Source organism: Macaca fascicularis, chromosome 2 (genome assembly GCF_037993035.2).
Source record: "Macaca fascicularis isolate 582-1 chromosome 2, T2T-MFA8v1.1".
NCBI lineage: Eukaryota > Metazoa > Chordata > Mammalia > Primates > Cercopithecidae > Macaca > Macaca fascicularis.
Window position 1 is genome coordinate 102,684,142 of NC_088376.1, and position 546,965 is coordinate 103,231,106.

The following is a 546,965-nucleotide window of genomic DNA, read 5'->3' on the forward strand; positions in this document are numbered from 1 at the left end:
AACCCTACATAAAGCAGAAGCACCAAAGAGAGTAAAAAGGGATAAAAAAAAGAACTCTATCCTCTGTGTTGCTGAATTCCTCAGCTATTTATTCTCAGTTTGGTGACTGGATTTTATTATTAGTTCCCATTTATCTGGCATCCTTGGTGGAATCAGGCCATTCTTTTTCATCACTGTGTTTTGAAAGTTCCCAGCTCAATTGTTGGTCCAGTATCAGAGTGTCTAGCAGCCCTGTCCTAATGGGAAATGAAGGGGAGCTGGATGTTTACAGTGGGCTTTTCACAGGATGCCCTAATGCCTAGTTATCCAACTTGTGACCAGAGGTCCCTCACATGGGGAACTTGTTTGTACTGGCAAACGCCCTTGTGGCTCCTGTCTGACCCAGTTTATGACCACCTGACCATTGCTCTGGCATTGGGAACCCAACCTTGTGATCTTTGGCATTCCGGGAAAACTCTAAGTAGGACAGCCACTAGTTCTTCAGATGGAAGGTAACAAATTCAATACACCGCCACAACAGGAAACAAGTTCAAAGATTTTTTTTTTTTACTTACAGATCCTGCGCAGGGTGGGTACAATGAGTTGGGAGGGTAGTCCTCTCTCTGTACCTGGGGTCACACAAGGCAGGAGTCACACAAAGAGAGAGACAGAGAGAGAGAGAGAGAGAGAGAGAGAGAGAGAGCGTGTAGCAACTATTAGCATGTATAAGGGAATAGGGTGCGTGGGTTACTTTGAGTTTGCAGTTAAATGCCTGAAAGTTCTCTTTAAAGGAAGCTGCAGGAAAGTGGAAGTCCAGTCTGCTAGGTGGTAGAGATGCCTCTGTGGTCTTATCTCTGGCCATTGGCTTGAGCCATTTGGGTGTGGCATAGAACTGGAAACTGTCTTGGGTGACTGAGCCCTGCTTCTGACATGAGAAAGTAAAACTTATGTGCAAAGTAGATGATAAGGAAAATAAAATTAGGAGAATTAATCATACCCTAGGACATAGATGACAGAAAAATCTTCAGATTTCTCTGGAGGTTGCTGGCATGGGAAGCTGGTGGTGGGCATCCTAAGTGATTGATTAGTGTAGCATATTTGGCATTCTCTGTTTGGTCCTGAATTGGAAGAGGGGGACAAAAAATAGGGAAGCTGGCAGTCATTGACCATTCTGGGCTTAGTGCTCCAGGAGTTGTGGGTCAGACTTATTTTGTCATAGGTGGTCTGACCATTATCATTTGTATATTCAGTCTCTCAGGGTCTCAATGCTACTAACCCACTCTGTTTTCAGCGGTTGCCTCAAATGCTATGTTGTTTCCATTTTCTCACTAGCCTTCCACATTTCCTGTTTAAATCCCCTGAGATACAAGAGAGCGACAGTGGATCCTTGGAAGAAGCAAATAATGTCTTTTTCTCCTCACATTCCTTCCAAAGTATTCTATTGCTCTCCTGAATGAAAGACTACTTCTCTCTTTTCTTCCTGTGTAATAGAAGCTTCCTCCACATTATATCCATTTCTTCCTTACTCTTGGATTACTATGTTCCAGATAAGATCCACTTTTTTTTTTCTCCTACTGTCATAATCCTGTTGGCTCTCTCTTAATGGTGGCGGTCGTAGTGGTAAAGGAGGGGTTACCAAGAGGAGAAATATCACTAATGAGCTGGAGTATCATTGCAACCAGCATAGAAATTCTTTACCGCTCAAAAAAATTTTAAAATACATACAAATTCAGGTCATCTGATTAAACAAAAAAAGTGAATATTCGGTGTGCATGAAAGTCTCTGAATGTGTTTGAATTGTAAATGTGAATGAGCATTTTCTCTGGTGTCTTCATTTATTCAATAAGTATTTGTTGGGCACTTCCTGTGTGCTAGCTTCTGTCCAGGGCACTTGGAGATATCAGTGAGTAACATAAAGACCCCTGCCCTCAAGCAACTTACATTCTAGTGAGGAAGACACACAACAAATAGTAAACAGAGTAAGAAAGTTTAGTGTGTGGTAAGTGCAATGGGATAAGGAAAATGCAGAGCAAGGAGTGGAGGATCAGGAGTGGAGGGGAAGGGGGCAGGTTCATCTGACTTTTTTTCTTTGGTAATGCCTGACTTTGCCTTTTCAATAGCAAACTTACTACTAATACTCAGTGAATAAGATCATGACAATTAAACTCTCCCGCGGGATTTGAGGATTGTTATGACAAAGAGGCACACTCACACGCAAGGCCCTGGTTGAATTTCTGGGCATTCCTGTTAATTTTATGAATCCTCAGTACAGCTGTAGGTGAGTCAGCTGCCACGGATCTCAACCAGTTCAGGATTCAGAGAAGCATTGTAATCTTATTTGGTTATAGAGGTTATTAACCAAGCCTGGGCTTTGTTGTAAGTACCTGATTTACAATAAGAAAAATTGTAAGAGGAGAGAGTCACAAATCAAGATTCTATAAGTCAGTAATCATGTTTCCTTCTGTAAAATAATATTTTTATTATCAGAATCTCTCTGCAGCATCAGGGACCCTTATTGGATACCCTAGTCAGTGAATGACAAGATTCTACTATATTTCTGCATTGTCGTTCCAAGATAGAATCAACTTTACTAAAGAAAGCAGCAAAGATTTTAAAAAGCCATTATTTAGCAGGGAAGGAATAGTTGTATAATAAAATATTAATTGTTTTAAAAAAGACTCAGAGAAAACTACCATACTTACCAGAAGCAATATTTTCCCTCCACATTTCTATTTTTATTTCTATTTAGTCCAGAATGATCTGCTTTATCATCTCAAGATAGACATATGATCATATCTTTTATTTTTAAAATGAATTACTGCTGAAGAGCGGAAAATTCAGAGTTTACCTTTTGAAGCTTAGCCCAATGGTGTGCATCTTGTTTTTTTCACACAGCAAGCAGAATGCGTTGAACTGTGTTTCCTATTCATCTGCTACTTCATGGTGGGACTGTTGAAGACTGGTCTTGTGTGGTTTGGATAGCCCTTGCTGGTCCAGATCACAGTGGATCCCTGTGTTGAGGGCCAAGGTTGCAGCTCGGTTTGATCACATTCCATGCTTAAGCACTGTTCCTTGGAGACTTCCAGCCACACTCTCGGGTTCTGGGCTCCCTCTCTTTCTTCCCACTCCAATTGAAAACACCTCAGTCCTTATGTGGAGCCTATTCATAAGCTTAGCTTCCTCATTTCTCAAAGTAACTTTATTTTAGTGATCTCCTTGCCCTTCTCTGCACTGGACCTTTGTTGGGTCAAGGTCACTCTGTCCACTTGTGTAGTCATTTGCTGCATACAGGTGTCTGGCTAGGAGGACAAATGGAGGCTGAAATTCAGCTCATCCTCCACTTGCCAACTGCATGCCCCTGAGATAAGCCCAACACCTTCTAATACATCCAGCCAGAGGGTAAGGTGGCCCTCATTCATAGAGAAGTGCTAGTAGGAACTCTAAGTGGGGTCATTCTGCTCCTCGCCAACTGGTCTTCATAACTTTAAATTTCAGGGAACAAAATTAGGGCATCCACCCACTCTTCATATAAGTTGAACCATCTCCTCTTTAGAGACCAGCTTTCAAATCTGGTAGAGATGGCCTCATCTGATTAAAAAGGTTTTGTTTCACAAGAATTCCTCTTGCCATTTTTACCCCAAGACTCAAGAGCCAAATACAATGAGTGCCTACTCACCTTGCTTTTTATATAACTAATGTTCCCTTAAGGTATCTGCCCAGATCCCCTTCATCAGGTAGGCACCCCCAACCCCAGGTGCTGTGAGTGTTGGTTGCTAATGATGCTCAGTGGCCCCTTTCTTTGGAGAGTAATCTTCTGGGGGAACAGAAGCTACTTTATTCAGGAGAATCTTATCCTGACCACCCCAAATGAAGACAATGCTATTAGCCCGCCCTGGCATAAGAATGCTAAGGGCTGGTCCCACTTGCTTCAAGATGCAATTAGTTCTATGGTGAAATTCATACTCCAGAGAAATAACTCCATGGTATCATCCAGGGCTAGTTTCCCGTGAGACCACATTCTTGCTCACTCAGATCCTTCCCCTGCCTCATCCTGTTCCCATCATTCCCATTCTCCCGAGAGCATCTACTCAATAAATCCTGTGCGAATGAATCTCTCTCTTAGGCTCTGCTTCTCAGCACCTGACCTAGAATAACAAGTAAAGAAGTCTCCTCACAGCTCTCAGAGAAAAATCTAATCTGCTTAGGGATAGCTTTCTTTCTCTGTTCCTCCTGAGAAACACCATTTTCTTTCTTTCTTTTTTTTAACTTTTATTTTAGGTTCAGGGGTGCATATGCAGGTTTGTTACATAGCTAAATTGCATATCGTGTGGGTTTGGTGTATAGATTGTTTCATCACCCAGATAATCAGCATACTACCCGATAGGTAGTCTTTTGATCCTCAGTGTCCTGTCACCCTCCCCACCCTCAAGTATGCCAGGTGTCTGTTGTTCCCTTATTTATGCCCATGTGTTCTCAATGTTTAACTCCCACTTATAAGTGAGAACATGTGGTATTTGGTTTTCTGTTCCTGCATTAGTTCATTCAAGATGATGGCCTCCAGCTCCATCTATGTTGCTGCAAATAACATGATCTCATTCTGTTTCATGGCTGTGTAGTATTCCATGGTGCATATATACCACATTTTCTTTATCTTTCTACTGTTAATGGGCATTTAGGTTGATTCCATGACTTTGCTATAGTGACTAGTGCTGCAATGAACATATGTGTGCATGTGTCTTTATGGTAGAATGATCTATATTTGTTTGGGTATATACCCAATAGTAGGATTCCTGAGTCAAATGATGTTTCTGTTTTAAGTTCTTTGAGAAATCACCACACTGCTTTTCACTGGCTGAACTAATTTACATTCCTGCCATCAGTGTATAAACATTCCCCTTTCTCTGCAACCTCATCAGCATCTGTTGTTTGTTGACTTTTTAATAATAGGCATTCTCACTGGTATGAGATGGTATCTCATTGCAGTTTTGATTTACATTTCTCTAATGATTAGTGATATTGAGCTTTTTTTTTTTTTTTTTTTTTTTTTTTTGAGATGGAGTCTTACTCTGTCGCCCAGGCTGGAGTGCAGTGGCGCAATCTCGGCTCACTGCAACCTCCACCTCCCAAGTTCAAGCAATTCCCTTTTCTCAGCCACCCAAGTGTGGGATTATGGGCACTCACCACAATGCCCGGCTACTTTTTGTATTTTTTGAGAGATGGGGCTTCACCATGTTGGCCAGGCTGGTCTTGAACTTTTGACCTCAAGTGATCCGCCTGCCTCGGCCTCCCAAAGTGCTGGGATTACAGGCGTGAGTCACCACGCCCAGCCTGAGCATTCTTTACATGTTTGTTGGTCATGTGTGTGTCTTCTTTTGAAAAGTGTCTGTTCATGTACTTCACCCACTTTTTAATTGGGTTATATCCTTTCTGTTTGTCAATTTTCTTAAGTTCCCTATAGATTCTGGATATTAAACCTTTGTCAGTTGTGCAGTTTGCAAATATTTTCTACATTCTGTAGGTTGTCTGTTTACTCTGTTTATAGAAACACTATTTTCTTAAGAAAAGAAAGAATGCCATGCCCTGCTAAGTGTTTTGTTTTGTTCCACATAGATATATATGTAGATATAGGCATATATATGTAACAAAGCAAAATACTTTGTTTTGTAAGGGAACAAGTAGTTTTTATACATGTAAGTACTATAGTATATGCTATATACTATAGCCTATAGTATATGCTATTTTATAATTAATCCCTCAACTCCCACCTTGAACCTGGCCAACTTACTTTAGACTGTGGTCAACTTTCCGCATATCAGTATGTATAGATTCACCTTTCTAATAACTGTATGGAATTCCTTATTTTAAGCTGTTGCCAATTCAGACTTGAAAGTGTTTGCATTTTTCAGTATTATAATTTATGTAGAAAAGGTCATGTACAAACCTTTTTGTACCTTGTGCTAGTATTTTGGTAGCACAGAGTTCTAGAAATACAATATATGGCTCAAACAGTTTGTATGTCTTAGACTAAGCTGACCTCCAAAAATCTCCCACCAATAGAATTTGAGAATACTTATTTCCCCATATTTTTACCAATGTAAATATTTTCAATCTTTTTTTCCTTTTAAAATTATAATTAACAAAATGTGTTTTAATTTTCACTTTATGCATTACTGGCAATGTTGAGCATCTTTTCTAAGTTTGTGGATTACCTGTGCTTTACCTCTGTGTGTGGACTAGTCACATCCTTTGCTCATTTTTTACTGGCTGTTTTGTCAAGCTGATATATCTTAAGCTGTTCCAGTTCTCAGAGTATATATGACATCCCTCCCTGACTTCTAGTGCTGCTCCTCATTTACTCTTACTTTTATCCTTTTATTATATGACAAGGATTTAGGGAGGAAAGTATAGTTGGCACTGTTGGTGCCATTCCAGATGCCCTTTCCTGGGCTTGTGCCCCTTTCCCAGTTGGTGTAAGTGTTGGCACCTAATAGCTCACGACTACCTCTTTCAGATAATTGCTTTCAGCTAAACAGAAGCCACCTTGCATGGGAGAATGCGCTCCAACCAGGGGCAGCAGGTAGATCATGACTGATTTACCAGGATTACAAAGGCCATCCCCTTGCCTTGAAGGGGGTAACTGTGTAGTATAATTCATCCTTTGAAGCTCCCCATGGGCTCAGGCTGAAACGGACCCCTTTTCAGACCACTTCCCCTTTATGCTTGCCTCCCTTCCTTTTTCCCTTGAGCACCTACTCAATAATTCACATGTCCTCAGATTCCTGTCTCAGACTCTGTTCCTGAAGAACCTAACCTAAAACAGGCAGTGATATAAATGCATGAGCTCAGAGAAACATCTGATATAAACATCAGTAACCATTTCTTTTTGTGTGGACAATACAAAGTGGTGTACTTGTATGACAAAATGGAATGTTTTAGTCAGTGCTGACTTAATTATCTAGCCTCATTAAAAAACAGAAATAGATTTGTGTGTATAAAAGCCATGACAGGATGTCATGTTGAGATTATATAAGGCCCAAATCTGCCTAATATTTGCAGGATGGTAGAGAAAGGACCATTCTATATTCAGAGATCTTATCTAGGCTTTATATGGTAGTCAGGAGGGCAGCCTGCCCAGGAGGACATCAGAAACCACAGACCTGCTGTGTACTCTGCACTCTGGAACTTTTCTGTATCTTGAGGACAAAGAATTTTACAGATTGCATATCGTCTTTATTATAGTTGTCACAATATTCCTGGATATTTTTGTGCATGACATGCTTTCTGCATGTGTAGTTGATATGAGGCCAGGGTGGGAATTACCCTCTTTCACAAATATCAATTGAAAACCTTGCTCACTATAAAGAAGTTTCAAACCATAGACTTGAATACAGTATTATAAGATGTACAATATACCATATTATTATGGTCCTGGATGTACCTCTTCCAAGTGCAAGTGGAGAAACGTATTGATTTTTAATTCACCTTTAAAAACTTTTTAAAATTATGAAATACTTAAAGATTCACAGGAAGTTACACAAAAATGTACAGGAAGCTCCCATGCAAACTTTTACCCAACCTCCTCTAATGTTAACATCTTGCATAACCATAATATAATATCAAAACAAGGAAATTAACATTTGTAAAAGCCACAGAGCTTATTCAGATTTCAACAGTTACATATGCTTCCACTAGTATGTGCACGTATATAGTTCTACACAATTTTATCACATATGTGGCTTCAAGTAACTATGACCACAATCAAGAGACGGAACTGTACTGTTACCACAGGACCCCTCGGTCTACTCTTTTATAGCCTTACCTGCTTCCTGTTCCACCCACCCCTATCCCCAACACCTGGTAACCACTAGTCTGCTCTCCATCTCCATAAAGTCATTATTTCAAGAATGTTATACAAATGGAACCAGAGAGCATATAGGCTTCTTAGATTGCTTTTTGAAAACACAACAAAATGCCCTTAAGATCCATCCAAGTTGTTGCATTATCAATAGTTTGTCTTATATGTGAGTAGTATTCCACAGTATGGAGATTCCTTAGTTTGTTTAACTATTACTTTTGTATAGTTTCTAGTTTTTCTGTTATGAATAAAGCTGCTAGGAACATTCTTGTACAAACTTCTGCATGAATGGAAGTTTTCATTTCTCTAGGATAAATGTCCAAGGGTTCAACTGCTGGATTGTATGGTTAGTCTGATCTTAGTTTTAAAAGAAATGGTCAAACTATTTGCTGCAGTGGTTGAATCATTTTACATTCCCACCAGCAATGTATAAATGACACAATTTCTCTGCCTCCTTGCCAACATTTGGTGTTGTCACTATTTCTTTTACACATTTCGATAGGTGGGTGGTATCGATATCTCATTACAGCTCTAGTTTGCATTTACCTAATGGCTAATGATAGTGAACATCTTTTCATGTGCTTATTTCCCAGCAATAAGTATATACTATCTGGTGAAATATCTGTTCATTTTTTTCCTCTATTTTCTAATTGGATTGATTGAGTGGAGTATCTCTTCATTTTTCTCCCATTTTCTAATTGGTTGGTTTGTTTCCTGTTGAACGTTAAGACTTCCTGTGTGGAATGCTTGTACACGTTGGGAGTGTAAATTAGTTCAACTATTGTGAAAGACAGTGCAGTGATTCCTGAAAGAACTAAAAACAGAAATACTATTCAATCCAGCAATTTCCATTACTGGGTGCATACCCCAGGGGATATAAATTGTTCTATCATAAAGACACATGCACGCATGTTCATTGCAACACTATTCACAATAGCCAAAACATGGAATCAACCTAAATGTCCATCAATGATAGACTGGATAAAGAATATGTGGTACATATATACTGTGGAATACTACGCAGACATAAAAAAAGAGATTATGTCTTTTGCAGAAACATGGATGGAGCTGGAGGCCATTATCCTTAGCAAACCAATGTAGGAACAGAAAACCAAGTACTACATGTTCTCACTTATAAGTGGGAGCTAAATGATGGGAAGACATGGACACATAGAGGGGGACCACACACACTGGGGCCTATTGGAGGGTAGAGAGGGGAGGAAGAAAAGGATCAGGAAAAATAACTAATAGGTACTAGGTTTAATGGGTGATGAAGTAATCTGTATAACCCCCATGACACAAGTTTATCTATATAACAAACATGTACCCCTGAGCTTAAAAGTTAAAAAAGGAGTTATTTGTGTATTCGAAATACAAGTCCTTTGTCAGTTACATGATATGAAAATATTTTTTTCCAGAATGTAATTTATCTTTTTGTCCTCTTAATTGGGTCTTTCACAAAACAAACATTTTAAATTATGATGAGGTCCAACTTATAAATTTTTCTTTTCACTTACTTTTTAGTCAACAAATAATTATTGAATATCAACAGTATATTAAGATATTGTTCCAGGCACCCTGTAGAGATCACAGATGTGACATAGCTTTAACTTCAAGGTACTTAGAATCTAGTAGGGGAGACTGGAGATCTATGCAAATAACTAATACTACATAGCAAGTGCTAAGTGACATGGAAGAGGTCGAGATACTGATAAGGAAGTAGTGAGTGAAAGCTTTATTTCACCACTTATATACCAGAAATGTCACAAAATAGCATAGAATGTTCATTTATAAACTCATTTTCCAGGTTGAAAATGATAGTTTTAAAATAAGTAACATATAATAAATCTCATATACAAAATGATTGCACATACATTGTATCAATTAATAACAATCTTACAGGGTGGTGGAGAAGATTACAACATATTTTATATGTGAAAAAATCTTGGATTCAGCCAAGTTAAGCAACTTGCCCAAGGTCATGCAGCCAGGAAGTGGTGAGTTCAGACTGGCACCTCAGTCTTGTGATTAATGCTCTTTTAATTCTACCCAGAATCCTCCTGAGACATGTTCTTTTCTTGCTAGTATAAACTCATCAATCTTCCGGCTAAGAAATGAACTGTCTGATTCGCATTTTAAAAGAAGACGTGGTACAGTTCCTTGTGCACACAAATGTCAAAGAGCTCTTATTGATAAAGGAAGAATCCATTAAAACTCTTACGGTGGTCAAGATCTTGCAGAAAATGGAAAAACAAGCGCTTCCTGTGAGTCATGAGGTGATGCTATGGCTGGATTCAACGACATTTTGCTGGATGACTGCTCAGGATGGGGGAATTGAAAACATAGCGTTTTAGGTCATTTTGTGCCAGGCACACTGTTATCCAAAATCATCTTCAGATGCCAAACCTTTCACGGGGAACATTAAAAAGCAGTCAGTATTAGTGCTAGTGAAGAAGGAAAGGTGGGCCTGTTTCTAACCCAAAGGACTACCTACCAGTAGGAAACGGGCTCGTTTTCATTCCTCTGTCTCTGGGCTTCCATCTGTACTTTCTTCCTGCCTTATTTGTGACCTTGCTCAAATCACTTAACTATTCTGTATTTATCTGTCTTTCTTTTAAAGTGTTTATAACTCAGGTAAGATGTTAGGACTTTGATTCTGAGAGTCTGTAAAGAAGTGGATTGACTAATTAAGTCAGCTTTGCAAACATCTGCATAATGCCAAATCAACTTTGAACCCAGCACCCAATCATGTCATGATGCAGCCCCTGTGGGGCCCATGTGGAAAGTAACCCTTTGACATTCTGCATTCAAACATTTATCCTGTTGGCCTGGCATCCAGCTGAAAAAGCTGAAATCTTCACTGGATCTGGACATAAATGAATTCCAGTGTTTATATGTGGCTTACTATGTACCAGTTGGGAGGCATGTGTAGGAAAGTATGTGAGCTGTGGTAAACTTTTCAGCTGATTTACTCCAACCACTGTGTCCATCTTACTGTCTTTGCTACTCACAAACATAGCACTCCAGTCTTTACACTTCTCAAGGGCTGGACTTAATGTTTGGAGCAAGACAAATAAGTTTTCCCGGGCAACTTAATGTGTACTGTGGAAGGGAAGAATTGCCTCATTCTTAGGTGCTGGCCACTGAGTAGAAGATAATTCTGGAGCTGTCAGATGCCACTACATTAAGTAAGTCAGCTTAATAATAAAACCCAAGGGGGAAAGCAGAGAGGAGTAGTGGAGAAAGAGGGAAGAGAGACAGCAGACAAACTAGAGAGAGGCTGAGACTATAGTTCTACTTCTACTGACATCACCTGAATCCCTGAATCTAAAGGTGCCTGACATTACACCTACATCTGGACTTTGCATTTAAGTGGGCCTACGTATTTCTTTTCATGTCTAAGCCTTTTAGAGTTGGGTTTCTGTCACTTATAACTAAGAGTTCTTGAGATCTCTTAAATAAGTTATAATAAATCCTATTCAGTAGAATATCATATAGCTGGAAGAAAAGAAGGAAGGAAGGAGGGAGGGAAGGAGGGAAGGAGAGAGGAGGGAAGGAGAGAGGAAGGAAGGGAGGAAGGAGGAAGAAGAGAGGGAGGGAGGGGGGAGGGAGGAAGAGAGGGAAGGGAGGGAGGAAGGAAGAAGGGGAAACTCCTTGTAATGATAGAGAATGATTACATGATACGTTGTCGAGGGGAAAGGCCAATCGACTTGTTATTATAATTTGCACTTATTGATTGCAACAATTCAGAACAATGAACATCATTTAACATAAGTTTATTTTGACTGTCCAGATGGATTATCAACTCCTGAACATTCTTATCCTATTATTTTTTTCTCCCCTCCATAGCAATCAACAGGCTCACAGTACTGTTTTTTATTGGACACTGCGCCCTGAGGTAAAATCATGTTGAAAATCTAGTTTCAAGCAAATGTTTTTATGAAATGTTTCACTGGCAGGACTTGGTTTCACAATCAAAGAATCTATTGGTCTGACAAAAATAAACCAAAAAATGGGCAAAGGATATGAATATAGAGTTTAAAAGGAAATACAAGTGTCTCATAAACATATGTAAAAATGTTCTACCTCACTTTTAATAAGATAAATGCTAAGTCAAGCTACTGAGACCATTTTATATAATTGGCAAAGATCTGCAAGTTGGATAACATACAGTGTGAAGGGATATGTCAGTGTATTAGAAAAGTATCAGTCAGGTACAACTAGAAAAACAGAAACCACTTGGAATATTTAAAATGAGGGGAATTTAAAACATAGAGTTGGTTACACAGAGGATGTGAGAGGCTGAAAGACTCCCAGGAAACAGTGAAACTACTGGAGATTAGCAATGGTAGGACATCCTGTTACCTCCAGGCCAAAGAGACAAGAGGGGGAGGTGTTGCCAGAACCCAGGGAGCTGAGTCCATACTGAGCCTGTCCTACTGGACTTGGGACCACCCGGGAGGAGTAGCTGCTGCCCTAGACACCCTTCTATTCCCACCACCCATGCTGAAAGGGAAGAATGGGAAATACCCTGGCTTCTCCTTTTCTCCCTCCTATTCTCCTACTGCTGAGTCCCATCGGTTAGTTGATAGGGGAGTCTGGGAAATGAAGCCCCCCATGAAGCAGAGTCAGAAGGTCTGGGAATGGATATGAGAGCTAACAGGCTCAGAACCATCAGAGGACTGGGTGTGTGAAATATGCAATCACATATCTTGTGTGAGATCATGAGTTTATATCTCTATGAAGGGCATTTGACATTATCCAAATTATAAATGCACATCATCTTTGACCCCACGATCCAGTTGTACATATTTATTCTTCATATGTACTCCCACACATACACAGTTACATAAGAATAAAGTTATTCACTGCATAATTGTTATTAACAGTGATAGATTGGAAACCATTTAAATGCCCATAATTGGGGGCCCTTACATAAATTTTGGCATATCCTATTCAATGGAATATCATACAGCTGTAAAATAACAAGAAAAAGTTTTTGGTAATGACATGGAATGACTCCATGATAATATCTTGTTAAGGGAAAAGATCAAAATGTAAAACAATGTGCAAGTTCGTACAACAAAAATAAAAATAAGAGCATTAGACAAATATGTTTGTATGTATGTCGATTTCCTTGAGGCGAGTACACACTGGTTGCCCCCAGGAAGCGGAATTGAGAGACAAGGGTGGGAGGGAGTCTTGTTAACTGTGTTCCATTTGTAGTTTTAGAATTTTGTGTCACGTGAATGCTAATCAAGCATAGCTAAATAAAATTTAAATGTAATGTAAACAGAAGAGAAACAAAAGAACTTCCTTTCCACTTTACCAGTTTGTAGACATTAAAATCCCTTTAAGGGAGGGAATAGAATCTTTAAAGAAATTAACCCCTTTACCTTCCGAAAGGTTCCCCCCCCTCCCCCCGCTGTGGACTGATCAGCAAACAAGCCATTTATTTCTACTGCGCAAATTTACACGGAGAGAACAGCCTCAACCCACCGGCTTGAGAGGATTTCCAGGGATTTAGAAATCGCCAGTGTAACTCCACAAAAGCTTCAAATGCTTTATTTTCATGGAGCAACTTCCACCCTGCAGCTAAAATTGACAATGTGTTTTCACAGCCGAGTTGTTGGGGCTGAGGCAGTCGGTCTCAGGAAGATTCCTGGCTTGATGGATGCAAACGCGCAATGAAGTCCTGGCCTGGAGTGGAACCTTTCAACTCTCAGCCATTCTTCCAGGACCGGGAACTCCTGGCACGAGCCCGAAAGCGTTCCTCACTTGCAGCAGTCTTTGGGCGTCTTTCTGACAGAGCGGGCTCACTAACCCGGCGGTTCAGCAGCTGTGGGGGGTCTGGGAGACTTGGGCGCGCCTTCGCCTGGACAGCTCCCTAAGCGCGAACCCCTTTGATATGTGTTGAATGAATGAGCGTCGCTAGCGTAGTAAATTTATGGCAGAATTAAAGCAATCCACATAGGGGTCACTACGGCGACTTTAATTACCCAGGGACTGTGAAGTGGGGAAGAGCTGTCTTTGGAGGAGCGCCACACCACGTCTTAGAATCAGGCAGGCCCCGGATTCTGGTGACCCATAACTCTACGGTCACTGAGGGTCCAGGACTCAGAGGCAGGGGAGAGGAAAAGCCTGACTTAGAATCGGGGAAGGACCTGGAGTTGCACCTGGGGGCTCCCGAACCGCGGCCCCAATACTGCACTGCGCCGCAGGGAAGAGCCCCGGGAGGGGCGCGGGTCCCCGCCCCGGGCGCGCGCAGCCCTGCCCAGCCTCCTCCCGGTGCGCCCCGCCCATCCCGGCGCGTGCCGCCCGCGCGCCCGAGGTGCTCTGGAGGAACCGGCCCGGCGGGCACCCCCGGCCCCGGCGCAGGCGCGATCGCGATCGCGGGCTGCCCCTCCCGCCGGGTGCCCTGCAGGCGCCCCCGCCCCGCCTCCGCACGCTCCCCCGCTCCGGGCGCCTCTGATTGGCTGTCGGCCTGGCCAGCAGGTGTCGGCCGCGGCTGCGGCCAGGCTGGCCCTAGCTGCCTGCGGCGCGGGCGCCTCCCTCGCAGCCTCTGCTGCCGACGCTGCCGCCGCGCTCCCGCCTCCTGTCGGTTCCCGGGCTCCCGCTGCGGCTGCAGTTCTGGCAGCCGAGCCCCCGCGGTGCTGCAGCCCAGCTTTAGCGCGCAGACCGACCCGCGCCCCTTCCTCGCCGCCGGCAGCCCCTAATCCACGCGCCGCGCTGCGGCAGGTGCCCTGGGCGCACCAAGGCTCGGTGGCCTGAGCCCGGCCGCCATCGATGACCCCGGTCGCAGACCTGCTTCAGGCTGGCCAACCCGTGTGAGTACCGTCCGCCTCCCTCTTCTCCCCTCTGGCAGCTTTGCGCCACTCTCCCTTCAACATTGCCGCAACTTCGGGGGTGGGTGTGTGAAGGTGTGGAGGTGTCTCTCACGCTCCCCCGCACCCTGTGCGCGTCCGGAGCCAGGAACCCTAGGCGCGGCCAGTCAGCCTCTGCGGAGGGTCGAAGGGCGGGGGTACTTGAACTTGCTCAGGGATCATCGCGGAGTCAGAATCGCCTCTTTCTCTCGCTGCTGGGGCGGGAGCTCGCCTCTGCGTTTCCCTCGCGTTTTCCGATCCCGGCTGGCCACGTAGCGCTTGGGCTGCGGTTCACCGCGTACCTACTGCGCTGCGGGCGCACCGGCGGGACGCCTCAAACCATCCGGTAAGCGCCCCGCAGCAGCCCAGCGCGGTGGACCTGACTCTTTCAAACTCTTAATTTCTGTAAAACGGGGCTAATCAGGGACTCGTTCAAGGTCACAGCTGGTGCTCAGAGTTAGAACACAGGTGGATTGCGTCTGGCCCTCGCCTGCGGGCTGCCTGGAGAGGGGAGCGCTGTTGGCGGGGCAATCACTTCAGCTTCATCCCGGATTCCTCCTCAAACTCCCTTTCCGCCACAGCCGCCAGACTTGAAAAGGTAGGGAGCCAATCCTAGGGGGCTCTACATAGATTTGGAGGTAACGGCGGGGAATCTTCCTGATGGAGGCGTGGAGCGGAAAGATTCAGTGGTGGGAACCCCAAGACCTGAGGCTTTTTTGGAGCACTTGCTCCCCTTCTTGTTCCTTAATTTACTGACGTCTTGGCAGGGTAGGGGAATTTGTTCTTAGATCCGTCCTGCTCCTCTTTTCTTTTTCCAAATAAGCACCGTCCCCAAGGATAAGTACGAATCTCAAAACTCTTAAATGCACACACCGGTTTGGGCCTAGGGACTTCCTAAGAGAAGCGAGTACGCTGTGAGCTTGGTTCGCTAACGTTGGCTCCTATCTGCTCCTAGAAATTGCCTTCAGTCTGGCTTCATTTCCATGCTCTCCATCTCTCCGACCATGATCTCGATTTGTTGATTTTCCTGACACTTTCTTAGGGGAGGAAGACTGAGACTGGGGGCTGGCCAGTCTTGGTGTATGTAAATGACGTCGAATGTGATTCCTTTACTCCAGGTCCTTTGAGGTGGCTCCAGTGGGGCCGCCTGTGGTGTTGTGGGCGCTTCTCAGAGCTCTGGGCTGGGGAGAGGGTCACCTACCCTCTCTTGCCATTATCACCTTGTCCCTTCAACTCAGCCTCCCCCACCACAACTCTGAAACTCAGCCATGAGATCACTACTTAGTTTTGTGATGACTGACCAGCATCTTTGAACTTGAACTTTTTCATTTATAAAATGGAATAATCCCCACCGCCTTTCAGTCTTACCAAGGAACTTGGAGTTCAGAGGATATGATAAATGTGACAGTGCACTGGGGTTTTATTAAAAAGTCGAAGGAAGATGGTTCAAGGCATCCGGGGCTATAGGTGGAAATGGAGGTAATTTAAAAAATTTTACAGCAATATCTGGGACCCTGTTTGCAGATTTAAAAATCTTCTTTTTAGAGAAATTTAGTTTAGCAAGACTTTGAACATACTGCTTTCCATCTTCCTGCTCATGTTCCTTTGCCTGGCCATGGGCAGCTGCATCTCTCCTGATTACCCACCCCTACCTCCATCTGCGAGCTGTCTCTGTGGGCCAGAAGCTGTGTCTGTGGGACTGTTTCTGGAAAGTGGGGGGAGGCTCTGTGTGTGTGGTGTCTCTGAGGAGTCAAAGTGTGTCTCTAGAGATGGTGTGTATCTCTTGGTGGCTCAGTGTTCTATGTGGTCTGGGTTTCATCGGCGTGTATGGTGGAAGAAGGGAGAGTTATCTGGCTGCAGAATTTGTTCACTTTTGAGAAAGTGAAGTGTTAGCCATACTCAGCTCAGTCATTTAAACTAGCAGTAGCATCGATTATGTCCTGTCTCCTTTCTCCCTGCCCAGAGGGATTCCTGATGGCTGAAAAATATCCAGTAGAAAACAAGGCTTCCCCCTGATTTTGCCTTCGAGTTATTTTTGTGTATGCACAGACTCTTGTCTGAAAGCCAAGTTAAAGGGAGATGACTGATCAGACCTTGGTGAATTTAGCAATCTATTGAAGTATAATTCCAGAAAATAGTGCAGTTCTGAAGGATACACTCAATGGATTTTCACAACTGAGCACACCTATGTAACCAGTGCCCTAATTAAGACCCAGAATATTTCCAGTCTTCCCATTACCCCTACCTACAGGCACTATCCTCCAAGGGTAGCCATCATCCTGCTTAGTTTTATCAGGTTGGTTTTATTTTTATTACTATTGTTATTTATTTTATCATTTTAGTTCCCAAGCTAAAATGACACTTCTTGATGATTTTCTACCTCCTTTTTAATAAATGCAAACCAAGAGTAGTTATACCTAAACCAGTACAGAAAAATGGAAGAATTTAGCCTTACAATCTGAGTGAAGAGTGACTTGGTTGTCCCACCACACCCTGATCATTAGTTATTTGGTGGTGTAACAAACCTGATCCCAGATGTAACAGTGCTGACATTGGTCAATGGAGGCTGGCTTGTTCCCATAAGAGCTTTTTCATAGAGTGAATTAAAGTAATGCAAATATGAAATTATGTGATATTAAAATATGAATGAGGAAAAAATGAATAGATTCTCATTTGGTACATAAAAATGAAATATTTTGAATTCCTCGAAGATAAAAAGTTGACAGAGAATCAGAATTTGAAAGCTGACTGATTTATGAACTGTTGATGTCGTTGCCACATGGTGGCACCAGGTTGGCTGGAGAACTGAAATACCTACCATCTTTTCCCAAGCTCTCAGAAAGGAATCCCAGGAATAAAATCCAACAACTCAGTATCTCCGAACGTGATTTCCAACTACTATTTTCCATATCTAGCAAGTAGATCCCTTGTGTGGTCCCTACTACTAAATCCATGGGTAGAACTCTATCCCAGCTCTTTATGAAGATGGCCCGTGGGATGGGGGCACGCACTTGTTGGAGGGAGCTGGAGGTGAAACACTGTTACCTTTTCCTCAGTAAGATGGAGTTAAGGTGGTATGTCCTTGTGATCTGAAAGAGGGTTAACTGAGAAGCAAGCTTAGGTCACCTCATCCTACCCCAGAATCTCTTCAGAGGTTTGAGGGAAGGAGTTCTCATTCCAAAGGCTGGTATCTCTTTTCACAGAGCCCTGTCCATGCTGAACCTGGAAGAATATATAGGCCTGGCTGTAGCCACACTACTGTTGCTGGAAGACATGTCCCAACATCCCACAGAGCACGCCCAAGTTACCCAGGAGATGTGGGGATGTTGTATCCAGATATGGAGAAGGCTAAATGGACCCAGCTGGTGCCCTTCTCCCATCCATCACCTTTTGTTTTTATTGTCAGCACGACTGAGATGCTGTTTAGAAGATTGTATTCATTTGGTGGCTTCCATGCCCATAATCACCAAGAGTGTTGAGTGTTTGTCATATGCTGGACACTATAATTATATTTATTTACTCTTCACAATAGGAGGAGGATGGCTTTCCCATTTTATAGATAAAGGAACTGCTCCTTGAAAGTTACACACTCTACGTTTACACACTGTGAAAGCCAGAGTGAAGGTTAAGAGCCGAGTCCCTGAGACAACATCCCTAGCTGAGTTGTACTCTTCTGTAGCGGCCAGGAGGTGGAGGGGAGTCTTATATATAATTCTTTTGTCCTCCCTGGCACCTTCTCTAGCACTTTACATGTAGCCACTTAAGTGTAAGTATGGAATTGCTGTAAATAGAAAATTCTGTCATAAGCAAGAAGGACGGTGAAAGATAAGAACTTGGGGTCAATTGCATTCAACCTGCAATGTTGGGACTCAGTGTGCCTACTAGTTTTATTATGTGTTTAAAACACCACGTTATGGACACCCGTCTTACCTATTTTTTGTGATTTTTTTTCACCTAACACTTTTTTACATGTGTTGATAACATATATTGATCATTGTAAATCTAGTTGATTCATTTTAGCTTAGCATTCCTTTGCTATGCCACAGTTTATATATTGATGAATAAAAGATTTTTCTATCTCTTGCTATTATTAAATATATTTCAAGGAATATCCTTGACAAGATCTTGTAGAAATGTACAAGAGTGTGTCTTGGGCATATATCCTCAGAAGGTGAATAACTGGGTAGTAGGATATGTATGCTTAAATCAACATTCATCTGTTATTTTAGCTCTCCTAGGTTTGGCAGGTTGCCCTCCTACTGCATTGTGTTGGAGTTCCTTGTATTCCCATATCTTTGGCTGTGACTGGTATTAATCAGATGTTTTGATTTGGGCTAATCTGAGAAGCATGGAATGTATTTCACTGCTCTTTTACTTTGCATTTCCCTTAGAGATTATCTTTTTAATATATAGTTTTAATATAGTTTTACAGTTTTCTTTTTTGTGTCTTGCCATTCATTTTTTTTACTGGCAAAATTTTGTTTTTCATAGTTGGGTCTTTGAACTCCTCTGAAATTTATATATCTGTGTTGTTGAGGCAGGGGTGTAATTGTTTTCCATATTGAAAACCATTTACCCCATTATCATTTCATGAATAGTTTACTATTTTCTCACTTATTTTGTTGCCATCTCTGACATAGGCTAATTTCTGTTATATCCTTGGATCTGTCTCTTGACTCTCTGTTCTACTCATCTTTTTGTGATTCCTGAGCTAATACCATTTCATTTAATTATTAAAGCTTTATAATAAATCTTCTCTTCTTACCCTTTTCCCCTAAAACTGTCTTGGCTGTTCTTGATGCTTTAGGCTTCAACATGAATTTTAGGATCTATCCCTTCCTATGAAAATTCCTGTTATAATTTACATTGAATCTAAAGGTTAATTAGAGGAGACTTTTTATCTTTTCACTATTGATATGTTCCTTTCATGGACATGGCCTATCTCTATACATTATCTTTTAGGTCATTCTGCAAGACTTTATAATATTCTCCATAAAGGTCTGAAACTTGTATTAGGCACCTTATAGGTTTTCATTATCATTTTTCAATTAACAGCTCTGTTGACGTATAAGTCACATACTATACAATTCACTCACTGAAAGTTTACAGTCAGTGTTTTTAGTAAATTTGCAGGGTGTGCAGCCATCAACACAATCTAATTTTAGAATATTTTTGAACCCTGCAAAATAAACCCTGTACCCATTAGCAGTCATTTCTCAGTTCTCATCCCTCCAAACACCCTGCCACACACCCAGCCCTAGGTAACCTTACCAATCTACTGTCCAAGTCTATACATTTGCCAATTCTGGATATTTCATATAAATGGAATCATACGGTAATATAGTATGTGGCATTTTGTGTCTGGCTTCTGTCACTTAGTGTAACGTTTTCAAGGTTATCTATGTTGCTGAATGTATCATTGCTTCATTCCTTTTTATTGGTGTATTTCATCATACATATACATTACATCTTAGTATCCCTTCATTAGTCTTTAGAAGTTTTATTGCTCTTGTGAATGGGATCATCTCTCCTCTAGCTACATTTTTAAAATTGGTTATTGCCAGTATATAGTAAGGGGGCTGGTTTTATGTATTCTAATTTTCTATTTAGCATTTTTGTTGGCTTGTAGATTCTCTGGATGTTCTGTAGAAAGCCATAGGTACTACAAGTAATGGTGGTTTTGTTTTTTCTGTTTTAAAACTTTATATATTTTTTCCTTTGCATATTACACTGCCTAGGGCCTCTGGCATAATGTAGAGGAATAGTAGTGATAGTGGACCTCCTAGTCTGGTATGACTTTGATAATGCTTTTAAATATTCACCAAGAGTATGATGGTTACTTTAGGCTTGTGGTAGATATGCTTTAATGTGTTAAGGAATTGTATACTTTTGGTATTCTAATAGTGTTTGTTTTTTTCAATTATGCTTATGTTAAATGTTTATCATATTCCTTTTTTATATCCTCTTTAACAAAGTTGAATTATTAGCTATAATGTCAATTCATTTTGTTTTCCTTCCAAAGTTTGTATTATGAAAACATTATATTTTCAAGTGTAAAATTATATTTTAATGTTGAATTTGCCTTTTCAAATCATACTGACACCCTATCCTGAGGGTAAACTCCCCTTGTAGGTATTTTTCTTTCTTCTCTTACTTGAGGATCAGTGTCTTGAAGAAAGATCAGACCAACTGAAGAGGCAAATAAATATGAAGCACTCTGGACAGTGCCTGGCACATAAGTATTAGTTATTATCATAATTATACAATGTAGTTAGTAATAAATTATCAAAGAGCATTGATTTGGAGTCCTGAGGAGGAGGATTCACTAGGGGGACGCCTGCCCAAATGGAGTGGCTAATGGGGAATGTGGGATTTGACCTGGCATTTGAAATTAAATTAAACTAAACGTGTTAATATAAAACGTACTTATAGAAATATAGGCAAACAGAAAGAAAAAAGTAAAAATCACCTATATTCCCACCACTTAGTCACTTTTGAAATTTTTATATATTTTTTTCCAGAGGTCATTTGATATTGTATACATAGATGCAAACCTTATAAAATATTCGTTTTCTGAATCTCACTAGTTATTAAGCCTTGATAATGATAACAGCCTTCACATCATCACATGAAAACATTCATTAATGAACTGTCCACTTATGTGTAGGTCCCCATTCTGATGTCTTAACATAGCACTAATGAGTGTCTGTCTACTAAGCATCGTTTTCTTTATGGGCCAGTTGCTCCTCAGTTATATAGGATTTTATTGGACATGGTAGTGCAAATTCATTGTAGAGTAGAATTGCAAATCTTGCAAAAGATGGAGAACTTCGTGAAATTGATGAAACTAGGTTGACAATCTGCAGAAAACATTTGCTCGTTGTTGAACACATTGATTGCTGACAGTCTTAAACCTGGTAAGGATCGAAAAAAGAGACAGTATCTGCATGCTCCAGAAGAGAATGAGTTGAATGACAAAATAGGGAGAGGTCCTTTTGATGCCAATCCTCAAATAATTTTGCTCAAAAGTGATACTCTTTCTGAACTTGTCAAAAATGTCAAATGCTCATTGAAGGATGTTTTGTACTCTTTAAGTTTGCTGGGAAATTTATGCCCCAAATATGAAAACATGATTTATTTTAAGGTAGCATTTTCCACCAGAAATATAATACTAGGAATACATGTAGTTTAAACTCTTCTCATGGGCACATTAAAAAGTTTTTAAAAATGGTGGAACTAATTTTAATAATATATTTAATTTAATTCAGTATATCAAATATACTTTTGTATACATTTCAAGATATAATCAATATAAAATTATCAATGGAATGTGTGACATTCTTTTTTCTATACTAAGTCTTTGAAATCTAGAATGTATTTTATACCCACAACACATTTCAACTGGACTAGTCACATTTCAAGTGTTCAGTAGCCACATGTGCTGGATAGTGTGGTTCTAAGAACTCGTGTAAAGTTGTATATCAAAATTTGCTAAAACATTAAATAAAATGTATCTTCTTGTTTTTTCTCCCTTAAAAGGTAATACTAATCAAAACTTTATTTCCCATTATTTACTGTGATATTTTAAGTGGATTCACTTTAACTGACTTTTCTCTGGTAACAAGTATCCTTGAATAATATGGACCATATGAATATTTTTTTAAAAATAAAGTGATACTTTAAAAAACTTAACAACATGTCAGCAACTTTAATGCCAGTATTTATTCTTCTGTCATTACTTTCATCCTTCAAATAATCTGTTTGATCTATATACCATAATTTGTTCAATGAAACCATTCTTTTAAGACACTAGGCACTTTAGACTTTTATCAACTTCAACTTTGTAGACATTCTTTGTTTTCTTGAGATGAAGTACTTTGTCAAAGTTAGTTTACTTTAAGCTTTTGATATATATTTTCAAATAACCCTCCAGAAAAGTTTATAAATTTATCTTGCCATTAGTAGTATATGAGTATGCCAAATTCCCATGCCTTGCCCTTGATAAGTATGATTATTAAATAACAATGCTAGTTTCTTGGGCAAAAAGAAGAACCCCAGAACCTTGCTTTTTATTTCACCTTTCTCTAGTGGTGAGGCAGAATGTATCTGCATATTTATTGGCTCTTCATGGCCAACTTCACTATAGAGTTATCCATGGAGGTTGCTTTTTATTTCCTGTGCATTCTGTAACTTGCATTTATTACTTGGTGTTTTTGAAAGAATAGTTAAGTTGTTTTACCCAGATCATGTTCATATTTTTAGTGTTTTTCTATGATAAACTTTTGATTGTTTCTTTAATTTTGGGGGGTTATTACATAGATGCATTCAGTAAACATCCTTGAAATTTATTTATGCACATGTACAAGAAACTCTTGAAGATATATGCCTAGAAGTGAAATTGCAGGGTCTTATTTTATGTAAACTTTGAATTTGACCATTTGATGCCAAATTACTCCCCAAAGTGACAATACTAATTTAAATTGCTATAGCAATGTAGATGGATAGTATCTGTCACATTAAGGAGATAATACTACAGAAGGAAGAATAAAGATGTTAAAGGAGAAAATACATAGGTATATATTTTTGTGCATATATAAATACCCTAAAGTTCAAATAGAAAGCTCAGAGGTTTGGGACCTTTTTATTTTGAATATTGCATCATATAAATGATTATACATAAATATATCATAAACCTCATATAAATATTTACTGGCTGGGCACAGTGGCTCATGCCTGTAATCCCAGCACTTTGGGAGGCCGAGGCGGGTGGATCACCTGAGGTCAGGAGTTCGAGACCAGCCTGACCAACATGGTGAAACCTCGTTTCTACTAAATAAAAAAAATTAGCTGAGCATGGTGGTGCATGCCTATAATCCCAGCTACCTAGGAGCCTGAGGCAAGAGAATTGCTTGAACCCAGGAAGCTGAGGTTACAGTGAGCCAAGACTGAGCCATTGCACTCCAACCTGGGCAACAAGAGGAAACTCCATCTCAAAGAAAAAAAAAGAAAATTACCTAGCTGGGGAGAACTGGTAAGAGTCTAAATGGTCAATTATTTAGTAGTGCCTTTAATGGAGGACAGACTACAAAAGGAAGCAAGCACCTGTTGGGGAGAACCAGGAAAGCACCTCTGTCCAGCTCTGCCTCTGTCTCCCCCATCCTGGGGGGTAGATTCTACCATTGGACGATTATTCCTTTTTGTCTTGTCTTGTGTTAAAATTTAGAAGACTTTTGTTGGGGTAACTCCAAAGTAACACTGTTACAGTAACACCCTAATGTGAATGAATTTATGAGATCAATTGCTAGTGACAGGAAGACCAGAACAGCGTGACACTACCAGAGGTTAGTGAGGAAATGGCTGATAGGTGGACTTGGTTGGGGAATGGGCTGGATGATTTACTAAAAGAAACCTCACCCACTTCCAACTTACCCTAAGGATGAATTCTGCATTTCTGCAGGGAAAGTAAAAGGAACTTTATGAAACTGTGTGCCTAAAGGCATCCAGAAAATTGTTTTTGGTTTTTTATTCGATCATTACCTTCCCTAGATAATTTTTTTTTTTTTTTTTTTTTTGAGATGGAGTCTCGCTCTGTCGCCCAGGCTGGAGTGCTGTGGCCGGATCTCAGCTCACTGCAAGCTCTGCCTCCCGGGTTCAGGCCATTCTCCTGCCTCAGCCTCCCGAGTAGCTGGGACTACAGGCGCCCGCCACCTCGCCCGGCTAGTTTTTTGTATTTTTTAGTAGAGACAGGGTTTCACCGTGTTAACCAGGATGGTCTCGATCTCCTGACCCGTGATCCACCCGTCTCGGCCTCCCAAAGTGCTGGGATTACAGGCTTGAGCCACCGCGCCCAGCCTTCCCTAGATAATTAAGTTAAATTTTCTGTGTATATTTATATATCATCATCTGGGGCAAGAAAAAACACTGTATGGAATTCCATTTTGTGCCTATGATTTACAATGTGATACCACTGATGAGACAGATGTGTGATCTGCAGCTGGGATACACAAATCCATGCTGTGGGCTGACAGTTTAATCTTACTGAGCTGACACTGGGGGAGAGAATGCAAGACGTGTGTGCCCCAGGAAAGGTGAGTGCCTGGAAAACAGGTGCCCATGACCTCGGGATCTAATGTGACTATTTGCCAAAAGCCTCAAATAATCTTCTGACACTGAATCTTGGTGGCTCAGGTAACTGTTCTGCAATATGGTTCTCTCTTTTTGGTATGAAATGTAACTATCTCAAAGTGTATTGAGTCATTTTCTAGGCTGGCAAGCCCAGATGACAGGATTCTGGTGAAATCTCTGGGGAAAAGAAAAATACCCAAGCCTCTTTACATGATGGCTTTTTTGTTTTGTTTTGTTTCCTGAAGAGATCCCAATCTGTGTAAGCAGTACTTCCAGTTCCTAAAACCTCTTTCTGACTTCCTCTTGAAAACCTCTGTCTCCAACATCATTTCATTTTATCCATGTAGCTCCAGCCTCAGAAAATATGGCAGGTGCTGCTTTTGTGTTTGTGTTATATGAATATAGTTTTGTTGTTTTGTTTCTTCTGAGAAACAATTTATTAATCATTAGGGATTTTGATTTACTAGAATGATATGTAAATAGTATTATGTTTGAGATAAGTATCTTTCTTTTACAGCTAATGATAAGAAAAATCAGAAATGCTGTTTTAATTGTTTTAATCCTTGTTCCAAGTCTTTTAGAAACCCACCAATCAATTTTTCAGCTCTGTGGTCCAATGAAGGTCAGGTGCCTCTCCTAGAACTGCAGATCTTGCAGTCTGGTTCTGGAATGTTGCTGAGATCCCCTAAAGGCTCCTTCATGCTCCCAGGTCTGAATCCTTCCTTTTGCAGGTTCCAAGTACCTGATGCATGTTCTTCCCACTGCCCCTGCCACCATCCATTTTCTGCTTGGGCTCCTTTTCCTTTAGGCTGCTGCTGATGGTGGATGGGGATGCAATGCTGACATTTTCCCTTTCTCTGTCATAAATGACCCGAAAGCAACAAAGAGAATGAAAAACAGAAGACCAAACATTTTTCGCAAATCTGAAAGATGGTTAAAATTGCTTCCCCAAAAGGTGGAAACATGGCCAGAAAAAGTGGGATCATGGGAGGTGCATGGAAGGAGGCAGAGGGATGTGCTCTGCATGTTTAGTCAAGAGCACTTGAAGGTGAGATTTTCTGCTGGAGTGCAACACCCAAGTCTCTTGTATGTAGTGGGATAAGGAAGCCTGCAGAGGCAGCGAACACTTCCTGCTGTCCACCACTGCCCACCCCCAACCCCTGCACCACCTGCCCTGACTCAGTGTCTTCTTTGCCTCTTGGCAAGTGTCTCCAGAGTTTTTACTTGTTCTTTTCAGACTTTCCAAAGGACCAACTTTTGGCTTTGTCTTCTCTCTCCTATCATTGTTTCTATTTATTAATCTCTGTTCTCATCTTTATTTTTTCTTTCCTACTACATCTTGGGTTTTTTTCCCCCTCATCTCCTAAATTTATATGATTAATTCATTAACTTACAGCTTCACTTCTTTCCTATATATGCATTTAGGACTATAAATTTTTCTCTAAGTATTGCTTCAGCAATGTTTTTATTTCACAAGTTTTGATATATAATGTTTTTGTTATTGTTCACATGTAAGTTTTTAACATTTTCATTATAATTTCTTCTTTGAGTTTTGACTTATTTATATGTTTTTTTCCTAGAACTTTTAAATATTTTTTTTTCTATTTTAATTCATGGTGACCAGAGAATGTGGTCTACATGATTCCAGTTATTTGAAATTTGTTGATGCTTGTTTTGTGGCCTGGTACATAGTCATTGTTCATAAATGTTCTGTAACTTCTTGAAAAGAAAGTTATTGGTTGCAGAGATTCATATCTGTTTATTAGCTTAAGTTAGTTAATTATGTTATTCAAATATTCCATTTTTTACTGATGTTTTTGCAGTTTGGTTAATCAGTTATTGAAGGGGAAGTATATGAAGGCCAATTTATTAATTTCATCTTGTGCTTTCATTTTGTTTTGTATATTTTGAAGGTGCATTTTTGTTTAAGTATATACCATTATGAGAAACCCTCTTAGTCTCTAGTAATACCTCTTGTTTTTAAGTCTGTGTTTAATAGAGCTATACTGTATTATATTTTTAAGTTGACATATCATAATTATACATATTTATGGTATGTAGTGATGTTTCAATATATACGGCGTACAGTGATCAGATCAGGGTAATTAGCATGTCCATCATTTCAAACATTTATCATTTCTTTTTGTTAGGTACATTCAATGTCATACTTCTAGCTATTTGAAACTCTATAACAAGCTTGTCTGTGGCCCGCGGGCAGCATGCAGCCCAGAATGGCTTTGAATGTAGCGCAACACAAATTTGTAAACTTTCTTAAAACATTATGAGATTTTTTTTGTGATTTTTTTTTTTTTGTGCTTATCAGCTCTCATTAGTGTTATTGTATTTTATGTGTGGCCCAAGACAATTCTTCTTCCATCATGGCCCAAGGAAGCCAACAGATTGGACACCTCTGCTCTATAGCGTATTATTACTAGCTATAGTCATCCTGTAATGCTGTAGAACACTAGAATTTGTTACTCCTATCTAGCTGTAATTTTGTATCCTTTAACAAATATCTCCCTTTCTCTACCCTTCCCAGACTCTTTCTACTTTCATTTGTATGAGGTCATTCTTGTTTTAGCTTCCACAAAGGAGTGAGAACATGCAGTGTTTAACTTTCTGTTCCTGACTTATTTCACCTAACGAAATGTCCTCCAGTTCCATTCATGTTTCCACAAATGACAGGATTTGATTCTTTTTTATGGCTGAATAGTATTTCATGGTGTATATATACGCCACATTTTCTTTATCCATTAACCTGATGTTGGACACTTGGCTGTTGTGAGTAGTGCTGCAATAAACATGGGAGTGCAGATAGCTTTTCTTTTCTTTCTTTCTTTTTTTTTTTTTTTGTGAGGCAGAGTCTGACTCTGTCACCCAGGCTGGAGTGCAGTGGCGTGATCTTGGCTCACTACAACCTCCGCCTCCTGGGTTCAGGTGATTCTCCTGTCTCAGCCTCCCCAGTAGCTGGGATTACAGGTGCCTGCCACCATGCCTGGCAAATTTTTGTATTTTTAGTAGAGATGGGGTTTTGTCATGTTGTCCAGGCTGGTCTTCTGACTTAAAGTGATCTGCCCACCTCGGCCTCCCAAATTGCTGGGATTACAGGCATGAGCCACCGTACCTGGCCAGATGTCTTTTCAATACACTGCTTTATTTTCCTTTGAGTAAATGCCCAGTAGCCCGGTAGTGGGATTGATATGGTAGTTCTACTTGTAGCTTTTTGAGGAACCTCCATACTGTTCTCCATAGTGACTGTCCTATTTTATACTCCCATCAACAGTGTGTGTTTTCTTTCTTCCACATCCTTGCCAGCATTTTTTTTTCATCTTTTTGATAATAGCCATCCTAACTAGGGTAAGATGAAGCCTCACTGTGGTTTTGATTTGCATTTTCCTGATGATTAGTGATGTTGAGTATTATAAATATATTTGTGGGACATTTACATATCTTCTTTTGATAAATGTCTACTTAGAGCATTTGCCTTCTTTTTAACTTTTTTTTTTTTTTCTGTTGAGATGTTTGACTTCATTTTATATTCTGGATATTAATTTCCTATAAGATGAATAGTTTGCAAATATATTTTTTTCCATTCTGTATATTGTCTTTTCACTCTATTTATTTATTGTTTCTTTTGCTTTGGAGAAGCTTTTTAGTTTGATATAATCTCTTTGCTTATTTTTGCTTTTGTTTCCTATGCTTTTGAAATCTTATCCATAAAATCTTTTTCCAGATCAATGTCCTAAAGTATTTCCCCTATGTTTTTCTCTAGTAGTTTTATAGTTTTGTGTCTTACATTTAGATCTTTAATCCATTTTGAATTGATTTTTGTTTAAGGCGAGAACTGGAGGTATAGCTTCATTCCTCTGCATATGGACATTGTTTTCTCAGCTCCATAATTTAAGAGATTATCCTTTCCTCGGTGAATGCTCTTGGTGCCTTTGTCAAAAATCGGTTGTAGATATGTGGATTAATGTCTGGGTTCCTTATTCTATTCCATTTGTCTATGTGTTTGTTTTTATGGCAGTATTATCATGCTGTTTTGATTATTACAGCTTTGCAGTATATTTTTAAGTCTGGTAGTGTGATATCTCCAGCTTTGTTCTCTTTGCTCTGGATTGCTTTGGTTGTTTGGGGTCTTTTGCGGTTCCATACATAGTTTTGGATTTTGTTTTCTATTTTTGTGAAGAATGCCATTAGTATTTTGATAGGGATTATTTCATTGAATCTGTAGATTGCTTTGGGTAGTATGGCCATTTTAATTATATTCATTATTTTGAACCTTGAACATGGGATATTTTTCCATTTGTATTCTCTTCAATTTCTTTTTATCAGTGTTTTGTAGTTTACTTTGTAGAGGTTTTTCACCTCCTTGGATACATTTATTTCTAGGAACTAGGTATTTTGTTTTATTTTTTGTAGCCATTGTAAATGGGATTGCCTTTTGATTTCTTTTTCAGCTAGTTTGTTGTTTGTGCATATTAATCCTACTAATCCTACTGATCGTTATTTTTTTCTTTTTAACAGACAGTATCTCACTCTGTTTCCCAGAATAGAGTGCAGTGGCATGATCATGGCTCACTGCAGCCTCAAACTCCTGGGCTTAAGTGGTCTTCTTGCCTCAGCCTCCCAAGTAATTGTGACTATAGGCATATGCCACCACATCTGGCTAATTTTTAAAAATTTTTTATGGAGACAAGGTCCAACTATGTGGCCCAGGATCATCTCAAACTCCTGGCCTCAAGTGATCCTTCCACCTTGTACTTCCAAAGTGCTGGGATCACAGGCATTGAGCCACTGTGCCCAGCCAATGCTATTGATTATTGCTTGTCGATTTTGTGTACTGCAACTTTATTGAATTTATCAGTTCTAAGAGCTTTTTGGTAGAGTATTTTGATTTTTCTCAATATAAGATTATGTCATCTGCAGAGACAATTTAACTTTTTCTTTTCTATTTGGATGCCCTTTCTTTCTTTCTCTTACCTACTTGCTCTTACTAGTACTTCCAATACTATGTTGAATTAAAGTGGTGATAGTGGACATCCTCATCTTGCACTAGTTCTTGGAGAAAAAGCTTTTGGCTTTTTCCCATTCAATATGATGTTAGCTGTGGGCTAGTCGTATATGGCTTTATTTTGTTGATGCACTTTCCTTCTATACCTAATTTATTGAGAGTTTTTATCATGAAGGGATGTTGGATTTTATTAAATTTTTTCTTTGCATCTATTCAGATAATCATATATTATCATTTTTGCCCTTCATTCTGTCAATGTGATGTATTGCATTTATTGATTTGCATATGTTGAACCATTGCTGTATCCTTGAGATAAATCCCACTTGATCATGGTATATTATCTTTTTGACATGTTGAGGGTTTTTTGTTTGTTAAGGATTTTTACGTCTATATTTATCAGGGATATTGGCCTGTATTTTTCATTGTTATTTTTCTGATCTGGTTTTGCTATTAGGTCTATGCTGGTCTGGCAAAATGAGTTAGAAATAATTCCTTATGCTTCAATTCCTATGAATAGTTTGAGAATAGTTGGTGTTAACTATTCTTTAACAGTTTGGAAGAATTTAGTGGTGAAACCATCTGATACTGAGACTTTCTTTGCTAGGAGGCTTTTTACTACTGATTCAATCTTGTTGCTTTTTTAATTGGTCTGTTAGGTTGTCTATTTCTTCTTGATGCAATCTCGGTAGGTTATATGTGTCTAGGAATTTGTCCATCTCTTCTAAGGTTTTAAATTTATTGGTATATAGTTGTTTATAATAGTCTCTGATGAGCCTTTGCATTTTGGTGATATCCATTGTGACATCTTTTTTGTTTCTGATTTTATTTATTTAGACCTTGTATCTTTTTCTTAGTCTAGTTAATGGTTTGTCAGTTTTGTTTGGGTTTTTTAAACAAATTTTTTTGGTTGATCTATTATTTTTTTAATCTCAATTTTGCTTATTGCTGCTCTGATCTTTATTATTTTTTTCTTTCTACTAATTTTGAGTTTGGTATGTTCTTGTCTTCTATATTCTTGAGATACATCATTAGGTTATTTATTTGAAATCTTTCTACTTTTTTGATGTGGGCATTTACTGCTATAAACTTGAGTCTTTATACTGCATTTGCTGTGTCACATAGGTTTTGATATGTTGTATTTCTGTTTTCATTTGTTTCAAATAATTTTCAAATTTCCTTCTTAATTTCTTCTTTTACCCATTGATTGTTCAGGAACATGTTGTTTAATTTCTGTATATTTGTATAGTTTTGAATATTCTTATTGTTATTCCAGTTTTATTCCATTGTGGTCAGATAATGTATTTAATATGATTTTGGTTTTTTAAAATTTTTTGAGACTTGTTTTGTGTACTAACATATGGTCAGCCCTTGAGAATGTTATATGCACTGATGAAAAGAACATGTATTCTGCAGCTGTTGGGTGAATAAATATTTATTCGGCCCATTTGGTCTGGGGTGCAGTTTAAATCCGATGTTTCTTTGTTGATATTCTGTCTAAATAATCTGTCTGATGCTGGGAGTGGGGAGCTGACATCCTCAATGATTACTGCATTGAGGTTTATTTCTCCCTTTTGATCTAATAATATTTGCTTTATATATTTAGATGCTCCAGTATTGGTTGCGTATATATTTACAATTATATTATCTTGCTGAATTGATTTGTCCCTTTATTATAATATAATGTTATTTATCTCTTTCTATTGTTTTTGTTTAAAGTCTGTTTTATCGATATTATATCAGGCAATATATAGAAGTATAGCTACTCCTGTTCACTTTTGGTTTCTATTCCCAAAAGGGAATATCTTTTTTCACCCCTTTACTTTCAGTCTATGGGTGTCTTTACAGGTAAGGCGAGTTTCTTGTAGACAGCATATAGTAGGGTTTTGCATTTTAATTTTTAATTATTTTTTATGTTTTTAGAGACAAGGTCTTGCTCTGCTGCCCAGGCTGGAGTGCAGTGGCATGACCATAGCTCACTCCAGCCTCAAACTCCTGGACTCAAACGATCCTCCCACCTCAACCTCCTCACCAGCTAAGAGTGTTCACATGTGCCACCATGCCCAGATTTTTAAAAATTTCTTTGTATAAATGGGGCCTTACTGTGTTTCCTAGGCAGGTCTCAAACTCTTAGGCTCAAGCAATCCTCCCATCTTGGCCTCCCCAAATGCTCAGATTATAGGCATGAGCCACCGCATCAAGCCAGGTCTTATTTTTTTAATCCATTCAGCCAATCTGTATCTTTTAATTGAGGAATTTAATCTGTTTACAAATTATTATTAATAGGTGAGAACTCACTTCTGTCATTGTATTGGTTGTTTTCTTGATTGTTTTCTATATCTTTTATTCTTTACTTCCTCTGTTATTATTTTTGTCATTGGTTGGTTTTCTATAGCAATGGAGATTGATTCCTTTTTTTTTCTTCTTTGTGCACTGCCTTTATCAGTGAGTTTTATAATTTCACATTTGGTGAATGTGATGATTGTAATTTCACATTTGGTGAATTTCACATGATGGTGGTTACTGTCTTTTCATTTCTCCATGGAAGATGCCCTTGAGCATTTTTCTTAAGGCTTGTCTAGTAGTGATCGATTCCCTATTTTTGCTTGTCTATGAAAGATTTTACTTCTCCTTCAATTCTGAAGGATAGCTTTGCTGAGTATAATATTCTTGATTGGCAGGTTTTTTTTTCTTTCAGTACTTTGAATGTATCATTCCATTCTCTCCTGTCCTGTAAAATTTCTGTTGAGAAATCTACTCTTAGTCTAATGGGATTCCCTCATATGTATGTGACTTGATGCTTTTCTCCTGCTGTTTTTAGAATTCGTTGTTTTATACTTTTGACAGTTTGACTCTAACTCACCTTGGAGAGGACCTGTTTGAGTGGAATCTATTTGGGGTTCTTTGAGCTTCCTAGGTCTCAATGTTTATCTGTCTTCCAAGAAGTTATGGCGTTTTCAGCTATTATTTTATTAAATGTATTTTCTACATGTTTCTTCTTCTCTTCTCCTTCTGGAATGCCCATAATGTGACTATTTATTTGCTTAGTGGTGTCCCATAAATCCTGTAGGGCTTCTCCATCCTTTTAAATTCTTTTCTCTCTCATTTTTTTTTATCTGCCTGACTTATTTTTAAAAACTTATCTTTAAGTTCAGAGATTATTTATTTTGCCTTGTGTTATCTGTTGTTGAGGCTCCCTATTGTATTTTATTAGTCTATTGTATTGTCTTGTATCTTACTGAGTTTTCCTAAGATTATGATTTTGAATTATTTCTGGCAATTTATATATATATATAAATATATATTTTAAATTTTATTATTCCATAAGTTATTGAGATACAGGTGGTATTTGGTTACATGAGTAAGTTTTTTAGTGGAGATTTATGAGAAGTTGGTGGACCCATCATCTGAGCAGTATACACTGCACCATATTTGTTGTCTTTTATCCCTTTCTCCCCTCCAACTCTTCCTCCCAAGTCCCCAAAGTCCATTGTATCATTCTTATGTCTTTGCATCCTCATAGCTTAGCTCCCACATATCAGTGAGAATGTACAATGTTTGGTTACCAACTCCTGACTTACTTCACTTAGAATAATAGTTTCTAATCTCATCCAGGCCATTGCAAATGCTGTTAATTCATTCCTTTTTATGGCTGAGTAGTATTCCATCATGTGTGTATGTGTGTGTGTGTGTGTGTGTATACATACACATATATATACACACACATATATATATCTCAGAGTTTCTTTATCCACTCGTTGATTGATGGGCACTTGGGTTGGTTCCACGATTTTGCTATTGTTAATTGTGCTGCTATAAACATGTGTATGCAAGTATCTTTTTCAAATAACGACTTCTTTTTCTCTGGGTTGACACCCAGTAGTGGGATTGCTGGATCAAATGATACTTCTACTTTTAGTTCTTTAAGGAATCTCCACACTGTTTTCCATAGCAATGTACTAGTTTACATTCCCACCAGCAGTGTAGAAGTGTTCCCTGATTGCCACATCCATGCCAACATCTACTGTTTTTTGATTCTTTGATTATGGCAATTATTACGGGAGTAAGGTGGCATTGCATTGTGGTTTTGATTTGCATTTCCCTGATCATTAGTGTGATTGAGATCTTTTACTGTAGAAGTATTGTGTTTCTTTAGATATGTCATGTTTTCTTGCTTTTTTATGTTTGATGTGTCCCTAGGTTGATGTCTACACATCTAGTGGAAAAGTTGCCTCTTCCAGTTCTATAGAGTGTATTTCACAGGGAAAGACTTATTTGTATTGATAGGTGTTTGGGTTTTGGTTGGGTGGGATGCATTCACTTTGGTTTTAGCTGGACATAGTAATGTAGTTCCTGTTCTGTTTTTTCACTTGTAGTCCACACTAAAGATGAGTTTCTCAGTGTCCTAGGCTGTGAGAGGTTGTGGTGACTCTGGTGAGGCTGCTGGAAGTGGGCTTGCTGGGGTGTTTCTCCGGAGAGCTTGCATGCACATCATGTGTTGGCTAACTTGAGTCCTGGCTCACTGGGGTTGGGGCCATGGGGCTGTTATTCTGGCCAGGGACACTGTACATTTTTTTATACATAATACTGTTGCATACCTAATAGACTATAGCATAGTGTAAGCATAACTTATGTACACTGAGAAACCAAAAAATAATTGTGTGAATTGCTGTGTTGTAATATTTGCTTTATTTTAGGGGCGTGGGACCAAACCCACAATTTCTCTGAGGTATGCCAAGTTGTAAATGAAACTGAAACAGTACATAGAGAGGATCTTTCGAACATCCTGGCCTCTCAGTTCTTTACCTTTTCTGCTCAAATTTTCTCTCCTCCACCTGGCCCTGCCACTCACTTCCATGGTTGTAACTTAGACTTTGTCATTCCTAGTAACTGCCAGCTTCACAATCTGTTTCCTGCTTATGTTCTCTTGTTGAGGGAAGTCAGGGACCCCGAACAGAGGGACCAGCTGAAGCCGTGGCAGAAGAACATAAATTGTGAAGATTTCATGGACATTTATTAGTTCCCCAAATTCATACTTTTATAATTTCTTACGCCTGTCTTTACTGCAGTATCTGAACATAAATTGTGAAGATTTCATGGACACTTATCACTTCACCAATCAATACGCTTGTGATTTCCTATGCCTGTCTTTAATCTCTTAATCCCGTCATCTTCTTTGTAAGTTGAGGAGGATATATGTCACCTCAGGACTCTGTGATGATTGCGTTATCTGCACAAATTGTTTGTAGAGCATGTGTGTTTGAACAATATGAAATCTGGGCATCTTGAAAAAAGAACAGGATAACAGCAATGTTCAGGGAACAAGAGAGATAAGACTTCTGGCCGCTGGTGAGCCGGATGGAACAGAGCCATATTTCTCTTCTTTCAAAGGCAAATAGGAGAAATATTGCTGAATTATTTTTCTCAGCAAGGAACATCCCTGAGAAAGAGAATGTGCCCTGAGGGTAGGTCTATAGATGGCCACCTTAAGGTAACTGCCTTTTTATGGTTGAAGTCAAAGGTATGAAATAAGCCCCGGTCTCCTGTAGCACTCCCAGGCTTATTAGGATGAGGAAATTCCCACCTAATAAATTTTGGTCAGACAGGTTGTCTGCTGTCAAACCCTGTTTCCTGATAAGATGTTATCAATGACAATGCGTGCCTGAAACTTCATAAGCAATTTTAATTTCACCCTATCCTGTGGTCCTGTGATCTCACCCTGCCTCCACTTGCTTTGTGATATTCTATTACCTTGTGAAGTATGTGATTTCTTTGACCCACACCCTATTCATGCACTCCCTCCCTTTTTGAAAATCGCTAATAAAAACTTGCTGGTTTTATGGCCTCGGGGAGCATTACGGAACCTGCTGATGTGTGATGTCTCCCCTGGACACTCAGCTTTAAAATTTCTCTGTCTTGTACTCTTTCTCTTTATTTCTCAAACCAGCTGAGACGCTTAGGGAAATAGAAAAGAGCCCATGATAAATATCGGGGGTGGGGTTTTCACCCAATATTCTCTGACAACCAATCTTCAATTTCTAACCCTCTCTCTCTGACTTCAACTCTAAAAGTTCCTCAGTGTCTCTTTCAGTCTCTGACCCCAAGGTGCTTGAGATTCTCTCCTTTTGCCTTTTCCAGCTTCTATTTTGTGGTCTACCCTATAGAAAAACCTTCACACACCCTCACTTCACTTATCTCTTTAGGGCAATGTTCTACTCACTTGGACGAACCATAGCACTGGTCAAATCCTGATCTTTACCTACTCCATATCTGTATTTGGGATGCTGAATGTGGCTGGAGAAAAACTCACAGTTAACTGGCTTCATGTGACTATGAACCTCAGGTGGATCCTTGTTGCTGCCTGATAGTTCCATAGTCCTTGTACTTTCTTATTCTCTTCATTGATGTCTCACATTTTTCTCCTGTCTCCTCAAATATCTATACCTCCTCACCATCCTCACTCTTACACATTGTTCCAGTTTCCTCTCTCACTGAGAAAACCAAAGCCATTGTGGGGAACTGTCACAGGCCTGCACCACTGTCTGTTTACCTGCCATATCTGCTACCCTTTGTTCTGTGACCAACATGAAATGTCGTTCCACTCACTAGCACTGGAGTCCACCTTCTTCAAATATTCAAGCATATTACCCTAATAATTTTCTCCTCCTCTGAATTTCACTTTCCTTCTCTCTACCACATATTTCTCATGGGCTTGCAAATATGTTATTTTTCCTTCTTGGAAAAAACTCCCTCTTCAACTTACCTCCACTCCTAGCTATGGCTCCCATTTCTTTTCTTTCCTGTATAAAAAAGAAAAAAACTGCTAAAAAAAGAGTTGTCTAGACTCACTGTATGCAAATAATCTTCTCCCAATCTCTCTTAAACCCATCCCTGCAGATTGCCAGCCCAGTTTCATCAACTTCACAAGAAACTTTCAAGATTACGAATGACCACCACCTTATAGAATACAATGTCAATTCTTAGTATTCATGATTCTTGAAACGTTAGCAGCCTTTAAACTAGCCAATCTGTTACTCCTGCTTGAGGCACTTTCTTCACCAGGTCTCAGATATACTCTTGCTTTACCTTATAAATCTCTGGAAGTTCTTTCTTGTATTCTACTTGACCTCTTAGTGTTGGACTGTCCCAGGACTCAGGCTTTACTCTTCTTTACCTGTTTATTTATCTTACCTCCTATAGGCTCATCTTGTTTCATGGTTTTAAATACCATTTATGCCAATGATCTTCAAACGTATCTCTTTAGGCTGAACCTCTCTCCTGAACTCCCTGAATGGCCTACTTGACATCTCCCCATGAATGTGCAATAAATATCTCCAAATCAGCCTTTTAAAAGCTGAACTCCTGCTCTTCCCTCCAAAACTGTTCCATTAGCATCTTTCACATCTTAGTTGCCTAGGTCACAATCAATATAATCATTTTCCTGTGAATACATTTTTTTGTGGCTTAAAACTTTTTCTTAATATAAAATTATTAATCCTATATTTTACCTTCTTTTTAATACTTATTTTTGAAATCTGGTGCATATTTTTCAATCATGGCACATGTCAATTTAGATACAAATTTTTATAAGAATTACGTGATTTATATCTGTATTTCATGAAACATACAGTTGAAATAATAAATCAGTATCTCTGTCATTCTACATATATTTACACATTTCTAATAGCTGAATTGAATATCACTTGAAATTTTAATTAATTAAAATTCAATTCAATTAAAATTCAGTTTAGTTGCATTAGCTATGTTTTACAAACTCAACAGCCCCCTATGGGCAGTGGCAGCCTCGTATTGGGCAGTGCTGGTAGAACCATCTTGTGGGATGGTTTATAAATTTTTGCATTTCTCATGTATGTAAAGAAAAGATAAACTAAAACTAAATATTCACAACCAAGTTAAAGGAAGGAGTTAGAGTTGCTTGCATTGCACCTGGCACTCTGTTGGTCAGAAGGAAGTTGAGACTATTATCTCTGTAAAATTGGGAATGTGGGAAATGTTGGAATGTAGAAAATAAGCAGATCTGTGAGGTATCTCTTGCTGCTCCTTCTGCACTCTTCTTCCTCTTGCCCTGTGTGCATTCTCTGCATTATGAGAACAGGGCTTTATTTATGTTCTGGAAATGGTTTTAGTGTTTCCTTTCTGAATAGGGAGGAATCTTGGGTTACAACACAGAATATGTTTGTAACCACCTGGCACAAATTTTCTTCAAGTTATTCTTCTCCAAATTTGTTGAAGAACTTCTCAAATAATTATCTTTCCAGTGGAAATGGATGTCTTGCATTGCTTCCTTTCTTTCTATTAGAAATGTGAGAAATTCACTTAATTGCTAGAGAGAGGCACAGAGGCTGAGACCTTGTATTTTTTACCTTTTTAGATTCATTAAACTGAAGTAGGTCTCAAAAAAGCTTTTGGGACTTAAGATGACATGCATTCAATACTTAATATTTACATTGGATAAACTTGATAAAGAGGACAAATTTTAAGAAAACTCTAGCAATCTCTAGCTTGGGGAGTTCAGAGCACATAACACTCATTTCTTAAGTAAGAAAAAATGAAAACCTAATTAGCATCAAAGGCAAGTTTTGTTTTTTAAAAACTTTATACAATTGTTTAGGGTTCAATGTGGAAGGAAAGAAATAATTTTAGTGTAAAGCAGTGCCCCCAGTGAACACACACAAGTAAGATGATTGAGCAGTAGGAATGTTGTCCTCTATGTCAATTTTTCCCCATTCATGTGGCTTCACTGTTTATATATTGCATTTCAGGCAGATGCTTGAATATATATCTTTAGGAGCCTTAATATTCTTTTTTTAATTATTAATATACTTAAGTTCTAGGGTACATGTGCACAATGTACAGGTTTGTTACATAGGTATAAATATGCCATTAATGGCTGCACCCATTAATTTGTAATTTACATTAGGTATATCTCCTAATGCTATCCCTCTCTCCTCCCCCCACCCCATGACAGGCCCTGGTGTGTGATGTTCCCCTTCCTGTGTCCAAGTGTTCTCATTGTTCAATTCCCACCTATGAGTGAGAACATGTGGTGTTTGGTTTTTTGTCCTTGCGATAGTTTGCTGAGAATTATGGTTTCCAGCTTCATCCATGTCCCTACAAAGGACATGAACTCATCCTTTTTGTGGCTGCATGGTATTCCATGGTGTATATGTGCCACATTTTCTTAATCCAGTCTATCATTGATGGATATTTGGGCTGGTTCCAAGTCTTTGCTATTGTGAATAGTGCTGCAATAAACATACGTGTGTGTGTGTGTTTATAGCAGCATGATTTGTAATCCTTTGGGTATATCCCCAGTACTGGGATGGCTGGGTCAAATGATATTTCTAGTTCTAGATCCTTGAGGAATCGCCACACTGTCTTCAGGAGAAAGAAATAAAGGGTATTCAATTAGGAAAAGAGGAAGTCAAATTTTCCCTGCTTGCAGATGACATGATTGTATATTTAGAAAACCCCATCATCTCAGCCCCAAATCTTCTTAAGCTGATAAGCAACTTCAGCGAAGTCTCAGGATACAAAATCAATGTGCAAAAGTCACAAGCATTCTTATACACCAATAACAGACAAACAGCCAAATCATGAGTAAACTCCCATTCACAATTGCTTCGAAGAGAATAAAATACCTAGGAATCCAACTTACAAGGGATGTGAAGGACCTCTTCAAGAAGAACTACAAACCATTGCTCAACGAAATAAAAGAGGACACAAACAAATGGAAGAACATTCCATGCTCATGGACAGGAATAATCAATATCGTGAAAATGGCCATACTGCCCAAGGTAATTTATAGATTCAATGCCATCCCCATCAAGCTACCAATGACTTTCTTCACAGAATTGGAAGAAACTCCTTTAAAATGCATATGGAACCAAAAAAGAGCCTGCATTGCCAAGAAAATCCTAAGTCAAAAGAACAAAGCTGGAGGTATCACACTACCTGACTTCAAACTATACTACAAGGCTACAGTAACCAAAACAGCATGGTACTGGTACCAAAACAGAGATCTAGACCAATGGAACAGAACAGAGCCCTCAGAAATAACACCACACATCTACAACCATCTGATCTTTGACAAACCTGACAAAAACAAGAAATGGAGAAAGGATTCCCTTTTTAATAAATGGGGCTGGGAAAACTGGCTAGCTATACATAGAAAGTGGATCCCTGAAACTGGATCCCTTCCTTACACCTTATACAAACATTAATTCAAGATGGATTAAAGACTTAAATATTAGACCTAAAACCATAAAAACCCTAGAAGAAAACCTAGGCAGTACCGTTCAGGACATAGGCATGGGCAAAGACTTCATGTCTAAAATACCAAAAGCAACAGCAACACAAGCCAAAATAGACAAATGGGATCTAATTAAAGAGCTTCTGCACAGCAAAAGAAACTACCATCAGAGTGAACAGTCAACCTACAGAATGGGAGAAAAATTTTGCAATCTACTCATCTGACAAAGGGCTAATATCCAGAATCTACAAAGAACTTAAACAAACTTACAAGATAAAAACAACCCCATCAAAAAGGAGCCTTAACATTCTTAGCCTTAGACCCCATGATCTTATTTCTGGGAACCTACCCTAAGAGAAGAAATTCGTTAATGTGGAATACCCTTTATGCACAAAAATGTTTATCATAGTCCTCTATGAAATAGCACCAACTTGGAATCAACCCCGATGTACAACACTAGGAAACAGGTTAGTAAATAGATCCACTTGATAAAAGATAATGCAGCTATTAGGAGTGATGCTTAAAGGTAATCAGACTAACATGGAAAACATGCTTGAGATAAAGCATTTAATGAAAAAAGAAGCATACCATTTGTTTATTTTACTAAAATGATGCTGTGGCATTTCCAATTTAAGTCTAAGAACATTTTCATATGACATAAATTATGCTGTAATAAGTAATATTTCTTTACCACAAAATAATCTAATTATAGCAATTATTTAATGGTAGCTGTGAAAATTTTATCACAAAATGTTAATTGCTATTAAAGTTTAATGGTTCATTATATAAATATAATTTAAATATATACACATTCCAAGATAAATGTACTATATAATCACATTATTTCTGCCCAAATATTTGAAAGATAAGGAAACAAGACATTACAATCAGGAAAACTGAAAATGAAAAGTCACTAAACTTGAGAAAATATCATTTTAGTCATTGAATGCTAAAAAGTCACTAAACTTGAGAAAATATCATTTTGATCATTGAACGCTAGGAGTAAAAAGAACAGGAGACAACTAGTCTCCACAGAATTTAATATGTACAGACAATTCATAGAGGAGACAGTGGGTGAATTTATTCTCTACTTCCATGTCAATAAGAATGGATGAATTCCTTAAAAACCACTGAGACAGAAGAAGACATTGAGAATGAGTTAAGTGAAATATGCTTTTTATTGATCTATTCATGTGTCCATGTAATTTGAATGTGAAATAGAAGAACCCTGTTGTGAAGCTTATCCACCTTAAGACAGAAGGAAGCACAGATAGAAAGTTTTGGAAACTTCTTACACAAGAATTCTGCCAAATAGTGAAAATAATTTCTAACTCCTGTTTATTATTTTTCTTAAGGACTAAAATATTTGTTTTAAAAACTATATCCTGCAAACTCTTTGAGAGTTGCTGGGGACGGGGGCTGTGGTGAGGGTGGGGAACCAACTGAATAAAAGAATAGACAAAAGATTGGCAGATTTTATCCCTCAATCTTGGCAAAATACAAATATTTTGCCAAGTGAAACGTACCACAAATATTTTATTAAGTATTTAAAATTAAAATCTGTTTTGAATAAATATATATAATTTTTGATGCAACAGAAAATGTTATTTGAAGATGAGAAAATAACATGCTGTTTGTGAAGGCACACTATAAATCATTAAGTTTTTTTTATTATACTTCAAGTTCTGGGATACATGTGCAGAACGTGCAGGTTTGTTACCTAGGTATACATGTGCCATGGTGGTTTACTGTACCCATTAACCTATCATCTACATTAGGGATTTCTCCTAATGCTGTCCCTCCCCTTTCCCTCCATCCCCGAACAGGTCCCAGTGTGTGATGTTCCCCTCTCTTTGCCCATATGTTCTCATTGTTCAACTCCCACTTATGAGTGAGAACATGTAGTGATTGGTTTTCTGTTCCTGTGTTAGTTTGCTGAGAATGATGGTTTCCAGCTTCATCCATGTCCCTGCAAAGGACATGAACTCATTCTTTATGGCTGCATAGTATTCCATGATGTATATGTGCCACATTTTCTTTATCCAGTCTATCATTGATGGGCATTTGGGTTGGTTCAAAGTCGTTGCTTTTGTGAATAGTGCTGCAATAAACATATGTATGGATGTGTCTTTATAATGGAATGATTTATAATCCTTTGGGTATATACCCAGTAATGAGATTGCTGGGTCAAATGGTATTTCTGGTTCTAGATCCTTGACGAATTGCCACACTGTCTTCCATGATGGTTGAATTAATAATTTACACTCCCACCAACAGTGTAAAAGTGTTCCTCTTTCTCCACATCATCTCCAGCATCTGTTGTTTCCTGACTTTTTAATGATCGACAATCTAACTGGCATGAAATGGTATCTCATAGTGGTTTTTATTTGCATTTCTGTAATGACCAGTGATGATGAGCTTTTTTTGATATGTTTGTTGGCCACATAAATGTCTTCTTTTGAGAAGTGTCTGTTTATATCCTTTGCCCACTTTTGGATGGGGTTGTTTTTTATTTCTTGTAAATTTGTTTAAGTTCCTTGTAGATTCTGGATATGAGCCCTTGGTCAGATGGATAGATGGCAAAAATTTTCTCCCATTCTGTAGTGAAGCAGTGATCCTTTAGCACCACTAGCTGCGGGGAGTCTGTCCCTTGCAGACCCTTGACCCGGCGACAGATGAATAAAGTACACTGGTACACAGATATTCTGCTGTGCCAGTCCAGCTGAGGGTCTGAGGTCACTCACAGACTCCGAGGAGAGTCCTGTAAAGAATGGCAGCTGCCGCCCTGAGCAGCTCGCACTCCAGGCATTTATTTAGTATAGAATTAACAGCAGATGCTTTGAGTAATACACTTATGGATAATTAACATGGTTAAGAGAATAGTTCTAGGAATGATTGAAGCTCAGGCACTGTGGTCTAGAGTAAATACCATTGGGGGCAGTTTTCCTGGTTGACCTCCCCACTAGAGGACCATCTGTGTCAAAGGTTAGTTAATAGAGGTAGGGTAAACAGACTTAACTGGGGAAGACTCTATTGTCCCTAGCATTTACCCTATGACCTAATGCTGTAAGGTAAGACCCAGCTGCCTTCAGCCTGTTCAATTATTACAGCTATGTAACCTTTCGGCCTTCCAAAAGGTTTGTGACTATTCCCTGTAACTTTCCCTAATATTTCCCTTTAATATTTCTGCCACCATCCTGAGTGAATCCCAACACCATAGGTTGCCTGTTCACTCTGATGATAGTTTCTTTTGGTGTGCAGAAGCTCTTTAGTTTAATTAGATTCCATTTGTCAATTTTGGCTTTTGTTGCCATTGCCTTTGGTGTTTTAGTCATGAAGTCTTTGCCCATGCCTATGTCCCGAATGGTATTGCTTAGGTTTTCTTCTACGGTTTTTATGGTTTTAGGTCTTATGTTTAAGTCTTTAATCCACCTTGAGTTAATTTTTGTATAAGGTGTAAGGGAAAGGGTCCAGTTTCAGTTTTCTGCATATGGCTCGTCAGTTTTCCTAACAGCATTTATTAAATAGGGAATCCTTTCCCCATTGCTTGTTTTTGTCAGGTTTGTCACAGATCAGATGGCTGTAAATGTGCAGTGTTATTTCTGAGGCCTCTGTTCTGTTCTATTGGCCTATATCTCTGTTTTGGTACCAGTAGCATACCATTTTGGTTACTGTAGCCTTGTAGTATAGTTTGAAGTCAGGTAGTGTGATACCTCCAGCTTTGTTGTTTTTGCTTAGGATTGTCTTGGCTATATGGGCTCTTTTTTGGTTCCATATGAAATTTAGAGTAGTTTTTCCTAATTCTGTGAAGAAAGCCAGTGGTAGCTTTATGGGAATAGCATTGAATCTATAAATTACTTTGGACAGAATGGCCATTTTCATGATATGGATTCTTATCCATGAGCATGGAATGTTTTTCCATTTGTGTCCTCTCTTATTTCCTTGATCGGTACTTTGTAGTTCTTGAAGAGGTCCTTCACATCCCTTGTAAGTTGGATTCCTAGGTATTTTATTCTCTTTGAAGCAATTGTGAATGGGAGTTTACTCATGATTTGGCTGTTTGTCTGTTATTGGTGTTTAAGAATGCTTGTGATTTTTGCGCATTGATTTTGTATCCCGAGACTTTGCTGAAGTTGCTTATCAGCTTAAGGAGATTTTGGGCTGAGATGATGGGGTTTTCTAAATATACAATCATGTCATCTGCAAACAGGGACAATTTGACTTCCTCTCTTCCTGTTTGAATACCTGTTATTTCTTTCTCTTGCCTGATTGCCCTGGCCAGAACTTCTAATACTATGTTGAATAGGAGTGGTGAGAGAGGGCATCCTTGTCTTGTGCCAGTTTTCAAAGGGAATGCTTCCAGCTTTTGCCCTTTTAGTATGATATTAGCTGTGGGTTTGTCATAAATAGCTCTTATTATTTTGAGATATGTTCCATTAATGCCTAGTTTATTGGATGTTTTTAACATGAAGGGGTGTTGAATTTTATCAAAGGCCTTTTCTATATCTATGAGATAATCATGTGGTTTTTGTCATTGGTTTTATTTATGTGATGGATTACGTTTATTGATTTGCATATGTTGAACTAGCCTCACATCCCAGGGATGAAGCAGACTTGATCGTGGTGGATAAGCTTTTTAATGTGCTGCTGGATTCTGTTTGCCAGTATTTTATTGAGGATTTTCACATCGATGTTCTTCAGGGATATTGGCCTGAAATTTTCTTTTTTTTGTTGTGTCTCTGCCAGGCTTTGGTATCAGGATGATGCTGGCCTCATAAAATGAGTTAGGGAGGAGTCCCTCTTTTTCTATTGATTGGAATAGTTTCAGAAGGAATGGTACCAGCTCCTCTTTGTACCTCTGGTAGAATTTGGCTGTGAATCTGTCTGGTCCTGGGCTTTTTTGGGTTGGTAGGCTATTAATTACTGCCTCAATTTCAGAACTTGTTATTGATCTATTCAGGGATTCGACTTCTTCCTGGTTTAGTCTTGGAAGCCTGTATGTGTCCAGGAATTTATCCATTTTTTTCTAGATTTTCTAGTTTATGTGCATAGAGGTGTGTATACTATTCTGATGGTAGTTTGTATTTCTGTGGGATCAGTGGTGATATTCCCTTTATTATTTTTTGTTGTGTCTATTTGATTCTTTTCTCTTTTCTTCTTGATTAGTCTGGTGAGTGGTCTATTTTGTTAATCTTTTCAAAAAACCAGATCCTGGATTCATTCATTTTTTGAAGGGTTATTTTGTGTATCTCCTTCAGTTCTACTCTGATCTTAGTTATTTCTTGTCTTCTGCTAGCTTTTGAGTTTGTTTGCTCTTGCTTCTCTAGCTCTTTTTATTTTTATTTTTTTCCCTTAAGATAGAGTCTTGCTCTTGTGGTCCAGGATGGAGTGCAGTGATGTGATCTCGGCTCACTGCAACCTCCACCTCCTGGGTTCAAGTGATTCTCCTGCCTCAGCCTTCTGAGTAGCTGGGATTACAGAGGCCCGCCCCCATGCCCAGCTAATTTTTGTACTTTTAGTAGAGACAGGGTTTCACCATGTTGGCCAGACTGGTCTCAAACTCCTGACCTCAGATGATCTGCCCTCCTTGGCCTCCCAAAATGTTGGGATTGCAAGCATGAACCACCCCGCCTGGCCTCTAGTTCTTTTAATTGTGATGTTAAGGTATCAATTTTAGCTCTTTCCTGCTTTCTCCTGTGGGCACTTAGTACTATAAATTTTCTTCTAAACAGTGATTTAGCTGTGTCCCAGAGTTTCTGGTACATTGTGTCTTGGTTCTCATTGGTTGCAAAGAGCTTATTTATTTACTCAGTAGTCATTCAGGAACAGGTTGTTCAGTTTCCATGTAGTTGTGTGTTTTCCATGTGTGTTCTGAGTGAGTTTCTTAATCCAGAGTTCTAATTTGATTGCATTGTGGTCTGAGAGACTTCTATGGTTTCTGTTCCTTTACATTTGCTGAGGAGTGTTTTACTTCCAATTATATGGTCAATTTTAGAATAAGTGTTATGTGGTACTAAGATAAACATATGTTCTGTTGATTTGGGGTGGAGAGTTCTGTAGATGTCTATTAGATCCGCTTGGTCCAGAGCTGAGTTCAAGTCCCAAATATCCTTGTTAATTTTCTGTCTCACTGATCTATCTAATATTGACAGTGGGGTGTTAAAGTCTCCCATTATTATTGTGTGAGAGTCTAAGTCTTTTTGTGGGTCTCTAAGAACTTGCTTTATGAATCTGGCTGTTCCTATATTGGGTGCATATATATTTCAGATAGTTAGCTCTTCTTGTCGCATGGATCCCTTTTACCACATGTAATACCTTTCTTTGTCATTTTTTATCTTTACTGGTTTAAAGTCTGTTTTATCAGAGACTAGGATTGCAACCCCTGCTTTTTTTTGCTTTCCATTTGCTTGCTAAATCTTTCTCCTTCCCTTTATTTTGAGCCTATGTGTGTCTTTGCACATGAGATGGGTCTCCTGAATACAGCACATGGGTCTTGACTCTATCCAGTTTGCCATTCTGTGTCTTTTACCTGGGGCATATAGCCCATTTACATTTAAGGTTAACATTGTTATGTGTGAATTTGACCTGTCATTATGATACTAGCTGGTTGTTTTGCTCTTTAGTTGATGCCGTTTTTCATAGTGTTGATGGTCTTTACATTTTGATATCCTTTTGCAGTGACTGGTGTCAGTTTTTCCTTTCCATATTTAGTGCTTTCTTCAGGAGCTCTAGCAAGGCAGGCCTGGTGGTAAAAAAATCCCTCAGCATTTGCTTGTCTGTAAAGGATTTTATTTCTCCTTCATTTATGAAGCTTAGTTTGGCTGGATATGAAATTCTGGGTTGAAAATTCTTTTCTTTAAGAATGTTAAATATTGGTCCACTCTCTTGTGGTTTGTAGGGTTTCTGCACAGAGATCTGCTGTTAGTCTGATGAACTTCCTTTTGTGGGTAACCTGACCTTTCTCTCTGGCTGCCCTTAACATTTTTTCCTTCATTTCAACCTTGGTGAATCTGGCAATTTTGTGTCTTGGGGTTGCTCTTCTCGAGGAGTATCTTTGTGGCATTCTCTGTATTTCCTGAATTTGAATGTTGGCCTGTCTTGCTAGGTTGGGGAAATTCTCCTGGGTAATATCCTGAAATGTGTTTTCCAACTTGGTTCCATTCTTCCTGGCACTTTCAGGTACACCAATCAAACATAGGTTTGGTTTTTTCACATAGTCCCATATTTCTTGGAGGCTTTGTTTGTTCCTTTTCATTCTTTTTTCTCTAATCTTGTCTTCACGGTTTATTTTATTAAGTTGATCTTCAATCTCTGATATCTTTTCTTCTGCTTGATCAGTTTGGCTACTGATACTTGTGTATGCTTCATGAAGTTCTCGTGCTGTTTTTCAGCTCCATCAGGTCATTTATGTTCTTCTCTAAACTGGTTATTGTAGTTAGCAGTTCCTGTAACCTTTTATCAATCAAGATTCTTAGCTTCCTTGCATTGGGTTAGAACATGCTCCTTTAGCTCGGAGGAGTTTGTTATTACCCACCTTCTGAAGCCTACTTCTGTGAATTCATCAAGTCATTCTCCATCCAGTTTTCTTCCCTTGCTGGTGAGGAGTTGTGATCTTTTGGAGGAGAAGCAGCATTCTGGTTTCTGGAATTTTCAGCCTTTTTGCGCTCGTTTTCCCTCATCTTTGTGGATTTATCTACCTTTGGTCTTCTTTGTTGGTGACCTTCGGATGGGGTTTGTGCCGCTGGGGTCCTTTTTGTTGATATTGATGCTATTGCTTTCTGTTTGTTAATTTTCCTTCTAACAGGCAGGCCCCTTTCTGCAGGTCTGCTGGAGTTTGCTGGAGGTGCACTCCAGACCGTGTTAGTCTGGGTATCACCAGCAGAGGCTGCAGAACAGCAAAGATTGCTGCCTTCTCCTTCCTATGGAAGTTTTGTCCTAGAGGGGCACCCGCCAGATGCCAGCTGGAGCTCTCCTGTATGACGTGTCTGTCTACCCCTGCTGGGAGGTGTCTCCCAGTCAGGAGGCATGGGGATCAGGGACCTTCTTGAGGAGGCATTCTGTCCCTTAACAGGGCTCGAGCACTATGCTGGGAGATTCGCTGCTCTTTTCAGAGCCGGCAGGCAGGAAAGTTTAAGTCTGCTGAAGCTGTGCCCACAGCCGCCCCTTCCCCCAGGTGCTCTGTCCCAGGAAGATGGGAGTTTTATCTATAAGCCCCTGACTGGGGCTGCTGCCTTTCTTTTACAGATGCCCTGCCCAGAGAGGTGGAATCTAGAGAGGCAGTCTGGCTACATGGGCTTTGCCACGCTGTGGTGGGTTCTGTACCCAGTTTGAACTTGCAGGTGGCTTCCTTTACGTTGTGAGGGGAAAACCACCTACTCAACCCTCAGTAATGGCTGATGCCCCTCCCCTGACCAGGCTCCAGTGTCCCTGGTCGACTTCAGACTGCCGTGCTGGCAGCGAGAATTTCAAGTCAGTGGAGCTTAGCTTGTTGGGCTCTGTGGGATTGGGATCTGCTGAGCTAGACCACTTGGCTCCCTGGATTCAGCCCCCTTTCCAGGGGAGGGAACAGTTCTGTCTCGCTGGCATTTCAGGCACCACTGGGGTATGAAAGAAAACTCCTGCAGCTAGCACAGTGCCTGTACAAAGGGCTGCCCAACCTTGTGGTTGAAACCCAGCGCCCTGGTGCTGTAGGCACCTGAGGGAATCTCCTTGTCTGTGAGTTGCAGAGATGTGGGAAAAGCCCACTATCTGGGCTGGAATGGATGGTCCCTCATGGCATAGTCCCTCAGGGCTTCCCTCGGCTAGGAGAGGGAGTTCCCCGACCCCTTGCACTTCCCAGGTGAGGTGATGCCCCACCCTGCTTCTGCCTTCCCTCAATGGGCTGCACCCACTGTCTAACCAGTCCCAGTGAGATGAACTGGGTACTTCAGTTGGAAATGCAGAAATCACCCGCCTTCTGCATTGGTCTTGCTGGGAGCTGCAGACCAGAGCTGTTTCTATTTCACCATCTTGCCAGCCTCCTCCAATAATTCTTGTTTGTTGAATTCTACAACACACCTTTAATTATTTTTGAAGTTGCTAACTTTAATTAAAGTTTGTGTCTGAACCTCCTGCTGATGGAGGATGAATTACCAGAGTATAGCTGGGTTTGTGAAACCCACAGTGGATCAGGCAATGTTAAAGATCATTAAACAATTTCCCTCCTTCCATGGTACTGAATTGGAGGCTTCTTTTTCTTATTACCTAAAGCAGTTTCACACTCCTTTTTGTTATCTATCTAATAGGATATTATCTGGGGTCAAATTTCTTTATAATGTTATTGCTTATATATGCTTGAATATAGTCACAGTTTGAAAGACTGAGCTGAGCACGATAATTTATTTTAAGCTTTTATATTTGAAACTATTTTCCTTTTGAAAATGTACACTCCAGTCTAGTTCAAGCATTTATTTCAACTTTCACTATATTGAGACTTCGAAAAAAGACAAGAAAGAAAAAGAAAAAAAGAAACTTATTTATCGCATTTGGGTCTTGGATTGCTGAAGAAACCACAGTACAAAAAAGGATCAGATTAGAGAGGTGCTTTGAAAATATCTTGTCCAGAAGGAGAAAACTTGTGGAACCAAAATTATCAGTAGGCCAGTCTACCATTTCATCAAGTGATATGTTACCTTGGTGAGACTAGTGCATTCCAGAGATATGAGTTCATGGCCGAATTGCTGTAAAATGAGTTCCTTGGTTAATGGGAGGAAACTGACAGTTAAGTATTCTCAAGTGATGGATAACAGTGCAAACAGGAGCATTACAGGCAGAGATGGCAAATCCTACGTGTCTATTCCAGGGAGAAATCACTGCCCGCTCCGTATCGGGAAGGGGTATAGTGTAATCACTCTGCCACCGTGTGATTGACTGGATTCCTGCCCTCTACACCCAATAGTGCTAGCCTCTGCTATTGGAAAGATAGGTCCTTAGCAGTGGAGATAGATTAGGTCAGGAGAGGGGAAGTCCATGAAGTTGGACTCATGCATAGCCATGTTGTTGACCTCATGGGGACAGGCTACCACGTCCATTTTGTATGAAGACTCATTGAAAGAGCACTGGGGAAGAGGCTGAGAGACCTCCACGGATGTCATCTTGTCTACTTGATTATTGAGAGCCTTGTCTGCAGAGAGTGTTTGAGCTTCCACATAGGCATTCAAATATCACCACATTATGCCCATTCTGAAAGGTTCATCCACATGCCTCTTCCCCAGACCTCGTTATCCCTGATCTTCCAATCCCGTTATTTCCCATTCACCATGGTGTTAGCGACTGCCCACAAATTGATGTAGGTCCATTTTTCTAGGCATCTCTCAGCCCAGGTAATGTGGAAAATCAATATACTGCTGGAAATTTTACCTCCCAGAAGGAATTCCCTTTAAATGCTATCCTGCAGAGCTACCCTGAGTGGGACTATCATGCTGCACCTGCCCAATTCTGGTTGGTGTCAATTTTATCTCACAGAATCATTCATAAATCAGACGTGAGGTTTCCCCTACTTATATTGGTTGATTATAAGGAATTTCCTATGAAGACACAGGTGTGAATTGAGGAAGAGGAGACAGAGCAACAGGCATAGGTGGCATGGGCATCTGAATGCCTGGCCATGCAACTGATATCTTCTGGAACTGCTTGGACCTGATTCCTTATATGCCATTACCACTTGACAGTGGATACCTACTATAAACACCTAGCATCAGAAGAAGCAGAAATCTAGGCCACATGGTCACTTGATGTTCATAGTCAGGGGTTCAACACCAGGGCCTTGTAGCAAGCATGAGCTGTTTCTCAAAAGGAGAACAGTTACCTGTAGAAGAGGGTATGGCTCTGTTCTAAAACCCTATGAGCATTTGTGGTACTTCTACAATTTCCCAAAGGTCCAGCATAGCAGCTCTATTTATTACAGACACTTTGCAAATCATTGGATCCCTTGGGTTATGCATACCTTCAGGGGCAGAACAGCTTCTTCTGCCACCTGGACTTGCTATCCAGCTTTTTTTTGCTTCAGGCCTCATTCAAAACTGGTTGCCTTACAGTTTACTTAGTAAATGAATGAGAGCAGGATACTTATATGTGCTGTGTGTCATCTCCAAAATCCAAAAGAGACCATTAAGCATCAAGCCTCTTTTTTGAATGAAAGGCTAAATGACGATTATAACAACAACAGCAATAAAAGCAACAGCCCTAGACTGTCTAGGACAATCCATTAGAGAAACAGTAGACTCTACTCTGGTGGTTTTGACTGAAGACGCAGCTGGAGAGGTAGAGTGCTACCTCTGTCTGATGCCCTAATTGCAGGGCCTGAATGGGGTGCTGCTGGGCCGATGTGGACACTTACTTTGGGCACAGATGTATGCCCTTGGGATGGTTGGTGTGAAGTTCAGTGGCAGCCGGTTTGGAATTTGGCTTTTTATCATATATTTTAAAAATACCCCTCATTTGGGAATTTACTATTTATATACATTTTATTTTCTCATTTTTAAAATTATCTATATTTCTGTCTGCGTTTCACTTATTGAAAGCCATAGTTGAGGTATTTTTCTTTTCTATTTAGGTATAGAATGTATCCCTTAGTTTCAAAGTCATATATTGAGCATTAGGCACTTTTTGGGCACTTTGCATATCTTACTTAGTACAGAATAGTTGACATTGTTTTAGTAACATCACTTGTGGCAGGACTTGAAATTTTTCAAGAGTTATTTTTAATAGTCTGCTTTCCAATAAATCAGTCAACAAATAAATGCCATCTATCCACTAATAATTGACTGGAGGTGGAGGCTCAAGGGACTCCTGGATGATAAGGGAATTGTCACCCATTTTTTTCCTAAGCATAGACACTGATCCAGGCAGGCATTTTCTAGTCAGCCCAAGAACAGATGTCCTGCCACACTAGGTCCATTACAAAGATCTTTCCCCCACCAAAAAAAAAAAAAAAGAATTCATACTTCCAGTAATCACCTGAAACTGAATGAACAGGTACAAACACTTAGATCAAATTTAAATTATTTACATTCACTGCAAAATGAGATGACCTTCCTGCAGTCACAGAATGATTCTAGAACCTGCAGATCAAATATGAATTTTGTGCCTTCTAAATGATGTACTAGAAATTAAAATATGTGCATATTTTGGAAAACTTTGTTTTGAAGCATTTAAAATGACAACATGGATGACGATTAGCACAGAAGTTGGAAGAGTTCCCACACTGTTCAGCAGGTGTTAACAAAGGTGGTCCCCTGAACTCTCTACACTCTTGGAAAAGCTTCATTCCTTCTCTCCTATCCCAGTCATCAAAGCTCGCAACCACCATCTGCCTTGATACCATCAGGGCCAATGTTATCATTCCTTTAATCTTAGTTCATTAATTTCCACAAGAATCCCAGGTCTCCTAGATCACCCTGCATTCCCTTGGACTCTGATCCCCACTCACCTATGTACACTCCTTCATCTGACCCTGTCTCCCACCTTTCCATTCCCCTATAAGGGCTGTAAAGGTTGGTCATCAGCACTATCCCCTGGATCATCTTCCCAGATGTGCATTTCATTTCCTTCATTTTCTCTCTCCCAAGTAGGTGCTGTTTCTGTCCAGCTGCCACTGGGCCTGCAGGTGTTAGAGGTGCCCTCCTTGTTCCTCATTGTTGCTTTGAAGTTGTTCAGGCTGCAACCTCTTTAGAGCAAAACAAAAACTGTATCATCAGACTCTAGTATCTACTATCCTCCCTTATTGAACTTCCCTGCTGATCCCTAAATCCTTTCCTCTAATTCTGTTAAGATTAATGTTAGGGTTCTCAAGAGAACAGAACCAATACGATATGCATATTTATAGAAATAGATTTATTTTAAAGACTTGGATCCCATGATAATTGAGGTTGGTGAGTCCAACATTTGCAGTGTGGGCCAGCAGCTTGAGACCCAGGAGAGCTGATGGTAAAGTTCCCATTGGAAGGCTAGCAGGTGGACTCCCAGGAGAGCTAATGGTGCATATGAAGTCTGAAGGCAGTCTGCTGGAGAATTCTCTCTTGCTCAGGGAGCTCAGTTTTTTTGTTCTATCCAGGCCCTCCACCAATTGAGTGAGGTCCATTCACATTAAGCAGGGCAGTCTGTTTTATACAAAGTTTAATGCCAGTCTCATTCAAAAACACCCTGCAAGTTGACACATAAAATTAATAATCACAAGTCCATCCTTTATCAGCTTGGCAACCATATGCATCTCCTTAACCCATACTTAATCTCCAAATAAAGACAATAACAAGGTCATACTTCCACCTTTTATGATAACGATATCCTGCATGCAACTGAAAACTCACTAGCCCTTTCCCCAGAAAAGGATGCAAAGTCTTGGATGATGTTCAGTCTTGTGTATCCTATAACTTTAAATCCTGTGATGTAAAGTTAACTCTACTTAAATGCTATGCTATAAAGTCAGTACATGATAAAGAGATAAGAAAGAGAAGAAAACAAAAATATTTGCTACACACACATATTCATAACAAAAGAAGAAGTACTCATGATAGTTACACTTCTTGTTTCTATAACTGGTTGTATAGTCATAGCTGGTACTCATAACTACCCTCTTCCACTAGCAAGCCCATATGCTCTTTGCCCTCAGCAAGTACCTCAACAGGTCATAGTTCTTTACCTTCTTTTCTTGAGAACACTGCTTCTGGGTTAGTTCTCAGTGATTTTGATACCCACAGAAATGATCCTTCTAAGACCCAGGCCTCTTGGCTCTCTGGCCTCCTCTCTCCCATGGCATTGTCTTCATCTACTGTATTTCGGGAAACTTGTTCCTTCTTTTGTATGAATGCTTCCATATATGCCTTCCTTCGGCCTCTCTGGCTGGAGTTCATAGTAGTGTTTGCTGCCTTAGTAGTTTCTATGCAGGACCATGTTATCTGTTATCCTCTGACCCCCAAGGACTTCCCTGAATCCCACAGTCTTTCTCTGAGTCTTTCTCTATGTTTATTAGTAAACCCGGGCATGATTAAGGATGCAGCAATCACACAGCTCTCTGAAGAACTGCTCTGACTGATACTCATGGTAAGCACCTTCCTGCCCTCCAAAGTTGTAATGCCTTGGAAGGCCAGAGGGTACTGCAAGAGCTTCCTCCAACCTGCTGGTGGGGTGGAGTGGAGAAGAACAAATGAGCAGCCTTCTAGTGTTGTAGATGCCAGACTGTAAGTCCCAGCTAAGCCTCACAGATAAGCTTCTCTGCGGTGTTGGAGCCACACGGTGTAGTGTTGTATTCTGCCTTCCCACTCAGCATCATTTAAATGTTTCCTCATGCTATTGCAAATGCTCATCATAGATGTTCTTAATGCCTGCTTCATGTGTCATTGAATGATTGTACTGTATTTGCATAAAATTGGAAAGGTACTTTTTATTTTTAAAAATAAAACAGAATACGAGCCCAATATTTCAATCATTTATCAAAATATAGAGTTCTATGTTCCCCTTTAATAGGTTACATCCATTTTTACACCCATTTTAAGAAAGAAAGTAGGATATTAAATAGTTCCCTTTTCCTTATTTTGACTCTTCTTTACTTTTCCTGCTATTTCAGTGGAGAGGCTTTGCCTTTCCCCTGTAAGGGAAGTTCTACTGATTATTGTTCATACATAGTCATGTGACACTGCTAAGAATATCTGCATGACATATGTAAGAAAGGAGGCTAATCTACTTAAGAGCTCTCATTAGCGTGTACTTTCAGATGACAAATATTTAAGGATGAAATAAAAGTAAGGTAAATCAGAAATCCATGTCAGACATGTAAACATATTATACACTTGAGATTCATTAGTATTTTGATTAATAAATATTTTTCCTTATTTTTGAAGCTAAATGCACATAACTTGGAATTCTCAATTAAGACGACCTCTTCCCTAAAAGTGTTGCTAAATTTTTATGCCACAAGAGAGGGAAACATTGTGAGTTTTAATAATTTATAGCTCTGTGGTAGGAAGGAGTTGGAAAAAAGGACCGACCTGGGAAAAATATGCCATAGCATGTTCAGACCTCTGTATCAAATGTGCACAGGAGTAACATATTTTGAAAGAAGAGAATTAATTCATTTTAATGTATTCTTCCAGTTCTGAGAGTCTCCGGGAGAATTTTTTATTCTGTGGAACACATTACTAGGATGTAGGTAGAACATCTGTCTATCCCTATAGGTAAACCACAGCATTGAAGTAGGAGCAGACAGAAAGGACAAAGGACCCAAAATGGTTTGTTACAACTTGCCTCATCCTCTTTCCACAACCACACTGTCCACTGTAATCCTAAAGTGGGGTCCCCTATTCCGGTACCGATGGATGATGAAATAAGGAAAGAGAAAAAAAATTTCCCAGGATGCTTTATGTAGTCAGAAGTTGGATACAAATAGATAAAGCCACCTCTGTACTTCTCATTTATATCTGAGTCTAATACTGAAGCCATCAAAACAACTACATTTTTATGAAGTAATTTTAACCATCCAATGGAAAAATTATGCCAGGGTAATACTGGCAAGTTATTTTCTCCAGTCCACAGGATGTGATGGATGGCCTGGGGAGACAGAGGTCCAGCATTCCCGGAGTGGAGATGGTGAGGGGTTCATCAGTAGCTACAGGCATGTCATGGTGATCACACTGGTAACTTGTACATTATAAATGTGAACTTGTAAGTTGTCTCTTAGTTGTGTAAGTTTGTTAAAAGAAGGATTTTGGAGAACGGTAAATTGAAGATTTTGTGTTCTTGGCCGTCACTGGTCCTCGGGTTTTGTACAGCTCAAAGTCATCTAAGACAGATGAGAGTTTCTTCTACAGTGTAGAGAGAGGATGGCTCTCCCACAAATAAAACTGAGCTGTGAGGCTCTAGGGGGAAAAAGAAAGCCTGACCTTTTTGACTTATAAGTGTAGATAGGAGAGGCTTAGTGACTGCCAAGAACAAAATATTTTCAGCTACCTGTTCCTAAAATGTCCTCCCTCTAACAAACTTAAGTGACTAAGAGACAACTTGAAAAGTTCAGATTTATAACTTAGAGATTATCAGGATGGTCACCATGACATGCCTGTACCTCCTGAGAGGGAAGGCACAGAGATCAAGAGTGTGTGTTCTGATGCTCCTCTTCTTGGAGTAGGGTATCAGAGGGTATTAGTGTGTGTCTCACAGGGAGTCGAGCAGAGGGCTAGTCTAGGGGGAAGCTGCAAACCTCTCCAGGAAGCCCTATTTGTAACCACATGCTCTGTGGCCCAAGAACAACTGTAGTTCATTGCCTGGGAAGCTGTCTATCAGGTTTCTACCAAGCATTCTCTGGCTCCTGCCCTTCTGCCTCCCCTGTGGGTCAGCCCACATACCCTCAGGGCACCAGCCCATTCTCCTGGTAGCCATTACCACAGTGTCCACTGGTTCTTTCCAGCTGTCCTGAGCTGTATTCTAAAAGTGAAAATGTGAAGGAACAAAATTTATGCTGGGTCCTGGGATTAAGTTCTACCATTTGTGACTAGGAGAATTCTCTAAGGTTTACATATAAAAACCAAGGCTCTGCAGCTGTTATTTGCTTACGCTGTAATTGTAGTGTTTATATATAAATTCTAAGTAAGTACCTGATAGTAATTTGCTCTCTTTGGAATGTAAATATTCTCCTTTAAAAAAATCTATTAGTTGTCTTAATCCTTTATTTTGAGAATAAATGGAACAGTAAATTTGAGCCTACTGTGTTTGATCACAAATTCAGAATTGGTGAGGTCTAAATTAATGACGTTTTAATGCATATTTTTTTCGTGATCTTGTGTTCTCTAGTATAATTATGTGGTCTAATTTCAAATGTAGCCAGCTGCCAGCTCTTATATTGACACACTTTTATTACAGACAGAAGAAATGTACCAGACTTTTATATAGTAGAGGGAGCAAAGAGGATCATTATCCAGTTGAAACTGAAAGGGAAATTCTCAGTGGGCTGAAGGGCTGTATGTTTTTATCAAGTGTTCATTAGTGGTCTGTGCAGGGGATCCATATTAAAATACCGGAAGAATGTGAAGCAGACAGAGAAAAAAACCCAAAAGGCAGGAGTGACTTCCACTGTGTCCAGACAATCAGGAAACAAAAGCAGGGGATTGCAGACATCAATCTAATATCAAGATGACAGGGAGATATTCTGGGCTCTGATACAAACACTGGCCTTTTTTGTTTGTTTGTTTTCTCTAAGACCAGTCATTGCAGATAAAGCCAGAAAAATGAATCAAGATTTATAAGCCAGGTTATTTAGTTGCTAATAATCTATGATGTATGTATGTATGTGTATGATTTCAGAGCCCAGACTTTCTGCAGTGATGCTAGTCCCTGCAGAGTGACAGTAATGAAGTCTGTTTACCTCCTGGGAGCCAGTAGCACACCCACAGTTGTGACCACTAGATATATCTCCAGACATTGTTAAATGTCTCCTGGGAGACAGTATACTTCCTGCTGAGAATCACTGGTTTAGACCATAGTTCTCAATTAGGGAAGTCACAACTCCTGCTCCCTTGCCCCACTGCCACACCCCTGCTAATTCTAGCCACTTTTTTCCTCAGGGTGTGTGTGTGGGTCCCCATCTAATGAGATTAGAAATGATTTAGTAGGACCTTCTGTCACCAAATATGGCCAGCAGAAGTCGTGGAAGCTGTTCTTCCACCTTTACCATGTTTACTTCTGAAGAGGTCCTATCAGGATCCAGTAGAAAATACAATCAGAGTTTACAGTACAGGGATAATGAGATCTCCCTCACCGGTTTTCTACTTCCAGACCTGTTCTCATTTGTCAGAAATAAAATCATAGTGTCACTTCTGTTTGATGGGAGAGGAAGTTTTGCCTAAGACAGCATGAGCTTGGAGCCTCCATGGGGCATCAGGAGAGGCAATGGTTCACACAGAGGTCAAAAGGCCTATAGGAGCTGGTGCCTGGTAGTTTTTGGGGTGATGGCATTTAGACTGTAGAAAGAAAGGTTCTCTGCACAGCTAGACTGGAACTGGTCAGGCTTCTCCTGCATTGCAGTGATCCTTGGTGGAATATAGGTCTATGGAGAGTGACTGAGGAGAGCCATTTGTGAGCTAGAGTGCCCCTGGAGCCAGAGAGGACCTCTTTGTTCATTCTTTCATTTACTTAGCAATCAGCAGTTTAGCCCACATGTACTATGAACCAAGCATTAGACAAAGTCATGAGAATTGGACATTTATGCAGAGAGATTTGTGAAACAGGAAAAAATCAAAAGTAGGGAGCCTGGTCAGTGATCCCACCCAAACTTGGAGCATAGCCAGCAGCCCTTCCCAACTGTGGAGCCCGGTCTGCAGTTCTGCCCAACTACGGGGCACAGCACACAGCTTCACCCAACTTGAGAGACTAGTAACAACCTGGTGGTGTGCAGAGCACACCTCTGGTCCCACCCAGGCAGGGGGTACAAGCAGACCCTGCTCAATGACAGGGCTCAGCCTGTGGCCCTGCCTAATTTTGTTTTATTTTCAATAGAAAATAAACAAATTTGTGGAACAGGTGGTGTTTGGTTACATGGGTAGGCTCTTTAGTGATAATTTTTGAGATTTTGGTGCAACTGTCACCTGAGCAGTGTACACTGTACTGAATGTGTAGTCTTTTCTTCCATCACCCCATGTCCCCCTTCTCCCTGAGTCCCCAAAGTCCTTTATATTAGTCTTATGGCTTTGTGTCCTCATAACCTAGCTCTCACTTACAAGTGAGAACATATAATATTTGGTTTTCTATTTCTAAGTTACTTCACTTAGAATAATGATCTCCAGCTCCATCCAAGTTGCTGTGAATGCCATTATTTTCCCCCCTCCCCTCCCCTCCCCTCCCTTTCCCTTTCCCTTTCCCTCCCCTCCCTTTCCCTTTCCCTACCCTACCCTCCCCTCCCTTCCCCTTCCCTTCCCTTCCCCTCTTCTCCAGATGGAGTCTCGTTCTGTTGCCAGGCTGGAGTGCAGTGGCAAGATCTTGGCTCACTGCAACCTCTGCCTTCTGGGTTCAAGCCATGCTCCTGCCTCAGCTGCCATAGTAGCTGGAATTACAGGTGCATGCCACCACACCCGGCTAATTTTTTATATTTTTGATAGAGACAGGGTTTCATCATGTTTGTTAGGGTGACCTTGAACTCCTGACCTCAAGTCATCTGCTACCTTGGCCTCCCAAAGTGCTGGGATTACAGGCGTGAATCACCATACCTGGCCTATTTCATTCTTTTTTTATGGCTGAGAAATATTTCATGGTCGATATATACTACATTTTCTTTACTCATTGGTTGATGAGCATTTAGGCTGGTTCCGTATTTTTGCAATTCCAAATCGTGCTGCTATAAACATGCACATCTAGTGTCTTTTTAATATAATGACTTATTTTCCTCTGGGTAAATACCCAGTAGTGGGATTGCCAGATCAAATGGTAGTTCTGCCTTTATTTCTTTAAGGAATCTCCATATGGTTTTCCATAGTTGCTGTACTAGTTTAAATTCCCACCAGCAGGGTAAAAGTGTTTCCTTTTCACCATGTCCATGCCAACATCTATTTTTTTTTTAATTTTTTGATTATGACCATTCTTGCAGGAGTAAGGTGGTATCTCATTGTGGTTTTAATTTGCATTTCCCTGATCATTAGTGATGCTGAACATTTTTTCATATGTTTGTTGGCCATTTGTGTATCTTCTTTTAAGAAATGGCTATTCATGTCCTTAGCCCACTTTTTGATGGGATTATTTGTTTTATTCTTGATGATTTGTTTGAGTTCCTTATAGATTCTGGATATTGGTTTTTTGTCAGAAGCATGACTTGCAAATATTTTCTCCCATTCTGTGGGTTTTCTATTTATTCTGCTGATTATTTCTTTTGCTGTGCAGAAGCTTTCTAGTTTAGTTAGGACCCATCTATTTATTTTTGTTTTCGTTGTACTAGATTTTGCATTCTTGATCATGATCTCTTTGCTTAATCCAATGTCTAGAAGAGTTTCTCCAATGTTATCTGCTCTAGTTTTTATGGTTTTATGTCTTAGATTTAAGTCTTTGCTCCATCTTGAGTTGATTTTTATATAAAGAGACAGATGAGGATCCAGTTTTACTCTTCTCCATGTGGCTTGTCAATTATCCCAGCACCATTTGTTGAATAGTGTGTCCTTTCCTCACTTTATGTTTTTGTTTGCTTTGTTGAAGAACAGTTGACTATAAGTATTTGGCTTTATTTTGGGGCTCTATATTATGTTCCATTGGTCTGTGTGCCTATTTTTTATACTGGTACCATGCTGTTTTGGTACTGGTATAAAACAGTACCAAAAGTGTTTAAAGTCAGGTAATGTGATCTAGTAAGGCCAGAAAAGTTTTCTTCAGTTGTTCCCTCAAAAAGTTTTCCAAACTTGGCTGGGCGCAGTGGCTCATGCCTGTAATCCCGTCACGGGAGGCCGAGGAGGGTGGATCATGAGGTCAGCAGATTGATACCATCCTGACTAACAAGGTGAAACCCCATCTCTACTAAAAATACAAAAAATTAGCTGGATGTGGTAGCGGGTGCCTGTAGTCCCAGCTACTCGGGAGGCTGAGGCAGGAGAATGGCGTGAACCCGGGAGGCAGAGCTTGCAGTGAGCTGAGATCTCACCACTGCACTCCAGCCTGGGCAACAGAGTGAGACTCCGTCTCAAAAAAGTTTTCCAAACTTTTAGATTTATTTTCTTCCTCAGGAACACCAGTTATTCTTAGGTCTGGTCTTTTAGCATAATCTCAAATTTTTTGGAGGCTTTGTGAATTTTTTCTATTCTTTTTTCTTTGTGTTTGTCTGATTGGGTTAATTCAAAAGTCTTGTCTTCAGGCTCTAAAGTTCTCTTTTCTTGTTCTAGTCTATTGTTGACACTTTTCAGTGCATTTTCTATTTTTCCAAGTGTGTCTTTCATTTCCAGAAGTTGCGATTTTTTTTTATGACATCTATTTCTCTGGAGCATTTTTCATGCATATCCTGTGTTGTTTTTAAAAATTTTTAAAGTTGGTTTTCATCTTTCTCTAGTATGTCCTTGAATAGCTTAATAATCAACCTTCTGAATTCTTTATCTGGCAATTCAGAGATTCCTTCTTGGTTTGGATCCATTGCTTGGGAGCTGGTATGATCTTTTGGGGTGTTACAGAATCCTCTTTTGTCATATTACCAGAATGACTTTTCTGGTTCCTTCTCATTTGGGTAGACTATTTCAGTGGAGAAGTCTTAATCTCAAGGCCTGCTGTTCAGATTCTTTTGTTCCATAGGGTGATCTCTTGATGTTGTGCTTTCTTCCTTCTCCTAGGGGTGTGCCTTCCTGAGACCTTGACTGTAGTGATTGTTATTGCTCTTCTGGGTCTAGCCACCCAGAGAAGCAACCAGGCTCTGGGCTGGTGCTGGGTGAATGTTTGCAAGGAGGTGTGTGATGTGATTCATCTTTGGTTCTCCCAGCCATGGATACCAGCATCTGTTCTCATAGAGGTGTCAGGGAAGTAAAGTAGTTTTTTTCTTCACTTGAGAGTCCTTAGTTATAGATTTATGTACTATGCTGGCTTTCCTGAATGCTGGTTATGCTAGCAGTGAAGTTGTCACATGGACACATTCAGAATTTCTGGTTAGCCAAGATATTGCAGTTACGGAAATTAGGTGTTGTCTTCTTCCTGCGGTCAGGTTTATTCTGTCATGATTTGCTATAATGGCCTAAGTTGGTTATCCTCCAGCCAGGAGGTGGTGTTTTCAAGAGAGCACCAGCTCTAGTAGTAGTAGGGGAATCTAAGTTTGCCCTAAGATGGCCAGGTAATTATTTTGGTATCTCAAGTGATGGGCAAGACTGTAAACCTCTGAAGTTTCTATGTTTTGTGTTTGGCTACCAAAGCAGGTAGGGAAATACCCTCAGGTGGGGACAGGGGTAGGCGAGTCTGGGCTCAGACTCTCCTTGGACGGGGCTTCTTGTGGCCACTGTGGGGTGTGAGGGGGTGGTTATCAGGCCAATGGGGTTATGTTCCAGAAGGGGATTGTGGCTGCTTCTGCTATGTCATATAGTTTGCCAAGGAAGTGGGGGCAAGAGGCTGGTAGCTGGTAGCAAGAGGGTTCACCCAGCTCCTACACAGTTGGCAAGACTGGTCTCACTCCCACAGTGCCCCACTCACACCTTGTCCCAGGTTGTGAGCTACCCCACTGAGAAAGCAAGCATGGCTTTTGGTCCTCGTCCATCCCTGTCTTCTCACTCTGTTGGCAGCTCCCGCACTCCTGCACTTGTGTCTGCAGCAGCTCCCGCTTCTCCCCAACTCCACTCAAGAAAATTTGTGCCCAGTCAAGACCACTACCAATTTCAGTTGGGAGATTTTTCACCCTGCAACCCCTCCTCAATTCTGCTGGTGACCTTCTTGAGGTCCCCTGTGAGATATAGTCAGAGATGGCTTCCTGGGGCTTGAGCTGGAGACTGGGAGTGTCTTCAAAGCACTTCCTGCTGCTACTTCTACTATTTTATTGTCCCTAAATTCCTTTTATCTCTAAGTAAGGTTAAATCCTTCTTTCATGATCTGGATTTTCAGATTCCCCACTGGGGATGTGTGTTTGGAGGCAGATTTCCCCCTCTCATACTTCGGGAACTCACAGTTTTTGGCCTGTTTCACAGAATTTGCAGTGCTGTGCCACTTCTTTCAGTTTTTCTGGTACATTCCTGTGGGGGTTCTTGGAGCAAATGATCACAGTGTGAGTCTCTACATGCTGCTCTGTTCATACATGTGGGAGCTGCACATTAGTCCTGCCTTCTATCCACCTTCTTCCCTGCTCCCTGCCTGATTTTAGAGCCCAGCCTGTAGCCTTGCCCAACTGTGGAACACAACCAGAGTCCTAGTCCAGTTGCATAGCCCAGCCTGCAGTCCCATTTGAATGCATAGTAGAACCAGATACACCACCCACTGGAAAAGCACAACCTGCGGTCTCACCTGACCAGGGGCAATTATACAGCCCACCCAAAAGCCCTGCCTGACCATGATCCCAACAAGCAACCCCTTCCAGAGCCCAACCAGCAAAACTACCCAGCCACAGATCACAATGAGCAGCCTTGCCCAGCTTCAGATCATGGGCAGCAGCCCTGCCCTATTAGATGCCTTGTCAGCAAGCCCCACATGCCCACAGAAACAACTAGCTGGTCCATCCAGCTGCCGGCCCCTGGACTAACTAGTGAAGGTCCTTCCCTGCCCAAGTGAACATGTAAAGCCTCAAAGAGGTAATAACTCCCCGATATGCAGACATTGATGCAAGGATATGAGGTTCATAAAGAATCAAGGAAACACGACAAGCAGCAAAAGAAACTTACAAAGCATGAAAAAACACTAAAGAAATAAATATCAATGAGATGCGATGGCTCATGCTTAATCTCAGCACTTTGGGAGGCCAAGGTGGGAGGATTCATTGAGCCCAGGAATTTGAGACCAGCCTGGACAACAGAAGACCTTATTGATAAAAAAAAAAAAAAAAAAAAAAAAAAAAAAAAAAAATTAGCCAGGCATGGTGGTGTATGCCTGCAGTCCTAGCTACTTGGGAGGCTGAGGTGGGAGGATTGCTTGGGCTTGGGAGGTCAAGGAGGCAGTGAGCCAAGAGCATGCTACTGCACTCCAGCCTGAGTGGCAGGATGAGGCCCTGTCTCAAAATGAAAAGACAACATGGGAGGGAGGGAGGACAGAAGGAAGGAAAAGTGAGTTTCTATGAACTGATTGACAAAGAATTAATCTCAAGAAAGTTTAGTGAATGACAAGAAAAAGATAGCTAAAGTAGATTAACAAAACAATACATGAACAAAATGAAAAGTTCAACCAAGAAAGAGAAATCATTTTTTAAAATTCTAGAGCTGAAGAATTCAGTGACTGAACAAAAAATTCAACAGAGAGTTTCAACATCATTCTCAATCAAGCAGAAGAAAGAATCCATAAACTCTAAGACAGCGCAATTGATTTATCCAGTCAGAGGAGCAAAAAGAAAAAAGAATGAAAGAGTGAAGGAGGCCCACAGGAAGTTATAATACTATACTGGTGGTGTATAAATCACTTTCAACTCTGATATAAAAGTTAGAAAACAAACATATTAAGCATGACTATAATTACAATAATTTGTTACTGGATAAAGAATATGACAAAAGGTATAAAATGTAACATCAATAACCTAAAATGTGAAGGAACAAGAGCAAAAGTATAGTTATTATATATGATCAAAATTAAATTGTTATAAGCTTAAAATAGGATATTATAGCTATAAGATATGTAAGCCTCATGGTAACCAAGAAGGAAAAACCTGTAGAAGACACACAGAAAATTAAGAGAAAGGCATGAAAATATACCATGACCAAAAAAAAAAAAAAAAAAAAAGTCATCAAATTTCAAAGGCATACAGCAAAAGAGAAAGGGAGAAACAATGGAACTACAAAGCAGTCAGAAAACAATGAACAAAATAGCAATAGTAAGTTCTTACCTATGAATAATTATTTTAAACATAAATGGATTTCATTCTCCAATCAAAAGACATAGAGTGAATGAATGGGTTTTTAAAAGACAAAGTCTAGTGATTTGCTGCCTACAAAGACTCACTTTAGCTTTAGGGACACACATAGACTGAAAGTGAAAGGATGGAAAAATATATTCTGTGAAAATCATAACCAAAAGAAATCAAGAATGTCTATACTTATATTAGAAAAAATACACTTTCAATAAAGAAAAAATGGCCCCAAGAGACAATGAAGGTCAGTATATAATGATAAAGGGGCCAATTCATCAAAAAGATATTATAATTGTAAGTAGGCACCCTTACATTGGAGAAACTAACTGTATGAAGAAAATAGTAACAATTGAAAGGAAAAATAAATAGCAATACAGTAACAGTAAAAGATTTTAATATCCCACTTTCAACAACAGATCATCCAGACAGAAAATCAATAAAAAATCAGCAGATATTAATATAGACCAAATGGAGTTAACAGACATATACAGAGCTTTCCATCCAATAGAAGTAAAATAGACATTCTTTCCAAGGGCACACAAAACATTCTCCAGGATAGATTATACATTAGGCCACAAAAAATTGTAACAAATTCAAGAAGTTTGGAATCATTTCAAATATATTTTCTGACCACAATGCTATGAAACTAAAAATTAATAACAGGAGGAAAATTGGAAAATGCACAAACACAAGAGAATTAAACAAAACACTCCTGAACAACCAATGGGTCAAAGTATAAATTAAAAGGGAAATTTTAAAATACCTTGAGAGAAACAAAAATGGAAACACCATAAACCAAAACTTAGAGGAGGCAGTAAAAGCAGTTCTGAGAGGGAAGTTGATAGCAATAAATGTCTACATTAAGAAAAAGAAAGGTTTCAAATAAACAGCCTTACTTTACACTGCAAGGAACTACAGAAAGAATAACAAACTATGTTCCACATCAACAGAAAAAAGGAAACAATAAATATTAAAGCAGAAATATAGAAAATAAAGACTAGAAAAACAATAGAAAAGACCAATGAAACTGAGTTGGTGTTTTGAAAAAAAAAATGGACAAACCCTTGGCTAGACTAATCAAAGATGGAGAGGACTTGAGTAAATAAAACTATAAATGACACAGGATACAGCTGATACAATGGAATTATAAAGGATCATAAGAAAGCACTATAAACAATTGTAAACCAACAAATTGGAAAGCCTAGAAGAATGAGTAAATTCTTAGGAACATACAACCTGCCATGACTGAATTATGAAAAATGACAAAATCTGAACAGACCAATAATGAATAAAGAGATTGATTCAGTAATCAAAAACCTGCCAACAAAGAAAAGCTCTGGACTAGACGACTTTAAAGGTGAATTCTGCCAAGCATTTAAAGACCTATTGCAAGTCCTTCTCAAACTCTTTGAAAAACTAAGATGAGGGAACACTTTCAAACTCATTTTATGAGGCTAATATTACATGTATACCAGAGCAAGATGGGGACATGACAAGAAAAGAAAATTACAGGCCAATAACTCTGATGAACATAGATGTAAAAATTCTTAACAAAATATTGGCCAACTTAACAGCAATTAGAAGTATCATACACCATGATTAAGCATATCAAGGGATCTTATTCCTGCTGTGCAAGGATGGTTCAACATATACAAATCAGTAAAGGTGATACAACACATTAACAGAATGAAGAATAAAATCATATGATGCTCTCAATAAAATGCAGAAAAAGCATTTGAAAAAATTCAATATCCTTCTGATATTAGAAAACTCAACAAATTGTTTATAGAAGAAAATGTACCCCAAAGTAATGGAAGCCATATATAACAAGCCGACAGCTAACATCATACTCAACAGTGAAAAGCCAAAAGCTTTTTCTCTAAGCTCAGAAACAAGACAAGGGTGCCCGCTCTCACTACTTCTATTCAACATAGTACTGAAAGTTCTATCTATGTAGGCAAAAAAGGAAATAAAAGGCATACAAATACAAAAAGTAGTACAATTATTTCTGTTTGCAGATGACATGATCTTACATATAGAAAACTCTAAAGACTCTATACACACACACAAAGAAAAAACTGTTAGAACTAATAAATAAATTCAGCTATACACTGGAACTCATTCCTGGCCCTGAATGACTCCTGGGGAAGGTGTGAGTTGAGCAGGTGAGGAGCAACCCGCTCTCGCCACAGGCCTCTGGAATCCTGGCAGCAGGAGACCCCAAAACCCCCATGAACACTTCAGCTGGCAGGGAAGGCTGCTTAGAGAGGCGGTAGGGGAAGAACTCCAGCTTGTGCAGAGCCCAGAGGGTTTGGTATGGGAGCATCTGTAGTGAAGCATGGTCATGAATGTCCATTGCCCAAGGCTTGTCTTGCTCCCTTAGGAGACTTTAGCCTTAGGGGAACTGTCAGACCTGAACAGATCAGGGTGATCTTGTTCATGAGATGGGACTAGTCCAACCTGAGGGCCTCCCTGTCTGCTGTCCTCTCACGGGGGCCCAACCTGGCTGCACCTTCTTGCAGTGCATCCTTGGATGCCCAGCTGGGGTGTCTCCCAGAAGCCCACATTATAGCTCCTGTGCTAGAAGACCATGCCTGACCATCGAAGAGCTCCAGCAAAGTGGCCCTTTTCTGATCTGCACTAGCCCACCTATTCCCTCCCCCAACTACAGCCGCCTCTGTGCTGCATTGCTAGCATACTCTTGCCCACGGCCACTCCCCACATCACTTCACTGGTGTATGTGCACATGGGTTGACCTTGCCTTCCTTTCCCATTGGCATGTGTAGGCATGTATACCCCACTAGTGTGAACATGTGCACAGAGGGCACCAGCCCCATACCTGCCAGCACCCCATTCGGACACTGATTCTGCCACTGGAGTGAACATGCACACGGATGCCAGCACCCCTGCTCCTGCCAATGCCCTATCTCAGCCAACAAGCATGCATTCTGCTGCACTGCTGCTGCTGCTGGCACATGTGAATGAGCACAGGTCCCACTGCAACCCCCTAATGAGGCGCTTTGGCTGGCACCACCCATCAGGGTGTTGTGACCAGTGGTCCAGGAACATGTTGGTCTCTTCAGTGCAGCAGGTTCCTAACCTCAACAGGCTAGAGAGCAAAGCCATGGCTTGATACTAGCCCCCCAGAGTTAGAGCACACAGCTCACAAGTCCTCAGCTGACCCTTGGTCCCCTAAATCTTCTAGAAATGAAGCTAGTCAACCAAGCTTACCTTATACCATAATCAAATCCCCAAGGACATCAAAGAGGATAAAAGAAATAACACACCCATCTACAGGACAGCAACTTCAAAGATTAAAGGACCATCAGCCCCAAAGATGTGAAAGAACCAGCACAAGAACTCTGGCAAATCAAAAAACCAGAGTGTCTCCTTACCTCCAAACAACCACACTAGCTTTGCAGCAGTGGTTCCTAACCAGACTGAAATGGCTGAAATGACAGAAATAGAATTCAGAACATAGATAGAAATGAAGACATCGAAATTCAGGAGAAAGTTGAAACCCAATCCAAGGATGCTAATGAATTCAATAAAATGATACAGGAGATGAAAGATGAAATGGCCATTTTGAGATAGAACCAAACTGATCTGATAGAGCTGAAAAACTCACTTTAAGAATTTCAGGTTACAATCAAAAGCATTAACTGCAGAATCAACCAAGCTGAGGAAAGAATCCCAGAGCTCAAGGACTAGCTCTCTGAAATATAACTCAGAAAAGTAAAGCAAAATCAATAAAGAAAAATGAACAAAACCTTCAAGAAATATGGAATTATGTAAAGAGATAAAATCTACAACTCATTGATGTCCCTGAAAAAGGGAGAGAAAGCAAGCAACTTGAAAAACATATTTCAGGACATCATCAATGAAAAGTTCCTTAACCTTGCCAGAGAGGCCAACATTCAAATTAGTGAAATGCAGAGAATCCTTGTGAAATGCCATACAAGAAGGCTATCCCCAAGACATATAGTCATCAGATTCTCCAAGGTTGAAATGAAAGAAAAAATGTTAAAGCCAGCGAGAGAGAAGGGGTGGGTCACCTAAAAAGGGAACCCCATCAGGCTAACAGTGGACATTTCAGCAGAAACTCTATAAGCCAGAAGAGATTGGGAGCATATATTTAGCATTCTTAAACAAAATAAATTCCAACCAAGAATTTCATTTCCAGCTAAATTTGGCTTCATAAGCAAAGGAGAAATAAGATCTTTTTCAGACAAGAAAATGTTAAGAGAATTTATTACCATCAGCCCTGGATTATAAGAGGTCCTGAAGGGAGTGCTAACTATGGAAAGGAAAGACTGTTACCACCCACTACAAAAACATACTTAAATGCATAGACCAGTCACACTGTAAAGCAACCATACAAACAAGTCTGCATATTAACCAGCTAACAAGACGACATAATCAAATATGGAAAAATCAGGGATTACTATTCTAATTTCAGATAAAAAATACTATAAGCCACTAAAGATAAAAAAGTCAAAGAAGGCATTTTATAATGGTAAAGGGCTCAATTCAACAAGAAGACCTAACTATCCTAAACATATACACATCTAACCCAGGAGCATCCAGATTCATAAAGCAAGTTCCTAGAGATCTACAAAGAAACATTGATAATCATACAATAGTACTGGGAGACTTCAACACCCCACTGACTGTATTAGGTCATCAAGGCAGAAAACTAATAAAGATATTTGGGACTTGAACTTGACACTTGACCAAATGGACCTGATAGACATCTACAGAACTCTGCACTCCAAAATAACAGAACATCCATCCATTCTTCTCATCTGCACATGAAACGTACTCTAAATCAACCACACAATTGGGCATAAAGCAATCCTCAGTGCATTAAAAGAAAACAACCAAAATTATACCAATCATACTCTTGGACCACAGTGCAATAAAAAATAGATGTCAATGCCAAGAATATTGCTCAAAACCATGCTAATTACCTGAAAATTAACCCTTCCCTTGAATGAATGACTCTTGGTTAAATAATTAAATTAATGCAGAAATCAAGAAATTCTTTGAAACTAATGAGAAAAAAGCTACAACATACTAGAATCACTGGGACACAGCTAAAGCTGGGTTAAGAGGGAATTTTATAGTACTAAACACTCACATCAAAAAGCTAGAAATATTTCAAATTAACAACCTTACCATACCTAGAGAAACTAGAGAAACAAGAAAACTAACTCCAAAGCTAGCAGAAGACAAGACGTTAACAAAATGAGAGCTGAACTAAAGAAATTTGAGATATGAAAAACTATTCAAAAGATCAACAGATCCAGGAGTAGGTCTTTGAAATAATTAATAAAATAGGTCACCACCTAGACTGATAAAGAAAAAAAGAGAAGATCCAAATAAACACAATCAGAAATGATAAAGGGGACATTACCACCAACCCCAGAGAAATACAAAAAACAAAAAACAAAACAAAACCTCTCAGATGGTACTATGAACACTTACTTCTATGTATATTATTTACAAAATCTAGAAGAAATGGATAAATTTCTGCAAATATACAACCTCCCAAGATTGAACCAGGAAGAAATTGAATCCTTGAATAGATACGAGTTCTTAAATTGAATCAGTAATAAAAACTTACCATCCACAGAAAGCTCAGGACCAGATGGATTCACAGATGAATTCGACCAGATGTATTATGAACAACTGGTACTATTCCAAAAACTTGAGGTGAGACCCCTCCCTAACTCATTCTATAAGACTAGTATCATCTTGACACCAAAACCTGGCAGGGACACAACAACAAACTGTAGGCCAATGTTCTTGATGATCACAGATGCAAAAACCCTCAAAAAAAATACTAGCAAACCAAATCTAGCCGCACATCAAAAAGCTAATCCATGATTATCACATAGGCTGTATCTCTGGGATGCAAGGTTGGTTCACCATATACAAATTAATAAATGTGATTTATCACATAAACAGAACTAAAAACAATCATACGATTATCTCAATATGCACAGAAAATGCTTCCAATAAAATTCAACATCCCTTCATGCTAAAAAATCTCAAACTAGGCATTGAATGAACATTCTTCAAAATAGTAAAAGCCATCTATGACAAACACACAGCCAATATCATACTTAATGGGCAAAGGCTGGAAGCATTCCCCTTTGAAAACCAGCACAAAACAAGGATGCCCTCTCTCACCACTCCTATTCAACACAGTATTGGAAGTCCTACTCAGAGAAATCGGGACAAGAGGAAAAAAAATACATCAAATAGGAAAAGAGGAAGTCAAACTACTCCTGTTTGCAGACAATATGATTCTGTACTTAGAAAACCCAATAGTCTCTGCCCAGAAGCTCCTTAATCTGGTTAAAAACTTTACAATAAAGTTTCAGGATACAAAATAAATGTACAAAAGTCACTAGCATTCCTATACACCAACAACATCCAAGCTGAAAGACAAATCAGTAATCCAGTTCCATTAATAATAGCCACAGAAAGAATAAAATATCTAGGACTACAGCTAACAAGGAAGTGAAAGATCTCTACAATGAGAATTTAAAAACGCTGCTGAAAGAAATCTGTCATGACATAGACAAATGGAAAACATTCCATGCTTATGGATAGGAAGTATCAAAATAGTTAAAATGACCATACTGCCCAAAGCAATTTACAGATTGAATGCTATTCCTATCAAACTACCAATGACATTCTTCACAGAATTAGAAAAAGCTATTTTAAAATTCATATGGAACAACAACAAAAAAGCCTAAATAGCCAAGGCAATCCTAAGCAAAAAGAATAAAGCCAGAGACATCATATTACCCAACTTCAAACTATACTCCAAAGATATAGTTAATGAAAACAGTATAGTACTGGTACAAAAACAGATACATAGACCAGTGGAATAGAATAAAGAGCCCAGAAATAATGTCACACATTTACAACCATCTCATCTTTGACAAAATTAACAAAAGCAAGCCATGGAGAAAGAACTCCCTATTCAATAAATAATGTTGAGATAACTGGCGAGCAATATGCAGAATATTGAAGGTGGACCTTTTCCTTGCACTATATACAAAAATCAGCTCAAGGTGGATTACAGACTTAAATGTAAAACCTAAAACTGTAAAAACCTTAGACGATAGCCTAGGAAATACTATTCCACATATAGAACCTGGCAAAGATTTTATGACAAAGATACTAAAAGCACTTGCAACAGAAACAAAAATTGACAAATGAGACCTAATTATACTAAAGATCTTCTGCCCAACAACAGAAACTATCAACAGAGTAAACAGACAACCCACAGAATGGAAAACAAATTTGCAAAATATGCATCTGACAATGGTCTAAAATCCAGCATCTATAAGGAACTTAAACAAATTAACAAGCAAAAAATAATCCCATAAAAGGTAGGCAAAGGATATTAACAGCCACTTTTCAAAAGAAGGCATACACATGGTCAACAAGCATATGAAAAAATGCTCTGCATCACTGATCATTAGAGAAATGGCAAATCAAAACTGCAATGAGATACCATCTCACACCAGTCAGAATGGCTATTAAAAATGTCAAAAAATAATAAATGATGGTGAGGTTGCAGAGCAAGGGGAACACTTATACACTGCTGGTGGGAATGTAAATAAATTCACCTATTGCGGAAAGCAGTATGGTGATTTCTCAAAGAACTTAGAAATACCATTTGACTCAGCAATCCCATTATTGTGTATATACCCAGTGGAATATAAATCACTCTAAATGAAGACACATACAGGCATATGTTCATTGCAGTACTACTCACAAGAGCAAAGTCATGAAATCAACCTAAATGCCCATCAATGGTAGACTAAAGAAAATGTGGTAAATACACACCATGGAATACTATGCAGGCATAAAAAGAATGAGATTATGTCCTTTGTAACAACATCAGTGTAGCTAGAGGCCATTATCCTAAGCAAACTGACACATTAATAAAAAAGCAAACACCACATGTTCCCACTTATCAGTGGGAGCTACACATTGAGTACATATGGACACAAAGATGGCAACAACAGACACCGGGGCCTACTTGAGGTAGGGAGGGTGGAATGGAGGTTAAGGATTTTTAAAAAACTCCCTATCAAGTACTATGCTGATTACCTGGGTGATGAAATAATCTGTACACCAAACTCCCATGACACATAATTTACCTGTATAACAAACCTACACATATATCCCTGAACCCAAAATAAAATATAAAAAAAAAAAAAATTAAGTGAATTCAGCAAACCTGCATGATACAAAGTTGACATACAAAAATCAGTTACATTTCTATATTATAACAAAACTATCTGAAAAAGAAATAAATACAAGCCCATTTACAATCACATCTAAAATAAAATACTTTTTTTTTTGAAACGGGTTTTCGCTCTTGTTGCCCAGGCTGGAATGTAATGGTGTGATCTCGGCTCACTGCAACGTCTGCCTCCTAGGTTCAAGTGATTCTCCTGCTTCAGCCTCCTAAGTATAAGATCCTAGAAATAAATTTGCCCATGGTGGTAAAAGATCTGTACATTGAAAATCAAAAGACATGGATGAAAGAAACTGAAACAAACACATGGAAAGATTTCCTGTGTTCTTGGATTGGAAGAATTAATGTTGTAAAAATATATATACTACTCAAAGCATTCTTTAGATCCAGTACAACCCCTATCAAAATTCTAATGGCATTTTTATAAAAACAGAGAAAAACTTTTAAGCATTTATATAGAACCACAAAAGCCTCCAAATAACCAAGGCAATTTTGAACAAAAAGAACAAAGTTGGAGGTATCATACTTCCTGATTTCAAACAATATTACAAAGCTGTAGTAATCCAACAGTATAGTACTGACATAAAAACCAGTACATAGACGAATGGAACAGAACTGAGAGCCCAGAGATAAACCCATGCATATGTAGATAACTAATACTTAACAGTGAAACCAAGCATTCACAGTGGGCAAAAGGATAGTTTCTTTAGTATGTGGTGTTGAGAAAACTGGATATCTGCATGCCAAAAAATAAAATTGGGCCCCTCTCTTACACTACTTAGAAAAATTAACTCAAGGTAGAACTCAAGGTGGATTAAAGGTTTCAATGTAAGACCTGAAACCATAAAACTCCTGGGAGAAAACATAAGGAAAAAGCTCCTTGATGCTGGTTTCAGCAATGATATTTTTCACAAAAGCACAGGCAACAAAAACAAAAATAAACATGTTGGACTACATTAAACTGAAAAGCTTCTGCATAGCAAAAGAAACAGTGAACAAAATGAAAAGGCATTCTACAGAATAGGAGAAAATATTTGCAAACTATGTATGTATCTAATAAGATGTTACTATCCAAAAATATAAGGAACTTATATAATGCAATAGCAAAAAGCTCACAAAATAATCCCACATAAAAAACAGGCAAATGATGAACAGACATACAAATGGGCTACAGGTATATGAAAAGGTGCTCAACATCATACATCACAGAAATGCAAACAAAACCACACTGAGATATCTTGTCACCCCTATTAGGATGGCCATTATCAAGAAACGAGATAACAAGTGTTTGTCAGGATGTGGAGAAAAGGGAATTCTTGTGAACTATTAGTGGAAATGTAAATTGGTACAGCCATTATAGAAAACAGTTTGGAAGCTCCTTAAAAAACTAAACATAGGACTGCCATATGATCCAGTAATCCTACTACTGGGTATATATCCAAAGGAAACAGCATCATTATTTCAAAGAGATATCTGCACCTCCATGTTCATTGCGGCATTATTCACAATAGCCAAGACATGGAAGCAACCTAAGTGTCCATCAACAGATGAATGGATGAAGAAAAGGTGAGACTGATACCAAATACAATAATATAAAATATTATTCAGTCATAAAAATGAGAGGAATCCTTCTCTCTCACTGTCTTTTTGTGTATTTGCATGTGTGTGCACACCCATATAGTAATGTGTAGTTCAGGGGAACACTCCAAGATAAGGAGGGACCCTAGAAGCACGAAGTGTCATATACTCTTGCGTCCTGCTCCTCGGTGGGCTGAGGTTAGTCACAGAGGATGGTACCTAAGCATGGGAGGTAGAAAGCAATGGCTCTGTCCTGCTTCTCTGAGAACTGGGCCAAAGCAACAGGCAAGAAATTTACAATTGTGGTAGTTCTTGTGCTAGGAGCCTTCTTGGATATTGTATGTTCTTTACAAGGTTGTGTCCATTTGACATTTTGTGGATATTGAGGTCCTTAAAAGATAAATTGTGAGGCCATCCTCAGAGGTAGTTCGTGTGGATTTCACTGGGTTTTCGTTTTCTCCTGCAACACCAATTAAGGGCTTTTCTTGGCTCTGTTGGATAAGGGACTAAGTTCCTAAGATTCAGAGTTCTTTGTGTTCTGCTTGGGAGTTCTGCTCTGGCTACCTCTCCAAACCCTTGACATTTATTGAGCACCGATTATATGCTAGGTAATATACTTTATCTGGAAGTTAAAAATGCCAAAATAGAGTGTATTAACAGTATCTTTTATTTTCTGTATTCTGATCCTTTGACATCTTGGGACTTGCTGACTCTAAAGGGTCTGCTCCTTCAAGAATTTGCCAGTTCCTAGAGATAGTAAACAAGTGGTCCAGGGAGTGTGCCTTTCACGTGCAAACCAACCAATCCAAAGGTCACACCCCAAACACCTCCTTTACTGAGCTCTCACACTGAAGTGTAAGTCTTTTGGATATAAAATTCTTGGTTGATAAAGTATTTTTCTTTCATTTTCTTTGAATATGTCAACTCACTACCTTCTGTCCTCCACGATTTCTCATAAGAGGTCAGCTGTTAACTTTATTGAGGATCACCTGTATGTGGTGTGCTACGTTTTTTCTTGTTGAAAAGACAGAATTGAAAATATTCTGTGTTTTCTTTGTTTTTTGACAGTTTGTGATGTGCCTAGGCATGGATCTTTTTGAGTTTATCCTACCTGGAGTTCTTCGAGCTTTCTAGACATACGGATTAATACTTCTGTTTTTCTGAGTCTTCCATTAGAACTATTTCGATGTGCTTGATGACCTTCCACAAGTGTCTGAACCTCTCTTCATTCTTTTTGAGAGGTGACAATGTGCTAGCAGCCCTTGCTGGCTCTCAGCGCCTCCTCACTCTCCGCGTCCACTCTGGCTGTGCTTGAGGAGCTCTTCAGCCCGCCTTTGCACTGTGGGGAGACCCTCTCTGGGCTAGCCGAGGCCTAAGCCAGCTCCCTCTGCTTGCGAGGTGTGGAGGGAGAGGCACAGGCAGGAACCGGGGCTGCAGCAGTGCTGGCGGGCCAGCGCAAGATCCGGGGGGGCATGGACTCCGTGGGCCCGCACTCAGAGTAGCTGGCCGGCGCAGCCCCGGGTAGTGAGGGGTTTAGGACCCAGGCCAGCAGCTGGGAGGGTGCACCCCCGCCCCCCACGAGACCCCCCATCTCATCCCCCGCCCCCCACGAGACCCCCATCCCATCCCCCACCCCCCACGTGCCCCCCATTCCCCCACCCGACGGGTGCCCCCTACACCCCGCCACCTGCCCCACACGTGCCCCCTGCCCCCACATGCCTCTCCCGACCCCACAGGTGCTACCCCCCCACCCCCCGCCCCACATGTGCCCCCCATCCCCCCACCCCCCAAGGGCTGAGGAGTGCGGGCGTGCTGGGTGGAACTGGCGGGCAGCTCCTCCCACTGCCCCTGCACGGGATCCACTAGGGGAAGCTGTCTGGGCTCCTGAGTGGGGTGAGGACTTGGAGAACTTTTATGTCTGGCTAAAGGATTGTAAATGCACCAATCAGCACTCTGTGTCTAGCTCAAGGTTTGTAAAGGCACTCTTCACCACCCTGTGTCTAGCTCAAAGCTTGTAGAGGCACCAATCAGTGCTCTGTGTCTAGCTAATCTAGTGGGGACTTGGAGAACTTGTCTAGTGCTCTGTGTCTAGCTAAAGGATTGTAAATGCACCAATCAGCACTCGGTGTCTAGCTAAAGGTTTGTAAACACACCAATCAGTGATCTGTCAAAACAGACCAATCAGCACTGTATAAAATGGACCAATCAGCACTCTGTGAAATGGACCAATCAGTTCTCTGTAAAATAGACCAATCAGCAGGATGTGGGAGGGGCCAGATAACGGAATAAAAGTAGGCCACTGTGCCACCAGGGGTAACTTGGAGAAGTTTCTTTTCACAGTGTGGAAGGTTTGGTCTTTCATTCTGTGCAGTAAATCTTGATGCTGTTCTTTCTCTGGGTGGGCGCTGCTTTTATGAGCTGTGACACTCACCATGAAGGTCTGCAGCTTGACGCATAAAGCCAGGGAGACCATGAACCCAGTGGGAGGGATGAACAACTTGGGATGTGCCACGTTTATGAACTCACCCCTGAAGGTCTGCAGCTTCACTCATGAGGCCAACAAGACAGGAACCTACCAGAAGGAAGAAACTCGGGACACATCTGAAGGAACAAACTCTGGAGACACCATCTTTAAGAACTGTAACACATGGCGGGCGCCTGTGGTCCCAGCTACTCGGGAGGCTAAGGCAGGAGAATGACATGAGGAGGCAGAGCTTGCAGTGAGCTGAGGTCATGCCACTGCACTCCAGCGTGGGCGACAGAGTGAGACTCCGTCTCAAAAAAAAAAAAAAATGTTTAACACGCACCGCGGGGGTCGGCGGCTTCATTCTTGATGTCAGCCAGACCAAGAACCCACCAATTGCGGGCACATTTTCACATTTTTTTTTTTTAAGTTAAACTGTTCAGACTAATCTGAATTGATTTATTTTCAAGTTACCTGATTATTTCTGCCAGTGCAGATATGCTGTTGAGTTCTTCTAGTGATTTTTTTTTTTTAATCAGTTATTGCACTTTTCAACTCCAGAATTTTAATTTGGTTCTTTTTTGTAATTTATATCTATTGATACTCTCTGGTGAGACATCATTCTCATACTTTCACTTAAGTCTTTAGACATAGTTTCTTTTAGTTCTGTGATAGTGTTTATAAAAACTGATTTAAAGCTTTCGACTAGTAAGTCCCATTTATGGTCCTCCTCAGAGTCAGTCTATTAAGTACTTTTCCTCCCTATGTATGAGTCATACTTTCCTGTTTCTTTACATGTGTCATAATTTTTCATTGAAAACTGGATATTAAATAATGTGGCAACTCTGAAAATCAGATTCCCTCTTCTTTTGGGTTTGTTGTTTCTGTGTGTGTGTGTGTGTTTGGGAATTTTTCTCAACTAACTGTAAAGCCTGCATTCTTTGTCGTGTGCCCCCGTCTGGAGTTCAGCTTGGTTGACTTACTGGTCAGCTGATTGCACAGAGATTTTCTTTACATATTGAATCAGTAAGTCTCCCAGCCTTTGCCAAAGAGCTCTATGTTTATGTTGAAATACGTTTTCAATGCTCTTGCGGGTAGTTTACACCTCTGTCTTAACTTTTAATTCCTGCTTGCTTTGTGTCTGAAGGTTCATCATGAGATGAGAAATTAGGACCTTTTCAGCTTTTTTCTAAGTGTATACATGGCCTTGCATATGCACACAGCCTCGTACATGCATGTGGCCTTATAAATACCCAGAAATTTTATTAGAGCTTTCAAAGTCTCACAGGGATATCTTTCCCCCCAGTTTTTCCTTTTAAGTGTTTTGGTTAACCTCTTATCTCCAACTGGTAATTCTGCTTCATACCTTTGCTGGACCACCTCCTGTTCTTTGTACTCCCAAACTGTATACATTCTGCACTTCCCAGACTGAGCATGGTTCACTTTCTCTGTGGAATAGTCTGTTGACTTGCATGCCTCCCCTGGTATCATGATCCTCATGGAAAACAATGGTCAGTATTTCTTGCATCTGAAGATGTGTAATATACTCCCAAATGCTTGTGAAACAAAAAAGTACTTAGGAATTCTGTAGTATAAGAAAAATTTTTCATCTCTTATTTGGCACCAGAATAGGAATTTATTTGGGATGAACTTTTCTTTGCAGCTTCTCATTCATCAGGCATGCACTTGAAGTGTGGGAGTTATTTATATTCTTAAATGTGCTGAATATCCTCTGGTTCCTGATGCTGGTTTGATAATCCTGATCCTCTGAGTTCGGTAGAACTAACCTTTCCAGACCAAGCTATACATGTTCCTGAACGCTTGATGTCATGTGATGGGAGGTAAAGAGTTGTGGCAGAAGACAACCAGCTTCTCATTTCTCAGTGGGGCCCACCAAGTGGATGTAATATGAAATTGACTTTTGCTTTTGGAAATAAAGCAGCACACACACACACAATTTTTTTCTTTTTTAAAAATTTTATTTTATTTTTTTAAATTATACTTTAAGTTCTAGGGTACATTTGCACAACGTGCATGTTTGTTACATAGGTATACATGTGCCATGTTGGTTTGCTGTACCCATTAACTCATCATTTACGTTAGGTATTTCTCCTAATGCTATCCCTCCCCCTGCCCTCCACCCCACAACAGGCCCTGGTGTGTGACGTTCCCTGCCCTCTGTCCATGTGTTCTCATTGTTCAATTCCCACCTATGAGTGAGAACATGCGGTGTTTGGTTTTCTGTCCTTGTGATAGTTTGCTCAGATGATGGTTTCCAGTTTAATCCATGTCCCTCAAAGGACATGAGCTTACCCTTTTTTATGACTGCATAATATTCCATAGTGTATATGTGCCACATTTTCTTAATCCAGTCTATCGTTGATGGACATTTGGGTTGGTTCCAAGTTTTTGCTATTGTGAATAGTGCCATAATAAACATATGTGTGCATGTGTCTTTATAGCAGCATGAATTATAATCCTTTGTATATATACCTAGTAATGGGATGGCTGGGTCAAATGGTATTTCTAGTTCTGGATCCTCGAGGAATCGCCACACTGTCTTCCACAATGGTTGAGCTAGTTTACAGTCCCACCGACAGTGTAGAAGTGTTCCTATTTCTCCACATCCTCTCCAGCACCTGTTGTTTCCTGACTTTTTAATGATCACTGTTCTAACTGGTGTGAGATAGTATCTCATTGTGGTTTTGATTTGCATTTCTCTGATGGCCAGTGATGATGAGCATTTTTTCGTGTGTCTGTTGGCTGCATAAATGTCTTATTTTGAGAAGTGTCTGTTCATATCCTTTGCCCACTTTTTGATGGGGTTGTTTGTTTTTTTCTTGTAAATTTAAGTTTTTTGTAGATCCTGTATATTAGCCCTTTGTCAGATGGGTAGATTGCAAAAATTTTCTCCCATTCTGTGGGTTGCCTGTTCACTCTGATGGTAGTTTCTTTTGCTGTGCAGAAGCTCTTTAGTTTAATTAGATTCCATTTATCTATTTTGGCTTTTGTTGCCATTGCTTTTGGAGTTTTAGTCATGAAGTCCTTGCCCATGCCTATGCCCTGAAGGGTATTGCCTAAGTTTTCTTCTACGGTTTTTATGGTTTTAGGTGTAACCTTTTGAGTCTTCATAATCTTGAATTAATTTTTGTATAAGGTGTAAGGAAGGGATCCAGTTTCACCTTTCTACATATGGCTACATATATTTTTTTAATTGTAATAAGCATAACAAAATTTAGCATCAATAAGTAGAACATAAAATTTAGCATCTTAACCATGTTTAAATGTATAGTTCATTGGTGTTAAGCACATTTATATTGTTGTCCAACCTCTAAAGTAGTATATTTTTAACATGAATCATATAAGCTGAAATTCTCTTGATTATTCAAGGGTGGTTAAATGGTTTGTGGGTTGTCCCAGTCCTTTGAATCTGTGTCCTCATCCCTGATGAAGCAATCCTCATTAACATCGACTTAACAACCACAGAAGGTCCCAGGTGTAGACAAGGTTAGGATACATTTCTATTGATCTTGGCCACTTACATTATTACACTATAGACAATGAACCTAAGATATGGGTTAAATGATATTTGAACCCTTTGGGTGGATTGTAATGAATTATGTTACTTGAAGGCAGTATCTCCTTGTGGGTATAACATTTGACTTTGAATTGAGGCCAATTACATTTGAATGACTAGATTTGTAACCTTGGGTAAGTTGCCGAAACTCTCCAATCCTGTTTCCTCACAGGAAGAACGAGACTGTTTATATCTATTGCCTACCTAAGTGAGGATTTAATATAGTTGTTATTATTGACTACCATTTGTGAAAACTGGAAGTCAACTTTATCTCTCTCATTTCCCCTTTACTTGGAATATTTATTTTTTCCCCACTAAATGCACAGAAATCTGTACCATAAACATTTGTATCTGTTCTTGTGTTTTATAATTCAAATACTACCTAATCAATTATTAAACATGGTTATTTCTAAAAAGCATTATGTATACTTGCTAATAATAGTTGATGTTTTCAAGCTTTAGTTTAACATGCCTAGAAGGTGATTTCAGCTCCCCTTCAAGTGAGGAGGTGAGTCCTATCATTTATGTATGTGGTTATGCAAGTTAAAGTTTTTATTTGCAAAGGACAGGAACAATACTTAGCTAACTCAAGCAAAACAAGGACATTTTTAGAAATATCTCTTCAGAAAGAGACTTGGCCTCAGAGAGACAGAGTAAGTAGGTGCTTCAAGGATCTTGGTACTAGGTAGCAGGAACAGATGGAATTCCTTTTCATTGAGGGATCACAATTACAAACTCTCCTTGGGTTACTTGGTAAAGGATTTAAATTTTAGGGGAGAAAGTCTAATCAACCTAGCATGAGTCCTGTGTTTATATTTTGCCTAGTAGGTCAAAAGCCTCATGATAGATAGTTCTACCAAGGCTGCATAAAATGTGACAGTAGACATTTCTAAGAATAAAGTTGTGTGGTGTTACCAAATTGTTGGGGGGTTGTGGTGGATATTGGACAGGAAAAAAATAACGTGTCTACTTTACAAGTACCACTTTGTACGATCTATCTGTGTTGATCAAAGCCTAGTAGGCAGAAGCCACTTTGATGTGAACATAATAAACACCATGTTTTAAATTCAGGGACTGTGAGAAATCTCTCCCCACCCTCTAATTTTTTTCTAATCTGGGCTAATTTTGGAAATTCAGCTGGTAAAGATTTGTAAGGTAATGGATAGAATAATAAAAAGTCTCATCTTCTGGGAGATGGCTTCAGGATCTGGTGGAATTCTGATAGTTGTCTATGACTCTATGAAGAGAGATGTTTAAGGATTCCTTCTCTCAAAGGTAGTAGAGAGCCTAGAATTCAAACTCAACCTGGATTGAAGTCCCCTTCTTTGACTTCCATTGCCATGACATCTGGCAAGTAGTTTAATCAAGCTGAGAATCCGTTTTACCATCTGTAGCGTGGGACTGATGATTCCACTTTTCATTGTTTTATATGACGTTATTTATAGCACTTAGTACAGTCTCTGGTAAACCAAGGTACTATCCCCTCCCCCAAACTCCTCATCTCCCTCAAAAAAAATATATATTCAGTATCTTCTTGGCATGGAGGGAAGCAAAGACTAACAATGTATGGCCCCTCACCTCACAGAGTTCTGCCATTAGCAAACAGTTGCATGCCAACAGCATGAGATATGCCAAGGTGGAGGGGTGGGAAGTAGGAAAGGGGACATCTAACTTAGTCAGGGAAGCTTTTTTAGTGTATAATGCATATCCTGACTCTGGGGAGGTGCCTAGGTGAAATGCCAAGGAGAGAGGCCTGAAGCACACAGTATTTGGAGGGGACTGTAGGGGGGTTGCTATGACTGGAATGCAGTCACATCCAGGGCAAGGGCAGGAGCAGGGGCATAGCAGGGGTCATTCAGACAGGAAGGGCCTAATATCACAAGCCAGGAAGTTTGGCCTTTTCTTTTTCTTTTTTTTCTGTTTGTTTGTTTTGTTTTTTTGAGACGGAGTCTCGCTCTATGCCCAGGCTGGAGTGCAGTGGCGAGATCTTGACTCACTGCAAACTCCGCCTCCTGGGTTCACGCCATTCTCCTGCCTCAGCCTCTCTGAGTAGCTGGTATTACAGGTGCCCGCCACCATGCTTGGCTAATTTTTTGTATTTTTAGTAGAGACGGGGAAGTTTGGCCTTTTCTTATTCCTGGGAAACCTCTTTAGCTAATGATCATACTTCTGGATATCCTTACCCTGCCCTGAAAGAGGGAAGAAGGAGAGACCTGACACAGACTGAATAATGTGCAGGGATGTGAGTGCCAGGAAGGATTGGATTAGGTTGCAGCAGGCACCATTGTTCCAATTTGTTCCATTCTTCCGAACTGACAGGTGTCATGGGAGAGAATTCTCAAATGGTACAAATAGATTAATATTTTCATTTAGAGCTAAGCCTGGGTTTAATTATTGATATTTTCTTCTGGCTATAGAACTGCCTTAAGGTTAATAACATCTTTTTTCTTTTATTTTGGGTTTCACTCTTCTGTCTGTCTTAGGAAATACTTTTCTCTAAAAGGGCATTTTCACTTAGCATTCATGTTCTTTTCCCGTATCCTGTAAATGAAGGAAGCCAAAGGAAATCAAAATATAAACTTGGATGCAAAATCAGATTTAAATTTCTAGATTAAAAAATAACTCTTTTCACCCCCCTTCTCTGTAGCTAACTTGTGTTTTTCCAGTGAAAACCTTAAATACAACCAGACATTATTTATGAGCTTAATTTCAGCAGATGTTTCCTTGTGCAAAGGGAAATGTGATCACAGGGATTTCTTTGGATCTCAGCAGTAACTTACACTAACTTATACTATAGTTCATGACATATTGACTGATAAATCATTCAATATGGAATGAACGATGTCATGTCTTCAGGTTTTCTGATCTTAATTCCTGCCAAAGAAAAGATGAAGTGTATATAATAGCTGAGGATATTATTCTCTTCAGTCCATTTTCCCATGTAGGTGGGCTGTCAGACCAGCAGGAGATTTACTGTGATTTAATGACATATGCCTCTGGGACCTTTCATTTCTCTGTAGCTGCATCCTATGCTAGAAGGCAGTGAGGGTTATTCTAATTTGAGAAGCAGATACCTTTGGGAGAGGCAGATTGTATTTAGAAAAGCCCCAAATAGGAACATTATAGAATACAGTGCTTGAATATGGGCCAGTTAAGTTAGATCTTTTGGCTTAGCCAAGGGCTTCAAGTGTATAGAACTGTTTGCAATTTGGAGTGTCAGTCACTTAAAATTTAAATAAATGTGGGCTCGTGATTTGAGTTCAGCTTTGAAAACAGCATGGACTTTAGGGCTATCCTTTAAAAATAGTTTTTGTATGCATGGAGGAAAATCTTTGGTCAGCATGAGTTCTTTTTATAATCAATCTTTGAACAGCAGAGTGGGATGGCAAACAGGTTAGGAACATAAATTCAGGAGCCAAATGTCCTCAACTTGTAGCCATTTACTTGCCCAGTGACAGTGGTGAACTAATTTAACTGTCTTTTGACTCAATTTCTCTCAATTAAAGAAGAGAAAATATAGTAACTATAAAAGGGTTCTTGAGAGACTTTAGAGCAGAGCCTGCCAAAATAACACGTTCCACAAAAATGACAGGTACTATCATTATTATTAATGATTATCATCATCATTAACATCACTGAGACCAGGACGATTGGCTAATGGAGACAGTGTTTTCAGAGGTTGTGATGATGTGTAGATGATGTCTGAGTTATGTAGAATTATTTTTTAGTTTTTAAAAACAATTTCAAGTGTTATTAGCATGCAGAGAATAATAATAAACAGTGCTTACTGAATGCCAAGCATTATATATGCATGCTATAATATATATATAAAATATATAGAAAAAACTGAACCTGGGACAGTTTGTTGTATATCTTGAAAAGGTGACTGCAGCTGTCACACACCATAGATGCTTGAAGTTATTATTTAAAATATTTTTGTATGTCTGCATAGTTAGGCCTGGAGGTTCATTTATGAAATAGAGACAACTGATGAATTTTTTCTCATGTTTCAGCTTTATTTTTCAGAAATCATATTATTTTTCATTTGCTTTTTTTTCTAATATGAATAGTATAAATCGTGCTTCTGATTATAAAGTTAATGAATACTTACATAGAGAAATGTAAAGAATATTACTGTCTTAATAATTCCAAGAGTCTCTATGCATTTAAGGTCTGATTTTTCAACAGTATACACCTGGTACTTTCAGAAGGTGTTGAATGAACATTTTTGAAAATATAAATGTATATCTATATCTATACATATGTATGTATAGACATATACATATATATCTTTTTTGCTTTTATTTACTCATCTGAAAATAATAGTTTCTAGCTCCTTATGTCTATACAATGAATCGGATCAATACACATAAATTTGTATTTTTTGTAGCAAATTGATAAAACTACAGCTTCTTTTAAAATATTGTTTGGGCTGGGGGCAGTGGCTCACACCTGTAATCCTAGCACTTTGGGAAGCTGAGGTAGGCAGATCATGAGGTCAAGAGATAGAGACCATTCTGGCCAACGTGGTGAAACCCCGTCTCTACTAAAAATACAAAAAAGTTAGATGGGTGTGGTGGCGCGCACCTGTAGTCCCAGCTACTTGGGAGGCTGAGGCAGGAGAATTGCTTGAACCCGGGAGGCGGAGGTTGCAGTGAGCCAAGATTGTGCCACTCCTCTCCAGCCTGGCAACAGAGTGAGACTCCGTCTCAAAAAAAATACTAATTTATATATATATATATATATATAGAGAGAGAGAGAGAGAGAGAGAGAGAGAGAGATTTTGATATGTTTTTGTGTATTATCTTTTATTCTTTGAGTTCTTCAGTTTTAAATATGAAGAACATAAAGTCAGTTGTTATCCTTTCTTAATCCAAGTTAAGAGTCATTTTGGGGAAATGTTTTTATTTCATTTATATAATAGCTCTTATAAGTTAACTTTTGGTCTTATTTTTGCGTCTTATTTTTTTCTGCAAATCCAACATCTGGGTTATCTCAGGGTCTGTTTCCTTTTTTTCTTGACCTGGGGTGACTTTTTTTTTTCTATTTCTTCACATGTCTAGCAATTGTTGGTTGTATATAGTACACAGACTCTGGTTTCTGTAGTTTTCTTTCTTCTAAAGAGTATTGAGTTTTCTTTTTTAAGGCAGTTAAATCATCTTCATTTTATGGAGCTTCATTTTACGTTTTGTTAGAACAGAGCTCTTTCAGGTTTTGTCTTTAGACTTACAGTGAATATCTTAATCCTGGGACATAGTCTGTACTCATAAAATGTGGTTCTTCTCTGGTTTCATAGGAAAGCTTGAGATACTTATTAAGACACTCCAACTTGTTGGGTCTCAACTCCACACTATTCTTTCCTGTGAAGGGCAGCAGCTGAAATCTCTGCTCAGATTTTTCACTGTTCACTGGCCTCCTTGGCATCTCTCCCCCACACACAGGTCTGGGGTCAGACAAGGATTTGAAGGGAATTTGTAGGTAGATTCCTTAGCTCTTCTTTGTGACTCCTTTCTTTCTGGGTCCCCAATACCACCTCAATTTCCAGCCACCCTGGCAACCCTGAACTCCATTCTCTGAGACTTCATGACTTCTAGCCACACAGACTGGTGACTGTTTTCGTTGGAGAAGCCTTATAAATATGGATTTTACCCAGTGCATATGGTTCCCCTTTTTTAAGTGTCAAATTCCTCAAACATCTGTCTTCTTTTGGCTTCTCTCTAGTGCCTTCAATTACTTGTTTTATATTTTTCCATAGTTTATAATTGTTATCTGCAGAAGGGCTAATATATGCAATCTACTTTTCTATTACTGGAACTCACTTGGAACAACTCAGTTTTAAAGCTGCATTTGAAACTTTGTTGATGTATAAAAATGATAAAAGCTGCGTAATTATCTAAGGAGTAGGCATTCTCAAATTTATTCAGCCATTTCTTCATTGAGGAAAAATTTGACTTTGTTTTTATATTTGTTTCCAGTAAAAACAGTGCTGATGCTAAGAAGCCTCCCTGGAACCAGACAGCTTGGTTCATTTCATATTACTGTCTCCTACTTCATAAATGTGTTAGCTTTAACAAGTTACTTGGCCTTTTTGCTTCCATTTACTCATCTGCAAATAATAATTGTTTCTAGCTCTTCAGGTCTGTGACAATTAAATGAATCAATACACATAAATATTTAAGCAGTTCTTTACCCATACAATGCAATAAATGGTAGCACATTTTGTTATGATTTATCCCAGGTGTTCTGAAATTTTCTTTGATATATTTTGATGTCATATTTCATTCATTGTGTTGGAGACTCAATGGGTCCTTTTAACCTGGAAATTAGCATTTCCCAGTTTGAGGAATTTTTGCATAATTTTAAAAATAATTCATTCTTTTCAATCTTCTCTGTTGTCTCTTTCTATCTCTTTTAACTTTCTTCTTTTAACTGTCTATTTTCTCTTTGTTTTGGGGAAGTTGCCTCAATTTTATCTTCCAAGCTTTCTATTGAATTATTTATTGTCATTATGTTTTCAACTTCCATAAGTTTATTCTTGTTCACTAACTAATTTTTTTTTTTTAAATTTAGCATCCTGTTTCTTTTTCATGGATAAAATCAGTATCTTCTGACACATCTAGATATCATAGGGTTTTTTAAGGTTTTCTTCAACTCTGAGCATTATACCCTTTTCTTCTGTTATCCTGTTTATTAGTTTTGTTCTTTGTCTTTCAAGTTGGAGGTTTCCTCAAATATCTGACATTCTTGGGCTGTTCACTCATATTTAAAAATATGCAATAAAATGCTGATTGGAGGCACCTTAACGAGTGGGGAGGTTGGGGTTCACCATAGAATAAAGCAAGCTATTTCCTTGCTGCTCCCCAGTTGGGAAAATTTCCAGTTAGTAGTATCTCCAGGGCTTTCATTTAAACGTATCAGTTTTTTCCTCAAAGAAATGTTTTTGTCTGCTGCTCAGGTATAACCTAAGTGCCGCTATCTTGGGAAACAAGTATGGGCAGTGAGTCAGAGGCCTCAGTGTTCTTGATGTTGATTTTTAATGAATCTTCCTATTTTTAGTGTGACATTACACTGCTCAGCTATGCCTAGTGTCTTAAAATCCAGAGCCTCTCTAGCCTAGTCTCTCCTGAGAGGAAGTTACCTTTCTACTTCACCCTTTATCTTCATTTTTGGAGGACCCTGATGACTCCTGGTTTTTTTTTTTTTTTAACCTCGTTAGCTCTTATGGAACAAATAGCCATTATTTTGTTGCCTTTCTACTCTGCAGGCTTAGATTTCAGTTTTTTCACCCTACCAAGTCAGTTTACCTTCCTATATACTTCCATCTTTTAAAAAATTGTTGACATTCTTCTTCTTCTTGTCTTTTTCTCTCTCGTTTCTTTGTCCCTGAGGGGGTTTTTTTTTCGTCTTTTTCGTAGAGTTTTGAGAGACAGCATAGGAAATGAGTGTTTTAGTCCAATACATTTTACTGGAAGTATTTTTGTTAAAATTAATCCTTAGTATTTTATAATATTTAATCTGATTTATGAGCATTAAACCTGATATCTGAATATGCTCCGTTTTTTCTTGTTAGCTTTTTTTTAGTGAGCTGTAGTATCATGAGTGATGCACTGAAGTCATCCTTTGCGATTTGAAGACCCATAGGTTTATGCTCATGAAAGGTGGAAGTGTTTTGCATGTTAATTCTTTTCCCTGTGGCCTAGTTTCAGTTTAGATGCTCAGAGCAGATATGATCCTATCCAAAATATCCTTCCGTTTTGCATCTCATCAAAGGATATATTAGGTTTGTATGTTGGGCAACTTTGCATGTCCAGCTGGATACAAATCTTATCACCAGTCTTAAGAGAGTTTGCAAAGGTGGGTATAAAAATAGAGATTTAGAACCCATAAATGACATTTAAAATTATTTTAAATATTATTTTAATTTTTCTATTTTAGTTAGAACACAATTATGCATCATTTCTGGCTGGCTGATTAATATAATTTTGAGTAATTTTAACTAGGCCCAGTTTTCCTTAATGGTTAAGAGCATGGTCTTTGGAGGCAGTTAAGCTGAATGATCTTGGGCATGTTTTTTACTTTCTCATGGCTTCAATTTTGTTCTTTGTAAAAGAAGGTTAATAATACTACCTGCTTCCTAATGTTATGAGGAATACATTAGTTAAATATGCAATGTGCTTAAAACAGTGTGTAACTTCTAATAAATATGGTATGTTTGCTATTATATACTTTGAATTAGGAATACAGGGTTGGACAATCCAAGGACCATAATCATATAACCCTCCCCACTCCACCTGCCCCCCCATTAATATAGCAGAAGAGTATGTCTGTTAGTGGCAGATCAGACAATTGAATGTCCTGCCACTGAGGACATCTATAAAAACTGAATAAAATATGAGAGAAAAATAATAAAATATGTCTCTTTAAAGCCATTATAGAGATAAAAAGATACTGAAGAGTCATTGGACCAGAGCCCATTATGGGGCACAATGGTCCAAGAAGGTGAGAACAGCATTTGAGGCCAGTTTTTTCCTGAGGCACTTGCCAATTTGTGAAGCTGAACAGCACTTTTGACAGTTCCTGTCAAATATAGGGAGATAGGGAGATAGGAATTAGAGGCTTGGCAAGGGGAGGGATCCTATTGACAAATTCTCACTTTGGGTTGAAATCTCAAAAAGTCTTACCTATTAAGATACCTGATGTAAATGACAAGTTGATGGGTGCTGATGAGTTGTTGGGTGCAGCACACCAACATGGCACAAATATACATATGTAACCTGCACGTTATGCACATGTACCCTAGAACTTAAAGTATAATAATAATAATAATAATAAAAGAATGATTACAGAGAAAAAACAAACAAACAAAACAAAACAAAACCAAAACAAAACAAGAGTGAATTGGATGTAGAAGACCTGTGTAGGAACTGCAGCTTAGCTTCAAATTGTCCCAATCCTGAAATTGCTAATGCATGCAAGCTTGCTGGTACTGTAGGCACCTGACAGAAACAAACATACATCCTCTCTAGAGGAAAATAACTGCATACAAGTGTAGATGAGAAGAAATAAACATAAAGGAACAGAAGAAATGGAAAATATAAACAGACCTACAGAGTCCCCAGATACTGAATTATCATTCACAGGTTTAAAAATAACTATATGTTACTACATTTAAGGAGATAAAGGAAAAGACTAGGAATATAGGCAGAAAAACCAGTACCAGTAAAAAATAATAAAGCAGAAATTTTATCATATAATAAACTTGCACATCTACACCCTGAATCTAAAAGTTGAAATTATATAAAAAAAGAAAATTTAGAATTGAAAAATGCAAAAAAAAACCTGAAATATATGTTTAATGGCAGATTTAATACACATGAAGAGAAAATAAATAAATAAAGAATTTCTGATCTAGGTCAGAAAAATATCCAGAATGAAGTATGAGAAAACAAAAGGATATAAAACCAGAAGAGAGAATATCTGACTTGAACAATACAGTAAGAAAGTCCAACTAATGTGTGTGATTGGAGCCACAGAAAGAAAAACAGGTTCAAAAAGAGATATTATTCGGAGAGAAGGTACCTGAGAATTTTCCAAATTCCAAAACTGATGAAAGTTTATGAAATCTACGGATATAAAATGCTTTCTCTATGAACTCTCTACAAATCAGGACAAAAATATAAGACAAAATGAATTCTAGTCACATTATATTAAAACTGAAAATCAAAGCAGAATCCTTAAAAGCAACCAGAGAACAAAAGGCATGCAATAGATTGTAGTTGATATCTGACTAGAAACCAGTAGAATATCTGGAAGACCATGGAATACTATCCTAAAATGCTAAAACGAAACAGCATCTATTTAGAATTTCAGAACAAGCAAGACCACCCTTAAGAAATGAGAGGGAGAGACCACAATTCAGACAAGATGGCATGGACTTGTCCCTCTCTGGTCCTCCCTGCTGCATAAAGTTATAAACCCAAGAAAGAAAACACAATTGTGAGGGTTAATGTTTCATGTTAAGTTGACTGGGCCACAGTGCTCGGATATGTGGCTGGACATTATTTTGGATATTCTATGAGGGTGATTTTTGGATAAGATTAACATTTAATGGTTGGACTTTGAGTAAAGTAGATTACCCTCCACAATGTGGGTGGGCTCCCATCCAGTTAGTTGAGGGCTTTAATATAAAACACTGACCTCACACAAGCAAGAAATTCTGCCAGATTACTGCTTTTGAACTCAAACTGCAAGGTGTGTGTATATAATAGAAACATGTATTTTGTTTCTCCTGTTTTATCCAAATGATAACATACTATACCTACTTTTCTGCATCTTGCTTTTTGTACTTAACCCTTTAAATAGGTAAGTTATTGAAGAACTTTCCATATTCGCTCATAAATAATTTTTCTTCCTTTTTTCCTTAACAGCTACATATTTTTCCATTGTATGGCTATACAATCATCATTTTTTCTGCATGAATGTAAGTGCATTGTCTTTGTAGGATAAATTCTAGAGGTGGAACCACTAAAAATAAAAAAAAATCAATCAATCTCTCTCTCTCTCTCCACCCCACCTCCCTCTCCTTCTCCCCTTCTCTCGCCCTCCCTCCCTGTCATATTGATAAATATTGACGAATTGCCCTCTGTAGAAGTGGTATAAATTTACATTTCTAACAGCAATGTATGAAAGTGCCTATTTCCTCATAGACTTAACAGCACAATATGAAACAAGCTTTTCAATCTTTTCAAAGCCAATAGGTTAAATAACAAAAAGTCCTTCAGTATGCACTTATCTTTTTATATATTTGATAGATTTATGAGCCGTTTATAGTTCTTTTTGTAAACTCTTATTTCCTTTGCTATTTTTCTCTTTGTCTATTTTTATATTGGGTTTTTGCTCTTTTTAAAAAAAACTCCAGTTGTTGACATTTTTATATTGGGGGAAGTCATTCTTTTGTCTTTGATGTGAAAAAACAATTTTTTCTGCATTTGACTTTGCTTATAATGTTGTTTATTATGCAGACATTTAAAATTTATGTTGAATCTCTTCAGTGTTTTTATGACTTCTGAATTTTGTGTCATATTGAGAAAGGCATTTCCTACTCTTAAATTATAAAAGAATCATCTAATGTTTTCTTTTATTACCTTTATGGTTTCACTTTTTAGTCTTTGGCACTATAACCATGCCTTATAAACCACACCAAGATAATTCCAAAACTGAATCAATGACTTAAAGATTGTTTCTATAGTTGTAAAAAATCTAAATATTTTTTTAAAAATCAGTTTCCCTTGAGATTCATTCTTCTCTACTCCTCCCAGATAATCTCGAATTTTTCAATTTTGTTTGTTTATTTCATCATTTATTTGTTTCATATCTCCATTTCCTTCTTGAGGGGGTTCTCTTCTATTTTTCTTCCATATCTAAAATATTCTTCCAACCTTTTTGTCACCTGGCAAAACTTTAAAGGGACACATCCCCTTTGTGTTTTAAGAGGTTCGTGCAAGCCAAGTATGGTAAGAGTTTGTTTTGGTTCCTATGTCAGCTGATGTTATCAAACTTGACCAAGTGGGTTGTATGGCCTTCTAAATAAAATCCAAAACTCTTTTATAGATGGTTTTATGTCTTCCAGATTTTTGTAAATTGTGCAGTTTAAATAAGGCCTGAGGCTGTACTATATGTTTTTATTTTTTGGCCTTTTCGGATTGGAAGGATTTACTCACCTTGCATTAATTACACTAAGATCTGCAATTATCCTGTGCTCATCCCCAGGTTTTTTTGAAAGTTTTCCCAGTTTTTAAATATAATTTTCTTTTTGATTCTTGAAGTATAATAGGAACCTGAGTAATTGTTAGTTTGTTCACCAGTTGATGCTAATGGAGTAGCCATTAAGCATTATTTCAAGCGCTTTATATAAAATGGAAGTTTTTAGTAGCTGGTGGTGTACCACCTCTTGTTTTATGGTCTCTGCAGCTATAAATTAATATGAAATCAATTATAACTCAATAGGGACCAGTTTTCAGGCTGTTTCCTATAACATGATAGTAACATTTATTTTCATTAAGAAAGCAATGCATGTTCATTGTGAGAAAATTGGAAAATATAAGTAAACAAGAACAGTCAGTCACTAAAAATCATAAGAAATCCTATTGCCCAGAGATTAGCACTGTGAACATTTCGCATGATTTGTTAATTATTTTCAATGGAATTCACACACACACGCACATGCACACACACACGCACACATGCACACATGCACACACATTTTTTAGAAAAATAAAAAATTGAGACAATTTAATATAGTTTTTTAATCTATAATTTTTATTTATAAATATGTTTTGAACATTTTTATGTCAATGCTGTATCCATTTCATAGCAGTATGGTATTCTCTCTTAGAGCTATATAAAAGCAAATTTAATCAATGTTTTATCATTAGACATTTTAGTAATTTGAACAATTTTGCTATTGTAAATAACACTAAAATGAATATCCTCATACATATCCTTGATAATTTGTTTATTCAAATAACGTTTATTGTAAAAGGAAGAGAAAATATCTGCAAAAGCAAATTTTTAAAAATGTCATTGTACAAAATTTTATCACTTGGTAACTGTTGGTAATTTTTTTGTGATTTTTCTTTCAGTATATTTCTATCTTATTTATACAAGATTATACTATTCATGCTATATTATTTTACTTCTTATTGAGCCATGACATACATGTAAATGCACAGATCATAAGCATATAGCTAAATTAATTTTCACAAATTGAACCCATCAACGTAACCAGCACCCAGATTGAGAAACGTCACCACTTCCCCAGCCTGGCCCCATCTAACCACTATCTTCCTTCCAAAGAGTAACCACTATCCTGCTTCTAACATTCCAAAAGAGTTTTGCCTGATTTTGAACTTTATGTAATTGGGATCATCAGTCTAACTTACTTTGCTCAATACAATATACCTATACCGTTAATATGTTGTTGAAGTTTGTCTGTGTTTATTGCTGTATAGTGTTCCAGTGGGTGAATATACCACAGTTTGTTTTTCTGTTGATGGACACTTGCATAGACAAGTTCATTTGGGTCTATTTTAATAGTGTTGCTGTATACTTTCTTGTATTGACATATTATTTTGGTAAACTATATGCTGTAGTTTTCATCTGACTTTTTACCTTAATATGTCATAAATATGCCTTTCCTTTAAGTACATTTTATTGACATAAAATATTGTATTGTGTGATTGTACCTCAACTTAACCTGTCCTACTTTTGGACTTTCAGTTTATTTACAGTATTTTTCTGTAATAGACAACACTGAGATGAACATCCTGGTACATATGTCTTGGCACATTTTTTCAACTCTTGAAGAAAATTCTTATGCAGATTGAAATGGCTGGGTCAGTATTTAAGGACGTTTGATAATTACTGCCAGTTTGCCATCTAAACATTTATACTTACTTATAGTCCCTCTACTAATGTATATGAGTACCTGTGTTCCCAGAATCTTATTAAATGAAAACTTGCAACTTACTATAATTAGCAGCATTTGGTTATTAATGATATGTGATATTTTATTAAACTATGTGTTGGATATAGATAGTTCGTAAATTGCTTTTTCTCTTGAACTTTGTCATTTTATCTTTTAGAGAGTTCTATATTTTTCTTGTATTTTATGAGGGTGCTTAATATATTAGGTTAATTATCTTCCATGGTTTTCTCTAGATTGTTGCTTGCTTTTTTTTTTTTTTTTTTGAGACGGAGTCTCGATCTGTTGCCCAGGCTGGAGTGCAGTGGCACGATCTCGGCTCACTGCAACCTTCGCCTCCCGGGTTCAAGCGATTCTCCTGCCTCAGCATCCTGAGTAGCTGAGACTACAGGTGCCTGCCACCACTCTAGGCTAATTTTTGTATTTTTATTAGAGACGGGGTTTCACCATATGGGCCAGGCTGGTCTCGAACTCCTGACCTCAAGTGATCCACTGACCTCGGCCTCCCAAAGTGCTGGGATTACAAGCATGAGCCACTGCACCTGGCCGATTGTTGCTTGCCTTTTAATTTTATCTATATTGTGTTTTTTGTTTTTTTGTGTTTTTTTGCTATGCAACCTTTTTTTCACAGTAAAAATTTGGGTGTTATTTTTAGTTTATTTCTAAACTTCTACTGAATCTCAATTCCTTTATGAGAAGAACTAATATTGTAAAGATGGCTGTTCTTTCCCATCAACTGACAAATTAATCAATAAAAAATTCATTTGGATTTTTAATTCTACCTTAATAAAATGATTTTAAAGTTCATCTGGGGACATAAATGGGTAATGTCAAAAAGTCAGACAGTTTTGAAAAATAAAAATGATGAGAGACGATTTGCAATACTAGGTTTTAAAGTGTGTTGCTTACCTGAGATCAACTACTAAGTCACCAGCTTAGAACAGGTCAGGCCAGAAAGTCCTGAGAAAAACTCGTGTGTGTGTGTGTGTGTGTGTGTGTGTGTGTGTGTGTGTGCATGCCAATCTATCCCGTCCATGGATCATCTAAATCAGATAGAGTGGTTAATAAATGGTGTTAGGACAGTTGACCAACCACGGCCAGCTCTGTGAGAATTCTGAGGAGCATTTGTTAGTGACTTAAAGAAACTAAAGTGATAAATGGAAACAAAAAACAAAATGGAAAATGTATTTCAGTAATAAAAGGATATTTGGTGCTATTCTCAGGCTGGAGAGAAATAGAACACCAAGACTAACATCTACTCACTGAATATCAAATATCAAATTGCCAGGACAGAGACTCTGACATTTTGCATAAGTCAGGTGGCATGCCTGGTCCAATCAGCTGTGCCCCAGTGGTGTGACCCTGTCTGCTCTGGGCCCACTGCTGTGCATAGGTCAGGTGTGAATTTCAGAGAAGGGGACAGTTCATGGTAGGGTAACACCCTTGAAGGTGAAAGAATGAAGATCAGTGAGTGATACAGCTCAAGCACCACTTGCTGCAAAGAACAGACACAGTGAAAGCACATCTCTCATTATTAGTGTTGTTGTTTTTGTCCTTTGTAGGCCAAGTTCATTTTATCCCCTGTGCCTTAAATGTGAGAGTCTTAACATTTAGGTTTCTCTATAGTTGTAAGAAATTTCTTTTCAGTTGTAACCCAAACCCACCATGGTCAAAGGGCAAAGCCCCAGCAATAATTACCCTTTATCACTCTTAGGACTTTATAGTTTTACTTTTCTCTTTATATTAGGTGCATTATCACACACACAAAAATGTACTGTGGGTTTGTGAAAATCCCATTTAAGCATTTGTCCTTGACCCTTCTATTCTAGGTACTTTAATAGAATGTCACTTATGTAGACATTGACCTTTTATAATGAATCTTCCATTATGTACTAAGTATTCTTGTAATTTCTCTTTGGGTTTTTTTTTTTTTTCATTTGCAAAAGTTGTATTAACCAGTGCCTGTAGACACATCTGTGTCCTTCCTCATGTTAGTTATTTTAGCCAGGAATAGCGTAGACAATTCTGCCTTTGTTTTGGTCTCCTAGCTTTAAAGTTGCATCCATCATCAGCTTCTTCTAAAGTTCATCTAACTCCGTTGCTTCTTATGATAATTAAATTTGAAAAACAGCTAAATCAATTCAGTAATTATGTTGGAATAGCTACTGGAGTTTGTCATCATTGCTTTGACTTAGTGTAGAGCTTACCAGATAGTCATTTCTTTGGATGTGAAAAGGTAGATGTTACCAAAGAAAGAGGTTTCTGCAGGCATATATGTTTGAGAAACAGAGTTAAGCAAAAGCAAACTGATTCTGACAGACTTCTTAGAAGCTCTGATAAGTTAATATGGCTTGTGTAAGCCTCACGAAGGCAATACAATTAGAAGCATTTCTCGTATTTATTTCACCTCAGAGTCCCTTTCTCAAACTGCTTGTGGGAACAATAACCTGAGAAACACACTTTAGGGAAGTGGTGATATAATTAAATGTTGACATATTAATTTTCTCATTAGTAAATTTAAAAACATATCCTCTCTGTTGTCATGTTGATTGGCTATAAACCAGAGAAATCAAGGGGTGGGGGCACGGGTCTGGAAGTCAGGAGCATCTGAACTGGCTATGTGTCTTTGGGAGATGGCTTCTCTCTCCTGGGACTGATTGCATTTTCTCATCCTTAAATGAGATTGTCATACCTACGTGTCCTCTTATTCATGGACATGAGCCTTCTCCAGCTCTACGATGCTATTTCGTTTGTTGCACAGGGACTCTGATTATGTTTGTTGTAGAAAAAGGAAGAAGCTTTTACCAATTTACAGAAAGTGTTCTCAGTCTCTGACTTGTCCATTTAGAGCTATTTTATTTATTTCTTTACAAAAACAAGTCCTGATCATTTTTTTTTCTTTTTCTTTTTAGATTTGATATGATCAAAGCTGCCACTTCAGTCTTTCACTAACTGGGCATCTTAGAATCTCATTTAGAATTCTCAGAAACCAAAGCCAGTGAAACAAAGTTAAAGGAACAGAAATGTCACCTTCCAGGAAACTCCAAAATGCCATTAACACATTTAATGAGGCTTTTTAAAGGAAGAATCAGTCTGCATTTTCAGTGTGCCCTCTAGTCTGTTTCTTTTTGCTCATCAGGAAGCTAGAAGATGGCAGCCCAGGAGCTTCTTCCCTTGCCTTTGCAGCCTGTGGGTGGGATGTTACTTCTAATTGACTTAATTGAAACCTAGTGCAAGTACACTAGGTTTCTTCCTGCCCTCAGCCCTAACACCACACGGCAAAGTGAACTGGCAATTTATTTTTGACAGATAGCATTAATGGAGTGAAAACTAAAATTTAAAAAAATAGTTGGAATTCCTGTTGTGATTTGTTGGTTAAATCTTGAGATTAGTTCTCATTATGCAGTCATAAGGTTTTGAATCATCTAGCAAAAGATTTCTGGGGATTGAGCCGTTCCCTTCTCTATGTTTACTACCATTATTTGAAAATGAAAAGGACAGATAACCTTCTTTTAAATAGCAACCATGCTTGGGGTCTCCTATTCTTAATCATTACATGCTAGAAAAAGGGGGAAGGGAACTCTGGACATCAGATTTTAAAACCTGAGGTCCACAGTTTCCTCTGCCTCTTACAGAAAGCATTTACATGACATTAAGGCAGGGACTGAGTCAGACCAAGACACAGTCAAATCCCAGGTTGCCATTGTCTTAGACATCATGTATAATTGACCTGTTTTCTCATTTGTAAATGGTGGTGGTAGTGACTGTCAATAGGATTTTATGGGAATGTATAAATTTGCATATACATTTATAAATATATTTATATGTACGTATAAACTAGAGCATCTGGAACATAGTAGATAACCAATCAAATAGTGATCTATTATAATCATTATTATTTTTATTGTAAATAATAAGCATATTCCTTGAACAATGCTGCAAGTATTTGCTTTAGTTATGATTTTTATAGATTATATTATTTCTATTTAGTTTTAGGTTGATTTTATGCTAATGGAAGATACCTTAAAGACAATAGTATACATGACTTCAACCCTTTAATAACAAGATGAAGCAGTAGCAGCAATACTCTGTCTTTCTAATGAGATGGAATATTACTGATAGCTCTGAAGCCCCTATGTGATTATTCCCAATGAACTCCTCTCTCCTCTCCTTAGAAGTACCACATTCCACTTTGGTTTTACCACACTTATTCCTAGAAAATGGTTTTTTGACTTTCTATGTTTTTGACCCTTATGATAAAAAAAATCATACTTGTATGCATGCTGTACATGTATTCTGTATATGTGGTGTGCTTCTCTGTCTCAACATTATGTTAAGATTTATCGCTGTTGATGAATGTACCTATTGTTTGTTCTTTGCCACTGTAGTAGAATATTCTATTGTAGAAAACAAATATGCCCTATTTTTTAAATCCTTCCTCCTATTTATGGATGTTTAGTGTTTTTCCAGTTTTATTTATTTATTTATTTATTTTGCTATTTTGAATGTGACTTTTGTTACTATTCTTCTGTTAGGTTAACTATGTGAAATTGTCATTTTTATAGTTCAATGATCCCAGCTAAAAATTTCATATGATTCAACCCAGTTGATGTCTGGTGCATATTTTTAAGATTATATCTGAAGCATATACCTAAGCGTGGCAGAAATGCTGGTTTATAGGGTATATAAATTTTCAACTTTTAAAATGAAACCTGATTGTATTACAAAGAGATTGTACAATTTATACCCCCAAATAAAAATTGTCATTGTCCTACTTCCCACCAACATTTGATATAATTTTTATTTTGGTGGATTTGAAATATAGTTTTAATTTGTAGTTGTGTAATTACCATTGAAATTAAGCATTATTCTGTATACTTATTTGCCAGTTCTATTTTTTGAGACGGAGGCTTGCTTTATAACCCAGGCTGGAGTGCACTGACGCGATCTCGGCTTACTGCAACCTCTGCCTCCCAGGTTCCAACGATTCTCCTGCCTCAGCCTCCCAAGTAGCTGGGACTACAGGTGCCCCTCACCATGCCCAGCTAATTTTTGGATTTGTAGTAGAGATACGGTTTCACCATGTTGGCCAGGCTGGTCTTGAACTCCTGACGTCAGGTGATCTGCCCACTTTGGCCTCCGAAAATGCTGGGATTACAGGCTTGAGCCACTGCGTCCAACCAACAATTATTTTTAAAAATAGAGTTTCCCATAATTTTTAGGTCTGTACTGCTTAGACGTGTTTCCCTACAATATCATCTTTGCTGCTGCTGAGAAAATGGCAAAATAAGATTATTTAGCTATGTTTTTATCCTTTTGAAGAAGATAATTTATTGATTTTTAGTTTGTATTTCATAGTCATGTGGTTAAAACTTTAAGGGATATAGTATACATAGGATTTTTTTTAAAGTATTAGAATTATTTTCTTTTTATAGATTAACATATTTTTATTTTATAAAATAATTATTTTATTTGTATTATTTTATTTTGCAGTTACATATAATACTTAACATTTAGAACTTCAAAGCACAGAAGTTTAGAACTTTCAGATATTGCCTTTTGGTATTTTGTGGAAATCCATACTGAGTCTTATGTATGGTTCATTTTGTTATAAAGAATATTTTTTTTTCTTAATTTAAGACTTGGGATGATGAAACTGGCAGATGATCCATTATTTTCTCTTTTTCTCTGTGGCCTTGCTGAGGTCATTTGTAAATATTTGCTGAGTCTGAGTCCAGAGAAAGTACCTTACATAAACACTTATATATAAAAGCTATATTTAACTTTATTTTAATAACAAAATAGGTTGATTTTGTCCATGTAGAGCTTTTATCTTGCTTGTATCATTTTGGTTTCCCAGGTCTTGTTTCACCTGTGTTGAGTAACCATGGGGAGGAAGCTGGACCTGTCTGGTTTGACTGATGATGAAACAGAGCATGTTCTTCAGGTGGTTCAGAGAGACTTCAATCTTCGCAAAAAAGAAGAAGAACGACTAAGGTGAGATGCCTGTATTGCCCAACAGGGTACAGCAAACCACATGTGGACAAGCAAAACAGGTTTCCTGAGGGTATTGCCTCCTGCTAGCCCTGAGTTTGGACACACACTTAGGGTTGTCAGAAGAATGTGCTGTCCTTTATAGAAAGGTTTGCCAGTTTCAGAAATGTCAGTTCAGAAATGTGCTGCTCACAGTCCCAATCAGGGTTTTATGGGGACTTCTGACCCTGTACGTCGTTATCAGCTATAGAATGAGTGGAGCTTTTGGTGAACACGCTGTCTTGAGCTTCCTCTTGGCCTTAGTTTTTTTGTCGGAAGGTCATATTGAAGGATAACCAAAGTGTTAAGTGAACAGTTCTTGTGAGAATTAGTCTCATATATGTACAATGTTCTGTTTAAACTCTCAGCTACTGTGGCACAGGAAAAGAGCTTTGAAGATCAGATACAAGGAAACTGACCACCAGGCTGGGATGGGATCACCTGGCTTAGCACCACTTCCCTCATTTTATAGACAAGGAAACTGAAGCCTAAAGAGGTAGTCTCCTGACTCCTCTGCAGTTGGTATTTCCCCATGAAATGCTCTTGGAAATACTATGGCAGGTAAGTTCCAACTATGCCTAAGTTGGAAGAAGTCAGAGCTATAGAAATGAGGTCATGTATTAGGCCTGATGTATTGAAACCTGATGGTAGGTCAGTATTAATCTCCCTCATTTATAAACCTATTATTCCTTGGAATTCCATGGGTTTATTCACACCACCAACTTCTTCCTTAGACACTAAGCAAAAACCTGTTTTGCTCACTTTGATTATCCAACAGCTAGAACAGTGCCTAGCACAGTTTTTAAAAATCAATTAATTATTAACAGATTTCTTGTCTTTCATCAAACAAGTATATATTTAATATATACTATGTGAGACCAAAATATGGTGGAAATAAAGATGATTACACTAAGGTGCTTATAGCCTAGCAAGGGAGATAACATTGCCAAGAAGTGTAAAGTCTGAGGTACTCCAAGGTAGAAGGAAAACAATCCCTTTTTGGTGGTAGGAAAGATTTACCAGTTTTAAGCTGAGTGAGAAAGGGCATGAGTAGAGCTTTGGCATAATCCTGAGTTTCCGTATTTACATATGCAATATAAAAGAGAACAGAGTCAAGGACGTCCCCAAGGTTTTTTGGCATAGGAACTGGAATAATGAAGTTGTCATTCACTGAATATGAAGACAGAGGAGCAGGATATTTGGTAGCCAGGTAAAGTTGAGAGCTCTGTCTCAGGCATCTTCAATTTGAGATGAATATTGGACATCCAAAGGAGATGCCAACTTGGCATTTATGTATTTGCAACTAGGAATCAAGTGGGAGGTCCAAGTTGGAAATTAAAATGTCATGGAAAAGTCACCAGAACAATAGGAGAGTAGATGGAACAGGGAAACTAGTACACTTGCTTGGCAGCACTAAGACCTACTTGAAGTTTGTGGTCACCGTTTTACATTGAGACCAGTTTCTACAGGGTAGTGTTTTCCCTGTATCTTTCAGCCTCTTTCCTCCACTGGACCATTGGAAAGAACCATGTCTTAATCAGTTTTGTGCCCCAATCTCTGGGCACAGGGCCTGGCACACAGTGAGTGTGCCCAGAAGCTCTGTGGAATGGATGGATACATGTCAATCATGTATTGATTGACATAGTCATATTGATTGTCAATCCATATGACTAACATCATATTTGGCTTGAAGAATCCATCTTAATATTTACTTTAAATCATAAAGACCATGTGTGTGTCAAGCTTTATCTCCTGGAAACTCACATATAGGTAAGCCAGGACCTTGTTTAACATCTTTTTCTGACTGTGGAGACTTGCCTTAGCTCCACTGCAGACTCAGGTGCCAGTCCATGTGGAAGAGCAGCTTTAGGGCTTGATTTGAGGAGAATTTTAAAGAAAGAGCAGCTGTCACTGTAGCAGACCCAACAAAATGGGCACTATCTTTCTCATGAGGACAGGTAGTCTTAGTGGACAGCAGTCAGTAGCCTACTGCAATTCTGTGAAAATGCATGGTCATGGGAACCTGCTTGTATTGGAGAAAATGATGCTTGAAATCACCGGTGGCCAAAGAGGAATGACTGCTTGCCATGGCAGCTCTTGTGGCACTGGAACTGGACATTTTTTCTCTGAAGACAGTTGTTACTATTGTCTTCTGCCCATGACCAGTGACGTGCCTCGATAGGTACCTAGCAAACCGGGGTGACACTCTGAATGATTTCAGCAAAGAATCTTACTATTGAATAAAGAGAGATTATGACACTGCAAAATCACTGAAATTGCCAAACATTTGCCTCACTTTTTTATATTGCTTGAATTTTGGGTATGTGAAAGAATCCAGGAGGTAATATTATTGAACTGAACTTTGAAAATATTTTAGAATTATAAAAATATTTTCCTTTAATGAATGTATAACTCGTAATAGATGATTTTTAAAAATTTTACAGTCTTGAATTAGTTTCCTAACAGTAAATAAAGCTGTTCTTTATTTACCTAGTTTCTCTGGCTAGGTCTTGTGAGGGTAGGTCTTGAGTGTAGTAGAGCTTATCCAGTGTTTATAATCGTCTGTTCTTCAATGCAGACATTAAGTGTAATAGTAAATAGGAGGTGGAAGTGTGAATTAAGTGTCCTCAAAACATATCATGGTAATATAAAAAGGGATAATGGATGAAGAATTCATGGAAAGAGAACTAACAGGTATAAAGCAGTCAGTGTGAACTGGCACTGCTCTGGGTACTGCACAGTTTATCTTATTGATTCCTCACTGAAGTCACTATGATGTTAGCAACAGCTTACATGGAGGCACCCAAAAACAGGGAGATTACAAAACTTGCTCAGAATCACACAGTTAATCAGAGTAGGCCCAGTTCCTTAAAATAATTCCCTAGTATCATCTAATGTCCAGTAAATTTATCCAACTGTCTTATTTTTACAGTGTGTCCAAATCAGAATCCAAACAAGGTCCACTCACTAGTCAGATTATTTTGAATCTTAAACTTCTTAATTTTGTCATTATTTCTGAGATAATTCAGAAGGCAAGCATGGCATTGGGTATCTCTGAGAATATTTTACTTTTTTAATTTGTCATTTTATGGTTAGGCTGATTAGAGTTGGAGCTTAGTTTTGTTGTAATTTTCTTCCCCTTTAATAAGGTCCTTTTATAATAAGTTAGGTCTTTTCCAAATTCTGCTACTTAAAATTTTTTAAAAATCCATAGCTAAGTGTTTTTGTTTTTTGTTTGTTTGTTTTGTTTTGTTTTGTTTTTTGGAGATGGAGTCTCACTGTGTTGCCCAGGCTGGAATGCAGTGGCACGATGCAACCTTTGTCTCCTGGGTTCAAGCCATTCTCCTGCCTCAGCCTCCTGAGTAGCTGGGATTACAGGTGCAAGCTGCCACACCTGGCTGATTTTTTGTATTTTAGTAGAGATGAGGTTTCACCATGTTGCCTAGGTGGGTCTCGAACTCCTGAGCTCAGGCAATCTGCCCACCTTAGCCTCTCCAAGTGCTGGGATTATAGGCGTGAGCCACTGTGCCTGGTCGTGTTTTTTTTTAATTTCCCGAAAGCATGTATTTAGAATGGATGTGATATTGTTACCCATACGGAAGGGGCAGTGTGACTGTCCTGGCTCTGGCAGGTGAATGGAGAAGGACACTGTGGGGAAAGTTACAGCCTTCATTCTTTGTAGGACTCCTACTGTCCCCCACTCCCTGCTACAGCTCACAGTGAGTAGAGGCACATCATGGTTGGTGTGTAGATATCAGCTGCTGTGTGTAGGCAATCATAGGCCTCACTATGTAAAGTGATTCTGTCAACCCCGTGTCAGTAAGATGAGGCACTTTCTCAGCACTGGCGATGTGATGCATTGAATTTTTAGTGCCATTAAAGCTATATGTTTATAGCAGGACTGTTGGGGGAAGATGGAGAATTGATAGACCTGAGAATAGCAGATATGCAGTACTGGATACTGGAGGCGAGGACTTATTTACAAATTCAGTAGAATAAGTGTTGATTCCATTTCTCCAAGACACACAACAGGATTAACACTATGAATGGAGGATGCTGGGAATAAAAGGCATGGTGACACCTGCTCCCACCTCCAGGTGCTTTGGGTTTTATCTAGATTACTCAGGTAAATGTGTCAAAAAGTTCATGTCGTACTTGGTTAATTTTAGTTTTTGTTTTTCTTTTTTATCAGATGATTTCAGGCGAATAGTAAAATTATGCAAATGGTAAAGAAGACCTTATAATGAAAAGCCTAAGTCCTCTGCTCCATATTTAGTTCTTGGTCCTTTAGGGCTCCTGGCATGACCTTCATTAATCTAAACATGTGCTTCTGTTGCTATATTTCAATGTATTAGTATTAGACATTCTTTCAATTTTCTGCTCTGAAATTGGGGACTTAGCTCACTTACTTATATTACCCTTGTCTTTCGTTTCTTGATGATGATATTATTATTTTTGGCTTCGTTTTCTACTGGTCATCTTTCAAACTTAAATAATAGATGGAAACCTCTGAGTCTTGTTCTGTCAATGTTTGCCATTCTTTTTCAGTTCTGACAGTGCAACATTCAAATAGTGTCCCTGCCTTTACCTCCTTCTGCCCTGTGCCCCAGCTTTCCCTATGATAGCTTTACTCTCACATTTACAAAGTTGGGGCATTCACCTGCTGTTCCAAAAACACATTTGAGTCTCCTGTTTTGTTCATAGGATGATTTTAACTGTTGTAGCCCCTGTATAGTTATGATTGAAAATATTAACATTGTTTACTGCTGCCTCTCCCTCTTTTTCAGAGCTTTATTGAAGTCAGCAGGTGTCTGATTGTTCTCTTCCTTTTCTCTTTACTATTATGAATTAATCATGCTTTTATTTCTTTGCTGTCATTGGAAAGGGGTCTTGAGAGGGAGCAGAGGCCATTAAGTGTTTGCTTTGTCTGTCATCTGGAATCTAAATTCCACAGTAACTTGCTTACTAGTCAAGGTCATGTGAGGATCCTGGGGAGCGTGAAGATGGGGAAAGCACTCCCAGTGTGTAGTATATGTGCAGAGCATGCTTTGGGGTCAAACAGATATGGGTATGAGTCCTTCTATCATGATTATCATGATTATGTTGGGCTGTTTGACCTCTGAGCCTCAGAGGTCAAAATGAATCCAGGAAAGGCTGGGTCATTGCTGCACATTAGCCATGTCCCATTTGTAGGAAAGTTGACATTTCTGGAAACTTCACCCTGACTTTTCCTTCATCTCTGTTGATAGAGCCTTTAGGGGTGAGGCACCCCATGCAATGGGATCTGTTCTCTCTCTAACAGCTCTATCCCCAGGTTCTATGATTCCAGGCATTGGTCTTGTGCACTGAGAACATATCTTTTCATGAACTTTCAGGTTTCTACACTTTGCTTGGATTGCCCTCTCTGCTTCTAGTGTTCCTCCCTCTAGGAGAATATGGCTAAACATATTGAGTGCCAAAACAGAATTCAATGGAAATAATAAACTAGTATAACAACACAGTGTCTTCAACTTTGTCTGTAGCAGTTATGCTTTCCCAGTAATGAAATATATCATCTATATCATATGACTTTTTCCATGTCTTTATTCTCTCAATTATGTAACTCTTGATAAATTTTCAAATAGTAGAAAAAAAGAACCGGGCACCTATGCCACATTTAAGTCCATGATGTTCAAAAGTCTTACCCAACTACTAGATTTCTACTAGAATTTGAGTGGTAAGTATGGGACCCTCAGCTGGGATCAGTGTGGTCTTTATACCTGCACCAGGTACTGTTGGACAGCTTTTGGACAAGCATGTTTTTGATGACATTGTTCATGGCAGAAATAAAGTCTTGGAGAAGAGAAGAGGCCCCACTGGAGGAAGAAATGCAAATACAGCTTCCTAGGCTATCAACAGACTAGCAGGCAGACCATCGAGGTTCAGTGTGATTAGTGGTGGGAGAGGTTAAGACTTGTTTCCCTCTGTTGGACCCCAGTGCTTCCTGTGTAACTCAGATAGAGGAGGCCTGGCATCAAATCGAGTGCATTGGTCTCCCCATGGTAACTCCTGAGTACCCAACTCCTGAGTACCCCATGGACTGTGTCTGCTTGGGTGTTGGGCATTTGGTTTAGTGTTCATCATCAAAGGCCATGTTCCCTCCTCTCCATCTGCCTTTCTGTGTATCTGGCAGACATAATTTTAAGAACTTTTTCTTCACGTCTACAGTGTAGCATATCATGATGTTTTGTTAATATAAATATATAGATAGATTAAATTATTAAAATAAGTAAATAGAATGTCACCTGTGTGGCAGAGATAAATAATGCTCATCAAATATCTTATGTGCTCATGCATACTCCTGCAGTTAGATTGCAGTCATGTGACTAGGTCTGGATAATTGACAGTGAGAGGAAGGTCCTGTATTACTTCCAGGTCAGGGCACTTAAGAGTTGATGTGACTCTACAACCTCTCCCTTCGCATTCTGTAGTGTCCTTGGAGGCCTTGTGTGGAAACATGGCACCACATGACAGAGAGAGCCTGATCCCTTTGACACTGGATGGAAGAGAGTTTCTGATGATTAGCAGGAGACTTTGTGTGGGTTTATTGGGTTAAGTCATTGAGGCCTTGGGGTTTATTTCTTACAGTGACATAGCCTAGTATTACTCTAAGTAATATGGCTTGTGAGAGCTAAAAGAGAGCCAAATATTTATTATGCCCCAACCATTTGACTTGTAGATGAAGAAGCATGCTCAGAGGGTGCATAGGCAGTTAGTGGAAGAGTCTGGATGCGACCTGAGTTTCCTGATGCCAGGGCTCCATGTCTTCTGCCATTGGGCCTCTCAGGTAGTAGAAGACACCTGTAGCAAGATATCCAGAACTAAAGTGGAATCACAGTTTATGCTCTATGATTTTATATCATCAGGAACATTTACAAAGCGGTTTTAAAAATGACTGTTAATTGCACAATCCTCTGGTGTTCAAATTGAGTCTTGGAGTCATTGATGAGATAGCCACAGGCTTTAAAATTTCTCATTTACTATGTGCTTGCCAAAAGCTAGTTAGCATTTGGATAACTTCCAAAGGTTGCTGGTGCTCCAATGGACTTGGTCTGTGGAGTAGCAGGGGTTAGATTGGATGAAATTGTTTTCTGTAGCTGCAACTGGCGCCTAGGCTGGGCCAGAGGAAGGAAGGCAGGGGAAAGGGCAGTGAGTGTGAGATAGCACTTCCTGCTGTGTCTGTCTCAGGCGTAGCTGCCACAGCCCAGCAGCTATGATATGTCAGCTCCTCCTCTGGCCTGTCTTAAGGAAGGGGAAATAAATGCTTTTAAGACCCGTTTCTGTTGCCCATAATGGTAGCATTACTCACTTGCAGATGTGGCCCACATCTTCCTTGCCACCTCCAGGGGTAATCTTCCATCCCCCATTGATCAGGTCTAAGTGTTGTGAGAAAATAAATAAGAGCTGCCAGGGTGTATTGGAGACCCACTCTGAGGAAGCATAGCCTTTCTCAAAATCTAGAAATAATTTGTGTTTCTAGTCAGTTACACAGAGACTCCTTTGAGGATTAATCACCATTTTTTAAAGTAGAAAGAACATGGTGCTTTACTAAAATGAGTTAGTGATCTTCATTCAAGATTTATTTTCATTTTAAACAAAAATTTTATCATAAGAACTTAATAGAAACTCAAAAAGTTTCTATTTCAAACAGTAACATTCCTTTGTTTTTACTGTCTTTTGTTCTGGACACTTAAATTGAGCTAATGAATTAGCAAATACTTCTGGTTATATCCTTCTTTGAAGCTGGAAGACAGATCACCTTGTCTTTAGAATAAATATGCCTTATGGTTTGTGAAATAACTGTGTATGCACAGAGTGCATTTGCCTGAGGTCTCCTCAGGGCCTTTTGTAGCTCTTTGATATTCTGCACTAACACTGTGGCATTAACCTGCCCAGTTGATGACTCTGCTGTCTCAGTGGGGACGCTCCAAGGTAGTTCCTTCAGTGGGATTGGTAGATCAGATCACCTGGCAGGGCTCTGAAAAATCAGAGTTGAGAGCAGATGCATTTAATGGTGCAGTGGGAAGTAGCACATAGCTCAGGTTGAGATCACTTTGTGATGGGAGAAGGCCCAGGAGGAGACTGAACTGGGAGACCTGGGAAGAGGGCCTGCATACTCATGGAGGGCAGGTGTGCAGGCTGCAGAAAGTAGAGTGGAGAGGATCGATCTTAAAGCTAGAAGATATCTCACAAGATTTTTTTTTAAAAACTCTATCTTACTTAGTATGGCATTTTTGTCAATAATAGAAGGCCAGTATTAATCCAGAGCTGTTAAGTATTTATTAATTTGCTTCAAAATTATATTTTGAATGTCAGGAGCCTTCTGGGCAAATGTGAAGGGGGTGAAAGGGCAGTAGGGGACTCACAAATTTAGTAAGGTTATTAGCCCTTGAAGAAGAGCCCAAAAGATGAGCTAAGTCCTATATGAATAATTAGGATGCTGTAGACAATGACAAATAAAGATATTAAGGCAGACCCATGGGAACACATCTGTCTTGGAGGAGGGGGCTAGGAAAAGGAAAAGACTTCCTGAAGGAGGGTGTTTTTGATTTGACCCTTGAAGATGGACTGGATTTTTTAGTGGATTGACACATCGGTCTGGGCAACAGGGAGCATCCTGGGTAAAGTAATATGGACAGAAAAGGAAACATATTTTCACAACCCCAAATCAGGACCTGTGGTGGGATAGGGGAGGAAGAGACTGTTTTGCAGATAACTCTACTTCACTGTTGCTAATAGCATTGAACAGAGTGTGGGGTTCCAGGAATATCATCTCCCTTTACCCCAACAATCCTGGGAAAAGCACATTCTTTTTTTTTTTTTTTTTTTTTTTTTTTTGAGACAGAGTCTCACTCTGTCACCCAGGGTGGAGTGCAGTGGTGGATTTCGGCTCACTGCAACCTCTGCCTCCTGGGTTCAAGCGATTCTCCTGCCTCAGCCTCCTGAGTAACTGGGATTACAGGCACACACCACCACACCTGGCTAATTTTTGTATTTTTAGTAGAGATGGGGTTTCGTCATGTTGGTCAGGCTGGTCTCGAATTCCTGACCTCGTGATCCACCTGCCTCAGCCTCCCAAAGTGCTAGGATTACAGGCATGAGCCACCATGCCTGGCCACACATTCTTATCTGTTTACAAAATGGGAGAACTGAGGCTCTAAAATGGTGTTAAATAATTTGCTCAGGTTGTACAGAGTAAGAAGTGAATTCAAACTCAGGCAGAACAGCCCTAGAGTGAGACCAGTACCAGGGCAGTACACTGCCCTTGGTGCTGAAAACAAGGACATCCAGGTGCCATGGGATAGAATAGATGAAATTAGGACCATCTTGGAAAATCTGGCACCTGTGCTTGCTAAAACTTGGGGTGTGTTCAGGGGTGGGAAAGTAGTAGGGTTTAAATCAGTATATGAGAAGTGTGCAGTTGGGACAATACAGTAGCCAACTAGCCACACGTGGAATTAAGCACTTTGAATATGTCTTGTCCAAATTGGGGTGTAGTCTAAGTGTAAAATAAATGCTAGATTTCAAAGATCAAGTATAAAAAATGTAAAATAGCTCAATAATTTTTATATTGATTACACATTGAAATGTTTCTAAAATTACATCTTAAATAGGTTTTTAAGTTAATTTCACTTTTTTTTTTTACTTTTTAAAATGTGACTACTAGAAAGTTGTAAGTTATGTATATGGCTCACATTATATTTTTATTGGACAGTGCTGGTCTGAAATGCAAGATTAAGCAGTTTGGAATTTATAAAACCAAAAAGTAAGCTTTCTTTCCCAATTTTGTTTAGGATAATTCCTTTTTTATATGTGTAAGAGCCAGCTAAAGTTTTAGCTAATTAGTCAGATATTGGTCTTTGCTATCAAATATTGTTGTCTCTGTCACGTGAAGGTGGTCTCTGAGTCATGCCTCAGTGTTGGTTTTATTACACAGTTAAAAAAAAAAAGCATACTGTGTCCATGCCATATTCATGACAAAGAGTTTATGCATCTCAGGACAGAATGAACTCTTTCATGTTTCCCTGAAGTTAATGGTTGACTAAATACATCATGACCTTTGAAATAACACCTGGCTTTAGAATGGCCCACTATTCAAAATTTATGTCACATCTTTGGCACCATAAAGTTATCAGACATTCACCTGTGGGGTCTGCCTTTAGAAATGGTCAGGACAGTTTGATGTTACGAGTGTGCTTGTAATGTAGAAAAAAAGGAATCATGCTGATGCTGTTATTTGCTTTTTAACTTGTGGCCCTTCAGAGATGTACAGTTACTCATTTGGAGATTCGAATATGTTTTCCCCATAATCCCACTTTATTTAATAACAATTTTGTACTAGGTTGCTTTTATGGCTCCAAGTTCCTGATCTTATTTACTTTTCCACTGCAAATGTCAGAGGCTCAACTTCTGGGCCCTGATAAAGCTTTTGTGGCATTAATCTTGGCCTGACCTTCGTTTCTTAGACCTCTGGCTGCGGAAAGCATTTATTTGGCATTACATGTGCGTAGAATTCAGGACTTGAAAGGGAGCAAGGAGGAAAGTTTCCACAGCAATTTGAAAAAGTAGCTTTTTTCACTTATAGTAATTCAGATCTGTACAAAATCCTTTAGCCAGAAATGGCCTGAAAACGCAGAGGAGGTAAGCACAGATGAACAGCCTGGAAATCACAATTTCTTCCTCTCTCTGTGCTGTGCTGGTGGAGTGACAACTTACTTATTCTCATGGGCTCCTTCAGTGCCTGGGGACAGTTTCCTGCCTTGGGGTTAAAGGGCTGCCTTCTCCTCCTTACTCAGCCTCTGAAGCCAACAGGTCCACCTCCTGGTCCATTTCTGAACCTGATACCTCCAGAAGGAAATTCATCAACAACCTCTCCCTGACTGTCAGGGTGATTTATAATGAGCTTCTTCTCCTGGATGGGGAGATTCCTGTCCTAGCCCAGACACTTTTTGGCTGGCAACCAGGCTGAGACCTTAAATCGCCAGGAGAGCCAGCCTCCCTGGATGGTCCCAGCCCACTGTGCTCACCTTCCCCCTGCTGGTCTGACTTACAGGCTCCCATTTTGTGTCAGCTTCTCCTCTATCAGTGGGTGTGGGCCTAAGACTTAGGACCCCTTCCCTGACTAATTCTTATACCTCAGGCTGGAAGAGACTAGCTCCTGCATACCCAGCTGCATCTGGCTCTCCAGATATGGTGATGTGCCCGGTAGGTTGGCAGGTTCTTCGGTTCTGACCGCCTCTGGAATTAGTACTAGAATGATATGAAAACAGAAGACACCAAATAATTCAGTGATAAGAAGTTACAAAAACTGCTAAATGCAGTACCTAATCAATTATGGTCAAAGTCTTCCACTGATGTTGGAAAAATTATCTTAGCTGCTCCAATCAAAATTCAAATATATCCATCAAAACCTCTTCCAAATCTTAATACCCTTTAAAACCAGAAACTTCAGAAGGAATAAGACCTATAGTTTTAGACTATATAAAAGAGGCTTGATTATTCCCTGTACAACGCCATATAACACTTCAAATCCTTCCTATAAGAAAACCAAATGGTAGAGGATAGAGGTTTGTGTGAGAACTTAGAGAAATTAATGATATTCCTCACCATCTGGTAGTGCCAAACCCCCATACGTTGTTGACTGTAGTATCAACTAAAGGTAAATTCTTGGCCGGGCATAGTAGCTCATGCCTGTGATCCCAGCACCTTGGGAGGCCGAGGCAGGCAGATCATCTGAGGTCAGGAGTTTGAGACCAGCCTGGCCAACATGGTGAAACCCCGTCTCTACTAAAAATACAAAAATTAACTAGGTGTGGTGGCATGTACCTGTAATTCCAGCTACTTGGGAGGCTGAGACAGGAGAGTCACTTGAACCCAGGAGGCGGAGGTTGCAGTGGGCTGAGGTCGTACCACTGCACTCCAGCCTGGGTGACAGAGCAAGACTCCATCTTAAAAAAAAAAAAAATTATTTACTGTGATAAATTTATATAATACATTCTTCAATTTTCCTGTAGATAAAGATGATTTCTCTTTTCTTTCACTTGGGAAGACAGAAAATACATATGGAGAGTCATGCCTCAGGGATACACTGAGAGCCACACTTACTTTTCACAAATATTAAAAGGTCTCTCAGATGTTGACTTCTGTAAGAAATCTATTTTAATATAATACATAGGTGATTTGCTTCTCTGCTTAGAGGATAGGCAAACCTCTACAGAGGATGAGATTCACTTGTTATAACCATTAGCCCTAAAGGGACACAAAATAAAAACAAAAACAAAAACATTAGTTTTGTCACACAAAGATATTTGGGTAATTTAATATCAAAGGTCTTTTCATCCACCTAAACAGTATACTGGCCTTCCCTACCCCCAAAACTATAAAACAACTAAAAAGATTTCTGGGGGTGACAGGATACTATCAGAATTAAATTTCAAATTCTCCCTAAAAACTCAGCCTTTATATACTCTTCTAAACAAGACAAACTAGACCCCCTGAAATGGACTAAGAAAAATCATTTAACATTGAAAGAAGTTTTTTTAAAAAAAGCTTTATAATTGCCCAAGCTTTGAGACACCCATGTTATGATATTCCATTTTCATTGTTCATGAAATCATAAAAATGCCTTAGGGAAGTCTAACACAAAAACGTGGAGACTTAAATAGACCAGAAGGATACAAGACTCTGTGGCTAAAAAATGGCCACCTTGCACAAGGACAAAAACTGCCACTGCTCTATTAGTAAGAACAACCGAAGAAATAGTGATGGGTTTTCCCATCACTGTCTTTGTTCCACATTCTGTGGAAGCACTTGTGAATTCACACCACACTCAACATTGTTCTGTCAGCAGATTAACTTCTTATGAACTTCCTCTTCTTTCTATACCTCACATTACAATGTCTAGGTGCAGTCATCTGCACCCTGCCACTCTTCTGCCTCTACCTTCAGATGAGATGCTTCATGGTTGCATAATCTTAAGCAACCAGCTTTGCTCTTCTAGAACAGACCTACAAGAGATTCCTCTTACTAACACTGATGTTATGTTATATTATAGATAGATCCTTCTTAAAATTAAATCTGGAACTTATTGCACAGGTTACAGTACTTATCTTTAACTGAAAAAATAAAGCCAGAAGTCACCTTGGCTCAACAAATAAGATGGATAACATTAATTAGGGCCTGTTAACTGACCAAAAAACTCTGCTAATATGCATATAGACAGCAGAGATGCTTTCAGAATAGCTCAAACAAAGAGGAGTTTTAACCTCTTCTGATCAATACATTTAAAAAGATACCCTATTATACGATTGTTAAAAGCCATATTGTTACCAAAATGTCTGGTCATTATTAAAATCCCAGTTCGTTCCAAATCAGATACTCCAAAAAACAAACAAAACATCGCTAGCCAATAATATAGCAAAAAAAAAAAAAAAAAAAAAAAAAAAAAAAAAAAAGCTGCTCTAAATACATCTACATCTAAACAATAAAATAAACCATCTACATTAACTTCAATCTATATTAACTTCTAACATCAATGACCTAAAGAACACCAAATTTGACATGAAACTTTTTAAGTCTAGAACTCCAAAATCCAAGCAAACAAACAAGCAAAAAACTAAACAAAAGGAGGAACATATTCTCCCAAAGATGAGATATGACATGGGCCAATGTGCCTATATTTCCTGCTACATTTCAGTCATCGTTTGTAAACCTACATATATGACTTAATTCCCTGGTGTCCTGATAAAATAGTTGAGAAAAAAGGTATTTCTAAAACACTCTCCAGCCACAGATCATAAGATATATAATGACTATCACATTTGCCCAAAATGTAATTAAAAAATTTATACAGTTCCCAAAGACATTTCCCACTTCCTAAAGGCCCCTTTGGAGCATAACACTTAGATTTTATTCAGCTACTACCATCACAAGAATGTGAATGTGCTCTAATGGTAATTTACATATTTTGTCATTGAATCGTAATATTTCTACACGGAAGAACAAAGCCCTTAGCAGTAAGTAACATTATCTTTAAAAAAATGTTCTAACTTAAGGAATTCCCCTGGAACTTCTTAACAACAGAGGCACTTGCTTTGCTAGACAGACAATTCAATCAGTACAATCAGTATATAAAATCTGGCTCATCTTCCAACATATCCATTATACTTATTATCCCCAGTCATCTGGTTAGGAAAAAACACAAACTAAATAATAAAACTTAATTGACAAAATTAACTGAGGCTTTAAAATTTCCTTGGCCAAAAGCTCTTCCATTGATTTTGTATAACCTAAGATCAACCCCTTTTAATAGACATCCGTTGTCTCCATTTAAAATTATAACAAATATATATAAACCTATAAAATTCACTCAAAAAATTATACATCTCTGATATTCAATGAAGACATATTCAACTATTACAATGGCAGCTAATTAATTATATATATTAATAAAAAATTATTTTCATGGTGAACTTTTGGGAGACAAAAAGTTAAAGACTACGAATTTCAACCAAGATATTTCATTTACTAAAAGCAGTATATTTTAAAAGATACTCTCCAACCAAAGTAAAAGGGATCTTATCAGGTAATTCTTACTAGTAACCCTTGCACTGCAAAATTAGAAGACATAGACCCTTAAATTCATATATCTTATCTCCTAAATAGATGATTTCACCAGAAGGTAATCTTCACTATTAGATAGGTCAATGTCAGGCCGAAAAAAAAAAAAAATGACATCTGAGACAGTCAACCTTCCCAAGACACTAGACCAGGCCCAAATCTAAACAAATCCTTGATATTAATAATCGTTAATAGATGAAAAATATTTTCTTTTATAAGTTCCCATTTAATTTATTTCTTTTCACCCCTCCCCTAATTTTTATATTTTAATGCTACTATTATCAACTGCTACCCATAACACAATCTCTTCTTACAATAGGCACAAGACTATGTTAATAGCCAGAAAAAAGACACTTGCTGGGTATGTGGCCTCACGCCCTTTCTGGGGATTCTGTCCTATCATGATAGATATCTCCTCTTCAAAGACTAAATAAAATATCAAAAATATATCTTTGTTTTTCAAGAATAGTCACCAGTACTTAGCACTAATATGTCTAAAGATAATATATATCAGTAATCTATTAATGAAACCTTACAAAATAAAAGTCATTAAAAATTTTTCAATAAAAACCCCAATTCATTAGCTTTAACAGTGGCACTGCTCCAACTAAGAGGTAAGACAGTAACACTGTCTCAACTAAAAGATAAGACAGCTCAATTCAAGATGATATAACACAAATTATGGACAATTTTATCTGATTTACCTGCTTCTCTGGTCAGCTTAGTCATCTTGCCCCTTTGCATTGAGAACAACAACAAAAAATCACACCAAAGATACCTGGCCAAATAACACTAAGAAAATAAAATAGATACCCCCAAAACAGTATATTCATGCCATTATATTATAAAGTACTGATTGACATGCCACTAAATAGACACAATGACCAAGCATTTATTGGCTAGCTCCGAAAAGAACACCTTGGCTGTGTGATACCAATCTATGGCCATAGTTACCATGTTCTTTGGGTTATATTTGGACATAAGCATACCAAAGCATACCATTTCAAACCCCACAAACCTTCCTCATTTGTAATCTTATTGGGTTTATTCTAAACTCAGTTGATTGAATCATTTAGTTTTCATCTTTATGCCACAACTAGATATAAAAAATGCCATTTAACATATAGAGGCCCTAACCAAATATAAAAAGGACCTAAATGATAGCCACATAGATATCTTATTATTAAACAATAAAGTAACTCCTATATAAAAAAAAAAAGGCTATATTACAGAACCATATGACTTTAGACATACTACAGCCCAAGGGAAAACATGTACTATCATGAATGTCAATACCTCAAATCAAATAACATCACTAAATTAACTGCTGATATAAAAACCAAAATAACTAACCATTTAAAGCCAAAACTCTCCCTGAGCTATTGACTAAGCAACTGGTTTAAGTCTTGGGAAACCTGGTGACAAAAGTTATTGCTTATTCTAAAATTATAATCATATACTATATTTTATCCTGTTTTTGTCTTCACTTCTACTACAACACACATTTACAATACAGTCAACATACATATGACTAAAAAGAATAAAATAATAGTTAGTCAAAAAGATTACATTAATTAAAGATACAGCCACTTAGTCTGACTCACATAACAAAGTCACTTCCTTCACATTACTTTAAATTCAGCCTGTACTCCATCAACTTTATAACTTATCCAATTATTCATTACCAGGAACGTGACATTCTAGAAATGAGCCTTCATAGCAAAGTGAAACTAAACTCAAACATAAAAAGAATCAAAACTATTGGGTTCATCTAGGTTGCTTTCTTTGAAAGATCTTGATGAAAAGCGGGAATAGGAAAATTAAAAAAAAAAAAAAGCCATTGAAACTCCCAAAACACTTTAAGCCTTGAGAGAGATGTGACTGTGGTCTGAGTCACATAACATGTAGTTGCAACTTCTGCTTCTTAGATTATGAATTAACTCTCTTATTGTTTTCATTCTGTAAATGACTAAAAGAGATTAGAGACTAGACCTCCTTCCCTTCAAATCACTGCCCTTTGTTGTAGATTCGCTGCCTTCTTTATTGTCGTATACCTAACTCAGACCAGATGATGCCCAAGACCCCAAGTCTGTTACATCTGTAGCATAAAATGCTAAATATACCTTTCTCACAAAAAGATCTTCATGACCAATCGGATCATTATAACTTAATGTTAAGCCTTATATTAAAAAGTGTTAAGATTCTATTAAACTTTCCAAACTTTATCTATATAAATAACCTCCAAAAATTCTCCACTTTGGATTACTGACTTCCATTCTTTAAAAATCTATATTCCCAAGGAGGCCAGCATCAAATTTTGTGCTCAAATAAACTCTAAATTTAATCATATTTTCTAAATCTCATTATTTAAAGTTAGCAATGGCATAGTGTTATAAATCCATGCCTTAGCCTCTGCCAGAGGACCCTCTCCCCTGAATGTTCATATGTGGTCAGCCCCTGAAGCTGTGAGAGTTACCCCTAGTCATCCATTTTGCAGTGCCTAACTTGTCTTTTATATCTTCAAGGCTGAGCATCCTGTAACCACCTGGGCCTCATTTCCCATCCTGCCTAATGAGGCCTGAGCTGTGCCATTGCTTCTTTCTATGTGTAGGGGCTCAGGGAAAACTTTCCCTTCACCCTCTGAAGATTTGCTGAAAATCAGCTAACAAAGGACAGATTAACAGGGGAAATGGCATACAAATTTATTAATGTGCGCGAAAGTCTTACGAAGATCTCAAGGAAAGATAAGATGGTTGATGCTTTTATATCATCTTGGGATTACAGAAAGAATGGGGACTCAGAGCATGACCAAAAAACAGGTTACGGTGGTAAATGAGGTTATGGTGTCAAGATAGGTTATAGGAGGGAGAGAAGAGGAGGGCTGGCTAGCAAAGGTGGTCTTGTTATGCAGACTAAACTGCAGCTGTAGCAGCCCTCGGGGAGACTAGATGGTAAATGTTTCTTTCAGACTTTTAAAGTGTCAGACTCTCAGTTAATCTTTCTTAGACTTGGACAGGGGAGGGCCTCAGAGAAAGCATGGCTACATCAATGCAGATTTTCTCTACAGATGCAAATCCCCCCCGACAAAAGACAGCTTTTTAGCTATGCCTGTATTTCCAGCCCTTCTGAAAAACAATCTCTAAATGGATCAAAGACATGTATTTTTAGGTGAAATATTTTGGTTTTCTTCACGTGCCAGAAATGTACCTGGAGTAGGGGCTTCACCATTTCCCAGGCTGGTCTCAGTCCTGGTTTGAGGGACATGGTTTTGATTGCTTCAGAATTCCATCTACTCCTTACCTGCTGCCTTATGTATCAGGCTGGAGACTACTTGAGTGCCCCTGCCAGATTTCCCTCTCCTGCTCTAAAGCCCAATGCTCAGGCAAGGTGCTAGGTCAGACTGCAAGGTCCTAGCCACAGGCCAATGGCTTTGGCCTGTCTCCCTTCTTGTGCAGTATCTCTAAGCTCTGAGAGGAGGTGGTAGGTGCCAGCAATCTGCATTTCTCCAGGCTTGGCCTTTTGCCATGTGGCCTTGCCTTGCCCTGTCCATCTGCCACTCCCACTTCCCTTCCTGCCTTCTTTTTTGACACCTCCTGGGTTGGCCCCTCTGGTACCAGTTTTATCCAATTGTGTGGGTCTGTAATCACATCTAAGAGCTTATATTGCTGTGACAATATAAACAGATTCATGTGATCCTGAAGTAGGCCTGTAATGGCCCACACTCTCTGCCATGTGTGGGGGTATATGTGGTGTGTGTGTGTGAGAGAGAGAGAGAAATTCATTGATGACTATATTTTTAATCCTCCTTCCTTTGTACACTATTTATTCATTTTACATGAACCTCAAAGCAGAGGCACAGCTGGTATTGAATGCCAGATCCTTGATCGCACTATCTATCTTACTGAAAATTTAAGAGCTAAGGGGTTCATTGATGCTAGTTTGTTTTGTAGCCAGAGGATCCTTACCTGACTTGTGACCTTGGGCATGTACCTTCATCTTTTTGTACCTTCACCTTTCTCACCATACAAGGAAGATGATGCGGCACCTGACTGGAGAGTTATAAGGATTAAATGTCTTCATCCTCATTTAAAATGAAAGCTCTTTGGGCAAACCCTGGAACACAGTAAATGCTCATAAGAACCTGAGGAAAGAACTCTTACTGGCTTGATCCTGACTGGTTGATCTAGTCCATGAATTCCATAATTACAGATACCTTTACATTTTTATATCTGTTTAGCAAATTCAAATGTTTTTTTATGGTTTGGCTTTTCCTAAGGGAAAGTATATTGTCTTATCAGATGTCTTATTAGATGGTTCTCTACAAGCAGAAAGAAATGCTAGTGTTTGTTTTACAACCGATGTTTAGTTGTTTAGACCTTAGATGTTCCTCTTTATTTTGTATATTCACTAACATACTGACTTGTGGCTAGAGAAGATTCTTAGCTGCCAAGACATTTTGTTTTTCATTTGAATTAGAGTCTCAGATGTCTTTTATTTAGGGAGGGTTTTTTTCATACATTTTCTGTTTCCCTGCATACCTTCTGCAGGAACTATACAGTGACTTTTGCTTTTTTTTCTGACTAAGGAAACAAAGCATTTCTATATAGAGAATGGATCAGTGGGCAAATGAAGAGTGAATTTCTGAGAAAACAATAGTTTCTGCTTTGATAGCTTAAATACACAGGGGAAGCTTTTTCAATATGAAGTGGAAGCTTTGCAGCTACTGAGGATGTTTTTTCTCTCCTGGAGAAACATTTCTGTCTTAAAGGTGGTTCCAAAGCAGTGTGCATCCTAGCCCCATAGTGAGGGAGAGTCTCCCTCCTGGGCTGGTTCTTCATGAGTCACAAGGGCTAGTTCTCCTACACCAGCCCCTTCACTTTGAAGGCATTTCTGCTCTACTGTGTCATTAGAGGGTTCGGTATTGTTCATGTGCTCAAAAGATCACCGGACATAGAGATGATTCTGGTCAACTGTTGCCGTTTTGGGGAATGACAAAGGATCCCTCTGGCAGTAAAACTCTACTTGAATTTTATGCCTCCCCTTTAGCTGTGGGAAGCCTGTCACTAAAATTAACATTATCAGACCTTAGTTTCCTCTGTGAAGTGGAGAGAATATTCAAGAATAAATGATGGTCCAGTCTCCAGTTCCCAGCGCAAGCGACACAGAAGACAGGTGATTTCTGTATTATCAACTGAGGTACTGGGTTCATCTCACTGGGGAGTGCTGGACAATCGGTGCTGGTCAGCGGTTGCAGCCTGACCAGCAAAAGCTGAAGCAGGGCGAGGCATCGCCTCACCTGGGAAGCGAAAGGGGGAAGGGAATCCCTTTTCCTAACCAGGGGAACAGAGACACACAACACCTGGAAAATCGGGTAACTCCCACCCCAATACTGCGCTTTAAGCAAACGGGCAAACCAGGAAATTATATCCCACACCTGGCCGGGAGGGTCCCACGCCCACAGAGCCTTCCTCATTGCTAGCACAGCAGTCTGCCATCTAACTGCAAGGCAGCAGCCAGGCGGGGGGAGGGGCGCCCGCCATTGCTGAGGCTTAAGTAGGTAAACAAAGCCCTGGGAAGCTCGAACTGGGTGGAGCTCACAGCACCTCAGGGAGGCCTGCCGTCTCTGTAGACTCCACCTCTGGGGACAGGGCACAGGTAAACAAAAAGAACAACAACAAAAAAACAAAACAAAACAAAACAAACAAAAAGCAGCAGAAACCGCTGCAGACGCAAGCAACTCTGTCTGACAGCTTTGAAGACAGCAGTGGATCTCCCAACACGGAGGTTGAGATGTGAGAACAGACAGACTGCCTGCTCAAGCGGGTCTCTGACCCCTGAGTAGCCTAACTGGGAGACATCCTCCACTAGGGGCAGACCGACACCCCACACCTCACACGGTGGAGTACACCCCTGAGAGGAAGCTTCCAAAGCAAGAATCAGACAGGTACACTCGCGTTTCAGCAGTATTCTATCTTCTGCATCCTCTGCTGCTGACACCCAGGCAAACAGGATCTGGAGTGGACCTCAGGCAATCTCCAACAGACCTACAGCTGAGGGTCCTGACTGTTAGAAGGAAAACTAACAAACAGGAAGGACACCCACACCAAAACCCCATTAGTACGCCACCATCATCAAAGACCAGAGGCAGATAACACCACAAAGATGGGGAAAAAGCAGGGCAGAAAAGCTGGAAATTCAAAAAATAAGAGTGCATCTCCCCCTCCAAAGGAACGCAGCTCATCGCCAGCAATGGATCAAAGCTGGACGGAGAATGACTTTGACGAGATGAGAGAAGAAGGCTTCAGTCCATCAAACTTCTCAGAGCTAAAGGAGGAATTATCTACCCAGCGCAAAGAAACTAAAAATCTTGAAAAAAAGAGTGGAAGAATTGATAAACAGAATAATTAATGCAGAGAAGGCCATAAACGAACGGACAGAGATGAAAACCATGACACGAGAAATACGTGACAAATGCACAAGCTTCAGTAACCAACTCAATTGGAAGAAAGAGTATCAGTGATTGAGGATCAAATGAATGACATGAAGTGAGAAGATAAATCTAAAGAAAAAAGAAGAAAAAGAAATGAACAAAGCCTGCAAGAAGTATGGGATTATGTAAAAAGACCACATCTACGTCTGATTGGGGTGCCTGAAAGTGAGGGGGAAAATGGAACCAAGATGGAAAACACTCTTCAGGATATCATCCAGGAGAACTTCCCCAACCGAGTAGGGCAGGCCAACATTCAAATTCAGGAAATACAGAGAACGCCACAAAGATACTCCTCGAGAAGAGCAACTCCAAGACACATAATTGCCAGGTTCACCAAAGTTGAAATGAAGGAAAAAATGTTAAGGGCAGCCAGAGAGAAAGGTCGGGTTACCCACAAAGGGAAGCCCATCAGACTAACAGCAGATCTCTCGGCAGAAACTCTCCAAGCCAGAAGAGAGTGGGGGCCAATATTCAACATTCTTAAAGAAAAGAATTTTAAACCCAGAATTTCATATCCAGCCAAACTAAGTTTCATAAGTGAAGGAGAAATAAAATCCTTTACAGACAAGCAAATGCTTAGAGATTTTGTCACCACCAGGCCTGCCTTACAAGAGACCCTGAAGGAAGCACTCAACATGGAAAGGAACAACCGGTACCAGCCATTGCAAAAACATGCCAAAATGTAAAGACCATTGAGGCTGGGAAGAAACTGCATCAACTAACGAGCAAAATAACCAGTTAATATCATAATGGCAGGATCAAGTTCACACATAACAATATTAACCTTAAATGTAAATGGACTAAATGGTCCAATTAAAAGACACAGACTGGCAAACTGGATAAAGAGTCAAGACCCATCAGTCTGCTGTATTCAGGAGACCCATCTCACATGCAGAGACATACATAGGTTCAAAATAAAGGGATGGAGGAAGATCTACCAAGCAAATGGAGAACAAAAAAAGCAGGGGTTGCAATCCTAGTCTCTGATAAAACAGACTTTAAACCATCAAAGATCAAAAGAGACAAAGAAGGCCATTACATAATGGTAAAGGGATCAATTCAACAGGAAGAGCTAACTATCCTAAATATATATGCACCCAATACAGGAGCACCCAGATTCATAAAGCAAGTCCTTAGAGACTTACAAAGAGACTTAGACTCCCATACAATAATAATGGGAGACTTCAACACTCCACTGTCAACATTAGACAGATCAACAAGACAGAAAGTTAACAAGGATATCCAGGAATTGAACTCATCTCTGCAGCAAGCAGACCTAATAGACATCTATAGAACTCTCCACCCCAAATCAACAGAATATACATTCTTCTCAGCACCACATCGTACTTACTCCAAAATCGACCACGTAATTGGAAGTAAAGCACTCCTCAGCAAATGTACAAGAACAGAAATTATAACAAACTGTCTCTCAGACCCCAGTGCAATCAAACTAGAACTCAGGACTAAGAAACTCAATCGAAACTGCTCAACTACATGGAAACTGAACAACCTGCTCCTGAATGACTACTGGGTACATAACGAAATGAAGGCAGAAATAAAGATATTCTTTGAAACCAATGAGAACAAAGATACAACATACCAGAATCTCTGGGACACATTTAAAGCAGTGTGTAGAGGGAAATTTATAGCACTAAATGCCCACAAGAGAAAGCAGGAAAGACCTAAAATTGACACTCTAACATCGCAATTAAAAGAACTAGAGAAGCAAGAGCAAACACATTCAAAAGCTAGCAGAAGGCAAGAAATAACTAAGATCAGAGCAGAACTGAAGGTGAAAAAATCAATGAATCCAGGAGTTGGTTTTTTGAAAAGATCAACAAAATAGATAGACCGCTAGCAAGACTAATAAAGAAGAAAAGAGAGAAGAATCAAATAGATGCAATAAAAAATGATAAAGGGGATATCACCACCGACCCCACAGAAATACAAACTACCATCAGAGAATACTATAAACACCCCTACGCAAATGAACTAGAAAATCTAGAAGAAATGGATAATTTCCTGGACACCTACACTCTCCCAAGACTAAACCAGGAAGAAGTTGAATCCCTGAATAGACCAATAGCAGGCTCTGAAATTGAGGCAATAATTAATAGCCTACCAACCAAAAAAAGTCCAGGACCAGATGGATTCACAGCTGAATTCTACCAGAGGTACAAGGAGGAGTTGGTATCATTCCTTCTGAAACTATTCCAATCAATAGAAAAAGAGGGAATCCTCCCTAACTCATTTTATGAGGCCAACATCATCCTGATACCAAAGCCTGGCAGAGACACAACAAAAAAAGATAATTTTAGACCAATATCCCTGATGAACATCGATGCAAAAATCCTCAATAAAATACTGGCAAACCGGATTCAGCAGCACATCAAAAAGCTTATCCACCATGATCAAGTGGGCTTCATCCCTGGGATGCAAGGCTGGTTCAACATTCACAAATCAATAAACATAATCCAGCATATAAACAGAACCAAAGACAAAAACCACATGATTATCTCAATAGACGCAGAAAAGGCTTTTGACAAAATTCAACAGCCCTTCATGCTAAAAACACTCAATAAATTCGGTAATGATGGAACGTACCTCAAAATAATAAGAGCTATTTATGACAAACCCACAGCCAATATCATACTGAATGGGCAAAAACTGGAAGTATTCCCTTTGAAAACTGGCACAAGACAGGGATGCCCTCTCTCACCACTCCTATTCAACCTAGTGTTGGAAGTTCTGGCTAGGGCAATCAGGCAAGAGAAAGAAATCAAGGGTATTCAGTTAGGAAAAGAAGAAGTCAAATTGTCCCTGTTTGCAGATGACATGATTGTATATTTAGGAAACCCCATCATCTCAGCCCAAAATCGCCTTAAACTGATAAGCAACTTCAGCAAAGTCTCAGGATACAAAATTAATGTGCAAAAATCACAAGCATTCGTATACACCAGTAACAGACAAACAGAGAGCCAAATCATGAATGAACTTCCATTCACAATTGCTTCAAAGAGAATAAAATACCTAGGAATCCAACTTACAAGGGATGTAAAGGACCTCTTCAAGGAGAACTACAAACCACTGCTCAGTGAAATCAAAGAGGACATAAACAAATGGAAGAACATACCATGCTCATGGATAGGAAGAATCAATATCGTGAAAATGGCCATACTGCCCAAGGTAATTTATAGATTCAATGCCATCCCCATCAAGCTACCAATGAGTTTCTTCACAGAATTGGAAAAAACTGCTTTAAAGTTCATATGGAACCAAAAAAGAGCCCGCATCTCCAAGACAATCCTAAGTCAAAAGAATAAAGCTGGAGGGATCACGCTACCTGACTTCAAACTATACTACAAGGCTACAGTAACCAAAACAGCATGGTACTGGTACGAAAACAGAGATCTAGACCAATGGAACAGAACAGAGTCCTCAGAAATAATACCACACATCTACAGCCATCTTATATTTGATAAACCTGAGAAAAACAAGAAATGGGGAAAAGATTCCCTATTTAATAAATGGTGCTGGGAAAATTGGCTAGCCATAAGTAGAAAGCTGAAACTGGATCCTTTCCTTACTCCTTATACGAAAATTAATTCAAGATGGATTAGAGACTTAAATGTTAGACCTAATACCATAAAAATCCTAGAAGAAAACCTAGGTAATACCATTCAGGACATAGGCATGGGCAAAGACTTCATGTCTAAAACACCAAAAGCAACAGCAACAAAAGCCAAAATTGACAAATGGGATCTAATTAAACTAAAGAGCTTCTGCACAGCAAAAGAAACTACCATTAGAGTGAACAGGCAACCTACAGAATGGGAGAAAAATTTTGCAATCTACTCATCTGACAAAGGGCTAATATCCAGAACCTACAAAGAACTCAAACAAATTTACAAGAAGAAAACAACCCCATCAAAAAGTGGGCAAAGGATATGAATAGACATTTCTCAAAAGAGGACATTCATACAGCCAACAGACACATGAAAAAATGCTCATCATCACTCGCCATCAGAGAAATGCAAATCAAAACCACAATGAGATACCATCTCACACCAGTTAGAATGGCAATCATTAAAAAGTCAGGAAACAACAGGTGCTGGAGAGGATGTGGAGAAATAGGAACACTTTTACACTGTTGGTGGGATTGTAAACTAGTTCAACCATTATGGAAAACAGTACGACGATTCCTCAAGGATCTAGAACTAGAAGTACCGTATGACCCAGCCATCCCATTACTGGGGATATACCCAAAGGATTATAAATCATGCTGGTATAAAGATACATGCACACGTATGTTTATTGCAGCACTATTCACAATAGCAAAGACTTGGAATCAACCCAAATGTCCATCAGTGACAGACTGGATTAAGAAAATGTGGCACATATACACCATGGAATACTATGCAGCCATCAAAAAGGATGAGTTTGTGTCCTTTGTAGGGACACGGATGCAGCTGGAAACCATCATTCTCATCAAACTATCGCAAGAACAGAAAACCAAACGCTGCATGTTCTCACTCATAGGTGGGAACTGAACAATGAGATCACTTGGACTCGGGAAGGGGAACATCACACACCAGGGCCTATCACGGGGAGGGGGGAGCGGGGAGGGATTGCATTGGGAGTTATACCTGATGTAAATGACGAGTTGATGGGTGCTGATGAGTTGATGGGTGCAGCACACCAACGTGACACAAGTATACATATGTAACAAACCACGTTATGCACATGTACCCTAGAACTTAAAGTATAATTTAAAAAAATAAAAAATAAAAATAAATAAATAAAAGAATAAATGATGGAATTTTGGGGCTAAAGTGGAATTTAGAAATCAATCTTGAATTTAGGTAAAAATAACCTGCTCATTTTCTAAATGTAGATTCTTAGTCCCCAGGAATTAAGCATGTTGCAAAAATCAACCAGCAAGTGAGCACTGGCGAACTCTTCCTGTTTCCGCAATTGTGACAGTAGGCCTTTTGCTAAGTTGTTGTCTTCCAGTTGTACATAGTAGACAGTTAAGTGACAAGAGCTCTACTCCACTCCCCTAACTGTTTTCAAGGGAATATTTAAACTCACTGTGTTGCCTAAGTACAAACAATCATCATTTAAACCATTTGTTTTTTGGAGGAGGGGGTTGAAACTTGAAAACTGAGAGATGAATTTGCAACCTGTGTTACAAAATTTGCACATATTCCAGTGGGAAATTATACCCTAACTCCAGGTACTTTGTAAAGATGTTGGCAGCTGGTTGGGTGGGGTGGCTCACCCCTGTAATCCCAGCACTTTGGGAGGCCGAGGTGGGTGGATCACTTAAGGTCAAGAGCTCAAGACCAGCCTGGCCAACATCGTGAAACCCTGTCTCTACTAAAAATACAAAAATTAGCCGGGTGTGGTGGCACATGCCTGTAGTCCCAGCTACTCAGGAGGCTGAGACAGGAGAATTGCTTGAACCTGGGAGGTGGAGGTTGCAGTGAGCCGAGATCGTGTCACTGCACTCCAGCCTGGGCTACAGAGCAAGACTCTGTCTCAAAGAAAATAATATATATATTGACAGCTGTCTGACTTCCCCTTCTGGGAAGATGGAATAGATGTACTTTTTTCCATTCTTCTCATTAAGCATAACTAAAAACCCTGGGGGCTCACCATATCTAAGACAAACATAAGAAGACTATGAATAGTGGACAGAAGAAGGCAGACTGTGTTCCCTGGGTACTGAGGAGTGGCATAGTGTTGAGTTCTCTTAGGTTTTTTTGTTTTGTTTTGTTTTGTTTTCCTCATATATTTGAGTCTCGAAGGTGAAAAAGTTGGCAACCTGGAAATACCAATTGTCACAGATGAAAATGTTCCCATCTCCAAAACCAACAAAAGCCAAAGGACTAGGAAAAGGGCACCCAAACAAGACAGACAATTTTTACATGATAACTGCTCTACTCCATCCAAGCAATACAGAAAAAATCTGTGGCCTCCACCCCTACCTAGAAAAAGTTAAGCAAGAAGCTGAGACTTTTATCCTTAATGGCCAGTAATGAGCCCTTCACCTCTCTTGTGGTGTAAGTGGGGCCACTTGGAGAGCCAGACCAACAAGCACCTGCAAGAAACAAGGAAGCTCCCTCCCAGCCAGTGTAGTGTCAGAGGAGTCCTAGTGGAGAGTAAAAATATTCACCACTGCCCAGTAGCAATGAGGCCACCTCCACTGTAGAGTCAGCAGAGATCTTGTGGGGAGCTGGAATTTCCACCAGGCAGCGACAAGGAACTCCCTTCTCAGGTATCAACAGAGGTCAAATGCCTCTCTTTGGCAGCAATAAATCCAGAGTGTTGTCAGAGAGAGCCAGCTAACACAGAAGTTTAAATAAGATTCAGAGTCTCAGAACATAATACAATAATACACAAGTATCAATACAAATTTGCTCATCATACCAAGAACCTGGAACACCTCAAACTGAATGAAAAAGACAATCAATATATGCCAAGACTGAGAGGGCAGAGGTGATGGAATTATCAGGCAAATATTTTAAAGCAGCCATGATTAAAAAATATATTTCAATGAGCAATTTCAAACATACTAGAAACATAATAATAATAATAAACCCTTAACAAGGAAGTAAAAAGTCTCTGCAAAGAAATAAAGGGTATAAAGAAGAACCAAGTAGACATTTTAGATGTGACAAATGCAATAACTGAAGCTCAATAGCAGGACAGAAGGAAAAAAATCAGTGAGCTGGCAGATGAAACAATAGAAATTACCTAGTGTGAACAACAGAGAGAAAGTAGAGTGGACTGAAAGTGAATAGAGCCTCAGGAAGCTATGGGACTATAATACAGGATCTAAATTTATATTGTTAAAGTTACAGAAGGAAAGGAGAAAGAGAGTTGAAAAAGTACTTGAAGAAATAATGGCTGAAAACTCCCCAAATTTGACAATAGACACAAACAAACAAAAACCTCAGTGAATACCGAATAGGATAAACCCAAATAAATCCACACCAAGACGCATCCTAACTAAAGTCTTGAAAACAAAGGAAAATGATACTATACCTGCAGAGGGAAAACAATAAGAATGACAGATTTCTCAACAGAAATTATACAGGTGAGAACAAAAAATAGCATTTTTTTTTAGGTGCTGAAAGGGAAAAACTGTCAACTCAGAATCCTATGTTTTGTGAAAATATTCTCTAGGAATGAAGGAGAAATCAAGACATTCTCATATGAAGGAAAATTAAGAATCTGTTGCCAGGAGACTTTTGCTAAAGGAAGTGATAATAGAAGAAATCTTAGAACATCAAAAAGGAAGAAAGAACATGGCAAGCAAAAATATTGATAAATACAACAGGCTTTCTTTATCCTTTTCTAAATATATTTTTAAAATTATGTTTCACAGTTGAAGCAAAAATTATAATACGTTTGATGTTTTAAATGCATGTAGAAGAAATATTTAAGACAACTGTATTGTGAATGGGATAAAGGAAGGTAAGTTTACTATACTTCACTTGAACTGGTAAAATGATTATACCAGTAGAGTGTGATAAATGTTATGACTGTAAAATGTCATACCTAACAGCCACTAGAAAAAGCTATACAAAGAGATATATTCTAAAACACTCTACATAAATCAAAATGAAATTCTAAAAAATGTTCAAGTAATCTACAGGAAAGTAGGACCAGTAATCTATAGGAAGTAAACACAGAAATAAAAAATAGTAAAAAATTTCATATTTAAGCCCTAACACATCAATGACATTAAATGTAAATGGCCTAAATACACCAATTGAAGATACAAATTAGCAAAGTGGATTAAAAAACATATGCTAGTCATATGCTATTTACAAGAAACTCACCTCAAATATAATGATACAGATAGGTTGAAAGTAAAAGTATAGAACTATATATATCATGTGAAAATTAATTTTAAAAATAAGGATTAGCTATATGAATATCAGATAAGCTAGATTTCAGAGCAAAGAAAATCACCATAATCGGAGAGAGGCATTACATAATGATAAACAGGTCGATCAACAAAGAAGGCATAGTGATTCTAAATGTGTATGCAGCAAACAACAGAGCTTGAAAATATGTAAATTTTAAATTGGTAAAACTAACACTGAAAACAGAGAAGCCAACAATTAGAGATGGAGACTTCAACAACCTCTCCCAACAACCAATAGAACAACTAGGAAGATAATCAACGATGATGTTGAAAAAATCATCACCACAGTCAAACAACAAGATTTAATGGACATTTATAGAACACTTCGCCCAACAACAGCAGAACTCAAATGGCAACAGAATATATATTGAGACCATATTCTGGGCTATATAACAAACCTTAACAAATTTAAAAGTTGTGAAATTAAAGAGTGTGTTCTCTACAATGTAATCAAACTAGAAATCAATTAAAAGAAAAATAAACAAAAAAATCTACAAACACGCTGAAACTAAATAGCACACTTCTAAATAATCCAGACGTCAAGGAGGAAGTCTGAAAGGAAATAAAAATTCATTGAACTGAATTAAAATTAAAATACAGTATTTCAAAATTTATGGGAAACTGCTAAAGTAGTAAATAGAAGAAAATTTATAGTACTAAATGCATACATTGGAAAAGAGGAATAGTCTCAGACCAATAATCTAAGTTCCCACCATAAGAACTCAGAAAAAAAGCAAAATAAACCCAAAGCAAGCAGAAGGAAGGAAATAATAAGGATCAGAACTGAAATCAATTAGGTTGTAAACAGAAAAACAATAAAAATAAATGAAACAAAGTCTGGTTCCTCAAAATGATTTAGAAAATGAATCTTCAGAACTTAAAGTATAATAAAAAGAAAAAAAAAGAAAATGAATCTTCAGCAAGACTGACAAGGGAAAGAAAAAAGAAAACACAAATTGTCAGTATCACCAAAGACACAGACAATATCAATATAGACCTTGTCTGCGTCAAAAGAATAATAAAGTGAATACGATGAATATTTCTTTTTTCATTATTTCAACTTTTATTTTAGATTCAGAGGGTACATGTGCAGATTTGTTATGGGGGTATATTGTGTGATACTGAGTTTGGGGTAGAAATGATCCCATCACCCAGGTAGTGAGCATAGTACTCAATAGGGAATTTTCCTGCCATTGCTCCCTCCTCCTTTTCTCCAATACTCCCCAGTGTCTATTGCTCCCATCTTTATGTCCATGTATACCCAGTGCTTAGCTCCTACTTATAAGTGAGAACATGTGGTATTTGATTTTCTGTTCCTGTGTTAATTCACTTAGGATAATGCCCTCTAGCTGTGTCCATGTTGCTGCAACAGACATAATATCATTCTTTTCAATGGCTGTGTAGTATTCAATGATGTATATGTACCACGTTTTCTTGATTCACTTCACCATTGATGGGTGCCTAGGTTGATTCCATGTCCTTGCTATTGTGAATAGTGCTGTAATGAACATATGAGTGCATGTGTCTTTTTTGCAGAACAATTCATTTTCCTTAGGGTATGTACCCAGTAATGGGATGGCTGGGTTGAATGGCAGTTCCGTTTTCAGTTCTTTGATAAATCTCCAAACTATTTTCCACAGTGACTGAACTAATTTACATTCTCACCAATAGTGTATAAGTGATCTCTTTACTCCACAACCTCACCAACACCTGTTATTTTCTGTCTTTTTAATAATAGCCATTCTGATTGATGTGAGATGGTATCTCATAGTGGTTTGATTTGTACTTCTCTGATGGTGAGTAACATTGAGGATTTTTTTTATATGCTTGTTGGTTGCTTGTATGTCTTCTTTTGAAAAGTGTCTATTCATGTCCTTTGCCTACCTTTTGATGGGGTTATTTGTTTTATGCTTGTTGAATTGTTTAAGATTCTGGATATTACACCTTTGTCAGATGCATAGTTTACAAATATTTTCTCCCATTCTGTGGGTTGGTTGTTTACTCTGTTGATGGTTTCTTTTGCTGTACAAAAACTCTTTAGTTTAATTAGGTTCTACTTGTCAATTTTTGTTTTTGTTGCAATTGCTTTTGAGGACTTAGTCATAAATTTCTTGCCAAGGTCGATGTCCAGAATGGTGTTTCCCAGGTTTTCTTCTAGGACTTTCATAGTTTGAGGTCTTACATTTAAATATTTAATCCATCTTGAGTTAATTTTTATATATGGTTAAAGGTAGGGATCCAGTTTCGTTCTTCTGCATATGGCCAGGCAGCTATTCCAGCAACATGTATTAAATAGGGAGTCCTGTCCTCATTGCTTATTTTTGCCAACTTTATCAGAGATCAGATGGTTTTAGGTGTGAGGCTGTATGTCTGAGTTTTCTATTCTGTTCTGTTGGTCTTATGTGTCTGTTTTTGTACCAGCACCATGCTGTTTTGGTTATTGTTGCCTAGCTGTATAGTTCAAAATTGGGTAATGTGATGCCTTTGTTCTTTTTGCTTAGGAACACTTTGGCTATTTGGGCTCTTTTTGGTTCCATAATAATTTTATAATACTTTTTTCTAATTCTGTTAAAACTGATGTTGGTAGTTTGATAGGAGTAGTGTTGAGTCTGTAGATTGCTTTCAGCAGTATGGCCATTTTAACAATGTTAATTCTTCCAGTCTATGAACATGGAATGTTGTTTCATTTGTTTATGTTATCTGTAGTTTCTTTCAGCAGGGTTGTGTAGTTCTCCTTGAGATATCTTTCACCTCCTTGGTTGGAAATAATCCTAGGTGTGTGTTTGTGTGTCTCTATTGTAAATGTGATTGCTTTCTTGATTTGGCTCCCAGCTTTAACAATATTGGTGTGCAGAAATGCTACTGATTTTTGTGCATTGATTTTGTATCCTGAAACTTTACTGAAATTATTTATCAGGTCTAGGATCCTTTTGGCAGATATTTTAGGATTTTTTACGTATAGAATCATTGTGAGTGAAGAAAGATAATTTGGCTTTGTCTTTTCCTATGTGGATACCTTGTATTTCTTTCTCTTGCCTGATTGCTCTGGCTAGGGCTTCTAGTACTATGTTGAATAGGACTGATGAGAGAATGGGCATCGTTGCTTGTTCCTATTCTTAAGGGGAATGCATCCAGCTTTTTTCTCTTCAGTATGATGTTGACTGTGTTGGATAAATTCCTGGAAATGCACAACCTCCCAAAATGGAATCAGGGAAGAAATTGAAACTCTGAACAGAGCAATATCAAGTTCCAAAATTGAATCAATCATAAAATCCTACCAACCAAAAAAATCCCTGAAACAGATGAATTCACAGTCAAATTCTACCAGACATACAGAGAAGAGCTGGTACCATACTGAAACTATTCCAAAAAACCAAGGAGGAGGAACTTCTCCCTAACTCATTCTACAAAGTCAGAATCACCCTGATATCAAAACCTGGCAAAGACACAGCAAAAAAAGAAAACTACAGGCCAGTCTCCCTGATGTACATAGATGTGAACATCCTCAACAGAATACTATTAAACCCAGCAGCGCATCAAAAATTTAATTTACCACAATCATGTAGGCTTTATTTATGGAATGCACGGTTGATTCAACATACATAAATCAATAAATGTGATTCACCACATAAACAGAATTAAAAACAAAAACCATATGATCATCTCAATAGACGTAGAGAAAGCATTCGATAAAATCCAACATCTCTTTATGAGAAAAACCCTCAACAAATTAGGCATTGAAGGCACATACCTAAAAATAATAAGACCTGTATATACATATAAATTTGACAACTTAGATAAATTTAGAGAATTTCAGTTTCTTGAAAGTATAAGGTACCATAGCTCACTCAATATAAAATAGATCATTTAAATAGCCTTATAACTATTAAAGAAATTGAAAAATTAGCCACTGTCCCCAAAAATAAATCTCCAGATCCAGTGGCTTCACTGGAAAATTCTAACAAACGGATAAAGAAGAATTAAAACCAATTTACATAATCCTGCAGAAAATTTAGGAGGAGGGACTACTTCTCAATTTATTTGATAAAGCTAGTATTACCCTGATGCCAAAGAAACAAAGACAGTACAAAAAAAGATAAAGGGAGAAAATTACAAACCAACATGTCTCCTGAGTATAGATGCAAAAATCTTGTACAAAATATTAACAAAATCTAGCAATATATAAAAAGAGTTATACACTATGTGCAAGTGAGGTTTATTTCAGGGATGCAAAGCTGGTTCAGTTTTAAAAAAACAATCAATGTAATTCACCTTATTGAAAGAGTAAAAAAGAAAAATTACATAATCATATCAACCAATGAAGAAAAAGCATTTGACAAAATTCAACATACGTTCCTAATAAAAATTATCAAAAAAATAAGAATAGAGGTAACTTCCTCAACTTGACAAAGAGCATGTACAAAAAACCTACAGCTACCACTATACTTATTGGTGGAGGACTGAATGCTTCCCCCTCAAGATCAGGAACATGCCAAGGATGTCACTTTCTCCACTCTTAATCTGCTTGATACTAGAAGTTCTAGATTATGCAATAGATGAGAAAAGGAAATAAAATGCATATAGTTTGGAAAGTGCGATGCAAACTACTCTTATTTGCAGAGCTACTCTTATTTGCAGAAGTCATGATAGTCTACATGGAAAATCCCAAGGAATCACCAGAAAACCTCCAGAATTAAAAGCAAATTTAGTTTTAGATCCAAGATAAACCTACAAAAATTAATTTGTGTGTGTGTGTGTGTGTGTGTGTGTGTGTACACTAGAAACAAACATGGACACGTATGGATCCTGTGATAAATTGTATCAAGTTAAAATATATGGACACAGGGATACTGTGATAAATTGTGTCAAATTAAAATATGATATTGCTTAGAGTCACTCAAAAACAAATGAAATATTTAGATGCAAATCTGGCAAAACAGATACCAGACTTATAAGATCTAAATAAATGGAGAAACATACAGTGTTCATGGATTGGAAGACTCAATATATGAAAGATCTCAATTCTACCCAAATTGATATGTAAAATATAATGCAATTCCTATCAAAATCCTAGCAAGAAATCTTAGATATCAACAAGATTGTTCTAAAATTTTTAGCAAGATGTAAAGGAATTAGATAGCTAAAACAATTTTGAAAAAGAATAAAGTGCAACAAATTTTGAAAAAGAATAAAGTGCAAAGAATAAAGTGTACTGGGTCTAGTACATTTCAAGACATTGTATATCTACAGTAATCACAACTGTGGTATTGGCCGAGTGATGGATACATAAATCAATGGAACATAATAGAATCCAGAAATAGGCCCATACAAATATTCCAAAATATATTTTCAATTGAACTATAATTTACATAGCACAAAAGTCACCCTTTTAAAGTGTAAAATTCAGTGGTTTTTAGTATATTCACAAGGTTGTGCAACTATCACCTCTGTCTAATTTTAGAGAAGTTTCATCGCTTCAAAAAGAAGCCCCATTCTCTCAACCTCTAGCAATCACTAATATACTTTTTTCCCCTATGGATTTGACTATTCTGGACACTTTATGTGTCCAGATGGAATCATGCAATGTGTTGCCTTTTGTGTTGAGCTTTTTCAACTTGGCATGTTTTCAAGGTTCATCCATGTTAAGCGTGTATCAGTATTTCATCCACTTTTATGGAAGAATAATATTTTCATGTTTTTGTTTGTTTACCCATTCATCAGTTGATTACTTGAGTTGTTTCCACTTTGGCTATTATAAATAATGCTGTTGTGAACATTCATTAACAAGTTTTTGTGCAGAAATATGTTTCACCTCTCTTGGGTATATACCTAAGAGTGGAATTGCTAGTTTATGTAGTACTTCTGTTTAACCTTTTGAGAAATTGCCGAACTGTTTTCTGAAAAGGCTGTATCATTTTACATTCCCACCAGCAATGTATGAGGGTTCCAGTTTCTTCACATCCTCATCAATACTCATTATTACCTGTCTTTTTTAGCATAGCCATCCTAGCCATCCACAAATATCATTGTGGTTTTGATTTTTATTTTCTTGATGGTTAATGATGTTGAACATCTTTCCACAGGCTTATTGGCCATTTGTGTATCTTCTTTAGAGAAATGTCTATTCAAATCCTCTACCCATTTTTATTTGGGTTACTTATCTTTTTACTACTAAGTTGTAAGCATTCCTTATATATTATGAATATAGTTCACTTACTATATATGTGATTTGTGAATATTTTCTCCCATTCTCTGGATCGTGTTTTTACTTTATTAATAATATCCTTTGAAGCAGAAAAATATTTAATTTTAATTTATCTATTTTTGTCTGGTTGCTTATACTTGAGTTATCATTTCTAAGAAACCATTGCCTAATCCAAGGTTGTAAAGATTTACACCTATATTTTCCTCTAGGAATTTGATACATTTATCTCTTAAATTGAAGTCTTTGGTGAATTTTGATTTAATTGTTGTATATGAAGTAAAATAGGACTCCAACTTCATTCTTTTGCATGTGGATGTCCAGTTGTCTCAGCACCATTTATTGAAAAGACTACTGTTTCCTCATTTAATTGTCTTGGTATCCTTGTCTGTAACCAATTTGCCATAAACTTAATGGCTTATTTCTGGATTTCATTCCATTACATTGAGCTATGTTTATCCTAAGGCAGTACAAGAATGTTTTGGTTATTCTAACTTTGTAGTAAGTTTTGAAATTGTGATGTGGGGTCCTCTAGCTTAGTTTTCATCTTTTAAGATTATTTTGGCCATTCTTGCCTTTGTATTTCCTTATGAATTTTAGGATAAGCTTATACATTTATGCAAAAATCATTAACAAAAGAACAAAAACAGCTGGAATTTTGATGGGGATCGTATTGAATCTGTAGATCAGTTTGGAGAGTACTGCCATTTTATTATTGACTAATAAGTCATTTAATCCACAAACATGGGATATCTTTCCATTTATCTGCATCTTTAGTTTATTTCAATAATGTTTGTAGTTTTCCATGTACAAATCTTGTAATTTTTTGTTAAATTTATACTCAAGTATTTTTTTCTTTCAATGATATTGTAAATAGAATTTTTAAAGTTTCCATTTTGGATTGTTCACTGTTAGTATATATAAAGACAATTGTTTTTTATATTGATCTTTTACTGCAAACTTCCTGAATTCATTTATTCTAATAATTTTTTATGGACTCCTTAGGATTTTCAGTATACTAGATCATGTCATCTTTGCATAGAGATAGTTTTACTTCTTCTCTTAATTCCTTTTTTTCCTTCTTCTTGCCTGTCTAGAATCTCCAGTACAATACTGAATAGAAATGATGAGAGATCCTTGTATTGTTTTTGATCTTAGGGGGAAAGCATTCAGTCTTTATTCATGAACTGTGATTTTAACAGTGAGTTTTTCATATATAACTTCTATCAGGTTGAGAAAGTTCCTTTGTAGTCTTAGTTTGTGCTTTTATTATGAAAGGGTGTTGGATTTTGTCAAATAATTTTTCTGCATTTATTAACATGACTACATGGTTTTTCTTTAGTCCATTAATATAGTGTACAATTCAGATAGACTTTTAGATGTTATACCAATTTTGCATTCCTGGAATAAATCCTAACTGGTTATGGTATTTGATCATTTTTATATGTTGCTGTATTTGATTTTCTAATATTCTGTTGAGGATTTTTGCATCTATACTCATAAGGAATATTGGTCTGTACTTTTCTTGTGATATCTTTATCTGGTTTTGGTATCAGGTTACTGCTGCCCCATAGAATTAGTTATAACTTATGTCCCTGAGTTGCATAGTCCTGTAATATTTACTAGGTTGTGTTTCATAGCCTTTATTCTGTTTATGGCCCCATGCTGGTCCTCATTAGCCCTCCATTGAAAGCCAGGCATTCCAGAAGAATGTGTCACAAGATAGGATTGTGGTTTCTAGCCCTGGAATAACCATTCCAAAACTCTTGTCTTACCTGCTGATGGAGAGAGCAGTAGGATACTGTATAAGGAGGCTTGCACCAATGTTTAAAGAGCCATCATAGAAAAGGACAAGAGTTTGGAAGATGCCTCCAAAATGGAAACTGGTCACTCTATCAGTCAGTCCTGTACCCACAAAATGAGTCTTTTTTTTTTTTGAAATGGAGTCTCACTCTGTCACCCAGGCTGGAGTGCAGTGGTGCGATCTCGGCTCACTACAAGCTCCGCCTCCCAGGTTCACGCCATTCTTCTGCCTCAACCTCCCGAGTAGCTGGGACTACAGGTGCCTGCCGCCATGCCTGGCTAAATTTTTGTTTTTGTTTTTGTTTTAGTACAGACAGGGTTTCACTTTGTTAGCCAGGATGGTCTCGATCTCCTGACCTCATGATCTGCCCGCCTAGGCCTCCCAACACAAAATGAGTCTTATCTCTCCCTTTCAGTGTTCATTGACCTGGTCTGTGCTGAGCCAGAAGTGGTCAGAGAGATCCATCGTCAAGAATTGTGAGAGTTCATTCAGTCTTACCTGCACTCTTGTAGCCTAATAGCATTGAGGCTGCTCTCCACCTTTAGGGTATATGTCTTAGACCTTGGTAGTGCCTAGTGTCAGAGGCCAGGAGCCTCACTTCTCAGAGATGTGCTTAAACTTTTCTTGGAGCACTGGCACACCCTCTGAATTAGATATTTTAAAGTAATCATAATTTTCATATAATGTTTAAAGTTATATTTGCATTAAGTATTGTTAATTCTAATAATGAGTAAGCCAGAATTTAAATGAGAACAGAATACATAGCATTTCTAGGACTGCTCTAGAATAAGGTCCTCTGACAATCTAGACGAATTTAGATGCAGCAAAATGGGCAAAAGTCTCATGCATTCTGATCTTTCTGATTTCTTTTTTTTTTTTTTTTTTTTTTGAGACGGAGTCTCGCGCTGTCGCCCAGGCTGGAGTACAGTGGCGTGATCTCGGCTCACTGTAAGCTCCGCCTCCCAGGTTCACACCATTCTCCTGCCTCAGCCTCCTGAGTAGCTGGGACTACAGGCGCCCGTCACCGCGCCCCGCTAATTTTTTGAATTTTTAGTAGAGACGGGGTTTCACCGTGGTCTCGATCTCCTGACCTTGTGATCCGCCCACCTCGGCCTCCCAAAGTGCTGGGATTACAGGCGTGAGCCACCACGCCCGGCCTCCTGATTTCTTATTTATTAACCCATCATTGCAAAGTTTGTAGCTAAGCATTAAGAACCTTTTCGTGCAGGGATTGGCAAGATATATACTCATGGGCCAAATCTGGACCACCACCTGTTTTTGTAAATAAACATTTATTGGAACACAGCCGCTCCACTTCTTTATGTTTTATCTATGGCTGCTTCAGTGCTACAAAAGCAGAGTTGAGTAGTTTAAATAGAGACTGGCCCAAAAAGCCAAAATATTTACTATCTGGAATTTTACAGAAAATGTTTGCCAACATCTGTTTTAGAATCACAAAATCACTCAAAATATTTCTTTGCTAAATCACATTTCAAAAGTTGCCCTGTAGGTTTATGCTTTCATATGTCCTTGTCACTGGAAAATTCCTCATCACATGGTTATGTTCTGCATTTCACTGTCTAAAACTTTGAGGAGAAACTCTGAGAAGAAGCCACCCAATTCCGAATCTCATTCTATAGCAAAAGCTGTTATATAAAACTCCCATATGTCTTTACCTTTATGAATTTTAAAATGACATCTCATAAACTTGACCTTCAAGAAATATATTCAAGGTTTCAGGCAAGAAAATACCAAACTTTGCAAAATATTATTTAACTTGTTTTAAGATTAGGGAAACGGATAAGATATACTATTTTGAGAACTGCTGTGTACCAGGCATTGTGCTAGAGACTTTACAGTCATTTATTGTTGTTCTCCTTTTATATCATTTATATATTTTATAGATAAAGAAACTGAGGTTCAAGATTAAATGACTTGCCCAAAGTTACACCACTGGGTCTGTCTGGTTCTCAAAAGTAGGCTTCTTTTATTACCTCAGTTGTTCTTAAAGGAAGGCTCCTAGAAAACAACATTAGCACTGCCTGGAACTTGTTAGAAATGTGAATTCTCATGCTTTAGACCTGTTGAATCAGAAACTCTGGAGGTGGCATTCTGCAATGTGTGCTTGAGTGAGGCCTCCATAAAAGTCTGAGAAAACCTGGATTATACCATCCTATCATGCACCAGCTAATGTTGTGGTATGACAGTATTTAGTTCCTTTGTCTTCTCTGGGGAATTTTGGATGCAGTTCAACCAACATAACTTGATGCTGTGCCCATGTACTGATTCCTTGCTGCGCCTAAAAGTACAGGCTGTGGTGTTTCAGGACATCAGCACTGTCTGCAAGCCTGGAGCTAAGGAGGGCAGAAGAAGCAGATGTGATAGGCTTTGTTTTTCATGTCTACTCTCAGGACCTTTTTCTTTAAGGAGGACCCAAGATCACACTTGAGATATGGGCTTCAGAAAGCAAGATGAACAAATGCCATCCCCAGGTGACAGAGACGAGTCTGGGACCCAGGCTGGGAGCTGGAGGAGAACCCAAACCAGCATGCTATGCAAGCAGAATCTTGGCAAAACAGGCAAGAGCAACCAGCTCAGGAAAGGAGAAGAACAAGGTCCAAAGGGAACAAATAAGGGTTACCTTCCTTCTTTAGTTTTGCATGCCTTAGTATGCTGGGCTTCAGGATCTGATGAGAAACTTTAGGATGTGCACAATCTGGCTTTGGAGTCCAGCTGGGGAAGAAACAGACAGCAGCAGTGACTGAGTTATTCTTTCTAAAAATTAATGTTCTCATAGATGAGAAATGCTATCAGTATAGAGCGAGGCATCCTGACAGGAATTGAGGGTGACAGGAAAGGTTAGAATAATCTGTTTTTCAAGTGTGTTTGAAGGCTTCATCTCTTAGACTGTGGACAGATATAATTTGAAGGCAGATGGGAAGTGGACAGAGCAGATGGAAACTGCTTCCCCTCTAGCCCCACACTTTGTTTCCCTCTCGCTGATCCTATGTCTTCCTCCCATGACCTGGTGACAAATTGTTTCATTCTGTTGCCTTACATGTCAGTGACAGCTTCTCTGTCTTCACTGGAGTTGCTTTCTCAGGAATTAGCTCATATAAGAGTCCTGGGGCTGATCTGCCCCTGGCATTCAGCTTCTTCCCTGGAAACCACATACCTTGAGTTCAGGTGATGACTTTTTTGCCTCGGTGTAAACATGGACTGCACTATTGGTTTAAAATTCTTTACATGTACATCTACAGGGTTCAGGGATGGGGTAGATAAAGATAAAGTGAAAGTTGTGGGACTGGAAAGTCTCAGGTGTGGGTGTGTTCAGGTGGGGAGGGTGACTGTCAGTTTTGAAGGTCATGGAAACACTGGGGCACAAGGCAGGGGTTCTGTAAATCACGATAGTTGGTGCTCAAGGAACAATAGAATTGAAGAGTCAAGTATATTCATGAACTGGGTGGGTTATCAAAAGACAGATCAGCAATTACAAAGTCAGGAACCCTATAGCTTCAAGGAGAAGTGGATCAGGAAGTAAGGGCCATCGTTCTACAGGAAGCAACAGGGAAGCTAGAGGTCTGGCATTCCAACTGAGGACCTTGGCTCATGTTTCCGTATGGGAATTTCTTCCCATCATTACTTTGGAAATTTGTACACTCCCCCAAATCCTAAATCCCAAGAAAAATCAGTAGAAACATCATGAAAATAAGGAAAAGTATTAAAACTTTTCTGTGAGCAATATGCTTTACAGTCAATGTAGAAATGTTACTGGTTTAAAGGAAATCACCAATGTGAAGGACAAGCAGAAACAGGAAATGCTGATGCATGGAGTTGAAGGTGAAGGTCAACATTTCTAGCACTCAGGACAGGAGCACTTGGGAGAGAAATGGCCACTATTGCCATGTTATAAGTATGTGTTTCTAGCCTCCTTTGCTGCTAACATGAGTCATTTGTGCAAAAATCTACAAATATAGGTATGATATACTTTATACAAATCTTATGAGTGATGTTTTGAAACATTAAAAATTTCAGAAACAAAATAAGTTCTTAATGTGGCAGTTTCAACACCTACATCTGTGTAATACTGTTAACCTTCCTAAGAGATTCAAATATTATGTTATTCAAATTCTATTGAATAATGTTCATCCCCATTTTCCTGTGTTTGAATATTCACTATAGGCTGAAGTTCTTTGTAAATACTACTAAACCAGTATTTGTTAAAGACATTTTTAGGTATCTGTAATAATGAGTGAAGAGTATACAGATTGTTGGAAGTGTTTAAGAAATTTATGATTTTTGGGATTTCCCAAGAATTCTCAGGAATTCTGATTTCTTTCTGAATCCTCAAGATTAATATTTGTGGAGAATCCGGAAACACTAGCCTTGGCTCTAGTCCCTTCAGCAGAGGAGTCAGAACCATTGTGGGTTGTGCAGCCTCCACAGAGGAGTGATGGATTTATGTGGCTGGAAGAAACAGGAATGAGAGAAGAGACCATGAAGGCCAACTCCATGGCTTAGATGTGCACTCACAACTTGACAGCCCCAGTATCTCTAAGCAGCAAACAAGATGTGGTAGGGTGGACTTCCAGTTCTGGAATAATGATGTCTCTCTGAGAACATTTGCCTTGGCATGTGCTGAGTTGTACAGCCACATGAGCTGCGGTGAGACTCAGGGAGACACTGTCACAGAAAGAATCAGAAGGCAGAGCATGCAACTGCAGCATACAGAAATATGCTTACACTGTAATACGCGAAGACTCCCCAACACGGAGCTTGCAATTCTGGGTTCCTTCAACCTGGCAGATTCCTCCCAGGGCTCTAATTACTCTCTTGAGAACTTGTGACTTATATTTAATTTTAAAATGTATGTGTGTGTATCTCTGTTGCTCTGAAGCCAAGTTGTCATTCTCCAGGTCCTTAAATGTGAAACTCATCTGTCTTTGTGGTCTGGCTTGGTTTAGTGTTTTATGGAACTTGGTTTAACTTAGTCTTCACATTAATTGTTATCCCCAATAACAGTTAATTATTTCCATTGAAACAAAGGTTCCATGAGGTAGGTCACTGATCCAAAGTCACCCAGCTTGGCAGTGACAGCAGGCGTCCATGCCCAGATCTGCCTACCCCCCATACACTTGGCCATCATGCTCCAACCCAGGGTAAATCATTTAGTGCTTCCAGTCCAGGTCTTTTGCTGGAAGGGCCTTCAAGTGACTATGGATGGCCCATCCCCTGCCTTCCTATAGTCAGGGTGTTGTAGTCTCCCTACTAGAGATGAGCTGTCTGAGACATTAACATTATGCATGTGCCTCACACAAGGTCAAATAGTAAAATGTGAAAGAGAAAGCAGAGTCATAAGGTTTTTTTCCGTCAAACCATGTTGTTCTGTTTTTTGGCTTTTAACTTTCATCATTAAGAATGGATAGTTTAGCTTAAGGGATCAATAAATTTTGGACCAGGACATTCTGAACAACATCTCAGGCTGGGGAAAGCCTCTGGACATGGGTGCAGACACAGTCCTGCTCTTTACTCTGACCAGTCTCTATGATGTGGCCACCTGGTCCTTGTGTATTTGAGCCTGTCATCCATCAGAGAAACTGGAATTTGCCCAATAACATACAATGTGGCCTTTGTTTGGACTTGGCCTTCATTTGTTGGCCCAAATAAGAAGGGAGCTTATGAAAGGGACTCAAAGAAGAGCTACAAAATGACCAGAGGCCCAAAAGATATAATTTAATAAGAAAAATAGAAACACTAATGACAGATTAACTGCTAAATTATGACTCCTGTTGACTTTAACTTTCATAACAATAGTGAACTTGTTTAGTGGCACTAAGAGCTTTTAGTTTCCTTGACTTCTAACCAGGGAAGAATTAACACTCCATTGATACATACCATATATGATAGGTATATGCTTTTGTGGAGGAAGGACAATTTCGAACTATAGTGAATTAAATTATAGGTAGAATTATAAAGAGAGAGAAAGTAAAATTCAAATGAAAAGGAGGAGGAGAGAGAAGTAGGGATGAGAGTCCAGAGAAGCAGCTTTCAACCAGCTTTGGCTAAACTGTGATCTCCCAGGAGAAAGCAGGAAGCTTGGCATCTCCCATGAAACTAAAACTGAACATGCCTGTGTAACCAGCACACAGATCAAGAAGCGGGAGCTGTCTGAGTTTCATAAGCCACCCTGTGCTGCCTTTTAATCACTATTCACCAAGGATAATGCCAATCTTGAATTCTAGTGATGTAAATTAATTTTGCCTATTTTTGAACTTTATATAAATAGAATCATATGATATATCCTCTTTTGAGTCTAGTTTCCTTTGTTCAATCATGTTCAAAAGATTCACCCACATGTTGCATGTTGTACAGATTATTTTCTTTGCTCTATAGTATTCAATTTATTTATCTGTTCTACTGTCTGTGGGCATTTGGGTAGTTTCTAGTTTGGGTCTCTTATAGATACTTCTGCTGTAGGCATTCTATCTTCTTGTGACCCTATGGCTGCATTTCTGCTATGTATTTACCCAAAGATTGGATTGCTGAGTCACAGAGAATGCATGTATTAGGGCGGATATTGCCAAATAGTTTTCCTAAGCAGTTGTACCAGTTTACACTCCCACCAGTAGCATATGAGGGTTCTGATTATTCCATATGCTCATGAAAACTTGGTATTATCTGTTTTAATTTTATCTTTCTATTTTTTAAAATATTTTAAAACTTTTTGTAGAGACGAGGTCTCACTGTGTTGCCCAGGCTAGTCTCAAACTCCTAGCCTCAAGAGATCCTCCTGCCTCAGACTCCCAGAGTGCTGGAATTATAGGCATGCTCCACCATGCCCGGCCCTTCTGTTTTCATTTTAGCCATTCTGGTGGTTAATAGATGCTAATATGAGATGCTAAGGCATGGATGAGAAAGCTAAGGCATGGAGAGTTGCCTAACATTCTCCATCTCACAAGTGGCAAAGCAGGAGTTTGAGCCCTCTTGGCCTGGCACCAGGGCAGTGCTCTTCCCACCTTGTTATCCTCCCTTCCTCATAGAAGATGCTTCATTTCCTGAGTGATGACCCACACCGTCCAGCCCTGGCGAGTCCTCTGTCCACCAGAGTGATGGTGCAGTCAGCCTTTGTGGGTCCTTGTGTTGAGCCAACTTTAGAATGTCATTTCTGGACCTTGGGAAACCACAGGCTGCCCCTAAATCTCACTTTGGCTTCAAATTTAAACTTTGCAATCCTGTTAATGAATTTCCTAATGAGCCACAAACTCAGCTCACTTTTGGTTTATGTCCTTGTCTTCTCCAGCCAGCCTCTAAGGAATTTTGACATGAAGCAGCTCTAGAAAGAGCAGCCAGTTCAAAGCAGAGCCTTTCAGCAGGAAAACAGCCAGAGTGGGCAACACTCTCGAGTGATCCGGCCCTTTCTGTAGCTCTTGAAAAGGCTGCACATGAAGACTATGTAGCTACATGGAAAAAAAAAAGCCATGTAGTTAAAAAAAATAAAGCAGGACATAAAATATCATGATCACTGAAATTATATCTAGTAAAACACACGCATGTGCCTACCTGCATGTGTGTGTAAGTTAGAAAGCAAAAACAAAGGCCTAATAGTGGTTGTCTTAGGTTGGTAGGATAGTGGGTGGGATTTGCAGAATTTTTGTATTTGCAGAATTTTTGCAAAGTGTCCATTAGTTTTGTAAAGTAAAAAACCTAAATGTATAACTTCTAAAGAGATAATTTTTTCTTCATGTTTTTGCTGCCTATATCTAGAAAAATAACTTAGAATTGTAATTATTTTGAAGCTCTGGAATTATGTTCAAAAATTATAGAACCAAAATGTAAAGATTAATGGCAGGATAATCTGATGAAGTGAGTAGCAGCAGCCAATGTTCCAATGAGGAAGTGATTCTGAATCAATAAAATAGAATCTGTTCCAGAAGTAGAATTTAGGAGAGTATAATTTCTGGGTGTGTATAATATGTATACATCAATGAGTATGTATGTGTGCATGTGTATGTGTAGATGTACACATATGTTATTTATCTGTCTATCCTAATTCTTATTAGATACGTGTTTGTAAGATGAGTAGAGGTGCTAAAAAACTGCAAAGTAATATATGCTTAATGTTTGTATAATAGTAGATATGTTAAAGTACATATTTTTATATATGTGTGTATGTTTTAACAAACTTGAATCATACATACATACACAAATCTGCATGCAAATACACAAAATGATATCATTAGCTATTTTTGGTGCATGCATTTTGAATCATTTTTCTTTATACTTTATTGTATTTGGAGAATTTTTAATGATGAACATACGTTTGTGTTTAAATGAAAAATATCAAATGGTGCCAGGTAATTTCTGAAACTTTAAGGCCCCCCGTAAGGTGGGTAAAGATACTGGAAAGGAAAAGGAAGTGTTGTAGAAAGATAGTGCTATTTTCTATTTTCCAAAGGGATATTGGATTATATTATTCAAACCTCAATTCTTTTTGCTCTTAAGTAGCTAGTGTAGTGAAAGAATTTTGAATGTTATACTAGATCTTTGGCTAATAATGAGAGTATGTTCTTAGCTTTGTTCTCTTTTCAATGGTATGTTTTATTTTTGTAAAATCTATGGATTTCGTAAAAATTATGGATTTAATAGCTTCTATTTCTTAACAGAGAAAAATTATTTTATTTTTTAATGGTACATGATTTCTTATTGCTCAAATATTTCACTGTACTAGGTGAGACATTATTCATTGTTTGCACTTAATATTTATTAAAGCAAACAATAGAATAAAAGTGCATATGAAAGCAAATAAGCATAATTTGGTTTATTGAGATTAATTTCTTTAAAAATGCTTTCTGGTTATAAATTTATGATGATATAGAAAACTAGGAAAAGGACATAGAAGTTTAAAGAAAATAAAAATTATATCTAATTTCACACCTTAGAAATAACCACTGTAAAACATTGGTAAGTTGCCTTCTTACATATTCAGAATTTTATTACCAGTTACTACTTTTAATGGATATTTATTGAGCCCCATGGTATGCATTGCTGTACTTTGGAAAAAAAGCGAATGAAAAAGGTAAATAAATCCTGCCCCACATCATTTACTGTCTGGCTGGGGTCACTATATGTGTATGTGAGGGAGTGTACAACAGGAAGGGGAGAGAATGGAAGGTAAAGTAGAAGTACCTGGGTAATTTAAAAAGAAAAGAGGCTTATTTGGCTCATGGTTCTTCAGACTGTACAAGCATCTGCTCAGCTTCTGGTAACACCTCAGGAAGCTTTTACTAGTGAGTGAGTCAGGGAGAGAGATGTCAGGCTCTTTTAGGAACCAGCTCTCGTATGAACTAATAGAGTGAAAATTCACTCATTACTGTGGGGAGGGCACTAAGCCATTCATGAAAGAACCACCTCCATGACCCAAACACCGCCTACTGGGCCCTACCTCCAACACTGGTACTGGGCCCTACCTCCAACACTGGGAATCACATTTCAGCATGAGGTTTGGAGAGAACAAATATCCAAACTATATCAGGAGGAAATATAATATTTTAAAAAGTATATATATTACATATACACACACACATATATACACACACACACATTTTTTTACAGTAGACTGACTTTTTAAAGCAAATTGGCATTCTATATATTCTATACAGTTTTCCCTCACTTAACATTAAACAGTATCCTCTATCATTAGATATGGCAGCATTAGATTATATTATAAAATCATGTCATAGCATACATTACATCACATCACATTATACCATATCATATAGATATATATCAGTTATTCCTTGATTGCTGGATATTTGGGTTATGATTTTTGTATCATACATAATGCTACAGTGAACATCCTCATATATTATAAAATTTTATCTTCTCCAATTGATTTTCTTAAAATTTATTTCTAAAAGTAGAATTACTAGCTTACATATGGAAAATAAAACTTTTCCAGGCTACTGAGACACAGCACCAAGTTGGTTTTTACAGAGTCATGTTGGTTACCCATTCAATATTTGCTCACTGGAGAAACATTTCATGTTTGATCCTTTTGAAACTTGCTTTGACAAAATTTGTGGATAGCATCTAAGAACACACCCTGTGTTGAGTTCTTTATGGCAAGTGCTGTCTGGCAAGGGCTCTTTATTAGTTATTGTAAATTAAGCAAATAGAGCTGAGTTTTATGTACACCATAACAATGTTAGCAACTCTGTGGACTTAGTACCTCTCTGTGCATTCAGAGTTGGAAATGTGTGTTCAATGCAGGTAGGGCCACGTCACTACAGTTTCCTTTGATCCCATTGTATGTAAGGCATGGAAGGCAGACAAGGCTACCAATAACCATCTAAGAAACAATAAGCTCTTGAGACTTTGTGCCAAAATAAAAACGTTATATGAACCTTGCTGCAACCAGTATTTTATATATCTCCTAGGAAAGCACTGATCCTTCAGGTCTGACAGGTCTGATCTTTGGATTTTATAGAAACAGGAATTAGCAAATTCTCCTTCTGTTTTAGGTATGTTAATCAACAAAGACACCTAGGTTCTTTCCTTTTCTTAAACTTCATCTTTTATTGATACACAATAGATTTGTATATTTTGGGGTTACATGTGATATTTTGATACATTCATATAATGTGTAATGATCAAATCAGGGTAATTGGGATATCTGTCTCCTTAAATATTTATCTTTTATTTATGCTGGGAACATTCAATTTATTTTCTTCTCACTATTTTGGAATACACAATAGATTATTGTTAACTATAGTCACCTTATTGATCTATAGAAGACTAGATCTGTCTTTTTCTGTCTAACTATATATTTGTACCCATTAATCAACCTCTGTTCATCTCTCCCTCCACCGTCTCCTTCCCAGTTCTAGTAATTACCAGTCTATTCTCTATCTTTATGAAATTCACTTTTTAAACTCCCACGTATGATATGAGTGAGTGCATGCGACATTTATTTTCCTGTGTGTGATTTATTTCATTTAACATAATGACATCCACTTTTAAAAAATTAAATGAGATAGTTGTTTTCTCTGGAGTAGCTTCCAGTGTGGACGTGGTGATGATAAAGTAATCACATGAGCACACTTTTAATTCTGATGACCTTGACTCTTGCGTTCTCTAGACTCATCTGAGGCACCCATGACTGAGACCGGTTTCAAGAATATGAAGTGATCTTAATGATCTACAAATTTTATCTTTCTGATTTGGAAGAGCTGCATGCAGCGCATTAAACTTTTAAACCTAAGTGCTTTGATGTCTAACCATAATTTATGACAACACTCTCTTTTGTTCTGTATTTTTTAAATCCCATTTAATACTATTTAGTTCTATTTAATATTAAAATTTTATGATGACCCCATCCAATGAGGAAAAACAAATGGAAAACAACTTGCTGTTGTTCCATGTCGTTATTCTCATGCAGTGGTCCTGATTTTAGAGCAGGTTCTTAGGATTAAAGTGGAAGTGAACTTCCCTGTGCTTTGGGAGAGGACTCTGAGCTGATGATAGCTGACCCAGGGTGGGCTTGGGATATCATGACTCTGTATGTTGTGATGCCTCTGCCCTGTGCTTGAGTTTTTATTGCTTTCCTGTCTCTTTTCCATAAGTTATCCAGTAGAGGAACACTGTCCTATGAGATCAGTAAATCCCCCTCTTAATTAAATTTTCTGGTGCTTAGTCATCAAAAGCCCTGTTTAATATTTAGGCTTGTGTGAAAAAGAGCTGGAAGGGATCTCTTTTATTAGCAATAAGATACAGACCCTTGGAGCCCTATTAAATCAACTCTCATTAGACATTGATTCATAGCGCCAAGAGTTCATTAGCTTTCTGCTGCTGTTATGTTGCAGTTTGTATTTAAGCGGGCTTTGTAGAGACACTCAAACTTAATGGATTATGGACCCTGATCAATTCAATATGTCCTAAATTTGTGAAACTTTATAGCAGTAGGGTGTGCTTTGCAGTAGTCATGTGGTCTGGGAAAGAGAGAGAAACAAAGATAGTGTGAGGCATAAAACAGGGCCCATTTGACTCTTCACACTCTCATTCCACACAGGTCCACAAAACCAATCAAAAAAGAAAATCAGGATAGGAATTTGAAAGTACCATGTGGTATACTTTGGAGCTATTAAAAAATAATACTATTGTAGGCTCATATATTACTGGTTGGGTGTTTAAGCCGTTATTCCTTCTATGGAGAGCAATGTGGCTATAACTCAAAATTACAAGTGTGTGTAGCATATAACCTAGCAATTTCATCCGCAGGAATTACCCTACAGATGTACTTAACAGATTTGAAATGGTATATATTTGAGGTTATAATTGTAACATGGTTTAAAATATACACCAATACAATATTAGGAAAACATACTACAGTATATCTAGATAATGGAATACCATGTTGTTATAAAAAAAAGAATAAGGAAGTACTCTATACTGATATACAAATATCTCCAAGATATGGCAAGTGAAAATCAAGGTTCAGGACAGTTTTGTCTGTTTTGAGAGGAAAAAAGAGGAGGAGCAGGAGAAGGGGAGGGAGGGAAGGAGAGATATTCTGTATATGCACAAAATACCTCTAGAAGCATATATGTGAAACACACAACTTTGACTATGGGGAAGGAAATTGGGTAGCTGGAGGACAGAATTTAAGAGGAAAACTTTTTGTTGTAAAACTTTTAATACTTTTCTGAATTTTGAACTATGTCATTGTAAACTCTAGCCAAAACATTTGCAAATGGAAGCTACGAAACCCATGCTTGTGTGATATTGTTAGATGAAACTATGGGTTCATCAAAAGTTTATTTTTTTCTTAGACTTTAAAATAACACAACTGTATATACAATTGCAAGAAGTATTGTTGATGAGTTTCTACTTTTAATTCTAAGCAGGGTACCAAGAGAAATATTCATTTTACACTTTCTGTCTATCACTATATGACCCTGAAACTCTCTCTCTATACACACACACACACACACACACACACACACATACACATATATATATATATATATAGACTTCATTAAAACATTACTAGAATTTAATCCTTCTGCTTTTGTGGGATAGAATGTTGATAAAATATTTATTTTTGTATTAGTTTCCTAAGATCTTGACTGGGAAATGTGGAAAGAGTGTCAGAGATGATTTTGTTGAGCCCTGTTTCACCCAAGAGGAAGGACAGCCCAGGGAAATTAAGCCACATGCTTAAGGTTCACAGATAGTCAGGTGTGCTCAGCTGGTTTTATGTTTTATTTGGTTACCTTAAGAATATATCTTTGGCTGGGCACAGTGGGTCATGCCTGTAATCCCAACACTTTGGGAGGCCGAGCTGGGCAGATCACTTGAGCCCAGGAGTTCAAGACTAGCCTGGCCAACATGGTGAAACACCGTCTCTACTAAAAATACAAAAAAAAAAAAAGAAAAAAGAAAAGCAAAAAGCTGTGCATGATGGCGTATGCCTGTAATCTCATGAGGAGTCTAAGACAGGAGAATCACTTGAACCTGGGAGGCAGAGGTTGCAGTGAGCTGAGATCATACCACTGCACTCCAGCCTGGATGATAGAGCAAGACTCCATCTCAAAAAAAAAAAAAAAAAAAAAAAAAAAAGAATATATCTTTGACACAAGAGATCACAATTGAATTTAACTTCACCCCAAATGCCTCTTAATAGGAATGTTATCAAGCCAGAAGCAGTCGGGAAAGTGCCTTCCAGTCTGTAACCCAAAGGAATTCTCAGATCTTCAAGAACTTAGAGTTACTTAAAATATTTAGTCAATTAAAAAGTTAATCAAAAGAGAGATAGCAGGTTAAAGGAAAATGAAATTAAAATAAGTGGTAAGTAAGGAAAGCTTTAAAATTTGAGTTAATTTTTAAAAATGTTAATTGTTCTTATGATTGTATAACTTAATATGATGTCAAAAATAGTTCTTAAATTATAAAAAGTACTAATATTCTGAGTATAAAGGCTATGATTCTTTATTTGGTAGGGGAGAAGAGGAAAAGGAAAAATTCCATAGGCATATCTTTAGATACTGTTTTATTCTCTATGGTGATTGAGAAAATAGGATTAAGTGGTTTAAAAATATGCAGGTAATTGCCAAAAAAAAAAAAAAAAGTCGAGACTACATATTACTTCTGAATAACCAAAAAAAATAGAACAAAGATCTAAGAAAACTTTGATCCCTAGAAGGTCAAGGGAGCAACAATAAAGCACAAAATAAAATGACACAGAAAGATCAAATACTATATATTGTCCCAGTAAATGTGAATTTGTTCAACTTCTTAAAAAATAAAGACCCTTAAATTTAATAGAAAAGCAAAGTCAATGTGATTACCAGAGACCCACCTAAACAAAGTGACATAGGAAAGATAAAAATAAAGAAATGAACATTGTGGTGGGCAGAATGTTACAATGGGCCTGAGGTCCTACCCTATCCAACCCTCTAACCTGGTGTATGCATCTTACATAATTCTCCTGGGATTATGTGGTGTGATATGATGCAGTGGACTTTAAGAAGGGAAAATTATCCAGATGGGCCTGACCTAATCACACAAGCCCTTTAAGAACAGAGTGTTCTCTGACCGCTAGGAAGGGGAGGTCAGAGAGAGAGAAGTGTGAGAGGTTATTAACTGGGGGTTCTCCAGTGCTAAGACGGAGGAGCCACATGTCCAGGACCTCAGAACAGTCCCCAGCTGACAGCTGGAAGACAGCAGGGACCTCAGTCCTACTACTATAAGGAAACATGCTCTGCCAACAACCTGATGGAGCTTGGAAGCAGATCTTTGCCTAGTTGGGCCTCCCACATGAGGACACAGCTAAGCAACACCTTCCTTTCAGCCTTATGAGAGCCTGAGCAGACGATCCAGCTACATTGTGCCGGGCTTCTGACCCATGGAAACTGAGGGATAGTCAATTCAGTGGCAAATTGGTATTATCACTGAGTTTGTAGTGATTTGTTAGATCACAAGAGAAAACTAATACAGATATATCACCCACTAGTAAATTCTAAACAAGAAGGCTGGAGTGGTGCTATTAATGCCAAAAAAGTTGGAATTCGCTAAAGGCAAAAAGCATTAAGTGGGACAAAGTAGGATTTTAATTTAAAAGGAATAACTCATAAGTATATAAAAGTAAACAATATTATATAGTTAAGATAGCCTTAGATTCAGCTTTTAATATAACAGTTTTAATACTAAGAGAAATAGAGGCTCAGCTGGAGATAATAGAACATTTGCAACAGTACAACAGGTCAAACAGACAAAAAGCAAGTGGAGTTGTGGTATATTTTAGGATGAGATTAATCATAGCAATCATTAAACTAGGGATTTAAATGTTGGAAGATGAAACGAGTAATAAAAGAAAATTTGGGGTAATAAATTAAGAAAAGTAAAAGCAGAAATTAACAATTTAAAGAAAAAGTAGAATTAGCAAATTAAAATTCAGCTGGCTTGTTTCCTGAAAAAAATGAATAAAATACAAAAAGGAATAAAAATGAATTAAAAAAAAAGCCCTCCCAATAGTATTATTCAAGGAAAGAAAGAGAAATGAACAACTTTAGAACGTCGGGAATGAGAAGGGAGATATAAGCACTGGTACAAACAAGATTAACATTTACAAGAGAAAGCTAGTCTAAATTCTTGGTACTCAAATTGTGGTCTACAGACCAGCAGCCATGGTTTCACCTGGGAGCTTGTTAGAAATACAAACTCACTGAGTGTGGTGGTGCATGCCTATAGTCCCAGCTACTCAGGAGGCTGAGGTGGGAGCATCACTTGAACCTGGTAATTTGAGGCTACAGTGAGCTATGATTGCACCACCGCACTCCAGCCTGGCCTTGGCAAAAGAGAGAGAGACCCTGTCACAGAAATAAAAATGAAAATAAAAATAAACACAGACTTTCAGGCACTACCCTAGGCATACTGAATCAGAATCTGCATTTTAGCAAGATCCCCAGGTGATTCATCTGTACTTCAATTTCTCTAAATCAGTGATTGTCAACTTTGGCTCCATACAGTAATCACTTTCAGAGCTACAAGAAAATGCTCTCAAAGATTCTTATTTCACTGGCCTGGACAGCAAGACTTTTGAAGACTACCAAGATGACACTAATGTAAAGCCAGAGCTGAGAATCACTGCTCTAAATTATTCTTTGCAAATAAATTTTAAAATCTCAATCTAGTGACTGACTTTTCAAAAAAATATAGTTTCTGGGGAGAGGGGTAATTACATTAAAATGTGATACATCATCTGAATAAACCACCAGTCACAGAACAACCTAAAAATGTGTCAAATAGCCTCTCAAAAGACAATGGAGTCCTCTGGCTCCACTGCACATTCTTTCTGGAAGGAACATACCCTCATCCTGGGACTCAAAAAATTTTTAAAGAGAAAGTTTTTATTATGAGCAGTTTATAATTTAAAATTACTAATCACTTAAGGAAACAAAGCAATGTAGGTAAACGCCAGAGACAGCAGAACCAGGACTGTAAAATATATAGCCATTAGAATCAACAGCTACAGAGTAATAAGAAAATGTTTACTGTGTTAAAGAAGTCAGACAAATATGAAAATATGAATAAAGAACAAGCAAATTTAAAAACATAAAGAACTCATTAAAATAAGTAATAATTTAAATAAAACTTAAACATTACATAGCAGATTAAACATTGGTGAAGATTAAACACTGTAAGGTGAATTTTTTTTTGTTTTTTTGTTTTTTTCTACACTTTTTTTCTTTTTCTTTTTTTTTTTTTTAAATTTATTATTATTATACTTTAAGTTGTAGGGTACATGTGCATAACGTGCAGGTTTGTTACATATGTATACTTGTGCCATGTTGGTGTGCTGCACCCATCAACTCGTCATTTACATCAGGTATAACTCCCAATGCAATCCCTCCCCCCTCCCCCCTCCCCATGATAGGCCCCGGTGTGTGATGTTCCCCTTCCTGAGTCCAAGTGATCTCATTGTTCAGTTCCCACCTATGAGTGAGAACATGCGGTGTTTGGTTTTCTGTTCTTGTGATAGTTTGCTAAGAATGATGGTTTCCAGCTGCATCCATGTCCCTACAAAGGACACAAACTCATCCTTTTTGATGGCTGCATAGTATTCCATGGTGTATATGTGCCACATTTTCTTAATCCAATCTGTCACTGATGGACATTTGGGTTGATTCCAAGTCTTTGCTATTGTGAATAGTGCTGCAATAAACATGTGTGTGCATGTGTCTTTATAGCAGCATAATTTATAATCCTTTGGGTATATACCCAGTAATGGGATGGCTGGGTCATATGGTACATCTAGTTCTAGATCCTTGAGGAATCGCCATACTGTTTTCCATAATGGTTGAACTAGTTTACAATCCCACCGACAGTGTAAAAGTGTTCCTATTTCTCCACATCCTCTCCAGCACCTGTTGTTTCCTGACTTTTTAATGATTGCCATTCTAACTGGTGTGAGATGGTATCTCATTGTGGTTTTGATTTGCATTTCTCTGATGGCCAGTGATGATGAGCATTTTGCTTCAAAGAGAATAAAATACCTAGGAATCCAACTTACAAGGGATGTAAAGGACCTCTTCAAGGAGAACTACAAACCACTGCTCAGTGAAATAAAAGAGGACACAAAAAATGGAAGAACATACCATGCTCATGGATAGGAAGAATCAATATCGTGAAAATGGCCATACTGCCCAAGGTAATTTATAGATTCAATGCCATCCCCATCAAGCTACCAATGAGTTTCTTCACAGAATTGGAAAAAACTGCTTTAAAGTTCATATGGAACCAAAAAAGAGCCCGCATCTCCAAGACAATCCTAAGTCAAAAGAACAAAGCTGGAGGCATCACGCTACCTGACTTCAAACTATACTACAAGGCTACAGTAACCAAAACAGCATGGTACTGGTACCAAAACAGAGATCTAGACCAATGGAACAGAACAGAGTCCTCAGAAATAATACCACACATCTACAGCCATCTGATCTTTGACAAACCTGAGAGAAACAAGAAATGGGGAAAGGATTCCCTATTTAATAAATGGTGCTGGGAAAATTGGCTAGCCATAAGTAGAAAGCTGAAACTGGATCCTTTCCTTACTCCTTATACGAAAATTAATTCAAGATGGATTAGAGACTTAAATGTTAGACCTAATACCATAAAAATCCTAGAGGAAAACCTAGGTAGTACCATTCAGGACATAGGCATGGGCAAAGACTTCATGTCTAAAACACCAAAAGCAATGGCAGCAAAAGCCAAAATTGACAAATGGGATCTCATTAAACTAAAGAGCTTCTGCACAGCAAAAGAAACTACCATCAGAGTGAACAGGCAACCTACAGAATGGGAGAAAATTTTTGCAATCTACTCATCTGACAAAGGGCTAATATCCAGAACCTACAAAGAACTCAAACAAATTTACAAGAAAAAAACAAACAACCCCATCAAAAAGTGGGCAAAGGATATGAACAGACATTTCTCAAAAGAAGACATTCATACAGCCAACAGACACATGAAAAAATGTAAGGTGAATTTTTAAAAATCTAGAATTAAGAAGTAAGAAACAGATGATAATATGAAAGGCCGGTGAAGAGTCAAAGAGAGGATTGAGTGAGGAAGGCTAGCCAGAGTTCTAGAAGGAAAAAAAGAGAAAGAATGGATTAGAGCAATATTTGAAGAGATATTGGTTGAGAATTTCCAACAGTTGAAAGGTTCAGATCAAGATTTTCATGAAGCCCAGAAATTCCTAAGCAGGATAATAAAAATAAATCTACATCTAGACTACTCTTAGTGAAGCTGTGGAACACTGAAGACAAACAGAAGGTCTCAAAAGCAGCTAGAGAAAAAAGATTTGCTTCTAAGGAGTAACAACCAGACAAATACTTGATTGTCAGCAACACAGGAATAATACCTTACATGTGCTGACAGGTATTTTAGTGTAAAATTTGTAGGCTTTAGTGATGGATTGGGTATGGATAATGAAGGAAGCATGTCAAGAATACCTGTCAAGTTCTGGAATACAAAAGATGCCTTCATTGAAGTGCAAAAATACTGAAAGAGATCCAGGCTTGAGGGAGAAGTTTATGAATTTGCTTTTGGACAAGTTGAATATGTGGTGCTTTTCAGATATCCAAAAGAAGATGAGGTTCCTTTTCCATGCCATCATCTATCTCAGTTTCTAGCTTGTCTAAAAGCATATTACAGGCAACTTGGTCAAATGTCTTGCTGAAATGGACTCAGTACTCTGCAACAATCCCTTGTCCTGTTAGAAATGAAGTTCGGTGTAAATCAATTTTGAGTTGTAATATGGCTCTTACTGTGTAACTTTGAACATAATATACTCAATGTTGAAGCACCTCAATTTTTTCATCTGTATCATGGTAATAAAATTATGTATTAATGACTTACTGAGGTATCATGAGGACTAAAAAAATGGTATGAGAAAGATTTGCTACATAAAATGCCACACAAATCATTATCTGTCAGTGATTTCTAACTTCTCAGAATCTTTTTCTCTCCAAGTGCTCATTCATCACCTGTTTTATAAACTGTCTTTCCAGAATGTTACTGGCATTGATTTTAAGCAGAATCTACTTCCTTTTCACTTTTGAAATGTGTAATGACATGGATCTGACTTTGAGCTCTTAAGGCCTATCTTCAGTTTGCTATCATATTTACAAGTTATTTCTGGGCCCTGGATATGATTTGGCTCAACTGGCAACTTGAAGTCAGTACAAAGCGCCTGTGTGCTCTTTTGTTTTAATTTTATCTATCTCCTGTCTTGAGTTCCTGTGTCTTATTTTAACTGGAAAATAGTCTCTTCCTTAGAAAAGGTGGAAGAAAAAAGATGTCAAAGAGGTCTGATTTTTCCACTAGCATCTGTTATCTAGCATTATACCATCTGCCCCAAGCAATGTTGTTGTTCCTTATTTATGTTGCCCTGGAACATAATTTCAGACAACATTTAGTTTGAATGTCTTATATAATTATGAGCTTTTCTGTATATGTTCTTAATAGATCTCTGCCATTTAATTTTTATGTTCTTTTATCTTTAGGGTATGCTTTTCAAGAATATGAATTCTTCCATCTTGAGTTTGTTGTTTGTATGTTTATATGAATGAATGCACAGATGAATGAAACAGAATTTTCCCTGTATCTATATTGGTGGGTTAAGATGTCTTTCCTTTTCCCTTCTGTCGAGGTCATTCACAATTATATTATCAATTGCTTTCCATTTATACAGTCTATTCCTTTTGAAGTTGTATTCCATCATGAATTTGACCTTCTGATGATGTATACATTTTTTCATATGTTTTAGAATCATATGCTTTCCTGAAATCCTTTTCTGCATCTGATTATGCCCAACTTTTCATTCCTTCAGTTTTATGAATTCTGCGATGATTTCTTTCTCTAAAGGTTTCTGTCACTTCAGTGTCAAAGTGACTTTTTTATTTTTGATGTCTGATCTCAGCTGGGCCAGCTAGGATGACTGGTTCTCTCTTTCCATTTGTTATTTTATCCTGAGCTTCTTCACAGCATGACGGCCTCCGGATTCCAAGAAGAACATGAGTAGAAGTTGCAAGGACTGTTGAGGTCAAGGCTCAGGGTTAGGCTGATAGACTCCAGCTTGATAAGGGATGCTACAAAGAGCTGGTGGCCACATTTAATCTATAATATATGCTATTTGTCGTTTATTTTCACTTACTTTTTAAATAGTTGTTGATTGTACTGGGCTATGTGATCTAGAAACCTAAAATAAGTGAGAGCAGTGGAATCATCAAAATCTTGGCACTCTTTTATTTTCTGTTATACCTTTTTGTGTTCAGGTTTAGTGCTCTTAGCAGAAATCCTCCTTCTGGCAGTGGTTTGGCACAGAGAAACTGGTTATTAGTGATAAACTCAGCTAATATATTTTGGAAACACTGATTGAGAAACAGTGGCCATATGGGTCCCTTCTCTTCAGGAGACAGAACAACAAAGTAGTTTTGTCACAGATAAGCTAATTACATCTGCCAGTGGTTTAGATAACTGCTCCAAATTTGTTTTACTTACTAATTTTCAAACTTTGATGCGATATCAGTGTATTAAACTAAAACTCAAGCCCTCCCTGGCTTTAGCTCCATGTATGATCTAGAGCAGGGATCCCTAATCCTGGCTGGACACTGAAACCACCTAGAGAGCTTTTTAAAAACTACACTGTCCCAAGATTGTCATGTAGTTGGATGGGTGAAGGGGAAGGAGGTTGGTGGAATTCAGTTGGGAGTATTTTTTTCAAGGTTCCAAGTAAATCTAAAGTACATTCAGAATAGAGAAGCACTACTTTAAACAGGGGTCTCAAAGTTTTTTCTGTAAAGGGCCAGATTGTAAATATCACAGACATTGCAGATCATAAGCTCTCTGTTGGAAGTACTCAACTTTTTAGTACAAAAGCAGCCATTGGTCTTAGGTGAAACTAATGAGCATGGCTATCTTTCAATAAACTTTGTTTATGAACGTTAAATTTGAGTTTATACATGTAATTTTCACATTATAAAATATTATTCTTTTGGGTTGTTTTCCAACCATTAAAGTATGTAAAAACCATTCCCAGCTAATGGACCGTACAAAAACAGGTGTGGGGCCTGATTTGGCCCACAGGTCATAGTTTGCTGACCCCTGTTCTAGAGGATTCTGGCAAAAGTTCTCTACTTTCACTAAAATGCTTCTCTCAAAGACAGGGAAGGTTTTCATCATCTTTATAAAACTGTCACTTTTCAGTCACTATGATGTTTTTCTTTTTAAACAGCTTTATTATGGTATAATGTACATGCCATAGATTTAACCTATTTTAAGTGTACGATTTAATGATTTCTAGTAAATTTATAGAGTTATGTAATCATCACCACAATGAAATTTAGAATATTTTCACTATCCTCAAAAGTTCCCTTTTGACCATTTGCATTCAGCCTCTTACCACCCTGGCCCCAGGTATCCACTACTCTACTTATTTTCTCTGTAGATTTGCCTTATCTGGACATTTCATATGTATAGGATATACATCATATTTTGCACATGGCTTCTTTCAATTAGCATACTGTTTTTTAGTTTCTCCATGTTGTAGCATGCATGAGTCATTTATTCCCTTTCATTGTCACATAGTATTCTATCACATGGATATACCTCATTTTGCTTATCCATTCACTTAATGGATTGTTTTCAGTCCCTAGCCATTATTTAATGATGCTGCTGTGACGAAAGTCCTTTCCATTCCATTTGTTGAGAGTTTTTATCATGAAGGCATGTAGGATTTTGTGACATGCTTTTTCTGTATCTATTAAAATGATGATGTGGTTTCTGCCCTTTTTTCACTAATATGATATATTACATTAATTGATTTGCAAATGTTATAAATCCCACTTAATCATGGTGTATAATTTGTATGTATTTCTGGATTTGTTTTGAAAATATTACAAATATTACAAATATTCCTGACAGTCTCTAATTTTCTTTAATTGTGACATCTTTGTTTAGCTTTTTATCACGCTAATATTGCCTAATAGAATGAAGTAGGAAGTGTTTTTTTCCTAAACTCTGTTTCCTCAGTGAGGTTATGAAGGATTGGTAGTAATGAATTTTCCCCCTCTTTATCTGGGAATGCCTTTGTTTTGGCCTCATTTTTGAAAGATAATTTTGCTGGAGAGTAAATAATCGGTTGATAGGAAAGTAGGAATAGATAGGGACTTTGCAGTTGCTGCTGAGTATGTGTGCAGCCTCCCACATGTGTACAGCCTCCCAGACCACCAGGGATATATATATAGGAGCTTATCAGGGTTCACTACAGCTGTCTCATTACCCAAATCCTCTTGTTAAATTTCTGTCTTGTCTTCATGTTGGTTGTCCCAAATAGAATCACAGCTTCATTGTCTTCTCCCATTCTTCTGCTTCTGGAATTGCTGCTGTTTCTGACAATGCCCTGGGGCATGAGGTTTTACTGTTCTCTGTTCCAAATCAATCTGGCTTCTTTCTGCAGCAAAAACTGCAGGTTTTCATGGCTTGTCTCACCCTGGTAGAACTACCAGTTGGCAGGTGTTGGGGATGTGTTGGAGATAATAAGGTAATGGGAGCAGTCCCAAGCTAAAATTCCACAGACTCCCACTGAGGTTCAATAGTTTTACTTGATTAAGTGCTTCTCAAGTTGTTATGTGCCTTCAGTCTGTTTCCAGGGTCCTGAAATAGTTATTGTTCACAATTTTTTCTAGTTTTAAAAATCGTTCTTTTTTGGAGAGAATTTTGCTCAGTTTTTTCCTCTCTCATTTCAGATATCCTGCCTTACAGTGTTTTTAATTCATTGATTAATGCTTTTAATGTTGGGCAAATTATGGAAAACCAATTTTTCTTCTGTTGCTATTAGCAAAATCTGTAGCAGGTTTATCCGCTTAAGAAAACTTACTGAATCTTGGAGGGTGGTTCTAAGATGGCCAAATAGGAACAGCTCTAGTCTGTAGCTCCCAGCGTGAGTGACACAGAAGATGGGTGATTTTTGCATTTTGAACTGAGGTACCGGGTTCATCTCACTGGGGCTTGTTGGACAGTGGGTGCAGCCCACAGAGTATGAGCCAAAGCAGGGCAGTGTAGCACCTCACCTGGCAAGTGCAAGTGGTCGGGGAATTCCCTTTCCTAGCCAAAGGAAGCCGTGACAGATGGTACCTGGAAAACTGGGACTATCCCACACTAATACTGCGCTTTTCCAAATGGCATACCAGGAGATTATATCCCATGCCTGACTCGGAGGGTCCCACACCCACAGAGCCTTGCTCACTGCTAGCACAGCAGTCTGAGATCGAACGGCAAGGTGGCAGGGAGGTTGGGGGAGGGGGTCTGCCATTACTGAGGCTTGAGTAGGAAAACAAAGCTGCCAGGAAGCTGGAACTGGGTGGAGCACACTGCAGCTCAAGGAGGCCTATCTGCCTGTGTAGACTCCAACTCTGGGGGCAGGGCATAGCTGAACAAAAGGTGGCAGAAACTTCTGCAGACTTAAACATCCCTGTCTGACAGCTTCAAAGAGAGTAGTGGTTCTCCCAGCATGGAGTTTGAGATCTGAGAACAGATAGACTGCCTCCGCAAGTGGGTCCCTGACCCCTGAGTAGCCTAACTGGGAGGCACCTACCACTAGGCGCTGACTGACACCTCATACAGGCGGGTGCTCCTCTGAAATGAAGCTTCCAGAGGAAGGAGCAGGAGCAACATTTGCCGTTCTGCAATATTTGCTGTTCTGCAGCCTCCGCTGGTGATACCCAGGCAAACAGGGTCTGGAGTGGACCTCTAGCAAACTCCAACAGACCTGCAGCTGAGGGTCCTGACTTTTAGAAGGAAAACTAACAAACAGAAAGGACATCCACACCAAAACCCCATCTGTATGTCACCATCAGCAAAGACCAAAGGTAGATAAAACCATAAACATGGGGAAGAAACAGAGCAGAAAAGCTGAAAATTCTAAAAATCAGAGTGCCTCTTCTCCTCCAAAGGAACACAGCTCCTTGCCAGCAACAGAGCAAAGCTGGATGGAGAATGACTGACGAGTTGACAGAAGTAGACCTCAGACAATTGGTAATAAAAAACTTCTCCAAGCTGAAGGAGGATGTTCGAACCCATCGCAAAGAAGCTAAAAACCTTGAAAAAAGATTAGATGAATGACTAACTAGAATAAACAGCATAGAGAAGACCTTAAATGACCTGATGGAGCTGAAAGCCATGGCACAAGAACTACGTGACACATGCACAAGCTTCAGTAGCTGATTCGATCAAATGGAAGAAAGGGTATCAGTGATTGAACATCAAATTCATGAAATGAAGCAAGAAGAGAAGTTCAGAGAAAAAAGAGTAAAAAGTAATGAACAAAGCCTCCAACAAATATGGGACTATGTGAAAAGACCAAATCTACCTGAAAGTGATGGGGAGAATGGAACCAAGATGGAAAATGGAAAACACTCTTCAGGATATTATCCAGGAGAACTAGCAAGGCAGGCCAACATTCAAATTCAGGAAATACAGAGAATGCCACAAAGATACTCCTCGAGAACAGCAACTCCAAGACACATAATTGTCAGATTCACCAAAGTTGAAATGAAGGAAAAAATGTTAAGGGCAGCCAGAAAGAAAGGTCGAGTTACCCACAAAGGGAAGCCCATCAGACTAATAGCAGATCTCTCAGCAGAAACTCTCCAAGCCAGAAGAGAGTGGGGGCCAATATTCAACATTCTTAAAGAAAAGAATTTTAAACCCAGAATTTCATATCCAGCCAAACTAAGATTCATAAGTGAAGGAGAAATAAAATCCTTTACAGACAAGCAAATGGTGAGAGATTTTGTCACCACCAGGCCAGCCTTACAAGAGCTCCTGAAGGAAGCACTAAACATGGAAAGGAAGAATCGGTACCAGCCACTGCAAAAACATGCCAAATTGTAAAGACCATCAATGCTAGGAAGAAACTGCATCAACTAACAAGCGAAATAACCAGCTAACATCATAATGACAGGATCACATTCACACATAACAATATTAACCTTAAATGTAAATGGGCTAAATGCTCCAATTAAAAGACACAGACTGACAAATTGGATAAAGAGTGAAGGCCCATCAGTGTGCTGTATTCAGGAGACCCATCTCATATGCAGAGACACACATAGGCTCAAAATAAAGGGATGGAGGAAGATATACCAAGAAAATGGAAAACAAAAAAAAGCAGGGGTTGCAATCCTAGTCTCTGATAAAACACACTTTAAACTAACAAAGATCAAAAGAGACAAAAAGGCCATTACATAATGATAAAGTGATCAATTCATCAGGAAGAGCTAACTATCCTAAATATATATGCACCCAATACAGGAGCACCCAGATTCATAAAGCAAGTCCTTAGAGACCTACGAAGAGACTTAGACTCCCACACAATAATAATGGGAGACTTTAACATCCCACTGTCAACATTAGACAGATCAGCAAGACAGGAAGTTAACAAGGATATCCAGGAATTGAACTGAGCTCTGCACCAAGCAGACCTAATAGACATCTGTGGAACTCTCCACCCCAAATCAACAGAATATACATTCTTCTCAGCACCACATCACACATATTACAAAATTGACCACATAGTTGGAAGTAAAGCACTCCTCAACAAATGTAAAAGAACAGAAATTATAACAAACTGTCTCTCAGACCACAGGGCAATCAAATTAGAACTCAGGATTAAGAAACTCACTGAAAACTGCTCAATTACATGGAAACTGAACAACCTGCTCCTGAATGACTACTGGGTCCATAACAAAATGAGAAGGCAGAAATAAAGATGTTGTTTGATACCAGTGAGAACAAAGACACAACATACCAGAATCTCTGGGACACATTTAAAGCAGTGTGTAGAGGGAAATTTATAGCACTAAATGCCCACAAGAGAAAGCAGAAAAGATCTAAAATTGACACCCTAATATCACGATTAAAAGAGCTAGAGAAGCAAGAGCAAACACATTCAAAAGCTAGCAGAAGACAAGAAATATCTAAGATCAGAGCAGAACTGAAGGAGATAGACACACAAAAAACCCTTCAAAAAATCAATGAATCCAGGAGCTGGTTTTTTGAAAAGATCAACAAAATAGGTAGACCTCTGGCAAGACTAATAAAGAAGAAAAGAGAGAAGAATCAAATAGATGCAATAAAAAATGATAAAGGGGACATCACCACCAACCCCACAGAAATACAGACTACCATCAAAGAATACTATAAACACCTCTACACAAATAAACTAGAAAATCCAGAAGAAATGGATAAATTCCTGGACACATACACCCTCCCAAGACTAAACCAGGAAGAAGTCGAATCCCTGAATAGACCAATAAGAGGCTTTGAAATTGAGGCAGTAATTGAACATCTACCAACCAAAAAAAGTCCAGGACCAGGCTAGATTCACAGCCGAATTCTACTAGAGGTACAAAGAGGAGCTGGTACCATTCCGTCTGAGATTATTCCAATCAATAGAAAAAGAGGGAGTCCTCCCTAACTCATTTTATGAGGCCAGCATCATCCTGATACCAAAGCCAGGCAGAGACACAACAAAAAAGAAAATTTCAGGCCAATATCCCTGAAGAACATCGATGCAAAAATCCTCAATAAAATACTGGCAAACTGAATCCAGCAGCACATCAAAAAGCTTATCCACCACGATCAAGTTGGCTTCATCCCTGGGATGCAAGGCTGGTTCAACATACACAAATCAATAAACATAATCCATCATATAAACAGAACCAAAGACAAAAACCACATGATTATCTCAATAGATGCAGAAAGGGCCTTTGACAAAATTCAGCAGCCCTTCATGCTAAAAACTGTCGATAAACTAGGTATTGATGGGACATATCTCAAAATAATAAGAGCTATTTATGACAAACCCACAGTGAATATCATACTGAATGGGCAAAAACTGGAAGCATTCCCTTTGAAAACTGGCGCAAGACAGGGATGCTTTCTCTCACCACTCCTATTCAACATAATGATGGAAGTTCTGGCCAGGGCAATCAGGCAAGAGAAAGAAATAAAGGGTATTCAATTAGGAAAAGAAGAAGTCAAATTGTCCCTGTTTGCAGATGACATGATTGTATATTTAGAAAACCCCATCGTCTCAGCCCAAAATCTCCTTAAGCTGATAAGCAACTTCAGTAAAGTCTCAGGATACAAAATTAATGTGCAAAAATCACAAGCATTCCTATACACCAATAACAGACAAACAGAGAGCCAAATTATGAGTGAACTCCCATTCACAATTGCTTCAAAGAGAATAAAATATCTAGGAATCTAACTTAAAAGGGTTGTGAAGGACCTCTTCAAGGAGAACTACAAACGACTGCTCAACGAAATAAAAAAGGACACAAACAAGTGGAAGAACATTCTATGCTCATGGATAGGAAGAATCAATATCGAGAAAATGGCCATACTGCCCAAAGTAATTTATAGATTCAATGCCATCCCCATCAAGTTACCAATGACTTTCTTCACAGAATTGGAAAAAAATGCTTTAAAGTTCATATGGAACCGAAAAAGAGGCTGCATTGCCAAAACAATCCTAAGTCAAAAGAACAAACCTGGAGGCATCACACTACCTGACTTCAAACTATACTGCAAGTGTACAGTAACCAAAACAGCATGGTACTGGTACCAAAACAGAGATATAGACCAATGGAACAGAACAGAGCCCTCAGAAATAATAAAATACCACACATCTACAACCATCTGATCTTTGACAAACCTGAAAAAAAAAAAGAAATGGGGAAAGGATTCCCTATTTAATAAATGGTGCTGGGAAAACTGGCTAGCCATATGTAGAAAGCTGAAACTGGATCTCTTCCTTACACCTTATACAAAAATTAATTCAAGGTGGATTAAAGACTTAAAGGTTAGACCTAAAACCATAAAAACCCTAGAAGTAAACCTAGGCAATACCATTCAGGACATAGGCACGGGCAAGGACTTCTTGACTAAAACACCAAAAGCAATGGCAACAAAAGCCAAAGTGGACAAACCGGATCGAATTAAACTAAAGAGCTTCTGCACAGCAAAAGAAACTACCATCAGATTGAACAGGCAACCTACAGAATGAGAGAAAATTTTTACAATCTACCCATCTGACAAAGGGCTAATATCCAGAATCTACAAAGAACTGAAATTTACAAGAAAAAATAAAACAACCCCATCAAAAACTGGGTGAAGCATACGAATAGATACTTTTCAAAAGAAAACATTTATGCAGCCAACAGACACATGAAAAAATGCTCATCATCACTGGCCATCAGAGAAATGCAAATCAAAACCACAATGAGATACCATCTCACACCAGTTAGAATGGCGATCATTAAAAAGTTAGGAAACAACAGGTGCTGGAGAGGATGTGGAGAAATAGGAACACATCTACACTGTTGGTGGGACTGTAAACTAGTTCAACCATTGTGGAAGACAGTGTGGCGATTCCTCAAGAATCTAGAACTAGAAATACCATTTGACCCAGCCATCCCATTACTGGGTATATAAAGGATTATAAATCATGCTGCTGTAAAGACACATGCACATGTATGTTTATTGCGGCACTATTCACAATAGCAAAGACTTGGAACCAACCCATATGTCCATCAATGATAGACTGGATTAAGAAAATGTGGCACATACACATCATAGAATACTATGCAGCCGTAAAAACGGATGAGTTCATGTCCTTTGTAGGGACATGGATTAAGCTGGAAACCATCATTCTGAACAAACTATCACAAGGACAGAAAACCAAACACTGCATGTTCTCACTCATAGGTGGGAATTGAACAATGAGAACACTTGGACACAGGATGGGGAACATCATACACCAGGGCCTGTCATGGGGTGTGGGGAGGGGGGGAGAGATAGCATTAGGAGATATACCTAATGTAAATGGTGAGTTAATGGGTGCAGCACACCAACATGGCACGTGTATACGTATGTAACAAACCTGCATGTTGTGCACATGCACTGTAGAACTTGAAGTATAATTAAAAAAACAAAAGAAAACTTACTGAATCTTAGTTTATAATTAAAAGCAACACTAAAACAGCAAGTGGATTGTATAGAAGTATGAAAGTTTTAAGTATTAATTCAATATAATTAAATATTGTATAACATAGGTTGAATAACTGAGAGCAGAGTTCAACAGATTTATATCTGAAACGTTTTTCTTCTGAATGGCAGCGCTCCTGTCTAGCACCATGGTGTTCGTGATTCCTTATCAACTTAGTGCCCCCCATGTGAGCAGGCTGAATTGAGCACTTGTGATGCCAGGTACAAAACAGGTAGGAAAAAGACTTTGTTGTGTATAGCAAAGAAGAAACTGGCATCAGCTTCCTGAGCCTTCATGCATCTCCCATTCCCAATCTTTAGGAAGGCCTTTCTCTTGGTTCTGGCATTATCCCTGGGAATGAGTGGGATCAGCAGTGGATGTGACCGTGACTTGTTCCTCCAGTCCCCGTCACTGGCTTAGGGAACATCATAAGAGCCAGTGGGTTTGGCTCTTAGAAATACGTGACCAGTGAAACTCACTAGTCCCATCTCTTGCACCTAGTTCAGTCTGTTCATACTGTCACTCCCTTTCCCCCATTCTTTCCTGCATCTCCCCAAAGCGCATCATATCCAAAGTAGGAATCAATTCTCACTGAACATTTATCCCTGAGACTTTCTTGTAAAAAAACACATGAGTCCTATTAATAAACAATTGTTTAATTTTACTTAGGGAGGCAAAGTTTAATAATAGCATGCAGTAAACTTTTTGTTAATGATTATGATTGTTCTTTTTCCTTCTTTTCCCTAATCATGGGGTAAAATGTAGTTCATTAGCAAGTTGACCTGCTCTCTTGTTTTCATTCACCAAGCAGAACTCTAAAGAATTGATTCAGCTTTGCAGAGGAACAATATTATATTAAGACAGCACTATTTCTACAGTTAAACTAGCATGACTAGCTTATAAATCAAAGCAGTGCTATTGGCGCCACATATATGTGTTGTGTATTTCTTTTGGCAAAGTTACAACTTTAAAGAATTGACATTTTGGATCACCATGTGGTAGTTTAGCCATAACCGGTTGCTAATGAGGGAATCAAGACAGAGGCAGATGTTTCCTTAAATGTGAGCTTACATAAGCCACTTTAGTCGGTTCTGGTTTTAAACAATTGCATTTCTTGGGGAGCAAGTTGTACACTGGATCTTCCTTCTGAAAATTGATGCCTCCCCCTCATGAGTGTTGTGCTGTGCAGACAGGAACCTCATGGTGAGGAAAAGTGTAACTTTGATTGTTGCTGCTCTTTTAATGTCATGCTAAATGGAATGGCACTTCACAATCTCTCAACCACAGCAGTTTCCTCTTCTCATTCAAATCTAAGATACAAGCATTTCCCTAACTACTGTTTGAATCCAAAATGTTTATTTGGCAGACTGGTGCAAGTTGAATTCTGGAAGGAAATCTAGTTTTAAAAAATGTCTTAGAACATTATGTTCAGGGTTAAAGTCAAGGACCATATTTCCTACACATGTTGTTTTTCAGGCAATTTACCTTGAGTTTTTTGTGGAAGAAGCCAGAATGGTGCTTACAGGTGGAAGGGAAATGGTAGCAGTAGACCCAGAGAGCAAAGAGATCCACATGCATTTCCCTGATAATTATTTTATTCATTTATACTTCTATCTTACTTCAGAAAGGATTTGAAGTGGCTTGCTGTTGTAATCACAGTTCTGCTGGAAGAGATAAGGCCAAAGGAAATAAGAGGGGAGAAACAAGAAGAGATCAACCCATGTTACTCTAAACTGAATCACTTGCAGCTCCCACGATTTGCGAGTCCCATTTTCTTCTCATGTTCTGGGAGTTCAACCAGGAAAGGAAAGTGTTGAGTCTGGATTGTTGAGGCCCGAGAGTAAGGCACTGGGTTTGAAGGACAAAATCAGCCACACTGGCCTTACTTCTGGAAGACCCCAGATTTGGATTTTGGAATAACCTGTTACTAGTCAAGATATCTAATGTCAGAAGACCACATAACTGCATCTTTTAGTCCTATTCCATTATGTCTACTCTTGAAATTAGCTCCAACAAGATACATTTTCCTATTTTGTTTTGAGATATCTGCTTTTCATTAGAGCATCAGCCAGCAACACATCTTGCATTAGGACCTTTAAGTCAACAAGTAGGAGATTAAAGGGAATTAAATGCAAGCATTTCAGGTAGGCCCAGGGAATAAGGGCATTAGGTGGCAGGTTACCTGGATGGTGCAACAGGGTTAAAATTATCCCTATATGATCCTGTTTCACGAACAGAAGATGAATGGACTCTCTTAAAAGACTTTACAAGACCAGTTAAGAGCAGGATAGTATAGCATGGTAATCGACACTCTTGATGTCTAATTCATCTGGGTTCAAACTGGAGATGAGCCATTTTTTAGCCGTATGACCTTGAACAAGTGGCTCAACTTCTCAGAGCCTGTTTGCCCATCTGCAGGATGGTTATAATAATACCACCCATCTCCAGATTGTTATGAAGGTCAAGTAAAATTATGTACATAAAAATTTAGGCATCACGTGACACGTGGTAATCCCTCAGTAATCCCTCAGTAAGTCAGTGGTTATTGTGTCTAAACCCCTGACATGTTGTTATTGTAAGTCTGCATCTTCATTGCTTAAGGAACTGAGTGACTATTAGGAGGAATTAAATTCCCTGTCAGTCTGCTGGGAAATAATTTGGAGATGGATAAGGACCCCAAAGCACTAATGGCTACATGTTCTCTGGGCTAGTTTTTTTGTTTGTTTGTTTGGTTTTTTTTTTTTTTTTTTTTTTTTACTTGTTCAATGAAGGTATGGGAATTGAGGACCTATAAAGTTCATTCTCATGTGAAAATTATCTCTGGGTGAAAGGGTGCTTCTTTGCTTGTCCAGAGATACATGTTTCCTCTGAGAAGGGCTGAAATTGCATTGCAAAATGAAGAGTTTCAAGGGCTGTAGTGCAGTTACTTCTTCACAAAACATTAGCCCAGATTGTCCTCCCACCCAGGGCTTTTCAATCCTTGGACAAGGGTGTAAAGGCATCCCTAGGTCTTAGAGAATCAGGGTCTCATGTTTTAGAGCCCTAAGTTGCTGAGTGTGGGCTGTGACTTAGAATCACTGTGTAGGAAGGTGAAAGAAAATCTGCCAGCCCATTCTTGGCCAAGATGCTAGATTTGGAAGCCAAGATTCACTTGACTTGCAAACAGTTTCTGTGTTACAGAGTGGTAGAATTATGGATGATTGATTTTTTTCAATTTAGTTTTATATTTTCAAGTTTTCATACATCAGTATTATGAAAGAACGTACACATAGGACAAACAAAGTAACAGTAAATTAATAAAGTTATGTGCAAATAATTCAATAAGCTCATGTATTAGAAGGGGCTCATATCACCTGGATGTTATAGAAATGTAAACAGAAAAGGCACACACTTTGGATTACAAAGGGTCTGGATTTGGATCCGGTATCAGCACTTTCCCGGTGACCCAGTACCAAGGCATGTGGTCTTGTTTTCTGTAAAATGGGCAGTGCTTACCTGATTTGGCAGCTGTGCAGATTAAATGAGATGATGTGAGTGAACAGCCTGGCAGAGTCAGTTTCTGTTTCTTCTTCCTGTTGGGGAAGTATTTGATGGTGTGAGAAATGAGCTATGAACAGTTCATCAAGACTGATATGTAAAGTGAGGATAACTCACTTTGTTGTCAGTTAAGCCTATATGATCTCTTTTTTCTCATCCATCCATCCATCCATCCATCCATCCATCCATTCATCATCTTATTTATTGATGCATACATGCATGCATTCATTCACTTATTATTTCATCCCTGTTATATTGTGTGTCCTACAGTGAGCAAGATGCTATTGATGCAGATATGAATGAAATAGGTGACTTTGTTTGGAACTTGTGAATTAGTATGCAAATACAGGAGTGACCCCGATTCTTAAGCACTGTCTTGTGTTGCTATTTAAACATAAAAACATGATCACAGTAAAAACATAAAGCTTAGTCATTGAATTAAAGATGCCAGAAGGTTGATATTCTACATGTCCAAAGTTGAATATTTATGTATATGTGAACATGTGTATATTTATATTTCTAATAATCATATATCTGTCTTAAAAGTAAAAGCAATATTTTTCATGTGATTTCTCCCATTTGCTCATGGTTTGTAGCTTATTTTACTAATATAGTGACATATTCATATTATGTGTTAGAAATCTACATTTGCAAAGATCAGCTAAGTTTATGTTTAAGATTGAGAATAGTCTGGAAGGATTGTGTCTAGCCAATTACATTTTTATTCTCAATTTTAAAACTCAGTATTAAAATAGTTGACTGTCTTCTATTTTCTGTATACTATCTGGGGCAGTATGTGGTGCTGAGTGACTTAATATTTTAGATTTCTTTTTCAGCTGTACATTTAAATTCCTTTCTTATTTTAGTGTCTTTCTCCCAAGAATGTCACCTGATGCATTTAAAATGGGAAAAATATTTATTTTCATCTTCTTTAGCTTTCTTTTCTTTAATTAATTTTTAGCCCTTAATTATCATTATGAGCAACTGGGATTCTATTTTGTTTCAATTCAGAAAAACACTTTGCTTTCTACTACTTCCAAAGTATTTTAAGCAGTATGAAGAGTTTTAAATGGTACACATGATAATATAGCAGGTAAGAAATTGCTGGCATGAGTTTCAAACCAAGAGACAATAAGATGTTGTGCAATGGACCATTGATAAAGAGGTGGCAGCATGGGGCTCCTCACAATTGTGTTTGTTATTAGAGCCAGAACATGAGAAGAAATCACTTCTCTGCTCTCTAAGAGCCTTCTCTATTAAGTTATTAGGTTACTATAGATAAATTCTTAACACCTATCCAAGGTCTTAATTCTTCCCTTTCAAAACTGTGTGAAGGTTGATTTTTGTTCATGGCAAAGTCTTGTTTCGATGTTAAACTCACTGCAGAATCACTCTGAGGCCTGGCTGCAGTGCTGTTTATAAAATCCTTGCTTCAGGATCAGGCTGCAAGTAAAACATCATTTAGAAGAGCTTTTGGCCTTTCACAAAATTGTCATGAACCTTTGAAGAAGAACTTGGAATTATATACTGCTTTGTAGCATACTGCAGTAGAATTTCATAGTTGTTTTTATGGGCCATGACAATTTTTGGAAGATGCTTAAAACTTTTCTTATAATCTTCATTTAAGGTGTGTATTCATCTGATCATTATAACTGCTTGGAGAATTATTAAAAGTATAAATATCTTGGGTCATTTTGATACAGACATTTTCTAGTTTTGAAAGGAAAAGGGACAGGCATTGAGTAATAGTCTGATAAAGTATTTAATGTATAAGTATAAAGCAGTAATAATTCTTTATAATTTTTTCTCCATGTCTTTCCATAAATTTTCACAAATGCATAAAGTGCATTTGTGAACATGTTACATATTAAACTGATTAATATTGTGACCCAATTGGATTTTTTTATATACGTTTCTGTAGATCCCCAAAGCCTCCAAGTGTACTGATTTGGATGATTTTATATACATCCTTAAGACCATTTTCTGGTAGTCGTATAACTCTGAATTGCATTAAAAGAAAAAATAAAGCATTTTATAGAACTAACTGTGATTTTTCTCAATTTAAACTCTGCATTCTGCCTATTTGGAGCTACTTAATGATTTGCTGTGTCATTTCCACTCCTGAGTCAGTACAGCTTTTTTTTTTTTTACTTAATTATAGCAATTAAGAATATATTTAAAGTCTCAACTCTTTGATCTTCCTAGTAGATATTTTTATTGGTTGGGGTCAGATAGAACACCTGTAGGAGATACATATTAGGAGATTTATTACAAGGAATTGGCTTATGTAATTTTGGGGACTGACTAGGCTTGATCATAATCCATGAGGCAGGTCATCAGGAAGGGCAGGCTGGAACCCTCAGGCATGAACTTCCACTGACTTAATCAGGCTTTTTCGGATTATCTAGGATAAGTCCTCTTACTTAAAATCAACTGATTATGGGTTTTAATCACACCCACAAAATACCTTCACAGCTACACCTAGATTAACGAATAACTGGGGACTGTAGCCTAGCCAAGTTCACACATAAAATTGACAATCACAAAATTTAAATGAAAAATATTTCAAATTTAGCAAAATAATATAGATTTCTACATAATTGTATATGTTTCATATCAGTTGAAACTAGTTGTTCCTTTTGTGGTTGCAATGAAATATACATTACGAAAGTGAATGTTCAAGTCCCTATAATCTTGGACCAGGAAAAGGCCATTAGCAAGATGATGTGGGTGGTTACCCCTGAGCTTCTGTCCCTGTAGCTAGGGCAAACAGGTGGCTACTCCAAGATCTCAAGGTAAGTACACCCCAGCCTATTCTGTCTTCTTTCTTGCTTCTCAGAACTAGGCTTTCTGAAGGACTCTGTCCAATAAGTGGAGAGGGATTTCCTTGGCTGTTTAGAGTGTATCTATTGCCAAATAATTATCAAAAACAGCCAGGCTTAAACCCTGAAGCTTAGGAAGCCAAGGGAGGGCACCCTGAGTTTTACCAAGAATACTGAAGATATTAAAGGAGAGGTTCTCCAACGGTTACCAGAAAACAGGTTATAGATAATATGCACTTTAAAACTGAATGACCACTATATTTTCTTGCTTCTGCTCCAACTTCAAGAATAGTAGCTTCTTAAAGGCACAGATTATATATCCTCAGAGCATGTCATAGTGAATAGCATAGATATCAGTTAGTGTTCCAGCAGGAAATAGTACACCCAAATTAGGATAAGGAGGGGTAAACCAAAAGTTTTGTTTAAAAAGGTGTGGGCCTTCTCTAGAGAAACTCGAAATAATAGTGTAGTACCCTATAGCCATTATTTTCCTCAGTCGGTGGGGTTAGGAAAGGGAGAGATTACTGAAAGCATAAAGAGAACACGTAGAACTGAGAGTTGCCCTCATAGGTGCTGTGACCTTTGCTGAAGCGGTGTAATTAGTCCTCTGGGGAGGGAACCAAGGGAGAAGAAATACAGTACCCTGATTCTGAAAATCCACGTCACTTTCTCCCTCTAATCACCTGCCAGAGTTTCCAAATGGCTGAACCCACCAAATATCAGAGGGCCAAGGGCCCACCAATGTGATCCCTCCAAATTAGCCACCTGAGGGCACAATGGAGAGTGGACCCAGAGGGGCACACAGGACATAGAAGGCCCTTCACTCACGTTATACAGCAGCTCCAAGCATGTGAGCCTGAACAAGCTATGTCATTTCTCTGAGCCTCAGTTTTCTCACCTTAAAATAATGTAATCATAGTTATCTGGCAGGGTTATTTAGGGGCAGATAGTATATGTAAATGTAAATTACTCTTTTTTTAAACTTTTATTTTAGGTTTGGCATATATGTGAAGGTTTGTCATGGGAGTTTGTTGTAGAGATTATTTTGTCATGCAGGTATTAAGCCCAGTAGCCAATAGTTATCTTTCTGCTCCTGTCCCTCCTCTCATCCTCTCTGCTCAAGTAGACCCCAGTGTCTGTTGTTCCCTTCTTTGTGTTCATAAGTTTTTATCACTTAGCGCCCATTTGTAAGTCAGAACATGCAGTATTTGGTTTTCTGTTCTTGGATTAGTTTGCTAAAGATAATGGCCTCCAGCTCCATCCATGCAAAAGACAGGATTTTATTCATCTTTAGGGCTGCATAGTATTTCGTGGTACATATGTACCATATTTTCTTTATCCAGTCTATCTTTGATAGGCATTTAGGTTGATTGAAGTCTTTACTATTGTGAATAATGCTGCAATAAACATTTGCATGCATGTCTGTATGGTAGAATGATTTATATTCCTCTGAGTGTATACCCAGTAATGAGATTGCTGGGTTGAACGGTAGTTCTGCTTTTAGCTCTTTGAGGTATTAACATACTGCTTTCCACAATGATTGAACTAATTTACACTCCCACTAACAGTGTATAAGTGTTCCAATTTCCCTGCAACCTTGCCAGCATCTGTTATTTTTTGACTTTTTATAATAGCCAGTCTGATTGGCATGAGAGCGTATCTCATTGTGGTTTTTATTTGCATTTCTCTAATGATCAGTGATAGTGAACTTTTTATCATATGCTTGTTGGCTACATGTATGTCTTCTTTTGAAAAGTGCCTTTTCATGTCCTCTACCCACTTTTTAATGGGGCTATTTGTTTTTCTCTTATAAATTTGTTTAAGTTTTTTATAGATGCTGGATATTAGATCTTTGTCAGATGCATAGTTTGTAAATTTTTTCCCATTCTGTAGATTGTCTGTTTACTCTGCTGATAGTTGCTTTTGCTGTGCAGAAGTTCTTAAGTTTAACTAGATCACACTTGATTTTTGCTTCTGTTGCAATTTCTTTTGGTGTCTTTGCTGTGAAATCTTTGCCTATTCCTATGTCCAGGATGGTATTGCCTAGGTTGTCTTCTTCCAGGGTTTTTATAGTTTTGGTTTTCACATTTAACTTTTTTTTTTAGATACAGTGGCATGATATCGGCTCACTGCAACTTCCACCTCCTGGGCATGCCTCAGCCTACCAAGTGGTTGGGATTACAGGCACATGCCACCACACCAGACTTTTTCTTTTCTTTTTTTTGGTAAAGATGGGGGTTTGCTGTGTTGGCCAGGCTGGTCTCAAACTCCTGACCTCAAGTGATCCACCTGCCTTGGCCTCCTGAAGTGCTGGGAATACAGGTATGAGCTACCACACCTGGCCACATTTAAGTCTTTCATCCATCTTGAGTTGATTTTTGTGTATGGCGTAAGGAGGGGGTCCAGCTTCAATCTTCTGCATGTGGCTAGCCAGTTATCCCAGCACCATTTATTGAATAGAGAGTCTTTTCCCCATTGCTTATTTTTGTCAGCTTTCTTGAAGATCAGATGGTCGTAGGTGTACAGTCTTCTTTCTGGGCTCTCTATTCTGTTTCATTGTTCTATGTACCTGTTTTTATACCAGTATCATGCTGTTTTGGTTACTGAAGCCTTGTAGTATAGTTTGAAGTCAAGTAACATGATACCTCCAGCTTTGTTCATTTTGCTTAGGATTACCCTGGCTATTCAGGCTCTTTTTTTGGTTCCATATGAATTTTAAAATAGTTGTTTTCCAGTTCTGTGAAGAATGTCATTGGTAGTTTGATAGAAATAGCATTGAATCTGTAAATTGCTTTGGGCAGTATGACCATATTAATTATATTGATTTTTCCTATCCATGAGCATGGAATGTTTTTTCATTTGTTTGCATCTTCTCCGATTTCTTTGAGCAGTGTTTTATAATTCTCATTGTAGAGATCTTTCACCTCCCTGGTTAGCTGTGTTCCTAGGTATTTTATTCTTTGTGTGGCAATTGTGAATGGACTTGCCTTTTTGTTTTGGCTCTCAGTTTGGCTATTGTTGGTGTATGGGAATGCTAGTGATTTTTGTACATTGATTTTGTATCCTGAAACTTTGCTGAAGTTGTTTATTGGCTGGAGGAGTTCTGGGGCTGAGACTGGGGTTTTCTAGATATAGAATCATGTTGTTTGCAAACAGGTAGTTTGACCTCCTCTTTTCTTATTTTGATCCCCTTTATTTATTTCTATTGCTTGATTGCCCTGACTAGGACTTCTAATACTGTGTTGAGTATGAGTGGTGAGAGAAGGCATCCTTGTCATGTGCTGGTTTTCAAGGAAAATGTTTCCAGCTTTTGTCCATTCAGTATAATGTTGGCTGTGGGTTTGTCATAGATGGTTCTTATTATTTTCAGGTATGTTCCTTCAATAAGTAGTTTATTGAGAGTTTTTAACATGAAAGGATATTGAATTTTAGTGAAAGCCTTTTCTATATCTATTGAGATAATCATGTGGTTTTTGTCTTTAGTTCTGTTTATGTGATGAATCACATTTATTGATTTGCATATGTTGAATCAACCTTGTATCTTGGGGATGAAGCCTACTTGATCATGGTGGCTTAGCTTTTTTGTTGTGCTGCTGGATTCTATTTGCAAGTATTTTGTTGAGGATTTTTGCATCAACATTCAACAAAGATATTGGCATGAAGGTTTCCTTTTTTGTTGTGTCTCTCTCAGGTCTTGGTATCAAGATGACGCTGGCCTAATAGAATGAGTTTGGGAAGAGTCCCTCCTCAATTTTTTGGAATGGTTTCTGTAGGAATGGTACCAACTCTTCTTTGTACATCTGGTAGAATTTGGCTGTGAATCTTTCAGGTCCCAGGCTTTTTTTGGTTGTTAGGCTGTTTATTACTGACCCAATTTTGGAGCTTGTTGTTAGTCTGTTCAGGGAATCAGTTTCCTACTGGTGTAGTCTTGGTAGAGTGTATGTGTCCAGTAATTCATCTGTCTCTTCTAGGTTTTCTGGTTTCTGTGTGTTCATTACTCTTAACAATAGATGGAGCTTCATACAGTGGCAATTGTTGTAGCCAGTGAGGTTTATCTGAAGCACAATTATTGCTAATTGAAAACTTTTCCCAGTACCCTGCTGTGATGACTTGAAATAGAGTTGGCATTGGCAGTTTTTGACAGTCCCTGCAGAGACTAAATAAAAAAAAAAAAAAATAGATAGCATTCAATATAATAACTGCTACTGTTATTATAGTTGTCGCCACTGTTGTTACCTCAACTAATTCATAAAATAGATAAGAATTTCATTTCACAACAGGGAAAGAGGTAAGAGATTGAGGAAGCATTTTGTACTGTGTTAGAATAACTGTAGCATCTTACGTGTGTGTGTGTGTGTGTGTGTGTGTGTGTGTGTGTGTGTGTGTGTGTATGTGTTAACCTAAACTCTGATCATAAGACAAAGTGCCCCATCTCCTTTCAGTGCTCCTACTGATCATACATTTCTACTTTTCCCTACTTATTTGCCAGAGATAAAAAGAAAATTAGTAAACTACCCCAGTTCGAATTCCATTTCCCTCCAGCCTACCTCATGATGGAGAATTTAATGACAGAAAGTGGCTGAAAGATTTGGGATTAGTGGGGAGAAATTGTGACTAATGCACATTGTTTAACTTTGTAATTACTACAATGTGATTTCATAAAAACTGTATTAGGCAGATAATAACATTGTGAGTTGTAATTGTGTCTACATATGTAATTTCTTTTCTCTATAGTATTTAGGATTATAGGGAGGATTTATAGATATGTAGGGAAAAAAGTAATTTTTTGCTTAGCACTCATATGTTCTTAGTTGAAACAGACACTTGTAATAACAACAACAGCAACAACAACAAAAAAGCAGATTAACAAGGGAAAAACAGAAATTTGTTAACATGCATATTTCATACATACATGGGAGATACCTAGAGAAGGAGTAATTATCAAAGAGGTGACTCTGAATTACACTTTATATAACATCTTCAAAAAGAACAGTAAATTTTTAGAGAAGTGACAGAACAAAGGAAATGGACTTTGAGTCTCCAGGGGCCGCAACTTGTGGGAAGGCAAATAAAGGCTAGTTAGTTAAAGTTTGTTAATGTAGATTCCTCTGGTGCCATCTCCAGGTCCATAAGGGTCTAAAGTTTTCATTGGTTAGCTTTTGTTCTTCCTGGTAGAAAGGGGAGATGGGATATATTATGTTTTTGTAAATTTATGTCCTGATTTTAGGCAAATAGAAGGAGGGCAGAGAGCTCTCAGGTATCTACTTCTTTCTTGCCTTCAGCTCAACAATCCTCCTGTCAAAAGGTGTATTGGGGGTGGCATATTATGGCCTCTCACAGTTACAATAGTATAGATAATAGCATATATATTGATAGTCTAGATTATTATGCTTTACTTAAAAATACAGTTTAGATCATAAATCAAATAGAAAACCAGATGGAAGCATTTTAAAAATTCATCTTGGAGAAGGTTCAAAAGGTATCTGTTGTCATTGCATAAAAGAAACCTGTACCTTCAAGGTCCCGGGAACACCAGCGATAGCAGACTGATTTGGCATCAGCTGACCATGTGCTAACTGGGAACAGGACTTCTTAGAGATCACCAAGAAATCACCTCATTCTTTAGCCTTGGTCATATAATTAAATTTAAGTCTAATGCTCTAATCTTTAGATTATTTTGAATTAAATTCTTATTTATACCTTATGACAAGCACTCTGTTCTGTCTTCGTGGATGATACTCCCAGCTGTGAATAAAGCCAGGTTGGAGGTTTTGCTACAGTTTATCATATTATACCTATGAATGATTCATGTGCCATCTGTTGACCATAAATCCAGTTAAGGAATTCTAATAAATGTACGTTTTCTACTTCCTAGAGTAAAGCAGAATTGGCATTTACAACCTTCCTTAGCAATAAAATGCCAGTAAAAATATAATTGACACTTATGGTTCTTTGCTATTCCTAAGCATTAATCACCTTAAAACGCAGTATCAGGTATCTGTATTTCCATGACTATTAGCTACAAAGTGTTGGCAACATGTTAAACTTCAATTACTTTTTATAATATCTTATATTCACATGAGCAAGATTTAATGACTCACAAAGACAATTTGGAATAAATACAGATATTCACCCTGGAATTTTCTCTTTCAATGGGAATAATTATTAACAACACTGGTTTCTTCTCTGAGGTAGTAATTTTTGGTAGTCTAGTTCTTATTCAGAGTGCACTGACAAAGTGATTATTATTAGTACCTCTGTCATTCCCAGCATGCAATTATTTGCATATTAATTTAACTTTGTTATTGGGTGAAAATAGCACCATATCAGCAGAGGGATATGATTTTAAAGTATCAGTGACATGAAATAATTTTAACATGGAACTAAACTTTGTTATGATTCTAAATTTACTTTTAAAAATAACAAATATTGCTTTTTATGACTACAGATTATGCTGCACAAAATAAGGAAATACATTTAGTCTAAAAAGTATCAAGCCCCAATCCTATTTCTGTTATTTTGACATTTTTTATTTGAATATTCACTCTCAGTATTTTTTGACATAGGGACGTGTTCTGACTATGCTTCGACAGATTAAAATGGTAACACATGAGAAGCTCACACAGATGGACTGGGAAATAGAAACAGGTGTTGCACTCACCTGCCATTGTTTTCTTTTTCCCCCTTTCAGTTTTCTTCTTTTAAAATAAGAGAATGGGTCCTTCTTTCCATAGTGGCAGTGAAGTTAGAGTACATTGACAGGCTTCTTCTTTGGACCAAAAAATAGTCCATGCCCTGCAAATCTTGATTTTATCTCTTGGTGCAACTGATGAGTAATGTGACTCTTTATCATACTGTCTTTGTGTTTTTGAAGTAGAAATAATAAAATGCATGTGTAGTAAGACTAATTTTGTAAATAAATAGAGAATGTACATATGTGTGTTCATATTGATTTTTAAAAGATCTGGAGGGAATATTCATAAATATTAAAAATAATTATTCTGTGTGTTTTTGTTTTCTCTTTTGCACTTTATATTCTAAATTTCCTTTAATCATAAAAGGTTTATTTTTTTAAAAAAAGGGTGATAATAAGTAAGCAAAACTGCCCACTTCCTTCCTCACGTTATCCACTAAGTAATGCCTCCAAAGAAAACACTATAGAAGTGAGAGAGGAAGTGTGCATTAAGGGGGAGTCCATGCCAAGGACTAGGAGGGAAGGGGCAAGTCTTCAGGCCAGGATCAGGCTTAGTCAGCACACTGAGAGCAGATCTCTTGGGAGAAAATGGGACCCTGAATCAGCTTCCAGAAACTGACAGGGAATTCACATGGCGCCCAGTTGACTATGGGATTGTTATTGCCTTTGGACAAGGATGCTCTTGTTGATATGACCAGTGTATTCTCTGATGCATTCCCAACCTGATGTTTGTTTAGTGCCTGAAGAGCCAGGCAAAACTCACTCCGACTGCCTTTGGCATCCACCTCCACAGGAGGGATGTATTGTCCCTATTAAAAGTGCTTGGCATGGTAACTTTGGGTTAAACACAATTGGGTGGAAGCTAGTCTTGTGAAATAGAGATCTGCATAAAACTTGAGAGGGTAGAACAAACAAGGAGCAAATATAGAGAGTCAAATCCATAAAACTTCAGGCTATTTAATTTCTAGATCAACATTTATTCTTCTACCCTATGTACCTTCTGACCTCCTCCTTTGTAATTTCTTCAGACCCAACCTTCCAGACCCCTCATATAAAAATATTTCTCTCCTTTTCCTGAGATGATCAGTGCTGGTCACCACCTTTCTATATAAGGGTCAGCTTTCCCCTCCTTTGGGTTTGTACAAGAAATTGTTCATTTATCAATGTCTGTGGAGCCCCTGTTATATATGTCTGAGGTCCTGGTTAGGGTAAATGTCATCACATATCCACACAAATAATGCCCGTTTATTAACAAAAAAAGACTTTCCAACCCTCATCTCAACAGGACCCCTGATATACAAATTCACTGTGTAGTTAGAACTGCAAACTTTAACCCTTCTAATGTGGTTCTAGACCCAGACGTGGTATCATGTTGCTACTGATGAGGGTTAGTCTTAACTGATGCCCTTGAATTGAGACTGGGGTGACATACAATGCATTCATAGAAATTAGCAAGGGCTATCCTAGTCCTCAAGAGAAATTTAGATAAGCTGTATTTTGTGCATGGATATATATCAGACTCCTGTGACACTGGAAGTTTTATTTTGCCTGGATAAAGTTACTGAACAAGTAGCATCTCAGTTTGAGACACTAAGATGCCAGTGGGTGATGAGCACTGTGGACATGAACCATCTGCACTGTGGAGTGTGACTGGTGTCTTCCACAGCAGTCTTTTTTGTCTGCCTGTTATTAGGTGACCTTGAGGCTGTGCAAAGTGAGTTATACAGCCTCTCCCTGATTAAATGCATCCTGTCTCTCTCACATTGTAAAAATAATTGTGGACTTTATGTTCCACCTAGGATTATAATTCCTCAATGCCATATGTTTGAGTTGACATAAACAGTCTTCCCAGAAATTTGGCACAAGCTTGACCATGTGCTGATTGGGAACAAGACTTCTTAGAGATCACCAAGAAATCAATTCATTCTTCAGTCTTGGTCACATAACTAAAATTGAGTTTAGTGTCCTAGTCTTTAGATGGGTACCTCCGTGATCTTGTTAAAGACATTTGTTTGCAAGGAAAATGCTACACAGTTTATCTATGTGTTTTACTGGACTTTGTATTTTTTTTTTTAAATGTCACCAGAATATATCACTTAGATCTCCAGTCTCCTTTATGTTTTAAGTTGTAGCATTTTTTCACTTTCAACATGATATTTGAGGCAAGATTTTCTTATTACCTCCACTTTTGAAAAATGGTATAAAGTAAGAGGAAATTGCATAGGAGGTGGAGAAGCCCATCTGTAGAAACGCTGATAGCTTCATTGTACATTAGTGTTGACTCTTGAATGAAAAGGAAAAACTCAGTAGCTCTGGAATGCCTAAGTCCTAAAGTTTTTCACACAGTAGAGCTCTGTGAAGCAGCAACCCAGTTTTGTTTGTTTGTTTTTTGTTTTGTTTGTTTTTTGAGATGGAGTCTTGCTGTTGCTAAGGCTGGCTTTCAACTCACGGACTCCAGCAATCATCCTGCCTCAGCCTCCTGAATAGCTGGCCACTATAACATACGTGCCACTATGCTTAGCTTTCAAACTATATTTTTAATGAGTTTGTCCCTCTTAGGACATTCATTGTTTGGTAATTAAAACTAAGCAGCTGGCCAGGCACGGTGGCTCACGCCTATAATCCCAGCACTTTGGGAGGCCGAGGCAGGCAGATCACCTGAGGTCGGGAGTTTGAGACCAGCCTGACCAACATGGAGAAACCCCATCTGTACTAAAAATACAAAATTAGCTGGGCATGGTGGTGCATACCTTTAATCCCAGCTACTTGGGAGAGTGAGACAGGAGAATCACTTGAACCTGGAAGCAGAGGTTGCAGTGAGCCAAGATGGTGCCATTGTACTCCAGCCTGGGCAACAAGAGTGAAACTACATCTTAAAAAAAAAAAAAAAAAACTAAGCAGCTGACTTGGCAGATGTGGTCAAAGGAACCATCTTTTGTCATGCATTCACTGGGAGATGCAGGTAACATTTGATTTCATGGCATTTAATAGGTGATTTTAAAATGGCAATTGATTATATTTTCAAATAAACGCAGTCATCACATAAATACTTTGTCACCTTTACACAGCACCAACATGATGTTTTTGTAATGAAAACTAAAGCCAGTATGGAAAAGACTTGTACAAGATCTGTTTAAATCATTCAGTGAATGCTAGTCCCTATGGTTGATACTGAGGAAGAAAAGGTGAGCACAGGAGCTCACATGCCAATGGGGAGGCAGAAATTAGTCAAAGAATCACAGAAATCACAGAAAATTAACAGCTGTAACACAGGTTATGAAGGCAAAAGATCATAATGCTGCCTAGGCTGGGTTCTCCAAAAGCAAAACCTGAGACAGGGGTTCGGGTACATATGACTTATTGTAAGAATGCTCTCAGGGGAAGGGGAGTGTCCGAATCTGAGGCAGGGGAAGGGTGTGGTCTCAGATGAACGGAGCTTCAGCTTGACCCCATGGGAGCTCTGGAAAATGAATTGCACCACAGAGTTGTCCCACCTTAAGGCAAGTGGCTGGCCTGTCATAGCTGTTCCCCCATGCAAATCAGGCGTTAACCAGAGTTAACCCAGGATGGGCATGGCCCTTGGATAGAGGAACTCCCATAAGGCCAAAGGCAGTTTTCCAGACAAGGGGGACAGCAACAGAGAAAATGAGTGCAAGTTTAAGGAGCTCTGAGTGTGGCACCATCAGCATCCACTACAGATGCTAAGAGAGCATATAATACAATGTTCTGCTTTCTTCAGAATCCTCCAGTGGTCTCCTGTATCACTGAGTCAGACCCAAATGCCTGAAAATGTCTGCAAAGATCAGGGGGATCTGGTGCCTGCTCTGACCTCATATCATAGATGCCTTTGAATCAAAATGCTCATTGCTCTGTATGATACTCACTGTTGCTTTAGTTACCTTGTCCTGGCTGGATTTTCAGTCACCTTTTCTATTTAAACAGCAATGCATATTTTGGACATATTTCACATTTGATCAGTGTATGTTGAGGTGCCTACTTTCATTTTCTTACATTTTTATTCAAAATATCTGTAAGTGTCTAGAGTAGTCAAAAATCATAAAGACAGGGCCGGGCGCGGTGGCTCAAGCCTGTAATCCCAGCACTTTGGGAGGCCGAGACGGGCGGATCACGAGGTCAGGAGATCGAGACCATCCTGGCTAACACGGTGAAACCCCGTCTCTACTAAAAAATACAAAAAACTAGCCGGGCGAGGTGGCGGGCGCCTGTAGTCCCAGCTACTCGGGAGGCTGAGGCAGGAGAATGGTCTAAACCCGGGAGGCGGAGCTTGCAGTGAGCTGAGATCCGGCCACTGCACCCCAGCCTGGGCGACAGAGCAAGACTCTGTCTCAAAAAAAAAAAAAAAAAAAAAAAAAAAAATCATAAAGACAGAAAGTAGGATGGTAGTTGCCAGAGGCTGGGAGGAAGCAGGAATTGGGGAGTTATTATTTAATGGGTATAGAGTTTAGTTTTACAAGACGAAAGAATTATGGAGATGGAGATGGTGGTGATGGTTGCATAACAATATGAATGTCCTTCATGCCACAGAACTATACATTTAAAAAGAGTTAAGGTGGTAAATTTTATGTTGTATATATTTTACCACAATTAAAATAACATAAGTGTCATGGAATTTTGCATTAGGTTAAAGTTTGATATATGGCATATGACTTTTCTGGCTCCAGAGAAACCTCTTGCCTTTACCAAACATAATCAGAATCAGTGTCTGCATTTGAAATTGGCCCAGAGTTGAAGATAAAAGATAGAGATTCTTTGAGGCCAATTTGGTTTTTTAATTTTACACAAAAAAATTGCCAGATACAGTGGACTTCCTTATCTGGGTTGTATTCTTCCCTGTTACGTCTGCCTTTCTTTCTGCATTTAGGTCTGTCTGTTAGATCTCTGCTGTCTGGGCTCTTTTTACAATTTTTTAAAATACTAGTACTTCTTTTGTTATTTGATATCTATTAATCGTATTCCTCCTTGCATTCTTCACTTTTGTGAGTTCTATTTTAGCATTTTGGTTTCCATTACTTAGCAAATATGGGGAGGTCATCAAAATCTGGCTCTGTCAAAATAATAGCTGCCTTCTGCATTGCCTGGTACTGTGGAAGACCATTACTTCCTTTTCATGTTGTTGGGGTCTTGCTGCAGAGACTCTCAGCTGTGATTCTTCCTTTGAGATGTTTTGAGTCATTTTCATTGTTAGCCTGGCTGCTGGATTGGAAACACTGCCAAGTTCCTGAAGAGACAATTTTATCTGACAAATTTCTTTCAATTGCAGGAACGTATGTTACATATAAGACATACAGCTAAGAGCCAATTTAACATTGGAGGTTAGCACATATCAGCAGATGTTTATGGAGGACCTACTATATGTCAGTCTTCGGGGAGGACTCAGGCACATAGGAGGAACTCAGGAGATAATCAATAGGCTAAATAAAAGTGAACCGATTAGATTAGAGAACACACACACACACACAGTTTTAAAGAACTCAAAGTCCTAAAAGAGGAAGTGAACCTACAAACACATGACTATAGTAAACTATAATATGCCTCAATTTCCTCAACGATAAATTAAGGACAAACCTATCTTATTAGATTTCCAAGATCATTCAATGAAACAATACATCTAAAGTGCTTAACAGAATGGCAGACAGAGCAAAGTTAGAGTGCTACTTAGTATCAAGATACACCAAACAGGAAGAAAGTAATCGGCTCTGTAGAGAGTAGTAGTTAGGTAAGTTTATCCAAGTCAACTGAATATAATTGGTGACAAAGTTGAACAGGGTTTTGTGGATGTAGCCATCCTTTCACAGCTGTGTCAGCAGAAGCCTCTGTATGTATTGGCAGCACCATATACATGTATGTACAATGAGAAATTGGACCCCTATTTATAGGCTTGATCTTCTGATGTTGCTTGACATTTCCGTTAATGGAAAATGTCAGTTTTCCAGTTTTCTTGCCAAAGGAAATTACCAAACGGACCACTTACAAGCTACTGTTAAACATTATTTATAAATGCTCGATGACTTTGATTGTGTTAAATAACCAATAATTGCTAATCATTATGTTTCAGAAGCCTGAGGCCTGCCAAGCCTCTTGGGAACTACACAAAATATTTTCATAACAAATCTAGTAATTTCAACATCATAAAATATCTAGTAGGAAAAGCTAACCAGTAAATATTGTTATTCCTTAAAAACGTTTTCTAGGGGAAGAGATGCCTTTTAAAAATCTATCTCTGGTCAATTTGTTGTTGTTACTGCTTAAATCATGGTCCTAATTACCATGCCTCATTGCCCCTGAAAACAGAATTTTGAAAACACTTTCTGATTTCTAAGGCAAGACTATATCGTGGTACATTGTCAAAAAATTTCTCCAGGATTATTTACCCAGCAATGTCAAACTCGTAGATAAGAGGATATGTCAACTGCATTTTCCATAAATTTCAGTTGTGTAGAATATTACTTTTGACCTATCATAGAACGAAAAGAATTTATCGTGATAGAGGTGGGTATTAAGTGTTTAACCAAAGATTACAAATATTTAAAATCTAAAGCAATCATAGAAACTTCTTCAGAAATCTTTTTGAAATTTACTTTTGATGAGGCTTAATCCATAACCAAATACTATGGCCAAATATAAACTTGAAATACAGGTTTCTGATATTTGAAAAGGTGGGCCTGGATTACATTTCAGCCTTTCTGTGGCCCAGTTCCTTTATCCCTGCCAGTGCCTGTGCAGTTTATGGAACACTGAGTAAAACCATCAAGTCAGGAAAATGGGAAATACCACTGCATAGAGGAAAGCAAATCTAAAACAACACAAAAGGTAATAGTTGTTTACTTGGTCAAGCTGTCTTCTTTGCATATCATGTATATATTCATAATATTTGCTATATAACATAATTTTTAACCCTAAAATTTGAATGATATGAGTTACTGGTTAGAAGTACTCTCCATAACAAATTAGGTTTTGATTTTTATGCTTGACAATTTTGACCCTGATAGTATTGGTTACTAAATCCTCTCATGGCACACTACATCACCATGATGCTTCATCTATTCTATTTACTTATTTATTCGACGAATAGCCTGCCACTGGATCCCAGGGGAGGGCTGGGGGTGCAGCGGTAAGCCACATAGACGAAGCCTCTGCCCTTTGACATTCCAGTGGAGGAGACAATTGACAAATGAACATATGAAGAGATATACAAAGTCACTCATTATAGATTACAAGGACCAGGACGGAATAAACAGAGCTCTAAGAAAAATAATAGTAGGAACACATTCTTTATAAAATACTTGAGAACATTCACCTTCATGTTACTTGATTCCTCAATATAAACACCCACATGATAAATTTAATCTAAAATTAGATGTCAGGAAATAATACCCCCTGTTATTATTAACTAGTGAGTTTCCTTCTTCTTTTGGAAACTGCAAATTAAATAATTTACCATATTTTCCTTTTTTGCTCTGACTGCCGGAAATCTTGGAAAAAACTTTGGTGCCCAGTGAAAGCATTAAATTATCTCTTCTCTTAGTATACTGGTGCAGCAGATGACTGACACATCAGCCTGGCCTCTGCTTCCCAATCTCAGGGCTGGGTTCATAAAATAGTGAGTGGTCGTGGGGCAGGCCAGGCCAACTTAGACAGACTAGGGAAAAGACTTTTCCGTCCAGGACAGAGGTTGTAAGGAAGGTTTTTAAACAGAAGTTTCTCAGTGTGATGTGCAATATTACTCACGCCTTTATGTATGCACAAATTGATATTACTGTTACTTGCTAGTGTTAGGTGAGAATTGGGCTTGAATTTTGGTGGATATCCAAGCATTAAGAGCAACCTGAAACTCGTCATAGAGTCAGAGCACATGTCCCCAAAGGGCCAGCCTCATTCTGGTTACACTTGGTTCCTGCTACTTTGATCTCTTTTCCTCATTTCTTCTTTTCCTAGTTTATTGATTTTGTTGTATTTTTACATTTATATATGAGAACATTATCAAACATTTCTGTCTCTCTCCCCCTCCCCCTCCCTCTCCCTCTACCTCCCCACTCCCTCTCTGTCTCTTTCTCTCCCTGTCTCTTTCTCTCCCTCTCTCTCTCTCTTCCTCTCTCTGTCTCTTTCTCTCAACTTCCCTAAGAGCATAAAGTGTGAAAGGCAAACAGACCTAGGTTTAAAGTCTTGCTCTGAAACCTACTAGCAGTATCATTGGAAGGATATTCCACAGTGGATGCTGCTGCGGTACCATGCCCATTTCCCTTTGCCAGTCCAGTGCACCCATATCCCATGGCTCTGAGTGTTGATCCCTGATGGCTGAGCTGCTCCTGTCTCTGGAGAACTTTCCTTGATAGAGAATATAACCCCCATGGGTGGGGGGTGGAGTGGATTCTTGCAGACATGACTTGCTAATGTAGGGGCACAAAGGCATATCTTCTTTTCTTAAGGTGGGACCAACTCTGCAGTACAAAGCATGTTCCAGAGCTCTCATGGGGTCAGACCAAAGCAGACTCCAGCTGAGGCCATATCTCTGCTTGTCCCCTTCTCTTCTTGTATCCTGCTTCCTTTGTTCCCCTTCTTTTGAGGCTACCCTTACAATAAATCATGTGAACAAAATTCCCTGTTTCATGTTCTGCTCTTTTTTGTTATTAGTATTACTACTTTTATTTTACTTTAAGTTCTGGGATACCGGTGCAGCATGTGTAGATTTGTTACATAGGTATATGTGTGCCATAGTGGTTTGCTGCACCTATCAACCCGTCATCTAGGTTTTAAGCCCTACATGCATTAGTTATTTGTTCTAATGCTCTCCCTCCCTTTGCCCTCTACCCCATGACTGGCCCCAGTGTATGTTGTTTCTCCCCTTGTGTCCACGTGTTCTCATTATTCAGCTCCCACTTATGAGGGACAACATGTGGTGTTTGGTTTTCGTTTCCTGTGTTAGTTTGTTGAGGATGATAGTTTTCAGCTTCATCCATGTCCCTGCAAAGGATGTGATCTCATTCCTTTTTATGGCTGTATAGTATTCCATGGTTTATATATACCACATTTTCTTTATCCAGTCTATCATTGATGGGCATTTGGGTTGACTCCATGTCTTCGCTATAGTAAATAGTGCTACAATAAGCATGTTTGCCTGTGTCTTTATAGTAGAATGATCTGTATTCCCTTGGGTACATACCCAGTAATGAGATTGCTGAATTAAATGGTATGTCTGGTTCTAGATCCTTGAGGAATTGCCACACTGTCTTCAACAATGGTTGAACTAATTTACATTCCCACCAACAGTGTAAAAGCATTCCTATTTCTCCACAGCCTCACCAGCATCTATTGTTTCTTGACTTTTTAATAATTGCCATTCTGACCAGCATGGTTTTGATTTGCATTTCTCTAATGATCGGTGATGTTGGACTTTATTTCTCCGTTGCTTATGAAGCTTGGTTTTGCTGGATATGAAATTATGGGTTGAAAATATTTTTTTCTTTAAGAATGTTGAATATTGGCCCCCACTCCCTTCTGGCTTATAGTGTTTCTGTTGAGAGGTCTGCTGATAGTCTGATGGGCTTCCCTTTGTAGGTGACCTGGTCTTTCTCTCTGGCTACCCTTACCATTTTTTTCCTTCATTTTGACCTTGGAGAATCTGATGATTATTTGGGGTTGGCCTTCTCATGGAATATCTTAGTGATGTTCTCTGTATTTCCTGAATTTGAATGTTGCCCTGTCTTGCTAGGTTGGAGACATTCTCCAGGATAATACCCTGAAGTGTGTTTTCCAGCTTGGTTCCATTCTCCCTGGCTCTTTCAGGTACTCCAGTCAATCATAGGTTTGGTCTTTTTGCATAGTCCCATATTTCTCGGAGGTTTTGTTCATTCCTTTTCATTTCTTTTTTCTCTAATCTTGTCTGCATGCCTTATTTCAGCAAGATGGTCTTCAAACACTCATATCCTTTCTTCTGCTTGGTTGATTTGGCTATTGATACTTGTGTATGCTTCATGAAGTTCTTGTGCTGTGTTTTTCAGCTCTATCAGGTCATTTATGTTCCTGTCTAAACTGGTTATTTAGCAGCTCTTGTAACCTTTTATCAAGGGTTTTAGCTTCTTTGCATTGGGTTAGAACATGCTCGGTTAGCTCAGCGGAGTTTGTTATTACCCCTCTTCTGAAGCCTATTTCTGTCCATTTGTCCATTTCATCTTTCATCCAGTTCTGTGCCCTTGCTGGAGAGGCATTGTAATTATTTGGAGGAGAAGAGACACTCTGGCCTTTTAGATTTTCAGGATTTTTTCATTGATTCTTTCTCATCTTCATGAGTTTGTCTAATATTGATCTTTGAGGCTGCTGACCCTTGGATGGGGATTTTGTGGGGACTTTTTATTGTTGATGCTCTTATTGTTGCTTTCTGTTTGCTTTTCTTGCACTTATCAGGTCCCTCTTCTGTAGGACTGCTGTGGTTTGCTGGGGATTCACTTCAGGCCCTATTCATCTGGTTCATTCCCATGCCTGGAGATGTCACACAAGGAGGCTGGAGAACAGCAAAGATGGGTGCTTGCTCCTTCCTCTGAGATCTCTGACCTAACTGATGCCAGTAGGAACACTCTTGTATAGCATGTCTGACAACCCCTGTTGGAGGGTCTCACCTAATTAGGTGGCAAGGGGAGCAGAACCCATTAACAAAGCACTTTGTCCCTTGGTGGAGCGGGTGTGCTTCGCTGGGGGAAACCCACGCATCTGGGCTGCCTGAATTCTTCAGAACTAGCACGAGGAAAGACTAAGTCTACTGGTCTGTGGAGACTACAGCCACCCCTCCCCCTGGGGCTCAGGCCCAGGGAGATCAGAGTTCTGTCCTTGAGTCCCTGACTGAAGTTATTGGAATTCCTGTACGGAGGCCCTGCCTTGATGGGTCAAGGTCAGGCCTGAAGAGGCCCTCTGTCCACAGTCTGCCACAGCCATTGTGTTGGACTGTGGGGGATACCTCTTGGGACCAAACCATCCAGCCTCCCCAGCTCCAGCAGGGGGAAAGCGTGGCCTGGAGCTATAGAGATGGCTGCTGCCCTTCCCTTGCCCTGGGAGCTTAGTGTGTTACGCAGTTATCAGTCTCAGTGTCAGCTGTCACCCTTCTACCAAGGAGCCCAAATGGCTTAGACAGCAGGCAACTACAGCTGTGGCGCTGGTCACCTTCCCCCAGGAGCTTAGCAGCCTTAAGCAGATTCTAGCTTAGTGCCTGTTGAGAATCTGCATGGCTTCATGGTTGGGACCCTAGACCCCAGTGGCATGGACTCATGAGTGGGATCTTCCAATCCATGGGTTGCACAGTTCCATGGAAAAAGGACATTTTCCAGGCTGGGTGGTACACTCACTCACTGCCTCCCTTGGCTGGGGGGTGTGGACACCTCTGCCCCATGTAGCAACCACACCACACCACACTACTCTTCCTTCTTCTCTGTGGATCACACCAGCAACCTAGTCATTTCCACTGATGGAATCTGGATACCTCAGTTGCTGGTGCAGGATTTGCATACTGTTATGGTTCTTTTCAAGGGGAGCCTCTGATTGCCAGTGCTTCTAATCGGCCATCTTGACCCCATCCCCATCCCTGTTCTGCTCTTTGAGTCTCTGTTTTCTTATCAGAACAATAAAGATAGCTCACCACTCAGAATTATTTTGAGGCTTGAGTGAAATAATGTCTATTAGGTATCCAGAAAGGTTTAAAAATCAGACATTCAAGTTCTGATACTAATTGTTGTTATATTAGGCCACAGCCCATGACTAAAGAAGTGTTGAAAAACCGAAATCCTATTGAAAGCTTTTCACAGTGTCTTGTTATTCATTCTGATTGTTCTGGTCATCACGGCCCAATAGATGATACATTCCCTTTGCCAAGTAAACATTTTTTCAGTTTCTAAGTGCAGGGCTGCCCTCTAGTGGACTCTGAATGCACATTCATTGAGGATAATAGGTAGTTTTTGCAGCCACATGGCAAACTGTGTGAAAACATGTCCTTTGCAGGGACATGGATGAAGCTGGAAACCATCATTCTCAGCAAACTATCACAAGATCAGAAAACCAAACACCGCATGTTCTCACTCATAAGTGGGAGTTGAACAATGAAAACACATGGACACAGGGAGGGGAACATCACACACGGGCCTGTCAGGGAATGGGGGCCTAGGCAAGGGATAACATTAGGAGAAATACCTAATGTAGGTGACGGGTTGATGGGTGCAGCAAACCACCAGGGCACATGGATACTATGTAACATAACTGCACATTCTGCACATGTAACCCAGAACTTAAAGTATAATAAATAAATTAATTTTAAAAATACTCATTTAGTCGAAAAAAGAAAAACGGTCTTAAATGTCTGCCTCGATAAGCTTCCAGTGTCCTCCAGAGACAAAACACTGCAACCTGTTGTCCTCAGAGCATATGTTCCTATTCTCTTGAGGCTTGAGGCTTAAAACCAGATGGAAATGTAGCGAGATCTCTACTCCAACTTCTCATTTCCAGAGAAAAATTCAGAATTCATAGAGGTAAAATGAGAACTGAATTCTAATCCTGCCTTGGCTGTGACTTCCAACTCAGAAGTGATTTTGTGTGATGTGCTGATGTCCATTGGGACCTAGATTCTTTCTCTAGGAATAGTTGCCATCTGTTTAATTACAATTCTTTCTAATTATTTTACTACCTTCCTACTACTTTTCCCTTTGCTCATTTTGCTGTAGCCACCCTGTCCTCTTATTATTTATCTAACACAACAGGTAAGCTTGCTCCATAACCTTTGCATGGGTGTTCCCTCTTCCTGCCATACTCTTTCCTGTACCACCTTCAAGTATTTGCTCAAATGTCACATTCTCACTCTGACTACCCTGTTCAATATTTCAGTTCCCCAACATACCAGCACTCCAGGTGTTCTCTTATCCTGCTCTATAGCTTCTTTTTTCTGTAGCCCCTATCACTTTCTATTGTGCTGTATAACTTTATTCATTATATAGTGTAATGAATGTAAGTGCCCTGGGAGCAAGGATCTTTGTCTCATTTCTTTACTGATACAGTCTGTGTTCCTAGAACAGTGCATAGTGCACACTAAGGGCTCTACAAGTATATAGCAGATTAAATAACCTTCCAAAATAAACTTGTTCCTCAGTGGAAAAACTACTTCCTCCAGCGTAGAAGTGCAACTCTCTGAAGGCTGAGGAGAAATTGAACAAATTTTCTCTGCTCCATGAAAGACCAGACCACTGCTGCCTTAACACTGCATACCACCAAGTATTGGCATCACAATTAATCCAAGAAATTGGTTGCAAGTAGGAGTTTGTCATTAGAACTCCTAATCTGCTATCCTCTACAGTGCCTCCAGGACCCATTTATAAAGTCTCTCATCTCCATAAAGCCAAGTCTCTTTCATCCCTGGACTCTTTCCCCATGCAATGTAGTTTAGCTTCTATTCTGCTGACTCTGCTTCCACCACCTTGAGTCCCCAAACTCTGCCCTCTGGAGTTCACTGTCATCATCAGCAGGTGCTTCCTGTCTTCAGCTCTTCTCTGAAAATGGCCATCATTGTTTTGCTCTGAAGTCTGCCTCTCCCCCAAGGGCACAGCTACCTTGCAGTTTTTTCAAATAGTGGCTCTTTATTCTCTTTCCAATTTAACTCTGGACTTACTCCAGACCAGAACTCCAGGTCCTTTAAAGTGCTTGCCATCTGAATGTACTATCCACCATGATCCTTGTTCTAGCCATCTCTCAGCCTTGTAACCAGTCCCTCTCATTCACAGAACACTTTATTACCTAGATCACTGATGTGGTTTTGCCCACTAGTCCTGTGAATTTCCACTTTGGTGACTCAGCATCCCTTCAGTGACCTATCCAACATCCTAGTCTCTCAACTTTCTGCCTTCTACAAATCTTCTTCTCCATGGTCCTTTTCTAGTCTTTGTAATCCTCAATAATGCCCAGCCTCCAAATTCTTGACCTTAGGCACTCCAGTCTCTGACCTCCACTTCTCATCTTCTTGTGGCTCCATTCCAATAATCCTTCATCCCTGTATTCTAGAAGCTTTCACTTTTTCATTGTCAGGGAACCCTTCTTGTTCTGATTTCCTTCTTACTTATCTTGCACTCTTGGTCCATCAGGATATTTGTTTCTTTGTGTCTTAGACCATTTTGTGCTGATATAACAGAATACCAAGACTGGATAATTTATAATGAACAGGTATTTATTGGCTCATGATTCTGGAGAATGGCCAGTCCAAGATTGAGGGGTCAGCATCTGGTAAGGGCATTCTTGCTAGGTCATCCCATGACAGAAAGGCAAAAGGAAGGCAAGAAAGAGAGGCAAAAGGGAGCTGAACCTGCCCTTTTATAAAGAACCCACTCCCACAATAATGAGCCCAGTCCTGAGATAACAGCATTAATCCATCCTCGTGGCCTAATCACCTCTTAGAGGTCCCACTCTTAATACTGTTACAATGATGATTGAGTTTCCAGCACATACTTTTTGGGGAATATATCAAACCATAGCAATTTGCATTCACCTTTAGTCCTTTTGTCCTTTCTGCTCCTTCAACCATACTCACCTGACAAACCCCACCCCTGGTTAACCTCTGGTCACCCTCAGTGCCTCCTCTGTACCTAAGCATCTGAGTATGTATGGAGGAAAAAGTACCACCATGTTGGGTGATTCTACTTTAAATTTTTGACTACAAGAGTCAGTGGGCCCTGAACCCTGCCTGGCAATCCTAAATTATTTTCCTAGTCAATAGACTCATCAATATCTATTATTCATGCCTTCTCTCTCCTCAGTAATCATCCTTGTCACCTCCTCACTCTCAGATAATTATACCTTTTCTTAATTCACTGAGAAAAGCATTCAGAAACAAACTGCTTTATCTTTGCACTACTGAACCTGCTTCTCTGTCTTCCCCCTTCAAGGCAGATAACTAGATGTTACAATGGGTAGTGATGACCAATCTGTGAGTAGATGCAGTAATTTCCTGTGTTTCAGGGTCTGAGAGGGAGGGATAAGACTTTCACTGTGAGCTATTCCTTCTTAACCTTCACAGACTGTCATACCATGATTTTAGTTAAACAATGATATCATTTTCAATCATGTTTCCACTGCTTTTAATTTGCCTGCTAAATGGATGATAATGTAAAGTATGACATGTCTTTTCAAACAAAATGGGGTCCCAGAGGCACAGAATTTATAAATGTAAAAAGAACTTTTAAATGTAGATGAATAAATGTTATAAATAAATGTATATACCTTGATTATGGCAGTTTGAGCTATTGTCACAATATCATGAACATGAAGACAATTCTGAGTGATTACAAGCACATTCCTGTCAGCATTTCCCTCCAGCAGCACCATTAGGAAGAGTGTAGTGATCACGCCACAAACAGCATCTGTTCTCCCCAGGAAAGGTTCCTTCCCATGTCATGGCTGATTTGTGTCTTAAGTTCTAAAGTCAGAGTGTCAAGCCAAAAACCTATAGAGAATGACTTTGAAAATCCTTTGATTAGTCATAAATAACTATACATCTCTTAAAATGTCCAGAGCTAGCCCTGGTCGTGTTATGGGAAGACATACCCTATATCTTTACACAGCTGTGCCTGGGAGGTACTTGAGGGACTTGATGATTTGTGACTTGCTTTCTTTTACTTCCTTAATTTTTTGAGTCTTAATTTTATGAGATGAAAGCAGACTACAAGCCAAGAAAACTGATGAGACTGACATAAAGCTTCCCCTGTAACCCCTCCCCATTTGCTGGTCGTTCTGACAGATGGCCCTGGGAAGCCCACAGCCACCAAGACTCTAGTATTCTGTGAGGTTTAATAGATAGAAGTTATATCCACTTGTTCATTTTTCCTAACAATGTTCTTAGATTAGAAACATGCTAGGTTACCTTCTCCTTTCTCCTACCCTGGATTTGAGTACCTGGGAAAACATGTTTTCTTCTGCATTTCAATGATAACTCTCATAAATTCTTTGTATTGGTGTTTCCGAAAGTGTGACAGGAGACTGCTGCTGGTAGACCAGATGAATGTGGGTGATGCACAGCTGAACATTTTTTGATATTAATAGCTATATTTTTGTTTTAATGTATATTGGAAAAAATTTAACAAACATATCTATCCTAATACTTCATGGATATAAATGCTTAGAATTAGTCAAAATGATGATATTCAAGATATCTAGGTGAAATGAAAAGAGATATTAAGAAAATTAGTAATAAAGTTGATATATACATTTGGCAAAAATGGTGAAATGGTTGCCTGCAGACTTGCAAATGGGAAAGTGTGTGCTCAATGAACAGAGCCATCAGACACAGAGTTTCTTAAATGGCAAAGGATGTGGAAACTTTTGGAGACAGTTCTATAAAACAAGAGACAACTCAGCATGCTCCATATGGAAAGATTTTCTTCTCCGGCCCTCGAGTTCCCTCACTGATAAATACAGCTGCTGGTGATACTGAGACAGGGTAGGTAATATTTTACTGTTCTCATGCAGTTCTGTCTCATAAAAAATTGGTAGGAATCATTCAAGTCTTTCACCTTTCGAGTTAGAGAACCACATAATAATAACTGAATTCCATCAGTCAGTCAGTCAGCAATCACTTCAAAGCACCTCTGAGTGTTAAGCACTGGGCCAGGTGCTGGGATTAGAGGGGTGAGAAGGCCATACATTGCAGGGGTGTAAGCCTGGAAGTGACTTATATTAGCATTCCTGAAAGATCATTCTGGATGTCCCTGTGACTGGACAGGCAGCAGAACTGGAATGGACCAGAGAAGAGCTGATTGCAATAAGAGATGATGGCAGCTTGAACCGGGATAGTGATAGTGGCAATGAGGAGGAACAGGCAGATTCAAAAGATATTTCAGGATAGATCCAATGGGCTCTGGTGACTGGTTGGACATCGTGGGTTAGAGAAACAGAGGAATCACCAGAATGCTAGGTTTCTGCTTTCAGAAGCCCCATGGAAGGCGATACCAGGTCCTCAGACTTCACACATCATATTGCTGGGGATCACAGCCTTGCACTCTAGAAGTATTGCAGTTTGTGGCTGGCATGTCAGTCCCTCCTCAAGGGTGCAAGTTGTGCCTTATCCTTTTGGTATGAGGTCAAGCAGGCGGAAGGCCTTTGATCAGTGTTGACTAAAAGACTAGTCGAGAACTTAAGGTGTATGAACACATGGGAAATTAACTCATGATGTAGAGCAGTCCTTCTGCCTTATTTTAAATTTTATTTTAAAACTGTCATATTGAGGGTGAGCGTGGTGGCTCACACCTATAATCCTAGCACTTTGGGAATTCAAGATGGGTGGATCACCTGAGGTCAGCAGTTTGAGACTAGCCTGGCCAACATGCTAAAACCTCATCTCTACTAAAAATACAAAAATTAGCTGGGCATAGTGGCATGTGCCTGTAATCCCAGCTACTTGGGAGGCTAAGGCAGGAGAATTGCTTGAGCCCAGGAGGCGGAGGTTACAGTGAGCTGAGATCGTGCCATTGCACTCCAGCCTGGGCAGCAAAAGAGAGACTCTGTCTTTAAAAAAAAAAAAAAAAGAAAAAAAAAAATTGAGACCAGACTCTTATAACTCTGCCACTCCCAAGACGTGCTCATAAACATGACATAGTCCTACCTTTCTGCCTCAGGGACATAAGGAAAGGCAGAGCTGGGATCAGAGTAGCAGCTTGAGGTACATTTAAGGATAGCAGAGGGACACTAAAGCCAGGAATCACACACACACACACACACACACACACACACACACACACGCTATTAAAAGAAATATGATACACATCTAAGTACGTATAGGTATAGATATAAATATTGACAGATATGTAGGTATTGCTATATCTATAGTTTTAGTATATATATATACACACACAATCTTTATACAAATATATAAATGTCTATATATATATCTAAAGCTTTAGATAGACACATATAAGTATGCATATATAGATATATAGATATCTATAGCTATATTTGTGTATCTAAAACTATATCTCTATATATCTAGATATCTATAGGTATAAATACAGATAGAAATACATATATAGATATAAATACAGACAGATATAAATACATATATAGATATCTATACATATTTACATTTATAGATATCTATATATGCATTTATGTCTGTATATCTGTATTTATATCTATATATATCTAGACATCTATAGATATAAATACAGATAGACATAAATACATATCTATATGTATACACAGACATCTATAGATATAAATACAGAGAGATATAAATACATGTATAGATATCTATAAATGTGGATATGTAGATACAGAGAGCCCGTACTTTTGGCTGGCTCTGTGTGGAAATCGGTGGCCTTTTTCTGAGTGGCCCCCTATGAGGTGTCTTCAAGAGATTTTTAGGGAGCGGACGTGCTCAGGTGAGAGTGGAGCTCTAGAAAGAAAACAGATTTGTGAAGAAGACCCCCCCTTTGGGGATTCCCAGAAATGAAGGGACACAGAAGATCTACTTGTATGTGGGTTGAGTCTTGTGAAATAGGATTTCATTGGTTCAGAACAGCATTAGAGCTGGAGACCAGAGTTAGGAAATTGGCCAGCTCCAGGTATTAGAAATTCAATAGGCTGGAAAGGGCATACCTAGAATGACAGCTCTAGATGAAGTGTTGTAGAGAAGAAACTCTACATTTTTTACCTTTACCTGAGGGGCTTACACTAGTCCAAGGAACCAGGGAAATATTAAAGAGTGTGCATTTGACAGAACTTAGAGTCATAAGGCAGAAACCTTGCCAGAAAGAAATCTGTGATGCCCAGGAAGGGTTTCCACCCTCTGCTGTGATACTGAGACAGTACAAAAGTGGGGCTGTGCTATGGGGACAGCGATCAGGTGTGGGCCATTGAGCCCGGTCCATACCATGTCAGGCCCACTCAGGTAGTCCCTATCCTGCTCCTTCCTAATTTCCACTTTGGATTTTTAACTTTATTTTTAGTTTTTATTTCCATAGGCTTTTAGGGAACAGGTGGTATTTGGTTACATGAATTAGTTTTTTAGTGGTGATTTCTGAGATTTTGGTGCACCTGTCACCCGAGCAGTATACACTGTACCCCATGTCTTTTATCCCTCACCCCACCTCCCACCTTTCCCTCCGAGTCCCCAAAGCCCACTGTATTATTCTTATGCCTTTGCATCCTCATAGCTTAGCTCCCAGTTGTAAGTCAGAAGATGTGATGTTTGGGTTTTTTATTCCTGAATTACTTCACTTAGAATAATGGTCTCCAATTCCATCCAGGTTGCTGTGATTGCCATTTTCAAAAGATACATGTGCAGGTGTGTTACAAGGGTATATTGTGTGATGCTGAAGTTTGGGCTTCTATTGATCCCATCACCCAATTAGTAAACATAGTACCTGATGGGAAGTTTTTCGACCCTTGCCCCCTCCCTCCTATCCCCCTTTTGGAGTCCCCAGTGTCCCATCTTCATGTCCATACTTAATGTTTAGCTCCCACTTACTAGCGACAACATGCCATATTTGGTTTTCTGTTTCTGCCTTAATTTGCTTAGAATAATGGCCTCCAGCTGCATCCAGGTTGCTGCAAAGGAAGTGATTTAATTCCTTTTTTATGGCTGAATAGGATTCTGTGGTGTATATATACCACATTTACTTTATCCAGTCCACCACTGATGGGCACTAGATTGATTGCTATTCTTTGCTATTACCTAATTTGCACGTTTGGTGTGTCTTGTGTTCACAGCTCCTGCATGTTGTAGACTCCTGTCTTTCTAACTCACTCCTGTAACTCATAGTACCTGGCAGAGTGCTGTGAGAAAGTCAATTCTAAGTCAATATTTGTTAAATGTATGAAATAACTCATGTATATGTCTCAGGCCTAGATATGCCATCAGGCATTATTTCTACAGTTAATTAGGTCCATTCTCTGGCTTTATTGACTTGTGTCACTTGTTCCAAAGTAAAAGTGTATGCACAAAATTAATAAGCCAAAACAATTATAGTTTTCACAATAATACAGATGAAAGTATTGAAACATGGAAAATAAATTTCATAGGCAGATGATTAGAAACAATGCAATTTGATTTCATTGGCACCAAATTGAAATATTTAATAATGGAAGTATTAGCTGTGTTGCTCCTCATGGATAACAGCCTTCCTTTTAGCATGCCAGTTGTATTGGAACCTTGTCATGCCCATCTTTTGAGTATCTTGTCTATAATGTATTTTGCAACACCATATATATAATACCATGTAATACTTTGCAAATCTCCTTTGTAACTGGGTCTATAATGTGGAAAATACATTAAATAAAATATGCAAGATATATAATGCATGGACACATATATATGATTAGAAATTGCAAAAAGTCTATTAAGGAGAAAATTCAGGTGCTTTGAGAGTCACAGGGGGATTTAATTTAACCTGAAAGACAGGGGAAGGCGTTCATGGAGAAATGGAGGTGGATGAATGGAATTTAGCTGAGTTAATATTGGTACGAGGAGCTTCCATGAGGAGGGATCATGAGGGAAAGTCTCAAAGAGGAGAAGAATTTGACATTTTCAAAGAAAAGAAAGAAGGTGCACATGGTTAAAGGATCAGATGAACTTGGAGGCATCCAGGCCATGTGAGTTGCTATACAGAACACAGAAGGTCTGCTATACAGACCCACGGAGAAAAACTGGGGTCTGTGAAAGCATGTTAAGCAGGTGGGTGACCCCATCAAATTTCATTCATGAAAGGTCCTTCTTGCTGTAGTTCAGAGAAGGAAAATTGGAGAAAAGAGGGAAGTGTAGTCCCCAGCTTAGAAGGAAGCTATTGTGGTGGTCCCCAGAGCAGTGAGGTAGTGTTGAACTAGAGGAGTGACAGCAATGATGGATTCCAGATATGTTATATTTAGGGGCTAGAATATGTAGACCTGAATGGACTATGGCAGGTAAGAAGGGGTATAATCAAGAAAACGTCCTGTTTCTGGCTTGAGCAGATGAGTGGTGGAGGGACCATTTACCAAGCCTCAAATGCCTGTGTTCTCACTTCAGGAATCTGTGATTGAGCACCTTCTCTTCCTGGGAGTTTTCATGTTAACTGTTGATCATGCTGCCCTGTAATTATAAAGACTAATACTTACTCCAGAAAATTCTGTATTTGCAGTATTCATCTTCTAACATTTGCACTTACTTTGACCACTGTTAAGACACAAAGTTGTTGAGTTGAATGGAAAACTGCTGTGGATGTGTTCCCTTAAGCAGCTAAATTAAATAGGACATGTTGTGAGGGCTTATTTTTTTAAGAGTCTGGGTCTTGCTCTGTTGCCCTGGCTGGGGTGCAGTGGCACAATCATGGGACCATAGTCTCGAGCTGCTGGGCTCAGGCAATCCTCCCACCTCAGCCTCCAGAGCAGCTATGACTGCAGGTGTGCACTACCATGTCCAGCTAAGTGATCATTGCATGTGTGTGATAAATGTCTTTACTTGGAGAAATAACTGATATTGGTTTAGTCTTTGGAGAAGTAACTGATACTGGTTTAGTCGTCAGTGTCACTTGAAGGCAGAGGCAGCCTCTTTTTTGTCAGAATTCTGTACAGCTAATGCATCCAGCCATGGAGAAAGAAGTTTCAAAATTCTGATCAGTTGTCAGAGGACCACTGATGTCCTAGGACTTGGCCATCATCATTCTCCTGTGAGCTACAGAGCAGGCTGTACTCTGACTTTGCATTTGTTTAAATATATGTTTAAAAAAAAAGTACATGGAGGATCCTTTCTAAAACAGGCCATCCAATGAGGAAGTTATGGGAGGAAAGGGAATAGAAATGCTAACATACGTGAATGCTCCTGGCCTTAGCTCAGGTGTCCTCTCCTCATCAGTGTGCAGTCTTGATTCAGACTCCCTCCATTTCTCACAGACATTGTGATGAGACAAGATTGACTTGACCTCCATGAACCTCAGCTTCTTCTTTTGCATATGCTGGCATTGTGTGCAGAGTGTCTAATGTGGCTCGTGGTCCAGAGCAGACTACAGTGGTTTCTCCAGAGAAACAAAAACACTAGGATGTGTGTATGTGTGTGCAAGACTGACTGATTTTGAGGAGCTGGCTTAGATGATTATGAAAACTGGCATATCAAAATCTGCCGAGTGGTCACAAGGCTTAAGAGCTAGGGAAGAGTTGCACTTCAGTCCAAAGGTGGTCTGCTGGCAGAATTCCCTCTTCTTCAGGGAGGTCAGTCTTTTTCTTAAATCCTTTGATTGGATGAGGCTCATCCACATTATGCAGGGTGATCTGCTTTACTCAAAGTCTATAGGTTTAAATGTTAATCTTGTCTAAAAAACACCTTGACGAGAACACCCAGACCTTTCTACCCACATATCTGGGTACTGTGGCCTAGCCAAATTGACGTACAAAATTAACCATCACACAGATTATCTAAAAATGCCTTTGCAGACATGCCCAGCTGTCTTTTGCTGAGTTCAGTGGCCCTCCCAGGTCCTCTGGGGAAGACCCTGGGGTAGACACTTCATGCTCCATAGCACTTGACTCCCATGGTTTTGTCTTTTCTTGGCTCTGAACTTCTCTGCACTTACAATATTATATGGTACAAGGTAGCATTTCCATATATGTTTATTTAATAAAGGACCACATAAATTATATAGGATCCATTTAAACAAGCAAAATACAGAAATTTCAATAAGTTATGTATTTATTTATTCAGTATGAATTTAAAGCAATGGATAAATTTAGATACAAGCTTCCAGAAAGACTTTTAACATATTTTAAAATGAAGGCCATTAAACTAATGCTATCCTTTTTTTTTCCAAAATGGTCTTTTCTGTATTAAACTTTAGGGTATTTCTCTGGCTCAGCCAGGCTCTAAGTCCCTGCCTTGTCCTAGTTTTCTCTCCAGGGAAACAGGAGAGTGTGGTAGAAGGAAGAGAGTATATTGCAGTCACTCTGTGATTCCAGAATCAAGAGCCAGCTCAGACACAGGGGTACATGAACTGGAAGACATAGCTGAGGGAGAACAGCACTTCAGAGATATTGGTAATTAAGACCCTGTGGGACTCCTTACATCACAGCCTCCACATGGCCACTCAACCTCAGGAAGCCTGATGGTTCCCGAACCAGAAAATACACTTATTCCAATCAGCCCCCAAGAGTGATATTGCTAAAAGAACAAGAAGTCAAAAGAATTTCAGATTCTCTGCAGATTTGCTGCTTATCTTCTCATTTCCTTGTGCCCAGAAAGGACCTAGGTAGTCTTAGGGATGCAGACACTGCGTGATGTTTCCAGCAGGTGCACCACCGAGTCCATCTGCTCCCTGTGTGCTTCCTGTTTCCTTGTTCAAAGCTTCTCCTGCCTGCCCTTGCTCCAGGCCTGAGGTTGGGGTAACAGGACTTACTGTCATAGAAGCCAAGACAAATGGATGGGCAGGGGAGGAAGAGAAATAGCAACACAGGATGTTCCCTGCTGGAGTGAGACTTCCAGCAAGGTTGGGGTTGTGATAGCAGCAGAGAGAACAGAACTGTATGGGCCAAATGTGGAGACTGCCAGACCCTGCCATTGCTGGCGCCCTTTCCTAGGCATGGTCAGTGCAGTGGAGGGATGACCAACGGCTACTTTTTTTTTTTTTTTTTTTTTTTGAGACAGAGTCTCGCTCTGTTGCCCAGGCTGGAGTGCAGTGGCGCGATCTCGGCTCACTGCAAACTCTGCCTCCTGGGTTCAAGCGATTCTTCTGCCTCAGCCTCCTGAGTAGCTGGGACTTCAGGTGCCCACCACCACGCCTGGCTAATTTTTTGTATTTTTAGTGGAGATGGGTTTTCCCCATGTTAGCCAGGATGGTCTCGATCTCCTGACCTCGTGATCCGCCCACCTTGGCCTTGCAAAGTGCTGGGATTACAGGCGTGAACCACCGCGCCCGGCCCCAACTGCTACTTTTTAATGTGGAGGCTCAGGACTTCCTGAGCAGCCCTGCTGAAAAGCAATCTGAGATGGACTTCAAGGGCATACATGTCTTCTGGATAAACAGGGCTGCCTCCTGGAATCAGAAACCCCTCACTTTACTGGGGATGCTATGTGCTAGAGACAGGCTTTATTTCCCCGTGGTTCCATTAAATGGTCACTCTGATGCTATTACTAATGCAATGATAAAACAGTGATTTTATCCCATGCCTGTGATGTATAGGTACTGTGAATGCATACTTTATTTCCACTGCCTCCAACATTTTTACAAAGGAAGCGTTATTGGCCTCATATTACAGACATGGCAACTGAGGTCAGCGAGTTGAAATAACTTGCCAGGTCTTTCTGTTGCCAAAGTCTGTGCTCTCCATGCAGCATTTTCTTAGTAAAGATGATTTTCCTTTCTCCTTTAAGGAATGATGAGCCTAGGGAGAAAATGCTGTCCTGGGAACTCAGAAGAAAGGACAGTGAATAAGAGGGTCCTAGGCAGATGGCCAGCCATTCAAGGGCAAGCCAACGTGGGAGCTGTATATGCAGGCAGAATATCCGGGGTGCCTGAGGGAATCGAGCCAGAAAGAATGCAGCCAGAGGGAATGGAACAGCACTGCTTGTAGATTTCTGGGAAACAAAGCCAGCAGATTTCTGGGAATTTGCTAGACAGCAAGGCCAAGGAGAAAGCATTGCCAAGACTTGAGGAGTTAGGGTCACCAGGAACTCATGGAAAGCTGGCCTCTGAGAGTGGCAGCTGAGGGGACAGCAGAGCTTCCTGTGCCTCCCAGTGACTGGAAGGGAGGAGAAAGGGCAGAGGAGCCCTGGCCACCCCAGTTATTCTAGTAGGAGACAGCCATAGAGGTGTTGGGTAGCAGTAACCATTTCTAAACCCTACAGGCCTATGAAATGAGAGTTCTTTATAGACCTACTTGCTTCCACTTGGTTCCAAGAGCAGAACAGGACAGCCCATCATGAACCAGTGAGGCTTGGTGGCTTCAGAAGTCCATGTAAAGAAAGATGCCTTAAAACAGGGTTGTTTTTAGTCGCACCTCATGGCCCACCTCATTCCAGGTGCATTTAGAATGTTTCTGCATGCTCTGCTATGCTTTACATTGGTTCTCCAGCCAGTATGGTTGCTCTAAGCTGCCATACCTCCCCTACCCCTACTACACATTTAAGAGACCTAAGGGATGTCAGAAATCTGTTGGGATGCCTGGTCCTGGTTCTGGTTCTGGACTTCTTGTGCCATTCTACTTTCCTTTTACTGTCATCTTGCTCTGAATCTTGCCTCTCTCTGCCTCCTGATGCCAACTTTATCTCATTCTTGCTGTACTTGACCTTGGCCCTGCTCTTCTGTCTCAGAGTTAGTTTTATTTGCATATACATGAATAACCTGTTTCTCTTTTACATAAAAAAATCAGGGATGGGTTTAGGACTAGCGGGGTGGCTCCCCCATGTCACTGAGAACCCAAGTTCCTACATTTCAGATCTACACAGCCTCTCAAAAACAAATCGTAGATCAAGATGGCAGCTAGAGCTCGAACCAACATGGACAGAGAGCAAGATGGGAGAGATAAGGCAGAATGACAAAATGGTGGCCCTCTTGCTGAATGAGCTCCCTCTAAGCATCCTATCGCCCACACACCACAGTCACTTTGATTTCATAGGCTAGGACCTAGTCACATGGCCACACTCAGCTGCAAGTGGTGCTGGGGAGCACAGTCTTCATTCTGGGAATCAATACCTAGAAATCAAGATTCTGTCATTAAAGAAGAAGGGAAGAAGGGTACTTCCCTTCCCTCTTTCTGTTCCTTCTTTCCTTCAGTGACCTAGGCTCACCCTTACTCGTGGTTTGGGTGTTTCCTCTGGGTTCAGTATCTCAGACTGCCAAGTGTGGATGAAAACTAACACACATCTAAACTTAACTTAGTACCAACATCATAGCCAATCTTTGAGCTTCTCTGTCTTCTTCTGTACACTGTTACTCACTACTGTTTGCCCAAGCCCGTTGCATTGATCTAGACACCTGCCTTGTTGTGATTAAGCTCATGCAAAGTACTACAGCAGCTGAAGGCAAACAGTTTCTGTCGGGAATCCTTTCTCTTTTTTTTTTTTTTTTTTTTTTTGTTTAATGAACCAATTTGAAAGATAGAATTAGAACAGGAAAGTAGAGTTCCTGGGGCATATAAAAAGTAAACAATCTCTAATTCAACTTTAGAAATTCCTTTAGGCAATAAAATAATAAGTAAATACACAAAATGAAAAAGCTCAAAAGCTACAGCCTCGAGGTACGCTAGTTCAGTGATTTTCAATCTAAGTAGAGGAATCCATTAAAAAAATCTCAGGCTGATTTCTAATATGTAAAAGATATAAAATGGTGTTTTAGTTCCATAAATTTACTTGTACATTATAATATATACTTACTTATAAACCCTACCAATTAAATAAAATGAAGCTATATTAATAAGTTTAACTATTTGAAACCCGGATTTACAGATGTAGTCTTAAAACAGTGTTAATATCCAGTTTATTTCTGTGTGCATTCTTTTGTTTGATTTCATAATATCATGGAGATCTGGATATAGACAGATAAGCAGTTCTAGATGGTAACACTTTTTACAGTTTATCTCACAGCTTCAGTCATATTCTTCAATCTAGTGTAGATGACAAGGGCAGCTTTCTTCTGAATCTACCTAGTACAGAGTGGTAAATGACCCTGGCAGCTCCAGATAACCGACTGGTGGCTTCAAAATATTAAAATTCAATACATGATGTATTTAAATGTGCATGTTGTTTTTTATTTCAACATTGTAAATAGTTAAGTATATTAAAATGGAATTAAACCCAATAGTTATGGAACCCTTGGAATACTGAAGTCCATGGAGACATCTCCAGGTGTAATATCTTAGGTTTTTGTCTCACCAAAGTTGCCTGTGGTGGTTAATTTTATGTGAACTTGACGGGGGCCCCAGGGTGCCCAAGTTAAACATGATTTCAGAATGTGTCTGAGTTTCTGAGTCAGATTAGCATTTGCATAGGTGGAGTCAGTGAAGCGGATCATCCTCCCCACTTGTGGATGGGCATCATCCAATCCATTGAGGGCCTGGATAGAGCAAGAGGCAGAGGAAGGAAGAATTTGCCCCCTTTTACCCTGCCTCATGGAGTAAGCTAGAACATCTCATCTCATCTTTTCATGCCCTTGGATTGGGATTTATGCCATTGGCTTCCCTGGTTCTCAGACCTTAGGACTGGAACTGAATTACCCCACTGGCTTCCCTGGGGTTCCAGCTTCCAGACAACAGATCATGGGAGTTCTCGGCCCCTGTAATTGCATGCCTCTACATATACACACACACATTCTCTCTCTCCCCTATTGGTTCAGTTTCTCTGGAAAACCACATCACACCTGCATCCCACTCCCCTTCCTTCCCTGCCCTGCCAGCTCCCCTCAAGGAATGTCTGGTCTGCACTTACTGAAGGAGGAATCACACTCCCTTCTTGCATTTCCTGCCAACACTGTTGATATTTGCTGCAAGCCGCCTTTCTATTTTTCAGCCTATACAGCTTCTCTCTGGTTACCCCATGTCCCCCTCCTCACACCTTTCTCCATTGTATGTTTTTAGTGAGGGAGGCCTGGGTGAGACAAGCAAAACATGGGGTTAACAGAATGAATCACGTTTTTGCACTTCCATTATTACGCTCTCTGTCAATCCGGGAGAAGTAAGAACCTTAACAGTACCTTGATTCTGTGATGTGTGGGAGAAGCAAGTGTGCAGAGTGGTCTCTCCTGGAAGACGGAAACCTTTTATTCCTGTGGAAGGAAAGAGGTCATGGAAGTGTCTTACAAAAATGCACCACCCAGATTTTAGGAGACCAAGCAGTGCATATGCTGTGCTGGTTCAGAATAGAAGGAGTCTTATTCCTGTCTGAAACTTTCCCCTGGGATCAGAACCTGTGTCTTCATCCAGCAGCAACATAATGGAAAGAGGGAGCCTCTGTTGTTTTCTGTGGCATCTCACCAACTATGGGAAGTGGTCTGCTGTGAAACAGAGAACCTGGGACTTCAGGATGGAGCTTGGATTCCAGCACAGGCTTCAGCGCTCATTAGCTTTGTGAGCCTGAGTTAGTTTCATAACCTCTCTGTGCCTTGGTTGCCTGATATGTAAAATGGAGGGACCATGGCTGCCTGCCTCTAACACACATCATCACTGTGCAACTAAATGGAATCAGCATCTGCAAAAGTTCTTTGTGCCTGTGGAGGTTGCACATTGTCATTTTAGGCAGCTCGGGCATATCTGAGAGCCAGTGAGCAGCTTATTAATTTAAAACATAAAGAATGCTTAATTTCTCACTTCTGTTCTCATCTTGTCTGGTTCATATTCTAAACACAGCTCCTGTTGTATTTGGTCCCAGTGCCAGCGGCACTAAAATCTATTGATGTACAGTAAGCATTAAATTTATTCATAAGCATAACTCCATTTTCATGAGGAGAAAACATAGATCTCTCTTAGGGCATTTCGTATACTTGATGTTTAGGAGGATATTTATAAGGAGGCGTTTTGTGGGGTTTGTTTTCTTGTGAAACTGTGTGATGATTCAAGATTCTTATTTAATTAAATGTGTATTTTGCCATTTCTACCTATATGAGCAAAATTATGAGTAATTTGTAAACATTTCCAGAATTCCCAAGATCAAAATCTTAAAAGGCTCCTTTGGTGTAATTTATTTGAATTTTATCCCTGTGCTAAATAAATCTTAAGAAATAATAAGCAAAATTTTTAATGTGAAACAGTTTACACAATTTACGAAATAATGGTTTTAAGTTTCTTTGACTCCCATCTTGCATATTATTTTCCTGCAAACATCCAGACATTCAGCAGAACATCCCCTGGGATCTTGGGATGAGAACAATTACCCCCATTAGCATTCTGAGGATGTCATGGAGCAGTGGGAAGAACCTGGGCCCTGTACATGGGACACGTGGACCCACACCAGAGTCCACTGCTCCTTGGGGAGTCATCCCTCCCCTGTGCCTCAGTTTCCTCACATGTACAATGAGGACACCAAGCCTTACACTCTTCCTGCACTTCCTGTTCCTGCCACCATTGTGGTCTATGGTAGTTTCTATCTCCCTGGAAAGGTCTTAAATGCCACGTCATTTTATAATGAGGCTCAAAGGCTGGTGACCTGGGAAACTTGCCCCAGTTACATACATTTTTGATCGGTGTACATGTTTTGAATCTGGAAAGTTTCCATAAAAATTTAATTGGGAGCTTTTATTGAGAAGCTAGAGGATTTGCAGTGCCAGCCTCACATTACAGTTCTTGTCTGGACTTGAGTTACCTCCGGCACTTCATTGGGTCAGAAGGTCTGGCTCTCCTGCTCCCCAACATACCCTGGTCTTTCACACTCACCTCACCTGGCCAGGCCCTGTGCCCAGGGGAGTTTGGTGATCTTTTAGCAGAGTCCATTCTATTTGCTTTTCCTAGTGGGGCAAGGCAGTTAGTGGAGGTGTCTCTAAGAATGAGAGATGACCTCAACTTTTAATGGATCTGTTTTATTAAGCACAAGTTAACAAGATGCCTACCTTCCAAAGTTGCATTTTGTTCTTGCTGGTTCCTGATAGAACAATGCTGTGAGGAATCTCAGAGTTCTCATTGGCTTATGCGATTACATCTGGAAGTAATTAGTTTGGGTCTAAAAAATATGGCTGCAAGGCGAGTGAGAGTTCAGTTATGAATTTGTTCCGGTTTGTTGCAGGCCCCTGTCCTCCACCTGAGAGCTCCAGGGAGCAAGGGCCAAGTGGAGAGCCAGTCAGAGTACTGCAAAGACAAGTGAGAGAGGCTTTGATCAGGGTTGAGACATGACCCTGAGTTACACTTCAGGCTCACCTTTCACAAAGGCGACAGTAGCATTCCAAGAACATCTCCCTCACAGGCATGGATTCTGGGACCAGCAGGGTCATGGCAGGGCCATGCCAGAGGAGGGGAGCTCTAGGGGGCCCTGCATCCCCCTCTGCAAGGGAGCCAGATCCTGCACAAGGGTTGGGTACCACAGGCTAGCCCAGTGGCATGGCCTGGTAAACCCCTTAGCCAGGATAGGCAGGCAGGTTGTCATCATCTGCTGTTCCTCCCTCAGCCCTCAGTGTGTATCTGCAGCAGGGACTTCTGTGCATGCTTGCACTTGGCAATTGATTTTATTTTGTACTCTGTGTCTTTTAAAGACATTGCTATGATAATACTGTTGATAAAACTGAACAACGCCTATAACCTAACATCGTATCTATTTTGAAATTCAGTAAATAAGAAAGTTTATTTCACAAACCACTCTTAACTGTAGTCCAGTTTCTAGACACTCACCACTTCACTGAAACCACTCTTCCTAGCGGTTTTAGTAACTCTAGTGGACACATTTTGGTCCTCATATTGCTTGACCTCTTTTGGCATTGGGCAAAGGTGGCCAGGCCCTCCTTGAAGAATTCTTGCCACATCCCCCACACCCTCCTGATTTCCTCCTACTCTGTCTGCCGGCCTCACAGGTGAGCAGGTGGCTTGGTCCTAGACTCCCTTCTTCCTTCTGTCCTCTTCTCCTTGGCTAAGTGTATCCACTCCCATCTCTATGCTGGTGACTGCTGCATTTTTATCTTCTGCCCAGCTTTCTCCTCTGAGCCTCCGACCTGTGTTTCCTCTTGGGTATTCCACATTTCTGCTTTGATATTTTAGTAATGGCTGTTGGTGCCTCATCCAGAACCCCTTCACTGCCAGGTATGCCTATCCCCCAGTTCTGTGAGTGTGGGGCAGCTGCGAGCCCTTAGCAGCCCTTTCAACCAGTTGTCCTCCACCAAATAGGATCTGCCTCCTTCAAGCCTCCACCCTATTTGGAGGCAAGATCTCTGCCAATGACCAGCTGATGTGGGATACAAAAATCCCAGCCCTCTTACTTCAGATGGGATAACTCTGTGCTGCAATCCATGCTCCAGACCTCCCCATGGGGTCAGACTGAAGCTGACTACAGAGCAGACCACAGCCAAGACTGCAGCCTTGCTCAGCGGGTTCTCCTGCCCAGTCCTGCTTTTCTCACTGCTCCCCACCTGAGGAAATTCCGTTCAACATAGTCTCCATCTCAGGCTCTGTTTATTGAATCTGATCTAAGTCAGAGGTCATTGTGACAGCTTGAAATTACTGTATCTTAAACTTAATGTCTCCCAACCCCTCACAGCGTCTTATTAATGTACACAAAGCATACATGCAGTCAGTTAAAGTTTGTGCAGATTACAAGTTACAGATTGCCATATTTCATGGCTCAGTCAGGTTTCTTGTAAAGAACTGGCCAGAGTTGCTGGGCAGGGCCAGGTATTACCTTCTTCTCCAGGTGAGAAAACTGAAATTCTGAGAGGATACATACAAAGATCACACTCTAATGGGTTCTTGAATTCCACATTCAATTCCCCTCATTGACACAATTACAGAGATCTAATTTCTGCCTTTTGGATTTCTGGAATTTCTGATCTCTGTCTTTTTGAATTCACTATTTAAAGCTACTTAACAAAATATTGGACACCTATGCATAGAATATAACATTTTAAAATTTGAAGAGAACTTTAAGCAAAGCCAAATGCAAGCCTCCTGCATTCCCACTTCCTTGCACATCCAGGAATGAAGCAAACATTACTAATCAAACAAGGCACCTTTCCCAGTGCGTCTAGACGTGCCCTCAGAATTCTTAATACAGTTCTCCAGATGACCACTACAAAACGATGAGTGTATGTATAGATACATCGCTGGTTAGAGATAGAAACTGGAACTCTCCATAACCGTTGACCAGGGGTAATTCCTTTACTGAACACATGAGCAGACTAAGTTCTCATTAGGTAAGGGCTTGCTCAGGATGAGGCAGCCTGTTAGTAGACAAGTCAGTTCTCAAACCCAGCCCAGCTGATCACTGCTTCTATATTCTTTTGAACATCTAATTACTCATATTTGTATCTCTGTTTGTTTTGCTTGAATACCTAGCACCAACAGAAGCTTTCCTGAAAAAGATACATAAGGGAACTTTGAACAATTTCCTAAATTCATTTTATCAGGTAAATTTCCTGGAAAAGAGCTGAGAGTCTAAAAGAAAGAAAATAATTTACCTTTTTTTTTGTCTGAAGGTGAGCAGTATTAGACAAGGAACTGACTTACTCTGGAAATTCCAGTTGTACCTAAGATGCCTGATAAGGCCAGACTGTGAGTTTTTGGAGAAAGAATCAATTTGGTTTTCAGTCTAGCAGGTTAAATATATATTTTTAATGTGAAGCCTTTCCCTCTTTTCACTATTTAGCCTAATGAGTAATCAGGCTGTTGAAAGTTTTATTCATTTGTCTTTTGTTAATTTGTGACTGGGTGTTACTGTGCATTTTCATTGTGAACAGGCAGAAATGAACGAATTTTTCATGCAAAATGAGATAATTGAGACCTCTATGAACTTTAAACTAGAAATTTTCTCTTTTCCTTATGAAATGTATCAATCATAGTCCAGCAAGATGTACATGAATTACTGTTGCCTGTCCCTCTTTTGGAGGTACCCCTTCTTTGGATGCCATATTACTGCATTATCTTGGTCTCTGTCTCAACACTCTGACAGATTTCCTGGTTTCATCAGTGCTTTTGTATTCTTTTGCTCCCTAACTATTGGTAATTTTCACTGCTTATCTTCCATACCTTCTCTTTGCTCTTTTACCATCAGAAATTGACTCACAGTTTCAGCTCCCACTTTTACAAGGACGATGCCATGCTGTTAATCGAATGCTTGTCTCTTTCTCCAGAGCTCCAGTCTGCATTCCTGTCTCCTGCTAAACATGTTCACTTTGCTTTCAGTGAGTGAGACCTAAATGCATGCTTTGCTACCCCAGTCTTCATTCTGACTTTCTTCTTCCTCTCCACAATGTGATCCCCTTATCATATATATGGTTTATGCAGACCAAACACATGGGTAGTCTTTGGTCCCTCATTTCCTGTATTCTGCCATCCCAGGCCTCACGTCCTCTCAAATGTTTTGTAACCATGTCACTCATGCCCATGTCACCCTTCCTGCTTCCACTGCTACCTCCCTGGGCCAGACTTTGCCAGCATTGGCCCTTGTCCCCTTCCTCTCACAGCTTTTACCTTTCCCATAGGCCCAGTAATTATAGCAATCCAGGGACTCCAAAAACAGGTCACTTCCATAGGCAAAGCTTCTAACATTATGGACAACCAAATCAATAAACTAGTCACAAAAAAGAAGCATGAGAAAAATACCAGAAAGAAATGATCCCAAATGATAATACATATCACCTATCTAACAGCCCATACCAGAAACCCCACTTCCATCCCCAGCTTCTCACGACGATGAGCCCCAGCATTCTATGGAGCCGACTATTTAAAAATCTCTTATTCATTACTTCCTCTTCATTTCCCTCACCTGGTCTTCCCTGATGCTCTCAGCCTTTGTAACCATCATTGTTACCAAAAGTTTTAACTAATGTCTCTCCTCTGATCCCACTAGCAACCTTCTAATCCATTCTCTTGTGTCAGAGGTTCCTCTTTTTAGAGTAGATCGGTAGTTTCATTGCCCATCATTGCCAATGAATTTGTCTTCTTGTCCCATTTACTTTAAAAAATGTTCCTTCTTTGGGGTGGCATGCAAGGCCCTTTAGGACCAACCATAAACTTAACCTGCTCCCCAGCCTTTCCTCACTATTTCTGACTCCAACTACTGAACCAACCACTCATCCCTTCTCAAACACAGCACGTTCAGTTATGTATCTGTACCTTTGTACAAGGTGTCTTCTCTCCCTACAGTATCCTCCTCCGTTCTCCTGCTAGTGAGCGCCTGCACATCCTTCCTGGCCTAGCACAAGCACCGATGCTTCTGTAAACTGCACCCCACCTCCCTTATTGCCCACCTCTGCTGCCTCCTTACACACCTCCTTACACATGCCTGTCTCTTGTACCTTGGACTTTGTTCTGTGGCTGTGTTTTTACCATTGTCTACTCCCGTAGGCTGTGAACTGTGATTTATTTTATGTCCCCAACACCTGGCAGAGAGCTAGACATAAAATAGGAGCTTAAAGTCTTGGGTGAATGAATAAATGAAAGAATGAATGAATGTTCCAGGAATAAGGGAACCAATTCAATCTTTGTTAGAGAACACATAAAATGTGGTTTTTTTTTAAGTGTGAATTACCATTAGCACAATACCATTACCATTAGCATTGGAAGTGATTCAAATTAATGACAGATACTGTACTTTGGAAAGAAAACTTTTTGGGCATTCAAATGGACTTAGTGAACAAAATTAATATCTCTGCAAGATGATAAGGATATATGTTTTGAACTAACATCTTTTAGGATTATTTTTAAGTTCCTTCTGTATTTGAATCTACGTTTTTAAAAATAATTTCAACTTTTATTTTAGATTCATGGGATACAAGCACTGGATTGTTACATGGGTATATTGCATGATGCTGATTTGTGCTACAGATAATCCCCATCACTCAGATAGTGATCATAGTACCCATAGATAGTTTTTCAGCCCACAACTCCTCTCTCTTCCACATCTAGTACTCCCCAGTGTCTGCTGTTCCTGTCTTTATGCTCATGTGTGCTCAGTGTTTACCTCCCACTTACAAGTGACAACATGTGGTATTTGGTTTTCTGTTCTTGCATTAAGAATTAATATGTGTTTAATACCAATTTATTCTTACCTATTATTACTTCTAGACATGTGACAGACTCAACAAATAGTTGCAGCTGTTTAAATTACTCGATTGTATTTATTTCTAGAAATAGAATTTGTACGTCATTACTTACACCTTTTGAGTTTTGTGCCTTGGTGTTTTCTTTGGTCCAATGCCCTGGATGTTTGACAAGTCTTACCAGACAGTGCTTAAATTTCGAGTGAAGATGAACATTAAAGATAGGAACAGACAAGTGACCAACCTGTGTGAAGTAGCACATGTTATTCTGGGCCTGCTAAAGTGTCTATGGGCTGAGGAGGGCTGTACTAGGAAATCATAAGGTTTTCCTTGAGCTCAAACATATGGGTACAGAATATCCGTTGCAAGGATGGTATATGCACCCAGGAAGAACTGTAAGTGTAGCAAATGGCAGACTCTATATATGAGGCATATAATCACTCTTCTTGGCCCCTCTGATTTTTCTAATTTATAATTTTGATATTTGTATCATGTATTCTTAAAACTTTGCACGGTGTACTTCTCCAACATCATTGTAGCCACCACGTTGATATCAAGTGCTAACATGGACAAGCTTCAGTTCTGGAGGCTGTGCAAGTGAAGAGATTCCACCAGGTCCCCGGCTGCTCATCATTCCAATATAGGGTATAGCTATGTATGCACATACTCTAGAAAGCAAGCAGAGTAAAGTGTGGAAGCTCCTGTTCTCTACCTCCAAAGATCTTGTGGGGATTATTTCTGCCAAATGCCTCACACATACTAGCATTCCATAAAGATAATTCCCATTCCTTTTTATAAAAGCATGACTAAGGCAAGGAAGCCTTTACCTCCCTTTGCTCTGGTAAGGGAGATGCTTAATATTTTAAGATGCTTTTTAAAAACATTCTCTACGATTTTTTGATAGTTTTCTTTTTGTACACAAATTTAGGAAAGGTGGTTCACTATACAGTAATAAGGAAATTTCCAGTTAGGAGGATCAGCTTTAGCTAGACATCAGAGGGGTAGCTGGCTTAGCAGCTAGAGGGCATTACCAGTGAGGCTTGGCATCTCTCCACAAACTGACATTTACTTTTACAAATATTCTCTTCTAGATGGATAAATCAAATATTAATAGAATTAAAGTAGGAGTTCACATACAATTCATGAGGCATTAAATGTCAGAAAATGTGTGATGATCTGAGCTGTAGAGATCTTCTGAGCCTGTGTTCATCCTAGGTGAGTGACAGAATGAAGTCTGGAACATTTCTATCTTGTTTACAACAGCCAAGAGAATGAAGACAGTTTCATTTCTCTTGGGAGACAGTTTTTTTGCTCAAGATCAGATCTACATCAGTATGCCCAACAACAGGAAGAAAATTCACATGGTGATATAGGTTTTGACCAACTCTGGAGGAGTGCTTGTACTCAGCCAAAGGCTTGAACTTTGGAAATTTATTTGTATCTATTATTGGCATGTGAATGAGGAATGAAACAGCTTTAAATTCTGACATATTGTACTTATCTTTTATTCAGAAATAAGAATCCTATCCCTTAGTGGCACTGAAGATGTGAGAACCACTTGTCATCATATATGTCTGAATATTATTTTAGCTTTCCTATGGTGCTTAGTTTCAGGTAGATTAAAAGCAGACACAGAAAGTTTTGCCTTATGCATGATCCAAATTTACAGATGCAAAGGAAGAATTGATCAAACGTTCAGTTGTTTTGCCTGGATGTTTTTTGCAGTGTTAGAAGCCTAAGCAATTAATTGTTAGGAAGTTTTAATTTTCATTTGTCCAGTGCTCATGCTTTATCATAATCTCTTGCCCATTGGTTGAACGTGTATTTCGGGAGAAAGGACATGTGCACCCAGCCACATGATTCAGATCAATCCTCCTGTACTAGGGACAAAGGTGGCCATCCCTATCCTCCTCTTTAAGGAGTTCATTGTCCTCTCAAAGACACATAAAGAAAGTATTAAAATTCAGTGTGATATGGGCTATAATCAAGTTAGGTACAAAGCAGTAGCTATGCATGGCAGAACTAGAGACTTTGTAGAGAAGATGACATTTGAAATGTCAGTCTTGGAGGAAAAAGAGGAGAAATTTGTCAGTAAGGCAGGGAGGGAATGGCACAGCATGTGGAGGAAAGGTCACAGGCATGCACAGGGATGGAGCACTCTGTACAGCTCAAGGGATCAGCACACGGGGGCCATCATCAAATGGCTCCGAGTATTCATGGAGGCATTGTTGACACTTGTTTTGAGGCATATCTCTCTGCTCTGGTCGTTGAAGGCAGCTTGGAATAGTCTAATGTGCAATGCAGGTCGGGGATGCGGAGGGTCCAAGCTAAGGCAATGGCAGAGCAGGAGCAGGGAAGGTACCGTTAAGGGTATTTTAGTGCAGAATGGGTAGGATTTGGTGCAAGATCAAAGCCCGAAGTAAAAGAGAGGGAAAGGTAGAGAATGACTCTTAAGATTCCAGAGGCATCTTTGGATAGAAGTTATGCTCTTTAGGAAAAAATACAGGAGTTGAAATAATAAATGTATTATTAAATATTTTGAGTATTTTAGACGTTTTGAGTTCAGTTCCACATGAGATCGTGACCTGGAAAAGAGATTGGCAGTTACAGATCCTAGGCAAAAGCTCCAGGCAGTGACAATTCCTATGAGAAAATGTGAGACTGAAGACATGTGAACCACTGGCACATTAGCGTAGGTTATGACACACATATGGATCACACTGTGTCAATGGGGGAATATAGAACAAGGCAGGAAGAGGTCTAAGGAACAAGCTCTGGGAAAGAACGAATGAAATCTGAATTAATCTGAAGAGAAAGCCAGGTGGCTCTGAGGGAATCACTGGTGTCAGAAGAACAGAGTGGTCACAAGTGCAGATGTCAAGGAGGCCATGTGGAACGTGGACTTTAAAAAAAATCTGGATTTGACGATACGTGACTTCAGCTCTCTGATGTGTCAGTCAGGGTTCCATCAAGAAAACAGAAACCCTCTAAATATTTCTTACAGAGGGAGTTTTTGATTTGAGAAATTGCTCACAAGAGTATTAGAAGAGTTGGAAAAGCAACAGGAGAAACATAATGTTACCCAGAGATCAGTAACCATGCAGGCTGCCCCAGCCTTCAGGTTGGAAGAGAAGGAGGAAAGAGTGTTTAAGTAGGATCCCACAAGCCTGCATTTACTCGATGGCATCACTACTGCTGCCTCTCTTGCTACTGACGGGGCCCTCACTGCAAGAAGGAACCAAGCCACATTCACCCACAGCCTCCTGCCTCTGCTGGAACATAAAGCAGAAAAATGATGTCTCCCTTCCACCTCCAGTCTCACACAAATGCCTTCCATTGGCAGAGCCTAACCAACAACAGCAAGCAGAAGAATCGAGGAAATGTGGTTTCCAAGCATCCAGCCCCCTGTGCTACACAGAGGAGACTATGGAAATGAAAATGGAAGAAAGAGGCTTGGTCCCAACAGTCAATAGCTCAGAGAAGGAACTGAGGCAACTGTTTTTATATCCTAGATACTGTTCTTTCTCCTTTTTCAGAATGATGATATGTAGTGTGTGCCCATTTTGACAGGACATAACAGGGTGTCATGGGTTTATCAGTGATTCATGGATTTTGTGACTTTTTTGATGATTAATAAAGATTTAGGGCACAGTTTTCTCTAAGATTAATGTGGCCTATGTGACACTAAACACAAAGAAGAATTGGGCTACACATAAAAAAGTGGGTGGTGGAGGAAATAGGGTACACGCTGTTGCCAAGGACGTGTGGAACTTGACTTTATGGAAAAGGAAGCTTCCTCTACTTGTATATGAAACATTCTCTATCAGCCTCCTTTATTCTCATCCCTCACAGCTCCATTCTTCTTGGGCTACTGCTCAAATGAAGTCATTCATAGCTCTTTAATGAAGGATCCTGGTCTGTCGTATGTACTGTGGCTGATTTGAGAAGGTGGGAAATAAGATTGACCTTTCTACTTAACAGAGTTGTGAAGATAGCGATTGTCAAATGATGTTTTGTGGAGGAGCCTGCCCTGAGCTACCATGAGATCAGGGAAGCAGAGATAGCTGGAGATGATTGGGTGGTGGGAGGTGCAGGAGGGGGATGGTGCTGGAGGGCAGGTGCAGAGAGAGCTGGGACAGTCAGCAACTTCAGGTAGGGATATCTGTTTCACGTGTTTCCACTGAATCTGATGAGCCTACAGACTTGGAAGTGTGTCCCCTCTTGTAGGCTAGATGCTTTTTGTGGGGTTTTTTTCACATGTTTCTGGCCAAAGTCTGGGTTTATGATGAAGCGCTGGTATGCTATGGTATAATACGAGTGTACAGCGTGATGATCCCAGCTTTCTCATGGTGGTTCTCTCATTGCTCTTTTCAAGGAAATACTTGTAATGCTCTTAAGGTACCCTCATTGGTTATTAGAGAGCTTTCCACCTGCTCAAGGTCAGGAGTGGATGTGCCTGATTTCACTCTCTGGTTATTGGCCAAATATTCCAGATGATCCAATGGAGAGATGGGAGCCTTTTCTGAGCATCTGCTGTGGAGCAGAATCTTAACTGGTTTGAACTGGAATAATTCCAGACATTTATGGGGCTGCTTTTACTTTTTGGTGCCTGCTGCACAACTCTGGTACATTTTCTCATTTATTTCTGCAACAAGCATTTCAGGATGCTGCTGATATCCCTTCTTTGCCAAAAAAAGAAACCAAGGTTTAGAAGACTGAGCGGTTCATAGCTATGAAGAACAGAGCTGGAGCCCTCAGTCTCTCCCAGCATCCATGTTGACTGAGCTACTTGCTGAACCTGAGGTTGGTGAGGTTCCTGTAGCCTTATCAGACAGTGCTCATGTGAGATGAGTGGGGCATGGCGAGTGGTCTGACTGTCTGGGTTCTGAATTAAAGTGGTCCCCTCCATTTATAGCTGGTAACCAAACAGCGTATTGTTGCGTGTCATTAACATTTGGAGGGAATGTTTAAATTTGATTTTCTTTATTCATAAATCTGTGGTATCAAGGGCTCTGTTAGCCTTGCCAGATTTTTTTATAACACCGTCAGGGGGCAGCAAAATGATTCTGTCTGAAAGTACCTAGTGAGAGAGTGATATTACCCATGACAAACTAAACGCAAAGTATACTTTTAAATTATCATGAACACTGTTACTATTGTTATACTCTAAGGTGGGTTTGCCCTTTGGAGCCCAGTTCTTAAAAGCATTTATAACATTGCTATAAGAAGTATTCCATGAGGGATCTGCTTCCTCACTCCACATTCACTGTTCAGTCCACAACAGGCTGGCTCCTGCCCAGCTTCCGCTACTGAAATTGCCTTTCTCAGGGTTACCGCTGACACCTATGCAGCCAGATCCAGTGGAGATATCTCTGTCCTCACAGCAAACAGTCATCCACTCTCCCTTTCTTGAAACATCCTCTTGCTCTAGCTCCTCCTCAGTCCTTCTGTCTGGCTTCTCCTCTTCAGCCTTTTTGCCTGAGTTTAAATGTTTGGGGTTTTCTTGGCTTGTTCTTAGGCCCTCTTTTCCCCCTTGCTGCCCCATCCCTCTAGGGTGGCTCATTCATTCCCCTATGCGTGAAGACGTTTATGATGATGACTTCCAAGCTCACTTAGCTGGCCCAGCCCTTCCTCTGAACTGCTGAAACCCGCATCCAGGTGTCCTCTTGGCATTGCCCTCCAGGTGCCTCACAGATTTCTCTAAACCTTGCTCCTGCCCACCCTTGTCTTCTCTCTTTCCATGAACAGCTTCACTCTCCATGTGGTTACACAAACCAGAATCTGGTTCACTCTCTCTCCTGGCCCTCAACAGGTGCAACAGGCATTAGCCCACTTCTCTGCACTCTCCGATGACTCCTGCCCAGCCCAAACCTCAGTCACCCTCACCAAGATGACTGCAGTGCCCCCCATGCTTCACACTTGCAAAGTCCTCTAAGAGTGGGCTTTACCTGACAGTGGCTGATAGTTCCCTGCTCACATCCTCCATAACTTCCCCCTTGTACTTAGAAAAAAGATCTTGTGCTCCTCCCCGTCTCCCCCCAATACTAAGCTCTGTTTCCTCGCTACTCTTTCTTTCTGGGATGCTGTGTCTTCCATTGGACTAGCTCCTTCCCATCTTCATGTTTTAACTGAAATGCCACTTCCCCAGAGAAGCCCTCTCTTGCCACCAATCTAAAGTAGGTCCTGATGTTATTCTCAGTCTGAGTATCCTACTTATTCTTATGAGAATGCCTCATAATTTAGAGTTCTTTTTTTGCTTAATTTTTTATCATCTGAATTCCTACCTTAATGTACATTTGATGAAGAGAGGGGCTATGTCTATTTTTTTAAAAATCCTTAGTACCTGTAATAATAGGTGCCTAATAAGTGTGAATTGAGTGAATGATTGACATTCTAAGCAATGCCCATAGCTATCAAGGGGTGGCAAGATGGGCAGGGCCAAGAGGACACCTGGATGCGGGTTTCAGCAGCTCAGAGGAGGGGCAGGACCAGCTAAGTGAGTTTGGAAGTCAATTCCACAAACATCTTCACATACGGGAATGGGTGAGCCACCCTAGGGGGACAGGGCAGCAAGGGGGAAAAAGAGGGCCAAGCTCACAGCTATAAATCAAAATTACCCTCTCTTCGGTAACTGAGTTGAAGGATAGCAAATAAGTGATGTACATGCCATCACTTCCGGCTATGCTCATGGCAGACACTGCTACCTCATCGTGACACTCAACTCCATTGAGCCTGTGTGTGTCCTCTCAATACAGAATGCTTCACCCTCTAACAACCTGTCAGAACCAGCATGGTGATAGACCAAGAGATCATGAAATGTTAATAGGCTTTTAAGATGCCTGTTGTAAGACCAGGAGACTAGACCAGATGTAAGAAGATATTGCTAAAGATCAGACTAAGCATATTCAACATCTTTAGGGAAATACAAATAAAAGCCACAGTGAGCTACCACTTCACACCCCCTGTTACCTAATGCTCAAGCAACAAATAAGTCTTGAGCATTCTTGCCCAGATGCTATTGCAGAAACCTTCTTGACATATAGCCAAATATGTTCAAATGTTATGGATACTTGGATCACTGAATTTCTTGCTAATCCAATGGAAAGACTAGTATTTGCTTTTGTAGCTTTGCACATTTAAAACCTCTAGCAACCCTATGAAGTAGGAATTGTAAGTGCCACTCAGAAAAACACAGACCACAAAAGGTTGGGGAACTTTTTGGTAAGTGATGAGCCCAGTTATGCACACTAGCTTCTGACATTAAACCCATCACTCTTTCCCATATAGCTGACCATTTGAAGTCCTGGTCCTTCCTAAGATATTTCAAAGCAGGTAGCCTGTCTGGCATCATTCTTGGTTGATGTGTAATTAACCATTGTAAGTCATCCTATACAATTCTGCCCAATGACTTCTTCCATGAGATACTACATGACAATAGAATCTAATAAGTGAGAGATGGTCTGAAGAATGGCACCCCTTTCCTCCACCGAGCCTGAAAAACACCTGATTTGCTTGGAATAAACTCTAGAAGGCTTGGTACAGTTATTACTAGATACCAGTGAGCTTTAAAATGCCATTGGAATTTGCAGTCCTGTGTATCAATAAACAAAACTCATAAAGCTCAAGTTATCTTATGGATAGAGTTCACAGAGCTTTATGATCCCCAAATAATTTTCTTTCTGGATGTTTTATCCCATTTAATTTAGTATCTCTGAAATATCAATATAAGTCAGTCAATTTGAGGCTGTTCTTATACTGTTGAGAGATGTCAGAGCTGTCAATGACCTAGCACATCTTCTGCCTTCAATCTAAGGGACTGAGTAACATCTTCCTTCCCTGGAAATATCACCTCTGTTCTGTCTCCCTGTAAACATTTTATTCAGCCAAGTGTATGTATATGATATTTTACCCTATAGAATTATTAGCTGGTCTGACAATTCTGGATTCAGCCTCCCTTTATTATACAATAATCAAGCAACAAATAAGTATTGGGCACTTCTATACAGAGCAGTGAGCCCTGTTCATGTGTTAGAAGATATGTAAGCCAGCTAAGGGTGCCCAAGAGCTAAAGCTGCAAAGATTCTGGGTTGTCGTGAACATATGTTTATATGTTGTTAAGTAAAAAAAGAAGTTGTAAAAACATACATAGATTTCCAAATCCAGTAGCAGGGTAAGATGAGCCGGTGAGATGCTTTCTTTTACTAAAACCAAACAAAAATACTAACAAAATGTGGGGTTTAATATAAGAAAGGGAAAATATTTGCAAATCATGTATCTGATAAGGGACTTGTATCTAGAATATATTAAAAACCCTTACAACACAACAGTAAAGGACAAATAATCTAATTTAGAAATGGGCCACCTGGGCCTGGTGTCTCATGCCTGTAATCCCAGTGGTTTGGGAAGCTGAGGTAGGATGATCACTTGAAGCTAGGAATTTGAGACCAGCCTGGGCAACAAAGCAAGACCCTGTCTCTACAAAAAATTATTTTAAAAATTAGGCATGACATGTCTGTAGTCCCAGCTACTTGGGAGGCTGAGGTGGGAGTATCACTTGAGCCTAGGAGTCCAAGGCTGCAGTGAGCTATGATGCCACCACTGCATCCCAGCACGGATGGCAGAGCAAAACCCTGTCTCTACAAGAAAGAAAGGAAGAAAAGGAGGAAGGAAGGAAGGGAGGGAGGGAGGGAGGGAGGGAGGGAGGGAGGGAGGGAAGGAAGGAAGGAAGGAAGGAAGGAAGGAAGGAAGGAAGGAAGGAAGGAAGGAGAGAGAAAGAGAGGGAGAGAGAAAGAGAGGGAGAGAGAAAGAGAGGGAGAGGGGAGGGGAGGAAGGGAAGGAAGAGAAAGAAGGGAAAGAAAGAAGGAAATGGACCAAAAATTTGAATAAACTTTTCAGCACATGAAAAGACGTTCAACCTCATCAGTCATTAGGGAAATGCAAGTCAAATGCATGAGATACCACCTCACACCCCCTAAGATGGCTGTAATTTTTTAAAAATGCAGACAATTACAAGTATTGAGGAGGATGTGGAGAAACTGGAACTCTCACATCTTGCTGGTGGGAATGTAAAATGGTACAGCCATTTAGAAAACAGTCTGGCAGTTTCTCAAAAAGTTAAAAAAAAAAAGTGTTACTATGTGACCTACCAATTCTACTCCTATAATTGAAAATACATGTCCACACAAAAACTTGTACATGAATGTTTATATCAGCACTCATCATAATAACCAAAAATTAGAAACAGCGTAAATGTTCATGGCAGATGAATGGATAAATAAAATATAGTATATCCGTAAATGGAATATTATTTAGCAGTAAAAAGGAATGAAATGCTGATGCATGCTACAACATGGATAAACCTTGAACACATTATGCAAAGTGAAAGAAGCCAGACACAGAGGGCCACATATGATATTATTTCATTTATATAAAATGTTCAGAATGGGCAAATTCATAGAAACAGAAAGTAGATTAGTGGTTGGCAGAGGCTGAGGGCGGGGTAGAATGCTTCATGAATACTGAATTTTTGATGCAATGAAAATGTTATGGAGTCAGACAGTAGTGGTGGTTGCATAGCTTTTTGAATATACTAAAAACCACTGAATTGTATACTTAAGAGGAGTGAATTTACTATGTGAATTGTATCTTAATTTTTTCAAAGTCTGGGGAGGGGAGTAAGAAAGGAAAATTCCTAGAGGAATTCAGTCCATTTGGCTGCTATAACAAAATATCATAAACCAGGTGACTAATAAACAAAAGCAATGTATTTCTCACAGTTTTGGAGGCAGGGAGGTCCAAGATCAAGATGTCAGCTGATTTGGTGTCTGTCTGCTTCCTAGTTCGTAGATAATGTCTTCTCTCTGTGTCCTCACATCATGGAAGGGCAAGGTGGCTCCCTGGAGTCCCATTTATAATGGTACTAGTCCCATTAATGAGGATTTTTACTCTCATGACATAATCACCTCCTAATGGCCCCACCTCCTAAAACCATCACACTGGGGGTTAGTTTTCAACATAAGAATTTTCACAATCATTCAGACCACAGCAAGGTAAAAGTGAAAGAAGGAATTTAAAACCAGAGTGATCTGCCTAATCCAGTGGGAAATGGGGCTCTAGGTTCTGATGGCCAGAGGCTGCAATGCTAATTTCTGCATTGGGCAGGAGATGTGGCCTTGAGGCTTTGCAAGACAAGCAGCTGAAAATAAAATGCCTGCTTAGAGTTTGGTCTTGAAGGGCTGTACTCTTAGTGAAAGGGACCTCAGAAAATTTTTGCCTACTGGCTTAGGGGATCTACAAAAGAAGTTTATCTTTACTTGGACCTCTGGGTGAGAGAAATGAAGTCTCCCATAAGAAATCAAAACCTCAAAACCCCAAGCCTCCACCACAACAGGGTATTGAAAACTAAAATTATATAAGTCATATAGTAATGAATCCCCCAACATGAGAAACAGATGTGAAGTTGTTCCAGAATTGAGGACTTCTTGGTAATGACTTGTGAATGATATTTGCACAGAAAAGGTGCACTTACATAAAAAGCAGTCTCGACTGGAGATTATCTTAATCAAAATGACAAACCATGAAAGCAAAGGACCTACCTGGAACAAGAGTTAATAGATGCAACCAATAGGCAGATTAGTGCCACCTCTAAGAACTGAATATAAGAATCAGGAAGGGGGTATAAAAGAAGTATATTTAAAATTATTTTTAGAAGAAAGTATAGGAATGAATGGCACCAAGGAGAAAAGGACAAGCAGGCTTAAATGGAAACAAATCATTAGAATGTCTGGAAATACAAAAATCAGTAAAATTTCAATTAAAATCCAGGAAGAGGTTATAAAAGAAGTATATTCTAAATAATTTTTAAAAGAATGTATAGGAACCAAGAAATGAATGGCACATGAGTGGAACAGGCATATTTAAATGGAAACAAATCATTAGAACTTCTGGAAATATGAAACTCAGTAAAATTTCAAAAGGATTAAATAGTGGAGAAAATGCAGATGAACAAAGAATTATTAAAATGGAAACTAGAACTGAAGTGCTTATCCAGAATGTATCTCAGAAATACAAAGAGATGAAAAAAAAAAGATTAGGAGACATGGAAGAATAGGAAAGGTTTGAGATATAATTGGAATTCCAGGAGCAGAAAATAGAGCAGAAGACAACATTCAGGGTAAACCTGGCTAGAGAATTCTTTAGAATTAATGAAGTTTAAAAAAATGACCAAGACACCCAAGCAAAATGAATGCAAACAAATCCACACTTAGTCACTTCATAGTGAAACTGAAGAACACTAAAGACAAATTGAAAATTCTTAAAACTAACCAGTGAGAGAAGTTAGAGTCTTCTACAAAGGAAGAATTACATTGACAGACTTCCCATTGCAACATTTGATACCCCCTCCACCTCCAAAAAAGAATAATACCTTTATTCAGTACTTTCAGAAATGAGCTGTCAACTTGGAATTCTGCAGCCTTCTAAACTGTCTTTGAAATGTAAGGGGTAAATGGAGGCTGCTAAAGTTTACCTTGTTGAAAGAATTACCAGAAGAACTGAAGCAACAAAGAAAATTAACAGAAGAAGGAAAATCAGATGCAAGAAGCAATAATGTGCAACGAAATTGATAAATGTGTATAAATCTATACAGTAATCAATTTTAAATAGCAAGAGTTCTGCTTTTGATAATTGCTGAGTAAACTTCTATTGGACCAACACTCCTGCAAATAAAAAATACACTTTCTGGAGGAAGTATATATTGCCTTAGAACACCCCATTTGCAACCAGATGCACGAGATGCTGGAGAGACGTTGACACTTAGATGAAAGAAATGACACTAGCTGAGTTTCCTATCTTTAGGGCTTTCAGTCTCAGGGTAGGCCCTAGTCTTCTTCACGTGGGGTGGCTAAAACCTCAACCAAACAATATTAAGCATAATTTTTGCAATTACAAACCAACATTAAATCAGTAGCCATGTAGAACACCAGAGGAAATTAAAGTTTGTATTGTTGATCATGGGACATCTGTTAACTTTATACATTAGTCCAAATATGCATGTTTTTATGTTAAAGCTAACCACTAAAAGAAATGAAACAGGAAATGCCCAATCATAATGAAAAAACACAGAGAGTGAAGAAAACCAATCAATCTGATAGAAAGTAGGAAAAAACAGAAAAGGCATGGTAAATAGAAAATAAAACATAGCAGGGGGGTAAATAGAAAATAAAACATAGCGTGCCCAAGATGGCCGAATAGGAACAGCTCCAGCCTCCAGCTCCCAGCGTGAGTAACACAGAAGACGGGTGATTTCTGCATTTTCAACTGAGGTGCAGACCAACACCTTACAACTCACACGGCGGGGTACACCCCAAGACGAAGCTTCCAGAGCAAGAATCAGACAGCAACACTCACTGTTCAGCAATATTCTATCTTCTGCAGCCTCCACTGCTGATACCCAGGCAAACAGGGTCTGGAGTGGACCTCAAGCAAACTCCAACAGACCTACAGCTGAGGGTCCTCATTGTTAGAAGGAAAACTAACAAACAGAAAGGACACCCACACCAAAACCCCATCAGTACGTCACCATCATCAAAGACCAAAGGCAGATAAAAGCACAACATTGGGGAAAAAGCAGTGCAGAAAAGCTGGAAATTCAAAAAATCAGAGCACATCTCCCCTTCCAAAGGAACGCCGCTCATCGCCAGCAATGGAACAAAGTTGGAAGGAGAATGACTTTGACAAGTTGAGAGAAGAAGGCTACAGTACATCAAACTTCTCAGAGCTAAAGGAGGAACTATGTAACCAGAGCAAAGAAACTAAAAACCTTGAAAAACGATTTGACGAATAACTAGAATAACCAATGTTGAGAAGTCAATAAAAGAACTGATAGAGATGAAAACCATGACACGAGAACTACATGACAAATGCACAAGCTTCAGCAACCGACCGGATCATCTGGAAGAAAGAGTATCAGCAATTGAAGATCAAATGAATGAAATGAAGCGAGAGGAGAAGTGTAGAGAAAAAAGAGTAAAAAGAAATGAACAAAGCCTCCAAGAAATATGGGATTATGTGAAAAGACCAAATCTACGTTTGATTGGGGTGCCTGAAAGTGACGGGGAAAATGAAACCAAGTTGGAAAACACTCTGCAGGATATCATCCAGGAGAACTTCCCCAACCTAGTAAGGCAGGCCAACATTCAAATCCAGGAAATACAGAGAATGCCACAAAGATACTCCTCAAGAAGAGCAACTCCAAGACACATAATTGTCAGATTCACCAAAGTTGAAATGAAGGAAAAAGAATCTTAAGGGCAGCCAGAGAGAAAGGTCGGGTTACTCACACAGGGAAGCCTATCAGACTAACATCAGATCTCTCGGCAGAAACTCTACAAGCCAGAAGAGAGTGGGGGCCAATATTCAACATTCTTAAAGAAAAGAATTTTCAACCCAGAATTTCATATCCAGCCAAGCTAAGTTTCATAAGTGAAGGAGAAATAAAATCCTTTATAGACAAGCAAATGCTTAGAGATTTTGTCACCACCAGGCCTGCCCTACAACAGATCCTGAAGAAAGCACTAAACATGGAAAGGAACAACAGGTACCAGCCATTGCAAAAACATATCAAAATGTAAAGTCCATCGATGCTAGGAAGAAACTGCATCAACTAGCAAGCAAAATAACCAGCTAATATCACAATGACAGGATCAAGTTCACACATAACAATATTAACCTTAAATGTAAATGGACTAAATGCTCCAATTAAAAGACACAGACTGGCAAATTGGATAAAGAGTCAAGACCCATCAGTTTGCTGTATTCAGGAGATCCATCTCACATGCAGAGACACACATAGGCTCAAAATAAAAGGATGGAGGAAGATCTACCAAGCAAATGGAAAACAAACAAACAAAAAAAGCAGGGGTTGCAATCCTAGCCTCTGATAAAGCAGACTTTAAACCATCAAAGATCAAAAGAGACAAAGAAGGCCATTACATAATGGTAAAGGGATCAATTCATCAGGAAAAGCTAACTATCCTAAATATATATGCACCCAATACAGGAGCACCCAGATTCATAAAGGAAGTCCTTAGAGACTTACAAAGAGACTTAGACTCCCATACAATAATAATGGGAGACTTTAACACCCCACTGTCAACATTAGACAGATCAACGAGACAGAAAGTCAACAAGGATATCTAGGAATTGAACTCATCTCTACAGCAAGCAGACCTAATAGACATCTACAGAACTCTCCACCCCAAATCAACAGAATATATATTCTTCTCAGCACCACATGGCACTTATTCCAAAACTGACAACATAGTTGGAAGTAAAGCACTCCTCAGCAAATGTAAAAGAACAGAAATTATAACAAACTGTCTCTCAGACCACAGTGCAATCAAACTAGAACTCAGGACCAAGGAACTCAATCAAAACCGCTCAACTACATGGAAACTGAACAACCTGCTCCTGAATGACTACTGGATACATAACGAAATGAAGGCAGAAATAAAGATGTTCTTTGAAACCAGTGAGAACAAAGATACAACATACCAGAATCTCTGGGACACATTTAAAGCAGTGTGTAGAGGGAAATTTATAGCACTAAATGCCCACAAGAGAAAGCAGGAAAGATCTAAAATTGACACCCTAACATCACAATTAAAAGAACTAGAGAAGCAAGGGCAAACACATTCAAAAGCTAGCAGAAGGCAAGAAATAACTAAGATAAGAGCAGAACTGAAGGAGATAGAGACACAAAAAACCCTCCAAAAAATCAATGAATCCAGGAGCTGGTTTTTTGAGAAGATCAACAAAATAGATAGACCGCTAGCAAGACTAATAAAGAAGAAAAGAGAGAAGAATCAAATAGACGCAATAAAAAATGATAAAGGGGATATCACCACCAACCCCACAGAAATACAAACTACCATCAGAGAATACTATAAACACCTCTACACAAATAAACTGGAAAACTTAGAAGAAATGGATAATTTCCTGGACACTTACACTCTTCCAAGACTAAACCAGGAAGAAGTTGAATCCCTGAATAAACTAATAGCAGGCTCTGAAATTGAGGCAATAATTAATAGCCTACCAACCAAAAAAAGTCCAAGACCAGACGGATTCACAGCTGAATTCTACCAGAGGTACAAGGAGGAGTTGGTACCATTCCTTCTGACACTATTCCAATCACTAGAAAAAGAGGGAATCCTCCCTAACTCATTTTACGAGGCCAACATCATCCTGATACCAAAGCCTGACAGAGATACAACAAAAAAAAGAGAATTTTAGACCAATATCCCTGAAGAACATTGATGCAAAAATCCTCAATAAAATACTGGCAAACCGGATCCAGCAGCACATCAAAAAGCTTATCCACCATGATCAAGTGGGCTTCATCCCTGGAATGCAAGGCTGGTTCAACATACACAAATCAATAAACATAATCCAGCATATAAACAGAACCAAAGACAAAAACCACATGATTATCTCATTAGACGCAGAAAAGGCCTTTGACAAAATTCAACAGCCCTTCATGCTAAAAACACTCAATAAATTCGGTATTGATGGAACGTACCTCAAAATAATAAGAGCTATTTATGACAAACCCACAGCCAATATCATACTGAATGGGCAAAAACTGGAAGTATTCCGTTTGAAAACTGGCACAAGACAGGGATGCCCTCTCTCACCACTCCTATTCAACATAGTGTTGGAAGTTCTGGCTAGGGCAATCAGGCAAAAGAAAGAAATCAAGGGTATTCAGTTAGGAAAAGAAGAAGTCAAATTGTCCCTGTTTGCAGATGACATGATTGTATATTTAGAAAACCCCATTGTCTCAGCCCAAAATCTCCTTAAGCTGATAAGCAACTTCAGTAAAGTCTCAGGATACAAAATCAATGTGCAAAAATCACACACATCCTTATACACCAGTAACAAACAGAGAACCAAATCATGAATGAACTCCCATTCACAATAGCTTCAAAGAGAATGAAACACCTAGGAATCCAACTTACAAGGAATGTAAAGGACCTCTTCAAGGACAACTACAAACCACTGCTCAGTGAAATCAAAGAGGACACAAACAACTGGAAGAACATACCATGCTCATGGATAGGAAGAATCAATATCGTGAAAATGGCCACACTGCCCAACGTAATTTATAGATTCAATGCCATCCCCTTAAGCTACCAATGAGTTTCTTCACAGAATTGGAAAAAACTGCTTTAAAGTTCATATGGAACCAAAAAAGACCCCGCATTGCCAAGACAATCCTAAGCCAAAAGAACAAAGCTGGAGGCATCACGCTACCTGACTTCAAACTATACTACAAGGCTACAGCAACCAAAACAGCATGGTACTGGTACCAAAACGGAGATATAGACCAATGGAACAGAACAGAGTCCTCAGAAATAATACCACACATCTACAGTCATCTGATCTTTGACAAACCTGACAAAAACAAGAAATGGGGAAAGGATTCCCTATTTAATAAATGGTGCTGGGAAAATTGACTAGCCATAAGTAGAAACCTGATACTGGATCCTTTCCTTACTCCTTATACGAAAATTAATTCAAGATGGATTAGAGACTTAAATGTTAGACCTAAAACCATCAAAATCCTAGAAGAAAACCTAGGGAATACCATTCAGGGCAAAGGCATGGGCAAGGACTTCATGTCTAAAACGCAAAAAGCCACGGCAACAAAAGCCAAAATTGACAAATGGGATCTAATTAAACTAAAGAGCTTCTGCACAGCAAAAGAAACTACCATCAGAGTGAACAGGCAACCTACAGAATGGGAGAAAATTTTTGCAATCTACTCATCTGACAAAGGGCTAATATCCAGAACCTATAAGGAACTCAATCAAATTTACAAGAAAAAAACGAACAACCCCATCAAAAAGTGGGCAAAGGATATTAACAGACACTTCTCAAAAGAAGACATGCATACAGCCAACAGACACATGAAAAAATGCTCATCATCACTTGCCGTCAGAGAAATGCAAATCAAAACCACAATGAGATACCATCTCACACCAGTTAGAATGGCAATCATTTAAAAAATCAGGACACAACAGGTGCTGGAGAGGATGTGGAGAAATAGGAACACTTTTACACTGTTGGTGGGACTATAAACTAGTTCAACCATTGTGGAAAACAGTGTGGTGATTCCTCAAGGATCTAGAACTAGAAATACCGTTTGACCCAGCCATCCCATTACTGGGGATAATACCCAAAGGATTATAAGTCATGCTGCTATAAAGACACATGCACACATATGTTTATTGTGGCACTATTCATAATAGCAAAGACTTGGAATCAACCCAAATGTCCATCAGTGACAGACTGGATTAAGAAAATGTGGCACATATACACCATGGAATACAATGCAGCCATAAAAAAGGATGAATTTGTGTCCTTTGTAGGGACATAGATGCAGCTGGAAACCATCATTCTCAGCAAACTATCGCAAGAACAGAAAACGAAATACCGCATGTTCTCACTCATAGGTGGGAATTGAACAATGAGATCATTTGGACACAGGAAGGGGAACATCATACACCGGGTCCTATTGTGGGGAGGGGGGAGGGGGGAGGGATAGCATTAGGAGACATACCTAATGTAAATGACGAGTTAATGGGTGCCGCACACCAACATGGCTCATGTATACACATGTAACAAACCTGCACATTGTGCACATGTACCCTAGAACTTAAAGTATAATAAAAAAAAAAAAAAGAAAACATAACATAGTAGAAAAAAGTCCAAATCTATTAGTAATTTCAATATAAATATATTTGTCTCACTCTCAATGAATCTGCATTTTTTGCATAAGATATAATAATCATTGAGTACAGAAAGCAGTCAGATACACATTTGTCTCAGGTGAGCCAAGCCACTTTTAATTCAGTCCTTTGTCCCGTGCCTGTGAAGACAAGATGTTAATTTACACTATCAGGGTAAAATTGAAAGGAACTAAAGGGCCTTCCTTGTGAGCAAATTGCAAGGGAGGTACGTAGCCTTTTATCTTGTAGTTGTCTATTTAGGAACAAAGGGAGGCAGGTTTGCTTCACCTAGTTCCCAGCTTGACTTTTCCCTTTGGCTTAGTGGGTTTGGGTTCCAGGGACTTTATGTTCCTTTTACAACACATATTGCCCCAGATGGTCTTCCTCACAAATTTTTCACAAGGAAATTCCTTGTGAGCCACTAAATCTTTCAGGATACATATCCCCCTATAAACTAGTCTTAAAACTGAGTTCTGTTGACTCTTATCTGACAATGTCAATTACCAGCTTAATGTCACAGGTACGGGACAATGACAAGACCAGAAATCATCCTTCTGCCTTCCCTGAGATTGATGCAGAATTGACTTTTCCTTCTATGCCCTCTTTTCACATGTGAAATGTAGATTTGTGAATGCTCATCAGAACCTCACAACATTTACATCATTGCCTACCCCCACTTCCTGTTTTCTCTCTGGCTCAGACTTTCTCCTTTAAATACTGAAGTTCCCAAAACCCTCTTTGGAAAAATCTCAGATCACAGATGCTCCCATGACTTGTGTTTTTCCCGGAAGTGTCCTCAACCTTGGCTATATTAACCTCTATCCATTGAGACCTGCCTCAGTGACTTTTTGGTTAACATCTTGTTATCAGTCGGTAGAAAATAAGCATTCTTTTCAAACACACATGGGCTTTACAAAAATTGGCTAACCATGAAGCTATAATGAAAGTCTCAATGAATACCAAAGAATTTATTTGAGGCTCTCTGATCAAAATGTTAAAAAAAGTTAATAACAAAAGCCACAAATTTGGAAAATTTTAAACCTGAGAATTATAAAATATGTAAGACTAAATGACAATAAAAATTTTCTTATTTAAAACCTGCAAGGTACAACAAAAGAGATGTGTTGAGAAAATTTTATAGCCTTAAATGCATAGATTAGGAAAGAGTAAATGTTAAAAATCCATTTACTTTAAAAAATTTTACTTGTTAAAGGTTAGAGAAAATAATAAACTCAAACCAGTAGAAGGAATAAGACTGGACCTTATTGCAATGGAGAACAAATAACAATGTAGACAACCATTAACCTAACTAAAAGCTAATTATCCTTAAAATTAATGAAATAAGTAAACCTCTGAACTTACTGAACAAGGGCCAAATAAACAATATTCTGAAAGAAAAGAGGGACATAATGACCGAGGTAGCAGAGATCTTATAATCATGAGAGAAATCTGTGAACCACTTTATACCAACACACTTGAAAACCTTAACAAAAATGGACCATTTTTTAGGTTTCATAATTAAAACAGTATAAATAATACCATCCTTTTAATTTAAAAATATGGGGACAGGGCAAGGAGAGAGAGGGAACAAGGGGCGGGGGAGAGAAAGAAAGGTAATTCTCGTGATCTTCCTTCTTGCTTACCTGTGTCCTGATTCATTGACTCCCATGCCTTGTGAGTCAGACAAGGGTGACTCCTACATATGCAGCCATTTTTTACCAGTTAGGTCACAGCTTTGGATAATTTTCCTCTAATCAGCCATGAAGGGCCCTGGAACAAGAGAAGAGAGGGGACATATGGGGAACCTGGATAGGCAGATATGGCACAGCAACATGTCCAGTGACAGGGCCTCGGAAGGAATCCCAAAGGTAGTGGCTGAGGACTTTAACTGCAGCATGCCCACATGAAATGGTTTTCTATTCTGCCTGGAGCTGAGTTTCTCTTCCATCACCTTCCACTACCTTAAGCCATTGGTAATAAATGTCCGTCACCCACCACACCTGACAGTCTGCTGCTTCAGTGAACTGAAAAGAAGGGATTTGTCCACGCTTGAGGAAAGTTGGGGTGGAGAAAGGCTACCTAGTCACATAGACCATGACTCAAACAATCTATTCAGTAAAAGGTTAACATTAATGTTGAAAATAATCTTCATTAGTGAATAAATATTTTATGCCTTAAAAAGTCTTGTCTAACATTTAAAAAGTCAGAACAGGAGGAAGAGATAGCTTGCAAAGGAATCGGAAAAGGGCTGAGGAAAACAAGAGTAACACGAGGAAGGGAAGAGAGTATTTCAAGAATGGAAGAATAATCAAGTAAGACAAGGCCTAGAAAGTCCCCTTGGATCTTTCAACATGAAGGTCAGTGGGGGATCTCCAGCAGAGCTTTTGTTTTATTTAAGAAAAAGAACAAAAGGTCCACTGGAGTGGACCCAGGAGTGATGGGAATAAAGAACATATGCTGACTACCAGGGATGGTTCTTTCAGGAATTTTAACTAGAAGAGGTTAGGACTATTAGAGAGTGGTAACTAGATGAGGATATAGTGCTGAGGAAAGTTTGTACTTACTGTTTTCCTTTTTTAAATAAAAAAAAAAAAAGTAGAAACTATATTAGTTTCCTGAGGCTGCTGTAACAAATTACCACAAACAGGTGGCTTAAAACAAGAATGTATCGTCTCCCTCTTCCGGAGGTCAAAAGTCTACAATCAAGGCGTTGGCAGGGCCACACTCCCTCCCAAGTCTCTGGGGGAGAATCTGCCCATGCCTCTTTCCTAGCTTTTGGTGGCTTCTGGCAAACCTTGGTGTTACTGGGATTGTAGCCACAGCACTCCAATCTCTGCCTTTGTCTTCATATTGCCTTCCCTGTGTGTCTCTTAAAGGACAGTTGTCATTGGATTTAGAGCTCACTCAGAAAATGCAAGATAACTACATCTCAATATTCTTAATTTATAAGAAGACCTCTTCTCCAAATAAAGTAAAAGCTACAGTTTCCAGGGACTTAGGGCATGGACATATCATTTGAGAGGGCCAACCTTCAACCTATACAGGGGCTAATTGACTATGTACATAAACTGATGGGGTGGTCTAGGCCTTCTCAAGCAAGACATAAAGCCCAATGTCCATGAAAGAAAAGCCTGACAGATTTAACTACAGAAAAATTAAGCATTTCTAAACAAGAATAAACACCATAAACATAAAAAGACAAGGGCAGAACAGGAGAAAATATTTGCCACATACATCATAAATATATCCAGTATTAACTGCATAATCACAACTGGGTACAGAAAAATAGTAATAGTGTAAAGAGTAGTAAATAGTCATAGTAAAAATAAAAATAGTAGTAAAGATAAAAAGTTAAAAAAAAGTAATAAAGTAAAATAGTATAAAACAATAGTAGCAGTAAATAGTAGTAAAATACTTTCAAGTATTATCATAGTAAAATGCTGCAGTAAAATATAGATGCTCCTTGATTTACAGTGGGATTGCATCCTAGTAAACCTATCATAAGTTGAAACTATTATAAGTTGAAAATGCTAACCTACTGAACATCACAGCTTAACCCAGCCAACTTAAACATGCCCAGAACACTTACATTAGCCTGCAGCTGGGCAAAGTCATCTGACAACATAGTAAAACATAGTACACCGTAGACTATATCCCTCACGACCTCATGGCTGACTGGGAGCTATGGCTCACTGCTGCTATGCTCAGCATCATGATAGAGCATTGTATCACTTTCTGGTGCTTTTTAATGAATCCATATAGTTTCTGCATCATCAGAAGGCTGAAAAATCGTAAGTTAAACCATTATAAGTGGGGGGCTGTGTTTTACTATTATGATAGTGTGCAACAGTAGGAAAATAGTAAAAGTAGTAGTGTAGTAATATAGTAGTACTAAAATAGTAAAAATTATAGTCTAGTAATATAGTATAGTAATAGTAAAATAGTAGTAAAAATAATAATTTTTCTACTGTTCTTTGGGGGCCCCCATTTTCGTAGCAGGAAAAACAACTCAAACCTGGTGATTCAGAGTAATTATTTTTTCATTTTTTTCCCCAGGTTACTCAACCTGTTTGCAGTGTATTTTTCTTCTCACTGAGCACAGAGAGGAGTGTATGCACTGTCATGTTTTGCATTAATATGGTTGGCTGTGTGCCCAGTGATCAGGAGTTTTTTAGAAGAACAGAATTGTTCTTTTTCCAACTCTGAATCACAAGTGCCTCGATCTGCCCATCACCCATAGAATCTTTATTGGCTCATATAGATTTGAAAGCTTTTAAAATCCTTGGGTACTTCAGTTTCCAGGGATGTTAAATAAAGCCAGGACTGCATTTATCATATGCCCAGCTGGGCTGTGTGAGGATTAATGTTTTATCATAAGTGATCTCCTGTTCCTTTAAAAAGGCATTAATTAAGTTAAAGGTTTTATTTTTCAAGGATGTGCTTATTAGTTTTTTAATAACTTGTATCTCAATGTAGTCTCTGAAATGTAAGTAATAAGGTTTTCATGCTTTCTCATAGAAAATCTGACGTACAGGAGTACACAAAACTAATCCACGATTAATGTTCTTCTCTGGTCATAATGTTGAGCAGTTGATTTTTCTGAGTTCTCTTGTTTTCCAGGAAGGTCCTACATGGTAGCTTGGCCTAAGGGAGGGCCAAGGTGGGTGCTTTGGGGAGACAGCCTCTGACCTGGTACTGTGTTTCTCTCCTCCTCCCATTTCCCCTACCTTGGTTTCCCAGTGAGCTGAAGCAGAAGCTGGATGAGGAAGGCAGCAAGTGCAGCATCCTCTCGAAGCACCAGCAGTTCGTGGAGCACTGCTGCATGCGCTGCTGCTCGCCCTTCACCTTCCTCGTCAACACCAAGCGCCAGTGCGGAGATTGCAAGTTCAATGTCTGCAAGAGCTGCTGCTCCTACCAGAAGCACGAAAAAGCCTGGGTCTGCTGCGTCTGCCAGCAAGCGAGGTGAGTAGCTGGTGCATTCCCAGGGTCTATGCTGGTGATTTAGAGAGATTCACCTGCCACTTCCTTCAGTCAGGTAGGACCAGCTATCATTGGTAGATCAACACAGAGTATTGACCAAAGTAAAGAGCTTGCTGAAGAGAGATGCATGGATAAGGAAACCGGTTGATCTTTATAGGGAGGATGAGAGGGGACCCCCAGGAGCACCTGGGTGTGAATAGAAAGGGCTTTCTTGGGATTGAAGATGTAGCTCCTACATATGTTATTCATCTTTTTGGAATTTCTCATCTCGTCTCATCCTTTCGTTCATTCATTCCACAAGCATGTGTTGGATTCTTAGGAATTATGCTGGGTGCAGGAAACATGATGGTGAATTAGACCAATTGTGAGTGACTCAGAGGCATAGTGGATGGTGTGATACATAAGTGCTGGGCCTTCGTATGTGGAGATACATGCCCTGACTAATTTGTATGTTGGCTATGGGGGCACTGAGCAAGGAGAGACTCGCCCTGCGGCTTGGGGAAAGCTTCACAGAGGACAAGAAATAAAAGCAAGATTGTAAAAGATAAAAAAGAGTCAATACTGTGAAAGGGGAAATGAAGACAACCTTGTGAAGGAAGTAACAAGCATGGCATTTCACATTCTCCCTCAGCGACTAGCAGAGCACTTCTTTGATCTGTTGAGTATTTGGAAACTGATGAGTTTGATAAACCAGTGTTTGGTATTTGTCTGTGCTGATCTTAGCATCTGTAGTGTGTATTGTGATTCGTATTTGCTGCATGCTTCCAAAATGACTGTTAGTGAGTGAAGCTGAGATGAGCAGGTCATGGGAGCACACATTCAGAAGCCCCTGACTCCCATACCTTTTCCTTCTTTCCTCCTTTCTCCTCTCCCTGCCCTGTTTGCTCTCATGTATCCTTTAATTCATCAAGACCTAGAATTTTCCCAAAGAGCTAGTTAATGGGGACAGCTGCCAAGTTTTCTTGGGGTCTCCAAGGAATCAGGCTCTGGGCTACAAAAAAAAAAAATACATACATACATATAGAGATATATATATATATATTCATTCATTCCAGAGACACAAACTGAAACAAAAAAATGGTTCTTTGAGCACCCAGTACCCAAGGCTGGGTGCTGCGCAGGTCCTGTGTCTGACTTTGTCAGAGCAAGGAGCCCATCTGGGTCTCCACATGGCAGCTTGAAAGGAGGAAGAAAAGTCCTGCAACAACAAAGGGAAGGAGGAGACTGGGATTGTAGATGAGCATACGTCTGGGAGTAATCTACAGAGAGAGGTTCATCTATGCCTTCTATTTCTCAGTCAAGGTGGGGTAAGGTGAAGCACTGAGAACAAGAGAGTTGGATGTTGGAAGAAATAAGAGTAGATCTAAATAGGCATTACAGGAGTTGGAGATGCAGACATTCGACTCAAGTTCCTGTAACTAATCATGAATCTGTTTTCTTTCAATCTTCCCACAGATTGGGAGTTTTTGTGAGGCTTGGGACAGGTCAGAGGGTAATGGAGTTAAGGATATTGGACAGTAAAGAATGTAAAGACAGAATCTGGATAGTAAGGAAAAACAGAAAGGGGCTTAGATGGATGGGGAGAAAATGAAGGGGTCAATCAACCAGAAGTATCTGGTAAAGTCGAAGAACTGTCACAGTGGGCGTGCTTGACAAAGAAAATTGGAAAAAATGAAAATTCTATATAGAGAAAAAGATGAATTTCTAAAGTAGATCAGTTGAGTGGTGACCATGGGAAGAGGCGACAACGTCTAGAAGAAGTTAAGGGACCAAAATACCAGTGCCTATATGTTTGGAAAAAACCAGGATAGTGCCACAGTATGGAAGTGAAGAATGAGCCAGGTGTTAAGTTTTTCTTAAATGAGAAGAAGGAACTAGAAGATCAGGATTCGAGAGACATAAGGAGTTGGAGAAAGTGATATGACTGCATGTTATGATTCTGCACCTACCAAGTTGGGCAAGTCCTGTGTAGCATTTGACTCAAACATCTGCCATGGCTGCATGCACTACACTGACGTTTGTTACCAACTGGTGGTAAACACCGCCAGGACAGGGACACTGTCTTCGTCAACTCCATTTGTAGCACCAGAGCCTGGCACATAGAAAGCACATGAGTCTTTGTGACCCAAATAGAACAGGACAATGTTCAATAGCAGCCAGATGCATAGTACAAAATGAGGCTTTAGGAATTTTAGAGAAAAGGACTCAGAGAGTATTAGATGTCCTAAAGGGGTTTCATGGAAAAGGAGGGCATCCTAGATAGAACTCAGTTGGAGAGGAGGAATCGGGAGACACTCTCAGACAAGGCGTGGCATGAGCAAACAAAACAGAGTCCCCCAAGGTGTGTGGAGGGCCTGAAGCAGAACACTATTGTAGTAGGATGATGGCAAGTGGTTGGGTCAGTTTGCGTGAAGAATTGGGGTTTGATCTTTAAGGGATGGTGAAATCATTGGAATGTCAAACCCTAGCAGTTATTAAAGTATACTATACTGTGCTTCAACATATTCCCCCACAAATAAAAGGAAGTATCAGTACCTACACGATTTCATTTCTTTCAATACGTACCTATTCCTCTTCTCCCAGGGTAAGAAAAGTCACCAAATTTACTAAACGGTTAGTAGCAATAGAGTGCAGTCACAGCCTCTCGACCCCACATTCACCATGAGTTGTATGCAGGGGTCTATTATTAGTTACAATTAAATGACACATTGCATTTATCAAATACCAGCAATGCTGAGTAGTTCCTGCACCACCTCAGAATCACATCACTTATAAATGGAAGAACCTTGCCTCGCAAAAGCAAGATCTTCTGATTCCAACCATTTGCTATTTCTCTCATACAATGTTGTCTCAAGAATTTGTCAGATATTGGAAAAATAAGTTGTAAAAAAATCAGCAATGGCTGCCAAGACTATATTTTAAGTTTTCATTTCATATTTCTAGCAACTTAATGAGGAGGCAGGAGGCTTAGGTTGTCCCATTTCACTTAATCTTGCATCATGTTCGTGTCAACATTGCATGACAGCTCCTGAGTCTCAGAAGCTGAGCATTATAAAATAAAGAACCATTCATAGAAGGATACTTGGAAAGACATGCAACAGCCAGTGTACCCTTGTTCTTTTTTTTTTTTTTTTTTTTTTTAAGAAAGAGGAGGGTTACTGAGGAGTCTTCCACATTCAATGTGTCTAGCTCAAACAGAACATACCCACACTTGTTTAATCAAAGCTGGCAGAAAGGGGATGCTGAGGAGAAATTGGAAATGTTGCTGCTTTAATCTTGTATTATGTCTTGAGATTATTATTGGCTGAAACCCAAAGGGATGGAGAAACTTAGTTCATTCCCTATTTTTCCGTATTGCTCAATTCAATCACAGGAACCTGTCTAGGAAAGAAATCCATGAAATATGTGGCATGTTTTTGCTTCCTGAAATGTCTCTTAGACACAGTTTGACAGAGAAGTATGTCTTTCAAAGTACCACAGTTGTATGGCCTATGAGCAGACAGTCTTTTATGTTGTACCTGGATCACATTCTTGTTTTTTGAAGGATGCCTTAGAGGAGTTAATTTTATTTATATAGCAACAAACTGTGTAACCCTTCAACATTACACAAGTTCTACAGCCAAATTCATCATGTAACACATTTAAGGATTATGTGACTTGGATATTGTGGCAGTGTGGACACTCAGTGCTGCTTGTCTACTTTGTCCAGTAGCTCCTCTGCCCTTCATTCAATCTGAAACTCCCTTCTTGGTTAGAACTGATTTACTTTAGACGCTAGTCTTTGGCACATTCTTCTAGAATTTTCGTCGTCAAGCAAGTGGGTTTTTAAAACATTGTGTGTCAGATTCTAAGAAGAGCACATTTTGTGTTTGTGTATGAAATCTCAATAGTTGATAGCAGATCTGTGAGGTTACACAGATGACCACTTTTGTGAGGCCACTTTCAGACCCATATTCACTCTCCGCTACCCGTGAGGTACATTTCTTTCCTTATTTAAATAAAACCATTTTTGTTACATTGGTTTAATTTCTAGCTATTTATCCAGTGGCTGCCATATGCATATGTTTTTTGAGATACTATGGGCTGTGAATAATTATAATAATAAAAATTATTGTCCACAAAAAATTAGGAGCAGGAATTAAAGGTAGACATTCATGCTACAATATGAATAGCTTCAGAAGTAATAACTGTATCAAATACCTGGGGCTGTCTCTTGTGCAGCTCTAAATGAGAGAGTCGTATTAGAAACACGGCATCCATCAGGAGAGGACCCAGACAGTGTCAAGTGTCTAAGAAAAAGGTGGTAACCTATAACTTTTATTCTCGTCTCAATGAAAAACAGTCTATATTTCCTACTGTTCCGTTTGATTATTTAGTTCAATAAAAGCATTTTGAGAGTTTTAAAGTTGTAATTATAATCATTTGGTTCTTTGTTAGTCATTTTGCTTCATATATTTTGCATTAAAATGTATTTCTGTTATCTGTGTTAGTCTAAAATTTTTAGCTTTGGGAGATTAAAAAATTAAATGTATTATAGAATGAATGATGAATTACTTATTTTGGAAGTTATACAGAAAATGGGATACTACTGAATCATCCCCTTTGTCATTTTTTCATTATATATAGGTTTATCTTCTTGACAATTTGTTGTATGCATTCATTCAAACATTATGAATAAAGACATATAGTACTTGTATTTTAAGGTCTTCTTCAGGAAACAAAACTTTTCAGATTGAGCCCAGACCATACGTATCAGTCATAATCATTTTGGGTCTAATTGGTTTGGGAACAACATTCCTACTTTCCCTGGAAACAAATTGGCTTTCTAGCTCTTTGCTTCATTATAAAAATTGTTCACTCTAATTTTTGTCATTTTGTACTGCCAGAGACATATCTCATTTTATTGTACTTTACTTCGCTATGCTTCACAGATATTACATTTTTTACAAATTGAAGGTTTGTGGCAACCCTGCACTGAGCAAGTCTGTCGAGGGTTCTTTTTCCAATAGCATAGGCTCACTTCATGTCTCTGTGTCACATTTTGGTAATTCTCACAATACTTCAGACTTTTCTGTTATATATCAAACTTTCTCATTATTATCATTATGGTCATCTGTAATCAGTGATCTTTGATGTTGCTATTATAATTGGGGGCACCACAAACCACACCCATATAAGATAGGACAAACTTAATCTATCAGTATTGTGTGTATTCTGACTGCTCCACTGACTGGTGGTGCTCACATCTCTCTCCTTCTCCCCAGGCCTCCTTATTCCCTGAGACCCAACAATACTAAATTCAGTCAATTAATGGCCCTATAATGGCCTCCAAGTGTTCAGAAAAAAAAAAGGAAAAGTTGCACATCTCTCACCTTAAATCAAAGTTAGAAATGATTAATGAGGAAGGCATGTTGAGAACCAAGATAGGCCAAAAGCTAGGTTTCTTGAGCCAGTTAGCCAGGTTGTGAATGCAAAGGAAAAGCTCTTGAAGGAAGTTAAAAGTGCTACTGCAGTGAACACGTGAATGATAAAATGAAACAGCCTTATTGCTGATGGGGAGAAAGTTTGTGTGGTCTGAATAGAAGGTCAAACCTGCCACAGCATTCCCTTAAGTCAAAGCCATATTCAGAGCATGGCCCTAACTCTTCCATTCCGTGAACACTGAGAGAGGTGAGCAAGCTGCAGTGGAAAAGTTTGAAGCTAGTAGAGGTTGGTTTATGAGGTTTAAGGAAAGAATCCATCTCTATAACATAAAAGTGCAAGGTGAAGCAACCAGTGCTGATGGAGGAGCTGCAGGTTATCCAGAAGATCTAGCTAAGATCATTAAGGTGGCTACACTAAACAATAGATTTCATCAATGTTGACAAAGCAGCCTTTTATTGGAAGAAAATGCCATCTACAACTTTCATAACTAAAAAGAAGTCAATACCTGGCTTCAGAGAACAGGCTGTCTTGTTAGGGGCTGATGCAGCTGGTGACTTCCAGTTGAAGCCAATGCTCATTTTAGCACTCCAAATATCCTAGGTCCCTTAAAAAGTATGCTAAATTTATTCTGCCTGTGTTCTATAAACAAAACAACAAAGCCCGAATGATAGTGTGTATGTTTACAGCATGGTTTACTGAATATTTTAAGCCCACTTTTAAGATCTACCACTCAGAAAAAAAAAAGATTCCTTTCAAAATATTATTGCTCATTGGCAATGCATCTGATCACCCAGGAGTTCTGATGAAAATATACAAGGAGATGAATGTTGTTTTCATGTCTGCTAACATAACATCCACGCTGCAGCCCAGGATCAAGCAGTAATTTTGACTTTTAAGTTTTATTATTTCAGAAATACATTTCATAAGGCTATAACAGTCACAGATCTTGGCAAAGTAAATTGAAAACAACCTTTTGGAAAGGATTCACCATTCTAGATGTCATTAAGAGCATTTGTGATTTGTAAGAAGAGGTAAAAATATTAGCAGGTGTTTGGAAAAAGTTGATTTCAGCCCACATTGATGACTTTGAGGGATTCAGGACTTCAGTGGAGGAAGTAACTGCAGATGTGTTAGAAATAGCAAGGGAACTAGAATTAGAAGTGGATCCTGACAATGTACTGAATTGCTGCAATCTCATGAGAAAACTTGAACAGGTGAAGAGTTGCCTCTTACGAATGAGCAAAGAAAATGGTTTTTTGAAATGGAATCTACTCCTGGTCAAGAAACTGTGAACATTGTTGAAATGACAAAAAATGATTTAGAATAGTTCATAAACTTAGTTTATAAAGCAGTAGCCCAGGTTAGAGAGGACTGACTTTAACTTTGGAAAAGTTTTACTGTAAGTAAAATGCTATCAAACAGCATCACATGCTACAGAGAAATCTTTCATGAAAGGAAGATCAATCAACATGGCAGACTTCATAATTGTCTTATTTTAAGAAACTGCCAAAGCCACCCCAACCCTCAGCATCCACCACCCTGATCAGTTAGCAACCATTGACAGACATCAAGACCCTCAACCAACAAAAGATTACAACTTACTGAAGGCTCACATTATTTTTAGTGTTTCTTTAACAATAATGTATTTTTAATTAGTTATGTACATTTTTGGGGCACAATGCTGTTGCACAGTTAAAAGACTACAGAATGTTGTAAACATAAATTTTATGTGCACAACATTTAATAGACTACAGTATAGTCTATCTAACTTTTATATGCACTGGGAAACAAGAAATTTGCGTGTCTCACTTTTTTGTGATATTCACTTTATTGTGGTGGTCTGAGATTGAACCCACAATATGCCTATACTACCTTTAGCACTGAACAATTTGGAAAATTGTTTTCAGGGAATGGGAGAAAAATTATTCTTGGAACTGAAATCAAAACACAGCTCATTAAGCTTGTGGCATTTGCTTTGGTTTTTCTAAGAAAACTTAAGGCTTCATTTCTTTTTCCTTGGAATTGAGTATTATTTACTTCTAACTAGTCACTTATTACTTGGTATTCACACAGCCCACATACTTCATAAATTACATCTTGTCCTTTTGGAATAAACTCCACAGTATATTTTATTTGTTTATTTATTTATTTTTATTGATATATCTTAGTTGTATGTATTTTGACGGTATGTGTGACATTTTGATACCTGTATACAATGTGTCGTGACCACCATCCTACTCTCTACCTCCATGAGGTCCACTTTTTTTAGTGCCCACATGTGAATGAGAACATACAATATTTGTCTTTCTGTGCCTGACTTATTTCACTTAATGTAATGACCTCCAGTTTCATCCATGTTGCTGCTGGTGACAGGGTTTTATTCCACAGTATGCTTTAGAGATACTCCAATGTATGTGTAATATCCTTTGGAAAATATATTAAACAATTATCACTGTGGGCTAAGAATATGCACAAGTTAACAAATATATGGGGAAATATTAAACCTCATTAGAAATCAAGGGAATAGAGGTTTGTGCTTCAAGTAGTTTTTAAATTAAATTAGTGGCACTCTTTTCCATGACTGGGAAAGTATAAATGGGCACAACCTTTTACTATCATGTATTAAAAGCCTTTAGCATATCCAAGCACTCTTTTTCCCAGTAATTCCATGTTTGAAAACCTATAACTGATGATGTAAGAGAGTATTTTAAATGTTGTACAAAAATGAGTTATACTGAATTTGTAATATAAAGAATATTCATAATCTAAATGCTCAACAATAAAATGGTGGAAGTAAGTTAGGACACATTCAATTTGACACAATATGATAAAGCCTTTAAAATAATGTGCACATTTTGTTAGCATGGGTAAACTCTTATATTAAAATGTTAGATTGAAAACTGCAATGCAAAAGGTACGTATAATCACTATGTAATAAGGAAAACATAGAAAAAACTTAGAAAAGGAAATATACAATCAATGACGTTAAGAGTAATCATTCTTTAGGAGCTAAGCTTGTGGATTATTTTTTTCTTACCTCTACTTGCAATTTAGTTTCCAAGTTTTCCACATTTTGCATGCATGCTTTTATAACCAGGAATAAATAAAAGAAACATAAAGAAATGTAGGACTTGCTCCCTTCTCTCTTCCCCATTCCAAAATCCTCTCCTTTATCGGCCCAGTGTTGCCCTTCCCTGCCTCCCTGCCCCACTTTAAGTCACAGGGCTGATACCACCTAGCTTCCCAGAGATAAAGGAGCCACTGAAGGGGACATGTATTTTGAAGTCCCAATTAATGGACAATTTAGGTTAAGATACCACCCTGTCTAAATCAGATCTCTGTAGCAACTGTAACGACAGTGCTCAATCTGAATCATTGTCAAAGTGACCCTAAGTGACCGTGAGGTGAATAGGAATTCTTTAAAATTTAAATTGCCACCAGTGAAAGCTAAACATATTTTCCATTCACTAGTTCTTTAATATCAACAGATTAAAGAACAAATAAATGTATCAAGAGGACTTGCTATGGATATGGGATTGAATTTGACTTTTCAGCTGAGTTGTTTCATTTAATCCTTATAAGAACTCTGCAAAGGGCAAGTGATAAACCACATGTAGGGCCAGGGAAATCTGAAACCTGGAATGATTATGTGATTATCCCAAGGTCACCTTGTTAGTCCCAAGTTCAGGAGTCTCCTTACAATATCCTCAGGAAAACAGCCTGAGCCTCTGGGTCCCCTGCCTTCAACTGCTCAGCAGGCCTCCTTGCTCAACCAGGCCCTGCACCCTAGTTTAAGTCTTTAGAGCAATGGCCAGCCTGGGCTGCCTCAACTCAAAAGAATGGTGGTGATTTCTGCTTCCTCTTGAAGGCACCTGTGTCTACAAGGCACTTAACTGCACACTTGGATTTCCTGTGCAGCTGTAGTAGTGAGAACAGACCTGAACAGGGGAGTAACCATCAGGGAACACAGCCCCGACACAGCATAGTGGCCTCACAGCCCATGGGTATAGCATTGGCACTCCCCCTAACTGCTTTGTCACTCTGGCTGTCTTACAGTCCATCTTACCTGAGGCCTTTCATCTTGAACATTTATCCTATCTGGACCACAGAGTATGAGTTGGTGGTATCCACTGAATGACTGAATCCTTGGAAGTCTGTGTTCTTAGTGAAAGTATATACCATGACATTGCACATTAGGGGCATGAATTAAATCTTTAAGTTATTTTGGAAACCCACTGGTCTCCCAATTCATCTTTTAATAGGATTTAAAAGAGGAAGAAAAATGAAGCTTTACCTTGGTATACAAAGTTTGACAGGCTTTTTGTTAAATCTGTAATGTCCACAATATCTGAGCATTTAGGATACATTTATAGCCTGATCACCATAGGTTTTTATTAACATGAGTTTGTTTGCATAAGGGACTATGATGGTTAATTTTATGTGTCAACTTGGCTAGGTCACATCACCTAGGTATTGAGTCAAACACTAGTCTGGATATTGCTGTGAAAATATTTTTTAGATAAATTAATTTAAATCAATAGACTTTGAATAAAGCAAATTGCCCTTCATAATGTGGGTGAGCCTCATTCAATCCACTAAAGGCCTTGAGAGAAAAAAGACTTTCCCAAAGAAGAGGGATTTCTTCCAGCAGTCTGCCTTCAAACTCAAGCTGCAACATCCACTCTTCCCTGGGTCTCCAGCCTGCCATCCACCCTACAAAGTGTGGACTTGCCGGCCTCCACGATCTCATAAGCCAGTTCCTTAAAATCAATGTCTCTCTCTCTGACACTTTAGCTAGATGTTAGCTAGGATGAAGGGGGAGTGGACGCCTTGGCAACCGTCAGCGTCTGCCACGAGGCATATTTTCAAATTACTGGGGATTTTAGCAACTGACAAAACATCACACTGGCTAATAGCATAGTTCTTATTAACTGACTACAGATTCATGGACCAAGGGACACGACTGAGAGGGCCACATTTTTGGCCTTGGAGCAATTAGGGTACTTAAGAAATCATGGGTTCTTAAACTCCATTTTCTTTTAACAGTCACCAGCCTAGCAGATGTCATCACTGACTTTGCTCATTTACATGGCAGGGAAAAAAATGGCAAATTGTTAACTGCTTTAAACTCTGATATTTAAGTTTCGTACCCAGTCTTGAGGCCTTTAGGCATTTCCTCATCACCACCTTTTTAGTGTATAATCGATGAAGTACATCCCCACTAATCACACCAGTGCTTGATATATCTTAGTGGCATTACGACGAAAACTACTCCTGTAAATATAATAAGCTGCAGTATTAGATATGCTACAAATATGCTTTAAAGTTTTCAGGAAAAAATAAAATGGGAAAGTTTATCTTTTGTTCAAGTGCCAGTATAAAGACTATCAAATAGAAAACAAACTGCCATCATAGGTAATGTTCCTCATTTAGCCCTTAATTGATGATACCTTTAAATTAAGAGAGAAAATCAATGGAAAATGCTCTTTAAAATTGAGGCAACAGTTGAACAGTGTGTCACCAGTTGAGGGGGGAAAAAAGCCAAAAACATAAAAAGCACCTGTGACTCAGATGTTTGATGACTTCTGGAGGAAGAATATGCCCATCTCTCTGGTTTGCTTCTCATTACTCAGCCATACCATACCAAGGACGTGAGGACGCCTTATAACAGATAATCCCCATTATAATCATGTTTCATCTGTCCATAGCACTTTACTGTTTTCAAATGTTTTGGTTGAAGAGTTACATCCAGGCCAAATAAACCTTGTTACAATGCCTTTTACTAAGAAACATAGCTCCTCTACTCTGGCCAGTCTTGGACCAGGATCTAGACAGCAAGTGTAAGCTGAGAGCCCCACAATAGATTCCAATTTTAACATGAGCTGGAGGTTTTCTTTAGCTGGTAATACAGAAATAAGAGAATTAATTGAGAACGACTAAATCCATGCCATAAACTAAACTATATGTGATTATTAGCATTCACATAAACATTATTGCAATTCAAAAAATATTAAATAGGATACAGAGGGGTTTTGATGTTCACACCTAATTCCTCCCCACTAAGGAAGTGATAGAAGCTTAGCCAGGAGGTGTGAGAGGCATCCCTGGCTCTTTAGCAAGCTTGTGTGGTTCTTTGAAGATCACCAGCTTGCTTTGGGAACCATGCCTGGGCATTCTTTCTGTTCCTTGGGATGTAATTAAACATGAAGCTAGTTAGGGCCAGGGGGTACTTCCCTTGCCACCACCACGCATACCTTATGATTCAGTTGCCTCCTAGCAGTGTTTATTCTACAGCTTCCAACTTCCCTATCAGTTTTCCTGATTGAGAACATGGGAGAACTTATGGGGTTGGTTTTCAGCTAAGTACTTGCTGACTTTAGACCTTTGACCTCAAGCTGGAAGCCTGCATCCCACTTCTTGACGACCCTAAGCACAGCAAGTATACTCTTTTAATCTCTCCTCAGAGTCTTTCCCATACCACAGCCTCTCTGGGCTTATGGTTTTCTTTTCTGGATAAATATATCTGTTTCCCAGCTGCTGTAGGGGCAAGCTTTAATTAGAGAGAATTTTATTTAACAACCACTACGTGCTAGGTACTGCTCTAAGAGCATTATAAATATTAACTCTTTAAATATTCATAATTATACCAGGAGACAGGTACTATTATTTTCTCCGTTGTATTTATAGAGAAACTTAAGCATGAAGAAGCTAAATAACTTAGGTTAATTAATAGATTAGATTTCACTAAACGGCTTTAGTTTAATAGATGGAATTGGATTAACTGAAAAACCGTAGCACATTATAAAATGAAGCAGGTTGGGTACCTTCCCAAAGTTGTCAGTCTGTGGTGTGTGTTGGAATTACAGACTCCGGAATTAAATACTTGAATGGAAATCCACTATTCACTATGCAAAGGGTAGGGGTAGCAATGCCCATCCCTTGGAGTTGTTGTGAGGATTAAAACGAGGAAATTTGCTTCAGTACCTGACATTTATCTGTTTAGTGAATATCAGTTACTATTATTAATTACTGCTGTTATTGATATGATAACAACAGTGTTGCGGGCTTCTCTAGGAGCCCTAAAGAACAGCCGCTTAACAACTATGGACTACTCTGGAATGAACCTCAACAGCCCCACCACCTTCCACACCTTCTCTTCTTTCCTCTCTCCACCCTCATGCTTTGTTCCCTATCTACTGGATTCTGGTAAGCTCCAGATTCACAAAAAGAGCCTCAATTAAGATTTTGGAGAAGCCTAAACAGTCCTATCTCAGAGGCTGCCAGGAGCCAGGGCGTTCTTCACATTTTCCCTCAGCCTGACTCATCAAAGCAGGCTTGTTACTGGGATTGCATTTTGGGACTAAGGCAGCTGGTGTTTCAAAGGGGCTGAAGTTAAAAGAAGGAGAATTGAAAAATATCTCTTTTCTAACACATCAGAGCCCTTGAATGGATTAAAACAGCAATTAGAAGCTAATGTGTTAATCTAGACAACCTCCGTATGTCATAAGATAGGAGAATGATGCTGAGCTATAAGAACAGGCACCATATGCTTTGGTAACTCCCACCAAGTCCTGCTCAGAGGCCCAGTGGCTCCTCACAGACCATCCCTATCCCAGAACTCATACTTTCTCTGGCACAGTGGTGTGCATATGGAGTGATGGAGTCTAGAATATGTTATCAAAGGTAATGATCTTCTGTACTAGAAACTTGTGTTTTGGGAAGGCCAGAATTTTCCTCTGCTAGCAACATCTTCCAGAGGAAGGGATGGGGCTTTGCTTTCTTTTGGGGTTCTTTTCCATCCTATATCCATTCATTAAGTTCATGCATCAGACAGATTAATGGGTTTGAATGCTGGATTAGACACTTATTTGCTGGGTGATCCTGGACAAGTTATTCAACCCTTCTGAGTTTGGAAATAACAATACTTTCCTCAAAACATTGTTGTAGAGGAAAAGAGGGATACAGCATATAAGTCACTTAGCAAGGCCTTAGCTGCAATGACTCACAGCTATTACTATGATGTTTTCATTTTGAAGTTACTGCATGGGTATTTCCTTTACTTTATAAAATATTTAGCACAACATCATTGCTTATGATTATGAAGCCATTTTCTCAATGTGTAGTATGTCTTTTTTAGCACAGCAAACAATTTAATTTCTATAATTCCCATAATTCTTTTTCCCAGCATCGACCTAAGGCAGTTAAAGACACCACCACTTGGGAATTGGTGAATGAGAAGACTTAGGTACCTTCTGAAAGACTTCATAGGATCATACAGTGAATGAGGATATTAAGACTCAAATCATCATTTAATAAACTTAAGTGTGTATTACTTTAAGTTTTGAAGTCCCTAGAAACTAAAAAATGTGTGTAGAAGACTACAGCTTCAAGACAAACATCAAATGAAAACTATTTGTACTGTCTCTCAATAGGCATTTCATTTTTTCTGCTCAAAAGTTTTAATCATCAAGCTAAGTTAACATGATATAGCTAACATTTTTTAACTTGACTACATGAATGTCTTCTTTGATGTGCAATTTTTAAAAGTTTGCTATGTAATAATAAAGTTATACCAAGAGAATTAAGAATGAGATTACAAATACTTACCACTCCTTCACTCAGCTTATGAACTAAAACTGTCTATCCTAAGGAAGCCCCTCTGTCCTCTTTTTTAATTGCACCTGCACATCTCTTCCCGCCTCCATACCCTGGCAGTGGTTGTACAGAAGCTACGTACCACCAACCACTTTTTATCTTTACTGTCATATTTACTATGACTCTTCAGGTACTTTTTGTGTGCTTATTTCATCTAAAACAAAAATTCATAACAGATTCTAATCCAACCTGCCTCAAGGCCAAATTTCACAAGATACATTTTTGGTTTTTTGCTTTTTAAATTGTGATATAATATACATAAAACTTAACCATTATTAAATGTACAGCTCAGTGGCATTAAGTACACTCACGTTATTGTGCAACCATCACCATCCATCTCCAGAAATTTTTCATCATTCCAAACCGAAGCTCTATGCCCATTAAATAGTAACTCCCTATTCCTTTCCTCCCCCAGTTCCTGGCAACTACCACTTTACTTTCTGTCTCTGAATTTGACTACTTTAGGTACCTCATATAAGTGGAATCATACAGTAGTTTACCTTTTCTGTCTTACAACTGCGGTCCTCAACCTTTTTGGCACCAGGGGCGGGTTTTGTGGAAGACAGTTTTTCCACTTACAGTGTGGGGGCAGCGATGCTTTCAGAATGAAACTGTTCCACCTAAGATCATCAGGCTTAGGGCCTCATAAGGAGAGCACAACCTAGATCCCTCCCATGTGCAGTTCACAATCAGGTTCATGCTTCTGGGAGAACCTAATGCTGCCACTGAGCTTTTGGGGAGCCAGTCTGTGGCCTGGGGGTTGGGGACCCCTGTCTTACCAAATACATTTTAAACATTTAGATTTTACCCTAGCTTATGCTTAAAGTGGTCTACAGTATCTTACCCAAAGACCTTTACTAGCATGAAAAGATACATAGACATAAATTTTAAAATAGTAATAGAAAACTATAATTCAAAAATGCACCCTGCTGTGAATAACATGATTCCAGACATTGGACCACACATTTATGTCTGGGTCACTTAATGCCCAAAGCAGAACATAAAACTTGATCAATTACATAATTCTTATAGAGAAAATAATGACTTCCAAGCAAACCAAGTATTTCAGGGCACTTTAATTCTGAAAGATTTTTCTCCCTTTCATTCTTTGCAGGGAAACATTAATGTGGGGGACTGTATCCTTGATAATGGCCTCATAGTATTTCACAGGACTGCTCCTTAAAAAGCATAACTCCACAAGAGCTCTAAAAAAGGCCTGAGAGTGAGTTGCTCCCTACCGTAATCTCCTGAATGCAGAAGTCCCTCAGACCCATCAGGCAAACTAAGAATCTTGTTGGGGTTGGGGTCAGATTATGAGCCATCAGAGAGATGGCTGGATCAGGGGACTCAGACAATTATGTGGGGTACACTGGTTGGTGGATGGGAGGGATGGCAGGTCAGGAATGAAGACAGGTGAGCTGAAAATGGGAGATGTGGGAATGCAGTCCATCCTGACGGCTCTTCTCAGGAGTTTGACCATAGGGAACGGGGTAAAAGCTGGGAAAGTTGTGGGGTCAAGGAGAGGCTGACAGTTTATTTACCATGTGTGATTTCAGAACATGTGTGATGGTTCAGCAGAAAGGGAGAAATTGATGATTGGGGCACAAGGGTGAACTCCAGGTGTGAGGCTCTTAGGAATCTGAGGAGCTGGGACTCACTCAGAGCAGGAGTGAGGGCCTGGCTTCTGATGGAAGGGAATGTTCCCAGTATTTTCAGAGGTTTGGGGACAGGATGCAGATGCTGGGGAGGTTGGGGTGGAGAGGCACTCCCACTTGGTCCCTCATTTTCTCACAGAGGGTAGTTTGGAAGTTTGAGAAGACAGGACATACAAAAGAGTTGTCTCAGGACACAGGGATTTTATTGGTCATGTATTGGTTATTTGCTTTGGGGTGTGGCATGGTGACATCATTACTTGCCTTTCACAGGGCACAGCACCTTCAGGGTCACGAGGGAGCTGGCCGGTTCTCTGGTTGGGACACCTATATCTGAACCTGGGAGTAGAAACTAGGGCCAGACTCTGCTGGACAAACACAAAGGAATCTCTGCTCAGAATGCAATGTCCATTCAAAGTCTGTGGTGCTTGTTTAATGGGAGGCCACCCAGTTTGGTTGTGTGATTTTCTATAGCTTATTCAGTGGCTCAGGGGCCACAAGCAGAAAGTAGGCTGTAGGGCTTGCGTGGGCCAAGCATCAAGATAGGTGCTTAGTGCACTAAGTTTTAAACTTTATTACTCTATTACATGCATTTCATTTTATTTTATTTATTTATTTATTGATTGATTGATTGATTGATTGGAGACAGAGTATTGCTCTCTCACCCAGGCTGGAGTGCAGTGGCATGATCTTGGATTACTGCAACCTCTACCTCCCAGGTTCAAGCAATTCTCATGTTTCAGCCTCCTGAGTAGCTGGGAATACAGGTGCACACCACCATGCCCAGCTAATTTTTTGTATTTTAGTAGAGACAGGGTTTTACCATGTTGCCCAGGCCGATCTCGAACTCCTGACCTCAGGCAATCCATCCACCTTGGCCTCCTAAAGTGCTGTGATTACAGGCATGAGCCACCGCACCCAGCTGGCATTATAAAAAATAAGTTTTTGCTAAATACTGTTTTACTACATCTATATATTTTATGTGTAATATTTGTATTGTCACTCAATTCAAAACATATTCAAATTTCTTTTGTGATTTCTTCTTTAACTTGTGGGTTATTTAGAAGTGTGTTTTTAAAATTTCTAAGTATGTAGAGATATCTTGGTTATATTTATATTATTGATTTCTAACTTAATTAAATAGATATCAGAGAACTCTTCTGTATTATTTCAGTCCTGTGAAATGTTTTGAGACTTGCTTTGTGGTCCAGTATATGGCTAGTTCTTATAAACATGGTGTGTTCTTTTTTTAAAAAAATGTATATTGTGCAGTTGTTGGATATAGTGACATATATAGAGAGAGGGAGATACAGATATCCATCCATAGGCAAGGTTTATTAATGATATTAAATTCTCCTATATTCTTTATGACCTTTTAATCTACCTGTTGCATCATTTTGAAAAAAAGGTATATTAAAAATATTCATACTTTGAGTTCCAGGGCTGGGACCTGCTTTCTCATTTGGTATTTTGATAGAAGGTACAAGAGAAATTAGAACTTTTTACTGAGAAAATTCTGACTGGTTACAAATTGAAGAAGCAGCTAAAATTATCCTGACTCTCACAAATACATGAGTTGGTAGATGTTAAAAACTGAGATTGAACCTAATGTTACCAGAAGTATGAGGGTTCTGTGTTCCTGTCTTCTTGGAGGAAAGGATTCCACCAAGTGACCAATTAGTAAACTAAGCAAAAGGTTTATTAAGGAAATAAGAGTACACCGCAAGAGAAGAGCGGGCTGGCCTGCCTGGGAGCGGCCCCATTTATTATGCCGGACTCTTCCTGCTTCTGTCTCAAGTCTCTGCCTTTGTCTTATCTCGTTTCCCAGTTCTGTCTTAAGTCTCCACCTTTGTCCCCACCTAGTTCCTGCCCAGGTTTGTGGGATTCTGCCTTACTCTCAGTTGCATTACTCACATGCCGCGGGGCTCAGTGATCAGTACGAATCCTACCTAATGACGGTGTTGCTCATTACCACCATCCCTGGAAGGTTCTCTAGCAGTCAAATCTGTATTTACTGCCTCTGCGTATCTCTTAGAAATTTCCCTCTTGCCCTTCTTAGCAGCATGTAGCTACATTCTGACATGTTAATTACAGAGTAAGTGATTACTGGGCGTCTTAAGGGACATTTCAGGGCATTCCTTTGTACATAGGTAGTTTCCCACCTCTCTGCTCATATCTGGCAGCATGTTTCAGTTGGTCTCTGGGGCGTGAGACTTTCCAGAGCCTTCCCCACCAGGGGCTCCCCCTCCTGTTTATGTCTAGCTATCTGCCTACTCTAACACTAAGGACGTTTCAATTCTACTCTTTAACTGTATAGATCAGAGGTCCAAAGAAGAGCATGACAATCACTGTAGTTGATAGAAATCTGGAATTAGAACCCAATACTCTTTCCATTCTTGTACTCCTTTAGCAACTAGTAGTTTAGTCTGTAGCATATTTTAAGATTGAAATATTTCCACTTGAATATTTAGAAACTTTTTTTTTTTTTTTTTTTTTGAGATGGAGCCTTACTCTGTCACCCAGGCTGGAGTGCAGTGGTGCAATCTCGACTCACTGCAAGCTCCCCCTCCCAGGTTCATGCCATTCTCCTGCCTCAGCCTCCCAAGTAACTGGGACTACAGGCGCCCACTACCACACCTGGCTAATTTTTTGTATTTTTAGTAGAGACAGGATTTCACCATGTTAGCCAGGCTGGTTTATATCTCCACCTCGGCCTCCCAAAGTGCTGGGATTACAGGCGTGACAGAAACTCTTGCCTATGCGTTCTTATGTCAAATAAAAACTCACAATGGAATTTGCAGAATTTTTAAGAAATAGAGAAAATTTAAATGGTACATATTTAAATTAAAATACAGAGCACACCTAAATCTGTCCTCTGAGGAAATTTTATAGTATTAAATTTATGTCACTAATATAAAAGAAGAATGAAAAATGAACTGAGCTTCTAACTTAGTAACTTCAAAGAGTAACTGTAAAATAAACCCAAGGAAAGCAGAAAAAATGAAATCATGAAAGATGAAAGCAGAAACTAAATTTAAGCAGAAAGGCTCCAGAGAATGAGAAGACAAGACTACAAACTGGGAGAAAATATTTACAAAACATACATCTGATAAAAGAGCTATCCAAAATATACAAAGAATTCTTAAAACTCAACCATAAGAAAACAACCTAATTTGAAAGAGCAAAGACCTTAATAAACACCTTACCAAAGAAGATATGTAGATGTCAAATAAACGTATGAAAAGATATTTCACATCATATGTTATCAGGAAAACTGCAAATTAAGACTCTTTTCCATTGCATATGATACAAAGAGTTAGTTTCCCCAAATTTTAAAAGTTAATACAAAACAAAGATACTAAAATAGAAAAAAGACATGTGAAATAAGTAGCTTATAGTCAAGGAAATAGTTGTGAAATGCAAGAAAAGATATTTACTTTATAACTAAAACAATACAACAGAAATGAAAAATCATTTTTCATCTATAAAATTAACAAAACATTTAAGTTTAATGACATCGAGTATTGATACATGTATATGGGAAAACAGGCAATCTATCACACAATTACTGGAAATGTAAGTGGTGCCAACTTTTAGAGGACAATTTACACATACTTTCCAATTCTAAATATTCACTAAACTTGATCAACTTACAAAAGGGTGGCAAAGATACAAATAAGTACAGTGGTACTTATTAAAGCATTGTTTCTAATGCCTAAGAAAAACTGGAAACTATACAAATGTTCATTAATCAAGGACTAGTTTTAAAAATTAAAACATCCATTCCATGAAGTACTGAAGTAGATCCATGTGTCCTGATGGGAGAAGGGCAAGAGCATGGCTTTGGAGCCAAACCTCCTGGGTGCAAATCCCAACTCTGCCATTTACTAGCTGTGTAATATGAGGCAAGTTATGCAGCCTCTCTGTGCCTCAATCCTCTTGTGTAAAATGTGTGTAGTAGTGCCCATCTCAGAGGGCACTATTGTTAGATTTAAATAACTTAATAAAATGCTTAGAACAGTGCCACCACAGAATAATCTTTCAGTAAATATTAATTATTATACATTATTATTAAGTGGCACAAATGCAGGACATAGGCCAGTGTGTAGTATGGTCTCTTCTGTGGAAGAAAGGGAGTGGAGTAAATGAGGGAATGAGGAGACAGGCATAGAAATACTTAAATGTGGAAGGGAAGAGACTTATCTTCTTCATTTGACACTTTTGTCTGTATTCCTTGAATTGCCTAACTGTATTGTTGGGAAAGCTAATCTGTGATAACAAAGAAACCCCAAAGGCTGGGCATGCTCACGCCTATAATCCTAGCAATCTGGGAAGCCAAGGCAAGTGGGTCACTTGAGCCCAGGAGTTCGAGACCAGCCTGGCCAACATGGTGAAACCTCATCTCTAAAAAATAAAATAAAATTAGCTGGGCATAGTGGTGCATGCCTGTAGTCCCAGCTACTTGGGAGGCTGAGGTGGAAGGATCACTTGAGCCTGGGAGATTGAGGCTGCAACGAGCTGTGATTACACTACTGCTTCCCAGTGTCACTCTGGACACCAGAGCAAGACCCTGTCTGAAAAAATAAAAATAAGAAACTCCCAAAATGTAGTGATTTAAAAAACAAAAAGGTAATTATCTTTCTCAGAGAAGTCCAAGGAGAGTGTTCCAGGTTGGCCAGTATGTATGTTTATGTTCCATACAGTCACTCAAGGCCCCACAGCTCTGCCCTCCCCTAGGGGCAATAGTTTTTACATTTGACTGCATATTAGAATCCTTGGCAGAGCTTTGGAAAAAAATCACATTGCCCAGCCACAAACCATATCAATTAAATCAGAATCACTGGACCAGGGCCCAGGCATTAATATTTACTCCAGAGGATTCTTGTGCAGCCAAGTACCTTAGGGCTTTATCATCTAATTGTTGATGCCCAGGCCATCTATGGTTTAAGCCTCTGAGAAGGGGAGGAGAGCACAGAGGAGGACTACCTACTGTATAAAGGTCCTGGCCAAAACAGGCACACCTCATTTGTGCTCCCATTCCGTTGTCAAGAGCATAATCACACTCTTATGCTTAGCTCAAAAGGGGACTGGCAGCCACATGGCTAAAATTCTGTTTCTAGAAAAGAAGGGTAAAAGGGATTTTGGTGGTCAGCTAGCAGGCTCTGTGACATAAGCCATGTGAGAGTATTACCTTACCCTCCCACACAAAAAATTACAACACCAGAGATTATGGCCTAACTTTTTCTTTATAATTTTCTGTATTTCAGAACTTTAATGTTAATTTTTAAGTTAGAAAAAGGAAACATAGTTAACCCTTTTTCACTGCATACGATAGCTTACAACGTACTGTTATATGATTTTCTCATTTCAATTAGAGGATAAAACTATGAGCCCTTTGGAATCATGATTTTGGTACCACATGCAGTTTAGAAATTTGAGTGTACCTCTCCCAAACACTGCTGAATTCAAGACTCTCTTCCTTCCGAAGTTTATATATGGACAAGCCTCCTGCAGGCTCCTCCTCAACTGCTGGTAAGAGAGATTCTAGTGGTCTCCTCTCCCTTCCTCACCCTCAAGCCTCCCAGATTAGCACTTGTAAAATCATTTCTTATGCTGCAGCAGGCAGGTTGTTCTGCCAAGAATTGGCTTGTGCTCTGGAGAAAAGAGCCCTATTTTAAGAGACACCACAGACTGCCCGTTTGCTGAAGGAGACATGGGAGTGCTGGGACTTCCACCTGTCAAAACATGATTTGGAGTTCTTTTGGAAAGTGGAATATGCTCAGAGACCATAAAACCCACTCCCTCCAGACCCTCTTCGTTCTGCAGTTTCACTTCATTTCCACATCATTTGGCGCTCCTTAATCCTGGAGGTGAGGCCAAGTAACGTGATGGATGTTAGAAGGGGAAAAGGTTAAATTTCCTAATTTAGCAGTGAAAACCCCAGAAAGAGGAAACAGAAGCTAGAAAAATATGCTCCCTTGTTGTCAGTAGCGATGAAGGGATTTTAAATGTGGTACCTAGAAGTAGACTATTCGAAGATCACACGGTTTACCATTTAAGCCTTCTTGGACACTTGAGAGTAAAAGGGAGCACCCTTCATTACAACGGACTAACAGCCATACCAAGGCTATCCTGGGCAACTGGGCTACACGGTGTCTTACTAGTTAGGTGGCCCCTTTCACTAACAGACAAGCCATCTTCGGTCTGTATTTCTAACTTTTTAGTGTCCAGTGGGCCTGTGACCTACACATTTGTTATGCTGAATCAGGGAAATGCAGCTTCAGCAGGGACAGTTGCCATTAAATCCACTGGGCCAAAGAGTCCTATTGGCAGCTCACACCTCTGTCAGAGACAGCCCAGACCTTAACCTTAAAGTAGGTACATTTAGCTTTCAGAGCACATATGAGTGCTAAAACAATCAGGACTTTTCCTGGTTGTACATGAGAAAGAGCAATGGATGCCCAACTTCCATGCATTTGCTAGGTACACTCTTTTTGTGGGATTCTAGAACATTTCATTCCAAGAGCCTTTGCAAAAACCAACACAGGATCTGAGAAGGCATGTGTGCTGGCTAAACTGTGGTATAAACTCATACCAGTTAGCCAAGTTCAGAAGGCTGGGGCCAAGGGAGCTGGAAGTATAGCATTGTTCACAGCATTGCATGAGAGAAGATATTTCCATTGCAATACAAAATAACTTTGACTATATGTGAAGCATATGTGATTCCTTTTAAAAAATTAATTCTAATTATATATATTTTTCAAGGTTTACTAAGAAACAAATTTTACTATATTAAAACAATTTTATTTCTTCCTTCCTCATACATTTCTTTTCTTTCTCTTGTTTTATTGCCCTGGCTAAAATCTCCAGTGAAAGCTGAATAACATGTCAGTCATCACTAACAACCTTGGAAAGGTCCTGATATTACAGGAAATACTGTTACCATTTCACTAGTGTATGTGAGATTGGCCGTAGGGAGTTTTAAAAGCTCCTTTCCAGAATCAGGAAGTTCCTTTTTATTCCTACATTGCCAAGAGATTGTAACATGAGTGGGTAGTTTTCCTTCTCCCTTAACTTGGTGAATTTATATTAATTAGTTTTCTAAAAATAAACTAACTTGCATTCCTGGCACAAACCCAGCTTGGTTGTGTATTGTGTTTTTATACTCTGCTTATATTTATTAGTATTTTTGTACCTATGTTCACAGCTGGATTGACCTATAATTTTCAAATCTGTTGCTCTTCTTGGTCAGGTTTTAGTTTTTGGTAATAATGTTACACTATCCTCATAAACTGAGTAAGGCACTATGCCTTCTTTTCCTATTTTCTTTAAAAAAAAAAAAGTATATAAAATTAGATTAGTTGTTCCTTAATTTACAGTAGGACTTACTTCCTTGAGACTGTTTCTTTAATGAGTATAGAATTATTCATGTTTTGTATTTTATTTTGAGTGAGTTTCTAGTAAGGAATAGATTCTAGGAATTTGTTTATCTAACTTTCCAATTAATTTGCAAACTTATTTATAATCTTCTCTAAGTGTGTATGCATCTGTCTGCATTTCTAGTATCATGCCTGTTAGTATTTGTCCCTTCTTTTTTTCTTTTTTAAGATGGGAGTTATCTTTTTCTCTTTTCAAAAAACCAATTTCTGACTTGCTAGATTCTCTCTACTGAATATTTGTTTCCTATTCTAACAACTTCTTTTTTTGCTTCCATCTACTTTCTTTGGACTTTTTCTACTCTTCTTTGTCTAATTTCTGATGACGGATACCTAGCTTATTTATTTTCAGCCTTTCTTCTTTTCTCACTAAATTCTTCTCTATATATCATAGTAACTAGATGTAGTCTTTTATGATCATTCAATTCTCAGTATTCTAAATTTCTAGTTTGATTTTTTCTTTGACCCATGTGTTATCTAAAAACAGATTTTTAAATTAACAAAATATGAGGTTTTTCAAATTGTCTTTTTGCTATTGATTTCAAACTTAATTGCGTTGTCCTCAGAGACTGTGGCCTGTATGATACCACTTCTCTGAAATTTATTTAGACTTACCTGCCCACGTTATAGTCAACTTTCCTAAGTATTTTACAGGTGCTTGAGGAGAATATATATTCATGAATTTTTGAGTACAGTGTCTTATGTATGATCTTTAGATCAAGCTTGATATTGTGCTGCTCAAATCTTCTATATTCTTGCTCAATTTTTGCCTGCTTGTTATATCAATTACTAAAAAAGCCATTTCAAAATCTACCACAACAATAGATTTGTCTGTTTCCTTTTGCAATTTTGTCTGTTTATGCTTTGTGCATTTTGAGGCCAAGTTATTAGGTAGATAGAAGTTTGGAATTGCTATATATTTCTTTTTCACTTTGGCTCTCTGCACTGCATTTTGGATAATTTGTTTACATCTGTCCTTCATTTTACTAATTATCTGTCGAGTTGTGTTTAATCTGCTATATAGCCTATCCTATGTGGTTTTTGCCATTACTTTTAACGACAACCTAATAATGTGATGTTATGACATATGTATACAATGTAAAATAATTAAATGAAGCTAATTAATATATTCATTACCTCACATACCATTTTTTGTGGTGAGAACATTTGGAATTTATTCTCTTAGCAATTTTGAAATCTAACGTATATTATTAGCTATAGTCAACATGTTGTGTAGTAGATCTCAAAAATGTATTCCCTCTGTCTAATGGAAACTACGTACCCTTTGACCAACATCTCCCCATGCCCCCATCCCAGCCTCTGCTAACCACCATTCTACTCTCTGCTGTTATGAGTTCTACTGTTTTATATACCACGTATGAGCAAGATCATGTAGTATTTGTCTGTCTTTGCTGACTTCTTTCACTTAGCATAATGTCCTCCAGGATCATCCATGTTGTTGCGAATGATAGAATTTCCTTCTTTTTTAAGGCTGAATAGCATTCATTATGTGTATATACCACATTTTCTTTATCTACTAAATGGCCATTATCAAAAAGACAAAAGATAACAAGTGTTATCAAGGATGTGGAGGAAAGAGAACCCTTGTACACTAGGTGGGAATGTAATTTAGTATCACCATTATGTAAAATTACATGGAGGTTTCTCAAAAACTAAAAATAGAACTACCATGTGATCACCAATTCCACTTCTGGATCTATATCCAAGGAATTTGAAATCAGTGTATCAAAGAGATACCTGCATTCTCATGTTCATCGCAGCATTACTCACAAGAGCCAAGATATGGAATCAGCCTGGCATTTATGAACCTCACCATTGCAGGAGCTGGTGGCTGAAATCAGTGCTCCCTGCCAGTCTGAGAAGTCTACATTCAGTTGATCACATTCAAAATTTCACACACCTGTCTTTTTCATGTAAAGTTTTTCATTAATGGCTTTATATTTAATTATCCAAAATGATGAACTCCAAGATGACTTATTTTCTGGGCCAGAAATCAACAAATCATCTCTCTAGCATTTAATGTTCTGTGTGCTTTTCCTGTGATCATTAGGCATAGAACTCAGGAACTTTATAATTTTCATTAGGGCCTAGTTACCAGATTAAAGCATAAATCTTATTGCTAATTACAATGGCTGAGGAAAAACAAAAACAGAAACTAACTTTTTCACCATCCTGACATAGCTCCTTCAAATGGGCCGCCTAATCATGAAGGAAATGGCATGTGTAATGGATACATTTTTCATCTTGATGCTCAAGAAGTCAACTGCATTTCTTTTGCAGATAAATTTTTGGGAAATGGTCCCATTACTCTTTCTGTAATAAGACACTTAATAAGATAAAGTCAGATTAAAATCAAGCCTTCTACCTATAAAATAGTCCAGAATAATATTGGATCATTTGAGTGGCGAGCCCAATTTAAAGAAGCTGAGCATTATCTTACGTTTAACAGACATTTGAGTTTAGCAAAGATTAGAAAACAAAATTTCTTGCTAGCTCATGAGGGAGTTCACAGGAATTTAGTCACTCATTCAACACCTATTTAATGAGTGGCTGCTGTGTACTGTGTGCCAGCTTTAGGGAGTCAGGTATGAACAGGCATAATTCTGTCTCTGCAGGGCTCATGGCCTAGAGAAGGAACAAACAGATTATCGTGTGACTCCAGTCAGGGAATGCTGAAAGGTCTAATGCTGTGAATGGGTCTCCATTCAGACCGTAGGGATGACAGATGTGATATTATAGTTCCTCTTGAAGGATTGGGGAGTTGGTTAGACAAACGCAGATTTGTCAGTGTTGGAGGCCAGAAGGGAAGAAGCACAGTCCTGGAGGGCCCAATGTGGCTAAGACTGCTTTCTTCCTTATTCCTCCTTCTTCCATTTCCCCCTTCTCTTCATCTTAATTTCCATCTTCAGTAATAGTAAAGCATAGTATAGGTAGTAAGGGGCAAAGGGAAGAAGAATACTGAATTATCAGAGAAGAGTCTCTTCCTTTTGGACTCCCTAGATACCAGACCTGGTACACAACATAGAAAACCAAATACATTCAGATCTATGCCAAGACAAACAATAATTAAACTTCTAAAAACTAAAGAAAAAAATTGAAAGCACATAGAAACAATGCATTACTTACAGGGAAAGATCAATGAGGGTGACAGCAGAGTTCTCCATCTCAAACCATGGAGGCCAGAAGGAAGTGGCACAATATTTTTTAAGTGCTGAAAGAAAAGCGTGGTCAACTGTGAATTTCTTATCTGGGGAAACATTCCTTCAGGAAGGAAAGGAAAATCAAGACATTCTCAGAAGAAAGAAAACTAAAAGTTTGTCATTGGCATAAATATTATATATATTTTATATATGCAAAATATAAAAATATATATCTATAAAATAGACTATATTATATCTATATATTATATATCTATGTATAATATATCTATGTATTATATATATAATTTTTTTTTTTCTTTTTCTGGGACGGAGCTTCACTCTGTCACCCAGGCTGGAGTGCAATGGTGCAATCTTGTCCCACTGCAACCTCCATCTCCCGGGCTCAAGTGATTCTCTTGCTTCAGCCTCCTGAGTAGCTGGGATTACAGGCACCCACCACTGTGTCCAGCTAATTTTTATATTTTTAGTAGAGACGGGGTTTCACCATGTTGGCCAGGCTGGTCTCGAACTCCTGACCTCAGGTGATCTGCCTGCCTCAACCTCCCAAAGTGCTGGGATTACAGACATGAGCCACCATACCCAACCAGCAGATATATTTTTAAAGAGTGGCTAAAGAACTTCCTTAGGGAGGAAATGGTAAAAGAAGGAATCTTGGAGCAGAGCAGCCCCAGCAAGGGGGTACTTAGGAATTAGTGGGTAAGGAAAGAATCGAAAAGGCTTATAGTGTCCTCAAGAAGGAAGAAGAAAGGAAGGAAGGAAGGAGGGAAGAAGCAGCAATGGAAAGAGTAAAACTATGTGTACATAAAATAGACTATCTTTATCCTCATGAGTTTTATAAATCATATTTGGTAACTGAAACAAAAATTATAACACCATCTGACATTCAAGACAATTATATGGAAAAGTGGGAAAGGCAAAGGAACCTAAATGAAAATAAGGTTTTCATACTTCACTCAAAGTGAAAAAATGTACACACAGTAGACTGTGATAAGGGACAGATATATGTTATAATACCAAGAGCAACCACTGCAAAAACTATGTAAAGAAATATAGTAAAAAACCCTATGAGTAAATTAGGATGGGATCCCCAAAAAAGTTTAAGCCACAGGAAGGCAAGAAAAAGAGAAACAAAGGAATGAGAACTGGAAGAAACAGTAGCAGAAGAAAGTGCTAAAGAATTTTCAAAATCTAGGAAAACTCTTACAAACTTTTGGAAGGTTCTACATCTTCCCAGCAGAGCCCCAGTCCGGACTCCTTGACAATAACTTCTCACTGTCTGAAAGGTCCTCTCAAACCAGGGTGTTCCAAAACTACCCAGAAGGAATGGATGTGATTCTGTAAGTGACCTGAGTTACTCTTGGCAGCCACCTGAAAACATACTTAAAGAACTTGCTTTTCCCTCTGTAGAGGCTGCCTTTGGAGGGATGGGAAGACTGTGATAGCGGGGTTTTCTCACTTTGGGCAGGCTGCCCCAAGAGAGGAAGGGCCGTAACTCAGCCTGGGAGTCCAGGTGAGAGCCACCAGGGTGGACCTTGCTGCTCTTCGCCAGGTGCCAGGACATGCAGTGTGAGTTGACTTTCCTGGCTGTTTAGACACCTGCCTCCTGCCTCACACTCAGGACCTCTGGTGTTGCAGAAAGAATACCAGCTCTGTCATCAGGCATTCCAGGCTTAAATCCTAGCTCAGCCCCTTACTAACTTTCTGTCCTCCAGTTCCACTATCCATCAGAGATAATGCTGGTTCAGGGAGGTGATAGGAGGAATAAACAAGGTAACCCAGTACCTACTTCCCGGGACCTCTAATGAATGGTGGGTGCTCCTGATTTCCAGAACTGGGTTCAGAGAAGAGGTTTTGACAGTCATGGTCCCCTACATTCTAGCAGGTAGTACACAGCAGCAAGCGGATCTCGGGGTGAGCACTGAGGCTGGTTGGCATTCAGAGCTCTGGGGTAGGAACAAGGGAAGCCAGTGCCATGCCCTATGACCAGGACAATACTGTGGGTGATTGGGGAATTCATAATATGCCAGAAGCCATTATCAGTTAACTCCTCTCATGACACTGCTACATGGATGAACATATTACCACAGCAACTGTTGCTGGACATGCACGAAGATATGATTGTCCCCTTAGAGGTCCCAAGAATAAGTGGGGCAGGCAACCCATTGTGGCTATCATGAGGAAGTGGTGTGGCTGAGTTAGTGTGGATTCTGACACCAGCCCAAGCTGCCCTTGGACAAAGCTCCAAAGCCACACTTTCTTCTCGATCAGATGAGTGTAAGAGTCCCAGCCTCATAGTGCTGTGGATGAAATTCAGTGAGAGGCACAGGCCAGGGGCTCAGCCCTGCGCCTGGACAGGAGTAAGCACCGATACATGTTACCTATTATTGTTGCTGCTGTTATTGTTATCACTGGGAAGTGAGATGGGTAAGTAGATCATCAGAACAAAGAATAAAAACTGAAATGTCTGCTTCAAGAAGGGAGCGTGTTATGAGAGACCAGGCTTTAGTTCTATTACAGAGGGCATTTATCCAGTGTGAATGTAATAGGTTAAGAAGCCAAAGCAAGGGGGCTAGTCTGTGATCAGTGGCATGGTAGTCAATGTTTAACTAGCTCTCCAAGGGAAAAGAAAGCTTTGATTTGTAGTGTTTGCCAATTTCCACTTTGTAAATGCTACTACCTTGAACATTGTTAAGCTGCCAACATGTCATCACTGAATGCAGAGTTGGGAAAAATGCACAGAGAGAGCTCTCTGGATCCAGAACGAGTCTGCTTCAGCATCCCACTGACTGGGGTGGTGCAGGGTGTTTCCGAAAAACAACAGGAAGATTCGGATTGGAAACTGCGCTAGGGATTATCACTTTTTCTGTGATCAGCTGGCAGGTAGGGGTGCCACTGCTGGGGCACAAAGATGCCTGTGCCTCACTACATCATTGTTTTGTGTTTGTCTGTAAGTGGGGACAGACAGGATACCCTATGCTAGAAAAAGGAGAGGGAGCAAGACCCAGCCACCGGAAAGGAGGCTGGCAGAAATGCCAGTCTCTGTGCAGAAAAAGTTGAGCAGCCACGAAGAACAAGACCCAGGCCAAGGGCTGGTTGGCCTGGGAGCTGATAAGCAGTGATGCTGTGGGAAGACAGCAGGGGTCCCCAAGGCTTTTGGCACCTGCTTTGATTGGCAGCAAGTAGGGGTAGGAGGAGAGGGGGGACAGATGTTGGAACTCATCAGTCTTTACTAGTCTCCAAACCTCAGAATTTTTTTCTCAGTTGTTCAGATGGTTGTGGTTCTTGGGAAACTGCACTCCTTGTTTTAGTTAGAACTCGCTGAGAACCTAGAGCAGGACTGGAGCTCAGAACATAAGCTGAAGGATCAGTCAATACAACTATGAGGAACAGAGTTGTGGATCACTCCGTTACTGGAAAACCAGGAATTATTACCCTAATATATCCTGAATGTTCACCAGTTTTTATTCATTCATCCAGCTGACAGTGGCCCAGTGCCTGCTCTGTGCCAGGTACCGCGATTGAGTTAAAGACACAGACCTGAACAGATGAGGCTCCTACCCTTCAGGACCTCAGAGTCTAGTATGGGAGACAGAAAAACATCAGCTCCAACCCTACAGAGCTAGTGCTGGTGCTGGGAGGGCACCCAGCAGGCAGTGCAGAGGCCCTTAGGTATGTGAGCCAGGAAACCAGAGCCCGTCTCTGTAGCTGGAGCCTGTGGCTGGGAAGAAGTGCAGGGCCCAGCCCCAGAGGGCTTTCTCAGCCCTGGTAGGGAGTAGGATTATTTTGAGAACAAAGGACAGCCATTAGGTATTTTTGGCAGAGGCTGGCATGCTCAGATTCATGTTTTTAAGACAATGGCTCTGGCTGCTGGAGGCAGGAAGTCAGGAAGGAGGCCACTGTAGTGATCCATGGCAGGGGATGAGGACTTGGACTTGGTGGTAACCAGAGGAATGGTAAGACACAAATAGATCTGAGAGACATCTAGGCATGTGGAGGGGGTCAGGGAGGGAGGAGTCAGGAGTGATTGAAGCTTGGGCACCTGCGTAGATGCTGGTGTCATTCCCAGGGAGGCAGCCCCAGAAAGTAGCAACTTACAGGGCAAGTGATGCATGAATGTGAGGGCCTGGGATCCGTCTGGTGTACAGCACATCTAGGACTCCAGTTTTACTGCTATGTGACTACTCTCCTTTGGTGACAGCAGAAAGGGTTGGATGGAGAAAGTAGGCATCTGACTGCCAACTTAATCCAAAACTGGACTCTAAGTTATTAAGAAGTATTCAGTCTTTCCCTACTAAGCACTTAAGTTTAAGAAGCATTTTTGCTTGCATTGTGTTATTTTAAACTTTCAACTATTCATGAGGTGTGTGGAGCCATTATTTCAATTTTATACATAAAGAAATTGATGCTTACAGAGGCTGTTAGAACATCATCCTTTTTCATTTAAGCCATCTTTAAGCTTGGTAGCTTTCCATGCAGGTTCTTCCAGGCATGAGACAGGAGAGTAGTCACATAGCAGTGGAACTGGAGTCCTAGATAGGCTGTGCCTAAATGCTAGAAGTGTTTATTGGATTTGTCTGAGACTAAAAAAAAATTAAAGAAGAGTCAAAAACAAACAAAGGCAAAAAGGAGACATGAGACTTTATAGAACGGTTTTCTGAGGTTTTCAGAAATATTATCATAAAGCTTTTATATGTTTGTTCCAAGGCAAGGGCCTCTCTCTGTTGGATGTTGCTGGCTTATTATATTTTAATGGCCTTGGCAATGGATCGTTCATGCAGAATTGCATTTGCTTCCCCAAAAACCATTTTCTATAGATTTCTATTTTCTTCTCCAAAATTACATACAGGGTCTTTAGGCCAAGGTAAATGTGGATAATACAAAAGCCTGTGAGTCTGTTTCAGTGGGAAAAGGTGAAGCAAAGTCACACCCTACACTGCATATACCTCTACTAATAATATAAAAGTGCTTCTCTCAATCCTTTTATTTATGACCTTGGGAAAGTCTCTCTTATGAGTTATTGTATCTAGTGTGGTGTTACTGGATGCTAAAAAACACTTCATGAATACTTGTTGCATTCAAAATTTCATCAAGAATAATCAACATCTTCAGTTTTATTTCTGTTCAGACATTTTTTCTTGCATAGTGAGCTTTGAGACCTTGTACAAAATCCCTTATCTTTCTGGGCCTCACCTGTGAAGATGACGATGATCATGGAGCCCTGTGACACATTCCTCAAGAGGTCCAGGTGCTGGCTGGTGAGGAGCTGGACAGGTGCTCTGTGCTGAGATTCACCAAAGTTGTGAAGGGTATGATTGTGTTCAGGCATTTCGACGCCCTTGGAATTGGAGAGCATCAGGACTCCCTAAAACAGTTGGGGAAAAGAGGAAAGGAAGAGGCATATGACAAGTGACCCATCTGGTGTGGGGTGTGAGGCTGAAGACCTTGAAAAAACCCTCATTCCTTGTTGGCCAGCTAGATTTTTACCTATCACCATTTCTGCTGAAGGATGGCTACTAGCCTCTAAGAGCAAGTCAGCTGGAAGCATTACAGCATAGGGTTCAGTTTTAAGAAAGGAAACCTTAACTCAGATGACCAGCTTCATTCACTTTTAACTGATCGTCTGACAAACTTCCTGGCTTATGCATTTCTCTGCCAAGGGCTATTTCAGAATATCTTTCAGAAATAAAAGGCCAATAAATGCTTACATTTTATGCGACACATGTTTCTATGCCTTACTTTCCTCAACAGTAGTGTCCTACTTCTACTTGGTGTATGTTTCCTGCGTGGGTATTGAGGACTTACAGTGTTGAGTTGTACTGTAGTGTGGTGGGCTGTGAAACCTTAAGTAGACTGTCTCCTCCAACATGCAGGTGGAACAGAGGTGGATCTTCAAGAAGCAGAGGATCCCTTTTCTTTCTTTCACTCACGGTTTCTTGGGTGTGGACTTCAGGAGGTCCACATGTGTGCTTCCAGGCAAGTGAGCACATGTGGCACCTACCATAGGAAGACAGCAGCCCGCAGCAGGAAGCAGGCCTCTGCGCATCACAGAGCTGAGCCAGCCAAAGGCCCCTTCTGTGTTCACCACCCCTTTGTAACTCTGGAGCCTTAATTCCAGCCTTGATCGGGCTTGAAGCAAGCCACTGACCTGTTCTCCTGGGATTATCCCCAGCTGAGCCACTAAAGGGGTCAACTATTAACTGAGAGATTAGAGTAGAAGAGGGTCTGGCTATGAGGGTGAGACCCACATTTTGGGCTTCCTGGCCAGATGCTTCATCTTAGTAAAACCTTTCCTTTTAGTACCAGCCACTTTTTAAAAATTAAAGAATATGCTATTTCTATACAATAGTAAATTTAATGGTCATGTGGCAAATCACAAACACCCTAGACCTCCTCCTATTGTCTAACTGAAATCATTAAGCACATACTTTTGCAGACACTTGCTGAGTATATTCTTAGCTGGCTTGTGTTGTATCTGAAATACTAGACAGGAATGGTTTAATGAGTATTCACATCATGGCAACAGGGCGTTTTGCTTGTCACTTCTAATTCTCACATCTAATAATGCATTTGATCTACAAATTAGACTGCAAGATTCCTGTCCAAGCAACATCAGGGGCTGGGTGGGTTGAGGGAGAATTCAAACAAGATAAATGCTCTCTCTCAATTATCTCTTCCTCTTCCCAGAACCTCCCAGAAGGAGCATTTCTGTACTAAAATTGCCCAAAGAAGTCTTCATTTTCTACTCCCTGGTAATGGTGCCAAGTATTGAATTTGCATGGAAAGAGATGATATTGCAAAGAGACACATTAGAATACATTTCACAAGCTATAAATTGCTTGTCAGAGGCTCCGTAAGCCTTGAGATGGACTCTGTCCTGAAGTGTCTCTTGTGTAGCGTGTGTTTACCTTCTTTTTCCCCAACCTGCCAGTCTGTGCTCATTCTGAAGACAGAGCCCCTCACACTGGATGACTGTGAAGGGTGGTACATCTGGAGCTCCAAGTCAGCCCTTGAGCTTTTGAAGCTGCCACTAAATCTTGATTCAGAGACCCGGCCTAGAGTTTTTGCTGCTTGTTCATGGTCAGCACACTAAAGCCCCCAAGGTGTCTTCCTGGCTGTTTTGCATGCTTCCTGGGCTCCCTCCCTTTCCCCTGATGACAGCAACTGCCAGGAAGGGCTGGGAAAGACACCCACACTGTAAGGGATAGCTACGCCTCCCCAAATCCCTCTCCCAGGTGAACTTTGTCTTCACCAGGCAAGTCCTTAAGCTGATGGAGGGCCATTCAGGAAAAATTCAGGGCTTTACTCCGGGAAGGTTTTGGCAGTACTTGGGACTGTCTAGGGTCCCTCTTTTAACATGTGGCTCGTGTTGGTCACCCAGAACCCTGTGAAGGGAAGGTGAAGGTTCTTGAAGTCATGGTACATTTCATGGGTGCTAAGTATGTCATATACATTAGTTCAACAAATCCCCAGAAAGTCAACAAGGTAGGTATTGGCCCTTATTTACATGGTAGGAGATGAGTTAAGAGAAGTTTGTTACCTGCTCCAAGTCACCCAGCTAATATGGCACTGAGCTTGGATTTGGAAGTTTATTTGGCTCTGAAATTCAAAATATTTCCACCATCTCATTCAGATTACCTGGGAACTTGAGGTTACCACCACCAGCTTCCAGAAGCTAGTCTGTCTTGTGTGCTCCCATCGCAGGAGTTTAGTCTGCTAGTGGGCTTCATGTTCCAGGATGTCCAAGTCCTTTGGTACATCACAGATTTGCACTTAGTAGTGACTCCCTCCCAGAATCTCCCAGGGAGCTGAAGCCTAGGCCTGGTACCTCTGGCCCTGTTGTGCTGAACCCCTCCCTGTTAACCTCAGGGAAGCACCAGGTTCAAGAAGCCAAAGAAGAGACCCAGAGCCAGCAAACAAGTATAGGGTTTTATTAGCGGGCTTACATACTGGAGAGAGAGTCCAGTAGTGATGGGCTAGACAGGAGAACCAACTTATATACAGAAACAGTTCAGTGTCATTGGGCTAGACAAGATATCCACCTTATGTACAGTCCAGTGACCCAGTGGCTGCAGGCTTTTTGCAGAAAAACCACAACTGCGTGCAAACAGCACGAAATTTATATAGCATTTTTACTTAACACCCTCCCCTTAATAACCACCACCTGGCAATCTTCCTTCAACCCAAAACTCAAGGCCTCAACCCTCTCTATGGCCTGTGTTCCACAGGACAGAACAGGGGCTCGGATGTTCCTCATAGACAAGGAACGAATCTCCAGGATGATCATGCCCAGATTCCGTAGTTGGAACACACATTCAGTTGTGTCTGCTATGCAGGGTCATTCTAAGGGTATGCTTAAGTTATTGCTATCAGGTATGTTTACCCTGTGAGGGGATCCTGGGAGCAAATCTACCATTCCCAGCTAGCAGCTCCTGCTCCCACACTGGGATAGCAGTGCACCTTTACCTGGGCTCATCCTTGTCTCAACATTTTTCAAACAGAAGTGAGAGGCACCAAGCTGGTCATAGTTTACTTCTCTCCCAGTCTCTGCTCTCAGACTAGCTACAACACCATTGCAATTGGATGCAAAACCAGCAACAGCAATTTGCTTCAAACTCCTAACTAGCCAGAGGCAATCATCTATGCTTTTCTCTACTCTTGAGATAAAGACATAACTCCATAACATTCAACGAAGGCCTGCAGGGTTGGCCCACCAGCTTTTCCACCTGTATATTTCCCCTCGCCCCTCTCTCTTCATAATGGGAGACTCTCTGTCTTTCCTACTTTCCTGTTACCTCCCACCACAAGGCCTTTGCACATGCTATTTCCTCTGCCTGGAAAGTTTCCCCTCCCCTCCCCCTTCACATGTTCCAATTTTATTCTGCTGTTCAGACCTCCCCTCCATGCCACAACTCCATCATCACAGACTGCCATTCAGCAAGTTTTTGTCCATCTGATGATGTTTACCCCACTGGATTTAGCTCCCTCTGTTTCTGCTCACCTGTTGTCCACAGTTTGTGGCATATGATAGGTGCTCAACAAAAAAGTCTTAATAGCTGATTATTTAATTATTATCACAACCCTGTGAAACAAGACTGTTACCATTTCCCTTTGGCAAGTGAATAAATGGAGACTAAGAGAGGCTGAGTTGGAACTCAGAGCTTGGTCTCTCTCTCTCTCTAAAGCTGGTGTTTATTACACCATGGCACCTCCACACCCCAACTTCTCAGTCTTGCCTTTGGCCTTCCATCTTGGCTTCTGGAATACTGCTGTCCACCTCCCCTGCTTTGCAGCACAAGGACATCTGCTGCTAGTTTGGTTTTTTGGTCAGACATCTGCCTGCCCTAGTGCCCAGGGATCCCTAAGGGGTAGGAATCTCATGTTTAGTCACCTCCTTCTCTGGTACCTGTGGCTATTCCTGCCCAGGACATTGTAGATTCTCAGTAGGTGTTTGGGAATCTCATTCCCCTCTGTTTCAACCAGGCCTCTATGGATTACTAGTGAGAGAAAATTCAACCTGGCTTAAAGAAAAAGGAATATATACTAGTTTGTGTAATCGAAGATATTCAAGAGCAGACTGGATTCAGGTATGACTGGATTCGGAGTTCAAACTATACCTTCCGGGCTCAGTTCTTTTGCTGTTGCTTTCTGCTGATGAGCTGCAGTTTCAAACTTCTTACAATAGGAAGATGATGGCTTGCCAGAGCTCTGGCCCCTCCATGTCTCAGCCACTCAGCCTCAGAAACCACCTCCCTCCCCAGCGCTGAACGAAGGTCCTCAGCATGGCTAACACAGGTGTGATGTGAGGTCACTTGTCTCCTGCTCACCTAATTGCTGTGGCTAGGGAGACACCCTGATGCAAGCAAGACCCACTCTTAAAGCTGGGAGTGAGGTCAGCCCCACCAGAGAACAAGAGTTGGGGGTGAGGGAGGCAGAGGGACACTTTTACCAGGGAAAGGATTAATGGATGCCAGGCATTGAAAGCCAGCTTTCCACTACGATCTCCTTTCAAGATTTTTCAAGTTGACCTTATACCTCCTCTGACTCTGACTTCCCATTCCTCAAGTCCCTTCAGGGAAGTCTGTCAGGCCTGGGGCTGTAAACAGATCATGGCATCCTTATTCCTTGAGCAGAGAGGGTGAGTCCTCTTCTAGCTTCTGCATTCACAGGTTTTGCTGCTCTGAGAACCCCCAGCTAATGTGTGACTGGCACATCCAGCTTAGTGTCATACTTCCAGACACCCAGAGCCCACGAGCCTGGCCCTGAAAAGAGGCCCTAGGGGAAGATCCTGATCCTCTGCCTTCACACTCTGAGAAGCCAGCCTTGTTCTAGAGGTAGTTGGTGGGGAGAATTTCCTGAAGTCCCTAATGATGCTCTCCAGGGAGCTCAGAGAGGTTTCTGAGAAATGTGTGGGCAGGGGCTGTGTATACTACTCCAGCCTCTACACAGCCACCCCACACACAGAAACACCACATGTGGACATGCACTCACACACATCCGCACACTCACCAACACTGCCATCTCTCTGCCTCCCTTGATTCTGCCCTTCCTCCCTCTCTCTCGTCTCCCTCTTTCTCTCACAGTATGCTCTGACATCTTTCCTACATACTCCACAGACCCTCTTCTGTCCTCCTCCTTTCTCCCTCTGCCCTCTCCCACTTGTCCTTCCCTCCTCCTCCTTCTCCTACCACCTCAGCGCCTTCCCTCTCCCCATCCTTTTTTCTCACACACACATTCCCATTTCTCTCACATACACATACATGATATACCCAATCTCTCTCACTCTCACGCACACTCCCTGCTCACACTCCATACCATAACACTCCACCATCCCCCTCCCCCAGACTCCAGCACCCACACCTCCAACCCTGGCCTTCCAACCATGTCTGTGACTGCTGTCCCTTCAAAGGTTGGCTTTCATAGGTTTTCTCAAGCCATTCTACCTCTAGATACACCCCAGATGGCAGCCAAATCCTAAACCAGTGTTTCATCCTCAAGGAGCAGTCTCACGCTCTCACAGAGTGCCTCAGGTGAGAGGGCTGTAGTCAAAAAAGGGGTGACCTGGGCATGGTCACACAGCCACTGTGACAGCAGTGGGGATGAAACCCGACTCTCTGAACCTGTAGGACAGTATTTTCTCGTGTCTCTCTTCTCATTTGAAGCATCTCACACATCCTGAATCCTCACTGTGTAATAAGGGAGGTGCTGTGAGGATAAAGTCAAATTTAGCATATGGCAAAGGGAGCCTTACAAATCAATGCGGGAACCTGTGTGTGCAGGTAATGTTGAGTTCATGAGTTTGACTCCCCGCAACCACAGCAAAATGACCAAAGAAGTAAAAGATCATTTTTAGTGGGTCTGTTTCTGCTCTGGACACAGGAATGGCTGTCCCAGGCCAGAATTCCTGCATGATCTCACTAGGAGGACTCTGTGGTGGGACATCTGGAGCAGCCCCCAGGGGAGCTGCTATGAGAGCAGCCTAAGCAGTAGGGTCTAGCCTGGCGGATTCCCCAGAGCCCCCATCTCAGAGCAGCAGGGCTGAGAGTGTAGATCACAATGTGGCATTGAGAAAAGGCATCGGCATCTTTGAAATAATGAAAACTTTCTTTACCAGGCAAAATAACAACTGTAAGAAAAATCTGGGCACTCTGAGATGTAGCTTGGCAAAGCTTGTGCTGCTTGGCAAAGTCCCTGGTTTACTGTTTGGGTGAAGCAAAATGCTCCACCCATCGTCCTCACTCCTCGCCTTCTGCATCAGCCTGCCTGGCTATCAGCAGCCCTGCCAACAACTCAGTAAAAGGCTCCTCCGTTGCCATGGAGGCTTTTGACTTCCTCAGTGAGGCCTAGACCTTGACTCACTGCCTTTGCAAAGAAAACCAACCACGACCAAAAGAAGAAAAGCTTATGGGAATAGGAAATTAATTACTTTTCTGCATAACAGCTAAAATTATTGAGAGCTGATTCCTGTACTGTTCTAAGCACTCACCTACCCTCACAACAACTCCAGAAGGCAGATATACTTTACCCATTTTACAAAGGCAGAAACTAAGGAAAGAGAGATCAAGTAACTTGCCCATGGTCTCACAGAAAGGAAGTCAAAGAGTCGGGATTCATATCCAGGTATGTTGGCTCCAGGTATGTTATCCTCTGACCTACAGTGCCCTCAAAAGAGTTCAAAAATCTGTGGGCTTTCCAAAGAGTGGGTTCTAAGGTACTCGGTTGAATCTTGGTCAGTGTTTTCAATTTTAGTAGGAAAAAAAAAAAGTCCCCTCTCAAAGCAATTTATTCAAGGCTTTTCTTGGGAGATATTTTTGGCTATATACAGATGGAGTAGATCTTTCTATTCAGAGCTCTAAAGTCCACCATGGTGGGTAATGTTAAAATAAAAAACAACCTCCCCCCCCCACCCGCCACCACCTACACACACGAGATCTTTGGCCAGGCTCCCACTCTGAAGGTGGGGATTGAGAACAAATGTGCACGATTTCCATTCCTGAGGAAGTGTCCCACAGGGTGGTACCGGAGCTCAGAGCCTCCTGTGTCCCTGTAGACAGAAGTCTGCAGAGGCATGGAAATGCTGCAGAACCCATTTGGTGGTCTTGCCTGTTCGAACTATTTGGACACTGGAAGGGGTACTCGTGACCCTCCATTGACAGTATGAACAACAGGGGTGGAAGATGAGCTCAGTGACTTAAAGAGAATGAAGTGTTGCCACAGGAATTCAGCTGGAAGAGTGTTAGAAAGAGCTGGTGTTCCTCTTCTGCTCCTCTATGTCAAAGCAACCCTGGACACTCTGATCTGAGTTTAGTACTGCACTCCCTTTTAAATCAGAGTTATTAGCACTTTCACTATCAAAATGAAATTCAAAATGGATTAGCGGGTTGGATGACCTGTGCTGGGCCCCATCAGAGACCACTCCGTGATTTCAACTTATTTTTTAAGTCAAACAACAGCAGCCTTTTTGATATGTATACTTAAGTAGAAGTGCATTGTTTGTGTTTTATTTGCTAAATATAAATTGCTTTCCATTTTTTAAAAAGTAAGGTCATTGATTTTTGCCTGAAAATGAATGAGGCATGCACCTTTTCAAAGTGTTTATGTATAGTCTGCATATGTGGTACGAACCCATTTGTAATGCAATACATTCCATAAAAGTGTGAGCAGAATTTTGCATGTGTGCATTTGTCTGGAAAAGAGGGACCCTTTGGTAGCAGCTGTGGGTAGTTGGCAGTGGGCAAAAAAAGGACTGATTTTTTTTCTCCCCTCCTAACACTCTCTGTTTATCTGCAGATCCTTTTCTATCTAAGTTCTACATAAACAGTGTTGCACTGTAAGCAAAGTGCCCTGGGTCTTCATGAATATTCTGAATCATGCATGCATATTCACAGAGGGAAGCTAGTGCTGCCAACCTCTTCACAATAAAGGTATATGCATTCTTCCTGATCAAATATTCTGTTCCCTTCTCTTTCTCAATTTTTGTGATCAAATATTCTGTCCCCTTCTCTTCTGGATGTGTGTATCTCTCTCTGTTTCTCTCAGAGTGTGTGTGTGTGTGTGTGTGTGTGTGTATCTTCTTACAGATCAGAGGTAAAATGACCTATAGAAATATATGGGATTATTATTGACATTTTACAGTCATTTCCAAAAATGCAAAACAAACAGCTATCTCCAGGCATATATTAAGAGGGTGTGTGTGTGTGTGTGTGTGTGTGTGTACATTTAATTAGGAATTTCAAGTCAAGATCTCATGTTTGTTTCATTCAGCACCAGAATGAAATTTTATCTGAAAAGTATCTGGTTTGGATAGAAAACAGATTGGCCCAGCTGAGAACTGGCATTTGGAAGTGCGCTGGACAATTAACCAGCTTTTCCTCTAGAACTTTCCTTCTGGTGACCATCTGATTTTGCCCTGCCTATGTAGAAGGGAGGGGGACCCACATCAGAAGAGGATGGGTGTTGCAGGAGGCACATTTCAAGAAAGTGACTGGGTTTACAAAAAAAAAAAATAATGTGTTTCTTCCCAGTCCAAGATAGTTTCTTCATAATTTATGTGGTCTGAGAAAAATGCTATGCTTATTAATAATAGTACTTTGCAGATGAGAGGGCACTAATATTTGAGCACTATAATATGCAAAGCATTGTAATTTGGTGGAGTATGAGCATGATGTCTTTAGTTCCTTTCAACAAATTTATGAAACCAGGGTGAAAGTGAGGATGATAGCCATTTGTATAAATAAAGATACTGAGGTTCATAGTAGCAAAATAATTTGCCTGTGGCCACAGGGCTAGGGAGTGGTCACATACTCTCCATCATAGTATATGTTTACATGTGCACTGGAGTCAACATGAATGGGGCCAAACATATATATACACACACTCTTGTGCTTTTCTTGTACCACAGGGAGTGTACTGATTTGCCCTGCCCAGAGAAAGATCCCCTGAGATTTCTCTTCCAATTATCCCCTTCCCTCTGTCCAGTCTCTTGCTGCTATTTGAAGCATGTTTGTGTTAAGAACATTTAGCTAAAGCAAACCTCATAGCCTGTGACTGGCAAGAAAGCACATGATAAAACCATGTCTTTGGTTTTTCCATATCTTAAATTTACAAAGCAAGAAAGTAGGGGAAAAAAAAGTAAAAATTCATGTAACATTTCCCCTACAAAGTTGTATTAAACTGGGCAGCTTTAAATGAGCTTTGGTGCCTCTCCCTCCCTGTTGCACATGTGTTGATGGGTTTTTCTCAGCGTTGGTTGTCTGAGATTTCACAGCTCTCCGTCACCTCCCTTCTGAAGCTGGTAATAGAAACGAGCAGTAGCACTGTGCTGTTCCTTCATTCTGGTATTGCTGTCTACCCAGAGCCTTGTGTCTTTTTTTAAGAAGGCTACCTGGCTTATCCTCTGTCTGGGCTTTTCTGGCCATGAGGACATGGAGTGAAGATTTTGGAGCTCTGTCCCCTGTGTCCTGGCATTTAATTATTTTTCGAGACACGTGAGCTAAATCTGAGTAGAAGAGCTTGGCAGAAAGAAAACCACCAGTTACGGTAATTTTAATAATTAAGCAACGTTGACTTGTCCTTTATTTCACAATTTGCTGTTATTGATTATGTACTATAATCCTTTATTATACATTGCCTGATTGTTTTCATTGATGTTTTGCAACAGAACTAAGTCAATTTTGTCATATTTTGTACATTTTTTAGCATTTTGCATATGAATATCTGTGCAAACATTAAGAAATAAATCATAAAGGAAGAGCATTTTAAACCATTGGCTCTATTTCAACAATATGGATAGAAAAAGTATTTCTCCTCTCTTTATTGACTGCTTTACAAAAACAGGTAGAATTTTATTCTTTTATTGATAAAATAGAAACCTGATGTGGTGAGGGTTGTAGCTGTGGCTGCCTTTGCTGCAGATGTGGTATCTCTGAGACTGGGACTGAAATTCTTAGTTTATTCCAGCAGGGAGTGGGAAAGTCACATGTGAGTTTAAGAACTTTGACTTACTCCAGGCTAACCCAACATACGTGTTTTTTGAGCAGCAACTGATGAGACATGTATGTTCTAGGAAATTTCACAGTGTAAGCATGGATTTGACAAAGATGCCACAGCATGATACTATATCCATCACCCAGGAGGGACATTAAGAGATTTCTTAGGGTCCTGAAGCTAAAAATGAAGTCTTTGGATCTTTTTCTTATTTATTTAATTTTATTTTAATCCAAGTCATGAATATATAGACTTTAAAACATCAAATAATTCTCTTGACTTACTGAAAAGAAAAAACAGCCCCTTGCCCCACTCCACCCCATCTGTGCTCCTTACACACCACTTTCAACTTTTAGCTTTCTTTCAGTATTTACCTCCAAATTTCTAAATAATACGCTTACCCTTTTTGTTTTTAGAGTTTATATCTTTATTTTCTTCTATGAAAAGGTTTTGTTTTCAACACCTCCAACCCCCTCAACACATACATATCCGCCTTTCCTCTGTTCTCCCAGTAGATCTACAATATAGTCTTTGTTAGATCAATTTTCAGTGTTTTTTATTATAATCATAAAAAGCAGCTTTCTGGTGTTGCTGTTGAGTCATTCTGATATTTGATCCTTTCTATGTGGCTTTTTCCCCTCTTTGAAAGTTTCTAGGCTCTTTCCTTTGGTCTCAGTATTATAAAACTTCACCAATGTGTTTTCCTTTGGGTCTTTATTTCTGCCACTGTACTTGAGCTCTTAGAGAATCATTTCATTTTGGATACCTTTTTCAGGCTTGAGAAACTTTCTTGAATTACGTCTTTGGTTATTTTCTTTCCTCCATTTTCTTTGTTTCTTCTGAAGTAAAGATATTAGACCTCTCAGATTAATTCTCTAGTTTTCTTTTTTCTTCTTTTTTCCTCTCTTTGTCCTGTTTCCTGGAAAATATCCTCAATTTCATCATCAGTCCTATCAAGTGTTTAATTTACATAATAATTTATTTCTGAGAGTTATTTTTGTTTACTACCTTTACTATGTAATGCTATTGCTTCACACCTGCAATATATTCTCTTATTAATCATTTTTGAAGTTTTTTTCTCCTTCAACTTTCTTTATTCTGTTTGTGTTGGTATTTATCTTTAACGATAGCAACTTTGCTCAACAATCCCATGACCCAGAACTGGCAGTTTACCTTTAAGAGTGATGCACTGAAAGCCGATCTGAGGTTAGTGGCTCTCAGTAGGTCTTATTGACTGGTTGTCTTCAGCCTAGGATGATCTGACTGGACTGTTTTATTGGGAGAACTGTCCGTAGGTCTTTTTCTTTAAGTTGGTCAGTTTCCCCAGAAAGGAATGCTCCAGTCTCCTACTGGAGATATAGGTCTGATAGTTCAGGGGAGCCCAGTGACAGATGGGGGCCAAGGCCAAGCCCAGCACTCACTAATATGTTTCCTGTGGGTGCCCCTGCCCTTGATGTGCCTGGAGCCCTGGTCTCAGAGTCCCTCTATGCTAACCTTTCTAAGGAGTAAACCTCAAGTCTTCTGCTGAGATGAATGAGGGAAGTATCCTGGCTAAGCACAGTATAAAAGGGGACCTGGATGTCTAACTATTTCATCTGCCTGCATTCTCACTTCCAAAGGTAACTGATGGTTGTAATTCCTGAGCCTTGATGGGGCTCTGATGTATGAATCAGGCTTCCCACTGCAGCATCAGGATTTAGCTTCTCCAAGGCGTTGAGTCATTTACTTATGCTCCACCTGCTTTCCAGCTTCCCAAGTGTTATTGCTGTGGCCCCATAGGATTTTTGACTTTTGTATTTTTTTTGTATTTTAATGAGATTTAGGAGAGAGCAGAGGTAAATGTGTGGGTTTAATTTGCCTTATTCAAGTGGAAGCCCAATCCTTGACTTCTAGTTCCAGTAGTGGCATTTGGGACAGATGAGGATGTCCCTAGGAAACTGCGGCAACAATGTCGGGTTATAGAAGTGGTACAAGATGTTATTTCTCTCTAGTAGCCAGGAGGGTCACCTCTGGTATCTCAGAGTTAGGCATGTACACCCTGGAGAAGAATGGTGCTGGGGGAGGCCTGACAGGGGATTCAGCAATGGATTGCAAACTTATTTTGACCCACATTAAGAAGTTCTATTTACTCTCACAATCTAAGAGACAGATACCTACACACTCCTACAAACAAAATTGTACAGAAAAGCAAAATTTTTACAAAACAGTACTAACCCCTTCTACAGGCCAAGCACTCAGGTATTTCTATTCTATTTAGGTTGTTTGTTTTCAATGATGGTCTTGACCGAATAATGTGTCACAAGCAGAAGACTGAAAAGCAGTGTCACTTGAGGTGACATCCAGACACCTGCAGTATATCACCACTATTGTCATCTTCCTGCCCTAAAACTTTTCAGGATTCTCCATCAACCCCTGAACATCACATTCAAGGCCTTCAGCACCTGGCTCCAGCTTGCCTATCAAACCTCCTCCCACAATGTGCCCACCTAGTATGCATGCTTTTCACAGCAATGGTTCCTGCATGCTTTCTACCCTCCTCCCTGCATGTACTTCAAGCACACCAAGCTTTTTAAGATAGCCTTTTCTCTGCCTGGGCACCCTTGCCCCACTGCCTGCCTCAAGAACTCTCATACATACTCTTAAAGACCCAGATGAAATGGCAGAATGCCTGTGAACTTCATCTAATGTACACACTCAGAATCTTGGGAACCTTGGGGTCAGAAAGGGCATGAATATTTTTTGTTTGTATTGTGAAGATAAACTCTGGCCACAGAACTGGGCACGGTGGCTCACGCCTGTAATCCCAGCACTTTGGGAGGCCGAGGCGGGCAGATCACCTGAGGTCAGGAGCTCGAGACCAGTCTGACCAACATGGAGAAACCCTGTCCCTACTAAAAATACAAAAAACAGCCGGGCGTGGTGGCATGCACCTGTAATCCCAACTTCTTGGGAGGCTGAGACAGGAGAATCACTTGAACCCAGGAGGTGAAGGTTGCAGTGAGCTGAGATCGTGCCATTGCACTCCAGCCTGGGCAACAAGAGCAAAACTCCTTTAAAAAAAAAAAAAAAAAAAAACTCTGGCCACAGAAGAGCAGGTAATAAATTAGGAAAACACCAAGAAGAATATGTTGATATAAAATTGGGTTATTAATTGCCAGGAATTATCTTGTAACCTTTCCTACAGGGCAATCTTTTTATGTAAAAAAATTTCTAGAATGTTTACAGTATGCCATCAATATGGTAAAGTTACGCTTTAAGCTTTATTAAGCAATATCCTATTGTTAAATATATAATTTTGTAACTACTTTTATGACTCACTGTGAAGAACTGCCTTGTGCACATCTTTGTACATAAGTCTAAATACCTGTAAGTACTTTGACTGGATTCTTGATGCATACCACCAAGTCTGTCTCCTGAAAGAGCAAATCAGTTCAAACCCCATGTGCAGGAGAGTACCTGTTGGGCTACATAGTGGCCACTTCTAGGTATTGTCATTTTTTAAATACCATGTATCTGGTAGTTTTACATTTTAGTGTAATAATATATCTCAATATTTATTTTATGGTTCCTACTTTAGTGTCATACTTAGAAAAAACTTCCAGTAGAAAAAACTTCCAAAAACCCAAAACATAGATCATTTTTGCTAGAACTTAAAGTCACCCCAAATAATATTCTCCATTTTCTCAGTGAGAAGATGAACAAAAGTAGAATTCTTATGTCTATCTTTGATACCTAAACTTTTAGAGGTATAGATGAAGTCATCAGTGTCTACTTACTATATCAACCTACTAATATCGTAACAGGCACACTTCTAAAGTCACTCATTATGTATAGTCATATACTAACGGGGAACTATTGTCATTTTTCTTTTCTCATTTCATGAACCAGTTTTACTCAAACTCTTGGTTTGTATCTTCAGTGTCAACATTCTTATCATCATCAGACCTATTCTGAGTCATGTAACACAGTTTTCCTGGCACAGCAGGTGTACTTCCATCTGAGTTATTTTTAATCTAAACATAAATAATTCTGTCACTGAGATTTTTAATCCAAGACACAAAGAGACGGTCTTATAATATTAGTTTCTAAACTTGTCCTGAATGCGCATATTGTTCTTGACAATAAGACAACTTATACTGTGCTTTATTTTTACATTGTTACTTTTACTAAAGATATATTTGCAGTGTTTAAGGAGTCAAGACTTGTTTTTTAAAAAAAAAAAGTCTTTCAACTTTTTTTCATTTTCTCTTTTTTTCATCCCTCTTCCCTAAGCCCTACCCTACCCCTCAAAACCATTTGTAACTGTTTCACTGATTTTCATGACAACATTTTCCTCTATGTAGGTGCAGGATGTATATCTGTGTAGGTTGCCTGTATTGTTCCTTGTTAATTATTCAATTTTAGGCATCATCTATTACTTCTCATCATGGAACAGGACAATTTAGCTTCTTCCACCTCATCCTCCCTCCCTTCCCATTCCCATACCTTTCAGTAAAGCCATATTTCTATTATTATATCTGTATAAATGCTATTATGTCTGTATAAATGCTTCCCAGCTGAGCCATCTACTAAATTGTGGTTAATATTTTTCTACTCTAAAGTAAAATTTTTAAGTTGTGAAATATGTTCTACATACTGTATTAGTCCATACTTGCATTGCTATAAAGAAATACTTGAGCCTGGGTAATTTATAAAGAAAAGAAGTTTAATTGGCTCATGGTTCTGCAGGCTGTACAGGAAGCATGGTGGCATCTGTTTCTGGGGAGGCCTCAGGGAGCTTTTACTCATGGCGGAAGGCAAAGCTGCAGCAGGTGTCTTACTGGCAAGAGCAGGACTGAGAGAGAGAGAGTGGGGAGGTGCCACACACTTGTAAACAACCAGATCTTATGAGAACTCACTCACTTTACAGTACTGTATTAGTCCATTCTCACACTGCTTTAAAGAAATACCCAAGATTGGGTCATTTATAAAGGAAAGAGGTTTAATTGATTCACAGCTCCACATGGCTGGGGAGACCTCAGGAAACTTACAATCATGGTGGAAGGCGAAGGGGAAGCAAAGACCTTCTTCACATGGCAACAAAGAGAGAAGAGTGAGGCAGGAAGGGGCAACAACCCCTTATAAAACCATCAGATTTCATGAGAACTCACTCACTGTCACATGAACAGCATGGGGAAACTGCCCCCATGATCCAATCACTTCCCACTAGGTCTCTCCCTAGACACGTGGAGATTATAAGGATCACAATTCAAGATGAGATTTGGGTGGGGACACAACCAAATCATATCAATTACCAAGGGGAATGGTACTAAACCATTTATGAGAACTTTACCCCTTGATCCAGTCACCTCCCACCAGACCCCACCTCCAGCACTGGGGATTACAACTGAATATGAGATTTCGGTGGGGACACAGATCCAAAGCATATCACATACCAGAGAGTATATATTTGTATAGCTTAAATGACAATAATAAAGTGAATATCCAGGTTAACAAAACAATCTTGGCACAATCACATCCCCCTTCCCTTCCTCAGGCTCCCAAGAGCAGTCTCACCTACATGTGAAAAGAACACAAAATTGCAGGAAACTCAACAGCATAATTAGATTTGTTATTTCTTCTTTGGCAGAAGAGTTAAGAATTTTTGTTTTTGGCAGGTATGGAGATCTAATGAGCAAGTCGTTTGAATTTTTATGTTTGTGTGTTTGTTAGTGCTGACTCTTGAATAGTCAGAGAATTTTGCCTGAACAGTATTTATTTGGGGCTTTGTTTATGGCTGCTGGGATGTGATTCATTTTTATAAATCTTCCTTGCTTATTTGGGGGGAAAAGTGCCCTTTCTGTTTCAGAGGTATTGAATTTTATACATTCTTTCATAGGTATATATTTTCAATCAAGCTGACAGTATCCACTTTCTTTCTGTTCTTATTTTAACTTGTCTGGTCAATCAAAGAGTGAGAGAACTTTTGAAGTCCCCCATTATGATTTCTTTTAAATTTCTCTTTGTTTTTCTAACAGATTTTGTTTTATATATGTAAATTTTGTTATTCAGTCTATTATATTTTAAATTATGTATTATTCCTTTTTATCACTGGAAACATAATCATCCATGTTATTTAATGGGTTTTTCCCTGAATTTTGTTTCATCTGATTTGTGCTCCTTCTTTTTTCTTTGTGTCCACTTGATGCTTTCTGGCCTTTCTTTTGTTTTTAATCTTCTCTGTGACTTTGTTGATATGCTCTTTATCAACAGCACATAATTGGATATTGATTTTATTATTTTTCAAGCATCTGTCTATTAAATAGAAGCTAAACCTATTGACATATAAGATGATAATTGATATGTTTATCATTCTTTGTGTGCCTTATCAATAGATTATGCTACTATTGCAACCCATGCGCTCAACTTTTTAAAAACTTGAATGATGAGGGCAGCCAATTGTGATGCCTACATATTGACCTATTCATAAATTCTTCAAGTAGTTATTGAATACCTGCTAGGGACCAGGCACCAGGCCAGGCACTGGGGATATAACAGAGAACATGACAGTCCTTGCCGTCTAAGTAGGGCCAGCTTCATGGGATTGCAGTCACTTTATGGCCTCCAGCTTGGTTTAATGCTCTGCTGTTGTTGTCTTGAAACTAATTTTCAACAAGGGACCCTGAATTTATTTTTTCACTGGGCTCCATAAATTATGCTACTGGTCTTGCCATAAAGTTGTATTAAAGACAGAAAACAGGAAATTTCAATATGGCCTAATAAATACCTTAATAGGAATCAGCAGGGGGGACTATGAGAGCATAGAGGGGGCTGATCTTGGAGGTCTTCTTGACACAGCTCATCACTGGACTGAATCAGGTAAGGAGTAGGAGATGGCCTGGCTGAAAGAGGGAAGCAGAGGAAATAGCAGTTGTAAGGCCCACGGTCTTTAGACTTAATGATGTCTCTGGCCAGAGCAAAAATTATAGGTATCCCTGAACAAAGCTAATTGAAAGCATCAAGGCCAGTAGAATTACAATCTAAATAATGTACTGTTAGGGGCAAGGATCAAAGAAACATTCCAGATATCTGTACAAGATGCTAAACTAACTGACTGCATTTTAAGTCATGCTGATAAGCTCCTTCCAGAATTGACAGATACTTTATACAAGGTCTAATGCCAAGGTAATGGGAGGTGAGTCTGAGGGAGAGGCACAGATTACAGACTCAGAAGGAAATGCTATCACAAAGCATTCTGCCATTATCCCAAATTAATTGGGAGTCATCTTTCTAAAATGCAAAACCAACTGCATCAATGTCCCACATTTGAGAATGGCCGTTCTGACGTTAGCATAGAGAGGGGAGACGCTGGGTAAGCAGGCTAATTAGAAACCTCTGTGTGGTGATCCAAGTGGGAGACAGAAGGAAAGTGTTAGCAGAGGACATGAAGTCACAACACAGTTTCAGCCAACATGCAGGAGGGAAAAGCTGCAGCACTTAGTTATGAGTTAGCAGTGTTTGTGAGAGAGAGAGAGAGGGTGAGTCGAAGATGGCAGTCACTGAAGTGCAGGATGTAGGACTACAACCAGCTTGTGTGAAAAAGACAGAGTTTATAATTTAAGGCGTGTTGTGTGGGAGGTGGGAGACAGAAGTGGAAATATCCAATGAGCAGGGCTGATGGGATCTGTAGGAGTCTTGCAGAGAAGAGATGCCAGCTGATACCACAGGCATGACCCTGGGGTCACTCCAATGCTTGTATTGTGCAAATGCAGAGATGGGTGTCTGGGAGTGCTGACATTCAACAAATGGGCAGAGGAAGAGGAGTCTTTACAAAAGGTTGAAATGGAGAAGGAACCATGAGGGACAGAAGGGAAACCAGCATTATGGAAGTCACAGTATCATGGCAGCCAAAGGAAGAAGCGCATTTCAGAAACAATGAGGAGGTTAAACACCTAAAACCATGGGCTGAAACAGCAGAGGAAGTAAGACCAGCAAAGCGACCCTTTGATTGGGGAGAGCAATTTCAGAGGAATGAACACTGGATTATTTAAGGAGGGAGTGGGAAGTGCAGAAGTTAAAGTTGGGATTATAAGCAATAAGACTTGTGGTTTCTGCATTCCATGCTTTGACTTGCTTCCCTGGAGAGACTGCCAATTCCTAGAGATAGTAAATGGCTCACATATGGGAGTGCCTTTCAAATGCAAACCAACCAGTCCAGAGCCCACACCCCACCACTTTCTCTATGGGGCTCTCACATTCAGGGCCACTGTTTCCCCGCCCTAATCACCCCAGGGCCAGATATCAGATAGTTAGAGACAATCCCTTTACCTCAGAGCCTACTGTAATTATTCAAACAAGCCAATCCTATGTCTCTTTCCCCTTTCTCATCTGTTCCTTTCCTTTGAAATCATAATAAAGGTTATTACCCACTTTTTCCCCGACTCTGCCTCTTGACCAACCCTGGTGCTTCCCCATGTGGCCCTGCATGGCATAGTGTGGCCCCTTCTCTTGGGATCTGTGAGTAATGAACTATCTTTTCAATAGCAGTCATCATCTGAGCTATTTGCCTCACCACACCTGAATAATAATCAAACCTACACCTTAAAACAAGAGGGAAATGTAGTAACTGAAAGAGGATAGAGGCTTTAGTATGTTCATTTTTAACTGATGAGAGAGACTTAGTCGAGTTTATGCTGATGAGAAGGTGCCAGTTGAGAGGGTGGAGTCAACAATGTAAGATAGAGGAAAAAGGGATTTGGGGCAAAAGTCTGAAGAGATGGGAACAGATGAGCCCAGAGCCATTGCCTTTCAAGGAGGAGGCAGAGCTGGACACAGTGGTTCGTTCGCTCCTGTAATCCCAGCTACTCGGGAGGCTGAGGCAGGAGGATTGCTTGAGGCCAGGAGTTTGAGAAGAAAGCAGGCTCAGGCCAGGGAAGGTTGCTGTTGGGAAGGATATGCTCCCAAATATGCAGAGGAGGCCCCATTTCAGAATAAACCCTGTATCCTTCCTGGCACTACTGCTAAGCCAGATCACCATCCCCAGCCTCTCCATAGTCTCATAGACTCCTCCGGACCAGCCCATAATGACCACTGCACACTCCCCTAGGACTTGGCCTGAGCCATGCATTTGACACTGATAAATCTTGCTGTGGGTTATCTTTATGGATGATGAAATGTCCTTCCCACCTTGTTACAAGGAGGTAGTCTTAGTCATGTCCCTGCTGTCTTAGCTATGTCCTCAATGCCCAGCATTGAATTGAACAGGATACAGTCCCTGCCTAGGGAGCTCCTGCAGGAGTACAGGGCAGATATGTGTAGGGAAGAAGGGTAACTGTGATAAGTGCAACTGGAACTTACTGCCTGATGCCCACCATGGGCCCTAGAGCCTGTTACCACATTTCTTACCCACTTCCGCCCACCAGTGGGCCTTTTGGGACAAGGCCCTGCCAGACTCATTCGGAATACAGCCTCAGCCAGGAATGGAGTGAGGAGAAGGCCCTGAGAAGCCAGGGAATTTTTACTTTGAAAAGCCCTTTTATCTGTGGCTGTGTCCTTGGAAAGGGCACATTTGCATTCCTTTGCAGGTTACTTTGCCCAGAAGCAAGCCTGTTTTTATGAACATAATAAAAAGCATTGCCCTTGTAGAAAAAAAAAGGCCTTTCCAGTCTGTGGAGAAATGTTCAGTCTGAAGCAAGTCTAGTTTACAGGCAGGAGGCCAAGGCCAAAAGAAGTAACCTCAGAGGATCAGTTATGTGAATAAGAGAAATCACGAGTAAAAGTAATGTTGATTTCTAACCTCAAAGATGCTCAAGACACTTGAGGTTGGAGAGGAATGGGTGACTCTGTTTAACGTGCTCAGCCTGCTGCAGCTGAGGTCAGAAGCCCTTGCATACCCGGGGATACAACACCTCCCTTTCCAGACACCTGAGGCTTCTCCTGCCAACCACGGGAGGCCTGAGCACCCTTTGTCCTCTGACCCCTCTCAACAGCCCCTCTTTTCACAGACCCACATACCCGTCCAAGGCTGGGACATGGTGCCAGCTTCCTTTATCACTCCACAGTTTCACTGCAGAAACACAGGCCACTCCTCTCTTCTTGACCTACCTCCCTATTCTAATCTCAACTTCACTTTTCTCTCTGTAACTATTCTCAAAAACCATGAATGTCTTTATGATACTCTGCAGTTCATGAAGGGGTGTGTGTGTGTGTGTGTGTGTGTGTGTGGCATACTCATCTAATTTAGAATGCAAACAAATAAATTGCGCATCTTTTTTTTTTTTTTTTTTTTTTTGAGACGGAGTCTCGCTGTCACCCAGGCTGGAGTGCAGTGGCGCGACCTTGGCTCACTGCAAGCTCCGCCTCCCAGGTTCACGCCATTCTCCTGCCTCAGCCTCCCGAGTAGCTGGGACTACAGGCACCTGCCACCATGCCCAGCTAATTTTTTGTATTTTTAGTAGAGACAGGATTTCACCGTGTTAGCCAGGATGGTCTCGATTTCCTGACCTTGTGAGCCGCCCACCTCGGCCTCCCAAAGTGCTGGGATTACAGGCATCAATTGCGCATCTTAATTTTCAGATAGACATTTTTGATACTTCTAACAAAGAGAATACCCAGTGTGTTGACTCAAAGCATGGGAAACCTTCAATCTGATACCTGAGAATGGCAAAGTTAGACACCAGGGTCCCCCAGAAGGCAGTTCTTTGCACTTAGGTTTCAGAGTTCCTAGGACATTGCTAGTGGTCAGGGCCACAGAACAGCCCCCTCCTCATCATTACTGCTCTAGATGGTTCATAAGAAGGGAAGGGGGAAGTTGTTTAGCAGAATGGCTGTCTACATGATTTTGGTAGCTTTGAGACCAGATCATTTGTAGACAAGTTAATTTCCCTAGAGCTGAAAACAAAACCCCATCTCTTGATCAGCTTCTTCAACAAATGGTACTTGAAAAATGTTTAAAATGCATTAAGCTCCAAAAACTAATTCTTCTTGACTCAGAGATGAGATCTTCTTTATGTTCACCTAGAAACTGTACAGACTAAACCTTTACAATCTCAAAGGAAAACAAGATTAAAGACCCATTTGCTAGTGTGTCCACCCAAAGGTTTTTTGATATAAAAGAAATTATAGAGTTGATGGGTGGGGGCAGTATGTTGATGAGACTGCTGAGTAATTAAGGATGCTGAAGGTGGCCAGGGACTGTGGACAGTGCAGGAGTCCCAGGGGTTGTGTTGGGTCTTCCCAGGCCTGGCTTATGGGCTCTGAGTCCCCAGTCCACACCTCAATAAGATGGTTCAGCTTTTATCTGACATACTGGAGTTCCCTGTAGATTTCATATAAAGGACATTTGGGAAAAAAAAATAAAGTTACCCAATTATGTGGTACACTAAGTAATTGAGTAATTACTATGCTAAGAAGGCAAGCAGATGGTGTTTGTTTCCAGGAGTTGAAGAGAAAGTATACTATGATGAAAGTGAGCCCTGGGCTGGGAACTGGTGGATGTCCTGGCCTTGCTAACTAGTTGCGTGTACATGAATTAACCACTTTCTCCAATTAGGCTTGGTGATCCCGAAGGTTCTTTCCTGATCTGAACATCTGTGATTTTATATGCTTGTTACTTATTATTAAGTATTGATGGCCTCATCCACAGACCAGAGAGGTGAGGGTTTAAGAGATTTAAGGTCCTCAGATGAGCTGGGGAGTTGGATAGATGAATTGTTCCCTGAATTGCTTCTATGCACCCCTGGGTTCTTAATACAGGAGGGACTTTAGTGGATTAAGGCTGGAACACACACACATAGACTCATGGAATTCTATAGGAATAGAGAAATGAATTATCTTATGGGAGGGGTGGGGAGTGGAGGAGGGAAGAAGAGCAAAGGGAGGGAAAGAGGAAAGAAGAAGGAAAGAAAGGAGGAAGGGACAAATAAGCACACACATTTGTCCTAACAGTGTTTGACTCACACTGGTTCTCAGTAAATGTTTGTGAGAACTATGGAAGGAATGAATTATTGAACTGGGCCAATCCTCAATCAGCAAATTCTAATTTCTACTCTAGTAGCAGTAAGCTAGGAATGGGTTTAGCCCATCACTTCCTAAAGCTGGTAGAAGTCATTACCAGCTAGCTGCATTTTTGAGCAGTCCTAATATTTTATCAAATTCTGGCCATCAGTGAGCCTGAGCTCCCGTGATCCAAGGTCACTGTGGCCGTGTGGAAACTCAAAGAAGTCACAGATGTCAGAGGAGGGAGTAGACATATTAGCACATGCAGCCCTCCCAGGTCCGAACTTTTGTGCCTCCGTAAGGGTTTTTCATCCAGTAGAGTGAATGCTAGAAATACAGGCCAGACAGACTGCCAGAAAGTTCTCTGTGGTAAACAGGCCGCCCTTTCTGTTTCTAAGCAGGTGGCCTCAGGATCCACAGGCTACTTTTGTGACTATTGTACAAGCCTGAGAGCAGATCTTTTCCTCTGAAATCAAGCATTAGTAGCCACCCTACCAGAAACTATTAAAATCTATTATATCCCTCCTTTCTGTCGAGCCTGATCTCAAATATATGAAATCCAGGCTGGTATGAATGTGGTGGGATCAATTCAGATGGATTCCAGCTTTTTCATCTCTAGTCCAGACTATATTAAGAACCCAGGGGTGCATAGAAGCAATGTAGGGAACAGTCATTAAAACAGTTTGGTTCTAATACAAGAATGGGCCTTCAGAACAATGGAAAAGAAAATAAAGATGTTTGTTTGTTTGTTTGTTTTCATTCAGTTGTCCAAGCTGGAGTGCAGTGGTGCCATCTTGGCTCACTACAACCTCTGCCTCCTGGGTTCAAGCAGTTCTCCTGCCTGAGCCTCCCGAGTATCCAGGATTACAGGCACCCACCACCACACCTGGCTAATTTTTTGTGTTTTTAGTAGAGACAAGGTTTTACCCTGTTGGTCAGGCTGGTCTCGAACTCCTGACCTCAAGTGATCTTCCCATCTCAGCCTCCCAGAGTGCTGGGATTACAGGCATGAGCCACTATTCCTGGCCGAGAAGAAAGTTTTTCAAAAAGACCTCAGTCCATGGGGAGATTTAGTAAATGAAGTGGTGTCTCACTTCATTTAAATAACTATGGGATAGTTATTTAATAAATAATGCTGGGACAACTGGTTACCCATTTGGAAACAATAAAGTTAAGTCCCAGTTTACATTAAAATAAATTCTAGATGGCCCAAATATTGAAATGTAAAAAGTGAAAATGTGAAAGTCTTAGAAGAATATATGGGAGAATTTACTTTTATAATCTTAGTGTGGAGACAGCCTTTCTAGGAAATACATAAAGCCCACAAAACTTAAAGGAAAAAATAATAATCATTTTGACACCATAAAACATAATTTTCTGCAACACAGAATATAGTCATGTACCACATAACATTTCAGTGAACAACGTACTGCATATACAACAGTGGTACTAAAGCATTGTAATATCATATTTCTACTGTACCTTTTCTATGCCTGGATATGTTTAGGTACACAAATACTTACCATTGTGTACAGTTGCCTACAGTATTCAGTACAATAACATGCTCTACAGGTTTGTGGCCTAGGAGCAATAGGCCATACCATGTAGCCTAAGTGTGAGGTAGGCTATGCCATCTAGGTTTGTGTGGGTACATTCTACGATGTTCTCACAATGACAAAATTGCCTAACAATATATTTCTTGTAATATATCTTCATCATTAAGTGATAATGACTGTATACCATAGCTAACACCAAAAGACAAATTAGTAAAATAAAAGCGGGTGGCATTTACAGTCTTACAAATATGGGCTAGCATGTTTGTCACAACAAAGCACTAGCTTCCTTATTAAGAATTTTCATAAATCAATGGCAACAAGTCAAGAAAGAAAAAAGGAGCAAAGTTCAGAGAGAAGGAAATGTTTGAAAAGATGTTTAACTTCTCTAATAAGTAAATGCAAATGAAAAGAACAAAGTATTAAATTTTTTCAGATTAGCCAATATCAAGAGCTTTGGTAGTTCAGTGTTAACAGGAAGGAGGAAGCCAGTGCTTGAATGTGCTTTCAGTGGGATGTAAATCAATACAGCTCCTTGCTTGGGAAGACTATTTAGCAATAGCTGTCAAAATTACAAATGCACATGACCTTTGAGCTAATCATTTAATTTCTAGAAATATGTGATATAGAAATGCACACATGTGCCTAAAAATATTAATTGCAATATTGTTCGTAAGAACAAAATATTAGGAAACTCTCCAAGTGTCTCTCATTTAGTAGCATGAATAAACTGTGATACATTTCCATAGTAGAATATTCTACAGCGAGGGGAAAAAAGAATGAAGTATTTCTGTATGTCTGATATGAAATGTCAATATGACAATATCTCTATCTATGCCCCAAAATTTGGGAAATATTCAGGAAAAAGTTGCTCCTGTTGTGAAGTTGATCATTCAAAGGAGATAAATGTCTCATTCCTACTCTCTGTGTGTATATATTACATTATTAGTTTAAAAATAAAATTAGTATTTTAATTAAGTGTATTATTTGTTCCCATGCTGCTATGAAGAAATACCTAAGACTGGGTAATTTATAAAGAAAATAGGTTTAATTGGCTCACTGTTCCGCATGGCTGGGGAGTCCTCTTCACAGGGTGGCAGGAGAGAGAATGAGTGCAAGCCGAGGAAATGCCAGACGCTTACAAAACCATCAAATCTCATGAGAACTGACTCACTATCACAAGAACAGCATGGGGGAAACCACTCCCATGATTCAGTTATCTCCACCTGCTCCCACCTTTGACATGAGGGGATTATTACAATTCAAGGTGAGATTTGGGTGAGGACACAGAGCCAAACCATATCACCAAGGATCCAGAGTTAGAATCTAAGAACTGAGCTGAAATCAACCTTTAAAATCTTGTATTTCTATTCTCTTAGTTTACAGAAGAGAAACCTGAGATTTACAAAGTCCAAGGTCACTCAAAAAGCTAGACTCAGGAGCAAACTTGGAGATTCCCAGTCCGTTTTTTTATGTGATGCTCTTTGCTATAAAATTTATGTCACGATTTTATTACAGAGTATCAGTCTCTCCAAGTGGGCTTCCATAAGAGATCACATATAAAACACCAAAACTAGGCTCTGAGGTCCACACCCTCCTGCCCCCTCACTCTGCCATGGAGACAGCTCATGCCAATGCAGGTAATGACAACTGCACAGCCTGAGCAAGGTTGAGTAGAACAGGTGTAGAAATTGGCATGGAGTGGTGAAGAGTCTGAATTCCCAAATGTCATTATGGAAGCCAGCTGCAGTGGTCCCTGGCTCACAGGCTCCCTGGGGCTGACTGTCCTTCTGGGTCTCCAGTTTTCATCTTTTGCTTGATCCCTGGATGGGGGCACAGTCACATCCCCATGATGTATTTTGCCCCTGCTGCTGGTATCCCCTGGCACTTTACCTTTAGCCAGCTTTAGCCTAGCAGATGCATTCATACCTCCTCCATGCGATGTGTAGACCTTAGGAAAGTAAGACGTGGTCTCAAGTTTCCCAAGGAACAACTTACATTGCCCAACACACACACCTGGCAGCATAAGACACATCTCTGATACTGCCATCTTCAGAAACTTCTAGATGGAAAACATCCCCCTGCTGTAAGTAACTCCCCCTGCCATCCTATTTATTTATTTATTTATCTCTCTTTCATTTTCCCTTGTCCCTGAGAGTTGAGTAAGGAAAGAGCTCATTGCTTTCAACACTTTATTTTCTCTGAATTCAGCAGTCTTCACCTCAGCACAATTTAGTCTGGCCCAATTTTGACAGGCATGGGCCTGTCTCTCTGCATCTTTGTCTCAGGCTGGGAGGCACCATTTTGAACCAGGAAGTTTAGAACATGGCATCATTGTTTTTGACAGACTGTTAAGGATATGCACAGGGCTAGAAAACTGAATAGAACATCCCTTGTGGACGCTGCAGGTTCTTAGCCAGAAATTAATACTCAAAAATGGTTTGGGGTATATCCCAAAAACCATTAAAGTGACTTGTTGATGTGAAGAAGTTAAAGCATTTCTCTACAATCTCATAACACTATTGATTTTGCCACGAACCTCTTTTCTCATGAGTCATTCCAAAATATTTTTCAAGCAATTCCCCTTCCATAGTTTCACAAGTTTGCCCAACCTCTGTGAATCAATCTCTTGTGTGTTCTCCTTTCTCTCCTGTCTCAGTCTCACAGTCTCACATGAGTGGCTGCACCCCCGGCTATAGCTTGTTTGCAGTTTGCTGCCAATATGACAAGAGCATCCGGTGAGGCCACATCTGCCTTTCAATCCCCCAGTGCCGACGTTGTAAAATAAAAGTTTGTTATTTTGACATTTTTGTAGCTCACCGCACCACCCTTTGGTGGCTAGTTTAGAAAAATTTGATAATTAATGAAGATATCATACACCAGTTATGTCAAAGCAGAATAGGAGTAGCAACAAAGACCCCGGGGGCTAAAAATCAGGAACAGAACTGAGACCCTTACAAAGTGTGATTTCATCAAAGCCATATGAAAGCTACTGTGTTTATGTAAATTAACTTTACTACATTGTGTCACAACCTCCCCCCTTTTAAAAAGCTCTGGCCCTCTGTAGCTTGAGGCAACCTTCTGCCCATCACTGTTCCCTTCTTTCCAGGTGATTCCCACTTCTACATGCTTAGCTGTTACATTTTGAAATTGAAATATTTTATTCACTATGCATGTCCAGTGTCCTCACTTATCCTGGCATCATTTCTTCCCTCAAGAGTAATATTGGCACAACTAAGAAAATATCATCCATTATCATCAATACAGCATGTCGATGTTCTGACATAGTCCATCAGTGTAGAGGCAGAAGAGCGACAGCAGCCCTTAGGATGTGATGGACATAAAGGCAGCTTTACAGCCAGACCTCAGTTCCCATCTTAGCTCCATCTGGAAAAAATAAATAACTGTGGACTCTTACCCTCTACCTGACATTGAAATTAATTTCCTTTAGAACAAAGACTTCAGCATAAAAAACAAACCCAAATACAAAGATGAAATCATGGGAGGCTTTACTAAGTATGGCCCCAAACCAGAGGCTCCATAAAAATAAAAACACCTCTACAGCACAAGAATCACCATTAACAAAGTCACAAGGAAACGGCAGACTAAGGTAAGTATTTTTAATTTAAATTGCAAAAACTAATTTTTCTAACATAGAAATACTCCTACAAATCCAAAACAAAAAGCCCAAAACCTAAAAATAAAGGGACAAGAAAGTAAACAGGATTTTCAGAAAATGCAACACAAATGGCTCTTAAACAAATGAAACAATGCTTAACCTCTCTCAAAATATGATAAATGTAAATTAAAACTATAATGGCATACCAGTGTTGACCAACTGGATTAGCAAAGATCAAAAAACTTGATAACATTGTATGTTGGCGAAGAGGCTAATATGCTGCCACGAGACTATACATTGGGATAACTCAAATGGAAGGAAATTTTGCAGTATCTGTGAAATTCCTGCTGCATATATCTTTCAACCTTGCTATTTCATCTGTAGGAATTTATTTTGCAGATATATGTGCCCATCTGCAAAGAGACAGGTGTAAAGACCATTCCCTGCAGCACTGATGTAATAGCAAATTAGGAAACAATCTAGATGCTAATAAGTAGGGCACAGGTTAAATTAATTATGGAATGGTCAAAGTGAAGACACTAAACAGGCATGCCCCTAAACAGGAATGAGGAAACTTTTTATTTACTGATAAGAAATATCTCCAGGATGTGTTCTTATGTAAAGAGCAAATAGAGCAGTGTGTAATGGCATGTTGACATTTGTGCAGAAAAAGGGCAAAGGGAATATTTTTTAGTATTTTCTTATGTGTGTATAAGTGCACAAGTAACTGACAATATTGTTTGCCTCTGGAGACAGAAACTGGAGGGGTAGTGAACATAGGTGAGCAGGAGACAAATTTTAAATCCTGTGGCCTATCTATTCAATTATTTTTATCTTTAAAAACTAATAGACAAAAAGAGAGGATATTGGCTTCACCATTAGCCAGCGATGTAGCCTTTGTTTTCACAAAATAATACCTATCTCATAGTTTAGTTTTGAGGACTAAAAGGACCTAGCTCAATGGCAGGCTTGTCATAGGCATTCAGCAAGTGGCAGATCTTAGTAATTAATTACACTGCAACCCAACAACGTCAACTAAGGTATTTTCTTGTGAACAAATGGTGAAGTTTTATTATATTTTAGCCTAATATAGCAAAATCCCTGCCTTTTAATTTTCACAGTAAACTAAAACACTGTGTGTCTATTATAGCTAAAGTCCAGAATTGCCTAAGATTCATAGTAATCAGATCATCTTCTTATTCCAACAACCAGCTAGGAGCTTAATTTAAAAGGAAAACACCTCACTATATAACTTAACGTTACCATTAGTCAAACAAATGAATAAACCAAAAAGGGAATTGTACACATTTTTGATATGAATGTGAAGATGTTATCAGAGCAAAACAGGCTCACATCAGTGTGTCAGGACATCGGCGAGGCAGCATTTGATGCAACCCTGTGTGTCCCTGGAAATTTGGTTGGAGGAAGCTGGGATCATTTATATTCTGAGGATGATGGAGGTGAGATGCAGAAAGATAAATGGATGTCTTCAAGGCCACACATTGACTGATTTGGTTGAGGAAAGAATCCATGCGTCCTGGCTGTTCTTTGCTAAGTCAGTTCCCAGATCACACAGATTAGCAGGAGGAAGACACAAGATTGTCCTTGTGGGCCAGCTTAGCTCAGAGTACAAATTTTTGCAGCTACAGCAAGAATAGCAGCTATCCAAATAAACACAGTAAATTATCTTACTCACTTCAAGCTGATTCTGACAAATAAAGAAGCAAGCTCAATCAGCTATATAAATAAGAACGCTAAAGAAAGGTTATATTCAAATGTTCTTTATTCCTGCCTCCAAATAATTGAGACTAAACGAAACCATTTCATTCCCCCATCCCCCAGGCCTGACTACTGCTTGGTTGAATATGATTCGAGCTCACTGAACTATACAGAGAGGAATGAATCAAGCGTGAGGGTGGAGCTAAGAGCCATGGAGACCAGCTGAGAGATGGAAAAGTTCAGGGCAAGGTCAGTGCCTGTGGCCTCAAGTCTAGAGCAGGCCCCTTGAGAGCCAGATAGAGACAGCTGGGCAGGTCCTGCTGAGGCCAGAGTGGCTGGAGAAGAGGATGTGCTGCTGTGCCCACACCACATGAATGGCACCTAGAAGAGTCCTAGAAGGGACCAAAGGGGTACCCTCACACACCCACCTCCAGACCAGTTCAGAAACATATTCTCAATATATCTATCTTGGGTAATGAAGTTACGTTGGTTTTTATCCCTATTAATACAGGACCCTGTTAATACAAGACCCCAGCTTCCTACAAAGCTCTTTTCCCACCCCTTTCTGGCAAGCATCTTGACAAACATTTAAGGCAAGTATTTTGACAACTAACTGTGGCATCTGTGGATTTTTTTTTCACTCTTCTTCTTCTGCTCCCCCATCCCAAGAACAACCTGGGCACTGTGCATCCATTCGCCACATCCATTCCCCTGGGTATCACCACTGCATTCTTTGGGTGCCACCCTCTCCTCCTGAGGTCCTCTGCTCCACTGGACACTACAGCCCTTTGCATTGGCAAAGGTGCCTTCCACCAGGTGCCCCACTGGTGCAAACCCAGCACTCCCCTATCAGGGACAGGCAAGCAAGCAAGGCACTCACTCCCCTGGTGTACCAAAAAACTCGGTAGTAGAGACAAATAATACTTTAACGCAGTATTTTTAAAAATAAAAGTTGATGCAAAAAATTCATAATGAACTAAACTTACAACTTTCAAGTAAAAAAGGGGTTTCTGATAATGCCATATTAGAGACTGAGACAAAAGGAAATATATGTCCCCAATAGTAAATGTTTGTATGTATTTTTAAGGGTTAATTTTTCTAGAATATTAAAATGTCTGAAAAATATTTAAAAACAGGAAAATAGCTATATTAAACTCACAACATTATTTTATGTTTAAATATTTTATTTATAGTGAAACCAGAATTTATTGTAATGTTGCTTTCCTGGCCTAAAATGGAACCAAATTCATCAATAATATTTTCAAAAATTTACTCTTTGCTTATCTCATTTTCAGTTGAGAGTTCTGAATTCTAATAAATAAGCAGTATTAACTCAGAAAGTGTGATGCACGTAAAACTTTTTAATAAGAGATATGAATATACCTCCTGAATTTGAAAGTAAATGAAAAAGAAATTGGATATGTATGAATTATTGCATGAGAGTATCAATTATTATAGGGAAAGTACATATGAAATAGAAATTAAGGAGATTATAGAGGTCCTAATTTTACATGTGAAATGAACATATGAGCAATAAAAGGCCTTTATATATTTTGATTTTTTATTTTTAATAAATATTATAAATTTATTTTTACCCAATTAGTCATTCATGCTTCTTGTAGAAAATATACAAATACATGTAAATCAAAAGAAAAAAAATCCAGATTATCATAAAGATAATCATCTTATTTTGTTGTACTTTTTCCTACACATTTTTGTCTATAGATACATAAACACATTTATTAATCTGTATATGTATGTGTTCATATTAAATTCACATTTAAATATATTTAGTACAACCTTTTCTCATTCATTTGGGGGGCTAAAATTGGTCTATAAGACATTTTAATTTTTTTCTTCATCTTTTAAAAAAATTTTATAGATACATAATAGTATGTATTTTTGGAGAATATATATTTTGATATAAGCATATAATATATAATAAATTAATGCCACATCGGTAAAAATGTGGCAGGCCCTATGCTTTGTACCCTAAATATACTATTTTATCTAGTCCTTACAACCTCAATAAAGTAGATTTTTTTTTTTAACTTTTATTTTAGGTTCAGAGATACATATGCAGATTTGTTCTATAGGTAACTTGCATATCCCAGGGTTTGGTATACAGATTATTTCACCACCCAGGTAATAAGCATAGTACCCAATAGGTAATTTTTGAGATTTTGAATTTTTAACTTGAGAAAATTTATTTTCTATGAATACACCTAATTTACAAAACACAGCCAATGATTTGTCTTTTAACTATTGTGATGATTTAAATCCTATAGAAATGTTATCTGATAGAGTTTTAAGCAGCATACAATATCGATAATTTGTAATAAAAATCAGCATCATGTTTGGATCTTCTAAAACGGATTCACACATTTTGCTTAGTGCAGGCTTATCCGAATTTGGAAGTAGCCTTAAGGATTTTTTAAACAATATCAGTCACCCTGGCATTTTGTGAGAGAAATTTCAGTAAGCTGAAATTCGTTAAAAGTCGTTTAAGATTGTCCTTTGGTCAAGAGACATTTCCAAACATGGGCAGTTCTCTGACTGAAAATGGGGCCTCAGCTGGGAGGACTCAGAGACTGTGGCTGGAGCAACTGGAGCCCACCAGCCATCCTTCTCATTCCCTGTGGCCTCACCATGTGGCCTCCCCAGCATAAGTCTCAGGATAGCTCCCCCTGTTACACGGCAGCCCAGGCTGAAGCAGGTTCACTGTGCATGGTTACCAGCTTGTCTAAGTCTGATGAGACAGAGCACCCACACACGTAAGTCACAAGAGGCTGGTTTATTGTTTACAGAGAGGCAGCAAGGGACAGCCAAAGCCTAAGATTCATTGTGAGCTGATCCCTCAAGACTCAGCAAAGCTGCCCAGGGCAGATAGTCTTGTCTGCTTGTCTGTGTGTGCCCTACCTGCAGCTAAGGGATCCTGAGAAGCAGCTCATCCAAGGGGAATCCTCATTTGCTAGGCTAAAGTGTTGAATGGCATCCTGTTTCTAGTGGGTGGCTGGAACAAAACCCTGGCTGCTCTGGCCAGTTCCTCCCTATTTCAGAATGCCACATTCCCAGCACATTTGACAGCTATTCCTGAGAACTACAATCAAGAAAGGGGGAGAACTGGGTTGGTGCAAGGCCACCTACCTGGAGAACTGCCTTGTACCCAGGGCTTCCAGACAGAGTGCTCCAGGCATTTATGACAGCCTCAGAAATCGCAGAACCTCACTTCTGCCATATTCTAGTGAATGAACAACTCACGAAGACCAGCACAGTTTCAAGAGGACAGGGAACTTAGACTTCACTTCTCAGAGGGAAGTGTAGCAAAGAATTTGTGGCCATCTTTTATCTGCTCCATCCCAATGGAAAGACACTTCCATCAAAGCTCTCCTTCAAAGCATCCAGAAGTTCAGAGCTCTGAGTCCCAAACACAGACAACCAAACCACAGACTCACTTGGGCCAGGATCCTCCACTACTCCAAAGGCCCCTTTTGAACGCTTTCTGTGATGTCAGGATCTTTTGATCTCTACAGCCGTGAATGACTCTGTCTAAGCAAGAAAATTTCACACTTGGTCAGCTCCTTAGCAGAAAGATCAGGACTGGTCACCATTGTGGTCAGGGCTGGTGCTGGTGGTTACATGGAGGGAGGGGAGAGCCAGTTCAGTGGTGACTGGAACCCTGCCTCCCCATGCACCTGTGCCAACCCACACCTTTCTCCCAACATTTGTTTTTGGTTCTCTATTCGAGGCTTCTCCGGGAGGCTTCTCCTAGAGAGAAAGGCTGGCTTTTCAAGGTGGGTATTTAGGATTTGGTGTATGACTGGCAGGGATATTCTGGCAGGGTTGTGGGTATGAAGGAAATGGATTGGATCCAGAGAGGGTGAGTGCACTGAGACCAGCAGAATGCAGCTGGGGAGAAGGGCAACTAGGATCTACACACAAACCCCCATCTGACTTGGCCCCCGAGGCATGGCTGCTGTGCCGGCAGGCATTCTTAAGTGGCTGGCCTTGTCATCTCCTCCATGACTTTGGACAAGTCCCACCTCTGCCTGGCTCAGTTTCTTTCTTTTTTCAATTGCCTCCCTCATATAGAAGAGGCAGTGCAGTGGTGATGGACTCTGCCTCTTATTGGTCACATATCCCTAGGCAGGTTATGGAACTTCAGGTTTCTCCTCTGTGAAGTGAGGATAAATAAAGTGCTTGCCCCATAGGGTTGTTGCAAAGGTTGAATAGGTTGATCGTATAAGGCTTAGAACCAGGCCTGACACTCATACCCGTGGTACATGTGATGCAGTGAAGGCGTGGGGCTTTGCAGCCAGATGGAGCTCAAATCCCAGCCCTGCCACTTACTAGCTCTGCATTAGGGTTCTCTAGAGGGACAGAACTAATAGGATAGATATATAAAGGAGTTTATTAAGTATTAACTTACATGATCACAAGGTCCCACAATAGGCTGTCTGCAAGCTTGAGGAGCAAGAAGAGCCAGTCCAAGTCACAAAACTGAAGAACTTGGAGTCCGAAGTTCAAGGGTGGGAAGCAGCCAGCACAGGAGAAAGATGTAGGCTGGGAGGCTAGGCCAGTCTTTCCTTTTCACATTTTTCTGCCTGCTTTATATTCACTGACCTCTGATTAGATTGTGCCCACCAGACTAAGGGTGGGTCTCCCTTTCCCAGCCCACTGACTCAAATCTTAATCTCCTTTGACAACACCCTCACAGACATACCCAGGATCAATACTTTGTATCCTTCAATCCAATCAAGTTGACACTCAGTATTAACCATCACACTAGCTATGTGACCTTGGGCATCTTACACCTCCTTCAGCCTCATTTTCCTTCTCTGTCTCCCTCTAATTGCTGTAGGGATCAGAGAAATTGTGCCTAGAGGGCCTAGGAGCAGCTGCGGGTAAGTCACACACACATGTCTCCTCACTTCTCCTCCAGGCTTTTCTTCCTTCTCGCTATTTGTCAGCTCCGGCGTCTTACCCTTAGCAAGATGCTTCACATTAATGGCAGTTGTCATGTATCAACTGAACATGACACTTCCAGCCTCTGAGCCATGTCTGTCTGCAAATTCCCAGTGACATACTCAGGGGTCTCAGCGTGAGGGCTGTTCTCTTCCATCCAGCCTCTCAGCCGCTCTTGACTTTTCAAAACTGATTGCTCTGACTCTGTGCTCAAGGGCCTTCATGCTGTCAGGGCTGAAGGATTCTTATATTCCAAACACCTGGATGGGATTCTGTTGTTTTCCTCACAGCATTGAATCAGTACTACCTTCTCATGGGCTCTTAACGACCTGCCCAATCTATCTAAAAATCTGTGGTTCTTAAAGTGCAATCCTTGAACTCGCAGCATCACATCACCTGAGAAGCTATCTGAAATGCCCGTACCCAGACCCCATCCAGACCTCCTGAATCAGAAACTCCGGGGTGGGGCCCAGCAAGCTGGTTTTAGCAAGCCTTCCAGGAGATGCTGACACATATTCACGTTTAAGAACTGCCAAAGGTTAAGAAACACCTTAGCATTTTGGATAAGATGAAATGTAAGAATCAAACACATTTCCTGCCAAGTCTGTTTTTACCATTAATTTACTGATTATACCTACAACCTTTCAAAAAGGAGTGAATGAGGGCTTAGGATTAAATAATGATGTTGATGACAAAAAAAAATAGCATGTATTGAAAAGTTACCTTGGTGAGGCACTGTGCTGACTAATTCCTATGTGTTTATGTCATTTAATCTTTATGAAAATCTGATGAAATATTTTTTCTCATCATTTGTATCTGAGGAAATAAAATTTCTGAAAGGTTAAATACATTGCCTACAACCAAATCTGAAGGAGAGAAAAATATTTTTTTTGTTCTTGGGGTTTTGGTTTTGTTTTTTGCAAACTGTGTCATTGGACCTTGAGTTTATTTGAAGGTCCCTCTATCCAAGGAACTATTTAGAAATAATAATTCCTAAGAGTTGAGTCTCGCTAAGCAGAGTAGGAGTGAGTAATGCTAGCAGCAAGGACATTCCTTGGGCCTATCCTCAATGCTGAGCAGTCAGTTGGATGAGCTGCCGTCGGCAGGTGACAGACCCAGTTGGAAAGTTCTCTGCAGACCTCAGCAGGGAGGAAACAGTGCACACTGTCATTGAGGGAAACTGTACCTGCACAGCTTTGCTTTACAAAAACATGTAACAAACATCTGAGTCCCAAATAGATGTCAGTTATTAGCCCTAATGGGAAAACCAAGGTCCTCCTACTGGCCCTATGTGGGTGGTCCATATAGAAGAGCAACTCTTTTGTTTTACTTCTTTAGAAGAAAACAGCTTTCTTATAATATGACTTAAATCTGATGAAGATTTTCTTTTTTCTAAGATTAGATAGCTACCATTTTCTTAGTGCTTAACTATATTCAGGCCCTATAGTAGACACTTAAGCATGTTAGATCAATGATGCCTCATAAAACTCTACCAGATAAATATTACCATCTCCATTTTTGCGGGTAAGGAACATGGCACCCAGAGAGGTTAGCGACTTGCTTTTGGTCACTCTGGTGGTAAATAGTAGAGGGCAGTCTGACAACTAGCCCAATTTCTGGAGGCACTGGGATGCTTTTCATAGGCTGCAAACTGGTCCCAGATGTAGTTCCTTTCTTCCCTTCTTGTAGTCAAGTGGGTCACAGTTCTACAGAATTAGATTTCTGCTTGAAATGAAGGCCACTTGCTGTAATCTATGAAATTAGTTATTAGGGTTACTGGGATCTGGTGCTCAGAAGTTAACATCGATATAGGTGCCAGGATTTTCCCACCCTTGCCTTTCCCCTGCTCTGCTCTGTGTTCCTGGTTGAGGGTGAGGGGCACTGAGCCCCACAGGCTGTGCTACCCAGACTCCCTTCTCAGCTTGGCCAATGTCAGGCTATGCTGGGAGGTAGGAGAGCAGAAGGAAGACAGCAGACACGGTACAGTGTATTTCCTGTCTCTCTGCCTGAGGCAGTATCTCCAGAAGCAGCTGCACCTTTTCTGTGGCCCCAGCTCCCGGCTCCAGGATGCTACTCCTGGTAACACTGCCTGCTCCCTCATCCCTCTGGCCTTGAGGTGGGAGAGAACCACTCTGTTCCTAGTCTCTGAGATGCCTCACCATTTTCTTCCCAGGAACCTTAACTGTTTCATCATCTATATAACTAATTGTCTATATTAGAGTCCCTCTGAAAAACCCAGAATGCTTTCTCTTTTACTGCTGAGTATGTTATCAGTGGTTGCTGAATCTTCTCATTCTGTATTCTACACTCTTGTGTCAAACCCCTATTAACCTCGGTAGGGAAGGCACCAGGTTCAAGAGGCCAAAGACAAGACCCAGAGCCAGCAAACAAGACATGGAGTTTTAATAGGGGCTTACATACAGTGGGGAGAGTCCAGTGGCAGCAAGCTGGATAGGAGAACTGCCTTATATACAGAAATAGTCCAGTGGCAGCAGGCTAGACAACATATCCACCTTCCTACAGTCCAGTGGTGGCGGACTAGGCAGCCTATCTGCCTTCCTACAGTCCAGTGGTGGTGAGCTCTACAACATAGTTGCACAGCTCAGTAGCTACAGGCTGGGCAGGAAAACCACAACCACTTCCAAAGAGCATGTAGTTTATACAGCATTTTCACTTAACACCCTCCCCTTAACGACCTCCACCTTCCAGCCTTCATTTAACCCAAAACTCAAGGCCTCAATCCCCTGTATGGCATGTGTCCCATGGGACAGGCCAGGGGTTGAGATGTTTATCAAAGACAAGGAATGAATCTCCAGGTTGGTGACACCTGGATTCCCCAGCTTGGAACACACATTCAGGTATATCTGCCATACAGGGACATTCTAAGAGAATGCTTCAATTATTGCCATCGGGTGCATTTACGCTGCATACACAAACCAAAGCAAAGCTCACAAATCACATTCTTACAATTTTCAGGAGGTATACTTCATTTTTCATAAATCATCAAGGTCATTTTAAATTGGTCATGGATTTTAATTGCTGCTGTGCTTAATTTTTTACCAACGAAGGAATGTTAGCTTAGCTTCATCATTCTCAATTTAGCTTGTTGCTGATTGCTTGGTGTACCTTCTATGTATAATGATTGAATTTGTATCAATAGTATTATTAGCATTGTATTTTCTTATAACTATTGTATCTGAATTTGGAAGTCGCATTTTAATTATTCAATTCCTCTTCAAAACTTTTTATCACCCAGTTCAGTTCTTTTTCCTTAAAAAAAAAAAATGACAAGGGAGGAAACAAGTTAACTACTCTATTTCTTTTTCTACTAAGTGGATTGTGGTCAAAATTTAAAAGAAAAAAAAAAAAATCATGGCTGGGCACAGTGGCTCACTCCTGTAATCCCAGCACTTTGGGAGGCTGAGGCAAGCAGATCACTTGAGCTCAGGAGTTGGAGACCAGCCTGGCCAACATGGTGAAACCCCTGTCTCTACAAAAAATACAAAAAAAAATTAGCCAGGCATGGTGGCGGGCACCTGTAATTCCAGCTACTCAGGAGGCTGAGGCAGGAGAATTGCTTGAGCCTGGGAAGCGGAGGTTGCAGTGAGCTGAGATAGAACCACTAGACTCCAGCCTGGGTGACAGAGTGAGACTCTGTCTCCAAAAAAAAAAAAAAAATCCATTCCACCTCCAAAAACACCCAGCTAATTTTGCTACACATGGGAATCTTGCTAAAAGGCAGATTCTGATTCAGCAGGTCACAGTGTGAGTGTGGTGGTCTGAGATTACACTTTTCTATCTAGCTTCTAGGCCATGCCCACGCTGCTAGTCCGAGAACCACACTGGGAATAGCAAGATCTTCAGGATCTCACAGAGCCTTTCCCATGTAAACTCTTAGTTTGCACAGTGCCCTACTGTGTTGAGGAAGAAGGCCTAGTTATGCCTTGCTTCCTCACTGGCAGCCAGGGCGTGAGCAGTGTTTCAGTTCCCTCCTTCTCACAACTGTGTTGTTTTAGTCTAATGAGCCAAAATCAACCTGGCATTCCTAGGTGAAACTTTAATGTGATTGTAATTTCAGTGCTGTTCTATGTGATTCCAGTCTGTCTTCGAATGAGAATACACATGTTTACAAATTTACTTGTGTCATAGAAAAAGAAATTAGAAAACTGCTTACACAACAAGTGCCTTGAAGTGATTAGTATTCGCAGTATGATGTTAAGTAGGTTTTTTTAGGGAAACAACACAGTGATTTTAAATTTTATTCTGATTCTTTGATTCACACAGCTTTCTATTTGCTTGAACTCTGAAGCAAAAGCCCCAATTTGCCATAAGAACACTACTAAGATTTCTGGAAGAAAAGCAACCTGATCAGATGTCAAGGCACTGACCCAAGAATGATGTCTACAGTCTGTTCCCAGATTTGCTTCTAGTTTAGTCAGTGACATATCAGCAAATTACTTGTTTTCATTTTCCTCAGTAAAATAATGATAATGATCATTTATACTTGCAATATACCCATTATTGGCTTAATACTACCTATGGATCAAGGAGGTCCTAAATCTATATTTCTAGTCCAAATTTCTACCCTCCTAAAAATATCCATATGTGTGTTTGTGTGTGTGTGTGTGTGTGTGTGTGTGTGTGTGTATATATATATATATATATAAAATCTCCAGACTGGTGTATCCAAATGCCCACCAGGTCTTACCACCTGGGGATGTGATGGGCACTGCAAATTTAATTGTCCCACCTCAACTTTCTGCCTTCCCTCTAAACCTGATCCTCTTCCTGTATTCCTATCCTGGCTAGTTATATGACCATCACAACCCATGCACCCGAACCCAGAAGCATCATTTCCTCTTACAGTGTGAGCTCACTGGGCTAGCACTTGGTCTTAGTCACCTTCATAACCCCAGTATTTTGAACTAGACTTGGCATAGCAAAATGCTCAAAAAATATGCCTGTATTGAACTAAACTCCATAAAGATGGATGGTCCAGACAAACCTAGAAGTTGTTTATGAGAATTTTGAAGAATTGCCATTGTGAAAAATTGCAACCCATCTACCTGCCCCCATGGTCCAAAACAAATGGGAATACAGCTTTTCTGTTAGTGATTTCTATGCCAGGGTATAGTGAACTCCCATGAATCTAAACTCCATATAAGCAAAGCTTGGTAGTGTTTTGATTCTTATTTTTACATTCTGTACCAACTCTTACCTAGATGTGTCTCTATGTTTGTTATTTTTTACTGTATTTCTTGTAGCTTGTCACCCTCACTCTCAGATGCATTCCTGCTATGTGCCAATATTGTAATAGGTGCTTTGTGACATTGTTTTTAATTTCACAGCCTGTGAGGTAGATTTTATAAACATTATTTTTAAGTGGGAAGTAGGTTCAAAGAGAGTACATGACTCTCCCAATATCAAACACAAGTAAGTGAGGAGGGTAGAGCTCCCATCTTATTCTCTCTGTGGCTGCAGACCTTCATAATACACTTTCCTCTTACTTGGAAAATTTCATCAAAGTTGTAGTATCTTTCTTCTCTTTATAAAATAGTATATGTTTATGTGATTTGAAAAAATAAAGTTACCCATATTACCACTATTTGAAGATATCAGCAGTTACATTTTGGTACATTATCTTTCAGGGTTTTCTTTTTCTATTTATAGCTGTGTTTTTAAACATGCCACATTGTTTTAATTATTATATATTTGTAACGTATCTTAACATCTAACAGGACAAGTTTCCCCTCCCTCATATCTCTTTTCCAAAACTTTTCTTAACTAGAAAAATAACCCTAATTTTTTTTCAATGAGAGCTTCTCTTCATTTTCTTCTACCTTGTAGGAAGGCCCCTTCTGAATATCTAGACATATAAACAAGGGTTCTCTCCATGTAGAAAAGACTCATTTTGAAGTAGCTTGGGTTGGGGAGGCTGTCAATAAATAATAGCAAAATGAATCTAAAATGTGCTTATAATTTTTTAAGAAATCAAATTTTTAATGCTTATAGAATCAATTTTCTTCTGAATGCCTTCCCTGAGCTGGGAATTAGGGAGGACATTGAGATACCAAGTAATAAGGTAAGGCTGAGAGGGGTTAAAAAAAAGACTTAGAGGGTTTAGAAAATATGCTATTGTCTCTACAGCTGCAGAAAAATGAGCCTCACTTTTTTTAAAATTAGAACTTACAGAACAGAGGTTTACTCCGAAGCATATCACCCACCAGTTGCCACCTAAGCACCTAAGAAGTTCTCAAATAAATGTTCTTTCCTCCCTTTAACTGCAAACCCAGCAGATAAGCCTGTAGCTGTGAAACAAAGGACCCTCTGCTTTTACCACCTGCCCACCTGTAGCTCCTAAAAATGATGTTGTCACATTTTCATTCCTCAAGAGCTGGACTGTTCTGTGGCTAAGCAATTCTCCAGAAGCCCAAGAGCTCTGGGAGTAAGAAGTGTAAGGCCAAATTTGTATATTTTTCTGGGCCAGGGCCCTGAGCTAAAACAGGCAGGGGCCCTGGGTTCCCCTAGGATTTTGACCTCTCAGTGAATCTGATACAAGATGGGACCCTTTGGGAAGCCCCACCCTGGGGGCATGAGGGTACTGCCTAGCCTTTCCTTTTCAGCTTGGACGTTGGCCACCCAGAGGGTTGCCTCTCTACCAGCCTTCCTCTGGGGTTGGTACAGAATCTCTGCCTAACCCCTCAGGGCATGAGACTGATACAAAAAGGTGGGCATAGCATCCAGTGGCTGATCCCACCAAAGGCACACAGCATGTGCTGGCAGTCCAGCTGGGACTTGGACTCATCACCCATCCCAGTTCAGCCCTCCTTCCTCAGAGTCTTCCAGCATATTGCCTTTGTTGAAGCTAGTGCACTGCCATGGAGGTACTCATGTCAGCTGATGGAGCGCTGGCTCATGGTGGAAACTAACGAAACTGTAATAGACTGACATGTGGTCAGAGGTCTCTGTGGACACCTGTGTGGTATTCAGTGCTGAGGAGAACACAGACGGCCGCACTGTGTGGTGCCTAGAGTGATGGAACTGAAGGAAGAAGACAAAGTCTGCATAAACAACAACAGTGCAGGGCTGGAAGGACTGCTCAAGAAATTCATGTCTATTGAGTCAGTTGTGAAAATAAGAATTCATCCACTCACTGATTAGGAACCCTCCTGTGACGCCAAGAAAGATAAAAGCTTAAGAGGTGCTCACATCTTAGGTATACAAAAAAACCAATATGCTGTAATCATGTTCCGTTTGCAGAGATCATCTTAGGAGGCCTGGTGTAATAGGACAAACAACAAGTTGTGTCTGCAGAATGCCTGGGACCAGTCATGGGCCCTTCTCTTGATGGATGCTTAACTTAGCAGCACAGGCAGATCCCTAAATAATTAATTAAAATAGTGCTGTGAGGTATCGTGATAAAGATTTATGCTTAGAGAAGAGGTGAGAAAGTTGGATGAGGCTTTATTAAGAATAATGGGGGAAATAAGTAGAAAGTATGTATGTTTAGAGGCTGGGCACAGTGGCTCATGCCTGTAATCCCTAGTACTCAGGAGGCTGAGGCAGGAGAATCGCTTGAACCCAAGAGGCAGAGATTGCAGTGAGCCGAGATCGCACCACTGTACTCCAGCCTGGGCAACAGACTCTGTCTCCCAAAAAAGGAAAAAAAAAATGTATGTTTTGAATTTTGTTTGGTCGTACTGTGGAATGTTTCCGACATTCTCAGCAGTTTTTGGCATGCTATAAAGACACCCATCTACAAATTGTATAGATTTGACGACTCTCATGGGCCCACCAGCATAGATTTTAAGAAGACAAAACATTTTCCAATATAGTTAAAGCTCTATTGTGACTCTCTAACTCCATTTTCTTTTCCCTCTTAAATTGGATATATTGTTCCCATGCATGTTATTTCATTTTACAACTTATGTATGACTAAAAAGATGTACACTAGTGCTCTGTGTGGTGTTTTCAGTTTACATTAATGGCATCATGCATACATAAAGTTCTGAAGTTTATATTTCTACATTAAACGTGTTGAGAAGCATAGACTTGGTTTTTTATTTAATATCATTGTACATATAATCTCTTGTTAAATGAATTAATCACAGTTTATTTCATCATTGTCTTACTGAAGGACTCCTTACCTTGTTCACACCACACCAGCCACACTGACTTTGTTTACTCAAACATGCAAATGGTGTTCATGTCTCAAGGCCTTCGCACTTCCTGTTCCCTCCACCTGGAAAGCTCTTGCCCCAGATTCTACATGGCTCACTCTCTCTCCTTGCCTCTGTACAAAAGACACCTTCCCTAACCAGCCTGCAAACATAGCTCCCCTTCCCCACTCAGTCACTTTCTCCTCCTCTTAATCTGCTGCATTTCTTCTCATGGCACTTGCCACACCAACATAGAATAGATCTAGTTATCTGTCAGCCAACCTGCCTGTTGTTCTAGCATGTGAACATCATGAGACTGGGATCCTTGCCCGTCTTGTCCACTCCTGTACACTCAGTGTTTACATCAGCATCTGGCACATGCTGGGTGCTCAGTATATATCAGATGAATAAGTGAATGAGTGAACAATGACTGAATGAATGAACCAAGGTTGCTTACATTTTCTTCAGTTATAAGCAAATCTTCAGTGAACACCCTTGGGACACATGTGAGTGCCTCTCTGGGGAGATTCCCAGAATGGAATTGCCGGGGATGGCCCTCCTGCAAGCACTTTGTCAAGTGTAAATCTCCATACAGAAGAAAAAGACTATTTGGGGAAAGGAGGAAGTTAGTCTCTTTAATCTGTGAAGATGCTTATTTCTGATGGGAGGCAGCATGCAGCCATTCCTCCTGCTGTTTGTTCAATGTGCAACAGAGCTTCTCACCTCTCCGCCTACCCAGACCGCACCTCTGTTAAACCCCAGCTCTCCTCATCTGTTCCCTTAGACACCCTCAGAGTGGGACACCTGACACTCCCCATCTACATAAACTTCCTCTAAAGCACTCTTGACCGTGATAAGGATAGTGATTGGTTTTATTGTGTCAGAGATGAGTATTTTACTGGATTCTTCTCTCAACTACTCACAAAACCCCATGGTGCCATTATTATCCCTGTATTACAGGTGAGAAAATGGTGGCAGAGAAAGGTTAAGTAATTTGCCCAAAGTCACACAGTTAAGAGGTGGCAGAGCAGGGACCGGAACCCAGGCTCAGAACCTGTGCTAATAATGGTACTACTGATAACGTGGACTTCAGACTGCACAGTGTTCTGTGCTAGACTTTGCAACATACTTTATGTTCTATCTGTCATTTAATCTCCACAGCCAAGTTGTAGGAGTAGGAGCTATTGTTGTTTCCCTTCTGATGAAGTTCAAGGCACCAAGAGGTAGAATAACTTGCCTGGCACCTCACTTCCAGAGAGAGCTCCAGAATTTGAATTCTTTTCTCCCTGGCCCCAGAGCATTGTCTTTATCCATAGTGCTGTACTTTTCCAGTGTAATTCCAAGGGACTTGTCCAACCTGTCCTGGAACACATCACTCACTCATTCCTTCCTTCAGGGGAAGCTTCAATAGAAAGATGGCCACACCCCAGCCTCTTGCCTCTGGTCTTTAGGGCACTCTCTTATCTTGACAACTATATGAGCTCTTGCAGGACAGATCTGGTCATACATCTATGTCATAAATTTATTTACATCATCTGAGCAGCAGTCTGTTATCCTCAGCCTTGCTTTGTGTCCCATCAGTAAAACGCTTCATTACAATTATTCTCCCTAGGGAAATGGAGCAAAGTAGAAGGACAGGTCACCATAGAATCTCCAAGAACATATGTGTTCAGAAAACAACACTTCTGCCAACAAATGATGCTGTTGCCCGCATTAGGGCACATGTCCCCTCCTGAGAATCACTCATTTGCAGCATTTGGTACAGGACAAATGCACAGAGGTCATGCAGGAAAGGTGTGTTCACTCACATTCAGACTCTGCTGGCACCCCCAGTGAGTACCAAGGGTCTGGTCTTTCTCTGGGAGCTCTCGGTTGAGCTATCTAATTCTTCCTCTAGCCCTGTAAGGCACAACCTATCCCATTTTGCAGATGAGAAAACGGTAGCTCAAAGGACTTAAAGTAATGAATTCTAACTGTGTTGTCATTGGTAAATTTTGAAGGTTTGCTGTTGATTATTTCCAAAAGATCGTATTAAAATTTTCCATTTTTAGAGGAATTATACCATACTGAAAGATAAAAATCAAGAAATGTTTAAACTTTTTAATAACCTAGTTCTTAAAAACCATTTTATCCCAGCTTTCTCTTTCTCTGAGGAATCTTAAGATACTTAACCTTTCCCCGTAGTTAATAGAAGTTATAAATTTCCATGCCTTTTTTCTGACATTAAGGTTTTTTATTAGCAGATAATACTTTTACATATTTATGGAGTACATAGTGATGTAGTGATCAGATCTGGGTAATTAGCATAGCTATCATCTCAAACATCTATCACTTCTTTGTGTCAGGAACATTCAATACTCTCCGTCTAGCTATTTGACACTATATTATATATTATTGTTAACTATAGTCATCCTACTGTGGTATAGAACACTAGAACTTATTCCTTCTATCCAGCTGTAATTTTGTATCTTTTAATAAGTCTCTTCCTATCACCTTCTTCCCCCTACCCTTCCCAGCCTCTTGTATCCTCTGCTCTACTTTTTACTCCTATGAGATCAATTTATTTAGTTTCCACATATGAGTGAGAACATGCTGTGTTTAACTTTCTCTTCCTAGCTTATTTCACTTAACGTAATGTCCTCCAGTTCTATCCATGTTGCCATGAATGACAGAACTTCATTCTTTTTCATGGCTGACTGGTATTTCATGGTGTATATATACCATATTTTTTGTATTGCATCTGTATTTTAAAATTATTCTTTTGGGGGGTTAAACCTTATTAAGGTATAATTTACAAAGAGTATGTTGCATCCATTTTATGTGTACAGTTCAACAGGTTTTGACAAATATATACAATCATATAACCACTACCACAATCAAGATATAGAACATTTCCAACTTCTTGAGAAGTTTCATTGTGCCCCTTTGCTGTCAGTCCCACTGCTGGCTCCATGTAAACAATGATCTGCTTTTTGTCAATGTAGATTAATTTTGTTTCTGTTAATATTTCATGTAAGTAGAATAATACAATTGCAATTTTAATTTAAATATTTTATTTAGCATAACATTTTTGAGGTTCATTCATGTCATTTATATCAGCAGTTTCTTTTTTTCCTTTTTGAGACAGGGTCTCCTTCTATTGCCCAGGCTGTTGTGCAGTGGCACAATCATAGCTCACTGCCACTTCGAACTCCTGGTCTCAAGCAATCCTCCTGCTTCAGCCTCCCAAGTAGCAGGGACTACAGATACACGCCACCACACCCAGTTAATTTTTGTATTTTTAGTAGATATGAGGTTTTGTCATGTTGCCCAGGCTGGTCTTGAACTCCTGGATTCAAGTGATCCACCCACCTCAGTCTCCCAAAGTGCTGCGTTTACAGACGTGAGCCACCAAACCCTGCCAGCAGTTCCTTTTTATTGTTGAATAATAGTCCATTTGTGCATACAATTTAATTTGTTTACCGATTCACCTGCTGATGGACATTTGATCAGTTTCCAGTGTTTTGGCTGTTATGAACAAAATTGCTATAAGTTTTCTTGTGCCATCTTTTTATTTTTCTTAAAAAGAAATATTTCATAGGGACTTGCAAACAGAAGCCATGTCTGTGTCTTGGGCAGTGGTGAGACAAGATAGTGGATCTCTATGCCTCATGTACAAGTCTTTGTGTAGACATGTCGTTTCTGTTTAGTTCCATACCTGACAATGGAATTACTGTATTGTATAGTAACCAGTATATATTTAACTTTGTAAGGATTCACCAAACTGTTTTTACTAGCAACATATGAGAGACCCAGTTGCTCCACATCATTACCAGCACTGTGTATTGTCAGTCTTTTTAATATTAGCCATTCTTGTAGATACCACATCTTTTATCCCTTCATCTGTTGTTGAACACTTAGGTTAATTCCATATCTTGGCTGCTGTGAATATTGCTGCAATAAACATGGGGGTGCAGATGTCTTTTCGGTATAATGATTTCCTTTCATTTGGATAAATTCCCAGTAGTGGGACTGCTGAATCACATGGTAGTTCTATTTGTAGTTTGGTGAGGGACCTCCACACTGTTCTCCATAGTGGCTCTACTAATTACATCCCCACCATAGTGTGTGAGAGTTCCCTTTTCTCTGCATCCTCATCAGCATTTGTTATTTTTTGTTCTTTTGAAAATAGCCATGCTACTTGGGGTGAGATGATACCTCATTGTGGCTTTGATTTGCATTTCTCTAATGATTAGTAATTTCAGCATTTTTTCACATATTCGTTGGCCATGTGTGTATGTCTTTTTTTAATTTTTTATGGGTATATAATAGGTGTATATATTTATGGAGTACATGAGAAATTTTGACACAGGCATGTAATGCATAGTAATCACATCATGAAAAATGGAGATCCATCCCCTTAAGCATTTATCCTCAAAATTAGACTGTCTTACAATCTAATTTTATGATTTTAATTATCTTAAAATATACAATTAAATTATTGTTGACTATAGTCACCCTGTTGTGCTATCAAATACTGGGTCTTATCCATTCTAACGATTTTTTTGTACCCATTAACCATCTTCATCTCCCTCTCCACCTCCCACTACCCTTCCTTCCTAGCCTCTAGTAACCATCCTTCTACACTCTATCTCCATGAGTTCAACTGTTTTGATTTTTACATCCCACAAATAAGTGAGAACATGCAATGTTTGTCTTTCTGTGCCTGACTTATTCACAATGGAGTACTACTGTTCGGCCATAAGAAAGGATGAGATCCAGTCATTTGTATGTCTTCTTTTAAATGTCTTTTCAGATCATTTTCCCATTTTTTAATTGGATTGTTTGGTTTTTTGCTGTTGCTTCAGTTCCTTGTATATTCTGAATATTAGCTCATTGTCTGATTAATAGTCTGCCAATATTTTCTCCTATTCTGTAGGTTGTCTTTTCACTCTGTCAATTGTTTCCTTTGTTGTGAAGAAGCTGTTAATTTAATTGCATTTGTTTATTTTTGCTTTTGTTGCCTGTGCTTTTGAGGCCTTATTTATAAAATCCTTTTTCAGACCAATGTCCAGAAGCATTTCCCTTATGTTTTCTTCTAACAGTTTTATTACTTTAGGTCTCACGTTTAGTTCTTTGATCCATTTTGAGATGATTTTTGTGTAGGGTGAGAGGTGAAAGTCTAATTTCATACTTCTGTATATAGATATCCAGTTTTCTCGGCCCCATTTGTGGAAAAGACTGTCTTTTCTCCAGTGAGTGTTCTTGGCACCTTAATCAAAAATCAGTTAGCTGTAGATATGTGGATTAAATTGGGGGTTTTCTACTCTGCTCCACTGGTTTATGTGTCTGTTTTTATGCCAGTACCATGCTGTTTTGGTTACAACAGCTTTGTAGTATATTTTGAAGTCTGATAATATAATGCCTCTAGTTTTGTTCTTTTTGATCAGGATTCCTTTGGCTATTCGGGATCATTTGTGGTTCCATACGAATCTTAGGAATTTCTTTCTATTTCAGTGAAGAATTTCATTGGTATTTTGATAGGGATTGCATTGAACCTGTAGATTGCTTTGGGTAGTATCTGTTGATTTTCTTTTCTTTCTTTTTTTTTTTTTTTTTTGTTTGTTGTTGTTGTTGTTGGGAGAAGTCCCACTCTTGTTCCCCAGGCTTGAGTGTAATGACTCGATCTCTGCTCATTGCAACCTCCACCTGCCACGTTCAAACGATTCTCCTGCTTCTGCCTCCCAAGTAGCTGGGATTAAGGCGCCTGCCACCATGCCCAGCTAATTTTTGTATTTTTTAGTAGAGACGGGGTTTTACCATGTTGGTCAGGCTGGTCTCGAACTCCTGACCTCAAGTGATCTACCTGCCTCGGCCTCCCAGAGTACTGGGATTACAGGCATGAGCCACTGCACCTGGCCTGCTGTTGATTTTTTAAAAGCTTTGGTATTTTAAGAAATTATCATGCTTAAGTTTGTGAAACTATACAGAGCTAAGAATCTTTGTGTAATCATCCTCAGGGATCTCAGGGATAACTTGGAATGTTTTTTCTTGTTGTTGTTGTTTTGTTTTGTTTTGTTTTTTTTTGTTTGTTTGTTTTGAGATAGGGTCTGGCTTCATTGCTCAGGCTGGAGAGCAGTGGTGCAATCTTGGCACCTTGCAACCTCCGCATTCTGGGCTCAATCTATCCCCCTACCTCAGCCTCTGGAGTAGCTGGGACTACAGGCATGTGCCACTGTGCCTAATTTTTGTATTTTTTGTAGAGATGGGGTTTTGCCATGGTGCCCAATCTGGTCTCGAACTCCTGGGCTCAAGCACTTTGACTGACTCGGCCTCCAAACTGCTGGGATTATAGGCGTAAGCTACTGAGTCTGGCCAACTTGGAATCTTTTAAAAAATAACTGAGGGAAATCAAGCATGGACAACTCTGGACAGTTCCAAGTTGGAAAGCTTTTCCCTATAAATCTCATCACCAGGAGAGCATCTCCCTTTCTTCCTAAGCCACCACTCGCACACACCTACTGAAGCTTAGAAGAAGCAGTTTGATTATGAGAGAAAATGCCTGGGACAGAAAGCAGGTAGATTCTGGTTTCTCACACATTTGTGGGAATGATGCAGAACCCAAGACCTGTGGGACACTGGCAGTCCAGCCATGCCCAAGATGCCTTTGACCTGGCTTTCCATTCCATCTCCTGACTTACCTAGCACTCTTTGAACAGATTAGTCTGGCAGCACTGTTGGTTAGGGCCCTGGTCTGTTTTGTCACTTCTATACGTCTAACACAGTGCCTGGCACATAGTGGGCTCTCAATACATAGTGAAAGAATGAAAGAACGAGTGAGTGAACAAATGAATGAGTCCATGCACAGACGCAGGATTCCACCCTGTCTTCTATTTCAGCAGCATGCTGACATAAAGATTCTTCTGATCTAGCCTTGCCTGCAGTTGTGCATGTTTAGTTGGAAACCAGACACCTGAGCGTGGGCCAGGGAGTTGTACACTTAGCCAGTCCACCCGGCGTGCTGGGGTCCTCACAGCCCGTTCCCCGCACCTCTGCCCATGAGCCACATGCATCCTGTGAGTTTCCTCTGAGCCATAAGTTTTTAAATAAATGCAATAAAATCAGTAATATCAAATGAAGATAATCATGACTGAGCCTTTCCTGGAAGCCCCAAGGAAGAGCTTCCAGAAAAGCTCTCTACATTAACTCTAAGTCAAATCATAATTGAAAACACATTACTACTTTTTCCTGGCAGAAAGTAAATTTATTTTTTAAATTTTATTTTAAATTGACAAACAATAATTGTATATATTTATGGGGTACAATGTGATATTTTGATATATATATACATTATGGAATAATTAAATCAAGCTAGTTAACATATCTATCTCGCACATGTTATCATTTTTGTATGTGACATAAAGCACATTGCTTTTTAAGGAAAAGTTTTCTGCTCTCCAAATCGGCCTGTGGTTTTACAGATCATTCCCCACGATTTACTATTGTCTTCCACCTCCCTGCAGCTCCAGGCTGGTGCCCTAATTCCACTCTGAGACTTAAGTAAGCTGAGGCATTCTATTTTAAGTTCATTAAAATACTTCGGAATGCTGTAGAGTTTTGGTATAAGCAGTGAATGGAGAACTCATCTGATGATGCACTTGAAGTCTTCTTGGGCTGTCTAGAACTTAGAACATGATATTAGGACTCTTGGTTGCAAATAATAAAAACTCAACTCAAAAAGCCTTGAACAAACAAGAGAAAATATTGGCTTATATAATGGTAAAGTCCAGGGATTGACTTTAAGCTTGAGTAGATACAGGTGTTCTAAGTATATCAACAAAATCCTGTCCCTCCCGATTGTCAGATCTGCTTTTGAACCTCTAGGCTTTCATTCTGCCATGGAGCCAGCCCTGCAGAAAGGGGGCATTTGTTACCAAGACCTCCAGTAGAAGCTCCCAGCTCAACCCCAATGGCAAGTGTGAGTCATGAGACCATCAACACTAGTGCCAGGAGTGGTACCCAGCCTTCCAGAACCACATAGACTAAGTTGGAGAGGGAGGGAGGAGTGTCCCAAAAGGAAAAGAAATGTCCCTTTTAGAAGAATGAGGGGCACAGTAACAACTGTCCTCCACTGATACCATGTGGACCCTTCCAGCTGCAGAGCTGAGCCTTTCTGGTGACCATCTGCTCAGAGAGCAGGGCAGTGTGGGGAAGAAGGAGGCTGGAGAAGATTTCTCTTCTGCAGTTGCATTTCTTTTGTGCTTTTAAAGATATCAAATAAATCATAGGCCCAGAGGGTGTGATTTCCAGAAGCAAGGCTTTCTGTATTTCCTTTCTTTTCTGTTACATTATTCTGAATTCTGAAAATAGCTTTATCAGTGTTTTTTTAAATAAAAATGACAGATGCTTCTTATAATAAATTAAAATTCTATAGTAAAATAAATTGGAGAGAGAGAGTCTCTATTCATGCTGGGTGCCTGTGAATAGTACTTGTGCATGATTGCAAGCTCCCAGTTTTTAATCCCTGCTCAAGAGTTTGCTGCTTTGGGCAAGGAACTCACTCTTTCTGCATGTTGATTTATGCATCTGTGAAAGAGAGGACTCATCATTTTAGAGCTATTAGAAGAAATTATCAAGCCCTGTTCTGATGCCAGGCACCTTATTGTTTACGTTATATAATTTAATCTTCAAAACAGCCTGACAAGGTGGTTACTGTCATCATCCCCATCTTATAGATGAAGAAACTGAGGCTTAGAGGGATTAAGTCATGTGTTCAAGACCACACTTTTAGTAAATGCCAGGACCTGGGCCACTTCACCAGCACCCGCACCCGTGTGCCTACCACTGCACTGTACTCTGCAAGAATTAAATAAGGTGATGCAAGGAAAACTTTTGGCAGACAGAGCAAGCACTCAAAAAATTGTGCTCATTTTTTCATAACAGTGATACTGATTATATGATGAAGTTTTATGTGAAAGAAATTACACATTTGGTATATTGTGTTAGATAAGTGCTTTTTCTCCCTCAATGAGGAAGACAAACCTCTCAATTTCAATTTCAGTTTTTCAACCAAACCAGAGGGGAGAAGATAATGCTTGCCTTCTGCTCTTTCATTCTCCTTCCTGAGCTGCATTTGGGGACCAGAAGTGGGCTTTGCCATGGACAAGTTGGCGACTCTTTCAGGGGTTTCCCTTTAATGTGAGGCCACTTTGAGAGGGACTTTAGAATCTCACACCATGGGTGGGAAGTGTAAATTGGTGCAAGCTTTCTGAAAAAGTCGCATCTTTGAACCTGGCTGCTTTACTTTTAGGATCCACAACTATGGATATGTGAAATTGTTTAGCTGGCAGCATATCCATCACAGAACCGTTTTTAATGCAGAAGAAATGGGAAGGATTCAGGGTTCAAAGATTGGAGATCAGTTATATAAAGCTCGCTGTGTCCATACCTTGGAGAACTCTGAGGTGACTGAAGATGTCATGGGAGACTTCAACAACATTACAGTCAATCAGGAATACTAAGTGGAAAAAACAAGTTATACAACAATGTCTGTCCATCACGTACTGGATTTTATCAAGTGACTACTAGGTGCACTTTAGTGGTCTAGGCACATGGGATACAGGAGTGGGAAAAAAATCTGTCTTCCTTGAGCCTATGTCCTTGAGCCTATAGATAACAAACAAATTAATAATTAATTGTCAATATGTTGATATAGTGATTATTGTTATAATTACTTAATCATAGACAATTACATATCACTAAATAGGTACAAAGAAGTATTCTATAAAAATATAAGGAATAAAAATCAGAGTAAAAGGACAGACATGTTGGCATGGTAGTGGCATTTTTGCAAGGATCATCAGGGAAGGCCTCCCAAGAGAAGTGATATTTGCACAGAGGCCTGAATGAAGTGTTGGATTGAGCCTGAGACTATCTATGGGGAACTGTATTATAGGCAGAGGGAACAGCAAGATCAAAGCCAGTGTGAGTATGTTTGTTAAAAGATAGTGTGAACATTGCTCAGGAAAACCCATTTGTGGCTTTTTCTCTTCATTGAAGTCACTCACCATTTAAAAGGGGCACCTCCCCACTGCCACCATCACTGTTTCCTGGCCATTCCAGGTGGCTGCCCTGCTGCTGCCCCACAGCCCCTGTCTGCTAAACTTTGTGGGAAGAGGGAGCACGTCCTTTCTGTGAAAAAATTTCGTCTCTCAGAGCTGCTCTGGCCCTGGAGCCCCTTCAGCACCAACCAGCTTTAGACTGACCTCTTGGTCCCTGCCTTCTCTGTGTGCCTGCATGAATACACACACACAAATGCACATACACATGCATGCACACACATACACATGAGCACATGCACATTTGCATGCATGTATGCACACACACACCCCCCACCATGAGTTCCAGGATCCCTCCCAATCTCTGTGTAGGCTGATTATAAACCACCTTGCATGGAAGTCTGAAAGAACACTCATCTAATGTCAGGTTCCAGTAGTAGAACTTGGGGTAGTTTTCTGAATCTTCTTTTGCTTGTTTTTATTTCAGTTTTTGTAATAACACATGTACTTGGTTAAAATAAATTCAGCCAGTAAAATATATTAAAAGGATTTCATATCCCCAACTCCTTGCCAAGTCCCAGGCTCCCAGGGAATCACATTTAAACATTTCTGGGGGCTACCACAATAATCCTAAATAATATGTTTATCTTGCTGTTTATTGATCAGTCAACTTTAGACTTTTATGAATAGTTCACTTTTTCCTATCTCCTTACCTTCCCCTTGGAAGTTTTATTAAAACTTTTATTATATGCTGGTGACCTTTATGACTTTAGCATATCGAAACCATTATCTTTGGTATGTATACCTTACACAGTCTGTCTTGACTGCATTCTGTAAGATTTTGACTCCATTCTGCAAGATGGGGAAATCAGCATCTCTGAACTACCCTCGTCGTTCCTCTTTCTCTTTACAGCCAGGCTTCTATCAGGCTGTCAATGATTTTTAATTTTTCTTTCAATAACAAATGCAAATGTCTTGACAGTGTGATCCTTTTATGGTTTGTCTATAAATAGGGTGAAAACTAAGTAGTTTCTAAATTATATAAATATTATCTTCTAGAGACCAAATTCATGACTTGAAATTCATGGAGAGAAAAAAAAAAATACTTAATCTTGGCTGTAACACGTGGGCTCCTTGAAGAAAAATGGGTCATCATATTTCTTCTTCCACTCAATTAGTTTACAAAATCATACAACTTTTCATTTGCTTCATAGTTAGACCATATTTTCTTGAGCTCTTTTTGGTTTTGATTTTGATTTTCCCAAAGCTTCTAATGGCCTTTCCTTATTCTTGTTGGCAAAAGAAAGATGTGGCTCCTTCTTCACCATTTCTCTTCATCCAAGTAGATTCTTAATTATATACTTATTGAATGCCCCATTTTGGCTGCCTGCCTTCCAGATCTGCTGCACAATCCTGGGACTTCTCTCCATTGTACTCCTGGGACAGTTTCCTTCTTTTTAGAGTCCCAAGATCCTCTTTCGTGGATGGCTTTTGGTTCTCCTGGAATACACCTTGAGAATTTTTTTTTCCAGAAAGCAATCTTACGTATCTGCAAATGTCTTTATTTTGCCCTCTTGTGATGATGGATTGGCTGAACATAGAAGTCTAAGTTCATGCCATTTATTCTTAGAAAATTTATGCTCTACTGTCTTCTAACATTCATTGTTATTGACTACAAATTTTAGCATCATTATTTTTATCCTTTTGCAAAATATTATTTTTTTCTGTGTGAAGCCCCTAAGTTCTCCTTATCTTTGAGGATCTGAATTTTCATGAAGATGTAGCAAGGTAGGTTTGTCTGCTTTATTTTGTTTTATGTTCCATTTATTGTTTGGGCAATTGGTAGGCCCTCTTAACCTAAAGACTTTTCCCTTTCTTAGCTTGGGGAAATTTTCTTCTATTATGTCTTTGATTTTTTTCCCCCTCTCTTTCATTTTCTCTTTTCTTCCTTTTTGGAATTCTGTTAGATGCTGGACCTCCTGAATTGAACCCCCATGTCTGTTTTCTCTTGTATATTCCATATTTTTGCCTTCTTATTGTACATTCTAGAAAATTTATGTTGGTTTTAACTTTTAGGACTTCTGCTAAATTTTCTATTGATCCTGTTTTCTATTTCCAATAAGTTGTTGCTTATCTTCTACATATATTTCACATCACCCTAGCCTGTTGCACGGATGCAGTATCTTTTCAAACCATTATGGACATTAATTAGAGTTTAAATTACTTTCAGTACCCTGAGTTATCTTTTTTTGTCCTTTGTTACTTGTTGTTAGTTTATCTTGGTTCTTTCTTCTTATGCCATTGGATTGTTGCAAATGGCTGGTGATTTTTTGTCATCTATTCATATTTTTGAAAAAAGGACTTGGTGAATAAAGGTAACCAACATGGGCCTCCTCTGCCATTGGGTAGATAAGTATTCCCAATAGACCTCTCTTTTGGAAAGAGTTTAGGGCTGAAAGGTGGAGGTGCTTACCAAGGGCTCCAAGTTTCTGAGTTAAGCAGGCTTTGCTTTGGTATACATGGATGACATCTGATGGGCAGGCATGTAGGGGCTCCCCCAATGCCAAACAAGACAGGCTTCTTCTGTATGAGTCCATTTATGTTGCTAGGAAGGAATACTTGGGGCAGGGTAATTTATAAAGAAAAGAGGTTTGTTTGGCTCATGGTTCTGTAGGCATTACAAGAAGGTGCCAGCATCTGCTTCTGGTAAAAACCTCAGGAACTTTTACTTATAGCAGAAGGCAAGGGGGCCTGTGTGTCACATGGCGAGAGAGGGAGCAAGACAGAAGGAGGGTTGTCACACTCTTTTCAACAACCAGCTCTCGAGTGAACTAATAGAGTGAGAACTCATTACCACAGGGAAGGCAGCAATCCATTCATGAGGGATATGCCTCCAAAGCCCAAACACCTTCCACCAGGCCCACTTCTAGCATTGGGGATCACAGGTTAACATGAGATTTGCAACTGGGACAAATATCCAAACTCTATAGCTTCACTGTAAGGTGTTAATCTCCATATTGAAGTCTTAAATCTAAAGTAGATTGTTCAACTTCAAAAGAGAACCACTTTATCTTTTGGGCCTAAGACCAATCATCCTCAGACCAATTGCCCATTTGTTATGGAGTAGGGATGGGGGACCAAAAGACCTCATTATTGTCTACACAACCATTAAATTACCTTTGTGAGTACTGTCATAATCCAAGGCTGCTCTCTGAATCAACCAACTCAAAATTGGGCCTTCCAGTTAGAGTCCAAGCTCTTCCATCTGTTCTGAAAGACACTGTTCTTTGTTACCTTTAGGCTATCATTGTCAAAATCTCTGATTTTGCTCTCACCCCGATTCTTTCCTTGTATAGATTGTTTTTTATCTTTGGATATCTTCTCACATTTCACTGGGGTCTGGAAAAGAAGAGCCACTAAATGTGGAATTGTCCTTCCATTGAATTGGAAGCCTTTATATTCCTGTTGCTTTTCTGAATTTTCTAAAATGAGTGTGTATTATTACATTTATAATAAGAAAAATAAGAAAAACAGCTGTTTTCAAAATGGAAAGGCTTTAGCAATTTGTTCTCATCAGGCATAAAAGAGAAGAATTCCTTTTTTTTTTTTTTTTTTCCAGATGGAATCTCACTCTGTCACCTAGGCTGGAGTGCAGCAGTGCTGTGGTGCTGTCTCGGCTCACTGCAACCTCCACCTACTAGGTTCAACTGATTTTCCTGCCTCAGCCTCCCAAGTAGCTGGGATTACAGGCATGTGCAACCACGCCCAGCTGGTTTTTGTATTTTTAGTAGAGATGGAGTTTTGCCATGTTGGCCAGGCCGGTCTCAAACTCCTGACCTCAAATGATCCACCTGCCTCGGCCTTCCTAAGTGCTGGGATTACAGGCGTGAGCCACAGCACCCAGCCTAGATCTTGCCAATGTTTTATACCAACCATTGTAGCATTAACCAGGAAACTACTTTCTCACAGTGCTTCAATCTGAATGAGGAAGAGGCTAGAGAATTTTGCTATCTTCCTTGTGTTTTTTATTTTTGCAAGATGAATTAGAAATGTTGTTAATACAGTAAGAATATTAAATATAAAGCCTACTATTAAATGCCCTGAAACTTCGTGGTTTAAAATGTCAAGCATTTATTGGTTTGCTCTTTGGAGTGACTTAGTGGATGGTTCTCCTGGTCGCACCTAAAGTCACTCATTTGTCTCCAAACTATTGGCCGATGGCTTCTTTCACCTGTCTGGGAGTTAGCTGGCTACTGGCTGGGGCAAGAGGGATGATTGGGCCAGGTGTTTCTCATCACACAACAGGCAAGCTTGGGCTTACTCACGTGATAAAGATTGTGGGATTCCCAAGAGCAGCAAGAGAGGAAACTGCAGGGCTCAGCATTCACACAACATCACTTTCACCATTTTCTACGGTCAGAGAAAGTCACAAGGCCAGCACAGATTCAAGGGGAATAAACTTCACATCTTGATGGATGGAGCTGTGAAGCATTGTAGCAGTTTTGCAATTCACCATTTAGTAATTCTAATTTTCTGTTGTCTAATTCTGTTTTCCTCAGGCTTCTGAGGGCCCAGTCTCTGGAATGGTTCTACAATAATGTGAAGAGCCGCTTCAAGCGCTTTGGCAGTGCCAAGGTTCTGAAGAACCTGTACAGGAAGCACCGGCTGGAGAGTGGTGCGTGCTTCGACATTCTAGGTACTCTCACTTCCTGCCACTCTAGGAGTCTTTGGTGGGCTGGTGGGTAGAAGGCCTGGCTCAGGGGCCCTGAACACTGGAGCACACTCACCTGGGACAGATAAATTTGCTTAACTATCCGGCACTAGTGAGAAGCAGAAATAGAAGGACGGATGCCAGAGACTCTGCTAAGTTTTGACTCTTTTGGTTCCAGCATCCCCACTGGGCTAGAGCTTATAAGTTAGAAGCTGTGAACACCAAGTACTTCTGCAAATTGTGATTATTTTAATCTCAGATCAAAAATTAGGTATTCTTGATCATCATCCCTTAATAATTAAAACGTTGGAAAGTCATTTGCCCTTGGCTACAGAGAGACTACAACTGTCCCTGGAGGGCATGCCCTCCACCTTCCTTTCTTCTTACTCCAAAATTCTGTTCGTATGGCCCAGAAGCTGATGTGGTGGGAGAGTGAGAAAAGTGTCCGCTTCCTCCCAGGAAACTTGAAGGATGAATTTTTTTTTTACCTGTGCTGTTTTTATACAGTTGAGACAACCAAGTTCATTGGAATGAGAAATTATATTCTTTAGTCCTATTAGATCAGCCAGTAGAAAAGAATGGTAGTCAGAATATGGACAGCATGCCTTCCAAAAAGTCTGTTTCTTTCTATCTAGTGGCAGATTTTTTTTTTTTTTTATCACTTGGCTAACACAGGTAAATGCTTTTTATCCATGAGAAACAAGGAAGAAATCTAATTTGGAGCTTTTTCACCATCATTATTTTACGTCGTTTTCTCAATAGAGTCTTTGGTTGTGTCTTACCTAAAAATATGCCAGCCACTTAGACAATGGGGAAAATAGAATGGAGGCACTAAACATGGAGAATCATTAGGGTCTTCTGTTGTCATTATTAGAATCTCTGTCTTTCAAACTGCTTAGGAAAGCTATAGCTAAGAGAGCAGTGCTAAAGGTTTCCACATATTATGTTTATCACCATTTCACCAATTTCTCTAAAAGCTCTGTAGGAATGGAGGCAAAGAAGAAATAAAGCTTAAAAGTCATACTGTTAGCAGTTTTTCAACCCAGAGAGAGATCTGAAGAAGGTCCATGAATAGAATCGGCTCACTCATTTGCATCCCATCCTCCTTTCCTCTCTTGTACATCCTCGGGTATGCTGAATATGCCCCTTTAAATGTCAACAAATTCAGATCTCGTAGGTGTTCTTTACCACTTAATGCACATTGAGGAATAAAGCAAACATGTGGAAAACCCTGTAGAATAGAGCAGAATTTTTATTTCCTTCCCTTTCTCTCTAAGTCTCCACAAGTGGAGAAGGCAGGCATGAATCGCAAGTGGGCTAGTATTGCAGGGCTTTGAAATTTACAAGGATCAGTTTCAAAGGAGAATTCTTTGCTAAGAATAAATATCTGCCCTGATTGAAGCAGCTTTAGGTGCTGGGCCCTCTGTGATTCACCACTTTCTTCATCTGAGCCTCAATCACAGCACTTATCACCTATCACATTGCATTCAGGATTACACAGCTGCCTCTCCTGCCAGACTGTGATATGCAGGTGGTAGCTTGTTTATCTGTGTTCTCAAAGCGTGGCTCAAGGCCTGGCACATCTTATATCCTCATTATTGTACTAGTTCAACCTTAAAAGCATTTAATGGGGCCAGGCATGGTGGCTTATGCTTGTAATCCCAATATTTTGGGAGGCTGAGTCAGGAGGATCACTTGAGACCAGGAGTTCAAGACCAGCGTGGGCAACATAGCATGATCCTGTCTCTACAAAAAAAAAAAAAAAAAAATTAAATTAAATTAAATTAGCCAGATGTGGTGGCATGCACCTGTCCTTTGAGCTACTTGGGAGACTGAGGTGGGAAGATCACTTGAGCCCAGGAGGTTGAGGCTGCAGTGAGCCATGATTGTGCCACTGCACTCCAGCCTGGGTGACAGAGAAAGACCCTGTCCAAAAACAAAGCATTTTATGGATACCAAGCCGCTTCATAGAAATATGATAATCAGTTGCTTTAATACTATTCATATCTCTATTTAAGTGAAGATTTCTTCTGGAGAAACATGAAGACAGGCAGACAGGAGACAATTTATGAGATGGTACTCAAATATAGAAAGCCATGGTCATAAAACAACGAGATCTATTCTACAAGCTACATAGGAAATTTAGTTACACTTCAAGTAGGGAGAAATCTTCCAGGGCTTAAGTAGCCTCCTGGTTGTGTGAGATGACTCAAGAGCCATTCATTAGCTTTTGCTTGTTACCCAATACCCTCTGTAGGTTTGTCATCTGCCATCCTCGATTCATGACTACACATTAGAATCACCAAGGGTACTTTGAAAAAAACCTTCCAATACCCCAAATCATTGTCCACCCCCCATTAATTACTGCTGAATTTCTGGAGGTGGAATCCAGTATACATATTGTTTAAAGTTGCCTGTATTATTCTAAGGTACAGCCAAGACTGAGAACAAGAGCCTCAGCTAGAACTCAGAGTAATTAGTTCAGCAGTGTTCTTCCAACTCTATCTAATGGTACTTATTTTCAGAATTTTAATTGTCAGAACATGATACGCAAAATCTGTATTGCACAAGGCATGTGCTGTGCTCCAGGACTCTTAGTATAAAACTCCTTTCACCTACAGAACGTCTTCATTATGTGGACCACTGTAGTTTGCCATAAAACCACTCAATTCAGGTCGGGCACAGTGGCTCACACCTGTAATCCAGCACTTTGGGAGGCTGAGGCGGGCAGATCACGAGGTCAGGAGATCAAGACTATCCTGGCCAACATGGTGAAACTCCGTCTCTACTAAAGTACAAAAAAATTAGCCCAGCGTGGTGGCACTCACCTGTACTCCCAGCCACTTGGGAGGCTGAGGCAGGGGAATCGCTTGAACCTAGGAGGCAGAGGTTGTAGTGAGCCGAGATTGCGCCACTGCACTCCAGCCTGGCAACAGAGCGAGACTCCATCAAATAAATAAATAAATAAATAAATTCATTGAAGATTGCTTCAATCCACAAAATCTCACATATCACCCATCACATACACACCTCGTAGTGCCATCAGTTCCTCAGCAGTGCTCCCAAGCTAACCTTACTCCTTCTCGTGCAGCTCACAGCAGGTGACCAGATTAGCCCTAAAAGAATTCTTATTTGTTTTATCAGACAAATCTAAGATGTATTCATTTATTCAGCAAATATTTACTGAACACCTACTATGTGCCCATCTGGCTTAAGATGTTAGAAGTGAAGAAATGAGCAAGACCCTGCCATTTCAGAGCCAAACTCTAGTGGAGAAGTCAGATAAGTAAATACATTTATAAATGAAATAATGTCCAAAGGTAATGAGTGCTCACATGGCTTCTCTGATAGACCCAGCATGAATTTTTTTTAAATTTAATTTTATTTTAAGTTCCGGGATACATCTGCGGGACGTGCGGGTTTGTTACATAAGTAAACATGTGCCATGGTGGTTTTCTGCACCTATCAACCGACCACCTAGGTATAAGCCCCACATGTATTAGCTATTTCTCCTGATGCTCTCCCTCCCCCTGCCACCTTGACAGGCCCCAGTATGCATTGTTCCCCCTGCTGTGTCCATGTGTTGTCACTGTTCAGCTCCCATTTATAAGTGAGAACAGAGAACACAATATGACATTTTTAACAGTTATCCTAAAAGAAGCACTACATGAAAAAGGTAAAAGTTGCCATTATTAATATACTTAATCTTCAGACAATTGGATAAATAATATGTGGTTTTATTTAGTGTTAGATAAATAAATGGGAAAAATAAACCTTGCTTTTATTATCATTCTATATCTAATTTTGACATGATTCCTAAAGAGTTCTATTGCTTCGTCTGGGATTTGATGGACAAATGTGGTTTTCTAAAAATGCTGAGCCACATGAAATTAGAGTTTCCGCCAACTCATGAAAAATAGTGGCTTCGTGTCTTCTGGCTGTTTAGCCCATGCTTTCCAGAACAATTCAGCCCCTTTCTGCCCTTGAAAGAAAATCACATCATCCTAAATGACACCAACGCTCCCACCTCCAAATTTAAAAGGGAAACAGAAAGAGAGGTGTTTTACTAGAAGATTTAAAGTCATACAAAACTAGGGCTTGTCCTCTGGTGAGGTCAGTCTTCCAAAGACTTTTTCACATCTCCCTTCCCCTTATGTTTCCCATGGCCTTCCCCATCCTCTCAGCAGGCAACCTCAAATCTTCCCTCCTATGGCCTACAGGGCATGCCAGGCAGGGACTTGCCCCTGCATGCAGCTGCAGTGGGAGTGCTGTCTGCCTTCTCTGTTGCCTCCTGCTCCCCCTTGGTCTTGCGTCTTGATATCCCTCTCACCTTCCAGGAAAGTCTAAAGTTCACTTCTTGCTCATTCAATCTCTGTCTTTACCGGGATTTATAAACACACCCAAGTCTCTCCTGTTTTCTAAACCCCTCCTTGACTGCATTTTCCTCCACTCGTTGTCCTGCCATCCTCTTTCCCATCACAGGTCAACTTAAAAAAGTGAGCTGCATTCAGAGCTTCCATTGTCTGCCCTTCCTCAGTCTACACTCACCTTCTCCCGCTTCCAAGCTATTCTCCACACAGCAGCCGCAGTGCACTTTTAGAGGCACAGATCTTACCAGGTCGTCTCTGTGAAACCTTTAAGGGCTGCACATAGTGGTTGAGATAAAGATCCAAACACTGATGTGGCCACCATGACCTGCATGGCCTGTGTCCCCAGGTCACCTCACCAGAGCTGCTTTTTCTCTCTGCAGCCCTGACACGCTGACTCTCATTTAGGCCTTCAGATACACCCTTTCCTCCCAGGACCAGTCTCTGTGCAAGCTGTTTGCTGTGCCTTGTATGTTCTCCCACTCCCTACACCCTTCGGCTGATTCTTCACTGCTTAGGTCCGTCTTCCCTGCTGAACACTTTCAGTGGGCTGTGAACCGTCCCATCAAAGCACTTAACCTATCTATAATTTCATATGTATTTTTATAAGCATTTGATTAATGAATTTCCCACATGAGAATCTCATGCTTGTCAGGGTGGGGTGGGGGCAGGTTTAACTTTGCTCATCAGTGTGCCCCTAATACCTAGGCTGAAGCCAGGCACCTACTGATGCTCATAGACTATTTGCTGGATGAATAAATAAATTCTAGATGCAGCCATGCCAAGCCACACAACCAGTAATTTGCAGGTCCAGGAATTGACCTCACATTTCTCAGACTTTAGTCTATTGTTCTGTCTTTGACTCCATATTGCCTGCAAAGAAGGTATGGGAAGAAAGTTGGGGTTGGTAGCAATGCTGCACCAGAAATCAGTGTGAGAAGAAAAAAGCAATGGGTCAAAAATGTTAGCATTATTGTGGGAACTCATGAGTCCCTAAACCTATTTGCAAGGCTAACAACCCAAGTGTGTAATAGCAGTCTGCCAGTTCAGTGACACAGGGCATCAGTGTTCACTGAAGACCTTTGATAATCATATTCATTCTCTTCTCCCACTCCTACCCTGCCAGGAGGAAGCCTTTTTGAGTCAAACCTGGAGAATGAAGGAAGCATTTCTGGCAGTGATTCAACATTTTATAGGCAGTCAGAAGGTAAATTTGCTTAAGAGTTTACAGCTACTGGGAAGTTGGAGGAATAGAAACACCTACAGGTACAGGTACTGCCAGGGCCCGCCAGGTGCATTGTTACCCCAGATGCAACTATCTACTACTACGTGTGAGTCTCCCTGGGTCACTTATTATTGCCAATTGCATGAATCCATCATATGGCCATCCAAAGTGTGGCCAAGGGAACAGCATTCATTCCCAACCATGGATACTTTACAGTCAACTAGTAAATATTCTTCTGGAGTTGGAACATATCAATCAACCCACTCACTTGTGCATCTCTTATTAAAATATTCCCTTAAAGAAGGTATCATTTACTGATTAAATTCTACTTTTTTATACCAATATAATTGCCCCCTTAGAGCAGTGGTTAAAAGCAAAACAAACTTCTAATTTCAAATAAAACTTTATCACTTCAATTCTTTGTCTGAAGTAATGGACATTGATAATCAGTGCCCCCTGAATTGCCTTCCTCCTGTGACCCCCACAGCTCATCTGTACCCTCTATTCTCTCTTTGGGGGCTGTGATGGTTAATTTTGTGTGTCAAAATTAACTGGGCTAAGGGATGCCCAGATAGCTGGTAAAACTTTATTTCTAGGTTTGTCTGTGAAGGTATTTCTGGAAGAGAATAGCATTTGAATCATAGACTGAGAAAAGAAGATCTACCCTCATCAGTATGAGTAGGTGTCATCCAATCCATTGAAAGCCCAGATAGAACTGAAATGCAGAGGAAAGGTGAATTTACTGTCCCTCTTCTGAAGCTGGGACATCCATCTTCACCTGCCCTCAGACATCAGAGCTTCTGATTCTTGGGCCTTCTAACTCAGGACTTAAACCAGCAGCTCCCCCATTCCACAGCCCTTCACATTTGGACTGAATTATACCACTGCTCTTATGGGTCTCCAGCTTGCACACAGCATATCATGGAACTTCTCAGCCTCCTTCATCACATGAGCCAATTCCCATCATAGATCTCCTATTTTATATCTATATATATCCCATTGGTTCTGTTTCTCTGAAGAACCCTAATACAGGTGCCTTCTCATGAAAATTCTGTCCACTGTTATCCTTATTACCTGCAGCTCCTCCATAGGTTACCACACACCATTGTACGACCTCAAGTGCACCTCCATTTGCTGCTGAGCCAGAAATGCCCAACCTTGATTTCATCCCAGAGTTCTAGGCTCAGATTTCTAATGCTTGGCCATTAGCACCTGAAGATCCTATAGGGTTCTTAACCCCAACTTGTCCTAGTCAAGCTCTTTAGCCACTTAGGTCCACCAGTGAGAGATATGTTTCCTTCAGTCCCTCTCCTCATTTCCCCCAAGCTACAAAAGTACTTGTCAGCCCTGTTTTCAATCTTACCCTTTTCTCTCCATTCTAAACCCCTATCCTTCATACCTCTCTGCCCGAAACTCTCTGGTATTAGTGTTAATTTCAGTGGCCATCTGTATCAGCAGGGTTCTCCAATACACTAAATATATATGTATGTACATGCACACACACACACACACACACACACAGATTCCTTTTAAGGAATTGGCTCATGCAGTTGCAGGGGACTGGCAAGCCCCAAACATACAGGGTAGGCCAGCAGGTTGAAAACTCAGACAGGAGTTGCTGCTTCAGGCTTCAAGCTGAATTTCTCCTCTAGGAAACTTCAGTTTTTGCTCTTAAGGCCTTTCAAAGGATTGAATAAGACACACCCACATTGTGGAGGACAACTCTTACATGAAGTCAACTGATTGTAGATGTTAACGACATCTAAAGAATACCTTCACGGTAACACCTGGACTAGTGTTTGATTAAATAACTGGGTACTATAGCCTAGCCACATTGACACATTGACCATCCCACCATCTAGCTGGTCTTCTGAACTTTGGCCACTTTACCTTCTTAATCTTACCCCCAACCCTTGCCAACCTTTCTCTCTGAAACACTGACCTGAACCTTCACTTTTTACCCAGAGTTCCACATCACTTTCATCTAAGAATTATAATCATAGCATCCAAAGCCTTCCTAGTTACAGCTCCAGGTGCCTACCTTCCAGGAGTCTACACGGATAGTTATGCATGTCTCTTAGTGGTTACTTATATGTCTAATCACCCAATATCTTGGAAGGTACATGAAAGCATGGACTCAGCTTGTCCATCAGGTTGTCACTGGGGCCATCACAGAGCCTAGCACACAAACGGTACTCAGTAAACATTTGTTTGATTCAACAAAAATTTGTACTATTTTCTGTGAAAAATACGTTGGTGACTATCTTGAAGAAGAGAGAGGGGAGATACAGTGTCTACCACCAGGGAGCTCTTAGTGTGTGTGATGACAATTTATATCATGTAGGCTCTAGTTATCAAAACATTGGAAAGACTGTGCTACCTGGTGGTGTGCAGAGCCCTGGGCCGAGCTGCCCCTATGTGGCTCTATCATGACTGTCATAGCTGGCTTGTGACATACTCATCAGCTAGCTAGATCACTTTGACCTTAAGTGGATTGTTTAGAGACTTTATTATGTTTGCCAAATGATACTTTCTGTCTACATCTGTGTCCTTAAGAGTCTAAGAAGCTTGAATTATTTTTTAATTGAGTAGTTAATGAATTGATGTATTCACACCCTGTTTCATTCCACAAAGAATTTTCAACAGCTTACAGGAGATTTGCATGTGTTAAATAATATATGAGTAGGAGACGATAAATGGAAACAGGAGTTTGAAATTGGGGAAAAGGAGACCCAGGTACCCAGCCCTTGCTGACCTACATTCCTGCATGTGATGTGACTTGGACTTCTAGGGAAAACTAAGAGAAGGATGATAGAAATTCTCACAAGTAAGAAGCTAAAATCTAGGATCTCAAGGGAAACAGAACTTTTCCCAGCACTTAGCTCCAAAAAGAACTCTTCACTTGGGGAAGTCCTTTATTTTCTCTCATTTGTTGCCATGTCTTAAAAAAAAAAATGTCCACTAAAAATATGGTAGCACGATATTTTTAAATCATGTTAGCTTGTATTCGTGTCAGTTTTGTGATTAAAATCAAGGGCTTTGAATTGGAAGGAATTTGGAATGGAATCCAAATTCAAATTCAAAGGAATTGGAATCCAACTGGATTCAAATCTTAGCCTTCTTGTCTTGCTGTGTACCTTGGGTGAGTTATTTAACCACTCTGTGCTTGAAATTTACCATCTGTAAAATTGTACCTATATGGCACCTACTTACCACTGGATTTTTGACAGAATTAACTGTGATCATGTATGTGAAACTCTGGGCCTGGGGCCTGCCATGTGGCTATGGCCAATGTTGTTAATACTGGTTGATAGTCTAAAAAATTAAACCATAGAGTTTATATCTGCACTAAGTCATATGCACAGCCCAATGTCCTTAGTACATTTAATAACATTTTCCCCATCATCACAATAATACATTATATGGACAAAATAAAGCATAATCTTTATCTGAGAAAGTGGATGAAGAACCATTATTTCCTTATATTAAGCCCTTTTGTTCAGTCATCTTTAAGCCACTCTGTGTGCTTGGACCAGTGCTTCATTTTTGTATGATCATATTCATACAACAATGAATGTGATCAATTCTCGTTCTCTGAAAGTGACCTGTGGGAAGGGGCCGGGGCATGGAGCCTTTCTGGATGATGAAAGCAAGCCCAGAACCTGGGACAGACCTCAAGCAAAGGGTGAGGCTGAAGGGATTTGGGAAGATTTGTTAGAGGAGGAATTTTTGGGCCAAGCCTTGGGGTCCATGGGAACCAGCTCAGTTATGGAGCACGAGACTAGGAGGGAGGAGGAATGAGACAGCAGGCATGAAATAATCAAATAATTTGTTGCATATGGGGCTCGGGATGTGAATGATGCATGGGAGGCAGTTGTGAGGCAGGTGGAAAGGGCGAGGGCTTTGTGCGCTATGGTAAGCAGCTGAGAACTTATCCCAGAGCCCTTGAAGAATTTAAGCAGAAGAGCTTGAACGGTCATTTTACTCATCATTCCCTTTTAGAAATGCTCTTTGTACTGTTTCCTGTCTAGGACATAGTGTGATGGACACCTTGGCTGTGGCCCTACGGGTGGCTGAAGAGGCCATTGAGGAAGCAATTTCCAAAGCAGAAGCATATGGGGACAGCCTGGTAGGACCCCTCCTGCTCCTCTCTGTGGGGGGAGGTGTGGGTTGGGGTCCTGGCTGCCAGGAGAAAGTGCAGATTGTCAGGAAATCAGTGTCTCAGCAGCTCTGACTAGAGCAGGGCCCTCCCTCTGCTTTTGTGGTCAGGATTCTCCTTGCAAAGTGATTGCCGAGTCAACCCAAGTCCACCCACAGCACACAGCCATTCTCTTCCCTCCGCAGGACAAGCAAAACGAAGCCAGTTACCTGCGGGACCACAAGGAGGAGCTAACCGAGGAACTGGCCACGACAATCTTGCAGAAGGTAGGTGGGCCCTGGCAGTGGGATGGCTGCAGTTTCCTGGCTGGGCCCGGAGTAGGGACTCTGGCAAGTAGCAGATGAAACATGAGGAGTGTCTCTGGTACTGTATCTTCTGTGCCTTCTCACTTTAGCCTTTTGTGCCCTGCGGACCCATGTAGAGGGAATGTATTGCACTGCTCTGCAGTCACTCCTGCTAGCTCCGTGCCCTATGCTGTCCCTTGCACAGTGTACCTGTCAATTACTTCTGAGAAACCAACCACCCCAAAACTCTGTGGCTTCTGACAAGGATCTTTCTGTCTTCCACAACCAATTCTCCAGCACCAACTGAGAACTGAAATTCCATTCAGATACTAACTTCTTCCTGCAGTTAGTGCAGACCCCACATTTAAGGGCCCAGTCCCACAAGACTGCCACTACTTCAGACACCAGCCACAAGTTTCAGGTATCCCCAAGCCACCACACTTCTCCTTACCCTGCTACAAATTTGGGAGTTTCCACGACCCTGGACCCTCAATTCAATGATTTGCTAGAACTCACAGAACTCAGAAAACTGCTTTACTTACCATTACCAGTTTAAAATAAAGGGTACAGGTGAACGGCCAGATGAAGAGATACAGAGAGCAGCAGGGTCTGGGGACAGGATGTACAGAGCTCCCATGCCCTCTCTGTGAACATCACTCCACCAACACATCGATGTATGTACCAACTAGGAAGGTTTCTGTGCCTTGTTGCATCAGAGTTTTTAGCCAGGTTTCAGTATGTAGGCATGATTGATTAAATGATTGATTACCTGATTGAACGCACTCTCTAGTCTTTCTGCTCCGAGCCCTCTAATCATGCACTGTAGTTGGCTTTTCTGGCAACCTGCCGCCATCCTGAAGTTATCTAGGGACCTCACCTTGAATCACCTTGTTAGTATAACAAAGACACTCCTAACACTCGAATCATTGCAAATGTTTTTTGAAACTGTGCCAGGAAATGGGGACAAAGACCAAATACAGACGCCCCTGAACTTACAGTGGATGGGGTTAAGTCCAGATAGTAACCCCATCCTAAGTTGAAGGTATCAGAAGTCAAAATGCATTCAATACACCTAACATACTCTTAATATATCCTAGCTTAGCCTAGCCTATCGTAGATGTACTCAGAACTTGCATTAGCCTATAACAGGTCAGAATCATCTAACTCAAAGCCTATTTTATAATAGTGTTTAATAGCTCATATAATTTATGGAATGCCGTCCTGAATACACAGCGCTTTCCCACCATCGTAAAGTCCAAAAATCCTAAGTCAAGGACTATCTGTATATATGTTTTGTTATGCCACAATTTACTTCTTGCTCACACATCTGCAGTGGCTGCACTTCCAGCTGTGGGTTGGGACAAAGTCGGCTGCAGCATGTTCACTCTGGGTCCCAACTGAGGGCACATCAGCTGCCTGTGGCCATGACAGGAGCACAAGCCAGCAAGAGGAAGCACACAGTGCTTATTAAGGCCGAGGCTTAGCTCTGGCTTACAGTTACTGACTCCCTCCTCTCATCTCATTGGCCAGAGCAAGTCACACATCGAGTCCAAAGCCAAGGGCTGGGATGTAGAATCTCCCTATACTAGGAGGGTCTGCAGAGTCACACAACAAAGTGCTGTATGCAGGAAGTGTTGAAAAACTTCAGTCTTCCCTTTTGGTCACAATAATTCATATCCCTTCCATATGCCAAGTAGACTCACCACACCCAAAGACCCCCAAATGTCTCATCCCATCACAATTCAAAGTACATTTGATCCAATTTTAGCTCCTTTTTAGCTGGAGATCTGTAAACTAAGCAAACGAATGATCTCCGCCCCATGTACCCAACATGCAATGTTTGAAGAGGGACAAAGAGACAGCACTGGCCCCACCTACCTGCAGAGGGGAAGAATGGGAGGCACTGGGGGTCACTGGTCCTCAGCAATTCTGAAATCCTGCTGGGCAACATGGCTGGGTCCCCACCCTGCCAGGGGAGATGGCACCTCAGTTCATTGTTCTCTGGGCTCTCAACCTCCCTTTTTATCCTCCTGTCTGGCCTAAAGGAACATTGAAGAATATGCCCATCTTGGTGGCTTAGCACATTTCTTGACTGCTTCCTGCCTATAGGAAGTTGAAAGCCCAGAGACCTTGGTACAGATGGACTCACTAGGTCCAAATGACTGTGCAAATGAGCTGGATCTGGAGCCATTCTGGTGACTCTTGATGTCTAGCCCCTTGATAGGGCTTCCAGATGCTTCCTAAAGTCAGGACTTACAACCAGAGGCTCTGGGTTTGAAATCCAGCTCCACCATTTATGAGCTATGTAGCCTTATCCAATAACTTAGTGTCTCTGAGCCTGTTTCCTCATCTATAAAATGGAAAGAATTACAGTATGTACCTTCTAGAATTAAGTGAGGTAAAGCTTACACAATACCTAACGTGAGGTCTGAAACATGCTAGGCACTTAATAAATAGAAGAAGCTGTTAACATCATAAAAGGATTATTTGCAAACTGTAGAATGCTTAGTATGTTCAAGGCTATAGTTGTACTGGTTTCTCATAGAGCAGATTTGAAACAGCCTAGTGTTCTGTTGACATTAAGCTTGTAAGTGGCTGAAAGAATATTCCAAAGATGGTCCCAGTTACCCCAGATAGCATCAGGAGGCCTCTCTAATAACTTGCCCCTTTTTTGTCCTCCCCTCCCCAGATTATACGAAAACAGAAGAGCAAAAGTGAGCAGCAAGTGGAAGAAGAGCCAGGATGGCCACATCCCCAGAGTGGTAGCACAAAAGTGGCAAATGAAGGGACCTCAGCATCCCCTGGAGGCCACCGCACTCCTGCTGCCCTCTGGGTAAGTCCCCAAGAAGTGCTGGCCTATCCTCCACATGTGCAAGTCTGGGGCGCACATTTAACCCTCTGTAGTTGAATCAGGTGGCCACTGGCCGGGGTAAAATTTCAAAAGGATGGGGAGCGAAATTGAAAGAGAAAGTGAGTGTGTGTCAGGGGCCAGGAGGGTAAGAGAGGAGAGAAAAACACAAATGGTCTATTGACAATTATAGAAATAGATTTTACACAGAGACCAATTTAGGAAACATACAAATGCTGATAGGCTGCATTTTTTTTTCATTCTGAAAAGAATTAGTACTGAGTCCAGTGGGGAGAAATAACTTTATAAGGACCGTGTGTATTCTTATAACCTAGATTGCTTGCTTTATTGAAACTGAAAAGTGACCACGAGAAAATTGCCACTGCTATTTCAACCACCAAAATGGTCACATCTGGACACAGGAAGTCACAGTGTGGAGCCAACCTTTCTGTCTGTCACCTTGAGTCACAGAGCTCAGTGGTCTTCCCACGACCCAGGGGTTTGGTGCTGCTCCTGTCTGCAGTAGAGTTGCTGAGCCTGTCACATCCATTGTTACTGGTTTGAGTAAGCCCCGTTGAGAATGTGCAAAGTGCTGGGGAAGGAGCTGGGTGGGGTAGGATCTGCAAGAAACCAAGGGACTGGCCAGTAGGGCTCTGGTTCTGCTAGATATAGGTGCTCACAGTCTGGGACAGGGCAGCACACAGGTGCACTTCAAAACTGGAAAGTTAGGCATGGGAAAGGCAAGGCCAGGGGCGTACCCCATCCCCACTGGGAGTCCAGTGGCATTCATCCCTGCATGAGCAGATTAAAACAAGGGTGTGCAAAGCAGCACATGGTAGACTTGCAGTCCACAAGGGATCAGCATAGGTCACCTACATAAACTCCCTTGTCCTCGCCAACTGCCAGATGCACAGGGGTTACAAGGAGTATCTTTATGGCTTTATCAGAGATTAAACTTCATTGATTTATCAGCAGAACCTTTCTTTGTCAACATGCTGTCAGCTTGTTTTACTGCTGCTGTCATGCGTATGCTCAGCACCAAGGAGAACAAAACAAATAGAAGACTCCATGCCCACCCTCCAGAGCTTTATAATCTGGTTAGCAAGGCAGGAGGGGACACGGGTAAGGCTGGTAAAAAAAAAAAAAAAAAAAAGAGATAATGGGAGACAGTTCATCATTGGGTGCTGAGTTGAAAGATTAAGAATGGAAATGGATTTGGAATTCAGACAAGGGGCCTTTCCAGCAAGGAGTGGAAAGGGATCCTCCTGGATGGAGCAGGGGAGCAAAAGTCCTTCAAATAGCCTGTCACTCAGACTGGTCACAAAATCAGAGCTGCAGTTCCTGGGCTCAGGCTGCAGGCATGACATCACCTTGCATTTGGGGTCTTTCTGAAATATTTTCTGCAAACTCAAAGTATCAAGTCTTGGGGAGTTCCAGAAAGTGGAAATTCCCACAGCACCCCAGACTCAACCATGAGTCAATGAGTCAGAGGCAAGAACAGAGAGCTTGGGCTCTGTCTCTGCCACTCCTGGGGTAGGATTCTGGACTTGCCCTTGACTAGGTATGAGACCTTGAACAACTGTTTAGTTTCCTGTCTGTAAAATGGAAATAATAAGACCTGCCCTAAAGGATGGCTCTGAGGATTCCTTGTGTGGCCAACACAGTCTTTATTGAGCTTCCGCTATGTGCAAGGTACTGTGCTAGGTGCTTGTATTAGTTTGTTCTTGTGCTGCTAATAAAGATGTACCCAATACTGGGTAATTTATAAAGGAAAGAGGTTTGACTCATGGTTCCACATGACTAGGGAGGCCACACAAGTGAAGGAGGAACAAAGTCACATCTTATGTGGTGGCAAGCAAGAGAGCATGTGCAGGGGAACTCCCTTTTATAAAACCATCAGATCTCATGAGACTTATTCACTATCACAAGAACAGCATGGGAAAGACCTGCCCACATGATTCTATTACCTTCCATCAGGTCCCTCCCACGACATGTGGGAATTATGGAAGCTACAATTCAAGACAAGTTTTGGGTGGGGCCCCGCCAGACCATATCAGTGCTACAGAGACAGTGGTCTCTGCAGATACAGCAGACTCCACCATCTAATGGTGAAACATGAGGAGTGCCATAAACAAGTAAATAACAACAACAACAACAAAAAACACAGGGGTATGTATTTCAGGAATTGTCATCAAGGGGATGGAGGGGAGGGAGTGCTGGGGACAGGTAGATGCTTGGTTAGGGAGCTGTCAGGGAAAACCATTTTTAGGAGATGACATGAAACCAAGACTTGAAAGATGAGAGGTCTGGGAGCAGTAAGAGGAAGGGCACTACTACAGGGGGAATGATGTGTGTGGAGGCTCTGAGCAGGAAGGAACTTGGTATGTTCAAGAAATAGAATAGTGGTTATGTGGCTAGAAAATGGGGTAAGGGGCACAGTGGCAGTGGCAGGTGACTAAATGAGACGTGGACATAGTTATTGCTCTATTATTAACTTATTTCTACATTTTGAAATAAGGGTGACTATATCTTCAAGGTATCCCCTATGAGTTATGAGCTGTACTTCACTGTGTTTTGGACAGCAAGGCTCCAGGCCCAGAGAGCAGAGCTGTTGGCGTATCACTTACTCACCTGCTCCAATTCCCAGACCACCTGCTGCCACCAGCCCAACCCCACTGTGGGTCCTCACCAGTGCCCTCTCCCCTTCCTTCCCACACACAGCCAGATGGCATCAGCTTGCTTCTCTTCTAAGATATCAACTCACCCATTAGAACATTTCCATCCACTCACTGCATCTTGGGGCTGTCTCATTCTTCCTTTATCAGAAGCTGAAAGCTCTTTCTCTGACCCTGTCTCATTTCCCCTTGCACTAAAAAGACCTCACTCCCCAGAAACAGACCTTTCCTGATTCTTCCTATTGGCATCAGGTGACTGCAGTTCTGCACAGTAACTAAAATTCTCACGTAAATCCGGTGAACAGAGAGGCATGGGAAGGGGGTCATCACAGAAAGCTTGAATAGTAATGTTAATAATGGAGTGATAGTCAGGTATCTATAGTAATAACACAGGAACAATACCTTTTCTTTATATAAATTTTATATGCAGCGGGCTTTCACACATTGTTTCCTTAGCTCCACATATGAGCACCCTGCATTGTCCCCATTTTACAAAGGAGTAAACTGAATCATAGCTACCCCAAGCCACTGGAACTAAGTGATTGCAGGTCTCCTGGTTCTGAGCATTTCCTACACTCCGTTGTCTCCTGTTCCCTTGGGAAGCTCGGGACATGGAATGCCTGCTTCCCCACCAGATGGTCGCTGGATCTCCTTGTCATGCATATGGTTAAAACTGTATATAGTGCCCCTCCCACCTCCTAGAGACCAGAGATGCTCTGTGTATCATTAGAGATGTAGGACAGTGGGCTCTTGTATCATAAGCCAAAACAGTGGGCACAACAGTGATGACAGCCAATAGTGTTCCCGTTTCAGCAGCAGGACAGCAGAGGGATTTCATCCACACTCCTCAGCCAAGCACTGGCTGAAAGCAGCTTCAAATAAACAACCATGACCCTTCCCAAGGGAAATCTCCCGCTTGGCTCATCAGCTCACTGGAATGAACTCAGTCCACCCAGGACACAGGCGTGGCCACCGGCTGTTTTCACTGAGGAAGACATTTAGAGGCACAAGCCAGAGTCTCATGGGATTTCCCTTTGGTTTACTAAAACAAATACCTCTCAGGATTTTATTTGTTTTGTCAGAAAAAAATCTGTCTTGCCAAACGCCGGCCTCCTGCACAGCATAACTCATGGCTATGCTTTGACATCAATGTAAAGAGAACTTAAGCATTTGTTTTTTTGAAGCAAATAGAGGAATATTATTTATTTTGAGATTTTTATATAAAAATGGGGCCTAATGGAAGCCCCTCCCTGAATGTAACATATCTTTTGAATTTCCATATGCAATACTTCGCAAGATATGTCCACCTCCCCCCAGCTTGAATCCACCTTTTAGGGAGGGAGGTGGGAGAGAACTGTGCGGCTGTAGCTTGGGAAAGCACCATCAAGGATACTGACACATACCCTTGGGTGAGCACCTCTCTTGGCATAACAGTGTAACCACCCAGATCATATGCCTGGCAGGGGTGCAGGCACCTTACAGGAGGAACAAGGTTATCAGCTGGCTCTTTGTTACTGCAACCTTCATCTTTATCTTAGACATTTGATCAAGGAGACTCCCTCCTGTCCTCTCCCTGTGAGTTCACACTATCCCGTGATTTTCAATATGTAAACAGCATACTTTTGTCAACAGTATCAGGAAGGAAGAAGTATATGCTCTGTCTTCCCCCTGTTCATACTTACACTCATGGGGAGCTGCCCCAAGCGAAGAAGCCTGAATCTGAGAGTAAAGAGAAATCTGTTATGCACTCAGCTAGGTCCCGGACACAATTTTCCCTTGAGAAGCCACTATTATCAGCCCCTTCACGATTGTCTGTGGTCACATGTGCTCTGGATTTTCCACAGCTCAGCACCGGGTGTGTAGTAGGCATCTTGCAGTACAGGTCCATGGCGGTTGATGGCCGAACAAGTCTATTAGCGGGGCTATAATGGAGACCTGGACTTGAACCTTTCCCTTCAGGTTTCCAGGATACCCGTGGAGGAGGAAGAGTGTACGAATTAAGGTTCCAGCAAAAACACTGGGATCCATACCCTCATAAATCATCATTTTTAGTACCTGACTTGGTTTAAAGACAAGCACTGTGATTAGAGCTTTTAAAACATGTTATTGGAGGCCAGGTGCAGTGGCTCATGCCTATAATCCCAGCGCTTTGGGAGGTCAAGGCGGGTGGATCACAAGGTCAGGAGATTGAGACCATTCTGGCTAACACGGTATAACCCCATCTCTATTAAAAATACAAAAAATTGGCCGAGCATAGTGGTGGGCACCTGTAGTCCCTGCTACTCGGGGGACTGAGGGAGGAGAATGATGTGAACCCGGGAGGTGGAGATCACGCCACTGCACTCCAGCTTGGGCGACAGAGCGAGACTCTGTCTCAAAAAAAAAAAAAAAGTTATTGGGATGGAGAGCTTGCACTGTCCCAACTGTGGTGATAAGAATGCATTAAGTCTTAATTCATTGGCTCATTTAGAAAGGCCTATACTAAGTCCTAGCCTGAACACCACCAATACTTGAAGTGGTGAAACAGATACTCATCTGTCCCCATTGGGCTTCAGTCATCTACATTTAAGAGGACAAGCTGAGGTGACCCACAGAACCCACGCTGGCCAGCTCAGGAAGATGAGCCACAGATACCCCAACAGCAATGACAGGAAATGACCTGGATCCTCCCCTGACCTTATTCCCACTTCTCTTCATCCCTCCCTCCTTTTGTGCTTCTCTCTGGCCTGCTGCCCTCCCTTCCCATTCTCAGACTCCCATTGGGTGTGGTTCCCCATGTCTTGCCCCCCGATGGCACTGGCCTGACTTCCCTTGGGCAGGAACCCTCTCACCAGTACCATAGCAGGGCCAGCCTGGTGCCCACCAGGGGTGACACATATGGTAGACAGGGTCAGCTTTCTCAAATGCTGTATACAGCATGGCTGGGCAGACTCATGTAGGCTAAGCCACTCCTTTACCTGGCCCTAATATCCTATGATGAAAAAGCCTGTGCCAGGAGAATGAACCCAAATTTCAGACCACTGGTCTAGGACTTAAGTCCAAGAGTTAATTTCAGGTCCAAGAGTTAGGACCCAAAAGGGACTGACCCTGGCCAAAGCCACTATATGGCACACCTCTGGGAACCCCCATTCATATGGAATACAATGCTATTAGTGCCCCCTGGGGATGTGTAGCTGCTGCCGAGGCAAGGAATGTGAGAAACAACCATTGGTTGAGGACCATGCACTATGTTTGCACATCACATGTGATTTCTTTTAATCCTGGCCACAACATAAGGACATATATTATTGGACCAATTTTATGGATGAAGAAACTGAGCCTAGAGCATTAACATAACTTGCCTAAAGTCATACAGGTAGTAATAAGTGGGGCCAGAATTTGAGTATCTCTTTCCTGCTCCAAAACTGTTGGTCAAGTTTCTTCCTCTCTAAAATGAGATCAGTAGTTCAGTGATCTCCACGGTCCCTTTCAGCTGAGAGGTTCTGAGGCTGCGCTGTTCAGTATGGTGGCTAAAAGCCACAAGTGACTATTTTTTTTTCTTTTTTTTTTTTTACAAGTGACTATTTTAATGTAAATTAAATAAAACTAAAAATCTAGTTCTTTGGTCACACTGGCCACATTTCAGGTGCTCAGGTGCACCAGTGCCTGCCTGGTGGTGACTATGTTAGACGGTGCAGATGTAGAACATTTCCATCATCCATCAAGTTGTATTTGCACAGCACTGGTCTAGGGATTTAGATAAAGAAGAAGAGATGAACAAACGGCACAAAAGCAGAAATACAAGGCCAGGTACGTGGCTCATGCCTGTAATACTGGCACTTTGGGAGGCTGAGGTGGGAGGATTGTTTGAGGCTAGGAATTCGAGACCAGCCTGGGCAATACAGTGAGACCCCATCTCTACAAAAAATAAAAATAAAAATTAGCTGGGTGGGCTGGGCACAGTGGCTCACGCCTGTAATCCCAGCACTTTGGGAGGCTGAGGCGGGTGGATCACCTGAGGTCAGTAGTTCAAGATCAGCCTGACCAACATAGTGAAACCCTGTCTCTACTAAAAATACAAAAAATTAGCTGGGTGTGGTGGTGGGCACCTGTAATCCCAGCTACTAGGGAGGCTGAGGTAGGAGAATTGCTTGAACCCAGGAGGCGGAGGTTGCAGTGAGCCAAGATCACACCATTGCAGTGCAGTCTGGGCAACAAGAGCGAAATTCCATTTCAAAAAAAAAAAAAAAAAAAAAAAATTAGCTGGGCATCGCAGTGCATGCCTGGGGAAAATGAGGTGGGAGGATCCTTTGAGCCCAGGAAGTCAAGGCTGCAGTGAGCTATGATTGCACCACTGCACTCCAGCCTGGGCAACAGAGCAAGACCCTGTCTAAAAAAAAAAATATATATATATATATATATATATATATATATATGCCTGGACACAAACCAATGGGCTGAGTTTCGGTTCTTGGGTACTTCAGAGAACATAGCTCTTCCACCTTTCCTCAAGCTGTTCTCACCCTGGACACTCATCTGCATCACCTGCCCAAGCCCTGCTTTAAGGGTCTTGATGCAAGGGGTCTGGGGTGGAGCCAGGGCTTCCATATTACCAGAAGCCCCTGAGTGATGCTGACAGGATGCCAGGCTTAAGGATGGTATCTTTATAATATCTTGAGACAGAATCCTGACCTACAGGCTGTGGAGGGCCCTAAACCTGTGGCCTCCTGATAGGGCCTCCCCTTTTTCAATTTTCCAAAGACCCAGACACCTTTGGCTTAAGAAATAACCATGCAGAATCCCCAAAACCCATCAGCACCAGTGCTTAGGCTTGACTGCAAAACCCAAACTTAATTCTTCCCCATCCAGATGGGATTTCTCATCTATTCTCTTGGAAGAAGGTTCGGTGTGAATGCTCCATTTTTAATTTCCTCCCTCATTGTGTGCTCTCTGCCAGTATGGGGGTCAGTGCGACCTGGCTTTCAAAACCTTAAGATGCAATATCCTAGAAGGCACCAGTGTGGGTGTTATAATTCATTTCATGCCTCTTTGGGTGCATGCAAATAAAAAGGCCTCTCTGTAATAATATTGTGATCTTATTGTAATGATGATGGTGACACCAGGGACCAGATACTTACTGTGTGCCCAGTGACTAAGATGAATCTCTGTCTGGCTTTCTCTGTTCTCCTGTCTTTTGTCCCTTCCTATTTTCTCAGCCTTTTCCCTTTGTCTCTGTCATTTCCTTCCTCATATTCCTTCTCTCTTTTGAATGGCCATAGTATAGGACTAAAGTACTTTTTATCATTGCTATAATTATCGGAATGAATTTAATACTTACATCTGACCCTAAAAACACAAAGCAAAGCCGTGTCTCAGTTATGTATACATACGACCACTCTTCTTGATTTGTCCTCAAATCTTTGATACTAAAAACATTCTCTCCCTGTTTTTTATTGTGGGCTCTTTGAGAGCAAAGACTATTTTAAAGCTGCGGTTGGTGCCACAGGGAGCCTGTCCCGTTGGTGATAATCATAGCAATCATAGCAACAATCTATGGTTCCAACAGATATAAGTAGAACACATTGCTGCTGCCCACACAGGAGATGCAGCTACTGCAAAGAATGGTGTACCAAAAGTAACTGATGATCACACTGGGTGTTTTGCCCAGAGCTTCGGGACCGGTTGGTTCAGATGGCAAGTCCTGCTGGGCTGGGGCACATTAACCAGGAGTGCATTTTCCCAGGCTTGCAGCAAAGGCTGTCAGGCACACACCAAGAAAGCATGGAGGAGCATCAAATTGGAATCAGTCAGACCCGAGCTCAACCCTTGCCTTACCCTTGGCCATCCATATGCTTTGGGCAAGTTATTCAATCCTGACTCTGTTTACTCAATCAAGTTGAGTGAGAGAACAGTTACACCGGCTCAGTGGTAACACTTAATAAATGCTCTTATTTGGCTAATATTTATTGAATGCTTTCTCTGTGCTATGCATGATACTGATCCCTTAACATGAGGAAACTGAGGCTTAGAACAGTTAAAGTTTTTCCAGGATCCCACATAGCAAGAGGAGGAGCTGGCATTTACCCACTACCAAATGTATCACCCATAAGTTAATGCCCAAGGAGTTAAGAGGAAGGGCCTCTCTGAAAGCCCAAATTCTCAAGTTCATCAATGCAAAGGATTGCTGATGTGCCAACATTCCTGGATCCATGGACTCCCCCTACAGCTCCCTTGCACAGATGTTCAGACACTATAACTCAGCCCAGTCCTTCCAGTCACCAGCCCTGCGTCTTCTGTGTACCCTAGAATAAGTAAGACAAGCGGAGGCTGTGGGTAGGAAAGAAAAGTGGGCACAGAGGGCTCAGCCAGGGTTATAAGCCAGCGTAATAAACAAATAAATTACTCCTCTCTGGCTGAACTAGCTGGTGAGTAAAAGCATTGTTGTGGTGCCCTCTGCTGGGCGTGTGTTGCTTGTAATGAATTTGTGGCAGAACCACACCTGGGTCTCAGAACTGTCTTTTCCACCTTGGCTGGAGACTGTAGGCCACCAGTGGCCTAGAACCTGTTGGAGACAGCTCTGTTGAGCCTTTTGTGGTTGTCAGGGTATAGTTTTTTTCTAGTGTGGAACAATGACTTGCCTGAAATAGACTATCTTTATAGCCTGGCATTCCCTACTCTCTGCTATTGGGACCAGAGAGGGACTTTTCATTTGTTAGTCTTGGCTTTTGTAGGGAATGGGGGAGAATTTTTGTCCCATAAGAAAGGACCCCAGCCACCATATATACACACAAGTCTGAGTCACTGCAAAATGAAATATTAAGTATTGTTTCCCCCCAAACTTGTATTCAGTGATTTACAGTGAGAAGCTTATAGATATTTTTTAAAGGCTAGATACAGTAAATGGCTTCTGTGAGGCTGTAATAATACTGCATCTGGCAACTAGACTGTCAGCTTCATAAGGGCCAGCACTGTGTCTTAGAGCCTATAAATTCAGTCACAAACATGCAACCAAGGATCTCAAACAAAAGGCCATCCCTGCCCTCATGGAGTTCATTGTGTGTGGAAGACACAGCAAGTCAGTGCACAACTATAACGGTGTGGACAGAGCTGTGTTATCACACAGGAGGAGAAACCTAGCCAATCCCAATGTACACCAGGGCCAAGGGTGTGTCCCTCTTGATACGTGGAAGTTTGCCAGAGAATGATGTTTTCCTTCGTTTTTAATAACTTCACTTGCCAGTTGACCATCATCCTCAATCTCTGTCTTCTCTGAAAGCTGCTCATTTTCTGGCAGATATTTAGCAAAATCACAGAATGGCTGTGAATTCCCAGCCCCATGAACACCTTGGGTGTTGTCAAGCTGCATCATCCAAACTGCTCTGGACACTCGGGGCAGGGTCAGTGCTTGCTATGCCCTCAGAATGAAAGAGATGACACTCAGCCAAAAGCCACTGCACTTGTGTGTTAGCTTGGCTCTCCTCCAAGTCAAACCTTGCTCTCCAGGATGTAAGTGTAGATGACAATGGGCTCCTTTTTCTTTCTTTCTCTTACTCCCTAATTTTGTGGAAGAAATTGGAAAAAAATTAGGCACTTTGAAAAACTCATTTTGTAACCATTCACTCGATAGCAAACATTCATTGATTTCCAATTCTGTACCAGTTACTGTGCCAGAGGCTACAGATGTCACCGCTAAAAGAACATTACCCTCAGTTGCTCCACAGTCTAATGGGGGCCCCAGGCCAGAAGAGAGATGTTTGCAAGAGTGCGGTAAAACATAAGTATCGAAGAAGCCCATGACCCCCAGCCCAGCTTGGGGAAGGGGGCAATTGGTAGATTTCCCACAGGCCATGGCCTGCTTGAACTGAGCCTTATCAACACACAGTATCTTGAGGAACTGATAAGACAGGGAGAGCTCATCACCTCTGGGTTGTGTTAACCTATGACCATTACAACGAAAGGCAGGTCTGGAGGCCCATCATGCTCTCTTCTCTGTATTTGAAGGGATGGGAGCAGGTTGTAACACTTGGTTCATAGCTTAGCTTAAGCCCACCTTCCTCCTAGATCACCCCCAGGTCTCATGGGGGAAGTAAAGGTTTCCTACAACTCTTTCTGAATCAGAACTGGCCTGCATTACCACTCTCCAACAGAGTGTACCAGACGCCCTGTATGTGAGGGGTCCTGGGTCCTAGCCTGGCCTGCGATAATGGGGATGCTGAATTTTGATCCTCATCTAGCTCTGTGTCTTTCCTCAGACTGGTCCAGAGTCCTTAGGAGGCAAGGCCATTGAGTGCATCTTCCTCTTCCAACCTCTAATCTTAAAGCTCAGTGTTGTCACCCAAGTATCCTGTGCTCATTTTTGCCATATTTCTTTCTTTGTTATTCTCTCATACCTTTTTTTAAAGCTATCATTATCATACAGTTTACTGTGAGTGCAGGGCAAGATTAAGTTTCCACATCTCTCAAGGAATTAAGTCACTTGGCCAAGGTAGTGTAGCCAAGGTGGTCATGGAGCCCAGGCACGGCTGACTCCTGGGTGCAGCTCCAAAGCACCCCATGGCCCTGCCCACAGCTCTTCTCTGAGAGAGCTTGCCTTTGTCTCCTAGTCTAGGTACCTGTGGGAGAGAGAAAGGCGAGGAAATGAGCACGCTTTGCACTGGGGCAGAAGGGAGTAGGGGCTGCTGGTGCTGATGTCAACCAGCAGGGGGAAGCCCACTGCAAAGGGGCTTGAGCTTTTGATCAGTACTTTGTTTAATACTGTAATCATAGATGCTTTCAGTGGCTTTGTGAATATACCCTTTCCTTCCTAATATTACCAATGTAAAAAGAGTAAAATAACCAGTAAAATATCATTCCTTCATTAAATGGCAAAGGAAAACTTTAGTCTCGTTCTCTTTGATAAAATTCTCTATACAACATTTGAGCATCACAATACAACATATTATATATATATAATTCAATTTGAATTTGTTCCTGTCAGTCACTTGAATTTCCATTTCTGCCACTTATCCTTAGGTTAGAGTTTTTTTCCTTCCTTTAATTTAGGAGATACATGGGAATATATTGTAATAGTCTCGTGCTGTGGATGGATCATACCTTGCTCTGGGATCTCTTCAGGTTTGGAGATCTTTGAGGAGAAGATGCTTTCCATTTTGCACACTCGAGAGCAACTCATCACGCACAGTTGGCCCTGAGAAATATTGGCCGCAAGAGGGGTGGATAAGAAAGAGCCGTATGAGAGCTGGCCCCATAAAATTCCACTACATCTCATTCATTCTACTAGGCCTGGCTGACTTGCAAGGGAATAAACATTTGTACCATTACCTGGCATTATACACTGATTTGCAGCTTTTAAGGCTCACATGAAAAGAGCCATTACCATTAAACATGTTTTCTCCATGCTGTACAACGTCTGCCCCCAAAAGGTGAAGGCATACCTCCCAGGTGTTGTACTTATGAGCTCACCCCTTCCCCTCTTTTCTTTCCACAGCGGTCCCAGTCTGCCTTCTCAATCACTGCAGAAGAAGCCCTGAAGACCCCTCCAGCGGAGGCTGCATCGAGGCAGCCAAGGGACCAAGGCCAACACTCAAGAGCAGAGTCTGCTCTGCCCAGCTGGAAGAGCGTGGACAGGCTGGATGAAACAAGTAACTGTTTTAAGCAGCATCTAGTTGGTCTGTGGGTTTCAAAAGGCTTCTCAGCTGTTGCATGGCCACTCAGCTCCTCTTCCCATAAGTCTGAACTGGTGTGTGTCCCTCTGGGCCACCACGTCATGAGGTCTCCAGCACAACACACAATATATAATGTGGTCATGTTCTCCACTCAGGCAGTTTTCCTAGCTGCTCTGGCAGGATGAAGGCTCTCAGGGTGTCATCATATTCTATGCTCTGTGCTGAGACCTGTGGGATGGGGGGGCGGCGGTGGGGAGGCTCCTGGACAAGTGTGTTCGCATCACTCCACTGCACACCCACTTCAGCTACCTGTTCTATGTGGACTAGGAGAATGTGTCTTATGTAGGCCAGGAACATTAAACTACCCTCTCATGGCATTTCAACTTTCAAAGGGATTTGGGTCCCACCAAATTTGGGTCTGTAGGTCTGGTTTTAAGGATATCCTTTCTGAAACTGGATGCATTAGTTAGGGTAGCATATGCCACTATAACAAGTAAACTGAATATCTAAGCGGCTTAATGCAATAATTTTCTTTTTCATTACACAACAGTGCAGTACAAGTACCCCTGGCCTCTGGGAAGCCTTCAGAGGCCAAAGTACAAGGTTCCGACTTTGTGACTCTATCATCCTCCAGGGCCTCTGAGTCTTTTATGGGCTCATCCACATTCAGACAGCAGATGGAGGAAGGGAGAATGGAGAAGGCAGGGACCTGCTTCTTAACCATCTCAAGCAGGGAGAGCTCACACCACTTTCACTCCCAACCTGTGGACAGGAACTGGTCGCGTGGCCCCACCTCAATGCAGGAGGCCCTGAAAAATGGCATCCTGGCCAGGCAGATGAATACCAGTAACATGGCTGGGTCATGAAAGAGTCTTTGGTGGGCAGTTGTCTATCCCTGCCTGAGGGACGTCCTGAGGACGGCATTGCTATTTGCTTGTGCCTCTGCTCTTCCTGCTTCCTCCCCCTAGAATGTCCTGCCTCTACATGGGACAAGTCAGCTTGCTTCTTTAGAGACTCTTCAACATGTATGGCACGTGGTCCTTTGTAAAGCTGTTGAGTCATGTAATCCCTCAAAATGAAGGGGCTCAAATGAACTGAGTCATTTTCCTAAAGTCTCATATCAGAAGACTTTAAGGTGCTTGGACCCATCACCGTGGGTGATGGCCGAGGGCCATGAAGTCCCTGTGCTCAGGGGCCCTCCTGGTCTACATGAATGTCAGACTAAATCTTCCCCCCACCCCCGCACAGGTCTACTCCTCTCTTCCTATTTCCTGCATACACATACTGTGTCGCGAGGCCAGGCATATCTGTCTTCACATGAAGAAGCCATTAACAGTATTCTCATCCCATGTCCTGTCAGACTTAGACCCCTTTCCTGAACAATGAAAACAACAAAAAAGATTAACAGCAGCATAGCCATCCTAGTAATAAGCTTTTAAAGATTGTGCTGTTATTTCTACTCTAAAAGGGAAAAGATTTAACCAACAACTGTAGAAACAAAATCCATTGTTATCACAGTGCAAAGAATCAGAAAACATTAAATATTTTTAACTGTCATTCTAAAGATTTACCAAAAGATATTATTTTTATATTGACCTTTTGGTACCTATCAGTAGAAACTGCAGTGCCATGACATTGCAGAAATTCTGCAGCAGATGATCGTTTCTTTACTTAGGTATATGGTGTTCATTTTTGTTTTTTAAGTGCATTTTTCTTTTCTAGATATGCCTTTCTTTCCTCCCTCTGCCCTCCCAGTCTATTCATATTCGTTCGTTCATATTCTCACTCTCTCTCTTCTTCCTCATTTTCTCAGTTCTCTCTCCTTCACTATGGATTGCAAATGTACACAGAAAAGGGACTGTTAGATTCCATAGAGTACCTGAGAATACCACATAATAGAACTTCAATGCACAATATCTAGCTTTCTAAAATCACTTTAAAACATACAGAGTCCATATGTAGGCACTATTTTATTTTTCCTCCAACAGCATTACTAGACACTGTCATCATTTTGTTTTGCGGATAAGAACATTGATGGACAGGGAAGTTAAGTGACTTGTTCAAGACCCCACAGCCAACGTAGGCAGAGCTGGTCCTCAAATCCAAACATCATGACTCCAATTTGCAGGCTTTCAACTGCTGCATTATAAGTGTCTCTCTACCATAAAAACAAACAAACAAAAAACATCATTTCAAAATTCAGACTTGCAAAGTGATAAATGTGTAGAATATTATAAAAACAACTACAAGATGCTCTGTTTCACAAAATAGTTTCCAACAGGATTATAAGCATTCATAATAAATTTGCAAAGGAATTTTGTTTTCAAAACATGATTTTGGACATAATTTTCTGTAAAATTAGGCACCCATAGGTAATTTTTCAATTGTGTATAAACATAAAACTTAGTTCCACAACATCACACACCCAAAAAAATATTTCACATTCTGCTCAAAAATCTAGGCATCTCTCAGGATAAAGATTTAAAATTTTTTAAAAAGGACTTGGGTGGAAAGCTTCTGGTTTTCTGAGGAATTTTTAGCCCTTGACATGCTAAACTGTCCATGCCAGCCTCAGAGGTCTTGAGGGATGTCTGAAATGTTTAGCAGGAAGCACATTATTCCTACAGGCATTGCTCAGTCTCGGTTGGGCGGAAACATCAAATAGAGGAGTTCTGGAGGTGGAGGTCATCTTAAACGGTGAATGCCCACTCAGCTATATTTAGCAGTTGTGTTTATGCCTCAGGAGGAGGGTTGATTCAGATTCCTGTTAGTGCCCAGCTGGGGTCAGTCTTAGGGACACCGTGGTTTGGGTAAACCACAGTAACTCTGCTTTCAGTCTTGACAGTGCTTATAGTAGTTAATGGATTTCCCCCAAATGCATTTTCACTTTATAAACCTTGACTGGGCATCTACTGTATATGCTGTGTGTGCTCAGTGTTAGGGAAATGAAGATCGGGGAATTGTCACTGCTCTGGGATCACTCACTGAGAGTTAGTTGTCTGCACAATAATGGAAGAGCAGGAATTTGGAGAAAGAGGAAGCGGGAGCAGGATCCCCGAGGGGTGTTCCTGATGGACCGAGAGACTGGGATATCAGAGTGCAGGTGCAGCTTTGATGATGCTGCTCAAAAGCCACCAAAGTTTTCACATGGTTGGGTATTCAGGGAGCCATCTGTGTTTTTGCTAAGAAGTAAAATTTGCTGAGGTAAAAGTTGGTGAACTTCTAGCTTCCACGGAGGCATGAGGCAACCTGGGGTTATAAAAAAGCAGGAGAAGGGGAGTTGGCAATGGGCCGAATGCCGTCTCACCATGTCGTGGGTATTGGAGCCCAGGGACCACATTTACAATGTGGTCAAGCCTAGAGCCAACCCTGAGTGGCACTATCCAGGGTCTCCTTCTTTGGATTCCTCCCAGGGCCCCAGGAGAAGCTGTAGACAGCCGGGTTCATTGAGATCTGCTCAATGAGCCCCATCGCCCCTGCAGCCTTTGGTGCCTGTGTTCATTAACAAGTAGTCTTCATGTGCCCAGGATGGGACCCAATGTTGCCAGGGGCTGGGAGCATAGCAGTGAAGAAGACGTGGCTCTGTCCTTAAGGAGCTCACGATCAGGATTGAGGGGTGGGGTAGACAACCAAGAATATAAACTATAATCTAGTTTGAGTGTTAAGAAATGAAAGCTTTTTGGCAAAGCTCAGAGAACGGAATAGCCAGCTCCTCAAGGAAGGAAGGCCAAGCATATGCAATTGAGGAGTGATGTGTAAGTCAAGTCTTGAAAGATGGTCCAGAGAGCAGCCTCAGTGACAGATTAGAAGGCCCAGAGAACTTTTCCTTTCTTCTTAGAGTGAGTGCTCCACAGCCATGCTCAGAGTCCACTTTGCATCATGTGGGTGTCTTGGTTTGACTCCCACCAGAAGCAGACCCTAATATGAGAATCTGAAGACCTATAGTTTATTTGCGAGGTGAACCCAGAAAACACACAGGGAGGGGAGTAGGAATGTGAAACAAGGAAAGAAAATCAGGCAATAAAATGACTTGTTACTGAGCAGATGGCCACTGTGGATGGCTGGAGCTTGACCCCACTGGGGACTCTGGGAACCAGTGTAGAAGACTCACCTGCTTGGCAAGCAAGAGAGCTGGGATACTTAGCCACCAGCTCCCCTACTCATTGGTTGAGGGCTGCTCCCAGGAGGTGATGAATCCTGGGAACTTCCACCCTGCCCCTGGGGCAAGCAACACAGGCTCTAGTAGCCAGAGCAAGCCTCAAGTGAAGACTTGCAAGTGCTGGCAATTGGAAGTCCAGCTGGCATACACTGAAGTGGTGAGGGCCAAGGTTTGGGGTAGGGCATCCACAGAGCCTGCTACAGGAAAAATCAATATAACTACTTACTAGCCATGCATAGCTTCACTGAGAGCCTGAGCATTCCTGAGAAACTCTTACCACCTGACTGACAATCCCCTGACACAGCATTAGGAGAATGTCAGCAAAATAGAAATACTTTTCTCAAAAGACCTGCTATTACCACCACCACAAGTAGAGCCCAATAATAAATGGTAATAACAACCCTAGTGAGCCACTCTTCTGAATAATTCCACCGTCAATGAAAATAGTGTTGCTGTATAGATATTAATGTGTAATACTGAATAGTGACTATCAGATGCATATCTCTTTTCTGTATACATACATATGGAGTGCATGGGTGTTAATTCATAACCAGGTGTTAAGTACTACTGCTAAAACGGATTCAACAGATATAAGCTAAAAATAGCTCAGGGCCTTAAGTATAGCAGGCACTAGGACTGATGCTTTACGTGCATTATCTCATAATAATTCTAGTGATAGCCAAAGGTGGGTCACACTGACCCCACTGTTGGGCAAGGAAGTAGGCCCAGAAGTGTTCTCTAACCAAGGTCACCTGCTAGTAAATTCAGTTGCTGGGGATCAGCCCTGCGTCTGCTTGAATCCAAAGCTCTTGTTCTTTGCCCTACACTAAAGCAGCCTCCTTCATTTATAGACAAGGGTAAAGGAGCCATCAGGAATTAACCTCTCTGAGCAGGCATGTGTAACACACTCCAGAGCATCCCCTTGTGTAGTCCTCTGACAACCCAGAGAGGTGTTAGCTAAGCCCTTTTCACCAGTCAGAGAACCGAGGCACAGAGGATCACACAGCTGCCAGGTGGCTGAGTGGAGCTTCCTCCTGGACCTCTGGCTTCGAGGTCACTGGTCTTTCTACTGCACACACTGACTCTGGGACAGAGAAGGCTAGGCTGCTTCTAAGGATAAAGCGATGCCTGAGATCCAGGCCCTGCCTCAGGGACTTTGTCCTCACGCTCAGCAGGTGTGTGACAGCTAGAACTCATGGAAGAACGTGCGATGAGCCAGCCAGGTCCCACACCAGGAGAGCTCAGAGAAGAGAGGCCAAGTCCAGCAGGGAGATGAGAATGCCCTCCAGGAAAAGGCCGTTCCCACCAGTGGGATGAGGTGTTGTAGGGTCACTGGGGCTTTACTACATGGAAATGGTGGAGAAGGACACTGAAGGCAGGAGTAGCAGGAGAAAGGCCGGTGTGTGGTCTCAGGCTTCTTGGAGGCCCCTGCTTGTATCAGCCCACTGCCGGGGTCCAGCATCCTCCTCGTCAGAGAAAGCCCCACTTCCTGACTCTCAAAATAAAAAGAACTCAATGTCCTGCCAGTCTGAGCTGCAGTCAGGCAGTGGAAGTGGAACTGGGTCTCTGTCGAAAACATATGTTCCACCAACATCTGAATTCCCCTAAGGCTGTGGTTCTGTAACAGGCTTAGCAGGTACAATGCTCTGTGGGCAGCACTGTGAAATACTGATAACTTTCATTTTATTATGTGGAGCAGTAGCAGTTTAACTGGTAGAAAACCTATGTGTTTTAAGTAGCATAAAGTAAGACCCTGCCTCAGAGTCCTACTACATCAGGGCTGTGGCTGCTGCAGGCCTTAAGCCCCGAAGCAGACGTCCACACACAAGTTGGGGAATGGTTTCTTCAAAGCCCTGGGGTCCTCATCACTTCCCACAGACATCCCTGCAATAGTCCTGGTTTAAAAAAAATAAATAAATAAAAGGCTGGGCACGGTGGCTCACGCCTGTAATCCCAGCACTTTGGGAGGCTGAGGCAGGTGGATCACCTGAGGTCAGGAGTTCAAGACCAGCCTGACCAACATGGTGAAACCCCGTCTCTACTAAAAATACAAAAGTAGCCAGGCGTGGTGGCGTGCACCTGTAATCCCAGCTACTCGGGAGGCTGAGGCAGGAGAATCGCTTGAACTTGGGAGGTAGAGGTTGCAGTGAGCCGAGACTGTGCCGTTGCACTGCAGCCTAGGCAACAAGAGTGAAACTCTGTCTCAAAAATAAAAAAAAAAAGGCAGCTCCTGCTGGCAACTGCTGTGCCTGAGGCCTCAGTCCTGGGCCAAGTACCCACAGCCAAAGGAGCAGCATGTCACCTTATTCCCACCCCACAGACACATGGGAAGAAAGCATTTTCCTGTTCGCCTTAATCAAGACAAAACAACTTTCACCAATCCACCCCCAGCATGCAGATCAATCCTTGGGACCATGTTCTGGGCAGATCTGAGCCCAGTTTAGACCACTCCAGTCCATAGTCACAGCCTGAGAGCTGCTCCAGCTGCCCTTGGATGGTGCTTTGCAGCTGGCCAGGGGCTTCCGAGGCACAGTCTGTAGCCCAGAGCTGCCTTAGAGTCAGGTAGAGGATGCACCTCGTCCTCACTCTACAAGTTAGCAGCTCTGTGACCTTTAACAAGTTACTTAACTTCGCTCGTCTTCGTTTCCTCATCTGTAAAATTAGATTGGAAATACCAAAGTTTTTTTGGCCTCAAGTCCTTTCCAGAGTGGAGCATGTTCCTTGAGTTAAAAATAGACCTACGTGCCTATCTCAGGAACCTGTTATGAAGTAGGATCTATAAAAGAGCCAAGAGCAGATGCGTTAACCTCTGAGGTATGCCAGGGCAGGTAGTGGAATTGTTTCCCATCAGTGAGGGGAAACTAAGGATCCAAGAGACAAAATTGTAGCCCAAGGTCAAAGAGCCAGAAGCTGGTACTGCCAACTGCAGCCCTCTCCCCTCCCCTTCCAAACAAGCCTGGGGCAGGAGTGTGGCAGTGCTGAGGAGACTGAGGTGGCGTCAACCCAGGTAGACTGAAATAGGAGCCACATCTCCGAGTTTCTCTCCATCTGGGAAGCACTGGGACCCTTTGAGCTTTCAGGGGATTCCTCGGGGAACTTTGAACTCTGCCCACCAATTGGGTTTGCCCTCCTGGGCTTCCTAAAGGCAACTGCTCTCCAACACCCCCACAAGACACTCTTGGGGAGGTAACAAGTGGCAACATCATCTTGCATTAAAGTGACAACAGCCCCTCTCTGCTTTCTCTATCTTCTCCATCCACAGACCTGGCCCCAGTTTTGCAGAGCCCCGACGGGAACTGGGTGGCCCTGAAGGACGGCGCTCCGCCCCCTACCCGACTACTGGCCAAACCTAAGAGTGGGACATTTCAGGCCCTGGAGGTGGCCTCCAGTGTGGCATCTGCCTACGATGAGATGGGCTCCGATAGCGAGGAAGACTTTGACTGGAGTGAGGCCTTGAGCAAGCTGTGTCCCAGGTCCCAGGGCCTGCCCAGGAACCCCCAGCCTCAGCCCACACAGGCCCAGAGCACTGACCAAGGCCCCATGGCTGCCTCCCCATCCTCCGCAATCTCCCCCAACCCTGAGGCCATGTGCTCTGACTCGGAGACCTCCTCCGCGGGCTCTTCCCGAGAAGTTGGGCACCAGGCCAGGCTGTCCTGGTTGCAGAGGAAGGCCCCCAGGAACCCTGCAGCCGAGAAGATGCGCCTGCAGGGAGAACTGGACGTGAACTTCAACCCCCAGGTGACCAGCAGGGAGACCTCAGACAGCAGCGAGCCGGAGGAGGCCCCCCACACCACAGACCGGCGGGCCAAGAGGTGGAGAAGAGCCCGACTGGGCTCAGAAGAGCCAAGCAAAGAACCATCTTCCCCCAGCGCCCAGCTCCGGGATCTGGACACACGTCAGGTAATGGAAGTGCACACGTGCAAATGCACACACACTCTTAGGTAAGATGTGCCCTCCTGCAAGCACAAGTGGCATAGAGTCCTGGGTTTGGAATCCACAGACCCAGATTCTCGTCTTGGTTTTGCTGCTAAGTAGCTGAGTGACTCTAGACGGTCACATCAACTCTTTGGGACTCCATGTCCTCTTTGGAGATGATGACCTAGAATTCAAAGTGTGGTTTGTGAAGTGTGGCCCCCAGACCAGCAGCATTAGCACCACCAGGGAACTCATTAGAAATCTGCCAAATTGGAGATTCTGGGCATGGGACCCAGCCGTGTCTGTTATAACAAGCCCTCCTGGCGATTCCACTGTGCACTCAAGTTTAAGGGCCACGGGCCTTGGGTTTAGGGTTGAGGGATCTAGAGTCAGACTGCCTGGGTTCAGATCCAACTGTGTGGCCTTGGACAAGGCATCTCTCTAGTTCTCGGTTTCCTCATCTGTAAAATGAAGATGATATTAGAACCCACCTCAAAGGGTGTTCGTGACAAGTGAAAGAGATGTTTATAAAGAGCTAAGCTCTGTCTGAGATTGACACTAGGGCTCAGTAAACATTATTTCAATTTTCTGTGATTCTTTAGTCCACATCAGACCCCTTCTCTGGATCCTCGGTGGTTCTTCCCACATGGTTTAGTTCAAGACAAATGTGATTAAAGCCATGAATTTTCTCCCTTTAAAAATGCACTTGTATAGACGTACATTCACACATGCACAAATGGTCTTGCTTACAATTTCAGATAATTCATGGGCTCCCAACCAGACTAACTTTATACTCTCTACACCCTGCTCATTCCCAGCCTTGTGCCTTTGATTGTGCTATGCCCTTGCCCTTGCCCCCACCTCTTCTGGTGAAGACCTGCACATCACTGTCAACCCAATACCAAACCTTGTGGAGCCTAGCTGCCATGTCCTATACTCTTAGTTCGGCCAGAAACTGTCCCCTGTGGCTGCAGACAACTCATGCAGGTCCAAAGATATGGTCCAAGATTTCACCAGTGTCTTCTACAAGATCTTCTATGAATGCCTCAGCCACATCCCTGGTCCTGAGGCCCCCATAAAGACAATTGAGGACTCAGGTCCTCAAGCCATAGAATGTGGTATCAGCCCTGATTGACCTGTTAACATATTGCCTAGAAAAGGTCTTTTATTTAGTCCAAGCACCCATTTTCTCCTCCGCAAAACAGAAGGTCATTAAAAATCTGTCTCATGGGATTGTTATGATCATAGAATAAAAGTAAAAAGTTTGGTTCAAGTGTAAATCATTATTATCTAGCTCAAGTAGACACTGTTGTCCAGAAACATGGAATGACTTGCCTCAAGGGATACTCTTGAGAGTTTGTCTGCATGATTCACTTGCAGGTGTAAAATGTCACATCTCCACCTCAATTAGCTTTCTATTTATTCTGAAGTGGCTTGAAATTTGTCTTCTACTGCTAATCTTTGCAAGGCATTGATAGAGAAGAGGCACTGCCTCTGCCTCCCAGGGAGTGACCTTGAGCTAGTGGCAGTACCCACTCCTCTCCACTAGGTGGGGATGGTGCTGCACTTCCAGAGACATCAGGTTATTTTTGGTTAATTATTATTATTATTATTTTTTAATGCAGGGTCTCACTGTGTTGCCTCATGCTTCTACATAGTAGCCTGTATAGAAAATGGGGAATAAGCTCCTCCCTGGGAGGGGCCTGTAGTATGGTAATGGGAAAGTTCACCAAGCTCATCTCCAACTCAGGCATCTCCGGATCCAACCAGTTTTTGTTTTTCCTGGACTGAGCTTTTTCCCGGACTGAGCTTTTTCCCGGAACTTTTTGAAACAATAAGAACTAAAGGTGCAACAGTAACATGTGGGTCTTTAATTTTAAAATAGACTTGCCAAATTAAGCTTCCAAAACTTCATAGCAATTTGCATAGCCATAACAGTGTGTGAGTATGTTCTCTCATGTTGTCAACAATAGTGTTGTCAGTCTGCTAAATTTTTGCCAATTTTATGTGAAGAAAAAAAATTCCCTTTGGCTAACATTTTCATAATTACTACTGAAATTGAGCAATTTTTCCTGTGTTTAAAGCTATTTGCACTTTTCTTCTTTCGTCCATCCCGCTAGCCTTGATAAGCAATTTACATTTTTTTTTTAATCTGTTATTTTATTGGACTATTTGTCTTTTTCTTACTGATTTTTAGGAATTAGTTTTATTTTCTAATTGTATAATAGATTTTAGTTCTTTGATGGTTACACGTGAAACTATTCTCTCCTTGTCTGTCACTTTTGCCTTAAGTATATTTTACATAAAAAAAATTTTTGTTCATAATAATTTCTCAGTTATTTTTGGTTATTATCAGTTATTTCCTTTATTATTTTTGTATATGGTGCCTTAAGGCCTTAAATTTGCAAGGTTATAAGGATTTTTTTCCAATTTTTTCCTAATCCTTTGTAGTTTTCTATTTTCAGTTTAGTCCTTTAGACCATCTGTGCTTTATCCTTCTGGGTGATATGTGATAAGATCTAAACTTCAAATTAAGAATTTGTCACAAAATTATTATTAAATAATCTATCATCCACTGGTTTCAGATGCCCCTTTAGTATATTTTAACCTTTTATTTCTATCAACCTGGTTTATTTTTTACTTTCTATTTTGTTCCATTGATCTTGAAGCCTATTCCTTCACAAATACTATTTTATTTTAATTATAATAACTTTATAATATATAATGCTATCTGTTGGTTGGTGTTCTCTTCACCGTGTGGATTTTTAGAAAATGATATCATTTTCTAAAAGCATTTGGGCTTTTCTCAGTCCTTCACTTAAATGATTTGTTAAAATCTGCTCAAGTTGCAAAAAAGTCTTTTTAAGTTTTGATTGGAATTACATTAATGTATATATCTACTTCAGAATAATTGATATCTCTGTAATATTAAGCCTTTCCTATCAAGAATATAGTACTTATTTCCATTTATTTACTTTACAGTGAAGTTTTATAGATTTTTTTCAAAGCTTTCATACGTTTCTTGTCAAGTAATTTTTAATTATCTTATACATTGTGTTGATATTGTAAATGAGATTTATTACATGTTCTAATTGCTTCTTGCTGGTGTATAGAAACTGTTCATTTCATGTTTACATTTTATAACTTAGTTCCCTAACAGATTCTCTTCTCAGTTCTGGTAGTCTTTTGGGTGATCATCTTAGCTAGTCCAGATAGATAATCATATTGTCAACAAGTAATGACACTTATCTTTTCCTTTCTGTCATGTATACTTATTTCTCTTTCTTGTTTTATTGCATTGGTGACAACTTATGCTACACTGAGACATAGTAATGACATCTGGCACCTTGCCTTTGTCTTGCTGCTACCCTTAGTGACCTGCTTCCGGTGTTTCACTATTAAGTGTCATGCTTGCTCTAAGTTTATTAGGTACTATCAAAATGAGAAATTATCTATTCCTAACTTACTAAACAATTTAAATCAGGAATGTGACTGCTTTTTGGCAGTAGATGATCATAGACTTTTTCTTTTTTATTTTTATTACATTTTATTTTATTTTTGAGACAGTGTTTTGCCCTGTCACCCATGCTGGAGTGCAGTGGCACAACGGCTCACTGCAACCTTGACCTTCTGTGCTCAAGAGATCTTCCAGCCTCAGCCTCCCAAGTAGCTGGGACTATAGGAGTTCATCACCATGCTCAGCTAAAATTTCTTTTTATTTTTCTGTAGAAACAGGGTCTTGCCATGTTGCCCAGGCTGGTCTTGAACTCCTGAGCTTAAGCAATCCTCCCACCTCAGCCTCCCAAAGTGCTGGGATTACAGGCATGAGCCACTGTGCCTGGACAGCTTTTTCTTCTATAATCTGTTAATGTTGTAAATCACATTAATAGATTTATCAATTTTGAATCATCTTTTCATTTGTTGCATAAATTTTACTTATGTTTTTTTAATAAAAACCAGATTCCATTTGCTGGTTTCCATTTTGATGCTATCTCGTTCAGTTTGGTATCAGGTTATACTAATAACATGGCAAGGATTCTCTATTTTATCTTATTTTTAGAACACTTTATATGACATAATAATTTTCTGAAAGTTTGGGAGAATTCACCTTTTAAGCTATCTAGGCCTGCTGCATCTTTATAGGGGCAGATCTTTTACTTTCTTTATAGATTTCTTCTTTGGTTGTTAAACCATTTAGATTTTGTAACTCTTCTTAAATCCACTTTAGTAATTTACATTTTCATAGGCAATCATCTATTTAATCTAGATTTTCAAATGTATTGATATAATATTATATCTAATATTCTCATCATGTTTTTAAAAAAATTTCTCTGCACTATAGTTAGGCATCCTCTGGTTTATAGATTTTTTTCTCTCTCTTGCTCTCATTCTCATTCTCTATCATTCCCTCTTTTCTCTATCATTCTCTATCATTCCCTCTTTTCTTACTTGAACTTATCAGTCTTATTTTTTTACTGGTGTTTTTGAAGAACCAGCTGTTACTTTCATTCAAAAAATCCCAGGGATTTTTTATTTTTCTTCCTAGTCCATTAATTTCTACTTTTATATTTATTAATATATAACATATTAATAACATATATAATAAAATATAAAAATATACTTTTATATTTATTAATGTCTTCTTTTTACTTTCTTGTTTTCACACATTTTTCTATATATTCTGATATATATAGAAATATATATATTTCCAATATAGCTAATGAATTTTCCCTCAAATTCAGTTTTGTTTCCACCCCGCTAGCTTTGATATGCAATGTGCCCATTGTCAAACTTTTCCAAGTAATTGATCATTTCCAGTGTAATTCTCATTTTGATCAAATTAAGTTAGTGAGATGGATAACACTTTGATTTGTTTTTGCATTTTGTTTTGGTTTTGTCACTAATTTTTAGTATGCATTATGAATAATGAATATGGCTTATATAATTGCTAGTGTTGGGAATTTGTTGAGACTGCATTTATGATTTAATAAATGGTCAGTTTTTGTGAATGTTTTATGTGTGTTTGGAAGGAACACATGTTCTCTGTTTTTTGGAGACAAAACTGCATGTGTATGTATGCATTGTTCTGGGCATTAACAAAACAAGGTCCTGTCTCTTGATGCTCACATTCATTTCCCTTCATTTCTCTAATTTCCCATTACTGTTGTCTTCATTGTTCTGCAGTTTTCTTAATTCCTGTCTTTTTAGAGGCTTGTGAAGGACTCATATTAGGAGACGCAAAAGTACATCTGTCATCTCACTCCCTGCTAGATGCTTCACCTCATGGGCCAGGATTAGCAGATGAAGCCAGCTGAAAGCAGGAGTCCTTTCTCGCATTCTCTACCTTATCCCTGGCCTCACTCACTTGACACATACCTTTGCACACTGAGCCTCTATGCCAGGGGTCCCCAACCTTTTTGGCACCAACAGTTTTGTGGATGACAGTTTTTCTATGGATTGCGGCAGGTCGTGGGAGGTGAGGGATGGTTTCGGGATGAAACTGTTCCACCTCAGATTATCAGGCATTAGTTGGATTCTCATAACGAGCGCACAACTCTCATCTCTCACATGTGCAGTTCGCAATAGAGTTTGCGCTACTCTGAGAATCTAATGCCACCCCTGATCTGACAGGAGGCAGAACTCAGGTGGTAATGCTGGCTCACCCGCTGCCCACCTCTTGCTATGCAGCCTGGTTCCTAACAGGCCAATGGCCAGTACCAGTCCGTGGCCCCTGGACTGGGGACCCCTGCTCTATGCAATCCATAACATAAACTGCTGAACACACTCTTCTATCCTCCTAAACCCAACCCCCTGATGGACATAGATGGACTAAAACCCCATCTCTTTTGAATATTAATTCTGCTGTTGTAGAATTAATGCAAGTGTAATTCTGTAAGTCTAGACTTCAAATGCAAGTGTTTGTGTTTTCAGTTTTTCTGCAGTCTTTTGTCTTCCCATTTCACCTTATCCTGTAGTCTGTTAGTCTAAGTGCTGAACTCTTATAGCTTTTTACACCTCTTAATTGAAAATCTGTATTATTACTCTCTAATGAGAATGCAAAACTGCTACCAGACACTGTGTCCTGATTGTTAGTAAAATTCACATGATGCCTTCAGGCTAACTTGTTTCCTTCTCTCTGCAGTATTTTTCCATGGGTTCCACATTAACTTTTCCTGTTAGCAGTTCTTAAATGAGGATAATGCTATCCCCACCCTCATTGTTTGCCAATATCTAATGCCCTCAAATCATTTCCACTCTGCTAGCTTAAGACAGGGGATTTTTGTTATTCTTACTGCCTCGCATTATGCTTCTCTGATCAGATGGCTAAGAACCTAGCCACAGTATTGAATATATAGATAATGAATGAATGAATGAATTAGAAATAACAGACACCATCACACACTTTGCATGGTTTTTGTAGTCTCTACCCCAGAGCTTATGTTTTATCACTACACCTCCCAGGATGCAACATGGTGCCATGGCTAGTTCTTCCTCCTACCCACCTAAATATTTTAAGGTAAATACATTTTCTAAGTAGCTATGAAACAGGGAAGCACCGAGGGGAGTTGGAAGTGAGCTTCTCTTCAGATGCTTAAAAAGTCCCACTGCCACAGTAGAAGGCTCAACTGTTGTGTTTTTGTTTCTTGGTATTTGTTTTGCTTTGTTTTATGGTGAGCATTTATCTTAATATTTCTGGACCAAGATTCGAGGTTGAGAGAATACTGGGAGGAGGGTCAACAATTACTGTGACTACTTAGAAAAGGTAGAGAGTAACTGAGTCTCCAAGTGCACTCGTGAGCCTTCTATTTAATAAAAAATTTCCCCATTCATTTACTGGCAACAAACGGACTTTGATTGATTTTTAGTGTTGTGGGTTTTCATCTTTTTCTATATCTTCCCACACAGTTTTGGTGGAAATTTTGTGTGAAAGATGTCTGCCAGATACCATTTTAAAATGGAAACCTGCTGATTAATTTTTTGTTGATTGAGACTTCAGGATCACAGGAGGCTGCTATTTTAATTTCCTCCAATGTTTCATTTTTGGTTATACTCATTAGCAAAACTTGTTTTCTTGGAGTAAACTTTCTCCCGCCTAGCATTCTAGATTCTAATTATTCTTTAAAAATATGTTAAGAGTCTTGCCATAGTGAGAAACTACCAGTTCTTTATAACTAATCATCTGTAAATATTCCTTTACTTCATAGGTTTATGCCTTGCTCCAGAAATAATTTAAAGTGGCTTACGTAAATATGAACAGGGGAAAATAAAATAAAAATATAACAATGAAAAGGAGGACAAAGGGAAAACCAGAGTAGAAAAGATAAGATGAAGCAAGGAGTAATGATAATTTACAAAATTGATGGAATGACTCTTAGGTGAGAGATACCAAAAATTTGTCCCTGAGTTTCTAGAAGACAATAGAAGGAGGGTGGCATGACCAGTTCCCCAAGTCATGGAAGCTCTAGTAGAATAATAAGTCCATTCCTTAAAGGATGCTGCTCTCAGAGCTAAAATCCAAGAGAAACTCATCCTGTGGATCCTTGTGGAGAGGATGGAGACCACAGCAGCCCCTGCTCTAAACTGCTTCCATGGATTCACACTCAGGGCTGCTTCTCATAATGTCACTCAGTGTTGACCAATACATCACAGCGGGCACTGTTCAATTAAGTTCAATTAAGTTCAATTAAGTCAGGCTGATGAGGGGCCAAAATGCACTGACCTCTGCTGTCCGGGCTGCTCCAGGATTAAGTGTGGGGATGTGGAGAGCAGTGGAAGGCTGCCTCCCCACTGCTGCCCTCCCTGTTTGATGAGTGTTGTGGAGCTCTGTATTCGAGGGGATGCTCTCTGACAAGTGCTTGTGAGGCCACGCATGTTGGCAGTAAGCTGAGTTGGAGGTAGTAGTGACACTCCCCTGAGAACACTGGGGCTCCCAAAAGGTTCGCCTGCCTCTGAAGTGTACCAAGAGAATATCCCCAGGCAAGGCCTTAAAATCTACTCAGAACTGTATTGGAATTATTTCCAGTACACAGACCAAAGGGTAATCATTCCCCTCTGCCCTTCAATTCTCCACCCTGATTTTCAAATATTTTTAGGCATAGAGGTTTCCCTTAAATGAAATCTAAAGAGAAGGCAGGCGAGTGCCAAAGGTTGTATCTCCCACAAAAATAAAAATAAAGAGGAGACAAATCATAATACGGCTGAAAGCAGAGCTGCTCTGAGGCGCAGTTGTTCCCTCATTCCTCACCACTTACCTCCACGTCCACAGCAGCCCAGCAAGCACAAACAATAACCTGGAAGGACTTTAGAGCAGGTGTGACCAAATAACCGCTCAGAAGAAAAATCTTAGTCACATGTCTGTCAACTGATTTCCCCTGGAGCACAAGAATTGCTAGGAGTGCCTTCCAAGATAAACTGGTTGCAGAGAACATGTCTAGAAAATGAGACACTTGCTGGAAAATGGTGCTTCTTACATTTTCTTTTTGTTATGGGCCCTTTCGAGAACCTAATGAGTACGCTAGGTCAGGGTATCCAATCTTTTGGCTTCCCTGGGCCACAGTGGAAGAAGAAGAATTGTCTTGGGTCACACATAATATACTAATGCTAATGATAGCTGATGAGCTAAAAGAAAAAGAGCAAAAAAAAATTGGTAATGTTTCGAGAAAGTTTATGAATTTGTATTGGGCTCAATGCAAAGTCATCCTGGGCCACATGGGGCACGGGTTGAGCAAGTTTGCTCTAGGTCTTCTCTCTAGGAAGGAAAAAAATGTGCATAAATGCAACAGAGTTTTATATTCAATCTTGGGGAGTATTGGGAGCCTGTCTGGAGCCTCTCTATATAGGATTTTTAAATAGGAGTCTGTTGGCTATTAAGGATTCTCCACTGAAAATGATCACTTGATTGTAGCAATGGTTAAATTATTTGGGGCCTTCTTTTAGGAGACATTAAATAGCAGGGCTAACTATCAACTATGGCTTTTACTTGTATGTAGCAATAAAACCATGTCAATTCCATGAAAGAAAATGTTGAGTTCTCTATTCCATATGGCAGGGACCCAAGCCCCGCTCATTCAAATGGATAGCAACTCATTCAGGGCCAATACAGAGAAAGGGGTCTAGAGCACACTCAGTCCCTTCATCCCAACCCCTGCCCTGCGTGTCATCATGTGATTGCCAGGAAATCCTACTGCTGACCCTGACTCTCACACTGGCATTAAGGCCCAGGTTCTGAATCACCACCAAAATTCATGGATCGCATAACTTGGTCTATGCCTATCACAATCCTGAGTCAAAGAAAAATCGAAAGTGAAACCCACTGCAAGTGCTGCTTTATTCCTAACAGATTGCTCCACAAAGCGACAGAACAATTGTGGCCAGTATGAAGATAATTGTGTCTTAATTATGCCTCATGTTTCATTATTGGAACGCTAAGCATGTGGGAGTTATTTATCTGACTGCTCAAGGTCATCGCAAAGGTCTGATTGCAAAAATTCAAAAACTTGCAACCTCAGGCATAAATGGGTTAAATTTGCCCATTCCTCATGTAAACATTCACCTGAAAAGCCCAGACTAGCAATTTTCTAGATATTTTATATGGAATTGCCATAATTCTGGGGAATAAGTGGTTGCCCTTTCAAAAAATAGCATAGTCTAATTCCATCGGATAGGAGATTAGCAATGAAAAAACACAGAAGAGGTGCAGATACCAGCAGTCAGGAGGTTTTGGTTCCGAGAGTGGGAGATGTGCCCCAGATTAGATTCAGACTTGTTTGTTTTTTAATGTAATAATATAAAGGACTCAGAAATCATGGAATCTATATACCAAAGCAACTGATCTGTAATAATAAAAGCTAAAAAATAAGCCTTCCAGATGACATCCTGGTGCTAAGATTTCATTACATCCTTCACCAAATTCATCACCAGGTAGTTAGTCCCCATACCTTCTGTGCAATTCCACCAGCCAGGCAGGTCCTTCCACGTAATGGGTTCTCCATGAGAGAACCTTGAGAGACTCTCTTTGAGGCAACAGGAAATGTATTATAATATTAATTTCTATAAGATTCCAGATGGTGTCTTTCCATTTCCACTGTGTGAAGCTGACTAAGGGTTTGGTGTATATTTGTGTATGTGTCTGGCTGCTATCACACCAATTATAAGGAAAACAAATACCTTATTCATAGCATGTGAATTAGACTAGTTTTAGGTGAACAGCAGTGCATTGGAAGTGGGAAAACTTCTACCTTAGACACCAGGGACAGAAATGTTCCAAGTCCTCTGGGAGAGACGGATCAGCTGCAGAGTCCAGCAGCCCCATGGCTCATCTGCTGTCTCCAGCCTCTGAATAGCTGTGCCAAAGGATTGGCAAGGAAAACTATGTACATTTGCCACACTGAGTGCCCTAAAGTTGTTTAACCTGTAAGTTGGAGCTTTTCTCTGAAGTCTACTAAAATAAAATCTAAAAGCAAGCTGCAGAAACTTGGTTTTTTAGGTCAGGTTCAGTATCTTTCATCAACAGGAATGAGGAGAGCCACGAGGACACAAGGATATATTCAACAAAGGTTAACATGGGACTGTTGAAAGTTATCCCTTATCTGGACTCTTTTTTAAAAGGTGGAGAAAGCCCAGAGCCTTGCCTGCCCTTTGCCTCCTGAAACAACCTGGCAGGTGAAAGACAGCCCTATGAAAAACTTTCTGAGACTGGGGCTGCTTTTTATGAGAAAGATGATGAGGCTAAATAGGAGAAAAAAAAATTTTTAATTACAATAGGCTAGATTTCAGTGTGCACAGATCACTGGGGTTACTGAGGTAAAGACAGTATTCTAAGGAAATCTCAGGGTATTCATCTCCAGAAAGAATTCTAGAAAAATTATCTTCTCACTCCTTTAAGTATTCCCTTTTGTGAAACAAGAGGTTAAACTCCTTGCCTCTTGGATTCTCTCCCTGCTTCACGGCTCTGCTGTTTTCCTTTTAGTGGGCACAGTTTAATTTGGAGCATCCAGTCTTGTTTTGGTGTAAGAGAAGAGCTTGGCCTTCAGGGTCAGGTCACCTTCAGCTCAGCTATCCACTAGTGTGACCTTGGACAGTACACACAGCCTTTGTCCTCATCAATACAGAGGGAACTGCTGGGATGCCTGAGTGTGACATTCCGTGCACAGTGCCCTGTAGAGCGTGCACCCACACAGTGTGCTCGGCAGTTAGAAATGTCTCGTTCCTTCCCCCACCACTCAAATCCCCATCACCTCACCTCCATTTATTTATTTATTTATTTATTTATTTATTTATTTATTTAGAGACTGAGTCTTGCTCTGTCACCAGGCTGGAGTGCAGTGGTGCAATCTCAGCTCACTGCAATCTCCACCTCCCAGGTTCAAGTGATTCGCCTGCCTCAGCCTCCTGAGTAGCTGGGATTACAGACGCATAACACCACACCCAGCTAATTGTTTTTGTATTTTTAGTAGAGACAGGGTTTCACCATGCTGGCCAGGATGGTCTCAATCTCCTGACCTCGTAATCTGCCCACCTCAGCCTCCCAAAGTGCTGGGATTACAGGTGTGAGCTTCCATGCCTGGCCTTCCTCCATTTATTTCTGTTCTCATGTTTCTTTAGCTGAAGAATTCAGTAATTTCCTCAAGAATTTTTAGAAGACCTCCAGTTTGAGAAAGTTTGCATTAAATTTTAAATACTGTCAATTTAAGAAAAATGTTGGCACCACCCTAAATATAAATGCAGATATAAGAATGGAGATCTTACACACATGGCAGCACCTAGCCGTGGGGTCAAGGCCTGGGTAATCCACAACGTGCCTCTTTTTTCAGTGATCAGTGAGATGAAAAGCAACATTTAAGGTTATTGTAAAGAACTTGCACACCACTGGAAACATATTAGAAGTCTCTTGTTTAAGAAACTATACTGACTTATCTTAGGAGTATTCCATCGTTAAGTGTTTAAAGATATGCATTTCTGTTTAGCCAGGGTCTCCAAGTTCCATATATATTTTTTTTTAATTTTTTTTTTTTTAATTTTTTTTATTTTTTGAGACAGAGTCTCACTCTGTCACCCAGGCTGGAGTGCAGTGGCACGATCTCAGCTCACTGCAACCTCCATCTCCTGGGTTCAAGCGAGCACATCCAGCTAATTTTTGTATTTTTAGTACAGACGGGGTTTCACCATTTTGGCCAGGCTGGCCTCAAGCTCCGGACCTCAAATGATCCACCCACCTCAGCCTCCCAAACTGCTGGGATTACAGACATGAGCCACCATGCCTGGCCACACGCTACATTTAAGTGTGCAAGGAAGAGGCAACTTTTTGTTCTTTAGTAACTGCCTTAAACTTCCCCATTCGCCTCCCCATTCTGACTAGCTAGGAATGTAAATCAACCAATTCAAAGAAAACTTGGCCTCTTGTGATTTGAATTATTTTCCCTTTTCTTTCCATTTAAACCTGCCTTTCCTAGGTAAATAATCAGTCCTCCAAACCCTCCACTTTCTCTGCCTTCGCTGTCTTGGAGAGCATATTGAGGAGCTTGTAGGGTCCTCGTGGCTGCGGGGCATCTTAGAGCTAGACAGTGTCCTCTGGGTCCTTGCAGGACTCTGCAGTGATGGGGACCCTGCTCATCAGGTCATTTCTCTGCATCACTGGCATCTGCTGCCAACGTCTAAGACCTGGGAACTTTGGTCTGTTCCCTGTCTGCTCCATTAGAAGCCAGCACCCCTTCCACGGGCGCCAGCATGGCTCTCACACGTGTCAGCTACCTGGCCCTGGCTGTCCAACCCCGGGACAGCTACTTTATTACAGTGTCACCAGCAATCTTCTATGACTCTGCTTCTGGGTGCCCTCTGTGCCACACAGGTGCCAGGAGGGACCCTGGAGCCCCCTTCAGCCTCCCTGAGAAGCTCCTTATCAGGGGTGATTGTACTCTGATTCTGCTGCCCATATCATCATAAGGTGGGGGGGGGCGGGTCAGAGGTCATAGGCATCCTGTGAGGTTGCCTCTCTCTAGATTTCAATAGAAGTAGAAGTGAAATTTAGCTTTTCAACAGATTCATCTCTAGAAACCCTCTGTCCGTGTTCACAAAATCTGTCTTTTGAGCCTTTTGTTACCCTAAAGAGCTAATGGAGTGAACTGATCAATGGTCTTTTGGTTCTGGATCTACATTCACCTTCCCTGGGGTAAAATGCTTATGGTTTAGCCTAAGAAAATGAAGACACAAGGGAATGCAGTTTTAATGGGAAATGAAAAGCACTGCTTTCTTGTTTTCAAAATAATGTCCCATTATACGTACAAATACCGCTTTATAAGGTGGAGACTTTGAGACACCACACCAGTGGGCAAGCAACTCTGATTTTCAGATTACTTAAAATGTTTTGTGCCCAGATACAGACATTGCTCATAGTTATTCAGCTTGCCCATAAGGAATTTCATTCTTTCCCACCCCACCCTCTGCCCCTGACCCCCACCGCCCTCCCTGCAAAAGCTTCTCAGGATTCTCCACTGAGTTCATAATCTTCTCAGTGATCTGCTTAAGTCCCTCACTGTCCAACATAGTGAGTATGTTTGGTGTTTGGGTGAAGTTGTTGTGATAATCAGGGTCCCTTTTAAGTAGAAGAGCATTTTTGTTGGCTGAAGACTCAGCAGCACTCTTATTTTCTCTAAATTCTGTTTCCCAGCTGGCTTTAAACACAAACCTCCTTACTGCTCCCTTCTCTGAATTCAACTGTAAGCTTCCAATGGCGTACATCTTCAACTAACATGTACCCATCTACTGTTGTCTTACTTAGGAAGTATTCTTATTGATAAGTATTCTTATCGATATTTCTTAGCCTTTTGGGAGCACGGACCCCTGTGGAAATCTGATGAAAACTAATAATGCTCATCCTAGAAAAGTGTGCATGCATACCAAAGTTTGTGAACAATATCAGGGGTCCACAGAGGCCCATCCATGGACTCCATGTCAGCCAAGATCCCAGCTTAGCATTTACTGTCTCAGCTATCATGAAAATTAAAATCAGCTCATGGGGGAAAATATGTGTGAGTTTATAACATAGGGCAGGGATTGCTTAACCCTTTGCAGGCTAAAAATACCTATTTTTCTCTGGAGATATAAATATTTGCTAATCTACTTGATGAATATTAGATGGCCAAATAATACTGTTATTTTTGAAGTTCTTGTGGCTTTTGATAATGATGCTTCCAGTTATGCTTATGGTATCTCATCTGGGCATCAGATCTGTATGCATACGATTCGTCTTTCTGTGAACTCAAGAACCATCACTTAGCGTTATGATTCTTGCTGCTCCAATAAAACTTGAGTTATGTCCTGATAATCTTTAGGATTCCATTCTTTAAGATTTGCTCAGTTACCATCTATTCTAATTTCCCTTCCTGACAATATCTACCTTAACCAACCAGATGAGGGCCCTTCCTCTGAGTATCATCAAACCCTTACGTGTGGTTATTCTGTTCCCCAGTATGTTACAATTGTCTGGTTCAATGTTCCTCTCTCCATCACACTGTCAACTCCAATAGGGCAGGAACAGTGTCACTCCCACCCTTGAGCCCCAGTAAAGCACAGTGCTCAGCACATAGTGGGTGCTCAACACGTGTTTGCTGGATGTGGACTGAATCACAATAATTCCTCATAATTTCTCGTGATAAATAGACATGAAACCTAGACAAATCATGTTAAGCAGGTTTCATCTTTTGGGTTAACTATTTTAGCCTTGTAAATTAGTCTTTCATGGTCTGTATATTCAAGCAATAATTAGGCCAAAGCTTAATGTTAATAAAAGTAAACTAGAGTTAACATGAATTGACAGCTCCATGTGTAGAGATGATAAGAGAAGGTCACCAGGGCTGAGTTTGTAACCAGTTGCTGATTTCCTGGCTAATTTAGTGCATACTACAACAATAGCAGAAAATCTATTTGATAGTTAAAGCCCTATTTCTTAGACTGGTGTTTAACCCTCCACAGACTGACCCAGACCTGATTTTTCCATACCACCCGGCTCCTCACTCTCTCCACTTCTGAACCTTATCCCTATAACTATGCAAGCAGCTTCATGTGCCCTGGGTCCTATTGGTCCTGCTGCTTCTACGTCAAGAATGCCTGTCCCATTACAATGTATTAAAATGTTCCTCATATTTTGAGAACCTGCTCAGAGGTCATTCTTCCTGTGGACCACCTCCACATCCCAGGCAAAGGAATTCCCCCTTCTCAAGCTGCTAGGAGTACAGGTTACTTCACATGAGTCCCTCCCTAATCAATTCTCACTCGGGACCAGAAAAAAAATAATCACTTCCAATAGATGTTTTTCTCTTAATTATTCAGTGATATTTTTCATTTCTATGTCATCTGTTTTCTTCTAATCACCTTTGGATAGACATCTGCCTTTAGAATTTATCCAATTACAAACTCTCTCAAGTAAAATTGATACACAAACAAAGTATGAAAGAATGTATCACACGTCTTTTTAAAAAACAAGATATCCAGATTATTGTTGCAAAATGTTTTGTGATGAAGTCCTTCCTGTTGAATGAGTAACTGGATGAAAAGACCAGACTTCTTTTTCATCCTTATTAATATTGTTGATAATATTTACTCATCAGTTCTTGAGCTTGAGAGAATTCACCTGGGACACTGTCATCTGAAGACTCTTCGTCTGAGATTTCAATAATATAACCAATTTCACCATTATTGTTAGAATCTAGAGACCTGCTGTCCTCTTTGAATTCATCTTCTGAGTCATCTAATGATGGTGAAATGTTGTTCTCTGTCAGTTTTTGGAATTTTCAATTGTATGCAGTGAAAACTAAAAGCAGATTCAAAATAGTGATGATTTATGTCCCTACTGAATCATCCTTCTAGGCAATTTCAATATTCTACTTATTTTTTCATCTTTTTTAAGCATAATTTGGAATAATTGGTGAGTAATGATGAAAAATAATTCCCTGGATGATGAAATAGCAAAATGTTTCAAAAGACAGGAAAAATAAGATCACAAAGATCCCATTATATATCTTAGATTTATAAAAAGGTCCAGTGAACCCATATGGTAATTGTAATGAGTTATATTTTATTTAAAAAATAAGTAAAAGAGTTCCCCAGGCCTAGTAAAGGCTTTACTCACAGAAGGAGTTTAGGAGATATTCAGCAAGTGGAGAGTTGGAGCAGGAGATATAATCATTAAGGGAATGTCAAACAATATTCCTTACATATGTGCAAGGTCCTTGTACCATCTCGAAATCTAGGCCCTTTGCCTAGAATATTGTTCTTCCCTCTCTCCCTTTTAGCTGGGTGACCGTTAACTTTGAATCTCAATTCAGAGTCCCTTCTGCAGGGAAGCTTTCCCTAATCCTCAACCCCTCCCATCAAGTGCTTATTTATGGGCTGTGAGAATCCCTTCCCTTCACCACATCCCAGCCACACACATCATTTTCTCTGCACTCAACCACCACGAAAAGTTAGTACTCATTAGCCAACACCTCTTCCTCTCCATTCCCACCCTATTGGTTACTGGTTACAAAAATACGGTTAGATAGAATAAATGAGTTCTAATGTTAGATAGCACAGTAGGAGAACTGTAGTTAACATAATTTATTGTATATTTGGGCCGGGCATGGTGGCATGTATCTGTAGTCCCAGCTACTTGGAAGGCTAAGGCAAGGAGAATCGCTTGAGCCTAGGAGCTCTGGGCTATAGTGTGCTGTGCTGGTTGGGTGTCCACACTAAGTCTGGCATCAATATGGTGATCTCCCAGGAGCGGGGGACCACCAGATTGCCTGAGGAGGGGTGAAACTAGCCCAGATTGGAAACAAAGCAGCTCCAAACTCCCATGCTAATCAGTCATGGGATTAGGTCTATGAATAGCTACTGCACTCCAGCCTGGGCAACACAGTGAGACCCTGTCTCCAAAAATAATAATTTATTGTATATTTGGAATGTTCTCAACACCAAGAAATGATAAATGTTTGAGGTGATGGATATCTTAATTATCCTGATTTGATCTTTATACAATGTAGACATGTATCAGATATCACATGTATCCCATAAATATGTACAATTATTCAGTATCAATTTTTGAAAGTGAATATGGAAAGTTTTCGTGTGTCTCCTTCATTACAGAGCTGACCCAGGCAAGGGCTGGTCAGGTTCTCCAAGCATCCTTTCACCAGCACAGTGCTGCCCATGGTGGGAGCTCAGAGAGTAGTCTGTGAATTTAAAAAAAAAAAAAAAAAAATTGAATTCAAACACTTTTCTGAGTAAAGAGGCTTACCTTCTCAAATTCATGCCTTTGAGAAAGTAAAGGTAAAAACTAAAAGTCCATCTGAAAAGAAAACAGACCAGGTAAGAAAGCTGTTACTTTCCTAGACTATATGTTCCTATGTTCCTTTACTCAGGGGTTATTGGGAACAAGAGGCAACATGGCTGTAGCAGAGGGCTCCTCATCTCATGATTCTGGCTTTCATTTAGGTGTCGGATGATTTATCAGAGACAGACATCAGCAATGAGGCTCGGGACCCCCGGACTCCCATAAACAGCACAGAGGAGAAACGGAGAAACAGGCTGTACGAGTTAGCAATGAAAATGAGTGAAAAGGAGACTTCTTCAGGGGAGGATCAGGAGTCTGAGCCCAAGACAGAATCTGAGAACCAGAAGGAAAGTCTGTCCTCTGAAGACAACAGCCAGAGCGTCCAGGACGAGCTGAAGAAGGTAAGGGGCTGTGAAGCCACCTGCAGACAGCTCAAGCTTCTGCACTGGGGTGCTGGAGATTCTATATTGGTGCAGAGAGGTGCTGGGTCCCCAAAGAGCTCTCTCTAAAATGCCCAACCCTGTGCACTTAGGAGAGCCTAAGAGAACCCTTCTTAACTTGCACTGGGTGGTACAATCAGGAAAACAGCACCATGGAAGTTTCCCAAGAACTCTTGCCTTCCACTATCTTTCATCAAGACAGCCCCTTGGCTTTGAGTCTATGATTTAGTGCCCCTTATCCCTCTCACTGGTAAAAATCAGTGTTATTTCCTGCTCCACCCTCTCCCTGAGGAATTTTGTCCACGGACTGAGGTCATCTAGCCAACACCTCTTTTCATCAATGATGAAGCTCTGCTCCATGCTAAGGAGACTTCGTGTTCAAAGTGGCCCTTTGGATTGTTCTCTCTGCAGTTTTCAGATTTTGGTTTGTTTGTTTTAGCCTCAGAATCCTTTTTCAAACAGTCTTTATATGGAATCCCAGTATTTCATACAGTAAAAAAGTATTCCCGTCTTAGGGTCCCCAAAGCTCTAACCACTTGAGTTTCAGAACCACACTCCTCCTCCCCTTTTCCTACCCCCAGTAGCCCCTGAGTTGCAAAGGACACAGTTTGAAAACCACAGAAGATAAACCCAACCTCTGGCATAAAAGAATCCCATGCTCCCTCCCCGTAGTCAGTGCTCTGCCCACTGTCCCCCAGTATTGGGGTTTCCTCTACAGCTTCTCAAAGCACGTTTATGCTAGACTTGCTACTTTAGAGTCAGAATATCCCTGCCAGCCTCCGACGGAAGGGAACACACTGACATTTGTTGAGTGTCTCCTCTGTGTCTCCTCTGTGCGTGCGCCTGTACACATGTTCATTAGGTCCTTAAATAACCCGTTGAAAAAGAAGCAGGCCATTTTTGCAGAAGAAGAAACTGAAGCTGGGTCATTGAGGTCCTTACCAAAGGCTCACAACTAGTAAGTTTCAGAGCTAAGGCTGCATCACAAACCTGCTTGGCCTCAAATCACAGGCCCTTCCTTTACAATGAGCCAAAGATGCGGTTTTATCTTCAGAGTGATGATTTGTTAGAGAGAAACCTGCCAGGTGTTTTCTGTGTCCCGAGTGTATACTGTGTAAACTAAGAAGTTGCTGTTAATGCACATGCATGGGTGAAGGAGCTGCCTTCATCTGCTCAGCAGCCAAGCTGGGGTCCTGTGGAGGAGGAATTGAAGACCATTACTGCTGAGCCCCTGAACCCTCCAACAAATTGAACTCTATTTTTCACTTTTCCCATCCCACCCTCCATAACCGTCAAGTCCTCACCCATAAATCTTTTCCCAGCTTGTCCATGAGGTGGAGAGTGGAGCTTGGTCTCCACGAGGAGCCCCTCACTGGGATATGGACTCCAACCTGTTGCAAATGGTAAAGGGCTCTGATCCTCTCTGTTACTTGAACTGATAACTGATGCCACATTACAGTCAGATTTGTATGCTGGAGCTTAGAGCCAGATAGTATCTGGAGAATATCACATTCTTTCTTACAATGACTCTGTCTCCTACTGGCTTTGCTGCCTGATGGTCCCAAGGCTCTAAAAACTCTCACTGTACCAGTAGCATGCCAGGCTGAGTCATGCAACCTCACCCTTCATCATTCTGCAAGGAGCAACCTCCTTGAGGCACAGCCATCAATGTACGCTATTCTCCCCTGGGCAGAATGTAAGCAGAGAAAGAAGGAGCAACTGGGGGGACTTCCTGGGGACTTAGACAAGCGCCTCCATCCTGCCCTGGCCCTAATTAGGCAGGAAATTAAGAGAGTTGGCTTTATTCAGATTCCCAAATGTGTCAGCTTCTCAAAGTTCAAGTCTTGCCTTCCTAGTCTACCATGAATCAGTGAATTAAATATTCAAACATATTCTTGTGCATGTAAAAATTCATATAGCCATATATATATATGTGTGTGTATATATATATATGGCTGGGCATGGTGGCTCATGCCTGTAATCCCAGCACTTTGGGAGGCCAAGGTGGGCGGATCACAAGGTCAGGAGAAGGTCAGGAGATCAAGACCATCCTGACTAACAAAGTGAAACCTCGTCTCTACTAAAAATGCAAAAATTAGCCAGGTGTGGTGGCGGGCACCTGTAGTCCCAGCTACTCAGGAGGCTGAGGCAGGAGAATGGCGTGAACCCGGGAGGCAGAGCTTGCATTGAGCCGAGATTGTGCCACTCCACTCCAGCCTGGGCAACAGAGTGAGACTCCGTCTCAAAAAAAGGAAAAGAAAAAGAAAAACAGAAATATATGGTTAAGTATTGAATATTATTTAAAAACAGAAAAGTGTTGAGATACGTTTTAGGATTAGACTGAGTCTGAAGCATAACCGGCCAGGTGCAGTGGCTCATGCCTATAATCCCAGCACTTTGGGAGGCCAAGGCAGGCAGATCGCTTGAGCCCAGGAGTTTCAGACCAGACTGGGCAACATGGCAAAAACCCAATTTCTACTAAAAATACAAAAAATTAGCCAGGGTTGGTGGCGTGCATCTGTAGTCTCAGCTACTTAAGAGGCTGAGGTGGGAGGATCACTTGAGCTCAGGAGGTTGAGGCTCATCACTGGATGCCAGCCTGGGTGACAGAGTGAGACCCTGTCTCAAAAAATATATAAACAAATAAAAACAAACAAAATTAGCAGGGCATGGTGGCTCATGTCTGTGGTCCCAGCTACTTGAGAGGCTGAGATTACTTGAACCCAGGAGGTTGAGGCTGCAGTGAGCCATGATTACACCACAGCACTCCAGCCTGGGCAATGACAGAGAGAGACCCTGTCTCAAAAAAAAAAAAAAAAAAAAAAGGAAAAAAAAAAGAAAAACAAAACCATGCAGTTTGCAAACTCTGTGGTGTTGGCTAATGGCTTAACTCACTGCTACTACTTAGAACATGACGATTCATTTCTTGCCCGCTTACTCTACCTCACCTCCTAACTGGCCTCCTGACCCTCCAGGCCCTTCTTGGCCCTTCCAATTCTGTCTCCACTCAGTGGCCAGGTTGCCCTACAGTTCCTGCACTTGCTCACAGCCTGTCAACAGGCCCATGTCTGTCTTGCTTTTTAATTGATCCCTAGGACCCAGTCCAGGTTTTCATTGTTGATTGAATAAATACATCTTGGCCTCATTTGTAAAATGGGGATAATCATACCTCCTTATAGGGTTGTGAGGAATGAATTATGTAGTGTATGGTTTGGCACATAGCAGGAGCCCAGCAAATCTTAATTATTGTAGCTTTAGGAAAATAAGCTTCACTGTCATGAAATATCATCCATCTGCTGGTACTGAAGGAACAGCTTAGTGCTGATTCCCAATCAACACTTGCCGTGTCATGCTGTGGGTCTGTAACTATATTTGGTGCTCCTTGATGCCATGCAGAGTGTAAGTGTGGAAATCACTACATCAGATCCCTAGGTTACCATCTTCAGGATCAGAGTTAACTGTGATGTCCCCATGACCCCAACACCACTAGTCTGAGCAACACACACAGACACACACACACACACACTGTTTCGGGAGTAGATCTAGGGTAATGTGACTATTCCGGAAGCTGCCACTGCTCCACCCTTGTTTCTTAACCATGGTAGTGCACACTGGCCCAAAGTCCAACTACCTGAGGGCCTTCTCTTGAGTAGCAGGAGCCCCTCTTCCTAATCAGAAGACTAGCTGGAAGGGCCAGAGAAATGCCACTCCCAGGAGCGGGAGTGAGGCGCTAACCAGTGACTGATGGAAGGGTGTAAATATCCCAGCTCTTTTGCTTCGGTTGGGATGATGACTCTGAGGCTTGAGCCACGCACTGACTCCCTCAGCGTATGTAGCAGGTGGCACCCACAGTGATGAACTACTTGATAAACTACATGATAAGGCAGTCTTCTCTACTGACTCTCTTCCCTTTCCTGTCTCACTTCCCTACTCCTCTGCCACTGTTTCCTGGGACTGCCTCCCACATAAGCCATGTGCACCCCAATTTTTGTCTCGGGGTCATTTTCTGGGGGAGCCCAGACTAAGACAAACAGAAGAAAATGTATCATCCCCAAATTGCAAATACTTACTTTGGTATTGTGAATAAGCAGTGAGGAAGTCTAACCACCAAAGTGGTTACTGATAGGCTTTATCTCACCAAAAGGAGGCTTGCCTCATACAGAGGCAGAGCTCAGCCAGGGCCTCCATCACTGTCCCTGCTCTTTGGGAGCCAAAGCAGAGGAATGCGCATATGCCCGTAGACACAGTGACATCAATGGCAGCTCAATATCCTCAGTATAACATCCCATCTAATTGGAGCTACAGAATCCTGTCCAGCAGCAGAAGCAGCATTTTAGAAACATGCTTTTACCTGATGGGATTCAAACCTTTGCTGCATGCAAACATATCCCTACAGTTGGATTAATGTCTTCCTTTGACTGGAGGCTGGGGCCCAGTGATTACTTAAGGATGGGCACTGGAACCTGAATTTAACCAGCTGAAGAACGAGCTTGGGGCCAGATCAAAACTTCTTGGGAACTGGATTCCTGAAAGGTCATGTTTCTTCTTTAAGTAATAACTTGGTTCCACCAGACCTCAGTGGTCAGCCTTCCAAACCACGTGGTCCTCAAAGCCTGGGAATGAGCACTTGTTTCTCCCCAACCACTGAGCAGCCATGCCAACAGCACTAGCCATGCCAATGTTTCTGGAAGAAAGTCCTGGCTAAAGTGGTTCTTTTTGCCTCTAGGGACGCAGCTGCTGCCCTCCTAAAGAGGGATGCAAAGGAGGACTAAGGACTCCTGGCCTGAGTTTGGAGACTACATCAGGGACCAAGTCTCCCCTAAACCCCCTAATTTTTCCAGGCCTGGAGCAGCAGTCCCCAAGTTCCCTTCTGGTTCCAAAATTCCAAAGTTCTAGATATGCAATAGAATAAATAGGTTTTTGCTTCTTAACATAAGTATCATTTACAATACTGTATATGAAAAAAGATGTCCTATGTGTCAATCTTTTGGAACATGAGCATTTGTTAAAGGACTAGATTAGGCAAATCTTGCACTATAGCCAAATTTGACATCTAGTGTCCTTAAAGCATTTTTATTAAGAGTCTTTGTTTATTAATTATCATAAGTAGCTGAGCCATTGTGCTTTATTTTCACAAGGGAGTCAACAACCAGCAGACATCTCTGCTGGGATTCAAACTGACTCTTAGTTTCACTTTAAAGAGTGAAACTACATTTATAATTTCATAGAATAATATTCATTTTTTCAATTTTGAAAAAATTGAATTGTATTTATAGTTTCATAGAATAATTTTCATCAAAGTATTGAGACTTCTCTAAACTAATAAATGTCTTTCTTTATATCCCCAAACATAAATTAAATGTCTTTAATTATATCCCCAAACAAGAGAATAATTTGTGCATCTTCTGATGGCTGCCCCCCAATTACTAAAGCCAAGCCACATGGAAACACAATCCTGGTCAATGGTGAAGGAAGCAGATTTATTGACTGTTGTCTGAGAAAACCCAGAGACTTGGGTTTCTCAAGTTTAATGTGCTTGTGAAAAAAATTTTGTTGATGTCATGATGTTAACATAAAATCAAGTGTTGTCCATATGTGTCTAACTTTCATAAAATAACCATTCACATGAGGCTATAGCACCCTACAACCCAGGGAGAATTTTATTTCAGAAGAGTGCCTCATCGTCACTTGCTGCTAGAGTGAATATAGTATTAGATACTGACTTATAACTTCCAAACTACGCTGATTTCAATAGGCCTTATGCCTATTGAGGAATTAACACCTCTTTCCCAACTTTCTATTTAACTGCTGCCCTAGGAAAAAAGAGAAGCTTTAACTGTCCACTTAGAGCTACTGCTCTTATCCACAGTGCTTGAACAGGTGAGGAGGTTTTATTTCACTCTTGCTCATCTGCACCCTTCATTCCCACAACTGTGTCCTGGGGAAGGGCCTGCCAGGCCAGGAAGGCAGAGTTCTAGGTTCTCTTTTGGATCTTCAAAAGAGAGAAGCAGAATATCTTCCTCTCTAGGCAAAGATGGACTGGGAAAGATTGCCCAGAACTCCAATGCAGACATACCTTCAAGCCTCTAAAATGCAGGTGTTACCTGTAAGGCCAGGATAAGGATATCACCCCAGTCACAGCAGTAGAATGAGGTGCTGGACAGAAATGGTTTGAAGAAAGAAAGGCAGAGTTACTCCAAAAGGTTTTAAGTAGAAAGGCCTGGCAAGCAAGGAACTGGTTCAGAACTTTCACCTCACGGAAGCCCAAAAGTAAGAAACTCTGGAGAGGGGGAAGAGGAAGCAAAGATACTGTGAATCTGAAGTTCTGCAGGATAAGCAAGATTGTGCTCTTGGAAAACATCTCTGGGTAGAAAATGTAAAAACTAAAGAAGGAAAAACATGTATATCAGTTTCTCCTATAAACAGAAATGCCAAAATCCTAAAGAAGATACTAGCAAACTGAATTCCACAACATTAAGAGATTAACATACCATAACTCATATATTTTATTCCAAGAATGCAAAATAAAGTGAATAGCAGGAAACCCCACTGTTACACTCATTTAGTAAGTACTATTTTTTAAAAGCACATCATAATCTCAACTGATGCCAAAATGTCTTTTGGAAACATTCAACACATATTCCACTGGGGGAAAAAACCCTCTCAGTGTAATACAAAGATAATTCTGTAACATGATGAAGAAAATCCACTTCGAAGCACCAGAAGCCCTGGATTTTTTGCTTGATGAGAGCTCACTTTAAATATCAAAAACATCATGAACATCACATTTTACTACCGACCAAAGAAACACATGACAAAGAGATGAATTTGTAAATGCTTTTACATAAATGTGTATTTTGTTAATCAAATAGCACGTACATACGTGTAAAAAATAATATGTGTGGCTTTAAGATTTGTTTTAAATTACAGACAAATATTTGTAGTTATTTAGCAAATACGTATTGTTGCTAAAGAAATAAATGAGCAAAATTGACTCTAGAAGGTTTACAAAACCTGAACAGACCACAGAAGAAATTGGCAAAGTGGTCAAGGAATTATTTCTCAGAAAGAAGCTAGTCTCAGGTATCTTTGACAATAAAATCCATTAAATGTTCATGGTGCTAATTACCTTCACATTAATAAAACTGTTCTTGAGCAATTAAAAAAATGGAAAGCACCCCAGTTCTGAATCTCACACACAAAAAATCACACACCACCAAAAATTTACAAATTAACTCACGAGTGAATAAACATTCAAAAATTCTCAACATATTGCAAATTGTTTCTAATTATGAATTAAAGTAATAATTTATGACTACCAGACAGGATGTAGTCTAAGAATGTAATAATATTAATTTTAGGATATCTATTAACATTTTTGTTATATTTACAGGCTAAAGGGAGAGAAACATGATTATTTTATTAAATTCTTAGCTTGATGTTTGACATAGTAGGAAATTCATAAAATACTCCTAAATACTGAATGAAGAATGAATTCCAAACTAACAGCTGATAAAGTTAAACAACCATTTCTGATAAAGTAGGAAGACAAAAACTCAACAGCAGTGACTGGTAGCCTTTTGGGGATTGCAGACCTTTTTACAAATTTGATGAACATTGTAAACCCCTTCTCCATAAAGCTTAAAAAAAGAAATTGATTTTCATCAAATTGGAAAGTCACCGATTGCATGAAGCCCATCCATAAACCCCAAGTTTAAAAATTACTATTAAATGACAGAAAGAAAACAAAGATGTCTTCTACTATTTCTTTGATTCAACATTGGTCTGGCATTCCCTCCAGTATAATAAGAAATAAAAATTGCCAATATTAGATAGCAGAAAACCAAACTATGATGACTTTAGATTTCTGAGTTAAGATAATAAAATCAACTGAAAAGATTATTAGAAATAAGTTTGGTAGGGTGGCCTATCACAAAAGAGTAATACATAAGCAAAAATTTCATATACACAGCAATAACCTCTCAGAAAATATAAAGAAAAATTCTATTTGCAATAGCAGCAAAAGTACACACAGCGCTGAACATACACTTGGCATATAACCCAAAAATTCTCCTAAGTATTACCAAAGAGAAATAAAGACCTATGTCCACATACACAGACACACACAAAAAACATTCATGATCACCAAAAACTGGAAACAACCTAGTTGTCCACCAGCTCACCAGCTGGTAAACAAGTATAAATGCACCAATGTCAATGAATCTTAAGAGCATTATGCTGAGGGAAAAAAGACTCAAAAGGTTACGTATTTCCCACTTACATGACATCCTGGAGAAGGCAAAACTATAGGGACAAAACACATACCAGTGGTTACAAGAGAATGGGGTGAGGGGAAGGTTGATATAAAGAGACATAAGGGAATTTTTTGGTCTGATGGAAATATTCTAAATCTTGATTGGGTGGTAGCTACTCAACTGCATGCTTTTGTCAAAATTCATAGAACTATTTGCCTTTAAAGGCTGAATTTTACTGTATGTAATGTACATATGCACATACACATTTACATATATATATACATACATAGTGCCCTTGAATAACTTAACTACGAATGTATGAAACTCATGTGAATAAAATTAACCAGCTTTGCTAGGAGACATAAAGACTGAATAAGTACGGAAACATATTCTGTGTACCGATGGGAAAACTTCACACTTTTATAGAAGTTAGTTTTCCCCAAATTAATACATACATTTAACAGATTTCCAATCATCTTAATGAGATTTTTTGCAAACTTGATGAAGTTACTCTGAAGTTCATCTGGAAGAATAAGTGCATAAAATATAGCCAAGAAAACTCCAACTGTAATTATAGCAGTGGTGCTAACACTGGAATAAGCAAACAGATTAATGAAACACAATAGAAAATACAGAAATTTATTATGACATGACAATGGTACATTTAATATCAAAGAAAGATTCTTTAAGGAATATTAGATTAACAAATTATGTAGTACAAGCAGAACTAAATTAGATTCATACATCATACTACATACAAGAATAAATTCTCAATGGGCAGGAGTTTAAAAGGTTAAGTAAAAGAAGTTACACAATTACTAGAATATAGATGAATATTTTGTAACATTAGGACAAGAAAGGCCAGAAACCTTAAAAGCCTGAAATAGGGGCGGAGCAAGATGGCCGAATAGGAGCAGCTCCAGTCTCCAACTCCCAGCGCCAGCGACACAGAAGACCGGTGATTTCTGCATTTTCAACTGAGGTACTGGGTTCATCTCACTGGGGAGTGCCGGACGATCGGAGCTGGTCAGCTGCTGCAGCCCGACCAGCGAGAGCTGAAGCAGGGCGAGGCATTGCCTCACCTGGGAAGCGCAAGGGGGAAGGGAGTCCCTTTTCCTAGCCAGGGGAACTGAGACACACAACACCTGGAAAATCGGGTAACTCCCACCCCAATACTGCGCTTTAGGAAACAGGCACACCAGGAGATCATATCCCACACCTGGCCGGGAGGGTCCCACACCCACGGAGCCTCCCTCGTTGCTAGCGCAGCAGTCTGTGATCTACCGGCAAGGCAGCAGCGAGGCTGGGGGAGGGGCGCCCGCCATTGCTGAGGCTTAAGTAGGTAAACAAAGCTGCTGGGAAGCTCGAACTGGGTGGAGCTCACAGCAGCTCAAGGAAACCTGCCTGTCTCTGTAGACTCCACCTCTGGGGACAGGGCACAGTAAACTAAGACACACAGACACCTCTGCACAGACGCAAACGACTCTGTCTGACAGCTTTGAAGAGAGCAGTGGATCTCCCAACACGGAGGTTGAGATCTGAGAAGGGACAGACTCCCTGCTCAAGCGGGTCCCTGACCCCTGAGTAGCCTAACTGGGAGACATCCCCCACTAGGGGCAGTCTGACACCCCACACCTCACAGGGAGGAGTACACCCCTGAGAGGAAGCTTCCAAAGCAAGAATCAGACAGGTACACTCGCTGTTCAGAAATATTCTATCTTCTGCAGCCTCTGCTGCTGATACCCAGGCAAACAGGGTCTGGAGTGGACCTCAAGCAATCTCCAACAGACCTACAGCTGAGGGTCCTGACTGTTAGAAGGAAAACTATCAAACAGGAAGGACACCTACACCAAAACCCCATCAGTACATCACCATCATCAAAGACCAGAGGCAGATAAAACCACAAAGATGGGGAAAAAGCAGGGCAGAAAAGCTGGAAATTCAAAAAATAAGAGCGCATCTCCCCCGGCAAAGGAGCGCAGCTCATCGCCAGCAACGGATCAAAGCTGGACGGAGAATGACTTTGACGAGATGAGAGAAGAAGGCTTCAGTCCATCAAATTTCTCAGAGCTAAAGGAGGAGTTACGTACCCAGCGCAAAGAAACTAAAAATCTTGAAAAAAAAGTGGAAGAATTGATGGCTAGAGTAATTAATGCAGAGAAGGTCCTAAACGAAATGAAAGAGATGAAAACCATGACACGAGAAATACGTGACAAATGCACAAGCTTCAGTAACCGACTCGATCAACTGGAAGAAAGAGTATCAGCGATTGAGGATCAAATGAATGAAATGAAGCGAGAAGAGAAACCAAAAGAAAAAAGAAGAAAAAGAAACGAACAAAGCCTGCAAGAAGTATGGGATTATGTAAAAAGACCAAATCTACGTCTGATTGGGGTGCCTGAAAGTGAGGGGGAAAATGGAACCAAGTTGGAAAACACTCTTCAGGATATCATCCAGGAGAACTTCCCCAACCTAGTAGGGCAGGCCAACATTCAAATCCAGGAAATACAGAGAACGCCACAAAGATACTCCTCGAGAAGAGCAACTCCAAGACACATAATTGCCAGATTCACCAAAGTTGAAATGAAGGAAAAAATCTTAAGGGCAGCCAGAGAGAAAGGTCGGGTTACCCACAAAGGGAAGCCCATCAGACTAACAGCAGATCTCTCAGCAGAAACTCTACAAGCCAGAAGAGAGTGGGGGCCAATATTCAACATTCTTAAAGAAAAGAATTTTAAACCCAGAATTTCATATCCAGCCAAACTAAGTTTCATAAGTGAAGGAGAAATAAAATCCTTTACAGATAAGCAAATGCTTAGAGATTTTGTCACCACTAGGCCTGCCTTACAAGAGATCCTGAAGGAAGCACTAAACATGGAAAGGAACAACCAGTACCAGCCATTGCAAAAACATGCCAAAATGTAAAGACCATTGAGGCTAGGAAGAAACTGCATCAACTAATGAGCAAAATAACCAGTTAATATCATAATGGCAGGATCAAGTTCACACATAACAATATTAACCTTAAATGTAAATGGACTAAATGCTCCAATTAAAAGACACAGACTGGCAAACTGGATAAAGAGTCAAGACCCATCAGTCTGCTGTATTCAGGAGACCCATCTCACACGCAGAGACATACATAGGCTCAAAATAAAGGGATGGAGGAAGATTTACCAAGCAAATGGAGAACAAAAAAAAGCAGGGGTTGCAATACTAGTCTCTGATAAAACAGACTTTAAACCATCAAAGATCAAAAGAGACAAAGAAGGCCATTACATAATGGTAAAGGGATCAATTCAACAGGAAGAGCTAACTATCCTAAATATATATGCACCCAATACAGGAGCACCCAGATTCATAAAGCAAGTCCTTAGAGACTTACAAAGAGACTTAGACTCCCATACAATAATAATGGGAGACTTCAACACTCCACTGTCAACATTAGACAGATCAACGAGACAGAAAGTTAACAAGGATATCCAGGAATTGAACTCATCTCTGCAGCAAGCAGACCTAATAGACATCTATAGAACTCTCCACCCCATATCAACAGAATATACATTCTTCTCAGCACCACATCATACTTACTCCAAAATTGACCACGTAATTGGAAGTAAAGCACTCCTCAGCAAATGTACAAGAAGAGAAATTATAACAAACTGTCTCTCAGACCACAGTGCAATCAAACTAGAACTCAGGACTAAGAAACTCAATCAAAACCGCTCAACTACATGGAAATTGAACAACCTGCTCCTGAATGACTACTGGGTACATAACGAAATGAAGGCAGAAATAAAGATGTTCTTTGAAACCAATGAGAACAAAGATACAACATACCAGAATCTCTGGGACACATTTAAAGCAGTGTGTAGAGGGAAATTTATAGCACTAAATGCCCACAAGAGAAAGCAGGAAAGATGTAAAATTGACACTCTAACATCGCAATTAAAAGAACTAGAGAAGCAAGAGCAAACACATTCGAAAGCTAGCAGAAGGCAAGAAATAACTAAGATCAGAGCAGAACTGAAGGAGATAGAAACACAAAAAACCCTCCAAAAAATCAATGAATCCAGGAGTTGGTTTTTTGAAAAGATCAACAAAATTGACAGACCACTAGCCAGACTAATAAAGAAGAAAAGAGAGAAGAATCAAATCGACGCAATTAAAAATGATCAAGGGGATATCACCACCGACCCCACAGAAATACAAACTACCATCAGAGAATACTATAAACACCTCTACGCAAATAAACTGGAAAATCTAGAAGAAATGGATAATTTCCTGGACACTTACACTCTTCCAAGACTAAACCAGGAAGAAGTTGAATCCCTGAATAGACCAATAGCAGGCTCTGAAATTGAGGCAACAATTAATAGCCTACCAACCAAAAAAAGTCCAGGACCAGATGGATTCACAGCTGAATTCTACCAGAGGTACAAAGAGGAGTTGGTACCATTCCTTCTGAAACTATTCCAATCAATAGAAAAAGAGGGAATCCTCCCTAACTCATTTTATGAGGCCAACATCATCCTGATACCAAAGCCTGGCAGAGACACAACAAAAAAAGAGAATTTTAGACCAATATCCCTGATGAACATCGATGCAAAAATCCTCAATAAAATACTGGCAAACCGGATTCAGCAACACATCAAAAAGCTTATCCACCATGATCAAGTGGGCTTCATCCCTGGGATGCAAGGCTGGTTCAACATTCGCAAATCAATAAACATAATCCAGCATATAAACAGAACCAAAGACAAGAACCACATGATTATCTCAATTGATGCAGAAAAGGCTTTTGACAAAATTCAACAGCCCTTCATGCTAAAAACGCTCAATAAATTCGGTATTGATGGAACGTACCTCAAAATAATAAGTGCTATTTATGACAAACCCACAGCCAATATCATACTGAACGGGCAAAAACTGGAAAAATTCCCTTTGAAAACTGGCACAAGACAGGGATGCCCTCTCTCACCACTCCTATTCAACATAGTGTTGGAAGTTCTGGCTAGGGCAATCAGGCAAGAGAAAGAAATCAAGGGTATTCAGTTAGGAAAAGAAGAAGTCAAATTGTCCCTGTTTGCAGATGACATGATTGTATATTTAGAAAACCCCATTGTCTCAGCCCAAAATCTCCTTAAGCTGATAAGCAACTTCAGCAAAGTCTCAGGATACAAAATTAATGTGCAAAAATCACAAGCATTCTTATACACCAGTAACAGACAAACAGAGAGCCAAATCAGGAATGAACTTCCATTCACAATTGCTTCAAAGAGAATCAAATACCTAGGAATCCAACTTACAAGGGATGTAAAGGACCTCTTCAAGGAGAACTACAAACCACTGCTCAGTGAAATCAAAGAGGACACAAACAAATGGAAGAACATACCATGCTCATGGATAGGAAGAATCAATATTGTGAAAATGGCCATACTGCCCAAGGTAATTTATAGATTCAATGCCATCCCCATGAAGCTACCAATGAGTTTCTTCACAGAATTGGAAAAAACTGCTTTAAAGTTCATATGGAACCAAAAAAGAGCCCGCATCTCCAAGACAATCCTAAGCCAAAAGAACAAAGCTGGAGGCATCACGCTACCTGACTTCAAACTATACTACAAGGCTACAGTAACCAAAACAGCATGGTACTGGTACCAAAACAGAGATATAGACCAATGGAACAGAACAGAGTCCTCAGAAATAATACCACACATCTACAGCCATTTGATCTTTGACAAACCTGAGAGAAACAAGAAATGGGGAAAGGATTCCCTATTTAATAAATGGTGCTGGGAAAATTGGCTAGCCATAAGTAGAAAGCTGAAACTGGATCCTTTCCTTACTCCTTATACGAAAATTAATTCAAGATGGATTAGAGACTTAAATGTTAGACCTAATACCATAAAAATCCTAGAGGAAAACCTAGGTAGTACCATTCAGGACATAGGCATGGGCAAAGATTTCATGTCTAAAACACCAAAAGCAACAGCAGCAAAAGCCAAAATTGACAAATGGGATCTCATTAAACTAAAGAGCTTCTGCACAGCAAAAGACACTACCATCAGAGTGAACAGGCAACCTACAGAATGGGAGAAAATTTTTGCAATCTACTCATCTGACAAAGGGCTAATATCCAGAACCTACAAAGAACTCAAACAAATTTACAAGAAAAAAACAAACAACCCCATCAAAAAGTGGGCAAAGGACATGAACAGACATTTCTCAAAAGAAGACATTCATACAGCCAACAGACACATGAAAAAATGCTCATCATCACTGGCCATCAGAGAAATGCAAATCAAAACCACCATGAGATACCATCTCACACCAGTTAGAATGGCAATCATTAAAAAGTCAGGAAACAACAGGTGCTGGAGAGGATGTGGAGAAATAGGAACACTTTTACACTGTTGGTGGGATTGTAAACTAGTTCAACCATTATGGAAAACAGTATGGCGATTCCTCAAGGATCTAGAACTAGATGTACCATATGACCCAGCCATCCCATTACTGGGTATATACCCAAAGGATTACAAATTATGCTGCTATAAAGACACATGCACACGTATGTTTATTGCAGCACTATTCACAATAGCAAAGACTTGGAATCAACCCAAATGTCCATCAGTGACAGATTGGATTAAGAAAATGTGGCACATATACACCATGGAATACTATGCAGCCATAAAAAAGGATGAGTTTGAGTCCTTTGTAGGGACTTGGATGCAGCTGGAATCCATCATTCTTAGCAAACTATCACAAGAACAGGAAACCAAACACCGCATGTTCTCACTCATAGGTGGGAACTGAACAATGAGATCACTCGGACTCAGGAAGGGGAACATCACACACCGGGGCCTATCATGGGGAGGGGGGAGGGGGGAGGGATTGCATTGGGAGTTATACCTGATGTAAATGACGAGTTGATGGGTGCAGCACAGCAACATGGCACAAGTATACATATGTAACAAACCTGCACGTTATGCACATGTACCCTACAACTTAAAGTATAATAATAATAAATAAATTTTAAAAAAAAATAAAATCAGGTGATTTTCATGAAAACTCCATTGGAATATTGAGGAGCTTTAAAAATTGAATTTATGGATTAATTTGGGGGAAACTGATGGCTTTTTAGTAAGGAGTTGTCTTAGACTGAAATATTTTGTTTTGTTGTTTAAATTTTATCTCCTTTAGTAAACTTTTTTTTTCCCCAAAAAAAAAAAAAAAAAAAAAAAAAAAAAAAAAAAAAGCCTGAAATATATGATTGCATAAGTATTAAGAACTTACGTTCATCAAAACCATAAAACTAAAAGGAAAAGAACAGTTAAGAAGACATAGTGCTTAAATATATAATAGGTGAAGAATTAAGAACTTTATAACTCTGTATTATAACTCTGTATAACTCTGCTATAAAGAAATACCTTAGACTGGGTAATTTATAAAGAAAAGAGGTTTAATTGGCTCACAGTTCTACAGGCTGTACAGGAAGCATGGCTGAAGAGGCCTCAGGAAACTTACAATCATGGCAGAAGGCAAAGGGGAAGTAGGCATGTCTTACATGGCTGGAGTAGGAGGAAGAGAGTGAGGGAGGAGGTGCCACACACTTTTAAACAATCAGATCTCAAGACAACTCACTCACTATCATGGGAACAGCACCAAAGTGGAAATCTGCCCCCACGATCCAATCACTTTCCACCAGGCTCCACCTGCAATATTGGGGATTACAATTTGACACGCGATTTGGGCAGAGACACAGACCCAAACCATATCAAACTCCAATAGATAAAGGGTAATGTACATAAGCAGGCGAGTCACCAAAAAAAAAAAAAAAAAAAAAAAATGTAAATGGCCAATAAGCATATGAAAAAATATTCAACTTTAATTGTATTACAATTTGTATTTAATATAACACCTTGCCCAGAACTTGCCATATGGTTAGCATGTTCATTTTTTTAATTCACCAAATGTTTATTGAGTGTCTCAATGTGCCTGGCACTATTGAAGTACAGAGAAAATGGCCATGAACAAGACAGAGTTTATCATTTGCTCAATCAGTAAGGATACAAATTAAATTAATGAGATGCCACTTTTGCCTACTAAATTGGATGGTTAAAAAGAAGGATAATTGGCTCACTCTTCTAATCCCAACACTTTAGGAGGCCAAGGCAAGCAGATCGCTTGGGCTCAGGTGTTTGAGACCAGCTTGGGCGATGTAGCAAGACCCCTCTCTACAAAAAAATACAAAAATTAGCCAGCCATAGTGGTGAGCACCTGTGGTCCCAGCTACTCCAGAGGCTAAGGTGGGAGGATCACTTCAGCCCAGGATATGGAGGTTGCAGTGAGCCAATATTCTGCCACTGCACTCCACCTTGGGTGACAAAGTGAGACTCTGTATCAAGAAACAAAAAGAATGACATTTAGTGTTGGTAAGAGTTCAGGAAAACAGGCAGTCTGCCACCATAAAATAGTGGGAGCACATATTAGAGTTTGGTAATTGGTAATCCAAAGGAATCAAAGGGTGCATACCCTTTGATGTGGCAATCGTACTTTCAATTATTTATCCAAAGAAAAACCTGGAGAAGCAGCCGTGGGGGTGGGGGGAGGGGGCGGGGAGTCGGCGGGGGAGCATATATTACAATGTAATTCATCAAGCATTGCGTTTTCATTGTAGGGAAACAACAAACTGAAATCGGAATGCCCAACAATAAGGGATTCTTGGAGATATGGGGAGATGGGGTTCAGATAACAGATGGCGCATAGGCATTGGAACAGCAAAGATAGATTGGTCCAAATACAAGTGATACAGGGCAGGTGAGCCCCGAAATTGGGGCTTAACCGAAGAGGGTTCTTGGCTTTGCCCAGGAAAGAATTCAAGGGTGAGTGGAGGATGCTAAACAGAAACTATAATTGAAGCAACAGTGTATACCAGCAGCGGAGGTACTGCTCCTTCCAGAGCAGGGCTACCCCATAGGCAGTGTGCCCAGAATAGCAGCTCAGAGGCACTTCTGCAGTCATATTTACATAAATATAGTAATTATACTTTTAATTACATATAAGTTAAGGGGCAGTTTATGAAGAAATTTATAAGATGAAGGTGGTAATGTGTCAGGTTGTTGCTATGAAAAGGGGTGGTAAGCTCCGGGTGTTGCTGTGGCAGTGGTAAACTGACATAGCACACTGGTGGGGTGTCTTACGGAAAGCTGCTTCTATCCTGGCTCTGTTTTAACTAGTCCTCAATTTGGTTAATTGGGCTCAGTGTCTGAGCCCAGCCTCCTACCTCACAATTAAGTGGGTAAATTTCATGTCAGGAAGTCGAGGAGGTTTTATATTCCATATGTTTATTACCTCTCTCTCCCCTACCTCCCACCCCTCTCGCCATCTGTCTTTCTGAGGCAAATTTGTTTTCTGAAAGTGAAGGGATAGTGGAATTGGAGATTCAACATTGTAGAGAGGGTTTAAAATAGCTACTGCATCAAATGTAAAGAAAACAATGTGGAGAAATGTTGGAAGTCCCAGGCAGCACTGAAAGCATAGATGAGGTCAGATCATGAACATTTACCTGATGTATAAAGAACCTGTAAAAGAATATAGCAATCTTGGACACAATTAAATGCAAAATAAAAATCCATTTTATTCAAAGAAAGTATCTGTTCCTACCAGATCTATTCATAAATCCACATCATTTGACATAATTACACAGTATGGTTCAAGCGTTTCTGAGATTTACAGCAGAACCTCCCATTTCAGAGGTTTGTAGCTTAGCCATTAACCTTCCCTGAACTAAAATCTACATATGAATTTCAAACCATTGATGGGATGGGGCATAGAATGGAAACTAACTCCATCCATAATAAGAGCAAAAAATGTGAAGTTAAAACTTAAAAAGTTAAAACTGCAGATCTCCAAGAAATCTAGCAGTTCACTGGAAGAAAGATGGTGTAAAGATGAATTCTTCCAAAATTAGGTTAGAGGTTTAATGCAATGCAAATCAAAATCTGAACCAGATATCTTTTAACTTTTCAAAAAGAGAGTCTAAAAATCAACACCATCTGATAGAATAAACAGTCAAAAATAGTTTAGAAATGTTTAGAAAAAAATAAAAGAGGTGTGAAGAGGATCCATTTATTAAGATGTTATATGTTTTAAAGGTACAGTGATTAAATTTGTGAGCTACAGTACAAGATGTAACAGAATAGTCCAGAAGAACAGCCTAAAATATATTAAATGTAACTCACCATTATTCTCGCGATTCCCACTCACTTTCCACACCAGGTCAAAAAAGGACAGCTTTTTAATAAATGGTGTTTGGACAATTGTTAGCTTGTTCTTTTGGGAGGGGAATAGAGATGTAAGAAAAGACAGGTTCTTAATTTTCACCCCAAGGAAGGTATGAATGGACCCTCCTCGTTTGCAGGCCCAGCAATAGATAAGAGACAACATTTAAAAGGAGACAGAGAGATGTTGAACTTCTCTTGTGAGAGGTGGTAGCCCAAGCTCTGGAGTTTGAATCCCTGCTCATTCCCCACTTCTTCAACAAGTACTGAGCTGTTCGAGGAGCTGCAATGCAGTATGGATAAGAGAAAAAAGCTCCCTGCACTCGTGGAACTTAACCTTCTGTTGGAGGAGACAGTGGTGAACATGTAGACACACGAAAGGGAAGATGCACGATAGTGATAAGTGCTAAGAAAATGACATAGGGCAGAGGTCAGAGTCCTGGATAGTCATGAACTCTCTGACCAAGGGTCTTGAACTGAGACCCAAATGGCAATCAGGAAAAAGATCTAAAGGAAGGGCTTTCCAGGCAGAGGAACACATGCAAGTCCCTAAGGTGGAGATGACCTTGACAAGTCCAAGGGACAGAAATGACCTTGACCAGTCCAAGGGACAGCTGGAGCAATGTGGCCAAGGGAAAAGCGGCGAGAGAGGTGAGAGCAGGGGCTAGAGCAAGCAGGGCCAGGTGGGCCCTGCAGAAAGCTTCAGTTTATATTCTGGTGAGGTAGAAAGCACCTGGAAAGGTTGAAGTGGACAAGTGACAAGCAGGACCTTACATTATGAAGATCAGCTCAGCTGCCATGTGTCACCTTCTTTCCAAGCAAATGTAGAAAGTGATTTCAGGTCTCACTGGACTTCTTCAGAGCCAAGCACATGCCCTGATTACCACCAGTCATTAGAAATGTTTGTAATCAATATTAAGAACTATTGTCTGAGGAACAGTCAATTTAAAAAAGAAAAAAAAAAAAAAGATCAATGGCTATGATTACCTCTTAGGCCAAGAAAGGAACTCCTCCTGCCTGCTTTACACCTGCTAGAGTAGGTTTGGTCAAAGGTGATGGCCCCATTTCCCCCCTTTGTTTCCCTTGCCAGGCCCTGATATGGCAAGCATCAGACAAAATAGATGCCACCAAAGAAGAACAAGAAAATGACCTCAGGGAAACAATCATTGGAACTAAACTACAAATACTATATTTTTAAAATTTATTTCTTAGTCACCATGAAAAAAGGAAAATATTTCTTTTATAGATGGCCTTGGCCATCAAGACCTGGATGACTTAAGAACCCAAACCTTCCTAGAGGTCAGTTCTCCTCTAATCTCTGTTATGTGTAAATGTTTCGGTATATTACATATGCTAATTTATTAAGTTCATGTTCCAATTTATTTCCACAATTCTGTACCACCCTCTTGCATCAAGTCACTCTTCAGGGACATGAGTCTGTTCATGGAGAATGTATTTTGACGGGTTTTAGCGGCATTGCCGGAGTGCCTTATGTTTCATGAGAACTGAAATATATTAGCATTGAATTTTTCTAGCAGATTTCTGTCAAATATTTAGAAGGACATATGGAGTTTCTTTCCTACTATTGAAAAGGAGAAAAATACATGAAATCAAGGCATTTGGATACTTTCTTGCTTGTTCTGGTAGTTTGATGGAAGCATTTCATAAAGCCAAGACAGCATATGTAATACGAGACAGAGGAGTGATGAGTGGACTGGGCGTCTGGATTACACTTGGAACAGGTTTTCTTATAGAGCACATCCTTTCTCACTTGTGGTCATTGACAGCTCAGTTCTAGGTGGGCTCTGGAAGCCTCAGAATGGGCACTGTGTGGCGTGGCTTGGTCTTTGGCTTTCTGTGGCGTGGCTTGGTCTTTGGCTTTCCAAATCAATGCACTTATTCTGGTTGGTGTCAGTTGGTAGAGGCTGTAGAATGACCCGAGGACTCCCTGTCATTAGACCCTTCTCTTCCTGACCTGTTGTTCACTGATCTGATTGTGCACTCAGATTCTGTTTCACCATCACTTCCCACAGTCCACTGTGTCCAGGGAATTATGCACATGGAAGAACTGCTGGCGTGACAAATGGGGAAGAGCATGGGTTTGGGAAACCACCATCTGGGCTCAAGTCCCAGCTCTGCATCTTCTTCACTGAGCCACAGTTTCCTTGTCTCTAAAGATGGGATTAAAATATCAACCATGCTGTCAGGGTTAAATAAAATAATAAGAAGCCTAGAGTCAACCTGGCACAGGATGGACGCACATTAACTATGAGGTGCTTCCCTCCTTGCTGCTTCTCTTCCCCCTCAAAGAGTCTCGCGGGAACAACATTCGGCAAGGGGAGAAGGCATGGACACATATTTATTTTATCCAACTTGAACTGCTAAAAGGCCTTTCACCTCTCCCTGTAATTCCTCTCTGTACCCCTTTGTGCTCAAACATGTCTTTAGATGACCCTGTTAATGTTTCCTGTTACCTGGATGTCCACTGTCCCCTAATAGCTCCCCCTAAGGAACATTCGTAAGTCACAGGGCTGAAAGGAGGACTGGAGGGCCCCATACTGTCACCAACTTCTTGATTGTACTACAGCCAATTATGAAGACTGTATTAGCTCTTCACCCCTCCCCTCAGGAAACTTGACACCAAAAATAATGAATTTAAAAGAAAAATTGAACAAATGACTCAGGTGCTATTCCACTTGGGCATTTGGTAATCACCCACTTTCAAGATTGTGTGAGAAAAGGAGCTCTGAAATGTTGTATTTTACTTTATTTCAATAACCTAGCGAACTCTTCCTTCCCTCCTGGTATTTAAATCTTAAATGCGTCAGTTTCTTCCGGATTACCCAGCTGGAAAGCACAGCAGCACCTTGCCAGCTCCCTCTTCTTCACTGCAGCCAGCACGTTCTCTCAGCTCTTTCCAGAATATTGCACCTTTTATGCTTTTATCCCTCCTGTGGCTGCCCCACCTCAGGTCCTTGCAACCTTTGATTGGAGCTGCAGTTATTCTTTCCTACACTTACTTTCTGCCTCCAGTTCTCCCCAGCCCTAAATCTGTTCTTCGTGTGGCAGTCAGAATTACCTTTCTGAAGTGCAGGTCTCTCCTGCCAGCGTGTTAGCCTGGGCTTTAAAACCAGGCAGATCCAAATACAAATCCTGGCTCCTTGAAAACCTCGTCACCTCTCTTAAGCCTCAGTTCTTCATCTATCAGATGGAGTGATCATAGTACCCGCATCATAGGGTGGTGAGGAGGGTTAAATGAGGCAAGGTAAATGATGCACGTATCCCAGAGCCTGGCACACTTGCTCAGTGAGTTACTGTTAACAGCAGCAGCAAGAACCTGCAGTGGCACCTCATTGCCAGCAGTACAAACCCCAGACTCCTGAGGCTGGCATTCAGGGCACTGTAAGACCTCCCCCCTGCCTCTCTTTTCCCACCTGTCTCCCACAGCCTGCCCTGGGCTGCAGTGCCATTGACTCAGCAGCTTTCTTGTGCTTCCAGACCTTACCCCAAAGTAACGTGCTAGCAGGACCTGGTTGTTCCCTCTGCAGGTCCGCAGCCTGTTGCTCACAGTGCAGGACAGGTCTTACCTTCTGCTAACTGCTGTTGTCTCCTGACTGCTTCCCCCTCTGCTCTCTGAGGATAGGGACCATGGCTTACTTGTTTCTGCATCCCCTGCAGGGCCCAATGCAGTGCCTTGGCATAGAGTGGATGTTTCCAGAAGGAATTAAGTTAGTGATGGGAGGGAATCATTGATGATGTTTGAGGGCCTGGTTTTTACAGGGTCCCCTCAAGGCCATAACATACCTTGTTTTCATTGCATATCAGTGTGTATGGTTCGGTCTGCTCCCAGTAAAGGGAGAACAACAGAATGAAAAACTGGGAAACGACAGAATGATGGAAATGAACATCTCTCTCTCTCTCTCTCTCTCTCTCGCTCTCGCTCTCGCTCTCGCTCTCGCTCTCTCTTGCTCTTGCTGTCTGTCTCTTGCTCGCTGTGTGTGTGTGTGTGCATGCACACGCGCGCGCCAGTGTTAGGTTGCTTACTCTGATTTCTTAGACTATTCTGTATTCTGATATTATTATTCCCTTTTTGGTGGTATGATCCCATCTTTATGAAATTGTAGTGGTAGGCAATAATAGATTATAGCAGCTTTTCTTAAAAAATATTATTACTTGGCCAAAGAAAAAACAAGAAAGAGCAGCAAACTTTAACCTTTTGGAATAATGGTAAAAGGCACTCTTTGAAATATGAAATAGTCAAAGAAAAATGTTTCAAGACTGCAGTACATAATGAGAGGCAGCTAAACCACCAGGCATTCACCAGCGATGTGCCCACCTCCAGCCAGGAAGCGGGCCTGCAGAGCAGGTGGGAGGTGCTTGAGGAGGGGCGCACAACTCTCGATCCAGACACTGGACGGACACCTGACACATGCCATCTAATTTAATCTTCTTGAAAGCCTCTTGAGCTAGATGATGTTATATCCATTTTACAATGGAGGCGCAGAGGGGTTAAGTATTTGCCCAAAGTCACACGGACAGTGTAAGCTGAATTTCCCCAGCCTCGTGGGCCTGTATGTGCAAACAAGGAAGTTTCATTAGGATAAGTCCGCAGTAGGAGACCACAGCACCCCCAATTGTCTCCCTCTGTTATTTTGGGGAGTCTTGGAGGAGGAGTCTGCCATGTATTCATGTACAGCCCTCTTGGAGGAGCCCACTCAGGGCCCCCATGGATGTCTGGAGCTGGCAGAGCCCTGAGGGACAGGCCTCACCAGGCCGCAGCTGCGCCACCACCACGGGAGCCAGGTCCTGCCCAGGTGCCTTCTCACAGAGGGGCTCCAGATCAGTGAGACAAGCGCCAGTGTATGGCTTTGCTGGGACCAAGCACTTGTGCCTTTATGGGCCTGTTCCTCCATAAAACACATTTAAAAATCATATTTTACAACTGTATTGGTATAAATATACTAATATATAGCAAAACATGTTCCTGGTGCAAAGATTCATTCTTTTTCTTTTAATTTTAAAAGAAATTAAAATATTTTCATGGACCCCTAAAGGAATGATGGGCCCTAGGTCAGGTGCCTGCTATCCCTAAAGGGTAAGGAGGCCCTTCACAAGACCCTAAAGTGGCAGTCCCATCGCCACTGCCTCTGTTTCTTGGCTGACCATGAACCCAGATCATACTGTATGCTTCCCTATCTCTCAAAAGTGTAAGTGCCAGTGTCCCTTCAGCGTCTGCCTTTTTTGCCTTTTTGCTCTTGTTCTTGTTATAGGTGTCAGAACAGCCCCTGAGGTGGAGCTAGGAAAATCTCTCTTCCGCTCCAGGCACATGTACACATCCTTTTATCCTGAAAGCCTTTCTGCCCACCTTATAATATATCAAGACTTATATCAAGTCACATAAATAGATACCCAGGACCTCTGGCACAGGACAGCTCATCACACACAGCCAGAAGCTGACTCTCTGAACCCAGCTGAGACAGACACACAGACACACATGCTCCAGGGTCAAGCTGGGGCTGGAATCCCCCCTCTTTAATTCCAAAGTTGTGTCTCTCCACGAAGCCAGACATCTGATTATTAGAACATACTCTTGCTGCTCACTCATTCACAAGAGTAAGATATTCTGGTAAAGAGCATTCCTGATTATTCCAGCTTGAAATGAATTTGCATTTTTCTGTGCAACACAAAGCTTAGAAATGAATGATGACACTGGGAAAATCTCAGGAGAATTTACAAAGATTGCTAACGAGCAGATGTATCTAATGTTTAGATGAAAATATTTTCTCCTTTAGAATTCTACAGGCTCAGATCTCCCGTGGCAACACCTTGCATTCTCTATGTCTTTGAAAAACAGCTGATAGGGAAGAGTACATAGAGTAGAAATTTGTTTATAGCAACACATTTTTATATGGAGAGAAAGCATATAAGCACAAGACAGAGAGACTGCTAAGGTAAAGTGTATTTGGGTCCTCAGACAAAAAAAAAAAAAAAAAAACCAGTCTTACTCTGCCTACATTCCCTAGAGGAAAGAAACGATACAGTTGGGATGAATTGCACAATTGGTCATCTTTATGGGGACCACTGAAACAGCCACTGAGGTGGGGTTGCAACCTTGGCATGGCAAATGACTGTCATAAAGGCCTGCTTCAGCACTGTGTCATTTGTGAGTTGAGCTGGGAGCCTGAGTTTTCACGGAGGTTGACAGCAGTTTCACTACCTCGTTAATGAGCAATTGAGGAAACTCCATCTCAGGTTGGGAGGAGTCAGATCTTACCTTCCTGTTCCTCTGCCCTCGTGGCTCTGTGGTGGGCTTGCAACACCAGTGTGCTTCTCCTCACTCTCTGTGCCCCAAGTGGCGGACTGTTTCAGCCCCGCTGGTTGTGAAGCTGATATTATAGATTTGGTGTTCTGCATGGGGCTGTGACACAGAGTGAACCCTAGAAGTGGACACTTGGGCTCTCAGAGGTGAGCATCAGTCAGCAGGACACCAAGAGCATGGCTGCCTCAGAGCACAGATCCACATCTTACGGTGGGTCAACAGCTCAAAGTTCAACACATGCTACCTGCACTAAGGCATATTGGCATACAGTTGGCATTTAAAAAAAAAGAATTGTGCGTGTATCTGGCATCTAATAAATGTGTTATTTAATTTGCATTTCTTTGCTCACTAGAAGGTTGAATTTTGTTACATGGGTTTACCAGCCATTTTCATTCCATCGTCTGTGGGTCCCTTAGCTGCAAGTGTCTTGAGACCCACTTCCCTGTTCTGCAAAGCCTCCTATTGTGTCAGCTGACTCTCTCCATGCTTTCACTCCTCCCTCATTTGCTACCGTAAAACCCATATTTGATCTCCCTTATGATTAATATCTGGAGAAAGTCAGCTACCACAATGGCATGCTCTGTCTGGGCTCTCAACTCGCAATTTGTGCCATTCAGCTCATCCCTCTGGGGCTGCAAGCAGTAGAAATAGGTAGGATCCTTTAGCTTTTCATTTCTCCCACATACAGGGCTCTCTGTCAGCCACCTCTGAATCTCCACCAGCTTTTCATCTGATCAAACCTAAATGTAACTTTTTTAACATAGTTGTAGGAGGTGCTTTTCACTTTTCTCTAGACTGGGCAGGGAACAGGACATTTACATTACAAGTCACTGTTAGCCCAGTAGGAAAGCTGATCTTTCACTGGCCAGTGAGCACAATAAGGAACAGGGAGGTTAGGTGCCCTGACCCTGTCATATAGCTATTGAAATCCAAGTTATCTCAACTTCCAGTAGGTGCATGGTCCATACCCACCCCCAGGTCCAAGCAAACAGCCCATTCCTAGGGAACAGACAAGAAACACTTGATTCCCTACAGGTGGGAAATTACTGTGGATTCCAGTTTGCATTTCCCAGTGGAGAGAAAATAAGGACACTAACCAATGAAGAGATCTTTTCCAGTTTTCATATAATTTTTGTTCAGTCACTTCTTCTTTTCCTTTTTTTTTTTTTTTTTTTGAGACGGAATTTCACTCTTGTTGCCCAGGCTGGAGTGTAATGGCGGGTCTCAACTCACTCCAACCTCCACCTCCCAGGTTCAAGCAATTCTTCTGCCACAGCCTCCCAGGTAGCTGGGATTACAGGTGCCCGCCGCCACACCTGGCTAATCTTTGCATTTTTAATAGAGACAGGGTTTCACCATGTTGGCCAGGCTGGTCTCAAACTCCTGACCTCAGGTGATCCACCTGCCTCAGTCTCCCAAAGTGCTGGGATTACAGGCATGAGCCCCCACGCCTGGCCCGATCCGTCACTTCTGCCAGCTGGAAGCTGAAATGGTCCAGGTCTTTAAGCAGACCTCAGGTGTTCCAGGTGAAGTTGTGGTGCTCTCCTCAGACCAGCTACCTGGGACTCCTCACTCTGACTTAAGGGAAAATGTAAATGCCTTGAGAGGCCAAGACAGTAAGTCAGTGTGACAAGTGGATGGGGTAGGGCCAAAGGTATGCCATGAGGGCAAGAACTGCATCCCTCTTGTTCACTGCTTTATCCCAGCACCTGCAACAGAGCTGGCACACCATAGGGTCCCAATAAAGATGTAGAATGAACTGTGGGGAGTACAGAGAACTGGGAAGTGCATATCTCACAGGAGGTATTCTAGGCCAAAAAGCATGGGTAATATTTGCCTTCAAGCTTACAACTCTCATGACTGAATAAACAAGGCTGTTTATAAATGGAATAAAACAATGATGGTCAAACAGTATTGTTGGCCAACTTACCCTTTTGATTGTATGTTCAGTTGAAGTCAGGATACAGATCACTGTTTCTGTTTAAGCATCTCTTAAGTCCTTTCCATTAATACCTTGGACCTTTAATGCCCTGTGCTGTTTGGAAATTTGTGTAAATTTTTGCTTTCCCCTCCCTCATGCTATGGTCTAACTTCTTTTTCTGAATCCCTTGGTCATATATCTTTCTTTTCAAAAGATCTACAAAGGCACTGTGTCTACCAAATAAGGGGCAATCTTTCTAAACACGTTTTATTCCTAATAAAAGGGTAACAAATCCGCTTTCATGCATACAATGTTGCCCTTTCTGAAACAGGCTTAAGCAGTGGTAGCTGGTTCTTGCCAAAATTATTTTGAGCCCAATTTGTCTCCAAAATCTCCCACACCAAGCTACAGGATCCTGAAAAGTGGGGGACATCCTCTGCACATTTTTCCTAAGGTGAAGACTTGGCTCTGGCTGTTCTCTTGGACATTACCCTTATTCTGGTGGGTCTGTATCACCTCCCCTCTATCTCATTCCCCTGGGACCCCAGACCCTACCTTTTTGGTATGTAGCAAAGCCCCCTGAACCAACAGAAACATGGCCATTGGGTCAGTCAAGCAGCTATTGTGGAATAGACAGGCTAAGGCTAAAGAGGAGCCCTCTGGCACATGTGTCCTCACCCCAGAATGGCTTGACAGGTGTGAGACCATGTGCCTCAGTGTAGAAGCCCAGAGTCAGCTTCTGGACTATAGACTCAGCCACTAATTTGTCACTTAGCCCCTTTGCTTCTCTAGTGAAGTGGGAGGGCCAATGGAAACCTTCTCTAGTGAGACAAAACCTAAAATAGAATCCACTCGGAGGAACAAATTTTGCAAAATCAAGTCATAGCTATCATTAACATTTTGGTCAAGATTGTATGGGTCAGACAGATACCTTAGAAAGGCATATCTTGCCAAACATTTTACTGGTCACACGAAATATGCCTGTGAGCAGTATTCAACTTCTAATTTACAAATGGTATGATGAGATAAACAAAATTGTTTGTAGATGGAAACCATGACTGCCAAGCAACAGTGATCTCCAGCTTATTGCATGATGCTATATGTTCAGATGAACTCAAAATGCAGATAATTCTTTGGGATTGATGTGCCTCTGCTCCATTAATGACGTTGGCCCAAATCCGGATTGATTGTAATTTTGAACCTTGAATGTAAAAGCTGGAAGTGACCTGTGTCAGTCAGGAATACGTTCAGCCACAGATAACAGAAAACCTGGCCAACAGTGGCTTCAACAGATAGGGGATCTTTTTTCACATAACATGGTATTCAGAGGCAGGTGATGACTCCCAGTGGTTCACCCAATCCAGTGCTCTCTGAGTCCAAGCTCCTTCAGTCTTTCTGCCCCATCTCACTTGGAGGTTTGGCATTCTTCTTCAATTCTGCTGGCTCATAAGCTGCATGTCTATGTTTAAGGCAGAAACAAGTGGGGAGGAAGAGAGGAACATTAGATGCACCAATTCCCCTGATTAGGAAAACAAAAGCTTATCTAGAAACTCCTCAGTCTTTCCCTGTGGACTCACTAGTTAAAATTGTGTCACATGACTATACCTAGCTGCAAGGGAAGCAGGAAAATTGAGTATTTTCCTGTTCACCCCCATGGTAGAAGACAGCAAGAGAGAATGGGCTTGAAAATAGGTGTGTGAGCTAATACATTGTCTATCAAGAAACTACAGAGAAATTCTTTCTAGTACCCTCATTGTACAAATGACAAAAATCAGTTCCAGAAATGAGAAATAACTTGGCCAAGGTCCCATAACTGGGTGAATTTAGAGCCAGAACTGGAGCCCAGGTCTCTTAAATGCCAGTCCAGAAAGCTACCCACTGGACCACACTTCAGTCTGAGATTTCAGTTTTGCTGATGAAGTATAATATTATTCAGCAAATAAGGTAAGAGATATCAAACTACCAGCAGTGGGCAGAGGACATACAGCTTCCACTCTAGCACTCCTTCCTCCTTCCCTCCCCAAGAATCTGAAATAATTTATTATGAGTCACAGAAACTAGGCAAAGTCAAATCAGGCCTCCCCTCAGTTCTCTTCTGCTGTGTCTAGTTTAATCTCATTCCTCGGCACATTGGTGTTTGTGTGTGGAATTACAGAATCAACCTCATGATGATGAGTGTCATGATAACATAGAATTTCTGTGTCATTGTTAATGTGCTGTTCTTGTCTTCTGTCCCCTTCTGTTATCGGACCAAACAGAAGTTTTCTGCTGTTTCTCTCTGCAACATCTCCACAGAAGTCCTGAAAGTCATCAATGCCACAGAGGAGTTGATAGCAGGATCTACAGGGCCCTGGGAGTCCCCACAAGTCCCTCCTGACAGAGAGAAGGGGACGTTTCCTCGTGGGACAGACCAAGTGAGACTGGATGAGCAGCTGACTTCCCTGGAAGAAAATGTAAGAGGGTGTGGAGGTGCCCTGTCTAAGGTGAATGTGTGTGAAGAAGAAGCTGATGAAGTTGTAGCTTATCATGAAGAGTGCAAGGATACACACACCACTACCACCATAGCAAATACATTCTCAGGAAGGACCTTAGGTTGGATTCCCCAGAAGCAGACCCTGAGATGAGGATTTGTGTGCATGTTACTTATTAGGGAATGCTCCCAAGGGAAGCTAGTAAGGGAATGGGGAAGTAAGGGAAAGGGAAGAATCCAAGCAAGGACATGATCTTACACAAAGAGGAGCTTTAGCTTGATCCTGCAGAGAGCTCTGGAGTAGAAGTTGCACCTCAGAGTTGTCCTGACCTAGGGCAAAAGAACTGACCCTTCTTACAACCAGCAGGCACTTCAGTCTCTTTGCACGCAGGCAATGTCTCTAGTAGCCCAAAGGCAGTCCCCTGTATAGATATGAGCTGCTAGGAATAAAAGCTTGGTGGGCAGGGAGAAGAGTATAGAGAAACTATAAAAGAGATCCAAGGGGATCCAGGTATTGCCAGTGCCGCTACAGGGGATGAAGTGGTTGCCAAAAGAACTGAAGTTACTACAACTGGTCTTCTCTGCTTCTCTAAGATACCAACACAATCTGGTCAGGTGCTGTGGTTCATGCCTGTAATCCCAGCACTTTGGGAGGCTGAGGCAGGCGGATCACTTGAGTTTGGGAGTTTGAGACCAGCCTGGCCAACATGGTGAAACCCCATCTCTACAAAAATACAAAAATTAGCTGGGTATCGTGGCAGGCGCCTGTAATCCCAGCTACTTGGGAAGCTGACCCAAGAGAATCGCTTGAACCCAGGAGGCGAAGGTGGCAGTGAGCCAAGATGGTGCCACTGCACTCCAGCCTGGGCAACACAGTGATACTCTGTCTCAAAAAAAAAGATAACAACACAATCATATGTAATTTATGTTTCCAATGAATGACCCAAGTCTCCTTGTGCCATTAGCAACAAGAAGCCCACTGTCTTTCTTCTGAGCCTACCACACTCCACTCCAAAATTGTCCAAGCACTCTGGGAACTGAGTAAGACTCCACTGTATTACCTTCTGACCATATTTAGACCTCAGACTGCCATCATTTCCCCCTCCCCAATTCCTATGCTCCCCAATAAGGATGCTAACCAACCACTGCTAGTGGATCTGCCAATCAAGAGGAAAATGCCTAACATCAACTATATTCAAAATTACATTTCCTCTTTGGAAATAAAACATTTAGCATAATGCTTGCAAAAAAGTACACATAAATGTTGGCTATTCTTATTAGTATTTGAAAGGCATGTCATCAGCCAACTCCTAAAATGATCCCATTAAAATTCACTAAAGAATGGGTTGTTAAAAGTGGTTCCAACTTTAATAACACACACTCTTAGCTCTGTCTCTCATCCTGGAACAAGTATGCATTTGCTGCTTTCAAGAGAAAGACACTTGAGAAAGAAAGGAAATAAAACAAGTCCTATTGGTATTGAAAAATTGAAAAATTAGTATTGATTTATTGAAAATCATCCATTTTTACAGAAGTGTAGGCAGAGTGGCCCAGAAGACTCATCTGCCTCATTCATCCTGTTTTTACTTGTTGCTTCTTCTGAGGACCCTGACTTACGTAGCTGGGCTTTCCCTGGTGCCAGGTCCTTTTCTGCCTGAAGGAAGCCATGCCTCAGAGTCAGGGTCACAGGGAAAGAAGGTGAGATCTACCAGATGTCTGGAAAGGGGGAAGGGGATGAAGGGGAAGGTGCTCACAATCTGTTTCAACATTTAGAAGGGTTAAAGACCATCAGCCAAGTCAGCTGGTTCCCTGTGGAAACTTGTACATCTCTGAAGGCAAAATCAATGTACTTGGGGAAGGGAGGAGAAGACAGTGCTTACATTTACCTTTCTTCAGATTCAATTCCATTTAGTTTGTACGCCTAAAAGGTATTCGCAAATATAATTGTAGTCATGTGCTGTATAATAAGGTTTTGGTCAATGGCGGATCACATATACAACAGTGGTGGTCCCATAAGATTATAATGCTGTATTTCTACTGTACCTTTTCTATGTTTAGATACACAAATAATTACCATGGTGTTACAATTGCCTACAGTATTCAGTACAATAACATGCGGTAGCCTAGGAGCAATAGGCTAGGTGTGTAGGAGGTTATACCATCTAGGTTTGCATAGGTACACTCTATGATGTTCACACAATTTTGCATTTCTAATAATATATCCTCATTGTTTAGCAAAGCATGACTATGTTTAGGTTAAAGGACTTTGTAATTTCCCCCTTCCATTCAAAGAGAAGAAAAATTCTTGGCTGTCAAGTAAGAGGCACCTGGCCTGGAGGTGGGGTGGGTGTGAGTGATAACTTCAGAGTTCAGGAAAGCTCTCACTGCCACTTGAGGAGTTGTATGTTTGGTTTGGCCTAATAGGGATATTTGCTAGTAATGGATTTTTCAGTCCTTCTGATTTGTGATGAAATAAACAGTGTAATAAATTTTTACAGGTAAATATTCATGATCACTGAGTATTTCAGGAAATAGCTGAGGATAAGAATTTTCCAGTACTCCAGACCAAGGGTGACACTGAGAAATTTGGACACTCAAGCTGTAGTCACCATGAGTAGTTGGCATGGCTCTTGCCATGAAGTTGATATCAAATCAAGTTAGGTAATGCCAGCTCCTGCAAAGTCAACTGTGCTTTTTTTTTTTTTTTTTTTTTTTTTTTGAGACGGAGTCTCGCTCTGTCGCCCAGGCCGGAGTGCAGTGGCCAGATCTCAGCTCACTGCAAGCTCCGCCTCCCGGGTTCACGCCATTCTCCTGCCTCAGCCTCCCAAGTAGCTGGGACTACAGGCGCCCGCCACCTCGCCCGGCTAGTTTTTTGTACTTTTCAGTAGAGACGGGGTTTCACCGTATTAACCAGGATGGTCTCGATCTCCTGACCTCGTGATTCGCCCATCTCGGCCTCCCAAAGTGCTGGGATTACAGGCTTGAGCCACCGCGCCCGGCCTCAACTGTGCTTTTGAGGTGCTCTAATGAATGCTGTTCCCAGAAATCAGGAATTGTTATTAGAGTGTTTTTTTTAAAGCAGAAATGGGGTCTTGCTATGTTGCCCAGACTGGTCTCAAACTCCTGACCTCAGGTGATCCTCTTGCCTTGGCCTCCCACATGCTGGGATTACAGACATGAGCCATTATGCCCAGCCTGAAGTATTTTTTGATAAAAGTTGAAACAATAAGAAATGAAAAATGTTTAACTGCAGGCTGGGTGTGGTGGCTCACGCCTGTAATCCCAGCACTTTGGGAGGCCAAGATGGGAGGACTGCTTGAGGCCAGGAGTTTGAGGCCAGCCTGGTCAATATGGTGAGATCCCATCTCTATGAATAAAATTACATATATATATATATATATATATATATATGCTTGTTTCACTTTAAAAGTTGAAGACTCTCTCCCTTTGGGCTCCCATAAAACCTATGCATGTATCTGTCTGATCACTTTTCACACTTTCCATCTTTTCGTTCACTCATCCATCTCCCATTAGGCTGGCACTATTGACATTTGGATTAGGCAATTCTTCGTGTGGGGGCTGTCCTGTGCACAGGATACTTGTCCACACCCCTGGTCTCTACCCACTAACTGCTAGCAGCAGCACCCTCCCAGTGTGACAGTCAAAATTGTCTCTAGGCATTGTCAAATGTTAAGGGTTTGGGGCAGGGCAAAATCACCCCCAGATTGGGAATGAGATATATAAATTCCTGCAGAACAGGGTTTACCACCTTTTATTTCTGTAGCCTAGCCCCAGTCCACCACCCAGAGCCTGACACAGAGGAAGCACTTGGTGAATGTTTAGCTGATGTATGACTACACCAGAGGAATGAAACCCCTTTTAAAAAGAACTGCTTGACTTCTCATGCACAGGGTCTCTGTTCTTTAAATGTGTCTCTAACATAGCTGAGTCCTGAGATGGCCCTGATCCTGGACACACAGAATTGAAAAGGTTAAAGACATGGTTCACTAGCAAACGAATGTATTTTTTACAAAGTATGGTATCAGAAAAACAGTGTGTGAAATATCTGGTTTAAATGAAAATGGTCAGTTTTCATAGCACACTTAAAACAAAGATATCCTGCCCTTTTATTTTTACCTCCAAGGAGCATGTTGAAAAGAATGCAATGGCCTTATTGGAGTTTTCATCTTGTAAGATCCTTTAATTGTAAGTTATGTTTTTTTTTTCCTTTGGGTTCATTAACAGTTTCGATTTAAAATATGTCCACTTACTCACAGACTGAAGATGTCAGAAGCCCCAGCAGGGACCAAGGCTGGAAGGCCCAGTCTGTAGGTGACTGCTCCCCTGTTCTGCACCCCTCATGCCTCTCCTGTTCCCAAAGAGTTAACTGCGTTCTTCCTCCTCCTTCCCTTCCCCCATCCTTCAGCTTTTTAAATGTAACCTCAGAAGAAACCCCATCTATATTCTTTTGAATTCATGAGCTTTTGAGTCAGGGAAAGGAGGACTCTTCTTCGTCTCTTTAATTCAACAGATCACAGAGCCACGGGCGGGTTGCCTCGCTCTGCTGCTCCCGGATGGAATTCAGCTGAGCAGTGGGAGAAGCCAGGGTGGTTCTTAAACTGTCCTCTGGGCGCAGCTGATCTCATTAAACCATGGCTTTTGTTGGTCTTCAGAATAAAGAACAGTCCTGCACTCCTCCGCTGTTCTCCTTTGTGCTAGGGAACCTAGGGTCTGTCAGAAATAGAAACGGTGACACTATTCTTGCTTTCTGAACATTGGTTACCGCAGGACAGGACTCGGGGAGAAAAAGAACATTTGGTTGAGAATGTTCACCTTTAAAAATACCTCTGAAGACTCACAGCTCTGCCCAGTTACACTAGCTTCGCCTGTGTGGCTTTTGTAATGGGGAGGAAGAGAAAGGATCTCCCCAGGACCTCAGATCATCTTTACTGTGACATCTCTTTCCTTGAGGGACACAACGGGTCCTGAGCAAAATGGGAAAAAAGAAAAAAAATAAAAATACTTCTGAAGGTTTCAGAGCTACATAAGGTAAAGAAACATCGGCATTTACATATCCAATCTCCTGTTTTCATGAACTGCCTTAACCCCCTTAATTAGCAGAGGGCATGGGTATTTGAGAATTGTCTTGTCTCTCAGCTTTGACACTTCTCACCTGCTATCTGGTGTTAGTGCTGTGAAATCAGCTCTTGTCTCCCCTAAAGGCAGAAACAACCTAGGACTAATCCCAGCCTCCACAGCAGCACGCAATGGGGGCTCAAGTCCTTGGGCTGAATGTCTTGGTCTCTAGGTATTTTAAACTCTTGCTGTGAAGAGCTCTGCTGTACCTGTTGGGATGTAGCTGGACTCAGGTGTGGGCAAAGTTATGGGATGCTGAGGGTGGAATAGTAGCAATAAAAGGAAGCTATTACCAGTCCCAGACAGTGGTATCTCCACTGACCAAACCAATCCCAGACAGCCAGGAAGCCCTGGTGATGAAGTCCAAATAGGTCAGCCTCCCAGGAAACAGGGCAGGACAAAGAAGGATAGAAAATGGACCTAGAAGGTCAACAGAGAATGACTAGCATGAGCATTCTCAGACCTGTGGTGTGAATAGTAGGACTGCCACCTTGAGGATGTATGCAGGGTTGTAAGTAACCCATAATCCCAAGCCTCAGAGGGAGTGGAGGGCAAACCCAACTTCCCTTTTAGCTCCATCCCACATTGCCCATGGAGTATACAACCAGTGGCAGCAGACACAGCAGACCTGCACTACAGGGAGCCCAGCTCTGCCACTGAATCCAGGTCCATGCAGAGGATGTTGGTCCTCTTTCCCAAAGCTCTCCTACAACCCTCACAGCACCAGAGAGGATGTGGCACTAGAACTTGTGGAGATGATCATGGTTACTCAGGTGGTTCTCTGCCCTCAGAGTGCAAGGAAAGAAATACATTAGTCCCCTAAAGTATATTTCATGGAAGTCAAGTCCAACAAGATGCTCTAAGGTCAAATAAGTCTTGGAAGCTTGCATACTCTTTCTAGGAAAATTGAGATACATATTAGCACATTAAAGCCTCTCGGAAGACCTGCAGTAAAGAAATCTGTTTAACACTCTTTATTCTAGAGAATTTAATCACAAATAAGTGTTTCATTAAGGAAACACCTATTCTTATGCCTTGAACCACTTTGAGAAAGCCTTGTTGAACTGAGAGTCAGTGAATGCAATCATAGGCATCAATGACTAGAGTTTGAAGCAGTCATAGATTACTCAGACATGGTAACCATAGTTCTCACCAAAAGTGGACCTTAACTTACCAAGCAAGTCCAAGTGAACATATTCAACATATGATAAAGAAATATAAAACAAAAGATAAACTGAAGTATGGCAATTCCCATCAGACATTTGATTCATGGCCCCTGTATGACTGGTGAATCATCTGATGTGACATCGTCTGTTATGTTTTATAAAGCTAGAATAACATTTTCATCATATAGCATGTTACCTTTTGTTATTTCAAGCCAGCAACAGAGCCAATATCATATCCATCTGTAACCATAGTAACTCTAGTACCTTTATGTTAAAATCTGAAATGCAAAATGTTATAACGTTCCAACTGAGATTATCACAGCATCATAGGGCAAGGAGGATAAAGGCAAGGGAACTAGCTTCAGCCCTTCTGAGATCACTTCTAGGGTCCACCAGTCCCCAGCTGAGACCTCAGAAAATCACTAAACCTTCCTAGAGCATAAAAATTCTCGTCTTGAACACAATTATTACAATAGTATCTACCTCAAGGGTTGCTATGAGCATATATAAGTCACATAAAACCCTTGGCTCAGCCACTGACTCTATAAATTAATGCTGTCATCACATCATCATCATCCCCACCATCATCATCATCATTCTCCTCCAGTCCTTTAGGCACCATCATTTTGGCTGTAAATTCCTGTTCAGCCGGTATCAGTGCCAAACCACTAAATCTATTCTTCCTCCTGGTGCCAGGAAAGTAGGCTTTTAGCGAACACAGAGTAAAAGATGAACATTCTGGCCTTGCTGAGGGCTTGGAGCTTTTTCATCTTGCTTTGTCTTGGCAGGAAAAAAAAAAGGAACATTAGGGAATGAACATGTTGAAGATGTAAACAGCAATCAGGTTGATGCACATCCCAGGGTGTGATGACATTGAGTTTTGCATGTTTCTGCTAAAATCAAGGTTCCAAGACCTTAGTTATGTTAAGTTCTGTTTAACCATTGCCATGCTTAAATTATTTCACTTAAATAACTCCAAATGTTGTTTCACTGTGTAAAACTGTAGATTTATATTTTAAATTCTTATTAAAATAAATTTACTTTTTTTGGTGTAGATAGGAGAAAGTATAAAAAAGTATAATAAACTTCAAACATCTCTCTCTCTCTCTCTCTCTCTCTCTCTCTCTGGTTATCCCCCTTTTCCCCACCCCCAATTATATTTTTACCCTCTAAAGGGAAGTTTTTCAACTTCAGAAATTTTGTGATACATTATTTGAATAATTTATTCACTCAAATACCTTTGAAATATTTATCATTTCTTTCATTTGACAAAGAACCATTTCCTGTTTAAAAACAAAAATAAATGGCTATGATTAAATTGTGAGGATCTCTTAGAAACAGAATTTCTCTGTATGAAACAGAATTACATATTCAACACATGATAAAGAAATATAAAACAAAAGATAAACTGAAGTATGGCAATTCCCATCAGACATTTGATTCATGGCCCCTGTATGACTGGTGAATCATCTGATGTGACATCGTCTGTGCCAATCAGTGCTGAAAGCTCCCACAGCCCAGGTAATTATGTCTGGTGATGGTGCACAAATTTGCTTTCATCAAACCTGTACCTGCCTTTGCTCCACCTTGAAATGTTTTGTAAAATTGCCAGTTTTAAAACAGATGAGTGAATCACGCCAAGGAATTGACAGAGTGGGAACATCTCAGGCTTCTTTCCCTCACCAACACAGCGTCATTAAGTGAAGGGAAGGAAGGAAGGAAGGAAGGAAGGAAGGAAGGAAGGAAGGAAGGAAGGAAGGGAGGGAGGGAAGGAGGGAGGGAGGGAGGGAGGGAAGGAAGGAAGGAAGGAAGGAAGGAAGGGAGGGAGGGAGGGAGGGAGGGAGGGAAGGAAGGAAGGAAGGAAGGAAGGAAGGAGGGAAGGAAGGAAGGAAGGAAGGAGCATAACTTGTGTACCTGAACTCTTGACTTGTCTTCAACTCTTCTGTATTCTTAACCCAAGTTCAGGAAACTGTTAAAGTCTTGGCCATGTGTTTCATTCAAATCAACTCTAAATTGCTGTGATTACAGGTTTAGGATTTTATATATGTTGATTAAACCTCAAGAACCTCTCTTTAAGTAATGACTTTCTTTAGATACATCTCATTTCTTGTGTTGTTGGTTGCTTCATCACATTATTGATTAGGGAGAGGGGGTATGTGTTTCATTCACTCTGGCCCACACCACTTAGTCTGAGTTATTTCAAGGATTTTACCTTGCTCACTTTTATGGGAATAACCTTATAAACTTGTAAGTAAAAAATGTTTCTTTTTCTTAAATTTCTTTATCAGACTTGCTCTCTTATTTTTAATAGCTCTCAAAAATTGTCCTAATTGACAGGTAAATAGATTCAACATGCTTCTCTTAACATCACACTATTTTCTAAGAAATATTTTTCAACTACAAACTTCAGGTTTATTTAATTCCCTTAACCTCACTGAAGCATGCAGAAGCTAATTAATCAGAGAATTCACTCAAAATTTGTAATTATTTTAAATTATTTCCCTTCTTTCATGTTTTCTGAATTCTTTCTCAAATACTAAATGCTAAACAAAAGTTGTGTTGGCAAAACTCCATCATGAGTGTTTCTCTTTGTTTCTTCTTTATAGTCATTTTTATAGTCACTGGACCAATACACAATTTGCATAGCTGATGTCATGTATTTTGCACTATTTGAACAAAAGCAACTTTAAAATGCTTTTTCGTACAGGAAAGTTTGTGGGAGAGGGAAGGTGTGGTTGACAGTGAGGGGTGTCAAGACCTCACACATTTAAGTGTGAAGAATGTTCATAAATGTTATAAAAATAACATTCCCCCTGCCATGTTAAGCCCAGTTCTCTCTCTCACTCCTCTGAATTGCTGGGGTCCCCTCAAGGGACCCCAACGAGTCCCAGGTCTGCAGACCTGAACTCAAATGCAGCACTCTCTCTACAGGTATACCTGGCAGCAGGCACTGTGTATGGACTGGAGAGCCAGCTGACTGAGCTGGAAGATGCCGCCCGCTGCATCCACAGCGGCACTGATGAGACCCATCTGGCGGATCTGGAGGACCAGGTGGCCACGGCTGCAGCCCAAGTCCATCATGCTGAACTCCAGGTGAGAACTCTCCTCTCTGCCCACATGGGTCCTGCAGGGTGAAAGAGGAAGCCCCATGTTCTACAAGAATCACTTTAAAGCCATTGTATCTATCAGCTCCCATCATCTCCAGCATGTTTGCATGGATATGGTCCTTCCAGATGAATTCCACCAAATTCTCCCTTTAAAAGTGTAGTCCTCTTCTCCCCCAAGTTAAAGCCTTAATAATATATTGGACTGCCCTTTAAACCTTATACCAGTTTCCTCTCTGAGAAATTTCCTGACCCATACATAGGTCTCTCTACTACACAGGTTTCCATTCCACTCCAAGACCATCCTTTTCTGACCCTTATCATACTGTTGATTACTTATTAAGCAATAATATTAAATAATATTCCCCATTATAGACTGAAAGCTCCATGAGAATAGAACTATAACTGTGTGGCTTAAAATGAAACTTAAACAGAACTATAACTGTGTGGCTTAAAATAAAATGCCTAGCACAATACCTGGCACAGACATAGCACACAATAAAAATGGGATGAATAAATGAAGGAAATTGGAAGCATACATTTCTCAGGACAATATTTTTCATGAGGAGGAGGCAGGATTTACATACAGCTATTTAAGAACTGACTGACATAGTCTTATAACTTTGTGAATATGGCTGTTTGAAGTTTTCATAGACATTCCTGTAGCCTTTGACTCTGTAAATTAAAATTGCCCATGGATTAAGCCACTGATTTTCAAACTGGGGTCTGCAGATATATTCTCGGGACCCATGACAATTTTTTTCTTTAAAAGGGCTCCATGTGTTACTCAAGTTTGAGAGACACTGGTCTCTGCAACTTAAGCTCAGTATAGACCCCTGGTTTGCTGATATTTCTTTTTTTTTTTTTTTTTTTTTTTTTTTTTTTTTGAGACAGAGTCTTGCTCTGTCACCCAGGCTGGACTGCAGTGCAACGGCACAATCTCGGCTCACTGCAACATGCACCTCCCTGGTTCAAGCAATTCCCCACCTCAGCCTCCCAAGTAACTGGGGTTATAGGTGCATGCCACCATGCCCAGCTAAATTTTTTTTTGTATTTTTAGTAGCAATGGGGTTTAACCATGTTGGCCAGACTGGTCTTGAACTCCTGACCTCAGACAATCCACCTACTTTGGCCTCCCAAAGTGCTGGGATTACAGACGTGAGCCACTGAGATAGATCCTGCATCTTAAAACTGAATCATTGGGAGAACTGTGGTCAACAGAAACCATATTTGGATAGAGACATAAATCAAAGAAACTGACTGAAGTGAGTCTCTGTCATTTTAGAGGGTGTTTTTTGTTGTTGTTGTTTTGTTTTTGGCCAAGATTGAGGATGCACCCAGAAAATAAAAAAAGAGACAGAAACCACAGTAGGATCTGTGGCTCGTACTTTTTCCAAACAGGATTTTGAGGGTTTCAATATTTAAAGGGGAAAAGTGGGCAGGAGCGGAAAGGGATGGAGGGAAAGAGGGAGGGTTTGGTGACATTCTTGTGAATCTGCCCATTGCACATGAGAAGGAGGGGTAAAGGGAATGGTCAATTATGTATTCATCTTGCACTCAGTAAATCTGTGCTTTACATAAGATAGAGTAAAAGTAAACAGAGAGTAGAGGAAGCAGTCAAATACGCATTCATTTTCAGGTGAGTGAGGGGACAATTTCTAGTCTCCTCTTGTCCTGTACCCACGAAGATAAGCTGTTAATTTCCATTGTCAGGGTGATGGAAGCTGTGAAGACATGTGGCCTTCTATCTGTAGCTATCAGTTTAGGAACAAAAGGAAAGCCAGTTTTGGGGGGCAGGGAGGAGGGGTTGTGACTCAGCCTCCAAACTTCTCCCTTTGGCATAGTGAATTGGGGGCCCTGAGATTTTATTTTCATTTCACAGAGAAGATGACAATCTCAGGCGATAATTATTTTAAAAGTAAATACTTTATTGAGTCAAAATTACAACTCCTGACATCATCAGCCACTCTAGAGAATGAAAGGGCACAATTCTCCATTCTGTGGATGGTTCAATGCTGTGAACTAGAAATGAGCTCATCAGATAGATGGCCCTGTTGACCATTACCACTAAGAATGGCTGAACAGCAATTCTCCAAAAAAAAATTATTTTCCATAAATTTCACCCAAGACTTAATAAATTTATTGTCAAAGTTATATAAACTAGAATCAAATCACTTGTTTTCTGTTACATTGTGTAGCAAATACTTCTTGAATGATTTTACAGGAAGTAATATTTACAGGTGTTTGGGAGGATTTTATTGGATAATTATTCCCCCTTTATTGGATAGTTATTCCCCGTTCCACATTTTTCTAGACTGTTATGGCAGAAAACTCTGGAGTTCCAAATGTCCATTTTCCATGTGTTTAAATGTATGCCTATTAATTTTTCATTTATTTTTAAATATTACAATAATATTATCAATAATCCCCAATATTCTGTGAGCGTTATTTTGTACCAGGTATTTGTTCTTAATGCTTTACCACATTATTGTATTTATTTTTTCAGCAACCCCACAAGGTAGCTACTGTTACTATTCTCCTTTTATATCTGAGGAAACTTATCCAAGGTCAAATACCTAGAAAGTGATAAAACCTGGATTTTAACCCAAATTTTGTGACCTCATAGCCCACACTCTATTTTTCTTCTTTTGAGACGGAATCTCACTCTGTCACCCAGGCTGGAGTGCAATGGCATGATCTCGGCTCACTGCAACTTCCGCCTCCTGGGTTCAAGTGATTCTCCTGCCTCAGCCTCCCGAGTAGCTGGGACTACAGGCATGCACCAGCACGTCCGGCTGATTTTTGTAGTTTTAGTAGAGACAGGGTTTCACCATATGGGTCAGGCTGGTCTCAAACTCCTGACCTCAAGTGATCCACCAGCCTTGGCCTCCCAAAGTGCTGGGATTACAGGTGTGACCCACTGCGCCAAACAGCCCACATTCTTTTTTTTTTTTTAATTATTATTTTACTTTAAGTTCTAGGGTACATGTGCACAACATGCAGATTTGTTACATACGTATACATGTGCCATGTTGGTGCATTGCCCCCATTAACTTGTCATTTACATTAGGTGTATCTCCTAATGCTATCCCTCCCCCAGCTCCCTACCCCCAACAGGCCCCAGTATGTGATGTTCCCCTTACTACATCCAAGTGTTCTCATTGTTCAATTCCCACCTATGAGTGAGAACATGTGGTGTTTGGTTTTTTGTCCTTGCGATAGTTTGCTGAGAATGATGGTTTCCAGCTTCATCCATGTGCCTACAAAGGACATGAACTCATCCTTTTTTATGGCTGCACAGTATTCCATGGTATATATGTGCCACATTTTTTTAATCCGGTCTATCATTGATGGACAGTTGGGTTGGTTCCAAGGCTTTGCTATAGTGAATAGTGCTGCAATAAACATACGTGTGCATGTGTCTTTATAGCAGCATGATTTATAATCCTTTGGGTATATCCCCAGTAATGGGATGGCTGGGTCAAATGGTATTTCTAGTTCTAGGTCCTTGAGGAATCGCCACACTGTCTTCCACAATGATTGAACTAGTTTACAGTCCCACCAACAGTATAAAAGTGTTTCTATTTCTCCACATCCTCTCCAGCACCTGTTGTTTCCTGACTTTTTAATGATCGCTATTCTAACTGATGTGAGATATATCTCCTGTGGTTTTGATTTGCATTTCTCTGATGGCCAGTGATGATGAGCATTCTTTCATGTGTCTGTTGGCTGCATAAATGTCTTCTTTTGAGAAGTGTCTATTCATATCCTTCGCCCACTTTTTGATGGGGTTGTTTTTTTCTTGTAAGTTTGTTTGAGTTCTTTGTAGATTCTGGATATTAGCCCTTTGTCAGATGAGTAGATTGCAAAAATTTTCTCCCATTCTGTAGGTTGCCTTTTCACTCTGATGGTAGTTTCTTTTGCTGTGCAGAAGCTCTTTAGTTTAATTAGATCCCATTTGTCAATTTTGGCTTTTGTTGCCATTGCTTTTGGTGTTTTAGACATGAAGTCCTTGCCCAGGCCTATGTCCTGAATGGTATTGCCTAGATTTTCTTCTAGGGTTTTTATGCAAACAACCCACATTCTTATCCAGTCTGTGCTGTGTGGTTTCCTGGGAAATGTGTTGGTCCTGCCCTCAGGCATACATGCACTTGCCTAGGTGTCCTTAACTTGCATGGGAGGTTGTTGACCCTGCCTTCAGCTTTGTGGATTATCTCAACTGCACCTCCAGGTATGCAGAAATTCTCCCCACCAGGCTAACTGGTGCCAGAGAATGAAGTCTCCAACTTCCTGTTGTCTGTTCTCATCCAAAGTCTAGTCTCACAGAGAATTTCTTGCAGGATGGTAGGAGGGTCCTCACTGAGGAGGGTACATATGCTAAATTGTGTTCTTCGTAATATTAGGACAGTTTCTAAGGATGCTATCAACTTAGGGTCTACCTTTGAGACAGAGTGCTGTTGTCCAGTGCTGAAAGAGACTGCAGAATGACCCTTGCAGAGCATGCTAAGGGTGCTGTCCACTGCATCATGCAAGGTTGTCTCTATGAGGATTCCTGGAGAACACTTAACTCTTAGTATCAGGAAAAGCTGTTCTTCTGAGTACTTGGTCTTTGATCTTGTGGACATGGAGCTCTTGGCTTTGGCTTCCAGGAAACTCAGAGCTGAACTGGTCATCCCCTTCTAGCAAATGTATAGCTCCTTGGACATGCAGTTCTAGAAGTGGGACATAATTATATAGAGACATAATTGAAGTGGGATATTAATTATATATAGAGATAAGATACAGGCAAAATCAGCCCTCAGTAGCCTCTTCTTTCTTTGTTCTTTGTCCTATGGACTAAAACTTGAAAAAATAACCCTTTCTTATTCCAGAATCTGACAGCCCACAAATGAAGAGGTCAGCAGCTTGCTTTCCCATTGACCTTGTCTTTCTTAGGGCCCTCTGAGCAAGGCTCTCCATCAAAACTGCTTCCGGGGAAGAATGTGAGCATCTAATCCACACCAGTTGCTTATGACTGGTAAAAGCTTAGCCTGCAACTTTTCTCAGAGGCTTCTGCAATTTATTGGTTCACAAACCAAAAGAATGCAATTCTTAATGTGAAATTTGAAGATTAAGAACAGAAAGGCATCTGGGGACCAGGAAGGGCAGGACTCAAGTGGCACCTTCTGGGGCTGGCTACTGGGTAGCTTGTATTCTCTTACCAGATGCCACAGACTTGGCCTTCACCTACCTCCTCCTCCTTTTCTGACCATGACTGCCACCCCTCAGGGGTAGGGGACACATCTCCCAAATTTGCTGACCCTTCAGTCTTTCTGTGTACCTCCTATAGCTCCTATCACAGTAGACTGTTCAAAGAAGCCCTCGGTAAATGACAGCAGAATTAAAATTTGTCTTGAGTAGCACTGAAATGCGGAGGGCTGGAAGGCAATGGAGCCCTCATGTGTGGAGCACACACACACATTGGCTGGGGTCTACCATCAGCTTATTGTTTGATTTCCTAACAACACTCAGAATGTACCATCTCAGCAGAATCTTGACCTCTTCCCTTGACTCTGCTAGCCCTTCCCTGCCTTTTCCAGTGTCCCCCATACCAGGTGTTGGCACATCCTCTGAGACTGTGGCAATGTGATAATAGCATGGCCACTGACATGAATTCCATGCACTGCCCAGATTGGCTGTGAGATGATGGGTATATCACTTATCCCTTTGAGCCACCATTTCCTTATCTGTGAAACCAAGATAATGGTACTTATGTCACAGAATTATTTTGAGACATGAATGAGTTCATGTATTTAAAACACTAAGCATGGTTCCTGGCACATAATAATGCCCTTTTCTAAGAGCAGGGACAATATCTTCATTTCTGGAGACAGGGGAGGACCAGGGTTCTCCCTGGGCACTAAGTGGGTTCTTACTTTCCATTTCTGCATTCAGACTCTGCTGGAAGAAAATCTGAGCTCTCTCTTGACCTTCCCATGTTGCAAATTAGGAAAATGATGCCCAGAGAGGGGATGAGTTTCTCAAGGCTGGTTGGCTTCTTAATGGAGGAGATGGACTTGAACCGGGGGCTGCCAGGCCTCCCTTCTAAAACCTGGTGCTGTGGTTTTGGATTCACGAAGTTATGGAAGAAGAAAGCAGGACATATAAATGACTATGACAGGACATATAAATCCTATGACTTTCTGACCACTCCTTACCCCCCATGCTGAGCCAGGTGGCCCTGGGCCAGGGTCCCCATCACGCCCCCAGGCTTTCATTTATCCCTAGGCATACTCTGACGGGGTTGTTGACATGCTCTAGAGCTAACAAACTAGAAATTTAAATTTATACAGAAAGGCCTGTGTTTTATTTTCTTGCTACACACTAGATAGAGAAGTGTTTGGTAGAAGTTGAATGAATGAATGAGCATACATCAAAGCAGATTTGTCTTTATAAATTCTTAACACTTTTAAGAAATATTTTCCCCTTCTGTATTTTCTCCCTGCCAATCCTGTTTTTCTGTTGCTTTAAGATTTCTGATATCGAGAGCCGGATTTCAGCCTTGACCATTGCAGGATTAAACATAGCACCATGTGTGCGCCTCACAAGAAGACGGGATCAGAAGCAAAGGACCCAGGTGTGTTTGTCCCTTTCTCCCTCTGTTGGAATGTTACATGGCTTGGAAAATTTAGAAGATAAAATATATTTGGCTATGCAAAGGTATATTGCTCATTGTATTCTGTTTGTAGGTACAAACCATAGATACATCAAGGCAGCAAAGGAGGAAACTGCCTGCTCCACCAGTGAAAGGTATGCTAAATTAAAACCACAAAGCTACCAAAAAATTAAGCCTGAATCATTTACTTTGGATAACACAGAGACCTGAGTTTGAGAATTAGATCTAATGGAGCGTTCTCACACAGAATTGCTCTTGTCTATCTTGATTTGGGTCCCCCCAGAAGCAAACCCTGGGACAAGGATAGGAGTGGAAGTAGCTTGTTTGGAAGGTGCACTGCTAGAGAAGAAGAGAAATGATTCAGAGAAAGAAATTAAGTCAATCAATACAGGGTACTTGAATTAGGAGTTATTTCTTTGGGCAAATAAGGCTAAGTCCTCCTGGTGACCTCTGGGAGACAATGCTGGCTGCATCTCAGAGTTTTCTGCCCAAAAGGCAGGGAGATGGGATATTTGTCCTAAAACTCCCATCCATCTCTGGCTGAGAGTTACTTCTGGGGGCATTAACTCCCTGGTACTTCTGACCTGCCCCATGCATGAGCCAAGACAGAGTGGTGGTACTTGCTGTAGTATCTATTGGAATGTACTAGAATGGTGACTGTCAGAGAGAAGTGAACAGAACACCAAAGGTATCTGCCACAGTGTCCAACCTAGAAAGGATTCTGGCAATGCCAGTCATGTTGCCTTTATCTAATGGACATTTTCAAAAAATGCCCTGGGTTCAGAAGCCACAAAAGGGTGATGCCAAACTAGAAATTCAGATTTACAAATTAGAGGAGTAGAAAGCCAAAGATGTACATTTGAGCCTCGGTTCTGCTATTGATCATTTCACAAACATTTATTGAATGTTTATAATCTACAAAACTGTATGCAGTTAAAATTTATCACAGAGTCACAGTCCTTTATTTGAAACCCTTGGGTCCACATGTGCTTCATAATTTCTTGAGCATTAGAAAGGTAATATAGTACATGTGCTGTATATTTCTTAACACCCCCTGTGGCATCTAGGCAGCATCTGAAAATCAAACACATTAATATCCTTACAGCAGAGCACAAGAACATTTGCACTCCATGAGATGGACAAGGACATTAAATGGCCTCAGGTTTTATATCAGTTCAGGTCAGGTTTTATAATCAGATTCTTTTGGCTCCAAAGTTGTAAAAATTTGCAAGTTTTAGAACCTTTTCTATTTCAGGACTGCACATAAGTATTTATGAACTGTACTGGGTTATCTCTGAGCTATCATTTCCCAGAAAGCTATCAATGATGCCCTAACTTATTTGTCCATCATAAAAATAAACACAAAACAAAAAGATTCCATAGTCAAACACAGTACAGGAATGAGATTCCAAGTCTAGAACAAAAGTCTGAGTCATCTGGCCACCTTGTTTTTTCCTTAACAATCAGTCCATCTTCTGGGTAACATTTTTTTCCCATTTATTTCCTTTTAGCTGAAAAAATTGAGACATCTTCAGTGACGACCATTAAAACATTTAACCGCAACTTCATTCTCCAAGGCTCCTCAACAAACAGGACTAAGGAAAGGAAAGGCACCACCAAGGATTTGATGGTAAATGTCATCTCTGTCTTAATGTTCATCGCTTTCACTGTTGATGGTACCTCCATTCTGCAGCCTTTCCTCCTGTAGCTCCTGCATCAGAACCCCCAAAAAGTATCCTTCCTCCATGGTCTTATGGTCTGTTGGATTTGACTGGGGGGTGGATTTAGCGGTAAACCAAGAGCAGAGTGCTTGGTTGAATAAGGCTACGAAGCACACACACACCGCCGGTCACCCTCCTCAAATGTTACTCTAGAAATCACTATTACTAATAACTTTCTATGCACGTATAGAGGAAATAAGTTGTAACATGGTAAGTGTACTGGAAATTGCACTTGGACAAACCAAAATGTAGCTTAACCCAAAACATTCGGCCTATACCCAGAAGATTTCATCATGACCTGATCACTTTGAGCCAACTCTAGCCCCAAACCTTGCTAAAAATATTTTCAAACTACCTTAGACAAAAGTATAGGCGATAGAAATGCTTATCCTGGCACAATAGACAAAGTACCGTAAGGGAAAGATAAAAGAACTGTATCAAGCACTAAAAAGCAAAGACAAGCCCTTATACCTTTTGCATAATGTATTAACTAGAAATAACTATACACAGAGAACTTTAGCCAAGTCCCCCGAAACCAGACGAGCTACCCAAGAACAGCTGAAAAAGCACACTCACCTATGTGGCAAAATAGTGGGAAGATTCATGGGTAGCGGTGACAAGCCTACCGAGCCTGTTGATAGCTGGTTGTCCAAGATAGAATCTTAGTTCGGCTTTAAACTTACCCACAGAATTACTTAATCTCCCTGTAAGTTTAACTGTTAGTCTAAAGATGGACAGCTCTTTAGACCCTAGGAAACAACCTTCCTACAGAGAGTAAAAACTGTTACCACCATAGTTGGCCCAAAAGCAGCCACCAATTAAGAAAGCGTTTAAGCTCAACATCTAAATCTTAATTCTAATCACTCTACTGAACTCCTAACATCACACTGGACTAATCTATTACTTAATAGAAGCAATAATGTTAATATAAGTAACATGAAGACATTCTCCATTGCATAAGCTTACATCAGACAGGAATAACCCACTGACAGTTAACAGCCTAATATTAGTAACTGATATAATAAGCACCCTATTATTGACACTGTTAACCCAACACAGGTATGCTCTAAGGAGAGATTACAAAAAGTGAAAGGAACTCGGCAAATCTTACCCCACTTGTTTACCAAAAACATCACCTCTAGCATTACCGGTATTAGAGGCACTGCCTGCCCACTCACATATGTTCAACAGCCACGGTATCCTGACCATGCAAAGGTAGCATAACCACTTGTTCCCTAAATAGGGACTTGTATGAATAGCCATACGAAGGTTCAGCTGTCTCTTACTTTTAATCAGTGAATTTGATCTATTCATGAAGAGGCGGATATAAACAAATGAGATGAGAAAACCCTATGGAGCTTTAATTCATTAATGCAAATAAAAACTCAAACAAGCCTGCAGGCCCTAGCCTACTATCTGTGGATTAAAAATTTTGGTTGGAGTGACCTTGGAGCATAATTCAACCTCCAAACAACCTAAACTAAGACCGCACTAGTCTAAGTGAGTTAATACACATTGACCCAATAATTTGATCAACGGAATAAGTTCCCCAGTTCTAGAATCCAAATTGACAATAGAGTTTATAACCTCAATGTTGGATCAGGACATCCTAATGGTGTAGCCGCTATTAAGGGTTTGTTTAGCAGTAGGGACAAGGTTCTAAAACTAAGTAACATCCTGCCTGCTATATACCTCTTTAATATGTGGGTATATCCTCTCAACTGCATCTCTAGCTCCTTGTAGGAAGCAGCTTTGATATAAGAGAAATAAAAATATGTAAATAGAATATTAAGGTCTGGTTGAGATGTAACAGTTTTTATTCTGTTTTCAGTTCATAATCACTCTTCCTTAAATTTCTCATTAGCCGTTAATGCTGTGTTCCTGAAAAAAGTCAGCAGCTACTCCTAAATGTAGCAAAGGAAGAGACAGTAAATAATCTGCATGAACTCTAGAAATTATAGAGAAAGGTGTGTTGGATCTTTTGCTTAAAAACTGTCAATCGATAAAAATAACGAGACAAGTCCCTATCATTTTATAGGTTTATTTGCCAAAGTTAAGGATGTGCACGCAGGAGACAGGTCCATGCCTTTCTCAGAAGATGATTTTGAGGGCTCTAAATTTAAAAAGGAAAGTGCAGGCTATTGAGAAGTACACAATTTTCATGTAAGAGGGGGGTAGGGAAAAATAGTCATTCACGCCTTTGTCCGGCTCAGTGAATCTGCATTTTTTTTACATCAGATGACATAGACAAATGGGGCAGAGGAAAAATGCAGGGAATCTGCATTTTTACAGCAGATAATATAGAAAAATGGGGCAGGGGAACAATCAGATGTGCATTTGTGTCTGGTGGGCCGGGGGGGGTGGGTGACTGCACCTGTAAAGATAAGCTATCAATTTGCATTGCCATGGTGAAATTTTAACCGAAACACCTTAGGGTAAAGATTGGAGCTAACCAGGAATTTCCATGTAGGCAAAATATTGGGGAGGCGTGTAGCCATCTTATTTAGGAAACGAAACGAGAGGCAGGTTTGCATGACCCAGTTCTCAGCTTGACTTTTCCCTTTAGCTTAGTGATTTGGGGACCCCCCAGATTTAATTTCCTTTCACAAAACCAACATACATGTCAAAGTTTTGGCAAATGTTTGATGCTACTTACGTAGAAAATGATCATCTAACTAAGCTGTCTCAGTGATACCAATTACGCAGAGGGCAGATCATGTCTGAGATGACAAGACTAAGGCAAGGACAAATTTATTCTGTTATCTTTTATCCTTCACCCATTCCTCCCTTCCTCTTCCTCCCTGTCATTGTCCCTGTCTCATGAGCACAGAAGCACCACATAATGGCATAATGGTGGATACATCCTTTTGAAATACAAGTTACTCTCAGGCATTATATGGCAGTAGCTCTACTCACTGCCTTCTCTTCATTGGTCAGCCATTAACCCTGACCTTTTAAAGTCTAATTCCCTTGCTTCTGACCATTATTTCACAGAGCGGAAAAAGATGTATTATCACACTAAAAGGGCAGACCACTACGGTCATGGAAGGAATTGGTTATAAATAAGAAAGTTAAAAATAAATTGTCTTTCATAGAGGCAGGACATGAGATTGGTGGCTGCCGGAGGTTGTGGGAAGGGGCAATAGGAAGAAACTACTTAATGAGTAAGGGGTTTTACTTTAGAGTGACAGAAATTTATTGAAACTAGATAAAGGTGGTAGATGTACAACCTCATGAGCATACTAAATGCCACCAAATTGTTAACTTTAGAATGGTTTATTTTATGTTATGTGGCTTTCACCTCAATATGTTTTTTTAATAAAATAAAAATAAATTACCTTAAAGTAACACAGAGAGTTTAAAAATGAAAGAATAGACAATATTTACTGAACAAATAAAAGCAAAATAGGGCAGAAATAATTACTTTCAACGAAAGGAGAATTCCAGATAAAAAGCATTGAGAGAAAACAAGGAGGAAAGATGTTTAAATGTTGATAAAATAAAGTAGTTAAGTCATGAGCCTTTCTTGATTTGGCAGATAATAAAGCAACACAATTTATGGTGCAATGGTTGGTGACTTTAAAACTCCCTTATCAGCCTTTGGCAGCCCAAGTACCCCATAAATAAATACAAATTAGAGAATTGAATAGTGCAACTGTTAAGCTTTAATTAAGATGTTTATCTAACTTTATATTTTATAGATCATTCACTCTCTTTCCAGGCATCAATGGACCATTTATAAAAATTGACTTTATACAAAATCACAAAGAATACCTCAATAAATTCCAAAAAGTAAACCCTCTATGATCACAATGCCAAACATAATCTAGAGCAGTGCTGTCTAATAGAACTTCGTGTAATGAGGGTAATGGTCTATATCTGCAGTGACCAGTACAGTGGCCACGAGCCACATGTGGCTATTGAATACTTGAAATGTGGCTACTGCATTGAGGGAACTGATTTTTAAATTTTAGTTAATTTTAGTTAATCTGAATGTAAATAGCCACATGTGGCTAGTGGCTACCATGTTGGACAGGGCCAATGTAGAAAATTAGAACCTAAGTTAAAAAACAGAAACCCTACTTAGAAGTTAAAAAGCACTTGTACTCACATACACAACTGTCCATACACATACACATGCACACTCACACACACATACACATACACTTCAAAATAACTACTGAATTAGAAAAATCCACAGGGCGCTTACAAAACGAAAACATTATATATACCAAAGCAAATAGCATACATATAAAACTACACTGTGTCAAATTTATAGTATTAAATATTTTGTTCCTTGTTAAAGAAGAAGAAAAACAACTAGACATTGAATTCCAGACATCAAAAATAAACATAAAAAACATTTAATTAAGACCAGAAATTATGGAAATGATCTCTCTATATCTACATCTAGGAGTTGATTATTTGAAAAAAATAGAAAGTTTTGTAAGTCACATAAAGAAAAAAACTGAAAACAAAAGATTATATAAAAGGATGTCAATTTTTTATATATATAATGTGGTGTAAAACTATTCTCATAAATTTAGAATCAATACTAGTCAAATCAGAATCAAATCAGAAAAATAGCAAAAACTAACAAGAAATAAAAAGAAACTTAAAATCTATTAAACCTTTCAAAAGGATTCTGTGGCCAAATGATTTTGCTGATTTTTTTTAAGCAACAATTAATTCCCATACCATATAAAATATTCCAGGTCATCAAAATATTGAAAACTAAAAGATTCATGTTGTGAAGCTATCAGAACCCCAATCATGAAAGCCTGATCCATGTCTGGTAAGCATGTATACATGTTCTGTGTCCATCACACACAGGCACACACAGACACACGAAAATTATTACACCAGTTGTACTTCTTCAGAGATGAAGAATATGAAATAAAATATTAGCCAATTAAAGAGCAGTGCATTCAGTAATAAATTACAGTAGGCCAAGCGAGATGGCTCACACCTATAATTCCAGCACTTTGGGAGACCAAGGTGGGAGGATCACTTGAGGCCAGACGTTCAAGACCAGCCTGGGCAACATAGTGAGACCTGTCTTTACAAAAAATAAAAAGTTAGCCAGTCATGGTGGCATGTGCCTGTAGTCCCAGCTACTAGAGAGGCTAAGGAGGAGATCCTCTGAGCCCAGGAGTTTGAGGTTGCGGTGAGCTACGATCGCACCACTGCACGCCAGCCTGAGCAACAGAGTAAGACCCTATCTCTAAGAACAAATGAATAAATAAATAACAGGTAGGTTTTGTGGGAATGCAAGGATAGCTTAAATACTGTGATATCAATCCCATTTATGCTGGAAGTTGCAGTTTTTTAAATTTTCGCATGAGTGAAAAATCAGACCTTGGTGATGACCTTTAGCAGTAGGATACAAATAACTCCCACACGCTTAGCGTTCCAATAGTGGAACACTAGGCATAAGTGGATTTTAATAAATCACATCAACAGTTCAGTAAGAAAAGTCATTTCTTCCCAAATTAATCTGTAGCTTAATCCAATTTTCATTAAAAAACTCGGTGAAATTTTCCTTGAATTAAAGTTCATGTAATAATAGAAAGAATAGACAAAAGCATTTTGCAAAATTACAGAGATTTTCCTCCCAGATTTTAAAACAAATTAAAAGCTGAAATGAAACTGATCATTAATGAAATAAAATAGCCCAGAAATAGATACAGCCACATATGAGAATGTGTTATATTATCTTTGTAAAAGATTTAGAAACTAGTAAAGAAGGTATGGATTATTAAACAAACAAGAACACTGTACTTGCAATACTGGACATTGGGATGGTAGTGGGAAAGAAGGCACATTCGATAATTACCTTATTCCAAATACCAAAATTAATTTCAGGTGGATTAAGAAGTATGCATTTAAAAATGACATCACTTTCTAAATGTTGTAAAACATCTAACTGGTCAATAAGCATGAATAGCTTTTAAAAAGCAGTAAACATTATTTTTCATTGCTTATTCTCAGTCTTCCCAAGTGGCTGATGAGAGTGTGTTCAATGTCTCACCTCAGGAGCCTGCTCTGGAGTCAGCTGTGATGTACTGACACCATGGAATTCCACTGCCAGTGACTCACTGCCTCCGGCCGTACACGACAGTGCCTTGACCCAACAGCCATCGAGTACTGTATGGATTTCCACCTGAGGAGAAGGCCTGGGGAGGCCACAGTGCACCATTGCACAGGGCTGTCCTGATACCTCATCCAGAAAGCCGTCTCAGACTTCAGCATTGCGGTCTTGCCCACTCTCTGCCTTAGGCTCCCAGGGGGAATCCAAGACAGAAAACCAAGACACTGGCTTCCAACAGCAGAGCTCCATGTTTAAGATACATATTTTCCCTGTTTGCTTTGCTACTGTGTGTTGACTTTAAGATCTTTTTTTTAATCCCTTTGATTCAGCTAGTATTCCATGTCAACAATTTTTCCAAAAGAAAACTGTTGGAGGGGGGTGGAGGGAGGAAGGTGAGAATTATTATTTAATCCATCATTAATGCTTATTAATCTCTCACAAGCATCTTTGTCTTGCAAATCCTGAGGGAAAAGCAAGTCCATGCAGTGAACACTAGGGACAGTCTAATTTGGGGATTGCTCAACCGTCAAGACTGCAGGTCTCCCTTCAGCCACCTCCTTCCTACTAAAATCTCAGCCTACCACACTACCAGTCATTCCCATTGCTTTGCAATCACAAGCCACAGGATGAGAAGTTCTGACTCACTCATGCCATGCCCAGGTCTATCTGAAACAGTGTCTCATTAAGAATTTAGGATTCTTCCATGGGCTTACTGACAGTTTCCCAAAACTGAAGGGGAAAGGGGCTTGAGAAAGACCATCATTGGCTCAACTTTAGGGCACTGTCCAGAATCAACATGATGTGGTTTAGCAATGATCACATCTAAACAAAGTTTAGGTAAATGAATTACCACAGAGAAAGACCACATGAGAAAAATTTTGTCCTCCAAATTTACTTCCCAATAAATATTCAGCAAAGTAGTAAAATGACCTTAAAGATAAAAATGATTAGGGAATAGCCTTAGATAATTTATAGGTATAAAAAAATTCAAGGACAAACTGTGCATTTAATGGACACAAGAGTTGACTCTAACTCCATGTCTGTGGTTTCTTTGAACCCATATCAAATGCATGACTATTTAGAGTGTTTATAAAAGCAAATGGAACTGAACTTTCACTCAATTAATTGGGCACTAACAACCTTCTTTTATGTTTGTTCCTGATACAGTCTGAATCTTAGGAAGGTAAAAGAAAGGAGGCAAGAGAGGAGTTATGATGAATGTGTGTTAAGTGCCTGCTCTGAAGAAGGCAATGTTCTTCTCCTTTTAATCCTTATGGCAACCTTATTCAATAAGTTTTCCCATGTTTCAAATTTAATAACAGAAGGCCAGAGAGATTAATTTGCCAAAGCCACACCTTTATGCTAATTATGATTGGAATGCATCAGAAAAGCCTAACTCTGTTGTTTTCAACCTCTACGTTTTTTTTGCTGCTATGTGCATTTCCAGATCTGATTTTCTGCTGATTTGTGTGCTATGATCCACTCCTGATGGGGGTCTACGTTATCTTCCAATAATACTCCTTGCTGATGCTGTGTTATGTGTCATCTAACAGAAATGACTCCTTTGAAATAAGTAAATCTTCGGCTTTTTGTTCTGTTGGTGTGATTCAAAGCAAAACAAAAACAAATTTTAAAAACACAACAAAAAAAGATTTGACTTCCAAATAGAACGTTTTCTTTAACAGGCATGAAAAGCAACTATTGTTGTGTTACAGTGTTAAAAATATTCAGTTTTCTTTGACAAAAATGTGTACTGTGTAAGCCTTGCAAACAAAAAACAACAAAAAAGAAGAATAAGCAGCCTGCTGTGTGGCATTTGAACTTTTATAAAGGTTTCCTTGTGCCAAATAAGTGCAAAGATTTAATTTACTATTAAAAACCATAAGCATATGTTATAGTTCCAGAAGAATTATTTTGTCATCAAGTGATTTTGATCTTTAGTGTCAATATTTATATTTAGATTAATTTTTATAAATGAAAATATTTTAATGGTTTAAGAAAATGAGGACAACAGGATAATATCTTTGATGACTTCTGAAAGTTATGCTTCCCTTCATGTTATATGCACATTGCCAAGAATTACTGTCAAGAGAAATGATAAGTAAAAGTCATTTATGAAAATAAAGATTGTGTGTGTGCAATTTTTTGGTTAAGGGAGACTAGGAGTGAGTAGGAAACAGGGAAAGAAGTCATGTGGCTAGTAATTGGAGGGGCCAAGATTCAAAACTTTCCTTCCAGTTACACTGCTCTCCCCTCCAGACAAAATTTCCCAGTGACCACCTCCACTCAAGTGGTCACCCACATAAGACCAGTCGTTCTCAAAGGGAGGTACAGAGTGATTTTTGACCCTCAGAGAATATTTGACAATGTCTGGAGACATTTTTGATTGTAACAACTAAGGGTGTGCTGCCACTGGCATCTAGTGGGCAGAAAACAGGGATACTGCTAAACATCCTATAATGCATAGGACAGCCCCTGTCTTAATCCATTTTGTGTTGCTATAACAGAATAACACAGACTGGGTGATGTATAAAGAAAAAATTTTATTTCCTATAGTTCTGGAAACTGGGAATTCTAAGGTCAAAGGGCCTGCATCTGGCAAGGGCCTTCTTGCTGTGTCATCCCATGGCAGAAGGCAGAAGGGTAAGAAAGCATGCATGAGAGAGAGCAAGAGAACGCCAAACTCACTTTTATAACAAACACACTCTTGCAATAATGAACCTACTCCTATGATAACAATGTTAATCCATTCATAAGGCAGAGCCCTCATGACCTAAACTCTCTTAAAGTTCTCACCTTTCAATACTATTGCATTGGGGATTAAGTTTCTAACACATGAACTTTGGGAGACATTCAAACTATAGCAGCCCCCTACAACAAAGATTAACCCAAAATGTCAATAGTGGTAAGGTTGAGAACACTGAGTTAGCTAGAGGTAAACTGGGACAGAAATGGAGAAGCCCCTGTCAACCTCCAGGGGGACTGTGTAGCTGAGCAGGAAGCAGTGACTCTCTCAGTCTTTTGCAGGCTCAGTGGAGGTTGTTGCATCTCTGAGGCTGCCATGCCCAGAGCACTCAAGCCAGACACTGACCCCTGTCATCCCCAAATAAGAATACGAACCTTCTACTAACCTAAAATAAATGAGTATATAAAAATATTAACAGAAGCCAAGAGCCTCTGCCTGGTGGCTTTATGCAGTAAAGCCAGTATCCCAACATGAGTGTGCATCAGAATCATCTTTCCAAAGATTCTTGTTGAAGGAGTCTCTGAAACAACAAACATTCCAGCTTGTTGAAAGACAAATTGCTGGGCTCCACCTCAATGTTTCTGGTTTCTGTTTTGTTTTGTTTGAGATGGTGTCTCTCTCTGTCACCCAGGCTGGAGTGCAGTGGCACAATCTCAGCTCATTGCAACCTCTGCTTCCCAGGTTCAAACAATTGTCCCGCCTCAGCCTCCCGAGTAGCTGGGATTACAGGTGCCTACCACCACATCCAACTAATTTTTGTATTTTTAGTAGGCACGAGGTTTCACCATGTTGGCCAGGGTGGTCTTGAACTCCTGACCTCAAGCGATCTGCCTGCCTCGGCCTCCCAAAGTGCTGGGATTACAGGCATGAGCCACTGCACCTGGCCTCCACCTCAATGTTTCTCATTTGCATTTCTAACAAACTTCAGGTGATATTGATGCTGCTGATCTAGGGAGCACACTTTGAGAACCTCTGACCTAGGAGCAAGGTGGAGGGGAAACAACTTGCTTTAAGAGACTTCCCCTGCACCTGGGTTACCCTAGGGAAACTAATGCTTGGAAAAGCTGAAAGCCAGGGAGCCAGGATTTAAAGGAAGCTTCATCAAAACTGTAAAGCCCAACCTTTTCCCCTCCACTCAAAAGAAGGGATTGTCTCTAACTGCACTGCTAGGCAAAGAGGAATCTAAGAATGTATCCTTCATGGAGCAACAACCCAGCCAAACACTAGCTACAGTGCTCTCACTGTATATATTCAAGTAATATTCCATACATTCAACTTCCAGGATAATTAGTGTTTAAAGCACATAGTGAACCACAACTAGCAATGTCATGTGGCACAGGTAAAGCTATTTCTTCAAAGTATGGAGTAAGTTGAGAATATTCACTTAGGAAATATCAGGTTGTAGACACTGCTGCTGGGCTGCAGCATGGAATGGAGGTGCAGAGCATGTGGGCAGCATGAACTCACATGCAGCTTGTCAGACAAAGACAGATGGCAGGGAAACAGATATCCATCACAAGCACCAAGGACTGCTAGGGCACCAAAATTTGTGGTTCAAACAAGAGGCCCAAAAAAAGTTGGGAAAATAGCCCATTTGGCAACAGGGAAAGGGAGGAAGGGCAATCTCAATCATTAGATGCCTGCCATGTGCCAGGCGCTGCTGAGTCCTTATACATCAATTATATCTTTACAATTTCTGAGGAAGCTCACAGCAATCCCACTTTATACCCAAGAAAATGAGGCCCTAAATGGAATTGGTGAATAGGGCAGCATTTTCTAGAACCTAAACAAATAGTAAGACTGGATCACATCTGGTTGAAATGAGACTTTTCCTAACATAATTTAATATAAAGAAAATACCTGATGTTATTAAAACAAAATAAATACAGTATTAGTGGTTGTCCACAGAAAGGAACACTGCTGGCTGGTGACAAGGACTCCCTCCTTGACCAAATTATTCAGGCTTCTTTGAGTCCTCTTCTCAACTAGGCCTTGTCCTTGGCCTGCCAACACAAGTTTAGCAAGTCAGTTTGGTGAGAACCCCTACCCTTAATATCTAATCAAGTTCCTCTTAATAATTTTCTATCCACTGATTTCCTCACCAAGTCCATTGGCTAAAAATACCCAGCTACCCTTGCTATATTCAGAGTTGACTTTGGTTATATGCTGAAGTCTCTCTTCCCTATTGCAGTAGCTCAAATAAAATCTGTCTTGCCATTTTTAACAAGTATCCAGTGTAATTTATCTTTGATAGTGGCTTGAGGTGAAAGGGAAATTTTTCACCATAGACCTTTTTGTACCATTTAAGTTTTGAGTCATAGGAACATATTGCCTATTTAAAATAAATAGGAAAAGGGGGGAAATTATTCTTGATCTTCAACAACCAAGCTGTGAAGGACTGAGTAAATATATAGCAGCTTCAACCATTAAAGTATCTGTTCTTAAGGAATAAAAGATGCATTACACTTGATGAGGAAGCCACCATTTGCATAAAATAGTATGCTAACCACACATCATTCCTATCTATAAAAGTAACTCTTGCGAGGCTCTCAGAAAGACAATGTGTCTGACTAGACTGACTCCTCCACCATTAATCCAAATAAAATTTGTGTAGGATTATAGACCAAGATTGTCATACACATATCCACTCACAGCCTATCCTTTGCAGCATAAAACTGAAATGCAGAGCTTCTCAAGAGAAAAACGTTTGTAAGAATGAGTTTGAATTACATCTTTGGTTTGGAATTGAACCATTTGCTTGTTTGGCTTTCTCTCCTAAGCTGTATACTCAGAAAGGAAACAAAAAAGTTCAATACTGCCAGGAATATTTGCTGTTTGTCACAGATGAAACCTGATAGTAAGATATTTGAGGAGTGTGTGTGTGTGTGTGTGTGTGTGTGGTGTGTGTGTATATATATATATATATATTTTTTTTTTTTTTTTTTTTTTTTTTTTGAGACGGAGTCTCGTTCTGTCACCCAGGCTGGAGTGCAGTGGCGCAATCTCGGCTCATTGCAAGCTCCACCTCCTGGGTTCACACCATTCTCCTGCCTCAGCCTCCCGAGTAGCTAGGACTGCAAGCACCCACCACCACGTCCGGCTGTTTTTTTTGGTTGTATTTTTAGTAGAGACGGGGTTTCACCATGTTAGCCAGGATGGTCTTGATCTCCTGACCTCGAGATCCACCCGCCTCGGCCTCCCAAAGTGCTGGGATTACAGGCATGAGCCACTGGGCCCAGCCAAGGAGGATTTTTTTAAGGAACTCTATGGCCGGAAGTCAATTGGAAGCTAAAATTCAGGCTATGTATGCATTTTTTAAGGCCCCTCTGTTCTATTAAATCTTGCTTCTCCCATGGGAACATCTTAGTCAACTGAAATTCCTTTTCTAAAAGCCTTGCTAACTTTATATGCTCTGCCCCCTGTCCACTTTCTTCCTTGTTGGCGTGATTTTTGACTATTTGGATATTGAGCAAATGAAAAATTGTAAAGGTCTTTACAAATAGTAAAGGCTTTATTCAAATTGGCTTAGAGATGAATGAGTATACCTAAAATTCCTAGAAATATAGGAACTAAGCTAAATGCTTTTCAGGTTCACATGACTTAAGTAAATCTGTAACAAGACTTGCTTAATATTGTCAGTTTCATGAGAACTTTTGTGTCTTCTGAGCTGTCAACAATACTCATGTACCTAACTTTAGGGTTCTTGCTTTGTCATGACTGCCTGACATGCATGTGCTGTCAAAACGGATAATAGGAAAATAACTTGAGGTGACGGCAGCTTTGTCTCATGTCTTATGTAATTTTCATGAGTGTTCCAAGCATAATTGTTAAGAATGAGTGAATTAAAGAGATATAACTGAAATAAAAGTTTATATATGTACTTTTTAACAATCATTATATTTTAAAATATGTCTACTTTTAAAAGTGTCCCAAATTTCTTCAGTAGCCATACCCTTCGAATTTTTCTAAGTTAAATTTTAAATCTAGATCATTTCCAAGTAAGGTAAAACACTGAAACATTATTGCTGAACACAAGTTTTAAAGTATATATACTTCAGCATCTCATTAAGCCGCTTGCTCAAGGACACTTGCCTGACACCAGTTAAGCCGCTTGCTCAAGGACACTTGCCTGACACCAGCTGTCTCCACCAAAAAGCTAATGCCAACTCCTGCAACAAGCCCCATAACCAATGGTCCTTGTTTCAAAACAGCCTATGTGGGCTTCTCCTTTGTGTCTTTAAAAGCTTTCCCCTTTCCCCAAACCCCTTGGATGTACCTATGATCCATCATAGCATGTACATCTTGGATTGCAATCTCCTGCTATTCCCAAATAAACTCTCTGCTTTAGTAAGTCAGTCTCTATTGCTTATTTTATGCTGACAACTACCATTAGTGTGCCTGGCATAATAATGTTTGCTAAACATTAACAGCAAACAAGCTAACATTTAAACGGTCAGACACAGATCAGGAGTGGGAGATTAAAGAGAACAACATCAGTAGACCATGTGAAATCCTCTCCAGGCAGGCATTTCCTGGCCAGAATTCCTGACTTCCTCATCTTCCCACCCACAGCCATTCCCATCAGATGGCAAGAAATGTAAGACAGTAAAGACAGTCCAGCTACATCCGAGTTATGTGTATTGATCTTTCACAAAGGGTATTCTATTCACTGAAATTTTGATAAAACATTAAAGTACAGGAGACATTTGGTGTATTTCTTTAAAAATAACTTCTTACATGACAGCCGCTCTATTTTTCTCTGAGGGAAAGTACTTCCCATACACAATTAGCATTTTACAGAACAGTTGGCTGCGCGAGCCTTCTGTCTCTGCAGTGGAGTTGTAATTATGATAAAGTGCAGGTAAATGCAGTTGCATTTTAAATAGCTTTCTACGGGCTGAAAAAAACTTTAATATGCACTTCAAATATTGGAAACCTCAAAAAAGTTATCAGAAGTATCCAGTTTAGTAGAACCAAGTCCTAAAATAGTTTTTAAAAAATGTTTTATATCAAAGTTGTTATGTTTGGCAAAGATGAAAGATTTAAGGCAGTGTTTCTCAAACTTTAATGTGCAAACAACTTCTGATTCAGTAGGTCTGGGGTACAGCCTAAGATGCTGCACTTCTAACAAGCTCCCAGGTGATGCCAATGCTGCTGGCCACACTTTGAGCAGGAAGGTTCAACAGAGTTCCTCAAGGAATCCCCTGAGGGATGGAGGCCCAGTTGCCCACAGTGATAGCCTGTTTATTGATGCCTCTTTTGTGACTTTTCCTCCCTTCCTTCTTTCACTTCACCTGCCCTCAGTATTTTTCCTAGGATTACTTTCCAAATGAACAATTCGACTCAGTCTGCTTTGGGAGAAAAACCCAAACTAAGACCTCCCCTGCACTCCATGTGTGTGTTTGCACATCTTTCTCCTGCACTGGCCCAAGAGCTTCTTAAGGAACTGGGTTCCATTTTTCACACACAGAGACTGGCACAGAGCAGGTGCTTGAAATGAGTTTGGTTCACCTCCCGTGGCTGTGGTGGTCCTGGCTCTAGGCTGTGGTTACCTCTGTCCATGTGACTGAACTGCATGAAGATCATGCACAGCAGGGGAGCAGTCTCTCTCATGCCCATCCTGGGATTGGGGGTGAGGATCCCACAACACTGAAACGTGGGGGGAAATCACAACACCAAGATGAAGGATTCGGAGGCTCCGCCAACCTCTACTTTACCTTTACTCCTCGTTTAGAGAGGGTGACATAACCCCAGGTAGTAATGAGTGGTCCAGGAATCTGCTCCCCAGAGTCTGGTATAGGCCCACGTATTTCCAGACTTTCAGGACCCATAACGCCCAATGAAACACAGCATCAACTTTGGCTTAGTCGAGCTGTGCCATCTTAAATACCATCTCTGGGCTCAGTGAGAGGTAACACAGAGTCCATGAATACCACTGCCTTCTCCCGCCATCACTGGCAAACCAGGGGAGAGCTTGAAGTACTCATTTTTTCTATTGATTTCTCTGAACACAGCTCATACATGCAGTCATGATCCCTTTTTTCTCTGAGTGGATCCCTCCCCTTCATCCTTTGCCAACAAAAAGCCGGAACTTGAGGAACCCAAAGCTTAGAGCAGTAGTTTTTAAAGCAGAGTCTAGACTACACATGGGTTACAGAAGATGGTCAATTAGGCCGGGCGCTGTGGCTCACGCCTGTAACCCCAATACTTTGGGAGGCTGAGGCAGGTGGATCGAGGTCAGGAGTTCAAGACCAGCCTGGCCAACGTGGTAAAACCTCATCTCTCCTAAAAACACAAAAATTAGCTGGGGGTGGTGGTACACTCCTGTAGTCCCAGCTATTTGGGAGGCTGAGGCAGGAGAATTGCTTGAACCCAGGAGGCAAAGGTTGTTTCAGTAAGCCAAGATCGCGCCACTGCATTCCAGCCTGGGCGACAAAGCAAGACTCCATCTCAAAAAAAAAACAAAAAAACAAAAAAAAAACAAAAACGAAGAAGATGTTCAATTAGGAGCAAGTAAAAGAAAATATTAGATCTTTTATTTCTTTGTTTTAATCTGAAAGTAAGATGTACCAATATTTTAAAAATGTGGATAGCTGATAGTAGGTACATGCTAATAATTTATAAATAAATACACATATTTCAGGGGTAAATTGTCAAACAGTTTTTACTGATGGGTTGTGTGGCTTAAAAGATTTGAAGACCAGCTACCAGTTAGAAAACCTAGCAAGCTTCTGATGACTCACATTCCCCCTCCAGCTTGTCCCCATCCCTACCCCTGTAAGGGGCAGTGCTAATTCTTTAGACCTAATTCAATGTGTAAAGGGCAGATAGAAGGACAGAGGTGGGGAGGTAATCCAGACAGTTCCTAGCCATTGGTGACCCTCATAAGAGGATTAAGTCCTGGGATATGTTGTGCCATTCCTTTCGTGAAAACTGTCCATCTTGTGTCTTCCTTACTCTCCTCCCCAAGCCAGAGAAAGAACGTCTACTTACTATCCAGCTATTTTAACTCAAGTTCTAAAGGACAACAGCTTGTTACTGCCTAGCAATAAACCAATGGACTGCCTTGAGGTTTGAGCTTTTCAATCAAGTGTCTTTATGGCTCTTTGAAATGGGCCAAAGTCAAATCTTTCTGCTAACACAGGTAAGAGCCACGTGCCACTGTGAGGCAAGTGAATGAGGTAACAGACTCCTCCTCTATCCAGCTCTGCTTCTCTCCATGTTCATAGTGTTCAAAACCAGGCAGGCAGGCAGGGGCAGCAATTTACAAGCCCAGCAACCCAAGAATCTCTGTAAAGTCTACTTGTGCAGGAAAAGTGCTAGGAATGTCTGTACATCAGTTAATGATTAAGACTTTCCATGAATCCAGAGAGTCTGTACCCTGCCACAATTAGGGCAATTTGGCCTGCCCTTGGCACTTCCTAGATGGCTCCTTCAAGTGAACCAAGTTCTCAGCCTTGTACTGTTCAGGGAGGTTTGGGGAGACAGGGCTGAGAGGCTAAGAGCCTCAAGGCTGTGAAAGCCACCTTCTCTATATGCTATCTCACACGACAAGGAGCACTGCTGGCCTAGAGCCACGATGTGCCATAACCATGAAGCATTAGGTGGTGAGGTGACAGGATGATAAAGCATGTAACTGCTGTCCTCATTCAGTGAGCGCTGTGGTAATTACTTAATCAAAGATAAGAGGGCTACTTGTAGGCAGTGGTAGTAGTAAATGTTATCTACTGTACTTCTATCTTCAACATGCCCTTTCCTGTTTGCTAGTAATGACAATAATTTGCAATTTCAGAGCCTGTCCTTTCTGATTTATTATTCTCTACTATTTCATTCATTTCAGGACAAATCCACTGGGAAGTCAGGAAGACTTTTAAATACAGTCTTTAAAATGAGAAGGCAGGGCAAGCATGCTTTGCCTGATAAACATAGGCTATGTGTAAAGAATGCTCCACTGTGGACAGACTCTATGAATGAGCATTTTTACCCTATTTGTAATTTGGGTCTTTGTAGAGCCACCCTGGTGATGAATGGGATGTTCTTTTAGGTCTGCTGGGCTGAGATTCCTCTTTGTCTTTAAATGACTTTGTTATTCCCTTTCCTGTGTCCAAGCTCATCACTCTGAGCTGTTGAAATGCTGACTATCTGGATACAACAGCTTCTGCTAATGTCACTCAGCCAGACATCAGTTTGGTGCCCATCAATTGTTGAACTGTCTGATGACAAAGGAGTAAGTCACCCCTTTCGACTTGAAACAGTCAGGATTCTGCTTCCCTCGGCCTCCATTCTTCCTTGATTGCAGGGGAAGTAGACTTCTTGGCTAACACTAAAAAGGCAACTCTAAATGCAGTTGGAAAGTCTGTTCCAGGCATTGTCAGAGCTGCACTGTAATCCTACAGAAATTTTGGATCAGAGTTCCTGGCAGAGTTTCTGGCCAAATTTGCCCTCTAAGGGTCACAAACCTTTCAAGCTAGGACCTTTTTCAAGTCTGTGTCCTCCCACATTACTTTCAGTCTCTTGGAATACCTCCCTGTAATACTGAAAATCCTACACAATTCTTCAAGAATGCCCAGCTCAAATGTTACCTCTATGATGGTCCCAGGATAATCTTGGCATAACCCAGGTGATTGAGATGGGTAGGCTTCATGGCACTCAGAATCTTGGTTCAAACCTACACTGGTTCAAACCCCTATTTCTATCTGCGAAGCCCAAAGTCCTTCCAAAAAGCCTAGGAATTCATACTTAGAGATCAATGGTTTCTGGTCTTTGCTTCCTTATTGCAGCCTCTGTCTTGTACACACCAATCCAGACAGAAAACTCAAACCCTTCACCATTTCACTTAATACAACAATAACAAATAAAACAATAAACTTTCCCTAATAGTAGACCTCAATGAAGGGCAGATTGGTGGAGCTAGAAGCAGCAGAGGAGAGGAGGTACACATAGCATGTCTCAGTCTCTTTCTGATACTATGACAGAATACCTTAGACTGGGTAATTTATAATTAATAGAAATGTATTTCTCATAGTTCTGGAGGCTGGGAAGTCCAAGATCAAGGCATTAGCAGAGTCAGTAGCTGGTAAGGGCCCACTCTCTGCTTCCAAGATGGTACTTTCTCCCTGTGTCCTCACATGGCAGAAGGGTATGAAGGGACAAACAGACTCCCTCAAGCCATTTTATAAGGGCACTAATCCCATTCAGGAGGGCAGAGCCCTCACAACCCAACCACCTTCTAAAGGCCCGATTAATATTATTGCATTGGCAATTAAGTTTCCATATGAATTTTGGAGGGAGACAAACATTTAGACCATAGCATTCCACTCCTAGCCTCCCAAATTTATGTCATTCTCACATACAAAATACATTCATTCCATTTCAGCAGTCCCAGAAGTCTTAATTTTTTCCAGCACCAACTCAAAAGTCTCATCTAAATCAGATATGGGTGAGATACAATCCATTCTCAAGCATATTGCTCTCTAGCTGGGAACCTGTAAAATCAAACAAGCTATGGACTTCTAAAATACGACGGTGGACAGGCATAGGATAGACATTCCCATTCCAAAAGAGGAAAACAGGAAGGAAGAAAAGAGTAACTGGTCTCAAGTAAATCCAAATCCCAACAGGGAAAATAACATTAAATCTTAAGTCTCCAGAATAATCTTGAACTCCATGTCCCAACTCCTGGGCACACTGGAGTTGGGGCCCCAAGGCTCCAGGCAACGCCACACCCACACCTTTGCTGCAGCCCACACCACAGCTCTCACACATTAGAGTCTCATGCCCACAGCTCTCCCAGACTGGAACAGCACACTGGTGACTCTATAATTCTGGGGTTTCAGGGGTGGCCCTGCTTCCCTGACAGCAAAAAGCATCTCCCTAGTGGAGCTATCTGTCATAGTCACATCCCTGTGGCAGTTCTCTGCCTGAGACCCTTGGCTCTTCAGGGCATCCTTTAAAATCCAGGTGTAGGCAGCCATGTGCCCACAACTCATACCCTCCGCGTACCTACATAGTTAGCACCACATAGACATCTGTGCTTTCCAGAGAGGTGGCCTGAGGCACACCCAGGCCCACTGTAGCCATACCTCGGGGGACCAAGGAGTGTTGCAACTGAATGTGGGGAGAGGAGGCCTGAGGCAGCACTGAGCAGCAAACCCCAAAGTCCCACTCCTCTTCAACATTTCTAACATTTCATATAATCTTGTTCTCTAACCACCTCCCAACCCAGGCCCAGGGCAAGAGTGAGGCTGAAAGCAGGTGTGGGAATTGGAGGCAGACTCAGGACCAAGCAGAAAGAAGAGGGGGGAGAAAAGAAGAGTGTGAAAAGGCCCCAGGTTTCCTCCCAGGACTGCAGGATCAGTGAGCTCCTTAACTAAAAGAGTAGAATAGATTCGGGGAAGAGTAATTACTTTCTTTTGCTCTGAAGTTTGCTGAATAATGTTGCTTGAACTGATTTTGGAATCTCCATACTTTTTAATTAGCTACCTTAAAGATACCTAAAATTATCATCCTGAGTAATTAAAAGAGGTCATGGACTGGTTGTGCCATTTCTGCCACTATTTGTATCTTAGCATCCCAGCTATACAACATGGTGACTGAGTTTATGGTTAACGATGTATAATTTTATAACATCCCAGCTCAAGCATAAAGACAAATCTCATTCCATATGTTTTTTCTGCTAATGGGTCAGTGATATCCCCATAGTTAATTACAGAATTATACAGAAAATAATTTGTTTACTTTGAAAAGTCAGATTTGGTTTTTGTAACTGGGTAGCTTTGATAAATCCACAACTGTTTGTAACAGGGTGAAGGTCTTCACTCTTTATCACCTATAAGAAAAAGCCACATGAAATCCCTTTCTGCAGTTAACCATAAAAAATTCTGTTGAAGATATTGTCTGTTATATTGCTTGGGGTCCTTTATTTATTTTGGAATTATACTCCAAAAAGCAATGTCATTGCCCTACAAACTCATTATACTGATAGCTCCACAAATTCTCTTGTTTCTATTAAGGAGTGTTATTATTTTAAAAGCCTAAAATTCACAATTAGGTAAGAAAAAGAAATAAGAGGCATCCAAATAGGAAAAAAGGAATTATCAAGTCAAATTATCTCTCTTCACTGACAATATGATTTTATATCTAGAAAACCCTAAAGACTCTACCAAAAGGTTCCTAGACCTGACAAACTACTTCAGCAACATTTCAGTATACAAAATCAATGTACAAAAATCAGTAGCATTGCTATATATCATTAATGTTCAAGCTGAGAGCCAAATCAAGAACACAATGCCATTTATAATAGCCACACCAAAAAACAAAAAACCTAACTAAGGCGGTAAAGATCTCTACAAGGAGAACTACAAAACACTGCTGAAAGAAATCAGAGACAACACAAACAAATGGAAAAATATTCCATGCTCATGGATTAGAAGAATGCACATTGCTAAAATGTCCATGCTGCCCAAAGCAATCTATAGATTTAATGCTATTCCTATCAAATTGCCAACGTCATTTTTTTCAAATAATTAGAAAAAAACTACGCTAAAATTCATACAGAACCAAAAAGAACCCAAAATAGTCTGTTTTCTTACCCTGTCTCCATAAAGTACTCATTTCTAAAGGCTGATTGGCTTTATTTACATAATTGTCCTCCTTTCCTTCTCTTACTCAAAGATGTTTTTGATGAAGAATAGCTTCCTTTCCATGTTTTTTAACTCAAAGGGAAGTTCCAATGCATTTCCTTCTTGCTGATGGCTTATTGCCTCCAGTGTAACAAAAACAAAAATGATTTGAGATTCTCCTTGGTCTCATGAGTATCTGGAACTAGCTTCCTCCTCTACTTTGGCTCTAACCCCCTCATCCTGACATCATGATGTCACTGAGCACAACTATGAGGTTGTCAGGCCACTGTGTTCAACTGTCCTCTGCTGGTGACTGCCCCTCCTAAACCCAATCTCTAGGATGCACACTTTCTTCCCTTGGCTTCCAAGAAACCACCATCTCTGGGCTTTCTTCCTGTCTCAGTGATCACACTGGCAGTGGCTGGGCAGAGAAGGAGCCAGCAAAGGACTTGGAAATTGTGTGACCAATGATATGAAAGGACACCAAGAGAGGGTCCTGTCATAGAAGCCGAGAGAAAAGAGTTCACTTTGTCAAACACTGTGGAAAGGGTCCAGTAAAATAATGACAGTGAAATGACACTGGATTGACAATATGGAGATCAAGCCAACTTGGTCAAGAATGAGCTCTGGGTAGCAGTGGAGATAAAAGCCTGTTTGGTGGGGTGGAGGAAACGTGGGTCACAAGCACTGTCTAGAGACAGTGACTATAGACAATTCTTTGGAAGAAGAACAGAGAAATGGGTCCTGGAAAGGAAAGGATATAAGGTTAAGGGAAGTTGTTGCTTTTGTTAAGATGCAAGATTCCAGAAAATATCCGCATCCTGATGGAAGTAATACTATATAGAGAGGGACATGATAAATGCAGGAAGGAGAGGTGACACTTAACGGGAGTAACATCTGTGAGAGGGCAAAAGAGGAAAATAGGGACACTTTGTCCACTGCAACAAGTAACAAAGCAGAGAGTGGGGGTACAAATGCGGGGAGATTTGGTGGCTGGATGATGTTTGTTCCTATCTGATTGTTTCTATTTTCTCAACAAAGTATGGGCAAGGTCATCAGCTGAGAGTAAACATAGGGGAGAAAGCTGGGTTTTGAAGTGAGAGATGTATGAAATCATCATTGTGGAGAGTAAGAAAAAGGACATCCTAGGAAGTGCAGTAAGAAGTACGGCACTGACTTCCCATTTGAGATTTGTGGTCCCGAATTTAAAATGAGGCTAGATAATAATGGAAATATTGCGTGTAAAGCACTTAACCCTGATCTGGTACATAGTGCATACTCACTAAATGCAAGCTATTACGGTTCTGCCACATGAATATTTATTGTTTGTTTGCTTAGATGAGATTCAATCCTTTCAAAAAAAAGAGGCTAAATCTTGGATGAGGTTCTTTCACCAGCATCGTAAATTCATTATGTACGGAAATTGTTTCCAATAAAATAAGAAGATTAAATTTAAAAGTCTTGAAAATGTAGACCCAATGGCCTAAGAAACTAACAAAACATGAAGTACATATCAATTAAATAAAATTCTATGAGGACGTAGCACCATGGGTTTACATCTCAACATAGCTGTTATCAGAGCTTTCCACAGCCTTGTAATATAAGGGCATGGTTGGTGTGGAATTACATACCATGATGGGAAGACTGTGGGTATATTGTATACAAAAAAACATGGCTCAGTTAAAAGAGCAATAGAATCAATAAAGTAGCTCTTATATTAAAGTGAGCTAAGAAAAGAATTCAAATAAACTATTATTACATTCCGAATATCAGCATAAACTGAAGACTTGGAAAGGTCACTGCTCTACCCCCAAAATGAGAAGCAAAAACTTCTGTGTCATCTCATTTCCCGAAATTGTATGAGATAATATAAAATGCAGCCTTAATTCCCACACTGTGGTCCTTGGCCCTTCCCTCACTGGGGAAAAAACAAAACAGGGGGTGGGGTGTCCTTGGAGAACAGAACCAGGTAATCAATTAAAATCAAATGCTTTTGTGCATTCATTGAGATGACCACAGAGCTTGTGTCATTTAATTTGTCAGTGTATTGGGGGAGGGATGGATCAGTCTCTTCGCAATATATATATAATGGTGCTTCATGTCTGTAATTATTACAGAAAAGTCTCAACAAAATGAGAAAAGTCTCAACAAAATAGTTAACTGGCTATTGACTACAACGTCTGCTTTTCTTTCCCACACTGACTGTCACGGGGTCTCACCTCCACATGAAAGATGCAAGGTCTCCATTCCCCTTCTGAGAATCTCAAGGCCCCTCCAACCTTATTAACTCAATGGCAACTCTTGAAAATGACCGTGGTTGTATTAGTGTTTTAAAAGCTGTCATTTTAAGCTGGGCACTGTAGCTCACGCATGTAACCCCAACACTTTGGGAGGCCAAGGTGGGAGGATCACTTGAAGCCAGGAGTCCAAGACCAGCCTGGGCAACATGTAGAGACCCTATCTCTACAAAAAAATTAAAAATTAGCCAAGCATGGCAGCACGCTCCTGTAGTCCCAAGCTACTTGGAAGGCTGAGGCAAGATGATTGCTTGAGCCCAGGATCCTAAGGCTACAGTGAGCTATGATTACACTACTGCACTCCAGCCTGGGTGACAGAGCAAAACCCTGTCTCTAAAAACAAAAAATGAAATTAAAAAAGAAACCTGTCATTTTGATGTGCAAGGAACGGGAAAATTTCTCTCCTTTGTTCCTCCAAAACAGAAGAATCCTCATATTTAAATTCTTACATATTAAATTCTGAATCTTTTACTTACAATTATACTAACATGGCTACTTATGATCAGTTATCCTAGCATTTCTAGGCTAACAAGATTATTTTAACACATGGCTGATTTATCAAGATAAGGTATCAAAATAAAAGTAAAAACAAAATTTAATATGTTGTAGTGAATAACTGAAACTGGGTTTTAGCCCTTTTGTTTACTTCTTCTAACAGTTTGATTGAGATAATTCACATACTATATAATTTACCCATTTTAAGTGTAGAATTCAATAATTTTTAGCATATTCAGAGAGCTATATAACCATCACAACCAATTTGAGAACATTCTTATCACCCTCAAAATACTACATACCATTAGCAGTCATTCCCCATTTCCCTGAAATGCATCCCCAGCCCTACGCAACCACTAATGTATCCTCTGTCTCTATATATTGGACTATTCTGGACAATTCATATAAATGGAATCATACAATATGTAATCTTTTGAGAGTGGATTCTTTCACACTTAGTATAGTGTTTTTCAAAGGTCATTCATGTTGTAGTATGCATCAGTTCTTCATCCCTTTTTATGGATGAATAATTTCATTGCATGTACATAGTACATTTACTTTATCCAAAATGATGGATGTTTGGGTCATTTCCATTTTTTGGCTATTATAAATAATGCTATTATAAACACTCATATACAAGTTTTTGTGAGCACCAAGGTTTTCATTTCTAATGGGTGATGGGTCATATGATAAATCTGTTTAACCTTTTGAGGGTCTGAAAGATGGTCTTCTAAAGTGGCTACAGCATTTTACATTCCCACCTGCAGCATATGAATGTTTCACTTTTTCCACATCCTCATCAACACTTGTTATTTTTTCTGTCCGACTGTAGCCACCCTACTGGGTGTGAAGTGGCACATCGTTGTGATTTTAATTTGTATTTCCCTGAGAGCTAATGATGAGCATCTTTTCATGTGCTTGTTGGTTATTGTATATCTTCTTCGGAGAAATGACTGTTCAAATATTTTGCCTATTTTTTAATTGGCCTATTTTTTACTACTGACCTGTAAGAGTTCTTTATGTATACTAGATACAACTCTGTTATCAGATATGTGATTTGCAGATATTTCTTCATGTTCCATGGGTTCTTTTTTTCTTGATATGCTTTGAAGCATAAAATTTTTAATTTTAATATATAATTATCTACTTTTTTAGTTTATTGATTGTACTTTGGTGAAATATGTAAGGAACCACTGCCTATTCTAAGGTCATGAAGATTTATGCCTACGTTTTTTCCCTCCTTTTTTTTTGAGACAGAGTTTCACTCAGTTGCCTAGGCTGGAGTGCAATGGCGCTATCTCGGCTCACTACAACCTCCGCCTCCCTGTTTCAAGCCATTCTCCGGCCTCAGCCTCCCAAGTAGCTGGGACTACAGGCATGTGCCACCATGCCTGGCTAATGTTGGTATTTTTAGTAGAGACAGGGTTTCATCATGTTGGCCAGGCTTGTCTCGAACTCCTGACCTCAAGTGATCCACCTGCCTTGGCCTCCTAAAGTTCTGGGATTACAGGCATGAGCCATCTATGCCTATGTTTTTTCTAAGAGTTTTATAGTTTTAGCTCTTACATTTAGGTCTATGATTCATTTGAATTATTTTTTTGCATATGGTGTGAGATAGTGTTTCAACTTCATTCTTTTGCATGTTAATTTCCAACTGAGCACCACTGGTTGAAAAGACTGTTCTTTCCCCTTTTGAATCCTCTTGTCATTCCTGTCCAAAGTCAAATAAGGGTTTACTTCTGGACCCTTAGTTCTATTCCATTGACCTAGATGTCTATCCTTATTTCAGTACCACATTCTTGACTAATGTAGCTTTGTAGTAAGTTTTGAAATCAGGATGTATGAATACAACAACTTTGCTCTTCTTTTGGTTATTTTAGATCTCTTACATTTCCATATAAATTTTAGAATCAGCTTGTCAGTTCTGCAAAGAAGCTAACTGGGATTTTGATAAGGATTGTGATGAACCTGTAGTTCAATTTTGGCAGCATTGCCATCTTAACAATAGTAAGTCTTCTAATCCCTGATCATGAGATGCATTTCCATTTATTTATGTGATACATTTATTTGATTACTTTCAAGAATGTTTTATAGTTTTATAAGTTTTACAATTATTCTGCTAAATTTACTCCTAAGTATTTGTTATTCTGATGCTATTGTAAACTATGTCTTTTTTGTCATATTTGCTTTTAGCACTATTAAATACATTAGAAAGCTTTCCATCTTTTTCTATGCTTTAGAACATTTTATTTAATGTACAATCCTTAGTGTTTGGTAAATGTGACTGTAAAACTATTTGGGCCAGGTGCCTTTCTTAGGAAGAATATTTTTCTACCTTCTACCTTGTAAATTAATTATAGGTGTTTATAGAAAATCATCCTTTGCATTTCGATTCTTAAATTTATTCCTATAAAGAATTATAATTTTTAAAAAGTCGTTTGTATCTATAAGTATGTCTCTTTCTTATTATCAAGGTTATATTTACAAACCTTCTCTTTTTTCCTGATCACAATTGTCAAAAGTTTGTCTATTTCAACAGCATTTTAAAAGAACAAAATTTGCTTTTTTAACTTATCAATAAATTATATTGATTACTTTTTTTCATAACTTTAATGTTTGCTTTTCTCTTTATTATTTTATTTTTTCCACATTCTTTGGATTTACCTTGTTCTTTTTCTAGTTTTTACATTGAAAATATAGTCCATTTATTTTTCATGTTTTCTCATAAGTACATGTAATCCTACAAATTTTCCCCTAATGCTGCTTTGGCTGCATCCCTACGTTTTGATATGCAGCCCTTTCATTTTTAAACTAAATTCTTAATATGGTTTATTATTTCAATTTTGATTTGCCATTTAATCTAATAATTACTTAGAAGTTGTTATACTCACATTTCCCATTTAATCTAATAATTACTTAGAAGTTGTTATACTCACATTTCTTTATCATATTTGCTTTTAGCATTATTTTCCATCTTTTACTATGCTTTGAAACATTTTACATAATGAAGAATCCTTGATGTTTGAAAAACTTGACTATAAAACAATTTGGTGAGGTTCCTTTCTTCAGATGGAATATTTTTTAAATTTTAAATTTTTAAATTTTCCAAGTAAATATTTTCTTGTAGTTATCTTTTTTATTTATTTATTTTCCCTTTTTTTTTTTGACAGTCTTGCTCTGTCGCCCAGGCTGGAGTGTAGCAGTGTGATCTCAGCTCACTGCAACCTCCACCTCCCGGATTCAAGCAATTCTTCTGCCTCAGCCTCCCAAGTAGCTAGGAACACAGGCGTGCACCACCGCGCCTGGTTACTTTTTATATTTTTAGTAGAAATGGGGTCTCACCATGTTGTCAAGCTGGTCTTGAACTCCTGACCTCAAGTGATCCAACCACCTTGGCCTCCCAAAGTGCTGGGATTATAGGTGTGAGCCACCACCTCCAGCCTCTCTGTAGCTACCTTTTAAAATTAATAACTAATTTATTAAATTCTGGTGAGAGACTATGTTCTATACAATTTCTATATTTCAAATTTTGTGGAAGATTCTCTTTATAAAATAATTTTGTCATGGTTGTTTGAAAACAGCTGGTATGTTTTGCATTGGGTACAAAGTTTTACATATGCCTATTGGAACAAACATGTTCACTGTATTATTTTTTATATCTGTATGTTAATTTTTGTTTACTATATCTGTCCGTTTCTGAAACAGGTGTTATTATACCCCATGGTAAATACAAATTCCTTTATTTCTCCCCATTTTGTTTTATGTGTAACAACTCTGCTGAGTTGTTAGGAATAAAAAAGGTTATAAGGCATATTCTTGGGGTAGCATGACTTTAATCTATATGAATTATTTTTCTTTGTTCTATTTAATGTCATTTTCCTTGAATTCATTTTTTCTGATAATAATATTGTTACACCCTCCTTTACAATAGCAGTTGCTTGGCATAAATTTTTCAATCCCTCTTTCGATCATGCTGTTATTTGGCTTTAGCATGTCTTATAAACAGCAGTGAGGTGAAGTTCTGAGACAGTTTTAACATAAAACAAAGGTTGCCTTTTAATACAAAATATATAACACATGTACATTTTTTGTGGTTACTGCCAATTGTAAACTTTTAACTTCTTTATTATAATTTAATATTTTTAATTTACTATGGTTTATGGTTGCTCTTTTTTCTTCTTCATGCCTTTTGTTGGGTTAGAAAATACATATTTCTATTCTTCTATAAATTACCAGTAACGTATTTCACCCTTATATGAAAGCTGTCAGAATCAAAATGGAGTCACTCATATTAAAAACCTTGAGAAACAGAGCCAGGGAAAGCCATGAAGCAGGGGTAGCAGGGGTCTCATATACAAATGCCTGATAATAAGAACTATCACAAAAGACTCCAAAAACCACACCCTTACACAACAGCCATCACAACCTTACACACACACACACAAATGCTTTTGAAAGGGCATCTGCCCAGCAACTGCCTCTCCAACTTCTGACTGGTGCCACCCTTGTAACTAATTTTTGTAGCCAAAGATCTCAAAACAATTTAACTCAAAACAATTATATAATCTTTCTCATTTTTCCATTAAAAACCTTTGTCTTCCTTTACCTCCCTGAATATGCACATACTTTACCACAGTATGTGAATTCCCTTGCAATGCTCCTTCCAGATAAATATCACTGTATTTTAGAGAGCCTCTCTCTGGCTGTTATTTCGGTTGACACTCATTACATAACAATATGATTTAGATACAACCACAATTTTTACTGATTTCTTTATATACCTATATTTCCTTTATCCCTTGTCTTCATCTTCCTTGGATTTATATTTTATTTTCCTGGAGTTGTCTGTGGAAGTAAACTTTCTGACTTGTTGCATATTTTGAAAATGCCTTTATTTGCCTTTTTTCTTATACATTCGTTTGCCTGGATATAGAATTTTGGATTCACAATCATCTTCCTTCAGAATTTTGAAGCTATTATACCATAATCTTCAATAATCCAGTGGTGTCAGTGTTTAGGAATGCAGTTTCCCCCACTGATTGATCTCCACCTGTGTTCTTCTTCAAGAGGACAGAAATGTCTGATTTACTGATGGCACATGAATAAAAGCAGTTGTCCAGCACTGAATTTATTCCTTCCAAAAATATATCTTTTCTGACATTATTAGAGATAGTTTTATGGTGAAGATGTTTAGCTTGCCCTCTTAGGTCAACCACCATCTCTTCTCTTTAAAGATACTATCAGCCTTCATTATCACCAAACTTTTAATGACCTACCATGATTATACTTTTGACCTATGCAAACATTCATAACAGTTTTGTTGTAACAGAATTCTACTCTGTTTAATGTTATAAATACAAGGATTAAATCCTTCTTACATTACAATGTTCTAAGTATTTCATTTATATCACACAATCCTAATATAAAACATAAATACAACAATCAAGTCTCATGAGAATATGTTGAGATTTTTACTGGCATTTTCTAACTAACCTGGATACCACAGTGTCCAAAAGGTCTGGATACATAAGCAGTATATTTATTGTACTTTCTCAGAATAAAAAATTAGACCTTTGCTTTAAACTCTGAGGTACTTCACCTGAAAAGTTTTCTGGAGATTGTAGAAAATCTTAAGGACCATATTATTTTTAAATACAATCAATATACTTTTTAAAATGAAATTATTCCTTTATGTCTTGACTTGTCAGATATCCAATGTATCTACTATGTGCCTGAGCTCTGTGAATCATTCAGGTATACTTATCAAATCTCTGCTATCTAGAGAGTTTCAGTTGTAGTCATTATGACATTTAGCATCAGAAGCACTAGATTCGTGTCTCAGCCCAACTACTTGCTACCACCCTTGTGAGCCTCAATAAGATTCTTAATCCCTCTCAGTTTCAGCTTCCTTTTCTGTAAAATTTAAATCATAACATGTGCCTTGTTTACATGCACTATATAAAATAATATATATTATATATATTTTATATATTATTATATATTATTTATTATATATTTATTATATTATATTTAGTATATATAATGTTATACATTATATATTATATAATAAATAATATATAAATATGTTATATATAATAAATATATATAATATATATATAAGCACTATGAAGACTTTTAGCCAAAATTACTGTATCCAAAATTATTGTATGTTTGGATAACACCATCAGCGGTCTTAAGTGTCAGAAGCTGAAATTTATGAACAGTTTTGGGGAAAATGATTGCTTCTGTTTGGGGGCCATTATGTTGCCAGGTCAACCATCACGTTTCCACATACATATAATTGGAACCCAATTTATTTCTGAAACTAGAATCTGGAAAGGCTGTTACTTATCATTTGAGAAAAGGCAACTCATGTTCAAGACAATAAAGCTCAATGAGCCTTTCCACGTCACAGACCACTCCAGTTAAGCTGAAAATCTGGACACCAGTCATCATAAACAAAGGAAGAGACAGGAGAGACTCCAAGGAAATACATCCCCACAGCTTATCAAATGTTGTAAATAAAATAAAACCTAAAGTAGCAAAAACACCTATTTTTTAACAGTATTTTGCTATTTCAAAAAAAAAGCTTTCATGTGCATTATTTCATTTGATCTTCCTGGCAGGTAGGTTTAGCAAATGTTATTTTTTTCACAAATTACAGGTGAAACTGAGTTTCAGAGAAGTGATGTTACATTTCTGAAGTCACATACCTGGTAGGCAGAGCTGGCCATAGGCCTTTGATTACTAGTATTAATCTGCTCTCAGAGAAGCTGTCATAAAGGACCTCTGCTAACCAACTGCCTGAACTAATCAACATCCTCCATTCCTTGTGTAGAACATCACCTGCCCCATGTGCTGCTGCCTCATTTGGCCCTTATATCACTGTGAAATATACACTTACCAGGAGTCCGTTGTGTTTGCTCCCAAAGATTGTTTGTTTGTTTGTTTGTTTTGAGACAGAATTTCGGTCTTGTCACCCAGGCTGGAGTGCAATGGCACAATCTCGGCTCACTGCAGTCTCCGCCTCCTGGGTTCAAGCGATTCTCCTGCCTCAGCCTCCTGAGTAGCTGGGATTACAGGTGCCTGCCACCACACCTAGCTAATTTTTGTATTTTTAGTAGAAACGGGGTTTCACCATGTTGGTCAGGCTGGTCTCGAACTCCTGACCTCAAGTGATCCACCCACCTTGGTCTCCCAAAGTGCTGGGATTACAGGCATGAGCCACCGCACCTGGCCCCAAAGATGTTAATGCTAGTTTTACAGCCGATTGTAACTGCATATTAAAAGATAATGAAACTGATTAAATGAATGAAAAAAAAAGATAGTTGTCACTTCTAGGACACATAAATTGACTACTTTGGAAAAATAAATAAAAGCAAATTGCTAAAGAGGACTGTGGTCAAATAAGATGCAAATTAGATAAATATAAATATTGGTGAAAAATAATCATAAAAATCTAAGTGGATTTTGCCATGATTGCTTAAAAATATCATTAGGTTCTCATTTTATTTTAAATAAAAACAAGACACTGTATCAAATATATTATAGCTAGAATTTATAAAAAAGAGACACTAGAACTCTAATTACTAAGTAATCAAAAGAAAACTTAGCCCAACATCAAAAGGTGAACAGGTTACACATTTTAATAAAATATAAAACATAAGATATCAATCATTTTATGAATCTTTGCATTAACTGACTTTTCAATTAATCGTTAATAGAACATGTTTCAGCTCATTTGTGTTATAGCTTATTCAGTCCCGCTGCCCCACTCTGGCCCATGATGGCTCCTGGGCTGGCCTGGCCCCACCACCACTTCCCATCACATGGGACAGCCACCCAGCACTGGCATAGGGTGGGAGGGATACAGTGTTACAACTCCTTTCACATCCGGGCAGGCTCTGGGTTCATGTCCTGTGTCCAAGAGGAATGAGGTTATGCAGACAACCAGAGAGTGAGCAAGGTGGAGCAGAGTTTTACTGAGTGACAAAACAGCTGCTGACACCAGAGGGGACCTGAAGTGGGTAGCCCCTACCCAAAGGCAGGTAGTTCCAACATGTCGCTGAGTCTGGTGTTTTTATGGGCTCAGAATAGGGGAGTGTGTGCTGATTGGCCCATGGGCTGGCCTGGAAAAAACACCATTCAATTAGCTAAATTCAATTAGTATCAAGAAAGTTCTCACTTCGGGTTGTGGACCCTACCTGGAACTGGCAGCCCAGTTTTCAGGTTCTAAGCAGTCTTTGCCTTTAAGGGAGGAGACCACCCCTCATCTTGTCTTATGCTCAATTTCTGCCTCCAAAGAAATAAGTAAAAACTAAAAGGCAGAAATGAAATCCACAAGCAGACAGCCCGTGCCACACCCTGGGCCTGGTAGTTAAAGATCGACCCCTGACCTAATCAGTAATATTATCTATAGATTACAGACATTGTATAGAAAAGCACTGTGAAAATCCCTATCCCGTTCTGTTCCGTTCTAATTACCAGTGCATGCAGTCCCCAGTCACATACCCCCTGCTTGCTCAATGGATCAAGACCTTCTCATGTGGACCCCCTTAGAGTTGTGAGTCCTTAAAAGGGACAGGAATTGCTCACTCAGGGAGCTTGGTTGTTGAAGACGTGAGTCTTGCCGGAGCTCCCAGCCGAATAAAGCCCTTCCTTCTTTAACTCGGTGTTGGAGGGGTTTTGTCTGCGATTTGTCCTGCTACACTTTGAACGTCAGGCTTCACCGAGGACCTGCCCCTGTCTGCCTAGGAATTTGGCTGTCTCTTGCTGCTATCAGTAGGAGATAACCAGGAGAATGCAACCCTCTTGGGAATCTTTGATAATCTTAGATAGGGAACAGGATATTCCAGAGTTACATGGGATGAGACTTGAATCCATTTGTTTTCTTTTCTTTTTTGTTTGAGACAGGGTGGTGCTGTGTTGCCAGACTGGAGTGCAGTAGTATAATCACAGCTCCTCTCGGGCTCAAACAATCCTCCTGCCTCAGCCTCCTGAGTAGCTGGGATTAGAGGCATGTGACCCACCACAGCTGGCTGACGTTTTTACTTCTTATGGAATCAGAAGTCTCACTTTGTTGCCCAGGCTGATCTCCAACTCCTGGGCTGACGCAATCCTCATGCCTTGGCCTCCCAAAGTGCTGGGATTACAGGCATGAGCCACCGTTCCTGGTGGAATCCATTTATTAACAGAAGGAGAAAATGGAGAGACAATCCCAGAAGACACAGTACTTGGGTATGTCCAGATTACATGTTTATGAAAATGAACAGACTCTCCCTGTGTTTATTCAAAGGCAAATTAGGACAAAGCCTACACAAACATTCATATTGTGCCTCCCTTAGAATTAAAGCAAAGTTTCCAAATTTAATTGTGCAAGGCCTTGACTATGCTGAAGTGTTTATCTGTAAAAATACGGTAATAAAAAAGAGCTTATATGTCTGTGAACATATGAATTTAACGAGAATATTCTCTTCAGTTAGTCATTTTCATTCCAGAGCTTTTAAAATTGAGTATCATCATTATTACTCAGTGTAATTGTGATAAGTTAATATTAAAATTCCACTGAGGAAAAAAAATGCAAAATGCTTATGTATTTAGGTTTCTTTGATCATGGGCTTTGAGTTTTTTCATAATTTCATTTAAATGTGATATGATTCATTTAATTTAACTTAATTTATTTCTTTATTCTCTGCCTCATTCCAGAATAGATATAAGTCTACTTACAAAAACAAGGAGAAGAGAAAACTAGACACTTACAAAGAGATGTGTAAAGTTAAAAAGAGAACGGTTTCTCAGGAGTAATACAATTGTTCTTACATCGAAAAGCAGTTAGGCATTTCTCTGAGTATCCTTATAAATAGACACGATATAAAAACACACATCCTTGACAACATTCCCAAGAGACAGACGACAATGAGTGTCATTTGTGCTGTTTCCCTCCCTGTCTCTCAGCCTGGGCTGTTGACAGCTCAGACTGATGATATCACATTGTCATGCTGATTGCATGACAATTCAGCAAGACCAGTTCTCAGGCGGACAAGGGGTAGCAGAGGCTAATTGAAATGCAGTACACATTCTCAGTTTCTCTGTGGATCTGATTTGATCCAGGGGCAAACTATAAACTGCCTGGAGCGATATCCCCTGTATACTGTTTCAATCAAACTATGGACAAATATAGGGCGGCAGTAGTACTGCTGGGATAACGACACTATAAACCAAAAATAAAATGTGAATGCCCCACAATCATTTGAACAGACTTCCTATAATCTGAAAGACTGGTTCAGGCCATGATTCGGGGGGTGGGCAGGGGATCAGACATGCCTCATTATGTCCTCCTCCCTTTTGAATTCAGGAAAAGCCAACCAGCATTTAACATTAACAGGACCTTAAGTCTGATAAACATTTATAATTTATTCTCTCTGAAGCCTGCTACCTGGAAGCTTCATCTGCATGATAAAACTTTAGTCTCCACAACCTCTTATCTTAACCCAGATATTCCTTTCTATTGACAATAACTTTTTCAACCAATTGCCAACCCAAAAAATTTTTACCTATAACTTAAAAGCCCCACCCCCATTCCACATCCCACCTCCACTCCAAGTTGCCCTGCCTTTCTGGACCAAACCATCATACATCTTAAATGTATGTGACTGATGTCTCATATCTCCCTAAGATGTATAAAACCAAGCTGCACCCCGACCACTTTGGGCACATGTTCTCATGATCTCCTGAAAGCTGAATCATGGGCCATGGCCACTCATATTTGGCTCAGTTTAAATCTCTTGAAATATTTTATAGAGTTTGACTCTTTTTGTCACAACACCATAGGTTCAAATGCCTAACTTTGCAAATGGGTAGTGACTAAATCCAGGAAGGTCCCTGCTGTCAAGCATTCACCTCTTACTTGCTGGTTCATGCAGGGGTCTAGAAGGCCCAAAGAGAGGAGTCTGGTGTTGGGGAGGTTGAGCAATAGCTATTTCCCAATCAGGATGAAATTATTATTATTATTATTTTTTTTTTTTTTTGAGATGGAGCCTTGCTCTGTTGCCCAGGCTGGAGTGCAGTGGCACAATCTCAGCTCACTGCAAGCTCCGCCTCCCGGGTCCACGCCATTCTCCTGCCTCAGCCTCCAGAGTAGCTGGGACTACAGGCACCCACCACCATGCCCGGCTAATTTTCTGTATTTTTAGTAAAGACGGGGTTTCACCGTGTTAGCCAGGATGGTCTCGATTTCCAGAGCTTGTGATCCACCCGCCTCAGCCTCCCAAAGTGCTGGGATTACAGGTGTGAGTCACCGCGCCCAGCCAAAATTATTTTAATAATATAACAGCTAGTATGGACACAGTCATATATGCCAGCTGATGTCAACTCTGCAACACATAACCAAATTACAAATCGTTTGATTTGAAGCTTTTTAAACTTGAGCTTCAGGGACTCTATTGCTAGTTTCGTGGTAAAAATCCAGGTGCATTGTTTGTAAGGCAGACAATAAATGCTAAATTTGATCAAGTCTTCCCTTTAATATGCCTGTAGGGCACTATCTGTCCCCGCTGTTGTTTATTAAACAGATGTGATAAGCCCAAATTAGTTAATGAACATCTGCCCTGCCATGTGGCCTCTGAATGTTGAGGAGACACATATACTGTCAGTGTGTATACAGTGCATCCTCCTACACCCCACCCTGAGCTGGCCCAACTCTCTGGAATCAAGGTTAGGGTAGAGAGTGTGATCCAAGCCATACACAAATTCAACAGAGAGCACTAAGAGAGTGCTTATCCAGCTTCTCAGTGTCCTGGGGTTGCATTCAGACAACAGTGCTCTTTAGGCTAGGGTTAGGTTCAACTTCACTTAACTGAAAATTCAAAAGAGAAGAGGTTTAAACACATGGGGTTTCTTCTCTCATATATAACAAGCCCATAAACAGGCAGTCCAGAGCCCCAGACTCCAACTACTATTCTGCCCCACCAGCTGCAGCACATCCATATAGCAAGGTTACTTCATGGTCCAAGGCAGCTGTCAGACTTCCAGCATCGTGTTGGCATTCCAGGAAGCAGGAAGGAATAAGAAAGAAGACCAGGCCAGGTGCAGTGGCTCATGCCTATAATCCCAGCACTCTGGGAGGCCAAGGCAGGTGGATCACGAGGTCAGAAGATTGAGACCATCCTGGCTAACACAGTGAAACCCCGTCTCTACTAAAAATAGAAAAAAATTAGCCGGGTATGGTGGCGGGTGCCTGTAGTCCCAGCTAATCGGAAGGCTGGGTCAGGAGAATGGCTTGAACCCAGCAGGCGGAGCTTGTAGGGAGCCAAGATCGCACCACTGCACTCCAGCCTAGGCGACAGGGCGAGACTCCATCTCAAAAATAAAAAAGAAGAAGACCAAAACAGGCACTTGTCCCAACTGAGTCAGCTTCCCTTAAGCAATTGCTATGGTTTGAATATTTTTTTGTCCCCTCCAAAACTCATGTTGAAACTTAATCCCCAGTGTGGCAGTACTGAGAGGTGGAGCCTTTAAGAGGTGACGGGGTCATGGGAGGTCTGCCCTCATGAATGGATTAATCTATTTGTGGATTTAAGAATTAATGGGATAATGGATTAATGGATTATCATGGAAATGGGACTGGTGACTTTATAAGAAGAGGAAGAAAAACCTAAGCTAGCATGCTCAGTTCTGTCACCATGTGATGCCATGTGCCACCTCAGGACCCTTCAGAGAATCACTACCAGCAAGAAGACCCTCACCAGATGTGGCCCCTTGACCTTGGACTTCTCAGCCTCTATAACTGTAAGAAATAAATTCCTTCTCTTTGTAAATCACCCAGTTTCCAGTATGCAGAAAATGAAGTAACACAGCAATCTTTTCAGATAACCCATTCAACACTTCTGCCTACATCCCATTGGCTACGCTTTGCAAGGAAAGCTGTGAAACATAGTACAGTCTTTTAGCTGGGTACACTGCAGCCCGGAATAAAATCAGGATTCTGTTTTACTAAGAAAAAAGGAGAGAATGGATATTAGCTGGCAACCCACAATCTCCACCACAAACCAATTCCAGTGAATCAAATAGCAAAACAACAAAGAATGGCAACTACATGATTTATTATTTATGCTGAACTAACCCAAGTCAGAAGATCAACCAAAAGTTCTGCAGCACCAAATCTTTCTTGAGAAAAAAGGTATAAATTTAACTTTTTAAAATAAAGTGCAAATTATGTCCTTGGTGACTTCACCCTTTGCCTTGGCACAAACTCTTCCCAAAATGTCCCCTAAGGCGGAACAATCTAGATCACACTTGGCTCCACTTTTACTATTTTCTTAATTTATTGATAGTTTTTCTCATCATAATTCCATTACATAAGGAAGGAATCCCACAACCTCAGTAATCAGAAGTGAAGTCTCTATAAATCAGCCTTGATGAGAGAGAAAATAAGCTAGGAGGCTGGGCTCAGTCGCTCACACCTGTAATCCCAGCACTTTGGGAGGTTAAAGCAGGAGGATCGCTTGAGGCCAGAGTTCGAGACCAGCTTGGATAACATAGTGAGATCCCATCTCTAAAGAAAAAAGTAACCAGGCACAGTGGCACACACCTGTAGTTCTAGCTGCTCGGGACATTGAGGTGGAAGGATCACTTGAGCCCAGGAGTTCAAGATTACAGTGAGTTATTATTGCATCACTGCACTCCAGCCTGGATGGCAGAGTGAGACCCTATCTCTAAATATATATCTGTATATACACACATATATATACAGGCTAGAAATTCAGATTTTTCTTAAAACAGAAATGTGGATTTTTATACGAAAAATGATAGCTAATTTACTTTTTAAAAAAACAATGTGTGAGCCTCTATTTGACCAAGACCTAAACTCTACTTGGTTAAGCATCCACTATACTCTTGACGTTCCTCACGTTTGTTGTCATAGGGATGCCATTCTTTCCACAGAAAATCTTGCCTGCTTTTTTTTCCCTGTTCTTTCTCCCCTTTTTCCTCCCCTTTCTTTCCATTTATCTTCTTTCTTTCATCTATCTTTACCAAGATAATTTTCCTTCCAACAACCTTGTTACCCATTCCTTCTACATACTTCTTTCCTGAAATCCTCCTCTGATCAATACTTCCCTTTCAACATCTAGTTTTATTCTCCAACTATAGATTCTCTTCCAAAGCCAGTCTTACATTCTAAAGTCCATTTGTTTATTTTCTTCCCCCCTTAACTCTCAAGAAACTCTGAGCTAAACAAAATGCATAAAAGTATCTATAATACCTTCTCTAAATCTACAGCAAGAGGCTATAAACCAAATGCCATCAGCAGTTAGTCAGGCAATATTCTTGACAATCAACAGTGACAACTGCAATGACAATTGATACTTAGCTTCCTTGTAGAAGAACCAATAGGACATAGTAGTTATTGTGACAAATTCAAGAACCCAGCCCTTATCTAAGGTACCGCAATTGCTACCAGCTCTTCCTAATTTTTTTAAATATAAGCTGGAAAGTCAGATTTTTTCTTAAAAGAAGAAATAAATCTGAATTTTCATATGAAATATACAATTAATTCACTTTTCTAAAAACAATGGTAGACCTGTATTTTCAAACTTTGATCTATAGCACATACTGAATTATTCTCTAATCGATTCAAACATACATACCTCATCACAAAACCTGGAGGAGTGCTAAGCATATTGCAGGCCCTCAGTAAAAGTTGATTGATGCTGTAACTGAGTCAATGAACTTATTCATACCCTTCACTTAGGGAGGAATTTCTGGACTGTTTCAGTGCTTGGGTAAGGTTAAGAAATATGACATTGAGTATGATGAAAATAAGGGAGATACAATCACTTTTTTCTTTCTAACCAATTAAAACACTACGGTTTTATACTTCATTTGTTATCAACTAAACCCTATGATTATGATAAACTAGTTTTAGTATACTGCACACCAGCTTTAGTGACTTCTTTATTCATGAATGACTACAGGCCTTTAATCAGTAACCACTGAAACTGTATTGTACTAGTCCATGTCTTGCATGTCACCAATCAGCCAGACTTATTCATTCTTTCCCTGTGAAAACACCACTAAATGTAATGACTTTAATGGTATGCTTAACCTCCATAAGGGAATTATAACATGAGAAAAAAAAAAACATGAAATTTGGAAGCAGACAAACTTGAGTTCAAATCCTAGCTATGACACTTGCTGTATATTCTTAAGCAAGTAATAAATTTATTGGGGGTCTCATTTTTCTCATCTGTAAAATGAGACAATAAACTCCACTTACAAAGCTGTTATAAAGAGTAAATAAATAATACAAAATGCTTGGCAGTTTTCCTGGCCCACAGTGGAGAATACAAAATATCAGTAGCAACTCCCTTTGCTTACTTAGTGTGTATCTCAGTTCAGAATGTTTTCTCTTTTTAGCTATAAAGTGGGTCAACTCATATTTACCTAGTATTCACAGTATTTTAACTTCCTATATAGCACTTGGAAACACTAAGAAAATTTGCCAGGTTTCAATTATGAAAGTGAGTAGATGGACAAACTAATATAACAAAAACACAATTACACAATTTACAGGTTGGTTCATTTCCTAGACATAAAACAATCCAAAGATTCCTTGCTATAAAACAACACTAATACACATTTCTAAAAGTGCTCTAAAGTGAAGGTTTTTAGTACAATAACAAACGTACACCACCGGTAGATAAAAAATTTGTGCATATGCGTGTGTGCACATGGACACACACACACACACACACACACACATACCACTGGTGGATAAAGGGTCATCACTCTAAAAAAAGTTAGTTTTTTCCCTAAGTATCAGATATACTCACAATTCAAGGTTTAATTTCATGATAGATGCCAAAGAGAAATTTATTCTTACATTCAAAATACACGTATTGAAACTTTGCTTTCAACTTAGATGAAGTTACAGGGACTTAATTTACTCTTCCATCTAAAACAACAAAATCACAGGACAAAATATAAGAAACAATAGTTTTTCAAGACACTCCACATCAAACAAAGGACAGTGTTTCCTGAGGGATGGGAAACAAACAAGGTGAGCCCTGCAACTGGCCCATCTTTCTGCCTTGAAAGAGTGTTCCAGGCTGGAGCACAGAAAAGGTGTCTTAGTCTGTTTTGTGTTACTATAACAGAATACCACAAACTGGGTCATTTATTTTATAAAGGAATTCATTTCTCACAGTTCTGGATGCTGGGAAGTCCAAGGTGAAGGGCTTGCATATGGTGAAGACTTTTTTGCTGCATCATCCCACAACAGAAGGCAGAAGGGCAAGACAGAATGTATACAGACTTTTTAAGGATAAATTCTGTCTTTAAATTGTATCTTTCCTAACTTATTTTACTGTAAGAAGTTAAAATAGCCATGCGCAGCATGGAGGACTTGCTGTTTAGATATTTCTTTCACCAGGTATCCTAGTGTACTAGGATACTATACTAGTGTATCCTAGTATACTCTTAACTTCCACCTTTCATAAAGCCTTCCTGCACGGACACTGTTCAGCCCAGTTACTTGCTACTTTATAACAAGGGTGGCCTTTGCTCTAGTTTCCAATACCTTGTTCTTCAGTTCCATCTGAAACCTCATCAGAACGGCCTTTACTGTCCACATTTCTTTCATTATTGTGGTCACAACCACCTAAGTAATCTCTAAGAAGTTCCAGACTTTCACTCATCTTCCCTATTTTTGAGCCTTCATCAGAACTGCCCTTAATGTACCATTCACAGCAATCCAAGCTTTTTCTACCTTGCTACACCAAATTCTTCCATTATCCAGTTCCTAAGCCACTTCCACATTTGTGGGTATTTGTTATAGCAACAGCCCTACTTCTCAGTACCAATTTTCTGTCTTAGTCCATTTTATGTTGCTATAACTGAATACCACAGATTCAGCAGTTTATAAAGAAAAGAAACTCATTTCTCACAGTTCTGGAAACTGGGAAGTCCAAGGTCAAGAAGAGTGCATCTGGTGAGGGCCTTCTTGCTGAGTCATTCCATGGCAGAAGGCAGAAGGGCAAGAGAGCACACAGGGGAAAGGAGCAAAACTCATCCTTTTATCAGGAACTTGCTCCTGCAATAACTAACCCAATCCCATAACAACAACATTAATTCTTTCATGAGGGCAGAGCTAATGCCCTAATCATGACCTAATAATCATCCTCATGACCTAATCATCCCTTGAAAGTCCCAACTCTCAATATTGTTATATTGGAGATTAAGCTTCTAACACACAAACTTTGGGGAACACATTCTAGTCACATCAGAGAGGGAACACAGGCAGACCCGCAGCAGACGCCGTAAGTAGAAAAAGTGGAGTGCAAAAATACTAGAGCAGCTAGAGTTTGCAAACAGAATATAAGAGGAGAGGGCTTCACAGAGAGGGAACACTGGAAAGTTCTTTAGTCCTCCCCATGTATTCAGCAGAATACTAATGTAAGGAATGAATGTAAGGAAACTGTGAAGCCCAGGAAATAACCACCTAAAAGATGAAGGGGAATCAGTATGCAATATGCACACAGTCTGGTAATAGTACCTCTGTATATCTCACACTGGTCCTGCTTCTCTAATCGAACACATACATACATATATAAAGAAACTTGTTACAGGGAATTGGCTTATGCAGTTATGAGGGCTGGTTAAGCAGCTTCTGTAAGGCTGTGTCTCTGCATCTGATATAGAGTCCATAGGGAAGGAAGTCAGTAAGGGAATGTCAGGAAAAGACTATCGCAAGCAAGCTGAAACCCTGTAATCATGAGCTAGAACTCCATGAGGATAGACTGAAATCCATGTCTTTTCTTGTTGCCTTTGACCTTGGTGCAATGGTAATTTTTTTTTTCTTTGAGACAGGCTCTGGTTCTGTCAACAAGGCTAGAGCGCAGTGGCACTTATCTCGGCTCAGACTCAAGACATCCTCCCACCTCAGCCCACTGACTAGCTAGGAATACTGGCTCATGCCACCATGCCTGGCTAATTTTTTGTATTTTTTATAGATTGGGGTTTCACCATGTTGCCCATCCTGGTATCAAACTCCTGAGCTCAAGTGATCTGCCTGCCTCAGCCTCCCAAAGTGCTGAGATTACAGGTGTGAGCCACCACGCCTGGCCAGGGCTCTTTTTTATGGAACTAAAAACACATACCTGGCTCATGAGTGAGGAAAAAGTGAAGAAAAATCCAGAGAAGGTAGCGCAGTTGTAGGCTCAGACACTGTTCATGCCATTGAGGTGAGTCAGCTACAAAAGTGCTTCCTTCCTTCCAGCTTCCAAATCATGAAAGATGAGTTCTTGTGACCCACCCAATCTGTAAACACACAAGAAAGGAAAGTCTGTGAAATGTAGTTCAGCCTAGCCAAGTTTTCGTTTTATAAAGCCATCATATAGAGAGAGAAAAAAGAAAGAAAAAAAACAACAACAGAGCATCAGTGAACTATGAACAACTTTAGCCTTAAATATGTGTAACTGGAGTTTCCAAAGTAGAGGAGAGAAGAGTGGGACAGAAAAATTCTAAGGAATAATGGAGAAAATTTTTCAAAATTTGATGAAAATTATAACTGAGGTCCAAGAATCTTAATGACCCTTAAACACAGGAAACATAAAATCTCTACTCCAAGGCACAAATAATCAAATTGCTCAAATTGTTCAAAACTAGTGATAAAGGCAAAAATCTTAAGAACAGTCCGAGAAAAAAAAAATTTTACATATGAGGGACCAAAGATACAATGACAGCAGATTTCTCATTGTTTACAATGTAACAAGACGACAGTGGAGCCACAACTTTAAAGTTCTGAAAGAAAAAAAAAAAAAATAGGCCAGGCATGAATGGTGCAAGCCTGTAATCCTAACACTTTGGGAGTTCAACAGGGAAGGATCACTTAAGCCTGGAGTTTGAGACCAGCCTGGGCAACCAACCTAGCAAGCCCCATCTCTATTACAAAACAACAACAACAATTGTCAACATAGAATCCTATACCCAACAAAACCGGTCTTTCGAAAATGAAGGTTAAATAAAAATATTTCAGACATGCAAAACCTGAAAGAATTCATCACATTCAGACCCACAAAGGAAGTTTGCCAGCAGACTTCAAAATAACTACAAAAAAATAACAGAGGAAGTTCCGCCAGCAGAAAGAAAATACCAGATAAAAACATGGATCTACACAAAAAATGAAAAGCACTAGAAATGGTAACTTTTTGGGTACATTTTTATTAAACCTCTTTAAAAGATAATTAACCATTTTAAACAAAATAAGAATGATGTAGTACAAAACTAAAATGTATAACAACACAAAAAGCTGGGAGGAAAGAAGATGTACATGTTTGTTAAGTTCTAATACTGTATGTAAAATGGTACAAAATACATGTACTAAACACATCCTATGAACAGGCATTTTTGGGCCCTAGTTACAATGATGAAAACAATTTATCCCCTCTCCTTGAGGAATTTGCCTCCTCCTGTACTCTCTCAGGAAGCTTAATCAGCTTTTATATTGAGCAGAAAAACTGTGGGGTAAGACCTCTTTTTAAAGTGACCTTCTTTTAAATGTTTCAGTTCTACACCGGCAATGCTTCATGGAGCAAATGACCTAAGATGCAGCCACTATTTTAATGTTAAAGAAATATGTGCCTGTAGATAAGATATATTGTTATATACTACCATTAAAGTTCATTCTATGGTGACAAGAAAGGACTGAAGGTTCCACCTCCAGGTCAACTGAGATTACAATCAACATCTAAGCAAAAGTCCCCAAGTTCATTCACAACGAAGTTCTACAATTAATAATACTCAAACACATTTTCTAAACTTATTTCAATAAGATTGAAATTACTCCCATTTAAACAGATGTGATTCTAAGAATGTCTATTTTTAGATGGGAGTTGCATAAGTTGCCAGAAATGGATCTGGCAATGTCAAGGTTATGTCTTACTGAAAAACAGACATAATTTAACCTTTATGGGGGGAAATATGCTATCCCACATCTACCCTGGAGCAGATGGATACATGAGCATGAATGTAGGGAGAGAGTGGCAACGGGTGGGCCTTTTTGCTTCAAGCACCCCACCATGTACATACTTGTCCTTTCCTAAGGGGGTAATATATATAAATCTTGTGGCAGCAGAGGGGTTTTATTTCTGTTATTTATTCTGTATCCACCTTTCCTGCACTATTCCAGTGTAATCAAGTTGCATAAACTGACTGACACCATTCCAAGAAAAATTTTATTGTAATGAACCAAAGTGACTAGGGCTGTAATGAGATTTCATAAGAGCACAGGATCACAGGAAAAGAAAAGGGAAACACCAGAAAAAATGTATAATGTTCTAGCAACTGCCCCAACCTCACATCAGAATCAGTCACTTCCAAGCATTCTCATTGTACAACTCCTGGAAAAGGCTTTGAACTATAAAGCTTCATCTTCTGTGCCATACACTCTAGTAAGTGCTTGTGATACATTTTCTGATGCATTCATTACAAAATCCTTTGAGGTATAAATGATGATGTCCTTTTCACAGAAGACTGAGACTTAGAGAGGTAAAGTTTTCACAGCTATTCATGGCTATACAAGAATATGATGCCAGATCTAACTCTCAAGCCTAGACCCTTACATTCTATTCAAAGCATAAATAAGCCATTGGATCCAGCTATATTCAAATCACACATTGGACCATAAGCCACTACTACCCCAGAAGTCCACAAGGAAGATAAATTCTCAAGTGTCAGTGGTGAAGGAAAGAAAAATACCATGATTGCAGGTCAAGCTTATGACTGAAACCCCAACACAGAGCTGTTAGGAAAGCTGGGCTGGAACATAAAGCCAAGGATTGGAGGCCTCTGAAGCCAAATCCCTTCCCCAACCCCAACTTAACTCGTAGGACCAGCTGGCTCTATGGGAGGTGGGAAACGGAAAAGATGAGAAAGCTCCAAGCCACAGGAGATAAAAGGGAGAAAAGAAGGTGGTCAGGTCGGCCCCACAGAACTTCCAGGGATTTGAGAAAAGAGGATAAAAAGTGAGATGCATTTATGTACATGACCTGTCAACAAACAATAGTCTTGTCCTCTAGTAAATATGTCCATTCGAATGTCCCTAGAGCTTACCCCTCCAATTATCAACACCCCATCATGAAAGGAGAGTAAGCAGCTTTTGGGAGAGGTAATTCACCATAGGCCCTGAGGGTGCCTGCATGTTCTTATTGGTTTTGCCAAGAATGCAAGGCCCTGACCACGTCTTACCTTGGCCTTTTCTCAGAGTCGTGTTTGCAGGGAGCAGTCCCGAGGGATGAGGTAATATCGCCCCCCAAGACAAGCTTGTTACTGCTTATAATAAAAGCAACAGACTCCATAAGCACAGTGTTCCTCTCCTGTAATACAACCCACTGCATGTGTAGGCATCAATCAAGACCCACCTGTGTTGGAGTTGGGTCCAATCCATGGGTCTTAGATTTGTGGACATAGGAAACCAGCATTAACACTAAGCTCTGGCTACTGCTTTGCCATGAGTAATAAAGGCCTGTCTCTAACGCAAGAGTCTCAGTTTCAGTACCCATGAAACTGTGGCACGCTAACCTGTTAGCTTGCAAGTAGGATAAAATCTCAGACTCTTCACAGTTCTTGACAGCAGGAGGGTAGAATGAAGTGGAAGAAACTTGAATGCAATACTGCCCCTTCCTTAGACTAGAAGTTATGTGACATGGCCAAGTATCTGCATTCCCTCCTAATTAAGATCACCAGTGGGGAGTTGCTATGTTAGGGAAATTTCCTCATATTTACTGAGTTAACTCCATTTAGTCTTCAACCTTGCAGGCCTTGAAATTTTCTTATTCTGATATGCTTTATAAATTACATGTTGGTTTGGTTTAACTCTCCTTTTAGATTCAAAAGCTCTCTGAAAATAAGAAAAACTATTGACTCTTTAACACGTACATAATTTTGGTTTCTGTTCAATATTATACTCTGTGGATATATTAGCACATACAATGTGCTAATTGTCAGCATGTTGATCATCGTCACTATTAATGTTTTTAACTAAGAGCCTACAAATACAGAGCCCATTCACCCACCTTCCTTACTCTTCTCCCAGGAAAATGGAAGAGTACAAAGCATATGATATTAGGAAACAGGCCTAGGTTATGACTTTCTCTTCTGTGGCTCTTCTGATTCATTCTACAGAAACACTGACTCAATAATCATGTATTTTAGACACAGAGATAGCAACTAAATTCTGTTTTATTCATACCATGCACATTATTAACCACTTGGCAACATAGTTCTAGCCAGGAAATGTAATTTTAAACTCTCAGCTACTTAACTCTCATTTAAAGTTGAGATGTGAGAAATACTAGTTATGATCCTCAAAGGACATTCATTCTTTGGGGTTTCTCTTTGTAGCTGGTCTCCTGGAAATACCAGTCACATTGACTCATCACTTGGGAATAGTGATTTCCCATTTCACTAATTCAGTAAAGAGTCCCTGGAGTCTTCCCAGTTGTGGGAGGGCAGAAGCTGTCCATAGCGAGATTTGGATATCTGCTCAAAGTACTAGGCACACATTGTTTTTCCCCTTCAATATGTCCACATTTTCTTACCATTAAATATGCAAGATACAAAGGGCTTGTTTTAGGGTACCCACTCAGGAGAAGAAAAGCCTGCCTGGCCTGCTTTTACATAGAGGGCCTTAAGCCTTCGTGCAGGCTATGCGGAAGTTCTCTTAGCCTCATGAAATTCAGCACAGTTCAGGAGAGTTTACAGTTTGGAGGAAAAGCTCTGTAGTAATAACCAGAGTTATTTAAACTGGAATTTTCCTTCTACTTATTGTCTCTTTACCAACCAGTCTGCAGTCAGGTTTATCAGTTTGGGTTCTTTGAGGAGCAGACATCAAGATGGGATTAGATGTGCAAGAAATTTATTGGGCGAAATGTCTGCGAAGGACAGAAGAAGAAAGGTTGAATTAGAAGAATCTTAGACGTCAGCACAAATCTAAGAAAGTTCAGCCAGGCCAATGGAGAGTCCTTGAGCCAGAGTCGCCTGTCAAAGGAGTTCCACATCTCCCAAGAACAGGACTGCCGTAGCATCTTTGTTGTGCTCAGTCATTGGCTAGGAATAGCTGATGGGAAGTGTGGCCTCAGCGGGATGCAATGCTGAATTCAGAGCATAGCAGCTGGGGCTGTTCATCAGTTATGCCCACTGAAGCAGGAAATCTGAGTGGTACATTATCACATCCACCACGGTAAGCAGCCTAAGGATAGATGAGGACCCAAGTTTCTAACCAGACAACACATCCTCATGACCAGCAGATATAAGAAACAGCTGCATAAAACCCATCATTGCCTTCATTGTGGGCAAACTGCTAGGGATGCTTCCACTACATCACAGTGTTCCCTTTATGAGGGCCCAAGAATAATACCTCCTGTGGCTCAGGGCCTGGCAAAGCTATTCCTCCTGCGCAACTGGTATGTTTTCATCCTGTATACATAAAGATTTTCTAGCTGATTTCCTCTTTGTCTTAACTATCAGAAAGTTAGAACCAGACTGGGGGTTCTACCTTCAGCTTTAGGTGCTTTTCTTTTTCATTTATTATCTTCTATAATTCCTTTACTCAGCACAACTGTTCTCTGTGAGTGATCTAAAATGCTTTTCTGAATTAAGACAAGAAATAAGTACCTTAACCTAGGCTGGTACCATTTAGAACTTAAAAACACTAGATTTTAAATGCTTCAGTTTATTCTTTTTATGATAACTTCACATACAGGTCAAATTCTTTCACTCTAAACCAGTGCTATCTAGTAGAAATACAGCATGAGCCACACGTAATTTTAAGTCTTTAGTAGCTACATTAAAAAGGTAAAAAGAAATAGGTGAAATTAAGACAATTTAAGTCTTTGGAAGCCTACTGTATATTTTCTACTTATAGCACATCCCAATTTAAATCGGCTATACTGCAAGTACTCAATGGCCACATGTGGCTAGTGGTTTCTGTACTGGACACTGGAGGTCTAAACACAAAGACTATGAATCATGAGAGTTAGAAGAGCCTTAAGAACCACAACTGTATCTGATGTGTATTCATATTGGCTCTGATTACAGATTTCTGAGGTCCTGGGGGTTTCTTTCTTCTTTTTTTTCTTTTTCTTACTCCTGGAGATTTCTGAGGCAAACACTAAATCTAAGAAAAGATGAGTTCTCCTGACAGGGGTAATGACCATGAAACCCTAAGATTTCTGGAATTTTTCTTTTAATTTCTCTATGTTTGTAATTTTTTCTTCACTGGATCACCTTTGGCTTCTTCTGAGAAATAATGTAAAATACTCATGTACATTCACTAAGAAACAAATAGAGATGCATTATCTAGATTAAAAATTATTTAGAAATTAGAGTGTTAAGAGTATTAAAGTAGGCCACAAAATTGAACTAATAAAAGTACTTTAAAGCACACTTATTTAGATATTTTGACGCTCCTTGTTTTGGAGCCAGCTCTAGAACTTTACACCTCAATTTGGGATAAGAAGAGTGTTTTCCATTTGAACCAGGGCTGGAAGACCACAAATGTGGTTAGATTTCTGAGAGTTAAGAATTTGATTTTTTTTCAGGCATTAACCTGCAAAAGCCTCCATCTCCGTACCTGGTGCATAGAGTAATGCTTACCTTATAAAATAGCTATGAAGATTAATAATGTTATATATAAGCTTTGTAACAGGCAAATAGTAAATACTAAATAAATGGCACTTATCATCATTGTTAATCACAAAAGACTGTCAAATTCAGGTATTCTTAATCTGGGGTCTGCAGATCCTTGGCATGGGTAAAACTGCGGGGATGGAGATCCCTAAAATTGGATGGGGAAAAAAAATTACATCTGCACTTTCATTAACCTCTAAGCAAAATTTACCATTTCCTTCCATTATGAATAAAGGCAACATAATAGTATTAGAAGGACCTGTCGCTTTGCACCAACAGAAGTCACACATACTTTCACATTAAATTTCTGATGTTACAGACATCACAAAATATCTCTTACGTTTATCAGCTTTTTGAAATTATAGTATTAGACGTAATCTTGCTAAATGTTATTAGTGTATTAATACATGTTATTAATGTATTTTTAAAATTTCAATATAACTTGGTTTCCTTTGTAATCCTATGTAATTTATGAACTTAAAACTTAATTTCTCATTATTCTGAGAAGGGGTTCAGCAGCTTCACAGGATTGCCATGGCACACACAGAAAAGTTAAGAATCCCTAAATTTTAGTCTATCTCTTTGCTTCCAGAAAGCCAACCAAGTTTGACAACTGAACACCTGCCTGAGCCAATTCCCAGTCTCGGGTTTATTTTTCTGTGCGTGACTTGATAGGAAGATATTACAGTCTGGTACATGACTCCATCAGTTAACCTATTTGCTGAGCTCACCTTCAGCTTATACCTGGCATCTTTCCTGAATTCTGTGTTGAGCCTTCTGAGGCACACACAATGAGCTGACAAGCTGATTTTGTGGTATGTTCTGTTCACACACACCTGGCCCCCACTAGATGCCAGGCCCATGATGAAGCTGGGCAGTGATTCTCAAGCCTGATTCCAGACCAGCAGGCAGGATCAGCGTCACCAAGGAGCTTATGAGAATTGCAGATTTTCAGCTCACACCCTAGACTTCCTGAACAGAAATTCTGGGGTCTATCAGTGTTTTCTCAAGCCCTCCAGACACACACGCTGGAGTCTGAAATCCACCGTGCTAGGGAATAAGAGGTCCGTCCAATCCTGGAAGGAGAGGCTCCCATCTCCGACCATGGTTGAGACTAACAACGCTCCTGCAACTGGGGTTGGAATTTCAATGCAGGTAGGGCTGAGGGGTGGCCAATGAGTTGAAAGCCGGAGCAAGAGGATTTGTTTTGTTCCTGCACCCCGATTTTACTTACATTACCCGGGGCCTCGAGAGTGACTGATAGAGATTAGCCCTGAGCGTCGGCCCCTCGGCGCCGCCACTGCACGGCGAGAGAAGGGGAGTCAAGAGGGACGCTTGAGTCCCTTGACTGTCCTCCCCTACGAGCTCGCTGCGAAGACAGCCCCAGACCTGCGAACTCTGGGGAGCTCTGCGGCCGCTTGAACACTTCCCGCGTCTTCCGCCCGGCGCTAGAGGGCGCACTCCGTGACTGGAATTGCGGTCTCGGCAGCCCCCAGCCTCTGGCTTTCCCGGCTCCGCTGCCTCCGGAAAACTACAAGTCCCAGGATGCCCTGCGCGGGAGGGTCACGTGGGAGGGGCGGCCGGCGCGGCTAAATAGTCTCCATCGGCCATTTTGTGGGAGAAGCCGCAGCGCCGCCTCTTCTCTCGCGTCCTCGCATCCGTCGCCGCCGCCTCTTCCTCCGCCTCCTCCTTCGCCTCTTCCTGCCTCCTCCCGGCTTCCGCCGCCGCCACTCCAGCCTAATCCCAACCCCAGGGCGAAGCGTTTCCTTATTTATTTCCGTTTTCTCGCCACTACAGCCTCCTGACACGGTGATCCGGGCGGGCCCCGCAGGAATTTTATCCCCTCACCGGCCTCACACTAGTATCGCATGTCCACTATCCAGAACCTCCAATCTTTCGGTAAGATCCCGTCGCCGCCGCCTCCCTCCCTTGCCCCGCGCGCCTCTGGGCCCGCTGCCCGCCTGGATCACCGCCCCTAGGGGCCCCCTTTCTGCCCTCCCCGCACCCCTAGTGGGGCTTTGTCTCGGCGCCCAGAAAATGGCGACGGGGCCCCTGGCGACCCCCTCCCCGAGGACAGCGCCGGACTGCGAGCCCTCCTCTCGGAGCCCCGGCCGCGGGCCATGCGCCACCCCCTGCCCCGTCCTTGACCCGGCTCTCGCCTCCACTTCTGCCCCTGGAAACCTTGGCGACCCTATTTCGTGGACTCCTAGATCGGCCCTGCTACTTGCAAAGGGGATGCCGGGCCAGGGGAATTACGAATCGGCGCCCGTTCTCTGGCAGCCCCTGGGGGCACCTAGGGAAAGATGCGGATGCAGGCCTCTGATCTGTCACTGGCCAGTGGTTCAGTCTTCTCTGCTTGCGTAGCAATTTGTAAAATTACGCCTCTTGATATATATCTAATCTACTTTTTTTTTGGCAAGGCACAGTTACGGTTAAATGATTAGGGTGGGCATATTCGAATGTTTATGTTTTCCTCAGAATGTAATCGAGATGACGCACATTTTTATAGTGGCTACAATATTAAGGTTTTCTAAGTCTCCTTTTTCTCGTTAGAGGACCATATTCAACGATAACATCTATAACAACGTTTTTCTACAATGGACATAGCTGTCCAAATGTTTCTCTTTTTGTGAGAGTACCTTGGGGGTTTTATTAATACTCCACCCCCATCTCCATTCCTACCGGCAGAAACAGCAAAGATACTAGAACCTTCACTGATGACTGTCAGGATTGGTAGTATAATGTATTTGTGGAAAGTACTTCCTAAAAAATATTTTTCTACTTTGGATTTTTTTTTTTGTATCCGTTTGCAGACCCCTTTGCTGATGCAACTAAGGGTGACGACTTACTCCCGGCAGGGACTGAGGATTACATTCATATAAGAATCCAGCAACGGAACGGCAGAAAGACACTGACTACTGTTCAGGGCATTGCAGATGATTATGACAAAAAGAAACTTGTGAAAGCTTTCAAAAAGGTAAAGGGATTAGGAAGAAAGGATTAGAGTTACTGGTGCACACCTCTGAACTGGATTATAATTCACACCTTTATATCAGCGTGGATGAAAATGACTAGACCAAGAAAGCTGTTCTCATGTTTGTAATTAACATGTAAATATTTAGTTATTCTCCCGGTGTGGTCTCTCATTTTAAAAGAAGATTCACGTGGCTTTCAAATAAACTTAAATGTGAAATATTTAGTTCTTGATGTTACACATAAAATCATTTCCTGGTTTACAAATTAAATTGGAAGGATTGTGGATTATAGAAGACAAAATCTGTTACTCTAAATATGATCTAGCTCACTGAAATGGTTAATTCTGTTCTTATGGTGAAATAAAACCTCATATTAGTTGACTAAATTTTGTTGTATATTTATGCACTTTTCCAGAAATTTGCCTGTAATGGTACTGTGATTGAACATCCTGAATACGGAGAGGTTATTCAGCTTCAAGGTGACCAAAGAAAAAACATTTGCCAGTTTCTCTTGGAGGTGAGTGAGTGGGTGCTTTATGTGTAACCTTGAGATTGCTTTTTTTTTAACATCGTATTTAAAGGCAACATGATTTGTTTTCTACTAAGTAAAAATCATACGAATGAAGGAAATTAGGTGAAATAAAGACATGGTACTTATTTGGAAAGTAAAGACCTCTGTCAGGTTTATTTTGTCATCAGAGTATTCTGATCATTTCTGTATATACAAACACGATATTTCTTGGTATGTAAAGTATTCAAATATGTGTTGAATTGTTGGCTATCAGCAGTGCATGCCACAGACAACAGTGTTGCAATAAGCTGTTGATAGTGATTCTTTTTAATTACTCTCCCATGTTTTCTTAATAAATTTATGTATTTCTCAGAGTTATTTTGCTAAATTAAATTTTATTTTACAGGTTGGCATTGTCAAGGAGGAACAGCTTAAGGTTCATGGATTCTAAAATGAACCTAAATACGTGGAGAATTTCTTGAATAGTTTTGTTCTCTAAACCTGGTTTGGCTGCCTTGTGAAATGATTGCCTGCAGTAAACGGACTTTTCATTTATTTAATCATTCAAACTTGCATTCACATCTGCATGATTACAGAAAACATGGGGTATGTAGGCTAGTAACACATAAGAAAATTGCAGTAAGATGGTAACAAAACCTCATATTCGTCTTTACATGTTTCCAATGGAAAATGTTTCGAGTGTTTATTGTTCAGTTTATTACGTTTCACTTGATTAAATGTTTTTTGTTGTATTAAACCATGTACGTTGCAGCTTAACAATAAAAAAAAAAATCTATGAATCCTTGTGAGCAATTATGCTCCCAAATCGAAGCAAGTAAAATACACGTTTTGTCTTTCTTAATTGGAGTTCTCATTCTGCAGATATTCCTTCTGATTAGCTTCAGCTGTTATACCCAGCGATTAGAGGAGAACCTTTGTTATATGTAGCTTCTGTTTTTCATTTACTGATTTAAGAATAGAAGCAGGAGTAGAAATTCAGCCAGAGCCACTATTCATGGCAAAGCAAGTGAAAGCTGTCAAAGAATTGATCAGATTGTAGTATTAAATGTTGTTAAAGAGTATCAAGTTTAACAATATTAGCACATAGAGTTCTCTTCTGTGTTCTTATCAGTTGTTACTGAGTTGCCAACATAAGTCTATCCCTAAGTACCAGATACTGTAATAGCCTTGTGACATAAAGTATATTTAGTAGTCACAGGCACTTCCCTGCAAGTGGAGGTTGATGGTATCACTGTCTTACAGATGGAAAACATTTGGCCTCAGGTTAATTTCCCAAGGGTGTTAGAAAGTGACAGGGTGTCAGCCCAGAGATTCCAGCCAGGAAATTTCTTTCACTACATCATGGTTTTGGTATGTGTTTCACCAAAGGGAACCAGAGCCACAGATGACAATGACCAGGGGTGGTAGTGGTGTAAGAAATAATGACCAGCCACGGTGTCTCATGCCTATAACCCCAGCACTTTGGGAAGCCAAGGTGGGCAGATCACTGGAGGCTGGGAGTTTGAGACCAGCCAGGCCAATATGGTGAAACCCCATGTCTACTAAAACTGCAAAAAATTAGCCGGTGCACACCTGTAGTCCCAGCTGCCTGAGGCTGAGGCATCAGAATCTCTTGAAACTAGACGGTGGAGGTTGCAGTGAGCCAAGGTGGAACCACTGCACTCCAGCCTGGGCAATAGAGCAAGACTCTCTTAAAAATACATATAATTTGCAGTTCTTAATTAAGAGATTTCTGCAGCTCATCTTGAGTTCTAGGCTCCTTTCTATTAAGTAGTAGTTATTTACTTGGTTGTACGAGCCATGCCACTAAAACCATTTAGCCAATGCAAAGAAATGCATCTACAGGGGCAAGCTTTTTAGCTTACTACAGTTGGATAAGGATGGTACGGGAAAAAAAAGTCTTATTTTGGGACCAGTGAGCCCTAATGAGCCCTTGCCTGTATTTTGGTGATACTGGTTTTTGGGAAAACAAAATCAGCCCCCACAAAGTTGCTCCTTAAAGACAGTAAGTGATAAATAGGTTTGTTATTTTCTCACCTCATCCTTCCTCCAATACAGTAAGACAGACTATTAAGAGGTATACACCAGAATATAGACCCAAATTTGATAAGCTCATTTCTGGAAAACATCAGTATAGTTTGATGAAGATCAAGAGGTTTGGGAGAATTTTCTAAGTTATTAAGAACCTGCTACGTTTTCATCTGTAATATTGTATAATAGCACCCTGTTGAGGAGTGCTATGGAAATAGTAAAGCAGAAGTTTATATTAACAACCACATTCAAGTGCAGCCTAAATAAATACATCTGCTGAGAGCTGAGCTAGTGCCAAGAAAAGAATGTATATTAGATGGGAAAGAAAGCACCCCTCATCCTGGGACCCATAGACAAGCTCTGTAGTAATCACTTCCTGTGTCAGTCCAAAGTGGGTGGGATTAAAAGGCTTGAGGAAAACTGAATTTCATGAAGAGCACCTTTCCTGATTCTCTTCCTTCAACCTATGAGTTCCAGACACCTGATTGGACTTTGAACTTGTGTGGCAGTTCCAATCTTTAGAGCAAGAAAGAGACTAGGAGGCATTGTGTAACTGTGGAGGAAAGATAACATGTCTTAGAGATGCAGCAAATTGGCAGTAACCAAACTGGATATCTCTCTGTGTCCTCCATGTTGGAAGGTCTTGATCTGCAGTTTCTTTAGTGGTTTATACTTCATGGTGCACAATGCATAATACCAAGTAGAAGACAAATAGGTTTATCCCTAGACATTTACACTTGGAGACACCATTAGGAAGTTAAGACCTTTGGTAGAATCATAGCCTGGAGTAAAGTGCTGCTGGCAGCAATGTCCTCTGCCTTTCAGTCCTGGCTCTCCTGAGGCGGAGGAAACCCCACGGAAGCAGTCTGATCAACCTGCTTAGGAACTTGAGTAACAGGAACTGTTCTCTTAACCATTCTAGAAACGGGGTGGCTCTGATCATATGGAAGGGACAGTTCTAGTTCCAGTCATGATGGCAGTTAACCAAAAGAACTTGAGAAATATGGAGTGGTAATGCAGGCTTCTGTGTGCCATTTGTATGCCACCAGCCTGGCTCCACCTAATGGAATGGGTAATGACAGCTTGGGAAAAGGCAACCTCATTCGACCGCCTCCACACACCAGTTGCACTGGGTTTCTGAGGACTCTGCTTACCAAGCCAGAGGTCCATTTGGGAGAGAAACAAAGGCATGATCCTGCTGTAACTAAATCCAAGGGAGTCCTTAATTGTGGACTGTGATGACTTGACAAGCAAGAGGTAGCCAGGTGACATTGTGCTTGTCTGGGATCAAAGGGCCAAGTGAATCAGCTAGAATTAAGCAGGAGCAAAATTATATCAGGAGGCCTCAGCATTGAACACTCTTCACATAGTCATGTAGGCACTTAACTCCTTCTTATCTAGATAATGGAAGCATGGGGAAAAAATCATAAATCAGAGGAATAGGCTATATTTCCTCCCTCCTGGAAAACCATTCAGAGGGGAATTAATACTGATGAGAGGAGGGAATGCCAGACTCCTCCAATGTTCCTTACCCAGCATCATTGTGTTAGATGACTTTAGGGATTCTCTGAGCTACACAAGAGAACATAAAATGGCATTTTAAGACTGGGTGCGGTGGCTCACACCTGTAATCGCAGCACTTTGGGAGGCCAAGGCAGGTGAATCACCTGAGGTCGGGAGTTCAAGATCAGCCTGACCAACATGAAGAAGCCCCACCTGTACTAAAAATACAAAATTAGCTGGGCGTGATGGTGCATGCCTGTAATCCCAGCTACTCGGGAGGCTGAGGCAGGAGAATCACTTGAACTCTGGAGGCGGAGGTTGTGGTGAGCCGAGATCGCGCCCTTGCACTCCAGCCTGGGCAACAAGAGTGAAACTCCATTTCAAAAAAAAAAAAAAAACTGAAATGGCAATTTAAACTCAGCATTGGCTTGTAAGGATGCCATTGTGGGTCAGGTTGGCTCACCTGGTAAGTCGTCAGTCTGATTTTGAACCTACCACGGGTAGCAGTAGATCTGCTGTGGTATGTAGATAACTCTGCACCCTGTGAACTGAGGGCCCTGATGCTGCATGATGCTGGATCTAGGTGCCTTCATCTCAAACTAGTGAACAGCCTACAGACATATTTCATGCAAAAAGCAATGACATATATAGAAGAGCGCCATTCATTCAAGGCACAAAAGAAGTTTAAAGCCCCCACAGGGAATCTAGTTGATCTCAGGCCTCACGCTGGACTTCAACTGCAGCTCCCTGTTCTAGCCTAGAAGGTTTTGAAGGGCCTCGGGTCTATAGAATGGTCCAGAAGGAGGCTAGCTTTAATCCCAGAGTTTGTCTCCATGTGTCCTTTACCCATTCTTACCAGGACCCCAGACCCCACCTCCCGAGTCCACTGAGCAAGGAACAACATATTGTCTGGAGAGTAGAGAGAGAACTTTTTAAAAACGTTTTTATTTTATTTATTTATCTATCTATCTATCTATTTATTTATTTATTTATTTATTTTTGAGACAGAGTTTCACTCTTGTTGCCTAGGCTGGAGTGCAATGGCGCGATCTCAGCTCACCACAACCTCCGCCTCCCGGGTTCAAGCTATTCTCCTGCCTCAGCCTCCTGAGTCACTGGGATTACAGGCATGCGCCACCATGCCCAGCTAATTTTGTGTTTTTAGTAGAGACAGGGTTTCTCCATGTTGTTCAGGCTGATCTCGAACTCCTGACCTCAGGTGATCCGCCTGCTTCAGCCTCCCAAAATGCTGAGATTACAAGTGTGAGCCACCTGTAATTTTTCTATTAAAAATACAAAAATTAGCCAGGCATGGTGACACACTCAGGAAGCTGAGGCAAGAGAATCAGTTAAACCAGGGAGGCGGAGGTTGTAGTGAGCCGAGATCACATCACTGCACCCAGCCTGGGTGACAGAGCAAGACTCTGTCTCAAAATTAAAATTAAAAAAAAAAAAAGAAAAAGAAAAAAAAGACCCACCCCCACCCACTTCCTGATCATAAACATCCACTCTTAGTGCATCACTGCCATTGACTTGTTAAAAAACATGGAAAAGCTTAGCCCAATACTAGCATCATGAAGAATAGTAAATGAGTGGCCAGACACACTGAATGGGAACCAGTAATAGCCCACTTGGTAGATGAAGTATGTTGTAATGAAATACAGGGTACCCGGTGAATGATGCTATTACAGAAGAAATTGAAGGGGGCCGATTCCTGCAAGTATGCAGTCCTTTATCACCCCCTTGTGGCCACTTAAACAACTGGGAGACTCCTGGCAGTTTACATACATTACGAAGGTTTAAGTTGCAGTCATCATGAAAGCACCAGCTGACAGGTTTGATTTTGTCATCACTCAAATGTGATCCAGAAATTAATCTAGCCAATCATTTATTATTATAATTCATATAAATCAATTGCAATTTTTCTTTACCTGGGAGAGACAACAATGTTTTCATGGTCTTGCCCTGGGGATATATAAAGTACCTCAGCTGCTATCTACCATGGTGGTGGTAGCAGGAATTTAAATGTAAACAGAGACTTCTGTTTATAGCCTTCAGGGAATGAATGATTAAGCTAGAAAACAGTCAAGACTCCTAAATTGTCGCTTGCTGAGAAACACTGGAATTTGGATACACACACCCTAAATAGTCAGTGCTGTCAGTCTAAACCTCTGTCTTAGGCCAAAACACAAGTTAATATGCCTTTCACTTACAAGGTTGCCTAAAGACTTTTGTCTGGGAAAAGTAGTGTCAGGATTCCTTAAAAGCCCTCAATGCCACAATACATGATGCCATTCCAGTAGATCTGAAGAACCCAGAACAGGACTCATTTGGAAAACTAATCATTAGGAACGTACTCACTTGCAGAGCCTCTGGCAGATCTCACCTGCACAGGTAGGGGAGGGCAAATGAGGGCTCAGTAGTAACCTGGAAATGGTGCTCTAGGGATTTGGTCCCACAGGAATCAACAGCAGCATCACCAGATGGGCCCCTGGTTAGAGATCCCCACAAGAGGTGTTAAGAGGTATTACTTTAGAAAACTTACTATCTCTTTAACAGCAGATCCTTTGGGCCTTTTTACATTGTTATCAAGCATTGCCCCTCATTTTCTCACTTCTCTTGCATTAATAAAAATAGCTAATTCCTTTCCAACACTTACATTGTAGGCCCAGCTCTGAGAATTCTACATGCATCAGCTCATATAATTCTCTTCAGAGACATCATGACCCAGCATAGATTCCCTGGCTTACCATCACAATCACACCCCTTGCAAATATCATCTCCCCTTGATCCTTTCTCCTTTTTTTTTTTTTTTTTTAATTCATTTGACAAAACCCCAGTCCAATCCTTGTTCAACCTAACCTTATCTGACTGCTCCACAACAGCACATAACACCTAGAGATAGCTGGCGGTGGGGCAGGGGGAAAGATGGCTTTTCTTTCTTCCTTTCCCTTTAGCAGTCCCTCCTCCATTCTCCACTGAGCAAGGTGAAGGCTTTGTCTTATCCGTCATTGAGATATTTGACCGTCTTCATTTTCCCACCTCCAAATCTACCCTTTGGAGGCAGTGTTGCATACTCTGTCCTCTTTCCCATACAAGGCATGAAGTACACTTGCTCCACCCATCCAAACAAATCCCTCCATTTGTGTCCTGGGTACCATCTCCTCTTCTCCATAAATTACCACTGTAATTACCTCCTTTCTTCCGAATCATCAGTTCTTCCTGTCTACTGGATCATTTTCATCAGATGGAAACATTATCTAATACTGCCAGTCTTTCAAATAGAAGAAAAGAAAACCATTGATCTCACATTCCCTTCAGCAAACAAAGAAAGAGCCTGCTTCTTTACCCCCAAACTCTTTCCCCAGTCGGCCTCATCTAAGTAAATGGCACTGCCATCCATAGAATTGCTCAAACTTAAAACTTTATCTTTGAATCTTCCCTTCCTTTACTGCCTCTATCCCGTCCGATCTAATGGGGTCTTACTGTTTCTACATGCAAAATGTACCATATCCATCCTTTCCCCTACCCCAACTTCTGACTAGTGCACCTGACAAGCACCATTGTTTTGCACCTGGATTACTACAGTAGCTCTCCAGCTGGTCTTCTTGGATCATTCACAACACAGAAGCCTGAGTTTTCTCTAAAATTCAAGTGAGATTGTATCAGTTCTCTGCACAAAATCTTCTGAAGGCTTCTCATTGTACTTAACATTAACTCCAAACATATTACAGTGGCTTACAGGATGCCACATCACCTGTTCCCTGCCTATCCCTTGTTCTCGCCATCTACTCTCTGACTCTCCACTACACACATGACCAGACCCACTGGTCTTCAACCTTAAAGCATTTGCACTCCATGTTCATTCAGTTGGTCCGGAAAACTCTGCCCTGCTCCCCATCTCCCTTCTTGTCCCTCAATTTCAGTTCAAACCTCATCTGAAGGAGCCCATCTCTGACCACCTAATCTAAATAAGCCCCTCACCACCCATCCCTAACACAGCACCCTGTATTTTGTTTTCTTTATAATATTTATCTTTATTTAACAACATCTTGCTCATTGTTTTGCTAGTTTACCTTGCATCTCCTTACCACTAACATGTAAGGTATACTAGAGATACTTGTAGGAGACGCAGTCAGTGCCTCACCCATATCCCTTAGCACTCACCTTTCCCACAGATGTGCCCTGGATGCTCCAACTGCAAGCATCTGTGTCCAACTGCGAGCATTGCTTGAGGGCATTCCCTGCCCACAGGAGCATGCAAGAGAGGGAAATACTTGAGATTGGGGCAGGATGGAAATACTAGGGAGTTAACACCTGCCCCCTGCACCCCTCACACTAGCAACCTTCAATCAGCGGCAGATGGAAATTGCTATGTAAGTATCCCAGCTGGAAATACTAGGGAGTTAACACCTGCCCCCTGCACCCCTCACACTAGCAACCTTCAATCAATAGCAGGTGGAAATTGCTATGTAAGTATCCCAGCTCACTTACCCTCAGGTAAGAAAAGCATGGAAGCATGGTCTACACTGACTCCCAGGATTTCCCAGCAAGATTGGACCTCAGTTGCCAATAACAGTAAACTGTCAATAAAGTACCATTTATTGGCTCCCTTACCTTCCCTTCTCTGTCTCATTTTCCCATACCTCTACCTATGCTTTCTGAGATCACCTCCCAAATAAACTACTAGCACTTACATCCTTATCATAGCCTTCTAGGGAAACCCAACTTAAGATATCTTTGGACCTCCCACCCCAGTTTAGATCAGGGTCTGAAATACAATAGGTGCTCAAACCTATTGTACAAATGAGTAAATCTCCCTCCCTGTGACCACCACTCACCCTCTGGGAGAAACTCCAGTCTTACCTATTATACGTAAAGTATCTGTGTGTCATTTTCCATTTTGAAGACATTTGGAGCTTGTACATCTCTGAAATGGGAAGAGACTAGATTTTTGTAACAGGATTGCTTGAACATAATTATTTCTGGTAAGCCACCTCCTTACTCTTTCTTTCATGCTTCTCCCCTGGAGTAGGGGAAGAAGAAGGAGTTCAGTTCCAGGAGAAAGGAAGCTGGAAAAATGAATGCCTAGCAAGGACATATTCTACCAGGGCCTTGGAAAGACTTGGGTTCTAGGCCCCTTTGCCCTTTGCTGACATTTTCCCAGTGCCCTGCTTGCCCAGATGCTGGGTGAGACTTAGTTATCTTCTTATCACAATCATTCTACACACACAAGAAGTATCCATGGGGAAAAGGATGGATTATTTAGTTGAAGGTGTTAGGAAATTTGGCTCAATGAAGAAAAAGTTGGGTCCCTACTCCACACCACAAACGCTAGTGGATTACAGATGGATTGAACACCTAATTGTGAAAGGCAAAACTATAAAGGCAATCAAAGAAACCCAGAAAGATATGTTGTGACTGGGACAAAAAATAAGTGTTCTTTAATTGGTAAAATAAGCTGGGTGCAGTGGCTCACACCTGTAATCCCAGTGCTTTGGAAGGCACAGGCAAGAAGATGGCTTATAGCCAGGAGTTCTAGGCCAGCCTGGGAAACAAAGCAAGACCCATCTCTACAAAATATTTTTAAAATCAGCCAAGCGTAGTGTCACATACCTGTAGTCCCAGCTATTGGGAAGCTGGGGCAGGAGGATTACTTGAGCCCAGGGGTTTGAAACTGCAGTAAGCTATTATCACACCTCTGCACTCCAGCCTGGGTGACAGAGTGACACCCTGTCTCTGAAAAAATAATATGGTAAAATATACATAACATAAAATTTATCATCTTGACTTTTTTATTGCATATCACTCCTTTACTATACTAAACTAGAAAAAAAATGTAGTACAGTTATTCTGAAAAAGAATACTGGGACCATGTGACAGGGCAAAGCAACTAGAACATGATTAAGAAATCAGGCACAGTGAAAGACACACTTGGACATGCTCAAGAGGCATTTCACTGCCACAAAACAAGGCAGGGGAGGGATTCTAAAATATACAGCAGAATGCACTTCTACCCTTAGAAGCCAAAAGGCATATCCCATGTTGGTATGAGGAATGGCTTATTTTCTGATGACCATACATGGGACTAACTATTTCAACTGCCACTAGAAACTCCAAAGTGTTTGTGTGTATGTGTATGTGTGTGTGTGTGTGTATAGATATATAATGTGTATATATAGTGTGTGTATGTATATATATATACACATACACACAAATATATGTACACACACATATATATAGACAAAATTTAAGTTTATGTGTTAAGTTTATGTGTTGCATTTACTTTTACAAACATATATATACACACATGTGTTGCATTTACTTATACATAATATCTATATTTTATATAGATAAAAATTATATATATATCTATATCTTATATATAGATATTATATATAAAAAATTTTGTAGCCGGGTGCGGTGGCTCACACCTGTAATCCCAGCACTTTGGGAGGCCAAGGCAGGCAGATCACAAGGTCAGGAGATCGAGACCATCCTGGCTAACATGGTGAAACCCCATCTCTATAAAAATATACCTAATTAGCCAGGCGTGGTGGCGGGCGCCTGTAGTCCCAGCTACTCGGGAGGCTGAGGCAGGAGAATGGTGTGAACCCGGGAGGTGGAGCTTGCAGCGAGCCGAGATCTCGCCACTGCACTCCAGCCTGGGTGACGAGTGAGACTCCGTCTCAAAAACAAACAAACAAGCAAACAAAATTTTGTAAATGCAACATATAAATTTAATTGAGGATTGATCCCAACCTTCTAAAGCCAACTTCTCTGGCATCAGGGAGGAAACAGTTGATTTTTTTTTTTAACATTTCTATGTAAGTTACATTTATCTTCCAATGAAATGACTAACCCCACCACCCAAGTCAGTGACCTAACCACAGAAGGGCGCAGGACTGGCTCCTGGGGTCAAATAAGCACTCTTGCTTCATTGCTTCTTGCTTCTTCATTGGTCATGCCTTAGCATGGTTCCTCCCTCTCCCCTTCTCAAGCTGGTCCCTAGTAAACATAGCCCTGGCAAAAACCAGAGTTACTACCTCTGAACTCTCTTGGCTAAGAGGAGCCTTCCCTCAGTGTGGACTGAGAACTCATGCCCCAGAGGCGCTATTCCAATCCAGTTGTATGAAGGCAGTGGGTGTAGGAGATAAAATGGCTGAAAAGAAAATGGAAGCCACTGGTCCCCATCTGCAGCTACAACTTAAGATGACTATGGCTGGGCACGGTGGCTCATGCCTGTAATCCCAGCACTTTGGGAGGCTGAGACAGGTGGATCACCTGAGGTCAGGAATTTGAGACCAGCCTGGCCAACATGGTGAAACCTCATCTCTACTAAAAATACAAAAATTAGCTAGGCATGGTGCCATATTCCTATTGTCCCAGCCACTCGGGAAACTGAAGCAAGAGGATCACTTGAACATGGGAGGCAGAGGTTGCAGTCAGCTGAGAGTGTGACACTGTACTCCAGACTGGCTGACACAGTGAGACCCCATCTCAAAAAAAAAATGACTACGAAGTGGTCAATGTGACATATGCAGAAGTGCGGAGGAAAGGATAGGCAGAGAAGGCATTCCTTGGGACAGTAATCTGCCTGCTGGCCTTTATTTCTTGGCCTTGCTCCCAACAGCCATAGCTTCCACGGCTTTACACACAGTCTCTTCATCCCCCACAGGAACTACATGGGCTTGGTGGGCTTCAAGTTCTTGTCCAATATATAGACAATGGGAATACCAGTTGGCAGGTCCAGCTCCATGACAGCCTCTTCAGAGAGACCCTCCAGATGCTCGACAATGCCCTGAAGGCTGTTGCCATCAGCTGCAATCAGTACCCATTTCCCCTCCTTGATCCAGGAAACTATTCCTTCTTTCCAAAGAGCAGAGCTATGGCAGTAGTATCCTTCAGACTTTCACAGGAGGGTAGCTGATCTTTAGTGAGATCTGCATATTTGCTCTTCTCTCTGGTGTTGCCTTAGAAGGGGTGGTTGGGCTCCATCAGAGGTGATGAGACATCATAGGAGCACCTCCAGATCTTTACCGAGGCCTCCTCATGCTTGGCAGCAGCTTCGGCTTTATTAAGGCCAGTTAGAACCCCATAGTGGCACTCATTCCAAGTCCTCATTACAGGCAGCCACATCTGATCAATGGCATCCAGCACTGTGCAGAGGATCCAGATGGCTTTTTCTCCCACTGCCCAAGCCACCACGCCTCACAGAAAAGTATCAGGCTGATCATGGTCTCTCAGACCCAGATCCCTCCAGGCCACTGCCACAAGGTCTTTTTAAACAGCTTTGTTGAGATATAATTCACATAGCAAAAAATTCAGCTATTTAAAGTGCACAGTTCAGTGTGGTTTTAGTATATTCCCAAAGTTGTACAACATCACTACAATCAGTTGTGGAATATTTTCATCACCCCCTCAAAGAAACATTGTACCCATTAGCAGTCATTCCTCATTCACATGTTTTCTTCTAGGAATGTGTAGTTTTAGGTCTCGCATTTAAGTCTTTGGTCCAGTCTCAGTTAACTTCTGTGTATTGGTATAAGGTAGGAATCCAAATTCATGCTTGTGCATGTAGATAACCAGTTATTCCAGCATCATTTGTTAAAAAGACTAGTCTTTCGCCTGTTGAATCATCCTGGCACCCTTACTGAATGAAAATCAGTTGGCCATAGATGAGAGTTTATTTCTGGACTCACAATTCTGTTCCATTGATCTGTTTATGTATCTTCATGCCAAAACCACACTGTCTTAATTACTGCAGCTTTGTAGTGAGTTTGAAATTGGGAATGTGAGTCCTCTAACTTTGTTCTTTTCCAAGATTGTTTTGGCTTGTCTATGTCTCTTCCAGTTCAGCTAGTTACAAAGTATCATTTTGCCTTTCATCTGAGGCTGTGTTCTGTACATAGATTTTTCTCAGGAGTCTTGTCAGGAGGTCTTGAATCAGGGGTGACTGAATGTCCTAGCCATCTTCCCAGCTCATGGTATCCCAATCTCATCTTTATACCAACACTATAAACTACCTAACCCACTTTGTCACTCAACTTGGCTCCTAAAATCCCAGCCTGAGCCAGAGTCCTTCTCCCCAAATGCCTGAAGGCAGAGCAACTCCATGATAAAACCCAAGTAAGCTGCCCAGGTGTTTGCAGTCTCACAATGATTGGGTTTTCCTCTGCTAGGAAAAGAGAGAGAGAGAATTTAAAAATATGTAAACATAAACAACATTTATTTTGAAAATGTTTTCTTTTTCTTGTTTTTCTTGCTATGGGTTTCTATTAAATCTAAATTAGTATAAGAATCCTAGAAGAAAGCCTAGGAAATACCACTCTGGACATGGGCCTTAGGAAAGAATTTATGACAAAGTCCTCAAAAGCAATTGTGACCAAAAAAAAATTGACAAACGAGAGGTAATTAAAGAGCTTCTGCACAGCAGAGGAAACTGTCAGCAGAGTAAACAGACAAGACAACCTACAGAATGGGAGAAAATATTTGCAAACTATGCATCCAACAAAAGTCTAATATCCAGAATCTATAAGAAACTTAAACAATTAAACACACACACAAAAAAACAAAGAACTGCATTAAAAAATGGGCAAAAGATATGAGAAGACACTTTTCAAAGAAGACATACAAGCAGCCAACAAACATGACAAAATGCTCATCGTCACTAATCAGAAGAGAAATGCAAATCAAAACCACAATGAGATACCAGCCCGCAGCAATCACAATGGTCATTATTAAAAAGTCAAAAAACAACAGATGTTGGTGAGGCGGAGGAGAAAAGGGAACACTTATAATACCGTTGGTGGGAATGTAAATTGGTTCAGCCACTGTGGAAAGCAGTTTGGAGATTTAAAACAGAACCACCATTCGACTCAGCAATCCCATCACTGTATATTCATCCAAAAACAAGCAAATCATTCTACCAAAAAGACACGTGCACTCACATGTTCACTGCAGCACTATTCACAATAGCAAAGTCATAGAATCAACCTAGGTGCCCATCAACAGTGGATTGGATAAAGAAAATGTGGCATATATACACCATGGAATACTATATATAAAAGAATGAAATCATGTCCTTTGCAACAACATGGATGCAGCTGGAGGCCATTATCCTAAGAAAAATTAAAGCAGGAACAGAAAACCAAATACCACATGTTCTCACTTATAATTGGGAGCTAAACGTCAGGTACTCATGGCATAACGATGGCAGCAATAGACACTGGGGACTATCAGAGAAGGGAAGAAAGGAGGAGGGCAAGGGTCAAAAAACTAACTGTTGGGTACTATGCTCCGCATCTGAGTGACAGAATTATTTGGACCCCAAATTTCAGCATCACACAATATACCCAGGTCACAAACCTGCACTTGTACCCCTGAATCCAAAATAAAAATTGAAAAGGAAAAAATAAAATAAAGTTCTGTAATGATACTTTGACATAAACTTTTTCTGTAAATATTAATAGTAAATATTTTAGGCTCACAGGTTGTATGATCTCTGCTGCAACTGCTCAACGCTGCCATTGAAGCAAGAAGCTGCTGTAGAGTATATAAATGAACGAATGTGACTGTGTTCCAATAAAACTTTATTTATAGACACTAAAATTGCAATTTTATATAATTTTCAGATGTCACAAAATACTATTCACCTTTTGATTTTTTTCACCAACGATTTTTAAATGGGGGAAAATTTCTTTCTTAACTATAGTTAACTATACTTTTTGGACCATACTAAAACAATAGGTAGGACAGATTTAGTCTGAGGTCCATAGTTTGCTGACCCTGGATTTAATGTGACACAGGAATCGTGGCACTTGAAGGAACCATACACTGAACCAAGAACTTTTGATTAAGCAGCTCATTCCAATTAAAATAGTATTTGCAGCACCATAGTTGGCCTCAGGTTTTCATGTGAAGCCCCTGAAAGTAGGTTACCCCAATAGCAGTGGACAAAAGCCTATTTAGAGAGACATTTCCAAAGCAGTCCAGAGAGAGACCTGAGTTAGAGGCCTCTTGGCCTTAAGGTCCTTGGATATTTTCCCCAGGTGGTCAGGACCATGCTAGTGCCTGAGTCTAAGAACCAAAATTGCCTCCAGAGTTGCAAAGCACGTCCCTGCTCAATTTAGAGAGGGAGAGAAAAAAATAAAAACATCATTCAGAATTGCCTTTTTGGCACAGGCAGTGTTGGTGTCATGAAGAGTTTTTATTAAAAGGCCTAGATTCTGTCCTGGCTCTGCTGTCAGCTCCTGTGACCAGGAGACGTTCTAAGCCCTGATTGCCCAGTCAAAATCCTGGTGCCGTTGATTTCTAGCTGTGCCATATTAGAAATCAACAAGCCTCAGTTTGTTGATTTTTAACAAACTGAGGGATATCTCAATTTCCATATATATAAAGGGGAGACATATCTTCCAAGCCTCTGTTTCCATATCTATAAAGTGGACACGATGATGATAGCCTCAGGGACCCATTCTGGGGATTTCATTGCATAGTGCTTTGCACATAATATGCATTTAACAAATGTTAGCTTTCCATTATTACATGTTAAGGAAGAAAACATTGGTCATGCTATCTTTATGGAAATCCAAGAGGAAAAGGATGTGAAAATGTGAAAGGTTTGCCATCTAATGTGGAATTACAATTGTCTTTTTAAAAGCAGAGCTGTGGAACTCTGGGACTAACCCTTTGTAGCTCCTTTTTTTTTTTTTAGGGGGGCAACTTTTCTCTCTTTTTTTTCCTTGATCAGTGTTGCCAGAGGCTTATCAGTTTTATTCTTTCATCTTTTCAAAAAACCAACTTCTAGCTTTAGTGATTCTTCCTATGAAATGTTTATTTTCTGTTTTATTAATTTCTTCCCTTATGAGTTTTCTTCCTCCTCCTTTCTTAGCATATTCTTTTTGTAACTTCTCAAGATAGTTGCTTAGCCCATTAACTTTTAACTTCTTTTCTATTGAAAGCACTTAAGGATGTAAATTTCCCTTGCACAGCCCACAGATTTTGATATTTAGTATTTTTGTTAACATTCACATACAAATATTTTCTTTTTTTCTTTTTTTTTTTCTTTTTTTTTTTCTGTTGCCCAGGCTGGAGTGCAGTGGCGCAATCTTGGCTCACTGCAAGCTCCGCCTCTTGGGTTCACGCCATGCTCCTGCCTCAGCCTCCCGAGTAGCTGGGACTACAGGCACCTGCCACCACGCCCGGCTAATTTTTTTTGTATTTTTAGTAGAGACGGAGTTTCACCGTGTTAGCCAGGATGGTCTCGATCTCTTGACCTCGTGATCCACCTATCTCGGCCTCCCAAAGTGCTGGGATTACAGGTGTGAGCCACCGCGCCCAGCCCACATACAACCATTTTCTAATGCCTGTTCAATAAGGTGTCCTCCACTCCTTGGGGAGCTCTGTGGTCTATTGCCCTGCTCAAAGCCTTCAGAAATATGCACTGCCCTGGGCATCCTCCTCAACCTTATTTGTTTTCACTGCTTGTGGCAAAACTAATTCAAATATTGCATGTGGATATAATAAGGTGTTAACTGATTTCCTTGAAGACAACATTTCCTTTCCACTTTCTCATTATCTTGGGTGTTTCTATGCCTCACAGTGTGGCAGGGATATTTTTACTCTGCTTTAGTTAACTACAAATCCACAGGTTTATTTTGTACTAGTTGAAAACCAGTAGATGCAGTACTCACACATGGCCAAGAGAGGGTGCTATTGACCCATTTCGGTCTAGCCTTTATGTTTTGCATACTGTAGTCATCTAATTTGCTTGCTAGTCTTTGAGTTTGTTTCAGAGAAAAGGCCCAACGTCAGAAGAGTTGAGAGGTTATATGATACTGGCTAAACTCTCAGATTCTCTAGGCACTCAAGAAAAAACATAACAAATAAAAACTTTGGTTTTAAAGATGCAGAGAAATGTCTGGCAATGCACCCTCAGGGGACCTCTCATTCCAGAAGTCTAGAGACCTCCCAGGAGGAAGAAGCACTTGCTTTCCTGTATCCCTATGTTTGCAAAAGCTACTCAGCCATTCCCTGGAGAGGTTTCTCTCGGTGCAGTCTCTTGGCTGACGTTTTGGATCACAAACGAGCAGTCTGCACATAACTCAATTTCAAGAGCTAAAAATCTTAGCCTTTAGTTGGGAATGCTTTTCCAACAAATAGGAAGTGGCAGTGATGTTATCTGAGGGAGGACATGGTGCCTCTGAACTCTTAGACCTTTCCAAGCTACACATATCCCTGTGTGCACAAGCACACACACACACACACACATACATACACACTCATTCCCCTTCTCTCTCGCTCTTAAGTGACCTGAACTCCAATCCCTCTGCAGCCTCCTGAGGGCTTCTTTTCCTTTAATATGAATGAGAGTTACCAGGCAAGTTTATTAAAATGCAGATTCTGGCCGGGTGTAGTGGCTCACGCCTGTAATCCCAACACTTTGGGAGGCTGAGGCGGGCAGATCACAAGGTCAAGAGATCAAGACCATTTTGGCCAACGTGGTGAAACCCCGTCTCTACTAAAAGTACCAAAAAAATTAGCTGGGCGTGGTGGCGCTCGCCTGTCGTCCCAGCTACTCTGAAGGCTGAGGCAGGAGAATTGCTTGAACCCAGGAGGCGGAGGTTGCAGTGAGTCGAGATCGCGCTACTGCACTCCAGCCTCGGTGACAGAGCGAGACTCTGTCTAAAAAAAAAAAAAAGAAAGAAAGAAAAAAGAAAATGCAGATTCTGACTCAGGAGGCCTGGAGTAGCCCGAGGCTCTGCATTTTTAACGAGCTTCCAGGGGATATTGGCCATGTGGGTTTGCCAGCCACATTCTGAGGAGCAGAGGTTCGTGGCAGTGCAGAGTGGCATAATGACAGGCATCAATGTGATTGCTTCAGAGATGCCCCAGGGTTCCCGGAGGGAACCGAGGGTCGGGCTGCTTATTCTCGAGGCCTAGTAACGAGCTGCAGATGAACTGGGAAAGAAGAGAGTTTATTTCTGTAGCCAGACCAACTTAAAATTACAAAGATTTCCATTTCTTATATACCTTCTAAGCTATATGTCTATGTGTACGTGTGCATTCATCTAAAGTTCACCATCTAAGTGGTTAACTTCTTCTACTATAACTAAGGTCTGAGTTTTGAAGACCTTTCTCTGGAACCTCAGTAAATTTACTTAACCTAGATGGGTCCAGATGCGGGGTGATTACCCTTATCTTGTCTCCTGCTAAATCATGGAGGTTTGAGGAGTTCCTTTAGACCACCCCCAACCTGCCCCCCCGCCCAGTAAAACTTGTTTATGGAGGTCTAAGGAGTTTCTTCAGACCCCCAGTAAAACCTGTTTAATCCTACATGGGTCCTGTTAAGAATTCCTTCAATATTGTGTCATGTTTCAAGGCCCAGGAAAGGCCTAGGCCAAACTCTTGGTGGGCTTTGTTACATTCCAGCCTTTGTATAAGGAGACTGGCTCTATCCACTTTTAATATTTAACCTAACCACTCAGTCAGTGCTGAAACAGTTGTCATGGAGGCTGGCCTGTTCAGCTGTTACTGAGACCTGGCCTGCCACACCAGGACTCAGAATCAGAAGCCCTGGATTCAGATTCCGGCTCCACCACTTTCAAGCTTTATGGCCTGATCAAGCTAACGCCAGCCAGTCTCTCACAGCCTCAGTTTTCTCAGCAGCAACTTAAGGATAATTGTGCCTAGGACACAATGACTATTCTCAGCACAAAATTAGATGATGTGTATGGCATCAAATTCAATGCCTTGCCATAGAAAGTGCTTGGTTATGCTTTTTAGGAAATGTGAGACTTACGCATAAAATGGCAATGTGAATACTAGAGATGGACACCTGGAGCTGCTTCTAGTTCCTCATGGAAATGACCTGTGGAATCATTTTCTAAACTTCCTTCTAAACTTCTACAACTTCATTAAAATTACCAGGACACTGTGAAAAACGCGAACTCTTGAGACCTGTCATCTCCCAGATCCTGAACTCGAATCTCTGTGGAGGAGAGGGGCTTACATTTTTAACAAGTGCTCAGAAGGATTCTTGAGATCAGGCATGTTTGAAACACTGGCCTACAGAATATAAAAATATGGAAAAACCTGCCTTCATTCTGGAAACTAGGGAAAGGTACCCTCTGTCTGTCTGAAACAGCAGCATTTTTCTGATAGATAATCACAAAGATGGGGCCAAAGGCAGCCTAGAAAGATAGCTCCAACACTTTGGTGAAAGATGGAAGAAGGAGAAAGTGGGGAAGGCCAGTCACCAAACAGACCGCCACAAAGCCCTTAACTCAGACTGCGGGCAGGCCTGGAGGGGGCTCCAGGCTCCCATCCTAGGGATATCTGCACTCCTGGAAGGCAGGGAGTGGGGCTTCCTGCTTGGCAACAGGAAACCACATGCACTGAAACCCTCATCTGGGGTCTCCTTCTCCTGAGAGGATGAATATAGGGAGGAAAATCAGCAGGATCACGAAGACATTACAATGATGTGCACACCAAAATTGAACATAAGAATTCCCTTCCCTCTAGCAATTCCACTTCTGGGAATTTATGCCAAGGAAACAGTCAAGCCATGGGACAAAATTGAATGCATTCAGATGTTCAATGCACTACTGTTTATAACACTGAAAATTTTGAAACAACAGGAGAATGGTTAAATCAATGAGAACTGAAAAGGATTTAGGCAGGCAAAGAGTGAGAGGTGGCAAGCTTCAGGAGGGCTTGGCAAACACAAAGTCTTCCCATGAGAAAGCAGTGGACCTGTGTGATTGGAGCACAGGATGGGGAGGTAGGTTGGCATGAGAGGAGTGAAGGTGAGAGGGAGGCCAATTAGACAGGCCCTCACAGACCATGGCGAGATGCATGAATGCTATTGGAGGGCATTGACGAGTTCCAAGCATGGGAGCAGAACAATTGGATTTATTCTAAGAAGCTGATTATGGCTGTTCCTCAGAGAGAGGAATGTACAGGAAGCAAGAGCAGAGGCGAAAAGGCCAATGAGAGGCTACTGCAGTGGTACAGGTGGAATGATGGTGGTAAAGAGGCAGAGAAGCAAGTGGACAAGAGACTGGCTTGGAGATAGAACTAACAGGACTTGCTGTTGTGTTGGCCATAAGTGGCAAGGAAAAGATGACTTCCAGGATTTGATCTTTAGAAATTGGGTGGCTGGGAGTGACATTATTAAAATGAGGGAGGCTGGGGTAGAAAGACAGGATTGAGGAGTGGAAACAAGAATTCCATTTTTAACATGTTGAATTTCTTTTTTTTTTAATACAGACAGGGTCTCACTATGCTGCCCAACTGGTATTAAAATCCTGGGCTCAAGTATTCCTCCCACCTCAGCCTCCCAAAGTGCTGGGATTACAGGCGTGAGACATCACGCCTGCCCTGAACATGTTAAGTTTTAACTGCCTAAGAGACATCCAATCAGAGATGTCAAGCAAGTAGTTGGATTTGTAAGTCTGGAGCTCAGAGAAGACATAAATTCAGGAGGTATCAGCCCACAGAACATTTTTTTTTATTTTATTTTTATTTTTTATTATTATTATTATACTTTAAGTTCTAGGGTACATGTGCATAACGTGCAGGTTTGTTACATATGTATACTCATGCCATGTTGCTGTGCTGCACCCATCAACTCGTCAGCACCCATCAACTCGTCATTTACATCAGGTATAACTCCCAGTGCAATCCCTCCCCATGATAGGCCCTGGTGTGTGATGTTCCCCTTCCCGAGTCCAAGTGATCTCATTGTCCACAGAACATTTTTAAAGCTATGAATGAATGAGTTTCTTTAGGAATGTATAGAGAAGAGGGCCAAGAAGAAATCCATGTGGAACACTAAAAACGCCAGTTTTGAAGAAGTATGTCTGGCATGACATCATTTTGTTTAAAAAATAAAGCCCCAAAATTTCATCATAACAAATGCAGAAGATACCTGCATAAATAAATATTCATCTGTTTATGGTGGTTATCTCTGGATAGGTGGGAGCAAAACGTTCATCGACACCCGTGAAAGTCAGGTCAGCGACCAAGAACCTTTTTGCACCTGGTCTTCCCCAGATGGCTGCTTAAGGGGTCCAGGAGGAGGAGCCTGGAAGTCATGGTGCCCTATTTGATGATGAACCTATGAGAAGCCACTCTTCATTCGCTACCCAAGGGAGTAGGAGGAATGGGAGGGCTTTCATTTTCTCAGTTGTATATTTCTGTCAACGTTTAAGCTTTTATAAAGAACATCATTATTACTTTTCTATATAGAGAAAAAGCAATAAATGAGCTTATTTTAAATGGTGGCATCCATTGTTGGCAAAGCCGCTGTGCAGTGGAAACATGCATCTCTTTGGAGAAAATGTGAATTGGTACAACTTTCTGAAATGACATTTGAATGAATTTGAATGAATTTCATGCAAATGAAATTTTATGTCAAACTCCTTAAAATGTTCATATCTTTTCACATTCAGGCACCTATCCTAGGGAAATAATCAGAGATGGGTGTTAGGAACCATGGAAAGATTTCAATAGTTTTAAAATAACAGCTTGCCCTGAGTCCATGAACCTACAAATGCCCCCAACTTGGCTGGGTCCAGCCATCCCTTATCCCCATAACATCTTTAAGGGAGCTGTACACACAAGGAACAAGGAATGTATGGGACACCAAATGAGCACTGACGATTCCCTACCTCATGGCTACACCTTTGCCCGCAGAACTCCATGGAGTGGGTGCTTCTTAGCCCAAGGCCCCAGGGAAGTTTCTCCCAAGTCCAGTTTCTGGATGAATACACATGAGATGGTGAGGTGGCCGAGTCCATCCTGGAAGACTGGGTCTCCTTGCATGGTGGAGAGGAGAACATCAGAGACAGGGACCATACTCAAATGCACCAACTTTAAATAACTGGGTTTGGTACCATGGCATGTCACCCCATTCCACCCCAACCACCATAATAAAAATGTATTATTAGACTCTAGCGGAGGCCGACTCACCCTGAAACAAACACAATGGGACTTTCTGGTGCCTCGCCTGTCCAGGCCTCCTCCTTGCCCCTGAGCCTAGTATTGCATTCATTCATATGCTTTTATTCCTTTTTTAAAGGGGGTCTCTAAAACTGCGTAAGTCTCCAGTCCCAGCCGACTAGGATGTTCTTGCTTTCAGAAATTTGAGATGGGAAATAAGAAAATAATCAAGCCGTTGGTAGTAGGAGCTGCAGCTGTCTGAAAGGAGGGATCATGAGGGACCCTGAGGAGAGCAGAGCAATGAGCAAGCCAGAGATTTGTTTCAGCTGACCTTGTGAGAAATCACTAGGCCGGGAGAGTGAAAAGGAGGATGCAAGTGCTGGCAGAGCTGCGGTGTTGCAGGGAGGAGTGAATGAGTGAGTGTGATGATGCATAACTGCCTGAGCATGCACTCTGCACAGTGACTGCTTGCTGAACTTTGTCGGTATAGTTATTGTTAGCATTGCTGATATTACTGTAAAGGTCCATGCACTCTATTTGCTGGGGTCCTTGGAGCCTGGTTCTGCTCTGGATGAAATGGCCAGGGAAGTCCAATACTGCAGCTCTGAGTACACTCCCTGAGTGGTACAGAAACTGCAGAAATTGACCCTCCTCCACTTCACACCTACACCGCAATAGGGAGACCATGGGACAAAACGCTTATTGACGCCCATGAAAGTTAGGTGTGTGCCCAAGAATGCTTTTCCACCCGGTCTTTCCCAGATGGCTGCTTGAAGGGCTCAGGAGGAGGAGCCTGCAAGTCATGGTACCCGATTTGATGATGAACCTATGAGAAGCCACTTGCATTTGCTACCCCAGGCCACCCACACTGCATTCTTTGTTTCCACTGCTAGTTTACAACATCTTTCTATTCTACTGCCAGGGAGGAAAAAAGGTGTTCCACAAAACTGCCCAAGAGGACATACCTAGGAGGAGAGTCTGACATCAGCAGGGATCTTTGTGGTGCCCTTTCAAACCCTTGCCTCACTAACTACCCTGCAGGACACAGCCAGCTCCATCGATATTGGAGTTTCACCCTTAATTAAACTTTAATTCACTCATGCCTTGTCCTTATGGCTACATGCTGCTGGGAATCAGTGCCACAGCAACTTGGACCCAGGCCAGGACCTTGCAGAAGAACACCCAGAGGCATCACCAAGTAAAAATAGACTTTCCTGACTATTAAATCCAACGCTGTACTCAGAGAACCAACAAGAGTGCTCCCAAGGAGAGCTGTGATCTGCCTACAGGCAGAGAATGGATGATTTCAGTAATCTCCCCCCTCCTCTCCCCGCCCCAACTACCACTTACACAGGGAGACTCAAACAAACTGGAATTATACAATTACTCATTTAAATTCATCTTATTTCCAATAAGAAGTCATCAGGGTAAGCATGAGAAAACCAAGAACTTCCAACCACTCACATATATGAAGTCCCAACTCGGTGCCAGGCATGGTGGGGAAATGAGATGAAATCAGCTTTCTGTAGACATTGTCAGGGCCCCGCCCACTGTGCACCTGGCAGTCACCTACAGTTTCCACAGGCCTGCAGCTTCCTACCCTACACATCTGCGTGTCTCTGACAGGCCCGTCTCTGGCTGTGGGCCCGTGCAGCAAGTCAGCAGGACTGCCTGGAAGTGCCAGAGACTTAATGCTCCAGGAGTGGTTCCAGTGAGGGACAGGAGCTGGTAGACAAACACCCCAGCGTCCTCAACTACTGGTTCTACTTCTTCTCTCAGAAGGTCCCTCAGGAGGGAGGCCTAGGTGCCTGCCCTAGCCTCCGGCTCATTAATTCACCTTGTATTGTCTTTCATTCTTCTCTGACTCACTTCCCTTCTCTCTCACCAAGCTTTTACGAATCACTTTTCAAATAAACTACTTGCACCCAATCCTAGTCTCAGTGTCTACTTTTGGAGGAACACTAACAAAGACACAATTTTAGTCTTAACCTTGATGATGACACTTACAAGTTAACTTTAATAAAAGTGAAGGCCTAAAACTCAAATATCCATAAGCCAAAAGCCAATGTGATCAAGTATCTACAGGTCCAAATCTACAAATATCTACAAGTCAAACCCAAGCGGGGCCTAAGTGGCCCTGGAGAGCAGGTATCCTCTTTGGGAGGCAGCTACTAGTCTACTCAAGAGGATGTTTCCATGCAAGAAGGTGGGGCTAGTATTGTTAGAGCTTCCAATTTTAAAAGAGAGGCTGGAATTCTGCATTTTTATATGGACTGTCCCAATTTTCAAATGTTGCAAACAACTCAAAAATTTGAAAGAACTAGGAAGCCCAAGAGAAATCCATTCATGGACAAGAGCACGTCCACAGTCCCCAGTTTGTGACCTCTGGTTTCACTGGATTTAATTATCCGGCAACCACTGTTGACCCTTCCCAGGGCAGTTTACATTGAGTAGTGAGGCCAGAAGGCATATTGTGGAGAGCTGAGAAAAGAACTGGAAGTGAGAAAATAGAGAAAACCAGTGTAGATGATTCTTTTCAGAACAGAGATAGAGTAGTAGATATTGAAGTCAAATAAATATTTTAATTCTTAAAGTTTGGGCATTCAAAAATACTTTTAAACAAAGAGGAAAGATCAAGGATTAAAGAAAAAGATGAAGACAGTGGAGAGACAGGGAGTAATAAATTGAGTAAAGTCCCAAAGTGAAGGTAAGAACAGACATGCTAGCTGTGGGACTGGCCTTCAACATGAGGAAAGCCTACCATTCTCTGAAATGTGGGGCAGAAGATACATGACACACTAAGGTAAAGAATCTCTAAAGTATCCTAAGGCAGAGCAGCTCATTTAAAAATAAAATGGTCGGGCACAGTAGCTCACTCCTGTAATCCCAGCACTTTGGGAGACCAAGGCAGGTGAATCATTTGAGGTCAGGAGTTCAAGACCAGCTTGGCCAACATGGTGAGACCCCACCTCTACTAAAAATACAAAAATTCGCCAGGCATGGTGGTGCACACCTGTAATCCCAGCTACTTGCAAGGCTGAGGCAGGAGAATGGCTTGAATCCTAGAGGCGGAGGTTGCAGTGAGCCAAGATTGTGCCACTGCACTCCAGCCTGGACAACAGAGTGAAACTCTGTCTCAAAAAAAAAATTGACTAGGTATTTTTATTTTTATTTTATTATCTAATTATGGAATTAATACATGTTTATATTGGAAATGTTGGAAAATATAGAAAATAATAAAGATGGAATTAAACATTTCCTGTTATTCTACATCCTAGAGAGAACTGTTGCTGGAAAAGGGATATTGATTCCAGACCCCAAGAGAGGGTTCTTAGATCTCACACAGGAAGGAATTCAAGGCACATCACAGAGTACAGTAAGAAGAGATATTGAAATTATCGAAAGCTACTCAGTTACAGAGTAGGGCATCCTCAGAAAGCAAGAGGAAGACTGCCTTGTCTTTGTTTTAAAGTTTTTCTTATATAGGGTCTAGTCTACATAAAAGCAAAGCTAAGGTATGTCTATGTGCAGGTGGGCTGAGAGCATGACAAAATTTATTATTCTGTTGATTTAAAGAAAACTATCCTTCTATAATACCAGCAGTTTGGTAGGCCAAGGCAGGAGAATTGCTTGAACCCAGGAGTTTGAGACCAGCCTGGGCAACATAGTGAGACCCTGTCGAAAGAAAGCAAGGAAGGAAGGAAGGAAGGAAGGAAGGAAGGAAGGAAGGAAGGAAGGAAGGAAGGAAGGAAGGAAGGAAGGAAGGAAGGAAAATAAAATGATCCTTGACATTTTAGTGTACAAGTACATCAAAGCATAACTGTAATTATCTTGAAAGCATATATTGTTATGGGTATTGGGACATCTGGACTTTCGAGTGTGTCCTTGCAGGTATCTTTAAACTGTTTCCTCAGTGGTAAATATTTTATGACTATATATCATGATCCACAAGGAATGTGCCTTGTTAGTCCCAAGAGGGAGTTGATATTAAAGTGATGTTACTCTGGCTCTCCTGGGCTCCTGTTTCCCTAAAAGAACCACTGCTGGTATTTGTGACTATATCTTTTGCATTCAAAGTGGGATTATACTACACATACTGCTTCGTAAACTGATTTTTTAATTTTGTGACATATCATGGACATTTCCCCATACCATTAGATATTCTTTTAAGATATGACTAGTTACAGTCACATCGTATTTTCCAAAGATACCCACATTCACATATCTGCTCTCCTTACAGTGTGACATTCACATGCCTCCATCAAGAAGTGAGGTCTTTGTTTCCTCCCTTTGAACCTGGCCAGAATTTGGAACTGACACAGTCAATAGAATGTGGCATAAGTGATGCTGTGTGCCTTCCAAGGCTAGTTCATAAAGACAACATGGTTCTTTTTTTTATTTTTTGTTTTTTGCCCTTGGAACCAAACTACATTTGTGAGGAAGTCGGGTCTATATGGAAAGGCCATATGTGAATGTTCCAGCTGACTGACCCACTTGGGTTTCTAGCTCATACCAGCGTCTGCCAATATGTGAGCAAACAAGTCTTCCAAGATAGCAGACTTTAGGTCTTCCAGTTAAAGCCTCAGGCATTACAGAGTAGAGATAGACCATCCCCACTCCCTGCTGCCTGAGTTCCTGCTCACAAATTCCATGAGAGATAGTAAGTGATCATTGCTAGAGAAACAAAGCAGTATTGCATTTCATGGATATATCACAATGTTACCCTTTTGGGGGGCTCTAGATTGTCTCTAATTTTCTGCTATTATAAATAATACTGAATGAACCTCCATGTAGCTGATTCTTCGTTTAATTAACATCTCTTTCCTAAGAATAAACGTATAGATGAGCAATAATTAGGTCAAAGGATATGATCATTTTAAAGGCTTCGGAAACGCATTGCTCAATGGCTTTCTACAATTGCTGAATCAATTTACATTCTCACAATTAGCGTATGAGAGTGTGTGAAAGCATTCAGTGAGTTATTCTTAGTCACTGACCTCTGACAACTTTACATTTCTTTTCCTCAAACTGTCATCCCCACCCCATGTTGGTTAATTTTTGAGGCTTGTGATTCTGGAGATTGGCAACGAATTAGTGGATACCATGTTGGGAGTTGTTCAGGGCAAGGAATAGATGGAAACTGCTGGTGGGTGGTCGTGGGGTTAGACAGCTTTGCTCAGAGCAGGGGTCCAAGGAGGGCTATCAAAGTTGATCACACCACAAACCATAGGCTCCTCCTACCCGGCTTGGATGGCGCCTGGGATAGAAGCTCCAACTGCAGTGCTAAGCCCAGGAAATACACCTGTCCCTGCTGTGCTCCTTAAGAGGGTTGATAATGGAAGTAGGGATACCCATTCTTGTCATTTGTTGTTTTTGTTGAGATAAAATTCACATATCATAACATGAGCCGTTTAAAGGAAACAGTTCAGTGGCATTAATATCACAATATTGTACAACCACTGCATCAATCTAGTTTCGAAACACTTTCATTGCACCAAAGGGAACCCCCATACCCATTAGGCAGTTACTCCCCATGCCCTTCCTTCCAGCCCCTAGCAACCACCAATCTGTTTTCTGTCTCTATGAATTGATCTATTCTGGGTATTTCATATACACAGAATCATGCAATATGTGACCTTTTGTGCCTGGCTTTTGAGGTTCATCCACATTGTGCATGTATACATCCTTCCTTTCTCCTATTATTTCTGAATGATATTCCATTGTATGGATATACCACAATTTGTTTATCCATTCATGATCATTTATGAACATTTAGGTTGTTTCTTTCTAATATTTTTAACCAAAACATGTGCATTAGAACTTTCCCACAGATAGCCTTTTTTTTTTTTTTTTTTGAGATGGAGTCTTGCTCTGTTGCCCAGGCTGGAGTGCAGTGGCGTAATCTCGGCTCACTGCAGCTCTGCCTCCCAGGTTCATGCCATTCTCCTGCCTCAGCCTCCCGAGTAGCTGGAACTACAGGCACCTGCCACCACGCCCGATTAATTTTTTGTATTTTTAGTAGAGACGGGGTTTCACCCTGTTAGCCAGGATGGTCTCAATCTCCTGACCTTGTGGTCCGCCCTCCTCGGCCTCCAAAGTGCTGGGATTACAGGCGCGAGCCACCGCGCCCGGCCACAGATAGCCATTTTTGTCACTTTTCTGGTCAAATCTTCACAATAAGTTCTTAGACTCAATTATTATTATTATTATTATTATTTGAGATGGTGTTGTCACCTAGGCTGGAGTGCAGTGGCACGATCTCGGCTAACTGCAACCTCTGCCTCCTGGGTTCAGGCAATTCTGCCTCAGCCTCCTGAGTAGCTGGGACTACAGGCGTGCGCCACCATGGCCATCTAATTTTTATATTTTTAGTAGAGACAGAGTTTCACCATGTTGGCCAGGCTGGTCTCAAACTCCTAACCTCAGGTGATCCATCCACCTCAGCCTCCCAAAGTGCTGGGATTACAGGCATGAGCCACTGCTCCTGGCCTCTTAGACTCAATTATTAAGGAATATTCATCACTCTATAACTCATCCCTGAAAATCACTTGATTCCTTAATGAAGCCCTTCTTTAACTCGACTTGGAATCAATTTCTCTCGTTTACTTTAAAAGCAAAACAAAAACCTTTCCACTGAGTCTATCAGGCAACTTTACAGGAACTCAAAACAGTTTTTGATAGCATAGGCCTTAGAAGAAGATATTCGAATGGAGTTGAGACAAACCAGATTGTCCTGGAAGGCACTTCTGATTTCTCTAGTGAAATCTGGGCCAAAGAAATGGTCACTAACACTCTCCTTTGTACTTCCACATAGTTTAATACATTAAGCACTCAACTAAAAAGGGAGAAGAAGCCAGGCGTTTGAGTGTTAGGGCAAAGAAGCCAAAGAAAGAATCAGCGGCACCAACTTTCTCTACCCAGTCTGTTTTTCCACCGCAGGACTCTTGTTATGACGAACAATGTACGTAGTGTGAAGAGGACAGGACTTTGATATCCCTCTTTTCCTGTAACGAAACTGCTGCCGCCCTGTTCTTCATGTTCATGGTTGGATCCTTGTGGGAACTCAGTGGGCTGTGGCTGACACATTAGAATTGAGGGGTTGTGGCTCATTCACTGCATTGTCTCCTAAGCCTTACTCCAGTGGGAGGCTAAATGGAGTTGGCTCCACTAGTTTATCTTACTTAGGGAGAAAAGTTCATTAAAGCTTTTTTACGACCAAATCTCACAGACCAGTTCTAGGTTTTTATGTTTTGGGGCTGATTTTCCTTTTCTTGATCTATTTAACAATTTAAACCAAATCTACCTAAGTACATTCAATATAACTCCTACTTCTTTTTCTCTGAGGTAAACATAAGAAAGGTTGCTTCAGGATGCAGTATTTTCTGGTCCCAGAGGTCAAGTAGAATATTTTCATCTGGACAAGGGGTTTTCAGATACTGATTAAAGACACAGATATCATCAGATAAAGTGCCTGAAGACATGCACCCTCCCCTGGGTAAGCATCTCTCATTCGGCAGGAAAAATCAGGTTTCACAGGCAAGCTATCTTCTCTCCTCCCCAGCTGTTTGGGATGTATGTTGTTAGTAACAGGGATGGGGGTAGGTTGAACAAGAAAATATTTTGCAATGTAGATAGAAGCATGTATTATTAGTCCAGATGGTCACAAGTGCCAGAAACACAATACAAATTAACTTAAGCATAACAAGACAGTATATATGTTCATTAAACTAAAGATTCACAGTTATAGCTGTCTTCAGTCACACTCGAATCTAGGAGCTCAAATGATGCCATCAGCTCTGCCCTCCTCAGTCTTATCTTCATTGTTAGGCAGTGACTGGGGTAAGGTCAGCCCCAGCTGAACCAAAAGACAGAGAGGGGTGGTTGCCCAGAATAAAAGCTAAAATTTCAGGATAGACAAAAACAAGAGATTCTATCACAGAGAGTCCTGTCCTGTGCATCTTTATAAAAGTGACTCCATAAAGCTTGACCTGAGATACCACATTGCCTGATCTCATAATGTCTCTTGCTATACACTGAATGCTTGTGTCTCCCCACCCCAAAATTCATATGTTGAAATCCTAATTCCCAATTTGATAGTATTAGGAGGTGGGGGCATTTGAGGGGTGGCTAGGTCATAAGGGTGGAACCCTCACGAATGGGATTGGCACCCTTACAAAAGATATTCCGAAGGGTTCCCATATCCCTTCTGCCATGTGGGGACACAGTGAGAATATATCATCTATAAATCAAGACACCAGCCCTCACCAGATAATCCTGAACCTGTAGCACCTTAACCTTGAACTTCTAGCTTCCAGAACTGTGAGAAATGAATTTCTGCTCTTTGTAAGTCAGTCTACGGCAATTCGTTATAGCAGCCTGAACTAAGACACCTCTTGAGCACCTATTATGTGCCATGCATTGTGCTAAGTGCTGAGTGCTAGGAACACTGATGAGCAAAATAGACACTCTCTCAGCCCTCATAGAGTTTGCATTTTAAGGGCAATATACTTTTTTTGTGATTCTAGCCAGACTAGTCCTTGTCTTCTTCATGAATTCCCACACAACAGTTGGTAGGGGGAATGTCATAGGCCAGATTGCCTCCAGGCGGAGACTGAGACGACAAGGATTAGATACATATGATTTATGGAGGGAGCGTTCTTAGAAGAAAGGTGAGAAAAAGAAATAGGATGGAGGGTGGAAGAGCTAAGCAAGAAACTGGTCTCAGCTGGCGTCAGCCTCTGCTTATCTCATTGGAAACTCTGAGCATGAATTGTACTACAGGGTTAGTCCCAGCTTGAGGCAACAGGGTGAACCTTGTATGCCCCCATGTCAGTCACTCAATGGCTGTGGGCTGCCCTGGGTGGGCTGGGGGTGAAATACTCCAGGCCAGATGGCTCCTCTTCTGCCAGAGCAATTCTGTGACGGGGGCAGCTGTGAGCCATTAGTCACCAACACTCTCAGCAACTGAGTGGGTCCACTGGCCTTGGCGAAGGCATTTTGGTGGGACACCACAATCTCACTACAGAGAAGATGATGTTGGTCACATTTTTCATTAGGTAATGTATAATTTCTATCTATGTATTGGATAGCGCTTTTACTCAATTTGCTTTTCAGTTATTCAATTATTTAAGTGATATGACCAGAAAGCAAAATAATAGCAATTATAGTAATATAGGGAGATGAATATAAACTCTCTTTAAGACTTCCCTAGGCCATGGTGGCTCATGCCTGTAATCCCAGCACTCTGTGAGGCCAAGGTGGGTGGGTCTTTTGAGGTCAGGAGTTCAAGACCAGCTTGGCCAACATGATGAGTCCCCATCTCTATTAAAAATACAAAAATTAGCTGGGCATGGTGGCACACGTCTGTAATTCCATCTACTAGGGAGGTTGAGGCAGGAGAATCGCTCGTACCTGGGAGGTGGAGGTTGCAGTGAGCCAAGGCCGCACCACCGCATACTGCACTCTAGCCTGGGAGACAGAGTGAAACTCCATCTCAAAAAAGGAAAAAGAAAAAAAAAAAGACTTCCCTAGTACCTTGGTGATCATTTTAGGCCAAAAAACAAATAATATTATTATTATTATTATAAAAAATTAAAGCCACATTGTAAACTGAATCTTTCTCAACAATGCCTGGGGTTTGTCAGAAACATTAAGAGAATGAGATGAATGCTGTAAATTGTGCTTAGCAACTGGAGAGTGCCACGTCTACCAGGAAACCTTTGCTTCCTAAAAATGGAAGCATTATCTGGTGAAATCAGGACAATTACAGCCACTAATCATTTGTAACTGAAAGCCTATAACTGAATAAAATAGGAGTTGAAAACTCCAAATCTAATTTGTCAGTAATGGACAAAAGATTATGTCTATTAGGACATCCATTTCAGATAAACAATGAGCAGTATTGCTCAAAGTCTTATGCTTTCTTCTATTTTAAGATGACTTTATTAGGAATTGCAGTTTCATTGACCTCAATAACTTTACGGGAATTAAGAAGATGTGGAAGGAACATCAACCTCCTCATGTAGGGAGGGAAGAACGGGAAGCCTTGGGACCCAGAGTCAGCAGTTGCCCTGAAGTCAGGGCCAGAAGTTGGAGGTCTGCATCCACTGTGAGAAATGGCCCAGATAGGTTTTATGTTGAGGAACTGAAATGAATACCCACACACATGTGCTTGAACACACATAAATATACAGCTTACTGCCTACGCTAACATGACCTTGCTTTTCTATCATATTTATTTGCATAACTTTGCCATGCTAGGAGATTCCAGTGCAGGAAAATAACTTGAAAGTTCATCATCCTGAAAAATACATCATAAGAAGCATTAACAGATAGCTTACTTCCTAAGATTCTCCAATCCTATTACCTCAAAATCCTTATCATCCTGTTTCCACCAATTGTAAACCATTATGTCATGATCCTTATTCAATCCTAATCAAGTATCTCATTGAAAGACCTAATTTTGTTTGTTTTGAGACAGGGTCTCACTCTGTCGCTCAGGCTGGAGTGCAGGGGCACAACCTTGGCTCACTGTAACCTCCGCCTCCCAGGCTCAAGTGATTCTTGTGTCCCAGCCTCCGGAGTTGCAGGGATTACAGGCACCCTCCACCACGCCCGGCTAATTTTTGTATTTTTAGTAGAGACGGAGTTTCACCATGTTGGCCAGACTGGTCTCGTACTTCTGACCTCAGTTCATCTACTCACCTCGGCCTCTCAAAGTGTTGGGATTATAGGCGTGAGCCACTGCACTTGGCCATGATTTAAATGAAATCCAGTTCTCAATAAAATCCAGCTTTGTCTTTGCCCCTAGAAGACAGACAAAACTCGGTTGCAGTGGTGTTCTTCCTTACCACAGAAAACAATCTACTCAAAATTGTCTTATCAATGGGTTGCACTGGTGACATTGGGGGGGCTTGCATTCAACAGTGTTTAATGGCTGTAGCTCTTCTCAGGCATAATTCTTAGTGCTTTCTTCTCCAGCATCCTCTGTATCTTACTCCAGGGCCATTTCTTGAATCCCTGCTTGTTTTGTTTTTCATTACTCTAAATTCACTCAAAGAATACCCAAAAGGGACATAAATAAATATTAATAGTAGGTAGAAAAATTATATGTAAAACTTTATGTACCTAACATTAAAGTTTTAAAATATAAAAAACAAAAATGATAGATATACAAAGAACAAATAGACAAATCTACAATCTCTGTGAGAAAATTTAAAATATCAGAAATTGACAGAGTAAGCTGCTCTGCCTATGGAGTAGCCATTCTTTTATTCCTTTCCTTTCTTAATAAACTTGCTTTCACTTTACTGACTCCAAATTCTTTCCTGCACAAAGTCCAAAAACCCTCTCTTGGGGTCTGGATTGGGACCCTTTCCAGTAACATCTTCCTGGCAAACCACAAAGGGACTATACTGAGGAGACCCCCAACCGAAAGGAAAAATACTGTAGCACCATTTGACTGACTTTGGATAACTGGTGGAATACATTTTACCTGGCTAAAGGATGGGATTGTGTTAAAGGCCCAATTTAGAGGAATTAGAGTCTCTCCTAAAACAGAGTGGGTTAAAGGCCCCTCTATTTTTTTTTTTTTTTTGAGACAAGAGTCTTGCTCTGTTGCCCAGGCTGGAGTGCAGTGGTGCAATCTCTGTTCACTGCAACCTCTGCCTCCCGGGCTTAAGTGATTCCCCACTTCAGCCTCCTGAGTAGCTGGGATGACAGGTGTGCGCCACCACGCCCAGCTAACATTTTATATTTTTAAAAGAGATAGGATTTTGCTATGTTGGCCAGGTTGGTCTCGAACTCCTGACCTCAAGCAATCCACCTGTCTTAACCTCTCAAACTGCTGGATTTACAGGCATGAGCCACCAGGCCCAGCCAAAGGCCCTCTTAATAAAAAGCAAGGATGCTTGACCGAACTTGGGTTGAAGGCCCAACTTAGGAAGGTTAGAGTCCTATCTAAGATTTAGGGGGTTAGAGGCCCCTCTCAATAAAGTCCCTCTTGGTAAAAAATGGATTTGGCACTATGGAGTGTTAACTGCTATTCTCTTTCGATTAATCTGCCTTGGACTCTTTGCTGATGGCTATGGGTGACAGGGTTAGACATGTAGAGGATCACAGGACACAGGGAACTTTTTCCTCCCAAAAAGGGGAAATTTGAGAGCTGATGGGACTGCTGGAAAAGATCCCTTTGTGACAGACAAGCAGCTACCTGGACTTTTGATTCAGTGTCACGGGGATGGGCAGGTCTTTCTCTGGCCTCCCTGAGCTCCTGGCTTTCCCCACCCCACTGCAGGCAATGCTGTTCTCCTTTCTCTTTCCTCTTTTTCTCTGTGCAAACATGTTATAGGAATAGTAAAACTGTTTATCTCCCCTGCAAAGTTTTAATTAATGGGAAAAAAGGATTTGTGAGGCTAGTCTTAAACTGTAGCTAATCTGGTGTGCTTTGTGTGTCTTTCTGTATTGTTCTGTCATATTGTTCTAAAATATCTTAGGATAGAATACCCCTTAGGATCCCATAAGCCAACTGTTCAAGCCAGCCCAACAAACTGGTCAGTAACAAACTTTGCTGCAGGTCTCTGAAACAAACAAACAAAACTGATTAAAATTTCTCTCTCATTTTGTTTTATGTCCTTGGGATTTTGACCTTGTAACCCACATGGTGGTACTTTCTCTTGGTCTCCACCATCCAGAGGACAGTAAGCTTGGAGTTCATGTCATAACCTTAAAAATTATCTCAAGCAGTTAAAAGCCTTTGCAAGCTCAAAAGTAACTGCTCTAGGACTCCTTCTGGGAAGAGCAATGGAAACTGCCCAAAGCTGTAGCTTAGTAGCTAAGGCTTTGTTTTTTCACAATGGCAACCTGGGTTCAATTTTCAGCTTAGGGAATGAGTCCTTTCTGATTTGATATTTGTGTGACTTGCCATTCGTTTATTCTCTTCCCCTCCATGAACAACTTCTGACTTCCTTTCTTGAGTCTTCCTTTCTCTGAGCACCTGTAAGGTTACTTTGGGTAAAGTTCAAAAGCCAGAAATATTGGCAGTTTGGCCTGCCTGAAGTCAGGTAATAAGAGATTTGATTAAAAATCAGCTTAATTAAAAGCAGATATCCAAGCTGTACTTAACATTTAAAAGGTCTTTATTTTTTCCCCCTTCTTAGATTTTATTTTTCTGAAGAAAAAGGTTTTTTCCTCTCAGCTGACTGAATTATTTTTCTCCATTTTGTCTTCTTGCCACACTCTGTGCACACATGGGAGGACCTAAGAAAAATTATAGAGGGGGCACCACAGACCCCATTTTGGGAAAAACCTCTGTTTTCCTCATGGGACCCCAGGAATTGAAAGTGGATAGATTCCTCTAAAAATCCAAGTCTCTGTTCTGTTTTGCATTGCATTATCTGGCATCTTTGACTTTTGGGCGTATCAGAAATTACTTCACATTATGAGAGAGCTTTGGTGTGTAATAACTATGTAGGAAATATACTTTTGGGAATGGCTACTGGCATTTATAGGGGAATACATGGCTTTGCCCATTTGGATCAGAGAAGCATGCTTCTTGGCCACCTAGAAGGTATGGAAATGTCCCCACCCCCACTGAGAGATAAGACTCCCATGGAGATGGCTGATTCCCTCTTTTGGGGATTCAGGATCTCGCATAAAAATGGGACCCTTAATTTTGGGAGAATCTGTGTTGCCTTCCAGCTGTACCTGCTAATTAGGCCCTAGAAACTGCGTGCTTTAAAGAGAAACTTAAAAACTAAAACTGGCAAATGAAAAGCCTTACAACTACTGGATCTTCTGTCTTTCTGTATATTTATTTATTCTTTTTTATTTTAATTACTTCCTACACTATGTTGATGTAATTTCTGTGTATTTATATGTGTGCATGTGATGTTTATATATGAAAGAGTTCTGATTAATTGGCTTAAAAGTAATAAGTGCTTACATCAAATATTTTGTCAGAAAAATAAAAACTGTAATGCCTTTTAGTTCATGTGACTTTGATTATCTTTTCCCAAAAACAGTTTTATAGATATTATTAGTAAAATAAAGACATTTGGTCTAAATTATGCAGATATTATCGAGAATTAGTCAGATACTAAGTTTGCTAAATGATTTAAGGTCATAAACTGCTTCTTTGACTTTTGAAAATTGTCCAACCTACCTGCTTTGGAGCTATTAGATTCCAGGTAAGGCCTGGGAACATGTGGAGTTAGCCATGCCCCCTGGGTATGGTGGAAAGAGTCAGACTTTATCTGCACTTCTGTCTCTTGTCTTAAGCTCCACACCTGGTACATAATTAGAATCACTTATCACCAGGTTTTTCACCAAAAATAAAAATTGCTAAGAGTTAACATTGTAATATGTAATTGAGACTATCGAAGAAACAATTTTACACACAAGGTGTGTGTAAGGAAAATAAAAATGTGTTTTTGGTAAAAGATAAGAAGGCATGGGAAGGTGGATTTTTTGGCCTAGATTAAAAGGTTGAAGGATTAAGTTAGATAGGATAAAACTGAAGGTTTCAGCCAGTTGTGAAAGGTTTGTGAAAGATTAATCTTGTAAAAGAAATTCTGTGTGTGAACATACTGGCTAAATTTAAAGTGGTATTCTTCTGCTTTTCCATAATTGAACATTGGAATAAAAGCACAAATGGGTATTCTTAGAGCACTGATCTGCTCTTTAATAGAAAATTGTAAAGGGTCATAACAGGTTTATGAGAATCTTACCTTATAGTCAAACTGATTAAGATTGGATAGATTTGTCTATGTGGTTTTATTAAGAACTGAGCTTGACATCATTAGTGCACTAACACAAAGGTGAAATTTAGGCTTTCTCTCAAGATTTTCAAGTAATATTAAAACAATGAAGAATTTTTGTTTGCCTCTTGAATAAACTGTGGGAAAAAGAAGGGAAAAACAAAAGATTGTTTGGAAAACTAAGTCTTCTATTAATGAGTAAAGGTTTTTGCCTTTTTAAAATGTTTGAGTTATTAATTTGGCCAAATAAATGACTTATGGTGACCTGGGATTTGATTTTATAATAACAAGTGTTTTAAACATTTGATATTTGACAAAATTTCAAATGAAATTATAAATTATGTCTTTTCTGACCTAATTAATTCTTTAGATATTAGGTCTGCTAAAGTCCAAAAAAGATATATTTGGCTTATTTGGTATAAAAATCATACAGGCAGCACTGTCAAGTATGAAATGGTGCTTGAGTTCCTTGGGCTGTATCTCTATCTGTATAAATATATTATTAATATGTGTTCCAAAATTACATGAAACTTCTATAATTTTGATATGACTTAGTATATGTTATTAATAACTATAATTGTTATATAAAATGGTTGTATGCCACAGAAGTAACAAAAATTCCTAATCAATTGTGGTGCTAATAATGGCTGTTCAAAGACTTTTTTGTCATCCACAGACAATTGTTGTCTTATTTTGATCCTCTTCAACGGTAGTTTATAATCACTTATAGAACTTTGATAGGTGCCCTTGAGTGCAGGTTTCTAATAACTTTGGAGATTGTGAAAATAGAATAGAGGAAAAAGTTTTCAGGACTCTCATGGAGAACTAAAATGTTCGTGAATGTCAGGCAGGGCATGGTGCCTCACACCTGTAATCCCAGCACTTTGGGAGGCCGAGCCAGGAGGATCACCTGAGGTCAGGAGTTCAAGACCAGCCTGACCAACACAGCAAAACCTTGTCTCTCCTAAAACTACAAAAGTTAGCTGGGCGTGGTGATACACACCTATAATCCCAGCTACTCAGAGGCTGAGGCACAAGAATCACTTGAACCTGGAAGGTGGAAGTTACAGTGAGCCAAGATCACACCGCTGCACTCCAACCTGAGCAACTGAGTGAGACTCTCTCTCAAAAAATAAGTATGTACATAAGTAAATAAATTTATTTAAAAAGTTCATGAAGTCGAACGGAACAGTAGTTAACTGTATCAACTGAACTAATAGAAGACTAAATTAATCTTTTTGACTTTTTGCTTAAGATGTTGCTAATCCTTTGTTTTGTTTTTCAGAACAAGAAAAACTTCTATTCTGAGCTATTTACAGCTTTTAACAATTGAGTAAATTATACTCCTGTGAACAAAATTTGGACCATAATTGTTTCTCTCCACCTGATTTCTCCTCAATTTGGAAACTATTAGTGAGTATTCTTAATTTATGGCAATATAGTTATTCATATAAGTGCAATAAGAATGTTTTCTTTTGCAGCAGGACACAATTGGAGAAACTGGTTATTTTACCAAGGCTTTGACTGAAATGGCTTTCTTTCCTTTAAGGGATCAAACTTGACTCAGAGTCAATAAAAGCCCCTTGGGAAAACTGGCCTCAAACTCTCATGAATGATCCACCCCTTGTTTAGCACACAATCAAGAAGTAACTATAAGTATAATCAGTTGAGCAGCCCATGCTGCTGCTCTACCTACATAATAGCCATTCTTTTATTTTTGTACTTTCTTAATAAACTTGCTTTCAGTTTATGCTAAAAAAAGAAGAAATTGACAGAGTAGAAACAAATAAGAATATCCAAGATTCAAATAACAATGCATACATCAAATATGGCTGGGGGCGGTAGCTCACGCCTGTAATCCCAGCACTTAAGGAGGACAAGGCAGGTATATTGCTTGAGCTCAGGAGTTTGAGACCAGCCTGGGCAACATGGTGAAACCCTATCTCTACAAAAACTACAAAAAATTAGCCAGGCATAGTGATGCATGCCTGTAGTCCCAGACACTCAGGAGGCTAAGGTGGGAGAATTGCTTGAGCCTGGGAGACAGAGGTTGCAGTGAGCCAACATCATGCCATTACACTCCAGCCTGAGTGATAGAGTGAAACTCTGTCTCAAAACAAACAACAACACAACAAAATCAAATGCTGTACCCTCAAAACAAATAATACGTTCCTTCTCCTTGATTTCTTTTATACACTTAGCCTCCATGACCCCATCCTCTCAGCTTTCCTTCCACTTCCTTGGTGCTCTTTTCTCTGTCGTCTGCCAGTTCCTCTCATTCTTCCAGACTTATCATGTGTGTTTCTAAAAGCTTAGTCCTGGGCAATTCTATCCCCTGTCTCTACAGTCAGCCCTTAGTATCCATGGGTTTGGCATCTGTGATTCAACCAAATGCAGATTGAAAATATTTGTGGAAAAACAATTAAAAATAGCAATACAACAATAGGCCAGGCATGGTGGCTCACACCTGTAATCCCAGCATTTTGGGAGGCCAAGGCAGATGGATCACCTGGGGTCAAGAGTTTGAGACCAGCCTGGCCAACATGGTGAAACCCCTTCTCTACTAAAAATATGAAAATTAGCCAGGTATGGTGGTGGGCGCCTGTAATCCTAGCTACTCGGGAGGCTGAGGCAGGAGAATCGCTTGAACCTGGATGGTGGAGGTTGCAGTGAGCCAAGATCATGCCACTGCACTCCAGCCTGGGTGGCAGAGCAAGACTCTGTCTCAAAAATAAAATTTAAAAAACAATAAAAATAATACAAATAAAAACCAATACAGTATACCAACTATTTATATAGCATTTACTTGTATAGGTATTATAAATAATCTAGAGATGATTTAAAGTATGTGGAAGGATATGTGTAGGTTTCATGCAGATACTACACCATTTACATAAGAGACTTGAGTATCCGTGGATTTTTTGTATCACTTGGGGGTCCTGGAACCAATCCTTCCAAGGGATGGAAGTACTCCCTTGACGGCCTCATCTAGTCTCTTGGCTCTAAATATCAACTGCTGACTGACAGCTTCTAAACGTATATCTCCATCCCAGACCTCTCTTCTGAAATCCACATTCATGGATCCAGTTGTCTACTTAACATATCTCAAATTCAACGTTTTTGAAATGGAATTCCTAAATTTTATCCCCAACCTGCTCCATCCACAGTCTTCCCCATCTCAGTGGATGACAGCTCTAGAAAGTCACTCAAGCCAAAACCTTGGTATGATTCAGGACTCCTCTCTTTTATTCCCCATACCTAATCTGTCAGGAAACCCTATTGGCTCTACCTCCAAAATATATTCCAAAGCCAACCCCTTTTCCCCACCTCTACTCCTCCCACCCTGACTCAAGCCACCTTCATCTCCCACCAGGACAATGGAGATAACATCCTAGCCATCTCCCTATTCCCACATTTGTTCCCCTACAGTCAATTCTTCACAAATTCATCTGTGTGAGTCCTTCAAAAACTAAGTGAGATCACACTCCTATGCCAAAAACTCATTTTACTAAAAGTCAAAGTCCTTAAAGTCTCTCAAAACCATACAAGGTCCTGCAGGAACTGTACAGACATGCAGACACACACAAACAGATACACATCCCTCCTCTTCCCTCACATTCCATGTCATCTTTTCAGTGAAGACTACTCTGACCATTGTATATTAAATTGCAATCTGTATACCCACCCTGCACTCCGCATCTATTATTTGTTTTAATACAAATAAAAACCAATACAGTATACCAACTATTTATACCAACTCTTCCTCTTCTTATAAGGGCACCTTCCTCTATTATTTTGGAAAGCATTTGCCATTTTCCATAGCACAGGTAATATTACTGTATAGTTTGCTTATTTATTATGAGTATTGCTTATCATTTCCTCTCACTGTAATGAAAGCTTCACAAGGGCAGGGATCTTTGTTTTGTTCATTGATGGATCCTAAGAATCTGGATCAGTGCCTGGCACACAGTAGGCACTCAATAAATAATTGTTGAGTGATTTTTTTTTGTACTAAGATGGAACATAGGAAATTTTGGTCATGTATTTGGTCATGAAGGGAACATCAACAAACTGTAAAAAGCACAAAGTATTAGAACACATTTAATGACCAGAGTTCAATGTAATTAGAAATTAACAACCAAGTAACACTTTTCAAAAAGCTTTCCACTTCTATAGTTTAAAACAATTTTCTGAGTCTTCTTTTTTCTTCCTCCCTTCTCTCTCCCTAGCTCAACCAGCCTGGGGGCCTCCCATGAAGCATCTACCTGTGATTCCCAGGTGATGCTCCACAGTTCACTCCTCCAGCATGTTCTCATTTCTGAGCTGTAAGGCTGCAGTGGAAGAGGAGCACCTGGAGGATGCAGTGTGGGGCTGCCACTAGTCAATAAGCAACCACTTACACACAAAGTCTGGACCACAGCCTGTCCATGAGATGATAGTCCAATGAAGGAGAAGACTGGGGAGGAAACGAGGTACAGCATCTTGTGTAGGGACAGTGAGTACTTTGTCACTGATCTAAGATGCAGCCTGCCCCAAAGCAGGTAATCATGCCAAGAGTCCAAGCCTAGGGACCTGAGTTTTCCACTGGCTGTGAGCACTGGTCCATTTCTGTGCAAGTTGGTTATGTGGTCCATGTGTAGCTTTCAAGAGCAATTGTGACCATGGGACTCAGATATCGGATGCTAACCATCTTCACTTTCATTTTACTTTACTGAATAAACTTTTTAAATTGAAGTGTAGCATACATTCAGAAAAATGATCAAATCATAAGTGAATAGCTTTCTATGGACTGAATTGTGCTCCCCCCTAAATTTACATGTTGAAGCCCTAATACCCAATGTGACTGTGTTTCGAGATAGGGCCTGTGAGGAGATGATAAAGATTAAACAAAGTCATAAGGGTTGGGTCCTAATCTGATAGAACTGGTGCCCTTATAAGAAGAGGAAGAGACACTAGAACTCTCCTCTCTGCCATGTGAGGTTACAAGAAGGCAGCCATCTGCAAGCCAGAAAGAGAATCCTCCCCAGGAACCAAATTGGTGGACAAATTGATCTTTAACTTCTCAGTCTATGAAACAGTGAGCAAATAAACTTCTATTGTTTGAGCCACCCAGTGTATGATATTTTGTTCTGGCAACCTGAGAAGACTAATATAAGCTCAATGAATTCTCACACAGAGGGCACACCATGTAATTACTATCTGGGTCAACATATAGAATATTATCTGCATCCCAGAGTCCTTGTTATTTCTCACCCCCAAGCCCCCTCCTCCCAAGGTTAGCCAACTTTGGACACCAAAAGCAAGTTTTGACTATTTTTGGATTTTTAATAAATAAAATCATACCGAGGAAAAAATAAAAATCTTTCTCAATAATTCAATAATTCCTAGTCTAAGAACCAAAAAAAGGAAACTACAAATTATTGTCTTAGAAATAAAATCGTAACATAAAAAAAAATCTGTGATACAATCTACAATCTAGTGGCACTAAGCAGAAAAATTTTAGCCTTACATTAATTTATTAGAATAAAAAATTTGAAATAAAGAAATAATCTATGAAAAGAACAATTAAATAGAACTGAAGAAATTAGTAAAAATAATTAATAAAGGCCAAAACTGTAATAGAAAACTTAGCATAGATCAGTAAAATAAAACCTGTGTCCTTTTTTTGTAATTGTGAGACAGTCTTGCTCTGTTACCTAGGCTAGATAGAGTGCAGTGGTGCAATCTTGGCTCACTGCAGTCTTGACCTCCCGGGCTCAAGCGATCCTCCCACCTCAGCCTCCTGAGTAGCTGGGATTACAGGCATGCACCATCATGCCCAGTTAATTTTTTTTTTTTTTGTAGAAATGAGGTCTCACTATATTGCCCAGGCTGGTCTCGAATTCCTGGGCTCAAGTGATCCTCCTGCTTCAGCCTCCCAAAATGCTGGGATTACAGGTTTGAGCCACTGCACCTGGTCAATCCCGTGTTCTTTACAAGGACAACCTGCACTGTGCATCTTCCATTTGTTCCTCCAAAAAACACAGAATCAGCTGGAGAAGGTCGAAGATGCTGGAAGTCTTCAGGATACTGAAGTTCCCCCAGCATCTTTGCCCTTCTCCACATGACTCTGGTCCTGGGAAACTGATCTCTATGTACTAGATCCACAACTGCCCAGTTGTTTGGCCAGAGAGGAGCGCCAGCTGGAGTTGTGAGGGAGATGAGAGTCAGGTTAGAACATTTATTTCTTTAGCTTGATCTCTGCAGGCATCTGCCTGTGTCTCTCATTGGCAGATCTGAGCTCTTCTAAAGGAGGCCTCTTCCATGACCCTCTCGTTTCAGCTTCTGGTCCGTGCTGCCTCCCTCCACTAACTCATGTCTAGGAGTGATAATGCCCCTCATTACTAGCCCTTTGCCTTTCCCTATACCCTGACCACATCTTTGTAAAGACTTTGTCCTTTATTAAACTCTCCTCAAATTATTCAGTGTGGGTGTGCCTAATGTTTCCTGACTGCAGCAACTCCCCAAAACTAAAAAACATAGAAATTAAATTTTAAAAGCATTTTAGAAGGTCTCACCAAGAGGAAACACACACACACACACACACACACCTACAACAACATTAGGAACAGGAAAGGAGAAACAGTTGCAAATATGGAAGAGGTTTCTTTAAGGATAAATCAATTGTATGAAACTTTGTATCAATAAATTTGAAAATCAGGGAATGGATAATTGTTTAGGGCAAGATAAATGATCAAAATTGGTTTAAGAAAACAACCAGAAAAGAAAAGGCAGTCAGGCATTTAACCCCAGGTGCCCCTAAATGAGGCACCTGGGGTTAAATGATTAAATAAGGCCAAAGAATTTTCATGTTACATAAGTTGTTCTACAGCATATAAAAAGATTAACATTTCTCCAACTCCTTTATGAACCTGTCATAAACCTGATACCAAAATTAGTCAATTAGAAGAAAGTGATTGGTCAATTCCGCTTAGGAATATAGATGAAAAAAATACCCTAATAAAACTCTAGCAAATTGAGCTCAGCAGTGGATTAAAAGAAAAACATATAATGGATTTATTCCAAAAAGGGAAAGATGATTCAACAATAAGATATCTATTACTGTAATTCAGTGCATTAAGAGATTGAAGGGTAGAAGTCATACGGTATCTCGCGAAATGCTGAAAAATCATTTAATAAAATTCAACACCCATTCCTGTATTAATTTTTTAAAGTATCTCCTAGCAAAACAGCAATGAAAAGAAACTGCATTATCTTGATGATGAGTATCTTACCAAAATCTGCAGCCAACAAGAAGGGAAGGAGGAATTAGTCATAGCATGGACCTCAAAGAACCAGGACTTTTTTTTTATTAACAGATAATATGTTGCATGCTTCAAAATCCAACAGACATAAAAGGGTGTAGATGAAAAGTCTTTTTTAGCCCATCATCCAGTGATTCAGCTGCCCTCTCAAGAGACAAACAATAGTATTAGTTTCTCAGTTATCCTTCTGGAGCTAGTTTATGCATTTGCACGCAAATTTGTAAATCTGTATATTTTTCACACAATGGTAGTAAACACTAGTTCTTCTCATTGACAAAATATTGTTCTGTATCAGTACATAATGAGATACCTTATTCTTTTTTTCTGGCCAAAAAACATCACTTTGGATAAATGTAAATTTGTTCAACTACCACTCTGCTGTGAGATAGGCTGTTTCAAAACTTTCGCTGTGATAATGCTGCAGTTAATTATGCTTTATATATTTATCATTTTGTGCGCGTCTGAATGTATATGCATGATTGTGTCATAAAGAATTCAATCTTGCCCAAAAAGAAGTTCTGACCTTTGCCTTTGGCTTCTAAAAGGTAATTTTTGTCATACTTGGTAGGAGGATCTTTGTTTAAGGTGGAGAGTAGCCACACCAGATCTTAGGGTAGAGTTATTCATACCCAACAGCCTTAGTGTCAAGGTTGGCCATGTCAGAAAGACTATGTGACTTAGGGTGGAGACTTGGGGTCATGCATATGATTCAATATGAGGACTGAGTTCAATTACATGGGCAATCAATTAATAAGCCACGCCTATATAATGGAGCCTGAGTTAAAACTCTGAACACTGAGGCTTGAGTAAGCCTCCCTGGTTAGCAACACACATGTGTGTTGATGCTGGGACAACACATGCTGACTCCATGGGGAGAGGACAATGAAAGCTTGAATTTGGAGCCCTCCTGGATTCTGTCCTATGCTTCTCTCCCTTTGTCTCATCTTAAACTCTATCCTTTCCATGAAAAAGCTCTATCCTTTCCCTGTAATAAGCCATCACCATTTAGTATAACAACTTTCAGTGACTTCTGTGAGCCCTTTAGTGAATTATCAGACCTGAGGGTAGGAACCCTCCAAATTTGTATCAGAAATGAGGATCTTCTTGTGTGGAGACTGTGCCCTCTAATCTTGTAGTTGGCCCTAAGCTCCTCACAAGGAAAAATCCAGGGGAGTAGAATTTTTTGGTAGAGGTATATGCATTTGCAAATTTTGTAAGTATGAACAAAATGTCCTTTATAGAAATTGTGCCACATTGTATTTCCACTAGCAACAGAGCAGAGGTTTTAACAAAAGGGTGGGGTGAAACCATAAAATCACTTCCCCACCCTGGATTGTGAGAAAGTAAAGTCACTTCTTGGGAGGGCTATAGACATCATGGGGAAAGCAGAGTTTAAAGGCAAGGAGGCAGGGAGAATATTCCCAGATGTGATTGAGGCAGGAGACATACACAGGGTTTGGGGAAGTCGAGAAGAATGGAAACTGCATCGAGGACAAGGAAGAACAGAATGTGCAGCTCAATGGGGAAGTAGAATGACCATCTTCAACATGGGGCACTCATGCTCCTGGGTGATACCAAGGGCTTTGTGAGAGCAGACAGGATTTCCAGATCCTCAACGTCCTTATGTACCCTTTCCTAAATGAATCTGTCTGAGAAGATGCTTGTGATCTTCCATTTCTCCTTCTGCCCTTGTACCAAGAAACCAAGAAAAGACTCATGTTTCATATACCCGAAAATTTCCAGAGGGAATTGTCTTGGGACATCAACACCTCTGGGACAGCCAAAAAATTGACAAGTAGAAAATGTATCGTACCTGAGGGAGACTGCAGCTCTTCTGTACAGTGATGTGGTTGTCAAGGAGCAGATATAGCATATTTGCTTTATTTTTAAAATGCAGCCAGACTTCTTCTGCGAATAAGTAAGCCTGATTTGGTGGACAGTTTGGACCAAGAGGACTGGCATTGCCAATTAGGTTGTATGGCAAGTATTTTCATAAATTAGGTAAGCGAAACCTGCAGCCATAATGTTTTGACAAAAACATATTTAAGGCTCATATATAGTATATGTACACTGAAATTATATCTTTTGCAATTATTTAATCTCAAGATGAAAAAGTAAACAACTTAAAAATGTGTGAAAGATGCATAGTTTTACAATATTCTGTAGGTACAAGAGGTTCAAAAGAACTGCAGAAGTCTGGGGAGGTGGGAACCAACTAAAGGAAATAGAGATTGTAATGATCTCTTGTGGGGTGGGGGTGGATGCTGAGCTGGAGGGCTTAATTCATCTGAATGAGAGAACCGGGAACCTTTGACTCTGCAGATGTTGGGGATGGAAGAGGGAGGGTTAATGGCAGACATAAAGATCATCATGTTATTCCAGGTTGGGCATGGCGGCTCACGCCTGTAATCCCAGCACTTTGAAGGGCCAAGGCAGGCAGACCATCTGAGGTCAAGAATTCAAGACCAGCGTGGCCAACATGACAAAACCCTGTCTCTACTAAAAATACAAAAATTGGCCAGGCGTGGTGCTGCATGCTGTAATCCCAGCTACTCGGGAGGCTGAGGCAGGAAAATCACTTGAATCCGGGAGGCTGAGGTTGCTGTGAGCCAAGACCGCACCACTGCACTCCAGCGTGGGTGACAGAAGAGACTCTGTCTCCAAATAAATAAATAAATAAAAATAAAAACAAAAATAAAAATAAAAAATCACGTTATTCCTTTGAAGTTTCACTTGTCTCTCTCAAGCACATCAGCATGTCTTTTTTTTTCTGTCTTTGCTTTTCTTTCTCTTTTTGTCTCTGCCTACCACCTTTTTCCTTCTGTGTTTATTTCTGCCTGAGCCCCATTCTCTCCCCTTCAGATTCCTTCCTCTATCATTTCCTCACCCCTACCTTGATCCCTGCAACTGAATTAGCATGAGTACTGAGCTAATGAATATATTCTATTAATTGCATGTTTTAGTATTTCAGGTTCCTAATTCTTCTAAAAATTGTGTGAGATGTATTTTATTTTCTGTTTCAAAAAGTAATTTAGTTACCATTTACTTTCTAAAGATGCCTGATTGCTTTATTCCTCTGGACCAGAAGCTCTTGTCAGGATAGAAAAAGGCTGCCAGTCTTTGTCCTGAGCTTATCAAACTACATACTTTTCACTTGAGGACTCTGCTTTTTGTTCTCTCAGAAACCTGTGAGCACAGCAGCTCCTGGTGAGTTGCTCCTCAGTGCATGGCAAGCTGCAGGTCTCCTGTCCCTTCATTCCACACACATTCCCATCTTTATCCCACCTTGTCTATGGATATCACTGGAGACTTGACTTTATTTCTGGTTATTGCATGTCCTGATTTCTCCACTTACAATTTCCATTATCTATCTATCACTTCCTGAGGGTTTACTGCTGTGGTCGCCTCCCAGCATGTCCGCTCACGTAGGCCGTGCTGTTGACCAGGAGGGTCGGCGGTGGGGAGGTTCCTATGGGGGCAATGTCCTTCTCTTTGGCAGAGAAGAGAAGGAAATTGCCCAAGAGAAGGAAAATGCCCCCATAGAAACCCCTGCCCCACCCCTGACCCTCTTGGTTTCTTTCTCTCTTCCAGTTGTTCAGTTGGAAAAAGTCAAGGAGCCCATTTGATCACATTTCCAGAGCCTTACTATGAAGAGTCTTTGTTGTTGTTGTTGTTGTTTTAACTATAAAAAGAGTTGTAGAACATCATTGTCTACAGTTACTTTCCACCTTTAATAATCTATTGCATGGACCACAAGCAGATTGAAAGGTGATTTTTATCTCAGTTCCATAAATACTGGTGAAACTCTGTGGGCCAGTTGCTTAATTTCACTGGGCCCTGGTAGGAAAGATCACTTCTAGGAAAGCTTCCAGCTCCAGAATGTATGATCCCATCAACTTCTCCAGTTAATTGGCATCACAAAAAATAAAGGGCATCTTCCCTGTCTGCCTTACTCCTCCTCTTTATAGTTTCCGAGCATAGCCCAGCACTGCCACATGGTAGACACCCATGGCAGACTTTTACAGACTACATGAAGCCTGCTTTGTCATGAACGTGGCATGTGACATGCCCATCATGGAGTTATAAGGACTGGGCTTCTCACGCCCTTTGAGATGCTGTTCTTCTTCTCCTCACTCCTTACCTTAGTCTCCTCTATCCACCAAGTATCATGCTTGAGAATGAATCCTGAGAGTCTTAAGGAAAAGTGTTTACCAAGTACTGGATAAAACACATGGTGATTAATAAGAAGTTAAGCTGCCCAAAATTTCATCTTGTCTTTATCAATATCTGTAATTGACTTTTAGCTAAACCAGCAGCCAACGTCATCATTAGCTCCAGAAGCAGCGTCTTTTATCAAGTTTAAGGGCACATGATTTGGCTAGTAGTCAGCATACTTCCATTCTAAAAATGGCAGCAAATATGAGAAAATTAAAATCTAGGACTCGCACTTCTGAGAAAGAGAGGGGAGTTATAAGGATTGCAAATTCCTTGATTTATAATTTAATGATATAATTATTTTTTCCAGAAAAACTTTTATTCAACAGTGGTATGGATTGATGGTTCCAAGGAATTATGACATTCTATTAACTTTCCACAGGAATTACTTCATTACATTGAGATTAAATTTATTTTATTAGACAGTGAGAACTATGTCTCAGCAGATTTCCTTTTTGCTTCAACCCTTTTGAAACTATTTATTTTAATAAAAACAATAAAAAAAATCATCTTTGTTTCTTATTATCTTATTCACCCCTATGCCCAAGATAACTTTTTATTATTGCCATGTTTGGCAATAATACAATAATACAATAATACAATACAATAATACAATAATACAATTGCCATGTTTGGCAATAATATTGTTCCATCTTTGGAACAATACACAAGAAAAAAAAAACTGTTGGTTACTTTTGCAGAGGGAAAGTAGGTGGCAGGAAACAGGGAATAAGGCCAAATTTTTATTGTACCACTTAAATTTTGAAACATGTGAAAAGACTTTTTATTTGAAAAAATTAATAATGAAATAATACAGGCACATAACTAAAAAGATCAATAGTATTAAAAGACATTTCTCTGCCCCACCTATCATTATTCCCTCTACTTCTTTAGAGGCATCTGCTTTCTCATACTTAGCCTCACATTTCTAAATAGGATGCTCTTATTGCTACTTCTAAATTTATCAACTGTAGAGAGTGTCTGTTAATTTCCAGTTATGGGATTGGAAAGTTTAATCCTTTTATACATCATGACAACTAGTTCCCCTTTGTCATTTTTGCAATCTGGTGTATCATAGTTTTTTAGTTTAACAAATAGCTAACGTAAGTATCATATACTGGTAAATCAAGTTGGTTTACAATTTTCTTCCTTCCTCTTATGGTTTTCTACTTTCCCTCTGTTTTTATTTGCTTAATTTTCTGTGATATTTTTTCAAGTGATTCGATAGAATTGTTATTACATGTCCAATTTTTTCAAATGCTCAAATGCATACCTCACATTTCCCCCAGAAATTTTTTAAAGAATTCTGGCTATGCTGAGATTATCAACTCTGGTTATCAACTACGGCACTCAACGTTACTCACTCCCTTCTTAAGAGCCTTCTTTGTTCACACTAACTTTTCACTGCAACTCTGTTACCAATACAGTTCTACTTGGAAAAAGGTAAATTAAATTCTGTTTCCCCAAGGGACATTTCCTCCTCTCCAGGAGCTGCCAAAACACCATGACTCTTCTTCCCTTGAACACCCTCTCTTTCTTCACAAAGTCAGTAAGGGCTCAAGATAATAAGCTTCATTCACTGCCAGAACACATTTTATTTATTTTATTTTTTAAAATTATACTTTAAGTTTTAGGGTACATGTGCACAGAACACATTTTAATGTAGCGAACTTGTATATCAGTAGACAAGTGTTTGTTTATATGCCAGCATCACAGTGGATGCCAAGTATCAGACATGTTCCCTAATGTCAAAGACTTTACAATCTGTCTCATGTAACAAAGGAGTGAAACAGAACTAAAAATCAATAGTTCCCTTCTATCTCTGATTAATAGCTCTTCTATATCTTAAATGTATTAATCTTTGTAAAATTCTTTTTTTTTGTTCTTTTCTTCTGTCTTTTTACCGTGTATGCTAGCTATGGCACTAAGGGCTCACTGCCTAATCATTGTTTTTTTTTTTTTTTTTTTTTCTTGAAACGGAGTCTCGCTCTGTCGCCCAGGCTGGGGTGCAGTGACCGGATCTCAGCTCACTGCAAGCTCCGCCTCCCGGGTTTACGCCATTCTCCTGCCTCAGCCTCCCGAGTAGCTGGGACTACAGGTGCCCGCCACCTCGCCCAGCTAGTTTTTTGTATTTTTTAGTAGAGACGGGGTTTCACCGTGTTAGCCAGGATGGTCTTGATATCCTGACCTCGTGATCCACCCGTCTCGGCCTCCCAAAATGCTGGGATTACAGGCTTGAGCCACCGCGCCCGGCCTTAATCATTGTATTTTTATAATTTTTGGAAACTGTCACATTTTGCCTCCAAAGCTGACCTTTCACAAGTTACTTAATCTTTTTGCATCTCATTTCTTCATATGTAAAATGGGAATAATAATGTTACCTTATAAATTTGTTGTGAGCACTAAATAAGATCAATGTGATGAATTTAATCCGGTTCCTGACACTTGATAAAATAGTCAATAGATAGTAACTACTGTTTGTATATTGGAATTATTTGTTATTATCGTCATTTTACTTGGACACAGGAGAGAATCTTAAAGCAACACTTCACTATCTTCTAGTAGTCAGTGTTATTATTAAGAAGTCTGATGCTAATTTCATTTCCATTACTTGTAAGTTACCTTTTCTCTTTCTCTTTCTCTCTCTCTCTCGCTGCCCTCTCCCTGTCTCTCATTTTCTCTCCCTCTCTCTTCTCTCCATCATCAATATTTTAAAAATTCATAATGGCATGTTTTTATTTAGCACTTTTAATCTGGACATTTCTTCTCTCCACTTTTGGAAATTTTCGTTCTACTTCTTTGATAATTTCTTCCCTCCATTTTCTCTGCTCTGTTTCTGGAACTTCTTAAAACTGCCAATTTTCTTTTATTTCCATTATTCATGGTCTGATTTATTTTTGGTATTGAGTTCATGCTAATATCTGCAGCTGTCAGTGTAATTACCATTGTCATCTTAGTGTGATGGTTCTAGAGCTTGAAATTTCTATATTTAAAAACATTATACTTCATAATTAAAACTAAAAACTTAAGTTGGAAGTGTAGGCTAGCAGCCTACATATCAATCTTTTGACTTTGCTCTGGAGTAATTTTTAAATTACACTATTCAAAGGAATACATTTTGCTCTGTTCTCTTCTCTGTAAAGAGTAATAGCAGAGGAATTTAAAAATGAAAGAACACAACAAAGGCCTTGAGGATGAAATGTGTTTCATCCATCTCTGAATTTTATCTTCTTTTCATCAGCTGGGCTATAGGATGGACCTAAAAAATTGGAGTTCTCGTTTATCAGCATGTAACATAGCTAGCAGTCCTGACTGTATCTAAACCCATCTGAGCTAGTTAAGACCTTTGTAGATCTTCAGCATTCTTGTTTTGGAAAGCCCCACTCAGGGTCTTATTAAAACTTTTAAAATGCACTCATATCACGAATAATGTTGTCCCAGGCACTGTTCTAAGAACTTGGCATACATTAGTGAACAATACTAAGACCCTTACCTTGTAAAATCTTTATCCTATATAATTTATATCCAACTAAGGAAGAGTCAGGGTGAACTGAGTTGAGTATAATTAAATGGTTAGCATGTTATGTTAGGTAGACACGTTAATATGTCAGGGGTTAGTCTAGACTGAACTGAGGGAACAAACAGTCCCCCAGATCTCAGTAGCTTAACATAATAAAAGTTTATTTCTGGCTCACGACATGTTCATTGTAGTTTAGAGGGGCTCTGCTCCATAGATGTAGTCACTGGGAACCCAGACTTCAGAAGGCATCACTGTCTTCTAGCTGCACCAATGAGTACATACGACCTCTTCAGTCTCCACAACTGGGAAGGAGTAAGATAGAGAGTCATTCATTGACTTTTAAATGTTTCATACTAGAAGTGACAAAGGCCATTTCCAGTCACACCCAATGGCCAGAACCAGCCACAGGCCCCACCTAATGGCAAAGAGATCGGAAAATGTGGGAAAGCCCAGGAATATTCATGGGTAGTAAATATCTCCAAAATAAAGCTTGTTTTAATACTTATTTGTTTCATTCTGAAGTTTTCCTTTGACATTTTAAGGTCAATAAATGTTTTCAAGTCTCAAATATTTGCATGAAGAATTCATAGGCCCTAAGCATTGTTCCTACAATTACAATAGTTTGCATTATATTTACTGAAAGGTTATTACATGAAGGCATTGTTTTAGGTGTTTTATATGAGTATGTAAATGTGTTGCTCATTTACTCTTCACAACAATGCTATGATGTAGGTACTGTTCCTACCCTCATTCCACAGCTGAGGAAATAGAGGCACAAAAAGGGTAAGTCACCTGCCCAAGTCACACAACTAGTGAATGACTATGCCTGAACTTGTGCCATCTAGTCACACTGCCTTTCGGATGTGAAGGATAAACAGCCTGTGGGACATGCAGCCATTTATCTTTTCTGCCTGTACCAACACTTATGGTCACAATAATGAAAGAGGAAAGAAAACAAAAAGGAAAAGCAAAACTGCTGTCCAGTGTGAGACCAGCAGTGAGCAGTTCTCATTTTCCTTTGGGTGTGTTTCTAGGCAGAATAGTACATAAAGAGACAGGAGAAATAGGAGATGGCTTTCTTCCTTGTAAAGTTTGAGATTACAATACCCACTACAGCCTGCACGCTGGAAAAAATGGGATAAAGCAGCTACCTAACCAGTACTATCCTAATGGAATTTATTTTGCCTTCAAATGAGCATCTAATGTGATTAAAGAATGGAAGTTATTAAACAAACAAGGTTTACCAAGGCATTTATTTCCATTTTTGTGTGTGAAACAAATGTAAATGTAGCCAATTCGCTCAAGATGTTGCCTTACCCGAAACCTTGCAATTAGAGCTTGCAGAACATTCATGACTCAGCACATCTATCCACAGTGCATGCTGTTTATTTCTGGTTTTGTATTCAATGTGTCACCAAAAACTGCAAGCAAGACTCAGCAGCATGCAAGCCTGCACTAACATGCACATGCTCAGTAAACTTACACTAAGAATCTACACTAGACCAAGAGCACATACTGTGCAATCCCATTCATAGAGTTCAATAACAGGCACCAACCAATAATTTCATATCTTGCCAAACTAAACTTTATAAGCAGATGGGAAATAAAATATTTTCCAGACAAACAAGTGCTAAGGTAAGGTAAGGCAAGTGATCATTACCACTATACCAGCTCAAGAGATCCTTAAGGGAGTTCTAAACATGAAAACAAAAGAATAACACCTGCTACCACAAAAACACATAAGTATGCAGCCTGCAGACCCTAGAAAGCAACCACAATAGAAACCACAATAGAAACCACAATAGAAACCACAATAGAAACTACAAAGCAACCAGCTAACAACTTCACAATAATATCAAACCCCACATATCAATATTAACCTTGAAATATGTAAATGGCATAATTGCTCCCACTTGAAAGGCACAGAATGGCAAGTTGGATAAAAACATACAAGACCTATCCATCTGCTATCTTCAAGAGACTCATCTCGCACATAATGACACCCATAGGCTCAAAGTAAAAGGTTGGAGAAAAATCTACCATGTAAACAGAAAACAAGAAAAGAGTAGGGATTGCTATTCTTATATCAGATAAAGCAGCCTTTAAACCAACAACAGTTTAAAAAAAAAAAAAAAAAAAAGGACAAAAGGGTATTATGTAATGGTAAAATGTTCAATTCAACAAGAAGACTTAACTAAATATGTATGCACCCACATTAGATTAGCCAGATTCATGAAACAAGTGTTTCTAGGTCTATGAAAAGACTTAGACAGCCACACAATAATAGCGGGGGACTTCAGCACTTCACTGACAGCATTAGACAGATCATCAAGGCAGAAAATTAACAAAGAAATTCTGGACTTAAATTCAACACTTGACCTATTGGACCTAATGGATATCTACAGAATACTCCACCCATCAATCACAGAATATACATTATTTTCATCTGCACATGGAGCATACCACAAGATTGACCACATGCTTGGACACAAAGCAAGTTTTAATAAATTTTAAAAAATCAAAATCATATCAATCGTGCTGGACCACAGTGAAATAAAAACAGAAATCATACCAAGAAAATGTCTCAAAACCACATAATTACATGGAAATTAAACAACTTGCTCCCAAATGACTTTTGGGCAAACAAAATCAAGGCAGAAATTTTTTTAAATCTTTGAAATAAATGAAAACAGGGACACAACATACCAAAATCTCTGGCATGCAGCAAAAGCAGTGGTAAGAGGAAAGTTTGTAGCACTAAATGCCCACCTCAAAAAGTTAGAAAGATCCCAAATTAACAATCTAATATCACACCTAGAGGAACTAGAAAAATAAGAACAAATTAACCTGAAAGTTAGAAGAAGAAAAGAAATAACAAAAATCAGAGCTGAACTGAACAAAGTTGAGACCCAAAAAATTATACTAAGAATCAACAAAACCAAGAGTTTGTTTTTTGTAAGGATAAACAAGATTGATAGACACTAGCTACATAAAAAAAGGAAAGATTCAGATAAGCACAATCAGAAACAGCAAAGGTAACATTACAATTTGTTCCCCAGAAACATAAAAGATCCCCAGAAACTATTATGAACATCTCTACACACACAAACTAGAAAATCTAGAGGAAATGGATGAATTCCTGGAAACATACAATCTCCCAAGATTGAATCAGGAAGAAGCTGAAACACAGAAAAGACCAATATTTAGTTCTGAAACCAAATCAGTAATTTAAAAAAACCTATCAAACAAAATAACCCAGACCAAATGGATTCACAGCCAAATTCTACCAGACTTACAAAGAAGAGCTGGTACAAATACAACTAAAATTATTTCAAAAATTGAGAAGGAGGAGCTCCTCTCTAACTCATTCTATGAAGCCAGCCATCATCCTGATATCAAAACTGGGCAAAGACACAAAAACAACAACAAAAAACTGCAGGTCTATATCCCTGATGAACGTAGACACAAAAATCCTCAACAAAACTCTAGCAAACCAAATTCAACAGCATATCAAAAAGTTAGTTAATTCACTATGAACAAATAGGCTTCATTCCTAGGATGCAAGTTTGGTTCAACATATGCAAATTAATAGATGTGACATAAACAGAATTAAAAACAAAAGGCATATGTGTTAGTTCATTTTCATACTGCTGTAAAGAACTATCTGAGACTGGATAATTTATAAAGAAAAAAGGTTTAATTGACTCAGTTCTGCATGGCTGGGGAGGCCTCAGGAAACTTACAATCATGGCAAAAGGCTAAGGGGAAGCAAGGCACATCTTTCCAAGGTGAAGCAGAAGACAGAGAGTGAGCAAGGGAAGAAGTGCCACACTTTACACCATCATATCTTGTGAGAACTCACTCACTATCATGAGAACAGCATGAGGGAAACCCGCCCCCATAATCCAATCACTTCCCAGCACGCCCCTCCTTGTACATGTGGGGATTACAGTTCGAGATAATATGAGTGGGGACACAGAGCCAAACCACATCACCATATGATCATCTCAATAGACACGGAAAAAGTTTTTGATAAAATCAAGTATCCCTTCATGATAAAAACTAGGCATTGAACGAACATACCTCAAAATAATAAGAACCATCTACAGCAAACACACAACTAACTGGAAGCATTCCTCTTGAGAAATGGAATAAGACAAGGATGCCCACTCTCACTACTCTTATTCAACATAATTCTGGAAGTCTAGCCCAGGCAATCAGGCAAGAGAAAGAAATAAAAGGTATCCACATAGGAAAAGAGGAAGTCAAATTATTTCTCTTCACTGATGGCATGATTCCATACTTAAGAAACTCTAACGACTCCACCAGAAAGCTACTAGAACTGATAATTTTAGCAAACTTCCAGGATACAAAGTCACTGTACAAAAATCAATAGCATTTCTATACACCAATAATATTCAAGCTGAGAGTCAGATCAAGAATGCAATCCCATTTACAATAGCCTCAAAAACATAAAATACCTAGGAATACATCTAACCGAGGAGGTGAAAGATCTCTACAAGGAGAACTACAAAACACTGCTAAAGAAATTATGGATGACACCAACAAATAGGAAAATCATTCCATGCTTGTGGATTAGAAGAATCAATATCATTAAAATGGCCATACTGCTCAAAGCAATCTACAAATCTAATGCTATCCCTATCAAGTTACCAACATCGTTTTTGGTAAAAATGAAAAATCTCACCAAAGATAATTTTGGAGAATTGGAAAAAAAAAAACTGTGCTAAAATTCATATGGAACCAAAAAAGAGCTCAAATAGCCAAAGCAATTCCAAGCAAAAAGAACGAAGCTGGGGGCATCACATTACCCTACTTCAAACTATACTATAAAACTACAGTAACCAAAGCAGCATGGTGCTGGTACAAAAACAGACACATAGACCAATGGAACAGAATAGAGAATCCAGAAATAAAGCCACACACCTACAGCCATCTGATCTTTTGACAAAGTTGCAAAAATAAGCAATGGAGAAAGGGCTCCCTATTCAACGAATGGTGCTAGGATAGCTCTCTAGCCATATGCAAAAGAATAAACTGGACCCCTACCTTTCACTATATAAAAACTTAACTCAAAACAGATTGAAGATTTAAATGTAAGACCTCAAACTGTAAGAATTCTAAAAGAAAACCTAGGAAACACCATTCTGGAAATGGGCCTTGGGAGATAATTTATGACTAAGCCCTCAAAAGCAATTGCAACAAAAACAAAAATTGACAAGTGGGACCTAATTAACTAACGAGCTTCTGCACAACAAAAGAAACTATCAACAGAGTAAATGGACAACTTATAGAATGGGAGAAAATATTCACAAACTATGCATCAGACAAAGGTCTAATATCCAGAATCTGTAAGGAACTTAAACAACTGAACAAGCAGAAAGCAAGTAACCCCACCTTAAACTGGACCAAAGATCTGAGCAGACACTTCTCAAAAAAAGACATACCAATGACCAAAAACATATGAGAAAATGCTGATCATCACTAATCATTAGAGAAATGCAAATCTAAATTACAACGAGATACCATCTCACACCAGTCAGGATAGCTATTATTCAAAAGTCAAATAACAACAGATGCTGGAAAGACTATGGAGAAAAAGGAATGCTTTTACACTGTTGGTGGGAATGTAAATTAGTTCAGCCACTGTGGAAAGTTGTTTGCAGATTTCTTGAAGCACTAAAAATAGAATTACCATTTGACCCAGCAATCCCATTACTGAGGATATATCCAAAAACAAAAAATCATTTCACCAAAAAGACACACCTATGTGACAGAGGCAATATTTTTGGAGATAAAATCTGAGAAGTTTTCAAAATTAAGGTATAAATTTTCAGACAAAAGGATCATGGAACACCCAAAGCGAGAATAAAACAAATTATTAATTCATTATAGTGAAATGAGCGATCCAAAAAAATGAGAAAATCTTAAAGACATCCAAAAAGAAAACAGATTATCTAAGTGGAACTGCACTTTGGCTGACAGCACTTATTATCAGCAATAAATAAATGCCAAAAGACAATTTAATATCTTCAAAGTGCTGAAGGGAAATAACTGCCAGTGTTGAATCCTATACTAACCAAATTCTTAGTCAAGAGTGAGAATAAAATAAAATGTACCAGTTGGGGTTGAACCAGATAAGGAGAACCATTAGGAGATGGGAGAGAGAGAGAGAGAGATTTGTCAGAAATAATTGATTTATGCAACTGTGAGGGCTGGGAAGATCACAAATAGGCTGGAACTTCATGGACAGGTGCTGAAGCTTATTGTCCACAGATGGCAATCAGGAAATCAAGATCCAGGGAGAAGGGAGAGCCATTGCAGACCCATAACTGTTTGGAGTCTCCCACACAGGGAACGGCTAGGCCTTCCAAATGATGTCTTCACAGCAGTACCTAAATTAGTTTACTTGAATAGTTGAGAGAAGGTGTGTATACTAGAAAATTGCTACTATCTTTCTTCCATCCTCCAGCTCTTGGAGGAGAATATTCCTTGTGGCCCACCATAACTGGAAACATTCTGTAAAGGAGATTCTGGAGATTGTAGTTCAGTCTAGCCAAGTTGCCTCCCATTGGCAATCCAACCACAAGGCGGTTGGCAAGAGAGCGTGGGTGACACAGCTTGTGGGCCAGAGCAGGGAGAGAAGGGTGGAGAATGTATTTAGTGCACAAAGGACATAACAGCATTTATGTCTGATAGAAAGGACTTTAAGATCAAAGCATTATTAGTAGTGAAAAGGAGCATTACTAATGATAAAAGGAATAGTTCACCAAGAAGATATAACAATACTGGACCTATACAAATCTAACAAAATAAGCTTTGATATTTAAAGAAAACATCACAGGAGTTATAAGAAAACATCCACAAATACACTATCATAGTAGGAGGTTATAACAAAAATCTCCCAGAAAGTGATGGATCCAAATGACAAGAATTTTCTGTCTATAGAAAATATAAACAACCCAGTAAGCTTCATATAGTGAACATATTTAGAATTCTCCTCCCAATAATTAAGAACATACAGTATAACTGAAAACCATTCAAATGTCCTTCAGCTGGTGAATGGATAAACAAACTGAGTACCATTCAGCAATAAAAAGTAAATGAATTGTTGATACATGCAACAACATGAATGAATCTCAAATGCATTATGCCGAGTGAAAGAAGCCAGACTCAAAGGGTCACATGTTATATGACTCCATTTATATAATATCTGAAGGAGGTAAAAATTAAAGAAATAGAAAACAGATCATTGGTTTCCAGAAGGGTAGGGAAGGGGTTGACTACAAAAGAGTAGTCCAAGGGAATCTGTGGGGGGGCATTGAAAATGTTCTGCCAGCCCAGGCAACATGGCAAAACCCTGCTTCTACCAAAAATACAAAACAAAACAAAAAAATTAGCCACTGGTGGTAGCATGCACCCGTAGTCCCAGCCACTCTGGAGGCTGAGGTGAGAGAATCACCTGAGTCTCGCAAGTCAGGGCCACAGTGAGCTAAGATCATGCCAGTGCACTCCAGCCTGGGTGACAGGTGTGAGACCCTGTCTCAAAAAAAAAAAAGAAAAAAAAAAAAGGAAGAAAGAAAAATAATGTTCTATGTCTTGATTGTGGTGGTGGGGTGGTGGTTACATGACTCTATGCATCTGCAAATCTCACAGGACTGTACACCAAAAAACAGTGAATTTTTCTGCATACAAACATGTTTTTAAATTAAATGTTAAAAAGTCTTTTCAAGCTCAATAAAATAACTACAAAATTGACCCAGAACATGATCACAAAGAATGTCTTAAGAACTATCAAATGTCAACACCTCAAACCCCAAATTTTCTAACTTTGGCACAATAAAACTCCCAATCAGTTATAAAAATTTAGTTCCCAAATCTTCTACTTTTGGAAACCAAAAAAATACTTTGAAATAATTCAAGGCCAGGCACTACGGCTCATGCCTGTAATCTCAGCACTTTGAGAGGCCAAAGTGGGCAGATCACCTGAGGTCAGGAGCTTGAGACCAGCCTGGTCAACATGGTGAAATCCCATCTCTACTAAAAATACAAAAAATTAGCTGGGTGTGGTGGTGGGCGCCTGTAATCCCAGCTACTCAAGAGGCTGAAGTAGGAGAATCGCTTGAACCTGGGAGGCGGAGGTTGCAGTGAGCAGAAATTGCAGCATTGCACTCCAGCCTGGGCAACCGAGCGAAACTCTGTCTAAAAAAAAATACTAAAAATGAAAAAAATAATTCAAGAAGAAATCACAATAGAAATCATCAAATATTTAGAACTGAATAATAACAAAAGTATCAAATATAAAAATGTGTTGAGCATAGCTAAAGCAGCACTTGGAGTAAACAGTATAGTCTTAGATGAGTATATGAAATACAGAAATTTTTAAAATAACAAGCCAAGTGTTTTGCTTAAGAAGCTAGAAAAAAGACACAAAAATGTTTTTAAAAGTAGAAAGAAGAAGATAATACAAATAAGAATAAAATTAGCCATAATTGCAAACGAAGGCATATAAAGAGGACTATTAATAAAATGACAGTAGAATTGTGGCTGAGAGCCAAATAGAAAAACTATGAAAAAATACAGAATCCAACCAGGTAGAAAAGAGATAAATTGAAGCCAGTCAAGTGGAGAAGGAAATTAGGCGTATTCCAGCTAGGAGTATAGAATTTCATTTCCCCAAATCAGATGATAAAAACTGGAAAGCGATTACTATTAAAATTGCTGCCCAGGGAACATGTGAGGCACTTGTTTATAAACTAGATCCCACTGAAGGGCTTTGGCTGAACCTGTCCATGCCTGCTTGGTCCCAGGCATAGGCAGAGTCCAGTTCTTAAAAAGGGTTTAGTGTGTGCCCATCTCTGCTTGGGTAGAAATTGGCTTAATAAAGAAGTTCTCAGGAACCCCAAAAGCGTTTATTTCCATGAGGTTTAGTTCTCAATATTTAATGCATTAGAGTTAAAAACTTTATTCATTTAAAAATAAAAATAATAAAACCAATACAACATCATTTGCAAACAATGCAAAAATGAGAACAATCAAAATATCCACAAGTAGGGAAATCCATTAGTGAACTGTAGTTTATTTATATAGTAGAATACTATACAGCCTATTTTAAACTAAATCTATAAATATCAACATGGATAAATCTCAGGGAAAAAACATTTTGAGTGAAAAAGACACGTGGCCAAAAAAGTGGAATATACAATATCATGTATGTAAATTTTTTAAGTCAGAAAAAATTAATTGGTAGAAGCAGATCTCCAAATGCCAGGTTGCCTTTGAATTTATTCCAGCAGGCAGTAAGAGATCACTGTTGAGTGAATGAGTCATAAAAAGAGTTTGAGCAGGAAACCCACATAACTTGACCTTTGCTATAAGGAGATCAGTCCTGCAGGGTTCTTAGCCTGGGAGCCACATAGAGAATTCAGGGGGTTGTGTCCTTACATGGGGAAAATATACATCTTTATTTATAGAAAATGTAATGTTTCCTTCAATTATGAACACAGGTAATGAAGCACAATATTAGCAAGACCTTAACATTGTCCCCAATAGAAATCACACATATTTTCATGTCACATTATAGTTGTGATGGATGTCTTTAAATATTCTTTATGTTCATCACACTTTAAAATGAGAGTGGAAGTTAGACCTGCTTCTGGATTTCATCATGTAATGAGTTAATAAAGAAGCACATATATATATGTTAAACCACAAATTTGATTTTTGATATGGTTTGGCTGTGTCTCCACCCAAATCTCATCTTGAATTATAGTTCCCATAATGCCCATGTGTCATGGGAGGGACCCAGTGGGAAGTAATTGAATCACAGGGGCGGGTTTTTCCCATGCTGTTCTTATGATAGTGAACAAATCTCATGAGATCTAATGGTTTTATAAAGGGGAGTTCCCCTGCACATTTTTTTTGCCTGCTGCCATATAAGACGTGATTTTGCTCCTCATTCACCTTCAGTCATGATTGTGAGGCCTTCCCAGCCATGTGGAATTATGAGTCCATTAAATTCCTTTTTTTTAAATAAGTTACCCAGTCTTGGGTATGTCTTTATTAGCAGAATGAGAAGAGACTAATACAATTTTTAAAACATTTTGAAATGCATTTAACATAAATAATTTATTGGTAATTCTGTTTCATTTTATATATTTAATAACATGTTTCTGAGAACATCCATCAGCTTAACCAGACTGCCAAAGGGGTTCATTGCACAGAAGTGGTAAAAACTAAGTAAAATGGCTAAGAATAGGAAGAAGCCTGAACAGACCAATAACAAGTAACAAGATTGAATAATAATAAATTTTTCATCAAAAAAAGTCCAGGACCTGATAGTTTTACTGCTGAATTCTACCAAACATTTAAAGAACTAATATCAATTATTTTCAAACTGTTCCAAAAAATTAAAGAGGGAATTCTTCCAAACTCATTCTATGAGGCCATCATTACTCTGATATGAAAACCAGAGTGAAACAACAAAAAAAAGAAAACTATAGGCCAATGTCTCTGATGAACATAGATGTTAAAATTTTCAAATAAATGCTGGCAAACCAATTCAGCATCATATTTAAAACATTTTTCACCATGATCGAGGAGGATTCATCCCAGGGATGCAAAGATGGTTCAACATATGTAAATCAATAAGCATGATACATCACACTAACAGAATCAAATACATAAGCCATATGATCATTTCAATAAACACACAAAAAAGCATTTTGTAAAATTTGATATCCCTTCATGATAAAAACTCTCTACAAACTAGATATAGAAGGAATGTGCCTCAACACAACAAAGGCCATATATGACAAACTCACAACTAACATCATACTGAACAGGGAAAAGTTGAAAGCTTTTCTTCTAAGATCTGGAAAAAGACAAGAATGCTCACTTTCAACAATTTTATTCAACATAGTACTGAAAGTTCTACAGATCAGTTCGGCAAGAGAAAGAAATAAAGGGCAACCAAATTGGAAAGGAGGAAGTCAAATTATTCCTGTTTGTGGACAACATAATTTTATACATAGAAAACCCTAAAAGCTTCACAAAAAACTATTGAAACTAATAAACAAATTCAGTAAAGTTGCATGACATAAAATAAACATACAAAAATTGGTAGCATTTCAATACACCAATAGTGAACTTTCAGAAATCAAGAAGCAATCAAATTTACAAAAGCTACTAAAGAGAAGAAAAAGAGAAAGACAGGCAGAAGGGAAGAAAGGAAGAAAGGAAGGAAGGAAGGGAGGGAGGGAGGGAGGGAGGGAGGGAGGAAGTGGCTCATACCTGTAATCCCAGCACTTTAGGAGGCCAAGGTGGGCAGATCACCTGAGGTCAGGAGTTAGAGACCAGCCTGGCCAACATGGCAAAAATCCATCTCTACAAAAATACAAAAATTAGCCAAGTGTCATGGTGAGCACCTGTAATCCCAACTACTTGGGAGGCTGAGAAGGAAGGAAGAAAGGAAAGAGAGAAAGAGAGAAAGAGAGAAAGAAAGAAGGAAGGAAGGAAGGAAGGAAGGAAGGAAGGAAGGAAGGAAGGAAGGAAGGAAGGAAGGAAGGGAAGAAAGGGAGAAAGGGAGAAAGAGAGAAAGAAGGAAGGAAGGAAGGAAAGAAAGGAAAGAAAGAAAGAAAGAAGGAAGGAAAGAAAGAAAGAAAGAAAGAAAGAAAGAAAGAAAGAAAGAAAGAAGAAAGAAAGAAAGAAAAAGGAAGGAAGGAAGGAAAGAAACTAAGTCTAGGAATAATGTTAATTAAGGAAGTGAAAGTTTTATACACTGAAAACTGAAAAACATTAGTAAAAGAAATTGAAGAGGACACAAATAAATGGAAAGATATCACATGTTCATGGATTTGAAAAGGTAACATTGTTAAAATGTCCATAGTATACAAAGCAATCTACAGATTCGATGCAATCCTTATCAAAATATCAATTATACTCTTCACAGAAATAGAAAAAACAATAATAAAAATATTTGTATGGCACCACAAAAGACTTTGAACAGCCAAAGCAATTTTAAGCAAAAAGAACAAAGCTGGTGGCATCACACTACCTGACTTCAAAATATACTACAAAGCTATAATATTCAAAACAGCCTGGTACTGGCATTAAAAATAGACACATAGGCCAATGAAACGAAATAGAGAACACAGAAATAAATTCACACACTTACAAATTTATAGCCAACTGATTTTTGACAGAGATGCCAAGAAGACACACAGAGATACTGGAGGGGGAAAAAAAAAACAGTCTTTTTAAATAAATGGTCCTGGGAAACTGGATATCCACATGCAGAAGAATGAAGCTAAACCCTTTCTCTCACCACATACAAATATCAAATCAAGTGGATTAAAGACTTAAATGTAAGATCTGAAACAAAAAGACTACTAGAGAAAACATATGGGAAATGTTTCATGATATCAGCTGAGCAAGAAATTTTGGATCAGACTTCAAAAGCACAGGCAACAAAAGCAAAAATAGACAAACGGGATCACATCAAATTAAAAAGCTTTTGCACAGCAAAGGAAATAGTCAACAAAGTGAAAGAATAATCCACAGAAGGGAGAAAATATTTGCAAACTATGCATTTGACAAGGAGATACTACTTAGAACATGCAAGGAACTCAAAACAACTCAGAAAAAAAACCCACAGATAATACAATTTTTAAGTGAGCAAAAAACCTGAAGCGATATTTCTCCAAAGAAGACCTACAAATGGCCAACACATATATGAAGAAATGCTCAATATCATTAATCATCAGGGAAATGCAAATCAAAATGACAATGAGATATCACTTCACCCGAATTAGAATGGCTACTATAAAAAAGACCAAAAAATAACAAATGCTGGCATGGATGTGAAGAAAGAGGAACTCTTTATATACTGTTGATAGGAACATAAATTAATATAGCCATTATGGAAAGCAGTTTGGAGGCTCCCAAAAAAGTTAAAAATGAAACTAGTATATGATTCAGCATTCCACTGCTAGTTATATATCCAAAGGAAATGAAATAAATATGTCAAAAAATATCCACACTCTCATGTTTATTGCAGCACTATTCATAATAGCTAAGATATGGAATCAACCTAAGTGTCTGTCAACATAAGTGTCTATCATTATCAATGGATGAATGGATAAAGAAAATGTGGTATGTGTACACTAGGGAATACTACTTAGCCATAAAAAGAAATGAAATCCTGTCATTTGTGACAACATGGATCAACCTGGAGACTATTTTGTAAAATGAAATAAGCCAGGCACAGGAAGACAAATACTGCATAATCTCACTCCTATGTGAAACCTAAAAAAAGTTGATCTCATAGAAGTAGATAGAATAGTGGTTACCAGAGGCTGAGGAAGATAGGGAGGAGTGGGGCATAGGAAAAGTTTGGTCAACAGGTACAAAGTTACAGTCAGATAGAAGGAATAAGTTATAATATTCTATTGCACAGTAGGGTGACTACGGTTAACAATATTATTATGGTATATTTCAAAATAGCTAGAAGGAGGACTTTCAGTGTTCTTATCACAAATAAATGATAAATGTTTGAGGTGATGGATTTGCTAAATATGCTGGTTTAATTATTACACAATGTGTACATGTATCAAAACATCACACTACATCCCATAAATATGTACAATTATTATGTGTCAATTAAAAATAAACAGGAAAAAAGAATAGGGGAGAAGGTTGGGGTAGATTCCTGGAAGGCTGTTGCAGGAGTCTGCAGTCTGATTCCATGACAAGAGGGCCCAGATAAGGGTATAGTAAAAGGAAAGGACTGAAGTTCTGATACACGAGTGTCTGACTCATTTCCTGCCCAGGCCCAGTATCTAGCACAGTGCCTGGCACATAGAGGCCACCAAGTCAAATCTGTTAAATGATTAGAAAATGAAACTGGCATGAGAGGCAAGTGTGAAGTGTAATACACTGGGTTGGTCCAGCGAGTGGGCTTACGAGGTTAGGAAGAAGGAAGGACGAAAGGCATAGATGCTGTTGCATCAAACTCTGACACGTTCCAGTGAGGTCTGAAGCTAGAGCAGGTGCAAGTGGATGGCAGACTTGCAATGTGCCTACCAAAACTAAAGGGCTCATTTGTCTTCTGAGCCTTTGGATAGCCCATTATCACACAATGCTCTTAGTTTTTAATTTCACTGGATCTTGTTCCAGATTTGCTTTTAATCCTTTATAGATGGGACTCTTGAACATACTTGTCAGTCCTCCTGGATGTTTTCCACAAAGTCAAGTTTGGATGAGGCTTTTCTTAACCCAGAACTTCTATTGCAAGGAAGAGTTTGCCCTATATAATACCACCCAGGCAAGACCTGAATGTAGGGCCACAATCACAAATTTTTTCAAAAGCAATTGGATTTTATGATGGTTAATTTTACATATCAAGTTGACTAGACTGAGGCAGGGGGTAAGATATTTGGTTAAACAGTGGCTCATGTCTATAATCCTGGTGCTTTGGGAGGCTGAGGCAGGAGGGTTGCTTGAGGCCACAGGTTCAAGGCCAGCCTGGGCAACATAGCAAGACAGCATCCCTACCACAGAAAAATTTTTTAATTAGCTGCACATGGTGGTAGACACTTGTGTTCCCAGCTACTCAGGAGGCTGAGGGAGGAGGCCAAGAATTTGAACTCAGGAGTTCAAGGTTGCAGTGAGCTATGATTGTGCCACTGCACTCCAGCCTGGGCAATAGTATGAGACCCTGTCTTTAAAAGTAAATAAATAATTTTTAAAAGGTGGAATAAGGGAGAATTCACTGTCTTTGCCTGCTGTCTTTTAGCTAATACGTTGGTCATCTCCTGCCTTTTGGCTTGGGCTAAAACCGAAATTTACGCCATCAGCTCTCCTGGTTTTCAGGCCTTTGACCTCAAATTACAACTATATCATGGGCTCTCCTGGATTTCCAGTTTGCTTACTTCAGATCCTGGGGCTTTTCAGTTTCCGCAACCACATAAGCCAATTTCTTATAATAAATCTATTTACATATATACATATATATGGTTCACTTTCTCTGGAGAACTCAGATTTATACAATTCATTTTGGAAATTTTAGTTGGACACAATCTTCTTTGTCTACAACTCTCCATCCAGAAAAACATTACAAGACCATAAATTTAGAGCAAAATTGTTTGTTCCTTGTGCTTGTCAGATTTGCTGGACCAACAAGGTGCATCAAGAAAAATGAAGAAAGTAATAAATTTCAGAAGAACTGAAGTCTGGCTAAAATGGGGAGGGGGAGGTCTGCTTGGAGGGAGGCAAAAATGAGGGTTGTGTGGGACACATGCACACATGGGCACACAAACATGCATGCATGCACACACACACACACACACACACACACACATCTGCTCCACTTCCTCCTCATTTACCCTTCATGACTTCTGGCAGTCTAACTTCCATTCCAAGGCTCCACTCTTAGCCTTTTACTCCTGTTCATCTCTACTTTCTCTGCAAACTCCAACTATTCCCTTTGTGGTAATGATATATATCTCTAGCCTTGTGCTTTCACAAATAATGGAATCACGGGCTGTCTGATTCATTTAACGCCTTCATTTCACGGATGAAAAAACTGAGGATCCTAGAGGTCTACAGATATGTCTCAGATAGCACATCTGCTGGTAATTAGCAGAGTTGAGACTAGGAGCCAGGTTTCCTAACTACCGGTATAACACTCTCTGATAACTTGGTTGTCCCTCTGGTCCGTAGTTAGCTATGAATTGTCTCCAATACTACAAGCCTCAACATACAATCAGAGAGATAGCAGTCACTTGTAAAATGTTGAGTCTTAAATAGAAAACTGGAGAAAAGTATTTATCATATAAGGTAGTAAAAGGGTTAATATTCTTAATCTATAAAAGAGCATCCTATTCATTCAACACGTATTTACTGAGTGCTCACTAGACAGTTAACAGTGCTAGGCACTGAGAATGCAAAAGTGATGTAAGGAAAGCATGACTTCTGCTTGCACATGGTTTACTGTCTAGCGGACAGAGAAATACTGAGAGAATTCCTGTTACGAAAGCTAGTTGAGAAAGAATAACAAGAGAATTCCTGTTATGAAATGCAGTTGTGCACAGCTTCTCACCCCCTGCATGGTTACATAAGAGTAGCCTCGGACCTGGAACATTTTCTTGCACAGAGATAAAGAGTCCTCATAGCCTGTGCTAGGCATATCTCTGCTTTGTAATAACTTTCCCTGTTCCGGGTTTCATGTGTACTTCTTTGTTCTCAAGCGCATGGGTCAACAGCCGTCAAGTGCACCTCCAGCTTCCTATAGTTCTGGCCCCAGGGGGGATGGGTTGAGGATCTTCACCTGCAGCAACAGAGTGGTGTATGCAGTCCATCTCCCTGCATCAGTTAGAGGGTGAGACCCGCAGCCATGGGGACACACAATCATCACTGAAGCTAATCTTGTTCCGTCTCTTCTCTATATGAGTAAAGTGTTTTCCATCCAGTGCCTGTGTGAATCATCTTTCTTGGTGACATGGACATCTGCAAACCATACAGTGAGTTAACATCCTGGGGCTGCTGCTTTGGTGATAGGCAACAGGGGTCATTTGCTCAAGAATGGCGATAATGAAACTCTAGCTGAAAGAAAGGAATGCCTGATTTAAAAGCACATAGTTGAGGGACTTGACCCAGGTTGGATGTATGATCCAGATTAGGGGATGTCAGGGAAGTATCAGTGATGTGACTGAGGTGAGAAAAAAAGTATAAACAGGTGCTAATTAGGAAAATAATGTACAAAGGTCCTATGGCAGGAGTAAACATGATATACTCGAAAAACCGAAAGAAGGCTGGTTTGTCTTCAGAGCATGAAGTAAGAAGTTGTATGGGTTGACAGAGACTGGAAAGAGAGATAGAGAATAGACCTTGCAGGGCCTTCTAGATCACGTTGAGAATTTGATTGTGAATCCACTAAGAAATGGACAGCACAGAAGAGTGTTTTACAGAGAGTTTTGACAGAGAGATCTGGGTTTTAAAGAGACGGGGCCTGGTGGCTTGGGAAACTGGATCAGAAAGGAAGAAAACGGACACAGAGAGATTTGTGAGACTGTTGCCGAGATCCAGAAGAAAGAGCATGGTAGCTTAGACCAGTGGTTCTCACCAGGGAAATTTTACTCCTCTGAGGACACTTGGCAATGTCTTGAGACATTTTTGGTTGTCACACCATGTGTGGGAGGATGTTACTGGCAACTAGTAGAGAAAGGTCAAGGATGCTACTAAATATCCTACAATACACAGGACAGCTCCCTCAACAATTATCTGACCTGAAATATCAATAGTGCTCCAACTGAGAAATCCTGGCTCAGACCATGATGGTGGCCGAGAGAGAGAAGGAAGTACATATTGGAGAGGCGATTAAGAGGTTAAAATCAGCAGTAATTAGTGACTGATTGATCGTGCGGAGTGGGGAAAAGACTATCAAAGGCAACGCTCAGGTTCCTGGCTTGCTCACCTGGGTGAGTGGGGAGTGCCGAGATGAGAAATGCTTGAGGAGTTGATGGTTTGGTAGGGGAAGATAAGGAGCTCTGCTTGAAACCCTGTAAATGTGAGGTGCCTGTATGACACTTGAAAGATGAAAAACACAATTCTCTAGGTCTACAGATCAAGAGCGGAAGCCTGAGCCCTGGATTTGAGAGCTTCTGTGAATAAAACAGAAGACATAGGCATGGATGAGATTACCTAGGAAGAGAATACAGACTGAGAAGAAAATAATCCTGAAGACTGAGTCTTGAGAAACTCCCAGGAAAGGAGCATGAACCAGCGAAAGTGTCTAGAGAAGTGGGAGGACATGGCACACATCAGATGCTTCAAGAGGGCCTGTTTTCTGGCACCTTCTCCAACACAAGCACCACTGATTTTTTTTTTTTTTTTCCCTTTGGAGACAAGGTCTTGCTGTGTAGTCCAGTCCAGGTTGGAGTGCAGTGGCATAATCTCAGCTCCTCAGCTCATTGTAGCCTCCACCTCCCAGATTCAAGCCATCCTTGTGCCTTAGCCTCCCGAGTAGCTGGGACAGGCATGCACCACCACGCCTGGCTAATTTTTGTATTTTTTGGTAGAGACGGAGTTTCACCATGTTGGCCAGGCTGGCCTTGAACTCATGACCTCAGGTGATCTGCCCACCTTGGCCTCCCAGAGTGCTAGGATTACAGGCGTGAGCCTCCGAGTCTGGCCTAGATCTTTTCAAACTTTGCTAAGCTAATCAGTTTGTTTTTAATCTTGTTTAAATATACCAAAGTTTTAGTTTTGGTAAATAATGAGATTAAGCATCTTTGCCATGTTAGTCAGCCATTCATATTTCTTTTGTAAATTGGCCAGTGCATGTGACTTGCCCATTTTCTATTTCAGATATTCATATTTTTCTATAGACTTTAGTATATATTTATGGTTTTAAACTCTTTACTGTCACATTCTTTGGCATTTCCTGAGAATTTATCTTTTTTTAGGGGGGTATTGCGGTGGGTGGTGTCTTTCTATTCAGTTGTTTTTCATTTTCATGGATTCAAATTTGTTGACATTATTTCTCTTCCTGCTTTGACCGCATAGTAGAAGAGACTGTTCTTTTCCAAGGATGATAAAAATGTTCTTCTACATTTTTTAGCACATTAAATTATTTTATATATTTAAATTTTTAAACCACCTAAAATCTATTTTTGTGGAGGATGAGTAATTAGAATCCTTTTCCAAATGAGCCAGTAGTTTCAATACCAGTTATTGAATAATATGTTATTTCAACCTCTTCTTTATCTTATAATCCTATATCCAATAGTCTGTTGTGGCCTATCTTTTTTGTTCTTTAGATCTCTCAGTATATTCCTGTGCCCAAGACAGGCTGTTTTTATTACTGTAACTTTACAATATGTTTTGATAACTGGTAAGGCAAATCTGTATTATTTGATAATCAGGAAAACTCACAAAGGTGAGTGTGTGTGTGTCTGTTTGTGTGTGTGTGTTCTTGCATGTGGAAGGTCAATGAGGAAATGCCTTTGAATGACTAGGTCTACTTTGGAAGCTGCAAAGGAGTTTGACACAGTGCCTGGAGCAGAGAGTTTCCAGAAAAGTTTGGAAAAATAAAAGGAGAATTAGAGACAACAGGGCTCTCAAAGGAGGCTGATGCTCACACTTACAAGGTCTGTAGGTTGATGCAAGCAGAGAGGAAAGCTGGCATGAACTGAACTGTGTTATTTTTATATACTAGCACTAACTGCATTTCAAGGCCCATTAGGCCTGGAAACCTTTTCCCAGCCCCTGGGAAGTCACTGGGGATGCTAAGGTTAGTCATTCACCCACTGGGGCTATCTTACTGAGCTCAGGTCTGGGTGCACTGCCAGCAGCTTTGTGTACTTACAGCCTCCTGGGTGCAGACAGACTTCAGCTGCCAGCCATATGCCTTACGTTTCACTGGCCCACAGCTTTCAAAGAAAACAAGTCTTTTAATTCAGCAAGTATTCACTGAATGTCTGATACCGCCAGGGCAGACCCTGTCCCAATCCCCCAACGGGGTCCACCTCCATCCAACTCTGGGTGAGTGACCATAGCTCAGGCTTGGTGACATAGCTCAGGCTTGGGGCCCACCTCTCTGGGCTCACAGGTCTCAAAGCAGGGGCATTCCTATCTTAAGGACTTCTTGTCTCAGGGACTTTGGCCCCACCTGCACAGGACAGGAAATTAGTGGATTTCTAGGAGAAAGCAGGCCATCGCAGGGTATAACCAGGGACTCAGCTCTTCCTTCCAGGCATGCAGGAACCACAAGAAGGGATGGTCAAACAGGGCCTGCTTAGGCCTCTTGCTGGGATCACTCCAAGGGTCTTTGGGGTCACAAAGAGGAGCAGGGCGGCTGCCTGCTGCTGTACACTGAGACAGACTCCTGGGGTGTTTGGATCAACGTAGCCCGCATGCTGCCTTTTTGTTATCTTTTCTGTTTTGCCTCTTCCGGGCTGTGCTTGTCTTGAATTTTGGCCTTATGACACCCGTGTTAAATGGGGTAGGGCAGAGCATTGCCCAGTAAACAACAAGAATGTCCCTGGGCACGGCCAAGGCGGTTCTGCTAAGTATGAAAGGGAATGTGCCTGCCATACTTTGTGCTTTAGGCCCAAGTGACCTAGGGGCCAGCCTGCCTATTGGTCTCACTCCCAACATTACAGGTGTTTGACTCCACTCCACCCCATGGAGAGACAGACCACAGGAGCCACCCACCGGGGGACCGCATGAGGTCATGCACACCCACAGAGTGCCCAGTCCCTGCCTGGCCTTTTGCCCATTTTCCCTTCCCCTAGGGTGGGGGTGACAATGGAGGTAACTAGAAGACAGATCAAAAGGTTCTTGGTCTTGACACAGATGCAAGAGGGAGGCAGATAATAGACAC

At 40.3% G+C, this 546,965-nt stretch overlaps 2 protein-coding genes, 2 long non-coding RNA genes, 2 other non-coding genes and 1 pseudogene across 17 annotated transcripts; 4 read left to right on the top strand and 3 right to left on the bottom strand.

Annotated features, from left to right (window-relative positions):
• Positions 1-14,389: 14,389 nt before the first annotated feature.
• MYRIP (myosin VIIA and Rab interacting protein) lies at positions 14,390-432,064 on the top strand. Of its 7 annotated transcripts, XM_074031762.1 has the most exons (18): positions 14,390-14,661; positions 99,864-100,000; positions 130,862-130,919; positions 236,984-237,205; positions 325,643-325,779; positions 331,288-331,368; positions 335,418-335,515; positions 335,731-335,811; positions 338,519-338,662; positions 350,819-350,972; positions 358,418-359,055; positions 376,540-376,779; positions 405,855-406,049; positions 415,300-415,461; positions 421,984-422,088; positions 422,201-422,261; positions 423,639-423,757; positions 429,885-432,064. In XM_074031762.1, exons 4-18 carry the CDS (start codon positions 237,066-237,068, stop codon positions 429,915-429,917), a joined length of 2,388 nt encoding a protein of 795 aa, XP_073887863.1. In that variant the 5' UTR covers positions 14,390-14,661; positions 99,864-100,000; positions 130,862-130,919; positions 236,984-237,065; the 3' UTR covers positions 429,918-432,064. The 7 variants fall into 7 exon arrangements, with proteins under 7 accessions (XP_073887863.1, XP_005546778.2, XP_005546780.2 ...); XM_005546721.4 differs by lacking the exon at positions 130,862-130,919; XM_005546723.5 differs by lacking the exons at positions 130,862-130,919; positions 331,288-331,368.
• LOC123572145 (U4 spliceosomal RNA) lies at positions 177,114-177,255 on the top strand. The gene has a single exon (XR_006696465.2). It is a non-coding gene; the product is annotated as a U4 spliceosomal RNA (small nuclear RNA).
• LOC141409665 (uncharacterized) lies at positions 348,133-350,523 on the bottom strand. The gene is made up of 2 exons (XR_012431014.1): positions 350,425-350,523; positions 348,133-348,885 (listed from the first exon to the last, which is right to left on the bottom strand). It is a non-coding gene; the product is annotated as an uncharacterized lncRNA (long non-coding RNA).
• Positions 402,805-473,206, bottom strand: LOC102136286 (uncharacterized). Of its 6 annotated transcripts, XR_012431009.1 has the most exons (6): positions 473,017-473,206; positions 465,254-465,413; positions 434,573-434,688; positions 415,306-415,492; positions 410,900-411,051; positions 410,247-410,797 (listed from the first exon to the last, which is right to left on the bottom strand). It is a non-coding gene; the product is annotated as an uncharacterized lncRNA (long non-coding RNA). The 6 variants fall into 6 exon arrangements; XR_012431010.1 differs by lacking the exons at positions 410,247-410,797; positions 410,900-411,051; positions 415,306-415,492 and adding an exon at positions 419,387-420,184; XR_012431013.1 differs by lacking the exons at positions 410,247-410,797; positions 410,900-411,051; positions 415,306-415,492 and adding an exon at positions 432,463-432,552.
• On the top strand, positions 410,918-411,050 carry LOC123572060 (small nucleolar RNA SNORA64/SNORA10 family). The gene has a single exon (XR_006696400.1). It is a non-coding gene; the product is annotated as a small nucleolar RNA SNORA64/SNORA10 family (small nucleolar RNA).
• A 305-nt stretch (positions 473,207-473,511) lies between the features above and the next one.
• EIF1B (eukaryotic translation initiation factor 1B) lies at positions 473,512-476,109 on the top strand. Its single transcript, XM_045385032.3, has 4 exons — positions 473,512-473,681; positions 474,596-474,759; positions 475,173-475,274; positions 475,675-476,109. The coding sequence occupies exons 1-4, from the start codon at positions 473,651-473,653 to the stop codon at positions 475,717-475,719; spliced, it is 342 nt and encodes a 113-aa protein (XP_045240967.1). The 5' UTR covers positions 473,512-473,650; the 3' UTR covers positions 475,720-476,109.
• A 9,431-nt stretch (positions 476,110-485,540) lies between these two features.
• LOC107128916 (phosphoglycerate mutase 1-like) lies at positions 485,541-488,525 on the bottom strand (annotated as a pseudogene).
• Between the last annotated feature and the right edge of the window lie 58,440 nt (positions 488,526-546,965).

Bases quoted from the DNA above. Each gene is read 5' to 3' on its own strand.
- MYRIP (XM_005546721.4), top strand. From the start codon at position 99,891: ATGGGGAGGAAGCTGGACCTGTCTGGTTTGACTGATGATGAAACAGAG. The intron at 376,780-405,854 runs GTAAGGGGCTGT...CGGACCAAACAG, and splicing joins TCCAGGACGAGCTGAAGAAG to AAGTTTTCTGCTGTTTCTCT. The intron at 415,462-421,983 runs GTGAGAACTCTC...TGTTGCTTTAAG, and splicing joins TCCATCATGCTGAACTCCAG to ATTTCTGATATCGAGAGCCG.
- EIF1B (XM_045385032.3), top strand. From the start codon at position 473,651: ATGTCCACTATCCAGAACCTCCAATCTTTCG. The intron at 473,682-474,595 runs GTAAGATCCCGT...ATCCGTTTGCAG, and splicing joins CCAGAACCTCCAATCTTTCG to ACCCCTTTGCTGATGCAACT. The intron at 475,275-475,674 runs GTGAGTGAGTGG...TTTATTTTACAG, and splicing joins TTTGCCAGTTTCTCTTGGAG to GTTGGCATTGTCAAGGAGGA.